This window comes from Pezoporus wallicus, unplaced genomic scaffold (assembly GCF_028554395.1).
Source record: "Pezoporus wallicus isolate ANWC-B61680 ecotype Strahan unplaced genomic scaffold, APGP_CSIRO_Pwel_v1 contig_360, whole genome shotgun sequence".
Taxonomy (NCBI): Eukaryota; Metazoa; Chordata; class Aves; order Psittaciformes; family Psittacidae; genus Pezoporus; species Pezoporus wallicus.
This window is the reverse complement of record NW_026640059.1, coordinates 1,886,283-2,376,789: the sequence shown is the minus strand read 5'-3', so window position 1 is coordinate 2,376,789 and position 490,507 is coordinate 1,886,283. Positions and strand designations below refer to the sequence as shown.

Genomic DNA, 490,507 nt, shown 5'->3' with positions numbered 1-490,507 from the left:
AATAATAGTAGTAACAGTAATAATAAAAGGGAAAAAAGAGAGAAAAGCATAAAACCCCTACAAAATACAAGTGATGCACAATACAATGGCTCACCACCAGCCGACCAGTGCCCAGCCCACTCCCTGAGCAATGTCTGGCCCCTCCTCACCAACTGCCTCCAGTTTATATACTGGGCATGACACGCTGTGGTATGGAATACCTCTTTGGCTAGTTTGGGTCATGTGTCCTGTCTCTGCTTCCTTACAGCTTCTCATGCCCCTCCTCACCAGCACAGCATGAGAATGAAAAGTCTTTGATCAGGGTAAGCACTACTGAGCAACAACTAAAACATCTGTGTGTTACCAGCAATGTTCTCAGACTAAATCCAAAACACAGCACTGCACCAGCTACTGGGAAGAAAATTAACTCTACCCCCCATGAAACCAGGACAGTGAAACACCCACAAGTGTGGAATTTCAGTTCAAAATTGTATTTATGTTGCTTAATTGCTTCTACATAGTCTGACTTTAGTAGTAGACCTGGATGAGGTCAGTCCATACTTTTTTCATGGTTATTTTCCTTGTATTACAGAAAGAGTCTTCAAAATAATTTAATTCTTATTTTTTCCACCTATATGACACTAAGTACAAGAGTTTTTAACACATTATTTTGAAAAGTAAAATTCCAGCCCTGCCAGTGCAGCCAGGCTGGGAGTTTTGCCATTGATGCCAGTGAGATAGGATCTCATCCATAGACACAGCATAAAGCAGGAAAACAGGAATGAAAGTGCACAGCCAGGGCCAGGGATCTGTAGGTATTTTTAAACATCTCTTTGTCAACCACAAGTCAATATTTATCTGATCTACCTACATACTTGTGTCTCCCCATTGTCATTATACTACTGTCCAAGTAATAAAACAGAACTAATAATTTGTAGCCAACTTCTACCTGAATCTTCTTCAGGCAAACACTTAGTTTAGTGTGACTGGGCCTCAGTGAGGATGTGAGCGTCCAGCTGGTAAGAATTTTGGGTGACTGAGACATGTGGGAGCATTTTACAGGTGCTTGGGGACCCAGGGGTGCAAATATTCACCGAAAGAGATTTGTGGGAACACTTGGAGAGGCACAATGCCTAACACTCTTTGAATCAACATGAGCAGCTATAAGTGGTACATGGATGGAATGGATGATGGAAGTCTGTGACCCCTTTTGTTAAGGAAAGTGATTTGTGAAAAGTTATGTTCCTAACATAAACTGATTTCTGGAATGAAAAAACATTTTAGGTTCTGTTGAGGACTCATTGTTGGCTTTGGGGCATTTTCTCTGGAAGATAATGATCAATCTGCATCTACCACCTGCCCCCCACCAGTTTTTTAACCATCTGGCAAATTCAAGTCACATTAACTATGGGAGCAGAGGTTTTCCCAGATTTCCAGTCCTGTGGTTTTAGGGAGAAACAGCAGTGGAATAGCAGAAAACACAATTTGGCTGCCTGATGGCCTCACTCTAGACACACTTAATTCCAGGTGTGCTGCTGGCAGTTCTGCCTCTTGCCTATCCAGTACCTAACAGGTACAGGCACGGCTGCATGACACAGGAGTGTGGTTATGCAGAACTGGGAAGAGGGAAATAGAGGTACTTCCAGAATGGAATAGGTGATCATAGGAAGGACCATGACACATCACTAGGAGGTGTTTGGGCCACAAAGAGGATGGAGGGTTTCAGGAGAGAATTGGAGCAGAAGACTAACTTAACTTCTGCAGTGGAAAGTGCCTAGTGACATGGAATAACAATCCATAGGAAGCTTGTTTTATCATTTATACTGCTCATGGAACAACTTGTTTATTCTTGCTCAAAGCAAGAGTTACGAATCATTCCTCTTCTATTCCTTCTTCAGAAGAATGCCCTAACCACCTTTTCCTCTGGTGGCCAAGAAAAATACTCCGGATTTGGCTCCTTGAAAGATTTGATTTAATAAAAAAGTAATAATAATAATAAATAATAATAAGGAACAAATGAAAACTCCAAGAGCAGTCCCATACTTTGTGTGGCTGTCATGGTTTAAGAATAAAATCACCTTTATCCCAGCCAAAACAAGGGCAGTGGCTCATACAGATTTTGACATTCAGAAAGCCAGTTTTCTGTAAAACCAGTGGAAGCAACATCACTGCAAAGGACTAGATGAGCAGCTTTTTGAGAGTGTCTAAATGAAGCTACTTATAAACTGTCCAGCTGAAAAAAAAACCAACAAAACAAACAAACAAAAAACAAAACCACAACTGGTTTTAAAGCTTTAACTGTGAAATCACCTCATCTAGGACCAAAATATCTCACGAATACCTGGTCAGCATTCAGCTACATTTTCACAAGGGAAGAAAATGACCTCTGGGCTGAGGATACATATGAAAGATGAGCATACAAAGGATAACTTTAGAGAAAGCTGAAAATAGCGCCTTGCGCTGAAGGCATTTCCTTAACAACAATGGGTGTCACTGTCATGATGGTGGACGATTTTGCTTCCAGCATCAACAAAGATAAATGCAAACAACAAATTCCATGACTGGGGGTGGATAACGATGCTAGGAGAACACAGCTCAGTTTTTGGATGCCAGCATGAGTTTGCAATCCTGACAGCCAGACAAGTCGTTGTTTTGACGTGTAAGCTAAGCAAATGGGTCTGGAGGAACAAATACAAACACAGTTTTCACTGTAGCTCTACAGACAGCAACCACATTTCACTGCAGAAGATTGTACAAGAGTTCCTTCAGCTGACGGCCTTTTGAGACAGCAGCAGTTAATTAGCTTTACACAAAAATGTCAGACCTGCAATGTTCCAGACTGAGATAACATGAACATGGACAAACTGAAGCCTCCAATGAAGCTGAGTAGACACAGAGCCACTGCATTATGTTTCTGGTGCCAGCGGTACAGACTTCCTAATAGCTGGAGGGGTGATGAGGAATTGTCAGAGTACAGCTACAAACATCAGCACACTGTGACATGGGACCACAGAGTTTGATGATGGGATGTGGGCTTTGCCAGAGGGAAGCCTGGGACTCAACTTACAGTTTTTGCTGCGACCCCTCTTCTTCACCATTTGAAGGCTCTTATGGCTAGACGCAGAGATACTTTGTCCATGCAGTGAAGATAGAAATCCCACCAGGTCATCAGTATCATGGCACATTGTATTTAAATGTTTTAAACAAAATTTCTTTCCTGGCTTCATCTCCTATGTTTTCACTATCTTTAGTAATTTTCTCAACATACCTGCGGCCCGACTCTTTACTTTCATCTTCATCAATTTGTGGTTTTCACTGCTTATAGTGCAAAAGAAACCATTGCAATTTATATGTTTTAATACCAAAAGTTCCAAGTACTCTTTTTATAAGAATCTTACATTTTTGCTTTGTTTAGTTGACACTGAGCACATTATTTTTGATCTGAGACTTTCATACTGAATGTCAGACCCAACCACCCACTAACCTCACGAGGAACAAAATGGAGCTTTCTTGGCTTAGCTGAAAGAAGTGAAGATTGTGAAGTCTGGTAAAGAGATGGCAAAGTCCTGTGGAAGGTGCCCTTCAAAACCAATGCATGACAGACTATGAGTTTCACAAGCAGTTGAATATTTTGCTTTTGATTTAATGCATATCAAAACTCAAAATTTATTTTGAAGAAAATCTCTTAGGAAGAAAAGAATTGTTTGCAACAGAGGTCAATAAAGAAAGAGTTACAAAGTTTTGTCGGAATGGTCTTGCATCTCTAATGCAAGGCCATGAATAGGTACAATTCTCATTGACTCTCTCATCTCCATTTGAGATGTAACAGCATAAAACCAGGTTGTTTTGGCACAACAGGAGTCCACACAGCTGTAATGGGTCTCAAGCGACAAGTTTTTTATGCCTTTTCAGACAATGAGAAAATGTTTTCTATGCAAATGTCTCTGTTAGTTTAACTGAGCAGTATATTAAGATTTGAACATGTTTCTCTAATACCTCCACAGCCCTCAACACACTGAACACCACAACCCTCAACACACTGAACACATAACTGATTGTCTTTGCACAGATGGTCTTAAAAATACAAAGCTCCAGCAAACAGTACATGCTAAATATATCAGTCTTTTATGGTCCAAACTCCCATAACTTTAGGCACAGGAATAAAATTTAATTGTAGACCCATATTTTTATAATTCTCACATAATTTTATCACAAAATTCTTCATTTTTACATATATATGTGGCCATATTTTCAGTTTTAGAGAGTATGAATGAAAAACAAAGTGAATTTTAGAACTTGAAAGCATCTCTGAAAACGCAAGAGAATGTGCTGAAGCTGCGGCTGCTGTCTTGGGTAGGAATAATTAACTTTTCTGTTTGCAGTGTAAGTAACCAGATAATGCTATGTAATTGCTTATGATTTGCATTGCTTGAAATGGGATTGCTAATTTCCAGCAATGATTAGCATGTCATTTAAATAATTATTCTGCACCATATCACTTGGACACTTCAATTGCATGCGCATCTACCGTGAAATTCCTAGAGGTGTTCTCAACATTTCTGGTTATTTGTAGGCTATACAATACTTTGGCTGCTTCAGTGTTTTAGGAAATGACAGCAGAAGAGAAATTAATAATGCTGTCTTTAAATATAAAACTTAACCCCTTGGAATCTTTAAAGCTTGACTATCATTAGAGTTGACTAGGGGGTCTGATTTTATTTACAATACCATATACTAGCCCTCTGGGGAAAAAAAAAACTGATTGTCTCAACAGCAGTCTAGGATTAAAATGGTGAAAACTCTTTCCCTTGGGTTGAGTTTTGCCCTGATGTACTTGAAACCATGGAAAGGGTTTCCAGCTTTTTTTTTTTGCAGTGGCTCCCATGCTGCTGCCTGGTGCATTTCTGCTTATAGCAGTCAGTGCCTGGGCTGAAGAGATGACACAAACCCAAGAGAATTTGGCAGTCTCTGTAAATCACCCTTTTAAGAGCAACTGGAAGGGTCTTTGCTGGCGATGACCAGATCCAGGTGTCCTGGAAATGGCCAGTCTGATAGCACACCTTTGCTACAGATACGTGGGCACTGCTGGAAGGGCTCAGCTGAACAAACATTCTTTCTCTTTGCTTGTTTTATTCTGAGACAACTCCTGGCATGCCCTCTTAAACAAACCCTCATTCAGCATGTGAAAAACCAGTGACAACATGACAGTTCTCAAGTACTTGTTACTGAATACCACGTAATACCCCACTTTTTACAATTTCCTTGCCTTTCAAGCAAAGTATTACTCTAGAAAGGTTGGTTTTGCTCTGAGCCCATGTCCGCAGAAGGAAGTGGAAGGGTCTGCTGTCTTTCAGCAGTCAGATGTTAATGGGCCACTCACACTCAGCACATATAAAACTGAGCAAAAACTATTGGAAAGGAGCTGCTGATTTTAACCACATACCTTTTCTGGAGGAAAAGTAATTCATAGTCATTAGTGCTGGGGAGCAGTGGTTTATCTTGCCCTGGCAGAAACCACTTTTGAATGCTTTCTGTGTGATACGCATTTTTCCATGGTTCTTCATCCTGTTCAGAGCAGAGGATGAATTTTAAAGCCAGGTACTTCTCCACCCTGCCCCTTGATAGCTTCTCTTTAGTCACACCTTCCATGTATGAAACCTCCTGCAATCATCTTTGAATCTGCAGCACTGTTTTCTAAATGTTTATCGCTGCTTTATGCCAGCATGAGTCACTGCTATCAAACACTGGTTAGGAATGCAGCAGACTGAGGGTGTTTTTCTTTCCTCTAAACTCTGTTTACCTGCAGTATGGAGCTGGGCATTGCCAGTGCCAGTTAACCTGGTCATGAGGATTGTTCAACCTCCACAGAGACTCAGCCAACAAAAATATCCTGAGAAGCACTCGGCTTTTGCTGAGAGCTGATGACTTGTTAAATCCCTTTTTTCCCAGGTAACTTACGAATTTCAGCAAAAGGACTGCTTGGGAGCTAACAGTCCAGAGACGGAAAGATGGGAATGGAAATGAGCTATTAAATGGATTGAGGCTAGTGCAGCCAGTGCTTAACTTTATCTTTAGTTCATAGATTTATTTAGTTTGTATGCATGAACTTTGGGTAACTAACACTTTTTAAGCCACTAAAAAAATACATGCTCAGTCAGTTCATTCAATTATGAAGAGCTTTGAAAATCTCTACTTTTCATTCTACTGCCACCCACATTACAGATGTCATCCTAAAACCATAAATAGCTCTTGTTTTTTTTTCTTTATTTCTACTATTTACATGACAAACCTTAATGTCATTGGTCCTATTTTAAAGACAGCAAAGAATCCCACACCCATATGTCAATGTTTTGACATTGATTGACTGCAAGTAAACCAAGAAGGATACATAAGTATATTTTTTCTGGTATAGTAGAAAGAAACAGTCATTAGAAGGTCTGACAGCATTTGCCTTGACTCATTAGAAATAATAAAAGTCATCTACTTCAAACACTGCAAGCTATGGAATAATGTATAGGGCAGTAAGAAAAAACTTTTATATTCTGGGAATTTGCCCTGATTCTAGCAATTAATACTCAGCTACTGATAAAGCAAGGGTACTGCTGTTCTTACATTTGGGTAAGTGAATTTGAGGTTACTATTTCTTTCAGGTGTGACCAGCACCCTTCCAGAGCTTCAGACTGTCCTGCCCTTACTTTCTGAACAGTTTGAAAGCACTTAAAAATGTGTGTCTGGGGGATGGATGGAAGGAAGGGAGAAAGGAAGGAAGGCAGGAAGGCAGGAAGGCAGGAAGGCAGGAAGGAAGGAAGGAAGGAAGGAAGGAAGGAAGGAAGGAAGGAAAGGGGATCATATGAAAGACAGAAATAAAGGACTGCCCTGGACTTACAGAACTCTTTGTGGAAACAACACTGAATTCAGACGCAGGCAGCCTGAGGAGATGGCTTGCCTGTGTGGTTCCCTCATGCCTCTTCAGAACAGAGTCATAACTGATCCTTCACCTCTAATAGTTCATAGTTGGAGTCATTTTCTACTATGGCTCACTCTCAGAGCAAACATTTTGCTGTTGAAATGTATTTAAATGGCACCAAATGGCATGCATTTTCAACCGTTTTTGCAGGAGGGAAACAGGGCCATGCTTTGTCATCTCCCTTCAAAGCAAACTGTATCAACTGTCTGTATGACTACTTTATTAATCTTTCTTTTTAATTAATTTAGTAAAAATACTTTAAGCTATTTTAGTAAAAATAGCATCAAGTTGAATATCAGATGTCATCCAAGAGCTGACTGATCACACCTGATAGGAGCTGCTGCACCCTCTCTGACTGGGAGGGTGGGTGTTACAGCAGCAACATCCTGACCCATGGCCCTTGCACTGACACTGTCCAAGTCAACAACATCCATTGATTGTTTTAAAGAAGACATCCATGCTCACCCTATTATCTCAATCTATTTCTGCTCATTTGGGGAATATGCATTCTTTTGAAAGACAACAGCAGTACCTACAGATCTTTTAATTATGATTGTTGACCATGTATCGTCTGCTTGGCAGCTTTCCCTGCAATGGCTGAAGAGAAATTCAGGTTTTTAGCAAACTTAACAGTATGAGGTCTCTAGCAGTGCAAGAGCTGAGAGAAGCTGCATTCCTGGGGTGCTTTCTTGCATCTACAAATCCAAAATACAACTAAAACTCAATGTCCATACTTGTAGCAGAATTAATATAGAAACTTTGGATAAACTTCTGAAATCTTATTCGAAGCCTCAGACAGTCAAAGAGGCAAGACTATGGAAATAAATCAAACAAAAATATTGATCTAAATACATTGGGTAAAAATATTTCTCTGAGATTTCATGATGGGATTTTTGAGGGCAGAAGTGTTTCCAGAGACATTAAGTGGTCCTAAAAAAATTTCTCCTAAATACAGTATTTTTCTCTCTACACAAAACCCACTCAGTATAGATCACATCTCCCAACATAAGATACATGATGATATCTAGCGTGAAGAATAAATTGCCTCTTCTGTTGCTGATAACATCATCCAAAGGTCTCCTTTAAAGTAACTGCCAAACCAAGTTTGTTTTTCACTGATTTTATAATCTGCATATGAAAGACTTGATCTGGAATAGGACCTCAGCCTGGCTTCCAATTTTATTCCCTCAGGTCTGAAAGTGGAAAAATTATGCACGCAGGGCCTGATTCTGTACTCGCTAAGGAAGGTGCAACTACAGCAATTGTAATGAATCCAGTGGAATTCTTCCAAATTGGCACTCACTACTGGGAGTACAAATTTAGTCCATATATTTGTGGGGAAAACAACTGTGAACAAAAAAATGGCAATTTAATCTTTTTCAATTATTCTCACTCATAAAACTCAGGAACCATATACTTTCAATTAAAGTAATTTAGATTTCAAATTAGGATGAAGGAATCTCTTTCTTGACTCAGCTAGATCTGTATTTTTAGCTAATTGCAGAGTTTTCTCTCCAAATGTAACATCCTGAGTTCCCATCCCTATCAGAACGACATCCCAGTTGTTAGTTGGTCTTGCTCCAAAATATTTAATATCTAATCAACCCATTAGAAGAAAGCTTCTCATCTTCCTTTCCAATATTATGAAAATGAGTGGGCCAGCAGAACAGACTATACAGCAGGAGTATGCCAAGTAACAAATCAGATATCCCTTTCCTTCCAGAGTTACAGTCACCCTTGGCGGGGCAAGTTCAGAAGTTGGCAGCATCCCCTTTTGCAGTCTCCGTCCCCTCATAATCCTGGAGATCTGTTTGCTGTGTCTTGAGTCACTTGGCTTTCTCAGCAGAGTCAACTAGACTGCTATTGTATCCCCTTTAAGCTGCCTCTTCCGGAGGTTGTGGAGTCCTGGTTGGATGGGTTTCCTTCTTAAGGAAACTCTTCCCAATTCTTGGTCTTTCTTGCTCTTCCCTGGACCAGAAGTGCAACAACTGCTCAGTACATGATTGATACAATGGCAAAATCATGTTTTCTCTTTTGGTCTGTAATTGTTCCTAATTTACCCCTAACACTTGGTTTGCTTTTCTGACTGATACCTCTTTCAAAAGCAGAGGCTTGGCTCCTCTGTGGCTGCAGAGATCAAGTTTAAGGTTCCTGTTGACTGATTTTTAAATTTCTTTCTTGTGAGAAGACATTAATGCTTGTCTAAACAAACAAACCACCACACAAAACCCCAAAACACAACAACCTAAAGAAAGTCCATGTGCTCACTTCAGCTCAAAACAAATGCACACATGCAATATGAACACATGCAGTAGTATAAATCCAAAAATCCCCAAACCCTTAACCTATTTCTCATTCTGAATAAAACTGATTTAAGCACGTACACACAATATTGCCATCTGAGCAGCAGTAGTCATTTAGTTGTTTCCAACCTGTCTTTAAAAAAAAAAGAGTCATTATCAAGGATTAAAACTTGCCCCCTTTGAAACTGATGAAAAATTCTTACCAGCTTCACTGGATCGGGATTTTACTTCAGAGATAACCACCCCTATTTTAACTCAACATTACCAGTGATATGACAATACTAAAAACAGTAACTGAAATCTGTACTGTGCATTTTAAACAGAGCTCCCAAAGCACTAAATAATCTAAAGTGGTTCCATACAGGAATAGCTTTTATTTCTTAGTACATTACAAGGACAATTTGGGTAGCAGAAAGCAACTGCCCAAGAGCAAATAACCATGCTGGTATTCACTAATTACTCTAATCACCATTATTAGTAATTAATTTTGGCTGCATTTTCCTCCAGAGCTGCTTTAATGCAGCCAGCTTAGCCATAACACAGCTAATTTTAAGCCCCAAGGTGCCACACGAGACACAGCATCCCACATCCCAAAATGCCCTGCTCTGCTGAGATCTGTCTCCTTGCGGAGGCTGCTGTGGCAAGCGTGTGCACCAAGCAAGCCCAAACAGGCTTTGCCAGCCCCACACTGTTACCTAAATCAGCATCCAGTGTCAAGTTCAATTTTCACTATTACTATGACGTGCAGAAAACACGGTGCTGGCCAAAACAAAAGATTTCTCCGAGGTTTTATCTCTTTTGCTATTAAACTATTGTTAAAATAGTTAAATCAGTGCAATTCCTGGATTCTTTTCTCAATTATATCATCAGCAAAGGGTCCAAAGAAGTGCAGTTTGCTTAGTAGAAGTTAAAATTTATAAAAATACATTTGCTCCTAAAGCTGCAAACAACATGCAAGACTGAACCAATTTAAATACTGTTTTCTGTGAGATTAATTAAACCCCTGCAACCACCCAGGGCAGATCTGCCCTAACACAGAAACACAGCTCCTGCTTCAGGGAGCTGTTAATAAAGTGCCATATGCAAGAGAGATGCAGGCTCCCTTGGCTCCACTTTGCCATACAGAATAGCCCAATGGACCCAAGGGGTGCACAACTCTGGAGCCCAAAGGATTGATCTTAATACTCCCATTAGCTAGACTAAACATAGGTCTGCCCAGGCAATACCAAACTCACCTCTGCCTGAACCGCTGAGTTAGCCCACATCTGCCATCAGCTTAAGAAACGTTTCTGAGATGAGTTTGTTCTGGATAGCAAGTCTCTGGTAATGTTCCTCATTGCTGTTAAACTTTGGGTATTTGAGAAGTATATTGCATTAATGGATACACCCTCACAATTTAAAACAGTTACTCATCTTTTCCTAACCAAAGCTAGTAATGCAGTTGTTCTGGATGTGCTGAAACCACATGATTATGGAAAAGAATGGATGGGAATAATCAGAAACTATTGCCACCAGAAATGGTGTAGTCATTCCCAGCTTTAAGCCTGCATCCCTCGCCCTTTTATTGCAAATAAACCTGTTACATAATTTGGCATTAGATGGATGCCAACAAGGTGTGCCTGTGCTTGGGGCTGCAGGTCAACACTGTGTGAGGAAGAGAAGCTTAAAGCTTAACATAAAAGCAATAAGAAAGCAGAGACCTCACCCACAGAAGTGAGTGGTCAGTGAAGGCATTGTCTTTCACATACTCCTCATTGCCTGAAACATTGCCTGAGACTGAAGTAGGACCATATTTAGCAGCTACAATGCAAAAAGTGGTTTTCTGGAAGGAAAAGGGCACCAAATATCTTACCTCTGCATCTACCTCTGCTTCTTTCCTATTATGTATATTAAGAGAATGACATATTTTGTATACAGCTATGACTGAGGTGGAATTGCTTACAATAGTAATCCTTTCTCTCTCCTTTTTCAGCCCCCTGAAATGGTCTTCTAATATTACTGAAAATTAACTTTTCCTTCTGTACTGAATACAATAGATCACACATGCAATAGCTATTATAGTAGCTCCAAGACAGAAAAGCTAAAAAAGCACTTAAATTGTAAATTATTCAGAAATACACTATATGAAATATGTTACCATGAAGAAGATGATGTTGCAGCATCCTACAATGCAATGATAGGGCATAAAAAATATTCACAGCTTTTGCCAGCCCTCAAAAGTGAGTGGAAATGGGGTTGGAGAATAAAACTTGTGTAAATAAACTTGAGTGGAGGGATGAAAACCAGAATTCTCTTTTCTAAACGTTTACCAAATGAGCTCTAGGCTTAGTTACTTAGTGCACTCCAGAAGGTCATGCAATAAGTAGGCTTTTATGAAAGTAAAAATCTTCCAATATTAAAATATTGTCAGAAAGCTTCTGATGTCAAATGAAACAGTATATTAAACCACAAGGACTTAGAGAGCTGTTTGACTTCAATGGCCTTTGTGTCAGTCCTAAATAAGCTATTTAACTGTTGAAATATACGGAAAACTTTAGACTAAAACAGGGGGGTTAACTTTTTTACTGTGAAAGGGCTGTCATCGGATCCACTCCCATCCTATCCATCCATCAGGGAGAACTTTCTTCCTACCTGTAAATAAAGAGGAAGATATCAAATTTCATTAAACAAAACTATTGTTCAGCAACACAGACATTCTGAAGAATTAAAACAGCTAAACACAATAATATTGCTACAGGGATGTCTGCCAGCATGTCCCTTAAGAAAAAGGAAGGATTCTTCTACAAGGTTTTGGGCTTGTCACATTGGTGAGACATTCATTCTACATTGTTACAACACTTCTTAGAGCAAGCCTTACACCAGCATAAAACTGGCACACTGCACTGGGAGAATCAGGACCAATATCTGAAACATTGAAAATCAATTCTTACCAGCCACAAGGATGATTATTTTAAGTGGAAAAATGTGTATTTCATAAAGGTTGTTTGCCACTTTTGCTCAGAATACGTAACACAATTTCTGCTGAATAACATCCAAAATCTCTGATAGTGGTTCAGCCAAAAGTCAGCCCTCAGAATCAGCTCAGTTCTCAGCTGCATTTCAGGGTTTGGGATTTTTTTACAATAACTAATACATCTTTCCCACTAAAGAACAATTCTACAAGCTGACAATCCAAAAAACAAATACCCATTGTAATTAAAGTGACTAAAAGAGAGAACATGTCTGGATCTTCTGAAAAAGATCCTAAAAATCTGAGGAAATATCTTCTCTTCATGTGAAGAATCATGGAGTCAATCACCAAAGGACTCCAGCCAAGAAGCCACTAACTCCAGGCAAAGCGCTCTGCTGGTCCAAGCAACGGAGGACCACGTCATAGGGAGTAGGAGCATGTATTGCACAAATACCCTCAGTGAACTGTGAACCCCCTGAGAGCTACAGCTGAACACTGTCCTACACAGATAGGCTGCCACCAGATACAAAACCACAGCTTATTCTTCAGGTTATCACAGCAGCCTTTCAAGCCTCACTCTGGACTGAAATATCCCATTATACACATGACACGATGCTGCATTAAGACAAAAGGGCTGAAATCATTTGCGGCTTTGTTCCATAGTAAGGTAAGTGTACATAAGTCACTGTCACTGTGGTCTCAGCCTCATTTTCTCTCTTTACCACACAGCCATTGGCATTTTTCCCTGCACTGGCTGCAGACCTCATGCACCCAGGCAGCACCCTGCTTGGCTGAGTTGTCCCAGCAGAAAAACTAATAAAATAAAGAGCATTAAGTTGGATTGTCTCCATGAACTGACTTGCTGTGTCATAACACCAGCTCCTGTGCTAGCTAAAGGGTAAGGCCAGAACCGTAAGTGCCACCAGATACACAAAGAGGTAAATAGGAGTTGCACACTTCCATCCTAAAACCCAGCATCTCTCCAGATGTGGGGACCGTGCAGCTTACATGTCCTATTAAACAATGTACCCTAGGGACCCCACGGTCCACAAGATAACCTTGCTTGTGCAGGATCTAGTTATACAGCATTGTGTTCACAGGGTAATGATGACCAAAGAAGTTTCTGTGACTATACAACAGTTTTTCTCCTTCTTAGTTTTATCAAAAAGGTAAATTTTAACCTAATGTCGTATTTAGCATGCTTACTTTTTATTATTTTTCAGTTATGCTCAACTTTGCTTTCTACATTCTGTGTAGTTTTCATGCCAGAATTACAGGAAGCTTTCCCAACACTGACTTTCATACACTTTGGAGTTTCAGTTGACCTCAAGGCAGATACACATCAGATAAAAAACTCAGAACACAAAAGACAGGGGCAAAACAGTTTGAACCAGAAATGCAGCTGATGTATCTGGACCTTATTAAAGCATTTGATACAGTGCATCAGAAAATTGGACTTGAAAAATTAATTCAGATTTGCTTGGATCTAAGGACTTCCACGTGTTTTGAGAAATAATTGGAAGTTGTAGGGTTATGAAAGTGGCAATAACATCAGTTATTGGTTATAACAAGGGCGGTACCTGTGCTAATTTGACATATACTTTGAACAATTAATTAATTCAATAGGAAGATGATATTAACTGGGAAATAGTAGCTAGAAAAGAAAAAGGGGCTAGACACACCAAACTACCAGAAACATACATTTATCTGAGCAAATGAGATTTAGTGTAAAAAATGGAAGATACCAGAGTCTGGAAGATACCAGAGTCAGATGGATGAAAATTGTCCAAATTCATCAGGGATGATACACAGTACTGGGAAAAGTCCCCCAGGTGACAGGGCAGGTTAGCTCTAAGGTGGCACACTGCTGTGGGCTTTCAAAAAGGGGAGGGTCTTGGCTCCTCATGCCAAAGCAGCTGTGCACTATGGACAGTGACAGTGTCATTTTCTGTCTTCTTTTCGGAGACTGAACCTAGATTTTTAACAGACTTTAAGTCATCTCCTAGGATAAATTGCAAAAAGACCTGGCTCCTTGTACAGCAAATGTTCTTACTCTTCTCTGTTTGACTTTATCCCATTATTTTTGTTTATGCTAAGCCAAAAAAACTTTAGGGAAGCTCCCTTTTTGCTAGTTTTATTTTTCAACAACTTGTGGACAATCTTCAGATCTGCCAACACAATTCAGCAGTATGTACCTTTTCATCTTTCCGACAGGTCAGTCTTTCTGAACAGCACTTTCTGTTTGGCTTGGATCTGTGAGAATGCTCAGGGCTCAAGAACAAAGTCCTAGCACACAGAAGAAGGATCCAGTACTGAGAACAGGGAGCCTCCCCTAGCACTTGCAGTGAAGCATACCTGATACAGCATGTCAGACAGCAGGAGGGAAGATGTCTGAGCAGAGACAGCTCAGTCCAGAGCTGATGCTCCTAAGATGCATCTTTAGCACCATGGTGCCTGAAGCATGGGCCTTTCCTGCCTAGAACCATTCCCACCTGCAAGTGCATTTTCAGAACTACACATGAATAATTACTTTTATGGCCTCTGCTACAGCTGAAGATAATGGATTTACTCCAGACTTCCCTAATGTGACAGAGCAGAACTGGATTTAGTGAAATCCACCTGATTGTTTAACATATGACATCAGAAGCTATGAACACTTCATTGTTTGGATTGCTTTTCATCAAACTGGGCAAAAGCTCTCCATCTTGTAGCCATGTCAGTATATAAATAAAAACATCAGGGGCTACTTCTGCCTCTGGTTTCCAGAACAAAACACCTTTTATTTTTACTGTGCATAATGAAAGAAAATCACCATGCACAGGAGGTTCTTCCCGAAAAGAAATACATGTTAGCAATGCACTGAACGGATGTTAACCTGACATATTAACCCTTGATTAGCCGCGTTCGCTGCCCAGCGCATGTTTTGTAATCCCAACGCACAATCACACTGGGTAACCCTCATAAACTGTGCAATCAACAGAACGATGACAAAAGCGCAATTCAGGACTAAAAAACTACCCGGAATATCCCACCTACGGGCACCGCGGCTGCACCGGCAGCCCCCTCCAGCTGCCCCGGGACGCGGGGGGCCGCGCCGGGAGAACGTCCCCGCACCGGCGGCGGCTCCCGGAGGCGGGCGGCGCGGATCCCGCCCCCCGCCCGCGACAGCCGCCGGCAGCCGCCAGCAGCCCCCGGCAGCCGCCAGCGGGGCGGGCGGCGCAGGCAGGCGGCAGCCTGCCCTCCTTCGCTCCCTTCCCCCCGCCTCCCGCCGGCCCGTGCCGCAGCCCGCGGGCGCGGCCAGGAGGCGGCGGGGCCGCGGCTACCCCCGGCTCCGCGCCCGCCTTGAGGCGCGGCGTGGCGCGGCCCCGGACTTTCCGCCTTTCCGCGGCTTTCTGTTCCCAGCTCCGGCGAGATGTTATGGCAGAGCCGGCGCAGAAGGGCGGCGTAGGGCAGGGCGGGCAGCGGGAGGATGAGGCGGCGGCGGCCGCCCCCAGCTATGAGGACTACGAGTGCAAGATCTGCTACAACTACTTCGACCTGGAGCGGCGGGCGCCCAAGCTGCTCGAGTGCCTGCACACCTTCTGCCAGGAGTGCCTGAGCCAGCTGCACCTGCGGGCTGCCCAGCAGCCCTCCAGCGATGAGCCGGCGCCCGGGCCCGGCCGCCCGGCCGGCGGCTCCCTGGCCTGCCCGCTTTGCCGCCACCGCACGGCGCTGCCCGACCACCGCGTCCACGGCCTCCCCGTCAACACCAAGCTGGCCGCCGCCTGCCCGCCGCAGCTGCGGGCCCGCGACCCGTTTCCCCAGGACAGCCTGCCGCCGCTGCCGCCCCGCCGCCCGCCCCGCGCCAGGGAGGCGGCGGCTGCCCTCGCCTCGCAGCCCTCCGCCGCCGCCGGCCGGGCCGGGCCGCGCTCCTCGGGCGGCGGCTACGAGAGCTGCCAGAGCTGCAAACGGGCAGCGCTGAGCGCTGGCTGCGTGTGCGTCGTCGTCTCCTTCCTCTCTATGGTGGTGTTGCTTTTCACCGGCCTCATCTTCGTCAACCAGTACGGTGGCGACGCCGGGCCAGGCGCCTCGGCCTCGCCGTCGCCGGTGGGGCCCATCTGCCTGTCGGTGGCCAGCATCCTCGCCCTTTTCTCCGTCGTCGTCACATGGCTCATCTGCTGGCTCAAGTACCGGCCCGAGGCGGCGGGGGCGACTGGCGGGGCGACAGCCAACGGCACCCCGCGGGGCCGGGCGGCGATCGCCCGCAGGAGCGACACGTAGCACCGGCGGAGCGGAGCGGGGCCGGGCCGGGCGGCGGCGGGCGACGAGGGTCTGAGCTAGGATGGGCGAGCAGAGCGGAGCGGGCTGTAAGAGGACCCGCGGGTCGCTGTGAGGGAAAGCGCGGCCGGGCGGCCCTGGGTAGCAGGAGCGGGTGGGCCGCGGCCCTGCTCGCAAGGTCCCCTTGTCTAATCGGTGTTAGCTCGGACACGGGCCAGGTCATGGCAGTCCTGAGTGTAACGGACCTGCCCGGGGAGCGGCGGGACCCAGGCACCGGGCAGGGGGACACGGTGTGCCTTGGAGCCAGGCCGGCCCCGCGGCTCTGGCACAGTCCCAGGTGGTGGGGATGGTCTGCAGGGGCGAGGGGCCGATATGGAGGGAGGGAGGGCAGTACGCGTCTCTAGCAAAGACATCTCGAAGAGCCTCCCCGGGGAGCTGGGGCTCCGAGGCTGGCGGCCGCGCTCCTCGCCACCTCGGTTGGGAGCGCACCGAAGTTTGGGTGCTCCCTGGTGCAGAAGGACACGTTCGCAACTGAAAGCAGACTGGCTTACTGTTGCCCCCACCTGGAAGATAATTGGAGAGATTCGCTGTGATTAGGAGCAGAACAGGATCACGGTGTTAAATGCGTTGTGTTTTCCCTTTTATGAAGTTAACAAGTACATACAGAAGAAGCTGTAACATAAATGTATTATCTCGAGGAGACTGAGCCAAAGTTTCCCTACAATGTATTGAGTACGGTTTTGTTATGATTTTATTAGGAGGCCATCGGGCCCTCTGCTGGTTGCTTAAAATAAGCTTTCTTATTTAATTCTTTGAAATTCTCATTTAATGTGGGAGACTGAAACAGTACAGTGCACACTTAAAACAATTTATGGAAGATGATTTAATTAATGGAGCTCTAAAATAGAGCTAAGAGACTCCTGTGGTAGAGAATAATGTCTCACTGGCCACTGATTCCAATTTTTGCACAGTGAGAGAAGCCCACATTAAAATATGGACTTTCATCATCACCGTAAAAGTGGATTGCGGTAGCATAATTTGTGTGTTGAACATTTACCTTTGAGGTAGCTGTAATAAGACGGTGGTTTTCCTTCTTGGTAAGTTTCTGTTCTGTGTTACGAGTTTCTGTAAAGGCCGGTAGAAGATGATTCTGTCCTGTGAGGTTGGAACATCAGAGATGTCTTTGAAATGTAACAAGATGCTCATAATCCGAAATGGAAAAACGTTGCCCTGCAGCTGGTCTTGTAGTATATTAAGGAGAGCACTCTACATAGATACTGTTCTGTGTTGCAGGATAATTCATTTGGTGCCTGAATTTTTTTAACTTAATTACTTATAATCTATTATATTGGGAATAAGATAATGCTGCTTATTCCGTGTTTCGAAACAGTACTGTAATGGAATGAGGTAATTATTTTCGTGCTTAACAATTCAAGAATTTTATGAGTGATCTTTTAGTATGTGTATTTTGCAAGCTGTCTGCATGATACTCTGACACGTATCCTCTTAATAGACCTTTACTTGACCACTTCTATTTATCACAAGTGCAAAGGAATTTACTATGTAGAAATGTAAAGACAGCGGGTAAAGTTGTGTGATGTGTTTTATGACTGCACAAGTGGTATGTGCTGTGCATTGTCTTGGTCATCACAAATCTGTGAAAAACAACCCCCTGGCACCCCCACCAGCCCAAGTGGTATTTATACAGACTCTGTTGCAATGGATGCAGTTCATGGGAACAGTGTATGATTTTTGTGTCACTTATGACTATTTAAAAAGATCCGCACCAGCCTTTTAAAGTTGTATATCAAAACATAAAGGTCCTGAGGAGAAAAATTACTGGGTTCAGCTGTAGTTCTGACTGTGGTTCATGTCTTTAGACCAGTGTTTTCCAACTGAGAGTTGCTCGTTAGCCGTGTAAAAGGTGTATGCCTCCTAAAATCAGGCCTGACCATTAGCCCCTGTTGACTTCAGCAGTAGTTGTGGATGTTCTGCACCAAAGAAAAATCATGAGACTTTTGTTTAAGCATCTAAATGAGAATTTAGATGGTTGACTTCAGGTACAAACCTTTGAAAATTTTGGCCTTAACCTCTCTGTTCTTCAGTTACTGCATCTGTAAAGTTTGATAATAGCATTGACCTACCTCACAGGCAAGATGTGAGGCTTTATTTATTAAAGTTTTTAAGCAATTGGAGATCCTTGAAGAGGAGGTGCTATAGAAGTGAAGTATTATTATAAATGATGCTGTAGTAAGAATAAATATATGTAAATTAATGGACATAAACAGCAGCAATGTTTTCTGAGAAAAATAAATCTATAAAATATGTACATGTGTACATCGTATACGCCAATATATGAATTACCTGTTTGTGCTTCTACTGCAAACACAGCATGCATATCCTCATTACTGTTCCATCAGGTGAGCGCCAGTACCTTGCAGTTCAGATAAGCCGGGCCAGCAGTCACTGCTATGACTCCATCTCATGCAGGCATGCTGAAACCAGCTCTGAGGGCCCGTAAAGCTCAGCTGGAGCTTGCTGCATAGTAGTTCTGCATTGCTTTATTCCTGTGGGCTTTCCGGCTGCACTGAGAGTGGCTGTTGCAGGTTTGCTGCCCGCACCGACGTGGGTATGTTTACAGGAGCTGCAGTCGCAATTAGGTAGCTATGCCCTGAAATACTGATTGCAGTAAGAAATGTATTGTCCATATTTTATTTTGTTTTCTTTCCCCAACGTAGTTTTATTGTTGCCTTTTTTTTCTGTAAACAGTATTTGCCATTTTGACTAAACCAATGGTTTCAACTGGGATCCATGGACTACTAAAGGATCTGCAAAAGGTAAGTAAGAAAAGCAAATCGATCAACAGAAGCTTCAGTTTGTTACATGAGGGTGAACTTTAAAATGTTTAGAGGTTGGCACATTGCAAAAAGTTGAAGATCACAGGACTAAACAGGATTTTCAGGCTTACTCACAACTGAATGCTCATATTACATATCAGGTTCCTAGCCATATATTTTCAAATATTTCAGAGCCAAATTAAAATGGACAGTCTGATCGTATGCCAAACCCTTCTCTGCTTATGCAAATTTTGGGAAACTCCACTGGTTTCAGGAGCATTAGTCTGGATCCACATCACAGTACCAGTCAGAAAAAAAGTCACATTGTATACATTTCTGGCTACTGTAGAATCCCAGTATGACATTTGTATTTTGGGTTCCTTGGAGTGTACAGATTGCTTGTCCAAAGCCAAACTTTGCTTGAGTTTCAGTAAAAAAATTACAGAAAGAGAAAATCTGTGTGGCTGGTGGTGTTTTATTACTGTAGCTATTTCAGTCAGAACACTTGTGTTTTCTAATTGCTTAAAAAAGCACAGAGATAGGCAGCTGAAGGGGTACACCTCAGTTACACTATCCACACATCTTGCAGAAGAAAACAGTGCTTTGGGGCACTCTGTGGGAAAGCGGAGAAGGCAGGGTATGCCACTACACCGTGGGGAAAAACATGGGAAATACAAGCTGCTGGCTTTTTTTTGTTTGTTTTGTTTGGGGTTTCTTTGTTTTGGTTTGGTTTTTTGCTGTGCAACATTTCTCTATGTTACACAGTCTGGGGCACAAGCAGCTACAGCCAAGAAATGGAAGCACCAGGGAAGTAAATGAAGGCCTGACTGTGAGGATTTCTGTGGCTTCTGTGAGATCACAGGCTATGTGAAGTCTGAAAGATCTCTATTTTCCTGTTGTGCCAAAAGGTCTTTTTTTTTTTTGTTTTGTTTTGTGGCAGTAATCCCCTATTGCTCTGCCTGAGCAGAGCATACCAGACTCCAAACTGGAAGGTTAGATTGACTGTCAGGTTCATGGTTTGGGCTCGTCTGCCAGACATCCATGCTATTGGTCCAAGAGAGGGAGGAAAATGCAGACAGGAGGGCACAACCCAGTTTGTCAACAGAGCCTGGGTGGTAGGTACATGCAATAAACTCTTGTTTTTCCATCTTGGCTGGGAGAGTGGCCACCATCTCTGCTTGAGAGAGGTTCTCACTGGAGCTAACTGCTTAGTTAGCTGATAAAGCTCAGTATATGCTACTGTTGGGGAGCTGCTGCCATTTATGATGTATGGGAATGCATTGGGACAATCACTGCCACATCACAACTTCACTTCTTTCATGTTGCCCTTCTTGTGCTCAAGAATTCAATTTCTTAACAACCGTTATCTTTTTAACATGTCATGTACTTTCAGTGCCACATTGCACAAATTTTCATTTCTGTACTCTCCGTTGAAAGTGTCTCTGGTAAATGCTGCAGCTGCAGGGAAGAAATCAGATTAATTTATGCATCACTAGCCCACAAGTATTAAATAATTGTACAATCTTCATTTGCTTAATGGCAGGTATTCATGTTTTTGAAAGGCAGGTTTGGTAGAAAAACACTTGAGTATTCCATAAATGCATGGGAGGAATATAAACCTCAGTTACTAGTTTGGTTGGTTCATAGGCCTGCATACAGAGGTACTTTTGTATTCTTTTACCATGTAAAATGTGACATAGAAGTTACTCTCATATTTTCAATCATTAGAAATGTACCACAAAGCTGAATGATAAAAAAAACTAGCCAACAGCAGTGGGTACTGAGTCATGCATCCCTGCAAGTTAGAACCATGGCCTGAATTTCCTAGAGTGGCCAGTAATTTGCATCTAATTCATTTTTGTCTGGATTGAGACAGCATTTTGGAAGCACAGTTTTAAAATCAAGCTCAATAGTAATATGGCGGGCAGAGAACCCCAAAAGACCACCTTACTCTCTAAAGTGAGGTTCTGTCTGCATTTATGCTTCAAAGAACAGAAAAGAGTAAGCCTCCATTATTTTTTCCTTGCACTGTAAAAATACATTATTAAAATATGGTGGCTCACAGCTGACTATGGAAATACTGTTGCTTCTTACCTTAATGCTCTTCTTTTGTAGCTCAGATTACTGTTCACAGGGAGTTAAGTCTGCTTGTGAGTATCATCCCAAAGTAGCTAATTGTGTGTAACACTTTGTATATGCTGCCTTTTGCAAATGATTGAAGAGGCAGCTGCCTGTGCGCAAACAGATACTACAAACTGAATAATATGGGTGTAGTTACGTGGTTAATGTGGATTTTCAGTTGTAATCTTACTTCAGTGAGTGATTTCACTGGAGTGGGTGAACTGTTCCAACTGGCCAAGGCTGCTGGTTGTGCAAACAGGCAAAACCCTGATGAATGGGAATTCGAGGGGTGTGTGAACTACAAGTTCCTCTGTGTGCTATTGTGTATTAACACCTGGTGCCAAAAGCCTTTCCTTAGGGGAGTAGTCTATGTGAATTGCGAGGGAAGGTGCTGTTGCAGCTCTCTTGCTCACATCCATGACTGGCACAGTCCAGTCTCTTTCCCATATCCCTGTGTTCTGTGTGTCAGTGAAAATAGAACAACTGCTGAAGAAGACAGTATTTAAATACGAATGTGAACGTCATTCAGAGGAATGGTTATTAATCATCTCTGACCTGCAGGCTTAAGCATAAACAGTACATTTGATATTAATAGGTTGTGGATATGTTTATGGACATGATACTGAGTGTCTAATATTCAGTGGAAATAGAAGTGTAGGAGAATGGTTTGTGTAACTTTGTCAGAGCTCTTCGTGTGCACTTAAATCCTCCTGAGCTCAGTGGTCCTTTTCCCTGTGTTACAGACGTTTTGTAGAGTGTCCCTGGCTGCTCTACTAGTCTAGAGAATATGTGACACCTCACTGGAAGTTAATTAATTTTCTTAGCATATTATATTGCCAAAGAAAACATTAATCTTTGTATTAAGCTCTGCTCATTTAAACCGCATCAGAGGTGGCTCCCTGTCAGTTGTCAGTTTGTGCAAGATCTTCACAGAAACATCACGAGAGTTCCCTTCATGTTACAGATGGTTCTAGGAAGCAATGGGTCTTTCATGGCTATGATTTCTAATGTTTCTGAAGGATATTTAAATTTGGTGTCTCACTTTTATAAAAGCTAAAAGACCCTGCAACTTATTTTATACAGTATTTTATCTGGGAGCATGCCGAAATTGAGATCTTTGGAAGAAATGTGACAACTGCAGTAGCAAAATGTGGTTTCTGCCATGGGGGTACGTAGATTCATACTAGACACATTCAACTACATTGATCAATTTAGCATAAAATACTTCTGCTTGTGTTACAGCGAAGGAGCAATGCTGGCCCTCCATTTAGCGTATATCTCTACTTACTGAAACCAGCCAGGTCCGAAGCTGGCCTCATAGCTCTAGCTCTGAGCTGCTCTCAGGCTTACTTTTCACACGCCGTGCAGATTGTGAGATTTTGAATCAAGGTGATCATATTCCCTTACAAACAGCTTCAGCTGAGAAATATCTCAGTTAGTTTAAGGAGGTTTTCACTGTAAACAAATACAGAGAGGTTGATTTGTCTCATTGGAACATGAAATTTGTGAGGAATAGCTGGAATAATAATAATAATAATTACTAATATTATCATCATCATCATCATTCCCCAAACCTTCTCCTTATTTGCCAGGGAATCTAAATCTTAGACTGCATCTCATTACAGGTCCAGCTGTAAGCAATGTTTCCCCATACTACCCCTTTGTTTAACCATTGAGCAACATCTAACAAATCCGTTTTGGCTATTCTTTTGTAATCTTTTGCTTAATAACAAATAGCAATAACAGCATTTGGGGTTTGGAAGGTTTTTTTACTGGCTGAAATACGAGAAATATGCTTGAGATATAGATCAAAATTTGCTGTACTTTAAAATGGGAAGAATGAAGCTTTTTATGACTTAGAAATTGTGGTGGTGAGCCACAATGCCAGCTTGATTTCCACATTGTAAATAAGGACTTGTTAGTTGGATGGGTAATATTGGAGGACAGAAAAATATTCTTCTGTGGGGAAAAAAAAAAACCAAACTATCGAAAACTTTCAAGTAAATGAAACCTTAAAAATACAATAGAAACCACATTTTCTTCTACTCGGTTAGCAAGTGATTCTGAGAGTAAATATAGATCTCCTGGTATTTCTGAAGTATCAAAACCGCATTGAAAATAGGTGAGATTATAGTTGTTCTGGAACATACTTCTGCTTTCCTTTTGAAAGACTGGGAAAAGCCTCTCTTTGATGGCATCACTCAAAGCACTGTTCCAGATATTAGCTGGGCCATGCTGCCCCCCAAACCCCCACTCTAATTTCTTTGCGGGCGGTTGTTTCACCTTTTGCCCGAGGCAGACCCACCAGTCGGGCCCCAGCCCCTACTCCCAGAGCAGCTCTGCTGCCGGCGCCGGGACTTAGGTGCCCGCCGGGGGGACCGGGCTCTGTCGAGACCTGCTGGGTGCTCCTCCCGGAGCCGCCGTGAGGCTCGCCCCGAAGGGACGCCACAGCCTGTGGTGAAAGTGCCCCAGCCCCCAAATCCTGCGCTGTTTTTTCCGTTATGTTGCAGATAGACGCCTGGCAGGGACAGAGCCAAGCTCGGCGGGCAGCGGGTGCTTTCATCTGAGCACGGGACTGGTGGCGGAGCGGAGCAGCGGCACCAGCCGCCCCCTGGCCCCGGCAGTGCCCGCTGCGGCGAACCGGGGACCCTCCCCGCCTTCCCTCCCCCCCCCATCCGAGGAGGACAGTGCCGGGAGAATTCCGGCCAGGGCAAGCGCATCGCTGCGGCCGGAGCTGCCGCCGGGAGCGGCCTCCCAGGGCAGCCACGGAGCGAGGGGCCGGCTCTCCTTGGCCTGCGTCCACCTTTTCTTCCCCTTTTATTTCTTTCTCTTTGTTGCTGTTTTTCCTTCCTTCCTTTCTTCTTGCTCTCTCTTTTCCTTCCTTCCTTTCCTTCCTTTCCTTCCTTTCCTTCCTTCTCTTTCTCTCTTTCTCTTTCTTTTTTTCTTTCTTTTCTTTCTTTCTCTTTCTTTCTCTCTCTCTTTCTTTGTCTCTCTTTCTCTCTTTCTTTCTTTCTTTCTCTCTCTTTCTCTCTTTCTTTCTCTCTCTCTCTTTCCTTCTTTCATTTCTCTTCCTCTCTATTTCTGTTTCTCTTTTCCCAGATTTTAAACCAGTTCATCCTTAAAAAGAAAATAATAAACGGTGAAATCATATAGTTGCGGGAGAAATACCGGTTAATAAATACAATGTCTGTGATAGTAGGGCTGCTTTCCCCTTAATATCGTTCATTCCTGGCAGCATCATGTTGGACAGCAGGGCAGGGAGGGAGGGATGTCCGGGATGGAGGGCTAGGTGCTTGCCGGTGCACAATACATGCTGGTAGAGCCGGAGTGGGCCACGCGTGTTCGTCCCCGCTGTGAAAACTCGTTCCGAAGGCAAATGCATTAGCCCCAGCCTTGGGTCCGTGAAGCCTTCACGGTCTCTTCAGCAAAACTCCAGGTGGAAATCTATCGTGATGCTGCTGAAATTAATCGCTACTGGTGTTTTTACAAGTAGTTAACGAGGATTAGACGCTTCGCTCCGAAATGGGGCTGTTAACTGCGGGGACGGGGGGGGGGGAACGGGGACGGGGGAAGTAAGGGAACGCGAATTTCCCCTTCGGTGGGTAAAACTCGCAGGTGGGAGCGGTGGGGTTGGGGCAAGGTGGGTCTCCCCTCCCCAAGGTGGATCCGAAATTCGGTTGTGATCCCTAAAATCCCAAATCCTTGCGTAACGCAAGCCTTTACCCCCGTCCTTCCGCAGGGGAGGCCCGGCCAGCTGCAGAAGTCCCCGCTCCGCCGAGCCGAAGCGCACGCACACGCCGCCGCTTACTCTTGCCCCCCAGGACCGGGACCGCACATGCATCTCTGCCCTCGTCCCAGCAGGCATGTGGTAGTGTGGAGTGGCAGCTGTAGTATCGCTTACTGGAGGGTCTGGTAGTAATCAGAAAGGTGAGGGCTTACTGAAATACATGTTGTATTTATTGCCAGTTTAGAGGGAAGGAGAGAGCGGCCGGTGCCGCAAAGGGAGCCGTTGGTAGGGTTAAGTGTTTCGGCTTGTCCCACGGCCAGCCCTGCCGGCATACCGGGAACTGCGTTTCGGCACTTCCCGGGGACCAGCTCCCAGAACGGGGCACGGCCGGTCCCCGTAGGCCACCCCCGTCTGCCGGCGAGCAGCGGAGGCTCTCACTGGGATGTTTGCTCCCTTCGGGTCGCCGGTGGAGAGAGCTGCCTCGGATCTACCCCGCATGGAAACGCTTTGCTTTCACAGGCCAGATTTCCCTTCCTTTCGTGGTCCTGGCAGGAGTGATCACGCTGACACACCCGGAAGAAAGTGCCTCTCCCCAACACCCCCAGGCAGCGGGGCTCCGACGTGTGCCCGGGCTCGCCTCAGGGGATTCGGGGGCTATGGGGTGTCCTGTCGCCCGTCCTTGTCCTTGCTCACAGCTACTCTCGTGCCGAGCAGCCTCTTCTCGGGCTGCCCCAAGCTCTGTGGCTGTAAATTAATGAAAACGTAACAACTCGAGGGAAAAAAAAAGTGTGGAGGGGGGATTTAAGACGGTGCCGAGAGACGCGCGGATGGGACATAAAAGCGATGGGAAAAGGTTCAAAGCTTTCCGTGATGACTTTTCAACCTTTATTTATGTGCCTATTAATGCAATATCCATCATGGAGATACGCATCTTTATCCTTTCAACTGATATGCTGGGAATCAATTGGATATGCAGATTACATTTCATAAGTTTCCAAATGTTAATCTCCCCTGCCCTTTGCTGGTAATTTCTTTTTTCGCCAAAAAGTATTATGTTTCTGCCCCCCTCCGCCTCCCCCCCCCCACCCCCCCCCCAAAAAAAAAAAAGCCTTAAAACAATTAATCTTAAGGCTACTTACTTGCTAAGGCTTGGGCCCAAGAGCCGGGCGGAGGGCAACGCTTCTGCCTGCTCCGTCGCCAACCCGGGGCCTTCTCGGGGCACCAGCCCCCATGCTCCGCCAGAGCGGAGGGGTCGCGGCGACGGCGGGGTTCATTAACCCCAAACCCCAGGCTCGACAGGTAACGAATGTCCTTGGACACTACTGGGACCAGGAACGGGATGTGGGGAATGAAACAACACTGCCTGAAGAAGCTTTCCTTGCGAAGGCTCTGTGTGAGGACCTTATTTCTAATGAGGAAACTGGGCTGTACAGGGCTGGCTGTCCCAGTAACCGGCCTCTTCCCTAAGTGCCGCCGCCCACGAAACGCCGTGGGGTGCTATCATCCACAGCCTCCCCGTCCGGCTCTTTCCTCTCTCTCCCCCTCATCGCTCCTCCTGCTCAAAGCAGGGCTTTTTTAACCATTCGTATTACTCTAACCCCCAGACTGAAACAATACTGAAGTTTTTGTGTTATTCTACAACTCGCCGTCGGTCTCGGTCAACAACTCGACACCGGTTTGATTTAACTCTTCTCCTGTCTGTGGCAGACATCCCGTCCCCCCACAGTCTCACTTGCTGCAGAGAGCACGCGGGTGGACCCGGTCGGATGGGTGAGTGGCTGCAGGAGCCCTACGCCTGACCCGCCGGGAGGTTGTAATCCGCTGGGCACCGCACGCTGCCAACGGCCCGGCTTGGAACCCTCAAATGCTCTAGAGGAGCGCGAGGAGGAGGGAAACTTGTGGAAGGAGAAGTACAACAGGCACTGGGTGAAACCGAACCGGCCCGAGCGGCCCGCGTCCAGAGCTCCCGAATCCAGTGGTTGCTTGGGAGGTGTTCATGGCAAGGGCAGAGTGGAGCAGGAACCAGGCTTACCACACACACTTGATTATGCCAGTCTCTTCTTCTTCTCCTCTTTTCCCTTTATTGTCTCTTTCTCTCCTCTATTACACGTTTCTATTTAGGAAGCTGAACTCTCCCCTTCACCTCCCCTAGAAGCTGTTAGGCAGAGAATTGCTTTGGAAATCCTTATGAGAAATTAATGTATGATGTATGAGCACAAACCAGGAAACACTATAATTGATTTATTTCTAACAGAGGGGAAAACAGTAGTTTTTATCGTTCAGAAATGATTGCTTGTGTTCTTAATAGCTCTAATTTTCACTGTCCATTTGATGTGCTGCAGGTTTAATATGGAGCATTTACTAATCCAATTAAAAGTGCACCTGGCCTGGAAGAGCTCTATAATTAGCAGAAGCACTTTTAGCTATTTCCACTGGAAAACCGTGAAATCATCTCTGCTGGCCTAAAGGACTGTAATATGGGGGTGGGGGCGAGGAGGGGAGGGAGGAGCAGGGCCTGCCTCATCTTTTCCCCTTGCTTGTTCACCAGTCCCCGTGCGGGAGGATGCGGGAGGCTTACCGCGGCGCAGTCGTTGTCCAGTAGCGCAGGACAGCGAGGGCGAGACTAGGTGGGTTTCTCACCGCTTCCCCCTCCCGTCCGGGCGAACCCGGCCCGGAAGCCTGTCCTGGGGGAGTGGGACTCGGCCTTTGAGGCTCGGGGAAGGCTCTGGGCCGGTGGGTCCCCCGCTAGCCGCACGCGGCCGGGAGCAGAGTGGAGAACCGGGAGGAACCGGGGGGGGCCTCCCAGCCCCGCTGCGACCGGAGCGGCGACGGATCCGCCGCGTACGGCGTGGGACCGGCCTTGCCGGGGCTGCCGTCCGCGGGCCCACGCGGATACACGCCACGTACACGGATGCGTGTCTTGTGGGGACCGGGGGGAGGCGTTACCGTAACTCACGGTAACTGCCGAACCCGTCTCCCACGCCGGGGTAAGATGCTCCGCTCCTCCTCCTGCGCTGGCGATGGGTCTGGATGGGCTCCATCTAGGGGGTCCATCCTCTCCGGGTGGACGTGGGTTACGGACCCAGCATCGAGGTGGCGGCCACCAACCCCTGACGAGGGCTGGGACGTCTTCGGCTCCCACGCTCTGGGCCGCAGCGGTACCAGTGGGGCGAAGGGTCACGGAGGCGCTGGTCGCACCATGTGCCCTCCTATGAGCCGCTGCCTGAGGGCAAATTAAATCCTAGATAGCTTCCTCTTGATTTCCTTTTTAATAACACTTCTACCGTCTTTCTTCCTCGAGTAAAACACGCGTGGCAAGTAGCGGGGTGCGAGCAGGTCCAGCGGAACGTTTCCCGAGCGGGCGGCCGCGGTCCGCGGCTCGGCTGCGGCCGCGATTTCATGGAGCTGAGTTTCCGCGAGGCTCGGCCGTGGTTTTCTCAAAGCTTCGGTCATCGGGGAGCTTTGTAAAACACAAACGCTGTGTAAAACGTACGCTGAACTTTTACTGTCGTGTGAATTTGACTGCCAACCTGCTCGTGGGGTGTGCGGAAAGCTACCTGGGTCAGAGCCGGCGGCCCCGCGCGCTCAGGTTTTGGGGTTTGCTTTTGTGCATTTAAAACGTAATGGAAACCGCAAGGTCTGGTGCCCGGGGCGTGCGGGCTGGAGCTGGCGGACCAGGGGCCGGAGCTCCCCGGGCGTGCTGCGAAGGGTCGGGCATTCCGGCTCCACCGCCGCCGAGTACTCCGGTGGGGAGCCCGCGGGCAACGCCGCTGTTCCCGGGCCCCGGTGCGGATTCTCTCCTTATTCCAGCTCCGGATTTCTGCCTAAATAACACGAACTCCGGCCCTTTCCTTGGCCGATAGCAGCTCCAAAACGATCGCCTGGCCAGTGAAGGGGCAGCGTACTGGGAGCATAGAAAACATTGTTTCCTTCATTTCAAAGGGGGAAACCTGAACGATTCTCATCCTTTTGATTGATTAAGGTCTTGAATAACTTGAAGGTCGGGAGTGACAGTCAGTGAATAGACTATTGCAAATAAAGAGCACTGTGGAAAGCTGGGCTGGCACTTCAGAGTGCAAAGGAGGCGAGTTTGCTGGCACTTACCAAGTTATAAATAAAAGGCCATGCACAATAGTACCTTCTCTAAGGACAGACAGTCTTTACAACACTCCTGGCGTCATATCCTGCTGTGGTCACTTCAGCTCCGAGGCAGACTTTACCTCTTTTATTTTTTCCAGCAGTTTAGTTTGAATACTACAATAAATTCCTGGGAACAAACGCTTGTTAGTGAGACTTCACCACGCACCGCCTCGCACCCATGCACACACGCATATGCACACTCACGCACACGCGTGTAACGCAGGACATATCTAGTCTCACTGATTTTTAAAAGTAGAAATCCCCACGGACATCTCACTGGCAGCTCTTGCTTTCGAAAGCGTTACACCGTTTGGTCCAAAGATGTTTCGTATGGACGGAGAGAAATCTGGGTGCAAAATAAGTAAATAGAAGGAAGTGTTTCTTTTTCTCTTAAAAAAAAAAAAAGAAAAGAAAATTAAAGAAAAAGCCTCAGGAAAGTTGTTTCTCGCTGCCCCCCCCCCCCCAGTGCCCGGCGAGCGGAGCCAGGACAAGGAGCACTTCGCGGATAGCGAGGCAGAGACTGCCCCTTAGTGCCTGGCATTCCGTCTGGGGCGGGAGGCGGCGCGGCGGAGCCCCGCAGTGACACGGGGACCTTACGAGTGCGAGGGCCGGGCAGCCTCCGGCTGGTGCTCCCCTCCCCGGGGCCGGGGCTGCCGTCGGGGCACCGAGCAGTTCCCCACCGCCGGGTGTTCTCTGCCCGCGGCGAGAGGGCTCGTCCCGTACGGACAGCGCGGGGCTGGGCCGTGCCGGTCACGCTGCCGTCGCGGCGGCCGGGGCGATGCGGGAGAGCCGCCCCACTCACCCAATCAGCGGGAGCGGCGCGGCCGGGCCGGGCAGCGGCGGCCAATCGCGGCGGCGCCGCCGCGGAGCCGCGCCGGGGACGGAGCCGATAAATGCTCCCGGCCCCGCAGCTGCCGCTCCCCGCTGCACCGGGGACAGGGACAGCGCCGCCCCCGCCCCCCCGAACTCCCCTGCCCGAACTCCCTTCCCCGAGCCCAGCCTCGCGCCCGGCGGGGCTCCGGCTCCGGCCCTCCCGGTGCGGGGCAGCAAGGGTCACTGACAAAGGGGCAGCGGCGGAGCTGCCTCCTCCCCGCCCCCCGGCGGCATCCCCCACCCCCTCCGGGACCGCTCCTGATTCGGTGGGACCCGCTGACAGCGCGGGTCTCTCCTAGATCAGCCCTCACCTGGATATAACCCTGTCGGGCCGCCGCGATGACAACTCTTGCTGGAGCTGTCCCCAGGATGATGAGACCCGGGGCCGGCCAGAACTATCCCCGCAGCGGGTTCCCGCTGGAAGGTAAGGCCGAGCCCGCGCTGCTGCCACTCAGGAAAGGGAGAAAGTACTCCGTGCCGGGAGGCCGGGACAAAGCAGAGCCTCGAGAGCCGGGGGACGGAGGACTGCCGGGACGGCCTCACGGCTCATCCGCCGGGCTGTCACAGCCGCCGTCCAGCGGCAGGGCTTGAACAGTAATTTCTCTGGCCCGACACTGGGGCCAGCTGCAGGCCTGGAACCCCAGGAAAGCTCCATCCCGGCTGGCGAGAGGGGAGAACAGACCGTGCGGTCGGCGGGGCAGCGGGCCCTGATTCCGCTCTGTAGTAGAGTGAAGGGCTGTGATTCGGGGAGTGCAAAGTTAGGGAAAAAGTGAGGAAAAAGGGGGAAAAATGAAGAAAAGCCCAATCAATAAAAGCAATGCAAACGAAATCGAAAGGGACTCTAGAAAAGAGGGTACGTCCCGGCTGGGCCGGGCCATTGCAAGTGGCGGTTCTCGAGCTCCAGGCCGCTGCGATGAGAGAGCCCCGCGGCACCGGGGAGCCCCGCAGTTCCTGCCGGGGGCAGGACCGGGACCTCAGCAGCTCCCATCGAGCCGCGGGCCGGCCCCGAGCCGCCCAGGGAGACAGCGGGCCTCCCGTCCAGATTCCCCCTTCTCCGCGGGAGTCGGGCAGGCCTCGACCCCCGGCTCCGGTGTTAGTGCAACAGGTGAAGCGTTGCAGCGTTGTAGTTGCCGGCGGGCCCCGGGAGCGCTGCGGGGCGGCCGGAGGGGGGGCAAGGGGTGGCGGGTGGCGGCGAGTTGCCTTACAGAAAAAAAACAATAACAAGAAGAAGACGCAGCAGGGTCCGAAGGAGACGTTAACGCCATTTCCCCCTCCTGCCTCCCCTCCCCTCCTTTTCTAGTCTCTACTCCTCTAGGCCAGGGCAGAGTCAATCAGCTCGGAGGAGTGTTTATCAATGGCAGGCCTTTACCCAACCATATCCGACACAAGATAGTGGAGATGGCCCACCATGGCATAAGGCCCTGTGTCATCTCTCGCCAGCTGCGAGTGTCCCACGGCTGCGTCTCCAAAATTCTCTGCAGGTACCAGGAGACGGGCTCCATCCGACCGGGGGCCATCGGCGGCAGCAAGCCCAAGGTGAGCCCCTCCGCGCCCGCCCGAAGCCGGGCAGACCCCGTCCGCGGCGGCGGGGATGGAAGCCCCGCCGGTACACAGACCCGGGTGGCCGCACCGTGGCGTTTGCAGGCGGGAGGCAGCACCCCGGGAGGGCCGGGGGGACCGGGAGGCCCCGGCGTAGGAGTAGGCAGTCACCGCTCGCAGCACCGCCTGTTGCTCTCACGCTTTTCAAGGCTTAAAAAAACAGTTGGAATTCGTGGCGATGGCTTTGTTTTGTTTTATTAAATAATGAAAACGCTATTTTAAGTAATAATTTCTCAAACGAAACTAAGGCGGAAGGGGTCGATTTCTGACCGCCTGGCTGTCCGGAGCCCCGAGAGCCCCACGCTCAGCCCCGGGAGGGCTCGGTGCCACCGGGCCGGGGAAGCGGTCGGTCAGATGCCAGGGCTTGCACAGCGCGGCGGGATCGGGCACGCTCTTCCTTCCCTGGGAAGCGCGAAAGATTTATCCATATTTCTGCCTGTCTACCTGCCTGCTGCTCCTTCCCGGCTCTGTTTATTTTTCTGTCCTCCCCAAAGCTGTGTATATTTATAGCTACGCCGCTGAAAAGTTTGGGCTCACAATAATGCAGGCAAATATGGATCCTTGTCTCAAGATCAGCCTCCTCCCTCTATAGGTTTTCACTCCCACAAAAGCAAAGACTTTAGTTTCTGATTAAAGTTGATGCTGTATTATTTTCCCCTCACTTTGCCGCTTCTAAGGTACTGATGCCTGAACTTTCCCTTTCGGTGTTAGGACTAGAGATAATTTCTTATAAGCGTGTTATCCGAACGAAAGACTGTTCCCAGCCGGGAACCTTTGTTTGGTTTGATTTCGGCTTTATTTGAAAATCACGAGGCCATTGAAGAAACCTCTTGGTACTCGGAGCTCTCAGCGGTTTATTTCGCTACTTTTTATTTGGGGCTGCAAACTTTGTCCAGCCGAAACTTCCCTGACCTGGAGCCTCGCTGACACGGAGTCCTCCTCTAATTGGGATCTAGAATTTCCCCGGGATTTTCTTCTCGGCCGCATGGCAGGGGGTGCTGCCTGAGCTGGGATTTTCCTTGCCGAGGGCTCGATCCCTCCTTCCTCTGTAATCCCAGAGGATTCTCTTGGAACTTTCGTTTAAGCCGAGGGGTTCTTGTTTTACGCGGAGTCGTTGTTACCTGTTATGTTCCCTCGGATTTTAACCTGCCCTTCCTCGGGATGTTTTATAACGGGGTTTTAAAGCAGGGCTGCTGCCGGCTCTTGCTGGTAGCGGTGCGGGGCAGTGGGGAGGCTCAAGCAGCCCCTGGGGTCCCGGCGGCGGCAGCCCCGGCTCCCGCGGCTGCTCCCGACCCTTCAGACTGTGTCCGTTCGCCTTGTCTTTACTGAAGCAGGTGACGACGCCGGATGTTGAGAAGAAAATCGAGGAATACAAGCGGGAAAACGCGGGAATGTTCAGCTGGGAGATCCGGGACAAGCTGCTGAAGGACGGTGTGTGTGACCGCAACACGGTGCCGTCAGGTACGGAGCGGCGGGGACTCAGACACATCCCCGGGGGCCGGGGCTGGGGCCAGTACGAGAAGGGCAACGCGATATCCGGGGCAAGCCCCGTGCCCGGAGGGATCGGAGCCCCGGCCGGGCTGGTGCCCCTGGAGCGGTCAGCGTTAGCACGCTAGTACCGGCACAGGCGTCCCCGGGGGATTCCCGCGTTCGGCGGGGGTGTTTTCAATTAGATCGCAACTGGATCTCCCTCCCCTCCTTCTCCCTCTGCTTGCCCGCCGGGCTGCCGCCGCCGGAGGGCTCGGAGGTTGCCGAAGACCCGGCGCTGGGAGCCGTGCGCCGGTGGGCTGTTGGGGAGCCGGGGGGGTGTTTGCGCCACGGTGCTGCAGCGGTGTTTGTGCTGGTATCTGTGGGCTTTCCTCACCACCAGCGTCCGGGCTTGGCGGAAAGAATCTTGCGGAACCGCTGTGCCAGAGGTGGAGCGCGGTGCGGGACGGTGCCTGGGAACACCCCCGCGAGAACGGAGGGGAGGGCAGTGGGCGGCTGCACCTCCCGAAGCCCTGAATGGCAGTGGCCGGGGGGTACACGGGGACAGAGGCATTACTAGAGCTCTCTGTCCCCGTCCCGGCCGGAGCGGGGGAGTGCTGAGGACGAGCCACATCACAGCTCTGTGCTCCCCCCGAAGTGAGCTCCATCAGCCGCATCCTGCGGAGCAAGTTTGGGAAAGGCGAGGAAGAGGAGGCCGAGCTGGAAAGGAAGGAGGTGGAGGAAGGCGACAAGAAGGCCAAGCACAGCATTGACGGCATCCTCAGTGAAAGAGGTAAAGTCCCATTTCCCCCTGCTCTGCGTGGAGTTCTGGGACTGGACAGTGCCAGCCTCGGTTGCTGGTGGGTGTCAGTCACCTTCTCCCAGGGCTCGTCTGTCCCGGGGCCTGTGCAGCAGACAGCATAGGGCAAGGAGTACGGCTGTCCCATCCCATCCCATCCCATCCCATCCCATCCCATCCCATCCCATCCCATCCCATCCCATCCCATCCCATTCCCCCAGTATGACCCTGAACTGTGCGGCAATGGCGCAGAGGATGGGGCAAAGATGGGGTTCGCCACTAGTTTGGCTTTCAACAGCAGGGATGGGGCCAGGGAGCAGGAAGGGCTGGAGCCGGCAGTGGAGCCCCTGGCACAGGGCATTCCCAGCCCAATCCTAGCAAAAGGCCGCAGCTGCACAGAATGGGTGCTTGAAGCCAAAGGCCATGGAGCCTCGAGTCTCCGCAGGCATGGGCAAGGCAGAGAGCCACAAGTTTAATTTCTTCTCCTCTTAAAACTGCTGGGAAAAGGCTGTGTTGGTGCTTGGCCAGGGGCTGTGGGGAGGTTGCAACCTGAACAAGGCAAAGGGCTGTTCTGGGGCAGCCACTGCCCCTGCTGCAGTGGTGCCCGGCTCTGTGCCCGGCTGGGCCAGGGCGAGGGACAGACGAGGGCCCGTCTGGGCTGCCTGTGCATGGAAGTGGCTGCCCAGCACATGCACAGGCACTGGAGAAGGCGAGACAAAAGTACCAAATGAGCTGGTCAAACATTTGTACAACTTTTCCAGCTTTTACAAAGAAGGCCTTCTATACACAATCTACACTTGGAGATGAACTTGGAAAACAAAGAGGGGGGAGTCCATTGAAACTCACACTTTGGCTTTGCACAGACAAAGCTTCAGCTAGCAGCAGCTTGATGTGAACAAAAGAAGGCAACCTTTTTATAATTCAAGGAGAAAAGAAGAGAAAACAGCCCCACAAAAGGCTGAGAAAAGACATTATGGGCTTGCAATGAGGGATGAATTATTCAATGAGCCCCTAATAGCTGATGCTCCACGCAGTTTTATGGACTCTCCACTGTGGAAAAAATAGCTGTTTTTACCTAGAAAAGTTTCTAGCATTTCTAGACATCTGGAGGTGCTGAGTGCCGTTCAAGAAGGACAATTGAAACCTGTCCTTTAACAGTTGGATATCTCCTTGTTGTGTAAGAACAAACCTGCATTCCCTGAAACTTAGTTTTCATCTCTTGTTATTTAAGCGTTCAGGAACTTTGTAACACAAACAAGTTTGTAATATAAGCAGGCAGAAAGATACTAAGGAAGTAAGAGATTTTTAAGGCCAGAAAGCACAGTTTGAGTGCCCAGCCTAGCTGCCTGTATAGGGGGACCCCTATATGGGTCCAGAGTTGCTTCCAGTATTTCCTTCTCCAGAGAAATTGTTCTGAGATGGACATGCACCAAGGGAAAAATAGCTAAACTCAGGGCCCTAACTGTTAGAATAACTAGTTCTGCTTTCCTGAATTTCTCAACAGAGATTAGAACAGAAGACAGGAAGCCTTGATAACATCCCTGCTTTATGGAACAAACTGTAATTAATAGAGACAGCAAAAGAAAAAATATTGTATAAGGTAGAACCTACCCCTCTACTTCTCTTTGAAACAGTCTTCCTGTTCTTTGCTCTTTAAAGCATGGCTCCTGATCTACCGTAGGTCAATGTCTGGGCACATGGCTGTTGCAACCAGCCTGGTGGAGCCCCGAGACTTGCGGGAAAAACACTGGGGCCGGCAGTGTCTTGCTGCAAGCAGGGGCTCGCTCATGTTCCCCATCACGGTTGTATGAGGAGGCTGCATTCTGTTCTCTAACACTCTAACATAACCTCTCCTTCACTTTCTGTGGTCGTGAGTGTCCTACTTTGCTTCTTTTGAGTTTAATCAGTGGCAAAACTGCCCTTGACTAAATGAGGTAGTGCAGCCCTATCCTCTCCTTGCACATGAAGTTTTGTGCTGGGTGAACATGGCCAGGCAGTTCTGTGCAAACAGCAGTTTGATAATCCTGTCTCTTCTGTGACAGGGCTGGGAAGGTTTGGCAGTTGGAGGGACAGCGTGCTCTTCCCCGCAGCAGCGCCCTCTCCCCTCCCTGACTAGCAAGCTGTTGCTGAATCTTATTACTGGAGTGGCCAGGATGCTGCAGTGTGAGAGCTGCTTCCTAAGAAAGGATTTCTTACCATACACATGGTGTGTGTATAGTGTGATACTACAGGGACAGCACACCAGTGAACTCATCACATAAAAAAACCACCCACCATAAAATAACGTCACTACGACTTTCTGTATCTGGCCAACAAAAATGTTTCTATTTCGACTACCACTGCCAGCAGAGAAGCTTTGATTTCAGTCCATCTATAAAAATCTTCAGGTCAGATCCTGCTCTTTTATTGAAATAACTGGCAGATTTTCTGAGGATTTTGATGCTGCAGGATTGTAATTGCCAGCACCCACCAGCCTGGTGTGGCAGAGGGTGCCTGCCTCTCGATGCCCTCTCTGAGACTAGGGTTGATTTCCCTATGTCCGAAGGGTATCCTGGCAGTGTGCAGCAAAACTCCTGCATGGTAGTTCACTGCTGAGTGCTCTGCACAGGAGTGCTCCACATTATGCACTGAAAAAAGTGCTCAGTTTTCTGAGTATGAGTGGGTTTTATAGTGCTGGTCTCAGGGGCTCGAGGTGTTCCTGCAGCAGGAGTGTGAGTACAAGGAGACGTAAGGGAAGGCTGTGGGATAAGTCAGAAAGCAAGTCCTGGGGCTGAGTCCAGAGTGGGCACTTGCCCTCATGCTCAGGAGCACACCTCCGGTGCTGGACACTTGCTGACATGTCCTGAAATCCCCTCCTTGACATGGGCATTTGGGTGGCTCAGGGTCAGGCTTTTTTTCTGAAGGCAAGAATAACAATTGTCATTTTAATGGTACCTAATTCAAGATCTGGGGAGTAATTACAGCAGAGTGGGAATAGAAAGAAAAGAAACATGGTATTTTTGATAAACAGGTGATAGAATCAGTATGTCATTTGGCTTGGGATTCCTCCCATCACATATATGTAAGCGTAGGTAAACTTTCATACGTCCCGCTGTGATTCTGTTTCAGCCTCTGTCCACAGACACTTAAATATGATTCTCTGGCCAGCGTTTACTGATGCCACATGTGCATCCCACTTTGCAGTATTTCAACACTTCCGTCACTGTCACTCTCTACCCTGATTTTGGATATATATTTGATGAAAGCCTTTGTTGTTGCAGTCCGTACCAGGAAGCTGATAATTCTATAATAGCATATCTATATTTCTGCATGCGTGATAAATTTCTCTTAAAGGCATAAGCCATAAAATAAAGAACATGAGAGAGAAACTTTTGTGCCTTTATATGGCACATCAGGGCATATTTTTAGCATAACCGCTACAGAAGAGGGAGCCGCTTGTACCTTTAGCGGGAGTTATGCGCGGCATGGTTTGCTGACTAATCTGATAACTCCCCCTTCATAAGATAGCTGTTGTTTTCTGGCAGAAACCGGCGGCTTTCAGCGCTCAAACGATGGGGCGTAGAGCTGGTCCTCGGGCCTGCTGTGAGCGGGCCGTGCGGGCTGGGGCTGGGGCTGGGGCCGGGACCCCCCTGCCCGGCCTCAAAGGGGGCCTCTGTTCCCAGCCAGCGGAATTGGCCCCCGGGCCCTGTCCTGGCGGATCCTCCCTCAGTCATGCGCACCCGTCCAAAAAGGGCCCTACTCATCCCAAGCCTCTACCCTTGGCTGTACTGAGAGCAATTCAGGCTACAGCAGACTAAATTGCCTCCTTTATTTCCTTCTTACTTTCATCTTGGACCAAACCCTTCCCCCCTCTCCCTCCCCTTCCTCTTTTCTTTTTTTCTGTGTGCCTGAGGCTCACATTAATACAGTTTCGGCACCACCCCTATTTTAGTGTGTGTATGTGGAGTTTGAAGCGGGGAGGGGGGAAAGGGACCTTAGCACAAAAGGCCTGCTCAGCAGCTAGAAAGTTCAAGCTGCTGCTGCTTCTCTAGCTGTGTGATGCTTTTCCTGTTTGCAAGTTTTGGGAAACATTTTTGCTTTGTACTGTAATGGAATTAGAGGACAGATGCTGACTGTAAATGGGACACGCGACTACCAGCCCCTAGCTTAAATATTTAGATGCAATGTTACAATTACTGACTTGATGCACAGGCTTTGAAGTGGTGGCACATGATCTAAAGGGTAGCTCAGGCTAGATGGGATTGCAGATGTTTTGATTACAGTTGGTCAGTATCATGCAGCCAGTTATTTTTAGGTTGTAAAACTAATAAAGGCAGTTTATTAAGGGACAGGATTAGCATGCAGGCACCAGATACTGCTTTGAGTCATCCCATTCATTTCTGCATTGTAGACTGCTGGGTTAGTGGCCAGTGCATGGGGCAAAGCGGACGCCGATTTAGACTTTGCTTGTGATTTTCTGATGCAGGGCTTGTTGTGATTTTGCTCCAGCATCTCGTCCCAGGGCACAGTGGTAAGAGGACTTATTTGCTGTGTGAAATACTGTTGTGTCTTACGCAATGTGTTCTCCTGCTCAGTGTTCCTGGTAAAGATTCACTTATTGAATGAAATGTGCTGACTGTGGCTGCAGGCAGTTATCTTCTTGAGACTGGAATTTCATCACTAGCAGGTTTAAGAAATCAGCTCATGTAACTGGAACAGAATTTTGTTTCTGAGGTTCTCAGGAACTGACAAGAAAATAGTGCTTAATTAAGAAAAACTCCTTATTGACTCCAGGATTTGGCTCAAGGCAGATAGTGCTAACAGTATTTTCTGTCTGTCTTTTTCCCCTTTCTTTCCTCATATCCCAGTAGTGTGTGAGATTCCAGTCCTGGACAGAAAAGCCAGGAGCTGCATGAGCACATACCAATGTAGGTGATACTGCACAACTCAAATACATTTTCTTCTCCCTGACCCATCATCCCTGTGGGGTTCTGGGCCAGGCTCCCGCTTCCAAATCATTATTTTGAGCTAATCATAATGACTGATGACCTCAGCGATCAGTGCTGACCTCACCATCAAGCAAGAGCACAACATCCCAGCACGCTGAGCGCTTTCAGAACATTGCTAAATGTTTGTGTTTTGGGTGACTTCAGAGTGGAGTTCTACTCCAGAGGTGCTGGGAGCAGCCTGTGCCCTCCTGTCTTGAAGGCAAGCTGCGGGACTTTGAGGAGAGTGCTAATTGTCAGACTAACTGCACGCTAATATCCTTACATAAGCGCTAGTCATACTTCCAGCTTTGGGAAGAAAGGGTGTTACTCATTCTGGCAGCGTCTCTTTGAAATAATATACAGATACATCATATCCCTTGATTTCATGAATGATGATTTCATTCATGGATTTGCATTTTTTGCCATCTTAGGGACACTTTCTTCAACTTAAAAAGAGTTGGCACTTGTTCAAATAGAACTGCTGTGCGCATCGCTTCCAGTTTTTCTAATTGTGTATCTAGAACAAAGGCAAATGTTATTTTAGCAAGTGTCAGGGTTGCTTCACACGCATCAGTAGAACCACTTGAATTTGTACCAAAGCTTGCATCTTATTTGGTTGCTCTGAAAGTCTTAATAATCTAATGGTCTCGTCATTATTGAAAGGCTGAGGTAAGAAACATGGGTGGTTGACTTCAGTGTGGCTACGACTTGATTCAGAAACGTGACTTTTATCTTTGGCTTTCTGGATTCTCCTATGATTGTAAAATCCTTGACGTCAGTAGGAATTTACCATGGTAGAGATCAGGCTTTTCTTGAAACTGGCTCTATAATGTGCTGAGCAACTGCGGCTCGAGGGGGAAATCCTCAGGTTTAGGGTGTAAAATGGGTTTACTGGATCGGGTATCAGACCTCCATTTCTGCAAATGCCCTCATATGCGGGTAACAGCGAGGAGTCCCACTCAAAGAGCCTATTCATGTGTGTAAAGTTACTCACGTGGGTTGGGGCAGGCAGGAATGGGGCCCAAATTTGTTCTGTTCTGTTAATAGAAAGTGCCCAATAAACAAGAGCGTGACTCTAATCCCGAGTGAAACTCTCTGGCAAAACTCTTATCGAGGGCAAAGATCTCTTCATCTGTGTTTACACAGAGGTAGTGATAGAATCAGCAGACAGACAGACAGGGCTTTTAATTAGGTAAATAAAAAACTAATTAGCAGTTAATGCTGAAAGTAAAAGTTGCTGCTGCTGAAATGCTTAAACCGGATTTTTTTCTGGGTCTGATTTCAAATACTAATTTTCTTTTGTATCAGTCAAAGACAATGCTTTTATCTAACACTTACTTGGGGAAGTTTTAGTTTGGTATTAGGCTTACTTATTGATAAGGGTTGGAACAGGGTTTAGAAGAGGGAAGCCAATAAAGTTGATAGTGATAAATTATCACGAGTCCCCAGAGCTGTGTAATAAAACTGCAGTGGGAAATGAAGCAGAACTACAAAGTGCTCTCTGGTTAATTTAAGAAGAAATTGAGTGAAACACAAAGCAATAAATCAGAGCAAGCCAGTCAATGTGAATTTCTCCATGTAAATGTCACTTTAAATCCTACGTAACAAACACATGTGGCTAGAGAAAGAACAAAATATAGAAATAAAAATGTGGGATACTTCCAAGTGCTCCCCAAACACTGAGCTCTGGCTAATAAAAATGATGTACAGTAATATAATTCACCACAAGACCTTGTTTAGTGTAGTGTGAGCACAGCGTTTAACTTTACTTGCCCTGGAGTACTCCTGCCCCATGCTGTTAAACTAATTCAGTTTAAATCACTCTGCCTAGAAAAAAAAAGTGAAGCATAATGAAATTAAAACTCACTGAGGACACATTAAAGTGTGCCATGTGCCGAGATTATTTAGTTAGTGGAGTTTGATGTAATTGTTGACAGGTCATTTATTCATCCCAGTAAATAAAGATTCACGAACTATTACAAATGTGCATATATTATAACTACTAGGACAGTAAAAGGCAATTAAGCAGTCAGTTTAATGTCTTATCTCGCTGGTTGCCCTACAGTTGTTTTACAACTACGAATTAAAATTTGAAAAGAAAGTTTTCAGTGTCCCTGGCCAAATATTGATTAAGTAGTTGTTTGCTGATGCCATTGTGGCACATAAAAAGGCCAGTAGTTCTGCCCCTTGTTGTTCATCTTCCATTGTCTCTGATTCTTAACCTCGAAGATCAAAGGAGGATCATTTCAGTTTATCTGTCTTGGAAAATCCTTCTTTGCTCCTAAACCCATATGGATTAACGGCCAAATTGTCTTTAATGAGATGTGAAATTTGAATGGAATCCTTATTTTTCATGGTTTGTTCGATGTATGCACTGTACATTCTTCCAGTTTTGTGGAGGATTTTTCTTTATCATTATTGGATTTGGTTTTGTTTGATTCACTTTATTTTCAGTATACCGTGCACAGAAATTTTACTGTTACCCCAGGTAAAATACATGATATTTAAGTGAATTTTAGTAAAAGTAATTTTGTTGCATGTAATTTTTTGATGAGTGCAGCCTAAAGTGGAAAAAGAAAAGTTGTCTTTGCATACCAAATCACATAGATAAAGAGTCCAGGGCTGCCAATAAAAGAAAGGGAGTTTGAGGGGTGAGCTAGTCCTCCAGATTTGGCTCTCAGTATAGAGGGAGGACAAACGAGCTTCCAGTATTTCTGTGTGTATTTTCTTCAGTTTTGATTTTATGGACTTTGCTTGCATCAGCAAGGGCAGTTGTACTGCTCTTCCTCTAAAATAGAAGGAGGAAAATCAGGTCAGCCAGGCTGTACAGAAAAGTGAGCAAGAGTCCTTGAGAATAATCAGTTCCTTGTTGCATTACAGAAAGCTATACTTATTTCAGAGATAGTAAAATATATTCCACCACATCCTCAGTAGAAAAGGCTGTTTAATCTGGATGTGCTATGTTGGCTTGTAATTATGATATGAAGTTTCATCTGAATTGTAGGGTATGTGAGCGTTAGATCCAGATCACTGGCATATCTGGACACAGAAATCAGCTTCACAAACAGTAGTAGAAGCCTGCTAAAGCCGGAGAGCCTCCTCTGGTGTCACATTGATTTTTATGTGGGTGAGCCTCTTCTGCTGTAGTGCAAACAGCAGAGTAAAGGGATAAACCAGAACTTTTAAAATCAGCATTTTCTGATTCCCTTTCCTTCCATCCCATTCTGTTTTCATTTTGTCTGGTTATCTCTGAATAAAATATCAGTCTGTGCATGCTTTACAAGTACGGAGCTACTCCAGGAGACATTTTGCCCCAGAGTAATAGCTAGAATTCTTTGAAAGCATTTTAGGGACGAATTTCCTAAAGACCATGAACTCAACTTGTTCATTTGCTGGAGAGCTGCACTGGGAACAGTGACACACATTCTACCTTGTTTTCTTTTTCTTTTCTTTTTCCTTTCCTAATGGATATTTGCCTGGATGTAGACTTTCTGCCAGACATGAACAGTATTTATATCATGCACATGCCTATAAAAGGACCTGTCTTAAGGATTTTTGCATTTATGCAATGCCTCATGTTGGATGTCTGATCCAAAATTGACTAGGTAGTAATTTCTTTATCAGATATACTGTCACGTAGATCACAGTGGTTTGGATAGTATGAGGTATAAACTGCAGCTGACGTTTCCGCAAGCAGACAGCTTATTCAGCCCCCGTCAAATCTTATTCACCTTATTTAAATGAGTAGGACTGTTTATGCTGATATAATTGGGATCTGTTCCATATACCAGCCCAGAAGAGCAACAACTACGGCTCTTCTGGCAAAACTACTCTCTTCTTTGTTAGAATATAACCAATGTATAATTCACATACACCCCCCCCCCCCCCCCCCCCTTGAGGCAGTAGCACCACTCAGTGTAAGCAAATTGGACTTAAAACTACTTTCCTTCTCTATATCTTTAACTGGCTCAGAGAAAGGTGGAGATGAATAGAGACAGGTTTTATAAAAAACAAGCTAACAGAATAGCGAGGATTGCTTCCACAGAAAATTCTTTTTTTGCTGAAGGTGATGTGGAAGGGCAGGACTTCCTTTTAGTTTTGACTCAAGGACTGGTTGTTTGATCTGGTGTGAGGTGTTGAGGGGTTGGAGTGTGAGCTGGGGGAATCATTTTCCAAACGAACACTCGGACACCTACCCAGCCCCTGCTGTTGGGCTGAGTGGCTAAAAGAAACCTGCACAGAAGTAGCTGGAAGTCAGGTTTCTACTGGTTTCACTAGCAGCCAATGAAGTTGTTTTCAGGAAGGAGGCATTTTGACAGGAGAAAGGGAAGTGGCAAATGTTTAGCTAAATAAATGTGAGAATGGAAAGTGAAAAGCACTGCTTTCCCATTTTCACAATGAAATCCTGCAAAGTATAGTTTTTTGTGAAAAAAAAAACACCGAAAAAATCTCCCCCCCCCCCAAAAAAACAAACCCCACAAAAAAATCCCACAAACCTCAGGAACTCCATTTATCAAGTTATGAATCAAGATTAACTCCACTGCAGCTGGGGGACTGACACTGGTGTGTGAGAAATTATGAATTAGATCATCAGTATTTCCACATAATCAGGGGTAGTTTCACATAACTGCCATGCTGCAAATTTATCTGCCCACTTCTAATAGTCCAAAGCCAGAAAATTTATCTGGGTAAGGACTGCTTACAGAAGGAGCGATGTTTTAAATGAGTAGTCATCAAACTTTTATGGTGCAGTATTCTGGGCAGAGGGAGATTGACACTTTTTTCTGTACCTCTTTTAATACATGTAGTGCAGAGAGAGACATTGTATGCTCTAACCTCTCTTGCTGCCCATGGTAGCTGTCCATGTATGGTATATAGCTTAATTGTGTTCTTTGCTACCATCTGTGGAACTGGAAAATAATAGAAAAAAAAAACATTTTGGAATCTATTTAGAAGACTGTACAATAGACGTTGCAGTTAGGAAAAAGCCCTGTGGGTTCATCCCTGGCTTTGCACAATTGATTGGACCTGCTCCCTTTTAAATCAACAGGATCAAGCAAAAATGCTCAAATATTTGGCAGCTAGAGAGAAAACCACACAAACGCCTGTTGCTTGAGCACCCACAGTTTGTTTTCTAACAAATGCAGTACTACCTTTGAAAAGCCCTTAAAACTAACTGCTCATCCACCTCTTCCGAACTACCTTGAGACTGGCATGAACTGCATGCTCTGCGTGCTGGGGCAGGTGAATGGGTCCAGCCTGCACTGAGCTAGTGCCCACTGGGGAATCAAGCAATGAAAGGTATTGCAGGCTCTCGGGACGCTCAGTTCCTCTGGTAAAAATGCAAAATGGCTGCATGCAGCAGACATTTTGTTTATTTCTGTATTATTTCCTTCTCCGTCTATATTTAAAATAGTCTTGAGACAAACTGTACGGTCATTTGAATCTGAACAATTCCCTGCTCTCAGCAGGGCTGTGTGGGTTCCTTTGGGTTGAATTTGGCCCCAATATGAAAGTTTAATTATGTTTCAGTTTTGTGTGAACTCATTCACTGTCTCAGACTCAGCAAGACTTTATAGTGCTAAACATCTATTTTTGTTGGTAAATAAGAGATCTGACATGGCAAGTAAGGATGGTTAAAGTAAGATGTTACAAGCAAAGTAAATTAAAAAGAGCTGTTTTAGAGAACTGCACTTAAAATCTTTCTAATACATAGTTCAGCAAAAAAAGGGAAAGTCATTGGCGCTCTGCTGCAAGAAGCTCTGTAACCGATCTGCTCCATCAGTCCCGGCAGGGTGGGAGGCAGAGCTCTGTTTGCGCCGTATGATTTCTGGCTCCTCCCTGGCTGAAGGGTACCACAAGGGGAGGCGTACTCTGTCCTCCTCAACGGCATTCCGCCCCTTGGCTTTTGATCCTAATCAACGCAGCAAATGAAATTTTGGGAAAGAAATCGGGAGCTCTAATTCAAACGGCTGTCAAACCCTATGCTATGACAGGCATAAAGAGGAGTTTTCTCCAAGCTCTTAGAGGTCACTTGGCCATGGAAGAACTTAAGCTAGGATTCGAAGAAAGTTACTATACTTCTTGGCCATTGAAAAGATGGATGATTGATGACAAATATTTCTCTTAATCTGAGTATTAAAGTGAGCATTAAAGGAATCCTAAATACATCTAGTATGTGAACCCTGATAATGGAAGTTATAAATGAAAATTAATGGGGGGGGAGAGGAGATCCTCCAGGTGATCAAAGAGTGGAGCAGGGACTCATCTGTTTTCAATCTTGGGTGTTATCATGCAGAAAAGTCATTAAAGAAATAGGCCACGTTGTGCCTATTTTTTGGCCACTGGCCAGTGTGGGGAGAGCATACAGAGCAGCAGGTTTCCTGGGATGGCAGAGGGAAGTCTTTTGGATGCCCTTTGTCTTACTGCTGTGTTGCTGTTCACATTTTAGCCTCCGGGCTTTTGAGGGGTGGCATGAGCTTGGGGTACCTTGAACCAGTTTTGCAGGGCAGGATGCTTTGGTTAAAAGACTCATTGTGCTTCATTGAGTTCCACACACTGAGGAGTGTCCTCAATATTCAGGGCTGGGTGCAGAACCTTTAAGTTAAGGGTTGGTTTCCAGTCCAGCTAGGAGTTGATGTGAGCTCTTTGCTCTGCCTTTCTCTTCTGGGAGGCTTGTAAGTACTCTCTATTAATTTTATTTAATGTGACATTTAAAGCTTCCACAGGACTATTGTGTTCTCTAGGTGCAGATGTGGTAGTTGCAGTTGTGCTTTGTAGGCGGTTTTTGCACTTGGTGATGTTCAGCTCTGAGTAGATGCCGCAAGCCCCAGTGATCTGGGGTAAATGGCTCCCCCCAGCTTGAACAGCTGGTGCTGGTTTGCTGCTGAAGTTCCCACAGCTGTGAGAAATGGGCCACTGAAGGTATCTTTCCATAGGCTTTAATAATCTTTTGACGGGTGTGTGACGAGCGTAGTTCTGCATCTTTAGAGTGTGATAACATTTTTAATGCCCTTTTTGAGCAGCGAAGAGTGATCTTGGTGACCAATGTGTTTGTAAGTAAGTGATACCCCTAAATACAAACAAGAAAAAAAAAGTAGTCATAGCAGAATTAATGTTAGAAGAGTTTGGTTTGTTTTGGAAAAGGACTGGTTTGAATTGGTATAATCTGTTCTGTGCTTCCCAGTGCCTGTTTCTCAGTGTTTCTGAGTTGCCTGTGCCTTGAGCCAGCTCAGATGGTACTGCTCACTCCCCCTCCCCAGTTACTGGTGTCTGCCTTTGGGCCATGATCCTCCAGAGCCAAAAGAAGCTGTTGTATTTTGCTTTCTGTACTCTTCTCTTATTGTCTCCTGTTGGTGTGCATCCTGGCAGTGTGTGCAGTGAAGAAGGGGCTGGTGTATAGGAGATTTGCCTGCATTGGCTGCTCCTGTTGGGCTAATTCTTCTCTTTGTTTTTATGTGGGCTTTTTTTTTTTTTTAAGTTTTTTTTTTTTTTTTAGAAATCAGTTGGAAATTGTATTTTCCTCCCTCAAGGGTATTTCCCAGTGTCTGGGATCCAGAAACCAAAAGTACTATATAGGTTCAGCTCATTGATTGAAACCTGAAATCCAGATGAACTGATGTTTCAGACGGAGCACTTTGTGGCTAGAAAGGATTGCAGCCTGCCCTTGACGGAGCAGTTGGACTTCCAGCCTTTGGGGTTGCAGAGCTGGGGAACACTAGGCTCTTTGTAGAGGGGCCAGTGAGGGCCCTTTGGTCCAGTGGCCAGTGGTGCAGAGCACTTCTTAACTGAATATATTAATGCCGTAACTCCTGGCACAGAGCTGCAGGTGAGTGCATTTATGAAGCAGATCAAGGTTCAGCATATTTATTTCTAATGCTTCTATTGCTGTTATTTACAGTAAAAGTAAATGAACAATAATTAGCATGATCTGGGATTAAGCTCATGAATTCAGAAGTGTTGCTTGAATATACACTAAGGCTCTGAGCCACAATGTGTTTTATGGAGTACAACAACTAACGATACATACTTCATGCTGGTTTAGCTGGGTTTCCCATGAATAGCCTGCAATTTTCTTAAATATGTGGTGTGGAAAATCTATTCAATAATATATGCAAATAATATTTGGTTCTAAGCAAATACTTGATGCTTGAAATTTATGTGGTTGTGACTGGGCACGCAGGTCTTGCACTGTTCTCTAGAACTGGGTGTTGCTGTTGCAGTCTCTAAGAATGTATCGTAACTTCTGGATAGTTGCTTAAAACATTTTATTCCTTTTAAATTGGATTTTTTCTCTTTACTATTGTATTTTTCAATAGAATTACAAACAGAGCAGAAAAAAAGAGGATACAAACCCCATGCTTTAAACATTCTTTTGGTGTATATTGTTAGTATTTATAGTTCAAAACTGCAGCTTTCAAAATTTTTATGAAACAGGAAGTGTTTCAGTGGTAGGATTTTGTGTTACACAGACTGATTAGAGATGAACTGTTTGGCTTTGGTTTTAAACGTTCTTTTTTTTTTTTAATCTGTATTTATTTTTTTAAAAAAAAAACAAACATGCATTTTTCCTGACAGAGAGAAGTAGTGTAGTGACTTGGACATAGAACTATGAGCCAAAAAACTGAGGAGCCAGGTCCAGTTGGATAAACTGGCTTGAACTTGTCAACAGGTCTTAAAAAAAAGTTTTTGGATGTGCAAGTGCAGTACAATTTGCAGTAAGGCAAGATTTGATTTTTAGAGTTGCTGATACAAAGAGCTTTTTACTGATCTCCAGGGATTTGAGGCATTGTCACAGGCAGGTTTTTAAACCACGAAGTTGTGGGGTTTCATTTGTGGTTTTAATTTGTTTTTTAACACCATTAATTCCTCTAATAGCATCAAGCATGTGAGATTTTCCATAAACCTCAAAAAAGCCTGCTGAATTTAATGACAAGACTTGCATTGTCTTTAACAAAATTTGGTCAGACCCTAAACTAAGAGGGTCCCCCTCCATCCTTTCCTTGAGGGAGAAAAAGTTTTTTGTTTCTTTTTCATTTAGGAAACTGGGAATTCTAGCATTCCTGGGCATGAGAGGAGAATACTGATTAGAATCAGGCAGAGAGCAAGCAGGTGCTGAGCATGTTCATTGCTTAACCCCCTGCCCTGCTCCTGCATCCTTGCCCTGACCCAGCACACAGACCCTGCAAATAGCATCAAGTTGCCAGATGCTGGAAGTGTTTTCAGGGAGCGTGATTATTCACCAGGTCTCATCTAAAACCAGGGAATTCCTACAGTGGTTGTATTTCATGTTTAAAGCTATGCAGGATAAGCCACTGGGGACTGTGTTGTGGAAAAATACTGTATTTCTAAGGATGCTAACTGCCTGTTCTGTTGCTAACTGCCATGCATCTGTGGTATCCGTTTGCAAAATGTAATAAAAAAACCTACCGAGAAGAGTAGATTGCCTGCGGGGGAAAAGCTGCCTATTTTTTTTTTTTCCTTTTTTTTTTAATGAACAAAAAAAGATTTTATGGCTTAGAAACAGTACACCCTAAAGAGAGGTGTGTTTAAAAGTTAGACTCGAAGCTTTTGTCTGGAGAATAATATGCTTGGTGTGAAGAGCAGCACAATGGAAGTTTTTTCTTCTAGTTATGTATGGGCGAGCATCAGTCAGCCAAGGAAGAACCTCAAAGGCCAAAGTACAAACTTGCTAGGCTCTTTCTTTCCTGACAGGTTTTCCTTGAGGTAAGATGGGGAGAGCTGTTTATGCTGGGAATTGTCTCTCTCCTCCTGTAGCAGAAGAAGCAATAGATCACGTGCAAACTGAGGTGCCTAGCCTGAACTATCTCTTGTCTCCAGCTGATATGCCTTTTTGGAAGGTACTAACTCATCCCATGAGTCATTTATTGCTTATGCATAAATAGGTCTCAGAAATTCCACTTCTGCCTTGCTGGGAAGGTACCAAATGAAAGGGGAAGCTGTTTTCTAATTGTGTTCCTGGGGAAGATCTATTTCTCTGCCTCCAAAAAATACTCATTATTCATATACTATAAATTGCCTTTTAGATGAGAGAATAGCCCTGATACGTTAATATAAAGTAGTCCAAGGATATAACTCCTATGCATTAAAGCAGCCACTGAACGTCATGTTTGTTAGTACGTAACACACAGTGCCAGGTTTTGTAAAGGGGATGCTTATGTGGTAGGAAATAGAAACTCCAAATAGCATCTAGACAAAGCTCTTCAATGTGACCTTACATCTTCATTTCTTTTTGTGAATTCTAAAAGCTTTATTTTTTTTTACTTAGGAATTTCTTTACAGTATATTAAATACAGCAGTCTGGAGTCATTTATCTAGGTCAAATTGGGATTTAAGCACCAGTTTTGGTGTTGCATGCTATGGAGGCATGCAAAAAGAAAGTACTGCTACTTTATCAGACTGTGTCACATCATCCTTTGTTAAAGGCAGGGGCACAACACAGAAACCAGAGGATGTCTAGTGGAGAAAGCAGCTCTTATTTTCCAATACCACAAACCAGAGTTGTCCATGCCACAGGCCTAAACTATGCCGACCCTCCTGCTGATGCACAAAAGGCTATTTGCTTTCTGGGAAGTGGGATAGCAAAAGACAGTCACCTTTTGGAACAAAAGGAATATTACAGCATTTTTGCTCTAATACTCAAGAAATGCTTGTACAGGCAAGAGAGCAAGCCCTCTGCCAGCCCATATCCAGGGGTGGTATGTCAGCATCAGCATATGCCATCCCACAGCTTGTGCCATCATGAGGCCAGTCATCAAGCAACGCTGTGGGAGAGGAGTGCTGGGTCACCTTTCCCATGAAGTATCTGAGCATCAGAGAAGGCTTGGGTGGGCTGTTCTCAAAGCATGTTTGGGGCTAGCCTGTATTTGGGCTTCAGTCCTGCAAAAGGAGATCAGTGGTGGTTGTTTGTGTGCTTGCTCTGTGTTCTTACCCTGATTGTCTAGCTGTGCCAGACTTACAATTTGAGTCCTTCTTCATGACAACCCTCATTCAGCTAGCTATGCGTTCAGCAGGGAAGAAGAACCAGCAATTATGAACAAGCTGGCAATAACATGTTTCAGGAACTCTGTTTCATATTGTGTTTGGGTTGATGGCTTTGAGAGTGGAAAGCAGGACTTTGGGATGATGTGGAAGATTTTGCATGCTCTGTCCTTTGGCTCGAGCCTGTCATACATACTCAGGCATCCCTGGCTTCAGTCAGGGTGTCTGAGGGAAATGGGGTTTCTGTGAGTGTTAGGTTGAAAACGAATGATTTGCCCACAACAGCAGCAGTTGCAGTTATATCTGCTAGGGGTGCATTACAGGGTTTATATAGACAGAGGTTACGGACTGCTTTGAAGCCATCAGTGGAAAAGTAACTAAGAAAAGCTGCCTTAGTATTGATTGGCTTAAATTTCCTATGTGACTGCACATCTATTGAAGAACACTTCCCTACATGGAAAAAAAGATGGTGACCACTGCACTGGGGATCTCAGATGAGTTCAGCTTTGCTGCTGAGAGAGTTGCATTTAGCGAAGCAAAGGGGATCATCAGAGAGCACAGAACAAAGATACATGCAGCTGTGGAAAATGGTCATCTGAACAGCTGCTGTTTTATAATAGTTTTCAAACACACAAAACCACAACTTATTCATGTTTTGCCTTTTGGCATGACGCGATGCCATCCAACTCTCTGAAAATCGAGTCTGTGAACAGACAGTTACAATTATTTGTATCTTCCATTTTGGGGAAAATGGTGAAAGAATAAATAGGATTTAGAGCTGAAAATGAGACAGCAGGCTTGAATTCGGTAGACTGTTGTCAGTGGGGATTTAGTTTTTCAAAAGTAGAGAGGAGCATTTTGGATCCCGGTTCTGTTGTGGGCTGACAGTCTTAGACCGTTAATGGGATTGGGTAATCGTCCTTGTTTTGCTTCAGTTTTACAGAGTTTGAAACATATTTGGGAAATGAGAGAATTTGGTTCCCACTTGCCTGGAGCGTTTACAGACTCTTGCAGTTTGAATATAACTTTTTTGACCATGATCATGTCTCTGCTTTCTCATCTTCAAAGTACTTATTTTTATAGAAATAAGTAAATGTCTTTTGATGTCCTTGGTGGAAAGTACTAGATAAATTCGGGGTATTATTTTTACCCTATTCCTTCTTGTAATTTAAACCACTGTCAATTTGTCAGAGACTGAGATAGGGGAAAGCTGAGGACCAGGAGGGATTCTTATTTTGCTACCACTTTTCATCAGGTGTTCATCACTCATGGAATATGCGCCACAGGCAAGTTTCTGTTACACGAATATCCAGGATATATTTGGGCATTTATCTGTTTCTGCCGTTGATTGCATGGAGAAGAAAGTGCCGTAAGGAGTTCAGCATCAGATTCAGTGCACTTAAATTCAGTCAATTCAAATATTAGTAAGAGAACAATTTCTAATCTTGTTTTGTATGTTTTGATAGGTTACAAAGGGGAAACCAGCATAATTTGAGATTCTGACTTGATCTAATTACTCTTGTGAAACATGAAATAATGGACTGAGGCATTACAAATTTGTACTTCCATATAGATGTTCCAATAAGCTGGCAGGAATTAATGCCCTAATACAGTATGTTTTAAGACCAGATTCTGGTCTGACATCAATTTTGATGCCTGCTGGCATCAGATCAGAGTTGTGCCCCTGTTGAAGTCCTTTGATTTCCAGCAGTGTAACAGAGATCTAACTCTGGCTTCATGGATAATTGTACAGTTTGAACAACTGAGGACTTTTTCCTGAGCAGGGGCTTGTAGGATGTACTGCCAGGCATAGGACTATTTGTGCTGTAAGGTGTAATTATTTTTCTAATTTTCCTTTGGGGATATAATTGATGTTTATAGAGATCTTTAATTAATTATATAAAACAAGTTATGGAATGAATAAGGCCATGTATTTGAGATAAATCTGAAAGATTTGTGTTCACTTCTAATACATCTTGTGTAATATGGTGGCAAAGCACACTATAGTCTGATGTATGTATTTATCTGGTATTAGTGCCCTAAATGTATTCTTAGGAAGCCTTACAGATCTTAAGGATGGTGCTCTGTAACTTCTGCTTGTTGGGTGTGTGTCATGTTCCACACAAGCAAGAATTAGATAAACACAGCAGATACATGCAAACTGTGGAGTTGCTGAGGCAGTACTGGGGCAGAGTTGAGTTTGACCAGACACAGTGCTTGTGCAGCCAGAAGTAAATCATTGTTACAATACTTGTTACAATAGATGTGTATTAAACAATTTAAACAAAGCTGTACCCGCTTTTGTTTGTAAGCGGATGCCAACAGAGGGGTCTTATGTGTATTATGTTTCTTTTGCTGCTCAGAGGGCTCACTGTCAACACCCATTAAAGTCTCCAATTTAAAAAAACAAAACCAGAACCAAACACCCCAGCCCCAAAACCCCCAAACAAAATGCAATAAAAAAAAAAATGAACCCCAAACCCCAACAAACTCAAAACAAGAACCCACCCCAGACCCCAAGTTTCAAACAGAACCCAAACATATGTATATGTTCCATGCGACTGAGAATATAGTAAATGAGGCTATATCCAAGACACTTTGGGCATCACTCCATTGGACCACTGTTGATGTCCTTTGAAATACTTCGTGCTGTTGTCTTTCTAAATACTATTTAGAGGTTACGTTGATCAGGAGATATCTGAACCGTTTTCTGCTGGGAGGATACAAGTACATTGAGCATGAAACTTCCATCAGATCATGGCAATTACAGCAACATTTTGTTCTGAAGTAAATGAAGGAAGAATTTGGGCTGCATAAAATCACTCATTTCAGCATTTTACAAACCTAAATATTTATATTTGATATTTTAAAAATTGTGTCTAATTTTTAAGCTCTTACCGTTAGAGTATGAAGGTTAAAGGCCTATTAATTTTTTTTAGTTGCTTTTGAGACAAAGCAAATGTTTTTGAAAAGATTTTTCCTCTGCAGTTTTCTGCTATTGAGGCATGTTCAGATTTCTGTTCTTAACCAGAAGGAAAACAAATTCTGAGATACCGAACTTCTCTGGGGACCAGAATTTCTCACTCCAAAAAGTGTCCTTCAGAGGTCTGAGTGTGAATAAATGTCAGAAACAATATTTTCACATTTTTCCTTTTTCCCTAGACTCTGGTTTACACAGACTGGTTAGTCTGTGGGATGTGGGGAAGCTGGCAGTCTGTTGTTGAAGTAAGGAAGCAATTTTTGTGGTGGTTGTTTCCTGCAGTGTTTCTGTGCAGAGCATCGTACAGTGATAGCAGGCACCAGAGCTGGTGGGAAAGACTTAGCTCTGACTCTACTGGCTGGGGCAGTCCTGAAAAGTAAAAGTGGAGGCTGTTACAGCAAACAGTAGAAGTACTCATTTTTAACAGGGCAAAATATCTTTCCTCACCTGTGAAGTGTCAGTAATGAGTAAATCTGATCTGTCACTTAGCTTAAAAAGAGGTGATCCATGCAATATCTTTAAAGCTTATTTTCTTTTTCCAATTTGTTTTGGCGAATTTCTGTTAATCTAAAATTGCAGGAGCTGCTCAGGGAAATAGCAGACAATGTAGCAGCAAACCAGTTAATTATAACTGAGCAGTGTTTCGAAATACAGAAATGAATATTAATTCTTTGGGAGCCATTTGACGTTTAAGCTGAGTTTGATCATGGCTGCTTTTTTCTCTCTCTCCATTTAGCATTCCTTCATTTTTTTATTCTTTTGTCCACTTGACACATAGCTCCTCTGAAGTGGCCTTGCAGAAACTATTGGCATGGTTCCTGAATGGTTTTTCCATGGAATAAACTGCTCCCTTAACACATAGTCTGACTTGTAATTAAAAATCTAGTCTACGCTGCTTCAAATAGATATAGAAATAGCTATTGACGTGCAAAGATGGGTGGAAAGATGGTCTTTGGTTCTTGCAGCACTGTGCACCACAGCTGCTGTTGGATGTTGAGGATAAAGAGGCTTGTGGGAAGGAGGATGCTGTAATTTTTACTTCAGGAAGATTTCTGTGGCTGTCAAAAGTTTTCAGTGAGGTTCTATTCGGTGTCATTGAAATTTAAATGCAGATTGAGAAAACTCGTTTGTTTATTAACTCAAGTTATGGGTGCTGTCAGTCTTCCACAGAGGGAGGGGAGGGAAGGAAGGAAAGAAAGGTGTAACTTTAAGCACACACTGATTTGTTCTTATTACATAACAAAAGTCTATTTCTTTATCATGTTATTATTCAGTTAATAAAAATTAGCTACAATAACAGCATCAACTTAGAAACCCCTCAAAGTCCAGGGGATTTTCTTTCACAATGAACATGAATACTGTTCAGAAATACAAACAGTCAAAGGATAACTTTAGGTCTGAAAGAGAAACCTGGCAAGGGTAATTGAATAAGCCTGGATCTCCTGAATATGTCATGGTGAGTGCAGTCAACATGTCATAATTAGGTTTATTGAGGGCCATTCCAACAATCTGCTTCTATTCTTCCTGCCTTATTGTCCACAGCTAGGCAAATAGCCAGGGGACAAAAGGAATCAAGTGCTGACAAAACATGAAAGAGGAAAAAGATTTAGCTGCTTTTATCAAAGAAACTGAGAAGGACTTTGTGTAAATAAAGTAAGTAACTGGCCATCCTGCATTTAGGCAATGCCGTTTTCATTAGAATTAATTCTTGACATATTGGAAGGGTTCCAAGGGAAGGATTTCTACTTCTGACAAGTTTAATTTGTAAATTAAAAACAGTTGGTTAAACATGAGCCGCCATCAACAAAACTTAACTAAAGCCATACATGGTCAAGTCCTAAGCAGGTGAAAAAGAGAATTACTTTGAAAAAAGCTATTCCCCAAAATTATGAAAATTCTTATTACTTCATGACAAATGTTTTCTATTGAGGCCTTCAGCAGGATATCTGTTTGGAAATTTTCTTTGGATCCTATTTATTTTCCTCTTTAAATCCTATAACCTTGCACAGGAGTCACTGCTTGCTCTTTATGGTGGAGCAGAAAAGTGGCCTCAAGGTTTTGAGATCTACTGGGGACTAAGGGGGAAATAAAAAAAGTAAGGTTCATCTAAAATGAGTGTGCTTCGGGGGTCTCTGTGATATTAAGTGCAGACCAGTGTTTCAGGAGAGTCCCTCCTATCTCCCCACTAACTCTTGAAGTTATGGTGATGTTTTGTTTGATCACAAAATATTTTCTGTGGTTCAGAATTGGTGGTTTGATTGAGACCAACTAAATGCTGCCATCCTCGGCTGGGAGCTGCTTGTGGAGCAGCCTGCTTCTATTGGAGTCAGTAAGCTTCTCACTGCCTTAATGGGAGTAGAATTGGGCCCTCTGGGCTGAGCGTGTAGGGTAGATTACATCATAGCATGTGCTTTGGGGTCACAGCAATGGTCTTTTAAGATTAAAGAATTAACGTATGGTCACATTTTCATTCTCTTATATGGCTTCTAATTTTTCTTGAAAATGGTTGTATTGTATACGTGAAAAATTGAAGCCCCTATTCTGTAACTGTCTGAAGTGTTTGTTTTTTGATAAGTTTGTCACGGAACATTTCCAGACTAAAACCCCTCAAACCCTTTTGTTAATTTGCATTTAAGGTTAAGCAGAAGTACCATGAAACTTGTAGGGAAAAAAAAAGGATTTTTTAATTTATTTATTTTTTTTCAACACACATAAATCCTCTTCTCAACAACTTTGGAGTGGCTGGAAATTAAATATGAAGGCTGAACTTCATAAAATAAAAGTTCAATACAGAAAATTTTGGAAAATATGTCTAAAGCCTTTGGCATTTTCCAGGACTCTGTTGTGTTAGAACTGGAGGCCTTGGGAGAGTGGCTGTCCTGCTGCAGAGGAGCTTGAGAGCTAACGGCACAGTAAAAGTGTATCTAGATGCTTTCCCATAGATTTTGGTTTTGTTAGGCATTTTGGTAGAAATTCAGTCTTGAACTCTGAGGATTTTATGTTTTGTAACATCTGATTTGTGTTTTTGGCGTCAGTGTTCTTTTAAGATTCTTTTTCTAAAGTCAGATGCCAATTCATCTGTTCAACTTAGCTTAAAACTTCCTAGGCTCTTAAGGAAGACCATAAGATTTTGATGAGATACCCCAGCAGCAGGTAGGGCTTGGGCAGGAGATCAATGAGGACATTCCCACCTGAATTTGGCTCTGCATAAACCACACGAAGGGTGCTCTTGTGGATGTGCTGTGCTGGCAAACTTAAAGTAGGCTGAACAACAGTATGATTTGTATTGGGAACTCTGCATTAAGTCAAATATGGTATTAGGAGTGTGTTGATACAGGTTTAACATCTGGGTTTCAATTACTTATTGAAATAGCCATGAGATCGCTCTTGGTTGCAAATAGCAGGTTGTATCAGGTTTGGGACTTTCTGTTTCTGAACATAGTACCTAGATGGTAAAGGAGTGCTGTTTTTCCAAGTTGTAGTTGAGTACTTTGAATCTCCTGAAGATTATATGATTGTTAAGCACTAAAGTATTCTGATTCATTTTTTCATTATATGCATTTTATTTATCTTTGTTTTGTTTAGTAACAATAATAATTACAGAAACCCACTGTCAGTACTGTATTATTTTGTATAGCATTTACTACTGAAGCTGCAGATAATAGAAAAAGCTGAATAATCAGAGTTTGAAGCCTGATGGTTATCCTATTTAGGACCACAAATAATATTGAAAAGATGGCAGAAAGTAGAGAATAGTTAAATCCAGTTATCACAATATGGTCCTGTATTATTTGTCACAAAACTTCCAGGAAAATACTGTCCAGGAGCACATATGCCCTCAACAGTACTGTATGGACAGCTAACTATTTAAGGGGCAGTAGTGATGGTTATGTTCATGCCCCCATTATGTAGAAAGTGGTTTGTATCTATGAATGGTGCTTTATATCGGTAAAGAACTTACGTAATACAAACCACTAAGAAATCCATTTGGTTACATTTTGAATTTTATGGTGGTTCTTGATAATTCAATAATGATAATCACAATAATAAAGAGTTCCTCTGGTTCAGAAAATAAAGTGATTTAACTGTCTTTATGGTAATGAGTAAGTCAGGTGGCTTGACTAATGTTTTTTCCGATTTGCCCCTTAAGTAGGCTATTTTAGAACAGTTATTATTGTAACTCTAAATATGTTTTCTGTATTTAGAGTATTTATGTATGCTAGAAGCTGGAATGACACCAGACAAAATAAGGAATTAATAGGGAAATCCATTTTTTTTTCTATTTTAATGTTTTATGGTTTGGTTGTTTTTTCTTTTAAATATATAAGGGTAAAGCAGTGTTACTTAAATTTGAAAGACGGAAAACATCTAAGTTGTTTGCTTTATTTTATTAGCTTCATACTTAGTGTGCTCCCAATAGGAAGTCTAGTTATCCTTATTGAAAACCTGTAACTCCAGATCTAGCTTTGTATATGCAATTTATATAATATAGTTAGGAATTATAGCTGTGACATTTTTCTATATTTCTAGACCGCGTGCTAACGAGTAAGAGCAATTTGTATCAAAGAACATCTATACAAGCTGTGAATACCATTGTAGTCCTAGTCATGAGAGGATATGTTTGGTGATCATTTCAACAATATAGTAATTGTGGCAATTAGTGTGCGGGTAGATGTGTTTGACTTGAACTAGTTTTGACCTGGTGTTGCTCAAAATGTAGGGTCTTAGCTCCTGTAATGGAACTGTAGCATCTATCATGACTGCGGATAGCAGTGAGATCCTGCACAGTGGTGAAGCTAAGGCTGTGCCAGCTTCGCGGCCCTGATGTCTCTGTCTGAGCCTCTACTTCTGCTTGTGAAGCTAACAAACCTGATGGCACCCAGGTTGACCTGCCGCCTGTTTTTCTGTGAGGCTGCGGCATAGAGGAGGCTGTTTTAGTGCATGGTTCAGTGCTGTGAGCCAGCCAAGCATCAGTCCCTTGCCTTGGAGCAAGCCCTCAGGAATGGCTTTGCCATCTCAAGCCCTGAGCTTGTGTTGTGTGTCAATCTGCTGCTTGGCTCTCTGTCCCCGCAGCCTTCCCCTTAAAGCATACTTCATGTACAAACATGAAAAACATTCGCATTACACGAGTGGAGGTGGTGTACAAGGAACTATTTCTAAATGTATTGTGATGCAGTTTCACTTCTGATGCTGTACTGAGGCTGGTGCTGCTGAGAAGTCAGATGTGCTGTGGTTTCTAGAAGAGGAATTCAAAAGGGACAGTGTGTCTTTCATTAGCGGCTAACAGTGTAATCTAGCGTAAAGTACAGAACAGTCTGTGAATGTTTGAGGAAGAATGAAATTAATAATCTGAAATATGGAAAATGTAGGGAACAATAAATTAACTTGTATTTTTTTTTTTTTTAAATGTGCTGGAAAATGTAGCGCTTCAGAAACAGAGGAACATCAGGCCTTAGAAGAACGGCGCAACCTAGGTGGTGTTGGACATTTACTGAAATAAATCCCAGAGATAATTCAGAGTTTCTAGCATCTGGGCAAGTATTAAAATGGGATTGCAAATTAGGCTAGCTCAAAGAAACACCCAAGTTAAAAGTTTCAGCAGTACGATTAATTTAAGGCAGTACAGTTGAGCTGTTTCTCATCAGTCTGCTCAGTATACGGTGATCAGATAATAACCTGAAAAAAGGTGCTTATGCTGGCACCAAAACTTCCAAGCTGCTTCTGTCCCTCTTCTGCAGCTTACGCCTTTCTGCTCTTCTTTTGCGTGGTTTTCGTTGCTACGCTGCTTCTCTCCACAAATGCAAGATGCTTTTCCAGCGTTTGTCAGTACTGAGTTTCCAGCTGGATGTTTAAAGTCAAAGTTCTTCACGTTCTGATGAGTAATAAAGATTCAGAGCTGGGATCAGGGTGATGAGCTCTCTTGCTGAGCAAGGTAGGAGTAGGGGTAGCAGCGGAGGGGTAAAGAAAATAAACCACAGGAAGTGTCAGTAAGGGAAAGTCTTGTCAGATGTTACACACAGGGTTAGGCTTCAATGTATGCGGTATTAAGGAGAAGTCCTTTTTGAAGAAGTAGGGCTATAAACATGTTCTGTATTTCTCTGGGCTGTTTGTACCCCTACAACCTTGTTAGTTATGGGGGAAACCAGCACAATTCCTGATGTGAATGCCCTCGTAAGGCACCTTTACACTGTTATGAGTATAGCTAATCCTCTTTCATGGAGGGATAACTTTAATGCAATAAAACAACCTTTTATTTGTTAAGTAAGTTATTATTTCTGTGCAAAGAGAAACCTGAGTCCATAAATAATAAGTCAGAATTTATAAAGCAGACACCTGTGAACTTCTTGTTTCTATATACTTGCATTGTGGTTGTAATTGTATTACAATGCACGTTAAAGCTTCTCATTTTAATTTTATATTCTTGGTATTTTAAAGAGAAAATGGAAGATTCCATAGGTAGGATTAAGAAGCTGAGTAAGTTTTCTTAGTGCAGCTTCATAGGTTTCAAATAAGCAAAACCAGCCAGTCAACCAAAAAAAATCCCCAAGTACTGAAATCGAAAACAAAATATGGGAGACCTTTAAACAATTAAGATGGACACTCACACAGTTTAGCACAGTACTGAATGCATTAGCAAAATGTAAATCAAGAAATAATTCAAGTATGGAGTTTGTTATTCCACAGGCATTAAAATGCAAACAACCGAACATGCCCCATCGCAGGGAAAATTAGGCAAAGTTAACTTGCCGATTCTTTTGCTTTATTATTGCAAAGTCGGAGATTTTTATTTTTTGAATACCTCTGGAAACAACTGTATTAAAACAATTTGAGTCTTTGTTCTGAGACTAAGGTGGAAGTTTAACCCTCAAAATGGGTTTTTTGAGGAAGGGAAGGGGAAATGAGGAGATTGGAGCAGAGCTGAGCTGGAACTCTGCAGAGCTGAACCCCAGCCTTTTGCAAAGTGTTAGTGGCCTTATTAGCACAATAGGATGTTGATTGTTTTTTTAACACATTCAGCCATATGAACTTATTTTCTGTTGTTGGGATGTTTGTGTTGTTTTTTATTTGTTTACTCTTGTTTGTTTGAACTAATCACCACTTAAGTAAAAGTCTCTTTGCCTTGCCCTGCTTCCATGAAGCATTTAGCCATGGTGACCAGTCAGGCATAAAAACGTGCTTATCTGCAAATGAATGGCAGCTCTTTGCTTCATTAAAGCCTCTTTCTCTTTTGGCACTCGCATTGTGACCCTTTGATATTAATTCAAAGGGCAATTAAAGAATGCGGCCCATCTTTGAAGTAAAGCATTCAGGGCAAGGAATGGGATGAACCTGGGACTCTGATGGACTGTGCGTATTCAACAGGCCTTTTCAAGGCAGTTTGAAGTGACTCAAAGAAAATGGGCAGGAGAAGGTCAAAGAGAAAAAAGGGGCTAAAGAAACAGTCTGTATTTGTTCGAAGTATTAGCCAAGCAAACTGCAAATAGCAACAAAATGAAACAGTTAATAGAGCAGCCAGACAGAGGCATGTCAATCACTTAACTTGAACAGCATTGGACTAACCAAGGCTTCAGTCCACTGTGTTATCTAATTATCTTGGGAAAGCCAGTAGCTGGAAGTAATAGTATTGTATTTCTTTCTGCTTACTGCTCAGAAAAGGTGATAAATACTTACTGCTTCATAATTATTCAACATATATACATAAAGAGTGGTGGGTTGGTGGATTGTAGGCAAGCTGCTAGTAGAAAACCAACAAAAACCCTTCGTGATTAACCTGAGATGCAGAATGTGAGCATTAGCATGTTTAAAAATCTTGTAAGGGTTTGCATATGGAGCAAGCTAGGGCACACATGGTTTCCTCTGGAACAAACCTTAAAGACAAACACATTTATGAACCTAGGAGGGTAATTTTCACTCTCTTTTGTCCAAATACAGTTTTAAACCACATATAATGTTAAGGGTCAGACTCTAAACCACAATAAACAACAAGATTAAGAGCTGAGGCTTCAACTTTCCTTACTTAACATACGCTGTTGTACCTAAGAGCTGTAGCACACATGGTATGAGATTCCTGCCTTATTTTGCTCTAACAGGGTAAGTTAGGGACAAAGTTTCAGATTTGCCTCACAATTTTCTTTGTATTGTTAGTTAAATTATCCCCATGGGGCTTAATTTTCCACTGGCTTGAATTTACACATGAAAAACAAATACACAATTTTATTTGCATAAATGGATGTGCCCATAAACAGGCATATTTCAAGGTCCTGGCGTAAGACAAGATTCCTGAGTTTATCTTCATAGTCGCACTGAATTGTCACCATTATTGAAACGAGGAGATAATAATGAATTTGCACCGTGCAAGAACTGCTCTAATCTTGACCCAGCTGATGCAGAGAATTGTGTAATAACAGGCACATGAACACAAGTGCGTAGCGAGAACCATCTTGAAACATGAAGTTTTACAACATTACTACCTGTATCTAAAATGCGTAGTAAAGTTTAGCTGGAAGGAGTGGCTCTTGCTTTGTATGGGCAAAATATGCCAAAAAGGCTTTGCATTAGTTTGAGCGTGATGCTGCAGTCACATTTGTGCAAAGGTAACTTGAATCTCCAGCACAATCCTGTCTGGTGGAACCCCATTTGCGTTAATAAACCCTAAGCCATATAACAAGATTGGGTGATAATCTTGGATTTATTGGTATAAGGTGGTCAAGGATTTGTAGCAAAAAAGTGCTTTTTATATGCAAACTGGACAATATATGACAATGCATGTTAAAAAGATACTCCATCAACAGCTGGTAATGGTTTTCTTTGGGGGGGGGGGGGGGGGAAGAAAGAAATCATTTTTTGTTGCTGTTAAGAAAACAAAAGCATTGGCACAGTCAAAAATCACTTTTGTTGAGATCTTGCATGCTAATTTTTAACCAGAGGGATTTTTTTTTCTTTTTTCTTTTTTTTTTTTTTCCTATTTTATTTTTCTTTTCCTGGCTATGTTGCACCCTCCTTTGAGCTTCAGGCTAACAAATAATCTAAAAGACTATTCAGTGTGGTTGTGCTTGTATGAAGGGTTCTGCCATCATACAAGAAGAAATACCAACTTTTCCTTTATAGTGGCCACTATATTTATTTTTCTTTTTAGAGGAGAAGAAGAGGAATTCCTGTGTATGTCAGACATAGCATAGTTTCAAAGCTACATATTAATAGAAAAATTGGCATTATGTGAACACTTCACTGTCCAAGAATTCCAGCTGGAATAACTATACTGAACCAATGACTTCTTTCTTTTGTGTAGTTCCCTCCTGGTGTCCGTAGGGTTTTATCTGTAGTCTCTTGGAGTTAAATTCATAAATTTGTTTTGTTTAATTTTAAAAGGTTTTCCCCTTACAGGAGAACTTTACTAATATTAGAGCCTGGTGAGGATAAGGCTTTATAAGGATCCCTCTGAATATATCAAGTCTGATAAAGTACCTTCAAGTTCAGAGGAGGCCACAAAGATGATCAGATGCTGGAGCATCTCTCCTATGAAGACAAGCTGAGAGAGCTGGGGTTGTTCAGCCTTGGCAAGAGAAAACTATGAAAAGACCTTAAGGTACCAAAAGGTACCTACAAGAAAGCTGGAGAATAACTTTTCACAAGGGCATGTAATGACAAGACAGCTGGAAATGGCTTTAAACTGGAAGAGGGTAGATTTAGATTAGACACTAGGAAGAAGTGTTCTTTACTGTGAGGCTGGTGAGGCCCTGCCACAGGTTGCTCAGAGAAGTTGTGGCTGCCCCACCCCTGGAAGTGTTCAAGGCCAGGCTGGATGGGGCTTGGAGCAACCTGGTCTAGTGGAAGGTGTTCCTGCCTGTGACAGGCGGGTTGGAACTGGATGAGCTTTAAGGTCCCTTCCAACCCGAACTGTTCTATGGTACTATGATCAATAAACAACTTTGAGTTTGAATACCCTGTTCTGGGGAAACATGGAGAGTCAGGATAGTCTCAGTCCCACGAGCTTCAGGGAGCTTTGCTTCCTCCTTAACTTTAGGTTTTGAACCAAGCAAGCCCTGGCTGTAGAGTGTGTCAGTGGAAGAGATGCTGCCTGCCAGGGCCTGGAGCAGGTCTCTTTTCTTTGCTGCAGTAGTCTCTACTCATGGTTTAGTCCTACAGAAATCTATCCAATTGCCTGATCCAGGGGAGCCATCTAGCCCAAAGTCCTGAAAAGGGTAGTTCAAAACCTGCATTATTTGGGGTATGTTCTGTTCCAGAAGCAAAAAAAAGCATTTTAGTTTTTTTCAGACGTGCATAGGAATTTAAAACCAACCTCTTCCAAAAAAAAAGAAGAAACCCAAAACCCAACAACAAAACACAATCCCAAGCAAACCTTGATTGTTGCTGTTTGCTTGCTACATTTTGTAGATACTGTGTGTGTGACAAAGTTCTCCATATCTGTGGGGGGAGTGTGCCTTGAGGCTGGAGGCTGCTCCCTCAGAGTTAGCAAAGGAGCCTGAGACATGGGGTTAGTGCTTGGGATGCACCCCTCAGGCAGCAGTGGGATGCTTAGAAATGCAACATTTCTTACCTGACTATTCCACCACCTCAAACTGGAGTCTTGTTCACCTTGCAACAGCAAGAAGTGGAACCTGAGCATGTCCCCTACTGAATGGGCTCCTGTCTATCCTTGTTGATGCAATTGCCTGGTATGTCCCTTCCCCTTAATTCCTTCAGTGAATGTTGGGTGGTGGTGTGAGGATTTGTATGGTTTTTTCTGTGTTTTTGTTTTTTTTTTTTAATGTAAAACTTTATTTTTAACTGCGTTTTCTTGGAGCTTTCGGGAAATATTTTTGTAAGAAAATAGAACATTTCTAAGACTATAACATCATAATTGCTGAGGCTGTAGTGCATTTCATGAACAAAAATAAAGGTTAGTTTCTTCGTTTTGTTCAAACCCCTCATTTGCCATGTTCCAGTGCTCCTTCTTGAGACTGGAGGCCTTTTATTTGATGGTATGCCTTACCAGACGCTGATTGCTATAATGCTATGTGTGCGACGTACACTTGATACATCATCTAAGCACTGGAAAGTGTTCATTCTCTTTGTGCGATCTTTCAGTCCTGATGTAAAACAGGCAGAAGTGCAGCAATTCCTGCCATAATGTAACATGATTCCAGGAATTAGAAATTTCCATCTTGGAATGTATCAAGAAGAGGCGGCGTACCTCGGATGTTGGGGATGGGCTGGTGACAGGCTCCTTGCCCTCTCCTTTAGTGCAGAGAAAACAGAGGGTACAGAGTGTAGGAATATATGTACATATAAATACACATAAATGTAAATATATCTACTCTTTTACGCAGACACAGAAATTTATTCTTTCAAGAAGAAAGTCTAAAAATTTCAAATGCTGGCTGAAAACTGGTGTAGAGCGCCTCAGTCGAGGCGCTGGATCCTGCTGATGTGGGAACTGATGGAAGCTTTCCCATTGTTTTTTTTTATGGCTGTGGGATCATATCTGAAGCATGCTGTAAAGTTATCTGTAAAAGTTGTGAAGCTACAGAAATGCACAGATAAATCTGAAAAGCAGTGGACAAAAGGAGGCTTTTTAAAATGTATTATTGTTCATGGGATGCTTTCTTTTGAAACACCAAGGCACTTGAGTATTACTGGGAGTTTTACAAAGCCTGAAAACAAAGGATTAAACTCCAAAGGAGTATCTTTAAGTTTGTTTTTTATTGTTGTTGCTGTAAGCTGGAAAACCACTAAAATAAATAATGGTCCATTATTCCCAAGTTCAAACAAGAGCAAGTTAAAAAAGAGGAGAAATGCTTAATAAAACATGACCAAAATTAATTATTACTAGAAAATAAGTTTTTTCCACTTGCAAATAATTGACAGGGTTTAGGAATCAAGTCTGGGGTCAAAGGGTCTTGATGGCCAAGTCAAAGGGCGCCCAGAGATGTATATTAATGCATGTCAGCTTCTAGATCCTAGAGTCAAGCAGTAGTTCATAAAAGAAACAAGGCATCTTAAGAAGAAGCGTTATTAGCAAACATCAGGTCAAAGTTTATCTTTGGGTCAGTGTATACTGGAGAGTCACCCATTGACGCTCCTAACACAGGCGTTATCCTTAAACGGATAAAGCTGCCTTGGTGCAAGGTGTTAAAGGAAAATAGAAACATGAAGTTTTAACTGTGAAACCTGAAAGTTTATCAGAACACTTTACGAGACTGAGACTTAAATTGTGGCATCTGTAATTGGAGCAAAGGAAAACGGAGATTGTGTTTAAATTATTTTTGTTTCCTTTTTAAATTGAAAGCTAAAACATACATTTGTGTGGACATACAGGATTCTCAGCAATGTCTTTCCACTCTTTTTGAATCGGTAGATGCTGTAGGGGATGAACATGGCTTTCTTTTGAAAAGAACCAGTATAGCCAACGTCAAACCCTTTGATGTGGAGGTATTGTAAATCTTTCCACGTGACTATTCCTGGAAGCCATGCATTTCCTAAGAAGCGTGTTGACCAGTTCATCCCATTTACAACGCTGCTTCTGCAGCTCCGCTTTCTCCTCTTCCCACCGCCTTGGGTGTGGGAACCCCGGCGCCCAGGGCAGCCGCGGCTGAGGGCGCTCCGCCACTCAGACCTGGAGGAATGCTCCCGCTGTGCTGGAGCACACAAAGGCTGCCTGCTTGCTTTGACAAGCCCATGCTGCAGAAAATCCCTGCGATCTTTTGTGCTTCGTGGTGTTGACTTATTTTAGTTCCACGCTAAGATGCTCCCCATTGAAACAAGCAAGAAAAAAAGAAGTGGAGTACGGTTCTTTTAAATACTGTTATTCTGATGTGTTTAGGAGGCACTTCGCCTGACTTTCTAAAGAGATTGGTTTGAACGAGGCAACTTTGCTTATGCTTTGGAGGGGAAGAGAAGAGCATAGATGTAGGAATAACAAATATGACTGTTCACTAAAGCAGATCATGTTTGCATTGAATGGTGATTAAAATATAATGTACAATGATAATGGGTGTTTCAGAGAACCAATGTGGTAAGAAGTGGCAGAAAAGAGATTATCTGTTAGATTTTTTTTTTTTAACTTGTGTGACTTGTGCAGCCCTCAACTGTGCATTTAGCACATAACGTTGTGCACTGGGAAGTCCTAAACTCCAGAGACATCAATTGGCATAATGGAAAACCTTGGTGTGCTCCTGAAAACAGTAATGAGTTTGCTGCTCTTCAGTGCACTTATACCAGAATAGTTCCAGCCTTTTAATTAAATGTTTTGGTAAATCTTTCTGATTTTTAAGTTGGTAAAATATATGAGAAAAGAAGCTTGAGCTGTAACAAACAAGCTTCAATGTTTTTTAGACTAAATACATTTCCTGTCAGGCCTTGGCAGTTGGACAAAACAGGCTTTGCTTGGGAGCTAGGAGAAGTTTCCTGACTCTGGCTGGAATTCCTGATTGGAAGTAGGGGGAGAAAGTGCCTGCCCCATCTGCTATGAGCAGGGCAGCTCCCTGCCATAAGGAAGGGACATGTTTCCCTGGTGCTGGGGGAAAAGCTGTAACCAGACCTCTGTGGGTCCTTTCAGAGTTCCTCCATTTCATCTGCGTAACTATCACCTATCGGGCATTAGGATGCTTGTTTGGGATGTGGGAAAGCCAAGTTCAAATGCTTGGGCTTATTTGGGTGTGTGCAAGACAGATGTGTTTTTGTTTGTTTGGGTTTTGATCTATTTTTTTTTTAAGCAGTCACTGGACATTTCGAAGAGTGAAAATGGAGAAGGAGCTACTGGTCTCAGATACTGTCCAGTGCATGGTTGGTCCCATCTGTAAAGCATCCTGAGCAAGTGCCATGACCACATGCTTCTCCCTCTAGAGACAGATGACTCCCTCTCTCTTTCCATTTTTCCTGAAATACTTTAACAAGATTTTGTTTTTTCCGCTAACACAGAATAGAGGAGCTGGGGGAGAGAGCTTGGAAGGAGAAATGTGAAACGAGGAGAAGGGCAAATACTCCCTTCCTCACCAAGTTACAGCTATAGTCTGAAAGCATGAAATGACATCAATTAGAAACATACCCAAACAGCAGAGCAGCTGAACCTTTGCTGGTATAATCTGTCATGGCTCCACTGAAGTTAATTTGAAAGTCTGTCTGTTCCTAAATAGGTGCAAAGGCCTTCCAATGAATTGTGTGTTACCATAGGAAATCATATTAAAGGGGATGGTATTTTAGGAGTCTGTGAGTCGTCACTTTTAATGGTGGCTGCATTGAGTTTGATATAAACACTCAAAAGAGTTTGCTGGATTGATTTTAACTTTGTTTGTGAGAATATCTGTACTGCTAAACTGTGGGTTTAAGCCCTGTAAAATACTTTGTGCTAGAGTCTGGTCCTGACAGAGCTCTGCTAATTAATGTGAGCTGAGTGCTCGCCCCACGTCATGGGAACAGAATCCTGAAACCATGCTGTACGTGGGGTGCAAAACAGAAAGCCAAAAGTTTGTTCAGTGTGTTGGTGGACTCAAAGACTGAGTGGGAATCTTGGTTCCTTCAATCATTCAGCAGGATCAAATTTACTTCTAATTCTTTCTCCCTAATTCCTGTTGCAAAAAAGTAACCAAATAAGACTTGGCCTTATCAGAAAGTAATGAGGAGCTTATCTTGCTCTTAATGAAGCTGATGGCAACACCAGTTTACTGCAAGATGATGCCCACTAGCGTAATAAACAATTACTTTAAAAGAGGAAAATTACTAAATGTCAATTAAGACAAGCATCAGAATGACAATGTTCCATTTTTCCACTGTACAGAGAATGGTTTATGGCCAAAGGATTACTTTTGAAATTGTTTTGAATTCTGCCCTTTAATTTATTAAATGAATCCTTCTTAGGAACTTGATTGCTAATTCACTGTAATTTAAAAAAGCCCCACTGTCGTCTTTGGATGTAGGCAGAGCCCTCAGGGGTCTATAAAACTGTCAATATGGCTGTTAATTTGGGTTTTCTTTTTTCCTTATGGCTTAAAGCTTAATTTAAGCTGGGAAGATGCCATGGTTTTGGTTTGCAGAGACTCAAACAGTGTCTTACGGGTTTCAGATCCCATCAGAAGCCATAGCAGCCCTTCTGCTGCTGCTGCTGACATGTCAAGTTGGAAAAGCTGCAAAAATTTGGGAAGGAGTGGGGTTTTGCTGAAAGTGGGTCCCACCTGGTTTTCATGCTGGAATCAGAGATGGACAAGAACCAAGTGTGTAAATGTCCCTCAGCTTTGGGTGGGTCTGGATCCAGATCAGGATCTGAACTTCTGATGCCTCAGGCTTGTCTCTAATTGAAGCCATGCAAAACCGCACATTTCACATGACTTTGATGCAAAACCATAAATAGGCCCATTTTTTATTCAAAACAAAGTCCAGGCTCGCTTAGAAAGATCACAAACCTTCTACTGAACCTTGATGGTACCAGGTTGTAATGAAAATTCAAGTCTGCAATTCAGTAATGTTCCTGGATGGAGCGGTGCTTGCTTTTGTCATTCTAGTTAAATGTGCGACTGTTCCAAGACAGACAGCAATGTCCCACTCACTATTAGTTGATCAGAAGATGGTCTAGACTTTTCCTCACACAGGCCCTGACTTTAATTATTTTTCTTGGGTTAGATCCTGATCAGAAAATCTCAATGGAATTTCTATTGGCTTTGTGCGTTATATAGGATAATATGGGAAATATTCTGAGTGATGTGGGATTGAAAAAGCAAGACAAAGCATAGAAGCCTGAATGAGATTGTTTTGATTGACCCCTTTCTGCAAACTCTTTTTTCTGAGCAGTCAAATTAAAAAAATAAAACAACAAAAGAACCTCTGGATGTTTCAATTTTGGAAAACAATTCTGATATTTGAAGGAGACTTTCAAAACAGTGCAAGGATTTTAGTAATATAAATTCTGATACCTTAATAGAACAGCGTGACTATTATTTAATGACAGATGCAGGCTCTTTGAAGATCACACTCTGACCATTATGAAGTTATCCCCTGCACATGTTGGTTAATCCATTTATATACGATGATATATCTTAGAATTAAGTGAATGGTGACCAGACTGTTGACCTGGGTTGAAGTTTGTTTGTAAAGTATTATTTGGTAACTGCCCTTAGACCATGATTTGGAAAGTCTAACTGGAGTGTCTGAATATGGTAATTGTCACTGAAAACATCAAAAATGTTTCTAGGCCATCTGTTGCTCAGCCACTTGTTGTATTGCCACTTGTTGTATTGCTATGGTAAACAGGATCCCTGTTCACAGACTGCCACTGTGCTGGGACCCGTACCCACACACATCTTCAGCTGTCCCTGTGAAAAGGACCTAATGATGTAGCATATGACAGTGCATAGACACGTTTAGACTTTAAAGCAGAGATGAAGGCCCTTAAGCTCTATGATGAACAGTGTTCTCATCCCACTGATACCCAAACTGCAGCAGAGATGTTGGTGAGCTATTACAGCAATGAAACCTCTCTAGAATTCCTGTATAATTTGATATCCATAGTGACAATGAATGTTCCAGGCTCCTACTGTGAGACCAAAGCCACAACATTGCATCCTACCAAGGATAAAGAAACACTGATTACTTGGCCAACTGTAGGTGAAGGCAAAAAGTCCACAAATATAGCCCCGCAGGGTAGCTTTCTTGTTCTTGTGGTTTGTGATCCCCTTGGGCAGCGTTAAACTTGGGATCCTGGATATCTTTACCCTGCTTCTCCAACAATAAAAAGGAAACCACTTAGAAAAACTGTAAAGAGCTTGTTTCTCTTGATCTGTGTTTTCCTTTGCAGACACAGGAAGCTGGCTGGGAGAATGTGGCTTTTATTCTTTTCTGTGTTTCTGCTATTGTGCAGAGTTCATTCTGGCAGGCTTTCCCATATGCATCTGGGGTATCTGTCAGGCCCTATCCTTGGGCTCTGGCTGGCTGGGTTGCAGGACAAGTTTTGACTTCCTAATCTGTATTTAATACTTTGGTGTGGCTCTCAGCAGCATTTGAGAAGCCAGAGAATTGCATCTCACTATCCACAGGGTGTGAATTGAGGAAAAAACTAACATTTAAAAAACTTGCTGTCAAATAAACAAAGTGCATAACTTCTGCTGAAATTCCATTTGTCTTTTCTAAGCTTCTAGAAAAGCCCACCAAAATATGTACTGCTTGTCTGCATAGGCAGGGGGAGGCAGGCTGTGTGTTAGTGGTTGTACTTCTTCCAGTATTCATCATGAGGGTTATTTCTATTTCAGACCAGACTTAAACATGAGATATGGCTCACATGCAGCCAAACCCAAGCATCTGTTTGAGGACCTGTTATGGTTTCATATGATGGCAGGCAAATGTTAAGCACTGGAGCTGTGAAAAGTCTGCTTTTAAGAAACCTTCTTGCCTTTGAATGTGGTACAAGTATCAGGAAGGTTTTAGTGTTTTCAGGAGAAACAAGGAGAACTAATTTTATTTCCACTGAAGAAAGTGCTCTCATTACATGTTTTAGTGGTACAGCTATTAAAACTTTCACTTGTTGTGGTACTGGGAACCTAGCATCACATGTATAAGTCTTCACTTGGTGCTCTAGTTATGTACAAGTGGAACAGGGACTTCATTCAGTGGTGCAATGGCACTGGAAGGAGAGATGAAGCAGGAGACAATTTTTATAGTTTTATAGTTAACATACAGTTTTTCTCAGATCCCCCTATTTTTACCTCTGTAATGCTGAGGACTCTGGGAAACAAAGAGAATCTTTAACAAGATTCTATCAATTAACCCTTCAGCCTAACAATTCCAGGTATCTGCTTTAACAGAGATGAAAGATTGTAGCTAAGAAATTAGGCATTTTATCAACTTTCCTGGATTCTTATGTTTACATGTTATTATTTTTGTTTGTTTTAAACATTGTAAATCTGTTTGGGACCACTTATCTTGGGGACTTGGCCCTATTTCTGGAGGGTAAATTCATTGATTTTCAGTGTGTGGGAGATCATCTGACAATGAACTCTTCATGCTCCAAAAAAGCACAGGCTGTTTCATTGGGTTCCCATCTGGGTAAAAGGAGCTAAATTAAAGACCATCTACCTCATGTGTGGTGTGTGTGTAACTTCCTGATACCTGTGAGTGATTGAGGGCTGCATCTGAGTCTAGGGGCTAGATTCAGAGACCACCTAAAATATGAGATCTGCATTTAATACTTTGGATGAAGAACAAGATTCTTCAGTGTCTCTTCCACTTGGAAGAGCAAGGAGCAAATGAGTGACAGTATGGGTGGCTTTGTACCTTATACATGACTTAAATACTCTTTTTAGACAGTCATGTCACTTTCAAGTCATTGAAACTCCAAGCACTCATGTTACATGGAATGTTCATATATCATAGTACTGCCTTGATCTGTGTGCTTGGAATATCAAAGCACACCTGTGCCTTTATAAAATTAAAGTTGTTTCCTATTCTCTCCTTGTTTTCATACCAGATGATTATTGCTGTCAGTCATAACAGAGTGTGCAAGCCTGAAGCGCAGTAAGCTCGATTTGGAAACAGCAAAGCAGGGTGAGGTAGTGTGAGAATGGAAAATCATGGAAAGTAATCAGGTGGAGAAGACAGTGAGAACCAGAGATCTGGCACCTTGGGTCGCATGTCCTGAGCGTCAGACCCCGGAGGCTGTAATTGCAGGTGGGATGCAGAAGGTGTCCCATATACTTGGGGCGTAGCAGAGGTATTGGATCTATAGTGCTTCATAGATGTTAACAAATACAGCATAGATTAGCTAAATGGCCCAAAGCAGCCTCAAATCCATGAGGCTGTTAGAAACTGAACAGATATCTAAGTTCCAGTTTAAATTTTTATCCCTTTGCTCAGGCTTTTAAATATTTTTGCCTATTTATAAGATTACCTAACACTCTTGAGGAAAATCCCCTGATTTTATATTCCACTACGTTGCACTGTGTTAAAACAAAGCTGGGAAACGGACAATATACATAATGGTAAATAAAACTCTGTGATTTTAATGACTTAAAAAAACAAACCAACCTCCTCCAAAATACCCCAAACAAAAAAAACCCAACAAAACAGTGACCAAACAAAACACCACTCTCCAAAAGAGGAGCAGTGAGAACCCTAAGCCTTGAAGACCTTCATGACAACCCTGTGCCAAAAGCTGCGCAGTAGCTGGGGCTGACTGACCCTGCAGCCTGTGTGGTGCAGGAATGGTTATAGCCAACAGACATTTCACAGACTGTCCTCCTGGGGACTGCCACTGTCCGGGGGTTAAATAAAGGTTGTGCAACACTGGTGTAGACAGTCCTTTAGATACCTATAGGAATTATGTATTAAAATAGAGTGAAGGTACCCCCCCCCCCCCCAATCAAGCAACCTTATTTCTTGTTTAATTTGCCTGGCTCTAATGAAGCCATGGTTTCCCTTGTTTCTTTTGTACAGGTAGCAAGCTGTATACGTTGCTTCATTATTAACAAATCTCAGTGTTAATCTCTTTATAGTACTGTGTGTGCATAGAACTAATTTGTTTTGTTTTTTGTTTTTTTAATTTGAAGTTTTTTAGTAAATAATTTGCAGTAAATTTTTTCTTCAGGGAAGTGCATAAAATCATAGTTATTTTTAAACAGCTACAAAATGCAAAGTACCATGGTGAAGTCTGCTATAATTAACACAGCAAAGAGAATAGTTTAGTTGACGTTTTATATTGTTGTAACGATGTAAGCATTATGTAAGCTGTGCTCCATGCACTCTGTGGATTGCGTGCTCACCAACATGTGTTTCATTTCTCATTATTTTAAAGCTCTGTTAAAGTCGGTTTCTAAAGGGGCTTGATATCAGTTAGAACTTTATTTCATTTTGATTCATGAACAAATATTCTTTCAAAATAAATAATATTGTGAGAAAGAGGAAAAAGAAATGAGTCAAAATGTGTTTTGTAATGCTAGTGTCCAAGAAAAGCCTACAGGATATACCAACAGGAATCTCTGCTTCTGCCTTATGTGTGTGGCAGAACCGTTAAGAAAAGCCATGTTTATCTCTCAAAATTGGTGCAGAGCTATTTTTTCAGTTTTTAGGGCTGCTAATAATTTGGAGAGACAGTTAAATTTGTTATTAGTATCTGTAGGGGTTTCAAAGCAGATGATGTAGGTGTGCGTATGTTTAGTCAAATTATTTTTGATATCTCTGCCTCTAAGCACTCACCAGCAACCATCATTTTTGTATGTTTTGAAGGGCATTAATTGGCATCTGCCAACAAGTGGCAAATGAGAGCAAATGTATGGGAATTTCACGTGTGTGGTGTACAGAATGGATCAAGAGTGACTCCCAGCTGGATGCGTTTTCTGTGTTGTGAAGGTGCTGCAGCTCTGGCTGCAGCCCAGCATGGCACGTCAGTCTCTTCTGCTGACCGCTCTGAGCTTGGCTGATGGGCTTCGTTGGGCTTTGTTCTGGTTTTCTTACTGGACTGAAGAATTGTGGGTTTTCCTTGGAAATTAAGCTCTCCATGTTTCCTTTAAATAGATAGCAAACTGTATACCTTGTTTCATTATTAGCAATCGCAATGTTAATCTCTTTATCTCACTCTGTGTGTGCATGAAACTCTTTCAATCACCTACATTTCAGTTGTTTCAATGCCTGCTCAAAAAGTGGAAAATGTCTTGTTTTAATTTCTCATGTTCATTTAGTATCTGCAATATGGTATGGTCAGGTGGCATCTACGAGCTCTAACAGCTTCTGTGAGGGTTGTTTGCTTGTGTTTCACCTAACCAGAGCAGTTTGTACGTGTAGGTACTGCACTGCAAGTTCTCAGGTGACAGCCACTGGGAAGGATAATTAAAAGATGATGCTAGGAGTTCATTGATATACAGACCCCACTGGGCAAGTGACAAGGAGAATCTGCAGGTGACCAGCTCTCAGATGGACTCTACTTAATTACTGCAATGGCATCACTGGCATTATTATGAAAGAAGCAACACTGTTTGCTTTGGGAAGTCTCATGCACAAAAGAGTCCTGCATGCCCTGTGCTGGTACCAAAGGCAGGATCTGGGAATGAAAAACCCCATAGGAAGTAACACAAGGAGGTGCTGAGCACCCTACTGCCTGTCCCATTGTAGGGTCCTTTCATCCCAAATACTGGAACAACCGTAAAGGCAAAAGCTGTCTTTGACCAGTGGGCCTGAAGGGCTCAGTACCCAATAGGATCAGGTCTGATGACAGAAGATGATGGATCTTAAGGTCAGCACCCCAATTCTTATGTAGTTGTGATGGGAGTGACCTTGAGTTACTAACAGATTTGGCTGGGAAAGAACCATTTGGCAGGAGTAGGTAATACCCTAGAAAATAAATCACAGGAAAAATATCTGATGAAAAATGTAGTTTTTGGTTTTTATTGACTGAAATCTGGAGGGGAAAAAAGTCAGCACTTTCAGTTTTCTTCCACAAAAATTCCAGAAATCTTCTGCAAAGTTAAGTGATTTCTAGGGGAAATGGAGTATTCAATGGCAAAATACAATATTCCATTAAAATAAAAAAAAAAGAAGTCTGGAATTATTTTGGTCATTCTATGTCCTGAGAGTGACCGAGATGATCATTTAACTCAGTTTAGCTCTATATGGGTAAAAGTGGCTTGAGGGGTGGTCTAGCTGCAGCTGTGGGTGTAAGAAGAGATGATAGCCTTGATTTCCCATAGACTTTGAGGACTATAATGTTGACATTGAGATGAAGCTATCTACAACAGCTTGTTCTGACAGTGTTTGTTTTGAATCAAGGATGGTATTAATTCAGGTGCTAGAACTAGCTGAGAGAGATAGGAAGTGTATTAAAATGTTCTCATTATTTTCTGCCTTAGGCATCTGTAGAGCTTCTTGTGTCTTCAAACATGTTTTAGCAGTGCTATGAGTTGGTCAAAACCCAGTGAAGCAATACAGAGCTGGTTATGGAAAATGCGTGTAGGCTTTTTCTTGGTGTGCCCAGTAAGTCTGATCACCTTGTATTACTTTCTAGGAGCTTTGTTTGCATGCTGTTATTGCAAAGGATTGAGACAAATGTAATTTATTGATTATTTTTAATTCTGAAGAATCTATACTGCCTCCCCCAGGAAAGATTGCTGACAGCTCAATTATTTGCAGTGCTTTAACTCACAAACACAGTCTCAGTATTTATCCAGAGACTCCTTCATTTGCTTTATTTAATTTCTCAGCTGACAAATTCCATCTCCCAGGATACTCAATGTTTTCAATCTTAATTGGTTACCAATCAGCTCTTCCATCAGCTGATACCGTCTTGAAAAAATGATGCCAGTCCTTTCTTAGTATGCTCTGGGATTTGTACAAGAGAGATTAGCTTTTCTCTTAAGTCTCCCTGACTTTTATATTAAAATATAGCCTAAAAACATCAACCTCAAAAACTCATTTGGATTTGAGCATTTAGTTTCTTTCACCTTTTTCTAAATTTAGGAGGTAAAGTTGGTTTTGGTGGTCTTTTTTTTGTGGTGTGTTTTTGGTTTTTTTTTGTACTCTGTAAGTTTTGCTTTGAAATCTCCTAGTTTGTGTGTGTTTGGGGTTTGTTTTTTTTTATGTGAGAAGATGGTGCAGTGCTTAAATACAGTACTCATGTTTGCAGCATTACTACAGATGCTCCCTGTTGGAAGGGCTGGAAAAGCCCCCAGACTCGGCACTCATGAGCTCCCAGTGAAAATCAAAGGGACGTGCTAGTGACTCTTCTTTGTGCTTTTCAGAATGCCCCCCTTTCTGAGTCAGTAGGCTGTATTCAGAGAGAAGGTCTGGGGTGACTTGGAGTCCAATGACAGTGAGATTGTACAGGTTCATGCTGGAGTTCTTTGTTGTGCCTGGGGTTATCAGAGTGATGGCTCCCTCTTGTTGAACTCCTTCCTTGGATCTACTGCTAATGATGGAGAGATTCAGCAAGGGCCAAAGCTTGCCTGGATCCAGCTTTGCTTTTTTAACAACAGAGTAATCCTTGGAGGCCAGTGAATAGAGACTCTATGAAGTCAGCAAGGCAGTCTTGTTTTCATGGGAAAAACTAGCAATTTAAATTTTATTTAGTCATTACACCTCAGCTAAGCCTTATGTGGGCATCAACTTCTGAAACAATGAGGAAAGCTCCCATAGGCTTTTTACCCACATGAGTTTTACCAAATCACTCTATTTTTGGGTGTGTCTGTGTAGTTTATTTGTTTGTGTGTGTTTCATCCCAGGTAGAGCAGGTGCTCAGGTAAATCTGGCTGAGGGTCTGGATCACCCTGGTCTGGTGTGACAGAGTCCCCAGGTCTGTTCTGTTCTCCCGTGGGCAGGTTCCTCGGCTATACATGCACGCATTTGTGTGTACTACCTATACAATAGGATCTGAGCGGTAACTGCAGTTCCTTTATGTTTAGTTTTCAATGTGAAAGAATAATAGTGCTGATAATTCCCAGTGCAAATTTACAGCAGTGAAACTTGGGAGTGGAATCAAGCTCGCATGCAAAGCTGTTAAGTACTTTAATGTTGCTTGTATCAACAAAACAAATCTCTTCTTGGAAAAGGAGGTGGGGGAATAAGAAGAGATTTTTGTAGTTGTATTTGCAGTTTCCTCTTCCCTTCCTTTCACTCTAGAAATTCTTTATCCTTTCATGCAGAGTTGAGAATTAGCCATTTATTCTTAGGGCTGGTGATGCAGGCTTTGATATTTAAAATGGAATGTGTTCCTTTTTGATGCTCTGTGGCTTTGAATGAAGTACATGCTAGCAGATTAATGGTGCAGAACAGTTAGACACTGGCCATTTTTTTTTCTTTCCATATTATTTCATCATTAAAAAAAAAATTAAATACATTTTTAAAAAGAAGAGCCTGTGAATTGTCTATTGTCTGTGCGGTGAAATTATTTTCACAGTGCTGTCATTCTCTTCTATGTTGAAATCGTTGAATAGCTATGAGCTGTCACATTTTTTGTAAGTTATAACTGCATCAAGCTGTGCTGACAAAATGTCCCTGCATAACTGTTAATATGCATTGTCATTTTAAGCATGAAACAGTTTAGCTAATGATTTATCTCTTATAATGCAGCACTTGGGGCAGCTGTACGATTTGTCTCTTTAGCAAGTCAAGTAATTTCTTTAACAAAATGTTAAGCACAGATGGGCCATAGGCTGTCAGTTAACCATTATTGTGCATGCATCTGCTTGCCTTCAATGCACTGTTTTATGTATTCAGTCACTTACTTAGGCACAGTTCTCTGAAAAGCGGAACCTACTCTGATTGGCAAATAAAATGTTCATTTGTCTCTTCTTCCTATTGTTTTGTTTTGGTAACACATGTCAGCAGCTCAATTACCCAGTTCATTAACAGCTCCCAATGGACATGATGGTCAGCCCATGATAAGGAGGGTGATTGTGGCACATATGGTCAATAATAGCCTGTCTCTTGGTAATTGTAAATAAAAGTCACTGTTGGCCATTCCTTTTACTGCAGCTACTGTTTTCCTTTTCACTTTGCTGTACAAAGCACATTTCTCTATGTGAATCAGCCCAAACAAAATAAAAATACCATCCGCTTCTCTCAAGATCACTTTTATCACTGTTGTGGTGGTTGTTCCCTTTCTGTGCTGACATTCCAGCTTAGGAGATGCAGTTTTTCTTTTCCAGTTCCAGTAACTGATTAATTACTCTTATTAATCAGTTTACCTAAACAGCAACATATTTTCTCCTCACTTCTCTCATTCTCTCACTTCAGACTTTTGTATAGTGCCTGTGGAGTTTTAAAAAAAGCCATTTACAATGTTTTTGTAAGTATGCCCTTTGCAAATAGTAGCGGTTTTCAAAGGGGTAATTGAAGTGTGACTTAATCCTTGTTGGATGAGCAATATTCATGTCTGGAACAGAGGCTTGCCTTTTGGTTTTGTTTCTTAGTTTTTTGATACATCATAGTCAAAATGATAGTAGAAAGGGTTAAAAGCAATTTTACTACTTCTGAGTATTTAACATAGGTATTCTGTTGCTTTCTAGGAAAACTGGGAATTTCTTTATATATTTGCTGACCCTAAATTTTCCCTTTTACAAGGGAAATAGGAGTGTGCAGCTACATTAGCATGTTTTATCTTAACTCCACTGAGAAATCTTTTGTGGCTTCTCATTTTTTGTTCTCTGTTTCTTGAAATTTGCTTTACATGTCAAAGAAGAGGAGTCCAACTGCTAACAAATTTTGGGCTGTGACCTAATAGGGTAAAAGTGGGGGTGCCTGAATGTCCTCTCTATCCTCTTCTCTTGTTGACAGTGAAGCATGGAAAGTGAACAGTGAATTGTATAAAATTGCAGCTCTGAGTCCGGATTGCTTTGGTTGGAGCACTGCACCCTAAAATTTAGGGGTGCTCTTCTAATCTTTGGAGCCTGTTTTATCTTGGATAAACACAGCGTTTGGTTGTGGGCCCTCAAAGAGCTCACAGGTGGCTGAGGGGTGACTCCAGACCCCCTGAGCACGTCCCCCGCTGCCTGCCATATTCATAACTAATCTGTAGTCTCCACCCAGGGCGGTGGGCACTCTGGGAGTTGTTGAATGTCAGAGTTTATTTGTCCTGTTTTGATTAGTGCAGACCTGGCAGGGCCCATTTTCTTTTTAATGGCTCCTTGCTGTGACAGTGAGGTTTTGGGAGGAGGAGGAGAAGAGGCGAGCCTGGAGTCATGTTTCCCCAGGCAAATAGAGCAAAAGCAAGGGACGATGGGTTGAGAGGGAGGTAGTTGGTTGGCTTCAGAGTCTTCATTACATTTTGCATGCAAATATGAGCCTGCTCCTAAACGGGACTGCTCAGAGGGGGAAAAAGGAGGGAGGCTGTCAGTAGGAAATAAAAGATGCTGTTTTCTTTTCCTGTAGACTTTATTTTGAGGAAAGAAAGGATGCGTGATGTGTTTCTAGTCTGTTGACTGTTAAATCGCCAGCTGCTGAAAGCCTGTCCCAACACAAACAAGGATCCAGGGAGGAATGCACTGCTGGCCACCTACTGCTGCTCCCAGTGCCGGAGGTTTATTTAGCGAGCGCCTGGGGTGACTCTGACGGCCCACATCCTGGGGCAGTTTTCCCTCTCCCTCCCTTTCCTCTCTAATTCATCCACAACATGATGGAGGGTTGCGTTTGAGCCCCTTTACCTCTGGCCGGGAGAGGCAGTCCTGGAGGGACGTCTCCAGGTGCGGAGGCTTGGGGAGGGGGTGGCTGGGATTAACCCCTGCTGTGCATCCCCTTCACCCTGGCTGCCCTCCCCGCCGCCCCCCTCAAGTCCGCGGCAGCCTCCTTTGTGCCTCCCGCATCCTGCCAGGCAGGTGTCAGAGCCCTGAATGCGGGCAAAGGCCTTGCTGATGGATACCACAGATGGAGCGTGGAAATCGGCCGAATAGGCCTCAGCCACAGGCCATTTCTTAGGACCCAACAAAAGCCTCCAAATAAGTCAACAAAAATCCCAAAGATCACAAAGAGAAAGTGTCATTTGTCATTTGCTGTGGGTTTGTGTGGGGGGTGGAGGCCCTGCTGCACTCCTCCTTGCCTGCACCCGAGTAAACACGAGGCAGGTCATTCGCCTCTCCATGGCATGAAAGGGATCCGGCAGCAGCCCCGCGGTACCCGCTGCCTCCCGGCACTTCCCCAGAGCTGGGGATGCCCTGGCTACAGCCATAAGGAATAGAGATGTGGCACGAGAGGGAGAGCCTGAGGAATTAACCATGTGTAAATAGAGAAATGAGAAGATCTGGGAAGGATAGCCAGCAAATAAACCACCATCAGAACCCTCTCTGCCTTTGTATGCTGGCTTTTTCAGTCTTTTTTTAGTGAGATCTGTGGCCAAACAATTTCTTTAGGGCAGACCCCAGGCTATTACACTTATAAGAAGAGGCTGCATGATATTTTACTTAAACATTTCACAGTGACTGAAGGATTGCCAAAGAACTTGTGCCTTCGCAGTGGCAAAAAGAACCTCTGCCTGCATTTGTCAGGTGCGCTGTGCTGCAGCGGTAATGTATGGGTTTTAAATGGTTGTCATGTTTTTGATATTTAACTATTCAAATGAAATGTCTTGCTGAGAGGAAGAACAACCCGCAGAATGACCCCTTGTGCATTATTTTGTTGTTCGGCTTTTGCCCTGTCGTGTCTGTTTATGCTGTTTAGAAAAGGGATCATTGCAGAGCTTCAGGTGACCGAATGCCTGTGACACTGGGCAGAGATTTTTTTGCGTGTCGTGATGGTAACAGGCATGCAATGTGTCCTCAGGTCACACAGGGTTAAGAGACAAATAATTGCTCTTTACTTCTGTAATTCCTTCTTTAATTAAACTTCATGGCTCAGCTGCTGGTTGTGCTTTTGGCTGCCTCTCTCACTTTGAGCTGTGCAGTGAGGGGGGATACTGGGGGACCTGGCCGCAGATCTCCCAGGGCACTGGTGAGTCAATTCCTTTCTCCTATTTATAGCTTGAAAGGATGGAGCATTAAGATCATTAGGACAACTGTAAAGGTTAGTGATATACATATTGTGTGTGTATCTGCGGAGGTGATGGAGATAGAAATAAGCTATCTAAAATCTGGCCACCTTTACTTGTGCTGAATAGTATCTTTTTGCTTCATAAAAGTCAGCGGATCTGTTAATGAGATACTGCTTATCAAAGGGCAATGTGCTGTGGCTATTGAGCATATATAAAACAAATGCTGCTTTTTTAAAGGCCGAGGTATGTCAAATTAATGTGCTTAGCCAGTGCTCTGATTGGCTTCTTACCTATATAAATGTCTAATAACGGTATTTTAGTAGGGAAAAAATAAGAATAAAAACTTCCTTGAATCTAATCATATTTAAGATGACTTTGTAAGAAATAAAAAATGTGGTTTGTAGTGCAGACGCATAGCTATAATTTAAGATTACATTTGTCTGATTTTAATATCACAGATAAGACAAGACAATGGAACTCAAAGGAACTGAGTGTTTTTAGTGAAGTTCCACATGGCAGCCAGGCCTGATAAAGGCTAACACCAGTGAAATCGGGCAGATATGAAAGCCATTTCATTTGATATACGTTTTCTCCCTACTTTAATTTTGTTACTTTCTCTCTGTTTGCACTTGATTAGGTGTGTCGTACTGGACTCTCAGATACTGCAGCTTTTGTTGACTGGTTTACCTTTGTGCCTTTCATGTACAGCTTAATGAAATGTAAAGCTAAAATGAAAACTGAAATCAAGTCAGCATTTCAGTTCTGCATTCTTGTTGCTGCATTGATGCAAGGTGCGGTGAAACATTACAAGATTTTGCTGAGAATTTATAAACCATTTTTAGAAAGATCATTATAGGTCTCTTCATACTTTCCACCAGCTGGTGAGGGAATTCACTTCAGAAACTTAATGATAAATATCCACGCTGAATCAGACAATTTAAGTTGGCTTTTAATGGGCATAACTGTAGATCTTTGAAGAAGTTCCATATGTACATGTTGAGCCTGAAAGAGAGTACTGTAAGAGCTCTTGAGATCTGGGGATTTGACTATTTGATTTAAAAAACAAACAACCCTCATTCTACAAAATCAAAGGCAACTTTTGTCACAGAATTTCTCTCTTCCTGAGCTCTGTTGCAGATCTTACCACAAATCAGGTATGGTCAAAGTGTGGTGCTAGCCACTATGACCCTGTTAGCATGGCTCGTGTGCTCTCCTCCACTAGACTAACTTGTCAGCACAGCTACTCTGCTTAAAGTCCATGATTTGTATCTGAGACTAACATAAGGAAACTAGATTTTAAGTATCCTGGTTTTATTCTAGAACCAGCAGTACGAAGCCATCCTGGAGGACTGTAACTTGGCAGTTGCTGAGGAAAGCAGGTGTCACTTGGGACCCCAACTGAGATTTGGGATTTGTCATTAATTGGGACAATGCATTCTGTTCATTTTGGGATACCCTAGGTTATTTGTTTAGTAAGGAATGAACTTGAACTGTTTGGGATAGGATGTTTGTGTTGGTTCTTTTTTGTTCTTGAGGACAGTGTTCTCAAGAACCAGAGTTTTACTTGGGGCAAAAATTAAATGCAAGTAGAAGACTCTGGCATTCAGATGTTTTCACTCTTAACATCAGTGGTGAACTTTATGGGAGGTTCTCCTGATGTTCTGTATATGTTGGGTTCAAGATATTGATGATGTCTGGTCAGTGAAGACAGCTTTCACCTAGAAGTCTCTGGTCTAGCAGTAATTGTTCTTTTATTTATTTATTTGTTTTGGTAGACAAATTTAAACTCTTCATCTGTGTTCTCTGAAACAGCATTTTGTCTTTCTCATGCTGTAACACTAAGTAAACAGATTAGATGTATTTATTAGTTCAAACAGCTTGAGTGGAATTGGAAATGTAAGATAGCTAGAAATGAACATGGTGAGGGGTTTTAGCTGGATCTTGAGAAACAGTGATGTCTTCTTGGCTTTGTGTTCTCAGTTACTGCCAAATAAATCTTGTTAAGAAGATTATTTTAAATCAATGTCTATATCAATAATTTGTTTGGCATTATTGAAGTAGTAGAGGCAGTGCTTGCTGAACAAGCAGTTTCAGCATCACTGGGGAGTGTCTGCCCTCTTTAGGTGGTTTCCCTTGAAGACTCAGACAAGAAGGAATGCTTGTTGCCTGGGACAGCAGCTGGTGCGAGTAAAACCTGGCTTTGGAAATCTGCTCTTTTAGTTCATTATGGTTTTTGGAGAAAGAGAATGTGACTGGGTGCTGGAAGGGGCTTTGCTGCCTTTGCAGCTATAGCTATGGGTTCAGCCATGATTGAGCTGTAGCTAGAATTCACTTGATTGCCAGGGAGTTCAGGGGAAACAAGTGATAATGCCAGGAGCTGTCTGTGTGTGTGTGTGATTCCACTCTCTCTGTGCCCATGAAACCCAGAAAGAGTTTGGTTTCCGATTTCTTTTTAATCTGGTGATCTCAAGAGTTGGTAGTCCCTTCCTGGGTCATGGACAATGCTGTATGTGGTCTGTTTTTTGCTGACTTTACTTAAGTACTGATTTGGGACGTGGTGTGAGGGGCACTTGATCCAGCATAGCCTTGCCTGTTTTGCAATCACATCCTGGGCTGTTGATTGGATGCTGAGCATCAGCATATCTGTGTGTAGCTGTGCTCTGTGCTGAAACCTTAGGTGAAGGAAGCATGCAGTCCCTGTATTTCAGCTCTGGTCATCACATACACTGGAATCTCCTTGCTTTAGTAACCAGAAGAGTCAAATCAAACTATTGCTTTAAGCTATTCTTACAGGAGTTCTCTGTGCAATGTGCATCTCAAATTTTCTCTTACATTTAATACTAACATTTGTCTGACCTGTCCTAAGGTTATGTTAGGCAGTCCTAAGACATGTGAATAACTTCCAAACAAGGGGGTGTTTAAATGTGCTGAGATATAGTAACAAACATCTACAATACTGCTCAGAGTGTTGTAGGACAAATAAAACATGTGACATGAAGTAAATATTTGATTGTGTATAACAATGTATTTCTCCAGTAGTGCTCCCCATACCTTTGCAATTAGTTTCATAACCATTTCAGCAATAAGGCTCTAGTTATGGATCTCTAGGGAAGGTCTCATGGACCTGAGTCTATAAAGTCTGAATGTTCAAGTTACAACAAGCACACTGGTGTGTGTGACAAGTATTTGTACCTGTTTGTTAGTTCAGGGAATGGAACAAGGGCATATTGCTTGGTACTAAGCTGCGCTCAGATTTTTAAAACACTTGCAAACTGCTGGAGGAGTTAAAACAAAGAAACTGAGTAATTAATTTACTCAAACAGATTTCTAGAGGTCCTTTAATATTGGCCCAGGTAAAGGTGCTAAAGTCATAGTTGAACTTTTGACAATTCTTTATTTGTTTGAGCACATTTAATTCTGATTTGTTTCCTTTTATTAAGGTTGCCCCCTCAGTTCTGAGTCATGGGGACAAAGCCGCTTTTCCATATCATCGATTGACCCAATATTCTGCTTTTTGTTTTCCACTCAACTAAAGACAATTTTTGTCTCATTTTTTTTTCTTTTTTGAGCATCAGCACCCCAGTCTGATGAAGGCTCTGACATTGATTCTGAACCAGATTTACCTTTGAAAAGAAAGCAGCGTCGCAGCAGGACAACCTTCACTGCAGAGCAACTGGAAGAGCTGGAAAGAGCTTTTGAGAGGACACACTACCCTGATATTTATACTAGGGAAGAACTTGCTCAAAGAGCCAAACTCACAGAGGCTCGTGTCCAGGTATGTATTCAAAAGCTGCCTAAAAAAGGGAATTTCTTTTTCACTTAGCATGTCATTCCTTTTATATTCTGAAGTGATCCTATTCTGGGGTAGAATGAAAATTCGAAGCTACATTGTTTACAACATCAGGGGTTTTTGCTGTACATGGACATTGGTTTTTCAACTGTTTAAGACAACTGCTTTGAAAAAAACCATTTGTGCTTTCCCCAGTAATTGTTCCATACCTACCATGAATACAATACTGAGCCTTTTGAGAAGAAGGTCTGTTATCCCAGTTTGTTTGTTTTATGCATTTGACAGCATTCTGCATGTAATCAGGTCAGCTGTTGTGCCAGCTTATACTTACTTAACTGATTTCATCTGTTGTTGTTTGGGTCTTTCAGGCATTAATAGAAGAGAGGAAAACATTTTAAAAAAGACAATGTGTCTGTAGAGCCATGCAAGTGAGCAAGTTTACTAGTGCTGTATCTACAGTTTACTTTTAAGTTAGCTTTTGAAGTTGACTTTATTTAAACCTTGTAATATCTCTTTTAATCTCACTGTCAGTTTAATTTGAAAGAACATAAACCCTCAAATTACTGCTAGGTCTTCACAACTTTGTGTAGAACCAGATTGTCTAAAACAAGCTAATGCACTGGAGGAATAAACCATGGAGTTGATTTAAGAAGCATGAACCTGGATTTTCACATGTACAAAACCAGACAAATAGCAGCCAAATAATTCTGGGGTAAACTGTGCCTTAGAGTTCAGGTTCAGGCTTGGACTTATTCTGCTTCATGGCCAAGCAGCATGTCCTGTGAAATGTTTAATACTTCAGGTGGAGTCACCTGCTTCTTTTCCACTACTTGATCTCTAAGAGTCATTTGGAAAAGCATGCCCATTTAAATCTGTCTGAGTTGCAAGCATTCATAAGTAAATGCGTCACTGGGTAAGAGGCAAAATACTGTAGCTTGAGATCTAACGAAGAAAGAAAAATGAATAGTAACTTGTGATCTAACCAAGGGTACAGGTGAATTTGGTTGCTTTGGTAAAACTCTGTTTTTATGTTTTGATATTTGACTCTCAGCCTGAGTCATTCAGACTCTGCAGACTGAAATCAGCAATAAAAAACATGTCTCTGACGTTTTGAGACAAGCACACCTACATCAGCGTGGCTGTATTATTGAGTATCTGTCTTGAAAGGTTCAGACTTTTACAGTTTTACCTGCTGAACATTTTGGTTGGTTTTTTTTTTTGCAGAAGACTTCACAACACATTTTTTGTAAGTTTTTGTTATGACTGTGACAAAATCAGATGTGTACATGAATTTGCCTGAAAGGCAAACTCAGTGGTGCATGACTCTTTTCTTATCATGTTTACTAAGTGAAATGCTTGCAAAACAGCTTCATCTATAGATTTGTGTCAGGTAAGACCAAATCAAACCCTAGGAATCATCCACACACTAACATAATAAAGATGACTTCCTGCACAAGTTCTGTTAGCAAGATGATTGGGATCTAGGATATGATATTTTGGGCTATGTTAGCTTCAGAGCAAAAATACGATAAAATGAAAAAGATCTTGTCCGTGGTTTTTATAATCAATGACACACAGCAAGAATAAAAGCAGAACTCTCATTAACATAACAGCTGTCTTAATGTGGCTTTAACCCTGTGACTTTTTACATTCCTTATGGCTTCCTTGGTTCCCTTGAGACGCATCCTGTCTCACACCACTCCTATGATCTACAGCCTCACAAATTCCCCAGTAACTCTGACATGGATATTTTACCTAACCCAGCATGGAATAAAGTTCCCAGTCAATCAATGATTAAAATACCAGAACAAAACCTTTTTGGATTAAAGATGAGCTGGGGTTGAAGTAACCAGCCTATGGGCAGTTTCCTAGTGCACTCCATCTGTCTGGTACCCTTGAAGACTGCCAGAGTGATTTAGCAGTGGATTAAGGGATACAGGATTTGCCTTATCAGCATTCAGCACCTCTCTATAGCTCCTTAAAATAGCCACCTTATGATGGGCATGAAATAAAAGACAACCTGTGAAAAGAAAATAAACCCAAGAGACTTGAGGCTGAGAGGGCTGGAAAGTCCTACTGATGCAGCATTCAAGCTTTCTTAGTCACACTTCTTTTTCAGTAGCAATATGACAGAGATCAGAGATACCAAATTTTATATGGATATATACACAAAGATCTCTTTGACTGCTTCCCTATCAAGCATTATCTAAAAGAGCTGGCTTTTTTGCAGCCTAAGTCCAGCTGAGCCCAGAAAACTTATTTTTCTCTCTGGAGCGGCAAGGTCCAATTTTGTAGAGTTGTTTCACATTGTCTAGGAAGTTATTTAATTGATTACAACTGGACCAACTTGCTATTCCCTCAGTCCCTTCTTGTAGTGCTTGCATCTCATGTTTTGTTTTTTCTACCCTGCCACCCCCATGCTTCCCCTTTCCTTCTATTCCCTGAGGCACTCTCTGAACACCCGTGAAAGGAAGAGTCTTAAACTGCCTAACCATCTATTTTCTCACTTTCCCACTGTTGAAGGGTAACCAAATACATGTTTCTAAGCGGGTTTGTTGGAGTGGAGAAAAGAAGTTGCTTCTGGGATGAGATCAAGTTTAGAACATTTCAGCCCCTAAGAGAAATCTTTTGAAAGCTACAAACAACTGAAAACAGACTTAACACTGTGAATGTTATTTGTGTACTTAATTGTGGGGACAAGAAAGTGTTGCAACAAACCTTATATTGCAAGAGTCACGAGATATGTAGCTAGAATCATTGCAAATAGTTCAGCACTGGGTGTAATAAGAAGTTAAAACGCTCCCTGCAATTCCTTCTGAAGAGTCTTTCCAGTTAGGGACTGTTGAATCTTTCTCCCCTGTGTTTGAGCCTAGATGTGGTGTGGAGCCAGGACAACCTCTTCTGCTGCCTCTTCCACTGGCCACAGGCTCTTCTCTGCATGTTAGAAGCAGCAGGAAGGGGAAAGTTCTTTGGTCTTGTGCATTCATCAGATACAATTCAGAAACATAAGTAGAGTCCCAAAGGATGACCATTAAATAAATAAATAACACACACTCCCTCCAGTAATACCCTGAGAATGTGAGGTTAAAGATTCACATGCTGAGAGTAAAAATCACAATCATGCAGTGCTTTACTGGTCCAGTTTAAAACCTCGTTAAAACCATCAAGCTGCAGTGCAGGCCCTTAAGGTCTGTAGTCTTTTTACTGACTGAATCTGAAGGAGAATTCTAAAAGTGTTATTTTCCCGTGTAGATAAAAATCAAAGGCTCTTTCTGAGCTTCAGGGCAGTGCGGTTGCGGTTTGTGTAACAAATAGTGCATTAGGAATTAAGTGGGTAGCATCTTTTCTGGCTACCTCTTGATTCCCCCATCAGGCGTATTTTTAGACCTGGATGAACTGGGTGAACTTTGGCAGCAGCTTGGAGCCTGTTTCAGATTGACAGTGGGAGGTGTTTACTTCAGTCTTTCAGTGAAGGGTTTTTAAATAAGGTTCAGGTTTGTCCTGTAGCAGGCAGAAGGCCAGGAGCCTGCCTTGGCTGATGGGGGCTGGCCAGTCAGACAAATCTTCCTGGGCTGTGTGTTGAAGGCAGGCATCCCAAATTATCAGAAATTTGATGTGTAAGGCTTGTGTGTCGGACCACATTGAAGATGTGCTCCCAGGTATATGAGACTGTGTGGGACAGGAGGTCCTGCACTGGAAGCAGCTGACACATGGCTTCCTATTTAACAACAGGAGAAATTTGTTTGGACTGTTTCAGTCCATGAATATTGGTGAAAAAGCAAGGGAAGTCAGGAAGAATTTTGAATGTGTTTCTGTCCTGTCCTGAAAAGGTGATTCTAGGCCAAATCCCAGGTTTAAATTGGTTTGCTTGAAAACTTCCAAAAAGAAAAATATGGTTCAGCAAAACAGCATGTCTGAAAATTCAGGCAGATCTCTCCAGGCTATGAGGATGGGGCTGAATGTTCCCATGTCAGACTTGTAATCAGCTTGTAAGCTTTTGTAAAAAGCTTATTACAACCTCAGCAAATAAAAGAAGTCCCAAGAGCTCAGAAGCCTTGAGTAGCCAGAAGAAAAATGATAAAAATATTCTTTTAAGTGTTTGCATATTGTTTCCTCTGTTTCACCATAGTGCAGGGAGGGGAAGAGATGGTTGGGAAAATAAGATAGTGGGGGGGAAAGCTAAGGGAAGAAATTAAGACCTTTAAGCTATGAGTAAGGTTAGAAAGCTCTGAAGTCCAGCTCTCAACTTTGTCTCTTCTCAGTAGCAAACTGAGAAAAGTATTCACTGCGAAATCATAGGGGAGGGAGGACCTGTGCCAAAAAAAAGTCTTAGTTTGTCCTCAGTTCTTCTGAGCCTGTATGCTGAACTGCTCAGTGCAATGGCAAGATGGGGTAAAGGAACGTAGGATGGATTCAGGAACATTAAAGACCTTTCATCAGATCTTTATAGTTATTCCTGATGTGGTTTATGGAGAATTTCTAGTGCCTTTTCTTGAGGCTGTCCCTCTTGCATCAAATATAGGATAAAGAAAGAAAATGCTGTGTGCATTCTTGTAGTAGATATCCCTGTAATTGTAGATATTTTTTTTCCCCAGGGGTAAAGGAGAAATTCTTATGGGTAAATTAGTCAACTACAAGCATATGCAGGCCTAAGAAGACATGTTTAAATACAAAGGAAAAGAAGGGATGTGATTTTGATTCACTTTTTCTGGTCTGTGCTGCCTAAGGGCTCAAATTAGTGGTGCTTTAATTTATAAACACACAGTTCAATTTGCTTATTATTCAATATTTTGCAGAACTGTTCAGCTGCAGTGTTTTAGAAGTATTTGTGTGGGCCTGAGTCAGAGTCTTTTCCAAGAAACCTATGACAGTTGAATGTGTTGGATCACACTTGGAGGTGGTTGGAAGTCCTTGTTCCCTACTGGTTTTGGGGTCCTTTTAAATTTTGTGGTTTGCTGTATTTTTTTTTTTTCTGTGGTGGACTTTTCTTGTGTGTATGTGGTTTTGTGGGGTTTTTTTGGTGGTTTGCTCTTCCCCTCCTTTTGTTTTTAAAGAACTCTGGTTTCTGTCACATTGATAACTCCTTGTATCCCAACCAGCATGACTTCCCATCACCATAAACAACAGCTCCCGACAGACCCCAAGCAGAGAACCTGCACCGGTGGTCATGGCAGGTCATTCTCAGCAGGCTAGCAGCACTGCTTTGGGATGTTGTGAGGAAGCAGACCTACCAATGGCATGCCTCTGTGTGTATGCTGAAGACCTTATCCCTGTGAGGCTGGAGGTGCGCAGATGTTGCAATGAAGCTGATTTAACAACTAGTGTTTGTTGAAAAGCAATTCTGTTTCTACTCCCTCTTTTTCCTGTGACTTGTCCCTGGCAGTGCTCTCCCTGGAGCTCATCTAACACCAGGATGAGACAGGGTGGAAATTTACCCTACTGCAAAATTAGAAAAGGGAAGGAAAAACTTTCTTTCCTTTCTTTTCCCCCTGCTGTTCTGTGTTTTCCCTTTGGGTTAGGCAGGCACATGGGCTGGTGTCAGGTGTTGGCCTGCTGAGAGGGGGAAAATGCTGGCAGAGACTGCTCTGAAGGCTGCTGAAACAAATGTAGGTCCAGCATCAGCAGGGACTGGAGGATCAGATGCTGCAGGTGTCTTTAGAAGTCATCCTGCTGTGTTTCACAAAGGTAGCAGAGTCAGCTCTGTCATGGCTGGTGCAGCCCTGCTTTGTTATCAGTTTCCCTTCTTCAGCCTCCCCTCTTTGTAGGGCATACCCACTGCTTCTGACCACCCCAAATTCATTCCCTGGTGACACACCCACTAAGGACTCCTGCTTGCATGATGATTAGTCTTCATTTTGAACATATGAACATTGGGAGAAGGAAGGTAGACAATATGGTGGGTGGGTTAGAGAGTTACCATGAAAAATATCGTAAGGCTAAAGAGGAAAAAATAACAAAAAAAAACCACACCCTTCTGTCTAAAATTAGAAGTGCCATTAACAATACATCAGTCTTTTGACTTTGTGTGCTTTTGGCACTGATGCTTGCAATGGTCAGGACTGTGTATAACAAAATATCCACTGGTTTTCTGCAAATTTCACATCTCAAATATTTTGCCCTGTTGGATCAGAGATCTTTTTGCCTTAAAAGCACATAGAGCAGTCTGTGTTTATGATCAGACTTGTTGAAATGTCAAGGCTAATTACACTAGTGTGTTCCCAAGTGGATAAATGTATCTTTTAAAGAATACCCTGTTGAGCTGAACAAAATAAGATTTTTGGCATGATCACTTGCAAACTACTTCAAATAAAAATTGTAATAAAAAGCAGAATCTAAATGTTAGAAGGTAGAGAGAGGAGAAACCTATTAGTTTAGCTCATCTATTCTATGCTGGGGCAAAATACCTTTTTTAATATTCTTCTGTGGAGTGATTTCTTTTTTTGGTCAGTCCAGTTCTAGATGCTTGAAAAACTGGAGCCTTCAATACTTATTTCCCTTTTTTTCCTTTTACTCTAATTTCTTTCTCTTCAGATCTGTTTTTGTATGTAAATTTTGGCCAGGCACTGGGGTTCAATATTGTTACCGTTTGGGTAATTTATATTCCATCTTTAAAAGTGACAGAAACTGGGGAGCCAGAGCCTCACCAAAATGAATGTGACTTGGCTTCTGTTGCAGACATCACTTTTGGATGCTTGGGTCTTTCAGACAAACCACGTTGCCCATGTCTGCGTTTGCACACCACCAAGCACAATGCTGACCTAATTTAGAGCTCCTTCATGTTACACCAACACAAGTGGATCATATTCCTTCAGACACAGTACTCTTTGTGTAAGAATGTTATATTTGGAGTCTCCAAAATGCAATAGCTTGCTTATCCATTGCTTTTGTTTCCATAAGGGAATTCTGTGTGGTAGTGGTGAAGTACTAGTTAGGATTGGTCTGCCTTCCACTGAGATCCATGCTGTTGCTGGTGTAGGCAAGGCATCCCATCCTTTGGGAACCTGCTAGATTTGAAAAGGCTACTCATAAGATGGGGATTTTGTTATGCTGGTGAAAGCTGAAATATGCTTCACATAAGATGACATGGTGTTTACATCATATTGGAAACGTACAAACAGAATAAAATACTTCCCCAGGTGTTTACAATATGTTTCTAAACAGACACATTGGCTTGTGGTGACTGGTTTTATTTTTAAGTCTTGGCTTGATAATGGCAAAATTTGTGAGGATTTCTTTAATCATTGGTAATAGTGCACGTGGATTCTTCAGGATATGTGCTGATCTATAAAATAAAACAATTTCCTGAACTCTTGAGGGTAAGTCAAGGCAGCTGAATGTAGTCTAAGTGAAATACTATGACTAGAAAGTAACAATAAAATAAATCATCTCTATTAACTTGGAAAGCATGTAACTACTACTGAGTTAAGTTTGGGATCTGACTCATTTTAATAAACATTATGTAAAGTTTATATAAAATTTTTAGAGTTATTTTTTCCAGTTATTTTTTAGTTATTTTTCTTGACTTTTCCAAACCTATTGTCAATTCTTTAACTCTTCCATTTAGTTTTATTTGTATTTTTTCCCTCCTGTCTCATGTTATTTTTTCTTTGTGTTCTGTCTTGTACAGCAGCTAACTCTGCAGTTATGTGGGATAAAATGGGAGTTAAACACAGTTGTAAACCAAATCTTGAGCCATGTGATAAGGGAGAGGCCATGACAGTAAATAATAACAATAGTAAAACTGATTGTGTTAAAACACCGAGAACTACAAATTCAGAGCTTCAGTGTGTTCATTTATAAAAAACGTTGATGGTAAGAGTTGGGGCCATGCTTACAGTCATTTTAAAGATAAATTATTTTTACCCAGGCTGGTCCAAAGCCCATTAAAGTCAAAGGTGAACAAGTGTGTATGTGGGTCAGACTCTTGGTGCTCACTGTAATGGTGCATGGTGTGTTTTCTTTTTTCTTCTTATTTTTTTTTTTAATTAATGTGCCTCTACTGTCTTGTAGTGACAAGTGTGTGTGGTATTAGTGGCAATAAGCCTTGCTCTGCATGTTTGGATTTGTTCAAGGGGTTTGGTGAGTTAATTTTGGGCTAACTGGTGCCAGTCAGGTGCCATCTGCCTTCTGTCAGCCAGGGAAAGTAAAAACCCACAGCAGGTGGCAGAAGGTGGGTGCTGTGCTGAAGGGGCAGCAGTGAGGCAGAAGTGGCTGGAGCTGATGGATGAACCTGAAGCCATGGCTGTGCCAGCATAATGTGACAAGGGTGACAGTCAAGTAGCACCCATTTAGCATGTCCCAGTCATGTGGGACTGAGGGGCTAATGCACAGCCTTGTTTCTGCACAGCCTGGGCAGGTTCCTGCACCCCTGCAGAGTCCAACTTAATGGAGCTCCAGGTGGCAACAGAGCTCTGTGCAAGTATGTTCATTGCAGGGCTGCTGTAGACTTTTTGATATCGTTGAGTGTGTCCCTTTCAGGGATGTAATACATACCTGCGGCTCTGTAAAAAGGTGAATCTATAAAATGAGCCAGAAATCTGTCTGTAAATAAAAGCATAAACCTCAGCATTAATGCAAATCGCTTGCCACTGAATTGAAGTTTGGGATCTGACAAATTATAATAAAGATCTAGGGCATGAAAATAAATGCTTATCTGTAGAGGAAACAAAATTACCTCATTTTCCTCAATAAAATCCATTCAAGTAGTGTAGTTCAGTTAGTGTTTCTAAAGTGTTTAAAGATCATCAGATAACCTCCTTGACCTGGAGAAGGGAGAGTGTCATGGAGAAAGCCATGGTTAATGACCTGCGTAGGATAATTACAACATGCATTTACTGTTCCCTGCTCCCTCTCTGACCTCCATTATTATTCTTAAATGCTCTTTGGCTCTTTAGCAAAGGCTCTGCGTCCCTACTCAGTGTGTCTTGCCCCTTTTTCCTTCTCTTTGGTTGTCTTCGAAAGATACTGCTGCAGGAGTATAAGACTGGTGGGCTTTGGGAGACATATGCAGGTGGAAGGAATCTGTGAGGAGTAAATAAGTAATTTAGACTTACATGTCAGTGTGGGAATCAGGTGTAAGGAGAGAGAAGAAAAAATATATAGATGTCTGTAGGATGAGGAAGTAAAAAGATATTGCTGAATCTAGACTGATCTTTAACTCTCTATCTCTCCCTGGGTGCCTTGTCCCTGCTAGCTGCTTTCAAAAATGGTTCATGTGGAGGCAGATGGAGGCTAGGTATGTACAGCAAAACACCAAGAGAGGGATTCTGAGGTAGGCAGAGACTCCATCTATCTCTCTGTCCTAAATCTTAAACTGTAGTGGGAGTATGTAATTGAGGGGTAGAAGTTGTGGTCAAAGGAGGAGGCAGCTGTGTGAGCTGAGCATCTCATTCTGGAAAGAGGATGAAGCCAGATCAAACTACGTGGTGACAGATGGCCCACGTCAGAAACCAGATGGCCCACTGAGTCCCACCACTCCTTCTATGAAATAGCAAGCAGAGAAGCCCACAGTGTAGTCCAAAATGTTTTTGCACCCTTATGTAGGGACCACTCCTGGATTGTGAATGATGTTACACCTAGGAATCCAGTCTGTGATGGCTGATTCATAAGCCAGCATGGGCTGATTGCAGGAAGGGTGACAGATCTGAGACCCAGCTTTTAAGAATACATCTACATGTTTGTAGACGTATTCAGCTAACACATCTCAGTGGCTTTCAGGCCAGGCTTTACAGGCTGTGCAGATGTACCTTGTAAAATGCTAACACCCAGTTAAGTTTTTATCTAATTGATAATATCCATTGATGATCATTGCAACTGATTCTGGGTGTAGTTATGAGTAATTATCTGCTCATTTACAAGCGTGTGCAACCTCTCTTATCTCTTTCTTTTCTGGGGTTTTCCACTTCATGGACTTGAGTGCTGTAATCTAAAAGTTGTTCTAAAGCTGCAGCCAGGGTAGTGTGCATGCACCCTGGTTCAGGCACCCCTATTGTGGCTGATTGCCATTCTGATTCATGGTGTAATCTCTGTAATATCTCTGTAATATCAGTATTAATCTATGTGTTTTGCAGCTCTTATTGTGTCTGCATTTGTGAAGTCTTGCCTGTTCCTTTCATGGAGGTAATAAGAGCCATCCAAGACTTTGGAAACTTAAAATATGAACTGAGAATGACGTGAAGGAAAGCAGATTTATAGCTAAGATGTCCCACTAATCCAAACCCCATCTGTCTGGTACCCTGTCCTGGGAACAGATTTCAAAGTGGTTCTGAAATGCTAATCTAGTACTGAATTCTGATCTACTATTAATGTCAAGATTATTATGAGATGTTTTTTACATATGTGAGCGTACATGAAAACTTGCTGGGAGGGATTTGTGTGTTTTGTACACTGGGCTTGTATTTTTCAAATTAAAAGCTTAAAGTTCTGTTGATCATTAAGGCAATGTAGTATCCTAATATATAAGTCACAAGCACCTTCCAACAGTGCATTAAGCAATGCAGCTAACTCGTCAGCAAACAAAATATAAAGACGATACATCCAGACCAAATAGGTTTGGCTGGCACATCAAATGGAGAGATGTTTTCCCTTTCTCATTAAATCTGGCACAGTAAAGATAGTCTTTAATAGCTATTAAAAGCACTCAAGTTTGAAAGCATTAGTCAGCTTGTTTCTCAGGAGAGGTTGTATCTGGGAGGAAACTGGGGTTTGCAGTTCTTGTGTCTTGTCTGCTGAACCATGGAAGTATGTGCCAAGGGCTCTTTTCTTGTCTAGGAGCTCCAATCCCAGTGCACATCTCTGTATCTCTCGTCTCAGACACTAAATGCATTCGAAACATAATGCCATTTTTTCTGATGCACCCATATTAAATGTACAAACATCAAATGTCCCTAATTGAAACATTTGTAGGTCTGGTTTAGTAACCGACGTGCTAGATGGAGGAAACAGGCAGGAGCCAATCAACTGATGGCTTTCAACCATCTGATCCCAGGAGGATTTCCACCCAGTGCCATGCCAACTTTGCCGACGTACCAGCTCTCTGAGCCCTCTTATCAACCCACTTCAATACCGCAAGGTACAGTAGCCAGCAGGTACTTGGTTAAAATAGTGTTATTGGGAGGTTTGCTGTGTTGGTCCGTTGTAGAAGTATTTTCTAATGAGAAAAAGTGATGTTGTCTAATTTAGGGTCTGAGAAAGTGAGGACTTTGCAAGGCTATTTATTTGAAGCATTTAAGAGTTTGGGTTTGTTTTACTGCAAGAAAAGGCTGGTTACATGTGAAGGGAGCTAGCTAGAGAAATAATAACCTCCTGCACGACAGACATGCAGTGTTGATAAAGCAAGGTAGATGCTTCTCTGCCCTTCTATTGCATTGGCCGTCATTGCTGAGAATACCTGGTGTGGTGGGGAAGGAGGCAGAATTTGATTCTGTCTTCTTTGTTACTTTTGATAATGGTGCATTGGAAACTTCCATAAGTACTCTGAATATTTATCTCATAGTGAAAAAAAACAGCTATTTAGACTACCCTGTTTCACATTAGATAGTAGCAAGTCCAGTATGGTAAAAATTTTGTCTTAATGTTATCAGAAACTCTCTGAAATTTGATGTTTTGGGGTTCTTTTTGTGGGGCAGGGAGGAAGAGAGCTTTAAATCTAGGCTATGCTAGATTTCACTGTTAAAGAAAAACCTTACAGGTGAAATTTTATAAAACAAATTACTGTATTCTTCTTGCTCCCTCCTTGAGATTTACATCCTAACTTTTGGTGGATGTTCTAATTAAGGGAATTTTTCAAAGCCCAAGGCTTCTCCCATCTGTTATGAGGTTCACTACAAACCATGGTAGAATTTCTGTGCTGTGACCAAGAGAGGAAAGCCCCTTACTAGTCCTTTCAGCAAATAAAGCTTTTCATTTTTTCTTGCTTTTATATGTATTTATCTAAATAAATATTGCTGTATCCATTCTTGACAATATGTGCCCATTAAAAATTGTCTGACAACTGTGTGTCTTGTTACGATTTTATTGTCTGTTTAAGAATTTTTGTGTAATCTTACTTGCCAGTTAAATATCTAGCAATATTAAAGATTTACCTTTCTACTTATCTAGTACTCAGATGCAGGTTCTGATGCAATTCTGTCAAGCTGAGATTCACATTGTGAATTTATTATGCCAGGAAAAGAGAGGAAAACTTATCAATATGTTTCTTTTGCTTCTAGCCGTGTCTGATCCAAGCAGTACCGTCCATAGACCTCAGCCTCTCCCTCCAAGCACTGTACACCAAAGCAGCCTCCCTTCGAATCCAGAGAGCAGCTCTGCCTATTGCCTACCCAGCACCAGGCATGGATTTTCCAGCTATACAGACAGCTTTGTGCCTCCGTCCGGGCCCTCAAATCCCATGAACCCTGCCATTGGCAATGGCCTTTCACCTCAGGTCAGTCCTGTGTTTTCAGACAGAGGATTTGCTGTATACCAGAACCAAAGAGTCTATTCCCTCAGGCCGCGGTATAATGAATTGCCAAATTTAAACCATAATGTATTCTTTATACAAGCCACATGATTTCAGTTTGCTAGTTTCCTTTTTTTTTTATTTTTTTCCTCCTACTGGCTGAATCAAGAGTCGTAGCTTATATTTAATTCCCAGCGATTTATAATGTAATCATGCAGTCTTCATGTTTAAATTCAGTCGTCAAGCATTTGTAATGTTACTGCTAGTCTCTTGACGGTCCATGGCTAGGTACAGAAAGTAGATCATGTAGTTTTTCTGTGAATATATGTTTAAGATAACCTCACCAGGGTTTCACCCAATGGCCCAGGAAAATTACAGGCGAGTTGTATGAGGGGAGTCCCAAGGGCTGAGCAGTGTACACTGAGATGAGCTATAATCGAGTTATAAATACATAAATTGGGACTATTACTTCTCTTTGGCAATATATAAATGCATGAATACCATAATTGTTTTTCTAATTTGTGTGAGCTCTTTTTAGGAAATTGTGTTAATAAATTGCCTTGATAATTGAGTGTCAAAAGGTTGGTTAAATTTTCCTACAAGCGGCATCCATCTGAAGCTGACATTATTAGTTAAAGCTTGAATAGATGGTAGTTTATTTTATTAGCAAGAGCTTTGCTCAGGTGCTCAGAAAGCAATGTCCACTAAAGTCTGAGAAGTCCCAAAGAGGATGCAATCTATAATTACAATCAGGAGTCTCTTCAGGGCTGAAAGTGAGAGTTTTAACAGCTTTATCTGCTTTCTACCTTTTTTTCCTCTCAGTGGTTAGAAAAACACAGAGAAGCTCAGAATGACACAAATGAAAAGTGAAAAGACAATTATACTCAATTACACACTAATCACTGACTATCACCACTGCCTAAGCAGGGAGAGGGCATTCTAATAGGCAGAAAATGAGATTTTAATGGCACAAAGGGTGGCCAAAATAACGACTCGTATATCTTTGCCTCCTTCGTTTTCTTCAACTTGTGGTTTGCATCTCGGGAGTACAGTTCCTGGTTCCTGTGCAACGGTGATAACTCTGTGCAGCTGAAAAGTTCAAAGGCACTGGAGTTGAAAAGAATGAATAACAAAGGCAATGAAATAAACATTTTTGCCCAAAGGCAAAAGTTCATAAACCCTTTTTTGTAACAGTAAATGTAATTAAGATTCACAGATTCCTATAGCATAGAGTGGAGTACAAAACTTTATGGCTTGAAACCTTAGGAAAAAAATATCAACAGAAAAACGAATGGATGTACTTTCAACAAGACTTGAATGAATTTTGTTCTAAAGGATTCTTATTTCTAAATGCAGTCTCCAAAAAAAGCCATGACATATTAGTTGCTTCTTTTTTTATGTATACGTACTTTTTTTAAGTGGCCAGTTTCACAGTGCACAAGCCTTCCACGTTTTTGACATAAATATCTTTCTGCGATTCAGTGTTAATCTATCAAAAGTAGTTGTTAGTGTCAGTTTAAATGTATGTTAGTCCTGGCTATGGAAAATGTGATCTTTTCTTTCCTTTCACAAAGCTGTTATTGTCTGTGACACAGAAGTGGAGTGCAACAGTAAAGAAGTCTTGTGATGTCTGGGCAAAGCAGGATAAAAAAGTGAGGCCAGGTTTCCTACCCGCAAAATCTTGCTGATTTGAGTTTGATATAATCAAAAGGAGATCCCAGAGCAGATTAGATTACTTTAATCAGCTGCTGTGCTGCTTTACACCCAGCCCTGTCTTTTTGCTATGAAATTTTAGTTGTTACAGCCTTTTTTCCTTAGACTGTTGAAACCTTTTTCTACCACAGCACTTAATGCTCCTGGCTGTGTCCTTCATCTCTACCAACAGGTTTAGGAAAAGGCCAGTTGCTCAAAAGCTGACATCATGCGGTCATCACTGAATGCATACAGGAGATTACTTATATCCATTTAGATCTTAAACAGCTTCTTGGCAACTGAGTGATTGCCTTCACTGGCTGATAAAGATCTTTCCATCAGAAAAACAAACCAGCCCTAAATTCATGCAGTGTTACCAAGAGCTCCTCTAAAACAGTTTTGGGGCCTAAACAATGACTTAGAGATATGTATAAAATGTATGTATGTATAAAGGGACATACCTAGACTTTGTGTTTATGTAAGGGAGTGATTCAGCCTCAGATATGTAAATTGTGGGACTGTAGCAAAACAGTGAATATTTTTTTATGCCCAAAAGAACCTCAGACATTGGTCATGTATGCTGAGAAATTACAGTGTGTGAAATGCCCTTAGCCATGTGGTATGTTGCAGTGCATCCCCCTATCACTTCCCCTGGGCTCTTCCTGCAGACACCGAGGTGCTGACCGAGCAGCTGAGGTAGCAGTGGCTGGAAAGTTGAAAGCCAATTCTGTGTTGGGGATTTCATGAAGAAAGAGAAACAGGAGTTTTCCTGCCGAGTGGGCATGTTGCAGTGCCCTGCCTGTGTGCATGGAATTTAGATGAGAAAGAAAGAGGGTCTTTTTACTAGCCAGTGAATTTTTGACCACAATAAATCTGGGCGTGTGAGCAATTAGCATAATGTTTCCACCCATCTATGTCTCCTTGCAGGCAAGTGCTTGGACTTACTGTGTGTAAAGCAGAATTTATGGCGACTTTAGCAGGAGCAGAGGAGACACTTTGTCTGAAGCCCAAATAATCTTTTGTGATTTAAAAGAAACCCAACCTTAGAATGTGCAGAACAAAATCTAATATTAAGATTCATGGGTTCATATTCTTACTAGGCTTAAACCTCCTTTTCTCCTTTGACTTCAATTTATTCCAAATGAAGGTCTGACATGCAGACCCCCTGGGAAGCTTCATTTTCCGCACTGGACGTTTCCTTTCTAATTTTGCTCTTGAATATGATGTACAAATATGTTGTTTTAGGCAAGTGCTGGGAGGGCAAAAGGAGATGGCTAGGGTGCTGTAATTTTATTTTTATTGTGTTAGCCTTAGCAAGTTAGAAAAGATTGCATGTCTTGGTCGGTTTCAGGAAGCAGAATGCTCCATAACATACCTGCAGGCTGTGTAATAAAATGTTGCTGTTCTTTTTCAATAAAATAAGAGAACAGAAGTCCATCTTATTAATATTCAGCACTCACATCTAGACAAGGTCTGCAGATCTCCTCCAGATGACTGATTATTCTCCTTGTTTACTGGGTTTACTCATTACTACCTGGCTGTGCTGAGCGAACCTGTGCCTTACAGACCTGCAAAATGTTGACTTTTGCAGGAATAAGACGGGGATTAATGTCTCGGGGAACTGGTAGCCAGGAGTGTCCTTGTTTGTATTTCATGGAAAAGTAATTCAAACATAAGCTCGCCATCTCAGCCAGAGCTCTTTCAATATAATGTCAGAATGGAGATTATTAGTGTGTAATATATGTAAATTGCACATTTTTATGTTTCCTTATGCCTATTATGCAGCTTCTTGGCTTTCATGTGTAAGTGTATGGGAATATTGTATTTCCTTTTCAAATTAGGTTTCAGTTGCTCAGTGCATTTTTTTTAAACAAACATTTGTTAACTCAAAATTATTAGGGGGTAGCATATCCATGTCTTAATATGTGTGTACAGGACTTGAGCATCCTTCTGAATTGGCGTGTCACTTTCTGATCCCAGCATTAACGGTCTTTACTGGTTCCTCAATGTGAAGCAGAAAAGCGACTGCAAAAGCACTTGTCTCACAACTGCAGGTGTATGGTCTTACTAGGGAGGAGATTGTTTTTAAGACAGGATATCAATATTTTGAACTGCTTCATTTGAGATAAGGAAAAAGACTTTTCCGGTGTACACAGGCATCCCCTGACCTTGTCATGTGCTTTTTATTAGTGTCAAACCAGCAGTTTGCGCTATACCAGGTGGTTCAGGCAGTTCACTGTTTTGGACTGCTTGTGGATTCAGGTGGAGCAGCAATGCTCTGCTTCCATTACTGCTGGGGAGGTCACTGACTTCCTGTATTTAACCTGTAGGATACCCAGGTTTAAGGAGAACTATGTGTTATGTTTGTACTGGAGGAAGAACAAATGTGTATTACCTGTCTCCTGCTGGACATAGTTTTTCTCCTTCTTGCTCTCTAGAACATTTCTGAGGTCTGCTTTTTCCTTTTCTTTGTCATCGTTCCCCATAACTGAGTCAAGCCAGTAGCTTTAAAGTTTCAAAATGAGAAGTGGGTTGAATGTTGAATGGGTTGTGTAGAAGATTATAACAGTCTTTAACAAAGCTTGCAGTTCTCATGCCATTACCTGGAGCTCAGGAATAACCTTGATATGAAAAATCCAGACTTTTCTGTGAACAGTAGTAAAGTTGCAAGCTGTTTCAAGGTTTCTTTCTTTTACTGTCAAAACATTTTGCTGCCTGAGTTTAAGAATTATTCTGTAACTCTCTTTGTTGAGATGGATCTTAAGCCTTAGTCTTTGAGAACACTTGGTTTTCATTAACCTGAAGTATGGATCCGATGGCAGCTGTCGAACCAGTTAGATATGTTTGCATTGTATTGTTAACCCTGTTTTTAAGGGTAACACAGGAACCAGTGGCTAAAAACTAAGTATGGATCTGATGGCAGCTGTCGAACTAGTTAGATATGTTTGCATTATATTGTTAACCCTGTTTTTAAGGGTAACACAGGAACCAGTGGCTAAAAACTTTCATTCTCTCATTAAGAAGGACAACGGGGGGGGGGGGGAGCAACTATTAATTTAGTATACTTTTTCCTATGCTTTCTGTTGAATTACTGTCCAACTAATTGCCCACAGAAACATTTCGTTTGGATCCAAGTCCTGCACCAATGAGAAGCTCATGATCTCTGTCACAATGAACTTGACTTTGAAAGCTCTTCACTTAATGACTCCAGAACATGAGACAGAGGTCAGGGATTTCTTTGTGAGGAAGAAAATTAATTCACATGATATAATTTTTTGTGAACATGAGTTTTTGTTTTGTCATGTGTTTGTTTTAGGTTTTTTTTTTAATTAAAAAGAAAAAGTTCAGGCAGTGGTATTATTTTTGTTTCTATGGGTGCAAATATATGAGCTCAAATAGTTTCATGATTTTTATCATGCAAGAATAACACCATTATTTTATATATTATTAATATACTTATTTAGATAATTTAACCTATAAAATACATTAATATAACAACTGCAATAAACAGGTGACCTTACATTGGAATGCCCACCTTAACTTCTCTAGGCCACTCCTACCTCCATCCCTACCATGTGGTCAGGAAGGTGAGAGTTTCAGCCTTCAGAAGGTCTCCTCTTAGCTCAGAAAATTTACACAGAGGTACAAAAATGCTCTGGACTTTTCTGAAAACTTAATTCTACTGTAAGTCCATAAGAATAAAGAAATACAATAAAAATACAGATACCTCAAATACAAAAAGTGTAAAATGACGCTATATATAATATGCCATCAGTTTCATGGTTTTCTTAACCCCTTTTTAATGATATTGTTCTGTGACTGACTTCATAATAATTTGTGCCATTTAGAATATACACAGGGTGAGTGTTCAGCATCACTGCAGCCCTTGAAATAATGTCGTTTTGCCTTTGCTCCACTTAAAAGTTCAACTTAAATCACTTGTTAAGTGAACATATGAGTCAGCCCATCATAGAGTGCAAGACTGGCATGTGCTGGTGAACTTCCAATTCTTTAATGAATTTGTAAAGTAGACATATCAACAGGAATCTGAATACTTGCATATTTATTCAGTTAAGGACTGGTACATGAGTGAGGGTTTTGTCGTGAGTAATCACAGATGGCTCACTTGAGTCCTTAATTATGCCCTATATTTTAGATTAAAAAAAAAAATACTAAAAATACCACAGCATGATTCAGTGAAAAGCATATGTTGCAGTGGGATCAGAAAGAGCAGATTTTGATCCTTAGCAGTCCTTAGAAAACAATGTATCTATCTATAAACGTATTGGGTTCAATTTCCTACAAACTTTCCTGCCTCTCTTAGAGAGAACTGTTTTATTTTTTACCTTCGTTTTGCCAAGATGTCAATAATAGTAATAATTTTCATATAAAAGAAAGACTAAGTGCTGAATTAGAATATAAAGAGGCTTCCCCTGATCAAAATAACAAGATATACCTTCTTTTTGTCCCCAGTTCTGATTAGCCTAAGAGTAGAGGCCCTGGTCGGTATGTTAATGTGAGTCTCATAAATAAACTGTTCCTTACAGGTTTGATTCCTCCAGTTATGTGTGTCCATCATCTTTTTTAACTCCACACATTCGTGCTGACTTTGTTGAGAGTCCTCATGTGAGAGCTTTGCAGATCCTATACCCTGGCCATCTGCCAGAAAAAATAAAACTAGTGTTTCAATTAAAAAAACCCCAAATGTATATTTTTGGTTTGTTTTGCTTTCAGAGTATAAAACCATGTATCCCAGTTGTGGAGAAAAAGTGTGCGAGAGCCCAGCTGGTGGCAGTTGGGCAGGTTTCATGATGGCCAGAATCCTCCTTTTGCATTTTGGGTTAAGTAGAAGGTAGGAGGAGAACAGTTCACAGACAGACAGCAACCTAATCTCAAATTTAGGCTTGTTATAAACTGTTGTAAGTAATATTGCCATATCCGAGCATTTAAACTCAGAAGCCTGCAACCTCTGAGACTGCCTGAAAAAGTTTTGAGATGTTTTATTTTATGTATGTACTTATAGATTCATATACATTATTCACATAAATTGTGACTATATGATTATTTTGGGGCTTTGTTTTACCCTTTCAGACATTAAATTTTTGAAGCTTTTCCATACAACCAGGAACTAGAGAATTAGCTTCTCTGGATTATTTCGGTAATGTTATCTAGTCCTGTTACTCCAGGATCTAGCACTTGAAAAAAGGCACGAGTTTTGTGACAGACTGTGATAATGTTTTGAACAGCAGTAATCTCCTGTAGATAAAAATGTAATTCATGAAGGATCGAGTTATCCTTTTAATTATTCTAAATGTACACTAGTGCACCTTCTCTAATTTCATTGATGTCTAGTGGTGTGAAATCAGTATGAGGTCTAATTTGATATGAGTATGCAGAAGGTCAGATCATCAGATGTTGAAAGTCAATGTATTTGCTCCTGTTTTCATTAACCAAGTATGTGGTTCCCTGTGCTTGCTATTTGGCACAAAAATTCTTTCTGTTGGATTTCTTCATACGTTCAGCAGAAATATATATAAAATGAATCTGCAACATAGTTCTAGGATTCTTTAGGTATAGATCCATGTAGCTAATTAATTTTAATTAATCTTCTAAAATATCTCTTTTAAATGCACTATAACCATCCTTTTTGTGTTCTTTCTTGTGCAATATTTTGGTTTTGAGAGATTTTTCTACAGTGAAAAGAGTTAACAGCAGGTAATGCCATTCATCTCGGAAGGAGTTTGATATTTTCAGTGTTAGTGATGAATGAGGGTATCTGACCCACATCTGTTTTACATTAGAATGGAACATTGCCCTGACATAGTTAGGAGCATTTGTCAAGATTCCCTGGACAGAGCTTCTGTAAATTACATGCTGCAAATGTGTCAGGGTCAGATAAGAGGATATCATTAACTCCACTAAAGTTTACTCGTGATTCTGTCAGTTCAACTTAATACGTTAACTGCCAACAATTTTCCTTGAGCTGTTTCATTAAATCTTTCATTCACAGAGGGGAGAAAAAAATGTGTCACTGTACTCAAAAAATATTGCACATGTTCTTTTCTCATAAATCATATTAATTGCAGACATGGTCACAAAGCATATTAAATGCAGGCATGCGTAAATGAATTAAAACATATGAGCATTTTATTGTGCCTATGGTAGGTTCTACATCCTAAAATACCAACCACAGTATCAGGCATAAAGTTTCATTTAAATGGAATAAGCTTTTTCTCAGTTTAATGGCCTTTATTTTGTTGATAATAGAAGTATTTTCTAATAGCTGATAATGGACCAGATGTTGCTTACACGGTCTTTGAGGCTTTCATCATTCAGTTTCTCTTTCTGGATCATATCGTCAGCTAGTGATGTGCTGACCCCACTAGCAAGGGATTTGTCCTGATGAGTATTTTGGATTGCTTGGGATGTGCTCTCTGAAAACTTCAGTGTAGAGTTTGGTTGTTGCAGTTTACTGTGTTCTCTTCACTTGCTCCCATTTGCATTCTTGTTTTCTAATAGAATAGATTGATTTTATCAATTATATATATCGTCGTTTATTATATGAGCTCAAAAGCTCATCATCAACATTTCTGCGTGTGTTTTGTAAATAATGAAGACAAAATATATGTGGCCGAAAACCTTACAGCCTGATTTTTTGCATTTATAGGAATACTTTTCTAAAATAAACTGAATAATTATAGCAGCATTTGTTTCTAGGTATTAGATTAGTCCTTGGCCTTTCTTTCAGCTTCTTTTGGATCCAGGGAGGCAAGGTTGACAATTACTACGTTGGCTTTCCCAAAGTAATTCAGAGGGAAGTACATATTTTCCTGTAATATAAATGGTGTAAGGATTGAATAAATGAGTTTTCTTCCTTAATTATTGTAAAACAATCAGATCTATTTACCTATTTAGACCTACCAGGAAAATATCTGCATTGCAAAATCCAGATTTTCGTGTGTCTCTTTTACACTACTCAGCTGAGGGTGCTGGTCATCTTACAGACGTGGCCCATTAATGGCTTTCTAATTGATTAGGTGAAAGTCAGCCATGCCCTTCCTGTAACTCCTTGTATGGGTGATAAGGTCATGGCACATACCATAGGAAAGACTCTGGCCCTGAGGCTACTTCCCCTGTAGCTTTCAAGACAGACATGACCAAAAATCTAATTATTTAGATACTAATCAACTGCAGGATGATTCTGAAAGCCTGTGGAGAAGATATTCTGAAAAGATGGTTACTGTTCAGACTTCAGTTTTCTCCACTGCAGAGACGGAGAACTGTGTCACTTCTGTTCCCAAGTGTCTATTAGGTGCGTGTGTACTTAATAAAAATATGCCTAAAGTAATGTATATCCAAGTAACTTAAAATTTTTAAAATAAATCTCGTCAAATGCTCATTTTAGTTTGTCAGAGAAGATAAATCTCTATCCAAATATAGATGCTACTGAAGTTTGAGTGGCTTTTGAAACCTGGTCTGGATCCAGGTTTAATTTTTGAGGCTAATCTCTAACTAAAATTATTTCCAAATCCAAAGTTTTTGAGCTCACTGTTTTTGCTGGAAAAGCCCAAATAATGTTCTCTATTGAAAATATTAAAGAGAAAAAATTCTAGTTAAAATACACAGTTGGTGAAATAGCTATTTGCTCAACTCTGCAACTGGTCCTAGAAGTCCTGGTGGAGATGGTGTGTGATGTGAGAGTGATTGTACTGGGACTCCAGCGGGTCTGCGATGGTGATGGAGCCTGGCCTGTGCTCCCTGATCTTGAACTTGGAACAGAGTGTAGTAAAGCCCCGTAAATATGGGTGTCATGTAGGTGCTCTGTGGGAACGGTAGGGGCTCTGCAAGCACTTCAGATTTCTGATAAACCATGTGTGTTTTAAGCTGTTGTGAAAACCATGGTACTTGTGCCAACATAAATACTCTACAAAGTAGTAATTTTCAATGTAAATGTTTAAGCTATGCTTTTTGAGGATCTTTCTCTTCCTTTAACTCTCTTAGTCTTAATTTTAAAGGATAAGGATTAATATAACCTAAATGAACATAGTTTCTGATATTGTATCCTGCTGATGCAATGTTTGATCATTAAGCATGCTAGATTTTCAGGACTGTAGGATTTTCCAACAGCACAAGAAAAACATTTGCAATTCCTAAAATAGAAAAATGTATTAAAATAATATTTAGAAATTTTAATAGTTTTCAGGAACCAATTTTTAGAAGAAGAACTTGAGAACTCAGTTATTTCAGCTTTTAAGGGTTTGGGAACAAAATGCTGTGCAGGTTGCTGTGCAAATAACATGATTTTTCAATCTGGTGATTCCAGAGATTTTTTTAATTTATCTTTTTTTTGTTTGTTTTTATTAACCTCAGATTCTTTCAATGCACAGGTTTTGTGCATTGAAAGGTTTATTTGAATTAAATAGAAAATATAGCCTGAATCCAAATGCTTAACTTAAATGCTACAAGATTTCAGTATCTAAATGAAGTCTTTGGATGTATTTTGAATTTTTTTTTTTTTTTGTTGCATAAATATTTCAGTTTGAGAAACAGTCAGCAAATGCCATCAGCTAAACTCATGTTTTTCTGCTTAGTGAAATGGAAGCGAACATTCTAGTGCTGTGAGTAGTAATTGAACTTCTTTCTCAGCTTTTCTTTTTATTGTGAGATGTCTTGGATGTATCTGATGCAGTTTCGTGTTCTTGATGTGGGTATCTGGGTGTCTCTTTTTGAAATACCCTGCTTGTGCCTCTTGCTCTTTTCCTTATCAGAAATGTAAAACCTTGATAGGTTTTCCTTTCTATTTAAATCATGATCCCTGGTCTTATTTCATTTATTTATTAAAAAACAAAATTCAGAGCTGGGACCACAAGCTCCCTCCAAATAATAATCCCTTTTCTTTTGTGATGAAAAATATATTTCAAGATGGCACATCAGATCTTTAGGAATTGGACCCGTTCTTTAGGAATTAGATATGTTCTTATGAGCATTAATTCATTCTTTACATAATAAACTCCATTTTTAATAATTTCTTTTTAGTTTATGGTAAGGAGTGCAGTATAGAAAAATGATGATCAAATAACTTACATCAGATATTTGTTATGCCTTTCTGGAGGAAGAACAACCTGCAAATTATCAGAATATGTTGTTTTGGCAGAAACTGTATGTCATCCATCTGTTATAAGCTTCAGACTATTTCCAGCAGAAATAAGCAATTCTCTCAGTCATGCTTACTTTCAAAATGTGCTATAGAGATGTGATGGGAAAGGAAATGCAGACCAACCTATAGTGCGAGTGACTTTTATACAAAAAGAACTTATCAATGTAGCTTCCTTCACTTCTGTTTGAAAGCACAGGTGTTTTTGAATTTTTCTTTGCTCTTCTACTGGAAATTATGACCTAGAGAGTCAGGTCTTTTATGGGGACAAGTGCATATTTTCAAGTCGTCTTTTTTCAACTAGTCTTAACTGCTGATTTCATAACTGCAGCTGATTTCATGTCCAAGCAGCTTTTTATTGTCTTATAATTGAATCCTCAAGGAATCTGTAGAGATCCTAGCTTGGTCATGGGATCAGGCACTCTAAAATCATAAAAGTTTTAAAAACGATTTTTCCTTATTTGCCCTTAGTTTCACTTTTTATTGGTTGTTAGACATCAGATTTCTTTTTGGTGGGTGGTGTGACCAAATTCCACTTCTTCTTTGGATTAGATACTCAAAGCATAGTTTGAATACCAGGTCTACCTATTTCAGGAAATCAAATGATGACTGGAGAACTCTTGTAGTTCTGTAAGCAATACAATTCTTCACATATTTTAACTCTTTCTATTTTTGTGCCTTTTAGGTAATGGGACTCTTGACTAACCACGGTGGCGTGCCTCACCAGCCCCAAACTGATTATGCCCTGTCCCCTTTAACTGGGGGCTTGGAGCCCACCACCACTGTCTCAGCCAGCTGCAGCCAGCGGCTGGATCATATGAAGAGTTTAGACAGCCTGCCTACATCCCAGTCCTACTGCCCACCGACCTACAGCTCCACGGGTTACAGCATGGACCCCGTCACAAGCTACCAGTATGGACAGTATGGACAAAGTGAGTATTAGGACTTCCACATTGTGCAATACTGTACCCATTTATCAACGGTCTGTACTTTCTGCCTGTAACAAAACTATGAGCAGAGATCCTAATGGCTTACTACTACTTCACTCCAAAGTGAGCTGAGTGCATTGGTGAGATAGCTGACTGTTCAAGCAAAATTTCTGCTGCATAATTATTTTCTTAAGTGATGTCAACAACATCTTGATGTTATTAATTGTTGAGACATGAAACCTGATTGCCATTAGGTAAAACATAAGCGTTGTCCAAAATGAAATAACCACTGGCATTCCACTATTAGAAACATATGTTCTTAATGAGGTCAGCTCAAGAATCATTACAGTATATAATCCCAGATACATAGAGTTTTGTCAAGCTTGTCGTAGGAATAAAAATATTAGTCCCTTTCCTTTGATATATCAGTATTAAGTATGACAATGTCAACCTGTAGTTGGCATGGCCCCATGCTGTGAGGTTGTCACAGTATGACTTAAAAAGTTTCTTTTGCTTTTTTTGCAGGTGCCTTTCATTATCTAAAGCCAGATATTGCATAAATGAACTGTCCACTTCAAGTTAAAGCTGGTCCTGTTTTCCGGTTTCACTCTAAGGCTTGGATACGAGTCATCTCAACACACTGCAGTCTAAACTGGGTCAGTCCCATCGAGAGAAGCAGGATTGTTATTTTCTCTCCAGTCATAGCTTTTAGTAGACTTTTGAAGGCTGGACAAAGCTATACAGAAGACAAAGGCCAAAAGCAACAATGAATAAATAAATGCGACATGGTTCATTATGAGTGGGTATACAAAACAGAGCAGTATTTAATGTCACTGCCCTGCAAAACATTCCATTTTTTGTTGTTGAGATTAATGTGCATTGATTAGCACAAATGGAACATTTTGAAACTTAGAGCAGTTGAGTTCTGCTTACTCTGACTCATCTGACATCCAGTACTGACTTCAGTCTAACTTCAAAACTGCTCAGTTTCTGAAGCAAGGGCAGGAAAACCTCTTTCTTTTCACACACTGGAAATTGTCATCAAGAGGAAATGTCACAGTTCATAGGAAACTAGGATAAGTGCGAATGACTTCCAGAGCAACTTACTGGTTACCTTACCATGCTTCTGTAATAATGTTGTCAATAAATGTCACTTAAAAATTTTGCTTTACCAAGAGAGGAGATCTTATGTAACATGAAAACCAGATTTTACCTTTTTTTTTATGTGAAGTTTTCCTTGTTCATTGTACCTTTTCAAGCAAACACAGGAGAAAGAAAAATCAACAACAATGCGACTGAATTTTCACAACTGCCTAGCAATGTGCAATACTGTGTACCTCACACAAACTTTGGGATCATCCAAAGTCGTATAGATAGAGTCAGAACTATATTTTTGCAGGTACTTTTATTTTTGCAGTGCATAATTCCTGATGATAAAATACAGAAATGTTGCAGTCTGCTGGACAACTAAAATCTAGCTTGCTAATCATGATTTAAAGGTCATTTTCAGGAAACAATACAAAGAAATGATTACGTTTACATGATTTTTTAGTGACGTACAGGACACAGAGATGGACCTGTACTTGACACATTTGTTTAAATTATACAATAATATTCAATATAGAAAATATAATCATAGGAACCAAGGTTTACAAGAAGTTTGCATTGTGACATTTTAGAATGTCAATAAATTTGTGTTTTGTGATGTTGAGAGGAAGATGGAAAGCAGTGTTATTTATTTCTCTCTATTCTTGGAACAAAAGAGGGAGGCAGAACACAAATACATTCCTTTTAGCATTAAGGACTATGAAGTAGTGAGTTAGACTAGGTTCAGTACAGAAGTTAGTTCACGCATTGCTCTTAAGGGTGACAGAAAAATGAAATATTACCTTTCTGCTGCAGCCTGTACAACACCACACGTGTTGTAAAAAAAAAAAAAAGAAATAAAAAGAAATAAAACCCAGTAAACCCCCAACAAACAAAAAAACTCAACAAAAAAAGAAATGTTTCATGTAAAAAGTTCAGTAAATATTTACTATTTATAATGAATAAACATTATGAAGACTTGCAAAGCACTGATGATGATTTTGTCCTAAAATGTAGTATTGTGCTAAATACATTGATACATTTTAATCTGAATATCATGAAGAAATAAACCATGTTATCTTCAATGCAAACTGTATTCATAATGTAAGGATTTTCTTCACACATCCTAGGGCTTCAGGGGCCCCAGCCAGCCCCGGTGCACAGGTACTGCTAATGTGCCACCCAGAGTTCTGCGTTTGCTAATGAACTATGCATTTTCCTAGTGCTGTTGGTACCAGTAGTGCATCTTTCCACTAAGAGGAAAGTATTGTACCTTTGCTGTGCTTTTAAAAGAAAATAAAATGGGCTTAAATCCACCAGAAGTAGGGCAAGTGGGATGCTTTCATACAAGACACCAACTTTGTAATTGGTTACGAGTGGTATCTGTCCTGTTTCTTTTTTTTCTTCAAGAATTTTTAATAGGCTTACACACAAGCTGATTGAAACATAAGGCCCTTCAAAATGAATGGAGTACGTTTTAGTAGCACATCAGTGTGTGAGGAAATCTTGGCTCACACTGGGCTTGGTGGACATTTAGTTTTCTTAGTTTGTGGGGAATGTAACCATCTTAAACTGCTTTCAGCTTCTATTTCTGGGTGAGTTTTGTTTTTTTTTTTATATTTGTTTTATTTTAATGCTAGGCCTCTTCTGTTGGAAAAATAGGGAACATACTTTTTGAAAGTAAGATGTTAAAAAAATGCTGAAAAAAGGGGAAAGGGGATTTATTTTTTCTCTGGTATGCTTTTAATTTCTGTGACAATTAAAATTTAAAAGTCTCTTATTAATATCTATTCCCTGCTCTAAACTGCTAATTTTTCTGATTCTTTTTTTTCTTTTAAATGTTGCTTCCCCTCTGCGAGGACTTGGCCCTTAGCATTTGTCTTGTGTCCTAGGCTTGTTTCAAAGGCCAAATAAGCCTCTTTTTCCCCACTTGCAATCCCTTTGGTGAAAAATATAGGATAAAAGCCTCCTTGCTTGCAGTTTAGTACTGGCTAATATCTGTATGAGTGCTCCTTCCCAGGAAAAGCCTGCTGCAGAGTGATTGAAAAATGCCACCTTCACTGTCTGTCCTTTTCTATTCCAGCAGCTGTGGGGGGTGGGACAGATCTGTGATTTCTTTCCCCTGTCCCTGCAGTGCTACTGAGGTGCTTTCTGACCTAAAGTTAGACTGTGCGTATTTTGGTTGCCCATCCTCTTTTTTAAGTGTCTCCCAAGCACTTCCTTGTGTGTGAGGCTAATGCCGAGCAGGAGGGCCTGGAAACAGGACAGATGAGGAGAAAATTATCCAGTCTTCTCACAGGCAAGACATGCAAGTGGGGAACTGGGATGAGCTCTTGCTAGAGGAGGTGAGGAGCCCAGGGCAGAGGGACTAAGGAGTTCTCTGATTTATGATGTGCCATAGGAATCTTTGACAGAGCTATAAGGATTACTTGGGGTATCATTGATCCCTTCTTGTTACCACTGTCAAGGCTGAAGAGGTTTTTGGGAGTCATGTATGTTTCTTGAATATAAACGCTTGGAAAGTCAAAAGGGCACGGATATGCCCCTTATGCTGCCATGGATATTGTGTTTGACAGAAATGCCATGGATTAGATTGGAGGAATGTGCTCATGGCAACGGAGCCCAAAACCTAATCACTGATAACTACAGAAGGGATGGATCTCTGGGTCCTTCCTCTTCATTCTTTCTTTCTTTTTTTTTTTCCTCCTTTTTTTTTTGGATGGTGGGGTTTGCATGTTTTACAAGGTGGAAATAAATAACGACAGCTACTTAACTGTCTGTCATCTCATAAGAGACTGGAAACTCTTGAGAGACAGGCTTTGAAAAAATATTTATTCCTTGTGGCACAACCATGATTTTTAGTTTATTCTTTGCGTTTAAATCTTCCTTTATCCGCTAATAACCTCTACTCCCATAAAAAGAACCAATATATGCATTTTGGCATATATATACATTGGTGTGTATTATTATTCCTTTATTTTAGCATACATAATAATTACTGAATAAGGTAGGAAAATCATCCTTTTTAAAATGACATCTATTTTCCTTCCATTCTCCCTGGATAATCCAGTGCATAGCATTTAAACAAAACCTATAAATAAACATTTTTCTCCAATAGTCACACAGGAGTTTGTACTCAATATTGCTGAAAAGTCTCTTATCTATCCATGTGACAGATGCTGTTGAACCAGGACATACAGCCATTCTGAAAGGCACAAAATGCCTACCTGAGCCTACAAATCTTCACTGAAAATAATTGATTGTTAAAGAGGATCAGATCTGCATATACGTGATAATAGAGCTAGATTTCTCATACTCAGGTTAAGATCTGTGCAATTTCAAACTTTAGAAGTCTGGCTACAAGTGCATAACCTAGATTTTTCAAACTTGATGAAAAAATATGAAGTTACTTAACTTTGCAAGTCCCAAACCCCCCCCAAATTATCGAATGTTACTGATAAGTTCTGTAATAAGGCTGCATTTGCATTTTCTCAGCAGTATGGCAGACTATAACATGCAAATTGTTTGTTGTGTCTGAATTCTGTGATTCAGTCTCATACGTATAAGGAATGTATTCCCTACTGTCAGAGGGCCACTCTGGTGACTGCTAATGTGTACAGCATACATTTTTGCTATGTTAGTAACATTGGAAGTTCTCTATGTTTTCTATCCACAAAGTCTTCTGGCCTTGAAGTCTATAGTGGATTACTAAAAGGTATCTCTGTATAAAATAACAAGAAAATAATTTAAGACAATATCAATGAAACCACCAGAAACCTGGAACAGCTTGAATTCATAAACCTCTCTGTATTGTTCATTTCAATTTTCTGTTGCTCACTTAATAATTGCCAGAAAGCCTTCATCCTGATTAGAAGATCCCATTTTTAATTTCTTTTGGCTTTTCCAATGACATCTAGATAAAATGCCTAGATTAACTACAGAGTCATAGACTTATCTTAAAAAATCACATGCGTTGATCTCAATCTGCTGTAGACATTTGTCTATTGAAAAATAACCAAAACTGCAGTCTGCTTCTGTGGTTGTTGTAGGTAATAGGCTATTTGGACTGTCAGATTTTTCGCTACCTATTCTCTTTCAGCACTCCCGAGCAGCTCATTACAGGCTGGGAACTTCTCAACAGTCACAGGGAGCAAAATGCTTTAGCTAGATGGTTAGTCACTTTCAAAAATATATACAAAGTATTTATCGTACAAGAAGGCTTCAAAATCTAATACATATACATATACCTGGTGTTTGCTTCTGTTTTGCTGTTGTGGTTCCACAAGCAACACTTTGCAGGGTTCACATGTAGTTTAAATCTTTGCTTAATGCATTTATATTGCCTCAGAATTGATAACTGAATAGGCTCATAATCCTATGTGCCTGTGGATAGCTAAGGCACTGCAGCATTCTGACATGCACTGTTTATTATTCAGCTACTCAGGCAATGTCATGAAAAATCATAATAAAACTAGGAAGACACATCACATTTGACCTTTGCTGAATAATTTAATAAAGCTAGCTCGATACACAAATATGAAAGAGCAGTTGCTGATAAGAGAAGAACTATTGCTTCCTTGTCTGAGAATTGGAAACAGTTGAGAAGCTTTATTAACTATTCGGTGTCTTCATCTTCAGCAAAGTTTATCCCTTAGGCCGTAACCAAATGTTAAGCTACTTGTTTCTGACCATACTCTTCTCCTTTCAGTGCTCACACAGGTATTTTGCTTGTGGTGTACACAATTATGTTCTCAATTTTTCTTATATATCTGTACAATTATCCACGATTTTTTCTCACAGACTCCATTTTATTAACACAACTATTTTTCTCCCCGGATATATATACATTTATTCATAATGATCCGAAGCGCATACACTATAAAGATTTAGCTTTTTAAGGAAGGTTGTTACAGGTACTCTGTACACTTAACCCATAATACTTTATAATTCGGCAATTCAGGGAAAGACAAAGTATTTTAGAGCCCACTTTTATGTAGGAGTCCCTACAGTCAGCACTGGAATAGCTTACAAAGTGTACATATCTCCAGAGGTTTTCAAAATGCTGTTTTAGACTCACTGCAAAAGGCAAAGGGCTCTTTGGGCCTGGTGGAGATCATCCATTTCCTGCACCTTTCCAACTACAGAGGTTTGTCAGGGTCTTGCCCCTTTGCTGAGTCCATTACTCAGTGTTCGATGGAACTTGTTCCCCATTGTCTCCATCTGAAGTCTGCGTGTGGTGTCATGGTTGCCCCCCCTTGCGTCCCTTTCCCCTGCGGCTCCAGCAACCTTGAGGTCTTGTGCTCCACTTCAGGGACGCCTGAATTGAAAACGGGACAATGACTATGTCTTTAAAAGTAAGATAGAATTCAGCTTCTCTTTTAGACCTCACAGGTTTCTAATCATGGTTTAGCGTAGCCATGGTGGGCCTAGGGCAGGGATGGTGGGGGAACACTGTGGGGCACCCATCCTGTGAGAAGCAGCCAAGACAGGACACCCATCAGCTGTGAAGGCAGGCAGTCCTGAGCAGAGCAAACAGCCACTGCTGGAGAGAGTTCCTGTCTCACTGGGGCAGGATGATCAAAGGGGTGAGCAGACATGAGGACAGCGCTTGGCCAGGAGAAGCAGTGGGACGAGGCCCTATGGTACGTGGGGGCTGATGGGTCAGCCATCTTGTCGCTCCGATGCTGGGGCGTCTGACTGCCATGTGCAATGGAAACAGCACGGCATTCCCTGTGGGTGGGGAGGGGAGGCAGCAGGAACTGTGCTGGGAATCCACTGAGAAACCTAAGGGGTGGTTTATCCTGAAGATGAAGCCCACATACAGTTTTCTACATGGGTGCTACTGTCCCAGGGAAGGTGCATGGTCACCGGGGAGGAAAGAAGCTGCTGTGGTCTCTCAGTGCTTCTAGAAGTGTGTTTTCCTTGAGCGTGTGGGTCTGTGAGAGGTGGCTGAGGGAAGCAGCCAGGGCAGAGATGTTCCTGCCCATGGCAGAGGTGGGTGCCTTTGGACAGAGCCCAGTCTGCCCTTTGGCAATGGATGGGAACAGCCTGTGCCATTTCTGGACTCTGCTCCCGGCACATGAGGCACTGCGTGAAATTAGATCCCGCTCCCTTTGCAGGTGCCACTGTGGGACGTGGAGGAGCTACGTTAGGTCCCTGGTGATCTGTGTGCGAGCAGCAACATGGTGTGGCTGGGATCAGGGTCACTAGTGACTGACTTCTGGGAATTTGCTGGATAACAGCACGTGAGGTTCAAAACAGACCATTCCTGTGAGCCTTTGCTTTGGGCTGGCTTTGTTTTCAGCATTTTGTTGGCTCCTATCTCAATTCAGACACACATGCTGGTGCTGAGAGCCCAATGGAGTCTCAAGCATGAAGTCTCTGTCAGCTCTGCTGGTGGCCAGGTCCTCCCAGGCCAGATGGCTGTCCTCAGTGATGGTGGCAGGGTGCAGGACTAGCCTGCTCCATCTCAGTGAGAGCTGGGCACACCAAAAACAGCCCCTCAGCCTCAGTAAAAATAGTTTGGGTAAAAATTACCCTACAGATCTTGGTAAATCACGTATGGGGTTTAGGTGCTCATCAAGCTTGTGGCAGAAATCTCTGCCTGCCTCCTTTTGTCATCCTTATCCCTAAAAGGCTAAATAAATACCATGTGTTTAAAAGACCTGGAAGGAAGCTGTTTCTCCACTCACCAAAAAGTTGCTTGGCTATTACGTCCTAAAAATTTAAAGGAAAGCAAAAACTGAGCAAGTGTGGATAGTGTCGTAATCTCTCTTGCGAAAAAGCAACTCAGAAGAGTTAACCTTTTTATCCTTAAAAAACCTACAAAAATGAATACCCACAGTAAATAAGGAACTTTATCTATGCCCTGTGCACCAAGGCAATTTCCTTTGATTTTTAGTGGCGTTTTTAGGTGGTTTTGGACCTGGAGATAGAAAAGATGAGTGAACAAGGCAATTTTGACCTGTGAAACTGCAGTTCTGCTGCTTCTATTCTGATTCTGCTCAAGTTCATCAGGAAAGATTAACTTTGGCAGCTTATTCAGTGACTAAATCTTGATATTTTTGTGGCTTAATTCATAACATAACTGTAAGCTATTGCCCTGTGTTTATATTTCCCATCCATTTCTCACATTTCCAAAGCATACTGATATGTGATCATGGCAATTTAGCTACCATAATTGGCATTTTTCTAGAGCCAAAAGGAAACAAATTCCTTATCCTCCATACTTCTTTAATTTCTGAAAAACAACAAGTAACATGGTTAATCCTCTTTTTGATCTTTCCCCCCCCCTTTGAGATTTTCTTATGGTCTTTTCCTTTTAATCTTTTACTTTCTTTTTAATCTTCACTCATTGTCCCCCCACATTTGAAGAATTTCATGTACTTACATCTCTAAAAAGAATTGGACCACTTTATGGAAATAGCTCTTTAGGATCCTGTTCAAAGCACCATTATATACTTTTAGCTGTTTGGGGGAGGGGGAAAAAAAGGAGAGAAAAAGCAGCTTTAAAGAAGTGTTTGTTTATGTAGCCCAACAGAGCATTGATCTGTTCAACTAGATGCAGAAACAGTGCACAGAAACACCCTAAACCACAATAAAGACAGATTACATTAGAGGAACAGAAAGCTGAGTGAGCATCTCCCTTTAATTTGCTTTAATTGGGGTTGGGTCTTATCTAACTCCTGATGCTGGTGTGTTAGGACACAAGCATTTCAGGAAGTGTAAAGCAGGGCAGTATAGGTGAGCTCTATGGGTTGTTATCAAGCAGTTCTCTCCCAGCTCCTTGGAAGCAGAAGGGAATAAGCTATGCTATGGCTGGAAGGCATAAAGCTTCCTAAGGCTGATCAGAGTACAGCTGAGACCCCACCACTTACTCAGAAACATGCCTGGAAGCCCATTTTAGCCATTTGAGTTGGAAGGCAGAAGAGATTGCTATGGTATGTGCATTCCTTCTTTTGTAGTTTTTTTGTACAAGTAGTTTTGTACAAGTAGTTTTTTTGCAAAGCCTTTAAATCTTTCCTACAGTGGGCAGTGTTCAGGCTACAAGTCTTCCTTTGTGCATCATCTTTTCTCAGGTGATGTGACTAGTCATGGGGAAACCTGTGAAATGTAGTATCAATTATGTTAAAGGTGGTTTATTCTGGTCTAGAGTATCCGCTACTATAGGGGCACCTCAATACCTTATGGCATGTCTAGAAAGGAAGATGTAGAGCTGAGTTTATTTTGCCTGGATTCTGAGTTTGCAAGCTACTTGTAGGAAGAAGCCCATGTATTGATAAGTGTGGCTCAGTGTTAACACAGTAATTTAACTTCCAGGCTTAGGTTGATGGATCTGACTGTCTGAAAGATGGGAAAAGTACAAGTCTTTGTGTGCCTTTCATTAAGAAGCATTAAAAAACTTCTAAGATGTGTGAGGCTGTCAGTTCACTGCATAGCATAATGTGAATTAAACCACTTGGAGAAATAATTACTATACACCTCAAGAAGCAGGGTACAGCAGATCTGCATTGAGGCATGCTGTACTATAGGCACAGCACTACTCACTTCATGGTGTATCTAAAACTGTTGCTGTGAATTCACTGCTGTGGTTTTTGTCACTTCTCTGTTCAGTTGTGGTGGTGTCCTACACCCCCGTTTAAAATACATTTTGCTAATACCAAAAAGCCCCAGAAACTTGGCCATCAAAGGTCATGTGTTTCTCAAGCGGGCAAAAAATCTACAGGGATTAGCACGTGTCCAATTTAATTTATGTAGAATTGCATGCTCCTTTTACTGAAGCAAATTCTTTAAAAAACAAACAAACACTAAGAGTTTACAGAGTTCTGGAAAAGTTGCAAAACCTAAATGAAAATTCTCTTCCAGTTACATGAATATAAATTGGGCATAATTCTCCTGAAGATTTTATACTGGTTTAATGAATGTATTTTATTTGTAGTTAAACTGATGGTAAAGCTCCTCAGAACAAGGTTATGTCCCATATCTGTTATCCTTTACGGGTAAGAATAGGTGAAAGAGATCCCTCCCATAACTTGCCCCCAGTCAAGCACAGGATTTGGCATTGCTCTTTATGGGAATTTTTCATCTTTTTTTTTTTTTCTGTTTTGAAAGGCTGATTTAAAAACAAATAGTTAAAATGTGAAGCTGAACATTTCTTCTAGAAGTTGCATATTCTAAAGGTACTTATACCATAGTCTGCTGCTCATATAAAATTACAGACTTCACTTTCATCTTTCTTTTTACAAGAAACCCTTAATGACAAATGCAGGCTGTTTAGTGATACCGATATACTGCAATCTTAGCATGTGAATTAGTCATCATACAATCAGTTCAGGGGGTCAGGCCTAAAGAAACAGTGCAGAGTTGGCAAAGTGCTAGTTGGGTGATGTGCTCTCCACTTCAAAGTCATGGTGCTTACTCCCTAGAATTCAGATCACAGAAAGAAACAGCTGGCATTGTCGTTTGTGGCAGTAAGGACTCTTTTTTTTTTTTTTTTTTTTGTAGGAAGATAAGGTTTCACTACTTTGTAAAACAACAATTTACTTTAGAGTGACCTAGCCTGTAAAACACAATAGGAAGCAGGAATCCACAGAGCACTGCTCTGCTATTATTGTGCAAGTAGACATGACCTGTGACAAAACACACTGGAGAGGACTTAACCCCCTTGCTCCTTGTCTGAAAATATTCAGTGTAGTCCACTTGTTGGTGGCAGTCAAGGGTTTCATTTTCCAGAACTACTGTATCAAGAGTTCTTTTCATTTTGGATATTACTTTATTGCATATTTTCAGTGCTGTACATGTTTGCGGCATCACACAGCTACACACCACCAGTCCTAATACTTACACAGACACTTAAAAAACCCATTCAACTTCTCATTTAAGCTCTGAGGCTGTCATACTTGATTTGAAATTCAAATTTTCATTTTAAAGTTATAGCTAGCTACTGACTGAAATGCCATATCAGTATCCACCAACCCTTTCTTATCTTGAATGCTGGTTTGCACTACAGGCAGTGTATTTTGGTGGCCTTTCTCTAGGGACTGTGTAGAAAGGCATCAGATTCTGGAACATCCTCTTGCAAAGCCTGCCAGCAGTGATGCTGAAAGAAAGCACCTGAGAATGGCATTTAGAGTTGCTTAGAAAATGTGTGAGATTGTTTGAATGTTTCAACTCTGAGATGGACTTAAGCACCTTCCTCCAGGGGTGTGATATTTTTAACTTTTTTTCTTCCTTTTCTTTCTTTTTCTTCTCCTGCCCTTGCACCCCTATTGTATTGCAATGTTGTTTTTAAAATCCTCTCTCTTGGTGGCCTGAATGGATTTGTTCCCCAAATATAGGGGAAGAAATCTCACATTTAAAACTGCCTGGTAGATGTATGTTTCAGGGGTTTGTTATTGCTCCATTATTGTTATTATTAATAGACATCACTTCACAGGCAAGGCAGGCTTATCAGCCGAATTCCTCATTATCAAATGACTGAGACCCAATAAGTACTTAACAGCATTCCTTACCAAAAGAGGAAATGATTACAGGCCAGATCCAACTCCTGTTAAAGCTTGTGGATAGACTCCTACTTCAGTGAAGCATTGCTTGGGGCCTCTAGATGCTCGCTCCCTTCCGTGTTTTCTGACATGCTTTTTACTTCCCCAACATGAACCAAACAGCTTTAGCTTCTCTCATCTCGCAATGTGTTCTGCAACTTCTGGAAAGGAACCTGGACACAAGGAAAAATGCTACAGAACAAAAAGAGCCACAATACAAACCATATGACAACGCCTATTTCTTCATCCTCTTTGTCATGTTGTTTTACTCTTTCTTGGCATTAACTGTCTTTTTTGGTTATGTACGCTCGAAGAAAGCTATTTCAAAGCAAGATCCTTACCAGGAGTTCATCGCGGATAGGAATCGAAATAAGAAGTGGAATATGACCCGGCCGGTGGTGGTGAAATTTGACTTTGAAGAGGAAAGTATTCTTTGAACTCCTTAAACCAAAAAATACACCACAAAATGCACCGGAAGGTCTCTGCTGCCTACATCTCAAGTGAAGATCTACATATTTATCTTGTTCGGCTGTCCCTTTCACAATAAATCAAAGCATTGCTTAAAATAGGTAATGGAATAAGAAGTTTCTTTTTTTTCTTGTAATCCATTTGTTGCTGTAATGTAACTTTTTACAAGATTTCTCCGATATTTAGAACTTTACAGCGCCAGTGAAAAGTGCATTTTTAGCTTCCACTTCCAGCTTGGTGGAAGAAGAACAGCAATACATCTTATGTTGAGACTCTTAATGTATTTAACACAGAGGACTAGTTTGGGTATGCGCATACCCGGTCCAGGGGAATGCTGCTGCTTCTGAGTTGCTCAGACCTGGAAACTGATGCGTAGTATCCCTGGAAAGTGCCTCCCTCAAACAGCAGAACACATTTTACTACGCCTAGGCCAGCAAACATTCTTTAACATGTAAATGTAGAAAAGCTTCTCTTGTGTTCCCTCCCCTCAAAAATGAATTTCACATGCTATGGCAAAAGATTCAGAAAAACATCTGCAAAATGTAATTTAAATGCACCTAATGGAAAAGCAGGTTATGTGTTCAGTCAATTTGGAGTCCTTGCCTTTTCCGTCTCTTACAAGTATTTATTCTTTGCCAGTTTCTCATTGAAACGTATGTTTCAGTCCTAGTGAATGGTAGCTGTAGCCAATCACAAATCTAGCAGAGCAGAGCTTCTCTGTATCTGCAATAAATATTTGCTGAAATGTTGCACAAGCTTCATTCAGAGTTGTATTGAATACACAAGATTGCAGTTTGTTTTATTTTCTCATGCTTAATAAAGTCAGTATTAAGGAAAACATTAGTTCTGACATAGAACATTGCTGTGCTTAATATAAAAAAGCAGTGCTTATTGCTTTGTGATAACATGCGTGTGATATGACACTGCTTTGTGATAGCACACATGTATTGTCTTCTGAGGCTTTGTTTTCTGTAAGGTCTCTCAATTTCTGGCCTTTCTTTGTTATAGAACTACTTAGATACATTGTATGTGCCTGCAGTACAGATCCAGTGCTGCTCAGAGAGCTGAGCACAGTAATCTTTTTCAGGTGGTGGGTAGGCTCATGTTTTTCCTTAATATGTGTATGAAAAAAAAGGAAAGCAAATAATTTTATTAATGTGTTAACTTTTTCTGCTGTTGGAATTATAACGTTCAGGACTTGATTTATTTCTGAAGTGCACAGTGTCCATGATTATATGTTGACTACTTTAGGGATCTGTAGATTTTTAATTCTTTCAATATTTAGAAAAAAGGTTTTATGAATGCAGCCTGGGATGAGTGATCAGATGTTCCTGTTTCCTGATGGGATATGTTAAGTGTTTCTGGTGTGTGTGCAAGCAGGAAGGTTGATACTATGCATAACCCTCTTCTCATAAAACTAAAATTTGTTTTCCACTTCCCAACATGCATGTTGCAAGGAATAGCCATGTTGGCTCAGATCATAGTGCTCTGTCTCTGATAACTGTGCCAAAGGAAGATAATAAGAATAAGGTGATACTTTCTCAGTTGTACTTGCCCAGCCTCCACAGATTTGCTGGTTGGGGACCATCTGAGCTGGAGGCCACTCCCTTTGTCTAAATGTGGGGGTGGGATATGTGCAGAATACTGATGTGGAAGTATATGAACGTAAGCATTTTAACAGGCCAGAAAATGTTCACAGATGTATTTTTGCTAGATTCATCCAACTCCAATTTAATGGTTTTGACTATAGAAACAAGGCCAGCGTTGCAGTTCTTGCACAAATCAGTGTTTTGTCTATATTATACGTGTCTTGGCTGCTTCATCTCGAAAGTTTGGGGTGAAAAAATGAAAGTTCAAGTCTTCTGTGTTCACATCATGTTCCTGACTTGGGATTGCATGAAATGAAAGTCACTCTCAGCTGGGTGACTTGCAACTGCTTGGAGTCAGAAAGACTCTTTTGAATGCGAAGTTCTGGATGTCTGTCCTCTGAAAGGCTAAATGTGGATTTGCTCTCCTGACAGAAGATCCTAGCTATTTTTATCCTGTAGTTGGTGCTTTTGATTCCTTGCAGTGTATGCTATGTCATCTTAAAAATTAAAGTTCAACTTTTTTAAAACTTCATTCAAACCCATGTCCTTTATTTCTGTAAGCTGTTTCTGCTTTTGACTTACCAGGCAATTATCAGATCAGCTGAAATCCCTTTAACATTCTTTAGCGATGTGCTGCTATTGTTTAGTGTTCAGGCTTTTTGGAAACATTCACAACTCATTTAACAACAAGACCACAAGCTCTTCAAACAATTTTGCACAGTGTACGCCTGTGTGTGCGTGCATGTGTGTCTGTGCCAACAAGACCATGCTTTTTCCTATCCTATCTTCATACAGCAGTAAAAATGTCTCTTTGTAAATGTTAGCCACAGGGCATTTGGTGACATTATTAGCCTTTCTTCTTCTGTGTGTGAAAGCCTATTTGTCCCTCCCCAGGAGATCTTATTAGTAACAAATGAGAGGGGACACTTGGATACTACAGCACCATTGGCATACCCTCAGCCATGACAATATTTCTGTAACTTCAGTGCAGCTAGGTTGATCTGCCCCTCCTGATAGCTAAATCGCTGAACTCACTAGAGTTAGAAAAGTTTTAGGTTTGGAGCTGTGGCATAAATCCTACCTGCAGCCTTGGGTAGTTGAATGCCTGGAGGGCAAGCAAGACCTCTGACACGTTGTTGTGTAGAGAGAATGGGGAGCAAAAGATACATCTTTATCTCTTGGCAGATAGAAATGTGGCAAGGCACTGTAATTTTTTGTTTCTCCCATAGTGTTATATGTTGGCTGCCCACACTGGAAGTGGAAGGGAGTGAGAGTGGAGAGGTTATAGCTAAATGGCATACATATTGTGATGTGAAATTGCTGAGGCAGCTGACGCACTGCTTATAAGAATTGTCTACCTCATTTTCTTTCTTCTGTGTGTGAAACTAGTATCTCTACAGTGCTTCCAGAGCTCACAGAAGCCTGTGATCTATAATCTTGTCAGTCTCCTTTACAGCCACTTAAGGTTTTCTGCATGTGGGATGTGAAATGGGAATAGGAGAGCCAAAATAACCCCATTCATGGTGATCTGTGGGCTGTGAAGTATGACTTACACCTCTGAGATGCTCAGACTGCTTCAGACTAAGCATTGGAGAGAGGGGGCAGTACTAAGCACTTAACGCAGAGTTAGCCCAGGCAAGGAGATGTGACACTGTAGGAAAAGGAGATTGAGAGGGCATTTTCATCTGCAAGATTCAGTTCTACATACTAATAAGTGCCTTGAATTTTGAAATCACAAGAGGAAAAGGGTTCATTAATTGTCTTTATCTTTGTGTGTTTTTTTTCCACTCCTTACTGGTGTTCTGAATTAATATTACTCATCAGGTGGTCTTATTCAGAAGCTTCTTGTTCCTTCTTACTTGCTAGTAAGAAACATGCTAAAACAAAGTAGATCTCCGATCATACTTTAGTACTTCTGATTTTTGCTATTTATTATGGTCTTTGGTAATGCATTGCAGCTCATGTGTGGTGGTTGGATTTTTTTTTGGGGGGTGTTCACTTTGAATGTAGTTGCAGCTTTTTGAGATACTCCACTAATGGCTTCACAGGCATGTTACAGTTTCCACTCACCCTTTGTGAATTAGTACTTTAGCTTTCTCAAACTTCTTGCAGACCAGTTTTACTTTGATGAAATCCCTGCTGATGAGTATTAGGTTGTTCTCTAGTTTTATATGCATATGTGTATACATGTGTGTGCATATGCATTTTTTCATGCCAGAGGTATGACAGTAATCAGGACTAGCTAAAATGGTAGATATTCTGGATTCCCCTCATACTAGTGTAAATCTGGTGTAAGCTGATTTGGTTGTTTAAAGATCTGGTGTGTGAATTATGTCTAGATCTGAATCTTACACTCTAGGTTCATTTTGATTACTTACAGCTCTGATCTCTACAAATGAAACTTTCTGCAACCATGGGGACTCTAAAACACATATTGTATGTGACCAGGTTTTCCTGGAGCCTGTAGGCAACTGTACACATTAAGAGCATTCTTCTGCTGTATTATTCATGCATGGAAAAGTTCATGGCAGTGACTGCTACTGCATTCCAGAAAAAATTAAGTGTGCCAGAATTAAAGCAGGTCTGATGCTGTACCTGTCTTTAACTTCTTTCTCTGTAATTTATATGTCATGCTGCAAACTTTTGTCACTTCATCTGTGTCATACTTGCATGTATAGACAGACAGAGCCTGATATGTTGAAAGAAAATCTGTTTCTCATCAGAGGAATGTCTAAATTGACTTTATGGAGATGTTCAAGTATTCTCTGGCTTGGATTCAGAGGAGGACGCCAGTCTGTAGTGATGACTTCTGTCATTCATGTGTATGAGTGTAGTAGGACTTGGAAAGCATTGGCTTAAAGTTAAGCATATGCTGCCATGTTTTCTTGAGCAAGCATACTTCCCTCACTTGGAACCTCAGTAAAGTGCAGCAATATGTACTACAAACTTAAGCAGCTGAAATAGGCTGTTTGTTTGTTTGTTTTTTCTCTTTGGTGTGGGATGTGTAATAGCAAATGCTTTGCCATGTAAGTAAGCTTAGTGAATTAGCAGAGCTCATACTACTGGGAATAAGTGAATTCTGTGGGCTTGTTTTGAATGAAATTAATATGAACCCCCCAAAGACTTTTTTTCCTCAGAAACAGAACGATGCACTTAGAGGAAATCCTCTAACTTTTTTAGTTACTCTGAAGAAATTGGAAGTCACAGTAAGACCTGACTGACAACTACTTGTAGTGTGACTGCACACTACCTTCAACATGTTCTTTAAAGTCCCGGCAACAAAGATTTCTTTTCAGCCTGGGAATGCTATGTGACCCATCACATGAAACTTCATTAAATATAGATGACCTTTGGCAGTGACCCCTCCCCTCCATAGACTTTTTTTCATCCCACAAGAAGAAGGGGAACCAAAGGGGTCATAAAATTAACACAAACATAAAAGATTCTGACAACTGAGGTTACATAGCTAGGTAGCCTCGTGTGTATAAGATAATCGGTGTTCAATAATCCAAAAGGGAACTGCAATATTTCTGATTCATTTGGAAGCCTGTGGCCAGACCCAGTATGCTGTACAGGGTAGCTGTTCTGTTCTTCTGTCCTAGCAAAGCTCCCCTTGTCTAGGAGCAGCAACAGTTGCACACTGATGACATCATTTCTACTGCCAGTGACCTGAAGAGGAATAATACCAGCTGCAGTTTTGTAGGCACAACTGTCAAATGCTGATGCTGATCACTAAAGGTCGTTTGCTTTGAGTCACTGAGGTCTCTCAGTATGGTAGTTTTTAAACCTGTATTCAGTACATGGTTTTGTACCCAAAGTCATTATGAGAGGATCAGGCACAGACGTACAGAGGACTTTATAGACAGATACATGCTTGTGATTTAGAAAGGGCATGATGATAGCGGCAACAGACTACTGAAACAGAGTCTGGACCCCTAATGTGCTGAGCATGGACCTTTCTTCAGCAAAACCTGTAAGTATTGTGGTCTGAGGTCACTTTGACCAAAAAAAGAATAAAATCTGTTTGACATAATGCTAAGACTACAGCTTCCCCCTTCCCTCCCAAAATAACATCTTTAAATAAAGACATATCAGTTTTATTTCCAACAGAGCATTTTTATTGAAACATTTTGATACACAGAATCATTATATAATTGCATAAATGATTTGGTCATGCAGTGTCATGTGGCTTTATTTAAAGTATGTAGTCAGAAATTTTGGTGAAACACTTTCTGTCTCTTCTTTCCTCTACCTCCCTTGTATTTGTTGACTCATCTAAACTGCTGTGTTTTGAGAGAATGAGTTAATTTCAGTGGAGTGGTAATGTCAGAGCCTATCTTGGGTTCTCTCGTGTTTGCTTATCAGTGCTAATCCTGATGGGCTTGGAGGAGGGAGTGTGATCTGCCCTCAGCAGTGAGCACTGTTAGTCTGGCAGGGTTCCTGGCTTTCACAACAGCTCTCTAGAAAATGACAGTTTTCAATTTGTGGTTATTAAAAGAAAACTGCCCTGTGGAATTGTGGAGTTTGTCTCCAGTCTTAGAATCATGAGCAAAATGGAATCTGTTTTGCCCTAGTTGCCTTCTCAAGTGATTTTAATGTGGTGGGTTTGTTTTTTTTTGCCTTTTTTTAAAAAGTGACATAAAAAAGTATTTTTCTAACTTTCATTTGTATGTTTTGATGAAAAGCACCTAAGCATGTAACTATTTTACACATCTATGCATGCATACAGAGCTTTGGTTTCACTACTATAAGATCAGGATGTGGAGGATGCAGAACGACTTTTATTCTCCAGCCTTACGTTGGCATCAGCTTGGGTGCACAGCCCATTTGAGGAGGGTGCAAGCTGTTTAAACTTGGCATGGGGAGGATATCGCAACCAGTTCTAGGCACAGAGCTGATTGGAGTGCTGTTATGGCTTTCCTGTGTATTTGTCAGTATTCTGTGCAAGTCCACAATTGAGGTCTCTTCCTGACTTGGGCTTCCTCTACCTTATTCTGTCCCAGCCAATAATGCTGAAATGAAGACTTATTCCACCAGCTATGTTCCCTCTCTCCAGACTGGCTATTACAAGTGTAAGGGTTTCTTCCAATTTTTTTCAGTTATCCATTGGAACTGGGCTGGTGATGGCTTGTCTCAGAATATGTAGTTTATGAGACTGCTCTGCATGACTTGCTTGGCAACCTGGTGCTTTGTGAGTACTTCACTGCCATGTATATGAATCCCCTTTGTGTGCAATGGCAGTATCTATTTAAGCTGTATAGCAAACAGTAAACATACTGTAAGCACCAACTGTGGATTTAAACATCGGTCGTATATACTGCTTTTGCACTGAGCCGTTCACAGGCAGGTGAGCACTATCGTAGCTGTACTGTAGCAAACTTTACTTCCATGGCCGCTTCTTTATCATTTAAAGTTTGATGAAACTTAGACTGAGTACCTCGATTTAAGTAATTAACCAACTGGACTTTGTTATCCTGTTTTCTTTTTATCACCTGATTACTTTCCAAACTTTGCTACAGCCAATGGAGCCATGTGAGAATGGAGAGGTGGCTGCACCTGTTTCATTTGCTTTGTTTGTTTTGTCTGATCAAGTGCTTTGTTTTTTCACTTTTTATTTAAACTTTCAATATTTCTACTGGAATGGATGGTGTGACTTCAGGAGAGGTCATCTCTGTCTGATTCTTTATGCTACAATTAATAGAATTCTTACATATTTTGTACTCCCCCCGAAATATTTGGTACTTTTCAGAGGGGCAAGAGATAGGGTTACCTGTGCCAGACAGCATGAGGCTTTCAAATCCAGAACATTCATCATTTCCCCTACTGGATTGTGACTAAGGGGAGGAATTTGATCTATGAGTTTTGTATCTACCAGATCTATTGCTGACCATTATATTTGCATTAGCACAGGCTGAAAATGCCGTCTTTTATAAATGCCTTCTATATATATTTATATCATTTATAATATATTTACATAATGCCTACTATAGAAAATAAAATAAATTTCTTAGAGATATATGTCCATTCTTATTTTAGTTGGGGTCTCTTACTCAAGTCCATGTCTACTGCAAATCAGCCTCTTTTTCCTAAAGCCAACATTGCTTCATTGAGCTACACCACTTAAGGATCTGTACAGTGTCCCTTATATGCACTTCTTAGAAATTCCTTAACTTCCATTGAATTTAAGTACTTTGTATTTGTCCGAGACCACTGAACTCTGTGGCCTTTGAAGAAAGAAAATTAAAACATCAGATTATGTTTGTGATTTACTTGTATTTTTCCATAAATGCCTGCAAAAGCAAATGCAACCCTTTATTCTCAATCTGGATAATTTTTTACCATTGCTGGAGCATAATTGTTGCTGGTTTTATTAAAAACTAAACCAAATCCAAAACAAAAAAAAAAAATCAACACCTCTATTCCTTATTTCCCCCTTCCTTCCTTGCTTTCTGTTTTCAACTTGCATCTGAAAATTCTCCTTGACTCAGAAAACAGGACACTTGCCAACCAACTGTGAGCTGAATTTCTATAGTTTACAGAAAGAGTGGTCATGAAGCTCTTGAAGCTCTGGGGACTTGGGTACCACCCAGTGCAGAACAGATTAATTTCACAGTGTTTTTCTTCATTTGCACAAATTAATTGTGAGAGTTTGTGCTTTGAACTTCTCGAACAATATTTCTTCAGTTAGTTTTGTGCTCAGGTTTGGACGCTCAACATTTTCTAAAAGTCTCAAAATTCCTCCACCTCAGATGTAGAGACCTCTTCACCTGTATCAATTAGTCTGTGATGCAAAAGGATTTGTTTCTGTAACCTCTGTTCATCATCAGTTTTCTCCCCTTGGGTGTTACTCTTGTTTGTATGTTTCAGATCAACATACCTAAATTACATGTTATTGCTGGATGAAATGCTAATCTCAGGGACTTCAACTTTGTATTCACCCCTACCTGAAATAGTTTTGGTGGTTCATGTTGGAATAGGTATTTAAAGAGAAAGAACTGCAGCTCCAGGAATCTCTCATTGTTATTTTTGAGAAACTGGTTTGATTAACAATTTTAAGCGATTCAGTGATGTAATATAATTCAACCATGTTTAAATTTAGCAAAAGTTGTCCAGATCTTTAGGGAATTTGTTCTTCTTTCTTCTCTTTCCTTCCTTCCTCCCTTCCAGTCAGAACTGGTAAAAGAGTGGTATTCTCCCCCACCTCCTGCAGAAAGTTGCCATGAAAACAATACCTTTCAAACCTGCTGAAAAATAGAAAAACCACAAATGGAAATTTTTGGGCCAGAAAAAATAGCTATAACAATAGTTTGGTGACTCAGAACTTTTTGAATCATGTCTGTCCCTCTAGGTTTTTTATGTCCCTGGGTGGGGTTAGGCTGAAAATCGGTGACTTTGTCTATAGCAAGTTTTGCCATTTATAAAATGTCTCTATGCAGTTCCCATGATGATTTTTACATGCAATCTAGCAGAAACTGTTCTGAGTTAAAGCATTGCTGGGACTACACAGGAAATAACCTGATCATTCAGCCTGAAAAAGGCTTGGGGGGACTTTATAACAGTCTTCCAATACATAAAGGGGACCTACAAGAAATCTGGACAGGACTTTTTAACAAGGGCTGACAGGACACAGGGAATGACTTTAAATTGAAAGAAGGTAGATTTAGATTAGATAATAGGAAGAAGCTGTTTACTGTGAAGGTGATGAGATGCTGGTACAGGTTGCATAGACAAGCTGTGGATGTCCCATCCTTGGAAGTATTTGCAGCCAGTTTGGATGGGACTTAGAGCAACCTGGTCTAGTAGCAGGCATCCCTGCCTATGGCAGTGGGGCTGGGACTAGAAGATCTTTAAGGTCCCTTCCAACCAAAACTGTTTTATGATTCCATATCTTTTTGATGACTGAGCTACACTTCTGGGCTTTCTGAGAAATTTTGCCACTATGTCAGTGTAGTATGGTGTTATTTAATCAAAACTAGTCAGGTTGGACACACTCTGTGGTTAATGAAATGGAATAGAAGTGTTTCTGAGAGCTTTTAAACTCACTTGTTTAATTTTAAGATTGGTGTATCAGTTTCTGGGGTCTCTCTGTCCACTAATCTGTTAGGTTAACATCTGTTTACTTCATTTAATCAACTTGATAAAAAATTCGATATATGAAAAAGTAAACACTAGCATGTAACGCTTAGGAGAGCAGATAATTTTTTTTCTAAGATGGCTTCATAGTTATAATCTATTCCTCTATACTAAACTCAATCAGCATAGCAATAACTTGAGAATTAGTTTTTCTTTTCTGAGATCTGGAACATTGGTTTGCATGTGCTTAGTTCTTGAGGGCCAACAATACATCTTTAATACAGGATAGATTGCTAGATATCTAGTAGCTGTTGCCAGTTTCATGCCTCTTCATTCCAGTTTAATTTCACAAACTGTATCTTGAACTCATTACTAGTTTTTGACAGATGGGACTATGTGGTGCAATCAAGGCCAAAGCAGAAGACAGTGTGAAATAGCTGTTGTTACCTGCTGATATAAATCACTTGAATAGATCAGCCCTGTGGTGCTTAGGCCAAGACAAGACAAGTTGGAACCACCTAGATTTCATAAACATTTCAAGGGTTGCTCTGAAATTAGGAAGTAATTAGTTTGTTCTTGCTGCTTGGCCTTTTAAAGATAATTGCAACTGCACTGCTCTCCTTGTATTAATAGACAGTGCAAAGGTAAAGGTGCAGTAGTACTCTGATGGATTTTGTAGACTCCAAAAATAGCCTGTCTTTCCTGCATTTATCCCGTAAAGGAGGATTGGTCTGCAACACTGCTTTTTCCAGAGACCATGCCTAACTCACATATGAAATTTTTCCATTGTAGAACTCATTAGTTTTGGTTGAGTAACTCATCAACATTAAGTAACAATAAGAATCATGTTTCCAGGAACACTTTCCTTGTTATGGAAAATTGGAATCAACTGTGGAAGTGTGGTTACTGAATCTAGTTACTTTTAACAGAGCATTTTTTAAAAGACAGAGCTTCCTGTTACAGTGCAAGGTGTTTCAAATACAGCCGATTGAGCGACTGGATTATAGACATAAAATTTTAGACTTCTTTGATTGTAAAGTTTTATTGCATTTTGATTTTAATAGAAAGATTTATATATTCTGAGATGTTCCCGGCACGAGGGATAGCCCAGCTAATGGAGGAAGATTTAAGAAACCTTCTCTCTGGAGTCATTTAAGAACAGGTTAGATAAATACTGGCTCTGGGTAGACCAGTGCTGGGGATAGACCTCTGAAAATCTTTCCCGTTTCACACTTTCTGTGAGCCATGTAATCTGTTTAGTCTATTTGTGTTGCTCAGGCTTGCAGTTGGTTTCAGTTACAGAAGTCTTGTTTACACTGACCAGGTTTCAATCTTCAATTTAGGGGCAAATTCTGCCACTGAAGACCCATATACAGTGACCCTTTCCCTGAAAATCAGCCCATAGTCTAACAGCAAGTTTCTATCACCTGCTACTCCCTCTGTGCAATAGAGGAATTTTAGTCTTCTCCTTTCCAATGTTTCCTTTCCCTCTCAGTGTCAGAAGATACACACTTTCTTCTAGTTTTCACCTACCTGAAGGCTGCTTGCCTGAATTTCCTTTTCACCGTTATTGCTTCCTAGGAGGATGCAAGGATCTACTTTTTTCTCAAGCTATGAATTTTTGGATGTTTGATCGTTCTTGGATGAATTATTTCTGCATATTCTGTCTTTTTCCTCTCTCTTGAGATCCTTCTGCTGCAGTTCTGCTATGATTTCACACTCTGTCTATTTACAGTCAAGCAAGACTGCAGTAAAATAAATTGATTCCCCTGACGCACTGTGGCACATGTTTCTTTTAAACAGTGTCGTGTTCTTTGTGACTTGTTTTTTCATTACTCGGAAAAGAAGGGAGAAAGGTGAAGACCCGAGGCTTTTATATTTCTCAATTGTCTCCTTATTTTTCATTTTAAGTTTTGCTTCTTGTCTTTCATCATTATACCACCCAAATGTGCTTAGGTCAAAATGAAGTACTTTGCCCTTCAGTGTTTTACATTCAGGCTTTGCTGCAGAATCCACAGCTCTTCACATCACCCTCATGACAAGGAAAAGCAGCTATTCCTCAACAAGAGGAACCAGTGAGCCATCACATTTTTTTTTTAATTTATTTTTTTTTCTTGCTTTGACTGTCTAATGTTAGTTTACATACCAGGAGAATGTATACAAGATGAGAGAAGCTTACTGACCCATTGAGGCCTGCCCTTATTAACCCTGAAAAAATCTAATCAACCAATCCATCACCACTGTGAACTAACAAGTTCAGTCGGTGGCTGTGGCTTCTGGTTTCTTCCACAAACATGGATGTAAGTCTCCTTTCAACTCTCCATTGTTATTTACTTTCATTGCTGGTTGTGTTCATTTGTTACTCATCTTGGCTACCCAATGGATGGATAAATTTTACCTGATCTATGTCCTACAGCCTCACCTTTAACTTTTTTTGTACCTTCTTCTCTATAGCACCAACTTAATTAAAAGAACTTAGTGGCATAAATTTGTCAGCTTCCTTTAGCACACATATACCACCGTGTTCACACAGAGAAGCTGTGTTAATTTCTTGAGCTGATTTTTGGTATATATGGATTTAAATCTTCATTACAGTGTTAACCTGAGTTAGCCATGCTCACGTGATTCCCCTTTCAGCCTGGCAAGCGAGAACAATTACAGTGATGGGCAGTATGCACAACAAACACAATGACTTCATAAGCAGCTATTGTTTTGGACTCTCAGTGCTGATCCAGTTGAATCAGGTTTGAACATTCATATTTGTTTCTGAGGCAGTTGTACTCTGTGTTTTTCTCAGCCCATTGGCCATAGCTTCGGGGAAGCTGCAGTTAGGGAAAGACCAATAATTTCTCCCAGTTTCCTCCCATTCATTCCACAGTGCCTGACATCTTTGATTTACAGAGCCTACAGGAACTGAATTTACTGTGGAAGATTTTCACTGGCATGATAAACTACCCAAGGAAAGGTAGAGAGAAGAGTTGTGTAGCTTTAACTTTCTTGCAGCTCTGCGAAATTTTACTGCAGTCCTGCAACAACTGTCTCATGAATGTAATTTGCCTTAAATCGGGGATAATTTATTGATATAGAGTAAGTCCTGCTGTTCTGACTGCCTGTATGGATGCTCTGTGGATCACAGTCTGTTTCACTTACAGTTGAGGGAATTTTCTTGGGGAGAGAGAGAAGAAAGCATAATTAAAGGGGGGAGAGAGGGAGAGGAAAGGCAAGAAAGAAACTGCAAATGCAAACCAGCAGTTTTACTGGGCATTGTAGGTTTCCAGTACTGCCTAAGAATAGTCCCACCTTATCTGTACTCGCATCTGGGCCAACCCTTCAGCTCATGGGAAAAGGGCCTAGCTGCATTATGCCAAAGTAGCTGGGCTAAGAAGATCCAACTAAGGATCAAACTGCCTGATTTTACTTTTGCTGGTTACTGTGCATTGCATTTCATGTATTTCAGGCAATGTGTTTCCTATTTGCATAACTGTTTATATTTTAAACAATCCTATCTTAGAGCAACAATGTGTACTTGCTTTTTAAAATATTTGTCTTGATATGTTTCCCAATTTCTGGTCCTGGCACATCAAACTCAATAGAATATATTCTGGTTTTGGGAAGATGAAATCAGCCAGTGATGTAATCTATGTAACTGATGTTACTCCCTCTCCTCTATGGCTCCTCTGAATTTGCTGCCTTTTATTTTATCTCTCATAAACTCAACAATAAAGGAGAAACAATAAAAGTAAGTTTTGGATTTTAGGTCCTCACTGTGTTTTACTTTTGTAAGAAAATAAGACTTATCTAAGTTATAAGTCAATAAGAAACAAGAGATAAGAGGAACAATCACTAGACTCAATGTCTGTCTGTCAGCAGAGACATATGTATCTTTAATGTGGAAAGGAATTGTTACTTTAAAGAGCTATTTTGAGAGCATCCTATTTTAAATTCATTACAAATATTAGCTGTGAACCATTAGCAGGAATATCACTTATAAGTGTGCTTCAGGTGCTGGAAAATATTTCCGGGTATCAAAGACATAGTGGGAGCAGCTTGCTGAGCTTACTGTTGAATTACTTTTTGATGTGTCACATCCCCCTCATCCTCCCCTTACCATACAGCGGCACTTAATTGTTTTGGTACTGGCGAGTCAAGCCCTGTGGATGATTATTCTATACCATTGCCATTGACTTTACAGCTGATAGTTGCAAACTTTTTGGCAAACCCTGGCAGAAAAGCTAAGGGTGTATGGAAAGTCCTGTCTAAAGCAATACTTTCAAGAAACACTAAGCCTCTACAATTGTTGTTAGTGCTAATTTATATCTATTTAAACAAGATGTTTGGTCTCCTGAGTTCTCAACTTGCCTCTTTAAGCAAAAAAGCAAGATGTTGGCAAATTTGGAATAACCAGCCCTCTCTGTGTTAAACACAGAGAAACAGAAAACTGCAGATTGACAATGATGCAGGAATGTACTAATGCAGTCATAAAATACCTTTTTTTTTTTTTTAATGGAGCAACAGAAGAATTTGTGGTTTTTTTTTTTGTTTGATTGTGTTTTTTTTTATTAAATCTGTTGTTAAATGGCCTATTTTAGATAAATCTGTTTAGGAAGCTCATTTTCCCTTATTTTCAATTTCTTTCCACTGTTGGCACGCTGTAACTTAGTGCTCTTAATATCAGGAAGGGTCTGTCGTATGATAGCAAGAAGGTATTGCTGTCTATTGAACCACTTATTTATGTAAGGTCAACTACTATTAGAAACATGAACATTAGAAACATGTTGTTGGTTTCAGAAAACAGACCCTGATCAAGACAGTCAAGACAAAATGTATTTTCCTACTATAAATACTCTAATTCTTTTAAAATATTATCTCATTAAATGTTCTCATTTTTGCCAATGGCAGTTGTCACGATTATACACACATATCAAAAGCAGAGCAATCCTTTACTCCTGCAAGGAATGAATACTGTCTTGGGTTAGCAACAGGTAGATTGTATGATGCTTTAAGTGATATTTTAGCCTAGGATTGTATGGGAAATGCTGGAAAATACTTCAGAAAAACAACAGCAAAGAAATAGCACTCAGCAAAACAACTTTTTTAGTGAGCTGGAAGTCAAAAAAACAGATGTCAGAATTATTTTCTTTCTCTTTGTTCTTAAAAAAATAATTCTACTGTAGTCTCTTCAAAAATTTAAATGAAACAAAAATACTATTCAGGCCAAAAGTCAGGCAAACCTCTTTGTTTCAATGTCCTAAGTCAGTGGAAAATAAGACACTGCAAATGGAAACCTGAATCATGAGAAGCTATATTAAGAATGGAAGAGCAATGATTGAGTGCAATGACAGTGGGGGGACTGGTTAATGATGTCTGAAAAGACACTGTCAGAGTAGATGCAATTGTCCTACTCTTGCTTGACACTTTTTGTTGCTAGAAGCTCATCTACGGCAAATGCAAGCCAGTTACATCTTTTTGACCCCAATAATGACTAAGAGAAGCACTTACAAAGTCATAGATGAATGGCCACATGGCTTCTGTTGACTTCAGTGGAACCTCTGCATGAGCTTCTAGATTCAGTATTTGGTTTGCATTGTTTAGGAGTATGGACTCTTGCCTGTTCTGCCTCATATTGGTCTAGAGACCACAAAAAATACTCCCCCTTCCCACACCAAGTAGTGGCCTGAGAAAAAGCTACAGAAACATTGTATTCCAAAGCTACAGCAATATTCAAGGTCAAGTACAGAGATGATATGACCGATGAAAATGAATGTGGGGAAAAGGAATATGGTCTGGAGACCAAATACGCTGTATAAATTTAGCCCACAATGGGAATGCTAAATTCAAACAATTGCACCAATCCCATCATCTATAAAGCTCAGTTATAACTTTTGATATAATTCCAGTGGAATTTGTAACAAATGTTGAATTTAGTCCTAGCAGCATTTTTCCATAATGTAACAGGAACAATGTATAGAAAATAAGAGTCAGATTTATAGCTATGTTTAGATATTGAAAAAAAGCCAAAACAGATCCACTGATCCTCTCTGTGGAAATCTGTATAGTCTGCATGTTCTTGTGAAATGGGACCTACAATGGCTCATGTTCTCTCCCCTTCTGCTCCCCTTTTGTTGTTGCCATTGTTGCAATCTTTGAAAACAAATGCCTGTGTTATGAGGTCAAAAATCTTTTGAGTAGACCATATACCATAGGTGTAACTCAGTGATGACTTTAGTATGTTTCCTAACCCTTCCTGTGCTCCTGGCTCCTGATTTATTACAGCACACAGATCAAACTTCTCTCTGGTGCTTGACTGGTCATAAACTCCTTTTTGTACAAGGAGGAGATGAAAGTATTAGCACTCGATAAATTATAAAATGAAAGAACACTAGGAGTAGCAATATCACTGATTTTAGTATGGCTTTGAAACTCTGTGTTAGGCAGAAGGGTGGCAAGCTTTTTGGCTAGAGAAATCTGAGGCTAAAGACTCAGAAGAAGAATAAGCCTTGACAGTATTCTTCTGAGTCCTGAGATTTCCTAGACCTTGGTTAAGTTCACTTAATGTGGGATGAACACTCCACTAGCTGTTTGCAAAAAGGAGCAGAGAAAAGAATGGAGTAATCAGGAATTACATTTCCTCTTTCAACAAGACCAGCTGCTGTTGCAGTGCATTTAGATACTGGAGGTATTCTAGCTTCTAGTGACCCAAGCTGTCAATGCTTATTTTGGAGTTTAAAGTGGGATTCTCTAACAAATCCTCTAAGGGCCCAACTCTGTTCCCCTGAAGGTTGGCAATGATACTTTTATTGAACTTTCTGGGAAGCACTTTGCTGAGCTGAAAGGGCTTAATGTCTTTGTCTTTTACAGGAAGACAAAAAATAGGTGTAAAATGCATTTAATCTCATCTTTTCTTTCACTTTGGTACTCTGGCGAGCTGTTTATTTTCAGCTTATTTCCTCACTGGAGGAGTAACTGGGAATGTTTCTCAAGCTGTCATGACACAAGCTGAACAAATAGAACTGCAGAGAACTTCATCCTGAGTTTGTCTTTTCACAGCGCAGAAGACATAGTATCTTGCAGACATGGAATCAGATCCAAAGTGGAGGGAGTCAATATAACCACTTCCATAGTTTTCACTAAAATTTGGATTGGGGTGGTTCTTATGATAAGTAAAAAGAATTTCCTGTACAAAAATTGCACCAAAATAGTGCTTAGTTTTGCTTAGTATCACATTTCCCTGTAGTCTGGTAAAATCAGAAAATTATAGTAAATTTGAATGATATAAAAAGTTCAGATCCAGCAGTTAATTCATTTTTCAGTGCATCCTCATTCCTAGTGAAGCCTGGAAGGCTTGAATTGTTATTTAATGTGAATTTTGAAGACCAAAGTGTGGATAACAACCAAGATGATATTTACCAATGCACTGAGATGTGAGTGGATGCTATTAACTGCTTGTTGGAATGGATGGCTACATTGCGCTCAGATAGCTGAACTGGCTGGCTGAACTCTGTTAAAAACAAACAAACTAAATCAACCCAAATCCCAAGTTCTAGAATGTGGCTTGAAAAGGATTTGTTACTGTTCTATAGTCTTTTCTCTAAAGTATTCAGCAGGATTTTCAGACAGATAGTCTGAATGATGATAATATAAGTTTATGGAGATGGGAAGCATGGCTTTCAAGGCTGAAAAATGAGCTGGCAAAATTTGTACTGTGGTTCTGTGTACACTGAGGCTCTGCCTTGGAAGGCAGAAGAGTAACTGCTCCTTCTGGCATTCCTCTTAGCTTTACAGCAGCTTGGAAAAGCTTGCTTCAAAACCTGGCTGTACTTCTGCAGCTCTGTTGAGAAATCTTTCTTGTCAATTTGGATGATAAAACAGGAAATGGTAAATTCTGTCTTGATGGCTCAGAGGCATGTTGGGTTTGCATTATTAACAGAAGCGGGGGGTGGGGGGGTGGTGGTGTGGAATAATAAGCCCCTGTATTCATTATAAGCAACTCAGAGCCTTCCTGCTTTTAGAGATTAATTCGTTTTTCCAAACCACCAGTAGGATTTTAGGCACCTCACTTGTCTTTCAAAGTCTATTAATAAAGAATTGTTTTCTCTAAAGAAACTTTTTGTGCTGAATGGTACAACTGTGTCTTCTGAAGAGAGAATCTGAAAGTCAGTGGTCCATCTGCATCAGTGAGTTGTAGTGGTATGATACAGTACAGGGTTTTAACTAATGCAGAGACGTTCTGGTAAAGGCTGTTCACTTTTAAGGTGGTTTTGTTTTCCTCTGAGTCTTGCATATGGAACCAAATCTGATGTAGTTGTAGCCACTAAGCAAATTATCACCGTCAAAACCCCTACTCTTGTAGAGTCCTGTACTCTTGAACTTTATTGTTCTCTGTTTCTTTTATTATGAGATGGAGTAGAACAGGTTCATTTTGTTTCATGACTGGAATATGGGCACTGACTTCCTTGGCAATAGACAGCTTGTGAAGGCAACAGAATTAAATTCCATTTAGGTCAGGGTGGGTCCTCTCACCTAACTGAATTAAGACCCTCTTAAGGTACTATGATATAGTTGCAAATATTTATATAGATTTAGATGGGTTTAAATACAGATTTAATTTAACTCAATATACCAGATCCCACTGGAGATGTTTTTTTGAATACTGTTAATATTTTCCAAAGAAGTGTCCTTATGGTCGGTTTGATACGTGTTGGAAATTATAAGCAGTTGGACCTTAGAAAGGTGAGGTGGGTACAGCATGATCACATGGAGAGGTAGGCAAAATATATGAACCACTAGGGTTTTTCAATTCAGATGACAGAAAAATATGTTTCATGGAAAAATATCCATGTAGACAGTGTGCCTTAGTTTTTGCCAAACCCAGACGATAGATTTTTTTAAGTCTTCAAACATACGTATCACAAAATGTCAGAATGTTTTAATTAGCTTAGTCTCCTGTGTCATGGAGTTTATATATAAATATACTTTTTTTTATATATATACACACTGTATATATGCTGCATATGTATTTGTTTTATATTTGAGTAGCTCTGTAAAAGGTGTGCTAAGGCATCTTAACTTTAAAGATCACGTATTTGATGGGATTGCAACATCTGATTAATTATGAGCTTAGATAAGCTAGTGTGGACATGGGTAACAGTGATGTGTGTCTGGGAAAGTGGAGAAGAAACTGCAGGGGAAAAGATAAATGCTGTATTCTGACTAATCAGTTCATCAGCTGCTGCACTTTTTTGGCAGCCATAGAGGCATGTTGTTCCCAGACATAGAGATTCTCCCATGATATGAGAGACGCCCAGGGAAATAAATCCTGGCAGTTGCATTATACCAAAGTGATAGATAAATGCAGGTTTGGTATTTTTTCATCTTGCTATAGTTGGTAGTTTACAGTTGTTTTGTGTCTTCTCACCGTAACCTTTACCAGCCTCATCTCCCAGTTAGTTGAATGGTAGAGATTTAAAGTAGTAATATGAATACCTTATTTGAATGGTAATATCTAGCCACATACTCTGGCTGCCAGAGAAATTGCACAGGTACAAGTGTGGAATAAATGGGCTACCATGTAAATTCACTTTGCTAAAGAGAATTATTCAATGTCTCCTTGTCCTGTTCCCTGTAATTCCACTTGAACACACAAGTTTGGTAATTTTTTCCTTGTCTTTTATGGGCAGGGGTGAAGCAGTCAGAGTCAGGCCATAAACAATGTCTGTGGAAGCTGTGGCCTTTCACTCACACAGAGTGGAGACTTGCAGGGTTTTGCGTGGAAGCCTATGGGTACTGTGCAACGGTGTATCACAAATGTTTCTCTGAGAAAAAATCTGTTCAGCCTCCCATTAAACCCTTGGAGCTGACAAGGACATGAGGTCTCAGTTGTTCTGCTTGTTGGAATAATTATGGGGTATGTGTAATCTTAGGCTGGGGTGCAGTGAAGAACTTCTCTTTCCTGTGGAGCAGTATCACACCAGGCGCTTTCTCTGCAATATCTGTGAGGAGCCTCATTAGCTTTTCCAATGGCTGTCCTGACTCCTTGTGGCCACCAAAGGCACTTGTTAGGCATCAACTAATTTTTCAGAAGATGTTGCTTTTTTCTATTCAGTGGTGTTATATGGGTCGGTGCTTACTGTATTTAATTAAAATAGGTCATTGATTATTCTTAAATTGTGTAGAAGTCTCTGTTTACCTAACTAGAGATCTCTGACAGTTAAGAGGTGGCTCACAGGTCTTTATTAATGCTGAACTTTAGCTTGCCCTGAATGTTCTTACAGTGAGCATGTAACTGCTGACAGTTCTTAGCTATTAGCCTTAGCTGTCCTCTATGGTCTTTACATCTCACATAGCTACAGTGGCAGGAGGTATAGCAGAATCAAGAAGATGGGAATCTGAGATGTTTTTGTCTGGAAAGCTCTGTCATACAAGGATGCAGTAAAAACAATCCAAGTTCTCATTTTCTGCATCTTCATTTTATGTTAATCTGTTGCTTGTTGTGTTGTTTAGCAGAACTGAAATTTGGCAGAAAGAAAATACTCCTTATCTATGTAATGTTGACAATTGTTTTTCTTCTCTTTCCTGGATTAGTTTGTAGTGGTAAATGGGTTGTTTATTTTTCTTTTGGCTTCTTGCATGTTTAAGAACAGACTACAAATATCCTGACAGATACAGTTACCCAAAAATGGCATCAGCAACAGGCACTGCCTAACAGTAACTGAAAATTGTTAATGTAGCTACAGAGAGAGGGTCTTCAAGTGATAGCCACATCTGGAAGTTGTCTCTACTTCTTTGGATGTTCTTATGAGATCCTCTGAGAGGAGCTGGGAGCAAAAGAAAGCAAAGTAGATCTTGGGCAGATTCATTAATGAAATCTTATATTTAGCAGTGTATGGTGGTCAGCCCAGTTTTGTTTCTGCAATAATGGGCATGTTTTTTTCCCCTGTTGTTGACTACTGTAAATAGACCAGGATAAACACTTAATATTCAAAAGCTGCTGATGGTGGTAAGTGCCTTGTATGCATATAACAGAATTTGCTGTTACCTTAACTTTCCCAGGCACACTTGCATAAAATGTCAGTCTTTAAATACGCATTCATGTGTAACTTTCTCTTCCTTCCTCAGAGAGGCTGACTATAGCAGTTTACTAGAATTCAGCTTAAATTCAACATTTTCCACTTTCCCTTTTTCATCTTGCTTTTATGGGCATGGTTTGTAAACTAAACCACACTCTGAGTCATTATTCTCATGCATGCTTTCTGAATGTGAAATTTTAATTGCTACAGGTGAATACTTCCTAACGCACTTCTACTGGATTCTGGTGAGGTCCTATTTTATAGGGTATAAAAATGTGAACAGCTATAATGAACATGGTGAAGTAGAAAATATCCCACTATCAATTAAATTTTACTTGAAAGTTTACTTCAAAATTGCAGCTCAAATTTCAGATGTCACTAGAATCTAGTGAATGTCTTATGCTTCTCTCTGTCGTAAGGTAAAAAATAATTGCTGACTGCTTCTCCCAAAGAGATTTCTCTCTGTGATAAATTTTCTGAAGTACAGTCTGACGCTTCATTCTTAGAGTATGTTAAAAAAGTGGCAGTGGGCAGTGATGACAAAGTGACAGAGTTGCAAAGGAACTTCATCCTAGCTGACCAGGAGCTAACATACGGGACTCAGGCAGTGTTCAGTCACTTCTGTGTGGGAAAACACTGGTGCTGCTGGATAGAAAAATTGCAGTAGTCTATAGGTACATGCACCTGTAAGGATATAGGTGGGGGATATGTAGGGATAGAGGTGACCTCCAGGAAGTGAAGCAAAAATGGTGCATGGGCCAGATGCCAGCCTGTGTGAATGCTTCTTAGGATAGTTACTCTACAGTGATATTAGCAAATCAGTCTTTATAAAAGCTCTCCAGAGAAAAGCTGGTGTCCATGTTTATATCCCGTTCTGCAGAAAGGGAGACGATAGAGTGTTAGAGCTTCCTCCTCTGCCGTCCACTGCTGCTCATGCTCTGCCATGTGTTCTCAAGGAATAATGCACAAATATAATGTGGCAAAAGAAAACCATATGCAGCACTCCATGTAAATATGCCAAATGATATTCATATTCTGACTGAAGAGAAGAAGAAAAGCTGTTTTCTTGTACCACTATTTGGTTAAGAGGAACCTAATGAACCAGCAATGCCTAGACGAAATTTCTGGGAATAATATAAGCAGAGGATCCGTTCTAAATACCTGTGTACTTTATGGAAGCAGAATTTCCTCCTTTATTCTCATCTTTGTAATACTATATAGAAAAAGTTATAGATTTTACGAATTTATTACTGACTATATAGTGCTGAAGGACTTTTTTGGTAAAGAATTTGTAAAGAAATTATAATAAAGAAATTTGTAAAGAAATTATAATAAAGAAATTTGTAAAGAAAGTATAGTATAGAATTAATTAATATTTTTATAATGTCTCGGATACTTCAGATATTTTCCTAGAATCAGATTAAAGATTTACCTAATGAGCAGTTTGGAACTTTGTTTCCCTAAATTCCATCCTGCCAGCTGCCAGACCCCATCAGCATATTTTCACTGTAGCGTTTCACATTGCAGGTGCTGGAGTGCCACAAACAGTCCAAAGTGCTGCACACCACTAGCAGTCCCAGAGCTGTGCTAAGCAAAGCCAAGTGATGAATAATTCACCTTTGAGTAAGTCGACTCTGCTACAGCTGGCAGTGAGCTTGTAAGAAATCCCGGAACTGACACTTGTATTCTTCAGCGAGGGGAACAGCAGCAAATGGTCTGTGTAGCAGTATTCTTGAATGTGATAGAGGACAGAGGCTGATGAGATCTCAAGGCCTTCATTTTGCTATCTAAAGAAGGTATGTAAACATCAGAAGATGAAAGGCCAGCAAAATATGTAAATTTAACCCTACATCTTCCCTATAAAGATTAAATGTCACCACCACTTAGTTTCAATGGCTTTCTGGGGAGAATTCAAAGGCACTTAATAAGAATAAGGTGTACAAGAAGTTGCTTTTCACTAGCTGGATTAAAAAAAATTGGGAGACTTTTATGTTCATACTCGCCAGTTTGGCCAAGACAGAAACTGCTGCCTACCATCTGAAAGCACAAAGTTTGAGGCAGGCAGGAATCACCTCTGACAAAGATAGGAGAACACTCAGGATTTGCAGCAGCACTGCAAAGGAGGAATTTAACTGTGTGAGTTTGTCTACAGTGTGTGACTGTACCTTCAGTTTGCTTGCATTTGTCCATTCTTTGGGTTTGAAAGGGTTTAAACTGAATAGCTCCAGCCAGCACCCTGCTGCCAAAGGGCAGAGCTGCTCTTCTCTCACCTGTGGTGTCTTGTGGCCATCCATCTGCTTTCCCTCCCTTGGCATAGGACATTAAGCAGCTGCATGGCGAGTAGGACTGAGGAAGTGATTTGGTCAAAAATGTGGCAGAGTTGCACGTCCAACTTTCCAAGGAGATGTGGGAGCTGTTGTGAGTAATCAGAGTAGCATGACACACTAAAAGTCTAAGAAATGTCTGACTTATTAAAGGGTGTGTGAAGATGGCAAAGAACAAAGGAAATGTGTTAAAGCCTGCTCTGGAGAGTGGGGAGTAGAGCAGCAAATGGGATAAGCAGTTGGCAGAGAAGTCTGAGTAAGGGTTTAAAAAACAAGGAAGTTTGGAAGAAGAGAAAGGAGAGGCACATACTCGGGGAGGTAGAAGGGATAGCTCTTGCTGGAGCAGGCTTTGATGAAAGGAGGGGAGGGGAGGCTAGGCTACCTGCTGTGGAGGGAGGTGTGTGCCTAAGGGGGGGGGATCCTAAATGCTTGAAGTAACTCCAACCAAATCCAAGTAAGTGCTCTACAGTGAGGAAACCAAGGCTGTCAGTGTATGATTGGATGTATTTTTAAAAAAACTAAATCTTTAAAAACCTTGTGCTTTCCATCAGACAGAATAACAGAGTAAGAAACCTTTGGTCAGGCTGCATTGTCTGTCCCACTTTTTTGCAGAAAAAAATTGTAAAGCAAAGAGCAGGAAAGGATGAAACTCTGGGAAATGATTGACTTAATGTTTTGCTGTGGTGTTGAAGGTTTTGCAGCTGAGCCTAGTGTCTTAAAATAGCAAGACAACAAGGACCCAATCCTATCAGAAGATAACAGATGCTATCTCTGCTCAGGATTTGCAGGGACTAACAAATCATAGAATCATAGAGTGGTTTGGGTTGGAAGAGACCTTCAAAGGTTATCTGTCATCTAGTCCGGCCTCCCTGCAATGAGCAGGGACATCTTCAACTAGATCACGTTGCCCAAAATCACATCCAGCCTGGCCTTGAATTTCTCCAGGAATGGCTCACCCACCACCTCTCTGGGCAACCTGTGCCAGTGTCTTACCACCCTCATTGCAAAGAATTTTTCTTCCCATCCAGCCTGAATCTCCCTTCTTTTGGTTTAAAACCATCACCCCTTGCCTTATCGCAACAGGCCCTTCTAACAAGTCTCTTCCCATCTTTCTTATAAGCCCTTTTAAGAATAGAAAGGTCTCTCTTGAGTCCTCTATTCTCCAGGCTGAACAACGGCAACTCTCTCAGCTGTTCCTCATAGGAAAGGTGCTCCATTGCTCTGATAATTTTTTGGTGGTCCTCCTCTAGATTCTCCCCATCAGGTCTGTATCTTTCCTGAACTGTGGACTCCAGAGTTGGATGCAGTACTCCAGGTGGCATCTCACGAGAGCAGAGTAGAAGGATAGACTCGCCTCCCTCGACTTGCTGGTCATGTTCCTTTGGATGAAGCCCAAGGTAAGTTTCTCCTTTTGGGCTGCAAGTGCACACTGCTGGCTCACATCCACTCTTTCATCCACCAGTACTCTCAAGTCCTTCTCCTTTGGCTTACTCTTAATCCCTTCTTCCCCCAGCCTGTATTGATATTGGGGGTTGCCCTTACCCAGGCATAGGACCCTGCACTTGGCCCCATTGAACTTCATGAAGTTCACATGGGCCCATCTCTCGAGCCTGTCTGTTCCCTCTGGATAGCTTCCTGTCCCTTAGGCATGTCAACTGCACCATTCAGCTTCGTGTTATACAAGACATTTGCAGCCTGATCCAATATGGCAGCTTTTAAGTGTTCATGTTAAGAGTGTGAGTTCCTTGGAAAAGCATAGGAGAAAGAACTTGGCCTGCATTCATGACATAAGGGAATCTCCAGTCCATCCTCCTATGGGAGGAGGATGGTGGATGTCAAGGAGAGGCAGGCAATCCCCATGCAGTACATTGAGCTCCACTAGAAGGAGAGTACTACTTCAAGTGAATAGTTGTGTCCATGTTGCTGGTTAAGTTGTGTACATGTAGTATGCTCTCAGGTTGGAATTTTGCATGGCAATGTGTACATGAGGAATTTGCATGACCAGACAAGGAGGATGGTGGCAAAACATGAATAAGCCTGAGCTGATGATGAAATCTCTTGACTGTCTGCTTTCCCTGCACTGAAGGAAAGAAATAGGGTTGATTTCCTTGTTCTGACACTAGTGCTTCCAAATGCCTTTGCTGCTGAAAAGTTCTGAGTAGTGACCAGAGAGAAGGAATAAAGTGGTGGGAATGCTTACAAATGTCCATTCTCATGGATATTAAAATTAAACATCAAATCTTTGTGGAAAAAGTATGTATTCTGAAAACAAAACCTGTGTGTGTTTTGGAACAAGTTGCATGCAAGACTTTGTTCCTGCTTGCTGGTTGCCTTGTGCAATATTGTTAATTTTTTGTTTGATCATATTTTCTGTTGGGAATTTTTGTTTTCTGTTGACATGCAAGGAAAATTTTGTATCTAAAATTTCAGCTGCTTTTGACAATTTTATCTGCTTTTGTGCACAAGTATCATGCAATATGCAGAGGATGTGCAAGCCATGCAATTAGTCTTGTAAAGATTTTTGTGCATGCCTGTTTGCAAGCATGTGGATACTCCTACTGAAGTGTTAGAATGTCTTTGAAATTAACTATGCGTATGTGTGTCTTGACCTCATATTTTTTTTAATGTAAATATTATAGAAATACAAATGTTCTCAATTTTAGAATATCTGCACTGTTTCTTTATTTGTTAGCAAGTTCTTATCATTCAGGGAGAGACAATTGAAAGTGTGTAAGAGACCAAAGTGTTGCTTTACAGGTGTGCTGGAGCCTGTAGGCAGCACAGAGGAAAGTGTAGAGTAGATGAGAGCATAAATGGACACATCCATTAAGTTAACATAACTTGTGAATCATTAAGGGTCACGGAAATAGTTATAAATAGAAATGGCAGCAGAAGGTTATTTCTGTGAAGAACTTCAAAGTGAGGACAAGAAGCTTGAATGTGGTGTTGAGCAAGTCGGTCAAGGGAGAGTGAAAAGAATGGAGGGTGGTGTCCAGTGGGTAGGAGATTGGAGCTTATTTTTAACAACAGGAAGAAAAACTGTGACAACCGATTATAAACGAAGTGTTAGCTTGTTGAAACCAACATCATTAAAATCTAGAATCTCTTACACAGTCAAGTCTGTTCTTTTTTTTCTTGGTTAAACAAACAATTCACTTTCCAGGTTTAAATTTATAACTAATTTTATTTTCTATAGGGCTCATGTACCAGGAGTTCTTCAAATTGGCAGGTGTTTTTGCTGGGCTCTACTATTAATTTTGGGAGGACGTATCCTTCTCATGACAAAGTTATGAGAAAGATTAGTTCCATCGTACGTTTGGTAATGATGTTCTGACTGGTAAATGGACAGCCCTCACTTTCTAAGGTGTTCTAAGAAATACATCTTGAAATGAAGTCTGGAAAGCAATAAAGAAATCATTGCAGAATAAATATGTCATAATTATTAAACGTGGTGATGTAATAGTAAGGTCCTGATATTAAATTTCCCCAATACATGTTGTAAAGATGCGTTAAGAATAAAGTGTAAATTCCAGTGATAACATAATGCGAGAAGACCACATCAAACAGCACCATCTACTGTTCCTGCTTGGACTGTGAAGACCTCAGTGAGCTGGGGAGGTTTGTTCCAAAAGGAATATTCTGACAAAGTGTTTTTTGATATTCTGCTAGCAGTTTATGAAAAGTCTCTTAACTCTAACTGAGGTAGGAACGTGACGTTATGCTTTTGATTTAGGTAGCTTTGATAAAACCTGAAAAGTTTTGATTACACTTGCTTGTATGTGACATTCAGAAATTTTGCCATGGGAAAGATCAAGACTTCTCTTAAATATATTTGGGTTAACATGGACTAATCTGAATATTTTTAAAACTCAGCCAAATTAATATTTGCATTAGTATATTCAATAAAACATAAACACATAGAATAAAAACATACTTCAAGGCATACAATAATTAACACAATAAAACTTTGTACAGTCATCACATGAAAGTTTACATGCCCTGAAAAAAATGACGTGCACTGGTGCTTATTGATTATTATTTCAATAATGTCCAGCCTTTGAAGACATTGTAATTATGTCCAAGTAAATATAAAGTAATTAATATAAAGTAAATATAAAGTAATTAATTAGAGGTCTGAGTGAGAAGGGATTCCTTCAGCCCCTAGTAATGGCAGGTCATCTACACCTGGAGGTTTACAAATAAAAATGGGATATTAAATGACACATAAGGAACAGAACGATTGGCCACAAGAGCAGAGATTTAAAAACCAAACCAAACCCACAAACAAAGCCCAACAACAAAAAAAAAAAACAAAAAAAGAAAGAAACAACCTGCATGAACTCCATTGTTACTCATGCTTGCAGGACTAGAGTATAAAAACATGCAACATAGAAGAAAGATTCCCAGCACTGTAAGCTTTGAAAGAAAAGGCTCATATGCCTTGACCTTCTTTCTTGCATGAGGGATTACAAACAACTTCAGTGGGAGTAGTGTGTAGGAGTGCAGGATTAGGGTCAGTGTATGCCTTTATGTACTGCATGTGTGCTGCCCTTAACTCTAGCTGCTCAGAAATGGGCTTGAGCTGAGAGCCAAGTCTGGATTTAAGGTGGGTCTTTTTGTGAGTGCAAGGGTGTTTGGCAGAGGAGTTGTAAGGCAGGTATGGAGGCAATGTGTAAGCAGGCACTTAAGTGGTTCAGCCATGTGTACACAATTCCTGGATCAGAAGCTGTGCTGCCATGGCTATTACAGTGCTCACACTGAGGAGATGAGAGCTGCCGAAGGGCAAGGTGTTCCCTTTGACACTGCATCCTGCTTATGCCAGAAGAATAGTGTGGAAGCTGCTTGCGGCGAAGGCAAAGCTTACTCATATCTGTCTGCAGAAAGTCTATGTACACATACTCTCAGTCTCGCTTATGAGAGAGGAAAATGCTTGTTGGGAAGTGCAAAACTGGGCCAAACTCTTCCAGACTGGTTAGACGCTGGGATCCGGTTTTGGTTCAGCTCCTTTTCCAACAGCACATTTATTCCAGATAATTATTTTATGGATGAGATTATAGAATATCTTGTTTTTGAAAACTGCATAAATGGATTTAATTGCTTTAAGAGGTATTTACCACTATGGTGTAGCAATTTTTATAGCAGACATGTAGCTTCAGAAAAATCCTACAGTGAATAACAGTACTTTAATGAAACTAGACTCCCTTTTTATAAGGCACATATGGTGTTCAAAAGCTCTGTTATCATAATCATGGTCTTATGATGTGCTGGCCTTAATGATGGATGCAACAATGCCACAGGCATTGGACTGATAGGATAGAAGGGAAGTAGTAATTTGTGCCTTCTCCATCTGCAGCTTGTTACTGTGGTTATTATCATCACGATTTGAATACCTTTGATTCAGGAGATCCGTTGATGATGATTATTATTGCTTGTTTTCAATGCCACTGTTGTGAAATTCAAAGCAGAGAGGGTAGGTTATAGAAAGCCTTGGTGCCTTTATCATACTTTCTAATAAGTATGGTAAATAAATAATATAATAATAAAGATAGTAACAAGAAGTAATGAATTTCTCATTCAGTGGTGGGAAAGTGCTTAAAAGATACATTTCCTCCAAAACATATGGATTAAATTCCTTTAAATGTTTTAACTATATTTTTTTCAACCAAATGTGGGGGAGAAAACAGAAATGCTTTAATTAATAAATTTAAATTTTAAGTTTCTAGTCATTCAGCTGGACAGGACATGAAGTTTTGAGGTTTGGCTCAAATGTAGTATTTTTCTTGATGCTCCAAAATAGTTGCTGAGAGTGAGGAATCAGAGGGTTTGTTTCAGAGAGAAGATGGAACACTTTTCACTTTAGATTATCTTCTTTCATTTTTCTGAAAATCTAGTATTTGCACAGTTCTAATTATGAACTCTGACATGGGATCAGATTCTCTGCTTTTCAAGAGGGGTCAGTAGCTTAATTAAGAGTACTTTGTCTGTATGAACAGTCTGGCCCTGAAACTTGAGGTTCACGCATAATTTCCAGTTACGTGCTACTGGAATAATTGCAGAATCTCTTAAGTGTGAGAGAGGGGGAAGAGCAGTAAACAAGAACCTAGCATGTACTTTTAAGAGCAGGTGGCTTAATCTTCCACTAAATAAAGCAATAATTTCAGCATATTCTGGTGATTACAGATAATAGTTATTCAGGTAATATTAGCTTTTTCAGGTGTGGCATCTTGTTCTAGGTGTTGTAACCTGTCGTTTACTCCTCCAGTGTATTCAGGTTTACTTAGTAATTGCTTTGCTGAAAAACAGATTATATATTATTTAGCTGTCAGATGTATTGGAAAAGTGCCAAATAACTCTTAAACAACCAAATGTTACCCAATAAACAGTAGTGAGAACAAGTCATGCATGAAGCAAGGATCTCACTTATTTTCTTGTTAGATGGTTAATATTGGAAAGAAGTTCTGAATAAGGTCTTTCTGCCTTTGCCTCATCATCCAAGTCATCTGATGGGCTTGAAAAAGTTTAACTTTTCAGTTAAACTATAGAAAGAAGTATCTTAGCCATCTCAAAAAGACCCTCAAACTGTTTTGACTCAAGGAAGAGCTCCAAACAGTCCTCACTCAGTTCAGCATGGTGTTTGTTTCTAGATGAAGTGTTCCCGCAGTAGAATTTCATTATAAATTGTTACACTTCCATAAAATTGGTTGGAAACAGCTAATGATCAGCATTTTTCAGAGTCAGAACAGGAATCCCTATTGAAGCTTCCCTTACAGCAAAGCAGAGAATCTGTCTAACCCCTTCTTAACAAGCAACTACATTATCCTATATTGTGCACATATGCAGCAAAGACATATTTTGCTGGAGATAACGGCCAAACCCGAGTCTGCATATGTGCCCAGACTTACAAGAGAAAGTTCTAAACCTGAGTTTTTGATTGCATCCATTTATAACACTTTAAAGGTAAGGAAAGTAGGCAAGCCCCTTTGGCTTAACTGTGAGCTTCTGAGTCTGCTCAAAACCAAAAGGTAACAATATTGGAGATGGAAAAGCAGATGAATAACCACTGAAAACTGCAAAGGCATTGCCTAGATATGCAGAGATGCACTTAAAAAATCAGAAGATCAGCTTGAATTTGAATTGGCCAGAGACGTCAAAAGCTACATGAAAGGATTTTCATAAGGTACATAAACAACAAGCAGAAACAGAAGGAAAATGTTGGCCCACTGCTAAGCAGGAGAGGAGATCTAGTCACCAACAACGCTGAAAAGGCAGAGTTTCTCAACATTTTCTTCAACTCTGTCCTTAACATCACTCTTGGCCCCCCAGCCTTGGGAACAAAAATGCAGGCTGATATAAGCACAGATCATCAGTGAAAGAAGAGTTAGTATGTGAACTGTTGCAGGAGCTCGACACCTTTAAGTCGATGAGCCCTGATAATATCCACCTGAGGGTGTTAAAAGAGCTGGCTGACATCCTCGCAAGGCTGCTCTCCATAATCTTTGAGAAGTCATGGAGATAGAAGGATGTCCCAGAAGACTGGAAGAAAGCAAATGTCATCTCCACCTACAAGAAGGACTCAAAGGAGAACCGAGGAAATTATAGGCACATCAGTCTTACTTCAGTCCTTGGGAAGGTTCATGGAGCAAATCATCCTGGGGGCTACCACAAGTCAAGCATGTGGTTGGGAAAAGCCAGCATGGATTCACCAGGGGCAAATTGTGCTTGACAAAGTAACCTGCTGAGCTGATGTCGGATGAGCAGTGGACATTTTCTACCCAGATTTCTGCAAGGCTTTTGATACTGTTTTCCACAGCCTCATCCTAGAAACTGATGTACTACGGTCTAGACAAGTGGTCTGTGCGCTGGGTGGGAACTCGCAGATTAGCTGCATCCAGAGGGTGGTAGTGAATGACTCCTTTTCAAATAGGCAACCTGTCACTAGTGGGTTCCCCAGGCATTGATATTGGGCCCAATGCTGTTTAATATCTTTTTAAGTCAACTGGAAGGTGGGATCAAGTGTACCTGGATGAATTTTGCCAATGATACTGAACTGAGTGGGGAAGTGAACCCTTTGGAAGGGAGAGCCACCTTGCAGAAAGACCTGGATAGGCTGCAGGAGTGGGCTAACAAGAACCTTATGAAGTTCAATAAGGACAAGTGTAAGGTCTTGTACCTGGGAATACTCTCCAGGAGTACAGCATAGGCTAAGATCTACCTGGATGGGGAGCAGCTCTGTGGAAAGGGACCTGGTGATTCTGGTAGACAACAAGCTCAATACAGGTGAAGAGTGCACAGCTGTGGTGAAGAAAGCTAAAACGATGTTAGGCTACATCAGCAAGGGCATCACGAGCAGAGATAAAGATGTCATTATCCCACTCTATTCAGTGCTTGTCAGGCCACATCTGGAATTCTGCATTCAGTTTCTGTCTCCACTATGCAAAAAAGGTGTGGACAAGCCGGAGAGGGTCCAGAGAAGGGCCACAAAAATGATCAAAGGACTGGGAAGCCATGAGAGTAAAGGCTGAGAGAACTGGGTTTGTTTAGTCTTAAGGAAAGAAGGTTTGGGGGGAGCTCTTATTCCCACATTCTAGTTTTTAAAGGATGGCTACAAAGAAGATGAGGATTTTCCTTTTACAAAGAGACACTGGAAAAGATGAGGGGTAATGGGCAAAAGTTATTGCCAGGGACATTCCGGTTGGACATGAGGAAAATTTTTACAATGAGAACAATCAGCCACTGGAATAATCTCCTAGGGAAGCTGTGGATTCCCCAACACTGGATATTTTTAAGATTCAGATGGACAGGGCACTGGGTCTTTTTGCCTAGACTTTTGCCACTAAAGGTTGGACTAGATGATCCTTAAGGTCCCATTCAGCCTGATAATCTATGATTCTATAATTCTAAACTTGAAATGGGGTTTATCAGAAAAGCTGTCATATTTGAGGTGTTAATGTTTCCCTGACTAGAGAATCATGCAGGATTTAGAGTATCTGATATTCTGTCAGTGCTGTGATATAGATGGGTAATGGAGACTAGACTCTTAAAAACCAGAAAGAAAGTCAGTGCAAGGTAAAGACTTGGTGTCCAGTCCTGAAGCCTAATTCTGAGGCTTCTGATAGGGGCTTGGTTATATGCTTGCATCAAAAGTTCTCATGACCTTTTCGTGAAGGAAGAGGTTATTTTGAGTCGAACAACTAAGCATCTCAACTATCACGCTCTCATTTCCTGCTCCCTTGACATGGTTTTCACTAGAAACACATTGGGCAGAAAGGAAGCCATGGCAGGATGGGTGTTTGGCTGGGCAGTTCTTCGCAGCCTGTTGTGTAGTTCACATTGCAACAGCTTGTGGTCAGTGGGCAGAAAGCAGGAGTCGAAACTATTTGAAGAGTGTGCTTCCCACCCTTCCCGCCTGCTCTGCTCTGCCTGAAGCAACTTGTTTGATTCCATATATGTTATTTTCCCTGTCAGAAAATGACTCTCACTCAAAACAGGATTAGGGAGCTTGGCAAAGGGAGGATGAATTAATTACAGGACAAACTGATATTCCCTCCCCCAGGAGTCTTGGCTTCAGTTGTCACTTCTGATGTTTGTTCTCTATAAACAGTATCTGGTTGGCCTGTGTTCCTTTTCATCTGATAAGTTGACATCTTTTTTACTCCTGCTTTGTTGCCCGGGTGTACAGAGTTCAGGTATTGGTAGATGAAAATAGACAATCTGCAGAACACAGTGACTGATGCTTTTAATCACACTGCGATTGTGGTGTTAGGTTGGATCCCATCTAAGTTTAGGCACTTTGAGGCACCTAAAATATGAGGAAAGTCTCTCCAGATTTCTCTGTTGATGAAGCAAAACAAGATCTCCATTCAGGCCTAAGGAAGTTAAATAACCTTCTTCACATATGTATTTTTCTTTTCTGTCTACTGAAAGAACTTACAGTGACAAAGGTCCTAAAGATTACTGAAGTGAATCTGGATGTTACAGAGAAAAATGCAACGTTTCATCTTGCAACCTGTAACAGTTATTAGATGTCCTTAGTGATGTGCACACCAAAGTAAACACAGGATTTTTAACATAATGAATCATTCTGTGATAATTTCAATAACCTTATATTATGTGATGAAGAAAAAGCAGCGCAGGATACAGGGCATGCTTGTAGCTGATAGTGTTCTGTAGTGCTAGATCCTGCACTGTTGAAGTTGTCTTTATTCCTGTAGTTGATCTTTCCAGCATCGGGTCCCACCAAGAATTTTCAGTGTTGACTCTACCTGGGTAACTGATGTCACAGTTAGACTGAACAGACAGGATCTGAGCAGTCACAGTGCAAGTGATGCACAAGGTACTTACTGTTCCTAATGCCTGCCTTACCTCAATGCTGCTGAGAAGCTGAGGGTTGTTTATGCCGTAGACTTTAGTGCTCTCATAAGCTGAGGTGCTTTGATGCTCTTTCCCAATGAACAGGTAGGAGAGGCTGGTATGGTATCCTGGAGCTTTAAGAGACCTGTGGAAATATTGAAGAACTCTCAATGCCTTCCACAATTACTTTCAATATCAGACTTTGTATTCTGGCTGAAGAATAAAGGGGTTAAAAAAAAACAAATGTGAGTACAGTCATCTTCCTTGCCTTCAGGTAACTGGGTTGAAAACTCCGTTATCTTGCCATTTTCTGTCCATAAACAGAAGGGAGCTGTAGAAAACACCTTTCATGCTGGCTTTGCAAAGAAGTGATGTTCATTGCTTCTGTCTTGCCAGATTTCATCGCTTGATAGGTCTTATTGTTGTCAGCAGCCTTCAGTTAAGGCTTTTTTGCTGAGTATCTACTACTGACAATCAAAGATAACAAATGTCTACATGTATTATAAAGCAGTAAACAGTACCAAATTAGGAAAAAGGGGACATGGGCAATGACTGATGTGCAAAGGGATGAAATAAGGCCAAAAAAAGGTCAGAATGAGAATTCAAATATTGCTTCATGGACCTCACATGGTATTCTGATTCAGTATACTACAATAGGGACAATGAAGGACCAGGATCTTATCCATCAGTTATTATCTTATCTGTAATATTTTAGGTGCAAAATCCATCTGTCTAAGAAAGATCAGTCCCTATGCTTATTGTAGAATTGAACTGACAACAGAACTGGAGAAGAGTATCCTATATCTTGTGGTCCTGGATTGAACAGATATTGGAGAGGTTTTAGCTCTGGAGAAGATCCTTAAGACAGACATACACAGCATAGTTTTACCATGTTCTTTTTTATTACTATGGCCTGGTCTAGAGCTTCTTTCAGCTAATGAGAGACTTTTGATGAATTCAGTTGAATTTAGCAGAGCTGTTGCTAACAGGTGAGAATCACAGAATCATGGAATGGTTTGGTTGGAAAGGACCTTAAGATCATCTAGTTCCAACACTCCTGCCATGGGCAGGGACAGCTCCTACTAGACCATGTCACCCTAATTGCATTTCTGTCCACTGTTATCAGCCTGAATGAAAGCAAAATAAATGTTTACCAAAATAAATAGTTAAGACATTCTTTCTTCATCCTTGTCAGAATATTTGATAATATTGCTATGATTATTTTCCCATAGAAAAATGTAAAATATGACATGGTTCAATCTCTCATGATAGATGTTTATTGTGGGATATTTTAACTTAATCAAATCTGCATTTTTCATTGGGGAAACCATTGTGGACAGTATTTTTTGACCAACACTATCTGAGCTAGTATAAAAGTCATTGTAATTTAAGAAAATAAAGCTTTGGATTAGTGATGTTCTGGTTCAGAGTTTCTGCTGTACAGCACCAAAAGTGCTGAGAAGGAAGAGAAAGAAAGTGACAAAAGTAACTTTGTGAGTTCTTTTGTTTGGTGAAAAACCAAACCAAACCAACCTTCTTCCCATCCTCCCCCCACAAATACCCGTCTCACAACACTTTGAAAACAAGCAACTATTTTCTGCTATCTTCATTTGCCACAAGAGGACTTAGAGTAATTACTTATCAACTTTGCTGGGTGCTTTGTATTTTACAATTGCAGAATTAATTTAAAGGTTTTATTTGAATTTGCAACTTGACTAATCTGAGAATGTTTGCTTAACATCCCTGTTTCAATAAGTGAATGATGGAGACAAAGCTTATTTTATTAAACCTAATTTTATTTCTTTTTTCATTGTAACCCATTTTTATCTTATGTTTTCATATTTTAAACCAAATAGCCACAGTTCTTCATATTTACGCTCTAGTAAATGTTTCTTCATATGCAGTAATTACCGTAGAACTAAATTTATGCAAATGAGGCATTTCCTTCCTTCTACTGTTTCTTTGTATGGTGGAACAGTAAAAATGTGGCTAAGTTGAATTTCATTAGTTTTGCTACCAGGAAGATATCAGGAATTCTGAAGTAAAGAGTGCTACTTATTGGGGCATGCATTGTATCTTCTTCCTTTTAGGTATTTCAGACAAGAAAAGGATCAGCGTTAAATATGATCAAAATTATCAAAATATCAAAAGGACCAAAGGTTTTGTGAGCAGGGTTAGAAACTAGTATGTAGAGTGCTTTGGTTCTGCTCTTAGCTTCCCACAGGTCCATTAGTAAATCTTACAGTGTTTGTGTTTTCTGTCTTCAGGTACAAAGCACCAATACCTCTTTTACCTCAAAGGGCTTTTTCACAGCTTTATATGCAGTTGTGCCGCGCTTAACATGTAGTGAGTGGTTCCTCCTTTGGCTGGATGTGGGTAGGAACGTGGCTGGGGCTGCTTCTGGTTCCACCCTTTCCATCTGGTGTGAGCTGGGCTTAGAAAGAGTTGTCTTCTGGAGGAGAAAGGAAATGGATCACAAAACATAGAGACTAGCTGTATTTATTTTCAAGACATAAGCTTCCAAATACAGTATTAATTTAAACTGAGCTGTTACTGGCAAGCAAGGCAATTAGACTCAGTCTATAATGAATCCTGTGTTGTTTGTTACATATCTTTAATGGGCAAAGCTTAGTTGCTTGTGACATAGCAATGTTCATGTTAATGACATATATATATATATAAAAATATATATATATTAATGAACATTTGGGTAAGAAGTCTTACTTAAATACAGATTAAGTATTTATAAAAGTTAACCTGAAATGTGTCACAAAAAGCTTGTGCAGTAGGTCTAGCTAGCAATTTCTTCCTATCAAACAAACAATTAATGATTTGTACTACAGCTGTATTCAGGGCCCCCTGCGGTTCCTGTGCTAGGAAACATATAGGCACTCAGCAAAAATACACTGCCCTGTACTGAACATTTCAATTTAGAACAAGAGAACAAATAGAAATAATGACATGATGTGAGGACAGAGGAATTACTACTCTGTCTAACCCCAAAGAGAATACTAGCCCTAGTAAGTCTGTATCTGATAACACCCTTTTGAACTGAAGTGATAGAGACCTGTGATTTTGCTATTAAAAATCTTTGCTTCTGTCTTTGCTGCTGCCTGAATGTAGGTTATCTGATGGTCATGGTGATGAATTGTGTACAACGATTATAATTTATATTCCTGTCAACACTGGTACTCCCTTTAAGTGCTAATGTGTGAAGCATTGCAGAAAGTGCTGCTTTAAATACATATGTACAGCTGTTGTATACATTTATACATCTTATTTCAATGGGATTTCATACCAGAGATATAGAAAAATATTGTCACCTGGGAAAAGAACATCTCTGTATTATGACAAGCAAGGGACACATCTTTCCCTTCTGTGTCTTTTAAAGCTGCGTCTTGAACTGAATGGTATTTACTAAAGCTATTCCAAATGCAATGAAGCTGCCAGTAGACTTTTAGCAGTGGGAATGGTGGTGTTTCACCCTGGTGATTCAGGGCTCTAGCAGAGAAGCTGAAAACCATGCTGCATTGCTCAGGAGACAGGTTTTATGTGTCACGGGCTTGCTGTTATGAGCAACACTAATAGCTATCCTTTTCTGCCATCTCTGCAGAAGTATGATACTAGTCGCCCCCACAAAAGGCCTTGTCAGAGGTGTGCCCAAGCACTAGTGGGGGTTATGGAAGAAACTTTGTATGTCTGCCAGTCCTGATGATAACCCGTGGCAGGAAATTAATTTTAGATTCCATCACTACTATTTCAGTGTATAGTCTAAACACCCCAAAGGCCTAAGCTATGTGAGCTTAGTGCTCACAGTACTGAAAAGAGCTAGCACTAAAGCCATTTCTGTCTAATTCCCCGTGCTGCTGTTGACTTTACTTTATTATTTAGCCCTTTTAAACTGAGATTGCAGACTGTAAACAGACATGAGCACCTCCTTACCAATTTCAAGTTCCCTTTGGAGCCATGTCTGGTTTTAGTTTTAGGTACTGCATTAATATAAATAACCCAGATGAGAAGACACAGTCTGCAATAAAAAATGTCTAACTGAAGGCTGGGTGCAAACTGTCACCAACTGGTGTCCATAAGAAATGCCGTGATTATGCTACCTAGTAGATTGACAGGTCAATCCATTCTGATCAAACATTTGAATATTCTTTTCCGTGGAGGGCACTGAATTCTCAGGATAGGGGTCAATTTTGCCTCGCTTTCTGAGAGCAGAAGGAAAATCATAGCAATTCTTAATAAACTGGAGAAAGGCTGCTCTCTAGTGTTCAGTGATGGAATAACTCTGGGAAGTGCTGGAGTCGTATTCTGCATATCGCAGCATGCAATCATTGCTCAGGTTTGATTTAGGCTTATTTGACTTTCAAAGGCAGTAACAATTTGATGGAGGGAATTTCAGAGGATATGTTTGTTGAGACTCTGTGACATTTTGCTATTTCTACTTGATTTTTTCCACCTACATGATTGCAATCCAGCTCTGGATGATTACCAAAAGTCCTCCTGCAAGTCTCAGCCAGTTCCTAGAATGTGTCTGGCAGGTGTGAGGCATGCTAAGATGACATTTTAGTATTTTTTAATCGGAGTAAGCAAAAAGACAAGCAAAGTGTCACATCATTCCTGCAAAAGTTGGCAGGGATTAAAAATCCTGTGGGAGACCAACCATCTTTATCTGGGCAGGAAACAGCACAGAGATGCAGCTCCAGAGGAATTGGAATTTAATTGATTTCTAGCAGAAGAAAACACGTTGCATTCCAAGTTATACTCTGTGTATTTTCACTTACTGACATGTCTGTGATGTCCAGTGCAGGACATAATTTAGTTTGGTTGAAGTATTTTACTATTGCTGCTCTGTTGATGGCTATAAGTTAATAAGAATAAACAATTTAAGAATAGGAATGAGAACTGTATATTAAATAATAGCCATAAAAAGGCCATAGGTCTTGGATTCAGTCTCCTTACCCTGCTTTCAAGCCAGAGGGCATTTAGAGACCCAAGCAGAAATTAAGCTAAGTTTGGTGGAGAGATGAATTGTGCAAAAGGGTACATTTGCTTTGTTCATCCACTTACTTCTTCCATGACTTCTCAGTACTACTGAATTATCCTATATTAGCTAATCTGATAATGCTTCATATCATACTTTGTGATATCTCTGTCATACCTACTAGATAAATTGAGGCAGTGGCTCTACTAGCCATTAGAGGCTGTGTCTTCTGTATCCAAGTACAGATACACAGAATTGTAGAAAGCATGACTGGCAGTGACAGCCCATCCCTGTGTGATATTGCCTAAGCCGTAATGAAAAACTTTCAAGGACAGAGACATCACAGTCTCTCCGTGATCTGTTAATTATCCTCACCACTGCAAAGCTTTGCCTAACGGCTAGCTTAAGTCATATTTGCTATACATTAAGCCTACTACTTCCTGCAGATGTGAAGATCAGATTATTCTTCCCCTCTTACCAGCAGTCTTTGCAGCAACATGTCAAAGAATATCTGGGGACGTGCGAGTAGGTTTTACCAAGCCAAACAGTCAGAATGAACAATTAAGCTGATCAAGTCAGCCAGCCAGGTTTACATACCTTGCTAGGAGCCCTACTGAGAGTGTAGTGTTAACAACGTCTCTTTCAGAGAAAATTCTATATGGTTTTAACAGAAAGGACACATCCTTTATAACTGTCAGTGTTGCTTCAGGTTTGTTTTTTCCCCTCTCCCTCCCCTTTTACTTGTTTAAGATTTATGATACTATGTACACAATGGTAAAAGAAGTGGCTAAAAGAGTTATTGAAACTTCCAACCTCGTGCTAGTTCTAACACTTTAAAAGCTGTCCTTTTGGAAAGGATGTTAGCTGGAAGAGTAATGGTTTTCCATCTGAGACATTAGGTGTGTGATCAGGTATTACTTAGAGGTCAGGTAAATTAGGGAGATTAGAGGTCTTGGGTAAGACTGTAAATGTGAAATAATGCCTGGTAGAGGGGGAAAGAAAGAGAGGGTTAATTTTTAGGACAAGTCAAGGATGGATCTAGAAACAGATACGCTTGCAGTTTGTTTGTTGGCTGGAATAGTTTAAAACCAGCAAATCTCTCCTTTTAAAATAATACAGCTGGTCAAACTGTACTGGTTCAAGTGAAGCAAAAGGCTGGTGTGGAGCTAGTGTATTTCTGACTTCCTGCCATGCAGAGAATGGAGGAATCACTTTCTGATCATTTCTGGTTTTGCCCTGCAGGCTCTGATGACAAACAGATATATGTAATTCAAAAAAGTCGGTATCTTTGAGAAAAGAATCCACAGGGAAGAGCTGTTTCCCCCTGCCTTCCTCCCTGCTTAAAATGGAGATGGGTGCTTCTGGGAGTAAGCCATGTGCAAAATCCCAGTCCACAGAGCTATACAGGGAGGGAATTCCTGCTGCTGATTGACAGCTGGAAAAGCAGAAGACATCAGAGTGTGCTAAGGCTGCCTCTCGTACTGGAGGGAGCCTGAGGAGTTTGGACTTGTTGGGTAAGTAACATGCAGAACCAGAGCTCTGGGAGAGCACGTCTGAGCAGCTGCAGGGAGTATAAAGTATCTCTACCAAAACAGCACAAATGTTCTGCTGAAATGAGCTGACTAATAGTTTCCCTCTGTCCTGGTTTCCCACACACAGAGTCAGCTTTTTATTTGAGTTTGCGTGGCCCAGCTGAAGTTGGCACCACTCACCAGCAAAGCTGACTCTTACTCTTTTTTCTCTTGTAGAAAATAAGTTTCCTTTTGCTTGCCTTCAGGAGGTGCAGGGTGAATCTGATTCCCTTCAAGCAGCTCAGGTCAGACCAGACAGAGAAAATGGAGGACCCTCTTGCCCTACTGGTACTGCAGAGGATAGGTGGCAAAGGTGCTGTCTTGCTGGTTTTGGAGGTAATTTGGGGAGCAGATGTTTTTTCATAAACATATTTCAATAATTCTTTAGAATCAGGGAAGCTAACGAGCAAAACTACTTATCATATCAGAAGCAGCAAAGGCCTAGCTTATCTTAAGTAGGATATGTGATAATTTTGTTTCTCTTTTTGAGGATGAGAGGGTATGTGGAATTAGTGGATGGTGACATTAGAATCAGCGGTTCCATGTCTCAGTGAGTGTTCAGTGGGAAAGTGCCAGGAGGGAAATATTTAGTTCTGCTGTAATTAGAAAAGCGATCCCTAGAACATCTGAAGGTATCCAGCTTCGGATTAGTTCCAGGCTCTTTTGCTGCCTCTTGAAACCATTATCTGCCTGTGGAGTAGAGTCCAAAGACCCCACTTGATTCACCATGTGTCAGAAATGTGGAGAAGCAAAGTGAATGCAGAAACCATGGAAGGTGCGTATCAGGAATACCTTGGCTTACAGTCAACACCTTCTGCAGTCCATGGGGAAAAGGAGAGGATAAAGGCATACTACAGAGTGAATATGGACTACAGAGAATTCTGTTCCCTTCAGCAAACTATAACCACATCTGCCAAATGTTGACTGGTCTGATTTTGTTACGCTAGTGTGAAAAGGTAAATTTCCTAAATAAGAATTCGTGAAACAACTTTTGGAAGGATGTTGTAGGCAAACCTAGTCGAAATCAGAGTTTGACTCTTTGCTGATGAGCAGAGATTAACATGCAGCACCACAGCAGCATGGAGCAAAGGGTGCTTTCTCTTTACTTTGCTCTCTACAGCGTACAGAAGGCTCTGGTGACTGTGGTGAACTGTAAAAAGAATCCAAAAATTCCTTACTAAGGGGACATTTTGTCTAACTAGATCAACAGTCACAGTGGTGATGTGTACATTACAGATCTGGGGAGAGGATCGCTCCCAGTTGACTGTGCTATCTGAACACACAAAACACCTGGTTTCCTTCTGTGTAAGCAAAATATGTTCATATGGTAATTCACAGGCTAAAATCATGGTTTATGCTAAGATCTAATCAAAATGCTCTGCAGATGCTGTATTTGATGAACAGACTAGAGATCATACCATAGTATCATCAGTAAATTTATGTACTGAACAAAGGACCTTGCAGAGTAAAAAATGCATTGAAGTCTAATCTAGATCTTAATTTGAAAGTGCTACAGAATTTGAGCACTGTACAAGACTTGAATTCACTCTGAATAAAGCATATATACTATTTTTATCTGGTCCTACTAAAGACTGTTTATTACTTTTTCCACCTCCATGGCTAAACAGGAAACAATCTGTCATAAATGAGAATTTGGCGTTAACTGAAAAAAGATATATATAAAGTAACTTTTCTTTCTGTTGTCTGTAGTTCTATAATAGTGCTTGTGACTATGCAGACCATCAGAATCCACAGCTTTTTCTTTTTTAGATATTTTGAAGTTAATATTTTCTTTTTTTAATAGAGTGTAAAGTTCAATTGATTTAATTAATTTTGACAGCGGAGATATGGTTTAATTGCTGATCAGTAAGATATTATAAAGTGATAGAATTTCAAGGAGTACTTACAGCAACAAAATTCCAGGTGAAAGGATATAATCTTGGTATTTTGTCTTGCTTAAGCTTATGCATTTTGATCATCTTGCATATGTTAAATACCAGCACACACTGCAATGATTAATAACCCTCTGTTAATGAGATGAGAAACAAAATGTAGATGCATTTTGGTTTTAGAAGTAGTTGGTGCAAAAAATAAATCCTCCAGTTATTCAAATACTTTTTGTGATTTGAAACACATTTATCTGGAGAATGTTATTGGCACATTTATAATAGATCCATGCTTATTATTTTAGATGGGCATGTATTTGGCTCAATGTCTATTAGAAATTAAAGGCCTCTCAATGTCTATGATTTTGGGTATTTTTCTTCTATACCAGCGTTTCCCCCCTCCCTTTCCCCTCCACGGTATCATGAAGAGATCTTCCTTCCTACTTTTCCAATTAAAATCTGGATTGCTTTAAATGGAATTAGAATTAGTATCATTTTTGAGAAGCAAAAACAAATGCACATTTTTAAGTTAGAAAAAATGTGAGCCCTGATGCAGCAAAGAGCTGCTCAAATACTTATTTTTTGCTGGAACAGGGATTTTGGCTTAACATCAAGAATCCTAATTTGTTTCGGCACTTCTACAGCCCACAAAACTGGGAAGGAGATTTGTAAGAGCGAGCTCTGTGCACTAGCAGGGTTGTGGAGCAGGCATTTAATAGCAGAAACACTACTGACGGGTGCAGTACAAATGAAGGGTCTTGTCAGGACAATCCTTAATATGACAAATGCCCCTGTTGCATTCTTATTATGTAAGCTATTGCCTATCAGGTACAGTCATTCACTTTATCCTGTAAAGCTGTCTTTTGGCAAAATCAGTACTTTCACTATATGTTATTTGGAAATATTTCTGTCAAGAGTAAAAAGAAGTATTTGCCTTGGCTAGTTTTCATAAATGTTGAGGTAGTTTTTTAGTTATTTTATTTTTAAGTTAATTTGATCTAATTCAAAAGGTTTTGTTGAGTGTACCCACAATTATGTTTTTACCTTGTAAAACGCAAGATGTCTTATGGAAATTGAAGTTTGTGAAAAAAAATGGAGGCTGATGGCAAGAAATTCACTGATTTCTCTGAGTTCATTGAAAGGTGTGTGACAGGGTGCACTGGGCAAGAGGAAGTTTGCTTTGGGAAGCTAACTGCCTGGGAAAAAAATGGTCTATTGCTTTATGGGGCTTAAAGTTCATGAGTCACGATTCAGTATAAGGTTAAGTCAGTTCATCAAAATGTCAATGAAATACATGGATTTAGGAAATGTCAATTGCTTTTTTTTCATGAAATATCGGAGCACAACACTCTGCTTCAAACCAAGAATATTCACCTTTTCTTAGCACACAGTATTGCACAATACTTAGAGAAAATTGACCTTTTGGTCTCCTATTTTGGGAATGCAACAATATAGCAAAATATTTAGCATTTTCATAACATTGAGAATTCCAATTCATGTGTGAATTTTGTACCATTACACAACAGTCTCCATACATATTTTACACATATGTAAGAGTCTGCAATGAAGTACAGAACAAAACATGATTCCAGTTCAATAGCTGCACATAAAAGTTTGCTGCAGTTGCACTAAGTCACAGTGAAGAGCCAGGTGTCATCAGTGGAGTTATTTCAACAGGAATTGTTCAAGTGCCTGAATTTCCTTTATGTTGTCCAAAGTACATTCACATAAGTATCACTTTTATAATTTTATCTTACTTGTACCAGTAACCACATTAGGTAATAATCATGTTTGAAGGATCAAGCCCTTAGTATCTCTACTAGTAGGTAGTCCAGGGGTTGTGGCAATGCTACCCCCAGTACTGATGCTGTTCTTTCTAGTCCTTTTCTTCACAGTCATCACTGAGTCAGAAAAAGCAAGTCACAAGTATTGATGCCTTTAGCATAGGGTTAGAGCAGGTACCTACGTAGGTAGGGCAGATGAGAATTGTGGTCCAAGACAGATTAGTTAAGTGTGGCTTCATGCAAAACACATAAACATCCTTTGAGTAGTCTGTGGTGTACCTATCCTCTGTTCCAGTGTGGAGTGCTACGTGACAGTTGTGGGAACTTGGGTTCTCTTTTTGGGTTACTATTGTTTTCCCTATGCCTGAATCCCATGTATTAGGACAGCATTGTCAGATAAAGGTAGGGGATATGAATGGCGATTCTTACTCTTGTTTTCTTGTTTTCCTTCTTTTGTTTTCTTTTTGTTTTGTTTTGTTTTTGTTTTTATATCCCCAGCAACTTGCTGCCTTTAGCAGCCTCTCTGCCTTCATTTCTCTGTTGGTAAAGTGTTTTTTAATACTTCCCTAAATAAAAGAAATGTATGTAATGTTTTCTAAGTGCTTTGAAATCTTCAGAGAAGGGTGCAAGAAGAGCTTAAATGAGACAAATTCATTTTTAAAGGGATCCAACTTTGCCTGTGCCCTACAAAGGGTTATTTTGAAAGCTGGCGGTGGATGCCTCCTGCTGCTGCCTACAGGGAATGCACTTCACTAAGATCTATGAATGTTTGTTGAATTATGAATTTATGATGCAAAGCTGCACTGGCACATATAGCAGGTGCCTCCTGCTATGTTTCAGATTGCCACCCTGATCGAACTGGCACATGCAGGAGATGTTTGAACAGTCATGAAAGAAGGGAAAACTTTAAGAGTTGTTTGACTTTTCACCAATTCCTGTTGATAAAGACACCTATATTGCAAAAAAAAAAGAACCCCAAACATGGAAGAGGAGATTTTTGTTTTCTAGCTGGGGGCCTTTGATAATAACTGCTTTAGGAAGGTACAGTCACTGGCTGAGCTTACGGTAGAGGTCTCGGTGTTTCCCTCCCATCTGAGAGTTTTCAAGCCCGTATTGGTAACACTGCATCTGAAGGCAATGAAATCCCATCAGTTTGAGCTCATCTCTTGAGACCCTAATCTCTGACTGACTGTTGGCAGCACAGCCATGAGGAAAACTGCCAGAATGTAATTTATGTGTTGCTCCTCTGGAGAAGGAGACCCAAGAGGTGAAAGAATCAAACCACATGTGCAGAGGCACATGTTCACCAAGGGCATTTAAATCCAGGGGCAAGACTAAATCTAATGGGAAGTAAATCTGAAATACATATAGCAGAGATGTCAGGAGGCCAAGCACCAGCCACTTTCACTTACTGATCCATTACTGTTGTGCCAATGTACTTGCTGATGTGGACCTAGCCTAATGCTACTTAATCTGGACCAAATCTAGGACAGTTTGGGAGGGGTGGTGGGTGAGGAGCTATGTTCTGTGTATGCTGCATGAATGTTTTGCAAAGGGTAGTGAGAAAAGCATCTAAAAAGCTGGTTGTTTATTCAACCTTTCTCCTCCACAAAGTCAGTTTTTCAGTAAACAAGCTGCCGAGAGAATCACCTCTATTATTTATAGGGTGGTGGGTTTTCCAATATGTGCTCTCACCAACTAGCGATATACAAATTGACTGTGTTCTGGTGTGTCTGTTTCTCCTCTATGAACTTCAAAGACAAAATGCCATTTTAAAAACAGGTTAACTAACTAGGTTGGTATTTGTTCCAGGGTGAGCATGTGTGGTCTCTAAGACACTGAAGAAATTCTTCTTTTTGAAGGTCTGCATTTCACAGCATTGAAGGGTTCAGCAATGCTGGTTTAGCACAGGTCTTTTTTAAAAGCTGCATACTTCAGTGCTAAGGGGATTAGAGTTGAACACACTTTAATGAACACCTGTGAAGAGAGTGAATCTGTTTAAAAGAATAGACATGCTGCGCTTCAAAGTAATCCATAGAGAGAAATATGGAGAGCTGTTTTAAAAGAATACTGGGCATTTTAACTAACTAATCTAGTTAAAAGAATAAATTTTCAATGCTCAGAAAGACAAAATACAAGAGAAAGGAGAAGAGTTGTGTTATACAGCTACATCATTCCCTGCTACATTTTTTGCTCTTAATCTGAATAAGAGCAAGAAGACTTTGAACCACCTAACTGAAACAGACATTCAGGGTGCAGTTTCAGTGGGGTTTCTCTATGGCAATGGGATTATGCATTTAATGGGTGTCAGTTTTACCTTCTCTGTGCTTTTTAGTTGTTCTGATCCCTCAGGAAATGCGAGAATTTTGAGTGAGGATGTAATGATCACATTCAATAAGGGAGAAGTAATAGAATTTTTGCTGACTGATTATTTTATCACCTTTAATGCTTCCTTATGATGGTAATGAAAACCTTGAAATATTCAGCTGATGAAATGTTTTATGATTAAGACTGAGCTGGTCTTTTGCAGAACTGAATCTGGGGCCTGGTAATGGCTTTCGAAGGTTGGCACAGATGGCAACAATGGTAAAATACTCAGTGAATAGCACACAAATACTAAAGCAAAGATCTCTAAGACTCTTTTCATAGTACTATCTTGTGCTGAACGTCTTTTGTATGAGAAACAAATAGAACCTCGCCTGCCTAGGCAGTGCTGCTGGAACGACCTATTTCCTACTGTAGGAAGACTAGAATTAAGAGTCTCTTTTTCAAGATTTTTAGTTTTAATTATATGTCCTGTAACAGCGCTGCTCTTCATCCAGCTGTTCATTCCTTCTGCTGTTGCTTATGTACCACAGCTTGTCCTGGAGTGGAACCTTTTCACAGATATTTTGATTAAACTCATACATCATCCTGGCCTCCCCAGATAATTTTTGCAGGGGACGTATTCTGTCTTTTCAAGCATAACAAATGTACATGGAGATCAAATGAATATCAGAATGAGAAAATGAAATTTTTTTCTTTTGTAACCCTTATTGTCTGAGCCTTCTGAAGCACTTCGCAAACTTTAGGTCCTCCTTGAAGGGAGCATTGCTGTGCCTGTTTTAAATACAGGGAAAGGGGGAATGAAGGGCAAAGGAAATGAGACCTAAATAAATGAGCTGAACTGGAGCTGAAGGCTGACCTTCCACTTCTGCACAAGGCAACTATGAGTGGACCTCTCTTTCATATTTGAATGCACAGTAGAGGAGGGAACATGTGTGATAAAAGGCAGTGTCAGATCAGTGTCAAACGGTACATTTAGATTAGATGTGAAGAAGAATTCTTCACCATGAGGGTGGTGAGACACTGGAACAGGTTGTCTGGAGAAGCTGTAGCTGCCTCATTCCTGGAAGTGTTCAAGGCCAGGTTGGATGGGGCTTTTAGCAACCTGGTCTAGTGGAACGAAACCCTGCCCATGGTAGGGGTTGAAACTAGATGATCTTTAAGGTCCCTTCCAACCCAACCTATTCTACAATATACATCTGATTCTCAGGGCATGCCCCCATCTAAGTCAGTTTAACCTGGTTTCTTTGGCAAATATGTCAGTAGTGGGATTAGTGTGATGAAGTTCTCCCTTGCCAGCATGTCACTGGGCTATCCTACTGCTGGCAAGAGGGTGCCTGTGCAAAAGACATGAGGGTGCTAATACCCCTACGACAGCCCTACTGGGGTGAGCAGAGGGATGGCTGCGCTGCAGCCCTGCAGGACCCCCATGCTCTGTTGTGGAGATCACCTCAGGTTGGAGGCTCATTGGTGCAAGAGCCTTGTGGCCCTTCTCTTTGCCCATAGGAATGGCAAACAAGATAAGAAGGCTCCTTGAGTTAGTGCTCAAGTGTTATGGGTTTGCACAAATGCAGTTGTGATCTTGAAAGAATTTTGAAAGGGTTTAGCTATTCTGCCTATGAAGTCTTTTGCCTTTTAGTGCTGCAGAGTGAAAACTTTGATGCGTCCCTTGCATCTGGAGCCACCAATGTACCCCAGTATCCTTCGTGAAAGGAACTTCTGTTATGAGGACCAACTCTTTAAAAAGTGTATTTAGAGTGATTTAAGGGCAGATTTTATCTTATTGTCAGGGTTTTTTAAGCTATTCAGATGAGACCCAGTTCACCAGCCACAGAAACAAAAGAACAGTGTAATCCAAAAATGTGTAAAATGAAGGGAATGAAAGTCTCTTCTTAGTCTGTGTGGAATCAGCTTAAAATGGGTCTAAAATAAGTAGGATTTAACTGAAGTACAAAAGATCAAACCTTAGAACAAATTGTCAGGTAATTTTAAATAAATCCTCTTTGCTCCTTGTGCTAATAATGAGACTGCTCTGCAAACCTGGATCACTGCTGTTTCAGAGCAAACAGCTCTTTATCTATATAGTTGCTCTTCTCACCTCAGCACATCAAACCTGAGCCACCTGTAGTGATTTGTGACTGAAAAGAATGTCCCCTGGAATAATAAAACTGATTCCAAAGGTAGAATTTGATGTTTCCTTCTTGATAACTTTGTTGATCCTTTGAAATGGAAAGAAAGCTCAGTTCCCATGCTGAGCATGGGGGGAAAGAGATCCTCTTACTGAGGTCAGGGTGTGCCTTCTATTAGATGCTGTTGGTTTTTATTAAAGAAAAAAAAGGTGGGGGAGAGGCCAAGGGAACAAACATGTGCTACCCCCCCCCCCCCCTTTAGTACCTGTTAAAAATTATGTAAGTAAAATACAGCCTTCCAAACATGAGGGCAAGAGTGGAGTTTGGTCAGTACCCAGGGAGAAAACCACAGAATGAGGTGATTCATCTCCGTGAAACCTTTTTAGAGGAGGAAACATGATTTGCAGTGAGGGTTTGGTCTGTCCCTCTTGGACACAGGAGCATGGGTCCTGCTTCACTCCAGTTATCTCCTCTCACCAGGGCTAAGGTTGGTACTGGGCAGCCAAAGCCTCCTGTGCTGCTTGTGGGTGACTTTATCTGGTGGTGAGGAGGGAAGTGAAGTGCCGCAGGTAAATTCATTTGCATGTCACCTGCATGTTGTAGGAAATTAATAGCAACTGATGAAGGGCAGGGACAGATTGATTAGCAGCCCTCAAAAGGTGGGTGTAGCAAGCCTTAGCAAGGTTGGGAGTTGTTTGTGCTTGGTTTAAAAGTAAATCAGGGATTTGTGTAATCATTTATTTTAGAGCTTTATTATGTGTAGGTCTATGAGGTGGTGATTAGAACTGGATTTCATAAACTGTGTATTCAGGGAGCACAGCAGATGAAGACAGCAGCATGTTCTCCCTATTGTAATACTCCTGCAGAGAGGTTTCGCTGAAGATTGCCCAGGTAAGAGGCCCAAAGGGTCATTTGTCCTACCCATAGGGTAAAGTGTCATTACAATAAGGGGGCTTCATGTTGCAGTCAGTGCTCTGACTACTAATTTTCTCAGTTAATAAAATAGAAATAATCTGTCTTAATCAAAGTACTGTAAAATTCAATATATGCTAATCAAACCTTTTGAGAGATTAGTGATTATTCACGGGGAAATGTGAAAAGAGGCTGCTTAATGTCGATTTTGGGGGTGGCTTTGGTGCAGCAGGGTGCATGGTGGGAAGGCTGTACTTTGGAATACTTGAAATTGTTGCGTGGTGGGGAGATGGAAGCTCTCCGAAGTTTGCTTTCCCATACAATTTTGAAAGCCGGTTCCTGAAAGAACAGATACACAAAAATACGATGCTCTGTGGAGGCTCTTGAGCTGTCCTTCCCATTCCTCTCTCCGTCTCTAAGGGGAAAGCTCGAAACGCTTCAAGCATTATCAGCGGCACTACCTCACAGAAAGCCTGACGTTTGAAAGGGACGTGTCCGGCGCTGATTCGCTTTCTTGGCACGTTTACCTCGCGGCAGCTCCGTGCCAGGGGCCCGGGCTGCGCCTCACAGCCGTGGAGATAGGGGGCAGCGCCGCGCCGCCACCGGCACCGCTCGGAAACGAGCCGCTTTGTAGCCTCCTGGGTTCCGTGAACAACCCAGTTCTTAAGGGGGATAAAGCAAGCCAAATGTGAGAAAAGTGGCGTGTGTCTGGGGAAAAGAAGTTTAAGCGTGAAGGTAGCAATAGGATACACGAAGAAGGGAGCAGGCAAACACCTCCGGTTAGGGCCACCCGGCTACAAACTTCATCCTTCTTTCTGGAAAATCCTGTAAGAGGAGAAATGAAGTGTTTGTTTGAATGAGAAATGAAATGTTTGAATGTTTGGCAGGTGCTCTGGGTTTAGGTAGTGCTGTGGGCCGTACTGGTGGTGCTGGAAAATGTCTCATATCTACACAAGGTGCTTTCGAAGAGTAGATTCAGCTGTGTTTATTGTAAGTGTGGTTTTAATGGCTGCTAAGATGCTGGTGGGGTGGATTTTTTGGGGTGTGTGTGATTTTTTTTGGGGTGTGGGGGGGGTATTTTTGTTTGGTTTGGTTTTTTTTTTTTGTTCGTTAGTTTTCTGACCGTTCCGCTGGTGGTGCGTGGTTGTGTGCCTGTGCTCTGTGCTGCCAGGGTGGGGAGAAAGGCTGTGCAGGGACTGTTAGCTAATACCTGTGTTCTGTCACAGGCTTTGATTCCCATGTCCCTAAGGCCAGTGAGGTTTAGCCCATGTGTGCTCATTACACAGCGCTTGGCTGGGCCCAATGCAGTCAAGACAGGCTGTGTTGATTGGTGTTTTACTCTGTGAGTACTGCCATTGGTTCAGTGAGGTTATAACTGCGGTATGTCAGCAGAAGGATTGAAGTCTGACCCGTATAGTATTTCTAAGAGTATACTGTATATTGCAAGTGTATTTATATTTTTGTTTTTTTAACACAGTAGTACTATGGTGAGTCAGTGCTGCAGTCCAGGACTCAGTGCACAAAAAACCCAAATGTAGCTATTGTGACTAACCTCAGAAATCAAAATTCCAATCAGGAAATGTTGATAATTAGTCTACCTACATTTCTATTATTTAAAAAAAGAACACAAGCTCTTTTGTTTTGCTTACAATATAGAAATTATCTGATGCTGCTTCCGCCCCCCCCCCCCCCCCCCATTTTGCCCAGCTAAGTGAAGAAAATGTTATGGCGGTTCCTGCCTTCATATATAATAGTGTAGAGATTTTTATCAATGAAAATTTCCAAGATTTCTTACATGCAAATACTATTTTTTTTTTAAGGGATTTTCCCAGTGTGGAAGTCTGTATTTCATTTGGATTTTGTGGGGTTTTGTTTTTTTTTTGTATTTTTTTGTTTTAACAATCGAAAAGAGCAAGGATGTGTTTTCTGGGCTGCTGTTAGTAAAGTAATTGTCAGGGGCGAAAAAAAGAGGCTGCAGGAAGCAGCTCTAGTGTAATACATATGTTGTGCCATACTTGGGTGAGTGAAAGGAGAGGACTTTGCTGCTTGTTAATACAGTGAGTCTCTTACAGGTGACACTTTTGAAAATATGGTAAGGCTGTTTTACCATGTAAACATTAAATACAGTGTGGTTTGACTAGGCTGCTCAGAGTTTATCTGTGGCCCCATGCAAGTATGGAGGAGGATACATCCTGAAAAATGAGTGTAAAGGGAATTCTTTGTTTATGTGGGAAAGATGCAGACTTAAGTGAAAGAGGAGCTTTGGGTTCTGCATGAATCAGGCTGTACTCACACCAAAGGAGTGACAAAAAGATAAAAGTGGAGAAAAAGCTATGTAATCTTCCAGGTGTGGTATTTTGGGCTGTGTTTTATGGTCTTGCAGCTCAGAAAAATGAACTTTCATTTAATTCTTGTGGACTCAGACAGGACATGGAAGACTTCACTTTAGAAGATACATGCTGGAGTTTAGACACAAATCTTCAGGCTTAGAAAAACATAGCTTTCAGGTTCATTAAAAGTTTCCTTAAAGCTTTGAAACTCACTCTTTCATTGAAAGAGGAGCTCTGACCAAACCAGGGTCTGACTAAAATTGGTGGGCAGAATCTGTGTCAGTTATGTGGGTTTGAATTCAGCCCCTAACTCGCAGCGTTTGATAGTTTGGAGGAATTTTGGAGAAATTCTGAAGGCTTGTTGCACAGGGAGCTGTGCAAAATAAAAGGTTCACCTTGCTTCTAGCCAGCAGACGCAGTCATGCCTTGCAAAGCTCTGGTGTGCACACATTGGCCTAAGCACAGCAGCTATGCCTTACTTTGAATCCCAGTCTTTATCTGGATCTCTTTCAGGCTTAAGCATGGCAAAGGTTAAGGTGATTGGTGATACTGCTTGATGAAAGTGTAATATTATTTTTTTTTTTCTTAGTTCTTTTTATTACGAGATGTTTTTGCTGTTCTGGGGCTTTATGAATGTATATGGTATCTTTAGCAGTCAAGTCTCTTCTTGGCAGCTGACTGCTTATACTGGTCATGTTTTTTTCTGTATGTTAAAGCAAGAGTTCTGAAGTTGCATTGCAATCCAGTGTACTCAGATTTGTGCTAAGGAACTGGCTTGAAGTTTTATCAGTAAAATGATAATAATTTACTTTGTTTTGTTAGATAGCAGCATAAATATTAGAGCTGTCAAATAAAGCTGGATAAAACACCTTGAGCTGAAACTTAGCTGAACTAAAACAGATATTAGAAATAATTTGGCTTCAAGGTAGATTTCCGGCTTCCATGTTTGGAATTTAGGCTATTCTGATCAATATATCTGGTCTCCAAGTTCCTGCCCACCTTTATCTTATCACATCAATAAGATAAGCCTAAGCCATTTTAGCCTTGGATCTCTCTGACACAGTTGTGTTCTTGATGCAGTTTCATCGAGTTGCTTGCACAGACAAGAGAGGGATACCTGTTTCTTCTTTCTGATGGTGAACTTAATCTCTGGATGCACTGTTATTTGCATTGAGGAAAGCAGCAAAAGGTCATTGATCACACTAGAATTCACGTCTAATCATGACTGAGGATCAGTTTTACATGTTGCATATGCCTGTCATTTAGACTTGTTCAACTGACTTTGGTCCAGCCTCTTTCCTTGTGTTTTATTTTAGCTCATACCTAAATTTAGCAGTCAAAGACTGCCAGAGCTCTCCAGTGTGTGCAGTTCACTATGGTGGAAAATCCTCATCTCTGAGATTCGCCCCTCTCCAGTAGACCACCACCACCGCACTGGTTACCTTCAGTGCTTGACTTTTCAGTTTATGCTCTTTGTCAACAGCGGAGCAGTTCTTTTATTGGGTTAGTTTGTAGCTAATTTAGCTGACCTACGGTTTTAATTTTTTGGAAACTGAAAATAAGCCTTGTAGGCCCTTAATAGATATTTTTACAAATAGAAGGAAAGCAGACACGATCTTTAGCTGAGAGGGATTGCTTTAGAGGAGAATATTAGAGAGACACGATTTCACAAATGTATTGCACAACAATACACTAATTCTTTGCATGTATCCAGGGGCCTCAGCCCAAAGGTAGCTGAAATTCTATACCATAATTGCATTCTTTCAAAATTGCAGCTATAAGAGACCATAGTTGTTTCCAGAAAAATGTTAAAAATGTGCGTTTTTCTGTACATACGTTGCATATGTTAGCATTCAGTCGTAGATTACTTCATTAACCTTTGCTCTTCAGAAGCCTTGAAAAGGAAAAATATTTGAAGGAAAAAGAGACTGGGGGGAGCTGAAGGGATTTCTTGAAAGGTCAAAATCTATCAAGTTAGATCCCCCTGTCCCCTGCTCGACCAAACAGCTCCTGCTCCATGTCTCCACAAAGAAACAAATAGGTGTTGCAGGTGCTGAAGAACTGGAGATTGTATCACTGCTTGTTCCTTATGTTTGCTTTCACCCATTTAATAGCCTTCTTCAATTGTTTGTTTATTCAGATTTTTTGTTGTTCTTGAATGAAAGCTGTAGTAACAACTAAACACTCCACAACAAAGCCAAAAATCCAGATAAAATATGTCTTTCTTTTAATCCACTGTTTTGCTTTAAAGGCATTGGAACAAGGGTTACCTGACTGGCTTGAGCTTAAGATGCCTTTAGCCTTGCTAACTCATCAATACGCCTAGTTTTGATTTAGTTGTAGCTGGGGTTTTTATTCTATTTATTTTTATTACATGTTTTTGGTGTCCACCTGGTGACAATAATATACAGAATGAAGCTAATCTCACTCTATATTCTGGATTCAATCTTTTATAAGTGACTTCTCATGGCCAAGTTATAAGCCTTTGAAATATGGGAAATGCTGACAGTATCTTAGCAGTGTCTGCAGTAATGGGTGTTTCTCTAATGTAAACAAGTGGTGTTATTGGGCTCTCTTTTTCCATTCTCCCTGCTTTCTTGCAGAGGTGTTTTATCATTCATCAGCTACAAAACCAGAATCTTTTTTGCTTAACCTGTGACAGATTTCCCCCCACCCTTTGAATCTTGAGTGGAACAGGACAGACAGGGAAAATTTATGTTGTACCCGTTCCATCCTTTTCAGCTTATCCAGAAGACTTCACTGCTGTCTGATGCTTTTAAGTACTTGTATTCAGTGAGTGTGTAAATAAACACTTTCAGTCTAAGCCTTGAAGGAGACAATCTTTAAAGAAAGTGTCATGACTGTGTAATTAAAAGGATGGGCATTTTGATATGATATATATATATATCTAGTATGTTGTAGTGACAACTTAAACCTTTTCCCATAAAACTCTAAAAACCCTATAGCTTGTTTAATTTAAATGATTAATGTAATTTAAAACTCTCTCTATAAGGCTCATATCCTAATCAGACATAACATGGAGAAATGAAGGTAGAAGGAGCATGTGCTCTTCATTTGGGTGATAATGTTGGGGCTACCCATAAGCTTTTCCTGGAAAAGAGCTGGTAAGAAGTAGTAAGAGGACAGAAGGGAGACGGGAGCTATGCTACGATCTGTAGACAGGCAAGGGCGGTGCCTGGGCTTCCTCCTTTGTGCTTTCTCCTGACTGTGTGAATACCCAGCAGAGTGGAAGCCACCTTTACTAACTGCAGGATGTTGCTTAGCTTTCTGTAAATACTGTTTTAATTGAAGTGTGACTGGGTATTCATGTGTTTTAAATAGTATTTTCTCTTGGAAAGCCTGCCATGCACTATTATTAAGTAGCAGTACTTGTGGATTCCTCTTCTCCAGCTATTTCCTTTAGCTAAAAATGCAAAACTGTGCTGCCCTGAAGGGTTATTTAGCAAGGGTTTTAATGAAATAATAGAAACATTGCACTCTAGTGATTTCCCCCATGCAGGGAAATGTCACAGTCCATTGGTCTTTCCCAGGAACATTAAATGAAATTACACCAATTTTCATTACTATGCTCAAGTACAACGTTGTTAAGTAAATATTTGCACAAAAATGTGGCCATCCTGAGGTGTGAGCTGTCCTGTGAGGTGAATAATTAAAGCATGTGCTCTCTCCAGTAGCAGAAACCAGTGCTTGATACAGGTTTGATCATTTCACGTCTCTTTACTAATCCATAACTGTCTTCTGCAATTATTTTCATTGTCCAGCCAAGCAAAGATAAAAGGTAGAACATGTCTCTTTCGTCTATTCCCAGGGAAACTCCGTTATCCTTCAAGGGTCACGTGGCTATGAAAAAGCCAATCTGAGTGGGAAGAGGCAGCCCACAAGGACGATCTCAGTATGAGCAGAAAATGAAGTTGTTACCAGACAGCAAACTGCAGCCCTTGGTTCTTATGAATATTTGAATGAGTAACTAAAAACAGCTCAGTGGACTCTAAGCAACTGTGACAGCTGAAACTGCCTGGGAAACTGGCAGTCTGCAAGGACCACGATGAAAAGATCAGCAGTCACATTTCTACTTGCACCACTATAAGTATATTGTAAAACCTGAGCAGGTTCATAGTCGTCAAATATCATTCAGGGAAAAAAGAAATCTCTTCTCCCCCTATGAATTTTCATAAGCGAGCTACCTACAGAATCTGTCAAGAGATTCTGAATCCATTAAAGTACAACGATTTCTAACAACTTACTCAAGGCAAGAGAATAGCCAAATTTTGTAGACATTGAAATATTGATGTTGCTTTTGCTTATACTCAGAAAATTTGCCCTAGTGAATCTTTCATTAATATCTTTCAGTTAGTTCTGTGTGGAAAGAAAGATGATGAGACCAGTATCCCTGGAGCTAAAATGTTCTGAATAATCTAAAGAAAACAACCCCAAACAACCCGGGAATGTGGGGAAGAAGAACCGTAGTAAGCAAACTGATGAAAGACTGGCCTTTATTTTATCGCAATCAGAAAGACATACAGTAGTTATGAAAAGAACTTAAAAGAAGAAGTTATTACACTGAAGTGTAATTTTGACACTGATTTTTTTTTTTTTTAATGTATGTTATAAAGCTATGTTTAAAGTTGTGTTGAGTATGATGTACCTGATCATACAGACCACAGCTAATGTGTCCTCTGCTGTATAACTACCCAGTATTTAACAACGTGAACATTCCTCACTCAATTGTTTTCACTGGGACTGCTGACACAAGAGAAGGTTGCAGAATCAGTTTAGTATGGTGTTTAAGATGTTGGCTTTATAGTAAAGCTGGGAGAGGAACATCCTCCTCACATTTCTTATTACAGTTTCAAGCTTATACTGTAAACTTCTGACTTCAGAACCAGATTAATTGTTCAGGTAAAATGTAACTGGCTTGCCGTAAAGGAATAGCAAAGAAAGAAGTATGCTCTTGAAATAGTAAGATGAAGAGCCTTTTTAACAAGAACTGCACTTATTTGTCAAACGGCACTTCATTCTGGCACTTGTGCCACTTGGTAGCAATGACATTGGTTTCAGTGTAACATCTGCAGTGCTGGAATACAATACTTTGAAAAATTGTGGAGTTCCCACCAAAGGAGATCTGTCTAACCTCTTCTTAAACGTTCATCAAGAATGATGGAGGAATAATTGATCCTGTAATAGTAAAGCACAGAGATTGACTGGCAGACCTCTTGAACTCCTGCCCAGACCTCTCTTCTATGAGCTCAGGAATTAGAGTTGAGTCATGATTTTTAAGGGAGTGATGGCAGAGCAAACTGGAAGGCTTAGGTCTGATTCTACCTATTCTGTCAATGCCATCAAGTAAACATTGACCTTTCCCAGAAAATGTGGAATAAATCAAAATTCTGGCTACACGAGATAGGTACAGAACTGCATGAAAAATTCCCTGCACATTTCTGCTTTGAATTTTGCATTCTTTAAGTTTGTTTTTTTTTTTTTTTTTTAGTTCTTTTGATCTTTTCATTTTGATTACATCACAAAAACTTTACCTGGTTGTGATTAACTGGTGGGATTTAGTTTGTGTTTTGGCATAGTTACTTAATTTTGTTCTGTGTTGCATACAGAAGTCTTGAAACTGTTTTTCCTGGGTTTTATGCTTTTAGTAATATTTTGTTCTGCAAATCTAATAAAAGATGTTGTGGACAAGAGATAATGATTTTACAAGGAAGAAGAAAATGAGAAAGGAAAAAAGGTGGCAGGAAAAAGAAAAGGGCTCTCAAACAATTTGATTTATAGAGACCATGTCACTGTTTGGCCCCATAGTATGACAAATGTGTGAAGGACTCTTTCTTGATTTCTAATACTGGTGAGTAAGTACAGAAAGATCCTGTGCTTTGTAGGCTACAGTCATTGCTCCTCTGATCACATGTTAGTTTTAGACTGGTGTCTTGGATGATTTCAAGGGTTTGTGATTTTGGCTATATTTTTATAAGCCAAAGTTTTTATTAAACACCACAGACAATAAACTCAAGGAGGTCTGGAACGGAATAGGGCTTGCCTGGAAAGACCTGTTTGTAATGCAGCAATATCCAAAAAAGAAATGAGCCAAACTGTTCTTGTGAAAGATGGCTGTGGTTCTCGTCTGTAGTTGTCTTAGGTTCTTGATGCCAGGTGGAATGTTACAAGAAAGTGTTATTTATCCGCAAGAGCGGAGAGATTGGAAAGCTCTGGCTCAGTGCAGAGGCAGGAGATGCCAATGAGCATCCTAAAGACCTGATTTGCCCATTGAAAAGGAAGGGGCGAAGGCAGAAGTGTAATGACCGTTTCCCAAGGATGTTCCTGGCCGTCTGTTTCCCATGACACCCAGGAAGTCTGAGTCAGCAGCTCAGAGCTGCTAGTCATGGCCAGTGTTTCCAGTTCCGCTCCTTTTTGTTTGTCTGGTTTCTGACAGCTGACTTGTTGGTGAGCCCCCCTCTGGAGGCACGCTTACTGGGGTCCAGAGACAGCTCTGTCTCCAAGTTCAAATGAGTGCCATGGTGCAAGGAATAGGCCCAGTAACAATGCACATCATCTGGTGTGGGTGGATAGGAAGATGCTGCCTGTGAGTGTTGTATGATTAAGAATCTGTGGCCTGAGACTTGATGAATGTGGGAGCTCGAGGAACTGAAATGCTTTGTGGCTATGTGCTGGCACATATGTGTAGCAGAGGCCGAGTCCAGATTTCACAGTATAATTTGCCAGTGTCATCTTCTGTTTAAAGGGATACAAATTGTCTTGCTTCCTTGTATTACTCTCATACTTGTATCTTTTTCATGAAGCATGATGAAGAGCTATGATTCAGATAGTGGCGTGTCACAAGCAAAGGGGATTTGTTTATCTGGCTGCTACCTAATGTCCTCAAGTCCTCTAGTTCTTCTTTATACTCTCCTCGGCTTTGACTTTAGCATGAAAAATGAGTAAATATGAATGTTGCACAGATTCTGCCCTGCAGTTAGTATCTACTAAGCTTCTGGAAACAGAGTCAATAAAAAGATTGATTGGATAATTCCCAGTTTATTTCTGTGTGTAAAGCAATAATTTTCATCAGATGGTAGGCATGGCTATTAGGTTTCCTAGGTGAGAATAAAAAAAGGAAAAAACTGAGATTATTTCTAGTCCAACCTGCATTTTGCTTAATGCAAATGCAACCACTCTGAAAGCAGAATGATTAATAGCATTGCCATTCTGTCTGGGTCCATAAATAGCCCACCTGGCCATCAATCTTCTCCAGAGACACTGTGAAGCCAAATCTGATGGCTTGAATGGTGAAGTGCAAAAAACCTCTGTAACTCTTCTGAGTCTTCTGAAATTCATCCCTTCTCCAAGCCTAGAAAAATCAGTCCCTGTAAAAAAAATCCAAGAATCATTTGTTAGACTAAGTTTTTAAAAACTACCTAACATCACTGTTGCATCTTTATGTAGAGACTTTTCACTCTATTAAAAGCTGCAGATTATTCAGTTAATCAGTTCAGGATCATTTCTTTTACCGGTATTAATGTTGCTGCCTGTGTGGAGCACGGCACCCCAAAAGAGACTACTTTCTCTATTCACATTCACTGTATCAATTCTGACCCAAGTTAAAAGCCAGGAATATATATATCTTCCCTAATTCTTTAAAGAGTTTTTATCTGCTCAACTGTCTTTTAGCATCTTGTTTACTTTAACTGTGTCAACTTAAGTGTAACAGATGCAGGTATGGTTAGCTGCATGTGCACTTTGATGGATGAAGACTGAAAGGATACACCAGCAAGAGCTTGATCCATTTACTGATACCTCTGTGAGATGAGGAGTTGTAAAGTGAGAGTTATGATGTGCAGTGAAGATGAGCTCTATAGGGCAGCCATAGAGGTATTGAATACTGTGTTGCCTCCTTGTTCAGGCACATAAAAAGTGTCTTTCCTTCAGCATTGCTCAAACTAGGTGAAAAATCACAGATTCCAGAGCTTTCCTGGGTTTCTTGTCAGGCAGAAGCACTAAGTACACAACTAAACATCTGCCACAAATAAGAAAGTATTTGAAACAATTTGGTTTGTTGTTGTTTTGTTTTCTAGCATTTTGGACAGCAAAGGAAGTTTGACTTTAATCTTGGTGCTCTCCCACTCTCACCTCTCCATTAGTGATACCTAGTTTCCCACCAGGAGGTTGCAGGCAATGTTGATCAGAGGCTGTGGCTTCACAAGCTTTAGCAGCAACAACAAATTGGTCCTTAAAAATAGTCTTTCTTTCCGTTTCATGTTTTTTGGGGAAAAGAGCTCTTAGCTTTATTTTGTTCCTTCCCCAGTAAATCAATGCACCAGACTGAAGCTAGTTGCTATGCACACAGATATCTGAACCTGCACCTAACAAGGCTTGCTTCCACAAGCAACTTTCACTTAACCATGAAAAGAAAAAGTGCTGCTCCTGAGATCTAAGTGTCTTTCCTTAGCCTTCTGCTGGAGAAGGGTCTGTTTGGGTGCACGTTAGTGACCCCTTTACTTACAAAGAAAAAGATTAAGGATTTATATCCTGCTCGCCATTGGGGAAACAGTTCAGCACTTACCAGTGGCTCTGGAAGTCATTTCCTTTGAGATTTCCTTGGCTTTGTACACAAAAAATAAGATCTGAAAATTGTTCCATTGCTACTCTTCCTCCCTCTCCAATAGGAGACAACAAGAGTCTGTTTCCTTTTGTTATCTTCTTACTAAATTCTGGAAGACTTTTTTCTAGCCAACGAGTGGAAGCTTTTCTTCTCTTTCTGTGGTTCTTCACATACAGTGGAGACTTCTGTTACAGTGCCGTATATGCTTGCCAGTTTACAATACTTGATTTTTCTTTAAGTATATAATAGACTGGGGGAAGAGGGAGAGAGTTTCTAGGTTCTTGCTTTTAATTTCTATTTGAAGAAGTACTCTGAAAAAGACAAAAATAAAATGGATTCTTTGAATGACTGGGAAAATGATATTACTGACTTCCATAGAAATCAGTCACTCAAGGTTCGTGTCTGAAGCAGTGCGATTCTAATTAAATAAGATGATGTAACAAGATACTTATATTGCAAATCTAAACAGTTTACTTTCTACAGATTTTTTTTTAATTTCTTTTTTTTTTTTAAATTCTCAAGGAATGTTTGGATCCATGCTGTCTTCTGAGGATAAAAGGCAGTCTGATTTGTCTATTTGAAAGAGGAGATTAGGTCATGAATCTTGAATGGCATAGTCTTGAATGGCAGCTTTCTGGAATACTAACAATATCTTTATTTAGAATGTGGAAGGTATGGCATTTAGGGTACTTTTATCTTTTTCTTCTCCATTGGAATTACTGCATGACAGTGTTACTGAAGACGTTTGGGAGGGGAAATCATTCCATGAGAAGCTGTGTAGCAGTGGAAAGTGAATAACCTGAGGCAAAACAAGAAAGAAATCGGAACAAGTTCAGGTCTGGGATTATTACTTTGGGAATTAACAGCCGAGAGCCAGGCAGTAGTAAGTTGAAAGCAGGCTAAATACTTAAGAGCTGCAGTCAGACCGAACAAAAAGACTTGTAGAAACATGGCAGCCCTGGCATGTTAATCAGGTTTTTGCTAGGAGTGATGGAAGTGCTTGCATAGGAATGATAAAGAATTTTGTATTTTATACTATGTATGCAAAAAAAAATGAAGCTGGTTTAACAATTGGCTTAAAATCTGATTCACTTAAACTGGCATGGATCCCTAACGTCAGAGCATTTAAATACCTTAGCTTGTTCTGGCAAACATAACTAAGCTTGTTTCAATCCTGTTTAGGTGCATCAGTGTTTACACAAGTTAGCCCAGTAATTTCAGTGCCAAACTAGTTAAATGGATTAAATACTGCTGGTTAAGACAACAGATCTGCCAATTTCAGCTCTAACAAGTACCCCTAATTCACACATTGGGCTTATCAGGAATGTGATGTTGCAAGTTGTTTCAGTTTTCTCCCTGTCCTGATGAGATCTAGGGCAACTGCTAGGTCAGTCTTATTCCAGATCTGTACAGGACCTACCATCAGTTTGACAGGGCACTGCCAGGCTGTGTCCTGCAGCCTTCTTCAGAAGCAGAACTGTGACAGGGTCACATGTTTGTACTGCTGCCTCTACTCCAGGTGTCTGTTGTGTAGTAGAAGAGAGACTGGTTTTCACCTGGTACAGTGCATCATTCTTCCCCCTTTCTCAAAGATGTGGAAAACTAACATCGGCTGGCCTTTCTTAACACACTTCTGTGTAGGAGGCAAAGGTCAGTCAGAAACTGTGTAGCAAGGAGATACGCTTTCTAATGATAAGTGCCAGTAGAGGCATCCAGCCATTGCCCTTGCCTTAGCTGTATTGCATATGAACAGCTGTAAAAATGAAACACTGCCATGCCTTGTAGCAGTTTCTAGTTGTAAGAAAAGTGGGTTTCTTCAAAAGAAGGAATTTAACTAGTGCCTCTACATCAAAACCCAGAGGCCTTCAAGTGTCAAGGTTTAGGGCATTTGGAAATGTAAGTTACTTGGAATCTGGACTGTGAACAGTTCATATCGGATGTAATGTTACCAGCTGTGCAGTGCACCACGTACTGGAACTTCATGCTGTGAACAGCAACAAAAGTAGCAGCAGATACTTACATCTGCTGCATAAGGGGCATGATGTGGTCAGTGAACCAAAGGGAGAAATTCTGCCTGTACAGTCTGTGCCCATCTGTAAGCACCGTCATTCTTGATCAAAGGGCTGAATTTTCACCCTTCAAAGGCTTTCTCATGTCAAAAGCAGAAGTCATGCCAGAACAGGATGTCCTGGTTTATGTATTTTAATAATGTCAATAATAAAAAAGAAAAAATTGGGCAAGCAGGGTAGCTTGTGACAATCTACATATATGATTCAGTATTACTTACCAGGTGTTTGAATCTAATTTTCAATGCCTTCCTTTTAAGCTTGGATTTCTTAAGTATGACTGTGGAACCGCTGTTTATTATATTGTCACTCCTTCAACTCCAGTATCACGTGAATACGAACTGCAGCTTTTGAAATTATTCCTCTTTGATTACTTACTGTTCATTGATTTATTTCTTACTGCAATTGCAGATGTGATATTCTGTCTTTTCGAACATTAATTTTCTGTGGGGAGTATGAGGAAGGTGGAAAAATGACATTAGATTTAATTTGGATGTTCTCACAGAGACTTAGTCTTTCAGCAGCATTGTTGAGTACCTGCTGAAGCAGTGCTAAGCTTTGTACATGTAATGGGAAGTCAGCAAGCAGCTTACAAGATGTTTGTTTACATTCTACTCTAAGCAGCTGTAAATAAACATCTTGCAACAAGATCATGTTTCTGTCTTTAATTCAGGAAGGAAGAGAAGGATTCAAGCTGTTTTCTTCAGGCTGCTTTTATGATATATTCTGCCTTAAGTGATGTACTATCTAGGAACAGACCAGAGCGTGGGCTGCTTCTCTCCTTTCTGCTTTCTTGCAACTTCAGCTCCTTCCAGAAACCCTGAAAACTCTTCACCTTTTTCTGGGGAAGAGTAAGATACTTTGCTTCTTTTGTTTCTGGATTAAGATTCTCTTTTATGTGACCTGACTTAATATTAAGGGAGAAGATGTCTCCAAGGCCCCCCTTTTGCCAAGTCTTTGCCAAACCCCATCTGTGCCTACTTGCAGGGCAGAGCTCTTGGCAGCCAGCCCTACCACTTTTATTCTTCCTCCTGCTGCTAGTCTAAAAGCCAAACACAAAAGAAAGAGATCACATTTTCCCCATCTTTTTATCACTTTTTAGATCACATTGGGATTTCTGCTTTGCCAGCATCACTGAAAAAAACCTAAAAGCTGAGAATTCAGCCATAGTTGGTGTTAGGTATAACTAGGTATAACTTATACAGGGATGTTCATTCCCTTTGCTTTTCACTTACCTCCTATCCCCAGGGTAAGGAAAGTGACATTCATGGAAAAAAAGGGTAGGTCAAAACTACTCAATTTTCCACCAGAGCTAAACTTGGCTGTGCAAGTCCTGAAGGACGGGTGTCTACTTTCTAGAAAACAAATGATATATTGATTTCCTATTAAAACAGAGCGCTGACGGGAACTTTCAAAACAAAAGCCTTCTTTCAACACAGCATTTAAATGTGGGGCTGCTTAAATGGTGCATGGTCTTAACTGCCCTGCTGGAACAGCTCTTCAGTGCCTGGCTTTCCTGTGCCAGCCTTCACCTGGGCTTTGCCCTGCACTCAGAGGTGAGCAGGGGTCACCTAGCACACCGGTAACACACATTTTGCATCCTGGGCACACTGCTGAGATTCTGAACTTGTGAAGTGTTAGACTCCACTGAGGGTTTTCTTCCTTTTCGCTATTTTCTTTTCCCTTCTTCTCTGCCAGTCACATACAGTGTGAACTTCAAGATTTGTTTCAAGTCTTCCTCCATTATGCATTGTGTGAGGACAGGGAAGAGGTTAAGGAGATGAAGCAAATAGGAGTAATGTGTTTTAGTTTTTTTTAATTTCTTTCTCAGATGAGTAGCAGCAGCTGCAATGTGCTTTCTCACTGAGATGGATATTTATACCTTGCAGTACGGTTTGTCTACTTCTATGTTTGCACACGTGCAGGTGCAATGGTTACTGCTGGTGTAATTGATGATAATTTACTTGCTGTTCATCCTGGAACACAAAATGAGTGGCTTTACCTCTTTTTTTTTTTTTTTTTTTTTTAATTTTTTTTAAGTTTCCTAAACTAACACTCTTTTATCTCAGGATTGATGCAGCTCATAACAGCATTTCCTGAGTGACTTTGCCCCTGCATTCCTCCCAGTGATCCCTGCTGTGGATGCCTCTCTCCTTCTCCCAGCCGTTTGGGTGAGGGGCCAGTTTGTGGCAAGAGCTGTTCCTTCTTGCCCTGGAGTGGAAGCATGATGTGCTGATATATAGTGATTCATGGAGAAAATATCTTTCAAGTACAGGAAATGAGGAGATAAAATATCAATCTTATCCCATCATATTTGTCAAGAGCTGTAAGGATAAGAGGGAGATGATAAACTTTCAGGTATTTCTGATTTGAAAAATACCTGTAGGACTTGCTCCAAGCAGATTGATATTTTACTGAAGATTCTCAGGAAGCTATAAAACACAGCAAAATGATGGCAACGAGATCCCAACACTTTCTTAAATAGATGAAAGGATGCTTCAAAGTCTATTTGTTTAGTCAGTCTCTCTTTTCATCTCTGTTAATTGCTGAGGTGGATGAAGAAGCATTAGTATGCACAGCTTGTGAATTATAATCTTTAAAGGGATTTTTTTTTTTCAACCATAGGTGTTCACCTTAATCCTGCTTTCTCACGAGTGCTTCACGTGTGTTTACTGACAGGCTTTAAAATTTATTGCCATAATAACAAAGACAAAGTAAATGAATAGGCTTGGAAGATGATTTATTAACCAAGGGGTCCTATTTTCAGACACCCACGTCTCCATTTTTCCTTTATTTAAGCCTATATGTAATAAGCTATGTAACCTTGTCAGCTGGCAATGCTATTAGAGTTCATGTAATAGTTCATTTGGAAACAATTTGATTCTTAAATTGTACAATTTTTGTACTGCTTTGTGCTGCACTATATGCAGTAATACTTGAAAAAAATGTCTTTAGTAATACAATTCAACTTCTGAATTTCACATATACTTCTAAAAATACCTTGTTTCTGATCCTTCAAGCATATTCATGATAATCCTAATCCTTAAATTGAGATAGAAGGAAAACGTTCAGGTTTGGGTATCTGTTTTTCTTCTTGGGGATGTGCTGGTGGAAATAACAGGGAATGATTAATTTGTGTAAAATGTCCATTCTTAAGATCTGAGTCATATAAAAAGCAGGTATTTTTTTCAAGTAACTTCTGTGGCTGTTGCAGAAAGAGTTCATGCATTCCTATCTCCAAAAAAAAAAAAAAAGTATTTTAGTTAAGTCATGTATTATAATCATGGCAAAATGTGCCTTGACGATCTGTCAGAATGTGGACTGCCAGCAGTTTCTTGCTCTTGCCAGTGGGGTGTTTCTCTTATGTGCTGTACCACAAACAGACCAAGCAATGTGAGCATATATCTATGCATGTGTGCATATGTATAAAAGCATGTGATATGGCTGCATCTAAGTATTAGCCAACAGCATGGTATCAATTATATCCAAACTGTTATAATGTTATTTCTGGTGTCTAAAAGTGTGAATTCAGGCTTGATCACCTTCAGAAACTGGAATATGAACTAGCAGGTAACTAGCTGATGATGGTAATATTTTTGAAGTCATTCTATCAGATATACCAGTAAAAATTTGGCATAAAATTTGCTATTGGAAATGTGTTGGAATTGGTTTCTTAGAAGGTGTGTATTCGACATGTTGTGTTGCCAACCTATAGAAGAGTTTACATAGCCTCTCCCGACAGAAGCAGTTTGGCGGCAGCGAGGGTGGCATTATCAAAACAGAGATAAACTTTAAAAAAAAAAATAGCAGGCGAGTATTAACTTAGCTGTTGCTGTTGTTACACACACACAGGCACACAATTTTCTCAACCCTACTTAACCAGAAGCTGCCTGGAGCTGTAACGTTCTGCACGTGTCAAGGCCATATCAGTTTGGCTGCTTTACAAATAACACTGAAACCAAAAGTGATGGGGGCAGGGCTCTGTTTTCTGTGAAGCTTTTTTTTTTTTTTTTTTTTTTTTTTTTTTTTTTTTTGCTTTGAGTGCCTTCCAATTTTTATTATTATAATATTTTTAAAGTGTCATGTAACCCTTGGTAGGTGGATTAGCAGGCATGTGGGTTGCTTCTCCAACAAGGCTATAGTAGCTTTTTTCCATCTGTACCTAAAGAATCATATTATTTGACCCAGATCTTTGCCTTTCATCTGGTGGTCCCTCAAGCATTCTTAAAAATGCCTGTTTCCACCTTCCTTTGTACAGTGTCTGCCTTCCTGTGTTTTCTACTGCATACAGAAGAGCCCAGTTTATAAAGATATAGAGCCTAGCGACTATAAAGGAGCTCACTCTGCTAGTTTGTCATGCTTTAAAGGATTGTGGGCACCCTGAAGGGAAGATTAGTGGAAGATTGTCCAAATTGTCAGGGTTCTGAATTCTTTTTTAGCAACCATTTTCTTGTGTCAATTTAGAAAAGAAAAAGGGAAGTCTGTGTATGGGGGAAGGTGATAAATGGGCAGCAGCAATAACATTCCCTCATATAAAATGCTTATTGCAGGCCATGCAGAGCCCAATTTCTCAATTCAAGACCTAAGTATCTGGCCCAGCCCCTTGAGCCCTAAAGCATGAGATTTGAGTATTTTGTGCTTACTACTTGCCCAGAACCGGATACCATTGAATGGGATCTTCTTTGACAGTGCTGTTTGCTCCAAATTTAATAAAATAAACTATGTTTTGTCTGCCATTGATTACATGGGTGCTTTTTGGAGACACCTTATTTTGTCCTCCAGCTATGAATTGTTTTCTCCCTCTTGATAATACAAACTAAAGTCTGTCCAGTTTCTCTTATTTTGCCCTCAACAGTTCTGCTCATTCCTGCCCTGCCCCACAGAGATGCTTTGGCATGCCAAGGTGTAATGTTCCCCCAGTTAAGCTAAGTAGCTGGTCAACAGAAGGGGAAGGGCTGAGATTAGCAGTTCCCTTTTATTAAGAGGATGCTCCACTGTTTGCTACTTGGGCTTTCAGGGCAACCTGGAGGGTTACTCTCAGGCCTGTGCCCATTGTAAGTGCAAAAGCTGTAGTTAACAGCAAGCCCTGTCTCTGGGGGAAACAGCAGGTTTACTTACTTGGTGACTTGATCTTATGCCTCAAGGATGAAGTGATTGCAGCTTGTTACAATTCCTCTTGCTCTGTACAGTTCTATTTGCTATCGCTAGCACAGATCTCTTTAACTCACAGCTTGCAGTGACAGATGTGTGAGGAAAAAGGCTGAGGCTGCTGTGTCCAGGTATTTGTGTACTGCTGTATAGCTCATTTGAAGTAGACCTGACTCTTCCAGGGAGTACTGGTCTTGCTGTCACATATACTACACATATGGTCAACACATGCACTATGAAGACAATGCTTTTGGGACATGTCAGATCACTGCATTCACATGAATCATCTGTCTAGCACAGGCACAGTAAATTTACTGCTTCTGGACAGGCTCAGGTGTAATGCATGTGCTGGGTGCAGTTGATCTCTGTGTGTGCTGTAGAAATGGCTGCGCTTTCCAGCTCTGCGGCAGATGCTGGTGCAGGCCAGATGTCTGAAAGTCCCAACCAAATGTCAGACTCTCAGATTTTATTGGATTAAAACTTTCCCTTGAGAAAACTGGCTTTATGACAAGAGGTAATGTATCACTCATGGCTGTGCTGGGGAGGGGTGATCTTTGGTGTACTTGTTTTGCAACCTTGAAGCACAGACAAAGGAAAGCAAAACTGCGAATTTTAGGAGTTCTGTAGGCATTAATGGTTCTAAAAGAGTCGATGCTAGAAAAAAATACTGTAGGGCTGGGCTGCAGGACATTACTGCAAGTTTGGGGTTTGGGGTTTTTTTGAGACTGCTACTGAGAAATCACTGCTGCAGTAAGAATTCTCCAAGCTGACAGCTTCTGAGCTTGTACCCAGCACAGCTACCATACATCCTATTCAAATGCTGATTTATTTCAAGCATCATTGCCTGTTACACTGGGGACAGGAGCATAAGGTGATTTACTACTTGCCATAAGCCTGGCTGTGGCCACCTGCGCAGGCAGGAGTATATTTTTTTTGTCCCCCTGGTGCCTTCATAAGATCATAGAGTTATCCTTGTCTCCCTTATACTCTCACCATGGTCACACTCACCCTGAATAAACTGATGTGAGCCTATTCCTAGTCTGAACTGGAAGAAGTTCAGGTAAAATATACTGCTTCAGTATGTGTGATGCCTGGAAGAAGTGGAAAAATATTTGTGGTTTAAGAAGCTTGGGCCAATAGCCGTGGGCCCTGCATTCACAGCCAAGCATAAACTTGATGAGTCTTTTATAAGCTTCCAGCAGTGTCAATGTTATCTTAGGTCCATTTAACTGTACAGCAGCCACTATAATTTACAGTGGCTAGAAAACTCATCCAAACAGCCTGTTTTGTGCTTAATATTGTCAGGCTTTATACCTACAAGACATTGTGTATCATTATTTTATAGTGTTACTACCTGTGGGAGAGGGTACTTCTAGGAATACATTTCTGGGTAACCAGATATTGCAAAGATACACAGGATTAGAGAGATAACCAATGATGTGTCTACAGTGTCACTTGTTCCCAGTCTCAGTGGGTAATAAATAGTTTCATAAAATGCAGTAATAGTCAATATACCTACTAAACCATCTGTTCAGGACTGCTCAAATGGAGTTGGTTAAGTAATTATCCCCTAGGGGATGTTTATATTTTAGAGTATCTGCATGTCCTTTAGATCCTTAACCTTTAGACAGGTCCACATAGCGATGCCATGATTTATTTTCTTTGTGTGGTCTTGACCTTCTCCTGGCAGATTTAACATTACCTTCTGCAAGAGTGGAGTTGATGTTAGAAAGGAATGACTATATGTGAATTTCTGTACTTTCCAACTGTTGGTTTTACATGTGAGTTTTGTAATCTCTGCCATTAAGCTATCAAATTCAGCCCTAATAATCCACTGAGGCTGAACAGGATTCATGCAATACTGTAACATAAGAACTGTTAACAAATATGTTAACTTGTCTGCTTGCCTGCTTTTCCTTTCCATCTTCTTAGCTATTGGCTTTTTTTTTTTTCATGTCTTGAACAGCTGTAGAAATCGGGTTCTTAGCAAATAAATTTTCTCTTTAGGAGCCTGGACCCCCTTATATTTGAAATTGAGGGAAGAAATATTCAGACTGCATTAAGACAGGAAAAAAAATAAAGTGGGCTTTTTTTTCTTGATTGTTTCCTGTTAAATTAACAGTGAAGCTTCCAATGGGTAAATTTAGCTGAGCTCACAGTATCAGAATGCCCTACATTTTTACTAGAAATGCATCACATGCTGCAACTCCCTTAGGTGGGCATAATGAAATGTTACTTGTGAGACTCCACTCCTGGCAGCCTCAGAAAAAGGATACTGTGACTTGGAGAAGCATGAAGAATGGGTTAGTTTCCCTCCTTTAGAAGTGCTGATTCCTTACAGTTCACAGTTAAAGCACATACCGCCAGGGCCATGTGGGAGCACTTGCCCCACTGCTGTCAGTGGTGTTCCTGTTCTTTGAGTAAAGAGAGTGGTTTAGTCCCTTCGCTGGGTGCTTCAACTTTTCACCAAAGTAGTGAGGCAAAGGCAGATTGTGCTGTCAGTAAGACAGCTTCTCAGATCTTACCTCTTTGTGTTTGCAAATAAGTGAGAACTTTTATGTATATTTTAAATGAGCTCTATGAGTTATTTCCTAGGCTCTTAACTTGCTTTGTGGCTTCAACTTTTTAATCACAATAAAAGGTTTGATAGCTTTTAAATCCACATCTGTGGGCTGTTCAGAAAAATCAAATCAGTTGTGATATCTGTAAAGTAGGCAGTACTTTAATGGTCAATCCCTGGTGCAAGACACTTTGTGCCTTTCAGTACAGAATTAAACTTTAATTATGTTTTAAAATCTTTGTAAAAAAGAGAGGTTATAAAATCCCTGATTGTGTATCCTTCTGTGTTCATGAGGAAGTTTCTAGTTCTGGGCCTGTGCTGAAAGCAGATATAACTGAGGCACTGGCCTGCAGTGGATGTGCCTCAGGGGTGGGCACTTTGCTGTTGGGAGATGTTTCTAATAATCTTTGCCCTGTTTTCTACTCATGAAATGAAGGATAATGGTATTTTAACCTATACTCTTTTATCTGTCCAGTAAGAGGCACAGCTCTCATGCTACCTGCTGGGGGCTGTCATGGTAGCAGAAAAGAACAGCTAACTACTTCTGTAAGTTTTAAAATTCAAGCAATTGCTAACTATATGGAGAGCTAAAACTGTCAAGAGCAGCTGTTCACTTTCAGACTTGTTTAGGGAAATGGGGATAGTTTGGTACTCGTAGGGATGTTGCCTGATTCCCAGTTGCTATTTGTTAACAAAGAATATCTTAATTCTCTAGTAGGATGTTTTCTTCTCTGTATTCCTTGCCTTGTTCTTGAGAACAGTCTCTAAATAGTGAGCCAGAAAAAGATGATATTGTGGTTGCTCTGTTGCACAGAAACTTCACGGGACTATAGTCAAAGAAAAAAATATATTTATTATGGCATCTTTTTCATCAGTGGATGTCACAGGAATGCACAAAGAAGGTCAACACCATTATCTCTTTTGCAGATAGAGAAACTGTCTCTGTAGTTATTGCACATGAGGAAGCTGTCTCGCCTTACAGACGTTGCCTGGAATCTGCTCTGTAGCCTGTAACTGAATTTGAACTTGCCTGAGAATTTATTCTTTTCTATTGGACCTTTGGAGCCCATTTAACCTTTCTAAGGGATTATTTCTCCAACAGTAAATATGAAATATTATTGCAGAGATTGCCATATCCTGCTTATTAATTATTTTTGAGCTTTATTATTTGAAATGGAAGTGGTTCAATTAAGCTGCTCAAATCTTTGAAACTGGCAGTATTTTCCTACCAGTATCATAGTAGCCAATGATTAGAAGCAGTGTTGCAGTGAGGGCTATGTATGTCCACCTTTCCTAAGTGACTTTCTCAACACAGAACTTTGTCTGGCAGAGCTGTAGGGGTTCGTGTTTCATGTTTATCTGAGCTCTAAATGTTCAGCAGCCTCAGTGAGAAGCTTTGGGGGGCAGGCAAATGATAGGAAATCCCACATCAGGCTACTCTCTCCCCATGAAGTCGTGCTGAAACATGAGTCTGGAGCTTTTCTACTTTCAACTGGTGATTTTTTACACATGACTTACTGGGAAAACTGATGTTTTGTTTAGGGTTGGCTTAAGATGGAGCACTTTAAATAGAGAGAGGAGATGAATAAGATAAGTGCAATTGGGTATAAATATGGGTGTCAAGGTTAACCACATTTACCATTTAAAGGACAAGTTTTGGAAGGAAAAATTAACTTTCCTGCTTCAGGGCCCAACCTAGTCTTTGTTGCAAAGGTAGAAGTCCCCCGAGTAGCTGCATGACCTCACTTTTGCCTGATGCAGGCATTTACACTCTCTTTTCTTGAAAATCTGCCTCTGATTTTGGGAGAAGAAAATATAAAATGAGAGAACTATAAAATGAGAGAACCACCTTCTTCTCTGGTCCTTTCTGAAGCCATTTTTGTGCAGGTGTGTGGGGAGGGAAGGGAAGGAAAAATGCATATAGGTGTAAAATACATACAACCAGACCACCAGTTAGTGGCTCTCATTTTGGCCTTTGTAGCTTAGTTCATCATCTGTAAAATGGTCTCTTTTTTTTTTTTTCTTTCCCAAGCTCTATTAAGCATTCCAATATGTTAAGCCATCTCTTCTGTGTACAAAGCTGTGAAAGTACAGTTATGTTTATTATTTATCTGGGGAAGATATGTGTTCCCTCCCTGGAGTGGAAGCTGGAGTAAGGGAATCTCAAGAACTAGCTGTTTTGGGGGAGGAAGGAGAGGAGGCAGACATAGGGAATATATCCAGAACTGACTCAGGTTTTCTGTGTTCTAGTAACAGATTTAAAGCATGAATGATTTAAAGTCATTAAGTTTGAATCCCATCCTAAATCTCGGCAAATTTTATGCTGTACTTCTCTTTTGCTCGTTTAAGATAAACAATTATTTGCTACAGCAAGATCTCTTCTGTCTGCTCTAAGGCTCCTGAAGGAGTCTTCACAGAGCTCATCCTTGGCAAAATGTCTCCATTACCACCAATGCTGTTTATGTATCATGTTCCTGTTGCCTCCTTGTCTGTTGCCCCTTTGCCCCAGGAATGACCTGAGAGCAACTTTGATTTTAACAGCAAATGTGAAGCAGCCTGTATGGAGAGTTCGGTACTTTTGTGAGGAAAGTGCTGTGTATGTGTAAAGATCATTGCATCTAAAGGCTGGCAACCTTTCGAAAAGGTTAGCAAGCATCTCCCACTTATGCTCACAGGGAGTATGCCAGATTAGGTATTTCTGTCATGGCATATTTCTAAAATCATAATGACTTTATTTAGCATTAATATGGATGCCTTGAACATTTCTATGGGACTTCCACTGTCAATTCAGCATTAAAGTGCCATTAAAGCAAAGTGTTACTGTAAGAAGCAGTATCTGCCAAACATTTCTCAGAAGAGCACTGTGCTTTACAAGATGGGTACGCATCCACTCTTTTCCATTTTCATGTAGAATTCAGAGCTAAGTCTTCTTATTGATTAGACAAAACAATAGAGATGTGTGAGAACTATTGGCAAGACATTTTATGACAACTGGCATATAGGTGTATATTTCATTGCACTGCAGTGTCGAAGATGAATCTTCATAGATATTCAGGAGGACATAATGAGAAACTGCAAAGGAATATAGGATTCTTCCTATATAAAATTGCCGAATAATTCAGACTGAAATAGTGACTCCTGGCTATAAAACTATACTGCAAAACTCTTCTAACAACTTATAAGTGAACTGGATTTGATGCTTTTATGTGGCACTGACTATATCTTCATTCTAAACTCCCTTTTCAAAAACAACATGAACGGTTAAGCACTAGTTGCACTAAAGCTAGTGGGGTTAGGCTCCTGTGTCACTTATGTGACTTCAGAAAGTTTTAGCTGAAAAGATCAAAATGACCAAAGAGGGCTCATGTTTCCATAGGAATCTTCTGTATTCTGCATCACAGAACCTTATCCTGCAAAAGCAGTGTAATAAATCCTAAGATCTTTTTACAGCCCTCCTCCACTCTGTTCAGACGATTTACAGCAGAAGTGGCCAACCGATAAAGACAGGGAAAAGTAAGCAATAACATCAGTGAGATCGTGAAATTGGCTGAATAAATAAATCCTGCTCCCTTTGTTTGCAATCCTGGTTTTCTGAGCTTTGAGGTGTAGTGGGGCAATGCTTTCCAGTCTTCTCTGTGTTGTTTTAAAGTAAAAGATGGAATATCCCACCCCATAGCAATTCTATGAAACATGAGCTGACAGCAAACAAGATGTGGAATTTTAATAAAAGGGGTAGAGCTGGAAAAATTGGGAATTGTTAAAATTGTTTGCTCCCAGTAAAAGATAGGAAATTGTAAGACTTCCCAACTTGAAAATGGAAATTTGAGAGAGGATAGCTGCACAGAGACCTCTGAATGACCCAAGTGAGATGCTTGCCTGAGTTGCAGAAATGAGAGCTCCTCTGCCCAGTTCAGGCTGGGAGTTTGAGCTCTGGATCTCCCTCATCCTGGCTTTTGGCTAATTTTGTAAACTGCTCTTTCTCCTTTCTTTTGGGGAAAGGTTTGAAAGGTCTCTGTTAAATCCGGTTGTGGGAAGGGAGTGTTTTGAAATCTTAGTTTTGTGGGACAGGAAATCCCTTTCCTCCCTACCTGTAAGTGCCTGATGGGCCTGCTCTCTGCTGAGCTGATACATTGCAAGGATTGGAATGGGAATATCAGACAAAAGAGCCTCTCATGTTTTTGATAGCTCTGGAAACTTCATGTTTTCTACCCTAGGATGAGCACTAAACGGGGTTCTTTTCTCATGCCACTACGGCATTCCTAAGGAAGATTCATGATTGGATTATGTTCCTAGGCATTATAAATCAGAACTAATGGCAGAGATAGGTTGATGGCTTGAAGTATGTGGAAAAATAAATTGGGCAATGAGAAGGCCTAGGGCTGAAAAGACATAAATACAGAATTTACCACTCCCCCCAAAAAAGGCATCAGACCTTCAGTTCTTAAAAAGTCCCTTAAACAGGAAAAAAAGCTGTTATAGATGGTCTTTGCTGAAGTGATGGCAAAGTTGAAATCTGGGACAATACAAAACCTGTGTGAAGCTTTTGAAGAAGTAAAATTTCTGTGTTTCCTGAAAAATAGAGAGATATGTAACATGAAACATTAATTTTGAAAGAGTATTAGGCTTTTCCAGGGGAAACATCAGAGGACATGGAAATCTTTGTCAATATCAGATTAGAATGAGGCATTAAAAAAAAAGAAAAGCTTACATTCAGTCTCACAGGGTTGGGCTGCCAGAGTTGAATGTCTCTATTTGGCCTTGATAATTGTTCTTTTATCCTTTGTGCAGTGTTGGTATGTTTTCACCCATAGCCCGCTGTCTATGTCCCAGTTCTCTCAACTACCAGCTACCCTGGATCAGTTCTCAGCTTTGTTCTTTATGACTCAATCACAGTCTGTACAATATCTGCTGAGGCAATGATTCATCACCTGAATGCATCCCCTTTAAAATAAAGGTTTTTTTATAATACAGAAAAGATTAAAAAATACTTTTCAAAGTAATTCTAGATGTATTTTCAGTCCATACAAGCGAAACAAACCAAACCAAAAAACCCAAGGAAGCATATCTAAAGCTATTTAACAAACTTTAAAAAGATAAAGAATATGTAAAACACTATTTAACGATTATACAGGATGCAAAATAATGCTCCCAGAAATAAATAAAAAAATAATTCCAAGTAGTTATTGGCAAAAGCCTGTTTTGTTGTTCAATGTCACACTGTTTCTGATCTCATTTATATTGACGTATGTTATAGCAAGTCCTCTGAAGGGAATTGAGCTATTCTGAGGTGCAATTGCCATAGGTATAGATGTTGATATAGCCATGAATGTGTTTTATTTACCTCATTTCTAATGAATGGTGTGCTTGCTCTGTTCCTCTACTCTTTTTGGATGCCTTTAGAAGAATCTACTCCTTTGTTAGTGCTTGTGAATGAGAGTCTTCTGTTGATTTTATTGGGAGAAACATGATCTCTCTGATAATGAATAAAGAAGGCAGAAGATAGATTATTTGAAACAGAACAGCTTTCCTTTGGAGAATGCTTATCCCTAATGAATTAGTACAGTTTGGACATGAACGTGAAAAAAAGAAAAAGAGTGATAGCCCTTCATTTGATAAACTCTCTTGTTTCTTTACTGCTGTTACTCAGGGGTTAGTTTTCTTCCAGCCAACTGAGAAAAACTATTGAGAGAATAAGAAGTTTTTAAACATGTTTGCCCATATGAGGTATTCTGTTTTCTGGAGCCAAGTACAGTTTTGCTTTTGACCAGTGACAAGGTCTATTACTAATGCCCACGTGAGCATTGTAACCAATCTCAAACACTTTATGGCAGCCTTCCAGTATCTGAAGGGGACCTAGAAAGATGCTGGAGAGAGACTGGAGAGCGACAGGACAAGGAGAAATGGGTTTAAACTTAAACAGGGAAGTTCAGGTTAGATATAAGGAAAGAGTTCTTTACTGTGAGGGTGGTGAGGGTGAGGCACTAGCACAGGTTGCCCAAAGAAGTGGTAAATTCTCCATCCCTGGAAGTGTTCAAGGCCAGGTTGGACAGAGCCTTGGGTGACATGGTTTAGTGTGAGGTGTCTTTGCCCATGGCAGGGGGTTGGAACTGGATGATCTCAAGGTCCTTTCCAATCCTAACCATTCTGTGTTTCTATGAATACAAATTTCCTGGAATATAGGAAAGAGAAGCTGGCTCTTCCAGCCTTAATAGTGCTAACCTGTTCAACGCTGTACCAAAGCTAGGTGCCAAGCAGCTGTAACCTTTACTGTGACACTTCCAGCGCAATACAGAGAACTTGTTAACCACAGGAAAGCAGAGCTGGCCTGCTTTGCTGCTGCCTCTTTGGTCAGTCATTTTTTCCACTTCTGTTGTCTAGATGAATTGCATGACTCATTTCAGAGGCACTTCTCAAAATAATGCCTGTGGTAATGCTGGATTGAAAGCAAGTGTATGTGTGGGTAGTACAAAAAAAGAGCAAGGAGCACATACACAGGATTTTATGATTCACAAGTTGCTTTTCTGAATCTCCCGGTGGAAAATTACCCATGGTTGTGCTGTTCTTTGATTTCTTCAGCTGAGGTGGCTGTTTGTGAGTTGAATGGGAAAGGTGAGCTCAGTGTAGGAAGGAGGGAGAGAGGAAATTCTGTGTTTGTATAGCTTTGAACCACTGCATGCTTTATCCTGCTCCAGTATATTGCGTATTTTTAGTAACTGGGGACTTTATTACCCTAATAATACCTAGAGATGCAGGTGCACCCTAGACCCGAATTGAGTCCAGTGATCTGTGCACCTTTTTGGAAAACCTGCAGTGTTTTCACAATGGCCTCATTGAAATTAATGAGGCATTTAATGAAATAAACTTATGTTCATTGTCTAAGTTGTTTGCTTTGAATAGAAGTAATTTAAGGACAGTGACCTGAAGAAGTTGGAGTTTCTCTTCAAGAACAAAGTCTGTGGCACTACTGTGGTAAATAATTCATGAAACATGAGGAGAATCCCCAGTTCTTTCAAATTGTTTACACCATGTGAAATCTGAATTCAAATATGAGAACTGGCAGACGATCCTACGTTCAGCATGTGTGTCTCGCTGCTGAGCTTGGTCTTTAAGTGTTATTACTTATGGGTAGGCTCTAAAAGACGTAAGAAGGCATGGGAGTAGGGTAGCCTTACACAGGTCTAACAGCATTCTCTAGATTTTATTCATTTGTTTATTTATTTAATCTGCATTTTGGAAGAGCATTTTACTGGATTTGGGAAATGAGTTCTGTTCCCAGCTCTCCTGAAGTTCCATGTTGGATCTCTCTAAGTCCATTACATCTCTATGTACTCACCTGTAGACTGAGGAATAATGATTTTTCCTTTTACTAGGTACTTTGAAATCTAGGATTGAAAACCCTTTGAGGAGTTTTCTTCCAGGATTTCTAAACAAGCTTTTTCATAAAAAAACCCCCACAACTGCCTTCATGAAGAATGAATGTTTCTTGCTTTTACCATTTTTTACTGTGACACCTTAGAATGGTGTAATAAATATTCTTGTTTTCCAGTAATTATGTTTGTGTTGTGTATATTTCAGAGTCAGAAAAACATTATTGGAAAGATCAGGCTTTTTTATCCTTCTAGGGAAGATGTGATAGCAAATTTTGCTTGTTTCTCCCAAAACTGATACTGTCAGGCAATTTGACGTTTCTAAGAGGCATATCCTGACAAGTTCCACTGAAGTCACGCAGAGCTAGTCCCCTGAACTATTGACTGAGAAACTGCCTGAAAACTGGGGTGAGCTGCCACTTATGCAAGCTTCATGGCTGTAAGAATTACTGGGGTGCAAGGCTGTGGCAGCAGCATGGGCAGGGGGATCAAGGCCTAGGGCAGGAGAGTGTTTCCCGTTTTCCCATTATTATTAATACTATCACTATAGTTATTTTATTCTGATCGGCCCTAACATCTATGTGAAATAAAACCAACTGTAAACACCTGATGGCTGTAATGGAGCCACTAACCAGTCATGATAGTAGTACCAGTAATCCATTATGACACACAGCATTTTTCTGATGGCCCTAAAAAATACAGAGCTGTCGATATCATCTTGTGCTCTTTCCAAGTACAGTGCTTTAGAAATTAATCTGCCAGGAATCACAGTATTATTGGAGGGTGGGAATTTAATTATGATATTGATTATACATATGTATGTATACACTGCACAAATCGAAAAGCAACTGCAAGGGAACCTGGAGCTAACAGTTTTGCTCACTGTTTACAAGGCTGATGGATTGTTGGCATGATTGATTACTTTCACAATAGTCTTTCTGTGTTCCTGAGAGCATACCTTGTATACGGAGAAATGACTGTTCCCTGAGGGAGTTCAAAGCTCATAATGCAGATGTCAAATAATTTCTATAATAAAAACTAAATAAAAGGCCTGAACGATTTTTGTTGGTAGCTTCTTTAATGGCTTCACTCTCCTTTGAACCTAAATAATTTCAGCTTAAGCACAAACCCCTGAAGCTATATTTTATAATCTCTGAGAACTTTCTCTTCCATATTTGATATAACTTAAAACTGTTGGGTTTTTGTTCTTATTTAATCTCTATCAGACTAAAACGCTTTCTTTTTAAGAAACACAATAATTCACAAGTCGCTCACAAAAGAAGAGAAATAGCTTAAGTGAAAGAGTTTTTTATTTTAGTTTTTTGAGCTATTTATTGACTTGAAAACATACAACAGCTTTATTCTTTTACTGCTGGAAAATTGCCAAGGAGAAAATGAACTACAAATGATATAGATTATATATCACACTGTATAATTAAGACAACAAACAGTCTACTGGAAAATATTTTATAGACTACTTATATAATGGAAAGTTCACAGCAGTCTAACAGAGACCACCTAATATGTCTTTTAATATGAATTCTACCAGAGATTCAAATTAAGGTTTGAACACTGGTGCTTTACAGTAATGATTACACCTGCCTGCACAGCCTAATTTTAAAATTCTGTTATAATTCAGAATTAACCTACTAGAAAAACACAACAGAGATTTGATGTGGTTCTCTGTTTTCTTTGCTATGTAAGCAGATCTTCTGGACACTGCCTTGCACTTTCTTCTTTGCTTTTTTTCTGTAACTTGTGATTAGCGGTTTATTGTGTATTTTGATACTTATTTGTCTGTTCTGTGATGAGGAAACTGTTCAAGTTTCTGATTAATTAAACAATTAACTATTGAAAGACGGCAGGCAAAAATAAGGCCTTTAAATTTACATGCGTATTCATTTTTAGGATGTGTAAAACACTTAGAATTGGGTGGAAACCTGTTCCCGCTGATGTAATCAGGAATGTTACTACTGGCTTCACTGGGACTAGGAACATTACCTCCACGTGACGTTTTATTTCAGCATCCCCACACAGCGCACCAGTTTTCACTAACATGTGCATTCCATGGCTTTCTCTAGGGTTTCTGATCTTTGGCATTGAATCATAGAATCAACTCAGTTGGAAAAGAACATTAAAGATCATCAAGTCTAACCATTACCCCAGGACTGTCAAGTCCATCACTAAACCATGTTACTAAGGGCCTTCTCTACATGATTTTTGAATACTTCCATGGATGATGATTCCACCACTTCTCTGGGAAGCCTCTTCCAATAGCTGACTACCACTTAGCTTTATTTTTGTGTCAGGGCTTACCAGAGGAATGCTATTCTTGTCACAAGTTTGTACTCCCTGTTTAGTTGTGTGCGGTTACACAGTATTCTGTGAATACAATTGATGGAATGAATTCTGTTTTCCCCTCACTTTGTGCAAGCTGGTGTTACTTCAGATCTTTCTGAGTGTTAGTGGGAACTTGACTTTAAGCAAAACCATAGTCCAGAATGAGAACCCACAAGAGACGTGTCTTTTGGTTTTACTCTTTTTCATTTTATGGCTACATTTGGTGGTAGTATTCTGCTTGCTTTACTGGAAAATGCAGCATGGAAAGAATTTGGATTTTAATAGAAAGGGTTAAAGAAACCCTTATGCCTAGGTTTCCTGATTCTTGATGGTAACATGACCTCTTTGACTGCTTTAAATCCATATAGACACACTAATGCATCTTGTATTTGTTGTAACAGAGATCTCTGGACTTGTTGGCTCCAAAGGGCTAATAAAAGTATTTATATTAGCTTTAATTGTTAGGAGGGGGGAAAAAAATGGCCCTAACACATTGAAAAGTGAATGCTGGCTTGGTACAGCTGTCTCCAGAAAGAGATCTCTAAATAGAAACTTGGTTTCTTGACTGTCTTCTCAAGTGAATGCTTTTGCTGCCATTTCCTTCTAGGCTGGGTGGGACCAGGTTATTCAGACTGATAAGAAAGAGGAGCAGCATAAGTTGTATGGAGAGGCTGTTCCCCTCCCAGTGCTCTGGGGAAGATGCATGCCCAGTGGTGGGTACTGTGGGGTTCAGGAAAGGAAGCCATAGAAATTTCTACTGTGTGTCTGATGGGTACCCAGGCTAGATGTATGATGTTGAAAGCCATCTTCATTCCTACTAAGGTTTTTAGGCAATACACATTAAAAATAGAGCTCCCTCACATACTGTCTGAATTGACCCAGGTGCTTGAAAACAGACTGCTGAAGATATTTGAAGCATTTTGTGACAGGTCTGAGAAATTCTGGCATTCATGTTAGCCTGATGGCCACAGGGGTGCTGTTGCCATTTCTGATGGGGTCTTTCTAGTAAATGTTCTCTGTCCAGCCTGCTAATCATATTGGAAAGCTCTGAATGTGATGCATGAAGTTGATTAAATGTAACATCTCTTTGAGAAATACTTGGAGATTAAATTCCCTTAAATAACACCAATGTTTTATTTGTGCTATTTATAAAAACTAATGAGAACTTGAAAAGACAGAGATTAAAAAGAATTATTTGTTTATTGGCAATTCTCAAGGCTAATTTGCTTCATGAGATGGAAATGTATATACCCAGGAAAGCTTTAATACACATCTATATTGATAAAGTTATTAAAAAATTGGACCATTAAATCCTCTGGCATGGGTAGCTGTTGTATATTGAGGTTTCTTGAATCTTCTTTCTTTTTAGCCCCCTCTTGCAAGGCTGCTCGTAAGACTGTCAGTAATAAAAAGGTAGGATGCTGCTTGGGCTTGTAATACCTGGTATTGCACTGCTGTGTGCAACATTATTTCTCTGATGGCTTCTTGCTCTGTTTTCTTGGCAGCTCCTCAGCTACCTGATGTCCTGTCAGGTAGCATCCCTGACAGGGATGGCAGGCTCTTTTCTGGCCACTCGACCTGGGAAGGAGTGGGGTCTCAGAAGTGAGACCTGTGGTTGCTTGAGAAGGCTAGCAAAGATGGAGTGAGACTTAGAAGGCACTCCACATGTAGTCGTCTGCTAAATTGCTAGCAGCTCTCTCTGCATAATAAATGTGCAACCGTGCGCTTCAACTGCAGGGTGACACTTAAGGAAGGACAAATATCAAATGAATGGAATTAAATGCTAGTTACTGGTTACATATCATCCTGGTTAGCTGCAAAAAAAGCTCCTGAGACAAAGGAAAAAAAAAACATACTCAAGTGGCAGAGAGAGAGAGAGAGAGAAAAAGACCAACGTGGTTCAAGAACTGAATGAAAGTGAAGAGGGATGAATTGAAGATTATAATTAGAAAGCAAAGGAGCTGGCAGGTTTTCCAGCCTCAGTGGGAAGAGATGATTGACCTCAGCAGCAGGAGAAAAGAAGAAGAAATATTGCTGACAGCTAAAATGCAGAAGCTATTACTTGAGAGACTGACCTCTAAAGGAGAGGTGTTTGTGGGGGGGGAGGTAAAAAAATTCCCAGCCAGTGAAACCTGCAATGTTCTTGCTGCAGTCAGGAAAGCTGGAGAAACAACATTTGAAAGCTAGAGTATATTAAAATTGCAAAGGCTATTATGTACAGGTTGTTTCATGTGTCGTGCTGACACATACTTGTAATGCTTGTGCTTCATTCCTTTTATTGATCAGAAGTTGTCAAAACACACTTTATAGGATTTGGTAAAGGTGTTGAAGATGCAGGATGAGAATAGTAAGGCAAACCAGAGGACAGTAAAGGGGGTGGTATCTGCTATCTAAGGCCTCCTCCTGATGTTGTTTACCTGCCCATTCTTAGCTGGCCAAATCACTGCATGAGGAACATTTGCTCAAGAAAACCTTCATGTAGTCACCAGGTATTTCGTTCCTCCAAAATACCTTTCAATGATATATAATATAGTGTTTTGCTTTCTTGAAAACATAAAGTAAAAGGTCAGTTCTTTAGTCAGGGTAGGTAGGAATCCTGCTGTAAAATCATACTGGACAATGTGTTTCTTTCTGGATGCCTGAAGTACCCCTGGGAATCCTCAAGGCCTTCTGTAACCTCCCATTTAGTAGTGTGAAATGGTGTGAGTTTTCTGAAGAATGAGGCTGAATGATTTAGCTCACACCATTAGAGCCCTGCTACATGAGGTCGAAGGCTGCACACACACACACAGCTAGATATGAGCTGTTCTGTCTGTCAGGGGGCTGGGGTAGGCACAACCTTACTCTGATATGGGGCTGAGTGTTGCCTGCCTTGCAGCTCTTGCCTCTGTCTCTCCCTGCAGATTGCTGCCCTTTGTACTAGATCCAGATCATTTTTCAGCTATTCCTACCTCTCCCCCCTTCTGGTTTTGATAGTTTTTGGTTCTCTTAGAAATTACATACCATAAAAGACTGTTCTGATTGCTACTCATTTTCAGACTTCCTGCTTGTTTCATATTGCTTTTAGACCCATTTCCTTTGCCCCTTCCTTCCCTAATCAAGCTTTCTCTTACCTGAAAAGATGTCTCCTATAAACAGAACTGTGCATTTAGGTGTTCAATAAGGTGTTTTAGAACAAATCCTAACAGTTTTGAGTATTGCAATTTTAAGTCTTACCTTCTGCTATGGAAAATCGGTCTCCCAAAAGACCATGTGAGTATCCAAGTGTGTAAAATAATTACTTCTTGTACTAGATTCCTTTTTTCAGATAAAGAATTAGGTTCTAGTAATTAGGTCTTGATCACTGACATCTAGGCAATGGTGTCCCCCCTCTTTTTAAAAGTATAGTCAAATGACTTGCATCCACCAGATGAAAATGTTATGGAAATTTCCCCAGCCATGTATTCATCCAGGTGACAGGTCATGGAGGCATTCCAGAGTGGAGCACATGGACAGTATTCAAGATCACAATCTTCATACTGGCTTCCTCAGGCCATGGTATTTGGAGGCCTTATGACGCAAGAAATCCTACCAGCTGCCTATTAAGTGCCAAAATACCTTTAAAAATCAAGCTACTGGTTAGTCCTGGCCTGAGGTTGTCTTTTAGCATGTCTCCTTTCCAAGATAACTGCATGTTTTTGATATCATAAAATCAGTTGCTCTCTTACCCCTATGCCCATATACCACCCTGAGTCTTGGGGTGTCTAATGCCTGAGAATCTTCAGCTGTGGTACAGTTTTCCTTTTGCAAATGTATAGCCTTGATCTCTGTCCAGGATTAATTTTCATGTGGCAGCTACATCATTACAGTGAATGATGTTGACTGCCTTTAATGTGGGGGGGGGGGGGGGTAGAGTTTAATAAGGAGCATGAGACTTCCAGTCTCTGTGCAGACCCTCCTAGAGATGATCATCTGAAGGCTGTTGTGTTTGAATCATTCCATTGGGATGCCAGCATATGAAATTATCCTAAAACTAAACAATAAAAGTGAAACACCTGGAAATGGCAATGACTCCCCCCCCCATTGTAATGACAGATATTTGTGGGTAGCAGGATATAATGTTTAAATCCTCACAGCCCTCTTATCTGTCTGCAGAAAACATGCAGTGCAATCCCTGTGGCATTCCCCGTGGCTTCAGCTCAGCAAAGTCACTCAGCGTGTCCTGAATTTAAAGTGTGGCTCCAGAAGGACTGCTCATATGCTTAATGTTACACAACGCATGTGATTATCTTGTTAGGAAATGGAGAGAAATATTAATCTGGCAAGACTGGCAAATGTATTTTTTTCACATGCAACCTGTGTGTAACCAGCACTAAACCAAAGCCAGTGCTAACCCTTGTCACGGAGACTTCCCTCCCCGTTTTGTGCTGATCTGTTAGTTTCACAGAGACGCAAGATGGTGTATTTTTTTTCCCCCTGATAGAAATATTTGAGTTCTGAAGTGAAACTACAAAGTGAGCAGCTATTATTTGTTCTTTGTCAAGGGCCTGTTTTCTTCATTAGCATTTGTCAGCTGGTAAATTATGCAGGTTTTTTTCTTCAGTCTCTCCTATTTTTTAGCCAGCAGTAATTATGCTAGCTGATTCCCGTGTAGACTTGTTTTCAGCTGCATCGCTTACATGCCTTTTTAATAGACTGTAATTTTTGTTAAGTAAGTTATGTCAGATTAACTACTTCCGATAAGATGCCGTATTATACTTGGGTTTTCTTTTTCTCCCAGCTGGATGCACAGAATATGTCGCTGCTGACTTGCTTTCTCCTGCCTCCCTCTAGCTAAATGGCAATATGCCACTGCAGCAAAACTTCTGTTTCAGGATTCATTGGCTTTTTTTGTTGGCTAGTAATGAGGCTTTGAGGTAGCTTGCTGCTCCTGATTAGTGACAGAGAGCACAAAGAAAGGAGTAGTGCAAACCAGTCATTAACTCATAGTGAAAGCTTCAGCATTTAAGCTCATAAAGATGAGGAAAGATTCTTAAATCCTTTCCATTCAGTTTGGACCGGTTTGGTTTTTTTTTTTGTTTTGTTTTTTTTTTTGGCATTTGTCTTGGTGTGTGTGGAAATAACTGGTTGAAGTGTTGATTATACTCTTGTTCTTGCTGATCTTATATTACCTTTGTGCTCCTGGTACCATTGTTCTGGTTTCTGCTGCAGATCTCGTCGCTGGTGACATTGTTGAGGGTTTGGGCCTCCTGAAGTTGGAGCTGGGCTTTGTCGCTTGGCTGATCACTTGTGGATGTGGTGGGCCTGGAATATCTCTGGGATTAGGACCAAGGGTAGCACTCACACAGAAAGAGCGCATCCTTTCTGCAGAAGCCCTGCCAGCAGAAAGCTTGTTGCTGCTGCATGCTGCCTCTGCCCCTTCTCCTTCTGGCTCAGGGTGTGCATGGGCATCAGCATGGGGTTTGCACCTCTGAGGGCTTGAAACGCAGTAGCAAGTTCAGTGCTTATTCAGGGCTGCAATTTCTCTTCTCTAGGCTGGCTGCCACTCCAGACTGTGAAGTGTCCTAGGGGGCTCTGTGCTCATAGCTGTCTAAAGCAGCAAAGCTGTAGACCTAGTAAAGAAATCTCCAGCTATTAACCTGTGTTTCATTGCTTGAAGAGAAAATGAAAGTTGTATGTCTCCATAGATTGAAATAGGTTCTGTGCTAGAGCTTCAGCATAGTTCTTTACTCTTACAACAGAATTCCCTTACCTTGCGGATTTCAGTTTCAGTCATGGTGTTAGTAGCTTTACCAGGTTTTGTTGTTTTAATGCAGTATAGTGTATTATATTTCTGGATGCTCATATGAAAGAGGATTGGCTGCTGGAAGCTGCTAATTTGTCTTACAGTTTCTGTAAAGAAGTAAATAAAATATGAAAATAATGGTATTGTACACTGCAAATAATGGGCTGTTTTCTACACTGGTTTCATGCTGGAATAGATGTCATTTGTCAAGTGTGAGGATGATAGAATGAATCGTATAAGTCCTCTTAAATATGATTTGCCACCTGCCTGATTGTTCAGAAGTGTATGCATGCTTAATTAATCTAATTAGTCAATGCATATATAAGAAGCATATTGATAGGGTCTTTGTCATAGTAAATAAAGCATTTTTGTTTTCCTAGGATACATAATTGATTATAGAGCTCAGTGCTAGACTGTAATCCAGGAGAGCTGGCTTCTTGTATAATAAAATAGAATTGCGATGTTTCTTCCTTTTTCTTTTGGCTCCTCTTTAGACAGGTTTTATGGAAGTAAAGGGGAACATGTGTACTGAAGGAAAGTAAATTCCCTTCCAAAAGAGAAACAGAACACATGCTGATGTCACGATGATGAAAAAAAGTACCCATATCATGCTGAAAAACATGACAGAGTTCATGTAGTGTGGGTTTTCCTACTTTCAAAGTTGGTCCACTACTTAAGATAGAGCTGTGAACATGCCAAGGGACAACAGCTATATCTTTCCGGTAAGAACAACACTTCATATTCATCCCAGTACAATAGTGTACAGTCAAACTGCAAATATTTGGATAGATGGACAGTCTCAAATTTATGAAGTCACATCATCATTAGCTGCCTGAAAGTGGTGTGCGAAAGAATATCTGAATCAAAGGAGGTCCTGGAGGTCAAAGGTGTAGACCAGAAACCGCAGTTTTAAAATAACTTTTGGTTATTGGTATGTGCCAGCCTGTGCAGCAGCAGCTTGCCCAAGTCTTGAAACCTTGGCATGAGAAGGATGTCCATCACCATGAGATGCTGCTACTAGCATATGTGCTGCTAATTCTGTGAACTGTAGCTGTTCTGTCACTGTAGCGATTTCTTTAGGGACCTGGTATGACAATGGAGACCCTCCCTGGGGTGTTTGCTGCTATCTGCTATTGAGAAGAATGGAATTTGGTGTGAGGATGGAAGAATAATTTACCAGCTGATTATATATTTTAAAGCAGTCTGTACTCTTCAGAATAAAATAAATTCAGTATTCTGGTTTAGGTTTTTGATTACTTTTTTTCTTACTGACTCTGTAAATAAGAATAGAATGTGAATTAAATACACGTTCTTTAATGATAACTGGTAAGCCTTGCTTTGTGAAAACAATTCCTTCCTTAATTGTTAGGTGTAGTGCTGCTTCCTGGCCACAGGAAAACTCCTTGAACCTGATTATCCATTGAAATACATGGCTTGATGTTGCCAGGGCCAGTGAAATTATTAGCTTAATCACTGGCTGGAGCTGAAGGAGGTTCAGGTCTGTTGCCTGGATGAATTTGTACTGCTGTAGTATTTACCACTGCTTTCTAAAGTTCTCATCACAAATCCATGGCAGGTTTGACCACCAAAGCAGAATCAGTGGTAAGAGGATATTTAAAGACATTTATTTTGCTCGCTTTGCACATACAGATTAGTGTCCAATTCCTGCACAGCAAATAAGTATGAAACTGCATAATTGATACATTAGAACCATGAAGATTGCTGTGACTCTAGCTAGAAATGAAAAGCAGTCTGTTTCAAGGTGTTGTGGCCCTGTTCTAATAATCCTGCTTCATTTAGTAAACTTTTTGATGGAATGTGATCAGAAAGGCAATCTGTTCCAGGGGCTTGACTCCTGTGCACTGGGGTCAGTCCAGTGGGTTCACTTGTTTGTATCATTAGTATTGCTGGGTGAAGGATGATCTTGTGTACTCACTGTACAGTGTAACATTGCTTACCTGACTGTTTTAGCTCTCTTGTGGACACTCAGACTTTCCATAGCAATTTCTGCTGTGATGGAACTGCCTGTTTGAAGGCTTTGTGCGGGTTTGGGGCTAAAGTCTTTCTGCATTTTAAGATATTTTCTCTTAGTGTCTGCAGACTTTTCATTATACGGTATCTGCATGGCCAGTAATTTCAAATACATATCTGTGCCACAAAACTGCTCAGAGGAAGGAATAGAGTCACTCCTATTTTCTGCTTGGAAACCGAGGCAGAGATATTGGATTTCAGACCAAACAGTATGGGAGCCACTGACTGTTCGGTAGCAGGGACTATATGGATTTCACAGCTTCAAGTTTGGTGTAGGGAAGAAAGGGGGAGTGTCTGGGTACTTCAGGATGGTTTTCATGGGGTATGAGTGAATGCTAGCCACAAACGGATGAGTGAGAGGATGCATTGGGCTCTTGAGAGGTAGGACTACAGGTGCTTTTCTCAGTGCTACCAGGAGGTGCCTCTCTCTACTTGGGATTTATGGCCCATGAAGGAAATCGTTTTAGCCTTTACTTGCAGAAATCACTCCAGATCACTCCTTGTTTCTTTCCAAAAGAGTCATGTTGGTACTATCAGTAGTCCTTTTGTGCAGTAGGCCAGTGACTAGAAAGCTAGGATGAGGAAGACAAATGTTTCTCTCTTTTTGGTAGGGAAAATCAGAATTGCATGGTTCACTTTGGTGGGTGTATGTGTGTTTTCCAGTCCCAGCCCAGGACAACTGGACTGTTGCCTGTGGATGGTTCTGTGCTGTGCCTTGCAGTCCTGCTCCACATAGGCATCCTCACAGCCAGATGAGAGGATGAAATCCATCCCTTCACATGTCCTGGTTTCCCTCAGGGTGGAATCCAGGGGCCAGTGCAGTAAAGGAAGTTCAGGTGTCCTTTGGCAGGTCTCCTGATGTGGGTCATGGTGAGCCAGGAGCCCAGGAAGTGTTACACCCACCGTCTCCACAGCCCTGGCCTGAAAGCCCAAAAGCATGCAGGAGATGATTTGTAAAACACAGGGGTAGGCAAAGAGTACCAAGAGCTCTGTGCACTAGTGATTTGGGATTTTCCTTTGGCAGGCCTTCTGTTCCCTGCTCCATGGAAATTCTATATGTTTCCTTTAAAAATTGCTTAATATAGTATACATGCAATGACTGGAACACACTTGAAACCATCTTTCTTGATCTAACACCAGGCTCATCATTGTACCTCTACTGCTCAGCCAAGCCTTCAGGCCTAGAGAGAGGATTCCTAAGCTGCATACTTTATAATTTTCTAGCTCTGATAATAGAGATCAGTTTAAGCTTCAAGATATGTTTGCTGGGTTATGGAGTTTGTAGTACCTGTGATCTTTTACAGGGCAGTTGTGCAGTGACCTGACAGCAGTGATTAGACTGGGCAAGGGTAGGTGGGAACTCCCTGAATGAGTGCTGCTGTTAGGGGGTCCATGTTAATATTGAGGCTGTTTCTCCATTTGCTTGCTTGCTTCTTGCTGCTCCACCTGTATCTGTTGATTCAACTCAGAAGCATGCTAACATCCTAAGGCATTGTATTCTTTGGTTTATTGCTGTATTTTCTGACTTTGTCTTCACCACTGTATTTTAGGCTAAATTTCGGACCCTGTCTATTTGGTACTTTTCCAAAAGTGAGATCTCTTTTACTATTTCTGTATCTCCAGTGCTGTTTCCTGTATGTCTGATCCCATTCACTGCATTTAACTTATCATAAATGCAAATAATGATAATTAGATGGTGAATAACGCTATTACAGATGCAGTTTGGTGCGTATTTCGCTGATTGGGCCAAATCAGGAAGCTATGCAGTGCGTGCTGGCAGCTTTGTGAGTAAAAGTGCTTATTACTTATCTCAGATTGTAATGCACTATCAATTAATTGCTCACAAATCTCTGGTGTCAGTTTGTGTGGGTTGTGAGGAGTGGTAAATCATTAACTTTTAGTGGCACAGAGTTTGAATTACAATGCCAGTCCTGCAAGGTAGGAAATTTGCAAGTTTAATTGGGTGGAAAGAATCCCTTTGTCTACCAGCATCCTGCTGGTGAGGCCAAGAACAAGCACCCACACCCCAGCTTCTTTGTACCCCCTCCTCTCTTGCCTGCATTCAACATATCTGGTGAGTCTCAGCCCCTGCGCATGGGGCTTTCGGCAGTAGCTGCCCTCCTGTGCTCCTCCCTTATCTGACACATGCACTCTGGGCTCCTGGGGAGCTGGTACCTGGAGGAGGAACCCTGTCAGCCATGTGTCGTTCCTCAGCCCCTTCTGAATAGCAGCAGATGCTTAAATCAAACAATGCGCTCCCAGACAGCAAGCTGGTGTCTGATCAGCAAACACAGTACTAAAACAAAGCCCAAACCAAAAAAAAACCCAACTACAACAATAAAATGAGATAGACACTTTTTATTCTTCTATGAGTTGGCAGACAGCTAAAATGCAGGGCAGTGATCATGCTGCCATGAGCATGGGAAGAAATCTAATTCTCAGGGCACTGATAAACTCTAACTGTATGTTTGTCTCTCGAAGGCAGTGGGGGCAACAGCCATGATTAACTTGCATAAGAACTGCCTTAAAGCATTAGCATTTTTTATTTTTGTGTCTTATGTTAATTATGTTAAGGGTGTCAAGAGCTGATTTATGTTTTATGAGAACTGGAGGCACAAAGGGCCTGAAAAGAATCCTGTCACAAAACTGGAGGAAAAAAAAAACGGTCTCATGAGTATCATCCTTCTGCATTGGAATAAAGGATTTTAAAAATCATTTAATGTTTTGAAAGCAAGTATTGGAAATTAAAAATTTACCTTTCTTGTTCCAAGTACTAGTGTTATTTGTAGGATGGCAGCCTTGCTTACTTTTATTTCACTGTGAGATAATCAGTATGTTTCTATGATCTTCCCACTAAAACCCAAATGAAAACAAGGCACTGTCATTTTCGTGTAAAGAGGTGGGTGCAGAAAGGACTCTTATTATATCACCTACCTATTTTGCTTTGTCTCCTCAAAAGCATCTTTCTATATGTGCTGTTTTAAATTAATAATCTAAAATAATCTTAAATGTTCTACAGTTGTAGTAAAGGCATTGATATTCATCTGGTATAAACCATACATGGGATGGCAGAAGATAAGTGAATCAATGAGCATTTTTAGTACACTTTTTGACCTAAGATTTATCCAGCTGACAAGCAACATTGGTCAGCCCACAGCTGGAAGCAACCTGCTAGACACATACATGGAGATGGAGCTCAGCACCACTCAACTCGGCTCCTTGTGATCTCAGGCTCCTTTCCTAACTGAATTAATGCAGTGCAAATCTCCCTTTCCCTTTCTGCATCGCTTACCCTTTCTCTGCTATCTAAGCATTAATCCTTGTGCTCCCATTGAATCTGCAGTGACTGGTTTCTTTGAAAAGAGCGTCTGTTGCTCTCTTTGCCTTTTGCTCTTCTCCCAGTATTTTTCGAGCAGAACTTATAACCTCTGACAGAGTTTAGGGGTGTCTAGTCACATCCCATGATGCATACAGGCTCTGGCAAGAGTTCTGCTCTGCCTTTAACAGCATTCATACTGGAGAAAGGTCCAAAGTCAACATGTGGCATTTCAGAAAGTAAAAGATGCTGTTTCTGAATCCCAAAATCAAAAGCATCTTTTTGCTCAGGCTTCAGTTCTAAGTAGAAAACTATATTCTTTCTCACAGGTCTGACCTAGGCTGCTGGACTCAGTGCAGCTGTGGAGGTCTGTTTTGTTGCATTTTAACCATGCCTTTCCTTGTAATCAAAAAAGAGGTTTCTTTAGTTTGAAAGAAAAAAGAAGAGAGGCCAGACACAGCAGGTCTGTAGCTGCAGAATCACTGTCTATATGTCTGTTATTTAAAGCTCACCAAGCCCTGTGTATGCAGAGGACACTTTAGCCTGACCTTCCACTGGGGGAGACTCAGTGTTCGCTGCTTTGTATTTACCTTTGTGAGCGTTGCTGTGGAATAATTTATTTTGGTGAGTTTTTCTGGCCAAACCATACGTCTGTGCCCTGTGGCATTGGAGCACTGACATGAAGACACTGTTGCAAATTATACGCCAAGTGTTGAGGGCTTCAAACAGGCGTGCTTTGACCTAAAGTAAATTTCTGTAGAAATGGGAATATATAAAAGCTGTACGTTTCTACTGCTTCAGAAGCATTTTGTTGATAGGGCAAAACATGTACTGAGCCTCCTAATGAAATGCTGTATTGCAGTTCATCACCTCTGAAGGAGAACGAGCAGGGCTAAACCTTCAAATGTCTTTTCAGTTTGTGTGCAGCTATTTTCAATGTTATCTGATCTATGAATAGAAAAAAGACTAATCAGGATAAGGTCTGCGTAGCATATATGAAAGCTGATGTGCCTTTCAGACATGCCAGTCAAAAGGGAATGCTTACTAAACAGCAGCACTGATTATTTGTCCATGTAAGGGAGGTTTTTTTTCTGTGTATAACTAGAACAGATTTGTCAGTACCTGCAAAGGGAGAGGTGTGTTTGCTAGAGGAATCTTCATCCTTTTCTGCCTGTCTGTAACCTCATCTCCTAGGACAATTGTGTTTACTTGGGTAAATTCTGTGGGCACTGTAAGGCTGGTCAGACTTGATGCAGTTTTTCCCTTTTGTCAAAACAGCTTTTGTACTCTGTGTTACCATTGACAGTGAAGGTCAGGTCCTACAGTCAAGAGGAGCAGTGATGACAATTCTCACCTCTGGTCATGGGCTTCATGCTTCTGTCTCTGCTGAGATGCAGACCATAGAATCATAGAACAGTTAGGGTTGGAAAGGACCTTAAGATCATCTAGTTCAAACCCCCTGCCATGGGCAGGGACACCTCACACTAAACCATGTCACCCAAGGCTCTGTCCAGCCTGGCCTTGAACACTGCCAGGGATGGAGCATTCACAGCTTCCCTGGGCAGCCCATTCCAGTGCCTCACCACCCTTGCAGTAAAGAACTTCCTCCTTATATCCAACCTAAACTTCCCACCGGTTAAGTTTTAACCCGTTACCCCTTGTCCTATCACTACAGTCCCTAATGAAGAGTCCCTCCCCAGCATCCCTATAGGCCCCCTTCAGATACTGGAAGGCTGCTATGAGGTCTCCACGCAGCCTTCTCTTCTCCAGGCTGAACAGCCCCAACTTTCTCAGCCTGTCTTCATACGGGAGGTGCTCCAGTCCCCTGATTATCCTTGTGGCCCTTCTCTAGACTTGTTCCAACAGTTCCATGTCCTTTTTATGTTGAGGACACCAGAACTGCACACAATACTCCAGGTGAGGTCTCACATGAGCAGAGTAAAGGGGCAGGATCACCTCCTTCAACCTGCTGGTCACGCTCCTTTTGATGCAGCCCAGGATACGGTTGGCTTTCTGGGCTGCGAGCGCACACTGCCGGCTCATGTTCATTTTCTCATCGACCAGCACCCCCAAGTCCTTCTCCGCAGGGCTGCTCTGAATCTCTTCTCTGCCCAACCTGTAGTGGTGCCTGGGATTGCTCTGACCCAGCTGTAGGACCTTGCTCTTGCAGTTCAGATCCTGCAGCTTTGGCCCCTTTTATGCTGAGCATAGGCAAGGCTGCTGCAGCCTCCTCAGATGGGGAATGTGAAATCAAATGTTCTATCTGCAGAAAAGAAAGGTGAGACCACTCATGGTGAGTCCAATACTGATTCAAATAATAGATACTTTTATTAAAATGTATCTCTAGCCACTTTGGTGCTATTAACTACAATAAAAATGTTTTATTTATTCTATCTGCAATATTTCCACTTAATGATACATCCCAGGAACTCTGATGGGTTCATTTATTTGTCATTTGAGCAGTGAAATATGAAGGAAGGGTTGGAATCTATAGTGTTATTATGTGGGAGTTATTTGTGCCTTGTGTTCAATATCGCAGATCATAATGACTCTTCTTTGGTTCCAGTCTTTCATCTGGCATAAAGGTTGCTGAGCTTTACGGTCATCTTATGAGAAAGAAGGGGAAGGGAGGAGTGTTGGCATGTTGTGCTTAATGTGGCCATGAGATGATAAGTAAGTGTCACAAAATAGGTGTAAATGGTTAAATTCAGGTGCATCAGAACCTTTATTTTGGTTTCATCTGCCCCATTGTATAAGCTAGACTTCCTGCTCAGTCACAACTGATTTAAATGGCAGCCTACTGAGTACTAAACCACAGTTAGGCAGCTGCAAAACTGTTAGTTGAATTCTCTCCCAGCAGACAAAAAAGCCAAAACCCCAGAATCCAAACCACCCAAAAGCAAATTTGCTGGATAAATTATTCATTGTGAATCATTCACTTAATTCTCATAATAAATGGTTTCCTACCCTTGGTTGTATTGACTAATTACTGTGTTTAATGTTTTACTGGCTTTTGTTTTCTATGCAATTAAATTTTGCTGGGATGAGATAGTCTGGAAAAGTCCAAGTGAGAGAATGAAAGCTCTGTGTCTGTGCTGCTGCTCCCACTGGGAGCCAGGAACTCAGCCACAGATTCTGCTTCAGCCATTCACAGCTGGATAATGCTCAGTAGAGGTGGAGGAAGAATTGTATCCTGAGCGCAGCCTTTCCTTAGCCTTCTTGCTGTGGAGAAAACCTTGGTACTATGCATTAGCTGATACTATTTTCTGCTGTCTTTGACCAGCTTCACTGGATTGCTGAAACAGTTCAGAGGTGCAGCCCTGCTCCTTTTTTGCATCTTTCAAAGCTCTGTAGTGCGTATGCTCACATGTATGCAGAGCCTCTGTGCCCCCATGGGACTCCTGGCTCCCTCTCTTCTACTTCCAGACTGGCAGAGGTTGTCCTAGGGACTCCCCAGATAGTTGGTTTAGAGCTGAAGATAGAGGTGGTGGAGTGTGGCCAGAACAGCTTCTTAATGTGCTTCATACCCCCTGCCTCCTCTTGCAGTTGCATTCACTGTGTAAAACTTGCTGTCTTTGAGGCTAACAGCAATATAGTTTTCTCAGTACAGGCAAGGATTAGCAGGTTGATCTTAGTTTACAGTTAAGAATATACTTTGGTATTTACCTACAAGCTGTTTTATCAAAAGAACTTCAATTCCACTGTTTTTTTTCAGTATCAAAAGTACCACCAGGATTGGCATACCTGGGTAACATTGAAATGCCCTAGTCAGGATCCTGGATATTTCCTCTTTTGTGGAAATAGCCACAAAGCAGAGCTGTGTTCCACCCCAGCGGCTACAGCAAGGCATTCCTCAAGTGCAGTGTTAGAGGTCTTTAAGGAAAGATTCAATCCTGAACTGGGTGCCTACACTCTGTAGATGATAATATTGGTGAATGAGCTAGAAAAGCTTGAAGGAAACGCCTCAAGTGTGAACTCACAGTCTGACACTTGAACAGCTGAAGGTGATGCTACAGCAAAGTTATAGCTGTCTCCCTCAGGAAGCCATAAGGAGAATGGATAGAAGAGAAGGATATGTATTACAGTTGCTTTCGGTGTCCTGTGTGTGCTTATAGGTACTGTACAGATGGATCTATCCAAATGAACACATGATGTGACTGATAATTGTCTAGTAATGAATATTAAAAACCAATTCCTATTTGTCTCTAAATGCTGATAATGCTGCTTTACATCACACAAAGCAGTGAAGCTCTAGCTGATATTACTGAAAGAATACTGAATTTGAGGAATTTAAAGAAATGTGAAACTGGACATACAGTTTGAATAAATCTTATCAAGTGCTCTTCTCACAAAAGTACCTTTGACTTCTGTTGCACACAGATAATTTGCACGACCTGAGGAAAAGTCTGGAGATTATTTACTAAGTTAGAGTTCTGTCTGAGTTTCCAGCAACATGTGCCAAAATAAGGCAGATACAGAGTAAAATAGCAACTGAGATTTTCTTTTTTTAACTGAATACAAGAAGCCTTTGTTGCTTGTTATAATTCAGCTGTAGCCCACTGCCAGGAATTTGATTAGCCTTTTTGATAATCTATCATGTTTTGATGATTTTTTTTAAAAGTCTTTTTATACCAACCTTTCATTTGTTGTTGAGATCTTCATTTGTGAAGTGTGGTGTTTCTTTTCTCCCTCTCTTTCTTCCTCTCTTTCAATTTCCTCTCAAAATTGTAACATGATGCAAGTTAAACCTTTTAAATACCATTTTACATGTTTTATGGCATGTAGACAAGCACTGAAGCTGGCCTTACCTTCTGGAAGAGTTTCAGGATGGGCTCTGGAGGGTCAAAACTCCTACTTTGGCAGTAGTAAGGTTAGTTTGGCTAACTGTCCCCACATAGTGATGAGAGCAGGAGGTGGCAACACTGGACCATACTCCCACCTGAACTAATGACTCCAGGTCATGAGAACAGATCTGGGACTCTTCCTGTCCTTGGTATTTTAGGCCACGAGAGCTCTTTGGAAGAGCTGTCCATGCTCCCTGGGGAGAAGAGACTTGAATCCGCTACTGTTAGCAGGACATTGTTCCTGGCACAGCTTCCCATCTTCTGTGACCCAAAAAGCTAAATTTCAGCAGTGGTGCTAATTTGCTTCATTTTTATGTGGATTTTAATAGATCTACTTCCTGGGTGGATACTGCTTAACATCAGAATGGCTGCAGGATTGAGTGTTTCCACTTTTTGGTGTGTAGGAGGGTAAAATGAACCCAGTAATAGTTATTTAACACAAGGGGGCATTGGGAAGCTCATCAGGTAGAGCACTTTCCCGCTGTTAGCAACAAGCTGTTAGGAAAAGCCTGTGTAGTTACCTCCTAACACTGGAGAGCTGAGGCCGTTTCCAAGAGAAGCTACTGGTTAATTATAATAATAAGCAGAACTGTATTGCAAATAGTGCACCAAATCAGAACTATTTTAAAAGCACGCTCTGGTATGTCTATAAATCATGAAAAGAGAAAAAAGCAGTGCAAATCTCTTGAGAATTTTCCTAACATCTCTTTACTGTCTTTCCCTTCTTGTCTCAGGCTCTATTTGCAGTGATTCAAGAAAAAAGCCCTGAAGAGCTGACATTTGTGCTTTGGTCCTTGACACTTAAGTAAAATACTTTAAAGTGTAGTTTGGGAGCTTTAGACTCCTTCCTTCCACTCGCTCTCTCAAACACTTTTGAAATGAAAAAAGTGCTAACGGATGTTGGTTTTCAGTTTTCTTCCCACTTAATCTGTTCTCTGGGGTGCTTGTGGAAAGCAGATCGTTTCAAGGCAGTGTTGCCAGCCCACTTGTAGGTTGTAAACCCAAGGGGTTCAGGACTGTGGCAAACACTGCCACTTTGTTCAGCTCTTTGAGGAACGTCATCGAAGACCAGGGCAGTGTGAACAGCTATGTTACTGTGAGGGAAAAACGGGAGTGAAGAGTTAATGTGCAGGAATGCACAATAAATTTATTAGGGATTTTCTACTGCAGACTTGCCTATGAAACTAATAAAGATAGCACTTAGCACATATGCAGGGCTTTATTTTCAAAGATTCCTACAAACATTACCTAATTCCCTTCTGAAACAGCTGGGGGAGTGATTGAAAATAATTCAAAGTGTTTGTGTTTCATATATGAGGAGGAAAAGCTTTTGAATCTATAAAAAATGACTGTTAGGCTACTTCTGTGTGGCTGTAGGATGAATGGGTAGCAGAGGCAGAAGCTTCCAGGCTCTCATTCAGCCTTTCAGTTTGTATCTGTGCTCCTCTGCCAGATCTAACTATGTGCACTGCACATAAAGTCAGAGCAAATAGAAAGCTGTGCTTGGTAATGTATTCAAGCACACAAACCAATCTTACTGGAAATAACTAATAATAATGGGCCAGACCATGATCTTGGTTATACTGACATAACTCCATCATAACCCTATTGACTGCACCATATACCTTTCCTAATTAGCATATTTTTTTGTGTCATCATAAAATAGCATGATACATTGTAAGGCTCAATAACTCGCATGCTGACAAAGTACTTTTTCAGCCCATTTCATGCATAGGGTTGTGGGTACCAAGTTTCAACATGTGCACACTAAAAAAACATTTGGGAGGCTGCATCTCAGCAGGAGCTCTGGGGAATAGCCCTTGATCCTAAAAGCATTAAACAAGAAATACACAAGGCGTAATTAGGTGGAAGCAGCTCAAGTTTGTATTGAACATCCTGCAGCTCTATCAACCAAATTCTCTTGTCAGCGTTGGCTACTGTGGCTGTCTAAGCTATTCACAACACAGGTCTTTACTGAAGTCAGCCACAGGTCTTATGGAAACAAGTGGTCCACAGTGCTGAGGTGCATCCAGCTGTCTTCTGCAGCCCAGTGTGACTTGGTGTCGTGGTTTAAACTGAACCAGACAACTCGTTCACTCACTTCCCCCCCTTCTTGCCCTCCCCCTACTCCCAGAGGGACGGAGAGGAGAGTCAAAAGGAATGCAACTCCCACGGGTTGAGGTAAGAACAGTTTAGTTACTAAGGTATAACACAAATCACTACTGCTACCACCAGTAATAATAATGATAAAGGAAATAACAAGGGAAGAGAATACAACATCTCACCACCAGCCAACCGATAACTTGCCCCTCCCCAGCCCAACTAAGCACTGACCGACACCTCCTCCAACCCTGCAGTCTCCCAGCCCTTCCGGCTAACTCCCAGTTACATCCTGGGCATGACATGCTGTGGTATGGAATACCTCTTTGGCTAGCTTGGGTCAGGTGTCCTGTCTCTGCTTCCTCCTGGCTTCCCCTCCTCCCTGGCGGAGCATGAGGCTCACAAAGTCCTTGGCCAAACCAAAACATCATTGTTATCAGCTCTGTTCCTGAGCCAAAAGTCAAAACACTGCGCTGCACCAGCTACCAAGGAGAAAAATGACTGCTGCTGCTGAAGCAGGACACTTGGGCTTCTCCCAGGGTGAAAGGATTTTTTGCTTATGATGATTCCTGAATTTCAACGCTAAACAGTTGTAGGCAGAAAGGCAAAGGTGTTCTGTCTGATCCTGGAATTAATGTTAACACTGAATCCACTTACATTTCCCAGGCAGAACCCAGAACCTTGTTCCCACTGATCTGTTTCTACAAAGAAAAATAACTTTCCATTGCAGAGTCAAAGAGTTAGTAGGTAAACACACACATACCCCGCAGAGGGTCATGAAGCTATTCAGAAGTGAAATGAGTAGTCCTGGGTGGGACAAGAAACGGATCCTGCTCTGTCAACATTTCTGAAGTGTCATTTTCAAGTGATATTTCTGAAAATAAGATAATACATCAATGTGATCTGCTTGGATCACATCTGCTTACATGCTTGTCTGTAGTCATTATATTTCCGTCAAAGATGTGAATAATGTAGACCTCAGAAGAAAAATCAGAACAGAATATTGTTCGTATTTTTCAACCAAATTCTGCTGTTTTCCTCAATTTCTTTCAGATCTGACTTCCCTATTGCTACTTGGAAGGTTTGTTCGGTTCATGTCATTACTAAGGACAGATGAGACAAAGTTGTACATGGATTTTTCTATTTGTAAATGAGCACTACAAAGGAGAAGATATGACATAAAATAACATCTCCGTCTTACAGTAAACAAACCAAGCAACTATACAATGAAGAGAGTGACAGGAGCACATTGTATCTGTCAAAATGAAATAGGATATCCATGTAGTAAAAAGTGCTGCTAAGAAAGCCTTTCAAGTGTTTAATGAGAGAAAACAGATCATTACAGCATGGATTTTATTTTTGGAAAGAACAATGCCTGCTGCTTTTGACAATGGCTCTTGGGTTGTTTGTAATCAATACATTATCCCATGGTTCTTTCAGGCCCTTTTGCAGCATGCTGTTGTGTCAGTACCTGCTTCGGAAAGAAGCTGAACTGATTTATCGATTAAGTTCTTTGTAGTGAAATCATCACCTATCAAACTCCAGCATCTAGAGGTCACCAGATAAATACTGTGCTGGGAGTCTTTGGCCTTGCCTGGGTCCTGTTTTCAGGAATGAAATGAGAAAAGAGGAGCAGTTCTTGATATAGGATCTGTGGAATTGCATTTTAGGACTAGTGTGAATGAGAAGAAAGCTGCAACCACTGGTAGAGGAGATACAAGACTAGAGTTAAATGTTTTTTTGGTGTGTATACTTGGATGGGCAGGAGCTGGACAGGTGTTTGAATTACTTCAATCTGAAGAGGGTGATAACCTTCTTATGTTCACAGTCTATCCACAAGCTGACAGTGCTATTACAGCAGGAGAGTGGTGTAGCTGGGAATGAATGCAGGTAAATAAAGTTTACCCACTTCTAATCTGGGCATCAAAGGATTTACCAGCACCTCCTCACTGAGGCCAGGAAACCAGGCTTTCACATGAGCTGTGCAGCCCAGCAGACCCCAGTGGTCAGCCTCATTGCCCAGCTCTGTGTCCAGCAACCTGCAGCCACTTCCAACTCATGCTGCAGACTGAAGGAGGCATTTTGCCACTTTGAAGGAAATTCTTCTTCCTTTAAACAAGATTATTTTGCGCCTTTCAGTTGTTTTTTTTTGTGGCATGGAATACATCTTTAGCTAATACCCCTCATTATGGATTTCCTTAATTATTTGGTTTCCCAGCGGCTTAGTAATCTAATATGACTCTAGGGACAAATCCTTGCCTGAGATCACAGCCTAAATATCTAATGTTATATGGGATCCACAGATTAGCAGAACTAAATCCTAAATCTTTCGGGGCTAGAGAATGCCAGTGAAAATTGATGGGGAACTGCCAGTATATGGCTGAAACCACAGGGAACAGAAGTCAAATAATGGTGCATCTTGATGTGAGAATGCACTATCTCACCCACCACTCCAGCCTTTCCCATTCCCAAGTCTTATTTGTTATTATAGGGTCACAGCGATTTGAAACGGGACAAAATCAGAGTGCTGGAGCATCACCACAGGTCACTTATAGTGGTTGGAAAAGCACATTCATTGTCATACACAAAGCATTACTCCTGAGGGTGTGGGAGAGGGAAGGAAGAGGCTCTCTTTTGCTGTGCTATGTTGCTATTCTCTCCTGTTTTCTGGCTGCTGAAATACACCCATTATCTCAGGAACTGTTACTGTTATTTGTCTGATGCAGAGTAGTGAATCACATCACAGTCAAAGGGAGGGTACCAGGTTTTATTGACTCCAAAACCAGACAGGCCCTATTATTCTTCTTTTTTCGTCTCTTATTCAAATGTGTCTGAATTGCTACAGATTTTAACATAAGGTTCCAAAAAATATGCAAATTTCTGTAGGATTTCAGGCTTCAGAGATTTTAAATTTGCAAAACCAGCTAGTAGGTTTCAACACCGCAACTGTAAATCTGGTCACTAAAATGTACCTTTTTTTCTCTAGGTCAGTTCTAGTTATAGGTTTATTATCCTGGTTCCGGTAACTTTTCTATGATATGCAGTCTATTTTATTTTTATCACATCCCATTTGATAGTCTGGAAAAAAATATTGTTTATGGATTTAAAATTTGCATTGTAGTTCTGAATTTGGAGCTCTGTCACCCTGTGTGTATACGGAATAGTTGCAGACCTGCACTGTACGTGTATACGTGCTAATCCACTGCTTCCCTTGTCAAGAGGTTTGACATTTTAACCATACTGAGTGTTCATTTTAGTGGTCACTTGCATCCTTCCAACTCCCGGTAACAGAGATGCATTATCAGTGCAGTATGTGTGCAGCTTTGTCTCCTATAAGTTGTTTTGCATTGGAATTATCATTATAGCAAAGCTAATATTTTTAGGACTATAATGAGGTGCAAAAGAATGGAAAAAATAGCCTCCCTCCCACTTTTGTTATTAGTGTAACTTTTCACAGCTCATTCTGGCAAACTTTGTGGTGGTCTTAAGATTTCCTCTAGAGCAAAAAGAGAATAAAACATTAGGCACATCAAACAGTATTACCCCAAAGTGTTACCCTTTCCTCTTGCGTTAAAGGCTTGCTGTTACTACTTGTTTTGAGAAAATACGAGTGTTCGGTTCTTCAAACCTAACGAGTACCAGCTGGGACACATTTCTGTTTATACAAAGGAGAGTGGATTTAACCTTTGTACAGTGGTGTTCACCCACATCATTCAGCCTTAGGGATACTCTGCTGAGTGGCAGGATCTTGCCAAGCTGTGCATTGCTTATTTCTGCCCCATTTGTCATTGCGGAGCAAGGATGTCTCAATAAACAACATCTGGAAAGTTACTCGAGAAGTTCCTTGTTAATCATTTATTGGTTATAGGCTGAAGAGCATTTGGTAAACAGGGACTGATGCCAATTACGTGGCAAGAATTTTGGTTTGCTCAGAAGATCTAAAGGATGCTGTGATCATTAAATTCTTTCAGTCTCTGCTCTGGGAAAATATTAACTTGAGAGAGGCAGAACTGTTAAGTGAGAAATTTCAACAATTGACAAACATATGTGGCAGCCTCTTCACAAACTTGTCTGCTGAATAAAATGTTTGCGCTTTTTATCATTGGTATTGAAAGCCTAGTCAGTAGAGTTGTTTGCTTAGTCTCCAGAGAACAATCAGTTCAGATCAGTTACTTTCAATTCTTATTTTGTACTCTGCACACCACCTCAGAAATGTTACTGATGCCTAACCAGAAGCATGGATAAGAATAAAAAATCTGGGTGACATTCCATGAAGGCTGTGCTCATACTGTGTTAGGAGCATTCCTCTTTAGCTTCCCATGATAATGACAGTAATATGTATTGTTTCTCATAGAAGAAAGTTATTGCTCTCTGAATCTTAATATTTCTCAGAATAAGCAATGATGCAAATGCTTTTCAACCATGTCATAGCAGCTACCTATGGCAGGGTGAACATCAGCTGGAAAGCTCTTGGCTCATTGTGACAAAATGGTTTCCTCTTAGGGTCTGTGCTAATCCGCTCCCTGCTGGGAGCTGTGTGTGGCAGAGAACTGATGTGCTGGAACCAGGGGCAAACATTTTCTTGCGTGACAACTGCCCATATTATTTCCAAAAGGAGAAAATACTCAGAAAATATAAACAAAGGTGCACAACTGCTGCAGCTTTGATAGAAGTACAGGCACCTGATAATGGAGAATTAATTTAAACTCTTTGAATCAGCAGATTTCCTAATGTGTGATTTTTTAGCACAAGGAATGCTCTGTCTCCAGTGGCCTCTGAGGACTATTGTAATACAAATAATTACTCACTGAGAGTTAATTGATAACTTTCACCTTTTCGTAATCTTTGGCCTTTACTCTTCTAATTTATACCAGCATATAAATTAGAAATTTCTACCACTGATGGTCGTGGGCTTGCTTGTTGGTCTATGCTGAGCAAAGACAGAACACTTGATTACTGAGAACTGCTCTGCCCTCTCTTCTTCTTTCCTAAAACTAATTGGTGGGAAAATATCATCAAGGCCTGTAAGTGCATTGCTGGGCTTAATTGGAGTGGGGGGTGTTAGTGTTATGTTTATGAGTGCTCTGTAAGTCTTTGCTGTGGAACTATAATTTTTCATTCAAAACCAGTAAATTTTGTGTCTCTTTAAGATGAAATGAAGAATTGAACTCAGTGATTATTTAAATCTCTTCTCAGTCCTTTCTGTCTTTAGAAATTATACTTAACTGCATGTGGATGCTCCAAGGCTATATCTTAGGTCTCTAAATTACAGGAAGAGGAAAAGAGGGTGGCTAAAAACCAAGGACTTAAGATAGCCAATTTAGCATGGAGTTAGTCTAGCTTAATGCCCAAATAATGCAATTAGGGCTCTCTGCTCTCCAAACTTAAGCTATGGAGATATCTCATTTTTCTATAATTAGAATGAATTGAAGAGCTGTGTGACTTGCCTACATTTATGCAAAGTCATTTTTTTCTCTCTTCTATAATTAAGTGCACAGCTTAAGACACTGCCAATTGTTAAGAGCAGCTTTAGCTTACATGTTAGTGTTTCCCAAGATCACATGGACTTTGGTTTCAATTTGAAAGTATATAGTGAAGATAGGAAGGTGGTTTGGAAATCAAACATTATTTAGAAGTTTTAGTGAAATCAGAAACTCTGAGAAATTTGCACACAGGACTTTTCTTTTTCTATGGATTTTTCAAACAAGGAAAGGACTTGAGGTACAACTGTAGTGATTCTCTGAGTTCCTGAATTTAGCAGCAATTCAGGAGCTGCCTCGGTAGGTCAGACTTTTCTAAAGTTGTAGCTCCATTCTAGCTGCTTTTATTATTGTTTTGGTTTGCTTTTGTAATCTCCCAGATAAATCATTTTGCAGTAAGTCTCCACATAACTGTTTTGGAAGAATGTTAAACAGACCTGCCAAATTTACATTGTAAGCACCAGAGTATGGTTTTAACAGTACCAGTTAATCATCAGCCTTTTCCTTACACTTCCGCCAGCCTGGGATATTCAGAGGATTAGATACTGCTCCTGTGCACGTTACTCTTGAGTAAGTCATGAATTCATGGCATGTTTTGAGCCCAATGCACCCACACTCTGCATGTAAGGTGGCTGTGTTGAAGTGAGGGGGATTGTGTCTCTCTGGCCTCTGGATGCCCAGTGATGTGTTTCTGGGGTGGATGCAAAGAGGGGAACAGAGGGCTCTGCATCCTCTGCCTTTGGTGGAGTTTATGCTGCCTATGCAGTTAGCTGAAACAGTCCTGTCAGAGACTGCTTACAGTACTTTCAGGAGCAACTTGTTTGCTTTTGGAAAGGCCCAAAAGGCACCAAAAGGTACTTATTTGCAAAGCATTTCTAGGGAAAGGTTATAACAATTCTCCTATGTTTTCTTCCTTATTCAAGTCAGGATCTCCATCCCACAAAAACAAACAGACAGACTGACAAGTTGCCTGCATTCAGCATTTGGCAAAGCTTGATCAGTTGGCCAAATGTTGGTGGCTCTTTTCATAGATGACCTTGCAGGGGAGAGGGGATTTTAGTTATTTCAGTTGACTTAAGCTTTATTTTCAATTGTGGCTACATAGCTATGTAGCTATTTGCAGTAAATAACAAGATTTTCCGTAGGAAATGGAGACAAGATTTTGGTGGTTTTGATTGAAGTGTTGGCTGCTTATAATAATATTTTACTCTATTTGATTGTAGTTAGAAGTGTTCTGCTTGCACATGGAAAACACCCTTGACGGGCCCTGGTTAGAGCAGGCAGGAATTGCTTGTGTTTCACAGTCAGGCTGTATTTGAGCAAAAGCAGCTCAGTCATTCAGAAGAACCTTGCAGTGATGTGCAATGCAGGATGTGAGAACAGGGAAGGGTAGGCTGGTTGATAAAGAGGGGTGTGATAAGAGGTGCCTTGTGTTTCTGGCTGCAGCCAAGATAGATGACTAGACTTGTCTTGTATGTCTTTGCTTGTAAGTCCTCACTAGGCAATGACGTGCCCTATATGTCTCTGGAGGTACAAGGGAAAAAAACAAGAACCAGAATTCCCTTGACTATGTTCTTGCCATACAAGATGCAGTGTGTGTGTATATAAAGCTTTCTCAAGCCTCTGGTAGTGGCTTTTACAATGAAAAATCTTCACGTGAGGTGCAACTGAACAAGATGTGTGTGTCTGTGACACTGACCCAGCTGTCTGCCAGCCAGAGTGAGTCTACTGATTGAGATTTCACAGGTCTGCACAGCTTGCAACAGCTGCAAAATCACTTTATGCGGCCAGTGGGTGTTTGCTGCTAGAATTCAAGCTCCCTTTCCCTTCTCTCTTACCTAATAAAGGTGACCTGTATCTTTGCAGCGCTGAATATGGATGCCATATTGATAATCAAGGCTAGAGATTGTTGTTGCGAGGCTGCAAACAGAATAGGCTATTGCCTTGGGTGCAGATGTCCTCTGAGCCTGCTGCAGCTGGACAAGCTTCCTAAAGACTGAAGTCAGATCACTAAAATACCTGCTTTGATTCTGCCAATTCTGAATGTTTTCCTATTTTGTGGTTTAGGTTCTCTCTGTGTGCTGTCCTACCTCTGTCAGGAAAGGGAAGAATTATGTTGTCTGTATATGTGCAGCTTTTTCCATTGAATTCAAGGGAACTGTAGTAAATTGGACAAATTAAGAGTCTGTGAAAACACTTTCTGTGCAATAAGGCAGTAGCAATGATTTAGTCATCCCAGAGACCATAAACCTCCCCAGTATAACCACATTTGTCGTAATTCTAGTATCTCCAAAGCTGGGGATTCTGGAAACAGTTGCTGCCTTTCTTCATGGGGGACAGGAGGAATACTAAAGTCTCTCTTGTTTTTGAGTGCAAGGCACAGTCCCACTAACCAAATGTGTTGTCTGTGTGCCTAAACTTACCAGTAGCTTTCCAGTCCTTTTGTGTGGACAAGGTTACCTTGAGAAACTCACTGTGATCTGTGAGATTCCTAGTGTCTGAGACTGGTGGCTACGATCACAAGTGGCGGTGATGAAGGAAGGGATGGGAGGTTTTATTCTGTTCAGTTCTTCAAAGTCTGCCACAGACCTTAGGGTGATGAGGAACAGCCCACAGGCACAGACCATACTTCAGGTAACCTGAAGTCAATTCAAAGTAACTCCACTGAGCTGGAGTCAAGGGTGTTGTGGCATACTCATGTGGAAAGAGCTGAGAGAAGCATCTGTCTCATAAGCAGGAATCCAAATTTAAGTTTACCTCTGCACTTGTTTCTGGTAACACAAGCCATTAGACGGAAAAGAGTCAGTTTCTCCATTATTCCCAGACAGATGTACCAGGTATGTTAGTGTTAGCATGTAGAAAAATAATATCTAGTATTGCTTTCCTATAAAAGAGAGTCAGTCATAGGAGTAAATGCAAGGAGATCATCATGCTCGGAGCGTGGTATTGTGTTTAACCAACATAGGCAGGTACTGGAGCTGTGAAATTGAAAAAGTCATGAATGCTTCCTACCTTATTCTTTCTAGACAGGTTTCGTGTACTTACTTAAAGGCTAAAAATCCCAAGGGACAGTGTTACCACCTTTATTACTTTCTTTCTAATGAGATTTTTCAGATTTGTGGCAAAGCCGTATCCCATATTGCAAATGAGATACCAGCCTTTGCTGCATCAGTCAACTTGCCTTACAGTGAAGAAGCAGCTGTAACTCCTGCCATTCTGTATTTTCGCAGCTTTCTTTAATGTGTTTAAACCTTAACACAGAAATGCTGCCCTTTCTGAAGGGAAAAAATTCAGCCTCAATGAAACTGTTACATCAGTCAGGTCCTCAGTAAGAGGGAAGTTTGCTCAGAACTGTGTTTTAGATAAGACTTGGGACTAGACTAGGCATAATTTGCTTGCACACAAAAGCCCATTAAAAATAAGCAGGACTTACTCTTTTAAGTCAGTACTTGTATCAGACTACCCTTAAAAGCTTTAATTTGCTATTGCTCAATCTCTCAAATATTTATATATTAAACTACTTCACTTACAACTTCATAGAGTACAGTTTCACTCACCTGCAGCCTTTGGTTACCACTATTTTATTTTAAAGAATATTTAAGTTGCAAGTCAAGTGAAGCTAACTGGATCTAAATTCTACAAGATGCAGTAAAGTTACATGCGCACGATGACTGCTTAATATTCTTGGAGGTATTTAGCACAGGGTAGAATGGCAACTTGAAATACTTAGAGCCAGGAAAAACATACATTTGATAAGTCCAATTTTTCCCTTTCAGAGAACTGTGTATTTTAGCAATCAAAGGTGGCTTTTACAAAGCCAGACCGGGTCATTTATACATTAAATACATTTTGATTTTTGAAGTCCAATTTTGCATGGCAGATTTTCCAGTGGAATATCCAAATGGCCAGTGGTTTATTTTCCTTGTGACTCTGTGTTTCTCAAGTGTATATGCCCCCCACTCCAGGAAATCTTGCTGCATTAAAAAACCTATCATGGCTTTTACCTCCTGGCATTATTCAAGACAACAGGATCAGTCTTGCAGTTTTCCAAGAGCCTCTTTGTCAGCCCTTTGCTGTCACCTGAATTACCCTGCTGCTGAAATTGTGAAAAATCAGTTGTCTAAGAGCTCAGTTACAGGGCTCTCAAAGGCAATGCTTCTCTCCCATGGTCTATGCGGACACTGCACAAGAAAAATGCCAGCCCAACAATACTGAATAAAGAACAAAAGTGGGAGGGCAGGAGAGTGAAAATACTGGAGGCAATAGAATTTTTCATTTTTTGTTGTATATGTCTCATGTGAAGTGGGCTGATGAAGATGTTGGAACACTGCCATGGTGCTTCCTGAGATCTTGCAGAAGTGATTTTGGGAATGAAGAGTTGTGGTTCTCCCCACAAGTTGTAAATGTGAACAAAGTAGGTTGTAACTCTTCCTCAGCCAGGAAAGATGTCTCTCCAGAAGTCTGTTATTACATCCGATGTTCCTTCTGTTCTCTGGCTTCCTTCACTGGCTCAAAGGCTGGCACCTCTACCACCCTGATCCAGCCAGCTGGGTCCACAGAGGACATCAGCGGCTTCTGGGGCTGTGCCTGTGAGGTCTGGGAGCTCCTGCTCCAGATTCCTCCGGGCTCCTCACACCTTGTACTGACTTGGAGGTACTGTTAGTGTAACAGGGTGGCAGTTAGAGGACTGCCTGGTTAATTGGTGCAGTAAATGCATGAGTAAGTCTTTTAGTGTCCATGAAATCAACAAAAATGCCACAAGAGGAACATTTGTTTTTAACAGATGCTTGGCTGGGGAGACATTTTGCATTGATCCAGGTCTATTGGACTGCTAGATCTTTTCCAGTGTAGTTACTGGTAATGAACTGGTGGTAAGCTGGTGTTAGTAGGGCTGAAAAGACTGCAGCCCTCTAATGTTAACTTCACCAACACAGAGAAAGGATTGACTCCAGCACCCATAAATATAGGAAGAGCATGATCAGAAAGCAATGTCTTGTTGCTTGGCATGCTGCTCTCAGAGACTTCATCTCTGCTTTTTCCAGCAAGGTCCAGTACAGAAGTTTTGTTAGAAGGTGTCACTCTGCAGTCCTCTGAGCTGGGAGGGGAATCTTTCACAGGAAAAAAGAAAAGTTATAAAAATAGAAAGATTCCATGACTGAAAGAAGAGCAGATAATTGCAATTTGTCTGTCTGAGCTTTTGTGAGCAGATATTGAATAGAAAATGGTTCATATAATTGTAATTTGGGGACCCTAGTTGCAGTTAAAGATTTATATTTTTTTTTGTCTGCAACCCTCCTGCTTTTTTCTATTTTAAAAGAGGGACTGTCACCAAGTGTCACCCTGAAGAATTGGACCCACTACAGTATTTTGTTACATATCAGAAAACAAAGTAGAAGGCTGGTACACTATTAAGCAGCAGCAGCAGAGCTGCCACTCTCAACCTCATTATTCAAGCCTCTCTTTAGTTCAATTATACACCTCTACAGCTAAGGAAGATAGATGAAGGTCATTTGGGAGCTGTAAACCACAATGCATTGAATGCAGAACTATGTTCTTAAGCTGATTTACACCTTGTTCTCTAGTGTTGTACAGCATGGGGCTTCGATTGAAATGCAGAGGCAGTGATTGAAAAGCCTTTTTCCTCTTCTTAGCTCCACGTCCACTGCCTGTAATTATTACCTTGATTAGATGGTGAGAGACAACAGCTTCTGCTTTCCGTACCTGGGTGGTGACAAAACCCAAAATCTCAGGCTTGGGCAGAGAACCCACCGGGGATGCACAATGGTGTTTACATCTGAAATAAGTTAATTCTTGATTGTATGTATTGGTCCAGTGAGGAAGAAAAACTGTAATCGAGAGAAGCAATTTGCCTTTCCAGGAGAAACAAAGAACTGCCATCTTTTATTGATTTACCTCCCATCTATGTCACAGCTTGAGGAATGTTGTGTATATTGAAGAAAGTTACCTAAACAATGCAAATGCACACACACAAAAGAACCCTTTCATGCTATTGACAGGTGATTGTAGCCTTTACTCGTAGGGAACAGAGACATTTCTAAAACAACTTAGTTGGGAATATGCTGTTCAAAACCCTCTGGGATACACTCTTAAGGCAGTGAATCTGTGGGTACAAATGCTGACAAACATCTCCTTATCCAGCAGTGCCCGGTGTGTGGGGGAGTTTGGGTTCTCTGGTGTTAACTGCAAGTCAGCCTCACTGTCCCTAAACATTGTTCCAGAGTTTATACAAGGCAAACACCTTACTTTGCCTGTTAAAGTTAAATCGCACATTACTTAGTGCTTTGCTAAAGTCAGTGGAAGCAGATGTCAGCTCTGACTTAGATCTAACTAAATACCACCTTGTATTCCAGTGTTGTCTTGGAAATGTTTTGTCAGTCTAAGCTAAATTTAGAGGGGAAAAAAGCAATAGAAAACTAAGTGATTTGTATTTTTCCTGAAATGTGTTTTGCTGAGCATCCTGCATCTCTAGCAACGCATCTTTATTTAGAAACAAATTCTAATGATAATCATGTTTTTGTTCCTTTAACAGAAAGAACAGGAATTAGCACAGAGCTATATGTATTTTTGATGGAGAAATTAAGACTACTTTAGAAAGATTGTATTCTTATCCATAGACCAGAGTTTACTTCATCAGCATTTCCTCTCTGTCTGTAATAAGGTAGAACATTAGGTACCATGAATGGATTTTTATTTATGATGTCTCAGAACTTGCTTCAGGTGGAGATATTTTTTCTGATATATTTATTTAGTGGAAATAATCACAGAAGACTCCTTAAGGCATTGATATTGTATGAAAAGGTTTTCCTCTGAAATATTTAAAGTTTTTGTCATAGATACATATGTTTAATTTTCAGAATTAGTCCTCCGAAGTTAAACAACTACTTTCTAGTTTGTCCTTATCGGACCCTCATTTTAGTTCCAGAGTGTCCGTTCTTGGGTTCCCGGTGATTTCAATATTTTGGCACTGTAAAAAACCCTAATTCTGTCCACAGATGTGCACATGATGCCCACTAGCTTCACAGTACCCTCACCTGAGGGTCAGCATTCAGTCAGTGGAGTTTGCCTGAGATTTTATCATTTGTACCACCTGGTATCCTTAAGAAAAGAGTTTTCTGACTATGTGCATGTCAGGTTCTCCCTGCTGGGTTTGGCCTAGGAACAAACATGCAGCTCCCACTTCTAGCATGGCCCCATTGCCTTATTATCTCTAATTATATATGAATACAGACCTGCTGTTGCTAGGGTCAATGGCAGCACTAAAAAGGCTTGAGGTTGCTGAAAATTGGAATCTCTGAGTCCACTAGGGACAAATGTCATGATACATACATTCAAAGACAATAAAATTATATATAATTATATATAATTTGCTACTAACTTAATTATAGATATCCTAAGTAAAGATCTACAATCTCCTTTTCTCACAGGAGAAATGCTGTTTTTGTCGATAAGGCTGCTGTATAAAAGTAAGCAGGACTTGGCCCTGATGAACACGACTGTGATTTGCAGACCTTATCTGAGATTTTGCATCGATTCTTTTCTGCACTGAAGATTTGTGCTGCGCTATTTGCAATCTCCTATCTTTCCATTAAAACAAATGTCTTTTTAAAGGGGAAAACAAGTCTCTCAGAGCTACTCCTTAACTTCAGTGTACTTTTGCCATGGAGATGCATGCTGGCTGTGCTTCCCAGTAATAATTTCAAATGGCATGTCCTGGAATTGTTAAAATGAAATTTCTTTCGTATTTATTCAAAGTTTTAAACACAACCTTTTAATAAAAAATTTGGGCAGCAATTCCCTCATGTAAATCTAGGATTGTTCCCTGGTAACTGTTGGTTTTGTTTGGTTGGTTTGTGTTTGTTTTTTTTTTTTCCCCACAAATATGTTGTCTTATTTACCCCCCTTGATTGTGATTTGCAGGGCTGCCTGGTAAACCAGGTAAGGGAATGACCTGATCAAAAACACCATCAAAAGGCACCAAAACCTGTGGCATTATGGCAGCTGTGGGAATTGTTCAGGGGTGAGAATGCTTGTTGAAGGATGAAGAAGAAAGCTGGTTAGGCCAGTACAGTTGCTGACATTTTTTAACTTCAAACTATGTATCAGCTGACTCAAATGCCAGACCAGGTATTGGCATAGCCACTCTAATTGTGAGGGTGGAAACTACCCACATGTTGCAGGCTGATAATCACTGTTTTTCTTTCATGCTGTTCTCCCCTTCCCCCAGTGATTAGTAATTGTACTCATGAGGCAAAATTAATAGCTTTGAATAATTCTGGCTTTTTCATTCTTTCCTTCTTCTGGCAGTGATTTAAAAACTACCATACATCCTATTTGGATCAAAATACTGCTCAGAGTTTGCACTTGCATACTGCAAACGTTCTTGGAAAGGGTAAGGCATACCTGTCCTCCAAAAAGAGAGGAGCAGAAAGGAGAAGTAGTCACTTTGGGGTGCATGTTCTATACCCTGTGTGTACAAATACCCTGCAGAGAGCATTTCTGGGGAAGCGGGTCCACTTCATGAGTTGGCTCCTAGATCAGGTCTTTCCTTAACAGGAGCTTTGTAAACCCCAAGATATTGCTCTATCTCAGATGCTGCCATTCACTTTTATTCTCTTAAAAGTAATTGCTGGTTTTATTTGCCAGGTAAGATGACAAATAAGATGTCAGACCTTAATTTTCAGGGGTTGGGAATATGTGGTGTCATAAAGATTTCTACCAGTTCTGCAAACCAGAGATGGATTAAGACTTTTGTTTCCTGCCTTTTTTACACACCACAAATCCCAACAATGTCAGCTCCAGAAATTGCTGCAAGCCTTGTAGAGAAGGCACTGTGTGCACTGCATAACTGGCAAGTGATGCTTTCTAGAAAACATGCTGGTCCATCAGCACCGTATGCTGATCACTGTAATGCTTTGACCTTCCTTCTACACCTCTCTTAGAAGTGCAGTGCAGACAGGGCAAATTCCATGACCTCTCTTCTGCTCTGTCTTTTCCTTCTGTAAAAATCCTTGGGGTTTCTGTGTTGAAAAGAAACCAAAGACTGAAATCACCCTGTTCATCAGAACACATGGCAGGGAGGAGAACTTTTTGCGCTTGCACATTTGCACTATGGAAACGCTGTGCATGCCAAGAAGGAATACCTACTAGCCCTTAGCTGGAACCTCCCAAGTAGAGGATATGACAGTATCAGCTAATTCCAAGCATTACTGGAAATAAAAATCTCATGCAAGTGTGTAAGTGCTTAAACAGAATAGATAGGGTTTTATTTCATTTCTTTAAATGGAATAATCTTCTTCAGGAGCAAGATCTGATAGCTTTATACAAAATCATAATAAAGTACTCAAGCAGGTTATCCAGGTGGACTCTCAATTAGTTAAGACATCTTGACCTATGAATCTGAATAAAAGGTGCTGAGCTTATTGGCGTGACCTTTCTAATAAGCATGAAACTGCCATGTGTAGAAGAGTTACTGAAATAGCCATAATGTAGGGCAGTAATTCTGAAAGAAATTTACACCTTCTCAATTTTCTTCTTTGTTCCCTGTATGCTACAAGAGGGTTTCTGAGCTTTGTTTAATGATCCCAGCTGTTCTGAAGGAATTCAGAAACTCAGATGCAGATGGGCTTGAACTGAGGCATGTATCATAAACAAAGGGTGGCCCTGTGTATCTATATCATTTCTTAATCAAACTGACTGTAAGGCATTTTATGAGCATATGCATTGAAATGCAGTGCCTTTTAGGCACTAAAAAAGCAGTGAATGAGCCCCATTAGTGAGACAGAATATATTATTAACCAAAGACATCAATGTAAACTTCTTCTGTAATCAAAATGACAAGAAGATAAGCTGAAAGGTCCTGCCTTTCTTAGTCTTCTCCAGTTTCATCCAAGAGATTTGTATGCACTGTATTGTTTGGTTCTCCGTTTATTTTTCTTGGAATGTGCTAAGCTAATCTTTCCAAGGCCTCAGTCTGTTCTCAAACAGCTATTCTGTGCTGTTAATTTGACCGTGTATGCCTACTTGCATGTATCTTCATTCAAAACAGAGCTTACTCTGGTGCTACCTGGTGCTATCTCATTTTTTATAGAGGCAGACTTAGAATTGTACTTTCTCTGGTTTTTGGACTTTTGCTGTCCTACCTAGAGCCAGATATCTTACAAATGATAGACTTCTCTGACAAAGATTTAATAAATGTCTTTTTGTAAAACTGGAATAACCTTGAGTTAGGTTTTTTCCCATGCGTCCTGGCCCCAGTTCCTGTTTTCTCTTTGTGCCAATCATTCAAGTCTAAGCATAAAAACATGTGATTCTTCCCCAAGTAACCAAGGGCCTTGATAGCAGGCCCCTGCTCTATCCTGTATGTCCTCTGACACCATAAACTACACCATCTTCTGCTCAGTGCTATAGCCTTTGTGTGGGAATGAAGCTTTCTTAGCCTATTATTCAGGGATTACACTGCTGTCGTAAGAGATGCGAGACCTTGGCTTAACATTCAAGTCCTGCAAGTCCTCTAACTACTCACTTGCTGTACAAAGTACAGATGGCAGCGATACTACCTCTCCTGACAGTGTTTGTTTTTAAAACACAGACATTACAGACATGTTTTGTGAATGCTTTGTTCCTTAGACCTGCTTTGAATGTGGCTAGTGGAAGGGACACCTTCTAGAGGGCTGACATGCTGCTCTCTCTGCCTTTGGATCTTGATTAGACTTTGTACAGGGGTATGTACTTAACTGTTCAGGTTGTGTTGCAGAAGCAAAACTGCGGACTGTGATGTGACTTTCGGGTGAAATAAAGAAGTATGTACATCATTTAGATGTTCCTGTGCTGAGGTGCTGGGTGAGATATTTGGAAAAATGCAGATGGAAGGGACCTCTGGGGCTCATCTAGTCCAACCCTGTGTACAAAGCAGGGCTAACATCAGAGGGCTCTGAGGTTAAGTCCTTAGAGCTCGCAGATCATTCTATCAATTTCCACAGTCTTTGGTGGACCTTTAGTTTAAGCAGCTGGGGGGTCCAGGCCAGCTGCCAATTGGGACCATCGTCTTACCTACACACCAGAAAATAGATGGAGCGGGGTATTAACAACTATGTAGGATGAGCTCTATGTAACACAGAAAAGGAAGGATCCTTACTGAGATACATGGGACCACAGAATTGCAGCAGCATGTGATATGGATGGTTTTAATAAAGTCATATATTTTGAGGCCAGAGGGGACCATTATTGTCATCTGCTCTGACCTTCTTCATGATGATAAGGGGCCACTGAATAGTTCTAATGCTGGAATAAAAGAGTCTGCCTGGCACTGCTTTTCTAAAATGGTTTCTAACTATTACAACATTTTCCCGAGTTATTCTCTAATCCTAAATTACTCTTTTTCATATAAGGCTGCCTGTCAATCTCCCGTTCTTGACAGCCTCGTCCCCACCTTCCAGTGTCTTAGGTGCCTTTCCTCTGCTGTCAAACTCAGGCTAATTCATTTTCAGCTCCCTTAGGAGACCTGTCTGAGCATGGAAAGATCTGGACTTTTGCTATTTCATTAGCCCTCATTATTTTTCAGTTAATGGTTAGCTGGCAGCATTGGTTTTGATTTTTTGTAATAGAAATGAAGTAGGTTTGTATTTCATAGTCATTCCTCATCAGTCTCGGGGAGAAAAATCTATCTGTCTACAAAGATATTACAGTCTCCCTGAACGCAGGCTTTCTAGTCACATGCATCACTTTCAGTTATGCACAGTTTTAGTGGGAAAAGTATATGAAGTTAGAGTTCATACAGCTGTTCACGAGTGCTAGCAAATCCAGCCACAGATGCTCCCTTGCTGCCTTTGTTACCTTAATTTTATCAAAATGCTGAAAGGGAAGCTACTGGCAAAGGCAGAGAAACAGCACTTAGTTTTCTCACAGTATCGTATGCTCTCTTATACTTTAAAGATATAACAGAGCTTTTTGGAGTAACGTGATTAATTTTGCTACTCTGGAATAGAGCACAGAGAGTTATCAGCTTCAAAGTTTCATTGCTCAATCTGGCTTTGCAGTCAGCCAATGCTGAGCTGCAATTTTCAAGTAGGGGAGGGGGAGTAACATACTTCCCTGATTACCTTTTACTGGGGTTATTAATTAATCAAGCACAAGTTTGTTAAAATGACTGACTCAAGAGCAATCGTACCAGGTTTTTTGTTTAAGAAGGATAAGAGAGTTATAAAAAATGTAACAGTAGCACGTGGAAATATTTTCCTGAAGACAGCAAATTCACATGAAAGCAAAGATTTTAAATATTCGGGTCATTAGCCTGAAGTTTTTGAAATGAATTAGGGGTCTTGCATCCCCACGTTTTCTCAGCAGCTTTGTTAAGATCAGCTGACATAAAGTTCATCAGAAAATCAGCTAAGTATATCTTAATTCACAGCAGACTGTGTGGGCCTGTTGAATTTACCTGGATAAAATTATGCTTGCAGGGTGACTTGCAGTTGCTGATCCAGTGAGGAACAGGGCTTTGGAGTCTGAGATTTGGTGAGCCACTAGTAATAGCTGCTGTCTTGAGAAGCAATTGCATATGAGCAGCTCCACTTGGATCAAGGTGATTGGCACTTGTGATCATTTTATCAATAAACTGAGCGATTACCTGTAAAAAAAATACATTTTGCTCTCTTCCATCCTGGCCTGTCTCAGAATTTATATGAACTCTGTTTTTTATTCATTCTGTTATCATCTGTCAGTCTACCACTGACAAACCATCTTCTCCATAACTGAGTTTACATGGAGCATAAGCCCTATGCAATTAACATTAGTTATAATTATGCATCAGTGCTCAGGGGGGAAATGCCAAAAAATTTATACTTAATGGAAAAAGGAGGAGATTGAGAAAGGATTACAAGAAGTAGAGTTTGGTAATGCAGTTAGTGGCATAAAAGAGTTACCCAGAATTAGCAGCTGGATCAGCATTTGCTTTCCTGTTTTTCCCAGAAATGGTTCTGCTAATAAAACAAACACAGATGTGGAATGGTTTTATAGCTCATCCTTAAGTATCCTCATGCAGTGTCTGAAACCTAATCATTACAATGTTTTGCATGGAAGCCAGAAAGTGAGCAAGTCATTATGTTGCTATGTGTTGACATGGTTCCTCAGTATCTTCTCCTGAAATAAATACAGTCTCTCTGTAGATTTGCTATAATTGGATTCTACTGCACCATAATATGTAAATCATAAACTCCAATTACCACTGCATAAAAATAGAAAATCATGTAAGCATCTTAGGAAAAAATGTATAACAACCAAGAATGTTTAGGATAAACCAAAATACATATTTTTACAGTCATTACAACATATCTTTTTTTACAATCATTGTCACAACCCTGATCTAGTTTTGTTTGGCTGTTCAGTTGTTTGTTTGTTTTTTTTTTTTCCCCAAATGATTTTACAGCTCTTGGTTAACCAACCAAGTGTGTTATCCAAGCAACTGTGTCAGTTAGCTATATTTGACACACCTTGTATCATACTGCTGACTGGAGGTGCATTGGCTCTTTGTCTGTAACATTTTGACCATAAAATACCTATCTTTAACAAAAAAATGAGAGTTTTTTAATTTGTTGTGTTTTAAATTGCACTTAATGCCAATCAGATTATAATATGTGTGTAGATTATAATCTGAGTGTTGATCTTGCCTGTTGCTATTCCTGTGTAGTCTGTAAGAATTGACCTCAGCAGTTTCTAAGTCTTGCTTTTTAATGATTTGAAAGTGAGGACGGCTAATGCAGCACCTCCTGAAAGTTAAGTCAGTACAGTGAGACAGGTCCCCAAGAAGACACTCATGCTTATTTTTCCAGAGGTGATATTCCACTGGTGGATTCAGAACATGGTGAGGAAGGAACCACAATAAGAAATAAGGAGTCTGGTTTTCCTTGATATGGCTATTTCATAGCCCTGAAGTGCTGGTTTCACCACTGCACATCCTGCGGTGTCTTGGCAGACCTCTGCTTATGCCAGTGAAAAGGCAGTTGTCTCATGGACCTTTAGCAAGGAGCAGATGGGAACAAAACCTGCAGCAGCTGTACTGGATCAAATGATGGAGCCTCATGCACAGGACATGATATTTGACTTGCTGACGTAATCTGTCATACAGTTGTTTAGAGGCAGCCAGCAGGAAAATGGGAGACGGGTGAGTTCATCAGTGCCTGCTGAGTTAACAGAACAAAGGAAGCAGTCTCTGCTTCTTCCCTCTTCTATTTTCTTTTGTCACTGAAGCTCACTTGAATTGGTTCCTTAAATAAGGAAGACCAAACCTAAATTCTGCTTTTGTTTTTTACACCACCTTGACTCTCTTTGTTTTCCTCATGCTTTTGTGTTCCAAACTGTTCCTGTAGCCTAAAGCTAGCTACTGGTAGAATCATGATTCACATTTACATTGCGCTGACACCGTGTCAACATGCAGGGTTCAAACAAATGGGCTGTTAGAACATGTCTTAAGGTGAGCTTTGCAACTAGTGTCTGTCACCGTGTCTCAGAGAGATCGTTCCATTACTGTCAAAATGCATTTACTTTACTGATGTAAGTAACATCACCACTCATTATCACTAAGCCTTCTGTGGTATAGATTATTCTACATGGAAGTATCTCAGAAAGTTGCAATTTATTTTCTCACCTGTCTAAAGGATTTCAATAGCAAAGAGATCAGGAGGAAATGTGAATTTCTTCTAGCTGCTATTTAATTCTAAACTTGCTATTTTTATCTTAATGAAATTTAATGTTATGACAAAGAAATCTAGTATTCTCTTGCTATAGAAAACATATCAATTCAGCTATTGTTCTTTGTTCACATTATACTCAGTGTATGGATCCAAGAAAGTATTGAGGCAGAAACTTTCAAAGATACCTTGAAAATGTAATTGCTTAATTTTTGTTGAATTCTAGTGTGATATTGGTGTCTGGTTCTTAAAGACTCTCTGAAGCCTATGAGCACAAACAAACCTGTATTCCATTCAGTGTAATGCAAGTTCAAATAAATTTATCAAGCTACCGTATTTATCCATTATTCGTTAATGTTAGATGGTACTGAAGTTTGCACTTTGGGGTGATCAACTGCGATACCTTAAAAAAGAAACAACCAACAGGCCTTGCATCCTCGGTAAGAAATGAGGTCAGAAAAGCTTGCTTAAAAACACTACTGATTTCAAGATGCTTTTGTACTAAAGTGAAAGAATGAAAAGCCCACAGCTACCTTCAGCAGGGTTTACAGAAATGTTTAAAGAGGAATGTTTTTATTTTCAAGAATTGCATATCCAGGGAAAGGCCTTTTATGCTAAAAAAAAATATAAAAATAAAAATAAAAATGGTTGTGCAATGCTGGAAAAATCCCACCACTGTTCTCCAGCTAGACCTAAGCCTATAATACAATGGGATCCTATCATGATTTTTCATTCACTGAGCCCACTGTATTTCTTCTTGACACAGCAATTACTACTTAATCTCATTAGGATAGATGGTAATGCAGCCTAGTTGTAAAATATCCCTTTGTATTTTTTCTTATTTTGTTTTGAATATATTGCCTTGATTTTTATCACATTTATGTGCACATTAAAGCACAATTATTCATTGTTAAAGCCAATCTGCAATCAATGTCATTTTCTATATTTTGTTTACCCAGATTAGGGGTTTGATCCTGCTCATTCACTTCAATCAGAGCTTGATTTGACCTCTCCCCCCTCTCCCCTGGATCTCCATTTTACAAAGAAGCAGTTTGTCCTTGGCCCTGGCCTTGGTGCACAATGAAAACAGCCCGCGATATAGACTTTTACATCTTCTGAGGAAAGACCGGTGATGTTTACCTATGCAGTTGCTGGGGCAGGGCAAGGCATCACCCCTTTAAGTCTCCCTGGTCTCCAGCAAAGGATAGCTGGAGGACAGGGGCTGGAAAAGGGTGGAAGAGTGGGAAGGAGAATGGCAGAAAACTGCTAACAAATGCATTAGAAAGCCATGGCATCCCAGGACAAAGGCTGGACTGGCTTTTGCTCTTCTGAGAGTCTGAGGAACTGCAGGGCTCCTCTGAGCTGTTCTCTTTCACTCAGTGAAGAATGCATGGCTAAAAGGGCGCAAGACTGGTGAGCTCTCAGGACAGAGGACTGTGCGTATGGGGATATTCAGTTAATGAAGAGAACTCGATGAAGGAAAACTAAATGTTCTCACTGCTTCAAGGTGCAGTCTAGAAGAAAGAGCAAAAGAAGTCCTTTCTGACTTGCAAATATGTCTCTGCTTCAGAGTGGTTTCAGTTTCAAGCAACCTCCTGTGTGTTCACTAGAAACCTTCCTCTCTTCAATTGATGGGATATTTGTGCTCTCCACCCTTTCCTGTGACTTTACCACTTGTCATATATCCCCTTCCTTAAGTTAGGAATAAGTATGTTTTCCCCCTATGAGCTGCATTCCTGTTCTGATGAACTTAATGTAATATTAAGCAAAGAAATATATTTTCCTATCTCTCTAACTTGACTCAGGCTATCAGTTACCCTGGAGTAAAGTGGAGATTAATCTGCCTCATGTGTACTTGCTGTATTTAACAATAACAGTCCACTTGTCTTATCAGTCTCCCTGGGGAAGTTTTGATCACAGAACTGAAGGAAGAATAAGGCTGTGTTGACTCTTCCTGAGGATCTTGACGTTTGGCAGAGTGTTTACCTTGCTGGTTCTGTTCCAAAGCATTACAAAGCACCCTGGTTGACTGTGCAAGAGAGAGGGAAGGCAAGTAGGAGAAAGCCCCTGTTAGGGAGTTCTAGGGCAAAAACCTGCAGTGGCCATTTAATAGGGAGCAGTTGCATGTGCAAAGCAGGGTTATCCCTAAGACAGTGGGCCCTGCCTGTCACAGGCACCATGCTAACTCAATCACCATAACTAGGCTGTGATTTTTTTCATTAACAAAAATATGTTACTTTTACTGCTCTTGTTTTATTCTAGACTGTTTTCTGGCAGGTGAGATCATATCCTTCATATCCTCCCACCATGTATTTCAGTGTGAGAAATATCCAGTTAGTTTGGCTCTTGCCAATCTGTCCGTACCAAAAGGAATGCTCTTTGGGTGATCTGAAAGATCAGGATCATCTCCATCTTTAAATCCTACCTCAAGAAACCTCTGTAATGTGCTGTGCACAAGAGATCAGATAGTTAACCTCTGTGTAGATTAGTGGCACCTGGGATAGAACACATTTCTTAGAGAGTTTTTGTTTAATGAATGATAGTGAGAAGTGTCCTGGAGTATTACAACTGTTAATGTTGCACTTCCTCTACCACTGCCTTAATTTAATTTCCTTTAAAAATACATTTTGAACATTTCTAGGCATTGAAAATGTCTGATTGTAAGTATATGGAGTGTAGAGCATTATGGGACCCTAATTTCAATCTGTACCTTGTAATATTATTTCACATAAATAATGATTAATAACATTTGGAAAGGAAGAGAATGTTCTCAACCTCAGATGTATGACCAGATACCTGGCCTGTCTGTCAGATGTTACTGTGATTTTGCACACATAAATGGAAACTATGCCCCCCTCCCCACTCCTCTTCTGTACCAATTCTGTGGTCAGGGTAATCTCCTTTCCATGTAACCTGTGGAGAAGCATGCACCATGCCCTGTTTGGGAAGGGAGGAGAACAGTGCAGACCTGCCAGGCTCCTGGGTCTCATAGGACCCAAATCTCATAAGAAGAAGCAGAAGAAGGTGACCAGCAGAGAATTATGTGTGTTCCTTCGGCACTTCCATGGATGTACCCTTTTATGATAACTCAAATCAAAGAAGCTGCTTGTACCAGTTTGCAAATCTTTTATTCAGGGGGATGATAAAGATAAAGGATACTTGAAAAAAAAAAAAAAAGAATATATCATTGTTCATACTCATTTATTGCCTGACAGGAGATTTCTGGTACTTTTTGTTAATTAATCCTTACCTTAAAATTCAACATTACAAATGCATTATTTTAATTTCAAGCTATAGCTGTTTTGCCAAGTTTTACTTCCCCCCCCCCCCCCCCATTGATTTTATTCCTGTCTCAAACCTCTGTCATTCTGTAATAGAATAAAAATGGGTTAAATCAAGCACTTTATCCAATCAATAACTCTTCATACTTGACCAAGAATCTCTGTGCCAGAAATAACATTCCACAGTCTGGAAGCGATAAGGATGAAAAGGTCCATTACAACATATTAATCATTGGTCTTTCATTTGTCTTTAGGCAGGACAAGTTCCATTGCTGTTTATTCTGTGACTCGTGATGAGTATCTTTGAAGCTTGCTTTAAAACAGCAGTGACCTTATGCTCTACTAGCTTTCTTTGACTTTTTAAGCTGCTTTGCCAAAATATATGCCCGCTGGTATGCGTAATTCACGTGTGCAGTTCCTAGATCTGAACACAGAACTGACTGAAAGTCTGCCAAAGGAAGGGAGGTTGATAGTTATACTATGTCTGACCTGAAAGAACAGATGTGGAAAGTGTGTGGTGAAATCAGGTTCACAACTGTGCATGGAAATATTCAAGTGGTAGATATTGCCCCTGCAGTGGTAGAAGTCAGGAGGTAGCTCTGGGCCTGAGTAAGAAGGCTGCTAAAATCCATCTTCTTCTACTTGTTTCAGGAGAAAGGAAATAGGCAGAAAGGATTAGAGATCTAGGGGTGGTGAGAGCTCATCAAAGAAACATCATCCAGCTGGTTCTGTATCAGACAGGAGAAGTAAAACTCGTGCTTGATTTGGAGCAGGGAAGTGGATGCTATGAAAGGAAATGACAAACAGTAAAAGAAAATACTTTCAAGATGAATGTTCATCTCCTACCGTGCTACTTAGAACTCTTTGTGTCATGTCTATGCTAACTAGGACCTGCAGAATTAGGTATTTATATAATATACATTAATGTAATTTGCAGTGGTCAGTTTGATTCTCTCAGACACTGGTGTAGCTTTCTCAGCATGGGAACAGATCTAGGAAAGTGCTTCAGAACGGCTGCAATGCCTTGGGCTCTCTGACAATTGATTGGGAATTTATGGTGCTATTTCAGACTGGGCTCTAAACCATGCAATATGTTGAGCATAGCTGTTTAAACCAGCCAGCAAAAAATGGGAGAGAAGTGAGTATTTAGTAATTTCCTTCAGCTGTACAGAGGTTCTGTGCAATGTATTATCCAGAGCTTGGAAACATCTCCTGAAAGTGAGAGTTTCTTCTCAGATAACCAAGCAGGGCACTCTCGCTGTTTGTTGTCTTCCAAAAAAATCCACCAAGTGAAAGAGGAAAAGTGATGCTGCTCATTCTTTAGTAGTTTAAAGAGACTAACCATGGAATCATAGAATAGTTAGGGTTGAAAAGGAAAATAAGATTAGTTCCACCCCCCCCTGCCATGGGCAGGGACACCACACACTAAACCATGTCACCCAAGAGTCTATCCAGCCTGGCCTTAAACAGTGCCAGGGATGGAGCATTCACAGCTTCCTTGGGCAACCCATTCCAGTGCCTCACCACCCTCACAGTAAATAACTTCCTCCTTATATCTAACCTAAACTTCCTGTTAAAGTTTGAATCCATTATGCCTTGTCCTATCACTACAGTCCCTAATGAAGAGTCCCTCAGACTTCCTTGTGGAGGAAGGTATGGTATCATGAAGAAAAGAAATCGAGGTTGCTGGTATCAGGGATACAGGCTAGACAAGAGACTGCAGCAGTGATCTGGTGTGGATTATATAGAGTGGGATCCCTGCTCTCTGGATTTTCCCAGTGTCTCTGATTCAGTGACGCTTTTCCCTCCCCATTCTTTGCTCTTAAATTCATTTTTACAGGGAAGGGTGAGCAGTCCCATTACTTGTCCCATCCCAATCGTGAGTTTGGGATACTTCCAAAAGTATAACTATGGCCCTGGGAGAAGGAGAGGGTTAGGAATTTCCTAGTAGAAGGCAGGTATGGCTTGGAATCCCCTCATCCAAAAGGAAATGTGCCGTTGAAGCAAGGCTGCATAAGAGGCACTTCCTGTCCACGTGTCCTCAAAGTAACTACCATCAAGTCTAAATTATATTAAAACAAATGTTTTCAGGACAGAAATTTTGGCATCACTTGAATTGGAATTTTGGTACTCGAACCTGAAGTCCTTTATTCAGTAGGTGGCTTGTGATCACTGCAAAGTTAATGTGTTTTGCAACTGAAATTGTGTCTTTAGAAAGAATGAAGTTTTGCTGCTCATGCTAAGTGGTGAATTTGGCCCACATTTATTTTTAAGCATGCAGATCCTGGCCCCTTACTTCAGATGTTCATTCTCTCCCTCTTTCCTCATCAAAAATAGTTACACTTAAAATAGCTTACCCTCTACTTCCTGTAAGCAGTACTTACAAAGTAGGTAAAATTGAAAATTACATGGTGCGTAACTGAGATCAATAATTAGAGCTACTTTACATAATCTCAGACTAAGTGCATGACTGTTGGGTGTTTCTCATTAGAAGGTTGTGGAATGTTCTTGCTTTCTTTTGCTTTATGTTACCTGTTTCTTGGCTTGCTGAAATAAGCCTGCACACGCTTGTTGCAATAATATTTATTTCTGTGTATTCTGCCATTTCCCCATTGATATAGATCCACATTTCTTGTCTATTTAATTAACCAGAAGTTTTGCAATGACTTATGCAGCACTCGGAATCCAAGTTGGAAGTATTTTTAAGGGTTTGCCATTTTAAAATGGTATGGATTTTTTGTTTTTAAAGCCAGCATTCTTGATATTGAATCACATGTTATGAAATGGAGATACATAATATGGTGGCACTTCTATTATTTGTGACAGATCAATTCTTTATGGAAGGTTATGGCAAAAAATGCAAAACAGGCTGCCACAAGAGGTTACAGCAGAGAGAGATCACAGGTGACATTGGTTTCTGTAGAAACTACCAGCAGATAAAACCAAATAAATTAGAATCATAGAATCGATTAGCAGGAGATTAGTAGGAGAATGTTTTTCTTTTGGTGTTGCTGGCAGAGGAGCAGATGTTATTTACATGTAATTTTACAGATAAAGGAACACACAGAAAAACGTAATCAGAAAATATTTTAGGCTCTAGATCATGTCCAAGCTCTTTTGTAATCCTTAGGAGGAAAACAAGTAGCAATATTTTCAGTTTTAAATAGTGACTTATTAAAACATTCATGCCTCAATCTTCCATGCTTCTTGAACTGAGCAGAATCTTTAAGGAGCCCTCATCTCTCCCAGACCAAGTCTGTATGTGGAGTACAGTGCTGATCAAACGTGGAAAAGTTAGAGATTCTGTCTCTTAAAAGTTAATCCCCTCCCTTATCCATCAGTCAGCCTCACACAGTAACAAACCTGTAAATTCTTACCCATAAGCGGTCTGGGTCTGTCCATGCCTGCCAGGCTCATGGTACAGCATTGTCTTCACCGAGGCATGGGGTTGGTATGTGCTTTTCTTGACTGGGAAAGGAGAAAGTGAGGAAAGGGAAAGCAAGTCCAAGACAAGGAGGTGAGTTGGGAACAGTGATGCTACTGGGAGGAACAGTATTTGCAGGGTGATCCCCCCAAGTTCTGCAGCCCCAGAGCAGTTCCCAACCTTGTCACTGTCGTGCTTTTCCTGAAGACTGTGTGCAGTGGCTGGCTGGGGAGTGCCATGCCTGCAGCTTTTATACAATAGCAGTGACTGTCCATTGTTGTGGAGGATGACAATCAACAATTTCTCCTCCACATTACTTTTGATTATCAGTTTTCCTATGAAGGGGTCCAGGTTTTGTGAATCATGTTTCTTCACACATAGTGAAACAGATATCAAATTGACCTAAAGGTTATTTCCTCTAAATTTCCTTTGGGTTCTGTTTTCTTCAGCTACCTGAAAACAGGTTATTTCAAATGAAATTAGCCTACCATACATCTTTCACTTCCTTTCCTGCCACATGCTCTTTATTTCCATGCCAGTGGTCTTCAGTTTTTTAAAATATACTTATTCTAAGATAGACTTAGAGGAATTTTTGTAAATCCTAAACTGACCACCACAAGAGTGTAAATTCAAGATCACATTACTGAAGAGTCTTTCCTGGGATGGCTTGCACCAGGGGTTGCACCCCACACCTAAGAAGTATCTTTGCTGTATTTCTTCTGGTTTGGGGTGAATAATCATTTTTAGGAGATCTGTGTGGGGTACGTTTGTCACTGTCAAATTTTCATGATCTTCCTGAAGTAATTCAGAAGGAAGTGATTGAATTTTGTCATACATCTTTTAAATGAGCCAGCTGTCCATGAGTTAAGTGAAGATATTACAGCTGTTGCTTTATAAGTCGTAAGTGCTTGGTTTTCATCAAAGCCTTAAATGTTAGCCTATTCCAAGAGGTCAACCTTTATATTAGGTATCATTTATCCAGGATTAACACAAAATTAAGTTTTAATTGTACAGTCTGATGGAAAGTTGGATTTGTTTAAAAGAGGTAATAAAAGGAAATTTATGTGTTTAGTTCAATAGCAGAGTGGGATTGGGTGACTAGAGAACACTTAATGTTTTTTGAGGAAAAGTAAGGAGGTGAAGGCAGAGAGGGCAGACAGGCACTCTGCTCACTGATAACCTTCCCAGCCTGTGGAATTGTGCTGGGGTCTCCTGCTTGACTGTTGGAGAATGACACTGCCATACGTTTTCATTTAAGCCAAACCTCACAGAGATTAAAGCCATTTAGCGAAAGGCCAGCTAGCCAGCCTCTCTTATATTTTTATTCAGGGGGAAAGCTTACTCTTCACTTGTGTTCTCAGCAATTTGAGGCTTGACTGAGATTGAGTTTGACAGTAAAGGAGATAAAACTTATCATTTGGTGTCATGATTCAGTATATACCCCAGAAGATAAATGAGTCATTTCAGAGGTTGATAAAAATGTATTTGTTCGTTTGACTTTATATGATCAGTTACATTTTCAAGCAATCTTACAATAAAAGTAACATCCATTAGCTCAAAACAGCTGTGTGCTGTCTGTAGAGTTAAAAGGAATTAAAGCACAGTTGCGTTTGAAAAACAGACGTGTATTTTCAGATTTCAGCTACAGCTTGACGAGTACTATTAGATACTTGGGTGGCCAGAAGAAGTCACCGCTGAAATGGACACCCAGGTTAAGGACAGGGTGCTCAGTAAAGTTCTTCTTGGAAATTATTCAGTGTATGCCACTGGCAGGACAGAACCCAGCCCCACAGTGCAGGTTAACATCTAAAACTCTGCCTTTAAGAAGCAGAGCTGTAATCCAGGGAGTAATCCGTGTTGGAGCTGGCCTTTGCCTGCCAGCCTGCACATCTGGTACTCAGCCCTTTTGGGAAAGATGTCAAAAAGCCCACGTGAATATGTAAAGATTGCAGGAGAATGGATCTCTGTGAGTGACAGTTAAGCAATCTTAATGGGGCTATGCATTACAAATATAATGACTTTGAAGCTTAATGTTAAACCAGAGGGAAAATATTCCTTCCAGCAGGGCTGGAGAAAATGGCATGATTTGTGTCAAATAGCTCTGGGCCAATTTTTTCATCTTTTATGCACTCCCTTTCTTCTATTGCAGTTTCCCAGGCTGCCTTACTCAATGAACTTTTGCAAATCCTGCCTTTGCAGAAGGAAACAGTCAGGTACTCTGACTCCTGTTTCCACCATTGTTAGAATGGGGGACAAGCTGTTCTCTCTCTTGCTTTGTTACTCATTGACTCACTTCAGCATCATTTGCACAGACTTTCTGAACTGGGACCTACTGTTGCTCTGCTAAAACCTGCCCTGACCAGTAGTAACACAGGCCCAAGGATCTTCTATATCTCATCAGAGATGTTGCAGGGTTACAGTAGAGCTAACTTTAATTGCTGGGAGATTTATCACCAGTAAGACTTCATGTTTAGGTCTGCAGAAGCAAAAGTTATCTTAATCCAGAGTGAATCCTGATATGCTTTACACATACAACATGCATATTGTATTGTAGGTCCCACAACAATATGCAATTCCTTCAACAAAAAAAGTTAAACTTAAGGTCCCAATTCAGAAACACAGTTAAGGCTGTGCCTAAATACTTTACTGATCCATGTCCCCAACTCAGCATTTTCTTTCCAATGTACTTATGCTAATAACCTGATGGAAAAATGTTTTACAGGATATATTTTCGTACCTGAAAATAATTTTCTTGCAGGCTGTGAGATGCAGTATGATGCATTGTTCCTGTTGCGGAGAGGTTTGTTCTGAATGTGCTTAATAAAACTGTTATCACAAATGCAGCTCCTTGAAACAAAATGAGATGACAAATTAGTAGAACTTTTATAGGTTCCATGGAAAATAAAAACCAACATTTGCATGAGCATGTTACTTATCTATCCCATGTCTCTGTATTTATACAGTACTTCTCATCATAAACTGGTTTAATTATCCTTTCAGATACCGTTCTCTAAGTCAGGAAGTACTGTATTTTCTCTTAGAAGAAATCTACTGAGAATTCACTTGGTTTCAGTTAGAGTTTAAGACCACATATATTTTTGTTCAGTTTAAATATCCTTTTCATAGCACAGAAGAATGTTCAATTTGTTTTTCTTGGTTTATTTACAAGTCAGCGCTGTTTTCACTTTCTGATCATGTTTTTTTAATTCGATTTTTATCTTCTTCTTGTCTCCTCATTTTTTCATAATCAGCTTCCCAAATATGCACAAATAATTATTTACAACAGTTACCCCCATTTACTCATACATAGGTCTCAGAGTTGTACCGCATTATTTTCCCATAATGGTTGATTTGGGCACTGGCAAATGATTGTTACTTGTCACTGGCAACGTACAAGGTTGGGGAGAAAACTCTGTGTATTTGGTGGTTATGTTTGCAGTCTGGTGTGTGTCCCTGCTGCAGCAATATCTGACTCCTGCTGAGCAGGGACAGTGCATTTCTGGGCTGCTCTTCTGGCAGAAGCCCCATCTGTACTCTCCCTCTTCCCTTAAGGCAGGCTGGCTGCAGTTTCCTGCCCTGATTTCTGATACCTTTTCTCTTTTCACATGTTATGACACCTCTTTCTTCATGATACAGAGCACGGGTGACAGAACTGAGGGAAGATTGAACTTTTGTTCAGCTGCACTTCTCCTGGATGATTTCGAACCTATTTTTGGATGAAGAAGCATTTTTGTCTACTAGGAAAGGCTCCCATTTCAAAACATTTCTGAGCCACCACTGAATGTTCAAATTAACTTTCCAGTGGTTCTCTACTCTTCTGTCTGTCCCAGATTTATCCAGGCAATTACCTAGATGCATAATGAAGCTCTGTACTTCATAAATAGCAGGGATTTTGTTTTTTGGTAGTTTTTTGCAAGCCATTTACTGCAAACTCATTTTTTGTTATTTTTATAGCTTGCACCAGTCTGCTGATTCCAGGTGGATATTCTGTAATATTCAGGACACAATACATTTGTGCCTTTCCCATCTATGCAAAACATTGTCTCTTGAATGCTTTGCCATGTAACTCCTAGATGTGTTACGTTCATCTGCAGTGCATCTGCTGGGGAGTGATCTACCTTTTCTTGGGGCTTGATGATGCCAAGGACAACATTACAAGGTCATTTGCATTAGCATAGTTTAAATAATGCTTAGCAGTCAGCTAGCTGTTTAATTAACAGTGAGCAGCTGACTTTGTCTTACCTGTATTCTTTATAGAGGATGGACACAAGAAAGAGGGTGCCAGTCAGATGAGGCTTTAATTCACAAATACCCCCACCATTAATTTTAAAGGAAATGGGGCATGATTCCTGTGACGCTTTTACCCGTTACATCTTGGTTTTGTATCGTGCCTAATGAGACCATGCAACGCAGTTCATCTCCAGCACATAACCAGAAAATCAGAACAAAACTGTTTATGTGTACAACATCCATTAACCCAGGAAAAAATGTACTTTCATTGCCTGTGTTAAACCATAGTATAGCCGTCCTCAGGAAAGTACCTATCAATACCCTTTGTGGAGGTTAGTGCTGTCAGGAGGAACACTGCAGACAGCAGAAAAAGGCATAACAAGATTAAACCTCTCCAAGTGCAGCAGCTGATGTTTCAGTGACTTGCCGTAATGATGGTGGGGTGGTTGTTTGTTTGAAAAACAAAAACAGGTTCAGGAGCACTTCCCCCAACAAGGTAACCAGCCTCAATTAAAATTAGTATAGAGAGTAGTCTTGTGTCAGTCATCCAGTCTGGACATGCAATCCCCCCTCTCCTTATATTTGTCTTCAAAATTGAAAAGAAATAAAAAAGTCCCACCTTGAACTAATCAGACCTTGGTTTCCATACAAAATCCATCTCAGGCCGCCTTCTTGTAAGATGTCCCAGCCCACAGCAGTGGGGTTGGAACTAGATGATTGTTAAGGTCCCATCCAGCCCAAACCATTCTGTGATTCTTTGTTGTTAGTCTCAAATTCCTGCTGAATTCAATGGTAGCTGCAGATGCAACTTTCAGAAGCACAGACTTAAAACAGACTTGGAGGGTCCCTCAGGAAAAAGTGCTTTCTCTCTCCCCTGCCCCCTACCACTTCTACATGATGTACAAAGAGGTCTTGAAAAGATTGAACAGGAAAATCTTCAAACTTAAGCCTTCTGGGTCATCTTTTTATATCCTAAAATAAGCTCAGTGGCAGAGAATTTTAAAGACTTTTCTTTCTGTTAGAATGCTTTAATGAGAAGTGTATAAACTGACACTGATCTCTTCATGTTAGGTTTTATTATACTGAGACACTAGAGATGTTTCTGGGTGATAAAGTTCTGCTCAAGTGCTCCATAAATAAATGCAGTAATAGAGAGATTTGGCTTATGTCAAGAAGATATGTGCTGAAAAGAATAGACTATAATAGGCAACTTTTTCATGAAAACATTGGAGTATTACATGAACAATGGGGTTTGTTGGTGTCCTTTGAACTCAGTGAGTTGTGTGTGGTCTTATTTTGAGGATGGGTGAAATTGGATCAGATCTGAGAGTGCCTTCCTAAATCTCTTCTTGGCTCTGCTGTCATCTTTAGTAGATGCTACTAATGTAGATCAATGTTTCTGTTGACGTAAAGTAATCTTGCCATTGGAAGAAGTCTAATTTAGAGGCAGACTAATTTAATTTGCTCTGTTTGGACATGCTGTATAATCTGGTGTTGAAAACTAAATCTTAGAACAGCTTTTCTTGACTGTACTGACAATTACACAAGTTAAGTGGTTGTGCCTTTTGGGACAGCATGTTCACATCTTTGTGGCAGGTTTATATTTGTTTTATTTAGGTGCTATTTCAAGTCAGGGTTTATGTGATAACCAGCCGGGCAGACAAATTAGCTATTTCTGTTCTAATTAATCTCAAGTAACTTTTATTGGAAGCCTTCAGGAATATTGCTAATGAACATATTCAAGATAGATTACTCATAAACAAATACTTATGTCTTTATTCCTAAACCATCATTTAAGGCTGAAAATGTTATCACATGATTTCAGAAAGTTGTGTTCATATCCAGTGTAAACGTAATGATTACATTATCATCACATTCACAAGCTGTCAGCTGTCAGATTTTACTGGTAAATACATTGCAGTAAATAGCAAAGTAGCATTGCAATTTCATATGCTAATATGGTTCTGTAGCTACTAAGCCAGTCTAAATACATAATAAGTAAATAAACCTCAACTTTATATAAAATGCTGATGTGGGAGATGATTTGTTTGCATCTCTGGCTGTTTGTGGCATTAATGGACGCAGGAGTCAGGACACTTCACCGGTGGTTACAGGATTCGTTGTCCTATGGCATGTTACACACCAGTGGGGGATCTGCCTCGCTGGCTCACAGACCTTACATCATATTCTGGGTGCAATTTGCCTTACTTTGGCCTCTTGGAGGGTGTGGATTTCTCTCTTGCCGAGTTTCATGGGGGAGGTGAGATACGGAAAAGCTAGCATTGCAGACATGAGAGAACAAAAAGCCAGTTGGGTTTGTGTTCGTCTAACAAAGAGGAGGAGAAAGTCAAGTTAGCAAGGTACTTGGATGAACATAACTACAGGCTCTCTCCTTCAGTGGATTAGGAAAATGACCCATCCTCCCCTGACAAACAGACTCTTTCCATGCTACAGGACTGAGAATAACACTGAAGTGAACAGTAAAATACAAAGTACAGCATCTTACAGTGTGACATATCCTTTTTCCTTGACATCTCATAACTTACCCTTTTCTACAGCTTTTTGTTCTGAGGCAAATGTCACAAGTTGAATAAATGAGGACAGTTCTCACCACTTTCATGATATGTTGCAAAGTATACACAGGTGGTGCTTTAAAGCTTGCCATTTGCCTCAATAACTAAATACCATTTGCATTTTACTGGCTTCTATGTGTGTCACATCCCGCACCTGTTTAAGACCGATTTCAGCAGGCATTATACAAGAGCCTATGTTTTACTTCTTTCCAGTGGTAAATAGGTCAGTATTTCATGACAGAAATCTATTAAAGTAAGTGTTCTGTCTGAAAGGAAATATGGCATGTATGAAGTTAAATTAAAAATAAATTGAGTAATAATCAGTCAAAAATGATAGAAGTGCTGAAGAAATCAGTCCAAACAGGAGGAGTAAAAAACTCCCAAACCAACCCCAACTTCAAACTCTCATGCATGAAACTCATGTTTCCACAAAGCCTTAAAGTATGCACTGTAATTTAAATATATGACTTTCCCAGCTGTAATCATAGGTAATCATGCCTGAAGTTATACATGTCCTTATGTACCTTGCTGATCTCTGGCTAAAGTGGTTAAGCTTATTAAGTATCTCTGGGAAATGTATTTCTGATTAGACATAAAAACCCCCACTATTACATTCACAGTATTTGTTCAATTAAGGATTCTTTAAAATACAGCATTTGACCATTATTAGAGGCATTGTGACACTAGATGCTGTGAACAATACCAAGATTTGCTTAAGTAGTTTTTCTGAATACATAAATGATGCAAAGGAGTAGTGGCTTTGGGAAGAGGTGATTTTTGATATTCCTGTCAACACCAGATGCTGCACAGAAGAAAAACTCCATGATCTTTCAAGGTATTATAACCTATCTGGAATGCTTGCTGATGGTTTTCAGTTAGCTGTACTTTAGTAAGGTGCTAGGAGTGGTTCCAGTGCAAATTTGAGCAACCCCTGCCTAAACCCATCCATCATCATTTGCAGACATTTCATGTTGCACCTCTTGGCCCCAGCTAAGAACTTTGAATGAATCTGAATGAGAGTGTTCATGATGTTTACAGTTTACGTTAAGTGGCTTTTAGTAAAGAAGGAAAGCTTTTACTTCATGAATTAATCTCTCTGTATATATTATTATCATGGTACTAATAGAAGCTAGTATACACAGTAAAAGCAGAATCAAAACACATCAGCTCTGGTCAGGAAAATCAGAGTTTTTAAGAGTTGCATGTACACAAATTAAATTATGTTAAGAAATTTGTAATGCTATTAGGTGGTCTTTACAGGCTTTAAATTTATGAAGCAGGGCTTAGGTTTTCCGATTTCCTGTTGTCAGTGGGCATGCATGCGCAGTGAGAGCTGGAACTGAAGAGAACCAGAGACCAAAAGGTATATGATCGCAAAAACATAATTTGGCACATGACTAGAAAAATGAACTACCCGGGGCTTCAATGAAAACATGCTTAAGCTTGTCTATCCAGAATTAACAATAGGCACCTACCATATAGGTGTTTAGATATCCAACCATCTTATTCAGGGCGTGGTTCTGCACCCAAAGCAAGCGGCTGGTTGCAAGGGCAAATCCAACATTGATCTCAGGGAAGCCAAGTGGGAGATGGAGCACTAGCAAGAAGAGGAGGGCTTGTGCTGCATCAGCCCTGGAGGGCTGCAGAGAACCCTCTTAGCTGGTCTTCCTCCATAAAAAGCTTGGCTGGTTTCATGTATTTGCATTTTTGGAACCTTTTTTTCCCCTTGCTGTTTTGGAGTCAGAAGATGTAGTGGTTAAGCTGAGTCTCTGCTATTGATTTCTGTCAATACAACCGGAAGAGTCAGGAGTGTGAAGAGCCCAAACCCTCACTAGCAAAAGCCGTAGCATAGAGGTGGGTGTTTTATCCAGACTGTGGTTTCCTGAAGTGTTTGCTCGGGGAATCTTGCTTTGCCAATACCTGAATTTCTATCTCAGGGTGACAGGTTTCCCCAGAATCAGCTCTTGCTGTGGATGTTGTTATGACCAGAGGACTATTAAATCAGCATCAGAATACAAATTGGTCATGTAGTGACCATGGAAAATAATTCTTAACATTGAAACTGATGTGGACTCCTCTAGTACCAATCCTCCACTATCACCATTAGCTTTATAACAGGTGTTCAGAAGAGTCCTCAGGAACAGCTGAGCCACAGCGCTCTATTCTTCATAGCTTTCCTCAAGGCACAATAAGCCGGTATATTTGTTCAGACAACAAAGTGGAAATAACAGGACTTTCACTCAGATGTCTGCTGTTTGTTCTTCAGCACTGAAAAAAAAAATGTATTTCAGAAATGTGTGGCTTTTTCTGCAGGAAGGTGTAGAAGTCGTATCTCAATTAAAGTGACAGTATTTATAAAGAAAAGGCAAGGAGAATGCTTTCACAGTGTAACGTTTCGACTCTTCCTTCCTGAGCCATTATGAGAAACACAAATATTCATCTGGGACTGTTGAAAATGCCATTTATTGAAATAAAATTACTCCATCTCGGTTGGCTGAACCAGCATCTTAACTGCTGAAGTACATTTGTGCCTACTACAAGAAGGGTATTTTCTAGCCTTAAAAAAAAATTAAATATACATATATAACCTACATATAAGTTGCCAGTGTAGAGTTAGATGACTTTTTTCCTGTTTCCCTGTAGTAGGAGGCAGCACACAGCTATGCTGCCCCAAGAGATTCATGCCTCTAGAGTAAAATCAGGGTTATGTGAAAGTTGTGACCATTTTCATCACTGAGTGACGGAGGTGTTTTAACAGGTGGGTTCCTGCTTCTGGTTGTTACTGGATGGCTATTAATGGTAGATGTAGTTTCCCTCTGCTCTGTGTTATCCCCTTTAGACTTGCAGTATGGGACCCTTTGCTGCATAATGTGTATAGGGAAGTCCGAACTGTGCCTTTCTGATTGAGGTTGGTGCCATTTGCCACAATGCAACCCTCACCACCACCTCCTTGGTACACTAAATTAATAAAGAAAAACACCTATGCAAATAAAAATTATGTGGTGCTGATCCGTTGTTCCTAAAAATACTGTTTGCTAACCCAAACCCACGTGCTGGCACTATCTAGACAAAGGCATGGGGCCAAGGGTCACTGTGCTCCACAGCATGCCTTTTCAGTGGGTCTCCCTTTCCCGGTGATGGAAACTGCACAACTGATGTCAGTCACTCCACTGAAGTTTTTCCTTTAGAAATATCATAAAGTGAGCCACAAAGCACACAAAGTGCACATCAATCACAGCTGCACCCTGGCTCAATGCCTCCCTGCTGCTCCATTCAGAGAGCTGTGGTGTGCACTCTCTCTCAGAAGGTATCTGCTCTTATCTGGGTGGAGGAGAGTTGCAGCCTTTCTTATGCAGCATGTGGAGCTGTTGGTGGTAAGTCTTCCTGCGAGGCCATGTAGCGTGTTTTTGAAACACTGGGAATGAAGCAGAAAGGAATTTCTTCTGTGGGTGCATCAGGTTGGGAGAAACGTGTCACTACACACAGCACAGCAGAAATTCCAAATAACTTTGCTGTCCATAGGCCATGTTGCTGTGAAGTATGCGTTGCCAAATACAGAGTCTTGAACCCATCATCCTTTGCTGTTCTTTGTTGTGTGATACCTCCGGAAGACACACCTCTTGGCAGAAGATGGCATGTGCTGCATTTCTGATTCAGCCAATTTGAATTCCTGCATGCACCCTTCAGGCATTCCCTGTAGAGTCAGTGCCTGCAAGTTGCTGCTCAAACATGAGCATTTTCCAATCCATATTTAAGCACCTTTAAAAATAGGCTTTTTGGCATGTAGGGTCATCTCTAACTTTTGTTGGCTTCGAAAAGATGAGTTCTTGATGTTCCTTAAAGTTGGACTAGTTATTGATCCCTGAGCTTTGGACAGCATTTTTAAATCAAATGTTGTGAAATATTTTTCATATCCATAGACCATATAATAGGAAAGCTATTGGATGAAAGCTAAATCATAGATTTCTAACCACATCTTGCTTTAATCATGCGTATAACTGAGCCAACTCAGAACTGTCCTCCCTTCTAAAAGAGCAAATTCTTTAAGGATTCTTAAAAAGCAGCTAAAACGAATATGTATTTTCTTTGCAAAACTTGGATTTTGGTGAGTTTTCATTTTCCAAATTAAGTGGTTTTTTGTCCCTTCCACCTGCATATTATGGTGTAAATTTTCTTTGAGCATAATGGCTGCTGGGCTGCCATGTGTGCCTCCTTGTGTGGAGGCACACGTTATTTGGTGGTATCATCCTACATACCAAAACTTAGCATTTTCAGAGATTCCTATCATACCAACACACCTGTTCTCATAAATGCTCTCAGAATTTGGAGATGCCAAAATCCTTTGGGGTACTTACCTATTATATTTATGAGGCCTTTCACTAAACACACAACATTTCTGATGCATTTGTTTGCTTTGAGCAGTAGCCATTTTTATAAACAAACTGCTGTACCATAAAGGATTGGCATGATGCTCATAGCAGTTAAGCAATATTTTTCCTACTGAGATTTATTGTCTACATTTCTGCATCAGACTGGCACACTACGTAAAGATAAGCCTTTTTAGATTGGCTGCTACAGACTCAGTATAGTGGAATGTGGATCAAACTTTTATATATGCCATCAATTGAGATTTCTGCACAACTTCAGGCTAGCAAGCAGCTGATGGCTGGTGCAAGTGTGCACAGCTCTGCAGATTGTGCTCTAATGTGCCTTTTTGCTCCAGCCATGAATTTGGCTTCTAGACTTGTGTTTGAGTTTATGTTGAAGGAATGTGCAGGGATATGGGCATTGTTCTGTTGGCATGAAGTTACCTAAACTTATGTATGTTTATCTTACTGAACCTATGGGATGAAGTACTTGATACAGTTAATTTATTATAAGACATAAATTCAGTGACATGGTAAAGAACTTACTGTGAAATGATGGACAACTTGTATTAGAATTCCTTTACTAATGCTGTGCAACACTCATTTATTATTATTATATGTCCAAAAGTGCTTTTGGCACAGTTTTGACACACTCTACTAAGACATCCAGTCCAAATTTATTGCCAAAGATAGATCCCCATAGGAATGGCAAACTATCCACACTGTTCCTATACTGTCAGATACCACGCTCTGCCAGCTATCCAAACAACTGCAGGCAGGGTGCCAGGGAAAACATATTATAACATATTATAAAACTCTATTTTGACTTGAGCCTTTGTAAAAAAAATAGGAGCCTGAATTTTATAGTAATAATAATAGAAGAAATGCTTCTGTATTTGGGACCTATTAATCTGAAGGCAATTCAGTAACCCATCAGGCTAATCACATATAAAGACTAGGGTAAGCATTAGTAATATTCTGCAGCCAGTGCAGGGGAGTGAAATGCTAAGTCTTACACCTCACCATTATTTTTTTCTTCTATTTATGATTTAATATTGAGCAACGATGAAATATGTCATCCATAATGGGAGAATTGGCTGAAGTGATTTTCCAGTAATTAAAAAAATGTATGGAATCTGGGTCAGTCTTCCATCAAAATACCCAATGTAAAGTGATTCAGAGAGAGCCTAATCCATGAAATGTATGATTTCAGTTCATTATCTGATTTCTGAAAGTTGAAGTACCTGAGGATCTTGTTTTCATTATCTAGGCAGATGGAGAGTAATCCAGAGTTCCTTTAAAATGAGGGGTGCATTGTAGCTTCCCCAATACTGGCCACGATTGCAGTGTCAAAACTTCAGCCAGTTCAACATGTAGGGAGGGGAAAATTGTGATAAATCTTTTCCCTGCCCCTTTCCTCAAAGAAATTTTCTTAGCTGCCGTGGTGCTCCCTAGGTGTCTTCAGCTGTGATGAGCCAAATCCCACGTCCCATAGCCATGCAGTTATTTTGCTTGAAGCTGCTAGAATTTTTTTTCTCAGTAATAAAAATGGTCTTTAGCTGCATTAATTACACTCGTTTTTCTATATTCACCCAAAAGACTGCCCACTGATTTCAGTGAACATCAGATGTAGGTTTTATAGCTTGTTTCTTTTTTACTATGGTGAACTCCTCTTAGCTTCTGAGATGGTTTTTTGGCAGGAAGTCAGCAAGATCATCCAGACTGCAAGTAACTCTCTGGCAGGGTATTTATACCTTGTTTTATTCTTTTTATGGCATCAGGAGCTGTAATCTTATTTGAGGCCAGACCGTTGCCCTGTTCTATTGTCAGTAATTTCAGCAAAGCAGATTTTGAGATTTTTGTTGTTTTAAAATTAGAATCTCTGTATTCCTGTTTTATTAGAACTTGTTCAGCAGATTTGTAATAAAGGATTTGAAATCACTCTAATTTAATGGAAGCTCTTTTCTGATATGAATGATAGAGCTGGTACCTGACTAATCAAATGTATTAGTGCACAGAATGGAGATTGCATGTACTCATTTGTCTTTCCATCCATGTTTTATATTGTCTATATTTTACCCTTTTTTTTTTTTTAATTTTTCTTTTTCCCTTTAACTTTTCTCTGAGCTTCAACTGGACAAATTCACTTAGGGTCCGTTGTAAGATGGTCCTAGAATAGATTACATAGCGCTTAATGGATTGTATTTCTGCAAGACCATTGAAATTATTCTTATTAGGGAGTTTAGGTTTATAGAAAATTAATAAAAATATGAAAAGTTTTGTGACATTATATATGTTTCTGGGTCCCATAATTTTAAGAGTTTGTATGGAAGGCTCCCATCACAGGATTCTGTGATTCTGTGATCTTTGTAGACCTAGCAATTGATATGTCAAAGAAACACATTTGGCACTTTCTATAGAGTTTTGATGTCGAACTCTGTTCACTTAAGATATTTTAAAAATCAAGAAGTCTTATAAAAGTCAATTAAGTCTTTAAAAATGTGAAGCGTAATCAAAGAGTTTTGCTTCATGTCTGGATTTCGGTGCTAGACTATTGGCATCAATTGCATGATTAAGAGTCACTCTTCTAATTTAGCTATTAGACAATCATTAGCCTGATTACTACATATTGACTGCTGTACTTAGCTCTCAGATCATACTACTGGAGGGGAAAAAAAAAATATACCAGCAGAAAGGAATAATTTACTGATGACAGCTTTGCTTAACAGTTCTCAGAGCTGTTTTGGTTTTTAAAACATTTTCCCTCTCAAAGTAAATGCTCACCTTGGCATTTAGAGATGTAAAAAAAGCCTGTCATGTTGTTATAGCAGACTGTGACCGGGGCTGGGTTTCATGCTCTGAATGAGACCAAATGCTCCCTTTGTATCTTGGGCTCTGAAGTCACTCCAAAGTCAGGCTGTATTTTCATAGTAGGAGAAAGTAGAGTTTTATTCTTCTTCTGAGACCCAGAAAGCTTGAAAGCCACATGTTAGAGACATTTAGGTTCCCAGCTCCTATTGAAATCTTTCTATGTCACAGCTTCCTACTTGGAAAGTAGGAATGATGTTAATTTGGTCTGTCTGGTCTAGTTAGGCTGTAAACCCTCGCCAGGAGGGGCTGTCTGTAACCATATGCTTGTGCAGTGCCTGGCACTGTGGGGACCCATCTTCAACTGAAGCTTCTGAGGGCAATGGCAATGCAAACAGCAGTAATACAAAGTCAGAGAGGAATTTTTGACTCATGAAGTAAAAATGATACTGTATGATCTGGTGCCTTCAGCTTTGCTTTTCACCAGAAGCACAGTGACAGTGGACAGAGAGCCTGCTCTCCTGAGCTCTGGACCCAGGCACCGGTGTCCCACCTGCCTGCTGCCTTGCATAAGGCTTCCTGGGCACTCTTCCGCTCGAGTCTTTGAGGCATCTCCTCCTTGTGTATAGTCAACCCCCCCAGACAGAGAGTGAAGGGGAGTCTTTGCTGAAAGCAAGGAGTAAGAAATCTTTTATCTCCCTTTTTCCTGTGTGCCTAAGCATCCTCCTTTGAACTGTTCAGAGTTCATCAAAGTCTTCTTTTGCCTGGGACATGTCATCAGGGCACATGTGTGGTCTGTCAGTGGGATCATGTGGTCTTCCTGGAGCTAGGACAGTCCTGGACAGAGCTCTGCTGTCTTTGCATCTCTTAAAACATTTGTGGAAATAAGCCTTGACTGGGCCTAGGGATGGACAGCCAGACCAAGACTGTCGTTAGTGTAGAAATGGGTGTAGGTGAAATTTAATCAATGCCTTGGTTTAGTTTTGGGCAATTCTCTCTCTTCTGAGTTTGTTTTCGCGTAATCAGGGTTCTTGAAGGTAAAGTCCTTGGAACATTGCTCTGTATCACTTGCATTAGGGCTGATAGCTGTTGGTAATGACTAATGCTTTCATTCTTCCCCATGACTGCCTTTTGTGCCAGCCTGTTTGGTGCTGTAATGGAGCTCATCATACCGAGGATGAGCACAGAAAGTGTTATCATCCACTGCTTCTGTGAGGCTTGTTCTGTGACTGTGCTCAGCAGCATAGTGAATGTCATCCATAGTAAGTAGCTAATTTAGCATCCCCTATTTGAAAATGTAGTGGTGATGAATAATCAGAAAAGATTTAAATGATCAGGAACTTAGACACTTTTTGAAAGACTGAAGGATGAAACTGAGATCTTCTGTTACGATATATGATATGATATATGCCTATATTATATACTGCCAAGTGCCCATACAAACACTTATGTTAAAGGATAACATGAATGCTGTTAGGACTTAACCCCATGTAATGCATTTTTATTCTCTCACTGAGTAATCTTAAATTATTTTCCTTGTCAAGATGATTGACTGATCTTGACTGAAGAATCTTTCTTTGTTAAAGAATACCTTTTTGTTTTATAATTTCCCTAATTAGCTCTAAATCCTGCTATTCCTCTCTGTAAAGAAATTATGTCTGCCAGAAGCAACTGCCCACATAAATGCAGACCCCTTTGAATATTGCCTCACAAAAGTTTCTTTTCCATATCAAAAGACACATGCACCACACAATAAAGCTAAATTGCTTCAGATAAAAAAAATGAAATTAAGCATAGAAATATTGCGTCAGATAAAATACCAACCTATGCAAACTTCTTGGCATGTGCGAGCCACCCGTGGACTGCTGGCACTTGAATGCATTCTGCTATCTTCTGAGGATGAGCCCTAGCTGTAGGGACCCTCGTGTGCAGCATCTCTCCGTGCCTTTGCTGAAAAAAGAGCCCTCATTTGTTTTCTGGAATGTGGAGGCTGTGGGTCAAGGCTGCTGGCTGCTACTGGAGCCTATAATTACATCTCAGTCCCCAAGTGTTTCACTTCTTTTCTACTTCTTTCTACTTCCCTTCATTTTCTTACCTCACTCCTGAAGGGGTTTTCCCTCCCTTTAGGTTTTCAGTTTATAGCTTTAGAGAAAGTGCATGCAAAAGGGATGAAGAAAGCAGAAGTGGTCAGTTAAGAGGCAATGCCACAGTCAGAGGTGGCTGGGTGCTGGACCCAGCTGCCCGCAGAGCCCTGCCAGACAGCAGGGTGCAGCTGAGCCACCCAGTTCCCCCCAGCACAGTTCTGGGCTTCTCTGGGTCATGTCACCAATTAGGACTGCTCCTCTGATGGGGAGGTGAGCTGCCTGAATCCAGAGAAAAGGACCAGTCTTGGTTTTCTAAGGCTTTCAGCTGTATAAAGGGTTCAGATCAGCTTTGGACAAGTTGCTGAGCTTAAGCTTTTGTGGGGCATGAATCTTTTTTCTGCTCACGTCAATGTGTTTTGGATCAAGACCCTTGTTGGGATAGGCAGACTCTTTTGATATGTTAGCCTGTTGCTGATTAAATGTATATTCCACTTTTTAATTTCCACTTTTTGGGGTAGCCATTGCTCTAATAGAGACCCACTTAGCCGTTGGTATAGATCAAAAAAGCCAAGCTTTCTCTGCATCGCTATGGATTTTCCATGGAGCTGGAGTTCCTTGAAGTCATTAAATCCTTTTGTTTTGCTGTCAATTAAAAAAGGGTAAACATCAGTCAAGGAAGGGTGGGTTAGGATTTTTGGTTTGGTAATTAATCAGTGAGCCCCATCTCTCTTTCCTCTCTGCTTTCCCTCTCCTTTCTGTGCTTCATTTTATGTCTGTCCTAGTTTCTTTCTAACAGTAGCAGGCAGCTGTACAGCGTGGACTTCAGTGCTTTAGTAGCAGAACTCTGTGTCTGGATCAGTCACAGCCTTACAAATTACAACAATTCCTGGTACATATGTCAAAATATGAAGGAGAATGGTCCCTATTTCGTTTTATTTTATAGTGCTTCTTTGTGCATAGCACACACAATGTCCTTTTACATTAAGAAATAACTTACATTTCCTTGATGGCTCACTTTCTTATTAGGTCACATTTGGCATGACTGTTAAGGGCTACTTCTAATTATTCATGTAATATCACCTTACGTATGAGGATGGGCCATTTTCCACTAATTTCTCAACCCTGTTTTTCTTTCTCGAATGGCATATGACCAGCTTCTAATGTAAAAGAAAAGAAAGGAGGGTGAATAAAAGGATAGGAAAAGAAAAAGAACTCTGCTGTACAACCAAAACGGGTAATTATGCTCCTCTAAGCACATCGCTAGAGCCCAGCTGGCACAATTAAAGAAATAGCTGATCAGTTCCAGTTATTGATTCTGCTAACATGTTTGTTCACGGTTGCTTCTTGTCTAATTAGTTTTTTCTGCTTTCTTAGTCTGAAAGCATACCTTTTCAGTCAAATCTGTTTTCAGGCATCAGATAGCAATGCTTTATTTAGACCACTTGCTAGCCATTTATTTTAATGCAACAGTACTTCTGTTCACTTTTTTCTTTAACCCAATGTGTGGCTGATTCTTTGGCATGGTGTTGAATTTCTTAGAGCTTTTGAGATAGTCTGAAATTTAAGATGATGATGCTTCATAACAGTGACATGAAGAGATCTGAAAGTCAGGTCTAGGGGATCTCTTGAGAACACCTGAAAACATGGAGATACCTCCTGCCAGTTTAAAGAAGTTACTGGCCATATGTGGTGATTAAGGAAGAGTGAGGGTTACAGACCCATGCTTGTATTTAAATTGCGTGGATAGACAAATTTAGCTGTTCAGAGACTCTTCTGTTTACCTGAATCGGGTCTCTTTTTTTTCTCTGTTGAAAAACATCTCCTGTCTAGAAAACAGTACTTTGACAAAATGGCCCTTTTTCACAAAATGGGATCTGGACAAAGAAAAAGAGAGTGAGAACTTAGTGGGAATCCAAGTGTACCAGGTTTTGTCAATTCTGACGTGCAAATGTGTAGCTATAAAATGCTTTTGGTTTCAAATGTGCATTTTACACAAAAATGGAGAGGACTGATGTGTCAAACAAAAAATAATTTACCTCCTGTAGAACTGCACCATGTGTAAACATTTAGAGATGTAGCTTCTTGCGCTGATTCAGAGCAGCAACAACAAAGAAGAAATCCTGGACTGTTTGGCAGGATAGAAAAATCTATTTTCTAACCAGCTCTAGTTCTGGTGTTCCTTTGTGCCGCTGAGCAGCTCTCACATGGCACCTCAAACACGAATGCTTTTCAGAGCTGGATAAAGCTTCATATAATTCAATAAAGAGCAAATATATCATTGCAGTCCAAATAACTTTTATGTTTTAAAACACCAAACAGAAAAGAATGTGCTGCAGTCTCCATGACACAATGTATGTGTCTGCACACATGAATGAACACAATAAGTCTAAAGTGGATAGTAGTAGTCTGACAGATTTAAAGGTGCAGAACATAGAAAAGACATTGTGATTCTCTAACTTAAAATTGTTGTTCAGGCAATGATTTCTTCAGACAAGGGAATTGCTTATTGCTTTGTGCAAAGAGATTTGAAGGAGTGCATTACCTGGACTGAGAGAATGACTTTTATGTCTGTTTGAATCATGCTGTTCCTAAGATTTCTTTTTGGGTTATTAGACCTGTATAAATACAGGTTGCTATTAACTGCTTTCAGCATACAAGATGTATACATATTTTAGATATTGCAATAGTCCTTGTCTTTGTGATTGGCATCATTTTTTTCTGATTTCCCATTTTCTACTGAGGGGAGCAGCCAAAAAGTATTTCAGCTGTTAGAAGATGAAACCTCCACCTTACAACCTGGTTATAATTCCAGAGACATCTAGCACAAACATTCAAACGTTTTTGACACATCTGGGCTCCGTAACTTCTTCCCTGGCCAGAGCATTCAGTGCAGCTTAATCCCAGCTCTTGTCTCAGCCTCCCTCCCTCTGCTCCCTTGAACACTGTATCCCTCCTGCTACCCAAAGCTACCTGCCGCAGGTATACAACTGCAGCTACACTGCTCTCCAAATGGGGGGAAAGTACAGAGAAGGAAGGAAGAGCTGTAATATATATCTGGGATAGGTGCTGGAATAGTCTAGGGGCTACTGCTGAGTACTGGGGATGTGGGCACCTGTAGAAGGTGGCTGAGCTGCGTACAGCGTGTAGGACAGCGTTACCCACCACTGGAGGTCTTATGATTTATGTCATCTGCCCAGGGTTCGGGTTTGATGCTGGGGCAGTCCACAGAGAGGCCCCCTGTTAAACAAGGGATTTGGGAAGCTGAGGTTCAACTCTCGGCCCTGTTCCACACTGCTGGGCAGGTTTTGAACAGGTAATCTGTTTTCACTCTTGCCTTAGTTTGCTGTCTGCAAAACAAAGAGCGACCAAATGTGCTTCCTTCTGCCTGAGGGAGTTTCTGAGGATAAAAGACGTAGGGGTGCGGCGGTGCAATGGGCAGTGCAGCTCAAGGAGGAGAGGAAGAAGGGGCTGCTTTTGGCAGAGGGTTCTGGCACTGCTGTGGCTGTGACTGCGGCGGTGCACAGCCAGACGTGGGGGCCGTCTGATCTGTCTTTATTGAAGCTGCAGCTCATTGTGGTGAAGCTTTCTCCTCTTCCTACCATAAAAAAAGATGTAAATTGGAAGGGTACAGCACTTATCATAAAAACTCTGTGCATTTATATTTAAACATTGAAGTCACACCACTCCCTATTGAAAAGCCCTCGGCTCTATTGTTGCACATGACTAGCGCAGAAAGAGGCCATTATACTCAGCAAAAATGTATTTTCCTTGCTCATTTTCCTGGAAACAAAACCCTCCGAGCTCTGGTGGCACAGATCTCACCAAATGGTATTGATAAAGAGGGAGAAATTGCACATGGCACCAAATCACTGACTCTGTCTGAGAGGGAAGGAATAAAGCTCCAAAATACAGCAACAGATGCCCATGTGAAATGGTGAGATTGCCTTTGTGGCAACGCAGAACAGTTTACCAATAAAGCTCTCTCTGTCTGTTATAGTTGTGTTCAATAGCAATGACAGCTGTCAAGGAGCTCAGGGACTTGCTGTGATGCCTTCAACATTCTAATCACTCCAGCAAAGGCACAGAATAACTGTTTGGAGCACTGTTGTTGCCATACCATGTTTAAAAGGAACCAATAATTGTTATTTACCTAAAAATTAGGAGCTCTTGGTTGTTGTGATACTGCTCTCATTTCTGTAAACAGAAAGGACAGGCCCTCTCACATTTTAATTCTGAGCAGTTAATTGGTGATTTATATAGCCACTTTTACCATCACGCTCTCAGTCTTCAGATGATGAACTATTTTTCCCTGAGAAGCTCAACTGACAGATTTTAATATTCCATTAACTTTACAGTTTTGCTATAACATTGCATCTTGGGACACTGGGGCACTTTGATTCAAACTACAGGAAATTAATTTTCTCTCTTTTATTATACCACCAGTAACTACCTTAAAAAAAAGAAACCTTAAAACTTCTGGTGACATGAGTATTATATGTAAAAATGGCAGGAAGAATTATGAATTTTATTTCCATAAGAGAAGGAAAAGGGGGGAGGGAGTGCTATAATTATAGTGCTGAACCATTGTATTCAATCTGAAATTAAGATACTTTTCTAAGACATGAAATTCACATAGTGAAGAAATGATCCTGATGTAAATCTTTGCAGTTGAAAGGCACTAACAGTTGTTAACCCTTTTTATTGCAGCCAAAATGTTTTGACTGAATATTTCTGCAAAAGACCAAAAAAAAAAAAAAAAAAATCACTTTGGTATTGAGGAGATTGAACTTTTTAATCTTGTCTAAAATGACCACAGCTCTTCCTGCAAGGAAAGAAAAAAAAGCTGCTTCATTTAAATTTTCTCTCCCATTTGAATGAGCTCAGTTTCTTGGTAACATTCTATTATAGCCATGGCCTAAAATTATGTTGAAATACTTGCAAGTTATGGCAGTGTATTAACCTAAATTTTACAAGTGAATATAGAATATATAGATGAATATCGATCCACCTATATTATGGAGATGCATCTCAATCAATAAGACTACCTATATATTCTCTGAGCACTGGCAAACAGTGTTTTGAAGTTAAAATACCTTCAAGTGGAAGAGCAGGTTGTTCTTCACGTGCAAAACAAAAACAAGTAAAAAATAAAGATTGTATTTTATGCAATCTTCACAAACAGCAGAAATGCCACAATGTCAAGAGAGGTCCTGGCAATTTTCCATGCTCCCTGCTGCTCTTATCTCTGCTGCCACACTCCAACCCCCATACCCTCCCAAAGCTGCCCACCATTCCCTGCTTGTGGTGCTGGGAATTCTCACTGGCATCACTTCTCCCTAGGTGCAACCCAAGTACAGACTCAGCGGTGTGTTACTTCCACTACTCGCCACAAAACACCTCATTTTTCACATGAAATGCTACTGACTGCAGGAAGTGTTATAACTGGAAGTTTATTGCCTGGCTGTATTTTCTAAGTCCGCTTTCTAACCATAATTATTGAAGCTGCCCAAGGCAGATTAAAAGAGGGGTTTAGGTTCAGAACCCAGGCTGGTCTGTGGGGAGCCAAGCGCATCCTGCAAAGCTGCGTCCTGGGGACTGAGCACCCTGCATGGGGATGCTGCTGCTCAGGTTATCTCTGGTTACCATCAAAGCCCCAGTAAATAAGCAGGGCCTACAGAAACACAAGGAAAGCTTGTACGGGGCTGGGAGGTGCTTTGTCCCAACTGCTCAGGAGACATGTGGACAGAGTGGAGAGTACAAGCCCATGTGTGATGGGCAGGTGTCAGGACTGAGGTGAGAGGAAATGTCAGAGGGATTAAAACAGCACTTCACTGGGGTGAGGCAGATCTTGAGAAAAGATTAGCAAATGTCTGTCTGGATTAGTATCCTGCTTTGGGACAGGGGTCTCGATTTAGACCTCCTGAGATCCCATTTGTCCTATGATTTTTAAATTCAGTAGTTAAAACGGAGCAAGAGGGATGGATTTAGGGAAACCTGTCTGACAAAGGAAGGACAGAGAATATGAAATAGCTTCTGAAATGCGATACTGTAACTCATATCACTGGGATCATGGAAGAACATGTATGAGAGGATGTAAAACATCTTTGTCTTACCTGTTTTTCAATTTCAAAACAATGATTTGCAGGCTCCCATGCCACTGAATTATTTTTTAAGTCGATTACACACATGGAGATTTCTTTCCATTTATCTTAAATTTAAAGAGAAAGGTTTTTCCCGTATTGTGTTGGGTTGCAAAAGACCTGGGGGGTCTGCACATCATCAAAGACAGTGAATGATATAATCGCTGCACGATTCACAGCTCAGGTTCAGAAGTCACGTCAATTGCAGGGAGAGGGATCCTGCCAGAGAAAGATGTTGGTTGTAAAGTTTTTACTGGTTATGCCTTAAAAAAAGATAATACTAGCCTGGAAAATGCTGTCCCACAATAAGAAAATCAGATTTCTGGTATGCTTCTGAAAGGCAGGAGAATATATGAGCACTGTTTCCAAGGAGGTCAGGATGATTTCCAGCGCAAAGTAAACAAGCACTTGCTCTGTGTTGCTGCAATGAAGGCAGTTAAGCAGTTGAGACTGAAATTACTCAAAGCTTTTGTCTTCTTCTTTTAAAAATAGTAATATTCTAATAACATTGCATCTTCCTAGCTCTATCCTTGTGAAAGTTTTGTCCACCATCTTAATCTTTTAATGAATTCCTGATTATTCATACTTAAAAAACCTCAAGAACTTACTTTAGTCATATTTCTTGTGACACCTCTATTGGATTAAGGATGAACTGGGAGTTATAGTTTCTGTCTGCTGTTTTCACAGGGCTTTTAGCAACCAAAACCTGCACATTTATATCCATGGGCAAAGGATTAGTCACATGGAGAGGAACCTGTGCAAAGTAAGCAATGTGACACTATATGCCCTGCTGAGATAATAACTTCACTTTCATGACAGGATGAGTAAAGAGGTAATTGAGATCTCAGATAAATTAATTGCATGTACATTGCAAGCAGAGACTGTGGCACTAGTAGCTTTATGTTACCATAACATAGTAGCTTTCCTGTAACTTCCATGTGCTTCAGAGGAAGCCAAATGGGGATTTATGAGCTTTTCAGTGCTATAACATAGTATGAACATACGAGGCTGCTTGAGAACTGCACTGAGATTTTGTAAATAAACTTTGTAAATTTTTTGTAAATAAATTTTGGCATTTATGAGCAACTTTCCCGAAGAGCTCTTCTGCTTCTCATCCACGTTTCCCATAGCTTGAGAAATTCTAGTGCAAAAGTGTTGATTAATCTATATAAATTCTCAGATGGAAACTGTCAGTCATTCTTAAACCGTGCTGTAGCCTCCTGTGGCGACTCTGTATTTATTATTGATATAAGATTTTGTCTGTGAGGTGATAAAGGAGAGCAGAGGACACTCGTCATGGTTGTGTCGCACAGATCTGCTGTCAGTCCCCTACAGCCAAGCCAGCACAGTGGAGGGGAATGATAAATGCCAATTGTTTCACATTAAAGAAATGTTTGTGAGTTTTAACTGAATTCTGGGGTTTGAGTTGGTCATTTTATGCAGCTTTTATGTACCCAGGTTTTTTTTTCTCCCATAATTGGAGATCCACTTAGTCTTTCAGCTTAATCCCCATGAAACACTGTAGTAAATTTAGGCCATCTTGCTATAGTGATTCTAAACCCTAGAAATTTTACTCCTCTGTTCTGCTCTGATACCTTGTGAAGAACCAGCTTTAGCAAAATGGTATTGCATTTTTACTCTCAACCATAAATCCAAATCCCTTGACTCCAAGTGCTAGAGCTCGCCCGTGCTTATGGGCCTGCTGCAGAGCTCCTTGCAAAGCACCAGAGCCAGCACTGTGTGGGATGCCAGTGGGACAACTGTGATGCTTTTAGTATTTTAGTATTAACAATACAGGCACCTGAGAAGTGCCAAGTTTCTATTGCTTGCTTTGATTTATCTGTAAATGTCTGTTGTGGGGCAAGCCCTACTGCAAAGGTGTTTTGGGGGTTGAAGCTTTCCACCATTGACATTGCTGTGAATGCTGGGGGCTGCGGGACAGCGTGCCCCCCGTTTAGCGCAGGGTTCCTGCTGCGCTCTCCCCTGCCACTTGCCTGTTGCCATGGAGAGCGGATTTTGTCATGCACACTAGTGGGTCCCGTGCGTCTCCTCCCTGCCCGGGTAATCTGTTGTCACTGCGGTCATCACATAACTGTTCTTTTTCCCTGTTTTTAATATACTTCTCTCAGTGCCACATATCGCTTTCAGCTGCCTGGATGCATTCTCGGTGTCAGCAGCATGGTATGCTACTGCCCACCTAAACTGGGAGACAAAACCCAGATGAGCTCTGCTCAAAGAATTGCTTGGTACTGCTGTGTATTCCACAAGGTTACTCAGGATGCATGCTCCAAGTGTTTCACCTTTTGTCTTTAAAGTGATGTAGAATGAATGTCTTTTCATTTGAAAGACAGACGACTGGGAAAAAAAAAAGGGTGAAAAACCAAGTAACAAGATCAAAGACATAAATAGAACAAAATATGCACAAGAGATCTCATCTGAGATCAAAGACGTGAGCGTAATTACTTTGAATAAGATGTGCAGAGCTCACCAGAACAGAATGGTTTGTGTGCCTGGAGAATTCTGCAGAAATAAACCACAGAATGAGACATTTATTCTGCATTGGAGGGGGAATAGCAGAAAGCCCACCATTACAGCAGGGTTGCTGATTGCTGGCTGACCCTGTGCAGGGCAGCAGCCATCACAGTGGCTCAAAGAAAATCTCCAAACCTTTATGTTAAGAAGATTCTGACCTGGGGATAAAAAACCCCAAGCCCAGCTCTTTAACCCTGGGAGACATGTATTTTTCAGGAAGACATTTTCAAGGGTAAATGTAGTGACTGTGTTATAGGTGCAGTTGGAAGAAAACCAATTGCTTCTGTTAAAGTGGCTTAACGCATACAGGAATTGTACAGAAAGTGAAGAATTTCTTCTCACTAACTCTGTTCAATCAGGGATTGTGAATGTATTTGTGATTTTTATGGCTGCTACATACACGTGTCCACAAGCCCTAACAGAACATCCTTATAAATGGAATAAATAAGTTATGTAGAAGAGTATGTAAGGAAAGTTACAGTGACTGAGCTGGAATTGCAAAATGCTGATTCTTCCCTGGGAAAGATTTTACAAGCTATATGCCATTCATATATACCAGAATAGTGTTTGATATTTAGTGATTACTCCAGATTTATTCTCCTTTTCCTGAGAACACATTTTGGACATTGATCTATCCTTGCTGTACTTCCAGATAAGGTATGCCTTCTCCATTTATATCCTAAACATAGCAGGATCACGGAAACGTAGTAAGTTTTAGAAGTGATTTTTATTTTAATACCTCTTTCCTGCTATCAGCATGAACTAGAAATTCAGACACAGGTCAACATGTCAGGCTTCTTTCCACTTGCAAGAGGAGACAAAAAGGAAGTATGTATGCTGAGCCTACTCTTAAGGCTTATTTTTTCAGAAACACCAATGGAACTGTGTTTTGCATGTAAACTGCCCATAGGTTCTGTTGGCTGTGACTTTGAGTCACGCACTGAAAGTACAGGCTCTGCCTCAGTCAGATCTCTTATTGACCTGTGAAGTGTATAACCTGTTGTGGCAATCCTGCTGTCCATGACAATAGACTCTCTTCACTGCAAAATCCCTTTCAACTGTCATGGCACAGTACTATGTCAGCTAGCACCTTCAAAGGGTCATTTCTGCATTAGGCACATTTCCTCCATGATAAAGATGTGGTCTGATTCTGCTGCATACAAGCATTTTGCAGGTATTTTAGAATGGCATACATTAAAAAATTTATACTTTTTAGCAGGCATAAGATTAGTTCACTTAGAAAAAACATTGCACAGCTTCTTCTAGTCTCTTTGGAGAAGTAGACCCAATTCTATTTTCGGTCATGCCCCCATGATCTTTCTGAAACAGAGACATATGGATTAAATTGAGAGAAGATTTTATCCTTTTGCAGGCGATATTACTTAACAAAAAGAGCTCTGTCAAGTCTTTAGGCCAAGGTAATGTATGATCTATCATCTTAAGATCTTCAGATGCTGTCAGATTAAAGACTGAGGAGAGTTTATTCTCTGATGTCCACTACTGTTTCTTTTCTCCTGGAAGCCTTTGCTTTGACTTCAGTGCTGTCAGGAATCTGTAAACTCACTCATAAAATGAATAACTGTTTTTTCTTCTTCTTTCTTTTAGCTTGCAGGTGTTGCTAGCATTCACAGATACTTTGAAAACAACAAGTGTGGTCCTGGGCAGCCTGCTATAGGTGACTCTGCTTGAGTAGGGGGGTTGGATAAGGTGATCTCCAGAGGTCCCTGCTAACCTCAGACAGTCTGTGACTATATTTGTAAGTCCTCAGTCTCTTCATTTTAATTCAGATGGTATAATAACAGAAACCTGTGCCCTCTTTTTTTCTATAAATGGGATCCGTTCTACAAAATGGGCTGTACTGGAATGGTGGTCACCAATTTTGTATATGTCTAATATATTTAGTTATTTTCATTAGATAATGTTATGGGCTTTGGTTCAACTAAGTGCTTAAATGCCAAAGGCAGGCACACGAATAATCCTGAGGAAGTCAAGAGAGGTGCTTTTATAGAGAACACTTAAGCTTAAGTGCTTGGCTGAATAAGAGCCATACTCAAGATTTTCATTAAAACAGTACTGAGAAGAGCATGTATTTTGTGCAGCAGAGAGGGGCATGCATTGCATGCAAGTCTCTACCTTTTACATAGTCCTGGAAATTCTGATGCTGAAGCAACTGAAGAGAGGCTCTCCTCCCCATCGGCTCATCCAGCTATGCAAGTATCCAGTCAGTTCAAATAATCTGTTATTACCTGAGAGCTGCTGTAGCTCATGGCAACTGTGAACAGCCTCAAGGGCATTAGAAGGCAGCTAAAACACATTACTGCAAAAGAAAGCCATAGATATATTCTCTAAATATATCTCCTTTTCTTAACTCATTTAACCCAGGTTATATTGAATTTATCTAAATGGTAAAATTAAGATTATTGTGCCCAAGAGCTGGGTCACTGCAGCACATTGTGGTACACTGCGGGCTGGTTCCTCCCATGCAGAAGGATGGTCAGGACTGTGACTGCTCATCTGCAGGGGCTCATCTGCCTTCTTTCAGAAACGCTTTGTGTTGCATCCGAGAAGTTCTACACATCCATAGCATGTAAGTAAAGTAAATCAGTAAGAGCTGCGTTCCAGTACAGTAAGGCCAATACAGGCCTTTGATACAAATTATGATCAAGCCTTTAATTTCATGGGTGGCAGTGCTGCCTGCAGCATGGTACCTCCTGTTTGAATTGGCAATGTCAAATATGTTCCTCCCCTCTCAAAGTATTTTGGTCTGTCTTTTCCCTAAGACTAAAGCCTTCCTTGCGATTCCAGCACTGTGAACAGTTTTACAGTGTTGTGAAGATAATGCAAACCTTAGTTTAAGTGGGAATCAGGCCCAGAGCTGTGTATATCAAGGACTATTTGAATTACATTCAACGCTGTTTATGGTTTCTGAGGAGCTGTAGAGCCCGTTAAAAATGAAATACTGCTTATGGAAAGGGGCTTATGTTTTCTATTCTGCTTGAAAAAAGAAAGGAGGAAAATAGATTTGTGCCTGTTCAAAGGCTGCCCAAGGACAGCTTTCATTCTTTGTGACCCACTTACATTAAATGCTTTCACAGGAACTCCCCAGATACTTATTAGGGGAAAAAAAAAAAAGAGAAACACAGATCAGTGCGTCTAATCTTCACTCTGAGGACACATCCAGGCTTGGAGGCACTGACAGATATCTCACATCCCTAGTTACCTGTGCGGAAATGAAACAAAGCAAGAGATGAGCAACACTGGAGCTGAGAAATTAACTCTGTCCATATAAATATTAAATAGCACAGATTGAGATAATTTTGGTTTTAAGAAATAGGACAACCTGTTGCACCTTCATCCAGAACAAGCTGAACTTCTGCTCTTGTCCTCTTTCTCCATTCTTTTGTTTTTGGAACAAAATCAGTATTTTGGAAGCTTTCACTGGCTTTTGACAGTAGGAAAACACTGCTATGGTGCATGTACAGTGAAAGTGGCTCTTACTGGACCCTTGTCAGACAGGAAAGCAGTTTTGAAACTATCTTGTGGGGCAGGTGAACAGCAGCAGTGAGCCTCAGCCTGCCCAACATTTTGAGTCTTTACTAGATTTATGCAGGAATTCCTCTGTCTATTTGGCTCAGAATGGATATTGTTGATAAACGACGTGTTATAGACTACATCCTACTTACATCCTACCTAGAAAATAAATATTCCCTTGCTTTAAGGTAAGATAAAAAACCTTTTTCTGATACTCGTTGTTATTGTACCTGTGTAATGGTGTTTGACATTACTTAAGGAACATGCCACTGGAAGGATTTCTTCAGGGTTGTGGCATATTCCTTTACACCTCCAGGGCTTCCAGAAGGGAAAGTGCACATTGCCCCAGAGACACTGTGCAGCAGTACTGCACGTACGCAGTGACAGAAAAAGCCTTTTGTGGAAACTTAGGGAGTCAAAGGGATCGGTGTGGTAGAATGTGTCCGCTTGGAGTCTTTTTAGGTATCTTCTTGTCAGTGACTAAAGTAGTAGCAAAGATGTTCTTCATGTTGTTGCTTCCTAATGAAGAAGAACATAAAAAGTAATAAAGCCTGTTTAGTTGCTTGTTGTGATTTGAAGTTAGGATATTTGCTATCCACTATACTAATCCCCCTGATACCCACAGTGGATCTAACATTCCACCAAAATAAAAAATATATTAAAATATTCAGTGGTTTCTTGATATGAGCCCTGAATTCTTGTTTTTCCCATTATATGAATATTGAGTCATTATACGTTGTGTGTCACACAGAATGGTTGAGATACCAGAGGAAACTAATGATTTGCATAAGCCTCCCAGAGGCATTTTTTGCTTCCCAGCATGCATAAGCTTTACCCCCTTGGCTTTACGCAGAGTCTGCTGTAATGCTGCATGCCAGAGATGATAATTCATTTTGTGAAACATGATCAGAAGAACCTTTATGGAGGTGTGACAGATGCAGCTGTAGCCATCACTTGAAGCGCTTTCCCATAACCTGAAAAATGTATCTCCTTCTGATTTGCTTTCTTGATGACTTTTTTTAGGCACCACTGAGTTGCAACAGTTGTACGCAAAGAAATTCCTAAAGGAGCGAGGGGATAAAAAGGTTAAAGTGCCTGCAGCCACTGTTTCAGGATTTAATTGGACACTAGCTACTCAACTATGACCATTCCCCCAAAGAATGGTAGAGTTCTTGTAGGCTTCAAACAATGGAAATGTGTGGGTTGATGCCATCTGCAGCCTAGGGCTTGTGGAACAAAAAGGTGTTTGAAGAAGAGGGAAATTCTCAGAGATATGGTAGAATGGGAAAGATCTGAAAGTAATCAATCATTACAGTGACATAAATCACAACAGACCACAGCCAGAAGATGTCAAATACCGCCCACAGAGCGTCAGTCTCTCTGGCATCATCACTTTTGTATGTTGTGCCACTGCTTTTTTGTGGGCCATCAATTTTGTTGGGCGATGAAACTCAAGAATGCCGCTATTCCTCCTTCCTCACTAATGCAAGCTTTATGATTGCGCACCCTAACGTGCTCTTAAGGCGTATTCGTCCTTTGACCCCAACCAACAATTGATTGTGAGCTGGATGCCAAGTCCGCCAGATGTTGCTTGATCTCATAATTACGTTAGTGCTATTGCTGCAGCGCAACAGCATCAAAACAATACCAGCCAATCTGGGGCACAAAGAAAGTCTGCAACTCTCATGTGGTCATCTGGTCCACGCCTAACATTTTTGCCTAAAGCTCTCAGATGTTAAACTTAATTTCCCTTCCTTGATTATAAGCAAAATGATCTGTGCACAATATTAAAAAAACATTTATCAGCTGGAAAACAGTAAAAGGCATGGCATAACCTCATATAAATGTTAATGAAAGGCAGACAAAATTAAGCAACAGTATTGTGTTCCTCAGGCTCTTACACATTTTTACTTAAAAGACGATCTAGTAGAGGAGGTCAGAACAGGGTTGGAGGACAGGCACAAAAAACGTTGTTTTGAAATTTACTCTAATTCTTCTTGTGGTTCAAAACACTGGTCTGGAAGCCCTGTTAAATGGAGCAAGCATAATCCTCCTTTAACTCATTCCAGCATACATCATCAGAGCAATATAAATCATAACTGCCTTTTTTTCAATGGAAAGGCTCCATCTTCCCTCTTTTGCCTGTGAAACCAAACATTGGCTACGTAGTTTCTACCAAGAAACTGTACAACGTAGTGAGGCAATGACTGTGGCAGCTGTTTAATAGCGTCTATTCCTCCGAGTTAAAGCAAAGCCCTATGGATGATCTATAAGCTAGTCTAAGCACAAGGCTCCAAATCCCAGTACAAAAATACCTGAATGCAAATGACTCAAGCTACCTTACCTTTCATCTTGTAATATTGAGCTGCAATTCGCTAACGTAGAGCTGAAATATAACAAGGACATTTTAATCCCTTTTTTTTTTTCAGCCCTCACACCCCCCTGGATTGACACTGGGCATAGGGCTCCTCTCTCCTTCACCTGCCTTTGAGCCTATAGAGCTCTGAGACCTGTGCTCGAGTTCTTCAGCCCTGGTGGTGTACGTGGGAGTAGAGATTCAGGGTGCACCACAGCACTGAATAGCCCACTGTAATTTTTTGCTTTAAAAAAAAAATGTGGGTGAGTTCTCATCAGCAGCAATTGCAAAATTACAGCATTTTCCTCCCCTCTTGATTGTGAGCTGCAGCACATACCTCAGACTAGGCACAAGGCAAATTGGAGCACAGGACAGTAACTATCAGCTAAGAAGAACATCTAAACAATACAAGTTGGCTTCGGTGTGCCCTACTAATATTCTCCATCTTACATTTTTTTCATTTCAAATAAGAATATAATGTCATGCCACATATAAGAGAAATTTTATTTCCTGTACTACTATAGTTTTTAAGCATAATGGCCCATGTAGACCAGTGGGCAAATATTATATCCTAAAGTTTCAAATAATTGCCATCTTTATGCTTCACATCTGATCTTTAATAAATGTTATTTTTCACAGTGCAATTAGACTTCAGGATATAAAACTCTGAGGGTAATCCTGAACCTTTTAGCAGAGCTGGGTATTTTCAGGGTGCACTGACATCTAGATTCTGATCTAACTAATGGCACAAATCTGAAGCAATTTCCTCTAAATCAGTACAATTACATCAGCACAAACCCCATAAAGGTGGGATGAGAGTCAGACCTTTATTTCTTTTCCAGTCAGCTCTAGAGAATACAGTATTTTCCATTCAGTCAATTGAAAAGAACTGTAAAGGGATAGAAAGAAATGATAGAGCTAAGGTTTATTATATAACATATGGGAAACTTGGTTATTATTTTACCGTAAGCAAATGCAGGAAAAAGAGCTTGTTGAAGGAAAATGGAAAAGAAACACCTCAGGTGTTGTATCATGAAATTCAAGGAAGTGACATCAAAGATTAAACCTGGTCCATTTATTTTTAAGCTATTTTGTTTAAGTATCATATTTTATGTCTGGAGCTTTTTCCCTACTCTGCAAATTTACTTATTTTTTTTTCTTTTTTTAAGCATGAAACTGAATAAGAATAAAAAATTATTTTGTAGGCTCAGTACTGACGTAAGACCCTCATATTGGGGACTCAAACTCTTTTGACAGTTTTGAGTGTTCTGCATGGAAAAGCTGCAAGATGGGGTCAATGTACACACCAAATGTGGTGCACTGGTGGGTTTATCCAAGCAGAAGGCAGTGATTTGCCCATGGAGAAGCCACGGCTCACCTACTTCCAGAGAAGCGTTTTCATTCAAAGGCCAATCTTCTGGACTATTTGGTCACACTGAAACAGTCTTAATTTTGCGTTACATATCATTCCTCTTTCTTGAAAGGAGAAGTGGAAGTGCCAGTGTTGTCTGGGCAGTCAGAGTTGCTGTTGTGTCTCCTTTTACCCCATGAAGCACAGGCTGGGGAAGAGGAGTCATGGCCAGGGCTGATGCGTTCTCCAGGCTGCTAGTCGTTTCATTTGACTCATTTCACTAGCTCAGAAGACTGAGAGAAAGCCACTTAATAAACCACAGTAAAACTTCCAAACTCTTATGGGAAAAAGACTTAAATGGACAAAAACAGTCTTGTTTTGATTAACAGAGGAAACATACCAAGGAGACGCAAGGTGGGGACAGTGGGAAGGGATGTCTCCAAGCGGATCCATTCCCTGTGATAGAAAGGTGCTCTTGAAGTCCTCAGCACATGGAGGTCCCCTGGGACTGTCCAGGATGGGCCAGTCCTTATCACTAAGCTGGAGTGCTCTAGAGTCTTTACCTGGACTTTCTGAAGCCAGGGAAGTTCAGAAGAGTGTAGAAAGCTCAGTATGGCTAAGACGTGTATCCGTCATGCTAAATTTTGTTCCAAGTCCAAAACTGAAAATCTTTTTATGGGAAGAAGTTAAGTGGAACTGCTGAAGTTTCTTTTCATGGATTATTTAAGCAGTACAAGATGTTGTTAACTCTGAGTTTCTTCCATGTTATTCAGGAAAGTATGTCTGATTATGTAAATTAAAAGTTGCTGCTTAAAAATATTTTGCTTGAGAGATTGCAAAGGCAACACAGTAAATGAATTAAGATCAGAGAGTCTTGCTCAAGTGAGAAGATTGCATAAGTAACCACATGTGTTATTGAAAAATACATATTGTTTACAACGTATTCTTGCAAGATCCTTAAATATTTCACTTTGAGGTTTGCTTGATATAAAATACTGCATTTGTTCAAGCTGTCACACAGGCTGGGCTCTAAGCTGATTTGCAGCTACATGCAGATTAAAACCACTATGCTGTCCCACTGCAATTTTGGATTTAATTTGGTTACTTTCCTTCTTTTTAAGAGAAACGAGAGTTTTCAAACCAAAAGGCACTGACTGCTTACCTAATTAAAAATGTATCCATCTGCTGGCTTGGTGGCTGACTTGTTATTCAAAGCATGCAGATCTAAGTAGGTTGATTTATTTATGAAGACCTTATGACACTGAGAGATATGAACTCAAAAACATGTAAAAATAAATGTGGCTGCAGATGGGTAGACACACAGATCTTCCCGGGGTTCTAAATAACAGCTAGAGAGAATCTGGAAAATGTGCTTTACAGGGAAGATCCTTTTATGTTGCTACCACGTGTTTAACATTTAGAGCTCAAATAACAAAGCAGCCAGCTAACATGTTGTGAGATAACTCTAGTCTAAATATCCTATAGTGCCTTTTAAGTTGCAGTGATTGTTTCTGAAAGCTTCGTGTGAGTGATAGACTCTTGAGGAGATGCTACATTTTAAGCAACGTTTTATTTAGAGAACACTTTAAAGTGAATTTTAATTAAAGGAGAAAAAAATCATTATCACAAACATCATGCGTCAGAATCAAGAGTAAATGCTGTCTTCTTATATTTAATTTCATTGATGTACTGGTAAATGTCTCAAAAATTAAGTTTCTTAGTAACTGTGCTCAGGCTTTGGAAACCCTGAGTTCTAATGGATTCATTTTCAGTGCTATAAATACTGTTGTAATCCTTAGGTAAAGTTTATGAGCTCTAGGAAACTCAGAGTGTAATGAAACCATCATGGTATTTCCATGTTACGGTGTGGAGCTGCTGGTGTTAAACCTCACATCATTACTGGTGCAATTCCACCGGCATGAGCTGGCTTCTTAAACTAATGCAAACGGAATAATACCTGTGTCTTGTATATAATGATCTCCACAAGGCTGAGTTTGTAGGTGGTCTGTATAGGCCACCTGAGAGGTATGAGGAAAATGGAGAATGAGGTGCCTAGGAACAACTTTGGAGAAGCTTTATGGTCCCAATTTCTGTTTACAGCATGGTTTCTAGTGGGTCCTTCTCAGCTTTTCTTAAATCCATGTGCTTGGTGGCATGTTTGTGCGTGTTCGTGTGTGTCTTTGTGTTCATAGGTAAAACAAGTCACTTTATCCAAAACAGACAAAAATTATTCCTTTACCTGATCATGCTGGTATCCTCTTAAATTGAAACTGTCTTGCACCAAGTGATAAGGTTGCTCTCAGCAGAAACATAATTTTTACCCCACCATGCATTGACAATTGTGCTCAGCTTCACAAAAAGGTATTTCTCTAATCCCAAGGTCAGTTTAAACTGGCTCCCTGGTATATACATTTTCAGATTCCATTTGAATCTCTCTGTACTTCCTTGTCAAGACAAGCATGTGGGTTTCCTAGTCCCCACAAAATATAGAAACACGGTTTGTATGTAGATTTAGCCAAGGAAGATACTACTGAGCTGCATTTTGGTAGGAAGCCATCCTGGCATTTCTTTGGAAAACTCTAGAGATGTTTGAATAATCCTTATACTAACAGATGTCACCACTGGGAATCTGTTTTACTTTTACAGCTCTTTGAGTATCTTGCTTGCATTTTTTGATATTTTGGAATGGTGGAGGAAACTCAAACAATTGTCTTATACTTTGATCTCTCCCAAAGATGTATTTTGATTAAAGTTTCAGATAGTAACCGAGGAAAGAAAAACAACAGATTTTACTATGAGTGTGCCTTTTGTGCAGAAGGGAGTGGGCAAAAAAAATGACCAGTGATCCTTTTCTTTTGTTTCCAACTCACTGCAAATGGCTGTCTTCTGTTTTCCTGGTGCTGTGCAAGCCCTTGAAATGAGGGACAAGGGATCACAATTGGTCAAGGCAAATAGTTAGTCACACTCTTCCTTAGAATTGAACCCATTGTTCAAGTAGGGTAAGCAAGTTTTACACTACTAACTTTAGTCTGAGTTAGAAAAGGTGGCCACTATGGTAATCTGAATAAGGATTAATAATGGTGAATGGGCAGGGGAGAGAGCTGAGGGGAAAGGTGGCATTTTTGTGCCCACAAAAGCTGTAGTGGTTGCACGTTTCTTCCCAAATATAGTATTTTTGCTGTTTACCTCAGGATACTGCAACTGGAAAAAAAAATATTGTTGGAAATATCAGCTGTGTAAGTTTCAGGAAACTCTAACAATTGGCTGTCTCAGTAAAGCCATACCAGTGAGTCATTTCTAATGGAAACCTTGCCGTAAGGTAGAATTCAGAGGGATGTGTTCCTGGTCTTTACCATCGTTATGGACCTGTGTACAACAAAATACACTCAGGGTTTGGGGATGACTTCTATTAGAGGAATGAGGCGGCTACTGCTGAAGGAAAACTCAGAGGGGAATGGGACTTGGCAAAGAGTGGTTGCAACCAAACTAAAATTGTTTGTTGGTGCCATCAGTGTATGTAATAAGAGGAACTAATTTATATGTCATAAATTTAAAAAGTCTTAAAATTGAGTTCATGCCTGTATAATGCAGGATGCAGGTACAGAGCTGGGTACACTTTTTGTTCTAATGCTACAGCAATGCTCAGATCCCTGAGAATGGATTTGAGATCTGGTTGCACTAGAAGCTATACAAGGATATCTCAGTATATGACAAGACTCAGTAGATGGGTATAAATAAAAAAAGTACAAGGAATACAATGGCAGTGTTGGCCAGCACAACAAAGTACCTTATTCTCTGAAATTTTCCAAGACCAGTAACAATACTGGGGAAGATAATGGCTGCCACTTTTCTAACATAAAAGCAAGGGGTGTACCTTTTCCATTGTTTTTCATGCAGGTTTTCATTTCTATGCATGCTATTTTGCTTATATGAAGCCAATCCAGAATTTGCAATATTCCACTATAAAATCTGTGAAAATACTGAGCTAGAACACACACAGATGTGTATACTTGCCTTCTCCAATTAGTGGTTCCCCTAAAATAGGACAAATAATTTCTTAGATAATAAACAACCATTCTTTTGTATCTGTAGTTTCTCTGAAATCAGAACAGAGAAACAAGGCAATGCCTTAAATTCTGAAGTAGCCTCACCATTATTAAGACTGGCCAACCTATAGAACGCAAGTCCCACACTGCTTTACAGATGTTACCAAATGAAATTGTACATCTCTATATTCTTTGCAAGAACAGAGCAACAGGTGCCGGATAGCTACAGATCTCTCCAACTTGATATTAGCATTGCCGTTTTACAGTGGGCATTTGACGTAGTTGCGCACATCCAACTTCAGAAGTTTTGCTGCAGCAGCTGTTGAAGAAAGTCCATGCAGAGCTCAGAGCAGGGCCCTCCTCTCACATGTAAATTCCCTATCTTAATCTTTCTCCTGTTCTGTGAATATATCACTCATGCCTGTATGCACAGAAAAAATGCACAACTGCATCCACTTTTTAGAACAAAACCCAAAGATTTTATATTTAATTAAAAAGACAAAAAGTGATCCCTACTATTAAAAATATAGCACATACTAAAAGAGAAGAAGGAGGTGGGATTGGTTCTTACTTTAAACACAAATAGTTTTCTTCTAAATGGTTGCAAACATTTTGTTCATAATATGGACTATCTCAGATAGGATGGTTTAATCTGAGTTAATCAGGATTTACACTCTATTAGAAGCGCCAGAAATCTTCAGTGCTCTGTAGGGAACCTGTCTTTGGTGCAGTTTGATTGGTACTATCATTGCATGAATAATCTCTGAAAAGACTGCTGTCTCTGAACACACAGAATAAGAATGAATTAGAGCTCTGACACTCCGTTCTTGTGATCGTTTTACCAAAAAGACAATTCAGAGACTTTGCACAGAAATAATCTTTATTTATACAGAACATTTAGTGGTGCAATCAAAGTAATCCTGTACCCTTTTTATTTATTTATTTTAATAATAACTGCAGTAGATTATAGCAGAAAAAAATAAAATTCCAGCATGAAAACAAATCTGGGGACATTTTTTTCCCTCATTTACTCTATTTTTTTTTGCTTTAGATTTATTCTGTTTCATATGTAGGGCTCAATTCTGCCTACTTATTAAAGCTTAGAGGCTGCTACTAAAATTCACCCTTACCTTAGTATAGGCCAGGATCTAGTTCAGGAGTCTTAAATTGTGACCCTACTAAGTCTGCCTGAATAGATGTTTTTTCCCCAATGCAGAAGAAGGGGGGTGTGCTTTTATAGCAGTCTGGATGCAGTTTGCTATTTTCTGTGCTTACACTTTCAGCTTTACCCTTCAAATTCAACCAAGGCTCCTCTGAAAACTGCCACAGATTCCCTGTACTTTTTAGCAGAGGCTATTTCACTTGCATTTGCTTCATTACTAATTGAGCCCTCTCCTGCAGCCGCTCCGAGGACGACTTAGGAGGAGTCCGTCTGTGCAGCCTCCCCTTGGCTGGTGGCCCTGGCCACTGCCAGAAGCTCTCCTCCCACCAGTACTGCTTGCCAGCTCGCAAGGCCAGCGAGCACCAGCCCTACATCTTCATCTCACTAACTTATTTTCTAGGAGCCGACGCTGCTCCCAGCTGATCACGAATGAGTACGAAGCACAGCTGCTAAGGCCTACCAGCACAAAGCCAGCGATACTCGAAAGCAGTCTGTAATAATTAAGGTGTCTGTTAACCTCCACCGCTTTAAATAACCTTTCAATGAAACGAAGGCAGGCGCATTCCTCTCTGGGTTGCCAAGCATCTGTGCTAGCACTGCAAACAACCTACAGCCTTACACAGTTGTTTGCACTGGTTTGTTGGTCACACTTTCACGTGAAAAATCCTGCAGGTTGCTGCTTGCCCCCTGGTCTTACCTGAGGGTGAGAGCCTCACTGAGCTACGCTGACACCTTCATTACGGAGGTGGGCACTTGTATTTATCACATCTGATCTGCTTATTAGATGAAAAGCCATAATACCTGCTTTAACATCCTGCTGCATTTATTTCTCTTTTCTTTGCTCTGTCTGTACCGCTTTTCAGATTTTACCTTTGGCCAGTGCCCTTCAATGTTTATTTTAGGAAGCATAAACTGCATTGTAAAGGCTCCTGGCTCTGTGAATAGTTTTGGCAGTAGTATTTCCTTTGAGGGCTTGATAATGGCAAATAACAAATTTTAGACTAGCTATGAGATTTGAGTTGTCAGGAGCAATGCAGCAAAAGGTGCTGCTTCAATTGTCATTAAAACCCTGTTACATTTCACTTACCATTATCTATTTTTCTTAGTAGTGTTGGTTAAAAGAGGCAACAAAATCTATGCATCAGTCTGTATATTGTCAAGTCACCACGTGTGCCATCACAAGTCCTGTAATCAGCATCAAGGCAGTAAGAAATAGGAAACTCTTGTGATGATGATGATCACGATTAAGAAAAGGAAGCGTAAATAATCTGCTTGCCTAAAGCTCCCTTTTTTTCGCAGAGTGGCTTTGCAAATCAGCTATAAACCTCATCCTTTTCTTATTGAGGTCAGCAGCACAACTCCTGCTAATCCCAGCTGAAACAAAATCGTTCTGCCATCTTGATATTTATAGGTATCTGTATTACCTTCAGGTACATGTTCTCCCGCTACAGCTTTTTGTATTACAGACTGCAACTTCATCTAATGTAAACATGATCTGAGGAATGAAATCATACTCATTTAAAATAAAAAGGTGTTATTCTCAAATAGCTAGTGATAAATTTTGTCAAGTAACTTACCAGCAAATGTTTAATACTCACAGGTCCATTAAGAAACAGTAAATCCAGGGAGGGAAAGGCACATCTGAGCACTTGTGCTGGGAAGGAGCTCGCTGGTGCCCAGCCTGATGACGGTGCACCTTTGGGGCATTATTCCTATTGACAGTGAGACTCTGTGTGCGTGCGTGTGTGTGTGTGTGTGTGTGTATGTTAAACTTCCTGGTGTTTTTTTACACTCTTTTGCACATAGCTGAGTAGAGTGGAAGTTGTGTGGGAGTGGAGTAAATGGGATTGCATTTTTGTAGGAAAAGGCTTTTCAGATGAGCCGGGTGAATTTTTCCCTGCAGGCTGTGGAACTGCATACTAAAGCAAGGGCTTGTGCTTCCTTCCCCCTCCCCTTTCTTCTTTTTCCTTTCTCTTCTCCTTTTTTTTTTTTTTTTTTTTTTTTTTTTTTTTTCACCTAGCTAAATGTAGTGCTGGGCCTCTGGAGGCCCATGAACATGTAGAGCTTCCTACTGAGGTTGTCACTTGACTGACAGCAAAAAGCTTCTCGGGAGATGGACGAGCACGAGTAGGTGGACATAGAAAAATGGAGAATGAAAAGATAAAAGTAAAAACAGAACAGAACGTTCATCCAAAATCACAGCCCTTTCTGGGACTGTAATGTATTCAACTTAGAAATGTTGCATTTGTGATTCGGAAAAATGTAAAGTACATGTATGTAAATGTATGTGTGTGAAAGACAATATCCACTCAGAATGCTCATAGCAGAAATGATATTAAATACAGAAATCTGAGACAAACAACATGCCAATGCCAAACTGCATGTGTACTCGTATCTTCCCTTGCTGTTTTAAAGTAAGAGGGAAGCAAATTGTGAATGAGCCTGAAATACAACAATCTTTCAGTCCCTACATTTCAAAACAAATTATAGTTTCTCAGAACCCCTGTGTCTGTCTGCTTGTGTGCCTGCTTGTCTCTGCCATTCAAGTGCTATAAACAGATCTCTAAATAATTCAGCTGGGGTTGACCTCTCTGAAGCAGACAGGATCAAACATTTAACACACTGTCATAATTACTACAGTGTGTGCTTCGAGTGAGTTTTGCTAAGGAGCTGAGACAAACAGAAGATCTGAGACAAGTATCAGAGATGTTGGGTGTGCTTTTCTGAGCCGCATTAAATTGACCTTTTAAATGGTGTAAACTTGATTATGTTGCAAACACGATTAGTTCCTATCAAAGCCAAATCACTCCTGATAGCAACTTACAATAACACAAGCCGGCAGGTTGGCAGCAGCAGGTAATAGGCAGTTAAGAAAAATATCACAGATCCAATGGCTGGATTTTGAGGAATAAATTTTGATGCCAGGTTCTTTGTTCTAAGGTGGAGTTACTTGCTGAAGCTGAAGCTTTAGTCCAATATCGATGACATCTGCTAAAACCAAGCTGGGCTTTTACGATCCGTTGAAATGACACAAAGTAAGGGAACTGTGATTATTTTGGCAAGGCTTCTTAAAAAAACCTGAACTTTTATAGGAGCCAAAAGTAGTGGAGTTGGTACAATTGTGAACATTTTACTTCATGACATTTGCAGGCCCTTTCCACATTGTCTGTGTTTATTTAATGTGAATTCTTTAACAAATTAAAACTGCATTAATGTAATAGAAATATTAAGGTTTCAAAGCATTTAATATTTTTTATAACAACTGACTTTTCTGGCATTGCAACAAAAATAACTTCAATTAAAAAAGAAGGCATTTTGATGCTCTACCATTCCCATAAAGTTTATCGTGACTTGTAGTAGATCTGCCTGCATCAAAGATGTGAAAACTCAGATTGCTTTAATTGAGGGCTGCCTATATTTTTGTGTAAATAATAAAAAAGGAACTAATCCTTTTCTTCCTCCTCATTAGGCCAAGAATTCTTGTAGATAATTAAAGTCAGGAAGTACAAGTTTTAACAATTGCATTTACTGTGCTGCACTGTTTTCTAACTCCCATTATCCAAGCAGCCGCTTAGAAGATTTATTTCCTACGGAAAAATACACCAGCTATCTTTGCAGTCACCTTGAAGGTTCTGCCAGCGGGTGCTCCAAAAGAAACCTTTAAGGTGAAGTGAAAGAATCCGAGCCTCAGCCCATAGAAACCTCATTGTAAATACTGTGTTAATCAACCTTTTAAACACTGTATTTAAAATAATGCATTCTGCCTAGATCTTGATCTGAAACTGAAACAGGTGAAAGACACTATACTTTGAAGGAAAAAAGAACTAGTGTGTTTATACGTATTCTGTTTTGCAGATATTTGAATTTGGGGAAAAAGTAGGGTGATTTACTGATGCACGACATGCATGTTTCCTGTTGCACAAAATTGTTAGTCGAACTTTAAGACGTATTCAATATATATATATATACATATATATTAACCAATTGAGCTTCTGCAGGGGCTCTGAGCTAAAACTGAAGGTAGTGGTGGCAATAATTTGTTTTACCCCAGACAGAGGAAAAGTCTTTAGAGAGTTGGGGTGCGAAGACGGGTGCTGGGATGCAGCTGGGATGAACCCGGAATGCTAGCATGCAGACGGGAGGATTTGTGTCCTGCGTGGGGCGGCAGAACTGCCTTCCCGGGGGGCGCCGGGGCGATGCCGGGGTGAACGGGGCGATGCTGGTGTGAACAGGGTGCCGCTGCGTACTCCAGCTGGGTTTTGCCCCAGCCGAGGGGACATCGTGCCCAGGCGCAGGGAGTTAGTGGGTGCACCCATGGGTGAAAAGGCTCTTTGAGGGGAGGCTGAGGCACCGCCACCAAGTACCTCGAGTGAAAGCACCCGGCAGGAGAGGGCTTGTCGCGAACTGCCGTTTGTGGAGCTTTTCGGAGGAAAAGCAGCGCAGGCTGTCGCGAACAGCGCTGTCGGTACGGCAGTGCCGAAGCGGAGCCCGCGAGCCGCGGCAGGGCAGAACTCCCGGGGTCGGTGTGTGCAGCCTGTCCGTCCCACCTCAGCGCTGCCCGGGGAGCCGGCGCTGGCAGGCAGGCCGCGGGCAAATCCGGACCCCTCAGAAACAGCGTTTGGCTCACTAACGCTGCCCGACACACACCGAGGAGAGGTTAGCGGACTTCTAACAACTACAGATTTACCGTAAACGAGCATTTAGGGAGTATTTTCTAAAAGTCCCATGGTCATAGCGCCCAGAGCAAAGCAGGGATGGAGCTGCGCACCTCCTACCAGAGGCGTACCCGCCTTGCCCTGCAGACCGTGGCTGCCACAGCGCTGCCCGGCGCCGGTCTCCACCGACGTGTGGGACGAGGGGGGTTTGTAAGACGCTGTGCGGCCTGCCCGGTCTCAGCCTGCAGAGCGAATTGCGCCGATCTCTTTTGCTAATACCCCACCCCGAGTGCTGCTGTGGTGCATAAAGGCATTAACGTTTCCACGCTGGCGGTAAGCGGGGGGTGTTCAGCCTCCGCCGCTGTGCCTGGGGAAGCTCCCTCTGCAGCTGCTGCGCGTCCGCCCAAGCCGCCCGCTCGTCTCCCGGCGCGGCAAGAGGGGACTGCTTCTCGGGCTAGCGCCCTCCGCACCCCCCGCACCCCCTGGCCCGGGACACCGGGCACCGAGAGCGCGCTGCTCCCGCTAGGTGGAGCTATTGCTCAACGGTGGCGCCGCGCCGGGAGGAGCGCAGCGGCGGGAGGCTCCCGGGAGCCGGGACCGCAGCGGGCTGGGAGCGGGGAAGGTGCGTGTGTGCGGCTCCCCGCGCAGCACCAGGCAGAGCTCGCGGGCTGCTCCTAACCCTTTATTTTTGCCTTTTTATCCCCCATTTTCAGTCACGTTTTTGTTCTCGGACACTGTCAACGTTAAAGACCGGCCGCGTGGCCCACTCACCCCACCGGGACCGCGGCCATTCACTGCGCTCCGCCAGCTCGGGGCAGCGCATACCCGCTCCGCGCCGCCGAGCGGCAGAGGCGGGCCGGGGCGGGGCGGGCGGCGCGGAGCGGGCGGCGATTGGCTGCGGGCCGTGACGGGCAGGCGGAGCCCCGCCCCCTTGGCAATGTCTACGGCCCGCCGCGCGCCCCATGTAGGCAGTTATTCCGCTGGGATAGAGCTGCCGGAGCGGCGGCATGGCCGGGGTCCCGTTCTGCGCCCTCCTCCCGCTCCTCGTCGGCGTCTGCGGCGCCGTCACCGGCTCCCGGGTCTATCCCGCCAACGAAGGTGAGGCGCTGTGCGCGTCCCGCGGCCGGGCTCGCGCTCCCTCAGCGGGGCGCCGAGGAGAAAGTTTCGGGCGAGGGTCCTTGCATCCCTCCCGCCGCTCCCCAGGCAGCCGGGACCGCTCTGCCCCGGCCGGTACTCGGGCGTCCGGCAGCCGCTAACTTGCCCCGGCAGCGTTCCAGGGGTCCCTCGGCGGCGGCACAGGTATCGCGGGGCAGAGCGGTCCAGCCGCGCTGCCGCCGGTCCCCTCAGCTGGACCGGACAGCAGTGCTCCCGCGAGCGGCGGCGCCGCGCCGGGTTCCCTGGACCGGGAGGGCCGTTCATGGCAACCGGTTCTCCCGGGAGCTCTCGGCTGCTCCGCGCCGTTCCCCGGGGCTGTGCTGCAGCCCGTTCCTCGGGGTAAGCCCGTGGCGCAGCCGGGCGGGCGGGAGGCGCCGCTCCTGTCTGGGAGCCCCCCGTGAGGTATCCTGGTGCCCGGTGTACCGGACCGGGCTGCGCAAGCTCCTGCGGTCCCAATAAGTTGTAACCTTTTTATCCCCGCCGAGGTGCGGGCACGTCCGTTGCAGACGCGGCGGGAGCGCCCCGGTCCCAGCTGGCCGGTATGCCGTCAGCTTCGCCTGCCGGGCAGGAGCGCTCTTCGGTGTCGGGGGGGGGGGATTACTCCGCGCCCTGTGAACGGCTTTATTCCGTGGAGGAACGGATGTGCTAATCCTCAGATCGAAAGCAGAGAGAGTTTCAAAGTGTACGAGGTATTGGCGTAGTGGGGAATAAAGCTTCATTTCAAGCTGAAGGTGGATGCGTTCGTGCTCCACACATATGGAAACGCTCAGGTAAACGGTTTAATATTGAATTTTTGGCAGATTAAATTTAATCTGTTTTATTTGTACTTTTCTGCAGTTACCTTGCTGGATTCCAGATCAGTTCAGGGAGAACTGGGGTGGATAGCAAGTCCCCTGGAAGGAGGGGTAAGTTTTAAACCGCTATCTGATCAAAAGGGTAAAAGGGGTGATTAGTAACTTTCAGAGAGTCCTAATGGCTCGATTATTGTTGATTGTGGCGAGAAGGTCAGATTTCTTCCCTGGTTTACCCAATGAATTACTCTTTGTTGAAGAAACTCTATACTCCCTTTGGATAGTTCTGTCATGGAAGAAGTGGAAACCAAAAGGGCAGAAAAGAGGCTTCAGAATTAGGTTGAGGCATGGGCTTAGCTGCCTATTTAAAACTGAAATACCAACAAGAAATGCGATCTGGCAATTGAACTGGCATTCTTGACTGTAATTATTGTATCTATAGGCTGTCTTGGCTGGGAGATGTTCAGGGCAATTGCTGTTCTATTTCTGGATGAAGGGGTAGGGATCAATATACAAGAGAGACCTTTTGGTGTGGTGGGACAGTTGTCCTGTTTTAGATTGTAAGCCTTGTATGTTTTAGTTTCTGACCAGATAAACTGAAACACCCAGTGCTTGATGGTGTTTCCTTGGAGCTTCTTTTTATGTACTTTTTCAAAGAGATAATTGTAAGAGAAGACTGCTTCAGTCCACTGCCTGATAGTGATGCAGTGACACTGAGATTCACATATCCATCCTGGGGTTTTAGAGCCCTTTTGCCTAGTGGGCTGCAGGCCAGGTATATCTGCTGATTTAGTTTTGTGTTAGTGGATGGGCACCCTCATCCTGTAAGGTGCCTGTGACCTCTGTGGAGAAGCTCCTGAGAACACTGGAGTTGGTGGGGTCTGGTGGAGACTGTACTTTGTGGGATCTCATGTTTTGGGTTTGGGTTTTTTTTGGTTTTTTTTTTTTTGTTTGTTTGTTTGTTTTATTTTTAATAAGCAATTAGAAAGGCTTTTCCTTCAAGTGAACAGTTTCAGAAAAATGCCAGCAATGCACACTAAATATTAATATAAAGAAGCCCATCTCAAATCCTTTAAATATTAAATGAATAAAACATCTTTGTATGCTTGAGAAGTAACTAAGTCAAAACTGACTGAAAAATTAAAGTGCTGAAAGATCAGGACCTGCTCACAACAAAGCAGTGGATACTTCAGGAAACCTACAAATTTACTGTTTTGTGTGTGTTCCCACTTGTAATTAGCAGAAGCAGAGCTAAGGAAACAGAAGTGAGTGGAAGGAATCCAACGTTGCATCGGCTGGTGATGCATTATGCATAAGCTCTGAATAACCATAACATGGGAGAATGGGGGATTGTTGTGCTCCCCCATTGTTGTTCTGAGTGAACTTGACTACAGTCCTGGCTTGTGCTCTGCCTGAGCACACTGTGCTGTCACCGAGGCTCGATTTTCTCAGTTTTTCAAAGAGTGGGGAGGTGATTGGCAGGCCTCTAGCATCGCCCACAGTGCACATTTACTGCTGATTGCAGGCAATTGCCCTCATCCTTTGACAGTGTGGGAAGGTACAGCTCTATCTCAGTGAGAGTCGGGCTTCCTTGTTAATCCTGTACCCTGGAAAGGTCAGATAATGAGATGGGGTCTTTCATACAGCTCTCGAAGTGGTATCTACACTGTGTATTAAAACGGGACCTAAAATAAAAGTTTTAAGAAGTTGGTAGTAGAATTGATGATCAGAGGACAACTGTGTATTATTAATGGCTGTTGGATTCCCCCTTTTTCCCTATGCTATCTCTGAAAGTGCCATGCGAGCTTGAGAAGGAAATGTGTGCTCTTATTGTGGACGTGACTCGTTTCACTAAACCTACATATGTGTGTTCTATTTTTAAACCAGTAGTGAAAAATTTAAGAGTACATGGTTTGTCTCTGAGATACAGTGCTTGGAAAGCATTTATTCGAACTTCATATGCTGCAGATTTATTTCAAGCAGCAGAAATGGACTCCTTTATGTTCCTGGGAAGATTCTGTCATTTGGTGCTGATTTTTCTTCAACTGTGTGTACCTTTTTGTTCATAAAAAAAGGCATTATTCTAGATATACACCACACAGTTTCCGAGGTGAAAGGATTGTGTGGATAGGAAGGGCTGGAGATAAATATAGTCATTTAGGGGTGATTAGCAGTAACCAAATATATAGTGGCCCTGGAGGAATTAATGAATTGCATTGTAAATGTAATTAATGATTTACTTTTGCATTTCACAGTTAAAAAGTAGGTTTTGTGCCAGAATGTTTTATTTTCCATCATTTAAGTATGAGGAAACTTTAATTACGAAAACTAATTTCAACTTGAAAACAGAAAGTTACAGCTTTGTCCATATATTTAGAGTTACAAATGTAACAAACATGGGGCTGTAGTTACTTTTGTCTCTGGCAGTAAGACACATAATGCGTGTTCATGAAATAAGAAACCTAGCCCTATATATTTATATTTTTATTAAGAGGCAGGAGTTTGTTGAGAACCTGATCTGAAACTTGACGTTTTTAGTTGCAGTCTGTCCACTGACCTCAGCGGTCTCTTTATTGAATCCTCTAGCAGCATCCTCCTTTGTGTAAATACGCTAAAGGAAATCCCATCAACAAGTATTATTTCCTTCTGCTTCTTCCTTTCTCTTGTACCACACACAATATAGGTAGTGTAGACAGTCTGAAGATAAGCAGAATGGAAAGTGATGGATCATAAAGACAATATTGTAACAGTAAACCAGCTTTGTGGCAGATGTAAATTAAACAGCACTGTTGTCTTATTAACACCTTGTTACACTTGCACTGATAGATGACATTTCAAGATTTATTTTTTCCTTTTCTGTGGAAAGGAGTGACATGCTGGGTATTGATTCTGCCCTGCTTCATTTTAATTTGCAGTTATCTCTAGGCAGCAAATAAAATATTACTCTTTCTGCTCCTAGTGACTCATGGTGCTAACTACTGTCATTCTATAAACGGATTCAGCTAAGCTGGAATCTTTTTAAGTAAAAATCACTTGCATAAGAGCAATCCTTGTGAGAAGAATGCAGGGTATTATACAAGAAGCCCCTTACTGTTAAGAAGACTTCTGTTTTTCAAAGCCATGGCTTCAGTAGTAGTGAAAAGCACTTCTGGGGAGTCTCTTTAAAGTTACTGCTGCTTTCCAAGGATAATTTTGTATGGTTCATTTTATTACCTGCAAACCCAGAGAGTGTATCAATGTCTAATATATTTATATATATATTCTTTTTTTAAGAAGGCTTTTTTCTGATACTCAAGTGCTATGCTGGGAAGACATCTCTCCCCAGTGCCCCTTCCTCTTCTCTCTCTATCAGGAGAGCTCTGTGATAAACTTTCTTCTGTCTATGGTAATCCTTGAAACAATTTTTTTTTTTCAAAGCTATTGGTTATGTGTGCTTTCTTTTTCTAAGTTAATTATACTGAACTATTGAATTAGGGTCAGATCTCTTCTTCTGATACCTTCTTTGGAGTGCCTGTATTGTTGTTTGCTAATTATATTGCCCTTTAATTTGACACTTATGAAGGTGCCTGAACTTGATTTGAGGCCATTGCCTGCAAGGTCCATGCATTACCTGCCTCATCTGCTGTTGATTCTGTAAAGTGCCATGCATAGTCCTTACCTAGGCAAGGGTCCTATGGACAAAACTGCAGTGCAGATAAACGTAGTTGGTTGGTAGAACATTCCTGGATTGGTTCAAAGGGCCTTTAAAACGCATGCTTGCTCCTCGAGGTGTTACTTGATTTGGAGCTTGTTTCTCCTGAAAAGATTCTTTTAATGTCCAGGTAGTTAATGTCTACTGGCTGTGACTTGATCTGCTGGGTTGTTTGCTTGTTTGTTTTCCTGCAATGGAAAAATTATGGTTTCCCCCTTAGTTGTGGAAGTACAGATTCTGTTTGCTGTGAAGCTCTGTTGTTTCTTTTAATATTGATGTATTATTCTTTCCCTTTCCCTTTTTGCAGTGGGAAGAAGTGAGTATTATGGATGAGAAGAACACTCCGATCCGCACCTATCAAGTCTGCAATGTGATGGAGCCCAGTCAGAATAATTGGTTACGAACTGATTGGATTCCCCGTGAGGGGGCTCAAAGGGTATATATTGAAATCAAGTTCACGCTAAGAGACTGCAACAGCCTGCCAGGTGTCATGGGAACTTGCAAAGAGACATTCAACCTTTATTACTATGAATCAAACAATGATAAGGAGCGTTTCATTCGAGAGAGCCAGTTTGCCAAGATTGACACCATTGCTGCTGATGAGAGCTTCACCCAAGTGGACATTGGTGACAGGATCATGAAGCTGAATACAGAGATACGGGATGTCGGACCACTCAGCAAGAAAGGGTTTTACTTGGCTTTTCAGGATGTTGGTGCCTGCATCGCTTTGGTGTCTGTTCGTGTCTTCTATAAGAAGTGCCCACTGACAGTTCGAAACCTGGCGCAGTTTCCAGACACCATTACTGGGGCTGATACATCCTCTCTGGTGGAGGTTCGTGGCTCCTGTGTCAACAACTCTGAAGAGAAGGATGTGCCAAAAATGTACTGTGGGGCAGATGGTGAATGGCTGGTGCCCATTGGCAATTGTCTGTGCAACGCTGGCTATGAAGAAAGTAACGGTGAATGCCAAGGTAAGATGAGCCATACTGTACTCTTCATTAAGGCTTAGTTGAATGCATAATTGAATTGGAGATGAGAGTAAATGGAGTAAAGCCAGTAATTAGCAGCCCCTGTGGGATGTGGTGGGACAGAGGAATTTAATGAACCCAAGGGCTCCAGGTGGCAGGGCTAGGAATTATATAATGCAAAACAAATGATTCTGCCATAACAGGCAGAAGGCAAAACACATTTTCTAGCAGGCACCTAAATTTGATTTGGCTCACAATAATCACCAAAATGTGAATGGCTGCAAAGCAGGGCAGTCAAGCTACCATTGTTTAAACAAGACAAATCTCTCAAGTTTTATCTGAAGTGAACTTTGTTAAGCACAGGGAATTCTGGCAAACTCTCATTTGGATAATGCAGTGGGGTAAGAACCAGTGGGGGGAGGGAGGGGAAACAGGAGTTTTAGCTGGATTACTTTCCCACTTTGGGAAGGGGAAGTCTTTGGTGTTTTACTTGTTGCAAGTTTTTTAGCACTAAATACCCTTTGATATTTGACACTGCCGCCTTTGTTAAATATTTTCATTTCTCAGAGAGTCTCTATTGTCAGCTTAATAATAGAGGTGCTAGGATACTCTTAGAAATGCTAAAAGTCTCCACCCCACCCTCCCATACACCATCCTGTGTGCTGCAGAATTGGGGATTAAAGTCTGTATAAAAGGCAGATTATCCTAAAAAGAAAATAACTCAATACCTATGTTCTTTTCACCTCCTCTTTCTGGAAAAAGAAGCTGTAAAAGGCTGGGGAAGGAGAGGAGGAAGTTTATAAATAAAATATCTTTAGCTTCAGCTTCTAAACTCTTGCTCATGTAAGCATAAACCTAGATCAAATTTAAATGGATTCTTGCACAGGTCAGTGGGCTTAATTTTGCTGGGTGCTGAACTGAAGGTGCTCAACTCCTTAGTGGATTTGGAAGCATGTCTTTGGAAAATTCTTTGGAGCCAGATTTTGCTTTATATCATCTTGGTGTATTTTTCACTAGGTCATTTTCTGTCCCTCTTGAGGCAGAAAGCAAGATAGCAGAGCCAAGTAACTGCTGGCTTTTGTGCTAGGCTCCTAAGAGGACAGTGTCTTTTGAATGTACTACTTGATTTAAGTGATAATTTACAGTTGGTATGAAATTCATTATTATGCATTGAAATTAAGCTTTGGCAAGACAGAAGTGCTAACCATGAATTTCAGCTTTGTGTTTCTTTTTTGCTATATGGAAAAAGCCAAAGTGTGCCATACTGGCAACAAAATTACCATGGGCTGTAGGGATGGCTCAAAGATGAGCATGCTGGCAGGGCATACTGTTTGGGCTAAATTACTCTGGTGTGTGTTTCTGAATCCCACGGGATGGACACTTAAAAACCTGTGTGTTGTTAACTTGTGAACCTGTGGCTGTGGTACTGACTGGGTGGTGCTGGGGGGAGCTGTTAATGACTGGGGAGATGCTCTTACATTCTTGATGTCGAGAAGGTTTGCCTGGAAGTTAACTTTACATCCTGAATGGAGGGAAGTGGAGTAGCGGGAAGCATCTTTGTTTATTGTATGGAGATTATTCTGCCTTCTCCGAGAAGCCTACCAGGTCAGTACTGGGTCACTCTGACTGACAGTTCTATAACTTTTTGCTGTCAGGGGCCCAGACATGATGAGCTAATTGCTGAACAAGGGGAAATCTCCTGAGGTTTTTGCAGGTGGGAAGTGGTCATAAGTGGGATGCTTTTTGTTAACTTATTTTTGTGGTGTTGAACTAGCCCTTGGGGTATGGATGTCAGCTCAACTACCAGCTCTCAGCTGCAAGGAGGTTTGGGCCTAGGAAACCTAATTTTCATGTTTTCTAAGTAAAATGAAGATGAGGTGATGCGATATTTACAAAGGAGATAGAAATGTTCTGTTGCTTGGGCTTTCCAGAGTGACGTTGGCTTATACTAGTCATTTTGAGAGGATCTGAGCCAGTGTGTAATTTGAAAGCACTAAACACATTTCATCAGCGGTTATTTGTGGTTTCCTTTTCTCACATTTGCCATTCTCCAGCCAGAACAGTTTTGAGGGAAGCTCGTCTTCATGAATTCGTGAAGTTTACCAGAACTATGCAGCTCACTCTCTGGTTTCCAGTGGAGCCGCTAAAGCAGTTTGGCCTTTGACACTGCTGAATGAGCCTTCCCCTTTTCTTTCCCCACTCAACTTCATAGTTCAGTGAATGTTCTGCTCTGGCAGGTTTCTGGAGGGGAGGAGGAGGATGAAGTGAGGAGGATTCCTGCAGTTTTGGTACAGAGGATTTGGGATGGGGGGAGAGACTGAGTTTGGAAAAGGCTGCAAGAGGGTGGCAGGCTGGGACTGGAGCTGGTGAGGAGGTTCCACCTCAATTGTTTTTCAGTAGGTTGACTGTGGCAGGACAAATACAAGGGAAGGTCAGAGGTTGTCAGTTTCCTCATCCATCTTCCCCTGTGATCTTAGGGTCAGAGTTTGAATTAAGATCTTAAATGTTTGACAAAACCTCAGTGGGCAGAAATACTTCAGGCCAGTAGATTGGGGCTTTGCAGTTGTTGGGAGATCCATGGGAGATGTCAGACTCCTGTGCTCTCCTGGGGCTTGCCCTTGCTGCACAGCGCTGGGACGGACCAGCTGGCACTTGTATTACCCTAAAAGCTGCTTCAAGTTTGCTCAACCTTCTGATTCTTAAATAATACATTTTCCTTGAGCAGCTTTTGCTTAATTTCTGATGCATGTGGGAAGCATAATGGGAAGCCACTTCACATCTAAAGTGGTTCTTGCAGTGGGAGCTAATGACGCTCTGACCTTGAAGAGGGTTTGTAAAAAATCAAGTTGGTGGTATGGAGGTGTTGGAATATGATGACAAAAATCTCCTTCCTCTGACTGCTATTTTTTCCAGCTGACTTTATTGATAATGATTGTCTTGCTTAGCATGCGTGCATGTATGTGTGTATGCAAAAACTCAGAGCAGGAAGGGAAAGGAGCCAAGTATTTAATCTGTATTTATTTGGGAAGCTCCACAGGTGTGTCACAGGAGAGGTTATGAAAAATTGGTCCCAATCTGTAGAATTATTACGTGAGCACTCATTCTTTCCTCATAGCTGATTTTGTAGCTGTGTACTTGATGTTAAAAATCCAACAACTTGCTATTGCTTTTTTTTATTGCTATTTATTCTTCACCAAATTTCCTGTGTCAATGGCTATCATTTTAGGAGAGTATAAATGTGGAACATTGTCCATCCCCAGCTAGTGGCACATCTCAAGGCTAAGGTAATTAGTGCTTTAGGGCAAAGTTGAGACATAAAGTAATTTTAAACTTCTCTTTTATGCATCATTGTTATGTAAATTGTTTTGTTACATACTGACATAATGTGGCTTGGATTTAACTATGATTTCCTCATGGTAAAACACGTATCTTTTTAACTCGGAGGAGGAGGGGGGGAAAACAAGCAAGAAGGAAGACAGATTAAAGAAGCAATAGACTGTAGCCATCTGTGACGATTTTGATGCTGTGAAATTACAAATCTCAATTTTAGACCTGCCATTTAGTATAAATATGTGAGACAGTTGAGATTTTTTACTGTGATATTGTAAAGGCTATGAGAGCCAACAGCTTTGTCTTCATCTACACTTGCTTTTTAGAGTTGTGAATTGGCCAATTGGCAGAAAATCCAGTGTCATTTAAAATACAGCTCAGTCCTGGTTTCATATCACTGCTGTTTTTAGAATTTTTCTTCAAACTTTGATAAGAGCATCCCTAAGAAGTAATAATTTGAATGATAAGATTCTTTTTATCTCGGAGGCTTTGAAGAGTGGCTGTGATCACTGAGAGCAGCAGTTCAGTGTACATCAGAAGGGTACAGTGTAATTATATAGTTTTGATTTTTATTTTTTTTTCTTTCTGTGATAAGAATTTTGGCTGGTGGGTTTTGTAAGGGCGGGGAAATGAAGTAATTTGTATGTACTTTCCCGTTTTAGTCGGAGACAACTTTTTCATCAGCATAACACTGATGAACAGTCTGGCTGCACAAAAGGGTAATCAGAAGGGTGACTAAGACAGCACAAAATTGAGATTTCAGAAGGATTTTTTTTCAGGTTGATTATTTTTGGCGGGGGAAAAAAAATGCACAGACTCAACATGTTATGTTTTAAAAGGAGCTGAGAAGACGGAAGCTACCAGGGAGAGCATGGGAGCCATACTGAAACACAGTCTGTCTGAGCCAAATTTAGTTGGTTCCCTTCTCTGCTGAAGGAGCGATTTTTGTTACGTTATGCTCTCATGTAGCTCAATAGATCTTCCAAGGGTTGCTCCCTCCGTGATTTTTGTACCACCTGGTGTGTTTCAAAATCTCCATTTAAACATTATTGCAGGCTTTGTATTGTTTTTCTCCTTCCTGGGCCCCTTAGAAGTCAAGCTACAGTTGTTGAGCAATTGTCCCTTCATGTATCCCTTGGAGAAAGGCTGGGATTGCTTCCTTCTGAATTCCTGACAAAATTTCTGCTGGTGCACAGGGGAGCAATATCTGGTCTTTATTCTGCATGTTACTACTAAAAAGCACAGTCCTTGGAATCAAAGCCAGATGAGCTGCTGTGGTGGTATGAATTTTGTGGCATGTCTGGGTGGACTTTTATGGGGCATATAGACCACCTTCTGTTTTTTGTGTGTGGTTTGTTTGGTTGCTTTGTTTTGTTTTAAGGGGGCAAAACAAAACTTTCCAGACAACTCATCTTGTGTGTGATGACTTCAGTATTTAAATCCCGGCTGGATGAGGGTTATTATCTGTCTAATAATATACTCCACTGAGCTTGGTCTTTATTGCACTTGTGAGAAGTCATTAAAGAAAAGCTCAGCAGTACACTTCAGTCTCTTGAGACTGCCTCAAAAAGCCCCCTGAACTTGTGAGATAAGTATCTTATCTGGTTTCATTCTGTTATGCTGCATCCTTTTGATATGTTGCAAGGAGCAGGTGAGGTCACACAATTTTGTGAATCAGACACAATTAACACTCCCATGACTAAATGGCCATTTTAGGAATATTCAGAGCCTGCTTCACCTCCCTGGGAAGCAGACATGTTGGTTCCCTTCTCTTCCTGCTGGAGACTAAGGAAGCACTTTCTCCCTGTGAATGGGGATTGGCAGCTGTCGGCTGCTTTGCCTTTTGCATGCAGCATATTCCTCATTTACATCTTTTGTATAAACCAGCATGCAAAGTAGCACACCCATTTCCCCATTTCACAAAGGAGATAAGAGCTTCCTTTGGAAACGCCAGCCAAAATCTCCTTCTGTTTATGCAGAGCTCAGAGATTTGGATTTTATGGAAATGGATTCCATTTTAATATTTTTGATCTCTTTGTTTAAGATGGTGTAATATCTGCACAGTGGGCTCCTCACATCTCAAGGTCTCCTCTTGACTATGATTATCACTCTTTTCCCTGTCTCTGCACCCTGCTTGCTCACTTCAAGCTGGTGTGTGTGAAAGTGCTATGCTCTGAAATCCTGACCGCTGTTGTGAAGCGATGGTTGGAAGTGCAAGGAGTGCCATTTCTTGTGCCTGGTGGGGCTGCAGGCCCTTGGGTGTCATCTCCAGATGTTCACCAGTGACCATGAAGCCCTCCTGTAGTTCCATCCTCCACTGGTGAGATGACCTGTTTCAGGAGCTGGGACTCCCCCTGTGCCATGAGTGTGCACACACATGTGCATGAAAGAGCATGACATTTTACAACATTTCCTGTGTGCTGAGTCAAGGATCTGCTCAGCCCTGCTGGTGTGTCCTGCACTTTGCCGGTCTAGCCACAGAAGTGGACTTGGTCCACGGGTTTACTTTGGTGCGGAGGGGGGAAGAGGCTGGTAGCACTTGAGTAAACATGCACAAATGAACTGCTGTCTTTATTTATTGAAAGAAAATAATCTGTGAAAAAAGTTCTGCTTTCTTAAGCATCACCATTACAAAAGAACCCATATTTTATTTTTGGTTTTAGTGACTTTCTTTTCTTTCTAACTTTTCTTTATTTCAACTTTACTTAAAATTGCCTTTGGCTTGGAATAAAGCTGAGGCCCATTAAATGCTCCCAAAACACAGGCTTGTTCAGAATGGATTTGTTGAAAGGTTTATTGATATAAGTTAGAACACATGCTGCATGAATGTACTATATTTCTTTCAAGTACTGTTTTTCATTTTGTGTCTTTGTAAATCAGTGGTATGACATTGGAACCCTGATCGTATTGGGGCTACATCCTACAAGAAACCAGAAGGAAAAACAAGGTTGTGAGAGAGGTTTGTTTTCGTTGGATGTCCAATTAGTGTTTAACTTGAAGGTAATTTCACAGGGGTAGTAAACTTCGCAGTGTGAAATCTGGTGGCGTAATTAAATGGAGGAACAGCTCTCTAAACCAACAAAGGGACGTGCAAGAACTTTGCTTTTGTCCTAATAGTCACCCAGAAGGGGTGGTCCTGCTGTTTAAAGTACAATATGGATGGGCTATTAAGGTTTGGGGAGGGGGGAAAGAAGGGAAAAAAGCTATACTGGACAGTTGGTATTTGCCTTGGCACATTTAGTTATGGATGTCTAGAGAAAACTCAGTTTGCTGGTCTACATTTTCTTAGATGGGTGAGTTTAAATTTTGCTAAAGGAATCTGTAAAACCAAGTTCATCTATACAAACACACTGAAACAGGAGTGCTCAGAAACAAGCCTCCTGTTTACTGGTGGCCTGGTGCAGCACCATACAGGCTGCAGAAGGGCTGCGGCTTTGGCAAGCTGGCCCAAGGTGGGACTCTTGAACAGGAAGAGGGATGTTCTTCTGTGCTGAAGTGGCTGGAAGGGAGGAAGACCAGGTGACCAGGTGACTTTCCTGGAGGCACACACAGGAAGTTGTAAATGCTCCATCCCTGGGAGTGTTCAAGACCAGGCTGGATGGAGTTGTGGGTGGTATGGTTTAGTGTGTGGTGTCCCTGCCCATGGCAGGGGGTTGGAACTTGATGAACTTAAGGTCCTTTCCAACCCTAACTATTCTATGTTTGATTCTATTAGTCTATGTGACTGGGAAAAGACCAGAGACTCATGCTAGTGTCCTAGCTCTGAGAATAGCTTCTCCCCCCCCACCATGCTTGTCAGAAGGTATTGGTCACCTTTCTGTAATGAGTTACCCATCTTGCATGCTGGAACTCCTTAAAGCATCATTTGAACTAAGGCAATCGATAGCTATTGCTTCTGCTTGGTAAATGGGAATACTTGTACAGCCACAGTACAAAGCTGCAGTACAGAGCCTTAATTACCCAGATAATCCTGCTTGCTTGTATTTTTAAACTATGGAGCGCTGAGTAATTATTCAATTCTTAATAGAAGGCAAATGGCAATGTAAACAATAATTAGGATGTTAGACTAATGCACTTCAAAGCAAATTGGATTTTTTTTTCATACCGTTCAGCATGAAGTCCCATAAAGCTAACAATTTAGTGGCAAGGAAACAAGTTCTATTTTGCTCATATTTTCTGGTGTTATCTCTCCATGCCTTGTTCCTGTGACTAAGTTTGCTCCAGTGATGCTGCCTGCTCCAGAGCCAATGTCAGGTTGATAATTAGCTCCCCCGCTTTGTCTACACTTTCCCACAGCTTCTGATGGGCTTTTTGTCCCTTGTGGCCCAGGGTTAGAGGTCAGCAGCATCCCAAATTCCCTCCTGCTGTGGGGGTAGGTGAGCATGGAAGGGGGGGTGGCTGATGCTGCAGCTGGGGCTTGGACTGAGGGGTTGTGGCTGGGGTCCAGAGAGGCAGGCTGGGCTTGGTGGTTGAGGCTCTCCCTTCATTTGGGGTTGGCCGCCCTTGCTTGCTAACCAAGGCTTACTTTAGCCTTGCGTACTTGAGGGGAAATTCAAATTTTCAGCTCTTTAATCTTTGAAAACAGGGTGATACGCTGTGGGTCGGAGCTACAACTCATTATCTCCCTTAGCTTGGAGAGTGCTTCTGCTTTTTACAGCCCGTCTCTAGAAGCATGATGTGAGCCACAAACAGGGATGCTAAACACTCAGTTGATTTGTGTTGTCTGGAAATCTTCTGTATGTAATATATTTTAGTACTTCCATCAGCCATTAGTTAAATCCTGTCATTGTATCCATTCCTCACATTGTATTTAGTTGGTAGCAAAGGCGTTAAGTCAATAATGCTGCTGCTTTCCAAAAGATGTTAGTAATGTCTCTGTCACACCGAGGGCTTTGTCTGGCCTTTGCTGTACATTTTCAGTAGTCTGAAAAGATTGAACAATCGCCTTTATTTTCCCCATTATCAATGCTAAGAAAGGCCAAAATGTTCTCCAGTGTTGATGCTGCTTTATAGAAATTAAATCACAGAAACTTAGTTTTAACTACATTTTACTTCTGAGAAGTGGTGGTGAGGAAAGTCAGGGGAACACTTCAAGAGATTATGGCTGAATTTTTTTGATACTAATACAGGCTATCTTTACATTAAAGTGTATACTTAAAGGGAGTGGATTTTCTTATTTTAAATCACAGGGGCATTTTGCCAGGCCACATTTTAATAGCATTAATTAACATGTCTGTCTTTCCATACATCAAACATCTCTGTCTGGGGAGCTGAAGGATACCGACCAGTGCTTCTGTGAACTTGAATTCATTTGTTTTCAGTTTTAAGTGTTTTCTGCAGTTGAAAAACACACTGCTGCTTTGAAAACAGTTTCCTTTTGAAGTGTCCAGCTTGGCAATGAGTGAAGCAGCCACTGGGCAAATTAGCATGTTAAAAGGACCAGATCAATACCTTCTCTTTGCCTGTCTTCCTCCTGGGCTGAACCAGGGCAGCCCTTGCTCAGGGTCTGGCCAGCTGCACCCAGCGCCTTTCAGGGGAGGCATCAATAGCAGCATGGGTTGCATCAAACTGAGAAGGCTTGATCCAGTGCCCAGACTCTTTCAAGGATGGCAACTTGAAAATGGATTTGGGTGAATTGATAGCTTGGGGAAGATCAGGCAACTCATATAATTACATAGAGGATTAGAAGGAAAGCATAGGGAGAAAGAGGAGATCAATTGTAGGGCACAAGTTGCTTGAACTTCTCTTCAGATGCTGGAGTATTCAGTTTTGTGCTTAGCTGGTGTGTATAATAGGCTTCTTTGGGCTTTTTCAAGAGACAAGTAAACACAAATTAAAAAGAGCATGTGTGGGTAGTCCCTACTGTTTCATAGAAATGCTTGGGGGCAGTGGCTGCTGGGTAAGCATGGCAGGAGATGCTCAGATAAAACCGTGTTTGCTGACAAACCAAAAAAGGTGGTTCTGGTTTCCCAAGTGCATGGTCTGCAGTCCAAGCCTATGTACCTTCAAGCCTGTGGTGGCACCCTCCAGGAGCTCCAGGTGTGGTGCTCTCCCATGGCCTGGGCTTGCTGGCTGCTGAACTCCTGTGCTCTGACAAGGGGTTCCTTGGGGCCTTTGGGCAGTGCTCAAGATCTGTGCCCTGGGAGGGGGATGAGCACTGAAGGTTACTCCTGTGCCCATCAGTGTTAAAACAATGAACAGAAGGTTGCAGTTGTCAAAATTGCACTGGAGTCATTCTGAAATAGGGATTATTTCTGGAGAGGCTTCCTGTGGTCTTCACACCAGAGATGCTAGAAGATAGCTGAATTCTGTTGCTGTTTCTTTTAAGTGGCTTCGATGTTTGCATGTTGTGCATCTGTCAACCTCCTCTTAATCTCTGAAGTACCATAACACAGTTATTAGGTTGACACATTTTGTGCGCTCATAATTAGTTCTTGGATTTCCTCATTTATTTTAGTGGTGATCAGAAGTGTCCAGGATAGAGCTAATATGACATATGATATCAGGACCAGGTCCCTATACACATTCCACCTGCTCATTAATCAAGGACTCTGCAGTTAATGAGAGTAATTTCCAGGTAATATTTAATCTCAGAGTAGCAATAGTTACACTTTAATGTGAAAGAACTTTGTTTTGCAGTTTGTTGCTGAAGTCATTCCAATAGCACATTAGAAACTGTTCTCCTGTGCTAATCCCCGACACAGTTCTGTCAGGCTGACCTAAATTTGGACTACTTCTGAAAATCCACAGAAGATTAAAATACTTGAGCCAATACTTCAGGCGGGACACACCAGTTCAGTGGGTGCTGGGTACACATGAATGCATATAGACACAGCTGATAATGTACAGTTTTGAAATGCTTTGAGGTTCAAAGGCCTTTTTAGTTGATTCCTTTCAACTTTCATCCCCACATAAAGAGGTGAAGTCAGGGTGTACAACTTAAGGTGCATTGCTAATCGGCCACAAAACTATTTCCATCCTTTTTGGCTGCATCTACCCATGTACAGATCCTTTATCCATTTAGTTGATTCACCTTCAAGTTCTTTGTGGCTCTTTGAAGACATGTGCTCAGTACCCAGTTTTAATGTACCCCAAATTAATGTACTTGGTAACCTTGAATTCAACACACCCAATAGCTTGGGAAAGTGAGCTCAAAGGGTTGTGGGCACTGTGAAAGCACCCATTTATAGCTTTAGGATAGACAGAGGACTTTAATTTGTGAGAGAAAGGAGAACAAAATCAACCTACAGTCTCTTGCTGTAGAGCATGGAGTGGTAGTGGAAAGAAGCATGGCCACAGATTGCCAAAGAGGGGTTTACAGAGGGGCCAGAGACCTCGTCCATTGTGAAGGAGCAGCACTGGCTCTGGTGGAGGCTGAAGGAGATGCGCCATGGGTCTGATGCAGCACTGCAGGGAACTATCCATGTCTTAACAGGAATGGTGCAGTCCCAAGCGCAGTATGTGGCCTTATTGTCACATCTCCTTCCCGTTAGGTTGCACTGGAACAGTGACTGTGCAGAGCTGGTCATTTCAATTCACAGCAAACTGGAATTGGGGTGTCAAAGTGTGACAGAGGAGATCTTCTCTCTTTTCTCCTTGGTTGGACATTGGTTTGTCTGAGCAGGCAGAGGATACCTCTAGTTCTAACTTGTGCTTAGGTTTCATCAGCCACCCAGCTCACTGTGGGGATACTGGTAGGAAGGAGCTTTGCCCACCATATTGCTCTGCTGCTTTAAAGGTCACTAAAACTCTTTCTTCTTGTGGTTGTGCGTTTAGCTAGCCCTCTGCAGGGGCCATGGTAGTCTGACCTCTCTGTACACCTGTATTAAGGTTTGGGTTAAAGATGTACTGTAGCAGAGCAAAGGAGAGATATTTTTCCATAGGATTGTTGAGCTCTTTGAGAATGCCAAATGGCTAAGTTAACTCTTGTGCAAACACTGCCTTTTATTTGACTTTGTAGTTTGCCCTTTGAAATACAAACATATTTGTGTCAATCAGCAAGTCTCCCTTCCGGGGTTCTGCTTGACCCTGCGCAAAGAAATGTGACTGTGCAATTATTATAGGTGAGGCCGTTGTTTTAACAAATGCTGAGTAATTGCTATTCACTTGTCTCTGCCTCTGTCATAAATGATGGTGAACTGCCCTTCAGCCCAGCTAAATAACAAGGAAGATAGTTGTTTGAAAGAAGTAACTCTTCAGAAATTTGCAATATGTTGGAAGTATTGTGTCACAGGGATTTGTGAGTAGGGCAAAGAAAAAAAGTTGCCTGAGTGCAAAAACTTTATTTGGTCTTAAAATTCAGTTGGGTCAAATATACCTGTGTTGCTTGAACAGAGTTAGTAGGGGGTGCTGAAGTATAGTGGAGGGCAGAATTTGCCCTTATAAAAAAAAAAAATCTGAAGCAGATAGGAAATGTAATACTGTGGCAACTTATTTAGCACTTTTTCATCATAAAAAGATGAAGGCTCCTCCTTTCCCTTGCCACAGTGTTGGCAGATACCAGAAAAAGGCTCTTTATGTTTCTGAGGAGCTTCTTCCAGTCTTGAGACCTGAACCTGGTTGGTGTCAGTCAGGGCAGTGGCAACTTCTCTGTACAGAATCGGCCATAGTTATGAGGCAATGGATGAGTCGAGCCAAACAAATAGAAAATCAGACCTCACAGCTTTTGCTGGAGAATAAGCCCTGTCCTCTTCCACATACCCTTTTGTTGTTGGTTTGTTTCTTTTTGTTGTCTTTTTTTTTTTTTCGGTGAAAGCCTGAAGAAACAGAACCCTGATATAAAATTAGTTTTTAGTAAGCATTACAGATGCTCCATAGAGATATTACCAGGATAGCCCAGTGCTGATCTGACCTGCTTCTTCGTGTATTAGCTTGTAATTCCTATATCTTTATCGTTTGTGATTTCTCAGAATAAATTCTTTATTGCCCTGAGCTCAGCACCATGAATCTTGCAAGCAGACCTTCGATAGCAAATAAGTACACATGATAAGGGGAGATAAATTTTCTTTGAGAGCACTTTGCTCTTTGTTTCTTGAAGAGGTTTTTCAGAGTAGTGGATTCTGTTTTGTCTATTCACATCAATTAGTGTATTTTTAGCCTTATTCCAGAAGGAAATAATTGAAATGTTATGTGGTGTCTTTTTAACTAGTCCAGACCTTGACTGATGGATTTGTAGCCCTCATGCAGGCTTAAGAGACTAAGGCATCCCTTCTGCCTATGTTAGCACTTACTGTCCAGCTCACTTTAAGGAATTCAAAGTTTGGATTTGCTTAGAGATGAAGATATCTTGAAAAATCTCTCATCTTTCCTCTTTAACCAGAGGCGTGTAGAAGTTGGCTGTGAAGATGGAGCTGGTTACAAGGCAGCAAATAATTGTCTTAAATTGCAAAGGGAGAAGGTCAGGCTGGACACAAGGAGTGTGTGGGGAAAAATGAACCATAATCACAAAGAGCTGTACTGCCAGTGCAGATTGCCTAGGGATGTGGGGGAATCTCTGCATTGGAGGATTTTCACAGTAAGTTAGTTAGACACCTAGTACCATGGTATCCTCCTGTGGGAGTACAGGTTATCCTCCTGTGGGACAGGGGAACAGACTAATTGGGATTGCCTTTAGCCTCATCTCCTGTGGTAAATGCTCTTGCACAGCTGCTGTGGGATCACCATCATCTTGCAGCTGAAAGGTAGCTCTCAAGGTCTGACCTAGAAATAGACACTTGATTGTGTTCCCTCAAGAGAAATTTTCTCAGTTGAAGAGGTCTTGCCCTGCATTTCAGTTTTCCAGTTAACTAACCAGCTAGTTTCAGCTAACCAGAACCCTCTTTCTGTGTCTTGGATACCCCTCTACCAGTTTGTTCCAGCCTAATGCAGACCCAGAGTGCTATTGAACAGGCCCTGGCTTTTCCAAACAATTGTGGTTCTGCGTATGAGGTTGGTAGCATCATTTTACTGACCTTAGTGTCCCCTCCTTTTTTGAGCCTGTGGTCACGATAGGGCATGGCAGGGATGCTGTGGAGCAGCCCAAGGAGCTCTGCCTGGAAAGATGAGCAGAAGTGCTGCTCCTGTCTGGGTCCTTTCTCTGCCCTGTTGAAAGCAGTGATGATACTGCTGCAATCACTCCAAAACAACACACTGTCTCTAACACTTCAAGAAGCCCAGCATAGATGTGTGTAACAGATGCAGTGCTGTGTGCTTTGCTTTGTGATTCTATGCTGTGTTTTGGCTCAGTTTCACATTCCCTCCCACAAAACTTGGATATTTGGCAAATTTACCTTGGCTTGTTGAAAGATGGCCTCTCTCATGCAGTCAGAAACCTTCTCTTTGCGTCCAGGTTGGTTTTAATGTGCAATGCATGTGCTCACTTACAAGTTGAATAAACAAGTACCTACTGAGAAGATATTGGCTGTTCAGGTGCAGTCCTGTATCTCCTGGGATGCGGAGAAGGGATATTAAAATTGTTTACGAGGTCAGAGCTATAGCAAGCCTTGTACTGCCTTTGAGTTACGATATCATTACCTGAGCTGCAGGAACCAAGAAATAAAACCTTTTACCGTGAAATATGAGGAGTGCTTATGACTTTGAAGTATAGAGAGGAAGAAAAATGTACACTGTGTCCTAGTATGTTCTCCCCCCATTGCAGTGGGTTTGATTCTTGCTTACTGGTGACACATATAGAATAGGTATGGCATTTGTTAATAATGCTTGTGCTAGAAAAATGCTCCTTTTACTAGCTCATTTCTTTTTGGGTCATGCCAAGAAAAATGTTCCTTTGCAAAAGGAGTAAATTATTCAAGCTTATTTAAATAAACTTGTTTTTCCTCTTCTTGGTACCTGCACTGTTGCAAGTCCAATCACTTGTTTGCTTTTACCACACTGTGCTTCCTATCCCTTATATGAACAGGTTTTTTTCCTCTTGGTGAGGAAGGTTTTATTTTGTTTAGGCCAGATGAAAAATTGCAGTAAAATATTGATGGAAGAGGGCAGAGATTCCTGAAGCAATATTAAGCTGAGTATTCTCAAATAGATGAGAGCAGCTAGTAGTTTACTTCTATTATGAGAACCACTAGCAGTTTTTCAAAGACTGAAAGCAGTTGATATCTGTACGCTCTATAGGTAGCGATCTATCAGAACATGTTTTTGGAAGTTTTATGTTGTCCTGTATAGGTTCTTGTCTCATAAGTCACTTTGAAATTAAATAACACTATTACAAAGTTAAGTATCTGCAGAGTGAGAAAGAACTTAAAAGCCATCAATGAGAAGAATATGTAGGTGTAAAAACTGTAATGGACGTGCAGCATCGAACAGAAACATGAGTTGCAGACAGTGAGAGAGGCAGCAGAGACTGTCCTACGAGAAGCTGAGAGAAAACTGCCATGGCGAAAAGCAGTAAATCAGCATTCAACAAAGTTAACTTTTTGTTTCTTCAGAAAGTTGATTTTGTGGTCTTGCTGGCCTACCCTTATGTCAATAGCTTGCATCAAAACTTCCTCAAGTCGGAACATCTGTTGCGGCCAATGGAAAGACTCCCCTTGACTTTAATTTGCTTTGGATCAGGCCCAAAATGCAAATACTTTTTCTCTCATCCTTTGAAGTCTTTAACATTTCATGGGCTCCCTTATGTTATTGGTAATTTGCACCAGAGATATTTTGCATGCAAATGGAATTTCGGCAGTAACAACGACTGCATTTGTGAATATACATGTAAGTACACACACACACACAAATATCAGTAAAGCAAATTTTACTTTTCAGTATACCAAACTAGAAATTTCTTTGTAATAGTAGGTTGCTTGTACTAGCTAGAACTGCAATCAAATGTATTGACAAATTTCTATAAAAGATTGTATAAAACTGCCAAAGTACGTTTTAATACATCTGTATAGAGCCAATTGATTTTTCTTTTTTGTAGCTTGTGCCTGTTAATACATGTTTTCTATATGAAACTGGCATTTGTCACCAACTTGTTACAGCACTGTAGATGTCATAAATTTAAATATGGTAATTGAACCTGAATACACTGTGGGTTTATTTACCAGATCAAAGAGTAACTTCAGCCTACAACACTTGTTTTTGTTTGTCAGCTTAGTGAAGTGCCGGAGAAGGATTATTTCTTTGAATTATGTGAGTGCTAGAAAATCACAGGGTTTTAGTTTTTAATAAACTGGAAGTGTGTTTTTTAGCTGAGAGATCCTACTGATTTTAGTATTAACATTTTACAGTTTCTTAAGTCATAAAGACTACTGTAGTGCTCTCATGGGAGTCAATGTGTTATTCTGAAATACCAAGGCAATAAAATGCAGCAATAAAATATGACAAGTTTACAGTTACCCTGTTTACCTGATATTAGGACCTCACTCTTATCATGGGGGGGGGGGTGGTGGTGGTGGTGGTGAAGGTACTTTGTCCCCTATTACCTCTTCATTTAACCCTGTCTGAAAACCACTGAGCACGTATGGGGACAGTGTATTGCCATCTGAAGTTGCCACTTGTCTTGACCACTGGGATGCTCTACCCTGTTTAAAAGTCAGTCTGTATAGCTTATCTGTTTAGTTCCATCTTTTTCTGATCCATTCATTTCTGCCCAAGGTCTCACTTGCAGGGCAATCCTCCTGTATCCCAGCAGTTTTAGCTGAAGTTGTGTCCTCTGGGGACTTGTGCTGGGGTCCTTCATCCCCTCCTGTTTCCACCCTCCCTGGCTTTACCTGTCTTGCTGCATAGTGCCTGGCTTGGCTTTACTTCAAGGGCATAGCCATCCAGTCACTGGGAGGAGAAAGGGAAAAATAATTTGGGTTTCTAATTGCTCTAAGATATGATTAGGAACACCTTTCCACAGGAAAATGTCTACTAAACAGTGTTGCAGGAAGGGCTTGTCGGTGCCGTTGCCTGTTAGGAGATCACTGTATGAGTGGAAATGCAAAAAATTAGTCACTCTTTTTGTACCCCAGGCTGTTATTTACATCTTTTGCTGGGAATGTCATTGCAGCTGGGAGAGGGAGTGGCAGGAAATAAGGGCTGGGGTGAGTGGTGACAATGCTGAGTGGTGAGAAAAGGTGTGTCAGCGGAGCAGAGGTGCCAGTGCTGGAAGCCCTTGGCTGAGCTGTGGAGGTGGCATTCATCTGCCAGGAGAATGCCATGCAAGCAGGGAGCTTGCGGCCCAATGAGGTGTTAGCTTCCATTGGTTGGGAGTTGCTTCTGAATTTCTGTGCATCTGTGCAAGAAGCACATAAATAATGAAACACTGAAAGTGGGCTTTTGTAGACTGATGTGGTTACTTGACTCTTAAAATCATAAGTCATGAAAAATACTTGTGTGTTGTCAATGGAAAACGTTTAAAGGAAAGAAGTCTCCGGTTCTCTGCATTTATTTGTGGTTATTTAACAAAGTTTAATTTTGAGAAAGAGAAAAGGCAATGTAAGGGTGAATATGAGGGGAGGTAATGTTGCAAGCCATATTATGTAGCTGGTGGCTGTAGTGGGACAAAATAAGCTGGGCAAATTGAGGTACTTAAACTGTTAAGGACAGCAAAGGTATTTGATTAACGCTGTTCCTGGTCTGGAAAGTACCGAAAGGAAGGGAATTATGGACCAGGCTTTGCTAAAGAGTGGATTTGGAAGCTTCTTCCCGAACACAAGGCTGTCCTCAGCCCAAAGCTCCCTGGGGCTTTGCTGAGTCAGCATCTGCAGTGCAAAGAGTAATGAAGGTGGTAGATGGCTTCAGTGGGGGTTTATGGTCCTGAGAAACCAGTGCCAATGAGCACACATAGAAGCCCGAGGCTGCGTCATTTAATCATGGAGCTTTGGGCTCCTTGAGAAACCTCCAACTTCAGAGGGGTACTGCTCCGCTCTGCTTCCTTCGGTTGCTTGTACTGCAAGGTGGTGCTTGAGCCATGCTCAACTTTCCCTCCTCAGCCTCCCTCCAGGCACTGCTGAGGGCACAGCCTCAGGGGGGTGGGAGAGAAGGGTGCAGGGGCATTCATGCAAATCCTTGGCTGCTTTGAGCTGCTCTGTTCAAACCAAGCTGTGGAAGTTTCTGATTCATGGGTTGCTCTATTTGCTTAAGCATCCTGCTTACATTTGTGAAGGCAGGTGGTGTCGCAAATTACTATGTAGCATGGGCTCTTTAATATCATGAGTTCGAGGGCTAACTTTGATATGAGCTGCATAAGCAGTGAATAATAGCTGCTTCATTCCTGGCAGGGCTTGGTGACGGATGTTGGCAGGAAGTAGCTAGTTAATTTTTGAACTCTCTTCCTCCATCCAAAGTTAAAAGTTGATCTCAACCTATCAGTGACATCTGGTGCATAAACTAGGTTGTTAAAAAGCAGCCCACCAGATTTTGTGGTTCAGGGGTGCTGCTAAACCGTGCTGTGATACCCGAGCATATTTGAAATTTACCTCACAAACATGCTGTTGTGTTCCTAATTCACTGCCACCCCTCTAGAGAGGCAGCAAGTGACCAGTCAGGGCAGTGAGAGCCATGGCCTGTCCGAATTAGCATTCCAAAATAACTGTGAGGTATTGCCCAATTAATATACTCTGCATTACCGAAGACCATGAACAGCCTCTTTTGTGAGACCCAAAGTTGTCTTTACAAAGAAACAACACAAAGATGTCTTTAAATATGCATGGAATGCATATTGATTATTTTAAACACTAAAAAAGAGCCTTGCTTGTTATCTGGGAGACCAAGGACAGTTGTTTTATTGTACTGAGTCTTACAACATCTTTAAAACTTTTCAGCTAGCTACAAGTCTAGAATGAGAATGAACTTTTAAGTCTGAATCCCATACAAGTTGTAAGCTATTACTATTGCCAGTACAGAAGGGGGATGGAGGGAGGAAGGCTGTCCTCCCAGTAATGAGACAGGTTTAAAAATGCAAAAACCATGAGCTTATGTGCTGTTCTTTCCCTCTGCGGTTTGGGGTTAGGGTTTTGTGTGTGTTGGGTTTTCTTATAAACTAACAGGAGAATATTTGGATCACCATTCGAGGCTTTTTTCATTGCCAGGAAGGATGTGCTTTGATTCTAAGATGCAATTGGCAGTGCCCACTTAATTGTCTTTAGAGAGCGACATTTTGATCAAACAACACACAGTGTGCAGCTAATGCAGCAAACTGCTGATAGCTGGCCTCTGGCCCATAAAGTGACACCTAACGTAACCAACACGGAGATTTAGTGCAATGCATAAATCTGGTTTCTTGTGAGTCTTCTCAGTGCACAGCCCTTGGGTTTGCTTCTCCTGCCTTGCAGGACTTTTATGTCAGTGAAACTCCACTAATGATGAGAATTTAAATTTGCTACTTAAATTTATGTTGATGTCAATGCGAGGAGACTCAGACTGTGTGTTATTAGGCTGGTTTTATGAGAGTAGTGATCAGGCTGTTGAGTCATTACATCTACTTTACACTTTGGATTTTAATTGCTTTATGGAGCTTGTTAATTTTTGTTTAGCTCACCGGCAGCTTATGAATGATAGTTGTCTCTATCAAAAACCACCACCGGCTTTTTCACCACTACTTTTAAATAGTACCACAGTTCTTAGAAACATTGAGGCAGGATTTTATCTTAAGTAACTATTACATAGTAGCTGCATAAATACCACTGTGTTTTATTTTGGCTTGTTTTCTATTCTCTGGTATTAGAAACAGATATGATTCTCAGAACAATGTGAGTAATAATCAGAACTTCTTGAAGATCAACGAATATGGGAAATAAAACTACCCAGGTGACGTATTTGTAAGCGCAGTCAGTAATAAAGCCACATGAGAAGTCATTATCTCCATGCTTTTAAATCATTTGTTGAGAAATATATTACTGTTTATTTAAAATATCCCTGGTACAAAGCTCCTGGGAATACACAGCTAGAATGTGGTATGCAAATCCCTCTGTGTGGGGTTTTCCATAGGCAGCTGTTCTTTGACCTTGCCCTACATGAGGAGTTTCATTTCTGGATTACCCACTGCCCTCTCTCAGTATCACACATTCACCTTAGCTTTCTGAAAATGCAGTAGCAAATCAGATTGCATTAATGGAAAATGCTGTGGCCTAGAAACAGCTTTTACTGCTGACAGAATGGGCTGATGAAATCTGGGCTGGTAAGGTATGCTATTTTTGACTGTGAAAAGTAGCATTTTCTGAAGGTTTGCTGAATGTACTAATGTGATTTCATGTTCTTTGTCAGTCATCTCTAGCTGCCGGTGATGGTAACAGATGCTGTTAATGTTAAACATTTAATCAGTTAAAGTATATGTCTGTCTGCTTTTCTTTCTCAAAATTTGCAAGGATTGTGATCAGCTCCATATTTTTTGTAAAAAGCCAAAAAAGCAGCTCGGAGAAGGTGAACAGATCTGCTAAATCTGTTTTAGAAGCTGTCAGTGCAAATGAATGATTATGTGAAAAGGATTCTGCCTTCTTGCCAGCTAAGTGACCATTGGCTTGTACTGTCTTTCTCCAGGCTTGCTGTGACCATTTAGTGAGGTCTGATTCAAACTAATTCCCACAATCTGTAGGTTCTGTTCCCTGCTGAGGTTGGAATATTTGGATGACTGTTCAGACATTTAGTTTTCTTTTTAATTAGCACATCTGATTTTTTTTTTTTTTTTTCTTTTCTGAAGGCCACAACCTCTGTCCCAATCTAGGCAGGTGAAATTTCACAAGCACGTTATCATGGCTCATACCTCAAGCATCCGGACACACCTTTCTAATTGTCATTTATATCCGCCTGTCATTGCCTCTGGCATTTGCTGAGTTCACATTTCCATGTGATTTACTGCAAAACATTTTGTTTAACAAGTCCCTAACGCACACTGACAGGGAAGTCCCCCTCAAGAAGCTGAAATAATGATAGCCTTCATCTTGGCTTTCTTGAGGTAGATGCTAAAAAGTCAATCTGTTGGTATCAGTACTTTAGACTTTGCACATAGGAAGAATTCTTGAAACTGAAAGAAATCTGACCTTGAATCTGTGAGTGCTTTAAACTGCAAATGTTTTTTGTCATGGGCTCTGTGTGTGTAACAAGGTGAATGAGCTCTGAGGCAGCGTTTAATCCCCAGTTGCAGAATTTTGAGTGCAGTTGGTTTATGAGTCAGCGCAGCCCTGTACATGTTCAGGTAACTATTAAAGTATTTGGATACCGAGGCTGCGCCTTAACAGCAGTTCTGGGAAACTTTTTAATATACCAGGGCAGCAGCTCTGTCTTCCCGACTGGGCTTCCTCGGTCCCTGTCTGAGGGTCCCATGCACAGCAGGGAGGTAACGCAACTGGGTACCCCCAGCCCAAGGGCTCTCGCTAGGCAGTGCAGGACATAGCTCCAGCACGGAGGCTCTTGTTTCACTTCCATGGACCTGGGAAGCCTTTAGCAAGGGGTCTTGGGGAGCTAGTTTTTAAGGCCATGTGTGAGTCGAGGGTAACTGTTCCAATGTGGGAATGACTTTCCTTCTTTCCTTGTTGTTTTAAGGCAATCTGGGTAGGGGACATCTAATTTAGGCCTAGAATTTGCTCTTCTTTAGTTAAATATTCGAGCCACATATTCCTCTAAAATTGCTGTGCAGCTGAACAAAATAAAGTCACTAAGCAGCTGCAATGTCAAAACCTTATTTGTCAACTTAATGTTGACAAACGACATTCATAAAGGCCTTTCAAAAAATTGTTTATGTCCCATGATAAGAACTCAAAAAATAAACAGCACATTCACAAAACATAAGCAAATGCATAAGAATAAAATATAGTGAAATAACCATCTCCCTTCTTGCCCAGTTGGTTGCTTATCTCAAGTATTTGGGCTCTGCAAATTTACTGACCCATTAGTGGCTGCTGTTCAGCTGCACCTCCACAAAGGAAAAATATATCTTGAAAATAAACTCGATATGCCACAACTAATTCATTGCAGCCAGCACTTTTCCTCCTGCTCTGCTTAACTTCTTCAAGTCTTGATTATCTGAGTTTATATTTCTCAATGAATGAATATGGGCAAGAAAAAGTGCTAAGTAATTGCAAATAAGGAGCATGGAAAACTAATATGCTGATGTAAGGATTAGTTTTTAAAATAACAAGTTCTCCTGTGTATTTTTGATAGGCTAATACAGATTTTGGTAATCAAGTGACAAAGTGCTTGAAATTCAAGCAAATGGTGGTCTTTGAATCACTTCTGGCTGGGGCAACCTAATAAATTCTCAGTGAACTCGGCTTTGGTGAGCAATGGTGGAGTGCAAGTAGCCCTTCTTTGTGGTGGGCACAGGGGAGAAGTCTTTGGTGGCTGTAGATACCTGCTGGGACTGCTCTTGGTGGTCATCTGTCTGTAGCTGCATGGTGCCTTACTGTGAAACTTGATAATCACAGAACACTAGGAAGGCAGTGGAGTTTTGCAGGCTGGTTTTCTCTAGTTGAGGGTGAATCCACTGATAGGTGACTAAGGCAGAGAGAAAAAGGGGAATGTTTCTGCCTCAAACTCTGTGCTGAAAACAGATAGTCTTGCATACCCAAGGATATGTGTTTAACTGGTGTCACATCCCCTTGTCAACAGTACTTTAATACCTCATTCTCCTAAATGATCTGAGATGCAATTTGGATGCTGCTGATAGCATTCTGTTAATTGCTGTGGCAAAATTAAGTCTTGATATGGTTTAGTGAGATTAGATAACAGGAGCACTCATAAAACAACTTATCATATCAGGAGGAGTGCGGGCGATCAGGGCAGACATGAGTCACACATCAGCTCCATGGCATGTGAAGCCTCAGTAAGACTTACAGCCAGATTTCTTTGCTAGAGTGAATTTTTGTGGCCTGGACTGAAGTCAGTGGTGCTTTTGGCCATTTCTAAATAGTTCCATGGTTACCACAATTAAATTCTTTGTTTATTATCTTGCACTGATTTACATATCATGTAGATATTTAAATAATAGCTCTATCATGCCAGCCATGAGGGCATCTGAGCCAAAATGGGATGTTAGTTTTATTTGCCAATAGTTTTGTTGGAGACGAATACTTTTCCAGATTAGGAGCAAAACTGTGTTTGTTTTGTCACTTTCTCCTCATTAGCAGCTGTACCACATCCAGCAGGAATTTGAACGGAAGCTTTTCTTCTGGTGCGTCACCACTGCCGGGGTAAGGTCTCTGCAGGCTGGGCTGTGTCCTGACCTGTATCCCAGTCCATTGGATGTGCCCCCTGGGTACCTCCTCTGGTGGCTGGGGGCGCAGCAGGCTCAGGGCAGTGTGGCAAAGCCTCGCTGGGCCGGCTCATCCACTGCCCTGCCAGGGATAGGAATGGCCTCCAGTGACCTGCATGGAGAGAGGGAAGAAGGCACTGGCTAGTTTTAACCCAGTTACTTGAGTGAGAATTCATCTGCTTTAGTGACTGGGTCAGCTGGTGGGCTTGTTCCTTATGCTACAGCTGGTCTTCTCTTGAAGCTGTGTTATCTCATGCCTTGGTTAGCGTGCTTCCTGCAGCACCCAGGGCGTGAGCTCCATCTCTCACAGGAGCAATAAGCACTTCCACCATGTATGCTTTCAGCCACTGCAGTTTTGCTCTAGTATAGGTAGATTCATATTCTGGATGCTTCACCTAAAGTAAGCCAGAGAACCCCTACCACCTACTCTCCTAATTCTTCATTTCCACCAGCTCACTGGTGTGTCTGCTGAGACACCCCCCCCCCCCCCCGGCATTGCCTGACAAAGGCTAAGGTGCAGGAGAAGAGACCTATCACAACTCCTTTTGCTCATATGTAACTTCAGTTTCTGCAGTTCTTTTCCCCAGGATTTTATTTCATGTCATGCATTTTTTTTTAAAGTACCTTTTCACACAAAAGGAGACTCTGCAGAACTCTTGAAGAAAGCTTGTTTTAAAGCATTCATCAAATGACTGCCTCCATAAACAAACCTACTTTCAAATTTTACCAGTTGATATGCCCATTCTACAACCCGGCCAAATCCTGTACTTTTAGAGTAGCAGCTGTGTTGTAAATCTGTGGGTTATCTGGACCTCAAAGTAGGATGAGCAGAGCTGTGGTGCAAAGATGCCATACATCAGTGCATGATGTGTCTTATGAATTCAGGATAGGAAAGGATTTAAAAGCCAAGTCCAGCTAAAATTTGTAATTCTTCTCCAGAACTCGCAGCAGCTGCTCATAAAACTGGGATTTCTCTGGCTATTCTTTTTCTGAACCTCTTGCTTGCTAGGGCTGCTAAAACAGGTCCCCCAGACCGGGATCTGTATATCCATTGTCCTTATTCTGCAGGGAGGTGTGATGATGAGAAGAGGCAGTGAGTGTGGGCTTGGGGGAGACATCTGCTCTCTGCAGAGCAAGTGCTGATGCACTAGTGTGGTAGAAACCATTCTGAAAGAGGGTCAGCAGCCTGGACAGCAAGTGTGCTGCTTTCCTACTCCTAGATTGGCACAGTACCACTGCTGGCATCTCCTTCAGGATGGTTGTGATAGGCAACATAACAGGGGGTTTGCGGCACTGGTGTTTCCGCTCATGACCTAACAGATTGTTCTTCAGTGCTGTGAGAGATACACTTCTCCCCAGATAATTCCCTCTCTTGCTTTTATTTATTGGTGATAAAAGACTGTCACAGATAAATAAGCATGTTCTCACTTGACTTGATAATTTACATGGCATTGCTGAAGGTGATTTATAATTTATACATGGAAAGGATTTGCTGATCTCATTAATAACTTTCCAAACACCTAGATAAACATGCTGTCACTCTGAATCAAGTGAGCTTGAAACAGCCAAGGTATTCACCTGCAAGGGCTTCTGGCACTCTGCTCTTTCCCAGACAACAGAAGTTTAACAAAAGAATTTAGGAACTGTATGCCAAAACGCATTTCTCCTCACAGCCACCCAGATCACCCTAAGGTGGGAGATTTCATCTATTCTTGCTAAATTATTCTTTTCTATTGAAAAGCTTGTTGACAGGAGCAGATTCCCAGCTCTTTGATTTTTAAATAGGGACTGTATTTCACAGCTCTGAGTGCTCAGCCTATCCAGTCATTTCTTTGCATCCTCTCAAACATCCTGCCAAAGCCTGTGATGCAAAAGTGCGTGTAAACAATCTCCACAAGCTTCCTCTACCAAGGCTGTAAAAAGAGAGTTGAGACAGCCCTGGATATTCCCTGCTGGGTTTGCCAGGTTGTTGCCATGAGATTTTGTTTCATCACAAGAAATCGCCTCCTCTCTTGTACAGGTACCTTGTTATCTGGAGATCTCCAAGCGCTCTATATGCACTTATTGCTTAATTAAACAACAGCTTTAGATGTATCTATTGTGAATTTTATTGCCACTTGGTAAGTGGATAAACTGAGGCAAGGATACTGAAGTATTTATGCTCTGGGTTTGTGTAGTTACTCTTCAATTTAGGGGGTCCAACAGAACAGCTCTGCTTTCTCTTCTGCTGCTCCCTGTGTCTTTCTTGCCGTTAACTCCTGTGAGAAAGGGTAATCCACGTCTGGGGATCTCCCGTGATCCTCAGGAGATGAACTGGATGTTACTGAGCAGAGGCTGAGGCTAGCTGAGCTGAAAGGAAATGGGTGATTTTTTTTCCTGTTAATACTGTGATACACACTGTGCCTGTGAACGCCAGAGGAAGGTCAGGCTGTCCTCTGCCTCTGTGACACAGCCAGGAATTACACTTGGGTGACTGTTTCAGTCTCCCCTGTAGCACTAAGATTGCACCTCATTGTGAGGCACCATGCTGTAAAAGAGAACACATGTAGAATGATGGCTTCCAGATGCCTCCCTGTGTGTTTTGGGTTTTTCTAAATTAGCCCAATGAGGAGCAAATCTTCAGACTGGTTTTTGCATGTAGGATAGAATCAGGAAAAAAAGCCATCTAGTGAAATCCTGGTGGTTTGAGTCTTCCTCTTCCACTTTCAGAATGTCTTTGGTAGCGAATGCCGTGTTTAAACAAGAGTGCACCTGCATGTGACCCATAATCTGACGCTTTTTTTCTGAAAAGGTGTGATCTGTATAGAATAAAGAAACATACAGTTTGAGGGAACTTAAGGGGAAAAGGACAAACAATTGAGCTGCTGTTTTCCTCTTGTTGAAATTAAGCTTTGTGCTAAACTTTGCATTAGTAATGAACAAAAAGTGGTCATGCACTCCAAATAGCAAAGGGCAAAGAAGAGAGAAGCAACTCATCAATGTATGACCCTCTCTAAAATGTCATGGGTAATCAAGTGTGAAGCACTTAATGGATCATGATTTCCATGCCACTATTTTGATTGATGTACTACTTAGTAGAGGATTGATAGTTTTTACAGTGATGATGATGGGAGTCTCTCAGAGGCAGAGGTATTTAAAAGATGTGTAGATGCAGCACTTAGGGACATGGTTTAGTGGTGGACTTGTAACTGTTAGGTTAATAGTTGGACTAGATAATCTTAAAGGTCTTTTCTAATCTAAATGATTCCATGATTCTGTAAGCACCTCTGTATTTTCTGAAGTGCTGGGGAGAGCCAAAGCCTGATTGTTTGAAGCCATTGTGTTCCCAGCATCTTTGTTAAACGGTCAAAAATAGTGCAGAGTTGTTATCTTGCAGAGACCTAGATCTCACCAGAACTGTCTATATTTAGGCATCTTCCAAAACCTTTGTGTCAAGCAATTCCCTGGGGAGACCACAATGGCTTTTCTTTCTTTCTTTTTTAAATAATGTCATACAGCCATTTTAGTTTAGAGAGGATGTAATGATTAAACCATATTAAGGCATCTTGCTATAGCTCTGGAGACGTGAGCCTGTACTCTGTTCTGGGCTGTTCACAGTTAACCCAAGGATAAAAAAAAAATCCCAGAAAAACACTGCAGTTTTTAGTTTGCTGGCATGATGTGGCTCCATCACTCATGATACAAGTTCAAGCAGTAGCAGAAAACATTGCAGCTATGCCGAGTTATGCTGCAGAGTGAAATTCCACTTGCACAAAAGAGCATTAAAGGTTTTATACACAGGATCCATCCACAAATTCTTGACAATTTGTCAAGACAATTACTTAAAGGGTGTTAATGTAGTACTTATTTCAGCCAACTTGCAGTATAAAATACAAGCACTTGTAAAATAACTGAAAATAACATGTAGGATGCTCCTTAATACCTTATGAGTGCGCTCTCTTTCTGAGTCTAAGACCCTCAGCTGACACCATCTGATGCTTGTTTTAGGAGCAAATAGACATTTGAAACGGCAACACTGGAGTTTGTGTTAGGCCTTTCCATGTCAAACTGCTCAAACTGCTACTGTGCTCTATCTGACTTCATCTAATGTTGGAAGTTTAATTGCCTTTATACAGAGCTGTTAAGGTTTAGGAGATGAGAGATAATCCCAGGTTGGCTGGACAGTGCTTTGAGATAATAGATCTCTGTTCCCATCAGTGCTTTTACCTGACTGGGGAGAGAAGCTTGTAAGCAGGTTCCCCTGACAAGAGGATTAGTGCCTGTTAATGTGGAGATTCAGGCCAATTAATCAGCTTTCACTGTAGTGTAAAACTTCAGTAGTAATTCTACCCCCCCCCCCCCCCAGTTTAGTTGCTAAAAGAACAAAATTATTTTCTATGGTTTGGTTTGGTTTTTGTCCTTTTATTTTTAAATACAAATACCCTTAATTTAGGTTTGCTTAAAAATCTGTTAGTTTTGTGCTTTTCCTTGTGCTGCTTCTGTTCAAGGGAAACCATCAACTTGTTTTTCTAATTGAGTAATTATTTGAAACTGATTAGTCTCTTAAATCTCACAGCTTATATAAAGGTGATTAAACTTTTGGAGTTAGATGAAGACTGTGATAGAGCACAGTGACAGCCTGAGCACTGCGAAACGGAGAATATCTGAACATTTGACTCTGGCAGTAGTATTTTAAAGATCCTCTTAGCGCTGGCGCAAGTGTGCTGGCACTTGTGGCGGTGTGTCAGTACTCCTTGCACCAAAAAAGGACGCAGACGTTCAACTGTGGTCTCTGAGAAGAGGCGTCTTTATCATACCAGAGCAACTGCTTGTTGTTTAAACGTTTAAAACAATAGAACTAAAAATGCAAGCCACTGTGGTGCCAACTCCCCCGTTCAGCAGGACATCCCCCCTTCGTTAAGGCATTTAAATATGAAGGTACGCGTGGATTTAGTACGCTGCTGAATTGGATCCTCCAGCCGCTTGGAAAAGAAGGGACTTTCCAGGAGGAAAGAAAGGGACACCTGAAGACACGGCAAGGACAAACAGTCCTTTCTGTTTCCCGCTGGTGGAGTGCCGGCCTCTTCACTTGCGATTGCCAGCCCTAGCAAATATCTTCCTGTAGAGAGCAGAGCAGGTTGGGATTTCATTCCTCGTGGAAAGTGCTGACTTCTCACTGGGAAAAGGGCTTTGATCCGTTTTTTTTTTTTTCTTCAGTCAGAATTATTTCACCCAGACTCTGAATTTTAGCTTTCTACTTTTTAATTTCAGACAAAACCCCAGTGCAGCAGATACTCTGTCTGGGGGCTAGTTTTCCTTCTGCGATGTCTTGATGAGACTTTTCAGCTGACCCTCCTAGCCCGGGGCTGGAGGCAGTGAATACAGGCAGCATTGGCAGCGCTAATGTAAGATCAGGGCACTGTCAAAGATCAGTAGCAATCATCATGTGGAAAATGTCAGACTTACCCCCAGCTATTTCTCCCCCAGTACTACAGCTATAGCAAAGATAGGTGTTGCATGTATGAGCTGTAAATTCATAGAAACAGGAGATTTTCATGTTTGTGATTTTTTTTTTTAAGAGTTTTTTTTTTCTTTTTAGCAGTTGTGATGTATCAGCTGTGTAGCAAAGTTCAGAATAATTCCTAATACTTCTAAGAATAAAAGCTAATTTTTCATTTTGGGGCTTTTTTCCATGTATGTGCCTATTGAACTTATTTAACATATGAATTGTGTATGTATTTAATTTTTTCTTCTATGCCTGTGACTGTCTAGTTTCCTTAGAAAAGGGTGACTGATAAGTAAGCTTCAACTTTTAAAAGGATTGAGTTACCAGCATAATTACATTTCTTTTGTATGAGATACAAGTTGGTTTGAAAAGTTTCTGTAGAAGACAAGTATAGCATTTCTCTGTGTAAAATTCTCTTCTATCAGGAGAACTGATACTGCTTAGGAGTGGAACTCAAAAAATACAAAGCCTGTGGCTACAGAGAGGATTTGGCAGTGTAATGATGGCAGGGGTGCCACAGGTCTGTGGCCACAGCGTGCAGTGTGCAGGGCTGTGAGGTAAAAGTGCCTGACAATTGACTTTGAAGGCTGCATCAAGAAAATGATGTCTGGGTGGACAAAACCTCCTTGTCTGGGCTTAATAGGCTGTTCTAGTTCTTGTATCATACACCTGGCAGTTTTGCTTGTGCCTGTAGCATGCTCTTGAACAGATTGCTGTATCAGATGTCCTGTCCCGTTGTCCTAGCTCAGCCCTTTGCTGAGCTAGCTACTTCCTCATTTCTCCTGTTCTATTTCACTGGACTTCACATATATTTTAAAAAATAAAGCCCTGGCCTTCAGAAGAGCAGATTTTGGCTTGTTCAGGAATTTGCTTGTCAGGAGTGTGGTGAAGAAGCCCACATGGGGTTGTAAAGGACAAGCTGCTGAAAGCACACAAACAGCCCGCTGCAGCTGCAGAAGGCAAAGCAGGTGTGTAGCAGAAGGCAAGGGTGGATGGGCAGGGAGCCCCTGGCACAGCTCAGAAACATGAGAGAAGTGCCCAGGAGGATTGTATAATCTAGTCGTTGCCTGAGGATGCAGGAGAGGAGTTAGAAAAGCCAAAGCCTGGATGGAGTTGGACCTACTGAGGGATATGAAGGACACCTGGTTCTGCAGGCACCAAAAGGAAGGATGAGGCAGGCATCACAAGAAGTGTGACCAGCAGGTCGAAGGAGGTGATCCTGCCCCTCTACTCTGCTCTTATGAGACCCCACCTGCAGTACTGCATCCAGCTCTGGAGACCCCAACACAGGACATGGACCTGTTGGAAAGAATCCAGAGGAGGCTACAAATATGATCAGAGGGCTGGAGCACTTCTATGAAAACAGGCTGAGACTGGGCTTGTTCAGCCTGAAGAAGAGAAGGCTCAGCTGGATGCATAAGCTGGGCTTGTCCAGGGCAGTGGGGGAGAGGGGCTGTGTTCTCTTGCAGCTTGCTATGGGAGGGATGTGGGTGTGAGGTGAGCAGCAGCAGCAAGGTCACATCACCTGCAGTGACTGGCTGCCAGACTGCAGGTGCCTGCTGTAGGAGCCCTCGGAGGAAGCAGGGTGCAGCCAGCAGAGGAGCACGACTGTGGGATATGCAGGGCAGCTGTTCCTTCTTCCTCTCCTGCCAGGGCTGCAAGTCTCCTGTCATCATGGGGTCAGTCCCTCCGTCGCGTTTAAAAACAACAAACCACAGCACAAATTGTGGACTTGTATCCAAGGGTGCATCACTGGGGAAAAAGACAAAGATGGCTTTTATTGTAAACTTGTTCAGATTGGCTGTGTGAAAAGCTTCACTCAATTTATGCTGTAGCTTTGCACAGGAGGTCTTTGTGTGTACCTCCAAGTGTACTTGCATACACAGTTCCCACAGCTTAAACAGAGTTTGGATTTTACATCATAGCGCATAGTGCATCCGTGGTCCCTTTACTTCTGTTTTGAACTTCTCAGGTTTGTAACCAGCCATGGAATAAAAGTGCTCTGAAGTCAAGCAGTCTAGGCTCTTTCCCTAGTGGGATTATGTTTGTGTTTCCTTGCATCATTCATAAAACAGAAGTATATGCTTAGTGTGTAGAAATGTTGGTTTTCTCATCAGAGATACAAGTTAAAGAAGGGGAACTCCTTTTAATTTGTAGCAATCATACAGCATCTCAAGGAATTCTGAATCTTACGGTCATTATTAAGAGGAGGCAAAGATCTTACAATGTGAACATCAAAGGAATCTGACATTATTTGGAAACAGCATTTGGTACATCACATCAAATTCTACAACTTGACTTTTAAGAAAGGCTCAAGAGAAAGCTTTTTTTTCTGTCTTCCCCCCCCCCCCCCCCTTTTTTTTTTTTTTTCCTTGGCTTCTAAGGATCTTTATTTATCACCCTCAGGGGCATTACACTGAGTAATTAGATTGGACCAGGAGAACGACTTAATTTTACAAGAAACTCATTAATTCATCCTATTTAAAATCTTCTCATTTCACCTAAAACCCAATTATGCTTGTAGTGGCAGTGATCTGGAAAGACATTGTCTCGTAGGTATTGGGGGGGGGGCACTAGGACTCCTGTGGTATTCATGTCGGGGAGACAAGGGTGACTCCCTTTCTTTGACTTTTAGGTCAAAAGAACTAGTTTCTGGGACAGCTTGACAATTAGAAAACCCTGATGAGCATTTGGAAGCAAAACAGCTGTACAATAACGGAGGGGTTCATGGTGCAGGGCAGAAAGCTCATCAAAAGAGACTATCCAAACAATTGGATTCTATAATTAACACACAAAAATCTGCTCAGAAATGGAAATAACAGTAAAAGAGAGCTGAGAAGATGCTGCCTACTTATGTGGCAGATGTGGTTTTGTTACCATCCGAGCGAGAAAATCCATCCTCTTAAAGAATAAGAACGGCATTAGAGGCAAAAAATAGAAGTAACTTTTTGTTCCTAAGGGTGCAGTTAAAACATGAGCTTAAAATATTTCTAGACAGGGAAGAGCTGTAGAAAAAATAACCAGTGATGAAAGATGTGAAATATGTTATCAAAGTATTTTTTTCAAGTCTTTAAGCACATATTTATTTTCTCGCTGCAATTTGAGTCTGACACTGAAATACCTTTTCTTAAGTTCTTTGCGTTGTTCTTCATTTCACCAAGAAAACTATTTTAGGGTTTATCATTAAAGTTGGCTACAATCATTGACTTTTTAAAAGAGTTTACTCTCTTCTATTGTATGTGGAGGGAGATTTGAGTCAAAATTGCATCTTGAGGAACTGTGAAATTTGTATGAGTACGTAGCTGGTATGTTTTTCTGCTTCAAAACATGGAAACTATGAACTGCATAATTTCTGCAATTTCAGCTAACTCCACAGGTTTTTACCTATATTATTCACTTGCCTGGGATAATAAATGTGTGCTGGTCCCTCTTGGGAAGGAGAGGTGAGGCACGAGTGTGGTTTGTGTTTGGTTGCTGATCCTCTCCTGGTTGAAGGGCCTTTCCTTGCAGAACTCATTTTGAGATCACAGCCTTTAGCACAGGGATCTGTAGGGTGATAGCTCTGCAGTTCAGCGTCCCTGTGCCTCTTCCATACTTCCCCCTGTACAGGACTGCCATCCCACTGTTTTTTGCTGCTGCTGCAAATAAGCACTTTAGGAAGTCTATGTCAAATTTTGTTGTAATGTAAGTTACAATGTAAGTAACCAGCAGGTCGAGTGAGGTGATTCTCTGCTCTTGTGAGACCCCACCTGCACTGCTGTGTTCAGCTCTGGGGCCCCCAGCACAGGAGAGACCTGGACCTATTGGAACGAGTCCAGAGGAAGCCATGAACATGATCAGAGGGCTGGAGCACCTCTGCTATGGAGACGGGCTGAGACAGCTGGGCTGGACTTTTTCAGCTGGTAGAAGACTACAGGGAGACATCATAAGAGTCTTTTAGTACCTAAAGGGGGCCTAAAGGAAATCTGGAGAGGGACTTTTTACAAGGGCTGTAGTGACAGGATAAGGGGGAGTGACTTTAAACTGAAAAAGAGTAAATTTAGATCAGATATAAAGTTCTTTACTGCACGGGTGGTGAGGCACTGAAACAGGTTTCCCAGAGAAGTTGTGGGTGCTCCATCCCTGGAAGTCAAAGCCAGGTTGGACTGGGCTTTGAGCAACCTGGTGTAGTGGAAAGTGCCCCTGCCCGTGGTAGGGGGGTTGGAACAGATGATCTTTAAGGTCCCTTCCAACCCATACCATTCTATGACGTGTTCATCGACTTAACTAGATTTACTTGAGCAAAACCATATTTCTGTGCTTGTTTATTCACCACATTCTCTTTAGTATCTCCTAATATGGATATCAGTATTGGTTATGACCTCTCCTCTTTAGCAGTGGCTGAGGCAGCAGGTAGAAACTTCTGGCCTTCATCCATAGTTGCCAGGGCTGCTGCAGGAGCTGCTTCCCAGCAACTGTTATCTCAGGACTGGCTTGCTTGGACCTTCCCCATCCCATCTTCTGCTCACAGCTCAGTCCCACCTTGCTCCAGGGTCTCTTTCCTCCCTGGCTCAGAGTCCTGCTTAGCCTTCTCATTGATGAAGAGCTGAGCGCTGCCTCCATGGCACTGTCAAAGCCCCTGCTTGAAGCTTGTTGGGGTTTTTTAAGATGTGCACTGCATATTTAATGATTTAGAAACATGTCAACAAAGAGATTGGGAAGGTTTTGAAGCCTTTGCAAGACATTACACTCTTTTTTTTTTTTTTAAGAACTATTAAGCATGTCAAGCCTTTTCCAAACTATGATGAAAAGATTCGTTGCCATTTCAACAAGGACAAAGGAACAATTTAAGAGCAAGGATGGGGGGATTTTTTCTAACAACATTAAATTTGCAAGAGTCATGTCTTTAAACACCCACCCCCAAACGGAAAAAAATATGGCTTATTTTAAAATAGTTGAAAACAATTGAATACATCTATTTTGTTGTAGTGGTGACTGAAAAGAATTCAGAATTTGAATGGAAAATGGGAGTTTGAAATATAGCTTCAGGAAAACTGACATCCAGATTTGACTGAAGTTCCATAAATCTTCAGAGCAATTTTTTGCAGTTTTGACATGTATCACTCTGGTAAATTAAGAAATAAATTAAAAAAGGCATATATTAATTACCAGCGATGTTTGCCAAATCCTGTCTCATTTTAAGAGAAATAGAAATCAAATAGATTTTAACATTAGGACTCAGCATAATTATCTCAATCTGATGTCCATTTAAAATCAGTGTGATTTGTCCTGAGGAAAAACTGAGCTATTTCATACTGAAATTATTTGTTTGAGAATTCTCCTTGGATCTAGCCCAGATGATTGTTCTGCTTGTGGGTGATCTGAATGCGAGAAAAGATTTTTCTGTCTTTAGAAAAAAGCCCCAAACCTAACAGAAAGAAGTAATTAAGGCAAAGCTAAGGAACTGAATTCAAAGTTTGCATTGCACATGTGAACTAATCTTTTTACAATGGTATCTTTCGAAAACTGTGTAAGAGCTCCATTCATGCCGGATCTCACACGGCAAATCCTTCCTAGAAAGGCAGCCGCATGAAGATTTGTCATGAGCAAGCAATAAAGACTTTCAGGGAACAGGTTCTGTACAGGCTTCTTGTTTGCCTACTAGATCATTAGCTTTCAAAAAAACCCCATCCGTAGCCTTAACAGGCACTGGTTGTAATAGGTGTGTCAGCAGCACTTCATGCTAAGAGCAGCTTTTACAGGATTAGATTCGAGTTTTTAAGTGACGGTATCATGAAGCTCTTAAGGGCAAAGCACTACTGGTTTAATGCAGCAAATTCTCTAATGTCCTTTTATGCCATGTACTGAAATGTGGTGACTCTCTGACCACGCTAAAATGAAGAAAACCAAGTGTTCAGGAGGAGGTGGGTTTTGAAGGAAAATGGCTGTGTTTGCTTTAGGAGCAGCCACTGCATTTGGAGAGCTTTTTTCACATCTTGAAATATTAATGATCTTTGCTTAATATAGTAGAAAACAAAATACACTGCATGTGGAAGAAAAAAATCCCTGAATTACAGACTGTTGACCTTGCAGTATCCACTGAATCCATCTATTCCCTTTAAACCACCACATCTGAAAAGACAATCAGGAGGAATGGTTGCAAACATCTTTACCTCTGACATTTTCCTACCTTTCCAACATCATGTTACAGCCTGAGCAGGATCTCCCAATATTTATCATCTAAGCATTTTATTACTAAACAGGCTAAAGACAACCCTTCATTCAGTAATTTCTGTGAACTATGATGTTTGTGTTAACAGTAATGTTAGTTTCCATGTTTTATTTTAAAAGCCTTGACGAATAGAAATAATTTGGTGGATAACAGCAGTCAGCCTGGTGTCTTCTCTTGTATTCTGTTTTTCCATGCCATGTATTTGTATATGGCAGAAAGCTATGCCTGCCCTGTTCATATACAGGCTTAGGTATATTTCTGATCTGAGCTGTGACAGTGAAAACCAGGAATAATGTCTCAGATCAGTATCTGCAACTTGACTGCCGCTGTTGTTAAACAGGGCACAAGAGGACATGTAGTGATAGTACAGCTCGCTCACCAGGTACTGCAAATCATATCCAAAAATGAAAGGTAATTTTCCTTTTTTTTTTTTTTTTTTTTTTTAATTTTATTTCTGGGCAATTCACATCACAAACAGAATAAGGTGGTTTACATGAGTTGTCTTTGTGTACTGCAAATGCCTGGCCGTACCCAGTGGGTTTGTGTTTGTGTTCGGGGACTAATTGTCTCTGATGTGGGGAGGCTGGGTTTGACCTCTGTGTTTCTTCCTACAAAGCTGTGGTTTCTGGTTTTAATTGAAACCCCAAGGATATTTGAAGCATGGCCAGAAAGCACTTTCTAGGTTGAACCTTATCTAATAATGTGACACATGTAAATTCTGGAAGAATAAATCTCAGTCACTTGAGCAGTGTCTTTTTATATCATCCTCTGGTCCAGCAACAGACACAGCGAAAGCGGACTGATCTGGTGCTCTTACAGATGGCGCACGGCACATCATAAAGTTAGGACTCATTAAGGAAATTCCATAATGGCTTTAGTTAATAAGAGTGGAGTAACTTGCTGTTTTATAAATGCATTGCTGAAATCCTTCTCCATTTACCATTGGAGGGCTTAATAAGAAAAGGAGTGAAAGAGCAAGGAGCACTAAGACAAGGGTAAAATAGGAGTGAGCTTCGGCTGTGCAGAGGCTTGCACCCCATGTAATGGAGTCTGTGTGTAGCAGGAGAACACCAGAGGTAGTGTGGGTGATACATGATAAGATGTGAGAGTGAGTCACACAGTAAATCCTGGGAACAACCTTTCCTTTTTACATGTTTGCATGCCTGGGTATTTTCTCTATTCTCCATAATGCTGAAAGCCAGTGGTGATGGTGGGCTTTTATCTCTAGCCAAGGAGAAATTTCTAGGATGACATACCTGTTAGCCACTATGAAAATGTGTTATTAATGATGCTAATGAGTTTTTTTTTGAGGTATGTAAAAGTAGCCATTTGTGTAAACATTGCATCTATAAAGATGTTGTCACTGAAAGTTTGCCAATTGCATGTGGGACCTGGTGGCAGTGGTGCACTTAACTGCTATGCTGTGGTTTCAAGGAGGGGAGAACACTGCTGATTTCCTCTCTTGGGGAGAAAGCCAAATGACTTCTGACTTGCCAGGAGGAAGACGTGCCATTTCCGGGCATGTTATGCTGGGACCTCATTGCCAATTGCAGTGGGTTCCTCTCCCAGTCCCTCTTAAAAGTTGGCAGTGTCTGACTGTCAGCTGCCATTCCTTAAGTGGTCGTAGAATAAACCAGTTGTGCCCCTTTTGTCATGCTCTGTGTGTGTGCCTGAATGCAGGTGGACATGGGTTAAACAGCATGCAACTCCACAGTAAGCACAAAGAGGCAGCTGATTTTCTGGCAGTGCCAATAGAAGAGTATATTTTTTTTTTATCCTCTCCAAGCCAGCTTTTAAAATGGCTCTTGTTGGAATTAGAAATCAGTATCCCCTGACATAGGATTACTCATTAAGGGTGTCATCATTATTAATTCTTCACCTGGGGCTAAGAGGACATCATTAGATCTCTTTGAAATGTCTCCTGCCTTGATTTTGAATAAGTAAGCTAGCAATTTAGGGTCACAGCCTGGGCGAGTAACACTCTTCTTTCCTGTTCCTCCATCTAGCTTGCAAAATCGGATACTACAAGGCTCTCTCGACCGATGTTGCTTGTGCCAAATGCCCGCCTCACAGCTACTCCATCTGGGAAGGCTCTACCTCCTGCACCTGCGACCGGGGCTTTTTCCGAGCTGAAAATGATGCAGCTTCCATGCCCTGCACTCGTAAGTTGGTCTTTGAACAGTCTTTTCCCCTTTTATTATTACCCATTTCTTCTCCCGTCTTTCTTTCACCGTGTATTATAGGAAGTATTGACCAGAGACCTACGTCCTGCTTCTGAGAGGAGCATTCAGTAGCTCTTACAGCCCATTGCAGGTGGTTAGCATTTTGGCTCACACTTCTGGGAAAGAAAGCATCAGTTCTCTGCCCTGAATTCCCAACAGTGACATGGCTGCACTGACCCTTGAGAGCTTCTTACAGTCAAAATAAATAAATCAGGAGACTGGGAGGAGACAAAGCTGCAAAAGAGGAGTGCCTTGCACACCTCAGTAACAGAGCTGGAAATAAAATACAGGTTGATGTTCCAGTGTGAGGGCCTGTCGGGTGATCACATCACCTTTCATCTCTTTAAATATTGGTATTTGTAGAAATTATGGAAGCTTTTCTCATAATCATGGGACTTAGTGTAAATGGGTAATATTTATAATCACATTATATATCCAATTTGCTCAAAATATGGCTGGTTACAGTTAGGAACATGAAAATGCTTATCTGGAAGGGTGCTGGTAATAAATCTTAAACCTTAATGAAACAAACACCAAAGTATGGTTTATTTTATCTGGTAGATAAATATAGCATGTACAGCAAATGGAATTTGCTATAGCTCTACCAAAATGCTTCCAGCAGGGAGAACAGTGTAGTGCACCGAGCACACTCACGGGGTTGCTGAAACAACTCCTTGTCTTATGTGTTGGCTAATGGCTCACTCAGCCGAAGACCTGGGATTCCAGGCATGCCCTGGTGTTAAATCGTGATCATCTAGTTCTTCAGTTTTCACTTCTATAGGAGTGGGGCAGTTTGAAAGAGTAAGCGAAAGGGCTGTATTTTACCAGGGGATATCCATTTGTGGCTTTTCCTGAAAGCTGTTGGAAATGCTTCCAGATTTTTGGAGTTCAGCTGTATATTTATGTAGAGGATGTGTGTGTCTGTGAGCGAGACCAGGCTGAGATATTTCTTTTGTAGCATTCGAATATATTCCAAATTTGTTTTGGAGAGATGACTCACATTTATTTAAATCTTAATTTCTCCCTTACAAGGCAGAAACAAAGTATGTCCATAACTAAGCCAGCACTCATCCCTTCCCCACACCCCCTTGACTCCAGCTCTTCTTCAGTGATCTCCTTCTTTTCAGCTGTGAGGTTTTTCTAGTTGGTGTTTAAGCAGGCCTGGGCATAGCCAGGAGCAGCTGCTTTTGCTTAGTAGGAAAGAAGAGAGGTTTGTATATCCCTTGCCAAAAATTGACTGGGGATGGAGGTCTAACTGTATGGTGAAACCTTGCTGAAGTGGGTATGTAGATGCTTTTTATAGTATAATTTACACAAGAAGATCTAAAGCTTGACCGTTTTGATAGGAAAGAGGTCTTCTTACAGCGATAAAACTATTGTTTGGAAGCTACACCCTAAATAATGTTATACCAGCAAAAGTTTCTCATAAAGCCGTAGTCCTAGTGAGAGATATCCTGACCAAATTGAAATCAAATTAGTAATCAACTGGTTGAATTTAACTAGGCATGTGCAGTGAGTGAAGTATGAGGAGACAGCAAAACACTTCCAGATGGGAAAATTGTTAGCATGTGATATGTATGTTTGCTTGTATTGCAAAATGTACCGCTGCAAGCTTGGCCCTTATTTGTCAAGTCCTGGGCCTGCTTCTGGCACCCATCCGCATTCCTGTCTTCAGAGGTCAGTCAAAGTTGAAGTCCCTGATCTTAGTCTTTTACCCTGAAAACATGAAGAGGGAAGAAGAGAAGGCAAGGGCCACGGTGCTCATCTCAGTCTTCATCTCTACAGCAGTCCAGGAGAACTTGGCATGCAGCAGCAAGCGAACACCACAATCCCACAGACACCTGCTCCTGGCAAGCAGGCCTGTCTCTGGAGGTCCCATTTCTTAGCTTTGCATTTTCATGTAGCTTAAGGGCTAATTTTTCTGTGATCCAAGATGAAGGAAGACACAGGGGCTATTTCTCAGCTGTCTTGTGGGGCAGCTTTGCTCCCCCGCTCACTGCTGTGTTTGCTATTATCCTCTCTTTGAGGTCAGCCCTAGCAGTGTTTGAACATTGCTGTGATGGTGGTACCTGAGCAGGCTCAGGATGCAGCCCCGCACATGTGGTGCACCTCTGTGTTGCTCAAGGGGTGGGTTGCAAGGGAGTTTGGAGGAGCTGTTTGCTCCCCAAGCTCCCCACACCGAATAGCCTTCTGCCCACATGCTAGAGGCAAATGACAGGAAGCATTTAGAGAGCTCTGCTGAAGGAAGCCCATCCGGAAGAAGCTCCCCGTTTGTCTGCCTTTCCTGACAAGATGTGGAGACAGAAGGGAGCGTAAACATCAAAGGTTCTTTCAGACGGATTCAGGCTCTAATCAGTTCTTACCAGTTGGTTAAGCCAGGTGACAAACCCAATTCCCTTGTGCTGACAGCCATAATAATAAGGCACCTTCTTTGTTCATTACGCTCTCTTTAACCCTGGTATTCTCATTCAGGCCTGCATTTAGTAATCGCTCAGTGTGACGGTGCACTAATGAAGAAATAAAACACAGTATCTGAGATCCATTCTTCTAGCAAAAAGATATACTCTGCTCCACTGGCTTGTAAAATCAGGTTTCTGTTCACTTGGAGAACTATTAGACCAGGTGAATAAATGTAACATTTTGTAATTTGGAGAGGACACCTGGAATGGACTGTAGATTGATCCTTTCTTCATTATTTCTAAACATTTTTAAGATTAAGAACTTCAGCCTTCTTAGGATGTGTTTTTATAAAGCTTTGACCCTTGGCTATTGATTTCCTTTATAGTTCCTTTAGAACTGGCTGTTCTTGTCACTTATCTCTTCTTCTAGGTTGGGGGAGGAAGACTATTATGACTTTCCATTAGCCTGATTGTGCTAGTGGATGAAAGGGAATTGAAGAATTCTCCTTCCTTTTCCTTTCTTGCAATTGCCATGATAAATAATAAAAGCAACACGTATTTCCTGATGCACTGGTCTGGAGAGGTGCTCTAGAGTCTTCTCATTCCATAATGCCACTCTCTGACATCTCCATTTCTTGCTGAGTTGTACGTACTGTGCTTAACCTTCAGGTAAACCAGGCATCTAATCTAAACAAATAACTCAAGCTCTGGTTTTAGTATTCTGCTGTAGTAGAGTGAGTAGTTATGTCTGGCTTAAAACTTTTACAAGTAAGAGCAGAATGTGGCAGGATGTGAGCACAGGAGACTCTGGAGTGGGGTATGTTGGAAAGCCAGGCATAGACACCCTGACATACATGTTTACTAATGCATTTTTTCTGTTGAGCTTATCTCATGGGGATAATCATGAACATGTCAGTCACCACTGAGGAGCAGAGTGTCCCTGGATCTGCCGCTTTGACCTAACTCAGGAATTTAGACTTTCAGTTCTGAAGCAGAGTTGGCTTATCAGCTATCAGAATGGGCATGGGGATGGTGTAATTGACCTGTAATACATTTGAACAAAAGCTGTGGAAAACACAGGTGCCTTTCCCTTTTGGAAGCATCACAGATACAACGTTAAGGCAACTGTTTAGACCTTCATTATATTTCCATACTTGCTGAGAGGATGGGTCTTTCATGAAGTTAGCAATCTAATGGAGAATAAATTGCCTTACCAATACACAAATCCATGAGGCTGAAAAACAATCAGTCTCAATTATGGTCCTCATCCTTGAGTTTCCTTCTCTTTAAGGAGATAGTCTGTGAATTGCAGCCTAGTGCAGGCAGGTGCAGTTCCCACCCAAATTAATGGATTTTGGTCCGGTGTCCCCACCGTTAATGAGTCAAATTTTCTAACTGTTTCTTAACAAACAATGATCACATTATGACTGAGAACAGGACAGTTTTGTATTGCTTATATTGTCTCTTCGATTCAGATTATTAATGATTTTTAATTGGGAGCCTTTTACAAAAGAGAGATTACCATCATAGACTGTCCAGCTTGAAATCTGTCTCAGTAAATGACCCTGAATAATTTAGTCTGTTGTGCCACCCAAACAGTGACTGATTGATTGATATTTTGGCGTGGCCTGAAATATTTCTAAAATGTTTGCATTTAAGACAGTTTATACTGGAGAATCTTAGAGATAATGAGAGCAAATTTAGTGAGATACAAGAGAAAAGTGCCTGCTTTAAAAGGGCTTCCTCCAGTTTAGGTTATCAAGAAACTGAAGAGCCTGACTTCAAACAGCAAACATCACTTACTTGTCTTTACATTCGCCTCTTCTAATTGAATTTAGTGCACTGCTGTATTTCCTCCAGAAAGTATATTGTTTTTAAATTACCATTTCAGTGCTATTACTCAAGGCTCCTGCTTCTAATGCTTTCTGACAGTTATCAGCATAATGAACCATAATGAAATGATGAGCAATCTACAGTGGAAACTCAATGTGGATTCCACTAGAGCTGTGTGACTGTGTTGTTAAGATTTGAATGCACATTAAAAGAACACTGTCCTTATTTGTTTCCAAGGTCAGGGCTTTAAAAAAGGTCTGAAAGGTCTAAACACTTCAATTTTGTAAATGTTGTGATCTAATATACACCCTTAGCACAATCTTCTGTTGCATTTACTATATCTCAGAGATAAATATTTTACCCCCATTTTCAAAAAAGAGTGAATTTACCTACCTAATAACTGTGCTTGCAAATGAGTAATTACACAGGACCTGATTATTTGAGCATACATTTATTATGATTGCTTAGAATACTAAATAAGCAAATGTGCTCTTTTTACTTCAGCTGAACTTGTGCCTTTTCGAAATTTCCAGACAGACGCTGATTATCACTGTTCTAGCTTTTAGAAGAATAAGAAAGTAGGGTACAACACGCGGTCTTGTTGGCTAGTATGTTGTATGTGGGTCTGCACTGGTGTTGTCGTGGTTCCTTTCTAGGATTTGTACATTTGTCCTGGCACTACTTTAGTCTGAACTAAAGTTCAGTCTAACCTCTGTTGTTGGACCCCATTCTCTATAATATAAAGTATATGCCAACACAGATATTCAGAAGTTAAATTTGTGTAATAATTATTCCACCTCTTTATATATGTCTGTATCTGATTTTGTTCATAAAACATCATATAAGGTTGTTCATTATGTAAACAGTATGTAAAAATGCCTTTTAAGGTGCAGTATGGCAGTTGCAAGAGCAGAGGGAACAGTGGGTAGGCAGCATGGAGAGAATGATTTTTCTTTTCCACACAGGCTGGAAAAATAGACCATGCATTGCTGCCAGACTGAGAGAAAGGGATTGTGAGTGATGGGAATCTCAAAGGAGAAGGCTGTCTCCCCTCGTCTGTGGTGACGGGCTGAAGGAATTGAGAAAATGTTGAATAAGAAGGGGAGTGGTTATGGCTTGAAGAGAAGAGACAGGAGTAATTTGACAATGTGTGTTTATAATCAGTAGACTTGAAATCATCACTCCTTTAAATACAGCAACTGTTTATTAGCTGTCTTCTGATTTTCTGGCCAGAACCTTAAATTAACAGAGACATTTACTCAATTAAGTGGGGGCATTGATTTGGTTAGTCAGGATCCAGTTCTGTAGAGTCATTGAAGTAAATTAGAGGGCTAACAGAGTAACAAATTCAGCAGTTTGGCCAGTGACAGAACAACTTACTTTTCTGGCTGGATTTCCTTCCTGTCAGACTGTCGGGTAACTTTTTGGTATCCGCAATGGAATCCTTCTTTTTATCTTGAAAGAGTGAACACAGGTAGCATTGTCTGCAGCACAGTGTATTAGAGTAGATGTGACAATGTGCTTTAGCATTGGTGGCAACACAAAATGTTCTTATATGGTAGTTTTGGAAGAGAAACTCAGAGCCTACAGAAGTGGCACCTGCAAGCATCAGTTTCACAAACCTCTGCCAATGGTAACTGGACCTCTTCGCTTAATTCACGTAGCCTGGAGAGAAGAGGAATTGCTGATTGGATTGTTCTCCAGGTAGAAGGAACAAAGCCTATTGTGAAGCTGGTAACCAGGGTTCTTTTGGCAAGGATATAGGAAATTGTACATGCCAGTAAAATGGGCATTTTGTCATTGCCCCTGGTCCAAGATCCCTAGCTTGGCAGAACTCCCACTGAAGTCAAAAGAATCTTGCCCAAATAAATAAATTAAGAGTTGTTTACCACATCAGTTGCCTTATTAAGACCCAGTCATAAAGCTAACAGTGCAATGCAAGGAGAGGTAGAAATCGAGCAGATGACTGATACTTTAAGTGGCTGCCGCATCTTGTGGACTGTTGACTTTGGTCTTGCCAGTCGTAAAAACACATAATCTATAATGATAAATGGTCAGGAATAGCCAGGCAGACAAGAGGCAAGGGCTGTCCAAACTGTCAGTACTTGTGTAAATGAGTCCGCAGTGACAGGAGACCTGTCCATAACTGCTGAAAGAAGCAATTAGTGGCAGCAACATATACAACTGTCACAGGAAAGTGTGGGCTTTATTTCTAATCCTAAACTTACACAGCCCAGGTGTTTACTCTCTGTTATAACTTGTCTTTCAGATGGTTAAAGATCAACAACAAAGGCTTATCTGAAGGGCTTCACAGCTCACATGCTGAAACATTATTGACAGCTCCACAGTTATATAAGTTTAATGAAGCTTTATGAGATGGAAAGAGGAGGCCAAAGTGCTTTTTGTTGCAGGCTGTGCCTGGCACCGTTTTGCCAGACATTTAAGTGAGTTTAAAGACATTGATTATTTAATAATTACTTTTTTTGCATCTCCTCCGAAAATAGTAACCTCTCTATTTCACACTCAGCCCTGCCTCCAGGGAGATGAATTTTAGGATCATGATCAAGTTAAAGAGTATTGATTAGAATTGTTAAAGGCTGTCTGAGCAATAACAGCATTATGAGGCCTTGTTGAGAGAGTAGCAGTATGGTTACATCAGTGAGGCTGGCAGCACAACTAAAAGCCTTAGCAGAGCTGTACTGCCTCTTAGTGCCCGAGCTAGCCCCTTCAAAGGTACTTGATGTACTTCCAGTGACATTTCATTGCTCTCTGTAGATATGTTCCAAAGGTCTTTGGAGTTGTTCATTGTATGGATCTTTTCTTTTTTACACCTCTTTATTTGTTCTCTTTATTCTTGCTGTGTTGTACACAAAAGCCGGCTTTCAGATCTTGTATGGCAGATACGCTAAACTTTTCACCGCTTCTGATAGTGCATTTCTAGTTAGTTTTTCTTGCTATTAGACGGTTGGATGCTTACTCCCAGATGCCTGCTGCTCCTATAACTTATCAAAGACTTGACTGCTCCTCTGTAGTACAGCCAAGGCCAAGTTACCGATTCAAAACAGGCCAGTTCATACAAGGCTCCTTTTAAATGACGGTGAGTCATAGCAGCCATCCCTGTTCTATGAATCTTGTTTATTATGTAGCAAATTAGCTCAAGATTTCTGAATACCCTGAGTTCCCTTTGAAATCACCGGAGTTAAAAAGGGTCAGTGTCTCTAGAACAGGCTCATAAAGACGATCCTTTTGTCAGTCCTGGTCCAAAGCCCATTGAAGCCTGATGGTCTGCCTGATTGACTTTGATTAACAAACACCCTTAGCTGGCGCTCTGCTGCATTTAACAGTATGTTTACAGGGTTTTCTCAGTTTGAGGATCAAGTTGGAAAGCTTCAAACTGCAGTAGGTTATCGTATTCTTTTTACTGTTTGTCAGAATAATTCTTAATCCTTACCAAGCTAAGGTCTAATTTTTCTGCCTCAAAAAAGAAAGGTGATATTTTCCTCAAGGAGAATGCGGGAATGGTTAAAGAAGATTAAAGTCTTTTCTACATGCTTGAGGTTTTCTGATGTCTGGTGGGAATTGCCAATGAAGCTTCCTTCCGATCTCACTCTGTCAGTGAACACAGACCGAATGCAGGGTGACAACCCACTTGAAAATAATTATGCATTGCCCTGGCTGCAGAGACATCCGTTACCTGATAGAGAAATGTGCACACACACACACACACTGAGCAAATTATTATTTAAAATAATTTTCTCCTTCTAGGGCTCAGAAGCTTCATCCTGTTTGTTACTTGGTCTCATGCATAAATATTGAAAGCATCTTTCTTTTAAAGGAGGGTACATTTTAAATACACTAATCTGGTGACTGACAGGATGCTCATAGCAAAGGCTTGCCGCCTTTAGCATATATACTTGAAGTATCTCCATTAGCACTTCCATGGAGAGTGTGGGTTTCAGCTTGCATTTTTAATAGATTCCCTCCCACAGGTAGATCTTCCAAGGTAATAAATATTAACTGTACCATAGGTTAGTAGTAAATAGATACAGTTACAGTCCAAATACTGATAATATCAGTTTACTCCTGGGTAATACTGCTGCCAAAATAATCCACTGCTGCTGTTAGTGGCTGAGGACTAAGCTGGCACAAAGAAACGAGCTCCTGGTGAGGAGCCCTCTGCTAGGGGACAGGCTGGGGCAGAGAAATGCAGGCAGGACACTGTTTGTGGCTGGAGAGCTTAATTTTGGGTGCCATCAGAGTGGGTTTCTCATAAGCGCTAAAATTCATTTTAAAGGCATTAAGTGTCAAAGCCCCGTGCTGAGGGGCTTTTTATTTTTCGTTATATTTTTATTTCTCCACCTAAGAAATAGTATATAATGGTTACTTGGGTCTCATAAAATTGGCCAAATGAAAGCCCACAACTTTATCTTCAGTGCTTTGTCCATGGGACCTCTGAGAAGAGAAAAAAAAGGTGGTTTTTTTTTTATTTGCCTATAGCTTTGGTGGGCAAAAGCTGTTTGCCCAAAATTTGGAGCTGCTAGTTGTCTTAAAAGTGGGATTCTGGCATCCAGTCAGCTCAGGGCAGCAGAGAACCAAGCATCAAGGTCCTCCTTATTTCTTCTCATTTTATGGGAAAACAAAGTCACTTGGGATCTGTTTTGCTGGGAACCTTTTCTTTGTCTTATTCTTTCACTGTCCTTTAATCCACGCCTCCTAATCGTACACTGTTGCTGAACTAAATTAACTGGTTTAGTGAAGAAAGTATTCTTTGTGTCAAACAAGTCTGTCTGGTCCAGTTGTAGAAAACTGTAATTGAATTTACTGGATCCACCCACAGAGACTTTTAGAGAAGTACCTTGCTGGGCAGATCAGTAATAAAAAAGGAAGATGTAAAACCAGGGGTATTAAAACCTTTGTCATAACCATTTAAGCACAGTGCACTTAGAGTTCTGCCTTCAGATCCCAGGGTTAGTTTCCAGAGGTATTTTTCAGTTGCGTAGATTGGTTGGTTTACAGCTGTAGGGAGAAAAGGTGGGCTGACACTGTTGGAGTCTATCTGCATGCCAGACAAATCTTGCCTGTCTGCCTGTCTCGCTGGAATCCCTCCAGCTCCAGAGCCAGCCACAGCATATTCTTTGACATGGGTTTGTGGTATATGGAGTTTGTTGAGGGAGAGGCTCTCTCCATTTGACTTGTGCTTCATGGTGGTGCTGAACTTGCAGTCTCGGTGCACACTGGTTAGACCCCGTTCTTGGGCATGCCCAGGGTCTTGGTGTATGTACTTTCCCTTTGGCATGCATGAAGGGATGGGTGCAACTGATCCCTGAGGACAGCAGAAATTTTCACTCAGTTGCAGCTAATCATTGGATTATAGAATGGTTTGGATTGGAAGGGGCCTTAAAGTGCATCTAGTTCCAACCCCCCTGCCATGGGCAGGGACACCTTCCACACGATGAGGTTGCTCAAAGCCGTATCCAACCTGGCCTCTTTGTCTAATCGCCTTTGTGCTATTTGACTTTGAAAACATTCATTGTGTTCAGACTTTCTTTTTCCTAGGTAGAATGATTTTGCCAATTCCACTAGGTTGAACCTCCTACAATTGTTCTGTTATCCCTTAGTGGCAGGAAGAAAGAGGCTTTGGGATAACTTCCTCAGCAGGAGCACAGGCATTCGAGCAACAGGCAACCAACCTATTGATGGTTGAGATGACAACCTCTGATGATCACTCAGTATGCAGGGTAGCAATTTATTCTCCTTGCAAATAAACAGTTTACTGAAATGTCATTATGCCCAGTGTTAGTCTGCAGCCTGCTTCACTTCACAGCCATGGCGTCCTGCCACCTGTACCCCACAGATACAGGTCAGTCCCGGAAAGTGAGTTCATTACCGGGTCTTCACTGCGGAAGTTGTACGCGAATTGCTTCAGTGCTTGGACCAGACTTGATCCCTGGTGTGAATCACAGAGGCTCTTTAACTATACCCACAAAGACCTGTAATCCACAGAGAGCTGACACACAGGTCATGTACACGCAGATGTTGTGTGGTCTGGAGGGAGCCGGTCAGGTGTTGATCCATGCCCTTGTCATGGTTTTCATCAGGCCTTTATCAGTGTTGCAGTGGCGTGCAGACTGGAGTGGGACTTGAGTGCTTTGTAGGAAATGAGGGAGAGAAATGTTGGTAGATGAAAAGTTAAAATGCAGCCTAAGGTTGTAGTAAGAGTGCTAAAATACTTTTGTTCTTTTAGCAAAAGTAAGGCTCGTTTGTTAACACCTTAAAAGCTCTAGTTTTCCTGAATATTCATTTGACATATGATACAACATTGTCCTTAGGACAGACAGATCTGTATCTGTGGATGAAAGAGACAGATAGATGTAATAGCTATAGCTTATTGCAGCAAGCAAAAGAAAAACAATCTGCATTGCCCAATATGTTTCAGTTAATCTAATAGGAGGGTTGAAGAAGATAGCAAGATTATCTTGACAAAGATTATTTGTTGCTAAACAGACTCTTGAATGTTTTCCTCAGTCCTGACACACAAGCTGAACTGCTCCACCCAGGGCCTTTCCATTTGTTTCATGGCTGAGTTGATTTCCATAGGTTTATTGTGAAGCAAGATTTACGGAGCCCCAGGAAGGAATAAAATGAAAAACTTCCGTTCCCTGTGTTCCCACAGAGGAGACCCCAGTGTCTGCTGATGGTGATGGTAAATGCTCTGGGTTGGGGGATCTGGCTTTCAGGCCCCATGGTCAAACTGTGTCCTCTTTGCAGTCCCTGATGGAAGAAGTGCAAGTGGCTCTGCAGTTCCATCCCTCAGGTTCTGTTGTCTTGGGCAGGGGAAGCGAGAGCATCTGGCTTCCTAACATCACAAAATGAACTTTAAAATTAGTTTTTCAAAATAACAAATGTCTAGATTTATTTTTCCTGTAGGAACTGTCATGATTTTAAGCTCTTCTGGTCAGTGTGGCAGTATTAGTTCCATGCTTCCAGAGCTCCAAATGGTTCGTGCAATAGTATGCTTCCATCAGCAGGAGTTTTAAGAAAAATGCTTGTCCTGGGTTTAAACCACGACAGTGCTGTAAATCATGGGACTCAGAACAAAATCACAGACGTTGGTACAATTTTCAGAGGCACAGCTCCCTGTCTTCCCTCTCAGCTGCCCTGTAGCTAGATCTTGCTGACAGAGGATAGAGGGTTTGTGTGAGGGCAGTGGTCTGGCTGGCAGGACGCCCTTTCTGCAGGATCCTGCTAGCTGGGTTTGTCCTGGAATTGCTCTGGCAATTCCAGCTTGCCATGGCCCTGAAAGGGTTTTCGTCTCTTCTAGCAGCAGTGGCTCTGTTGTCAGAAACACAGCAAATCCTGATCACCATTGAAGGAAGGAGCAGATACGCCCTGTGTTTCAACATCTGAAACCAGGCCCATCAATCTGAAACTATTCCCCACTCCTAGTGCCAACAACTCTATTGATGACTATGCTCCAGAAAGAAAAGAAATTGCTTTTTCCCTCATGTAATGTCAGCCCACCATTTGGAGACTCCCCTGCATCTTCCTTTTCATACTGGAGGTGGTGTGCTCATCTCTGTGACCTGCAAGCATCTGCTTCCCTGGTTTTCCACTTCATTGCATCTCTGTTTAGACACTGCAGTGCCCTGTCCCACATACTAATTACTGACTTTTTGCTTCTGAGGAGCTTGATTCATTCTGGCATGTTTTCCCATGTGAAACTGGACCTAGAGCCTTGGAAAATACCTTAATGGACATCAGAGCAAGTCTGAGTTTAACCCCAAACTGGCTGCTGTGTCTGAGCTAAAAGGCACATCTTTCATGCTGAAACTGTGGCAGTATGAACCTTCCTCATGTAGAGTGCTTTGCTTCACAAATATTCCCCTGAAACGAGGGCAGCCCTGGCAGTGCCTGGCGTTGCTCAGGGAGGTGAAGTGCTTGCACAGGCACCACCTTATCTCAGCCCTCCTGGCTGCGCTCCGAGCCGATGCTCTCACTTATGTGATTGCAGCAAGCGAATGATCTGTAAGAACACACCTTTTGCTTTTTCTCGCCATTAAGCTCTTGCTGTTTCCCATAGAAGCAGTTTCTGTGCAGGGCTTGCTGCTTCCAGGAGCTGAATGGCCACTGGGAGGACAGACCTCTGAGGAGGTCTTTTTGCTTGTTCTCCTGCCTCCTTGATAGTGCTGAGGGACTAATGCAACCTTGTGCACCTGCCTGCCCTGAAGAGAGAGCCCTGGTGTGAGGCAATTTTTAGGGGTTTTAGGGTAGATGAGTTTAGATCAGTTTCTGCTCAGCAGTTCCTGCACTGCTGCTTGAGTTCATGATTGCAGCAATGTCTTCCACCTCATTGCACTTGCTGGAGTGGCTCCTCTTTTGAAAAGGAGGCTTATGTATTTGCAGGCTAAGCAGAGACTGCTTTCTCCTGCCCAGGGGAGCTGACAAACCCAGCTTGTGGGAGAAGGAGGGATGGTGATGGGGCAAAGGCACTGGGCTGAGACTTGGGAGCGTTGTGACTGATTCCCAGATGTGCAAGGCACATCTTGTGTGCCCTTGTCATCTCACCACATCTCTCTACCTCAGTTTCCATGTAATTAACAGAGATAAAACCCACTTTCTTTCCCTTTTATTTCCCTGCTAGTTTCTAAGCATTTTTGGAGCAGGAAATGTCTCTTACTGTGTTTGGTAACTGATCTTTGAATAAAAGGGTTTTGTCGTTAGAAATCCTAAATGCTGCCAGTGTATAAATAAATGTCAGGAATGGCAGCCTGGTGGTGCAGTGAGCAGGAGGGTTCCCCATCGCAGGGGCTGGCCCCGGCTCTCTCTTCTTGCAGTAATTCTACCTGTCAGCCTTGATTAACTCAGAGTGCTTCAAAGGTTTGGCAGGAAGGGAGGATTTCCCTCTTTTCAAAATGAATATATTAATTTTGTATTTCTGAAGTGACTGCAGAGAAACAATCTTTGCTCAGCTACTGTTGCAGTAGAGGCCTTTCATTTAGGTACTGAAGATAACTAGATACATTTGACCTCTGTGTAATTTAAGTCTCTTTTTCTAACCTGCCTCTTTTGAAAGAAAAGTTCTGTCTCCTGCTGAAAATGTGTTACATCCTGGCAGCTTCAAGCACAGACCCAAGGACAGGCTACAGCCCTCAAAACCTTATCCTCCACAGAGTGCTCAGGTCTCAGGCTTCCTTTTAGATGCACCTGATGAATCAAGGCAACCAGAATTAATCTTTGCCATAGCCACCTCTTAGCAGCTTAACCACTGCTACACTTGAGGTACTTTCATTTCAGCAGAGTTTCAGCATAATGTATTTGGTTCCCATTTTACCTTGATGGCTGTTTTTGTACCTTTGGCATGTGGCATTATGATTGATTTATTTATACACTTAATTAAACTGTTGGCGTATCTCCCCCCCCAGTTTCATAACATTTGGCAAATAACAGCAATGGAAAACCTGGTATGGAACTTGTCAGAACTTTGTCCATTTTCTGTCAGGAAACCTGGCTGAACATTTTTTTGCACTCAAACTATCAAATGTGTTTTGATAAAATTTAAGAAGGTTTCACAAACTCTCCTATTTCTTGAATAAAAATTGAATTTGGGACTTTCTGCAGAATTATTCCCAGTATTTTCATGGTAATAATATTTGTGTTTAAAGCATTGAGTAATTACTAAGACTTGCTGTTTTTACTGTATTCTGGTCTGGATCATTACATTTTGCAAGCTTTGTTCTCACTCTTTGTTTCATTTCTATTTGATATAGTATTTACCCTATGTCCTGTCTCAAAGTACTGTGTGTGTAGTCAGAGTCCCCTCATGCTCTACTCCAGCCTTTCAATGAAGCTTTTTGTGATGTGCAAAATACCCCTCTGTTTCATAGAGTTACTCAGAATCATTATTGTTAAATTTAAGGGTACAAGAAGTGTCTCACCTCGGCTGTATTGAAATCAGATTAAGAGTCACAGGATTAGCTCTTCTGCATTTTCAGTTTTCTTACTGGTTTTGGGCCCATGGGGATCTCAGCATATAAGATCTCTGTTACAGAAGGAGGCAGGGCGCTGCTGGAGGCACTTTGCCCAGTCGGGCAGAACCGACCATTACAGTCCCAGCAGGTTGCTGAAGGTGCCTAGAGGAGCTGCCTCCTGCGTGCTCTGCTTTGTCTCTGTCGCCCCTTCCCTTCACTTAGCTCTGCACCTCTCTTGCCCAGGGAGTCCTCTGCATCCTGCCAGCAGCTCTGTTCCCAAATCCTACAGTCCCTGTGCTGGAACCAGCTGGGAACTGTTTGGCAGCATATTTATGAGTCTTAGTGTCTCCTGTCCCTGTGGTGCAAGAGCCTGTGTTGTGTCCCTGATTCAGCCTTGTTTCCAAGCTTTCTGTATGGTCTCTTGTTCTTGCCCAGTTTTCTTTTATCAGCTCTTCTTTCAGCTGCTCACCATATTTTCCTCTCCAATTCTTTCACATTCTCCAGCACTCCCCTATTGTAACCTTCATTCTCTGCCCTTCAAAGCCCTGGTTCTGTGTCCAGCTTTCTAATCAGCTCTCTTTCCTGCATGCCAAAGTGTCATTTCCCAGTTGATGGCTTCAGCCTTCACTGAATGCCATCTGACATCAACTTGTCTGGAAAATACTGCACTTCTGTTCTTAAGAAAAAAATATCGGGAGATCAGCAATTTCAGTGAGAATCTGTCTGTAGGTAATGGGGGACCTTGAAAATCTCCAGTGAAGTGGGAGTTCTGTGCATTTAATGTTTTTCTTGGGAGGTCATGGAAAACTGCATGTAAAATACATAAATGTTACGTTTTTCATAACAAGTCCAAATAGTGAAATTGAAAAAATACTGGGCTTTCAAGCTCATTTAGATCTGGAAAATACTGCTAATTGATCAGATGAAGAGATCAGTTTGGTTTACCAATTAATTTTTCACCTTTATCAAGGACATGGAGAAATAAAATTCTCTGTGGTCTCTGCTGTCCTTGACTTAACTGGGAGTTGCACATGCTCACTATCACCCAGGACCCTAAGCCTGAAGACACTATGTAGGCTTTTTGCACATATTAAAAACATGGACTTTTTCTTTCTAGGCCCTCCTTCTGCTCCCCAGAACCTGATTTCCAATGTCAATGAGACATCAGTGAACTTGGAATGGAGCCCCCCGCAGAACAAAGGTGGTCGGGAAGATGTCTCCTACAATGTGGTGTGCAAGAGGTGCGGAGCTGGTGACCTCAGCCGCTGCCGGTCCTGTGGCAGTGGTGTGCACTTCAGCCCCCAGCAGAATGGCTTGAAAACCACCAAAGTCTCCATTACTGACCTCCTGGCACACACTAACTACACCTTTGAAGTTTGGGCAGTGAATGGAGTGTCCAAGCAAAATCCCAGCCAGGACCAAGCTGTGTCAGTCACTGTGACAACTAACCAAGCAGGTAGGAACCTGAACTCAAATTATCTTCCTCTCTCTTTTGCCTGTTTTTGAGGAAAGCTGTGATTTCCAGTACATTTAGCGTTAGCAAATGAATGCAAGGAGTCATAAGATGTGTAACTGGGTCAAATCCCTATTTTCTCATTATTTATATGGATAGTTTAAATTCTTTAGAGCTAGAAAAACAGAAGAGTTTGACTCCTGTTGCTGGGAGCAGAGCTCTGCTGCAGCATGCTGTGAGGATGTGGAGAGGCATTCTTCAGAGGCAGAGCAGTACAGCTGCCCAGGGCGGTGCAAAGGGACCGAGCCAGGGTCACCAGCAGCTTGGCCCTTTGTAAGGGAGATCCTGCACATGGGTACAAATGTGACCTTGGTGCTCATAGAGAGCAAAATGTGCACTTGGGGAGCATAGGATTGTTTTTTTGCCCCCTCCAAAAAGGGATGAATAAGACTGAAAAAGAAGAATGAGCTGATGCTGGCTTGCCTTCATGCCCTCTTTCCTCTCCTGCAAAGTCAATTAGATTCTGTCCCATTGTTAAATAAATACCTTCTTAACCTGCTGCTAACCACGTTTCAATTGATCAGAGCTGACATTGCTTTAGAAATCCTATATGAGCCTTCATCTTATGATGGCTGATTTTTTGTGTTTCACTCAGCTGGGAGAGTGATATATTATTTCTGTTTATACCTGGTTATTTCAGAAACCCAGTTCTACTTTTTCAGTCCCCTGTGCTTGACCTAACAAAGGCTGCTGCAGCAGATTGTGGTTTAGTTTTGATGATCATTTGTATCAATTTTTCCTTTAATTACATGAAAACATTTCTTGTTTGCAGCTTGCTAGGGTTTCAAGCACAGGCTTCCAGTTGAATTTTTAATTTAATGCACAAAATGTATCTGAATATGACACTCTTCTATATGTAAATTAGGTATCCAGACTGTCAGACTGGCTACAAGACCGTCAAACCTGTTATCTAATCGCTCACAGCGCTGATTGCCTTCCAGTCCCACAGATGTTGCAAGCATTCAGCACATTAGACCATAGCTTACAGGGTTATCATTTATCGTTAGACTTATGATGTATGGGACAATATTAATTTTGTGTATTTGGATAGTACTGGCCTATAGAAATATTTTTAATTCTGTTTCCTAATAGATGCATGTGAAAAGTAGCTATGCATAGTCTAAATCTACAAATTTTAGCTGTAGTCAAGAACATTTCAATATTAACAGAGAGATACGTCCAGTTTTGCAGTGACAGTTATAAGTGAAATTGTCAAGTCCATGCTGAAGCTCCTTTGAAAAATCTGGTCCAGTGTTTTTTGTTCTTCACACATACAGTTGACAGCATCCCTTTTAAATTATGATTCAAAAATTGAAACTATTGCTTTGCCTGGTGAAAAGAAGGCTAATAGAGAACAGGGGCTATTACAGAGTCTTGGGAGAAAGCTGTGGGAGAATGCTGTCATACAGTATACGAAAAGAGAAGGTTGAGAACAGCAGCAGGGACAGTGTTTTTGTGCTATGAATGCCTAGCAGAGAGTATTTCTCACTGATTTTGGCATGTGTAAGGATTAGTGGATACATATATGCATGAATAAGTGAGTGGGATCCATCTACTGTGTGAAAATTCTACCATCTTATGCTTTAATATGCAAACTGAAATCTGATTGAATATGCAAATAAGAATTGATTTTTTTTATTATCCATGAGTAGCAGTTCTTCACATCAGAAAATCTGTATTTTTGCCAACATTTCCAATTTTGAAACATGCCCAGTCTATCAAATGCTTCAGAGGGCTGGAGAAATCTGTACTGGTACAAATGAAAATTAACTCCAAGGTGCCAGTGTTCTTCCATTCTTCATCCAAGTGTGTGTATTCTGCTGCCTAGAAGATCTAAATAGAAATGTGTGGCCTAAACCTACAGATCTCAACTGAGATAAATAGTCCTTACATATGCAAATAATCTCATTGATTTCAATGAAACTGCTTGCTTGAGTAAAGGTTTGTGAAGTTGGACCCTTGGGTTTTACGAGTACTGATCTGTTTAATCATTGTAAATGTGTGTCTGGGGTGCATTAAAATTCTTGTGCCACTAATTTTCTTTCGCTATATTTTATTATAAAGAAATCATGTCATGATAGAGCTCTGCCACAGGCTTGGTTTTGATCTCGCACCTTTCTTACACAATGTAAAGCTACCTTGGTTTCTTTGGAGCAATTTCTAAAGTCGGATTAGAGCCAAGATCCTCCTTTAATAACACTCTTTCTCTGTTTTGCTAATAAAAATGAGACTACTAATGCTGAAAATCTATAAACGACTTTATTGGTTTTGATATCTTATGCCTATGCTTTCCAACATTCAGTAGAATGCCAGCCCCTATAGAAGGTGGCATGCCTTGGGAGAAGGACAGAAAACAATGATAAACCAGTTACTGGTGTGTTCAGCACTAAACTGAAGAAATGTGTTGCAATGACTTAAAAGGTGCAGCTGAAAGGCACAGGTGTTTGTTTGCTTTTGCCATTTTACTCCTGGAGAGAATGAAATGAAGCAGTTTACTTTCCCCCTTTGTTTAGAAACTCTTTTCAGTTTCCAATACTTCAGAAAAATGTTTAAATGAAAATAAGCTTTTGCCATTCAGAGTAGGACGAAAAAGCATTTGAAAATATATTTTCCCTGCTTCCTTTGAAAAGGTCCTGGGTTTCATAGCTTTTGTTTGTTTTTAAAAGAGAGAAGCTAAATTTTAGGCTTTGATCCAAGTAAAAATTTCTATCTACAAGTGAAATACTTCAATGTTGTGACATTTTAAGACATTCTGAATGGTGAATTCAGCTCGTTATTGTATATATTTAGTATAATGATTTTTTTTTTAAATGAAAGCTGATATTCTTTTCCCATGTAAGCTTAAAAAGAAATTAAAGAAAGCAAAGGATGGAACACTGAGCTGTTGAAACATGGAGCCAGCACCCTTAGCACAATTAGTACTGAGAAATGCTGATATTCAGGGTCTCCACCAGCCGTGGTGGCTTTTGTGGCTTTCTGTTTTCGATCAAATGAAATGAGCACTTTGTCCATCTTTTAAAGATGTGAAATGACTTGTGGAAGGGATGTAAACCGGCAATTCCTACGTGATGCTGCTAGGAGAAGCTAATTTCAGTGAGAATCCTTACCAGACAGTTGACTGAATAGCTCAGAATCTCCATTTGCCTTTTTTTTTTTATTTTTTATTGCTAAGGGTAATGCTGTGAAGCTGTTCAAAATTAAAAAGCAAATCTCTCACCAAAGGGACCTTGTTCACAGCAAGCAGGAAGCTTTTGTTGGGTTTCTGTTTAAAAAGGCACCAAACAGTTTATATTTTTATTAAATATCATAGCTGAGCTGTTCAGGTTTCCAACCTGACAGCCAGGCTCACATCTAAGCTCATCTGTGTGCGTGCCCAAGGGACAGCGCCGCAAGGACAAGGTTTTACTCGGATGCTAAAGACGTTCACAAGCGCAGGGAGCAGTGGGGAGGGGGGAACAGCCTACACAAGCTTTAAATACAATTTAAAAATCCAAACTCATGCTGTTTGCTTTGCTCCCTTTGTTTTGTTTGCATTTTATGAGGGATGGGTGTCCTTCTGGCTCATATGCTTGTTGGAGTTCAAACGGTTGATATTTCTGAAGAAAACAGACTGCCTGGTGAACTGTTACCTTGTTAAGCTTACCTTGGACTCAGGGTTTCCTTAAGTGGACCAGCACAGCTAGATGAAGGCTGGATGTGTCAATTAGGATAAAATACAGTATAAATAAGTAAACTTACTTTCTCCCATTGCATCAGACTGGATGTTTTCAAGCTGCCTGTGCTCAGGATCAAGAACTGATCTTTCTTACGAATTTCTCAGGCTCTCTGTCCCACTTTTCCCTCTTTTTGTTCTCTCTCTTCTCCCCTGTTCCTTTGTCTCGGCAATCTCCTACACCTTGCCTGTCTAGCTGTCTGTTAACCTGTCTCAAAGCTGCTTCATCTCAAAGGCAGAGCAGTGTGGCTGGCGCTGCTGCAGTCCTTCCCCCCTTCTTTTGTATGCTCCCCCGGTCCCTCACCATCACTCAGAGCCCTGCGGTTGTTCAGTATCCATTTCCAGGCAGGAACTAAAATAGGTCACGGTGCCACCAGGATTTGAGCACTGCCGAGGATATCCACGTGAATTGAGTATTCTTCTGGGACAGGCTGTGGTGGTGGTGGCCAAATTGTGATGAACCCAAAATGCTGACATTCAGTACAGGGAAGGAAAATATCAACTGTTACTCAATTTTGTTTAGCCTTTAGGTTTGTTTGTTATGTTCTTAATTCCATTACTAAAAGGGAAAAAATCTGAAAGGTACTAATCCTTTGAGAATGATTGTGTTTTAAGTTAGAAATGGCAGAGGGCAGAAGTGGGAGTTATTTGCCTCCAGATGAATAACAAGTCCTACCTGGACTTCTTGGTAGGGGAATGTATATTCCCATTTTGCGTTTTGGTGGGTCTTCTTTGAAAGCCCACATTTCCTTTCAAATGCTGATTAGCATTCCTCACGTGTTGTACAGAACAGCACAGAAAATGCATATAAGGTCTTACATTCTGCCGGCATGGTTTAGCCTGTGCAGAGCTACGTTTGCAGCCAGTAAAAATTCATGGGCATGCATTGCCCTTGGTCAGTGTTCACTCCTCATATTGACAAAGTAATAGTTGCTCAGGCAGATCAAAAGCAACACATGCCAAGGCCAGGAAACCTAAGGTTTTCAGTATTTTCTTTTTAATGTGCAGCTTTCCTGGATATTTATAACTCATCTCTAAAGAACTGCTCTGTAGTGAAACATCAAAACCCATTGTTAAGTAGATTTCAGTTGCAGCGCTTTTGTTAGGTGACTGCCTGAATAACCTTGAACTACTACTGGAAAATAAAATTAGCAGATACTCTGAAGATTGATCGATTCATCTGATTCTCTGCACTCCATCGTGTTCTCTGAGTATAGTTCTGGTTTCAGTATAAGTAAGAGTAAATCATTTCCGTTCACCAAGAGTGAACATAACTGTTTGATTTTGTATGTGGGGATATTTACGAGCATAGTCAGAACCTTATCGATAGGGAGGTTATGAAAGAAGTTATTTTTGCTTTCAGAAACAGCAAGATCTGTAGTTGTTCAGAGTGCTGTAGTTTTATGATCAGCTATACCAAAATTAACCTTTTTTCTTAAAATGTAGTCCTGGTGATGAGCTGTTTACTGTTGTGTTGAAACATGATTTTGAAGGGTTGTGTAACCCTAAGGAAGACATCATCCAAATAGCCGGGGAAGAAGCTTTGTGATCTGGAATACAGGATTCCTCATACAGTTGTGTGACAGTTTCACAGGCCCTCTAAATAGTGTAAGCTGGCAAATAAGTCATTCTCTGTTCTGACATCACCCTTCCCTTGTGCCTGCTGAGGACATCGGGAGGCTCATGCAGATCAGCTCCCCTTTCACGGCTGGTGGAGTTTCCAGTCCAGCTCCCCGCCTGGCTCCCTCGGGAGGTGTGGGGACAGGGTAGTGCTGGTGATGTTCAGGGTGTTGTGGAGGGCAGGATTAAGGTGCTGGGGCAGGCTGTTGCAAGGAGAGTGTTTTGGATCAGTTGTAAAGTGGTGGGGTTTGCAGCAAGTTGGACAGCCCAGCTGGGAAGCTGTGGAGGTGGGTAAGCCCCAGAGGAATGAGTGGCACTGCAGATGCTGGGCACAGCAGTACCTGGCTGCAGCTTTCCAGACATCCAGGAGCCAATTCAATTTTTTTTTATCTATTTTTTTGTTTTTAAAAGTTCTTGCTACCAGCATGGTCCCACCCTTTCCAGTTACTTGTTCCCTGCAGCCAAAGGATACAGGCATCCTATTGCAAGCACACAAACCCCAGAGGAAACTCGTGCATGTAGTTGGGTGTGTTTAAACAGTCACAGCACCCTGGACACCCAGTTTCCCATGAGCCTGATTTAAAATAATCTCTTGGCAAACATCTGGATGCATGCCAGATGTCCAGAGTATGGGATGTGTGTGTGATACTTCTAGCTGCTGCATTCTTGTTTTTCTGCAAAATGTCAGGGTAATGGAACAGGGGAGTTGCAAAGGGGTGTTTTGCTTTAAAGGTGTTTGTACTCAGGATGATGGATCAGCAGTCTTCTTGTTCCTCAAATGGAGCTGTGGCAAGCGTGAATTCAGTGGGGAAAGAGATTCAAAACTAGCAGGCAGGGACTTGAAAAAGGGGTGATCGGTAAGCGTGACACTCTGGGTGATTTGTTGCAGTATCTTGCAGAATTCCAGGCTATTTTTATGCAACTTTCTCATTTTGAATCTAAACCAGCATGGTGTCTAAGGCTTTGCAGTTGTCTGCTGGTTACAAACAGCAATCCCCCTCCACCCCCTGCCCTGTGCGCATGTTTTCAAGCAGAAGGCTTGAGACAAGTTGTGGGCAGTTGTAGGGTTTCACCTGCTGTAGTCGGTGAGGTGACCTGCGAGGTTGTGCAGGACAGTGACCTCCCGCCTTCTTCCTTCGCTTTGTCTCTCTGAGGGAGTTGTGTTTTGGCTTTTTTTTTGTCTGAAGGTTTACACTGGAGGGAGTTACTGTGAGGAGTTCTGAAGCAAACCAGTGTATTTTGGGAAATCACAGACTTATCAGATATAAATGCAGTGGGAGATCCAGAAAGAAGATAAGTGATCCCCACACAAGAAATCTGGGAATTGCATGAAAGCAGACAGTTAGGAATACTTCTGAATGGGCAAATTTCTCAGAGCCTCAGAGATGTCATCTGTTGACCACTTTAGATTTCTTCTTCTGCATGTTTAATTATGTGTGTAAAATAATGTGTCTGCGTAAGGAGCTTCTCCAAGCTGACAGATGCAAGTGGGAGTTTCTTATTAACAACCCTGTGTTCTTGCACAGGCTTTAACTGATGGTCTGTAATGAATGCGTACTTATAAGCATACGTGCTCCAGTCTTAGAAACAAAACCGGGAAAACTATTGTTGGGAGGGATTAAATTATTATTTTAAGCCAACTACAGCTTTCCACAAAGAAATAATAATTAAAATAACTGCCTGCTTGCTGGCAAATCCGCCTGCACCACCCATTTCCATGAATTTGTATTCAAGGTGGGGGATACAAGTCTTGGTTGGAAAGAAGAAAAAACCATTGCTTTCTAAAGATCCTTTAGTAAATAATCAGCTTCAGGGTTCAGTGAACAGCTTAGACAAGTTGCATGATGGATAGAGCCAAGGAGAAATTGCAGCATTTAAATAAAAGTTTGGTTACATTTTTAAAGAGATCTCATGGTTTCCTGTGGGAAAAGGAGGTTAGTTACATATCCTTCTGGAGAAAAAAAGTGTTTATTTCAGGACTGGCTAGCATTGACCATATTTAAATTACATAAATCTGCTCTTAGGAGGCATCAAATCAGATCAGTGATGTTCCCAGTGGTGCTGGTACAGATGAATAGTTACCAAACTGGCAGAGATGAAGATAGGGTCCTGCAGCTTTTATTTGCTCTGGACTATTTAACTGCATGTTTCTTTTCACTGGCAGCACACACTGACATTTTCACATTTGCAAAGCTTGCTGTCCAGTCTGAATGCTTACCTCAAACAACTGTGAAGGAAATATTTCCATGTGGAAGGAGATTGTGCCAAAAAAAAAAATAATGTTTGTGGCTACCAAACATTTAGATGGGCTTCTAAATTTTCTCGTTGTGTCTGCAGTTTACTAAATTAATTGGAAAGCAGCCAGAGAGACAGCAGAGTCCAGTCTGTAGTTGAGCAACAATAAAAGGCTTTGGAGAACTTTATCAAAGCTTCCATTAACCTCCTGCTGATGTCTTCAAACAGGATTTTTTTGGGAGAGTGGAAACACAAAAGCCAGGCTGCACAACTGCCCCTGTGTGTCCATTCAAAGGTTTTAAATGCACACAGTTACTAATTAAAATGCCATGCAGAGTAGCACAAATAAACATTGCTAGTCCCCAGACCCCAAGGTTTCTGCCCTGGCTCATAGTTGGAGGGCAGGATGCTGAACTGCCCCCGTAAGGGTGGATAAAGCTGTCCCCTTTGGTTCAGATATTCTGTCCTTGTGTAAGAGTTGCAAACCGTGTGTTGAGTCCATCCATTGGCATGAAATCACACTCCCAGAGTGCTGTCCCAAGGCAGCCTGATCTGTTTTAGTTTTTTTTTTTTTTTTGCATAGCATTGCATTAAGCCATGAGGACTAAACAGAGCTGTGGCATGCCTGCTGGATCTCTATAATCATGTTTGCCAGATTTTGGTGGACATCAAAATGCTGAGCACACGAGTGAATACTGCTCCTTTCATTGAGAAATGTCACTTCAGATTTAGCCCCACGTGTGAACTGGTGTGCAGGGAGCGCTTTATTAGTATGGCAGGGCTCCAGTGGGCTTCCCCTCCCAAACAAAGCAGACAATGTGTAGCCTCTATCTGCATCTACTTGAAGGATTTCATGGCGTCTCCTTAAATTAACGTAATCTGCCTTCATTACTAAATTTGAGAAGCAGAGTTCCAGAACTCTTAGTATTGCACTCTGAGGGAAGGGATTCAGGGTCTCTCAAAGTTGTGATTTGTAAACTAATAATAACAAAAATTGATTGTGGTTTTGGATTTTTTTTTTTTTTTTTTTAAATAAAGTCTAGAGAGATGTAGGAAGCTCAAGCATTTGTATTTTACTCCTCTGGTCATTTGCATTTCAAAACATTCGTTATGGAAAAGTGCTAGTGAAATTTAAAAGGAAATGATAACTATTGTCTCAACCGTTCCTGCAGAATTTATGAGAATTTTATCCCTGCTATCGAATTCTATCACCTAGTCTTAAGAAGGTGATTGACTGATTTTGATTTTTTATTAAATACTTCTACTGTTCCATAAAATGTCTTTGGTTTTGCCTGTATTAAAACCCATTGAAAATATCCTTGGATTATTACAGGCAGAAAAACCCTTAAGCTGTCATGTGCTTTGGATATAAATGTCTTTCAGGTCCGTAGATTACTGAAGGCTAAAAGGAAAGCACAGAAGGTTTTAATTAGCTTTTTATTATTTTTAATTTTCTATGTGCCATGAAATGGTCCCATCAATAAATAACAGAGTAAGACAGTTCTGACCAAGCAAAATAGGAAGGTACAGTGGACTGGAAGAGGTGTCCCATATATGAATTGAGTCTTGTGTGGTGCCTGTTTATTTTAGCAAACAAATAAAGGCATGATCTCAAGACAACCCACTACAACAGCTCCCTGGGAAGATTGTGCTTGGCTCGGTAACATACTGCGTTCTTTAAATCTGTCCTCTGAATCAGCCTCAATTTATCTTTCTTAGCATAAAAGGAAATGCAGATGGAATGGCTGCAGCCTCCCTTCTACTTTATCAGGATATTGTGCCTGCACATAAATAAAATAGAAAGTGACTGGAATATGTAAGTGGCTGAGTGTTAAATTCCGTGTTTTTCAAGCTCCCTTGGCACTCTGGGACAGGGTGGCCAAGGGGAGTTCTGTAGGAGCTGCAGAGATTTGTGGGCTCTCCATCACTGGAGATGTGATGTGCAGACCCAGTGGTGCCTTACCAAGAGTATCTCAGCCGTTTGCTTTCACTGCTGCCCATGCTGAAGGTTAAAACTGCAGTTATGCAAGTACTGATTTGAAGAGAATGGACTGGGCTCAGAGGGAGACTTCTTCAGCACCGCTTGCAGATGTGACATCTTTCTTGAAACAGAGAGTATTTTTATTTATATTTATATTTATTACATTGACAAGCTGCAGACATTGCACGTTAGAGGGGCTTTGTAGCACAGGAATTTTCTGGCTTATTTTTAGTCTGACTGATCCTTAACTGGAAGTTACCAGCTTCATCTGTATCAAATGACAAGATAATAAAAGTTTTGGACCTGTTGATGACAAAACTGAACTGAGAACAAAACTATGAACCTTAGAGGGGAGGAGATGTAAGGTAGGAATGTCCTTTGCATGCTGTTGGAAGAAGAAATTATTTTTGAATTGAAGGTTCTGAATGGAGATTATATTCTTCATCGCAGTCCCCATCCTGTGCACTTCTCAGTTCCACCCTGTAAGTATTCTTTGGGGCTCTGGCCTCAGAAGAGAGGAAAGCCCTGCCGCAGAGATCTCATCCGGAACTGGGAGCAGAGTTCTTCTGTCTGCTACAAATCTAGGACTGAAAATGAAGGTCCAGACTTGGAATACAGACCCATTTATGTGATTACTGAGCTAACTGGGGATTATTGTTTTCACTGGTTTTTATTTGACCAGACTGTAGCTCAGTACTCCTCCAGGAGATAAACATGGATGATTTCTTTGTAGAACTCCAAATCTTCATGAGGTTGATTTTTTTTTTTTTTTTAATTTATTTTGTAGGAATTCATTTCTATAGGATTGAAATTGCTTTTGACTGTTTTCCACTGAGGCAGCCACCTTTAATTTTTAATTGCTTGTTCTATTTGGGGGGGTTCCAATTGACACAATTTTTAAATTAATAACGTACTAGTTTTCAGTATCCAGCATCAAACCAAAATAATGAAAACCCTTTATAAATTTAATTATGTGCCGTCTGTGATGTAATGGGTTGCTGACACTATGAGCTAAGATTTTTAATTTTCAGGCTTATGTGTTTCAGAAGCTTAAGGCTCTTCCTCAGTTTGTTCCTCATCACTTTGTTTTTTTCTTAAAAAAGTCATCAAACTTGAGGCAGCTTTGCTTTTTTCAGCAACACTGTGTGCAGAATGTAGTTCTTTCTCTCATCAGGTCTATTAATGATTTTTAATTTCCTGAAGAAATAGGCCTGTTGTGGATGAAGGAAGAGGGGCTTAATTCAGTTCCAGTGAGAGGCAGAGTGTGAAAGCAAAGTGTGCTGCAGTCTGATTCTCTTCCAAAAACACAAAGGACCTTTTTCCTCTGTGGTGGTGAGTGTGGCAGAGTGTCTTGTAGCACGCTGGAAGAACTGGGGATCTCCAAGTTCTGTCAAACCAGTGACCTTCACAAAGTGCTACTAACTTGAGCACAGAAAACCTAAATCTTGATTTACTCTCAAGAGTTTCTCAAGAGCCCAGAGGCAGAGACTGTATCATGTTGAAGCAATCTAAACTTTCTACAGAAGGTGCTTTACTGGGGTTCCAGTTGAACGCTCTAAACATCAACTGTAATTAAAATTTATAGATTGTTCAGCTGAAATGTAAATATATAAATACAAACCTTCTGCACAAGCCTTTTCTGTGTGATGGAGCTTAAAGTGGATAAAAGTGAAGTTCCTTAACTCTGGTGACTTCGCAATTTATTACTCTCAAGCATGAAGATAGGAATTGTGGGGTTTATTGCCAAGTGAATCCTGGGTTTTGATTCTTTTAGGTGCTGCAGGCTCAGGAGGGCATGTTTGAGACCCAGCCTGCAGTTGCTGTTGGGACTGTGTATCGCAGTTGAATTAAAATGTTCATAATTTTCTTTTCTTCCTCCCAGATTCTTGCATTTGTGACTTTGGGTGATTGATCTGAGAAACCCCAATGGCAAAGTCTAATTCTCTGCTATTACTGTAGCGCTTCAGAAGCCAAGATGAGACAATGTGGCCAAAACTATTTATTAAAATAGTAAATGCTGCTTTAGTAAAATGAGTCATGGCATTTATTTATTTTGTTTAGGAGATGCTTCAGTAGTTCCAAAGCATCTAAGTGGCATATAGGGCAGAGGCTTTTATTTGTCTGGATTTCAGAAAGGCTTTTAAGCAAATTTTCACAAAATTTAATATTCTTAATGCTGAAAGTAAGTGACAAAGGAAGTTATTTAGCACATATATATATCATCTAGACATCCATGTTTCAAGCAAATAAACAGTAATAGTTTAAGAACCAAAGACACAATAGCATTAGGAGATGTGTTGTTGCTTTGGGTATCAGATCACACATTTGCTCTATCGTGGGTTAAGCTTTATATCGTAACTTGGTGGTAGGTATAAGAAAGGACAAAGGAGCAGATATAAGGCTTTCTATTAAAAACTAATAGACATTGGGTGAGTGTTGTCCTTTGCAATATGAAACAAAGGGTTGCTCCTTGGGGATATTAGTAGGGCAGGGTCAATAATTTTGACCCAGTTGTTTTATGGATTGCTGATACACTATTGTAAATTGTTCAAAAGCTGCACACAATAAGTGGTTTGCAGGGGACAGATACAGTAAGTTATTTTGTTGGTCCTGTACAGCTCTACCCTTCTCATCTGTTGGCTCATGAAGCGTATACAGACATGTCTTAACTCCTCTGACTGTGGGCAGGAGGATAGGAAAATGGGAGGAGTAGCTGGATAGTTGATTGACTTGAGCAATGACATAGATTATGGTAGGGGGACTTATGTGGAGGCATCTGATGTATATTTGAGAGAAGCTTTGATTTCCTTCTGGAGGGGGAGCGGAGGAGCTTGTTTTGAAAAGGCAGTTCAGCAGCAATACAAAGGTGAAGGTAGCTATTTCTGGGGAGGAATTAGCTATGGTGTCCTCCTCGGGCTTCTTGCAAGGAGCAGCAGGGTATGTGAGTGAGGTAGAGTTGACCTGAGGGGGTGATGATAAGTGGGTCATATTGCTCCAGACCAACTATTTTGAGTAGTTAGGGGATGCCCTGTTTCCAACATTGTCATCTGTTTTAATAACTAGAGGTTATGGTCTCTAATTTCTCAAGAGCTACCATAGCCTGGGGTGCTACACATTGTGTCCCAGCATCAGTGGTTTCTGGCAGTCTGTGCTTGCTGGACCAGCGTCTGGGAAGTAAGGGAATGATTACAGCACATGCTTCCCAGGACTGTTCAACCCAGAACTGGGTCATGGGATCCTACCTCTAAGCGTGACTGGTCTGGGCCCCAAGAGGACTCCCAAGAGTTACAGCAGTCTCTGTCTGGAGTGTATGGCCCATTTTCTCTGCTTCCCTCAAGCCAAGCAATGAAGTGGAGCATCAGTGTCGGCTTCTTCAGGCTACAAAATTTATTGTTGTTTATTTTGGGTCAGATTCTAACCTCAACTAGAGGGAAGAGTAACTGCAACATGACCTGCTTTGTGACCAGTGGCTCCAAACCTGCTCAGGTCAGACAGCTGCTGACTAATTCCCCATCTTAACAAATTGCTTATAGCTCTAGAGTTTCTTAGAGCGATTCATAGTGCTAAGTACTCTTGCCCTTCTTGTGTTAATCATTCTAGTTTAAGCATCTAGAAATGTTTCCGTGCTGGTATTTTCTAAGTGGCTGTAATATTCAGACAGATTTTTATAAATTGCCTTCAAACTGAAAGACTTGTTTTCCTGTTTGTTTTAAACTGGCATTCATACATACAGGAAATACACAGTATTCTGCCATGTTTCTGTTGGCAACTATTAAGTTATCCTTGTCAGAACATGCCAACAGGATTTCTTAGTGAGCTAGCAAAAAGAAAACAATCAGTTCTCAGGCTAAACAGACCCCATGCTTGCATTGTAACGCAGATCTCTTGCTAAATGCTATGTAGATGCTATAGTCTTTTGGTTTAAGGCAATCTTTGGGATTGCAGGTTGCAGATTGAGACCTGTGGAGTTACTCCAGACCTGCATTGCATTAACTGACATCATTATTTGGCCTTCAGAATTGGAGGGCCAGTACCTGGAAATAATGTATTGCTGTCAAGAGCTTGTCCTCAGAAATAAATAGCCAGAATAAGCCATCTCCTGAATGTGCAAAATCTTCATTGTCACCCCTGTCTCATTGCAGTTCCTGATGTAAACCACAGGAATTGTGGTCAGACCTCAGCTCCTATAATTGGTTTGACTGCAGTGAGAGCAGTTCTGGCATGCTGAAGTAGTCTGTGCAGAGCTGGACATGCAACCCAGAAAATACACAGGCTCTTTGTGGATATTAAGCATGCCGGTCAGTCTCACCTTGTTGCCTGGCAAGATCATGGAGCAGATCCTCCTGGAAACTATGCTAAGGCACATGGAAAATAAGGAGGTGATTGGAGACAGCCAGCGTGGCTTCACTAAGGGCAAATTGTGCCTGGCAAATTTGGTGGCCTTCTATGATGTGGCTGTGACATTGGTAGATAAGGGAAGAGTGACTGATGTCATCTACCTGGACTTCTGCAAGGCAACTGACGTTGTTCCAGATGGCATCCTTGTCTCTAAACTGGAGAGGCATGGATTTGACAGATGGACCACTTGGTGGATAAGGAATTGATGAGGTGGTCACACTCAAATTGTTATGGTCAGCAGCTTGATGTTCAAGTGGAGATCAGTGCCGAGTAGCCTTCCTCAGGGGTTGGTATTGGGACCGATGCTGTTCCACATCTTTGTCGGTGACATAGATGGTGGGAATGAGTGTGCCCTCAGGAAGTTTGCTGACAACACTAATCTGCGTGGTGTGGTCAATATGCTGAAGGGACCTTGACACTCTTTAGAGGTGGGACAGTGCAAACCTCTTGAAGTTTAACAAGGCCAAGTGGAAGGTACTGCATTTGGGTTGAGACAGTCCCAGGCACAACTACAGGCTGGGTGAGGACTGGATTGAGAGCAGCCCTTAGGAGAAGGACTTGAGGGTGTTGGTTAATGAGCCGGAAGTGTTCACTCACAGCCAAGAAAACCAACCATGTTCTGGGCTGCATCAAAAGGAGTGGGACCAGCAGGTCAAGGGAGGTGATTCTCCCCCTTTACTCCGCTCTTGTGACACTCTATCTGGAGTACTCTGTCCAAGTCAGGGGCCCCCAACATAAGAAGGACATGTAGCTGTTGGACCAAGTCCAGAGGAGGGCCACAGAGATGATCAGAGGGTTGGAGTACCCCTCCTATGGAGACATGCTGAGAAAGCTGGGCTTGTTGAGCCCAGAAAAGAGAAGACTACAGGGAGACCTTATAGCAACCTTCCATAATTAAAGGGGCCTACAAGAAATCCGGAGAGGGACTTTTGACAAGGCCATGTAGGGATAGGATGAGGAGGCATGGCATTAAGCTGAAAGAGGGTACGTTAAGGTTAGATATGAGGAAGAAGTTCTTTAATATGAGTGTGGTGAGACACTGGAACAGGTTTCCCAGAGGAATTGTGGCTGCCCCATCCCTGGCAGTGTTCAAGGCCCCGCTGGATGGGGCTTTGAGAGAGAGATTAGAACTAGATGGTCTTTAAGGTTCCTTCCAGCCCAAACCATTCTGTCTCTATGATGCCGCCAACAACTGAAACTGGAGTAGGGTGGTAAAACTACAATACTAATAATTCTCTACTACTACTGTTTGTTGCTGCTAACAGCCTGGGTTTTTCTTCAGTCTTTTGATTTGATGCAAGTCAGAGCCAGCTTTTGTGGTTTGGCAAGATTTGTGGCACAGGTTCTTCTGGGAGAGGCAAGAAATGAAAACTTTAAATAGAGGAAATGTTTGAAAGATAATAATGCTATGTTAACAGTCTTTAAAATCTCATTTTCTAGTCCCTTTCTTTATACACACGTAATTACAAACATAACTGATGTGAGCTGCTCGCTAGGTTTGTCACTTGTTTTTCTCAGATCTCTTTAGCAGTGCCAGGGTTGTGGAGCCTGAAAAGAAAGGGAAGATCACTTGTGCCTGTCCTTTTGGGATGAGGGTGTCCTGTGAGAGCACCGTGGTGCTTTTCCTGAGCACTGTAATTTCTAGTAACAAGGAGGGAAAGTTTTAGTTCAGAAGTATTGTGGTTGATTGAAGGGATTGAGAGGAGGCCAAGTTCAGCTGTCACACTGCTTCACATTACGTTAGCCAAGATTTCCAAGCGTAGGTGGATAACCTTGGGCGCTTTACTCCAGTGGTGCAGATTTAAAGTCTTTTCTTTAAACACTAAAGCTTGAAAGTGCTGGCCTGAATCTTGGCCCGTCTCTGTTTCCAGGCTGGGAGGAGTTTCTTGCCAGTCGTCATTCCTGGGGGAGGGAGAGGCAGACGGTGGGAAGACAGAGGACTTGGGAATGTCTTGGGAGGCTTCCAGTGGCTCAGTTGAGCAACCAGGGCCTCTAGATCCTTGTCCAAGTCCTAACCGGGCCCAATCATCACTAGTACAAATGTTTGCTCCACTTGCATGGAGAGAATAATGAAAGAAAGAAAGAAAAAAAAAAGAGCGTGCGGTTAGTTTTTAGAAGTGCACATCCAGCCCGCAGACTCTTGCTGGTCCCTAGGAAAAAGGCATAGTTGTTGTACTGACAGCGAAGAACTGGAGTGCTACACTCTATCTCAGTTCTTCACACATGCACAGACATCTAATCTGTGTGTGCACATAGGTTCACCTGTGCAAAATCCTTTCATGTGCTTATTCTTATGTACATACATGGTTTATATGTGTGCTATGCATGTGTTTGGAAATTTGGTCAAGCTAAAATGCACTCTACTTTGTTTGCAAAGCCTTTGCCAGGAGTTCTTGGGGCACAGGGGTGGTGTTACTCAGAAACGGGAACATTTCTGCCTGGAATAGAGAGAGGTGTGGGTAAAAGGCCCAAGGAACCAACAGGAAGCAGAACTGAACATCAACATTTTAAGAAAGAGTGCAATTGTTTTCCTTTGAATTTATTCTGGTATTTGGAGCTCTGTAGGGCTGGATACTTTTCCCTTTGCTTGATTTGAAGTCAGTGCAGCAGCTAATAGAGCAAGTTGTTGTCTTACATGAATAAAATTATCCAAATCTGGCCTAGAGAATGTTGCCTTTAGAAATTATTAGAAATGTTTGATTCTCTGTGTTTTATATCCTTTTCCTACTGTGAGATTATTTAAGAATATCATTTACAAAATCCCGTGTAAAAGCCCACCATATTATAAGGTAAATATTCAAAGAGAAAACCTGAAATGTGCCAGGTTCCCTTAAATGTGTTTTGTCCCAATTAAGACAAACATTTTTATTTTCTTGTTTTGATTTCAAACAGGACTTTTCTTTGGTGTTAGATTCTCAGATTTTTTTTTTTTTTCAGTAATTAATAATGGAGCAGGCATTTAGTATCTACACTGGAAGGTAAAAAATGTTTAATCACAGTAACATCATTAGTGCTTTCAAGCATTTAATTTTGATGCTTGACAAAGCACATAGGCATTGATAAGAACAATAAGTGGTGTTGTGTGCAATTGAAGGAAAAAAAGAAAAGCATGAAAAACCCTAAGCTTCAAGTAATTAAATTTAAATATGTTATTTGAATTTAGCTGAGACAATGTACAAACTGTGGGTATATTTTTCAGTCAGTGAAAGACCCCTTGAGTAAACATAAGCCATTTAAATTCAAATCATGGGGAGTGGAAAGTAAACCCTGCTGTGGTTAAGAAGGCATCTTCAATAAAACACTGGGCATTGTGTATCTTTGATATCTGAGTACTCATGTGTTGTAGTTTTATAAAGGGCTGTTTTCACTCATAGATGCCTACATGCCAGAGACTTTATTGCATCTATTTATTTCCTGCTTTTTTTTTCCTCTCCCCCCCCCCCCAGTTTGAACCAGTAATGAAAAACTGACACTCTGCTTTTGCAATCCTTTAAAGTGCCTCAAAACTGTTACAATTCAGCACTTACTAGCCTTGGGATATGGCTTTATGGCATTTGGGTGAAGTTTTTGTAGTACATCTGTGCTCTTTCCCTCTCTGTAGGCCGCACGCTTAGAACCGCAGTAATAAAACTACTAGTAGGTGTTTAATGGCAGGTTATTGAGGAAGTAGATAAAAGAAAATTGCAACATTCACATCAGTAGGGAGTGGGGTTTTTAAGGGAGAGGAACTGCTGAGCTTTGAACTAAGGAAAGTTACACTTGGTGCTTTTGTTCAAGGGGACCCTGTCAAATACCTTGTCATTCTTCCCTGTGAAATGGGCTGTTCTGGTGGAATTGGTATTTGGTGTATATACAGTCTGTGCACGTGTGGCAGAAAAAGTTGCCATTGTAAGCAGTGATCATTGAGAAGCAAGTTTTTGCTTAGTGTTCCCTTCCAAATACCAGCAAGCAGGGAGGAGGAAAGTACAAAAAGTGAAAGAAAAAGTGATCACCCACTCTCATCCAAAAATATTATGTGATCTTATTGCAAACATCTTAATCATGTACATTATTATTTTCAGTCAAGCTGTCCTCAGTATGTTTTTGGTAGGAACGTGTGTATACCATGAACAGTTAGCCCACGCATGTACAAGGGAAGATTCTGTCTTTTATTCTGCTTATGATCAAAGCATCTTTTTACAACCTGTTACATGTTTATCTTCACATCATCCCTAAGAGGCAGTTTAAAGGCAAAAGAGAGAAGAACAAAGAATGTAAATATTTTGCAGAAGCTCACCCTGTGAAGTCTGTGACTGCTGCCTGTACTGCCATGATGAGCTGGCAGTGGTGATGCACTCTTTGTCCTGAGCAATACTGACAGGACTCTTACGCTCTTTGGGTGGTATATGTCCAAGAGACCCAGGCCTGTTTTTTTTTCACTAGAAGCCCTCTCAGGTCAGCTGATGGATCCTGGAAAACAAGGAAATAAATAAACCTGATTCATAGGGCTATTTACAGATCTGAGAGAATTGGTAACGGAGGATTTTATACATGCACTGGGATAACCGTCGTACTCCCCATGGTTACTGAGCTCAGTTCCGCAAGATCCAGAGGGCTGCAGATCACTATCCTATTGCGTAGACTGTTATAGGTCTGTGCTGCAGAGATGTCAAATTGCTCCTGGACAGCCTCTTGCAATCATGGTGCTTTGATTTGAATCCTGTAGTTGGACTTCAACACTCTTAGGATTTCTGTATAGCATATGGGGAGACAAGATGTACAATCAAAACACAAAACCTCAGAAACAAGTTGCTCATCTACAGAATACAGAACAAAAGAAGTGATTAAAAGTTAAGTAGGACGAATTGGCATGTAAAGGACAGGAAGGAAAAAATAGGGCCATTCTTACAATTATAATCATAAGGAGTAACAAAGGAATAGATGTACAAATCGTCTTTGATCCATCATATCAAAGGAATGGATGTACAAATGCTTCTTGCCTCTTGTCCTGGAGGCCAGGAGCAGGTTGTTTATTCCAGTGTGGTGTAGTGCGTCAGATCAGCTGTCTATTTTTGAGAGACATGAGAAAGCACTTGTTAAATTACATAAAGCTAAGCATCTTTCACAAGAAGCAGTAGTTAATACATATTATTCTGCTGCAAATAGCCATTTTACAACACAGAAGAAATCCATTTTCATACAGCATGTATCAGCCCAATATTGAAGGACTCACCAAATTCCAGAAATGAAATGGAAAACCAAGGAGGTTAAAAAAAAAGGAATAAAAGTGAACTTTCTGCCTACAATTCCTGAGGTCAGACCAGCATGTGACAGATTCTCAGTAAAAAGAATTGCCTGTCTGCCCTTCATGAGGCACCAATTAACTAAGCATATTTCCCTCTGGTTGGTTTATCAGAAATGGGGGTGGGGGGTGGGTGTGTGTGTTTTAGGGTAACAAATGTGTTTTCTAATTTATTTGCTGAGCAGTAGTCTTACTTCAGAGTAGGAAAAAAAAAAAAAGTCTGATCCTCCTTTGAGGAACTGTGAGGTTATTAAGCAGGTTCTCAGCCATGCCACAGATATAACTTGATGGAGCACACCTGGATCCTCCCTGTTGGCTGTTTATAGTCTCCCCTGTCACCCAGTATTTGCCTTTGTATGTGAGAGACAAACAAGGAAAAAAGAGATAAAGGTTTTGGAGGCATTTCTAACAGAGATGCCAGACTGTCAAATAGTAAATCGGGAAGCAGCTCCCTGATGGTTTCACATCAAGAGGAGACACCCTTTTGTGACTGTGCAGCACATACTGGTTATTTTCACTTCCATCAGAACTGTCTGATGGTCAAGTAAGTTTGAAGCTTTCAACATTCAATTTTCCTTTCATTTATTGTGACTGTTTTATTTATTTGTCTTTCTTGCTAGTTTTCAAGGATATATGTTTCAAGGATACTTTTTACTTTCTAACATTTTCATGGATCATCATCCCCAAGTTAAGGGTAGAAAAAGAAACAACAAGAAAGGGAAAGGAGGGGAAAAAGAGCAATATGGCTACAGCTTCAGGGGACAAAAGAAAAAATATATTCAATTTAGGAAGACCTCTAATCTCTGGTTATACAGGACAGCTTTGTTAGATAAGATTAAAAATTTCATGAATATCCCTTTTTATCCCTGGAGACTCCACCATTTACACCAGCTATTGTCAACATCAAAAGAGCTTGATAACAGCTGGCTTGAGACGTGACCACACAGCAACACAACAGCAAGAAAGGGGCAGCCAGGTTCATAAATCTTCAGAAAACCTGTTCCCCCAGCACAGCCATGAATCTGCTGCTATCACAGTCAAAGGGAGTATACATTGTCCTCCAGCCAGTCAAAAACCTGAACTTCAGCATTAGCAGGGGCTCTATTGAAACTGTAGGGTGCACAATGAGATGTCTTCCATTATCTTCTTCATTGCAGCCCTTATTACTGCACATAGATACAGTTTAAAAGATCTTTGAGTTTAGCTTGTTGCTAGGTTTTCTCCCAAAATCGCAGCGCCCTTACCCTTGGCAGTGTATTCCAGCTTTTCCTATTCATAGTATCAATATAGCACCACAGGGGACAGGGTCAGATGAAGTCAGTTTGGTACACAATGAACCAATCTCTGATATCTTCTGAGGAAGGAGCTATCAAAGCCAGAATCTGGCCCTTGGGCACTGAGCTTCCCCATTCTCCAGGGACTGCTCACAGACGCGGACGTAAGCAGGGCGAGTTTAGGGAGCACAAATTGGCTCAGACTCTTGAAATACATTTTCCTGGTTTTCATGGGAGGGTCCAAATTCATGTGTATTCAGCTTTATTCTCATTTTACTTAATTCAGTGGCAATATTTTCTCAGCTTTAGAGAAAACCAGATTAGTCCCTCAGGAACTTCAGAGTTCCTGTAAAGCAAATAGCTGATGAAGTAACATCAGTTAATCTTAGGAGGTGGAAGAAGAGAATGACCACAACAAAAGTATAAGTTTATGCACTGTGCCTAACAAAGGGCAAAAATAAGGCAGAATCTTTTAGTAGCTTAGCCTGTTACAGAGGTTTGTACCTGGGCGTCATGAACGTTGCAGTGTTTAGACAACTGTATTATGACTTCAAAACCCACCTGTATAGTATTGCCCAGAATCCAGTAACGAACTTTTACTAGAGAGAATTAAATGTGATGCTGTTAGAGAAAACAAGAAAAATACTTAATGCTTCTAATCTCCACACCCCCCCCCCCAAGAAAAACAGTTTCTGAAAGTGCTCATGTTGTGAAAGCTATGATTAAAAGTAAATTTTCCTCATTAAAACTTGCTTACAATTTTTTTTTTTAAATTACTTTTTTTTTTTTTTTTATTCTGGCAGCTCCATCACCAATTGCTTTGATCCAGGCTAAAGAGATAACGCGACACAGTGTTGCCTTGGCCTGGCTGGAACCTGACAGGCCAAATGGAGTCATCCTGGAGTATGAAGTCAAATACTATGAAAAGGTACTGTTCAAAAATGGACAAGTAAGGAGGGTTTTTTTGGGTTTGGGGAGAGCTTTTAACTTCATTTCATTGTGTTTTTTTTCCAGATAGGATTCAGTCATTTGAAACCAAATAGATTCAGTTTGATAAAATCCAATTAAAGATTTCATGCACTTGAATGGTTGCTTGAAAAGCAAGAATCATAGGCTGTTCCAGCTGTATGGCACGAGTTTATTTTTTTCCCACCTAGGAACTGAGCTTTTGTAGCAAGCATATTTATAATGAGAATCAATAATGCTGTTCAGAAGTGAGACAGTAGCTCATAGAAGTATAGCAATGAAATATATAACACAGTAACAATAATAATAATATCTGTTTGCCGATAGCTTCCACTTAGAGTGATAGTGTGGGCTGGATGGCTTTTAATAAAGAATAAGGAAAGAAAATTATGTTCTTCATACTTTCCAAGTTGGAGAGAGATGTTATTCCTGCAAATAATTTCTCAAGTATGGAACTATGAAAAGAGCTATTTCTTCAAAGGTTCTTTGTAAAAATGAACAATTACAATTACCTGCTTTTGTTTGCATGTGCTCTCTCTCATATGCACATGCATATTTCGGCATTTTTTTAATAATCACTTATTTGCTTACTCATACATACAGAAAAAGTCATCTGATTTTCAGGGAAGCTAGATTATTATATTTTCTGATGGATTTTTCCAGCCAAAAATAGGACAGTTTTTAAGATTGGACTTTCTGGAAGACATTTTCTAAGTCTTTTTTTCTTAAAGTATTTTTATCATTTTTATTTTTTATATGGCTTCTAACTGGTAGGAAATGAAAGTGCCAGCAAATGTGAGTAGAATGTTGCTTGTTCATCAAGAGGATCCTGTTTGAATGCTTGGCTGTTTTCCAGAGGATTTCATTGTGTGATTTCTTAAATAATCAGTGATATATGAGCATCATACCTACCACCTCATCATCCTTATTTGGCTTGCTCAGAGCTCCATGCAGCACGCAGTGCTAGGGGTGTTGAGCAAGGCCAACAGCAGAAGCCTTTAGGATGTATTTTGAGAATTCCATCATTGTTACTCACCTTCTTTCATCATGACAGTTTTGGCAAGGAAGTGGGGTTCCACAATTCACGTTGCAGTGAAGCATTTTTACTTGATCACCACGGTGTTCTTTTGTTGTTAGGACCAAAATGAACGCAGCTATCGCATTGTGAAGACAGCCTCCAGGAATACTGACATCAAAGGGTTGAACCCTCTGACTTCATATGTATTTCATGTGCGGGCCAGGACAGCAGCAGGATATGGAGACTTCAGTGGACCATTTGAGTTCACAACTAACACAGGTAATGACATGCCCACTGATTTCTTTTGATTTTCCTTGAGCAAAGAGTGCATGTGTGACTGAGCTGTGTGTTTGGAGTTCCTAGTTGGTTGCTTGGACTGTGGTGTGTCTGTTATGGGAAAATGTTCTTAACATGGCCACATGACTGTTATTGATGCCATGAATCTGACCCAAGACACGTATTAGGTACGTTGTATTCTAGATTCTAGCAATGAAAATACTTCACTGTGGCATAAAGAGACACACATGTTTGCATATGTTTTTGAATATCTCATTTGTAGGTGAATAGAACCCTCTTACTCCCTTTTGCAAGTTATTGACGTAGATCAGTTAGGTGATCTACATCAACTCAAATAGTTGAACTTTTCTTTAGGCAGTCATATAAAGACAGACTGTTCAAATTATGTTGTCAGTATAGCATTTCGCTTTGCTCAAGGAAACATGTAAATTTAGCCCTCAAAATGTTTGTATTTTGGTGGCAGGAAGGCAATGTGACCAAGCCTTTTTTATTTTGGACATACACGTCTGCCTAAATCAGTTTAAGGTTATGCCAGTTAGTGGCAACATCCTTCAGAATGTTAAGTGCTGAATATAATCCATCCAAGGGAAAGATGGTGGACGTTTTAAAATAACTTATTCACTTTGTGTCAGCTGGGGAGTGATCATCTGGTCCCACTGAGAGAAAAAAAGGAGGAAAGAAAGGTGGAAAGCATTTAGAAAGGCAAAAACCATAGCCGTTATATCTTCTGAGCAACACCGAAGGGGAGAAGGAGGGGGAGTCCTTTTTCTTAGTGAACTGAAGTTCCCCAAGTCATTATCAAACATCATGTCTTCAGCTCATTAGCGCCCTGTTGGAAAATTGTGTCAAATGACTGTATAATAAAGGCCTGAAAGTAGATTTGAGTGCTACTCTAAACTGCCTTCACAAGCCAGAAAGCCTCACTGAGTGCTACCTAGGTTGATTTTTTGAGAGTGTCTGACACTAATGCTCCCTTTTCTGTTTCCAGTTCCTTCCCCCATCATTGGTGATGGTACCAATCCCACAGTGCTTCTTGTTTCAGTGGCTGGCAGTGTTGTTCTTGTGGTCATTCTCATTGCAGCCTTTGTCATCAGCAGGAGGTAAGAACTTAAGCTTCTCTAGCCCTCTCTTTCTTTCATGAGGGAGCTTTTTGTCTCCTCCAAACAAAGCTAAATTCTTTGATTAGCATCATAAACAGTACATTTGCATTACAAGCCTTCTCCCATGTAGCTTTGATCTTCTCAACATTAGTACCAAGCAGTATGTGATGTAATGGCAATAGTTCCAGCTCTATTTTCCCTTCAAATGCAAAGCTGGTTCCAATAACTGTCATTGAATAGCAAGCCAGTTAGAGATTTGTGGTTAGTGTAATTTGAAGTTAAGTTTAATGGGTATGGGTACAGTAGATTTTCTTGGACTGACTCCTGATAGGGATTAAACAATTGCACTGTTGTGAACTAAGCCATCAGATGGCAATTCTTGTGGGTTTGGTATTAGTCCGTATGAGTCTGCATTGGTCTTTTGAGTTAGTCCTTCCAATGTGAGTGGGTATGACTGTGAAACATAAGCTACAGTCATTCAGCATCATATGCAGTAACACAGCAGACTGGATTGATGGTTAGTTCATCAGAGCAGGACCGTAATCTTCTGTGAAGTACTTATTCTCCCAAATTCAACCCAAGCATCAGGAATAATTCTGCAAATGCAAGGACAGTGTATCAGAAACATAATGTGAGTGTTTCTGTCTTTACCTTTGTGTTTAGTCTCATTTAAAATGATCGCATGATTTTGCTTCAGTGTAAAAGTGATAAAACTGGTTGTATCATTACTGCATCTGAAGTCTGGTATCTGAGGGATGCACATTTTGTCAGTCTCTGTTGATCAGTTTAATGGTATCAATCATAAATGTCCACAAATTCCTCTTGATTTGTTCTCTAAATTGTCTTAAAGGGCAGTTAAGTCACTATGATTATAATATCTAAAAAGTAGGCATGCATTGTTATAGCTTTCTGTGGGTGTTAAACTCGGAGCCTCCATGCTGGCAAGAAGAAAGAAGAGCAGAGCACATGAAAATGTAATGCGGAGAGACAGGTTTATTAAAAGCCATTGCTAACAGAAAATAGCATCACTGAGCTTGATGACTTAATCTCCTCTCTGCTTTTATTGATCACTTTATTATTTAAGGCAGGATTGATAGCAGGATACATTGGATTTCTAATTATGAGTCGCCACCTTGGAGAATTGAGCCTGTCGAGCTGCTTTGAGATGATTCCTTTCACTCCTCCCCCCATAAAAAAAATGTCACTTCCCAAGGCTGATAAACACAGCTTGATGATTAGCCCTCAATGGATCACTTTTTAGAAAATGAAATGTCAGCCCCTTGCCCTCATATTGATTCTCTTTAGTATCAGCCGTAAAGCTGTCAAAGGAAGGGCTGCCTGGAGCCAGGTAGCTGAAAGACTCACTGATGCAGGTGTATGCTCAGCCAGGTCTTTTCACCACTCAGGCTGTCTGTTCAGTTATCTCTGCCCACAAGTGTTCAACTTGGACAAAGACAAGACAAAGAGCAGGTGGGCAGTAGGAACCAAAGGCTGGACCAACCACTGGTGGGAATGGAGATAAAAGTATCCGGGTGGCCATGGGTTCAGAGATGTCCCATAGCTCTGCACTGGTAGGTCTCAGAGAGGCCATGGAATGGGAAAGACGTAGCAAGATGAATAGAATACTAGGACAGTGAAACTGCTCTGTGCATACTAATGCATGATGCCTTGCTAATTAATGCCTTTCCTCAATACAGACCTCTCCAATAGCTGGAAGTAGCTCTCGATAAACAGAACCTACTTTAATATTCACTATTACTCTTAATGATGTTAACTGCTTTACCAATGTAATTTAGAGGTGTGGGCTTTGGGGATATTTCATGATGTTTTAACCCCAGCAGAAGCTAATAGCAAAATAATTATACTTTGTTCCAAAATGACTTCAGATAAGAAAAAACTTTTCTGTCTATAGAGTCCCCATGAGGAGGTTTTGTAATCTAGCCATGACCGAAAAGTTATCTTTGTACAATCAAACCTGTGCTTTGGCCTGCAGATATGGCCCTTCTGCATCTGTGCGCCAAATGTGGGAACTGGGCATATGCTGCAGTCACTCACTTTTGAGCCCTTGGTTATTACTATTAATTTAGCATTACATTTTTCAAGTCATTGCTCAAATCCAAAAATTCATCTTTACAACGGAATTTGTCAAAGGACTTTGCCTTCAGGCACCTCTAGCTGTTTGGTTCTGTCCTGCAACCACAATGTTTCTGTTAATAAGAGAACTAACCTGCCTAAATGTTGATTTAAACTTAACTGAGGTTCAGGTGAGCATATCTGTAGAGCAGAGTGCAGGAAGTAGCATGAGTGTTTCTAAACCCTGCCCTGCAGGAACCACTGAGTGAAATTGCAGTATCTCAAATAGAGTTTTAAAGTATTTGGGAAAGTGTAAAACAGAAAGACCCACTTTCTAAAAGGGCTTGGGGTAGAGTAAGATGGCCCTACAGAATCCTTGGTCATCTGGAAGTTTCTGTTAGAAATTCTTCCAGTTGATAGACTGGTTTGTCTTCTGCTCCATCTACAGCTGCACACATTTGCTCACCTTTGCTGATGGTGTTGGATCTGGTGCCTAAGCATCGCAGCACTCCAACCCCTCTTTTGTTTGGGGAGAAAGGGAGAGCAGCGCTGTGGCGCCAGGTCCATACTGTTTCACTTCAGTGCCTGCTAACACCCTCTGTTTCAGCCTCCTCTTCATCACCAGCCCCCACCTGTAAATTTGCCTGTGCCTCTGAACCCCATGGTTTCTGAAAGCTTCTCTGTTCTTTTCCTGAATGCCATCTATTTAATCACCACCACCAAAATCCCTGTAATTACGGGGTTCAAGCCTGCGACAAAGGCTCCCTTCTGCCGCTCAGGTGAGCTGCCCCGAGAGGCAGCTCAAGCCCTGCGTGTCCTGTGGTGCGGGGCTCCTGTGCTGCTCTCGGGACAATGGCACTCAGGAGCCTCCTGCCCCCAGCCAAGCAGGAGAGGTCAACAGGTGACACAGGGAGAAGTGGAAATAGGTAGGTAGTTTGGAAGGTATTATTTAAGCTTAATAAGCTACAATTATATTGCTTGAACAGTAATCCCTTTGTTTCCCTTTGCTTTTTGCATGTCTTTGGGTTTTAGTGGAGGAAGGTTTTTTTTTATCTGTTGTTAGGGTGATTGTACATTCAAAAATAAGATAAAAAGCATTTTTCCATACCTAAAATGCATTTGTGCAAAGACTGTTTGTGTTTCATGTTCCCCATCTGTGCCTGAACATTAATAACATTAATTTGAAGGAATCCTGCTTAAAATGCAGATAATTTTTGGTTTGTTTTCTATTTTTTTCTTTTCTCTGAGAGAAGTTGTATAATACTTGAAGCAATCTCTGCAATCCCCTTAGCTGCCTTGGTCCCATATGGCACTGGATGAGATATGTGCTGCCTCTTCCCTCTTATTCAGTTCAGTAACTGGGAGCAGAACATAGTCCTTTTATTTACCTCAGCACTGTTATGCCAGTGCTGTAAGTCCTCAGGCAAATAAATGGTTTAAATTGATGTTTGGATCTGGTGTGTTTTTTAATAATGCTTTTCTTGTGATTTGGAGCCATTTGTGTTTAATTGACTTTCATCAAGAAAAGAAACTCCCAACCGTTTATGGTTGGATGTGTACCTGCTCTTTATGTCTGAATGCAAGTGCCACTGATGTTGTTGGGAGCTGTGAGGCTTGGTTCAGAGATCAGGTAACCTTCATGTGTCAAACAGGATTTTATATTTCCCCCCCTTCTCTTTCATGGTTAATTTATAGTTTTATTATTGGCATAGTGTGTTTAACACCCAGCACTGAAAGACTGTGAAGAGCAAGGCTGGGAAATGGCCTTTCAGGTGGCAGCAATGGGAATCTGCCATTCCCCGAAGGCCAGGCACAGAGTGGGAAGTGAAATGCTTTCTGCTAATGGGCACAAAAGTTTTGCTGACGGGAGGGGAATGATGAGACTCTGGAAGATTTGCTGCAAGTGAGGCTCTCAGTCATGTGTTTTCTTCCTGTCATCCATGAGGTTTTGTCCCCTTTTAACTCATATCTGCTGATAGGTCTTTCTCTCACCAACTCCCATTTTCCTCCTCTACCCATTCACCATTTTCAGACTTCTAACCCAGTCTCACCCCAGTGTCCCTGGCAGGCCTGGTCATCTGCTACCCTACTCCAGGCAGCAGGTTGTACGTTTCAGGCAGTGCCAGTCTTGCCTCCTGTGCTCCAGGCTTGGTTTCTCCTTCTGCCTTCCCTCTTGTTCACTCTAGTCCAGACTTTTACAATTGGCTAGCCTGGGTCTGACATGCTGGGAGACTTGGACTTCCATAGGAGCAGGCAAACTGAGGAGTAAGCAACAATAAGTGCTTCTCTTGGGCAACGTCTGTTCTTATGTCTGGTTCTGAACTTTCAGTGAATGATGGGTAAAAGCCCACATCAAAGCTCTACGTCTATATACCAGTAGATGCTGGGGAGCTTTAAATCCCGGTACACATTTGGCTGAGCTGACTCTTCAATATCTTCCCTAACAGACTAACTTCCTGTGTTAACTTTTCTTAATACCACTTATCCATTGAAGTTTAAAGCTGAATTAATTAAATACATAACTGGATACAATATCATGTGTGTAGGTATAGGAATAGTGATCTGTATAATTAACATACTATACTAGAGGGCTAGTAGAACAGCCCTGCCATGAGAAGCATTTTGTCCCCCATTCACTTATACAGTGATTAAGAGAATAAATAAAATCCTTGGGATCTGCATTGTTTGGTGGTCAGGGTTTTTTCTTTTTTTGCTGCCATCCTGATTTCTGTGTTAATAGACTTATTTTCAGTTTTAAATATGCAGTCAAGTAAGTATGCTGGTATTGGTATTTGCCACTGTCGTGGTTTAAACCTAATTGCATTTGAAAAATCAATCTACCAAAACACCTTTGTTGTAACATTTAAATCCATATATGATAGGGCTAAAAAGCTATTTGGCCCTTTTTTGCAGAATTGCAAATATATGTTTGAAGAAAAGGTAGCCAAAACACAGGCTTTCTTTTCTTTCTTTAAATGCCGAGATGCAAAATAGATTTGTGTTTCCCTTAATGCTTTGTTGATGCCAATAACACTTAGAGCAGTTTGAGGAGTCTCCTACCCTTCTGGTAAGTGTATGTTGTGTCATGAGCTGTTGTGCGGGAGCTGCTGAGCACAGGTCGTGGCAGGTGCAAATAGCTCAAGTCTCAGCAGGTCAAGAAGACTGAACTTGCCTCAAAGTGAGATAGTTGGAACTGTAATGTTCTGTTTTGTTCCGACAGGCGCAGTAAGTACAGTAAGGCTAAGCAAGAGGCAGATGAGGAGAAACATTTGAACCAAGGTAAAAGGCAGAGGTGCTTGGGTTTTTTGATTCGGTTTGTAAAATATGTCTCATGTTCTGATGCTTGTGAAATAAGGGATGATATTCCTCTTAGGATAATATGTTTCTGTTTGCTTGTCTTACAAACATCCTTCTTCAAAAACACGTGCTTTAGTAACAGGAAAAATAGGAGTATCTGGGTAAAAGGTTTTGAGTGGGCAAACAGGAAAAAGGTTCATCAATTTTTTCTGTTGTTCCTTTCCACTGAAAAACATCTCTTCCTGGCTAGTGATACCTAAGCTAGATTTTTTCCCCACAATACTCTGCTAAAGAAAGCAGTTTTGGATGGGTTAGAGGCAATCTTGCAGGAAAGGGAATGTGAACATTGCTGCCTTTTTTCCAGGACTGAATCCTACTATTATTTCCATCTCAGTCGTCCAGCTATCAAACCTAGGACCAAAATTCAGAATTTCTTGGCTTCCAAAAAGGAAATGGGATGTGTTTTAGTCTCACAGGTCCGTAGACAGGCTACTGTCCTGTTAGGGATGGCAGTGATTTGTGAACCTTATTTATCGGCAAAAGCCTGATCCCTTATATCAGTATTAAATATTAAATATTGATGTGAGGATATATTAAGTGTTTACATTAAAAAAAATCACACTGGAGGAAAAAATGCATTAAGTCCTTCCTTCATCAGTCATTCCTGGCTTACAGTACGTTTTTATTGTACACTCTCTTTGCTGTTGTATATCATTAAGGCTTCAGTCTCATATGTTCTGTGTTTAGCAGCATGTAGATCAGTGACTTCAGATAAAACATTTCTGCCTTGCAGGTGTTAGAACATATGTGGATCCTTTTACATATGAGGATCCAAACCAAGCTGTGAGGGAATTTGCCAAAGAAATTGATGCCTCCTGTATAAAGATTGAAAAAGTTATTGGTGTGGGTAAGTGCCAGAAGTTTTGCTTTTTTTTTTTTTTCCCTGTAAATACGCATTTAAATTTGCTTTTAGAAAACTTGGGATCCTGTGATTTTTGTATGACAGCTCCCCCAAATGTACTGACATAACAGTTTGACAACACACAAATGCGTGTTTCATGTTCATGACCATGGATTCTTGTGCCTTTTTTCTTAAGGAGAATTTGGTGAAGTATGCAGTGGACGTCTCAAAGTACCAGGAAAAAGAGAGATCTGTGTTGCTATCAAGACTCTAAAAGCTGGTTACACTGATAAACAGAGGAGAGACTTCCTGAGTGAAGCCAGTATCATGGGACAATTTGACCACCCCAATATCATCCACTTGGAAGGTGTAGTTACTAAATGTAAGTAGGTCATTTTCATGACAAGGCCAATTTGAAAGTCACTGAGAAATTAAGTCTGCGATGGTGTGTGCTGGTTCTTTTTTTCTTTTTACCCTCTTTCCTGGGAAATGACAGATGGAACAGATCCACTGATAGCTAATAGGAGGAAATCAGTGCAGGACAAGTCATTAATCTTGTTGTCAGCTATAAATGGGTTTATGGCTTCAACTGATATTCTATCCGTAGGAAACTTGTATGTGATTTTGTAGGGGGAATTAATACTGCAGGGGTTGCCTTTTTTTTTTTCTTTTTCCTATGCCAAGCAGGCATCTTTCACATCTTCACTAGGCTGAGCTGATTGTTACAGGATAGGCGAAAGCAGATGGTGAGCAAAGAATTTAAAATGGTCTGGGGAAAAATACCAAAACAAAAATAGTCATATGTTTAAGGTACAAAGCACAGATGTAAGGAGCAAGCCTTTGAAATGAAGTAGGGTGTTTTAGTGTGAAACATGCTTATTTGTTTTCTGAGTTACAGGTGTGATAATTCCACTCTGCAGAATTTACCTGGCCGATCCTTTTGTTTGTTTGGTTGGGATTTTTTAAGTCTGTTAGCATGCACTGTGCCAGGAACCCTGCCTTAGAAAGAGAATGACAGTGCTTGCTGTATGCTCTTGGTAGGCTAGAACTGAAAATACACTTGGGAGACAGACGTGTTTGGGTCTGACTTGATAAGGTGTCACTGCGATAGTGTAGTTATTGTCCCTACTCCAACTGCCCTGCGTACCATGTTGGCAAAGGCTGGCACTGATGGGAAATCTTAAAAGACCATTTGAATGTAAAGGCTCATGCTCAGGGTAGCAAAGAAAGCAGTCATCTTGTGAGCTGCTGTTTAAAGGGTGGAATTTGTGAAGCTTACATTCTGCAGCTAATAGTATGCATGATAAACGTGAATGGAGGGTATTAATAGTGTGAGGAATTGAAATTAGATATGGATGCAAAGTTAAAAAGTAAAATACTAGTGTAAAGTATCTCCCATACGGGGTTGTCAAAGCTATCGATACCATTGAAAAATCCTGCCCCTCTTGAATGCCATTGGGAGCGGAATGCTTACTCTGTCACTTGCGTTTTTAGAAAACTTACCCTTGCTCATTTGACCATCATTTACTGAGGGCTTCCCTCCAAACTGAAATGAAAAGATAATAGTCTGTTTGAATTTTTAAGGTCTGAGTCTTTCTTTCTGTTGCTCTTGTTATAAAGGGGGGGTGGTTGTGGTCAGACCACCATGTTTCCTATAGACTGTAATTTTTCTAGCACCCTTGTAAAAGAAAGGCAACAGGAGAATCTTTGTGTTGAAATCCCATTAGGCCAGAACCCCCTGAGCTATTATAGCTCTAACAGTTATAAATGACTATATGCATCTGCATAATGCAGTTGTCACTGAATTCAAATGATTTGAAATTTTCACCGAGGAGGTGGTAGCCTGACCTGAGAACTTTTCATTGCCTGGCTTGCAGTAAGTGATGCTTCTGCAGCAAGTCATCTTAGTTACCTCAGAGCTGGTGTGTTTGGTAAACAGGGCTACTTAAGAAGACATTTATCTTAATTTCTCCATAGGTTTTCTGAATGCTGTGATAAATGACTGTATTTAATAAACTGAAAATTAAAGTGTGAGATAAATAGTTGTGTAGATGGGAGCTGGGAGAAGCAGCAAAAACTCATGAATACATTATTGGCTGCTAGTCAAGTACTTTAGTAATTGACTCACTGATGGTAACTTCTCTGTCTGTCCCCCTCCCCTGATAAAAAAGTGCCTGAGTAATGAAATTACATGTTAATGCACTGAAAGAGTCTCCCTTTCTTCCTTTCTTGACATAGTATCTTTTGATTGAGGGAGGTTAATTAAAACTCATTTAGCTGTATTTGTTCAGTGGAAGGGTTCTGGTCACAATTGCAAAAGATAAATGAGGATATATGCAGATTTGGTTGGAGTTTTTCTTTCTGCCAAAGAAGGCCCCCAAATATGAATTAAAGGGAGAACGATATTTTATCACATCCCTTTCCTTAATGGTGCATATACTCATTCAAGGTTACTAAGCCCTTCATCCAGAGCAGTGTAATTTAGGCAATACCATCACTTCTCTGCTGCGCTCATGCAAATCAGAAGGGGTTCAGTTGCCAGACTGGCATTTCACAGGCACACCAGTTTGCATGGGACCAAAATAGTTACAGTTTTGATATCAGTTGGGAGGGAAGGGGAACCAGGAATAGTAAAAGGCCTGTAAAGAATTAAGTTGTGACTGAAAAGGTGAAATAAGTAATGATGAGTGAAATAAGTGATGTATTGCACATGGATGTTGGCCTAAGTAAAATTATGTAAAATTTTCAGTACAGTCAGTCAGTATAGAATATTGTTTTGTAATAATAATAAAAAGAAAACAAAACCAGATTACTTTAAAACCAGAAATCCCTGACAAATGAAGAGAAAAACATCTTGGTGAAAAACACACTGAGGTAGAAATGATTAGGAGAGCTTTCAATGCTGCAAAATTTCATAGTATGGTAATTTTCACATCTGGTTGTTCTGAAGCAGGTACTTGCTGGTGAAAAATGCAAAGAAAAGTTGAGTAGTTCTGATACCTCTGATGCTAACACAGAATTAAGCTATCTGCAGTCTAGGTGACACATCCACTGAACCCTTCTTTTCCCATAATGTTCTGTTATTCAGAGCTGCTCTAGGAAGTGCAAAAGCAGAGTTTCTCTGGGACACTGTCTTTTATTTAGGAAGAAATTCTATAGTTCCTGTAGCTAAAGTGTAACTGGGAAGAAGAGTTGCCATCCCATCCTGGCACTTATCATCAGGTGCTCCCTTGGCTTCAGGTGGGCTTGACAGTGCTCATCTTGGGACCAGGCTTGTGTTATTTGACCTCTGATAGTCACTTATCTACAGCTCCCAGTGCTGACTTTTAGAATGGAGATGATATTGGACCTTTTTCTGCAAATATCTATCTAGGTGCTGAATATCCAGCTTGATTTAGCCCCATGAAATAAATAGTGTTACTTATATATACCTAAATGTTTTCAGTTTCAGTGGTATATGACTTTGGAAAGCTCTTAAAGGCAACATCAAGCATTGTTTACGTATTTGCTGTTGCTTTACACAGGAGAGTGCCCAGAAAGCATCCCCATGTCAGTAACATTACATTACATTTCTCTTCAGATCGCCCAGCTTGGCTTTCTGTATCGCAGCATGGAAAGCTGAGTGCTGCTGAAGCGCTATGCCTGTGTGACACAATTCATTGAATCATTTATCCTGTGGTTGACTTCATGAGGCAAATGGCTTTGGCTCATTTATAAATAACAAGAGACACTGAATACAAATTCAGGATAGAAAGTTGAGAGGAACAGCCTTTATTTTTCATTCTTGAACCCAGTTGTCTTGGAATACCTTGTAGCTGCTGACAGCTTCTAACTCGCCTAAAGCGTTGATCTTTTGAAGGAGGCAGAGACCAAAGTATTCACAAATTCCATTTTGAAAGAGAACGGCTTTCTAGTCTGCAAGCAATTTAATTACGCTAAAGATATTTGTCAAGTTTGAACAGATCTTTATTTCTTAGCTCTCAATTATCAATTCATAAACTCCTTAGAGAACAGGAGCCACTTTAGTTAAAGACCTTGTCAATGAGCCAACCAAAGGGTTAACCTTCCAGATGGGGCCCTTTGAATGTTTCTGTCCTGTAATATTTCTTCTCTTGCACCCCACAGCTGAGGCATAAGCTTGGTGCTTTTCAAATTAAATTAGATTGTGTAAGCCAGGTGTCTTGGCAGTAAAATCATGTGCAACCCATTTTTATCCCATTAACATCAGTGTTCATCAAGGAATTGTGTTTTTCTTTCTGCGAACTCTAGGTAAACCGGTAATGATCATAACTGAGTACATGGAGAATGGCTCCTTGGATGCCTTCCTCAGGGTAGGTGATTTCTTCATAATAAGCTAAGGGGATTTTGTACTGGAGACATTTTCTGGTCTTCATTCTGAGTTGGTATTTTTTTGCAGAAAGATACTGAAAATTCAGCATTTTTAAAGGAGATTATGTTTGAACTTGGGAAATTTCTGTTTCCTGGTGTTGCCTCCCTCTACTGAAAACCAGAATAAATGTAAAGTGGAAGAATATAGAATAAACATATTTTTTTAAAATAGCAGGGTCTTAAATAATCCATGTTTAATGGAAACAGTTCTGATTTGCTCCATTTTTGAAAACATTGCAATGACATAGACTCATTAAAACCAGATTCATTGCAAACTGGATACTGCATCACTGGAAACTGTGACAGAACCTGAGTTTTTACTTTGCTGGTGAATTATAGACAGTAGTCAGGAGATTGAGGAAATAGCTTTGTATTTTATTCGAGAGAAGATGGGAATCCAGAGATAGGCTCTTTGCCAATTTCAGCAACGGCAATAATGTAGCTTTTAGCTTAATGCTCTGTGATTTTCTTCCTTTCCCCATATGCAGAAGAATGATGGCAGATTTACAGTCATCCAGTTGGTGGGGATGCTTCGTGGCATTGGCTCAGGAATGAAGTATCTGTCTGACATGAGCTATGTGCATCGGGATCTAGCTGCTCGAAACATACTGGTCAACAGCAACCTGGTCTGCAAAGTGTCTGACTTTGGCATGTCCCGCGTCCTGGAAGATGACCCTGAAGCAGCTTATACCACACGGGTAAGGAGGGAAAGAAAATGTCCAGTGGGTTTTCTTGCCTGCATATTGGTTTTGTCTGACTGTGTAGGAGGTGACGATGGTTTGTTTAAAATAATCTCAGTCACAATGAAACCTATATCATGACCTAAAAATAAACATTGGCCCAGACTCCATAGCTTGTATAAATTAACGTAGTGGTATTGCTACAAGATCAGTGGCTACATTGGTATTTCTTCTGTGAGGATGTGACCTATGTATTCCTCTGGTTTCTTCAGTGTGCTGGAGTGTGCAACAGGAACCTGATGCCAGAAATTAGAGCTTAGGCTTCTATTCCTTCTGATATCTACAGACATGTATAATGATTTCCAAATGGCTAGTCCCACTGAGGTTTGATACAGCAAGTGTATAAAACCCCATAAGTCCATCTTTTCCCCATGGCAAAGCTAGTCATAAATTTGACCTAAATAATTTGGACTGGGGAAAGTGTGAAACCTGCATTCCCATTTTTTTGTTTCTTTCACATTTATCTATATTTCAGCATTCCACTGTTAACTAATTTTGCTAAAGCCATTTTAATATGCTGCATGTAGAATAATGGAATAATATAAGTACCTCTGGCCACAAAACAGTATCCTGACTATTACCAGCCTTTCTACCAATACCTCTGTAATTAACATGCACATGAAGGGAAAAAAAAGTCAGAGTTTATAAAGTCTCCTTTTTTAATTGCTTATTTTTTTCAGTTTTAAATATCTGCCATTCTCCATCTGTTCTCCCTAGTGCAGGGTTTGTTTGTAGCACTCAGATTTTGCAGTTTGATCCCAACACTCATCCTTTAATGGATTCACAGTTCGTTACAGGGAAGAATAGACTCCTGTAGTATTAAATGCTGGCCAGCCTTGGTATTTCTCACTCATAAGGGTGGCAAGTGGAAAAAGCAGAAGTCTGAAAAGCTGTATTCAGGGAAATCAAAGTTTAGACGAACACACAAGGGCAAGACAGAAATGACTGAAAAGCTTCCCTTTGAATTTAGTGAGTGGAGATATAGTATTATGTTTGCTCTTGAGAGTAAACTACAGGGAATCAATGACATTTACTTTACAGTGCGTTGTCTTCATTTGGTATCAGTAATGAGGGATCAGGAAAATTTGGATGAACTCCACTGTACTTGAGCAGCTAAGTAAAAAGAGCTTATTGAAATTTTTAGAATGACAACCGCATATAAACAATGTCCATGCATCTGTGTCTGAAAGGAGGAATAGAGCTTTTTCATAAGTAGAAACGATGCAATAGAATGCAATTTTTAAAGTGTCTTTTTTTTTAAGAGATGGTGTGGTGTGTTCTGCCCCCCATTAGTAGTTTAGAGTATCCTATAGCCACACGAGGCTATACTGCTTCAGCCTGATTCACCAAGATCCTGATTCAGAGGGCAAAGAAGACATGAGAAGGACCCTTTTTCGTTTCACTTGGCTTTGGAACAAGTCCATATTAAACACTTGAGAGAGATATTAGAACAATAAGCCATTGAGTATGCACAGTTATGGATAAAAACTATCTAGAAGATTGCTGAGAAGATATCTACCAAAATAAACTTAATCAAAAAAGCATAAAAGCAAATGAAAGAACCTTAAAACCTTTGTTCAGTTTAAGTCGGTCCCCAGATGGAACTGCAGGAAACCAAAAGCTCAATTAAAAACACCTTGCATATTAGCATAAACAAAAGGAGAAATCTCTGGCCTGTGATCACTCAGCTAAGGCAAAATCAGATAAACAGGATGGAGTGAGTTCCTTTTAAAACAGTGCAGGACCTCAGTGGCCCAGATCAGATGCCCAAGTGTTTTTGTTTGCTTAAAAAGAACTATTGCAGTGAGAGACTGCTCTCTCCAACAGGTATTAAAAGCAGCCTTGTGCCATGATCTGGTGTTGAGCTCCTCCCATGGGGACTGGGAGAGCCCAGAGGCTTGCTTGCTGTCTCACGTCTCTGGTAGGAGTTGGGATATTGCCCATGGGAAACACCACAGTATTCATAAATCTTCCCAGTTTATCCTCTCTTTATTTTACCTTTTTGAAAAGTAAAACGTTTGTAATCCCATTTTTCTGAAACAGGCCAAACAGGTCAGACAGGCAAGCAAGGAAATAGTAATTAACAGCCAGCATGTACTTATTTGTTTTGTCAACTAAATCTCTAATATATACTTTGTAAAACCCCTGGCTTGTTCTCATGCTTCATCATAGCCCTAAGCAGAGATCTCTTAGAGGGCTGATAAAAATACATTTAACAATTTACTGGTTCGCCTCCTTGTGACTAAAGAAAACAGATGGGCAGCATTGCCTCCTGGTTGGATCTGACAGTTTTATGGCAAGAAGATTAAAAAGTGATGCCTTTTCAAGAAGATTTCTGGAATTGCATACAGAAAACGATTTTGTGTTCTTAATGGCAGCGTAGAACTGTGTCAGGCCCATGCTTTACTGTGTCACTGACTCACTAGCCCGTGGTTTCTTTTATTTGTAACAGGGTGGCAAGATCCCCATCAGGTGGACTGCACCAGAGGCAATTGCCTACCGTAAATTTACATCAGCTAGTGATGTGTGGAGCTATGGCATCGTCATGTGGGAAGTGATGTCCTATGGAGAAAGACCTTACTGGGATATGTCCAATCAAGATGTGAGTCTCCTCCTGAGCTTCCTCTTCTTTTTCTCTCCCTTTCCCCCATGCCTTTATCTTTGTCCTTAGATGTCTGCTGATGTGTTTCAACTGCTGTATGGTTATAAGACATTTACTCTAGGCTTTTAGAAGGATATAATTAGTGGTAGATTCCTGTTTTCTCAGGGAACTTCTCTGGAGCTGAGACTTCCTTGAATATTTCAATCCTGGTCTATGGTCAGGCATTAGGGAATTCTTAAGTTAGGGTCTGTAACTTATGCATCTCTCTTTTCTCCTTTCTTTTTCCCTTTTTTTTTCCTTTTTTTTTTTAATATATATTAGGAAAAATATTACAAACAATTGAAGTAAAAAAGAAGAATGAAGAAAAAGGAGACAAATATGTCAGATCTTAATACTGCCAAGAGAGGGAAGATTTGAATGTTGATATTAAATCTCAACTTTATTGAAAATCTTTAAGAAAAAACACTTTAATTTAATGGGGCTTCGTATTAGTAGTTAATTCTTCAAGCCCCAGTGCACTTGTAATTTCTTCCAGATGATTTTATTTCTTGTAGGATATCTAAAACAACACATATGAAATCCAATTCTGATTATCAGTCAGAGCATCCTTGTGACAATTGCATAGCTGCCCCCTGAGGACATTAAAAAGCAGCTTTCCTAAATGACCATTCTTAAATTATGCATGTCCTGTTTAACCATACCATCTGGACTACTTCAGTGTATTCCAAGGGGAAGCATGTACAATGGCTGCTATTCTAGAAGAGTATTTAATAATAATGCTAATAAGAGCTTTTGCTAATAGAATTTTTATTAAATGAAAAAAAAAATAAATCCCAGTGAAAATGAGGCATAGATTATCCATAATTCTTTCCCAGGGGATCTAGAAACATATAAAGGAAGAAGAAAATATGAATCTGAATATATGGTCATGGGAGTGGTTAAGTCATTATACAAGTCATCTGCTTTCTTATGTGGAGCTGAACATTTTCAAAGAGTGTCTAGATGTGGATGGCATTTATTCTAAATGGGGGATATAATTTTAATTTCCTTCTGATGTGAAATGTCTCTTCTGGCACCCAGTCTTGCCTTCCTATGCTAACAGGAAGTCATCAAGATTTAGCAAGAAAATAAAATACCAGATGTGTCTCAGTTATATCAGGCATGTCTACACTGCACAGTGGAGCTCAATGCAACCAACACATAACTAGCATATTAGGCTGGTATACACTGCTAACATGTGGTGCTACACCATGCTAAAAAGCTGCTGGCTTGAACAGGACAGTGAAAGCCAGGATTACTGGCTTTGCATCCTCTTTTTAATACATGGCATAGACATACCACTTTTTTTTCTTCTTAATGATGTTGAGAGTAGTGTTATTCACAACAAAGCAGAAGTGACTTTCAAGTTATTCTGTGTTGAATCAAGAGAAATCAAAGGATCTTTATGCTTTCTGGAGTAGTGAGAGCCACTTTGTTTGTAGTTACTGAATAGTTGCTGTTAGTACAAGCATATCCCTCACCCTGTCCTCCCAGTGGATTTTAGCCACTAATTGGACAAGAGCAGAACAAGGGAATTAAGTGCAATTCAGTGTCATGGTGAATCCTGCTAGCAAAGTCATATCGATTAATTAAAAACTGAAGGCTTCTGGGTCATACCAAAATTGAGTCCTGGTCACATCCCATTCTCCTGAGAGGGCTAAGAAGCCATTAGAGTACTGAGCTCTGGAGCCCTTTTTGGAGGGTTTGAAATTGCTTCAGCTTGTGAGTTTTTCTGGTTTCTATTAAGTGTGAATTGCATACTTCAGTTGCTGCATTGGGCTTCTGAACATTCTTGATAAAGCTGCACAAAAGGGTTCCCATCTCTGCATTTCTTGGCTCACAGCATAAAGTGCTGAGAAAACAGGTTCAAGGCCTGTATTGCTGACAGAGAGGAGAGGGACAAGGGGTTGATCTACTGTGTCCTAAAAGTGATGGGGAAAACTTCATCTTCAACATATGGCACCCAGAACTCTTGCTTTTCCAACCCTCTGTCCAATAAAGATAGTTGCTTAATTCTAACCTGGGCTATTTTGTCACCCTTGTATCCCATGTGCTTTCTTGTAAAACATTGCCCTGCTGCATGTCTGTTTTGGATGCTGTACCCTTTTAGTTTTGAATTGCTGAGGAGAAACAACAGTTCTGAGACCACCAACTGCCTGAGCCTGAGTGCCATTTTCCATGTTGTTCCACTTAATTGTGGATTTGTTTCCATACTTTGCATTGCCCTAGGATAAATGATACTCAGCTGGTAGATTTGAGTAGTGTCTGATGTTCTCTAATGTCTTCCTAATTGTGCCATTTATAGGTTATTAAAGCCATTGAAGAAGGATATCGGTTGCCACCCCCAATGGACTGCCCCATTGCTCTCCATCAGCTGATGTTAGACTGCTGGCAGAAGGAACGCAGTGACAGGCCTAAATTTGGACAGATTGTCAACATGCTGGACAAACTCATCCGCAACCCCAACAGCCTGAAGAGGACAGGCAGCGAGAGCTCCAGGTCAGCTGTGCTTTTGTAATGGAGATGTATGAGGGAGCATAGTGGAAATGACAGGCAAAGCTGCATGTCACCTAAACCTCTGTGCTGGGCTTAATGTGTGCTCTGTGGCTCTGCAGAGCCTGACTGCACAGTAGACATAGCACCGTGCAAGAGGGCAAAGGGGTCTTGCTGGCACCCTGCTGAACCCCACTGGGTATCCCTGACCCTCCTACCTCTGTGAGAAGGAAAGTGGAATGAGCAGAGCTCTTCCTGTATCGCACCAGGTTCCGAGAACAGTCTTAAACAAAAGTTCTGATGTGGGCAAGCTCAGTTTGAAGATGAAGTTTGCTGCATCTTTTCCCTCTTCCCCCCTAGTGAAGGGGCTTGGAAGGGTAGCCTTAATGCAGTGTAGCTGACAGGAATGATGTGGTTTTCTGCAGGAAAAGTACATCATCAAGTTTTATAAACCCTAGATTTGTGTAGGATTTGCAAATGAGCATTACGGCATTACAGCCAACGCCTTACGGGCATTGGGAAGGTGTGGATTAATTTTTATGTGAATTTGAATTTAATTTTGTGGAAAGCCAGTTTCATGTCTCCACCGATCCTGCATTACATTGGTGTTTTGTTTTGTTTGCTAAGCACAGTATACCTGCTACGTGCGAAAGAAGTGCAGTAGGAAGGAAACTCCCAGAGTTGTAGGGTAAAACCAAAACATCTTTGTTGAAACAGATCAGCAGTTTGTTTAAGCTGGTGAAACACTGCTGAAGTAATAGGAGCTTGGATAATTTACACCAGGTTTGTTTTATTTTTTTCAAATGCCTGTGCTTTGTCAGGTAGATTTACTTGCAGCAAATATGGAAAAAAGCTTGAAAGAAAAAAAACAAGACGAAGATAATGGGAAAATATTTTTCAGTAGAAGGGAAGATATAAAAATATCCACAGGGTAATACAGGGTTAAGTTTCTTGAATCAGTGAAGGAGAACCCAAGTTCTTCTTTAGCCTCCAACAGAACAACTTCCTGGAAAAAGCTATTTTTGTTTTTAAACCTGTAGGTCGCTTTGTGAATTTTCCTTACAGTGTAGAATATCAGAAGAGGGACTATTAACCCTATGAGACCCATCACCACATTATCTCCAGATTGCCCTAACTGCATTGGTAGCCTGGCAAAAAATGTATCCACCCTTGAGACTTAAATAATTTACATGGTGAGAATCACATTATGATCTGCTGTGATAATTTCATTTGAGAATCACAGCATGATCTCCTCCATTTTGCTTTCTTTCCAGTTTACAGGTGCTCTTTGAAAATACATAGATTTTACAAAAAATAATAACCTGTTCAAGATCATTTCTTGTTCACGGCTATTTATAGATCTTTATTTTTCTTCTCATTGGAATATGAATTTCAAATACACATATACCATTATTAATATACAATTTTATGTGTGGAGCATAATTGCATATAATTAGGTTGCCATCACTGGTCTTATGTTAGATAGGACTTTAAAAAACTTGTACCAAGTAGTACCAGCATGTACTGGGTGCCTTAGGCAAGACATAACTATGCTATTGCACATCTAATCTTTGATAATGTGCATTTTCAAATAAATTGCTAAATTATATTTGTTTTGGTTAGATATATAGTAATTTATAATGGTTTAACGAAACTGTGATTTACAATAGATGTGGAATAATGAGATGCTAAGAAGCAAGTTTGGTAAAAATAATTATTCACAAATCTGTGGAAGGGAAAATAAGAAGCACATGGCACAGTGCAAACAAAGATCAAAGCTTGCATGATTCCCGCCACTTCTGGCACGCGCACTGGTCAGGAATGGATTGATTAAAGAGGAGATTAACTCCCTGCTGTCCTGAGTTTGATTGAATGCCCTGAGCTTGCCTGCAAACCTGACTGGAAACAGGATTTATCTGAACCTGCCCTGAGTTTTGCCCTCCAAACCAGTCTGGCAGGTTGTGAGCTCCCAGTTCCTTTGCACATACTTCAGTAGTGTTTCTATAGTTGCCGAGCTGAGGTCTGACACATGCAGGATTGGCAAGGTCTTGCATTGGTGCCTGTGAGATACAGACTCAGTAGGCTGAACGCCTTCCAGCATTGCCATCTTCTTTTTTTTTTTTTGAAGTAAAAGCATTTTCTATGGACTTTGTTGTATCTGAGGTGGAAATCGTAAGTGGCATTGTGGTTCAAATTAGATCTGAAAGCAAAAATAGAAACCTAAGGTCAAATTCATTCTTAGCAAAATTTGGCCCATTACTTTATATTTTGTGAAGTTTCTTGCATTGATGTACATTGCTGTGCAGAGAACCACCAGTTTCACTGAGCACAATGTCTTGTCCTTACTTTCTCTAATCATTGAGGATAATTGTTTCAGAAACCAAGCTCTTTTTTTGTGATTCATGATCCAGTTGACACCATTTCTCTGTCCTTTCACTGTTTGGCATCCAGACCTAGCACAGCCCTGCTGGATCCCAGCTCCCCTGAGTTCTCAGCGGTTGTTTCTGTCAGTGACTGGCTCCAAGCCATTAAAATGGAGCGATACAAGGATAACTTCACAGCTGCTGGCTATACCACCCTAGAGGCTGTGGTGCATATGAACCAGGAGTAAGTACTCAATGATATAATAAAAAAACTGGTAAATCTGGATTTAATCAACCTCTTTTCCTTTGTGCTGCATATCATTACACTCATTAAAGGAATGGAATGCCTTTCATTTGGATGGAGAATAACTTTAAAATGCCTCCATAATGCCCTCACTTATTTAATTAAACATTTCTGTACATCTGCCTTGCTTTTGCTGTGTTGCTTGTGGTTGATTCTTAATATTCTTCTCTGCACCAGCATCTTATCCACAGTTCTCAGCCCCCTACTTCTCTTGCTTTCCACAGTGACCTGGCGAGGATTGGGATCACTGCCATCACGCACCAGAACAAGATATTGAGCAGTGTTCAAGCAATGCGCACCCAAATGCAACAGATGCACGGCAGGATGGTCCCCGTCTGAGCCAGTACTGAATAAACTCAAAACTCTTGAAATTAGTTTACCTCATCCATGCACTTTAATTGAAGAACTGCACTTTTTTTACTTCGTCTCCTCGCCCTTCGAAATAAAGATCTGCAGTATTGCTTGATGTACAGATTGTGGAAACCGACCGTGTGTGTTGGGAGGGGAGCCTCCAGAAATGACAAGCCGTCATTTTAAACCAGACCTGGAACAAATTGTTTCTTGGAACATACTTCTCTGTTGATCAACTATATGTAAAATACATGTATCTATATAAATATAAAGTCACATTCAAGTTTTGATGCTATGTTTGCTGCCAGATACTGTGCTTAAAAAACAAAACTGAAATTATTTTCTTTCTCCCTGTGACCCGTAGGATTACAACCATAGTGTTTTATTTGTGGGTGAAACCACCGTTGTGCATCTTTCACTGGAATGAAGACTCTGCCCTTGGATATTTTTTGCAGACTTGATGCGTCACAAATACCTTGCAGAAACCTCAGTGAGAGTATCATTGGGCTAATCAGTGCCTGCCGATTAGTGATCTACTCATTTATGGGCTTGAGACATGATATGACCCATCTCGTGGATTACTGGGCAAAACTGGACTTTTGGGGAGTTTATTGGCTGTTGTGCTGTGCTGAAGCCTGCCACTTAGAGACTTTTTGTGAACATCTTGCCAGTAGTCAGCTGTGACAATCGTGGCTGTGGAGCTTTCAGACTTTTTTTTCTCTTTCAAGAAGCAGTTCTCTTTGCCACTTGAAGAAGGTCAGTGGAAGTACAGTGTACAACATGTTCGTGGTGCTTTATTTCTTAAACTGTGCTAGGATTTCATCACTGTTGGGTTAGAAAAAAAAAAAAAAAAGAAAAAGTGCTTTGGTATGTATTATTTAGGGTACCCAACTAGTTTGTATGAACCTGTGCTGGTTTCCCAGACTAATTGCTTAGTGTTTCCCATTGTTTGCTCTATTTGATGACAGTGAAAATTGCACTGTTTCAAAACCTGGTCTTGCTTTCAAGCTGTTGCGTGTTAGGATGTGCAGACAAGGTGTAGGAGTGCATCTTGGGGCTCACTCAGTTCAGTGCTAAGAGCTTGACCCCACTTTGCGCTAAAAGCAGCAGGGATGCTCATATTTTTTGGGTGGAAAATCCCATGCATATAGATTGTATAGAAAGTAAGAATAACCTTGTAAAGTAGAGATATTTATAAATGCGCCAAAGATCCAAGGACTTTCCTGCCCTCTCGTGAAAAACAGTAGAGCCAGTATTTATGTTTTAGAAAAATCAGTCTCAGTTGCTGTGTCAGTGGTTTTATGGGAGGGAGAGCAGAAAGAAACAGGGTTATGCGTGCAGCCTTCCTGGTTTTGCATAGTTTGGGTGTTGGGTATGGTGATAGTGCTATGTTAAGCAGCAGAGTTATGCTTCACACACGGTGATGCAGTCTCACAGCTGTGGGAATCAAATTCACTTTTGAAATCATCCCCATACGTTGGATTATCAAGGCAATTGTGGGTGTGAGTGCCAGGTTAGGCTGCAATGCTAAGGTCTAAGGGCCTCTCCTTAAGTATGGCAAACAGGATGGAGCATGACCTGCTTGAAAAGCTGCCCTCCAACTCCTACAAGAAGCAGATGGAAAGTTGCATGAGTGAAAGCATCTCCTAGGTTGTTAGGTGGAGGTGACCGCTATAGGAATGTGGTTGTCCTCATTAGGTCACTCAGGATAAAGCTTTATCTGGTAAAGGTCTGAACACATTTAAGCTTGAATTTTATTTATATTAAAGATTTTATAACTCTTTTTGAACAGAGTATATAGATTAGATTCCTTTTAAAGTCCTTTCAAGTGCTGAGATGACCTTAGAAAAGGGACAGAATCAGGCCCACTTGTACTGGGTAGGAGGAGGATTTTAATGACACATCCTCTAGAATAAACACTATTTTAGCTGTGCCAGGCGCAATGTCAGAAAGGTGAGATTTGTTTTGATGGCTCTAAGGCTGGTTCTTTGGTCTGTAATAGTTTTGTCCCACTCTGCACCTGACAGTGAATTCAGAAATGATTCAGTAACTTTGTATGTCAAGGTTTTTCAATGATTGCATTTATTCTAGATCCAAAACAGCTCACTCACTTGGACAAGTCACACTTACTATATCGTCACTCACATCACTTTTTGTCAGTTTGAACAATAACTTGCTGATTTCAAACACTAACTCTCCCTCACCCCGAAATTTCTCAGAGAACAACTTGTTCAGAATATGGGATGCTAAATTTGCATCCTGTCAAGCCATGACAGCTTAGTAAAAACGGTTCTGCAGTATTACTTGTGAAAGCTTTTCAATTTCAAAGAAAAAAAAAAAAGCAACCTTAAAAAACTACTTAAACCAGCATGTTTTAATGTCATTTTGCCAGGCAAGGTGAGAACTGGTTACTTGTTTTAAAGACCTGACACTTTTACTTCCAGCAACAGAAATTCTGTTGCTTCTTAAGTGCAGAGATAGTTTCAGTTTCCTCTTGCTGTAAATCTGTTGCATTCTGTTGAGATTTTGGTTTTATGTAAAAACAAAATACACCCAATTTTCTGGCCAGATTGTAAAATTGCTTTCTTGGAGTTCAGTAACTGGAATTCAAAACACTCCAATATTTTCCACACAAAATGGAAAACTGTGTCCCTATAGAATGAAAACTGTGAAAGCAGCTGAGATGCTGGGTTTTCACAACTGCCATTGATGGTTGTGTTCCCTGTGATAAAACACAGCCAATGAGGGGGCATCCACTTCAATGTGATTTTAGCTGGAGGAGAGCAGATTAAAACAAAATATGTGGCACCATGGAAGGAGGACTTTGAAACAGTGTGAGGGAAAGAAAAGGGACAAGGAAGGCAAAAGGTTCTCACCACCTGAGAACTGCTGGCTATATTTGTCTCGCTTGCCCAAGATGGGTGAACTAGCCAGTGTGGCAATGCTCTGCATCCACCTGCATTTGCCTTTCCGCCACCCTTTCCTGTGAGAATTGCATTTCTTGATACTTTGTCCTCTGTCCTTTAGGAAATCCTTGTCCCCTTTATAGGAAGAGGTTTTATTCCATGAATCTGCTGCCAGGTCACCTCTTCACCAGGGCAGAGATGAGTTCAGCTCTTTAACTTTGTTGTGAATCAGCAATTGCAGTAGCCAAGGAACAGCAGTTCTTCAATCTGGGAAATCTAAGAGGAGGCATTCAGGCAGGTCTGTCCATCTATCTTGTTGCATGTTGTTTAATATATTTGTGTTTTCTTTTTGTGCAGGGCAATTAGATTTTGCTTTCACGTCCTTATAGCCCATCCTATTGATCATATTGACCACGGAGGAACATAGACTAGCCTTCTGGATCTACAGTTTTGCGTCTTCCGTAGCACTGATTCTGGAGAGCACATGCTGAACAGTCACCAGTCGCTGAAGAGAGCTTGACTTTTACTTTCTCGTTTTTTTTTTCATGTGCCACCCACTCCAGGGTTTTTTCTTCATTGGGAGCTAACTAACTCATTAAGACTCAGCACCCAGTTGTCACTTGAGGAATGTACTGTGTCAAAGCCCTGCAGACTTCTGGATGTTTGTTTTTTTGTTTTTTCCTCCCCTTTTGCTTTCTCTTCCTACCTTTGGTTTTATTTATATATTTTGTTATTTTCTCTCCTCATCCACCTGGCTGTCACTGCTGCATCACGGATGGATGCAGATGACGGAGCACTACACATCTTACCGTGGAAACCAGACTAGGTGCAGCAGCAAAGAACCCAGTTCCTGTGAGCTGCCCATATCTATTACTGAAGTGACATTTTACACAAAATGTGCCATTGCAGTGATATAAATATATTTTTTTTCCTTGAATGGATAATGGATTAGTATCTCCTCTGAAAGGTGCGTTTGTGTGCTTGTGTGCGTGTGTTTGTGTGCGAGTCACCTCCTGTGTAGAACTGCCTGTGAATGTGCCGACAGCATCTCTGGAGGCGCAGGAGTCCCCTGTCATAAGAGAGCAGGCCCATAGCTCGTGTCTGCCATGGTAGTGAGAACACACACAGTAAAAAGATGTTTAAATTTCTCTATCTACAAGCGTATTTTTTAGCTGCCACACTCACCTTAATGAGTAGTTCTACAGCCTGAAACGGGCAATTTCAAGTTAGTTTTGGAGTTACAGATTATGGGCTCCATAAGGGTGCTAAAGATATTCTTAAGTGTTATTTGTATTTAATGCCCAGATCAGATTCATGATCAAAAATGACCAGTTTCTCAATGGCAAGGTGATGGAGGCAACACCTGCATATCCATCCACTGGTAACCCTGAACCGAACTCTTAAGTAGCCTTTTTTATCTGCAAAAATAGGATTTTAAAGACTTGTTGAATGCAAACAAATATATGCAATTCTTCAGTTCACAGAAGCACCTTGCTCTGTGTGCAAGCTGTGAAAACTTCTCACGTAATAATCAAAACGATTCATTTGCTCTCAGCGAAGTTAAAGAACAATAATGCAACAAGACTTTTAAGGTTACAGTAGTTAGCAAGAGAGTTGTGAAATGTGTCCTGTTCCTCTTGCGGCGGGTGATGAAGAGATGGTGAAGTGAAGTAGAAGGCACTCTTTCTTTCATGGCCTGAGGAGCAGTGCTGCAGTTTACTGGTACTACCTAGGAAAGCTTTCTGTGTTTGGAGAATTCACTGTCAGTTTGAGAAGAGCTGTGCCCCAGAGGCCAGGGAACATTACAGCCACTAGGGATTTGGAGCAGGGCAGGTGATGCTCCCCACTTGCTTCCTGGCCATGGGGAGCTAGCATCTGCCATGGTACCCAGTGCAGCACAGCCAACTGCCATGGGGCAGGGCTTCACTCCAGCAGACATGGGGGAGGCTGGATCCGCTATATTAAAAGCGAGTGCAGCCTTGACCAGAGCCGTAAAGTGATGTCCCAAAGTCGCTCCAACTTTCTCCTGTTTTCCCGCCTCATGGGCCCTCCAAGCTCACTGTTAACCGTAGTTGTGCCTGCAGGGTCACGAAAGGGAAGTGAGGCGGCTGCGCTGTCGGGCAGAGCCCGGGCTCGGTCCGGGTGCCAGGAAGTGCCAGCTGTGCCACTCAGCATGGCCCACAACAGACTGCTCCAGAGGGAGCTGGGGAGAAAAGGAAAGTGAGTGCCATGGCACTGCTTCCTCTGGGGGAGAGGAGAGGTCAGCACCAGGACTGTCTCGCACGAGAAGCCTCTGTTTGTTCAGAAATTGTCCTGCTTGCACACCACTGGTTGATGTTTGTCCAGGTTTCTTGCTGTACTAATTTTGTGATGGATCTTATGTATTAAAAATATATATGTATAAAATACAAGAGGCTGGTAAGTCACCAGTAAACGGGACTTAAAAAGCAGTATTTTTCTTTTATGTGACATTTTCATAACCAGAAAAAAAAATCTGAAATACTAATCAGACAAATAAAAAGAGAGTGCATTTATTTTTTTGTATCACTGCAAGTATGTTGGAATATGCAAGGACTGTGGTTATAATTAGAATGTATGAGGCATATTATAATTTAGTTCATACTGAAAAAAATCTAACAGCATTTCTTTGTTCGTGCATTTGAACGATCTCTGGGTTAGATATATAGATTTTTCTATTTTGTTTTAATTTGTAATTTCCCCTCCCCCCTCCATGACTTTTAGGTACACATAACTTATGTCATTTATTTATGGTCTTTTATACCTAGTTTGTAAAATTGTAAAATAGCAAACAATGCAAACATTTGCATTTGAAAATAATAAAGTAGTTGCTGTACAAACCTGAAACGGACTATTTCTAGTTACTGCGCTCTTTATAATTTAGTGTTTATCAAGAGCAGATACAAGTTCAGAACTTGGAGTAATAATCCTGGTGTTTGCCCCAAAGGGGTTAATTCTCTTCAGATTTCACAGGAACACATTCCCAAAGAGCATTTAAACTTCGTAACTCCTGAGCTTACGTTAAAGCACATTACTTTTGCTTGTTACCATCTGGATTGTTCTGTGTGCCGAAGATTTGTAATGTGGGAAGGATGCTGCAGTCAGGCTCACCTTGTGAATGATATCAGTGCTTCTTCCTTGGAGACCAAGTAGCATCCATGGGCACTATGCCTGAGAAAAAAAATGCAGGATTATAATGTTGTTTCACTGGCATGCCTGGGGCCAGCTGGGAATAGTTTCCCTCCTGTCTCCTGCTGTCTGGACCTTGCCTGGGGCCAGACTTCACCTCAGCAGAAATCCTACAGTTTTCAAAGCTTCCTTTGGGCCAGGGTTTTGCCTCTATTGGGGCGCTGTGACCTTGCTGCTGAGTTACTGCACTTGTTGCTCTGTGGCATACGTCTGCATGATTCAGCGGGCTCGTGTTGGAGGCTCACAACCAGAGAGGGTGAAAGGAGCAGGAGAGAGGGAAGTGAGAAACTGAGGGACAAAATGTAACCCAGAGGTGTGAGGGTGTTGGGAGCAGCAGAAAATGGAGACGGAAAGTTTCTGTGACGAGGGCTTCAAGCCAGAGACAAGTGAGTAGATATTGCGTAAAGGATATTGGTGTGTAATGGCAGCAGATGTATGGACACGTGCTGCGTATTCTGAGTGCCAAGAGTGTAATGTCCTGAACTGTCACTTCTTTACAATACTGCTGCTTAGTTTAGGATGTACAGGCTTTTTGGCACTTTAACTATGTAAATTACACATGTCCATGGTTCACAGGTACCACAGGAAGGATGGTGGCTCCTCTAGAAATTTTCAGAAGCTTTTGACTTCTCTATTTGGAAAATACTTTGAACCAAATTCTTGGAAAGATTCCAATGATGCCAAGGGAACTATATCATACAGTGCTGGTCCCAAGAAAGTCCCAATGGCACTGAGTTATTGTAATTGAAAAGCAAGTCCGCTGTGTCCTTTTGTACCTGGGAGAGCAAGCCAGCCCCACTGGGTGTTTCTCTGGTGCCTGTATTCAGCCAGTTAGTGTATTAGGAGAGAACGTGTCGTAGCTGGCAAAACAGATTCCATTTCACACACTCAAAGAAGTTTTACAAATTCTTTAGTTTTATTACAAAATGCAAGGAAAACCTTTAAATCATTTTACAAAAATACCATTTCAAAATGTTCAGTGAGGACTGAACACGTAGGTACTCTGCCTCCTCTTTCTGACTGCTCTTTTTCCCTTTTAGCTCCCAAATCTAAGAAATCAAAACGTTCTACCCCCATGGTTTAATTTTCTTCCAAGTATATGAATTTTACCGAAATATTTCCTTACCAAAAAGACATTTGTTCTCTCTCTGCCCCTTATTCTTTCCACATATTTATACAGGAGCATGAGGCAAGCAAATCTATTTACGTATAAAGCGTATATATTTGCATCTCAGTGGCAACGTGCATAGCTGCCCATGAGCTGCGCATGGAGTAATGTGAAGAGCAGACATGATTTATCTAGAGACATTGGGGCTGTTGTAGACAGGTCAAGGAAAACAAAATGGTTTTTGACAATTGGGAAGAAAAAAAATAAAAGCATGTTATGCTCTAAATCAACAACTTGATTAAAACTAGAGCTGCATTTGAGGCCTTGACCTTAGTTATTCTACCCTTTCCCTTGCAAGGAAGTACCCTTGGGCCATTGACTGATTCTCTGTTGAATAGGTTGCAGACCTCTGACATATCTTATTTCTGGCAACGGCCCTGAACGTAATTCTTTGTTTACAGGAGCCTCCGAGAAAGTTACATGAATATGTAGACATTTTCTTCAAAAAATAAAAACAAAACCTAAAGCATTCCTTTCCAATCAGCTTAGTAAAATGTATTCTCCATGGGTGGATGGAGATAGTAGCTACATTAACCTACTTTTATACACATTTATATAGAGAGCAATTATATTCCAGTAATCTGCTGTGGATTACTAGCCTGTAACCAGACCAACAAAAGATAATGAAATCCTTGTTTTTATAGTGTTCTTGAATTTACTCATGATTCTGTTCCATAAACTCTTGTAATGAATTAAATGGGCTGAGGCATTCTGGCATTCAGTTTTTGAAAGCTGTTTTTAAAATACAAAAGAAGTGCGGGTCAGCAGAACAAAACCACCATCAGGAGCCCTGCTTTCCTCCCAGTTCTGCCCAGGTAACCTTCCTCCCATGGGGTCAATAACTAAGATCTCAGGGCCGGGCAATACAGGGCTGTTAGGCAATTACAGGTGCAGGTAGATTCTTACTGCCAACATTTTAATGATGCTTTAGAGCTGCTTAACCAAGGGGTGCAGCAGCTCACATAATGACATCCCGCTTCGCAGTTGGATTTTCAGCCTTGCATTAAGTGTCTTGCTGATGAAGCTCCCAAAACATCTCCATCATCATCATCGGGGGAGGGGGAATTTTTCGGAAGCCAACCATCACAGCAAGAAGCTGTGTAAGCTAAGAGAGGTTTGAAAGCTATTGAGGGACTTGTGCTGCTCTGGTGCCTCTTGCCTTTGAGTCTGCTGCAGACCTTGTCCTAAACCAATCTCAATGAGAGCTGCCCGAGGCAGGTTCTGCCCTTGCAGGCCCTTCTTCCTTCCTGCCTCTCGTGGCCTTCATAAGCAGTTCTCTCACAACAAACTATCACTGGGATGGTGGCTTTCACAGAAACTATCTTTCTACTTGGGCCTTCTGTCACCCTGAGCAGGATCGAAGGTACATGAGGGTCCTTCAGTGAGAGAAGGGATTGATGCATGTCCCTTATCCTGGGAGATGCTCTCTGAGCTCCTGCTCGTTGAAGGCTGAGGGAAGGTCATTAGTTCTAGGACAGTATCAGCATTTAGGCTGTTCAGCAGCTGTGGCTGGCCAGGTCATATATGCTTTGAAAATACAGACATATGGGGGCTGGGTGGGCATCAGAAATAGAGACTTAAATGGGTTTAAATCCAAAAGTCCCTTAAAAGCTCTGGCCTCAGATTTTCAGGAATGCTGTGGAGCTCGGTGCCATCTCATTGCCGTGTGTCAGTGGGATCACCAGGGAACTCAACATTTAAAAATTCAGCATGAGAATCCCCAGAGAAGCAAGGGAGTGCTCGGTGTATGTGCTTACCTCATTAATCTGTGTCTGAGAGCTTACCTGAGCCCTTCCAGCTAGCAGATTTGCACTATATGACAAGTATTAAAGAGCATTTACGTTCACCTTTCTGAAAGATTGGCTAAAAATCCCTTGGAAAAAAATGCTTCTGGAAAAAAATATGGGGTTAAAATGGAATGATGATGTTCTTCTTCACTTAAAGAGGCTGCTGGATTGATTGAAGCCGCATGATGTGAAAGGCCTGGCAAAGTGACATTGACAATAAGAAAATAAGGACAAATGAGTTGATCTGTTTCCACGGGTGGTATAAACTGATTTCACTGGGACTGCCCTGACTTGCATCAGTTTAAGGATCTAGTCCTTAGCTACATGAAACTTTAGGTAATTTTTATTTTTCTTTTAACCAGAAAAATATATTCCAAAGTGGTCATTTTGTCTATTATATCTTCTTTTTTTATGTGACCATTATTCATATTAGAAGTACATGTTTAACAATGCAAAATTATGGTATCCAGGGAGAGACAGGAAGGTTTCTGTAGAGTCCTCGAACTTCTCTTTGTCGGCTTTGTTTTCAGGTTCACATTCTGACAGCAGATGAGTTTTGTTTGGCCAAATGGTTAGGATTGCAACAAGTCCTCAGAGACCTGTTTTTGTCATTCTTGCAGACTCTCTCAGAGTGCGCCATTAAGGCTGTTGAAAGGGCAGGACATCCATGTATCATTCAACTATTTTTGATCTCTTGCACCCACAGATGGAAGAAAGAAATGGAAACCTAAACAGACCCCTCATGACATTAAATGACTTGCTGACTGGGCTGATCCCTCACAGAGGGAAAGCAGCTTAATAAGCTGGTTCTTATTTTTAGAGCAGCATCAGTAGAGCAGTTGCTGCTGCGTCAAGATTCACCCACTATGATGCTGTTCCACGCCACGTGCACTTTCCTGGTAGCTCCTGCTGCACTGGGTGAGGCAGGGAACGGGGCCCAGGCCAGTGGCTGCTGCTGAATGTTTGCAGGCAGCATCTCCGCTCTGCCTGTGCCCAAGGATACTGTTTTCCTCAGTGTGACCAGCTTCAAAACCTGATGTCTAGAAACTTCTATTACACAGGTGTTGCCTCACTTTCCACCTGCTTTTGCCTTCACACCAGGCTGCAGCCTGCTGAGAGCTACCTTCGACTCCCCCAGGGTTTTGGAGGCGATTAGCTTTGGAGCTGGTTAGTTTTGGAGCCGGTTTGTCATCCTGAACAGGTGAAAGAGATCATCAAAATTTTTTTAATCAGCTTTGAAAGTGGGTGTAGTTGATCCAGGAACAAAAAGCATTCACCAACTGCTAAATCCAATCAACCGTGGGTGACTGATTACTTTTAGCTTACTTAATTGATTGACTGTGGCATTTCTATGAAGGAGCTATTCTGAAACCCAAGGAAGTCCACACAACTGTTTCAATTCTGGGAATAACTTGTAAGTTATGTGTTAAACCTGTGTTTGAATTCAACAGTATTGAGAATTATAAGCAAAATATACAGATGGGTGTGTGAGAGCTGTGCTGGATTAGAACGAGTGTTTTTTTTTCTCTTGCTTAGTAACAAGTGAAATGGTAGGAGGAACAAGTTGATGGATCCTTTGAAAAGTGTTTGAGGAGTTTTTACCAGTAACAAGTTCCTGTGATATTGCCTGGTAGCACCCAGCAGTGGAGGTTTCAAAAAGAGGCTCCTTTCATCCTAGCAAGGTAGTACGAAATCTGTTTATATCTTCATGTGTATGAGGTTGCCTTGTATACACACATGTGCACGAAAACAGCTTTGTTCTTGCTGCCTGTCGTGGTGCCATGCTGAGCATCTCACCTCCAATCCACCCGTGTCTCTGGCAGAATGACTGCTGAAGTTACGTTTGGCATTGCACTGACATGCCAAGTGTGCCAGCGTGCAAGAGCTGGAGATCCTCTGGAGGATATGACCATAAGCTCATTGTGTACATGGGCTTGCCTGTCCCAGGACCACCCTTAGGACACAATTCAGATAGGCTTTGTAATACCTATGTCAGTTTTTACTGTTGTTTTTACTTCACTGGCAACTGCTTTTACTTGCACAACTGAAAATGAACTTGTCAAGTGCCAAAGTACAATTTCCACAGCAAGGCTGCTGCCAGTGTGTGTTCTAGGGCCAGTTATTAATGTCATTATTGTTTATTTTCAACACAGCAAGACAACTCCAGCTGGCAACGAATGTGCATAATAAACAGGGATGCTTCTGGTATGATACAGAGTAACATGTCAAAAGGTGACTCAGATCCAAACAAAGGTACAAGCCCTCATTCAGCAGGACTCATTCATCACTCTCAGCTTTCAGGCATATCTGGTGATGGGCTCTCATGAGACCAATGGAGAACATTTTAATAAATACTACTGAACCTGTAGGAATATTTGCTGCGAGTGAGCAGAGACCTGAGGAGCAATCACTTCCCTGTAAAATGCAGACTTCTTCCTGGTGCAGCCTCTTTAATAACAGTGAGAAATGTCTTGGGAGCATTTTAATACAAAACTCAAACCAAACAGAAACCCTAACCTCATTCTTATGAAAGAACATAAGTAAAACACGAATCTGTCTCTGAGCTTGACTTGAAGAGTTTGAGTGGGTCTGATGACATTAAAATGATGGGAGTTAGTTGGTAAAATTCTTTCTCTGGGGCCACTTGTTATCCATGCATAGGGGTAGTCTGGTTAAGAAGACACATACGCTGCTGCCATTGCATCTTTCTGCTACTCTGACTCCAACTACTTTATGTTTGCTTCAGTCTGTGGTAAACGCACCTAGTGGTCTCCATCATGACCTTTGCAAGGTGGATAAAACCAGCAGTGGTCAGTGTACATCTAGCATTTGCCAGCTGTGGAAATTACCCAAGGTGTATCCTAGCTGCCGGGCATCTCTTAATTGCAAGCCACAATTGCAGTGCTCCCATGCTCTTGACTCCTCAGTCAACCAGTAGTGCTTGGAAGGTGAAAAGGAGCTCACAAGAAGGCAGTTCCCTGAAGGTACAAGGTAGGTTTTTCCTCTTCGTGCTGGGCGGCAGGTCTGGGAGTTGTTATGGTGTCAGGATAAAAACATTTTGCCTCTATGTGAATTAACTGTAGAAGCAGCAAGGACCCTTCTCAACTGCAGTGTGCTTCCAGGCTCAGCCAGGGAGGGACCTGAGTCCTGTGTGTCTTGGGGTCTCCTGAGGGATAATGTTCTTGGGCTCAGAAGCTGGGAAGCACCAGATCTGAAGGCTTTGGCTGGTGATTCAGTGTTGGTTATGTTTTGTACTATAGTAAAATCTTTAGTTGGTCATTTGCTTACTGAAGGGCTGGGGAAAGCAGCAAACAACAAACAAATGTGGCTTAAATCAGAAACACCTGCAGAATCACGCTCTGTGTGTGGGTGTATTTTAACTGGAAGCAGGGGCATTTTTTTTTTTAGGTTATAGTTTTGCAGTTTGTTGAAAACCGATATGGTGTCCTCACAAAGTTAATTGTTGTCAAACACTGAGAGAGCTGAAATAAGCTTTTGTGATTCACAGCGGAGGAAGAAAAGCTGAATGGGCTTGGTTTGTGTTCCAGAAGTGAATATGGCCAGTTCTAAGCCTGAGATCAGATTTGTATTTGTTAACCAAAGAAACCAGATACAGCAATAAATAAAGCAAAGGCTTAGCCTGGACTGTCAGTGGAATCACTAGGTATCCTTGGCAGGCTTTGCCTGAAATTCTCCTCTCTCCAGAAACCTGCACATTTTCATTTGAAAAATTGCATTAACTGGTAGCTAATCCACATAGTGTTATCAGCTGTGCCAGTACTGGGTTTCTTCACCTGTGCTTGAGTCTTCAGTCCCTCAGTGTGCTCATTCTTGACGAAGACAACCTCAGGTCAAAGTTGGTCTGATACAGTCCTGGTTTATTGTTTTGTTGTTTATTGTTGGGTTGGTTGTTTTTTTTTATTGCTGTCTTCCTATGCTTGTCCTAAGTGATTCATATTTCCAATTCTCCAGCTCCCATTTATGTCATTTTTTCTTCTCTGCTGTCATTAAACCTCCCTCATCCCTCACTCTTAAATTGCCACTGGTGAGGATTTTCCATTTTCCCAAGTCCTGAATGCACTATGATTTCCTGGCAGCTCTGCTGTCATTACAGGACTGGAGAGGCTTGTGCTTGTCATAATGACATACATCCAGAGAGCATCGCTACAGTATCTAATGCAGATACAAACATAATTCAAGAATAAATGAAAAGCCGTTCTACTTAAATTATTGAGGAAATAAAGACAATGAGCTGTCGGGTGCTGGAATGTTTCCTCTCTTTGTTCACAAAGAAAGCAGTTGCTCAACATCATGCATATCCTTATTTGTGGGCTCTGTGTTCTGAGGATGAATTTTCCCCTTTGTGTCACTGAGAAGCTGTATGTGGTATTGTCAGTAGACACAGGACTGCCCAGGCAATTCCAAGTATTCATGTAACCCAAACAGCTTCCTAGCACAGGACAAGTCAGTAGATGATTTCTGTAACACTCTTATTTTCCTGCTGGAATATAAATCTTTTGTTCATCGACCCTTGTTCTGATTTTTATTGACTGTCGAGCAAACTTATGCTAATGCTAAGCCCTTTCTGCTTGTATTAAAAAGGGATTTCCATGGACTTACAAGCTTACCTTTTTGAATCAGAATGACATGTTGGTTTATCCCATAATCTTTAATATCTCATTATCAGCAGGAACAGCATATGGAATCTTAAATTGAGCAACTGGGGGTCTTATTTGTGAACAAATTGTGTTCATTGTAAAGTTTGAGCTTATGCAAGAAACCCATGCCTCTTCCATATGTAACTGCATTAGCTAGCATTCATCCTTGCAGATAAAGTGACTTGCAGTTGAGTATTTACCTAGGGCAGTATTGGTGGGATTGTTTCATCTTGCAGCTTTTTCTTTTTGGCGTCAGCATTGTGTTCTGGGGCTTTGGTTCAAGGGGGAACCAGTTAAAGCAGCTGCATTTCAGCTGTGTCCTCATTTGTAGATACTATTCAGTATTATAGTGTTGCTCTTTTTGTTTATATATCATTTTGTAATCCAAACTGGATTGTTTTAATGGATTTGCTGAAGAGCATAGCCAAGCATTCAGCTCATGAACTGTCCTCTTTGATTCATTGCTTTTTTAAATTCAGTGTGTGACTGGGCAACTGAGTTGTATGGGTTTTGTTTTTTTTTTTTTTTATGTTGCCTGAATCAATCAAACTTTCTCAGCAAGAAACTGTAATTTAAAAGAAAAATGCACAAAACTGAAAACCCTGTTAATATTCTATGACCCAGATTTCCAGAAGTGTGAAGCAGCCTTAAAGATGGCTTTAGAAGTCAGCTGGGGTTTCCTTGGCGTGAAATAGCACAGAGCTAGTGCAGTTTGTCTTGCAGCACTTTAGTTCAGACCAAGCATTGTAAGCAGGTATAAATCTGTGCAGCTCTGATGAGTTAGGAGGTTGTCTTTGCTTCAGTCTGGGCTCCAGGCTTTGAAAAGCTTGTCTAAGAGTAGGAGGTGGCTGGGGCAGAGCTGCAGCCAGGCTGAGAAACAAAAAAGAAACCAAGAGAGAGAAAGAGAAAAAGAGCAGAGAAAAAACTTGTAACAAAAAAATGTGGAAAAAAGCATGTTACAAAGTTTTTCAAAGAGGAGAATCTGCTCATATTTAGAGTTGTCAGAATGAAAAGTGAAGTCACAAATTAACAGTGCTTGTTTTGTTCTGATGAATTAAAAATGCATGACTGTATTTACTAATTATCAAAACAAAAGATAATCTAAAAATGAGAATAATGTTGTATGTTAAAGAGTTCAGAATGTGGACAGTGGATTCAAGACATCCCTGGACATGGCCCAAGATGGGGAGCAGAAGTTTGTGATGCATTAATGTCCTGGGTTCAGCAGTAGCAGTCATTTTTCCCCTTCTTGGTAGCTGGTGCAGTGCAGTGTTTTGATTTTCGGCCTGGGAACAGAGCTGATAACAAGGATGTTTTGGTTTGGCCAAGGACTTTGTGAGCCTCATGCTCTGCCAGGGAGGAGGGGAAGCCAGGAGGAAGCAGAGACAGGACACCTGACCCAAACTGACCAAAGAGGTATTCCATACCACAGCACGTCATGCCCAGGATGTAACTGGGAGTTAGCCGGAAGGGCTGGGAAACTACAGGGTTGGAGGAGGTATCGGTCGGAGCTTGGTCGGGCTTGGGGGGCGAGTTATCGGTCAGCTGGTGCTGAGGTGTTGTATTCTCTTCCCTTGTTATTTCCTTTATCATTATTATCATTGGTGGTAGCAGTAGTGATTTGTGTTATACCTTAGTTACTAAACTGTTCTTATCTCAACCCGTGGGAGTTGCATTCTTTTCAATTCTCCTCTCCGTCCCTCCGGGAGTAGGGGGAGGGAAAGAAGGGGGGGGGGTGAGTGAACGAGTTACCTGACTGGGTTTAAACCACGACAATTGCATACATCCCTCCTGCACATCTGATTTGGGGCTGTTACTTCTCTAGATTTGTATATTTTAAAAGCCTCAGCTCCTTCCTTGCTGAAGATGAGGAGATTACTTTTTATCTTTGTTATAATTGGACATAAGTAAAGCAAATTCCTGACAAAGCAAAAAACCAAGCATTTTTCTTGTATTACTTTTCAGAGAACACATATTTTTAAGGGTTCAGAGGGCTCTGCAAGTCAAGAGTCAGAGCTAAGAAACTGAAAAGGTGAGAGATGGAGGGGAAATTGTGGTGCAGAAGAATGGCAGAGTGCTGGCTGGGAAAAACAATAATGAATATTATTGCTTTCTGGGTAGAATGAAAGGGCTGTGCCCTTGGCTGGTGTTAATTGGCCTAACTCCTCTAAAGTTGGTAGAGGATTGATTCACAGCAGCTCTAATCCTCGCGTTAAATCCCAGCCCCACTGGGAGATTTATCATTGTCTTCAAAAGAAGAAAGGTTTTTAACCTATATGCAATTTTATTCAGTCACCCAGTGAATCTCTTAATAGTAAAAGTACTTGGCTCAGCCAGTACTCCCCTGTGGGAAGGATGGGGTTCAGACTGCTTGGTGAACTAGAAATGTGGAATGAGCTTTCTGGAAAAATTGTTGAAAAACTTCTGAACAAGCCTCTGTCTACTTTCCATGGTTTACGTTCTATGACAGATATTATTCAAAACTGCTGAATTGTCAAATTTTTAAATCAAACCCAGGTGAAAACTTCACGGTTTAGCTTGTTTATCTAAGAAGGGTTTGAGTCTACTTTGAACCTATGGCAACGAATAATGTGTTCTCGCGTAGTCAGGTACGCAACTGAGCTACTGTTAACCAAACACAGGATCACATGCATAAATCTCATTTTTATTACATGGCATGTGCAGGAAGCAAGGGTTGATCCTTGCTTATCACAGGATAAGTTCAAGGAAGCCAGACATCACTGTAAGGTGTGAACCAGGCCAGCTGATTGGGGGTGATGAGATTTAATGACAGAAATGGCAAGAAGTACAGTCCTAAACTGGTGTAAATCTCCACCTGATGGAGACAACATGGGATTGGCCTTTAGCTTGTCCCTAGGCACACTGACGTGATTTCAGAGCTGCCACAGCCATAAAACCCCTAAGGGACAGGAAAACTTCAAAACAGCATCAAGCTCCCATTTTTTGTATCTTTTGTATTTTTGCCATGGTTTGCAGCTTCTGAACCATCAGAAAGCCAGAATAGCAACCTAAATGCAACTTGGTTTTGTGGTTTCAGACATTGTCTACTCTTCTATTTAACTATGTGGAACTGTAACCTGTGTATACAGAATATTGACACATTCGTAAATATCTCACTCATACAGTAAATTTAAGATACTAAACACAACTTCCCTTAGGAATAAACTTGGCTTTGTTACTCAGGCTCTGAATGAAATAGTTCAAGAAGCATCAAAATCCCCCTGTCAACACCATACAGATACACACAAAGCCAAGACAAATTTGCTTTCAATACAGCAAACATCTGTACACTAGTGTACAGGAAGTAGAGATGGAAAAGTAGTATATATGTGGCTCAAAGATGAGGATATTCATGATAAGGGGCAACTTACTTTCCCTGAGTCTTTTTTTTTCTGAAAATCTGTGGGTTTTGGGTTGGATTGGGTTGTTTGTGGGTTGGGTTTTTTTGGTTTTTGTTATTTTCTTCTTGTTGTTGTAAAGAAATTACTGAGTAAAAACTAGTTCTTTGTCATAGAAATATAGTCTCTTTAGGTACTATTGTCAAAACGTTCCACCTCTGGGGATATCCTGTTCAAAAGCTGATGTAAAATTAGAACATCAGATTTTGGTAGGACTTCACTTTGGTTTTCACTTCTTGAAAATAAGCCAGCAGAGTAACTGCTATGCCAGAATAGTAGTGTTTCAAGGTCTTTCATAAGGCAAAAGATAATGGAGAATCTGTATCTTTTTGCTTTCTGCATGTTTTCTCTATTTTTTTGTTTTTCTGATTTTATTTCTGCTGATGAACCTTTCCTCTGATATTGTTTCTAAGCTTCTATTTCATGCAGTTGTGGTCTTTTCAGCTTTATCTTTAGTTTCTGTTTTATTTTCTTTTTTTTCCCTGTACTTTATAACTAAATGTTTATTCCTTTCTTTGTCAGATTGCTGCCAATCCCTATCTTATCTGAGAGCTGTAGTATTTCATTCTGTGATTGTTTTCTGTAATTGTATACCCTGTATGCAATTGCATAGAGGCTGACGGTTCATTTTGTAAGAAATGAACAGTGGTCCACAGCCATCATTATCTGAAAGCTTGCTATAGACTGCATAATATTGGCAGTGTTCTTGTAGAAGCGCTGTTAGCAGAGGGGAGGGTAAGGCTTACGTCTCCAGCTGCAGCTTTCTACCTCTAGCCATGTCTGTGGGCAGGGGAAAAATGGGGACTAGGCTCTAGCAGAACAGTAAGACAAATAATTATGGTGGGGAGAAGTTGGTTGGGGGTGTGTGTAAAGGGCAGCTTTCCTTTTGGTCAGCTGGAAATGAAAGCCTGTTTTCTCTGTCAAGCCACGTCCATTCTGCTTAGATTTTTTAACTGCTTAGTCTATTCTCAAACAAACAATTGTTTTTCTGCTTGAATATTAAAATAAAAATTAAACAGCAACATCAAAATGAGGTATTCATTTTCTACATTTTATTCCTTTATGTGTGTGGTCAAATTCACAGCAACCCCAAGTTTGTCAATAGATGGGCTGAGGCCCCAAAGCTTTCTCTTACCTGAAAATTTAAATAGGAATTTCATTTAGGAGCTATAATTGGTGGGCAGTTTAGGAGGCTTTGGCTGAGTAACACAAGTGCCTGAGCATCAGATTAACTTGGTATGGGGAAGCCAAGGTTGAGAAGAGAGCAGTTTCTTGTTACACCCTGTCCTTCTTTTTCCGTCATTCTACAAAACTACCCATCTGCATGCGGCTAGCAGCAACCTGGTAGAGAAGCAATTACATAGAGTCTTTTTTTCTTTGCAATTTGACATAAATTAACACCATATCCCTGACAGTAAACATGGGCAACTGTAGACGTTGCAACCAACAGCAAGACAGTTCAGGCTACAAATGCAAAGAGTAGAAGCCATTCGATATTGAATTGCCAGACTTTAACAAGGACAAGCAAAGAGCTGGAGTCGAGAGGATGTAAACAGGCAAAAAGCTGGGCACACAGATACTTCTTATGGCTCTCCTACTTAGCTGGCTCTCAGGAAATGGGTCACCAAATGCTGTGAAGACTGCTGCAGCTATCAATGCTAGTAAATAGCTGAAGCCCATTTAATTTTGGCCAGCTTAAGGGAGTTAGAAATTCCATCACATCAAGCCATGGCTTCCTTTTTGTACTGTACAGGCACTCCATAAATCCACACAGCTTTCTCCCTCTTATCTGAATCGCAATGCAGTTATTAAACAAATTGTAAGTCTATTTCATATCCTTTTTACTACTTTGAAAACTGCACAATATAAGGCCTAATAAAAGCTGAATGCTCCAAAACTGCTCTTAGAACTAAAAATATGACTACATCAAAAGACTTTATAAGGGGAGGATTTTAATGGCTGAATAATACGCTGGAACGGAGCAGTAATTTCTTCTCGAATGCTGGGATGAATTATTTATGCTTTGACAACATTATGTGTCTCTAAAGCAGCTTTTAGTTATTCGCCTATTCGAGGGCACAGCTGATCCTGCTGCCCGCTCTTGTAATTACATTAACCTCTTGACACTACATGACAAGCTTTTCCTGTGAACTGCGATCAATAGCCCATAACAGCTACCTATTTAATAGGGCCATGGTTACACTTCAGTTCAGATATAATTAGCTCTTTTCCCCCTTCCTCTTTTAACAGAGCATGGAAAAAAACCCATGTTGTTTAAATTAAAAGAAAAAAATACACACAACAAAATAAAGGCTGTTAAGGAAAAGAATAAAAGCATTCAGGTCACTGAATAGGCAAGTAGTATGTTCCCTGAGTTTCTGCTCAGAAATGTGCAGCCCTTCCATTAGTCCACATCTGCATTTAAATGGAACTGGAAGCCATAGCATATGAGGACTTTTAGGAATCAATTACAGAAGTGTTGGTACAGGTGGGCAAGGCTGTGACATGATACAGTTGAAGCACACAGTAATAATGAGATAAACAAGTTTCATTTCCACTCTGTTTTCACCCAGCTTTAAAAGAAGCGTAGCATTTTGTTGCATACCATAGGAACTACTTTTCCTCATGGAAATACTTAAATTCAGATAAATACATACAGGGTTTGAAATGAAGACGTTTGACTAATTGTGTTAGCAGTTTTAAACAAGCAATGCTTTCTTGTAGCTAATGTTTTTTCCTGTTTGGGTTGTATTATGGACTATCTGAACAGACTAATAATTATCATATGAAAGAGGTTGATCTTTGCCTTGATGTAACAGAAATTACCTGTCCATTAGCCTGTAGACCAGCTTTCTCTTCCTTGATCTGTAGACAGATGGCCATGCTCGTGTCAGCCTAAACAATGTTGCCCTAGTTGTAATATAAGTTTATGTTCCCTAGTCTAAATAATTCTTTCTATTTTTGTGTGTTACTTTGAAAAATGGGTACTGGAAGCAATGACGTTTTGTGGGAATCTTTTTTTTTTTTCAATGTTTTGTTGGGGTTTTTCTTTTTTGGTTAGAGGGTTGATTATGCCTCTGGTCATTTCAAAAGGACAGGATAAGCACTTATAATTAAGTTTAATAACTTTATCTAAATAGGCTGTTTGCAAGAGCTATATTCTTTCGTTCAAGATCCGAAAAAGTCAAGACACTTTCCAGTTCCTTCAAGGGATGTGTGCCATGAACAACTGGTGCTATCAAAGCATTACAAAGCAATATGGGTAATGAAAGTATCTAGTTTTTTCTCATCAGAAACATGTATTCTTAAACCTAAGAACACTTCAGGTTGCGTGCCTCTATGGTTTTTAGAAACCTCACTTAAATTTCAAAACTTTTGGGATCAGATGCTTAAACTCACGTAAGATGTGGGTCCTAGGTCTTGCTTCTTCTTCTGTAAAATTATTGGAAAATACTCTTTACTTGCTTGATTTGATTGGCAGGGGATGGTCTTTTGTAAGCATACCTCTTGTGGCAAGTCTTTTAAAATGCAAAAATTACAGACTCCACCTTCAGCTTATAAGTAATTATTCTCTAAAGAAAATACATAGCTTTTGTTTACTTGTGATTGTACATTTTACTTAGATGATGCTACAGTTTGTAGACATTGCTGAGGCCACAGAAGGCCTCATGAACCTGATAATGCCTGGCACTTACTGAAACACAACTTCAGCTGCTCTATGACATTGATTCTCTGGCATGAGAGTGAGGTTTGATTAACAACATGTATTCCCAGGAAGGCTTACCTTTGCTTAGTAAATATTTTACTTCCTACTTCAAGACTATAACAAAGCCACAGTTTTACCCAGCCCTTGAAAGCTCAGAATAGAATAATAGATATGAAAGCATATTTCTGCTATAAAACCTTCCATATCAATGTGTCCACTATCTGGACACATTTTTTTTTGCAGCATAGATGGATTAACAGAATTGTTAATACCAGTCTAAATTAGAGTAATAACCCTGTTTGAGATGGTAACTAGACGCTCCTGGGAATAGCACTGAAGTAATGAACTGTAAAGCACTGGTTCCAAGGAAGCTCTGAAACGCCTTCCCATTTCTCCCAAGAGACAAAAGACAAGAAAGAGAAGAGCTGAATTAGCAGTTAATAATATATAATGAGTTAGAAGTTTAAAGTTTATGATGATTCATAATTATTATAAGAAACCAGTTTGTCGATTCATGAATTCAAGACAAGCTTGTTTTCCTGCAGGGTGCCTATTGCCACTTGTTGTAGTTGTGAGGTGTTGTACTGCCTTTCAACAGAGCTTCATTTTTGGAAACTTTTCTTTCCTACAGCATGTCTGTCGAGTAAGCAAAGGATTTGGCTAGGTTTTCTGTTCCTCCTCCTTAAATAAATAAATAAACAGAGATGCCAGTCAGATTTTCCAAGATATTTTTGGTAACAGCTTTTCCCTCTCACAGATTTGTTGATCCCAGTAGTTGTCAAGGTGTGTTAAAGCAAGTTCTTACAAAACTGCTGTCCTCAGAAGAATGAAAGATTATCTGCTTCTCTGCACAAGGCAGACATCCTCTTTTTATGACTTCTGAGTGCGTCAGAAGCTCTCAAATGTGAACCTCTTGTAGCCTTGACAGTCTTGAAAATAGAGCAAAGGAGACATAGGAAGGAGACAGAAGTAAAGGACCTGACGGGAGGGCAGGGAAAGGAGGAGGAGGAGGATGGCTGTTTCTCGGAGCAGGAGAGCAGGGCAGAAGTGAACACCTCAGCTGCAGAATGCATCAGTCTGCCTGAAACACCGACATTAGCGAATGCATCAAATAAAAAAAGTCATTTAGCAGCTTACTAACTTCCACAGTTGGCAACTCCTCCATCCCAGATGAAAACAGTGATAGCTCTCTTACTGTTTTTGCAGGTTAGTTCTATTAAAACCTCAGAAGATCTCAGTCTTTCTTTGAGGCTCCACTACTTAAACATGCCAGTTACAGTTTCTCTACTGAAGATATTCCTGTATATTAATGAAAAAAGGGAATATTTTGTTATCTCCAGTTTGCAGAGTAGGAGTTGAGGCACACTGAGAGTTAGTTGTTTTCGTAAAGGTCACCCAGACAATATGTGACAAAACCAGGAACAGAAGTCAGAACCTTAGGATCTGTTCCTTAATCACAAGGTTATCTTTCCTTGTGCATTTTTACTGTCTGAAATATGCTGAGAAACTCTTTATGACTGTGGATTTGTTTAATGGTATTGCAAGAGTAGCACTAGTCATCTGGCTGGAATTTTCACTAGCAGGTCGTACCACTATGTATTCATTTAATATGAGATAACCTTTCATTTTCCTGCCAGCAAATATTTTATTTCAGAGATACTAAGCTGACTAAACTTACAACTTGTATGAGTGGCATGGAATTTGAAGTTAAACAGCAGCCTGCTTGTTATGTTTATAACTGATAGCAAGAGGGTTTTCAGTTCATAATTAAAAAATCAACAGATTGTCAGTATTAAAGTGGAGGAAGCCTGCATTGGGAAATTCATTGCATAACTCAAGAATTTACACACCTACTTATTTCCTTGCGCACCTCTGTGATTAACCTATGTGCTATCAACTAGGCTTCCAAGCAAGGATTTCTCCCAGCCCTGTATTGCACAGAGCAAGGCAGGTCCCAGAGTAAGTTCAGAGCTGCTTTGGTTTTCCTAGACTTTTTGCTACAACAACTGGCATATTCTGGATTGTTATGAGCAGGGTGTTTCTCATCCTACCAGGCCTTTTCCTAGAGCACCTGCCAATTTGACCTCATAGTGGGGTACAGGTCTTTGAAGGCTGAATGAGCTGAGAATGTGGCTGGGAGTAAGAATGTGGTTTTAATTACTATCTTTAGGTAGATTTGGCACCTTTATCTGACATGGGGAAGTGGAAATGAAAATCAAACCCAGAATTGCCTGTATGGCAATGCAAAGCACTCCTGCTAGGTTGGCAAGACAGAAAATTGCAGGACACATCTTGCGTGTAGGCAGAACTCCATTAAAGTCAATATTACCCTAGTTCAGGAGCTGCTTCTCCAGAGAATGCTGGTTTATTCTTTTCTCATCCTGGAGGGTGTTTAGGCACCTTCTAAAAGCACCCAAATAAATAAGGCCTTTGAGTTTATTTGAGCACCTAAATAAATAATTTCTTCTTTTGTTTCAATGAGGCAATAGTGGAATTTATAGGAAAAATATATTCCCCCCCCCCCCCCCCCCAGCAATCCACCAATTTGCTTATACGTTGTTTCACAACGGTCACCTAAGAAGGGCAAGAAAGTGGTATCTTATGTCCCCTTTGAGATGTTATAGGAATAGTATCCTGTTACAGGATATAGTATCTATAATGGCTTGAGAGATATGTTCTCTGTATCCAGTGTCCATTTTAAGCAGAAAAGAATGGTAACATGATGACACTATCCGTACGCTGGGATTCAGGATACAGCTGGGCTGCTTCTGTTGAAAGAAAAGCCTTGAATCTGACAGAAAAACTTGCTTCAAAATTTTTCTACTGCATTATTGCAGAAAGCACAGTTTCTTTAAAACAGGATTTTAGCTGCAGCAAGCAAGCTATTTAAGTTCACCACCTCGTTCAGGTAAGCAGAGTAAAGGCACCCTGAAGAGAAATTTGGAAATCTGGGACCTGCATCTGGAAATAAGCTTGAACTGGCTTCATCCAGAGCAGGGCTCATTCCTGCTCCTATGTCCCAGGCGGGTAGCAAGGTCAAAAGGAGGTAATTGCAGGATACCTGCAATGCCAGCAAGGTCAAACTAGCTGCTGAGCATCAGTGTGCTCCTTGTCATGACGGCATTTGGCTGGGTATCTCCTATGGTTAGAAAACTCCATGTAATGCTTCTTGCCCAGACTTCAGTTAGGATTTTCCTCTTGTCTATTTCTCACACTTCTCATCCAAATGAAGTAGATCAAATTATTATCCCCCAGTCTTATCCCTTCATACCTCAGAAATCTTCTCATCTGATTGTTGTCTAACACTGCGTAGCCTAACTTAACCTCTCGCAGAAGAAAGCATGCACATTTCCAGGAATAGTATCTTTCCTAGATCTCAATATCTTTTTTCCTTTCCTTTTCAAAGTATTTGTATACAGTCTTTGGTTATTATTAAAACTCTCTCATATTTTAAAATAATTTTATTAAATGTTTAATGAATTTTGCTTGTCTTTAGTTCACTATTTCCATACTTAGCAGTAATTATCAGGCTGCTTGTTCATTTTGTATTCAGTCCTGTAGTCAAAGTAACTGAATTCCATACTTCTCTGCATAGTCTAAGGCTCAGATTGCCCCAAAGTGTACAGCATTATTTTTACTTCTAAAGTAGATGAACATAACCCTCTTAATGATTGTTGTGTGAATGGTCATGTACAAAAATTTCAGATTTGCTTTCTCAAACATTCAGAGAAAATCCTATGAAACTCAGTTTCAATGATATTTGTAGGAAGGAAAAGGTATTGTGGATGCTAACATAACTGGGGAAGTTTGTGTTTAATATGAATGAATATTCTTCCAAAATTTATTTCTTGCATGTTTTGTATTATCTTCTCCACTCCACTTCTGCTTATGGACAAAATCTGATTTATCAAGTAAAATTTCACAGATTTGACTCTTAAGTTGAAAATAAAATGAAATACACTGTGGAAAAATGCAGACTAATATATATGAGAACAAACCTGTTCTGCATCATGCTCCAAATTAAGAGGGATATAGCAAGAAATTATGTAGTAAAAAGTGCTGGGATTGATTGTTTTTATAAAATTACCTTTGATCTGCAATCTGATATAACGGGAAGAAAGGCTAGCATAGGTTAAGGCTGCGTTCATTGAAATATGTCCTGGAGCAAATAAACCATATACTGGGTCTTGCTTTAACTGCTTGGGGTTTTAATGCCATCTATTTCTCCCCAGATTAGCTGCCCTCAGACTTTCATAGTGGTATTGAGTGACCTTGATAACATATGCATCATCATGTGCTTGTGTTTGGGATATCTTGTAAAGATATCAGTGACCTGAAAAATGCTGATAACAAAGAAACAAAGTGGCCTGGAACGGACACTTTATAGAGGTAAACTTAAGGAGTTCTGGTAAATTTTATATGTTTAGGAGGATACCATCTAAGGAGCAAAATGCAAAATAACATAATTGATGTATATGGAAGAAAACCAAGGATTCATTCACACCATAGAAGCTATGATATAATTAGGAGCAGTAGAATGAACATAAAAAGAAAAAGTAATTTGAATATTAGAGGAAACATTCTGGGCTGCCTTCAGCCTTTCAAGTAACATCCCAAGTGAGGCTGTGAGGGCTTCTTGAAAATTGATCCTATAGGTATTAATTAAAGAACCAATAAACCTGCAATAGACAGCAGTCTTATCCCTCCTGAAGGGATTGCCCAAATGATCTGTGCAATGTTTTTTGTTTCTACCACCTCTGGCTTATGCAGAAAAAAGAGCAAAAGCAGAGGAAACATCTCCAGCACAGTGAAATATCTAGTCAACAAGCCCTACAGATATTGATTGGAAAAAGGTAAAGAGGCATCTGGAGGGGAGAAGAGCAGAAGGCATAAACACAGTGCTCTTCTAAGATGTGTGCCAAGGAAAGAGAGCAAAATGGAGCACAGTGGGTGCAGGGGACTGAGCCCTGGTTACTGAGCTTTTTTTTTCCACACATCCCATTGCTGCTGTTCCTGTCTGCTCCTTGGCTTCACCTGTCCCTTCAATCAGAAGTGAATCACAGATTTTGGAGGCCTTTTTTGCTCTTAGTCATGCTGCTGTGACAAGCTTGCCCCAGGGAATGCATTGACAGGAATGTTTCTGAAGGGCTGAGGAGGTGGGGTCAAGCTGTCCAGGGGTGGCCTGTCCTAGGGAGCCCAGCTGGAGGCCATGCCATGGGCCCCTGGTGCTACTCAAGCTGGGCATCTGCTCCCCGGATGCCCAGCGGCCCCATAGCAGCCTCCCCTTGCAGGGGCAGTGCTGGCTGGGTCATGGCAGATGGGGACAGAAGGACTGATTTAACAGGAAAACCAGGAGGATTTGGTGGGATTGAGAGAAATTTTGTTCTACCCCAAATAAATAAAGCTGATTGTGGAAAATTTCCAGCCAGGAAGGCAATGGTTGGTGTCCTCAGCTGCCAAGGCTGCCCGTGGCTGCTGGCCTACACCTGAGGGTGCAGTACTATGTTCCCCTGCAGTCTTATGTTATCTTGTGAGCTGGGTAATTTTTTTTATTTTGGGGTTAAAGGGCACAGTGAGTGCTTTTGTTAAAAACCTGCTGAGGTGCAGGAAGGTGCTTCCCTCCAAGACCCTCTGCCAACACAGTGCAAAGCACAAAGGAAAGGCAAGCAGTGATTTCACCTGCTCAAAGCATCCTTTTTTTCCCAAGCCTAATAATTTTTTTTCTTTTTTTCTATTTACAATATTTTTTTTTTTTTTTTTTTAACACTAATGACTCTTTGGGAGGTTGTATTAATACCATTAATACCACAAAACTGGAAATCTCACAGCAGCACTATAGTAAAACAACTGCAGCGCTTGGAAAAAAATAGTGTTCAGCGAACTGTTTGGGTGCTAACTGAAGGTAAAGGGGATGATTTCCTTCCCCTTTTTCAGCTATTGTTGCTTAGTAGGTGCATGGGCTGCCGTAGAGGAGCATTGGACCCCCATATCTACCCATCTGCATCTGCTGGGTCATGGGGTATCACCCAAGCAGTGGGTGCCTCTCCTCAGGCTGGGGACTTACTCCTGTTTATATTCCTCCTAGGATTTGAGGAGAGCAGTGTTGAAGGTGAAGAGTTATTTTACAGACATGCATACCAAACAAATCCATGGATATATGGACGTATGTATTTGCGGGAGTCAGACTGAGAGGATTGAAGATAAAAGGTGTTTTCTGAGTGTGTAACAGTAAATCCAACAAATATATTCCTAATTGTTCTATTAGGTAAAAATCAGCGGCTAAAGTAGTCATTGTGTCAGCTGCCAGTTGATACGTGCTTTGGGCTTCAGTGTTCCCAGTATCATTGTAAGGAAAATGTCCATTTAGCCAGAAACCACATGCAGCAGCTAAGGAGGCTACTCTGATTCCCCATGTGTGTGTCGTGTGTCTACTTCTGTCTCTGCAAACACAGAAAGATGCAAGATGTCTGTACCATAACACACAGCATATTACTTTTTCCTGTTCAGAACTGGAATTTTTCACTCCCTTGAGAAACACCAGGTCCACACAAGAGTTTCTTGGCTCATAAATTTCAGGAACTCCAGGGACTGGTGAAGGGATTGCTGTGTTTTTATCTGTGCAGCTGAGCCTGCTCATGCAAATTACTTGAGAGTGCAAGAGGGTAAGCATCATTTTGTGTAATAACCAAGTGGTTTATTTTGTGAAGTGATCTGATTTCCTCCCTGTTCATGACTGAGGTTTTTGCAAAAAAAAAAGAAAAAAAGTAATTTAACCTGATTTTAACAAAATGTAAAGGAATTTAAAATGTAGCACTTGTCATTAACTGCTTGAAATGCACAAAAAATGCAGCTGTTGGTTTATTGCTTGATTAACATCATAGCTTTTCTTAACTTTTTCAAAATGTTACGGTCTATTTAATATATCTTATGTACAGGTAACTGGACTGTTATACTGTTTTCTTGTACTAAAGCTCCCATTAAGTGAATGAATAATACAAAGATGCTATTACTCATGCAACGTGTTTGTTTGTTTGTTTTTTCCTTTTTTTCCCCTGCACAATTTTCTAAGTGATGGACTCCTATTGTTACCATTTACCCTTGTAATCACATTGGCAAGAGTTCGAAGGTGTGATGGGAAAGCTTTTAAACATGTGAATGCTCCGATTGATTATGAGTACCAGTAGTGGAAGTGCTTTTGAGGTCATGCAATGATAGCTCAGCAGTACAAAGTAACTTTTCTGACCAGGCAGCAACTAATTAATGTTACTTGTACAGTAAGAAATGACTTTCCACAGCAACAGATAGGAATCAATCCATAATATTAAATCAAAGAACACTGTGAATTTGCCAAGCAAGTGAAGATCACACTCTTCACAGGTATTTTGCAACAGAAATAAAGATTCAGTTTCTTGGATAAATGACCTTTGTGGGTTATTCATCTAGCTCTCATCAGAGCGGGTGCTCTAGGTTTCCTGTCTTGATATTCCTCACAAGAAATTTGCTTTGTTTTTCCTCTACCTGATTGCTATATTCCTTTAGAGAATATTTATTGTTAAGCCATGGCCTCTGTTATGTCCTCTGCTGCACGAGCTTAGTCAGAACTCTGTGCCTCAGACATGCAGTAAAGCCCAGTAGCAGAGGAAATAACAGTGCAGTTAACCTCCTTAACACTGATAATAAATAAGCGCTAATAAGATATGTACCAGGGTAGCAATTGCCCTGACATAATGAAATGCACTAGCTTAAATAAGTGGTAGCTGGTGTCATCATGCTTTTCAGTAAAGAAACCTATGCAGGCACTATGTTTTCTAGGTAATTTATGTGTCAGATTTTCTAGGCAGCTCAGCTGCTGTTCAGACATTTAGTCCGAGTGTCCCACTTTTCATAAATTCTTGACACCGAGCAGAAACCTTTGTTTTTACAGGTGCCTATCTTGGATCTGAGCTGTTTCTTTAAAAATATTACCCCAGTTGGGGGTGCTGAGCATCCTTGGAAATCTGGTCTTTGCCTTCTCCCTCTTTGTTTAAACTGCATATCACTGGAATAAAGCCGTCTTGATTGAGAATTTTGCTTTCCAGTTGCTACAGTGACTCTTGATGGAACATGGTATCTCTGCTATCAATTTACATCCCTGCAGATCAAATAGCACTCTTCATCTCACCCTACTGACTAGCTATCATGACAACGCTGTGGTGAATATACACACTCCAGAGCAGGATGAGAGGTTTTCTATATTGCAAAGTAGTTCTTCAGTGTGGCTTAGTGGCATATTTTGAAGGAAATACTGAGGTTCCCTTTGCAGCAGGCCTAAATCAGGAAAATGCAAAATTCTCCTCCTCTTCCCATTCCCATCCCCCATGTTGAATGCATTTTACTATCATCTCACACCTTGGGCACTGCTTAGAACAACTCACTGAATTTCAATACCTAATAAAAAAAAAAAAAAAAAAAAAGATAAAAAGGTAGTACTGAATAAGCAGGAGATGTTTATAAGTACCAAAATTAATTAGATAATCATGGCTTATAAAAACCACATGAGGGTATGGTTTGAGAATCCTAACTAAGTCTGAGTGATTGTGCTAATTTATTGTGATTTGGAAACAGAAATGTAAATTTGTAAGCCTTGTCCCTCATTATTATGATGATTAGTTTTTTTACTCCAGGGTTGCCCTGACACTTATTGTGTTACTAAAGACAAGAATAATAATACCAGAAAATGGTCATGTTTTATCTCTGTAATGTTGCTGGCAAATTGAAACAGCGTGGTAGCAAAATCATAGAGGAAGTTTTCTCTGAAGTGCCCACATCTTTGGTTTATGGAGCTTGTCAGATTTTCGTCATTGCTTGGTTGCAACAAAACATCTGTTCCTGCTTTTGGGAAATATTTGTAGCAGTATTACAGCAGGATTTAATTACTGCCAGTGAATGGTGGTTGGGTGCCATACAGTACCAACAGATTTTTATCTATACTCCTTTATATCTATGAAGTGTAAACGACAAATAGGAACGCTGTTTAACTGTGACTTTAGTAACAAAGACTATGTGCTGAAGAACTATGTGGTGAGAGAGTTTAAACGGTAGGCAATGCTCAAAGGATTTGGTTTCAGAGTTGCTCACAAAGTAATGTGATTTGTTTCTTTTTGAGCTCCATATCAGAATCTAGCTTGCTAAATCCTAAAACTCTGTTAGCTACAGGAGAATCTCTACTATGAACCTTGATAGAATCTGAGATACTGGGAACCTTCTGAGCAGCTGCAGTTATTGTTGCTTATGTTTATTTAAAGTGTTGAATTGTTTTTGGCCCTGAATGTTATGCTTCTGATGGAGCTTGTTTTTAATAAATTATTTTGTCAGGTTTTAGTCATCCGTTTGCTGTTTGGGAAACAGCTTCTTAGATATTTATATTATTGTGAAGATAACAGTCTGATTTTTACACTGTCCAGAAAGGGGGGCCATCTTGGACAGCTAGAGATATCAATTCATAAATATGACTGATGACATTTGATGGTAACAATTTCTCTGGTGACCGGAGGGCAGTGCAATGCCTGAGGCAGCAGTGATGCCAGCTTTGGCTCTGTCCCATTTCTCCAACAGGTTATGCCAGTCTGATTTTTGGAAGCCTGCTTTCTTCTTGTTCTACTAGAAAAATAAGCCTTTTCCCACATCTGATGGCTTCCCTCATTTCAGTTGAACTCCTTACCTTTGCCAATTGTATTACCTTTAGGAAGAGAACCAAAAGCAGGTCCTGCATTCTTTTACACAGCGTGCAGTTTAATAGCAAAGTGGATGGCTTTACAGGCACAAAGCCAGGGGTTGTCACAGATGTTAGTGAAGCTTCAGTTTGGCCTGGGGAACCGTCTTACTGTGACTCTCTGCTCTACTCACACCCTGTGTTTTACATTAGAAGGAAAGAGCCCAGTTTGGCTGGTAGGGGCAGGCCTGGGAATTTGCAGAGAAACACTTCAGTGCTTATATATGGGACATTATATATGGAAATCATGATCTTATTACAGCTTATAAGGCACATTCATATTAGGGTGGCACCCACATGTTCTGCTTTACATTTATGTATGCAAATAAATGACAAAGCATTTGCAGTTTGCAACTGAGAAACATTTTTTTCCTCTTTAATCTGAGTCCTCGTTCAGTTCCTGCAGTGACCTACCTGTGGCAAAGGTTCAGACTGTGGTATTAGAAAATAGTTTCAAGCACTTTTGATGTGTTTTAGCAATACTGGCATGCTTGCACAGGCAAACAGACACAGACTGGACCTTCTTTATACTAGCAAAAAAGTGCATTTGCTAGTTAATCTTGTCTATGTTTCTGGGATTGAAACAACCAACAGCCCTAGGGATATCTTATATGGTGTTCATATGGGGCTCTTGGCATGCAAAATCAGAACTCCAGCTGACACTGTTATGTTGGCAAAAGTTTCATGTATCAACTTTTATTTTCTTTAAAAATTCTTGGAATTCAGTAAGTAGTCATCCTGTCTTTTTCCTTGCTTTTGGCTGCTAATGCTTTACAGAAGGTTGGGTGATGGATTGGTTTGTCTGGGTGTTTGTTACACACTGACATGCAATAGTGTATGCAGGGTTAATGCTATGCATTTCAGTGAGATGGAGAAATTCTCCTTCATCTTTCTCCTGAGCCCTGAGAACTCATTTCACATCTCATTCATTAGACAAACTAGCTGATCTGAAAACAGCATGCAAAACAGTCCAGATTACTCCGATGAAAAAGTTTAGTAGCCTGATCCCCTGAGGAGTGCCAATAATTCAAATTTAGACCTCAAAGAAAACCTGATTTTGAGGGCCCAATTTATAATGGCTTGAAAATGAATGTAGGGTAGTGTTTGTGAAGAACTGTAAGCTAAAGACAACATGCATTTTGTTAGTTTAATATGGCAGGCCTGCCCCTTCACCTGTAATCTCTGAAGATTACCGGCTCCTGCTACACTCACAACATTAACAATGTGTTGTTCATAGCGTGCTGGCCTGGGGCAGATTCATAACAACTCACATTTCTGTTCAAGGTATATAATTTTATTGCTTTGACACAGGCAATATTTATAATAGGAAAGGGTGAGCTTTTTCCCCTATCTCAAATGAGCGACAGTTCTTGTATTCCCTCTCTCTCTCGTGGGCCTGTTGCTATCAATTCTAACTTGATTTTCAGCCTCACATATATCTGTTTGCAAAGTTAAAGAGAGATTTCCTTGTACGGGTGTAGGAGACTGACAAAGAGGTTTACTAGAGCGGTATTCAGCATAAATACCCTGAATTCAGACAGTTATACAAAATGTGAGTCGCTGTCAGTCTACAAAGTGGAACGGTAATTTTTGGTATTTTGGATTTTTTGTATTTTCCTACTTGGTGTCTGGAACTTCACCCAGGTATTAATTCTGGATTTCTGAAGTAAGAGGAGGCCTTCTTTAATGTGTACATGACATTGTGCTGATGTGGGTCAGAGCACCCAACCTAGCGATTTTGGCATGAGGATTACCACTTCAGTTTGAGTGATACTGCATGTGAAAAGGTTTGTACATGGGGAAATGTACTGGAAATATATTCAACTATAAGCAGCTCAAAGACCTAAGTGACTGAGAAACTAAACCATTCCTCTGGTAATGTCTTCTATTCACGTAGTTTCTCTATTTAAAAATATTCATTTTAGTTATAGTCTGAATTAATTGAATTACTGATTTCTAGCTATTTAATTTCTCTCCCTCCCCCCTCCCCAATTGTTATTACCACTAGATTTTTTTTTTTTCCTGTAAGCCCTTCCTCAGGTATGTCTATGCATGCTTCAAACTCCTAAATGTTTGTAGTGTAGACAAACAGTGTTTCCTCTCTAAAGAAGCACCAATCTTGGCAAGCAAACACAGTATCAAGCAGGTGGGGATCCAGATGCAGAGAGGTTAGAGACAGCACCCATATATCTTATAAAAGCCTGGAGCCAAACCAGGCTCTATGCTCTCACCCTGAGAGCTTTGCTTTTGGCCAAGTAATTTTGACGTAACACAGCAGTCTTTTCCAGATGAGATTCCTTGCCTCTTCTTTTCCTTTCCCTCCACTATTGCCTCTGCTGTTTTTTACACATCTTTTTCCTCCTTTTCTTGTCAGGTTTTTCAGGGAGTAGTCACGCAAATTCCTAATTACACCATCCATTTCCTCTTCTAATTAGAAAAATACATCCGAAACCAAACTAAGCGAGAGTCTTGCGTTCCGTTAGTCCCACCCAAAGCCCTTGTTTTCTCCAACAGACTGTAAGAAAGATATTTTAAAAGCAGGGTAAGTGATGTTTTACCCCTTTGGTCCCTCAGGTTAATCAAATGCTCCTAAGATTCATGAGGTTCGTAGTTTTTTGGCGCATTTGAACCAATTTTCATAGAGCAAACAATCTAAAGTTCTTGACCAAAGAGACAGATAACATTAGCTGATGCCTGTAGTATTTAACTGCCTCATCCTGCACTTGCAGGAACTAGACATTGGTAAAAATATTTCCCTGGTTCTGTGGTACAAAAGGGCACTTGTATCAATCAAGGAAGCCCTTAGCCAGCTGAAGATAACGCTGTAATTGAAGGATTTTTCCCCTGAAATTCCTGCTGTAGAAGAAAGTACAGTAAGATAAATATGCTAGTAGCACACGAAGGGGCCTCTTTGAAAGATGTCATTAGATTAAAATAACAGAAGCGCACGGTGCAGTCTGTCCACTGTTACCCCAGTGTAAATCTGGTACCCTTCACCTGGTTGCACAGAGAACCATTCCAGCTTTTTGCCAAGACACATGACAGGATAATTTACCTCCTGATTTCTTAGTATTACCTAGGAAGGATTTATTATTATTTTTTTAATAGCTATATATTTATTGCTAGCAACTTCTTTTTTTGTGGGCAGAATGGGAACCCATTTATTGCCTTGAGAACTGTGATTTGAAGTTAAGGCAATCAAATTCCAAGCTATTGATTTCCATGAGTCCAGATATAACCTAAAATCTTTGGTGTGTGGCCTGTGTGTGAAAATGAAGGGAGAGAAAGAGAGGAGGGGGAGAAATGCATGCGCGTGCAAGAGATGGTTAGGGGAGGAAATGGTTGTGTAAATGGAGTAACCTTGCTTGATCATCACAAGAGAACAAATTCTCCAGGGGCCAAGGGATTACTGTGTCTAAAAAGGTCCAAGTAAGGGGAAGGCTGAGCTACTCATAATGTCAGAACAGCTGTAATCCTGAAGCCATAATAAAACCCTGGTATGCTATTAATTCAGCTGTTCTGGTTGCTGTAGAGATGATATTCGAGTACTGCCATTAATTCATCTTTTTACCCACTAATATATTATTTTCTACAGGGCTTCATTGTTTTAACCCTCAAAGTGAATTGGCCTGTGGCATATTTCAAAGGTTTCCTCCCAATTAAACAGTCCAAGGACATCTACATTGCATCAGAGCCACTAGCATTACATTAGCAAAGATAAAAACCCCAGTCAAGAGGGTAGAGTATTTTTAATGGGACTTTATCACTAACACTTGAAGTTATATGTATGAGAAGCAAAATGTGCTTTGGTATTCCCACAGAGATCATGCACTCTAAAATTGCCTTAAAATGCACAATCATTAACAGCAGTATTTGTAACACTCATTGCTCATTAGTTTAGACCAGAAAATTACTTCTGAATAAATGTTGATTTGCCGCAGAAAATATATAAAGCGGTAACATGTAACTGAAAATGATCATCAAACTCCAGTATTGCTGGGACTTGGTTTTTGCAATTGTTGGTGATGAAGGGTTTTTAGTTAAAAAGAAAATGAGCATGCATAGATAGACTGGAAAAAAAAGCAAAGTGGAATGAACATATTAGAACAAGCTGAGCAGGAGCTAAGCAGGTTTGGTGGACCTGAGCATGTCTGGAGTCTCAATACCATGTTCTGAAGAATACAGCACATATATCGTTCATGCTTTTGCGTTATCTTCCATGTCCAGGCTTCCTGCTACTCTGGATTATGGAGAACTGTGTGTGTACAGCCCTATCACTTGATTTTTCTATTCCCTGAAGAGCAGTCTGAATGTTTGATTTTTGCTTATTATTACTTGCAGAAACTGGGCTGAGAGTAGATGTAAGCTTTGTTTACCTAAGCTATTTGCATGTCTATCCGCAGATTCTCAGTACACCTGTGTCTCAGCCACTTACAGTTAAAATATACATTCTGTTAGTGGTGGTTTATGAAGAATATCACCTATTCTTATTGTTCTAGAAATTATGGAGAAACATTTCAGAATATCATTTCTTTTCACAGTATTGGTACCTGTTTTTACTACACTGCCATTTGCAAGAATCTGACACTGCTTATCTGCAGAATTCAGTAGTATCGGAAAACAACAGTGTGGAACATAAAGACAGGACAGATTTTTAATAGGTGTTATACCACACTGGAAAGGCATTTAAAACACAAATAGGCAACATGCAGCACATGTACTTTTAAGCTTTTATAGGGCATTGTTCCACTCCAGGGATACTTCTGGTGTGAAGACAGAGAAAAACAACACAGGATACAAAGAACAAGACAGATCTTTATGAGGAATTATCCCACACTGGGGAAGCTGCTATTTTGAACAGAGGAAAGAAAAACAAGGCAGGAGATGAAGATGAAACATTTTATTGGCTTTAACTTTTGCCTCTGTGATCTAAAGCAAAACTGGTAGCACCGGATGAAGAATGCACACTGAAGACTCATCCTAAGTTCTCATTTTGTGCTCCTGTTTGCTAATTGTGAAGGTCAAACGTAGCAATTTTTCCCCCAGAGAAGTTGTTCTATGGAAATCTTTTGTCTCGGTCTATAGGATAAAACAGCCAGTGAGGCACCAGTGAATGTACTGAGAACAGTTCTTTTCAAAACTGAGGTTTTTCGGATGCTGTGAAATAGAGCTGTACAAAAAAATAAAGACCAATGGGATTTTGCTGAAAAAGGGAGTTCAAGGAGAACAAAAATAGTTGCTGAGTTAGGGTCAAAATAAACAAATGTTTTCAGTCAAAAGAAAGTACAAGCTCAAAATGCCATTTTTGTTGTGAATTTCGATGTGAATAAGAAAGCGTGTTCTCTTAAAATCAAAATGTTTATTTTCAGCTTGATCCAAAATCTTTTGATCTTAAATGGAATGTTTTATTTTCTTGGTGAGAACCACAAAATAAAAATATGCTACAATTTCAATTTTGGGTCATTCTGAACCAATTTTTAAAAAAAACTTTACTTGTTCAGACACCAGTGCTAGCAAAGCCTCATTCCTTATGCAGTACTACCCTTCAGTTTCCCACACAAGTGTCTTGTGTTGATCTTCATTCAGTATCTGAGAAGCACAAATCCTTCTCATGGCCAGGCATTTATAAAGTTTCTGTGCATTCCCTGGTGTCTAATACGGAGTCACCATGATGTGGCCATTCTGAGAGTCAGGTCTCATGACATCCTTCTGTTCTCAACTGAAACCTGCAGGATTTCTTTTCTGAAATCAGCAAACCAGATAAAGGCTGATCATTGAGTCAGCTTCAGTGGGTAGCATTCCCTATGCCTCTCTCCAGTGGTCTATTACACAGTCTGCGGGGAGATGGAGGTATCTTAGGAGCCCTGTCAAAGGCTGTCTGCCAGTAGGGACACAGGCCTGGCTAATAAGGTCACTGATCCACCTCGACAAAACCCAGAGTGACAAATAGTCTCCCTTGCATTCCTAACAGCTGCTGCATACTCTTTTATGTATATAGAGCTATATCTCTGTTGGCTGTAAAACAAGGCTATTTGCTTGCTATATGCCATGTTGCATGCTGCAGGTACAGCTGTAATATTGATTATAAGATGCTCAGATATATAGGAAAAAAGGTGATATAAATTGCTTTATATTATATAGTAGACAATGTGAATGCTTTAATAAGCATTCCAGGTCATCTGTAGCATTTAATAAGCTATTGTGAGTCTACAATTAAAAAATCTCAATAAAACAACAAGACCATACCCAAACAAGCCAACCATATAAAAAGCAGACCTCAGGTTTTTTTTTTCTGTTAAATTCTGTGATCTCACAAATAGCTGGTTTGGTGCAATATCATGGCTGATAAGCTAACTCTAGGAAGCTTTTCCGAAGAAAGGGTGACTGAGGAAACAGCTCTTTTTGAGAACAAGGAGGAAAAACATTAAATATATGAACGTCACAAAGGTAGGAAAGCATAAAAGTAAGATCAAAACGAAGAGAAGACATAGAGAAGGTGACTTTTACAAAGAAGTTGGACAAAGTCCCCAACAATTAAGAGAATAGTAGCAATAGGATAAAGAAATATAAAGGAGGGTGGAAATGCAAAGGAAACCTGGAATGTAGGAAACTTCCAGTGGGTGGGGAAAGAACAATTGTTATGATTTATGTGCTTTGGCTGGCACAAGCTCACCAATATGCAGTGGCTAGTTTCTAAGATTCCAGTGATGCAGTTTCTTGTTTGCTTTTTTGGGGGTTTAGGGCTGGGGAAAGTCTCAATCATATCTGCACCTTGAACAGTGAAGGGGAATGGAATATGCTATGTATAGAAATGAGCCAAGAACTATATTTCAGTATTTATCTTTATTAATTTAACCTCCCTCTGCCTAAGTGTTTATATGCTCAAGAGCATTTCTGTTTAGGCCATGTTAATGTGCATGTAATTTGTTCTGCTCTAAATGGGTGTAGTTTGCCTTTAAGTATTTTTTTTTTCTTCCTTTATATATATATATATATATATATATATATATATATATATATTTATTTTTTTACGTGATCCATGAATGGATCCCAGGAACAAAACATATAATCTCTCTTCCTTCATACAGACCAGTAGAACTTCCTAAAGCAGCCTAGTCCTGAGAGGTCAATGACAAAGAGTATATGCCATTGTCCTAGCTAATAAATCAGACGAAACAAGGAACTGCATCTTGCATTATACCTTGTAAGTGGTACAATTTAAGCTCTGTCAGGATTTTTCTGGGGTCAAGGTCCAAGGGACTGGTATTGAAAAAGAGAAGTCTTCCTTAGCCACCACTGGCACTGCTCATGGTCTGGGTAAGGACAATTAGAGAATTCCCACCTGACTTGGAGCAGCTACAGGGCAGATCTTGCCTCTGACACCAATAAATCCAAACTGCTGAGAGCTTTAGCTTGAGTTCTGGAATGATGCAAAATGAATTGATTGCAAAGCTTTCTCCTAACTGTTCTGTTACTGACTTTCAAGTCAGTAAACAGAAGTAAACAAGAATTTAATAAGTTTTGCAGCTGAGTAAGTAACTACTCTTTTGAGTACACACATTGTCTGCAGTGGGACTACTCACAAAATCACCTAATTAATACTCTCATGGTCATGCTCTGTGAATTACATTTGCTCATGGAAATGCCAGCGTATCTGACAGTCTTGCCTGCCTTCATCGATGTGCTTTCACCTTGAGACAGAGTGAGAGGCTGTCAGCAACCTCTGGGGGCAGCTGACGGCTAACAGAGGAAAGACTCTAAAAAAGCTGTGGTTGTGAAAGCCCCTACAGTTTTCTTCTGTTGCTGCACGAAGGTGCTTCATGCTAGAAAGTGTGTTTGTTAGTGACAGTGAGATGTGTATAAAACCATTTGCCACTGCATAGTCATATCTTCTGTTCATGCATAATTTATCCATACAGCAATTGATATTACTGCGGTTCTCAAATCCATGCTCCTTCTACTTAGCACAGCTAGATGAAAACTCAAACCCAAGTCACAACGTGACTGAAGTATGCCTGATATCCAGCACAATCTTTCTACGTCTGCAGCTGGCACAATCCAAATTTTGGTTTTGTGAACCATTCACGGTAATGAGTGATAGGCTTTCTAACGTGTTGTAAATTGTGGATCTGCTGTGTTGTCTTTCTTTGAAGCAGATACAAGTAGTATTTAGTTTTTAAGAAAGAAAGAAAAAAAAACAAGCAATCAAGCAAGAAAGACCAGAAAGAACGGAAGAAAGATTCTTTCTTCCTTGATTACTTCCATTCATTCTTTCTTTATTTCTTTTTTTTTCTTCCTTTCTTAAGAAAGACAGCAAGAAAGAAAGACAGACAGACTGGAAAGAAAGGAAGAAAGAACCTTTTCCCTTCCTCTTCCTTTCCACCTGTCTTTCTATGTGTCGTTCTTCCTTTAGACTGTCTTTCTTTCTCTCTGTCTTTCTTAAGAAAGAAAGAAAGAAAAATGGAAAAAAAGGAAAGCATCATTCTTTCTTTTCAAAGAAACAAAAGAAAGAAAGACTATTTTTTTAAGACAGAAAAAAAAAATCTTGCTTCTGACAGAATGCAAAGGAAAAAGAAAAGCAAGCAAGTGAGAAAGAAATGAAAGAATCTTAATAAAGGAAAAGAAAGAAAGGAAAGAATGTTTCTTAAGAAAGAAAGAAAGGAAAGACAGGAAAGAATCTTATTTTTGAAAGAATACAAAGAAAAAAGGAAGGAAAGAAAGAATGAAATAGAAAATAAAGAAAGGAAAGAATCTTAGGAAAGACAGCAAGAAAGGAAATAAAGGAAATGAAAGAAAGAAAGGAATTAATATTAAGAAAGAAAGGAAAGAAATAAAAGAATTTTAAAAAGAAATTAAAAAAAGGAAAATCTTTTTTTATTTGAAATAAAGGAAAGGAAACTAATAAATGAAAGAAAGGAAAAGAAAAAGGAATGAACAAAGGAATCTTAAGAAAGAAGACAAAGGAAAGAAAGGACAGAATCTTATAAAAAAAGAAAGTAAAGAAAGAAATGAAAGAAAAGCAAAAAGAAAGGAAAGAAAGAATCTTAAAGAGAGAGAAGAAAAGAGAGGACAGGGAAGAAAAGGAAGAAATAAAGACAGAAAGAGAAGAAGGAAGGAAAGAAAGAAAGCAAACAAGCAAGAAAGAAAGACAAGAAAGAAAGGAAGAAAGAATCTTTCTCCCTAGCTCTTGCTCTCTTGCTTCCTAGCTTGCTTTCATTCTTGTTTTCTTGCTTGCTTTCTTTTTTTTTCTTTCTTTCTTAAGAAAGAAAAAATGAATGAAAGCAGGCAAGCAAGAAAGGCCAAAAAAAAAGGAAGAAAGATTTTTCTCTCCCTTTCTCCTTCCTCCCTCCCTCCCTCTCTTTCTTTTTTCCTTTCTTTATTCTCTTCCCTTCTTTCTGTCCCTTTTTTCTGCCCCTTCCTGTCTGTCTTAAGCAAGGAAGAAAGAATGGAAAAAAAAGAAATGAAGAAAAGTATCATTCTTTTCAAAAGAAAGAAAGAAAGAGGTAGGAAGGAAATATTTTTTAAGAAAGGAAAGAATCTTGAAAGAATGCAAATAAAAAATAAAGGAAAGAAAAATGAAAGAAAGGAAAGAAAGGAAGGAAGGACTCCGAAAGAAAAACAGAAAAGAATAAAGTAAAGAATGTTTCATAAGAAAGAAAGAAAGGAAATAATCTTACTTTTGAAAGAATGCAAAGAATAAAGAAGGGAAAGAAAGGAGGAATGGAAGAAAAGAAAGAAACGAAAGAATCTTAAGAAAGAAAAAGAAAGAATGAAAGGAGGGAAAGAAAGAAAGAAAAGAATCTTATGAAGGAAAATAAAAAAAAAGAAAAATCTTTCTTTTGAAAGAAAGGAAAGAAATAAATGAAAGTAAGATGGAAAAGCAAAAAAGTAAAGAAAGAAAGGATGGAAAGAAAGAAAGGAAAAAATCTTAGAAAGAAAGGAAATAAAGGAAAGAATCTTATGAAAAAAGAAAGAAAGGAAAAAGAGAAGGAAAAAGAAAGCAAAGAACCTTAAAGAAAGAGAGAAAGAGAAAGAAAAAAGGAAAGAAAAAGAAAAATATAAAGAAATAGAAAAGAATCTTTTAAAATTAAGAAGGGAACTAAGGAAAAGAAGAAAGAAAGGAAAGAATGTTGAGGGAGAGAAGGAAAGAAAAGGAAAGAAGGAAAAAAGGAAAGAAGGAGAGAAAGAAAAGGAAAGAAGGAGAGAAAGGAAAGAAGGAGAGAAAGAAAAGGAAAGGAGAGAAAGAAAAGGAAAGGAGAGAAAGAAAAGGAAAGGAGAGAAAGAAAAGGAAAGGAGAGAAAGAAAAGGAAAGAAGGAAAAAAATGAAAGAAAGAAGAAAAGAAGGAAAAAAAGGAAGAGAGAAAAGATAGAAATTAGGTAAGAATTTTAAGAAAGAAAGAGAATGCAGGAAGGAAAGAAAAAGAGAGAAAGAAAATGGAAAGAAAGAAAAAGGAAAGAATATTTCTTTGTTTCTAAGGAAAAAAAGGAAAGAATATTTCTTTCAAAAAAAGTAAAGAAAAAAAAGGAAATAAAAGAAAAAAATACCAATCTTTTAAGAGAAAGGAAAGAAAGGAAAGAATCTTTGGAATAAAAGGAAAGAAAGCAAAGAATCTTTCTTTTGAAAGTAAAGAAAGAAAGAAAGGTCAGAAGGACAGGAAGGAAAGAATCTGCCTTTCTGTCTGTCTGCCTTTCTGTCTGTCTGCCTTTCTTTTTCTTTCTTTTTCTTTCTTTAAAAAGAAAGAAGAATGAAAGTAAAGAAGGAAAGACTTTCTTTCAAAAGAAGGGAAAGAAAAAATAAAGAAAGAAAAAGAAAAGAAGAAAGCAAGAAAACAAGAAAGAAAGAAAAAGTTTCCTTGCTTTCCTTGCTTTCCTTGCCTTCTTTCCTCTTCTTTTTTTTTTTTTTTTTATTTTTTTATGAATTAGTAATTTGGGAGGTCATTACAGGAGCACATTAAATTAACCATTATTATTTGAGGAAATGTTAAGATTATTAAGATAATAAAAACCAATTAAGGCAGGTTTTTTTGTACAACATGGGTCTCATACAGAAACCCTCTTATGCAGGAGGCACTGCAAATATTTATGGGATATTTCAGATAGAAGCCAGGACTTAAGGGTCTTAAGCTTTTTGCACAGTTTGTGAATTATGTGCACATTGTGACCAATGTGCTCTTTGAAACACAGTGATACGATGCTAGGATTAAAAGAGCAGTTGCCCTAAAAGGATTTCAGGTAGTATGTAAGAAGTTAGTCCGTTAGTCTTATATACTTTGGGAGTAAGTAATGGCAGCTTGTAGAAGAATATAATTTGTTTATTTGTTCACGTAATGATGGAAAAAACTAGTCTGCCCATATTATAAATGTTTAGATATCATTCCTGGAAAATTAAGGCATCTGATTTTCTTCTGGTTAAGTAGTAAATTAGAACTATTTCCATCGATATGGAAAGTTTGACAGCACTGTAAGGATGGTGGAAAGAAGATGAGAATCACTCCCATTTGGTATCTCAATAAAGGATAACACAATTCTGTAAAATTATTTACAGTGGGTGGTGGAAGATGTCTTTAATATCAAGTCAATGCATTTTCATAGCTATACAAGCTTCTCAGGCAGCTTGTGTTTTTGCGTTGTTTTAATTTTGCTCTTGTGGCTGTGACAAAGGTTAGAATTTTATCACCACTTCAGGCACAAATTATACAAGGTCAGTAATTTCCCCATCATAACCTTATGACATCAGATACCCTTATCCTCACATCACGTTCATTTAGCTCTTTCCTGTCCCATTATCTGAGTCACTGCTACTGTTTCGTGTTGGACATTTTGGTGTGTTCAAACCTGTTTATTTTCAGATTAGCCTCAAGATGGAGCCAATTAAGGGGACCTTTCTGACAAGTGTGTTTACCATCTGGAACTTTATTCAGATGATTTCCCTTAATTTACTAATCCTGCATGCCAGTTCTTCGTATGACAGATTTTTGTCCTCCAGAATTACCTCCATCCCACAAAGCATGGCTGTCAACCTAAATCTTACTTCATTCATCTATGTGATAGATCTGTTAGGGATGCTATATCTAGCTAACATGGTATGACCTTCACTCATCTCCTTCTTTAGGAAGAAGTACAAGTGTTTGTTTTGACGTGATCTATGGGCTGAAAATATGATAACTTCAGCTTTGCACAGAAATGTATAATTGCGCTTTCTTTATATGTATCAGGCTGCTTGCGTGTTATTGAAGCATTTCTATAGGACATCTCACCTAAGTGTTCTTCGAAATGAGCACATTTTTTCAAAGAGAGAAGTAAATTCCTGGTCCTCATACAGCGTCTGTCTGCTGTTTTCTAACCCTGGACTAGACCGTGTCATGTTTCTCAAACTATCTGTTGGTTTAGTGGTAGTTTTGGGGGTTGGTTGGTTGGTTGGGATTTCTTTTGTTTTCTTTTTGTTTTTGTCTGCCCCTCCAAAACTTCCACAGATTTTGTATATGTCAGGGCTCTGAGTGCACCAATAAGCCCTAACTCTCCTGACCAGGCACACTTCACCCCTCACTTGTACGTCCAGGAGCCTCATTAAGCTCAGACCACAGCTTTCAGTCCTGGTTTGACAGCAACAGTCCAGTCATCATGTGAAAGCAAGGCAACACGTTTGGTCTGTGGTCAGTGTAGGAAATCTGAGCAGCAGCATTTCAAGTGCAGGAATAGGAACAGAGACACCTCTGGCATAGCTCAGGCCAGGAGTAAGGGCCTAGGATGGAGTCTGGGTTATATTCCTGGATGTATGTGCAGAGGGTGTGGGTGCAGGCCCTGGGCAAGGCTGGCTGAGGCAGGTGGTCTCTATTGGTGCACTTGGGGCCCCGACTGTCTGTAGTTAAAATGTGTGTTCACGTGAGCTTCTGTGGGGCTTTAAATGTTAAAAGGGCATCTCTGTCAGTTCTAAAGGCAATATGAGTAGGTGTGTTTCTAAGTTCCAGTTTTTGCAGTTTGCAGTGTCCAGTTTTATCTTTACTTTCAGCCATAAGATTTCTGTAAAGGAAAATGATCCTATGAGTTTCACCTGGTTTTACCTGGGAGAAGGTTATTAAGTACTACACCATTAACCAACCTTTGTTTTATTTAAAAATTGGACCAAATTCTCTTAAATGAACTAATCTTAGGCCCACCTTTGAGCAAACCGTATCTGAGTTTCATGCTTGTAACAAAACCTGAAATGAGGCCAAGGCTCTCAGCATTTGTTTTCATTGCCGACATCTTGCAGCGCACCATTACATATCTGTGTATAGAATATCTATAGTAGTCATTAACGTGGGCTCATTACAGCCTGCCATCTGTAGTGGTGACAAAATGAGCTACATTATTGCTTCAAAATGCTGTGATCTTGAAACGATTTTGCCCTGCATCTTCCTCAAAACATGTACAAAGCAGTCAGGGAAATTAAAAATACAAGGAAATTTTCTTTCTTTGCATTTTCTGCTCTGTTCCCTTCACTCACTCTGAAACTCGCTGTAGTTTTAAATTCCCCTCCAGGTAAATATAAGGAGATGTGCTGATCGCTGTCTCTTCATAATTTTATTTTATTTGGAGTTTGCCTTTCATTTTGTTGGTTTTTTTTTTCTGGCTGTGGGTGACAGATTTTATTGCCATCCTTTTTTAAAGTGGTGCTAAATGTTGCTGAGACTTTGAGTGAAGGGTGTACTCTATGCCTTTGGGTCAATACCACTCACAAGAGAAAATACATTGTAAACCCCTGTTCAGACACAAAACACAAGGCATTTGTTCAAAAGGGGAGAAGACATGAAAGAAAGCTAGGATAAAGATAGAGACAGTTTCTGGGCATAAACAGGTAACCCAATCTTGTAAGATTATGGAAGATTAGTGTTCTATCAAGGAACAGAAAATTCCTTTTGGGAGAATAAAAACAATAAGCACAAAGGTACTTGTTTCTGGTTGTGCCTGGCAACAGTGTTAAGGTTCTGCTTAACCGGGGAATCATACAAAGAGGCAGGTTACATTTTCTTAAGTCTTCCATATTTGGCAGCATTGCAAGCTTCAGCAAAACCCTGGATACCTCAGAGAAGTTTACATCTCCACTGGTCTGGGGGGTGCCTCATTCTGTCATAGTTTTACAAAGGAAAAATTTTAAATGCAAAATTTTCCAAGCATTGTGCAGAAATTATGAAAGAAGGAAACCCCAGAAAATTTCACCAGACCAATCAGTGCCTCAGCCTCTCGCTTCTATTTAACTCCTTTTTTTCTGGGGAAAAAGAAAAATCCTAAATTTCTTGTTTCTTCAGTTCTAGGCTTTTCTTATTATTATTACTATTATTATTATTATTAGAGTCAAACCCCCAATTTTGTCGTCTTCCCGCTGTTGTATTGTCTTGTTTGCCTTTTCTTCAAGAAGATGCCTCTCAGTCCTGGCAGCACTGCTGTTTTTCCTGAAAACTGCTCTGCACTTTGCTATCTCACTGCACCTTCTGCTTCAGACAGGACCACTAGCTGCAAGTGCAAGGCCCAGAGTTTTTGATGGTACTGTGATAAATTGTGAAAAAGGTAAATTCACTTTGCTTGAGGTACACAGGAAGAGGTTATGCTTTGTATTGTCACAGTCACAAACTGGTAAAGTCCAATTATGTTAACACATAGCCCAGTGGAAAAGTATCATATTATTATCAATGTTAAGTTGCCCTATTTACTATGGCTGCTACTTTTTTGTAGTTGTCCTTTGGCCATCATCTAGATACTGTAAACTCCCTGCTTCTAGAAGAAGAACATAAGGAAGAAAAAGAAGCAGTTGAGTATTATGTTGTCCCTCATGGCTCTGCTTATAATGTGGTAACAAAGAACTGAGAACTGAATCAAAATATATCCTGAATTTATGATTACACTGCTTTCTGTGTACCTACCCTACAACTGCTGGAAAACCATTGACATACATGTGATTGCAAAATGTGTTGGCAAAGGAAATACAGTAAATGTGTAAAAAGGTTAGAAGGTACCTACTTTGGATTACAATCAGATTATATCCTATTTTAACAGACTAAACTTCACTGTAGACCTTGTCAAGGTCTGGATGGAGTGGATGAAATATTACCATAATAACCTTGATTTGATAAGGATGAGTTTTATTATTATTTACATGAGAAATAACTGGGGCTTTAGGAATGCTTCTAGTAGTTAGTTCTGAAGACAAATAGAGCTACCTTCCTTGGAGCCCTTGCTTCTCTCTGTTAATTACAAGCAATTTTTTTTCAGAAGATGAAAAGAATTGAGACATGAAAAGCTAACTCAGAACTGATTTTGAACCTTTTAAATAAAGAGGGATTTACTTTAAAAATTCCCCCCACCTCCTCTCTCTGGCAGTATTATAATGACAACTGGAATGTATTTGTCAGCGTAGTTAGCGAGGGGTGGCAAAGGCTTGTGTGCTTGTGGGAAAGCACTCCAATCTTGTATATGTGGTGGGAGATAAGACAATTTTCTAAACTTCAAAACAAGCTAAATGTGAATCCTCCATATGGCACTGGTTCATCGTGCTTTTAACAGAAGTGAGGGGTACCCCCAAGCAGAGCAGTAACCAGATCCACTGACTTTTACTGTAGTCTGGATAATCACTGTTGATTGACCATATGCTTTTAAAATTTGTGTCTTTTGGCTGTATTGGAATGTCATTAAACCTGTTTCATTGTCTTGAATCTAGAGACAGCTATTGGCTGAATTGTTATGGGGGGATGTGATATGCTTTCAAGACAAATACATGCAACCATACCATCAATCTGTCTATCTTTCAGTTCAGTAGTTTTGAAACTCACTGGATATCTCCAGCCAAATTTGATAGAGGGATATTAATTTCAAAGGTATTATGCATAGGCTAGGTGCTTCAAAGGTGCGTACTGGTAGCTTTGAAGAGGCCTGGAGTCCGCATCCCACCCTGAAGTAGAATGATTATAACCTGACATCTTAGTCATTCCAGAAAGCAGCAGTCAGCTGGAAAGTCATCACACATGTAACTAAAGTTCTCTGGGAACTAAGAGAGAAGGTAAGAGTGGTATGAAAAGGGTGTGGAGGAGAGTAGGAGCTGTTTAAGAATGGAGGACATAAATGGGTAGGAAACTTGTTTTTCGTAGTTGTGGTACCCACAGGACAATTGGCTTAGCTTTTTTACTTTCTTTTGTTAAAAAAAATGTGAAAAATTGCCTAGACCCTAGAAAGGGTCTGGTGTGATCTAAGAAGAAAGTAGTGCACTGAAAATGTCCTTACTGGATAGAACATCTTTAGCAGCAGAGTCTGAATAGAATAAATTGCAGTAAAACCTGAAAGGAGGGATTAAAACAAGGATTACAGTATATAATTGAGATGAAACCAATATTCCCTCCTAAATTGGATAGAACAAGTGTGAAAACTACTTATGGGGCCATTGATTGGGAGTGCTTAGCCTGCTACAAATCAAGTGTACAGAACACTTTTCAGTACAATGGTGAATGGTCTCATTTGTGACAAGACACTTACTGTTTGAAGTTGCCATAACTACAGAATGCCCAGAAACCCATAAATTTCCTTTTTATGTCAGTATTGAGGCTGGCAGATTTTATACAAAACCAAGTTTTTGCATGTTAGATCTAGTTCTTTGTGAAATGATAAACTGATGGCAAAGACAGATGTACAGAGAGGATGCAGTGGTATTCATCTCTATTCACAGGCTTTCTGGGAACTTTCAGCTGGGTTTCAGGATGCATGTTACAGGAAATTATTGTATTCACAGACCTGCTGAACTGGTAGTAACATCTCCTTCAGTGACACAGGCCATTTATTCTTTCTGCTCACTACATAAGGTTTTTCTAAAGAAGTGCCCAATCTGTTACCTTCTTGTCCATCAGAGGTGGGAAAGCAGGAGGGTGATGGGGAAGAGAGCAAATTTCTCCTGCTTCTGTGCCATCTGGTTTTGGAAGAGATAAGAGTCCTGTCTTGCAAAGAGAGCACTGAAATCTTGCTTCTCCCAGAGACCTTGTGAATACTTTGAGCAAGTTATACAGACTCCTTGTGTCTCCTGTTAGTACAGTTCAGATTATGCCACTGCTTTACTGTGGGAGTGTGGCAAGGGTAACTGCAATTAAGGGTTGCTGGATGCCCAGCTGTCTGATAGTAAGAGACAATTAATAGCTTGGAAAGCAGAACCTCTCAGCTGCTCCTGGGGAAAGTGAGGGGTAAAAGTTAGTTTTCAGGCTTTTATGGTTTCATAGGAAAATTTTCTTTCTATGATAGCATGGATAATATCTTCTGCAAGAAAGGATAAAGGAACTGGACTGCCATCTGGGTTAACTATTCACTTAGTCAAAATCACTGGCTCTGCAAATCAAAGAATGCATGCCCTGGATAAAGCTATACAGAGATATCAGGAAAAAAATCAATGCCATTTCCTTCTGACTGAAACAACAGAAATTTGCTGCAAGGATAAAGTATATGAAACAGAAAGAGAAAACTAGAAACATCTTTATTTAAGCTGTCATACTACTTTGATGCTTAAGAGAAATATCTGAAGTAGATTTTTGTTTGCTGGATTTAGCCTTGTGGATATATAAAAGAGAGTGATGGATGAAGCAACCCACTTGTTGCAGGCCTCCAAGCTGACAAAAGAGAGTAGGGAATATAGTTCAGACAAAGACTCTACATGCCAGTTCTTTCATCTATATTATTAATGTGCTGTGTTTGATCCCTGTGGAGAGCTTAAACTGAGACAGAGACAGGATGTGTATCCAGTGAACATTTCCTATGATACTAGATTCATAAAGGTTTTTTTAATAGTCTTGAAAGTTAACTCCTCTCACCCCTTTATCTGTCTTCTCTTCCCAAGATACCCCAAATGTTTGATTTGCCTTGAATTGGTTCCAGCACGAGTCACCAAATATTTTACTTGTACTGAAAGAGGAAAATGTGAATTATTAGAGATATTGCTGGCTAAAGATTTGTGAATAGTTTGGGAGTTTGTTTTGAAGAAAGAAAGGGAAAATGTAGGCTTAATGGAAAGGGACTTGGGAGCGAGTCCTCTTAAATTTTCAACTTGGTATTTTATTTTGTAATCTTGTTTCCATTTTTGCAATCCACCTTCAATATTCAACCTTTTTTGTTAGGATAAGCTTCTAATATTTCCAGCTTTAAACTGATGTTTAAATGAACTTAGTGCTGACAAACCCAAGGTGCTGTCTTGCTTGGAGTAATAACATCGTTGGTGTTGTGACCCTTTGGAAAACTTGAGTGATCTGAGACACTGGCCACTTGACAAGCTGAAAGTGTAATTCCAAATTGCTGTGAAGCTTGGTGTTGGATGCCAAATTCTGTAGAGACAGGGAAAGATCAGCCCTATTCCAGCCAGGAAAAGTAGCAAAGTGACAACTCTTTTCCTCCTGGTTTGTCACACCCCATTAACACTTGTACCTCTCAATCCCACTCAGGAGTACAGTCTCTTCTAAGATCCTGCAGCCGGGATTATTTGGTTTGTATAGCTCAGAAAACCAATCAGGAGTTCGGTGCACACTTTGCTTTTGAAAATGTGGATTAGATGTTAGAGAAAAAGGTAACCACTTGCACTGTGTCCTTACCATATATTGGACTGAATGATAGAGTTCAGAGGATTGTAATCAATGGAGTAGAATCTAGTTGGAGGCCTGTCTGTGGTGTTCCCCAGGGATCTGTACTGGGTACAGTTTTATTCAACTTGTTTATCATCAACCTGGATGAAGGGCTAGTGTTGACTGTAAGCCAGCAGCATGCCCTTGCTGCCAGGAGGTTCAATAGTATGCTGGGGTGCACTGGGAGGAGAGTGGCCAGCAGGTCAAGGGAGGTGATCCTCCCCGCTCTTTTTGACCCTAGTGAGGCCATATCTGGAGTGCTGTGTCCACTTCTGGGCTCCTCAGTATAAGAAAGACAAGGGGCTACTAGAGAGGGTCCAGGAGATGGTCACAAAGATGGTTAGGGGTCTGGAGCATCTCTCGCATGGGCCTGTTCAGTCTAGAGAAGAGAAGACTGGGAATAGATCTCATTAACACGTATAAATATCTCTAAGGCGGGCGCCATGAGGACAATGCCAAACTCTTCAGCGGTGCTCAGCAACAGGATGAGGAGCAATGGCCATAAACTAAAACACAGGAAGTTTCACCTCAACATGAGGAAGAACTTTATGTTGAGGGTGGCAGAGCACTGGAACAGGCTGCCCAGGAGGGTCATGGAGTCTCCCTCTCTGGAGACACTCAAAACCTGCCTGGATGTGTTCCTGTATAACCTGCTCTAGGTGACCCTGCCTTGGCAGGGGCATTGGACTAGATCTCCACAGAGGTCCCTTCACAGCCTAACAGTTCTGTGATTCTGTAACTTTGCATGTTTGGTTTGGTGGGTTTTTTTTTCCTTTTTCTGTATTTTCTTGTTGCTGCTCACCTTTGACAATCACTTCCCTTCCCTCTTTACCAATATTTTTGCTAGTGTTGATAGGATCTAGCAACAGTGGAAAACTTCAACCAATAAAATACGGTAGGGGTATAAAAGGTTTTTGAAAGACCTCTGTTTGATAAAAGTCAAATTTCTTCAAACAAGTACTTTGATCTTATAGACTTATGTTTCAGTATTTCTGTGCCCTAATGAGTGGCTAGGTTACCTCTGTATAAACTCTATCATATGAAGTCTGCTTTATGACAACAGATTGGATCTTTCCAGTTTAATGCCAGTGCATCCTGCTTTATATGTTTTTGCTGAAGCCAGCCATTACTGTACACATAGATCCTTCTCTGACTGCAAGTAAGCTGGAAGAACAGACCAGCCTCCAGGTGACTGCCTGTGTCCCCCTGAAAGAATACTCTGTCTTACCGTATCTAGCAGCTGAGCTGCTTGTGACATTTTCCTTAACCTTGTTGCAGTCAACATGGACTGGATTAGTGTTAGCAAAGACCTGTTATTAAGCTGTTTATACTAATCAGATTTATTTTGGCTGAAACAAGCACTTGAAAAAGTAGCTTAGCTAGGAGGTCTGAGAGAGCAGTAGCCAGAGGGTGGAGGGAAGCTGTGATCAGGACATAGGCTGATGGGACCTCTTCTGCTGACACAGCTGAAGCTGAGAAAGAACTTGTAGTCACAGCCCCAAGCTTAATTGGAGTCTGATGAGACTATGGCTCCACAACTGCAAACGCAGTCTGTGATTTTATAGGGCACTGAACTCTGTCCTCGCCTACGTTAGAACATCCTCCTACTTAAAGAGGTGCAGTGTATTGTTTCAAATTTGCTCTTCCCAGCTTTGGCTCATCTCTTGTGTTTACTCAGCACTTTTACTTAAGGAGCAACTCAAGTAGGCAGGATACTCTCTCCACAACCAGCCTGACCCTGGGGAGGTACGGCTTGTTCTGCAGCCATCCTCAGAGAGGAACATGGTGCTCATTCTTTATCATCAGCACTAGGCAATGTTTTCTAGCTGGGGAAATGATTAATTTATTAAAATGAAAGTAAAGATTGGAGAGAAATATAGGGTGTTTAGGGTAGAGAGGATGTAGCTATCCAAGTTGGCACATAGCCAGGATACTTAGATTAAATTCTACATTCTTTCACAATATTCCTTAGGATCAGTAATGAGAAAAAACGGCCATTTATGTCTAGGTTGTCTCTTTCATCCTGTAAAGAAGGTGAACAAAGAATCCGTATTGCGCGTGGGCTCCAGAGTTTTACTGTCCTTGGAACATTTCAGCTCAGCTTTAAAACAAAGATCTGGCTATTCAAAAGTGCTTGCAGCTCTGATAAACTATTACTACTAACTGGTAAAAGTTAGTAATGGAGCAGCTCATTAGTCAACACTACCTCCCTCTGTATATAAAACGAAGAATGTTTTTCAACTAACAGGAAGCACCTAACTATCTAATTATAGAGAGTAGTTGGTAACTATGTCACTTTTAATGGCACAATCAATTTTATGGATGAAAGTTTGAATTAAAACTTAAAGATAGTGTAGTTTTAGGCAGACAGCCAAAGCCTGAATTACTATACTTAGTGACTTGAGAAAAAAAAAGAATATAGATGCTTACCCACATCTCTATTTTTTCAAAGGACCTCTTGATTGCTTTTGGTTTATGTCTCTTTGGTAACATTGACAAGAAATCAGATGATAAATAATAATAAACTAAATGGTTCAAACTCAAGTGGCCAGCACTGGGAACATATGTATATGGTCTCAGAATATATGTTAGTCAGGACTGTGGGTGGATTTTTGAATCAAGCTATCATGGTTTCACGTGATGGAAACTATTCAGACCAACCTCTTAACAACAATGATGGTTAGGGTTTTTTTTTCTGATTTATTCTGAAATTGTTTGCATTTTTCTTCTATTTATTCTTTTAAGCTTTTCTGTAGCCTGAAGAGGTCATTTAGACAGGTGTGCTACCTGGTTAAAGCTTGTGTGATGTCTCTGTGAAATTGTAGACACAAACCTCCTTTAACTAATACTGAGATTTAGAATTCTTATCTCTCTGAACTTGGAATTTTGTGCATGGTAAAAACTAGGTCCTTCATTAGTTCTTTCTGTGGGGAGTGGTAAAGATATCACTGAGGTGTCTTATGTCAAATAGTGCTTGAGCAGGTTATGAACCAAAATATTAAAACAAAGTTCCATATGCTAAAATCTATCTCTTCTCAAAGTCTTATAATTCAGAATTGGCTTTTCCAGTTGATCTAAACATTAATTTGGGTGTGTGGTGGGGCAGGGGTGCAGCGGGGGTGGAGGATGTTGTTTGCTTGCATGCAGAGGAAGTTTGTCTTTAAACAAGCTAAATGTCCAGCTACTCTACAAAGATTTGATCTTGGAAAATCCTCAAATGTCTAAATTGTTTTTGGAACAAACCGTATTTAAGATTATATATATTTATATAATTTATATAATTGCTACCATAGGAAATGGAATAAACATTCTATATTGAAGTTTTTTAGAAAACAGATAATTATTGTAGTACGTGGAGGAATGGATTGAGATAATTCTGTCCTCTTCTGTGCACTGTGGTTCTTGGAGCTACGTACATAAAAAAAAGACCAAGGCTGTCTCTCTCAGGCTCCAAATAATTATTTTCAATCAGTCAAAACAAAAAAAATCAGAGATTTCCAGTTCTGCTTACTGTTCAAACCAAGGAAATACAATATTGAGCTGGTGGCACTTGAATTAATTTGTGCTTGTATAAATCACAGAGACTCAAAAGTCTGCATATGCATTCTATATGCGTATGCTATCATTGTAGTGACAAAAGGGTTAATACACCTTTAAACATATGCTATTCCATCCCTAGTAGTTTAATAATATTTTAGGATTACCAGTAGTGATTTTTAAATATATTCAAAGCTTTCAAGGTGTGCATTCCAGGCTTTCTGGTAACAGCTGGAAATCCCTAATTATAGGTTACAGGTTACACACTCATATGGCAAAATCTGTAAATAAACCCTAAAAGGCAAGAATTCCACTTCCACAGTTAAATTCTGAATACTGCAGATTCAATCACCAGGGAATGGGCAAATAACTCTACAATAATATTACATTTCAGTATGCAAAATGATGAAAACATCCACCTCTTGCCAGATTAAGAAGGGATTATGATTAGTGTTTATGAAATGCACAGGTTACTTGTAAAGTGGAAATATTCTAAGTACTAGGATGAATTGTACCTAATTGTTTGTTGATTTCATGACATGAATAAAAGAGAAATGAAAGTAAATCGAGCTTCCACCTAACAGCAGATTTGACTCTTTTTTGTACTTGTTTCATGAGGGCTGAAATTTTCTTCATTCAAAAGACAAAGCAGTGGATCCAGAATGATTAGACTGGTGCAAAGATATCTGTCTTCTCTGCTTCCCACCGTGCAGGGGATGACATATACTTTATTTGAGCTAAAAGGTGGTCTGGGAAATGAGCGGTGGCTTGATTTCTCACTCAGGCTTGCTGGAGGACTGGTACCACTAAGGTCTTTCCGAATCCAAGCACTTAGGCCAGAAAATGTGATTAGGGAATCACATTCTAGTGCGAGGCAGTAATTCAGCATCCCATTTGTTCGGTCCTTGACCGGGACTGGAGGTAAACTGATAGCTGATTACCAATCTCTTGAGCCATATACTCTCCCATATGACACTTAATTAAAGTAACAAGAATGGTTGCAATTTTAAGGCCTAGGAATAATTTCCCAAAGCAATTATATTTCTTCTTAGGGTTTTCAATTCATTCGGTTAAAGGTGGTTTGCTCAGATTTCTCAGTAGTTTTCAGAGGTAGGTATATAAATATATAGAGCCAAGTGACATAATTGTACCATTCAGTGACAATTAAAATGGCTTAACTTGTAAGCTTCCATGGAGATGACCCACCAGTTAGAGGACTCCATGACTGTCAGTCTTTCTGCTTTTGTAGAACTTCTCTATTTGTTTGGATAAAATGCATTTAAGCAATTTATTTATACACTTAACACATTTTAAACCAAATAAACCAACCAGAAAAAATGTAATTTGCCTATGATTGTCACACATCAGCCTTACTGGCATTAGTCCGTCTGTGTATCCTGAGGCACTAGCAGATGTAATGTCTGATAGAAAACTCTCTTACTGATTTCCTGTTCCACAAAATATAGGTCTTATTGCTGTGCACCACACGCTGTTTAGTTGGATATAAAGATAACTTTAGGATGTTAACGTTTATAAAAGTATAATTTAAACTGCCTTGATTTCTTCCCTTTTCTGTTGTATTTTTTGAAAAGACTGTTATCTCTTTTCTTTAGAATTTGTCTTCACTTAATGAGACTGAAAAAATTGTATGTTCTGTCTGTATTTCTGATCTCTCCTATGCTACTATAACTCCACTGATTACAAAGGGTGGGGAGGCCAGGGGGGTGCTATGTGCTTACAACTTCTGAAACTGAAACAGTACTTATGTCTCTAAAATAGTGCATCCAACAATTAAACCACTCGAAATTAAAACTGCTTATGGAAATACACTTCTCTCTCTTCTCAGTGAACTCATTTCTTTGCAGAGGACCTGGACAATATCTGTGCACTGCTGATGTCTGTCATGTGCTTGCTCAAGTATGAATGCATTACCTATTTCAAAAAAACAATATCCATATTTATGATGTGTCCTTTTGTCTCCTGTCATTAAGGAGTTGCATCTTCAAAGACAGTCTGATTTTCCTTTGTGAAAATATTGCATGGACCCTCGGTAACCACTGATTACAGCAGGGAACATGGGTGGCTGGCTTGGCTAAATTGAGGCTAGCAGTAAGGAAAAAAAACATATTCCCAGACCCCAGTATGGAGCATAACTTTGCAGCCTATGGAACTCAGCTGGCTGCAGAGATGTCTTCACCAATTGAGATGCAGAAATTTCTGGTGTATATATAGACCTAAGAGTCCTATCAACTGTTCAGGCTGCTTTTTAAAGGTTAATTTCCTTTCCATAGCTTTGAGGTTTTTTGTTTTTTTTTTTCCATACAGCACACTGATGTTGTGTATGTTCAGCACAGCATTCTAACCAGACACAGTGAAGAAGAATGGAGTTCAGGTTCACATGGCAGCAGAACTGTATATTCAGAATACTTAACCTTGTTAGTGCCTCGTATACAGGTTGGCTGATGTCTCTGCACTCCTCGTAGTGAATGGGAATGTGATTCAGACCCGGTGTAGGTAGTATAAATGTGTGAAGCTAATCAATATGGTCCACTCTGTATTTATCGGCCTATTCTCTGGGATACGTATTCTGCTGGTATAGACTCCATATGGGTCAAGTTGCCTGAACTGGTTATCCTTCTTATAACTACCAACAGTAGACTGCAAACCTCAATCTGTGTGTTAAAATAGTCTAATGAAATCCCACCAAAGATGCATGCAGAGGTATTCACAACACAGAACTCCTGCGGACAGCTCTCTGCCATGATGGTACCCTCCTTGCCTCACAGCCATGGACCAGACTGCAGTCATTATTTTCCCAGTTAAACCCATAGCACTAGTGGATTAAGAGGTCATCCCAAAACCTGAATAATCTTTCTGAAGAGGAGGAAGGGTGCTTACTGCTGCCTTGAACTGTGCACAAGAGAAATATTGCAATAGAGGATGAGGGTTTACTTCATTCTATCAATCACCTTCACGCATTTGCTATTTATTCATACAGAATTACATCCTGCTATATTAGCCTTATCCAGTGGAATGAAAACCAACATTTTCAACTGCTGGTTTTCATCATTTGCTGTTTCACATTTGTTGTGTCTGGGTCACAAACAAGTAAGTGTAACCATTCCAAATAGTATGGTGAACAACATTCTGTGCTTTGCATGTATGTGCTTTTAACTATTCTTATTGCACATCATGTATCACACACATTACACAAAATTAGGAACAGTATGATTTATTTAATTATTTTTTTTCAATAGAGGGTTTCTCATACTGAATGGAAATTTCTCAGTTTGTTGTGGTCAGTTTTTGTTCAATATATTGAAATGTGCCTTGCTGTGTGCAACCCATTTGCTGTAATTTGGTTTGTTGCTATAAGGGATTTACTGAGTAATCAAGACGAATGTGAGAAAGGTGACATTTAATTATTCTGTGCTGAAGGAATGCTTTATCACAGGACAAAGGTATATGTCCACATAAGGAGAACAGGTGTATCATGTGAAATCACATAAGAAAGTTCTGCAAGGCAGAGGAGAAATGATTTTGTGAGTGGAATTTATTAGCAAATGCACAAAAGCCTTTAAACCCCTTTAATTTATAGCTGTAAAACTAATTTATAAGTGAATGTACTGAAGACATACAGTTTTAGTGCATGCCACTTAATGTTTTTGTGTTTTTGAGCCAAACATTTCCACACATACAGAGAAAATCAAAGCAATATGGTTTGTAGCACACTCTCTGGTGTACAGTAAGCTGTGGAGGCCTTTCTAGTTGGCACTTGATAAGAGACGTTCCCATGAAACAGGCATATTCTCTTAATTATTTATAGAGTTACAAGCGAAGTAATGAATTGGGAAATAGTACTTGCTTTAGGAAAGTGACCCACCTGTGTCTCCTAGGTAATAACCCTGATGCTGATTTTATGTTGCTCATGCTTGTGCAAGTTCAAAAAGTATGCAACAGAGAATTGCATAGAATACTGAAACCCCAAAACAGAAAAGTTACACTTCTGTTAGAGAATACCTTTAAAGGAAACTGGGTTTTGCTGGTTTTGTTTTTTCACTCTGCACGCAAGTTTCAACAACCTCTGACACTAGCAAAGCAAATTGCAGTGAGGAGAGGTGGGACGTGCAATCTCTGAGCAAATACATGTAAAAACGTCCTTAAGTATCAGGGCTAGTAGCTAACTCTCTGTTATACTGGTAGAACACCAGTGTCCCCAAAACCCAACAAACAAACCGATTTCAATGCAAGTCCTATATTTGTGCAGGACTTTAAATAATATTGTTATTCTTTGGGGGGGGGCGTGTGTTAAAAAGTATTAAGATCCTTGGATGTTGCTATATATAGCCTTTAATCTTTTAAATAATTCATTTTAATACTTGATTTTTACATGGCCATGTGCAACTAAACTGAGAATGTGAAGAATTGCTGTGCTATACAGACAGTAATTTCTCTTCAGGAGTGCAAAAATGCTGAAAGAAACAGAGAAGAAACAGGGCGTAGATACATTTAATTCTTCTTCCTGTCCTAGCAAGAAATCCTGTCTCAAGCTAAATTGCTTTAATCTAAACGTAATTTAAACTGGAAGAAGTTGTAACGTGCTCTAAACTTAAGAGCTCATATCCTTATGGCTTTATAACCTATTCTCTGAAACAGAGGTGCAAATGAATCCAGCTTCTGCATTGTCCAGGCTTTCCTTTGGTTCTATGGGATATCCTTATTGCCATTCAACTGGAGAGCTATATATCTGAAGAGGTTTAAATGTACGTTGCCTGTTAATATCACTGCTCTATGGGGAAAGGAGGATGTCAATTTCTATCTGCAGCATTAATGAAAAAAACCAAAAACATTTACATGTACACAAAATTTACATGAGCACGTACATGCCTGTAGCTTTAGCATTATGAATGAAAGATATCTATTGTAGAAAGGGAATTCCTCAAAGTCCCATGGGGGTGTAAATGTTCAGCTAGTCAGGATAGAAATGAGAATTTCACTGCTTCAGCTTAGATCTAGCAAATAAACGAAGTTATTTTTGAGCATGGAGGTGATTTATTCCAGTCTGATTTCCTACCCAAACAATCCTGTTGCAGGCAAGAAATAGGCCTGTCTCTTTGTTACGATGATGTGCTTTCAAACCTTAAAACTGAGACTCGTCAATTACTTTTTTTCAGTGTTTTGTGTCTTTTTTTCTGGTTTGGTTTTTCTTTTCCCTTTTTTCTTTTTTCTTTTTTTTTTATTTTAATCTGAAAACAAAGCAAAGCATAATGATTCTTAGCTGGTGTGTTGTAAATGATGAGCCATTAAAAAAAGCGCTTGGATTACCTGATGTTCTGTGGTGTAGCAGGGTCAGCGACTGATGAAAGGTCTTCTCCCTGATGTTCTCTGATACCAATGGCTGTTAAATTCCCCATCTAGCATGCTTCTGGAGGTGTTGGTTGTACAAGAAATGGCAGAATATCCTGATCAACATGGACATGATTATATTTTATTTTCAGCACCCATTGGACAGTCAATACAGTGGAATGTCCACAAGAAAATAAGTGAACTTTTAAAAAAAAAAAATATATATATATTAACATGGCATTTCTAGTAAATTATTCTGGATTTCTATTCTTTATATTCTGCATTTTTATTCTTCCTTTTCTATGTAGCAACTTTTGAATCAAAGTATTGTCACACCAATGAGGCAATATGGTGCCATCACCAGAGACAGTATAGCAGATAGCAGTCTGGGTCAAAGAATCGCCCCAGCTTTGAAATTTTAAATTCACCTCACATGTTAATGAAACAAATTTGTAAAATTTGAAGGTTTGTTTCTTCCTGTTTGTTTTTGTTTTGTTTTGTTTTTGTTTTTTTAAATATAGAGATGTGTGGAAACGTGGAGGTTAGAAGACTTGTTTGCTAAATAGATAAGCTCAGGGACTGTCCCCTTCTTGCAATCCATACATATACTAACTTATTGGGTGCTTCACAGAGAGAGTTGAGCACTTCTAGGAGGTGATTCAGCCTACTGCAATCTGACTCTTCTTCCATAAGTGTCTCTTGAAAGTGCTCAAGTTGATTAGACTCCTAAATTGAGCTCCAGTTAGTTTTGGATTCATCACTCCTCATTTTAGATCTTTATGTGTGTGTACAGCACCTAATGCCATGGAGTCTTGCTCTCATTTATACAGTCTTTTATAGTCTTCTGTAGTACAAATCTGCACAGTGTTAACTCTGAGACAGAATTTCTCCTGGTCATCTATACAGCATTTGAGTTCAAAACGAAACACCTGGAATTTGGGCTAAGACTGCCAACAATCTACCAACTGTGCTAGTAGAAATGTAGGTTGTGTAAACACCTGCATTTCTAAGTAACTGTTAGGAAGTTTGTTCATTTTATATAGGCTACCATGCAAACTTCAAATAGGAATTATTTTCAGCCAGACTGGTCTTGTCAGGTTTTGATATGGCTTTGTGCCATGTGTTCGATTTTAAACTTGCAACTTAAGTACCCGTATCTTGTTTCTGAACACCTGAGCTATGCAAAAAGCTGGCTTTGCTTTAAACTTAATCATTTTGCAAAGCTCTGTAGCAGGGTATTCACACATCAGAAATGATGCAACCTGACAGACATAAAGTGGAATTAAAGTAAAATACATGTACTGGTTGAAACAAAATCATCTATGCCATGAATGAGAAAAACAAAACAGATGGAACTATGTCTTTGGTCATACATCAGAAGATTTTCAGACTCTTCTAATATGGTATAATTTAATAAAAGGGGAAACCTTTCAATATTCAAAATGTAATAAAGTGAAAAAAGTGATTTTGTAATCATGTTGGAATTTAGTATCAATAACTTCAAAATAAGGAGTGCATTGATGAAATGACATTAGAACTTAGGCAGAACATACATGTTGATTTATGAATGATTAAACTGATATATCCTTCGGTTGTGGTGTCACCAGCACAGTGACAAAGTGGCTTTACATTAGCATACGCCATGGTAAAAAGAAGATTATATTGCTTGGTGAATAGAGTTGTGGTTTAAAGAAAGGGAAATATCACAAGAACTTTGAACAGCCTGTTAGCTCCATCTGCAAAACCTCTCAGTGCTCAAAAATGGTTCCAAACATGCAATTCTTCACACATACTTTATCCTGTAACACCACGAAAGATAAAGCAGTTTGGTATAATGATTTTTCTAGTGTGACTTTGAGCCACAGGGAAGTCAGCAGTTTTCATTTTTGGAATGCAAAACCTTGAGGTCACCAGGAAAACCTTATCCTGTCAGACGCTAGGAGAGGTGCACATGTACAACAATACTGTTTTGTAACTGGATGTGGAGAATGTACATAAGAATTCTTTCACTGTGAAGTGCAGATTAATCAAGGTAAGGTTATAGGTTTTATATGTGTAACAAATGATGCTGAGTTTCAGATAGTTTGCACAGAGCGATGATTGTATTGGACAGCACCTACTTATGGGTGATTATAGAATCTGACTCATTTCTGTGCTCTGTATAGTTTGCCTTATTCCATTGCTTTGCTGGGTAGTCAAAGCTTACACTGTGCGTAGTATACCAGTACCCCTTTCAGATCAGAATAACAAAGCAATATGTAGAGGTGATAAACACATCTGAACTTAGAATAAAGCTTGCAGAGTCACTTCAGACCCATCAGTGGCAATATTATCCAACATTTAATATACAAACATTTTTGTGCTCTTTTCCTCTTATAATAATAAACACAAATAGTAACAATATTTTCTGTAACAGACAGTTTAATCACAGTAATGCGCTCAGGATCCAGGAAGAGATCTTAGGCACCAGAAGTCCTTGGGGACTTTTATTAGTGGAAATGGGATCCTTGCCAAAATCTGCAAACTATCTTTATAGAAAAGACAAGATAAATTGACTCTCAGTATGGGATTTTGCCAGACTTCTAATTTTCAGGAATCTTTTTTTTTTTTTTTTTTATTTCAACCTAGCACAGGGTCAACATAATTTGTGAATTTATTGAAAAAATCAAGAAAGGGAGAAAGGAGGGGGGTGGGTAAAATAGGTGACATTTTAAGCTATAGGAGCCTCTGCAGAAAACAAATTTCTCTTGGCAATCAAGATAACTTAACAACCATAAACAGGTTGTCGGGGGATAAAATTACATTTTGCTGTAACACAGATCATATATAGATGACTGATTTCTTTTTCAAGTTCAAGCACAAAAGGGTTGTTTATATATATACAGCATCTGACCTAGCTCTTGAAGAGATGAGGAATGGTGGCTAAAGGGCTCTCAAAATGTTTCTTGGCAAGGAGTACAGGATAACAATCAGTGTAAGTATAAATAGCTCAGAATGTTGATAACAAAAGTGAAGTTGTTCCTTCAGATAATTTGTAATGCTTGGCCTCTTAGATACAATCAGAAAGTTTTTGTTACAGTACATTATATGTCAGCTGTGAAGCTGCTTTGGATACCCACTACTTTCCTATACTTGGGATGTGCTAGACGTACCCGTGCCTATAGAAATCTAGAAACTGCATGTTTGCATAAATAAGGAATGTCCTGCAATGTGGGCTCAGTTTCTTTAATGCATCAGATCCTTGTGCAGATAACTGCCCTATGTAAATGGTCTGGAAATCATGCTGATGTAAACAAAAGCTTCAGAATGTGATGTGTTAGTTTACATAGCTTCTTCTGAATCTAGAGACCATAAGCAAAAAGTATCTCCACTTATTCTCCTATTAATTAGTATAGATGTGACCAAAGGGACTCTTTCAGTATACTCAGTTTCAGTGATTTAGTGCTCAATTGTGGCAACTCAGTTTGCACTTGCATTACCCACCATTCCCAGGTGGTTTGTATCATGTACTGCATTTGTCTTGAGTTGTTTTAACTTTCCAAATCATGCAAAATCTTGATGTGTTCAACATAGTACAATTTATACCAAGAGGAAAGTAATTATGTGAAATGTATAAGGCTATCCTCCTACCATTATTTTCCCTGAGGCCTTGTACTTTCAGTGGTGATACACTGACATTTCTCTAGCTTTGACTTTCCTTTTGAGTCTCCTTTTAGTTTGTTATTTGCTAAACTAATGTAATGTGCTGCCTTAAATGGACTTCCCCATTTAATTTTAATGAGTGGAAAAAAGACGGTTGTCCTTGATCTGCCCAGCTACTGCATCCTGCTTGCTTTGCAGGATTGTAGGTTTCTTGGAGAGTCCTATATAGACAAAACCCATAATAGTGAAGGAAATGGCAGTTGTGAGAATTTGACCTGTCTCCTGTAGAAGGGTCTTAACTGATGGGTTCTTTTGCTCTAAAATTAGTATTGTAACATTACTTTAACCTTGTTATAACTCCATGATTTGGTACAAGCTTTATGAACCATATGGATGTGTGACTACTAATATTACTCAGCTACATGTAAATATGTAAATAAATATATAATTAGAGATTTAACATATCATTTATTTATTTATTTATTTTTAATTGGGAAATCTGAATTCTACCTTCTACTTTTTATCTATAGATAAAGTTTTTAATGCAGCATCATTCAGTGATCTAGTCTTACAGGTTACTTCATGGTTCATTCATCTTACAGAGCTAAGAAGATGACAGACTAAACTTTGAAAAGTGTAGCATGGTCTGCAAACTCACTGTATCATCCAAGTGGGATGAACAGACATGCACCAGCTAAGGAATATGCAGGATTGCAAACATTCTTTTTCTCAGCTGAGTAGCTGTTCATTTGACTGTTTTGGGGTGGTTTTTTTGAGTGTGTGTTTAATATTATATGATTAAGGACCCTAAGACTTATTTGGTTGCTGCCAGCACTTTAAAAGCAAGCTTGTGATTTGCTAGTGCCTTTATCAAATTATGTGGCTTTATGTGTTTCTGTCAGCTACACTGCAATAACCATGACACTGTCTTTGCAAAAAAAAATCCTACAAGAAATTTGACGTCTTGAAAAATACAGCTTTTCAGAACATCTGTAGAATGCTCTCTGAAGGTTGTCTTTCAAGGTGAACACTGGAAAATTCAGCTTTTCTTCACAGACAGCTGAAATATGCATGGCAAGAGAGTTTATTTGTGTCCCCTTGAAAAATATTACTTTTAAGAGTTGAGCAATGTAATGTTCCTTGTGTTTCTGAAGAAAGGTCAAAACAAGAAGGCTTCTGAGCTTCACAGAGTTAATCTTCACGCACTTCTGAAGATCTGCATTTTTAATGCAACTCTGTTTTGTAAAATATACTACAAACAAACAGTTTTGAAGGTTAAGGTAGACACAACTGGGCTCCTATCTCCAGACTACTTGCTAACATATTTTCTGTTAAGAATACTTACACCTTGGTTTTAGTTTAGAAGAATGTTCTCTGCTGAGCACTTAATAATTAAATGCAGGTTTTCCCTATATCTTCAGATTGGTTTTACTGTTATTTAATACTATGTCTATTAGTGATTTTTTTTTTTACTGGAGACAGAAGATTGAACAACACCTCAAAAACCGGGAAAGTTTGTCACAGCTCATCTTAACACTAAAGTAACTTTTTTTTTACTGCATATGTGTTTCATACTATTCATCAGTACATATTAAAGAATTTTCCTGTGTACCACCAGTAATTTCCTTATTTTTAAAAGAATCTCACAATTTCAGTGTGATCTTGTCTGAAAAAGAAGTCTCAAGTCTGTGGCATGAGGAATGGTACATAGACATTAGAAACCTTAAGAGCCTGTTAAGCTGGTTGGTCTGTTTTTTTTCTGTCAGTGCAGGATTTCACCATTTATGAATTGGTCAGTGCAGTGGCAGATGAGTCAGCTACAGATTTCCAATGAATAAAAGGTAAAGGAACCCACTTTATTGATAAGACAAAGAATTAAACCCAACAGCAATAGCAGCTGAGAGAACTTAAAAGCAAGAGTGAGTTAAATGAACGTATAATGTAGTCTTGCTGATGATATGTAAAACCAAGTGTCTAATTGCTTATGGTTATTAACAGTCCAATGGCTCTTTTTGTTGGATAGGGCATAGTAGCCCCAGTGTCCTGGACTAATTCCAAATATGCATTCATTCTCTTTCAAATCTCCCTGAAGTATCAATTAGATATGGTATTCTCTTTATTTCCTCTCACAAATGAACTAGTACTGGGGCTACTGCTTCCCAATCCAGAAGCCGAACTTGGGGATTTGTCATAAACCTGTTATATAAATATTAAATGAATTATTGTTATAGTTATTATAATGTAAGTTAAATACTTTTTCAGTGAAAAATGAGGCCAATTCAGCCATTCCTAAAACACACTTTCCTGCATCTATGTGAGAAAATGTAATTGCTTCAGTGTTCATCTCATATATTCTCAAGATATTGGTGAAGGTTGATTAGTTCTGAATCACACACTTTTGTTTGTTCCTCCTACCTTTTCCTGGCAGATAGACTTATGAACTTCTTATGGCCACCCTTTAATTCAGCGCAGAATACCTCATTTGTTTGTGGTGACATCCCTCCCCTTTTTTTTTTGTTGTACAGATACTCATTATTAATGAAAAACCTGTACCTCTCTTTTAAACATGGAGATTGGTGTGTATAATTTTAGGGTCTATCTCATGCCTTGAGATGCAAACCAACTTTTTACCTTGGTGTCTGTTTTCTCCTTGGGATGCAGGCAAATATCTATCTTGGTGTCTATCTCTTCCCTGAGATGCAAGGCAAGTTTTCTCTGTAGCAGGCCAGTCACTTTTTTGTCAGCCATCACTAATGCTGTGAGAGGTGAGAGAAGGAGAAATCCTTCAAGGAATACATGAAATTGAAAAGAATAAAAAAAGTGGGAAGTTGAGAATAGAAGCAAACAGCTCTATAACAATAGTGTCAGTGACTTCCTATGGGAAGGCCTACATTGCAGGGGGCAATATAGAGTATCTGTCAGGTTGCTCTCTCCAGTCCTGATCCATCATGTAACTCAGCTCTGATGCTTAGGCACACTGGGTCTACATGTGACATTTGCTTTGAGTGAGGCTGTGTGCTGTTGAATTTGGTCAGAAACAGGAGAACATGGTGCACTCTCTTTGCTCAGTAATGGTGGAGTGGCCTCTTCAGTTTGCAGATAAGAGAGGAAAGATGGTGCAACCTGAAAACAACTGTAGTAAACAGAGAACCTGGTTCAGTATCCTTAAATATGCATAATAGCAAAAAGATCTGTGTATTGCCTTCAGAATCCTAATGCTGTGTTTTTCTGCCAAAGTGGTGAAGTTTCTACTTGTACTCAGATCTAAATCAGTCTTGCTGAACTGAATGACCCCCAAGTAGAAATGTTACTGCCTTATGAACTATTTAGAAAGTAATGTACGACTAGTCTATTTATAGATTTGTTGCAACAGCTAATTTTTAAATTTAGTTTTAAAATAATATTACATATTCTATAAGCATTAGTCAACTCTTTGGAAAAAAAATCTGATTTTTAATTCCTTCAATTGAACTTGATCTTGCTTTAGTTTTTTATGATTCCAGCTTTGATGCAATGAAGTATCATTGCAGTTTCAAATGTCATCATCCTGGATAACAAGCATTGGTTGACTCTGGAAAACTGTTGCATTGTTCTTCCTAAACTGAGCTTCTGCCCTGATAACAAGACTATTTTCTTGACTAATTTCCCCAGAAAACTCAATACAGCCACAAACTGAATTTTAACCACAAACTGAAAGAGACTTAGTCTGGCTTCTAGACATGCAGAAAACTCATATTGTAGTAAAATGAGAGAAATCTGGAAAAGTATCCCACTCTAGTTAAAGTGAACGTCTCCTTTCCACAAGCTAACAATGTGATAAGACTTCTTAAGAACTTCTGCTCATCACTTTCTTTAGAAGTAAACATTGTCCTTAGGAAGGTACAGAACTTCCAAAAGAGAATCTTGCTCCCTGCAAATTGATCCTTTAGGAAATATGCCCTGCAAAATGCTTTGGAAAAGAGGTCTGTATATTTTTTTACCTGTATAATATGGGATGTGATCTTTGATATATAGTCTTTGTGAGATTTGACGGCATAGCTGAATGGAAAGGATGATTCCTTTTAAATGTCCATCTTCATTAAAAATATTTTTATACAAAGATATATATGTTATATAAATATCCTAATGTATATTTTCCTGTTAGGAATGCCATCTTATCTGTTAGGCTGGGGCTGTCAGCACATGTGTACAACAGTATCTGTATAACGCACTATCAAAATGGGACGTCCAGTGGGAGACAACTTGGGCTCAGCTCAGTGATCTAAAAGGAGTGTTTAATGCCATTTGTGATGTTCCAGTCCTCCTCCAGAGATTACCCATAAGGCTGGCAGGTACTACAAGAGGACCTACAGGAAACTCAAGCACTCCTAGAATGTCAGTTGGAGCCAGGTGGAATCCCCCAGGGCACCTCACATGCCACTAGCATCTATGTTTAGACAGTGGTTAAATCTTCTGTTTCACTCATGTCATTGGCAAAAGTTTTACTGACTTTCTTGGGACCCTGATTTTATTTATAATGAGACTTAAATAGTAACAAATTAAATCTCGCAATTTTTGCACAGCAGCTCCTGAAAACTCATTATCCTGGGATAATTTCTAAGTACTGCTGAAAAGATTTGCATTAGAAGAAGTATATGAGAAATCCCATGAACCTTTCAGTATTTTCACTATTTGTTTGTTTTTTAATATAATAACCTAAGTTTAACTTTTTATCAAAAAATAGATAAAATAATCTTTGTGTAATGGAAATGTTGCAACACTCCTATGGTTCTTGTTTCTAATGGCTGAGAAAATGTATTACTGGACTTTGTGAATTGCTATACTTAGTAAGACGCAAACACAATTAAAGCCAGAATATACTGCATCACAACATGTACTAAATTAATTTACCTCGACAAGTTTCATTTAGTTTAAATAATTCATAGTGTACTTTTATTAAAATCTGAAAGGAAAAGTAATGAATTCTTGGTTGCATGGTATCTTACTGTAGAACTCTTACATTATTAAAATTATAAATGTAATCACTTGAAACTATTGCCTTTTTGAAAAAAATAAAGCTGTTTGAGGTGACTTTTTGTAATGAATGATTTTATGAGAAGAGCTGGGATTAAGGGGATCTGCTTAAATATGATATTGCTAATTATTTGTTGACCATACTTTGCTCTTTATAAACCTCAATGCAGCTCATAAGGATAGTTACTATTGTCTCTACTGTGTACAAACCAGGGAGTGGAGAAGTGTAGAGGGGTGAAAGGACTTGCACACACCCATCCAAGGAACCAGTGGCACAACTGGAAATGAGATCTGAAAACTGTTCAAAGGCAAATTTTCTCTTTCTTCCCTGCCTCTGCACACCTACATTTCAGTAAACTGTTTTTGTCAGTACATTACATTTTCTTCTTCATGGCTTTGTCTCTAGTGGCTTTGTTGACCACAGTTGTTCCTGTCTGATGAATGTCTTAATCCTGCTTTGTAATATACAAACTGAGAATGTAGCATTCAGTGACTGAAACTTTAGCTTCTAGCAGTGTGCAACAGATAAAAACTGTTCATGTGTTTGGATTCTTCCCCAGTTCAGGACTTTAGATGTGCTCAAACTAAGCACTCTTTTTAAACCAAAAAGAATGTTTCATGATACTGCTGATTAATGCAAGCTGCAAAGCAGGACCATCAGACCATTTCTCTTCTAACTGCTTATTGCGTGTTCTCACAAAGGTGACAAGTGTGCATTTGACATGGCACTGATTTCCAGGGCAGGGAAAGGAGGAAAAAAACCCTTACTTCACTCTGTTTATACCATACAGTTCTCTCATTCTTCTTTCTGTTTCTTCTAGTCTTTTTTTTCTTCTGACTTTCTAAATGACATTGCCCTCACTGTATTTCCTTTCACTATGTCCCAGTTCCCCTTTCTTTGCATTCTTCCCATTTAGTTTAGAGGTGTTGATTTTAGCCTTGCTACAAAACCATTGCAGGATCCAGTGTCATTGGCAGGAATTCAAGAAAGGCTCCACAATGCAATAGTTGGCCATTTGCAGAGGACAAGTCTCATAAAGAGATGTTTCCCCAAAGACCAGTGGGTTCTAGCCTTTTTAATAGCCTGTTCATTTTCATGGACACCAAATTCACATACATTTATGTAGTGTTAAAACTATAATAATAATGTACATGTAAATCATTACTGAAAGATGTGTACATTGTAAATGTTGCAAACTCCACATCTAACAACACGAGTGAGCTGTGCTGTAGCTGTCCACTAAAATATAAAATGTAGTTTAAGTATTTTACCCTAATATGGAAGACCCTTTGTAGGATTGGCCTATAAATATGTGAGAAATTTTTCTTTCCTTCAGGTGTCTCCTTTAGAGATTGTCATCCACAAAAATCAGAGTTTAACCCTAAAAATCAGCTGGTATGTCTGCTACTGCCAGTAGCAGGACACTCTGATGAGCCAAAACCTCACTGAGGAGGTCACATCTGCAAGAACTGACAAGCACTTACAGACCTTACAGGTTTTGGGTAAGCAGAAAAACTTAGAAAAGCTTTTGTTCTTATTAAGAAAGGAACCCAGCTAAAAAATCTCCTTTGTCTACCCTAAGGTGCTTGGTTGCATGCACACATACAGAAATACAGGTGTTACTCCAAAAAGCAATTAAAGAAAATTCACTGTTTGTTTATTTTTCTTAATGACCTGAGGAGTTATAGTCTCTATGCCATCTGTAGTGAAATGACTGATCTCTGATCTTCCAGCATCTCACCACTGACATAGACATAGACAACTCCAGGAGACAACCTGAGGTTGATGTTTAGGTTCCATAGATATTGTAATGTAACAGCTTGGCAGGATGGACAGTTTCTTTTCAAGGTTGTGTATTGGTGATAGTATCTCTAGTCTGGGAATTTCCATCACATCCATTTTTGTGATGCTGACTCATTTCTGACTACTAATCAGTCTCATCAACTCACTAATTTTTTTCTTCAGATGTTTGGTACAGTGCACTTCTCCCAAATTTGGGTTTTGTTTTTTTCCTTAAATTCTCCATTAATTTTCTTATATATAGTTTTAGAAATGTTCAAGTCATACCATGAGTATGCCTTTGAGCTATAGCTCATCCTTGAGAGTCCTTGTGCCCTCAGAAATGTCCATGTGTTTTGCAACACGTGGACTAGGTAATGATTTTCCTTTGAGAATGTAGACACCATGATTCTTTGGGATGCATATTTCTTAAATTTGCCACTGATCTGTTCATTTTCTTTTTAGCTGTGTGGAGAACCAAAGAATGAAGAATCCTTTTATTCACTGTGGACAGAAACACATTACAGTTAAAGCTGTATTCATACTGCTTTCTTGGTTGGACTGAAAACTGAATCCCCATTGTGTCAGTCAGCAAGCCGCATTTGACCTTAAGCACTTCACACAAGAAAAATCACTGACTTAGTGAAGCATGTGAGTTAATCATGCATCAGTTTTTAACTGTAGACATTTGTAAGAATGGTTTGGGCAAGTTCATCAGAACTGATTTACAGCTAACTTGGTTGTTACAGTTTGTAATCCCAAATGCTGAAGATCTGAAGTGTGGGGATAGACGAAACAATCTTGTTGGTCTGTTGGTTGAACTATTTCAGTTCAGTTTTCTAAATAGTATGCTTATGTTAACCTCTGTTTGTCTCAAGTTAAAAATGAAGTAAAATGAAATATTACATATTTATTTATGGAATCACTTTGCCCAAAGAAGTGATAAATGCTCCAACCGTGGTAGTGTTCAAGGCCAGGTTAGACAGAGTCTTAGGTGACATGGTCTAGTGTGTGGTGTCCCTGCCCACTGCAAGGGGGCTGGAACTAGATGATCTTAAGGTCCTTTCCAAACCTAACTATTCTACGATTCTATGAAATCTCTTTTTTATTTTATCCGTAACGGACTTTTTAAAGTGTGTCACCAATGTGTAGGGATTTGATCTTCTCTTACAGCTGGAATTCATTCTGATCTGCAAACAATAACACCTAGCAACAATATCAGCCTCATAACTGCTAATATTTTAGGGTGTTTTGGAACACTGTTAGAAAACCTGGTTAAATGTGAAAATAAATTAAAACACTTTAGTCATCCTTAATAGAATAGATATATTTTCCTACTGTACTGTGGTATGGAAACTATTTCAGAACAAATAACTTGTTCAAATGTTTGCCCAACTGCAGGTTCTTCATGGCTGTGAATCACACTATACATAATGTAGATAAAAGCAGTAGAGTTAGAAGGAGGTTTTTTTCCAAAATTCCTCTGGCTTTTAGTCAACAATTTTTTGAAGAGGTAATTCCATTCAAACATTCCTGGTTATGATTAGCTTCTTCCCACATATTTTCCAGCAACTTTTTTCTAGTTAGAAATTAAGTGATGCATTTTGATAAGCTGTTATATGATTTTGAAGTACCTGTCTCTGACAAGAAGGGTACAAACTGATATTCAGGTTTTCTGTTTCAGCAGCAAATTGAATGTATTTTGTAACATAGATTGGTTTTCCAGAAATAATACAGAGAGAAACCTACTGAGAGAAACCTACCTACACAATGTACCTAGTAAGGAGTACCTATCAGAAGTATCCATTACTTTTTTCAAAAACAACTATGACCTCTTGGTATGTGTGTATTAGAAAAGTTAAACTGAAACTTTATCCATGGGAATTCAATGTGGATTGCCTAAATGACATCAGTTCCTTTTCCCAGTGCTCACTCAAAATTAAGATGGTTTTAATTTAGGGTAGACATGGAAGTAAATTAAAATATATTTGGCTTAGTATATATTAATTATAAAGGAGAGCTTCTACATGGTAGTTTAGCCTAAATAATTTGGAAAAATACTTTCAAAAATGAAAACATGACAAAATCCAAAAAATTTGAGTTACTTTACTTAACAAAGCACATGTGTGTACACTTAGTTTTCTCTTAAAGAAAATTAAACAAGCAAGCTTGAATGACATTCATGCTTCATTTAGCTAAAAATGTTGGCTTTTTTTCAAAAAGCATCAGATTTTTGTTGCTGATAATCTAAACAGAAGATAAATTTGACAGTCCTCTTTGCAGATAAAACCAGGTAGGTGTTGCTATGAAAAAGAATTATGACAACATCTGCTACTGCAAAAGTTAAGAGAGTGAGCTGAGAGCTGAACATTGTCTGAGCTATTGTTTCCCATATCAAATATGTCACCAAGGTGCAGGCATGTAGACAGCTGTTTTGGAGGAGGAAAATAATCTACATGGTAACAGATGGAAAACTGGTATACTGTGTTGGTGCACATTATTCATATGCTATCCTTGATCAACATGAGGTTTTTGATATTAAAGAATCACTTCTCTGAATAGGAGAGAGTGGTACCTCAGTGGTAATGGTTATTATCTTGCCTGAGTCACATAATAGTGCCCATCATATGCAAGAGTTAGAAGCAGTACAGATCCATCCCTGACACTATATCACCATGGAACTTGCAACTCAATACTGAAGTAATAAATAACTGAAGGGGACAAGTATTTTGTTGTTGGGGTGTTCTTTTTTTTCTTGAGGTCAGATTACGTACATAGCCTGTGTACAGCTAAATTGAGATAGAAACAGATATTTTTAATAGCTATGATTTTCCAAATGTTGTCTGATCTGAAAAGAACAGGCTACGGATTTGCAAATTGGGGTGCATTTGCCTTGATAATGTAGACACACAAAAGCAGCTAGGAAAGCCAGTTTAGAAATTTTTGCTATACGTTGTCAAAAAGAAAATGGCACTTACAGGTAGACTTATTTGCATTCTCACTAAATTTAGTGAATAGAAAAAAATAATCCTGCCAGATAAGCTTAGCTGAAGGTCATCTAGGCCAATAAACTCTTCCTCTAATTGTAGCCTCTAGCAGATTCCCCTATTTACTCTGCAGATTATATTTGCCCTTTTTATATACTAGGCCTTGGTGACACTCTGTTCTCTATGCTTTTTTCTTTTTTCTTTAAGTTGCCTGTGACTTTGGCACACAACACACAAAATCCTGTAGCAAGGAATTCAGCAATTAAATTATGCATTGTGTGAAAAAAGGACTTCCTTTTGTTTGTTTTAAACCTGCTGCTTGATAATTTCATTTGGCGCCTGCTGGTGTTTTTATGCTTAAAGAATTAGTGAATAACAAGTCTGAAACTTCACAGAAACCTAGCATAAAAGAAGACATTAAAGATTATTGATATGACCTGTGCATAGCTGGCTTCCAAATTCACTGACATAGTTTTGCAATAAAAAGTATATGATATATAATTCTTATTTTTATAGACGTCTGTTGTGTTTGGTACTGTCCAATGTAAAAAGGTAATATCTGTCTTCAAGGTCACTAATGTGGAGCCTTTTTTATGTCCTTTTTTGCATTTTCTTTTTAATTTAGGGTATATTTGAGTTGCACATTTTCTGCATCTTAAGAGAAAGAACAGACCTACTTTTTCTTCAGGATGATTATAAAGCACCTATTGTATCACATTTGTAGTTTTAGACGAACACAAGTAGTAAATTTAAAAACAATGTATTTGAAAATTCTAAGGTTATAGGAGTTTATTTGCATTTCTAGTAGCTATTAGAGTTAGGAATCAAACTTGCATAGCTATGTTTTGCAGTGGTCTGAAACTTTCTGTCTTTCTTGACTCACTGTTAGATGCACACAGGCAGAGGAGAGTATATGGATATATGAGTGAAACAGGAGATAAATTTTGAGTCCTGTGCTGCTCTTTGCTCTGCAAAATTTATTGACTGAAATTATGCCAAGAGAGTTCCCAAGTACACTATGCTCCTGCATCATGGACAATTTGGTATAGAGGTACAGAGGAACTCTGAATGCATTCTTTAAAAGACGCAGGCCTCAAAATGCACATCCATCCATTAATTGTAAATTGTATCAATATCTTATTTGTTTTCTTAACAAATCATTTCTCTGTATGTAAAATTGTTTTATTTGTAGCTTTCAACTAAAGACTGTCATCAGCAGTCTTCAAGCTAAGGCCCAAATGCAGTAATGTGCCCTGTGCAATAGCTAGAATGGCCACAAACCTGACTGTGGCATACATGGTCAGGATGAAGTACGCTGCAGAGAGAGGGCCCATGCAGGCAATACTTGTTCAAGCTTCACCTTTGGACCCTTTAGGGTCCTGACGGCAACGTAGTGGTTGCAATTTTTGCCTCTGTACTTGTGGTTTTGATAGGTATATCACTAGGTTGAGCTGAGCTCAACTTGAAAAGATTATGACACTTCGAGTAATGTAATACTGATTTGGGTTAATTAGTCAAAGCAGCTTGAAATGGGTAGTTTCTGAATATAAACTGGAACTGACTGCTTAGCCAAACATTTTGAGCTGAAGAAAGTGCTGCGCTTAAAAGACTTACAGCAAGCTTTCATTTAGTATTGCATGCAGTGTTAATATTATTTCAATTCCAAAAATTAAGAGATGCATGCAATTTCCATTAACTTTAACTGGTCATGGGAGTCCTGCCTATGATATTTAGGCATACAAATATGTGCTTCTGGAAATTAACCAACAAATGATAGGCTTCAGTGTAAGAATGCTGCTTCTAATATTACTTTGTCATAAATCTACATCTGGAAAGCAGGAATTGCTCACTTCTTGTGAGTATGATAGATAGAGGTTATTATTACTCAGTTAGTTAAATATTTTAGTAAAGCATAGTAACAATTGTCAAGGTTTCACAACATGTTTCCTGAGATGCAAAGCCCCTCCCATGATGGTTTTAATGTGCAAAAGCAATACTTAAAAGCAACTTGTAAGATCTGTACTTTGCCCTTTCGTTATATCACTGCGTACTTATCAGAAACAGAGCAGTGGCTTGGCAGACAAAGCACACAGTAGTAACACATAATTCAACCTGAAATTTTCCTGTTCATAGAACATAAGACACACATTCCCTACCATTATAGACCCAGTAGAAGGTTTAGATTTTTCCCCTCTACTCTTTGTGAGGAAATGCAAGCAACGGTGTTGGAGTAGAACTCTTCTGAAGTCCTGAGCTGGAAATCATGTCAGTGGCTCACGGCTAGCACAGCAGGCTTGTCTTCAGGGAAGCATGTACTAATGTTTCTTTGCATGCAGCCAGATGGTGTTGATATGTACACCTTTACCAAAGAACTGGAAAACTTGTAAAAGGAAGTGCAGTAAGGTTCAAGGGGAGTGAAGATCAAAGAAATAAATAATAATGAGTAAAAGGCCTGCTGGTTCCCTGTGAGCAGGGTGGAAATAAGAGGAATTAGTATTTTAGTGGCATGGGTTGTGCAGAGAGGAAGCATTTTTCTGCTGCAGTACCTTAACTGTTTATTGGCCAGAGTTTTCTCAAAATAATACATAAGGTAAAGTTTGTGTTTCATGATTTTAGAAGTAGTTGAAGACCATCCTATAATGTTAATTGCTAAGTTTGTTTAGGATTGGATTTTGAAGGAATTTTTTATATTTTCAGATATTTTCAGTTCTTAATCTCAAGATTAGGGAATAACACATTTTGGGGTGACTAAGGCCACAAACCGTCTATTCAACTATGTTTTCTTAGTACAAAGGCATTTCTAGACTGCAGCATCTATTAGCCGTATCTAGAAAGGTAGCAAAGACATGCATTGTTGTTTTAGCCATAGTATTTTTTTAAATGTTAGAATTGCAAAATTTCTTTTAAAAACATGGAAGTAATTTCAAATGAGAGTATGTTATTTTATTCAAACTATTTCGTCTTCATTAAAATGATGAAGTTGATGCATGAAAAAACTTTTTACTGTGATAAAGAGTTTGAAGCATGAGGATAACTTCAATGTGTAAAAATGTCACTGGAAGCATGATAGAATGCCTTTTTAAGTCTCTTAGACAGAAATTGTTTCTTCAGAGTAGTAAAAAAGTGCCTCATGAGCACTAAAACTACTTTTATATAACTGGGAATAAAATTTGTCACATAACTATTTCTTACAGAGTTTGAGAAAAACCTCTTAATTGTGGAAAGTGCTGTAGCAGCTTGGTAAATACAATCAAAATTTTAATGTGCATTCACAAAATATACCATGTTGATGCTGGAAGGCTAAACCAGGACTGACTGACAGCAACTTCCTCTATTTATTCATGAGTCTTGGTATTACCTGGCTAATACCGGTGAAGTATTCAACAGAACCAAATTTTTATGTTAGGGGCATATTTGTGACTGAAGGGAGTTCTTAGAAAAGTGGTAATTCCAGAGTGTGAACAGCTTTTTGTAATAATTTCTGAGGGCTTTTCCAGTACTTTATTCTTCACAGAAAATGCCTGCAGAGTTGAATAGAGTATCATAAACAGTCACTGATATTTCTGAAACACCTTGGGAACTGTGGCTTCAATTCTAGTAACAGGAGCTTTGGTGTCAACTTTAATTGGCCTTCATTCCTCCTATAGAACAGTTCCTTAAATTTAATAATACTAGAATAAAATGAAATAAATAATTCTCAATTGAATTGTTCTATTTTGGAGGGTAATTTTTATAGATCCCTCTTAAAATCTAGGGAACATTTCAATGATGGAAGTTTATCTTGTTTTTCAATAATATTAGACATAAAACAATAAATAATTCTTACTCAGTCCTGGTTCCATAAGAAGGAGGAGTATAACAGGAAAGCATGTAATTAACTTGGATGCTGCCATACTCTTCTAGCAGTAATGTGTCTTTTTCGGTTGAACTGTGTAGACAGTCCAGCTCGAACAGAACTAGGCGAGGCATTTCTAGGAAGGCATCAGATTGTGCAATATAGAAATGTCCTGAAATCTTGCCAGTAGCTCTTTTCATGGAATCCTACTGGGAAGAATGGAGGATGCTATAGTAAGAATGCCAGCTCTCAAGCACTGTTTTTTTAATAGGTATACTACTGAATCACCAGCCTGTTTAATTAGACCTATAAAAGTTATTTAGTAAGGTGTGCACTGGGGCTTGGGAGAGGAATATCAGGAGCACAGCATGTCTGGAAAAGTGTCTATAAAAATCCATCTATAAAAGTCTCTTACTATGTGGTCTAATTAAGGTCTGGGTACAGCACATACATTACTTACAAAACAAACAGGTTAGTTTCTGTTTGCTGCACTTTATTTTTATAACCTGATTACAAACTGAAAGAGTTTGTTAATTTAGTCTTAGTTTAGGTATACAGCAGAAGGCAGTGCTTGTCACTGGTTTAGATCAACCCTACTCAGGGCATTCTTTGGAAATAAACAGAACTGAATCAAGTTGTATCACATAACTGCTTTTTCAAATCACTAATTTACTTTTTCTGGTTGGTAGAAGGTTAGATTATAAACACATCAATGATATTATGTTTTTGCCTAAGGGAAGTTAGGATGTGCCCATGTCCGGAAGAGGGAAAATGAATTCTAAAATGTGTAAAACTGAACTGTAGAAGCTTGATGGTCAATCTCAAGAATAATTTGTGTTGCTTCTGCATTGAAGTGTGGGACAGAATGGAAGAATGGTAACACCACAATTAGCGCTACAGCACTAATTGCTACTACATTAGTGCGGTAGCAATGTACACTTCAGCATGAGCTTGCCACAACTGTTGTGTTTGTGTTCATTTGCAACAAGCCAAATGTAAAATAATCCTGGTCATGCTATTGGCACCACTTACAAGTAGAGTCTTTATCATAGATCATGAAATTATTCAAACTTTTTAACATGGTTTGCTCTATTTTAGGTCCTCTTGTCACTAGGATATTTCTTAAGAATGCCCATAAGAAATGTTTGTTTTTCACAATGAGGGTGTTCAAACACTGGAACAGGGCCCTAAAAGACTGCTGAATTGGAGACCATTCTTGGAGCCATTCAGAACACAGTTGGACAAGGCCTTGAGCAATCTAACTCTGAAGTTAGTTTTGTTTTGAGGAAGCTGTGGGATTTTAAGGCCCCTTCCAACTTAAATTTTGTATCATTTCATATTTTAGAGCCAGTGTACATGGCCAGCCTACCAGACATAAGATGTACTTAGTATGGCTGATAAAAAGACATAGTACAGAGCAGCACTGATTTCTTCTATGTACAGGTGGTGGCTGCAGTCAATTCCAAATAGAAAAGGAAGCCTCTGGAGCTGTTTTGGCATTGCCATCCTTGTTCAGTAATCTTCAAGGGTCATGAGGTTACAGTGGACACACTGTCTGAGCTTGGCTTCCCAAATGAGTAACCAGCTGCTTGTATTGAAGGTAAACTGTCTGGTGTGTGTCTAGGGTACGGAGTGTAAATAGCATCTCAAATACCATGAAATGTCAATATTAATGCCTGATGGTATTGCAGAAATTCATTTTAAGTCAAGCAAGTCTTAATCTAACACAACTGATTTGTTTATATACTCCAGCACTAAGGAAGAGGTTATACCTTAGACCTTCCCTAGACTTGTTTTAGTGCAGTCTTTCCTTTATCTCATATATGCACCTCCTTTGCTGCACTGCTCTTATCTGCTACAGTAAAGTGTAAACCAAATATCTCAGTAAGATACCAGCTGTCTCAGCAGCTTCTCAAAGAGAATGAGCAACGTGTTACGCAGGTATGACATAGTAGTTCTGCTTCATGGAATAGAGAAAAAAAAGGAAGAATTGTAACTAAATCTATTTGTAACAAGCTTCATAAATAATGGGGATCAGAGGGTGGTAGGTTACTGGGTGAGAACAAGTTTATGGCCTAGGGAAAAATAATCCTAGTGGGATATAGTAGGATTATTGAAAATGACAAGATACAAGGTTCTGCTGGGTATTTTTTCACTGTAGTAAATGCTGTTTCTGGTTAAAAAGATTGTCTATCTCGCTCTATATCAAAAGCTTGAGCTTTGCTGTTTGAAAACTTGTAAAATTCAAAGAGGAAGAAGAAAAATCAAGAAAAAATATGTCTGTTTATTCTATTTGCCTCTATTCCCTCACTCTTCCAGCTTCCCCCACAAACTTAATGGTTTGCAGAGGTCTGTTCTTTAGAGCAAAACTGCTTTACACCAATAAAATTCCTCAATCCAAGCAAGTGAAATTTTCATCAGTCTTTTCCAGCAGTTTCCATGTCACTTTTCCCCTTGTGTTCAAGAGATAGCTGGCAAAGCTTTGTAAGAGGGAACTAATGCTGTTGCCACATGATATCCTGAATGCCCCGGTGGGCTACCAAAGATAAGTGTAACTTAAATTCTGACTGATGTCGGTGCTGGCATTTGGGACTGTTAAAGAAGAGTTTAATGGGGCTGTGCTGATTTATATACATCAATACAGGGCCTTTCAGATGCCTAGTTTCTGCTGGTTTATAGCTATTCTTTATTTTATTGCTGTCCAGCAATCAAAGTAAATTCTTTTTATCTTTTTCTGGCCAAAGTTGGAGACCAGTGTCACAGGTCCTAGGGGAGGAACATGCATACTGTCACTTGATAATAAAGCTCTAAGGGCCATGTCAGGGGCATGTGTAATTTCTAGTAAAGCTGTACACAGGAAGCAATGGGCTCTCTGGGTGTTGTATGGCAGCCCTTGCTGAGAAGGACTGTCTATCAGAGTGATGAATGGCTGAGCAGGCTGAGCAGCTGCGTGTGGTACCGTGTTGTGGGTCATGGGGAGAGGTTGCAGCACTTAGCTTAGACTGGGTTTCATGGGGGTGGTAATGTTTACCCTGGATGCGGTGGGAGGCTTCCCAGGTCTCTCTCACTCTGGTTTTAACCTATCTTAACTCTCTTGGATCCCACAGAGACTACTCCTGCTGTTGAAAGAAGTGGCTGAAGAATTGGGTCCCTTTTGGCTTCACCATTTTCAATCCTATTTTCTTTTATTTTTCCAGTCTTCTGCTTAACCCTCGTTGTCAAACGCACTCTTTAGTGACTAGCAAACTAACTGGCCAGAGGAGGTGTCATCAAAAATTCCTTTTGGATAATTAGACATTGAGCTGTCATTATCCTTGAGGTTCAGATAATTTTTGTTTTCATCAGCTGTGTAGTTTCTCGTGGTTGATATTTCTGATAATTTCTTGACACTGAAGGGGTCATGAGTCCTGGCATTCTCTCAGATGTGCTTATTTTACATGTCCTTGCTTACCTAACAGGAGTTGGGGGGAAGAGCTGTATTAGTCATGCTGAATACTCACAATTTTATCTGTTATATAGGGCATCTTACGTAAGAAACGGAGGTTTCACTGAACTTTGCTAGATAGCTGGCAAATTCAGTGCCACATGGTATGTGAATGAGCATTTCTGTTTTTCCAGTGTTTTCAGATAAACGTCATTTCAAGCATTTGCTAGTAGCAGTAAGAAATTCCATTTGCATTTTATGTAATTCTAATTACATAGTAATTAATATATGATACAATGGCAGATTAATATTAGAATGGGGTCCTTGAGATTTTGTTGCTTTATGTGAAACAGCACTTTCTTCATTATGAGTCCTTACATGTGAAAAGAATATAAGCAGATTTCTGCTAGCAGAGCCTTAGCACTTTTAAATATTTTAATACAACAGTGAGATTTGGAGGAAAAAAAAAAAAAAGGTAATTTCATAGTGAGGAATAATCTGCCTTTGTCTATGATAAGATTTTTTTTTCCCAAGCTGCTCTTCTATTGTTATAGTAATAAACAATTCTGTGTATTAGAGTCAGCAAAACATGGAATTTGATTTGGTTTCGTTTTTTGTTGTTTAAATCCTGATATTTGGGAATTTGTTTTCATTCTTACTGAAAATCCAGACACAAGAAACTATTTCACCAAAATATGTACCTAAAAAATTTTCTTGTATCAACTATAATAGTTATGGGAAAGCCATTTTGAAAGGAAAGCTGAAATTCTTTGTATGATTGGAACAAAGTTAATTCAGGATCAATATACTCCTAGAAGTTGCTGAAAATTAATATTTTAATTGAAAGAGTAATTTCACTGTAAGTATTAGTTAAATTTTATTATACACATGATATCCTGGAAGTGCAATGTTATTTGACCGCATTTACATGTTTAAAATGTAAAAATATTTTGCATGCATTAAAAAAATATATTCATATTTGCTAAATGCCTGCATATTCAGCCTTTTGTAAGGTGCAGAAAATTATATTACTTGCTACTTGTGTTTAGAGAGTTAGAAAAATCAGTCAACAGTAATTATTAGACCTGATGCTATTGATTAAAATGTTTCATGGCTTTTCTCTCTGTCTGTTGATAACTTCCTGCTAAGAGAGCAGCCATGGTGCTCTTCATACCTTAGAGATGTGGAAATTGCTTGCAGATAGCAGTTGATTTAAAGCTCATCTGTCCTGTATACATACCTGTGATAAATTCAGCTTTGTCTTCAAAAAGCAATGGCACACAAGTAAGTTGTGATCAGGTTTCACCCTGTACTTGTCATGAATAGCTCACATTTTGAATTCACTAGGAAGGCTGTATGATTGCTTGTAACAAAGTATGGACTGAAGCAAAGTTAAAGTAAACAAAACCCTGCAGTAACTCTAGAGCTCCTGTTTCTACTTAATCAAATCTGGTTTAGTTTCTTAGGCAGAGATCTGTAATTTAGTTTAACACAAACATTTTGATGAACAGAGAGCTGGTAGGAAAGATAGGTGGGGTCATTAAAAACAAATCCAGCTCAGTGTTACGCATCTCAAGTTCATCCCATCTTTAGCTAATTTCTGTTGAGCTTAGTACTAGGCTTCTGTTGGCACACTTGTTGCCTTTGACTTCAGTGCAAATCTGCTGATGTGCACCAGCTGGAAATATGGCTGGGGAAGCTGGTAGCTTTCTAAAGCTGTCTCTATTAAGATTACTTATCTTCCTGTTGTCTCTACCTTTTACTTCTGAGTTATGAGCAAAAAAAACATACACTGTGTAGGCACCTAGATTTCCCAGTGGTTTCATTTCACATTTTTCAAGAATATCTAATTTTTTTTCTAAAATTTGTAGGCTGTCTTCTCCATGACATACTGCTTTATCACATCCCCCACTGAGGGCAAGTATGTTCTTCTGTACACTACAACTTTATGGAAAGGTGATGAGTACCACTGTATTTCTCCCCTTAGCTAAGGAAGCAGAGTTCTCCTTTTACTGGCAATTTGAACCTAGTTGAAATTTCATTCTAGTGTGTTAGCAGGTAGGGTGATAATTTGGAATGTCACATTCTGCCATTAGTACTAGCATCTACTTTTACAAGACAACTAATAGTGTGAAAATACTTTAAGGAACACCAAAAGAAACTAGTGTGAAGGTTGTATATTTTCATTGTCATTTTGAAGCCAGGATGAAATTAATAAAAATATATAACCATCACCAAATAAATAACATCTCTACTTTTAAAATGTTGCATCTGCTTTGTGTCTTGTGATCAATGCAGTCAATAGAGTGAAACAATGCTGAAGAATTCACGGGCATGTTCTGTGTTAAATAACATGGTAGAAGGACATTCTGACCTTCATCTTTCTTTGATAAAGTATTTTTAAAATGAGCATCTTATCAAATCAGAAAAGCTGGTAATATTGGCAGATCAGCACAACTCAGTCATGTCAACCTGACATTTGATCATAAGTAATATACCTTTGGTAAGAGAGAAAGTCAAAGTGAAGGACAACAGAACTTTCAGATGCTGTGCTCCAAATTCAGAAAGATGATATTTTAATATTTTCACTTCCCAATTCAAGTACCAATCCTACTTGTAGATCATCATAAAAGGAATTTTATACTTGCTTCGATCAGTTTCCTAGATCTAGACATTAGACTCTGCATGTGTTAGCTCAGGAATATATAGAACAAGAAAAGTTTGGCTCTTTTTTAGGTTCTTGCTGTAAAGAATGTATCTAAGCTGCAGATTTAGTTGACTGCAGAACTTTTATTAATTCATTATCCTGGTGAACTGAAATTTAATTTTTTTGAATGAATAACTGTCTTTGAGGGTCTTGCTGTAACTAGTTAAACTTTCATATCTGATGATACATGTTGATTGATAAATGAATGAACCCCTTCTCAGGTATTAATTTCACTATTGTTTTCATACATTAAAATCAAGTTTCCTAACTTGGTACTCCTCAGATCTTGCTAGAAAAGAATCCTTTTAAGGGTGTTACCTATGTAAAATACACAGTATATCACATAGGGACTTTTTCTGTCCCTATTTATACCCATCCTATGGGATGCAAATCAGCTCCAAAGCAAGTACTTCTATAGTAGAATAGATTAGACATAAGCTAATATACAAGGGAAAGCAGTTTGGCTCTACTAATTGTAGCTAATCAGTGGCTAATTTACAGTTTCTGGCTTTTGGCTGGCTTGCAGCATAGGCGAGGCAAGCCTGCATTTATCCACAGTATCCATTGTAGACCTACTTTAATTAAGATGAATTGCTGTGGGTGAGGCCAGTTTAACTTTTTTTCCACAGAGATTTTTACTGAAAAGGTAGTATTTTGTCAGAAAACATGAACCTCTGCCCTTTAACTAAGGGCCAGTTTACATATGCTGCATCCACAGGTATTCATAATGAGCTCATTTATTAATATACCTTGAATACAATGAGTACGTATATGATTTTATCAATTACAAAGAAAATGTACAGGTATCTGCTGGTAAGACCAATCCATTAGCTAACATTCTTACTTCAATGGCAATGACTTGATTGGCTTTTAAAACAATTATACACATAAATCTTGCTCAGACACATTCTAGAAGCCCTGTGAAATAAAGCTCCCTATGAGGTTTCTGCTTCTATTTGTGAAAAATTGTCTTTTTATCATATTTGCTTCAGGATGAAACCAACAAGAATGTAAACATGGACTCGTATTATTTTCAAAAGGATATTGTAAATGTCGTTTTTATTTTTTTGGTGTTCTGCATTAAGGTGAATGCATTGGTATATGGAGCCTCTGAAAATGAGAGCAACAGCAAGCAACAAAGCAGCTAGACTTTATAAATTCTTGTATTAATATAGTTATCCAAGACCCCTCTGAATTTCAAACTCACCTACAACATCTCTGCCTCTTTAAGAGATCATCCATTTGTGAAGCAAGTATTTCCTTTGGTCATTTTTCAAGTCTTTGGGGTCAGTAAATGGATTGCCCTTGTGGTATACAAGATCCATCATTGCTTTCTGCTGTGCTCTGGTACCCAAAGAGAAATACAGAAGTCCTCATGACTGGCTTCTAAGTTACATGCTTGAGCATTTTGCTGAGCTGACTTAAGATGATCTGAAAGTTGCAGGCTCTTCCTAAGATCACTAAGTAGTTTGTTACAAGTGGACTGTTAAAAAGCAAAACCAGCAAGTATTTTGGGAAGAATAAGTACTTGTCTTTACCAAAATACGTAACATTTGAGATGAAAATGCTAGTAACTGCCTGTGAAATTTTTTTAAGTACTCTTGTGTATCATCTTAAGCAGGAAAAGATACAGTGCTTGATCGGATAAAATGTGCTTATTTTCAAAAGGCAGAAAGACGAGTATGGGATCAAACGTCTGTGATGTTCAGTGATGGCAAGGTGTAGGGCAGGATGGGTTTCAAATATTCATATCAGGGCACTTTCTGAAGGCTGTTGGGAACCTTTAGCTGCAAATCTGATGCTACTTCTCACTAAACTGGAAGTACACACAGAGAATAGCATAAAAATTGGCATTTGGTTTGGATTCCCCCCCCCTTTTAAAAAAAAAAGATAATCTGACCTTTGCTGTAGAGCGTAAATGTTTCCCTGATCATTGCTTGACCATCTGGCATGATGTAGTAACAGGCAGTAACAGATCAGCTTTTCCAAATACTGGCATTGAAACCAAAGGAGTAATTTTTCAAGGATTAGGCCATTGTCATCCAAGTTTACAATATCAGCAGAAGACTAGGGTAGTATTTATTATTGGGAGCAATTCTACTGCTATCTGCTAATCCAGCCAAGTAATTTAAGGTGTACTCCATCATTCTTGCCAACGTTTTTTATTACATGCTAATTACTTTATACCTACCTTAGGAATTGTATTCTTCTAAATAAAGATTGTTGGGGCATTTATCCTAGTTGGCATTCTTAGCGAGACAAGTATGAGTATTGTTTTCTTGGCTGATATTTGGAGTTTCTGCTGTTATCTCCTCTTTTGTCTGTCTTCTAGGCCCAGCCTACTGCTTCTCTGCAGTTAGCAGTTACTTCCTCTCCTTTCAGCTGTATGGTCTGGAGACACAAGAAGTGCCTTTCCCCATGACCATGGTGGGAAGGGGGAAGTCAATTAACCATAACTGTAAAGAGGTAGAAAGATTTGCCTGTTTTCCTTAGTGGTACTAAAGGAAGAGAGAAACTTTGCCACCAAGCCTTCTTCCTTTAAGGAAGATTAAACTGTCTGAATCAAATGGAATGAAAATTCAAAGTCAGTTTGGTCCTGCTGGATAAATACCCATATTTACTCAAGTAACAATAAAACTTCTTAAAAAAACAGACCAGTAAGCAGATGTGACAGAAACAGGGTTAAGATGTGACAGAAGGTAAGCAGTAGACATAAAAGAATATTTGAACTCTAGCTACATTGAAATCTTAGTTTAGGCATATCAGAAGCTTTTGATTTAAAACTCAGGAGCTAACATATTTAGTGTAACTGGGAGCTTGTTATACCTACTGTAGATCAAAATAAAAATTATGTTTGTTTTGTGGATGTATTTACTGTATTTGTCATAATAACAAATATTTAACTCAAGAATAGGTTTTAAAATAGAAAAAAGAGAACATTATATCCCTTTCTCTGACAAAAGTGGTATACCTTTATACCTTTTCTAATTGTATCAGTGAGGTCCTTATATATGAAACAAATGATGTTGTGGCCATAATTATACTACCACTGACTGCAACTTTTGGCCCAATATAATTTTCTAAATTTAGTTTCTCTCTATTACTGTTTATCACAATGTATGCTTGTCCTGAGCTAAATCACACTAATCTGCCAGACCTTGGCCCATGTTTCATAGAATCATAGAATAATTAGGGTTGGAAAGGACCTTAAGATCATCTAGTTCCAACCCCCCTGCCGTGGGCAGGGACACCTTATGCTAAATCATATCACCCAAGGCCTCGTCCAACCTGGTCTTGAACACTGACAGGGATGGAGTATTCACAACCCCCCTGGGCAAGCTATTCCAGTGCCTCACCACCCTAACAGGAAAGAATTTCCTCCTTATATCCAACCTAAACTTCCCCTGTTTAAGTTTTAACCCGTTACCCCTTGTCCTGTCATTACAGTCCCTAATGAAGAGTCCCTCCCCAGCACCCCTATAGGCCCCCTTTAGATACTGGAAGGCTGCTATGAGGTCTCCATGCAGCCTTCTCTTCTCCAGGCTGAACAGCCCCAACTTTCTCAGCCTGTCTTCATACGGGAGGTGCTCCAGTCCCCTGATCATCCTCACGGCCCTTCTCTGGACTTGTTCCAACAGTTCCATGTCCTTTTTATGTTGAGGACACCAGAACTGCACACAATACTCCAGGTGAGGTCTCACAAGAGCAGAGTAGAGGGGCAGGATCACCTCCTTCGACCTGCTGGTCATGCTCCTTTTGATGCAGCCCAGGATACGGTTGGCTTTCTGGGCTGCGAGTTCACACTTCAGCCGGCTCATGTACATTTTCTCATCGTCCAGCACCCCCAAGTCCTTCTCCGCAGGGCTGCTCTGAATCTCTTCTCTGCCCAACCTGTAGCTGTGCCTGGGATTGCTCCGACCCAGGTGTAGGACCTTGCACTTGGCATGGTTAAACCTCATGAGGTTGGCATCAGCCCACCTCACAAGCGTGTCAAGGTCCCTCTGGATGGCATTCCTTCCCTCCAGGGTATCAACCGAACCACACAGCTTGGTGTCATCGGCAAACTTGCTGAGGGCGCACTCAATCCCACTGTCCATGTCAGCGACAAAGATGTTAAACAAGACTGGTCCCAACACCAGTCCCTGAGGGACGCCACTCATTACTGGTCTCCAGCCGGACATTGAGCCATTGACCACAACTCTTTGTGTGCATCCATCCAGCCAGTTCTTTATCCACTGAGCGGTCCATCCATCAAATTGATGTCTCTCCAATTTAGAGACAAGGATGTTGTGTGGGACAGTGTTGAACACTTTACACAAGTCCAGGTAGATGACACCACCTGCTCTACCCCTGTCTGTCAGTTCTGTAGCCCCATCATAGAAGGCACAGAGGTGAGACTGACTGGTCTGTAATTCCCTGGGTCATCCATTTTCCCCTTCTTGAAAATGGGGGTTATATTTCCCTTTTTCCAGTCGTCCGGAACTTCACCTGACTGCCATGATTTCTCAAATATGATGGCCAGCGGCTTAGCAACTTCAGTCGCCAGCTCCTTCAGGACCCACGGATGGATTTCATCAGGTCCCATGGACTTGTGCATGTTCAGATATTTAAGATGGTCTCGAACCAGTTCCTCTCCTACAGTAGGCCCAAGGTCTTCATTCTCACAGTGCCTGCATCTGCCTTCCAAGACTTGGGTGGTTTGGTCAGAGCCTTTGCCAGTGAAGACCGAGGCAAAGAAGTCATTCAGAACCTCAGCCTTCTCCAAATCCTGTGTAGCCAGTTCTCCCGAGAGCTTCCTGAGGTGCCCTACATTCTCCCTAGTCTGTTTTTTATTTGCTGTATACCTGTAGAATCCCTTCCTGTTATCTTTAATACCTCTAGCTAAGTTTAATTCTAACTGGTCCTTAGCTTTCCCAACCTGGTCCTTAGCTTCCCGGACAACATCCCTGTACTATTCCCATGCCACCTGTCCTTGCTTCCACTTATTATAAGCCTCTTTTTTCATTTGAATTTTCCTCAGGAGCTCCTTATCCATCCAAGCAGGTCTCCTGGCCCTCCTGCTGCACTTCCTTCTAGTTGGGATGCAACACTCCTGAGCTTGTAGCAGTGATCCTTGAATATCAATCAAGAGTCTTGGCCCCCCCTGCCCTCTAGGGCTGTATCCCATGGAACCTTACTAAGCAGGTTCCTGAAGAGGCCAAAGTCTGCTCCTTTGAAGTCCATGGCAGTGAGCTGGCTGGACGCTCTTCTCACTGTCCTGAAGATCTCAAATTCGAGCATCTCGTGATTGCTGCACCCAAGGCTGCCCTGGAGCGTCACATTTCCAACGAGCCCTTCCCTGTTGGTGAGCACAAGGTCAAGCATGGCACCTCTCCTTGTCAGCTCCGCTATTACTTGCGGAAGGAAGTTGTCTTCTACACAATTGAGGAACCTCCTGGATTGCTTGTGCTGGGCCGTACCGTCCTTCCAACAGATGTCAGGGTGGTTGAAGCCACCCATGAGAACAAGGGCCTGCGAGCATGAGGCTTTTCCTATCTGTCTATAGAGTGCTTCATCTGCAGGTTCTCCTTGATCAGGCGGTCTGTAACAGATCCCCACAGTAATGTCTCCCATAGCTATATTCCCTTTAACCCTAACCCACAAACTCTCTGTTGACTGCTCACCTGTCCCCAGACAGAGTTCCATACTCTCCAGCCTATCCCTAACATAAGGGGCAACTCCCCCTCCCCGCCTGCCAGGCCTGTCTTTCCTAAAGAGCCTGTAACCTTCCATTCCAACACTCCAGTCGTAGGAGCCATCCCACCATGTTTCTGTGATGCCTATTATGTCATACGCCTGTAGACATGCACACATCTCTAATTCCTCTTGTTTGTTCCCCATGCTATGGGCGTTTGTATAGAGGCATCTGAGCTGAGCTCCAAATGAAACCGGCTCATTGGCTGGAGTGGCTGGGATATCTCTACATTGCTCCGAGCATTTATTATAGGTGCTGGCAACTGACTGGGTGTGTTGGGATGGAATGATGCCCCCCTCCCCCAACACATCTAGTTTAAAGCCTCCTTGACCAGTCTGGCAAGCCTCCTACCAAAACTGCTCTTTAGACCAGCTCCACCAGCCCCCACTAGACCTGCCCTACAAACTTGGGTCCCGTGTTCAAGGCACCCAACCCCCTGACTATGACACCACCCTTTTAACCATTTATTAACCTGGCCAATCCTCCTAGCTTTTTTTAGGTCCTCCCCTGTATCCTGGAGGATTGACGAAAAGACTATCTGAGCTCCAGAGCCCCTAACCACCTCCCCCAGGGCTCTGTAGTCCTTCTTTATGCTCCCCAGGCTACTACTATCTATATCCCTAGCACCCACATGTATCACCGGGAGTGGGTAATAGTCCGTGGGATTTACTAGAGCAGGCAGCCTCCCTGCCACATCCCTGATCCGTGCCCCCGGTAGGCAACACACCTCCCTTGAGACTTGGTCTGGCTGGCAGACGAGTGCTTCTGTCCCTTTCAGTGTAGAGTCCCCTACTACTACGACCCGCCGCTTTTTCCTAGCGGCACCAGTAGAGATCTTCATTACCAGGGCATCAGCCGGCTGCTTCTGGCTCGAGTGCGTTTCCTCATTAGCCCCCTGCAGGACAGCAAAGCGGTTCTGTGTGGGGACAAGGGATTTAGGGGGAAGCCCCTTGCTTTTGGTTGTCCGTTTCCTCCTTTTTTTTGTCTTTTTTTTTTTTTTTTGTCACCAATTCCCAGCTTCCCAGGTTAACGGCCTCCTTCTTTCCTTCATGAGGCAGAGGTGAAGCTCGAGGCCCCTGCACAGTTCAGGCCGGGAGCAAGCATTCCTGCTTCCTCTCAGCTTCCCTGACATCTCGCAGTCTATTAACAGCATCCCGCAGCTCAGCCCCTGCTGCAGGAGGACCTCCACCAGGGAGCACCGAGTGCAGCCCTGCCCATTGTGCACCCTCCCCTCACCAGACCAGTGCAGGCACTCTCCTCTCTACACCCCGAGCTCTGCACTGCACCCTCCCCTCTCACCGGCTCTGTCTGGGTGCCTACGCTGCCCACCGCCGGGGCAGCCAGAGCAGAGCTGCGGGACCGGGCCCTGATCATACGACGAGTGCTCACCATCCCGCTCGCCTGCCCACACAAACCGCCTCACCGCGCTCCCTGGCGCAGGTTTTTACCCAGCCAGGGCTGGTGCCGCTGCTTCAGGCTCCGCCCCGTGTGAGTCAGCTGCTCGCTCTCGTCAGCTGAGCTGCCGGCTCCTGGGCAGGTCCTGTCGAGGACTTGAGGCTCCCTCGGTGGCTCTTGTCGCTCCGAGTTGAGGCTCCTGGCCGCTGATCTCCAACCCCGCTCCGGTGTTGAAGGTGTCCTCTCTCGAGCTACTCACCTCAGCAATTGACCGTTTTGCATTTGACATTTGCATGTTTGCAGTTCAGCATTCCTAAAGTCTATCTCTGCTGTTTTTCAGTGTCCTGGCATTAAAACGTGTCCTCAAAAATATGATTCCACAAACTACTGTATTCTACATGTGCATTCTCTCTTTATGAATCTTCCAATTAATTTTCAGATAAAATAAAATAGGATTGGCAAGAAATTGTTTTTCTTGTTTCTGCATCTAACTTCTTTTCTGGTTTGGATAGATTCTTTTATGGAACAGATGGATTCATTTGATAAATAACATGGAAGACTGAGAAAGATTTTTTCTAAATCCAAAGGCAATATATATATTTTTATTTTTATTTTTTTTTGTAATACAGACAGGCCTGGATATGAAATTAGTCAGACTTGAAATAAAGAAAAAGAAAACATTAATATAAAGGTCACATGTAATTAGTGAGATAAACAATTTGATGGTTATTTTTATTTATTATTGCATCTTTCAAATGACCACTGGATAATGATTCTTATAATTCTTGTTACTCAAAAATGAAAGAATGAATCTCAGGTTTGTGTTAAAATGTTTCTAAAAACACTCTAAAGATCTATTGTGGGGAAGGATGGTGGTAGTTTTGTTTTTTTTTCCAGTCTGATCATAAATGTAAATACTATTTTTAAAGAAGAGTGGAATCGTTCCTCTTCAGTAACATAGCAGTGTTTTCAATTTTGTGTCTTTTCTCAACCTACAGTTTGCTATTTACAAGTCATATTTAAGAGGAGTGTTGTTTCCATTCTTTCTAGAGGATATTAAACCTGCCAATTAGAAAGGACTCTTGCTAGGATAAAGGGAACTCAGAGATACTAACTTCTTTTTGACTATGTGCAGTCAGGAAATCCCATCCTACAAACCAGCTCCAATCTACTCTACAACCCAGTGTTGCAAAATGCAGGATGATCCTGCAAGGAGCTATAGCACATCTCAGCAGGATGTGAAGTTGCTCAGCACCCAGAATGATGTTGGGTTCCCTTTTGTTGAAGTCCCCAGCTTACAGCACATAAAGCTGTAAACAGGGCCAGTGCTTTGAAAGTGCCTACTCCATTGTTTGCAGTACAGCAGAGCTGTTTCTTTTGGATGGCTGTTTTTGACTTGGCCCTAGAAGTCTTAATCATCACTTCCTTGGATATCAGGTTATTATAAGGAGAAAACGTATCCTGCAGAGTAAGCAACTACAAGAGGGGGAGAGTTTAATATAATCCCTTGGTGTAAAGGCATAACAAGGCTTTCAATTGAAATGATCAAATATAATGTATGTGTCGAGGATTTTTTTTCCTATTAAAAACCAATGGGGACTATGAATACAAAATATTACTTCTCACTTGCGACAGTAATTAATTTAATAATCACAGACTGAGCTGCCTTCAAATAACTAGTTCTGAATAAACTGGGTTGATATGAAGTCAGCTTGAAAAATCAGCCAGATTTGAAATGGATATCAAGGATGCTTTCAAAAAGTCTATTGCAGTAGTAACTGTGTAAGATAGAACCAGGTGGATGCATTAATATTTGAGCTGTCAGATTTACTATACAATTTACATGTCAAGTGTCAACCTGATGGGCTATCTTGATAAATGCCTACAACCTACACTGCTACTTAGCGCAAAAACTTTCTTGCTTGACAGTCAGATATAGAAACTTCTAGCTAGCTCTTTTTCCTTTGAAAATAAACACAAGGCAACATCTTACAGCATGAAAAAGTACTCTTTACACTTACGGATGGACTCTGGCAGTTAATAGCTGAATTGTAATGTATGGTAATATTGCACCAGTCAGTGATCTCAGCCAAGGGAGGAAGTGCAATGGCACTGAGTATCCTGTGGTATGAACCCCTTGCTTCTGTTAAGATTATTATGTCTTTTGTTACATGGATTGGCTTTAATGGGAGATTTTTCCATCACCTTCAATAATGGCACTGGCCGCTGGGAAAGATGAGTGTGAGTTTTAAGATATTTTGCTTAGCAATAAATTAACATTTAGCTCTTTAATCATCAAGTGTGTCTCAGGTATTTCCTCTTTGCAGAGAAGATTCTATCCAAGTTCTTGTATTGATGCATGGAAACAAAATTTTTGTCATCATACCGAACAAAATCCTAAGAGGATATAACCTAAGAGGTTACATATATCTCTCCCTTGGCTGAAACTACAAGTGCATTAGTAATATTTTGCTATTATTTAGTTCATATTATCAGCAATATGAAGGACAACTCTGTGTTATAGATCAAAAGACCATGGCTATGATTTCTTTATGTCACAGGGTATAGCTCTGTCAGACTATAAAAGCTGAAATACTGCATCTTTTATTTACAAAATTATTCTCTTTCTAACGTGACACCCTTGCTAAATATTAAGCTTCAAATATAAACATCTCCTTTTAAATATTCTGCTGTGATGGTTAAAGAGGTGTAAGAAAGAAAAAAGAGGCTATGTTTTAATGGTTAGTATGGGCTCTTTGGGGGGGGATGGGGGGACGACTGATATTTTGGAATATCAAATAAATGGCTAGGGAAGGCTTATTATTTTAGGAATGAATTTATATAATAAATTTATGCTTTACATGTCAATATGTACATGGCATCACTGTTCACATACATTGTGAGTCTCTTTTTTCATGCATACTGTTGAACCTCGTGTATGCTTTCTAAACTAAAGAGATTGATTATTGCTACCAAACATTATTATTATCAGGGATAAAAAGAAGAGATATAGCTCATGTTTTTTGCAAACAGGGGTATGTTTTGTTTAGTAACAGTGGCAAGTTTAGTTCCCTGCTTTGTCAGAGAATCCCTAATAGAATAAATCAGAAAAAGAAGTGAAGGGAAAGGAAAGAAAATTCAAAGCAGAAGGAAAGCAAAAAGAAAGGAAAAATAGGAGAGGAAAAAAAAAAAGAAAAATTATCTAGGCACTGAAAGTGGAACCCGACATCTTAATCCTGATGAAATCCACAAGTTAGTTTAAATCCCCCTATCCTCCATATATGCCTCTAGCCGTAAAAATGATTTCGCTTCACTGAAATCCTACAGGCTCTGACAATTCCTGCTTTTGTGCATGACCATGACTGCCTTGCTTTTGCAAGCATCTTGGAAACCTGTGCTTAAGGCAGATCAGGAGCTTCATTCTAAAGAATTCTCTACCTGTGTCCCCTAAGGACCTTGTTGTGTTTGCAACATGTAACAAATAGCCCAGGACTGGGGACCACACAAAAGACAGTGACAATGATCCCTTCCATACAAAAATATTGCCAGAGCATGAGTTAGATGTAACTTTTAGGTATTTTAAATGCTTGCTGTGTTTTAGAATGCAAAATGCTTTAGAAAAGAGCGTGGAGGCAAGATACAGTATGCTATTCTGGCTTATTCTTCTTCAAAGGAAAAGGAGGTAGGGATTGGAGTTCTTTTGAGAGGACAGAACTGAACTGTCGTCTGTAATGTTCAGGTGAGCGCATTAACTCCAAAAACACTGCAGTGACCTTGTTACTGTTCCAATAATGATTGTAAAGTGATAGCTGATTGTGTGATAGGGCTCTGTCTGCAGTTATATCTAGAGAAAATTTATGCCTGCAGAGACAAGTGGGACTGCGGAACTGTTTTAACTTTAGTTTCTACTGTACCAAGTTGGGCACAGACTCTTCCTCTACAGGGGATAAGATAGCTCATCAGCCACTACATTACTTTGGTGTCTGCATGTGCCAGCTGGTTTTATGAACTATGAGAGATAATGGCATATCCTTAATATTCTTTGAAAGTACAATATTTTTACTTAGATTGTCTATTCCAGAATGACGCTTCTCTGATAGAATGGCCAGTCAATCTCACAGCATGATAGAAAACAGATGTAAGATTAAGATGCAAAGTAGTTTTCCAGATACTTGGTCCCAGCATGCTGTACAACCCAGCCCTAGAGTTAACCAGCCAAGCGCTGACACATGTCTTATAGCAAAATATCACTCACAGCCACAGTTCAAAGGCCTTGCTACCCTCCAGGGCAATTAATACAGCATCACGTTCAATGGTGCTTGAACCAAATCCATCGAACTCTCAAGAGAGGAATAACGAAACAATCTCAGAGCTCAGACATCAGCAGCATGCTGCTGCAGCTGAAGTTTCAAGCCCTAAGAACACAATCCTTCCCTAAGTATGCCTGTGTGACAATGCATTATAAAAAGTAGATTCTTATGCCATGAAAATTTCTGACAACACTCTCATTAGTGTCATTAAATAAAAGTTCAGACTCCAGATGTGGATCTCCACTTCTTAAACTATTTCTCACAAAGGTAGCTTCAAATGTCTTTCCCTAAGTATTTGGAAATTGGATTTTGAATGAGAATTTAAAAGACCATTTAGAATATATAAATGAAAGTTTCTACTGCATATGTAATTTTTTATATTAAGTTGTACGTATACATTCAGTGATTGTGTTAGTAATACTAATAGCTAACCACAATATCTTTTGCTTCAAGTAGGTAACTGAAGTGATTGCATTTCATTTTAGAAATTATGGACAGATTTGAATGCTAATGCTTGTATTATGCAGCATTTATTCAACAAATGGTGCTGTTGACAGTACTGAGGCATCTTATAGTATAATTTAGTACTTGGCGAGAAAACAATTTGATAGCCACCTCATACCTGGGATATCTGAAATTAACTATGTCTATTACGTAAATGCATTACACTGCAGAGTGCAGTGCTTTTAACTCCTGATTTCACTTCAGCAGTTCCCACTTCAATTTTTATTTATTAGTGTATGAATGATGGGCTCCCACTGATCTTTCTATTGTGATTATGATAGTTCAGAACAAAATAAAAACTATGTGTAGATGTGCTTTACACTGCTGAATGTAACTTGAATATTGAATTGAGTATTCTTATTCAGGCAATTCCTGGGAATTCCCAGACTGGTCATATCCAACAGAAACCAAAAATTAGTCCAAGTTCTGTTGTCATTAAAAGTAGCTTATGAAAATGTACAAATAAAAGAGTAAAATTTAGTGGTTTTACTGTTTAAGAAAATAAATATTTTAATGGTAGCTCCATGCCCCATATATTTTAAGGAGAAGCTGGTCAATTCTTAGGAAGGCATGTTTGCATCCTATCCCACAGGTAAGTGCTTATGGCAGTCAGTGTATACCTAATCTGCATGTCTGCATGTATTTTTTGTCTACTTATATATATATTTAATAGGTAAAATGTATAGATAAGAAAGATGAATCTCACCAATCCTCTTTTTCTTGTTTCGGATCTGCGTGGTCAGTTCCACGTCAGATTCTCCATGCCATTTTTCCTTCTCTATTGATTTCTTACAGGTGTGTATGTTTTAAAAATCTCTCGTAACCATGCTTGAGATTTTTAAAACACTTGCATGTAGATGTCATAGATGTAGACAAAGATGTCTGTTTCAGACCTCTCTTTATAGCATAGGCTCTGGGATTTCAGAAACCAAATTCAATAATACATATAACATTACTTAGTCTTGGTATAAAGGAAATGATGGTGATGCGAAATCATAGCTAAAGATGAAAGGGTTTTCTTTTAGACCAGTTTAATTAACCCCTTGAATACATACTGGTCATTAAGAAGATCTGTCTTTATATTTGCAGATATGCTAGGAGATTGTACATAAATGATTGCTTTGGTTGCTCTAAGTACTGTAAAGTGTCTTGTCTAGTGAGTGTAGCCAAGGTTGCTGGATAAAAGTCCTTCTAAATAAACTATATTTTGTTCTTTTTCTTTTTTCTTTTTTTTTTTTTTTCTTTCCTCCAGTAGGATATTTTCTGACGGTTTTTGTTTTTTTTCTTGTGTGATGTGTGGTGTCTTTTTTTAAGAGACTAGCTTATCAGAAAGATATGCATGCTTACTGACACTGTCCTGATAGAAAGATATATAAAAATGTATAACGATTGAAGAAGCAATGTAAACTTATTTTTTAGATCATTATTAAAAATTTATTTTGTCTTTTTAATTCAGACTTTAGGAAAAAAAAAAGTGAAAATAACAGAACAAGTCAAAATGCAGAGTAAAATACTGAAACGTTCTACTTCAATATTTTGAAAATTTGCTGTAAATTTCAAAACAGAATTTTCCTATTTTGAAATGGAAAAGCTTTTGAAACAAAAGAATCCCTTAAGAAACGTGCACCATTCCTGGGTGCTTTTAAACTTCCTTTGGCCTGTTGCTACTTCAGCTTAATAGTGACTGAAACGGCATTTGTCTCATGTGAGGGGAGGTGAATTTTGCATATTTTCTAGCTCTTTCATCAAAAAGCCTGTACGTTGCTTTGTTTGTCTCATCTCTCATAGTACTTCGTCCAGATCAGTGTGGGAGTACAGTAGTGAAGCAGTTTGGGGAAGATAAGGTGCTGGTTGCCATCTGTAGTGCATCTTTCCTATAAATTATTATTTTGATCATCTGTGCTGTCAGTTAAATTTGTCTCTCTCTGCTGACTCTAAAACAATACTTTTAGGATCTGTAGTCAAGTACTTATTTATCTTTCACTATCAAATGTTAAAAACAAAGAAATGCAAAAAATAATATCTTTAATGACTGGTTGAGAACAAGTAGAATGACTAGTAGAACAAGGGCTAGAGACTGCTGGGTAAGTCTTTGTGCAGTATCTAAACATATTGAAATAGATTGTATACCAAGGTCTGTAAGCAGTTAAAAATAGTCTAGGAAATCACAGTTTTTTCTAAAGAAACTAGCCTGAAATTATTAAAAAAAAAAAGAAGTAAAAATTGCACTTTTTTTCCCCCTTTGCTCATGTATTGTCCTTCATTCCCTCTAACTGATTGTGTTTAATGGGCCTCCAATGCCTCCCTTTTATATGATTTTCCTTTCATACCTCATATTACTTTTATTGCCTCTCTCCAGATCAAAGGCATAGGAAGAAGAAAAAAAAAATGGTGACTAAGAATGATGCCTGCAATCTTCCACATTTTACCATTATTTTTCTAAATATTCTTACCTTGATTTAATGCAGCTTTGCTCATTAGGATTCTAGGAGTCACTAGATAATTCTTCACCATCCCAGGTAACCCAACTTTTCATACATTTCTAGAGGTTAGTGCTTGGCCAGCCCTAGTGATAAAAATTCAAGTGCAATATAATTAGAGATTCTAAATACATTTCAGTTGCTTTCTTTAAATTTTATTTGCCATCTGGCTATATGAGCTAGTATAGCTGATATTTTCTTCAATTTTCTTTTGAATCTTTGAAAGCTGAAGGCATGACTGTTTTTCTAAAAGAATGCCAAACTATCACATGGATACAGGCAGTGATGATTTTAGAAAACCACTGAACATTCTGAGGAAATAGTAGCCACTTCCATGTGTTCATACACTGAATTTCAGAAGCCTAGTGCTTGATGTCTGTTTGCCTGGGATGAAATTTAATGCCTGGACATTGTGGGGATTTTTATTTTGTAAGCACTTAAGTCTACTCTCTGAATTTTATTCACTATTTTTGGGAAAAGTTTATTACCTTTAAGTATAGAGTTGTAGAGGTAAGTAACATACATATATTTGCAGAAATTAATCTCTCAGGTTGTACAATTTTTGACAGGGTACAATAACTCTAAGAGAAACTGACGGAGCTCCTGCCTTCTATATCGATTCCACAGACTGCTGGTAGCTGTGGCTGCAGTTCTCTCAAGGAGTGGCTTTGTTTTGTTGTAGGTTCTAATATGAACTTCTCCATGGTGCTATCTTTGCCTTCCCTCTCTTCCCATGCCAAGCCTTTCCCTCATCCCCAGGTTTGGCCTCTTTCAATAGTGATAATCTTACTAGTGCAGTGTTAGACTTTTGATGGTATAATTCTTTTTTGTAATGGCTGCATAGCTGAGTATCATCTGCCAGTAATTATCTTCATGTTTAGAAATAATAATAATAAGAAAAGATATTTAAATGTTGGATGAGCCTGGAAGATGTAATTTTAAAGTGAAATTGTACATCACCTAAATTCTGTTTGAAGGTACAAACTCTATAGACCAAAGGGCAAATGGTCAATGGGAGATTTGCTTTAGATTTTATAAAATCTTGAAAAACATGGCTGTTGTGCTTTCCTCTAATTTTCAGCATACACATTGTCACAGGTACTTGTAGCAGCAAAAAGTGGATCAATTTATGTAATTCTACAGCACTGCATAATTCTCAAAGAAATGTGAGAAACTTTCAGAAGTGCAATTTCAAAACAGCAGTTCATTTGTGTAATTAGACCTATGAAAAGTCATGGATTTTGATGTCTGGAAACAGCCTGAGTTATCTTCTAACTAAATAAAGCAAACTGTTTCAGGCTTGACCTCATTTTCATATATACATTAGGAAAGCCAGTGATTGTAAACACAGATGGTCTAACACATCATGTCATGCTGCTGCCCTTGTGTTGGAACAGGGCTAAATCTTGCATTGAGAATGAGGATTTTTATGTCAAACAAAGTACTTAATTAAGAACAGATTTCAATATTTAATGACTACACAGTAGCTTATTAAAATATTTGCACCAGTGTTTACAATGTTTGGTGAATTAAATACCAATATATTTGTTAACTATAGAACAACTTTTATCGCTATTGCATCAAATCCAAGCCTTACCCCCATGATGCCACAGTGTCCCTAGCCTAGAAAAACAGATTTAAGGAGAATCTGAATGGACAATTTGGTAGTCTTACTTGTAGAACTGCTGCATCCCTAAACTGGAAACAACTGGGTAAAATCTCTTTGTTTCCAGCCTAGCAGAGCATCTTCTTCACTATTTAGCATTTGGAAGGTTAAAGGTATCTGTAGGGATTCCCACAGCCAAAGTAGGACATACATATGTTCACAATCTACCCCAAGTTATTCCCTGAAATAATAGATTGAAACCATGGATAGTTTCTTTTCCTGAGTTTAAGGTATGAAGCTTATGATGTCTGTTACATTTCAAACTAGAAGTGCACAGTTGCAATTTGAATAGATGGATTTGCAATTTAAATAGATGACTTTTTAACTTGGGCCCTTGAAAGACTCACCAACTCTCTCCCACTTTTAAATTGCAAGCAGGAGAGCCATTTCCTTCTCCTGCAACACATACATTGTCTGGGTGTATGGTGAAGATCCCTTTCTGTTTTCACACCATTGGCTTGTTAAATGGTAATAATAGTAAGCCACAATGTCTTTTCTCTTTCCAGGATGAAAATGTCTCAACAGTTCGCTTTTCTAGCAGCTCATTTAAAAATGATAAACAAAACATCTCATCACTCTTTTCTTTTGGGACCTTTTCCTCCAGATGAAAGAAAAAATTTCACCGTTCAGTTCCCTAAATGATACTTTTTCTGAGGAAGTCATCGTGGCTTCAGACTCTTACATATGTTATTGTACATACATACTTATAGCTACGGTCCTGTGAGAGATGTTAGCAATTTATACCTCCATATGCAGTAAGTTATGGCCACCTGCATCAGCTCAACCATGCTGTTAATGTGTAAGCCCTCCTTCATTCCTGCTGCCTTCCCAGATTATCATTTATGGAGGGAGCCTAGCTCCTTTAGAGATTGAAGTGAGGCAGTTACTTATTACCTTCCATGAGAAATGTGGTTAATCAAGGGTGCCATCCACCCCAGCGGAATGGGTGGCTTAACCTTTGGGAGAAAAATGTGATCTCTTGGTTATTAATTTGAAAAAAAGAAGCATCAATGTTTGTAGTCTGAATGACTTTGTACAGGCTATTCAGAGAGCTCTGCACAACATCATGGTTCCTTTTGTACTGTAGGTTTTTGTATGCTCTGGTGGTAGAGCTGCTAGATGGGGCCTCTATCAATAAACTTATAGCAATCACTTGTCATGCGTATTCCTAATTAAATCTAAATTAAATTTTCATTTGAAAGAATTTTAAATGAGGTTTCAGTTTTTTGCCACCATACGTTAATATATCAACAAATATATATTTTAAATTTCTACAGCAAGGAATTAAAAATTTGATGGAATGATGGTTTTCAACAACAGCAAAATTTCATAATTTAATTAATGAATGTTTATTAAAACACTCCTTAAAGTATTACACTCTTTAGAGTGTAGATTTTCTCAGTTTCTGTTTTCTGGAGTTATATCTGGCTCTGTATATTTGGCTTTTCCTTCGGTCTCATATTCAAAGGACTAAAAGACATTGTTGCTGCTCAGTGCAAAATCTTATTTTTTGCATTTCCACTATGTCTTCCATACAAGAATCTCAAAGACCTTTGATATCAGTTATGCACTTTTGCAGCACCCTTAGAGACAGGCAACATCGTGATTGGTGTCTGACAATAAGAGGAGACAAAGAGAATTTGAATAAGTTAACTGGAGAGACAAGTTTCTGGCATGGACAGGGAGAGAATGCAAAGCTGTTCTTTCCAGAGGATAACTGTCTATTCTTTTATTTTATTTTTCCCCAGCAAATAATTCCCCAAGCAATGTAACTTCAATCATTCTGAACTGATTTGTGAGTTGAACTGATTGAATTCATGCAACAGTTTTATCTAAAAGTTAGGAAAAAAATTGAGCTTGATTGCTAACTGCTGAAATGAACGCTTTTACTCTCCTATTTAGAATTATTTTCAGCATGCCCACCCCTGAGGAGGTAAGGCCTCTTCATGTAAGCAGGAGACAAGTAGGGCTGTGGAACCTTGCGTGCAGTACCAGTGAAGGGTGCGTGCCTGCAGGGCTGCAAGGTTCCAGGCCTCTCAAGCAAGCAGTGCAAATGACTCTTCCTATTCAGTTTTGTATTATTATGTAAAAGTGAAAGAAGAGATTTGTTGTTGTTGTTGGTTGTTTGCTGCTTTCATTTTCTAAGAAGACTTTTAAGTCCGGATAGGCTGGCTATGAAATGTCACTAATAAAGTATTTAGACTAAACATCGGAAAGCTGGAGAGAAGCCTTTAAACTCTGTAAAGCAGAGGAGAAAAAGAAATATAGCTATTTGGCTGACCAAAAGATTACAGTGATTTTGTTAACTGAATGCAATTTTCAGTTTGTTTGCTTAGAAAAAAAAAAGAGTTTCCACAGTTTTGCTCCTAGGCTTTAGTCATATGAATTTTCCTCTATAAAAATGCTGGATTTCTTTACAGTTTTCCCAGTTGCATTATCCTCAGAAGCATATGCTGGGGTTCAGTGAGTTGGTATTGTTATTATTTCCTCAAAAACTAGCAGTAAAATTTTTGACTTACGTCACCTCAGTGGTCATTATTCTGCAAAAATGTAAGTCACTGTTGTTTCAGGGTACATCTGGAGGGATGAGACAGGTCTTACAGTTCATGTGCAGCTGGGCTGATATTTCTTCTCCTGCTTGGAATCTTGAATCATTTTTCAAAAGCAGCACTGTGGATAAAATGTTGTGGATAACCTAAGACCAGATATTTGTGAAATTGATTTAACTCTATTAAAAGGAGTGAGAGAAAGGCATGTTTGTTCTATTGTCCTGTAAATATTTGGTGTATTATTGGTTGTTGCATAAGCGGAAGCAAACTCATGAAGTTCACTGTCCATTTATCCCTAATGGTATAGCTAATCATTATAGTCATTAAGTATTTTCTCTATTTATACCATTCCTGTTGTGAGATCTCAGCTTGATTTCTAGACCTTGCAGATTAGTACAAGGTTACTGAGGTATGTATGAATTACTTTGGAAGTCTAATTATTTTTCCTGCTCTAATAGTCAAACATGCCGCAGTGCTGAAATGGGGGAGCATTTCACAGCAGATAATTACACAGATTTTTATCCTTTTCCCTGTGCAAATATTTTTACCCTCTATTTTTTTCTGCAGTTTGCTTGCCTACTTTTTCATATTATGTAGCTATTTCTGTGTGAAAAAGTTCAGGCCAGCTGATTTTTAACAATCTGCTCCATGTAGATCACTTTCATATTGTTGGTTCATCTTTTTTTACCAAGACTGTCTGGCAATCTGCTCTTTTCTAATTCTAATGCACCAATGTAAATGCTTTAGTACAGGGTCTTTGTTCTCTCAGGCTAAGGGAGAAAGAATGACAGAAAGAAAAAGTAGAAGATTAGTTCATCATGGAAGTTTGGCATTAAGATTTCTCCTTGGCCCTGTCGTAAGAAAAGGCACTGGACATACGGACCCAGTCTTCAAAATGTCTTAATCCTTTTCTAACCCATGGAGGAAGATACAGTTTAGGCTTGCTAGCTTTCAGGAAACTTGAGATCTCTTTCTCTGTTATCATGTATTATATCTGATTGCACGTGTGCTCATTCACACGATGCTGTTTGGAAGATTTGCCAGATCTCTGTCTGGTTTACTTAATTCCCCTGAGCTTTGAATGTGGGTATAATTTTGTTAATGTCTGTAACCCCAGATCAGCAGCACAAGACATTTCAGATAAATGCCTTTTTGAATACTGCCTTCTTGAAAACAGCAACATCTTTTTAAAATGTCTCTTTCCCATTTCAAAATGAATAAAACTGCTTTCTTGGGCTTATGAGCAACCAGAAATGAATTCACTAACCTTCCTATGTGTAGACTGTAATGTAGTGCTTGTATCTGGCATAACAGCTCTTTCTTCAATGCTTATGAGAATATTTGCACTCTCCCTTTTTTTTTTGAGGGGACCATTCTTATGAAAGTTTAAAATGTCCAGCACTAAGGAAAGAAATAAGGCAGAGTGGGTACCTGTAGTATTTTGGCTAAGGAATTTTAAGACAACCTAAATCTTAAATTATGTCTGAGGGCTACTTTTCTTAGCAAGGTGCTGCTTGACA

General features: G+C 40.7%; 3 protein-coding genes across 11 annotated transcripts; all 3 read left to right on the top strand.

Annotated features, from left to right (window-relative positions):
• The first annotated feature begins 15,483 nt into the window (after window positions 1-15,483).
• On the top strand, window positions 15,484-16,663 carry LOC130603437 (RING finger protein 223). Its single transcript, XM_057417195.1, has one exon. It carries the CDS (start codon window positions 15,617-15,619, stop codon window positions 16,457-16,459), a length of 843 nt encoding a protein of 280 aa, XP_057273178.1. The 5' UTR covers window positions 15,484-15,616; the 3' UTR covers window positions 16,460-16,663.
• A 13,558-nt stretch (window positions 16,664-30,221) lies between these two features.
• On the top strand, window positions 30,222-110,346 carry PAX3 (paired box 3). 5 transcript variants are annotated; one of them, XM_057417231.1, is made up of 9 exons: window positions 30,222-30,578; window positions 31,455-31,690; window positions 33,088-33,214; window positions 33,879-34,013; window positions 83,970-84,169; window positions 95,090-95,255; window positions 96,394-96,608; window positions 108,155-108,401; window positions 108,924-110,346. In XM_057417231.1, the coding sequence occupies exons 1-9, from the start codon at window positions 30,494-30,496 to the stop codon at window positions 108,956-108,958; spliced, it is 1,446 nt and encodes a 481-aa protein (XP_057273214.1). In that variant the 5' UTR covers window positions 30,222-30,493; the 3' UTR covers window positions 108,959-110,346. The 5 variants fall into 5 exon arrangements, with proteins under 5 accessions (XP_057273214.1, XP_057273212.1, XP_057273213.1 ...); XM_057417229.1 differs by having other exon boundaries at window positions 83,964-84,169; XM_057417230.1 differs by having other exon boundaries at window positions 33,085-33,214.
• On the top strand, window positions 33,825-393,529 carry EPHA4 (EPH receptor A4). Of its 5 annotated transcripts, XM_057417224.1 has the most exons (19): window positions 33,825-33,830; window positions 287,698-287,795; window positions 288,690-288,757; window positions 292,642-293,305; window positions 329,494-329,649; window positions 345,027-345,365; window positions 366,727-366,851; window positions 368,027-368,186; window positions 369,193-369,304; window positions 374,598-374,656; window positions 375,468-375,581; window positions 375,772-375,957; window positions 379,845-379,906; window positions 380,453-380,662; window positions 383,157-383,306; window positions 385,651-385,844; window positions 388,290-388,445; window positions 388,730-389,612; window positions 392,120-393,529. In XM_057417224.1, the coding sequence occupies exons 2-18, from the start codon at window positions 287,705-287,707 to the stop codon at window positions 388,842-388,844; spliced, it is 2,961 nt and encodes a 986-aa protein (XP_057273207.1). In that variant the 5' UTR covers window positions 33,825-33,830; window positions 287,698-287,704; the 3' UTR covers window positions 388,845-389,612; window positions 392,120-393,529. The 5 variants fall into 5 exon arrangements, with proteins under 5 accessions (XP_057273207.1, XP_057273208.1, XP_057273206.1 ...); XM_057417225.1 differs by lacking the exons at window positions 33,825-33,830; window positions 287,698-287,795 and adding an exon at window positions 169,275-169,468; XM_057417223.1 differs by lacking the exon at window positions 33,825-33,830 and having other exon boundaries at window positions 287,640-287,795.
• Window positions 393,530-490,507: the final 96,978 nt, after the last annotated feature.

What these genes read in the sequence shown, in the direction of transcription:
- LOC130603437 (XM_057417195.1), top strand. Translation starts at nt 15,617, where the DNA reads ATGGCAGAGCCGGCGCAGAAGGGCGGCGTAGGGCAGGGCGGGCAGCGG.
- EPHA4 (XM_057417224.1), top strand. Translation starts at nt 287,705, where the DNA reads ATGGCCGGGGTCCCGTTCTGCGCCCTCCTCCCGCTCCTCGTCGGCGTC. An exon ending in GGTCTATCCCGCCAACGAAG is followed by an intron (nt 287,796 to 288,689) that starts GTGAGGCGCTGT and finishes ACTTTTCTGCAG; the next exon opens with TTACCTTGCTGGATTCCAGA. An exon ending in GGGATATGTCCAATCAAGAT is followed by an intron (nt 383,307 to 385,650) that starts GTGAGTCTCCTC and finishes TGCCATTTATAG; the next exon opens with GTTATTAAAGCCATTGAAGA.
- PAX3 (XM_057417228.1), top strand. Translation starts at nt 30,494, where the DNA reads ATGACAACTCTTGCTGGAGCTGTCCCCAGGATGATGAGACCCGGGGCC. An exon ending in CAGCGGGTTCCCGCTGGAAG is followed by an intron (nt 30,579 to 31,454) that starts GTAAGGCCGAGC and finishes CTCCTTTTCTAG; the next exon opens with TCTCTACTCCTCTAGGCCAG. An exon ending in ACCCACTTCAATACCGCAAG is followed by an intron (nt 95,256 to 96,393) that starts GTACAGTAGCCA and finishes TTTTGCTTCTAG; the next exon opens with CCGTGTCTGATCCAAGCAGT.